General features: G+C 38.8%; 9 protein-coding genes and 1 pseudogene across 27 annotated transcripts; 6 read left to right on the top strand and 4 right to left on the bottom strand.

Annotated features, from left to right (window-relative positions):
- Window positions 1-62164: 62164 nt before the first annotated feature.
- Window positions 62165-111966, top strand: MUC4 (mucin 4, cell surface associated; the record flags this gene model as incomplete). Its single annotated transcript, XM_081301966.1, has 23 exons — window positions 62165-62243; window positions 86815-86948; window positions 88196-88360; window positions 89155-89310; window positions 89946-90076; window positions 91879-91967; window positions 96206-96385; window positions 96556-96681; window positions 97315-97434; window positions 97773-97981; window positions 98498-98588; window positions 99015-99182; window positions 99517-99618; window positions 100095-100325; window positions 101278-101415; window positions 102870-103051; window positions 104642-104801; window positions 105695-105874; window positions 106270-106343; window positions 107645-107709; window positions 107791-108023; window positions 110411-110573; window positions 111771-111966. The coding sequence occupies 23 exons, from the start codon at window positions 62165-62167 to the stop codon at window positions 111964-111966; spliced, it is 3372 nt and encodes a 1123-aa protein (XP_081158092.1).
- Window positions 111967-152046: 40080 nt separating this feature from the next.
- LOC308653377 (uncharacterized protein) lies at window positions 152047-157345 on the bottom strand (the record flags this gene model as incomplete). Its single annotated transcript, XM_081301965.1, has 2 exons — window positions 152047-152231; window positions 157285-157345. 2 exons carry the CDS (start codon window positions 157343-157345, stop codon window positions 152047-152049), a joined length of 246 nt encoding a protein of 81 aa, XP_081158091.1.
- A 29730-nt stretch (window positions 157346-187075) lies between these two features.
- RUBCN (rubicon autophagy regulator) lies at window positions 187076-260377 on the bottom strand. 6 transcript variants are annotated; one of them, XM_081301267.1, is made up of 22 exons: window positions 260106-260377; window positions 232930-233083; window positions 223200-223283; window positions 221117-221276; window positions 220205-220311; window positions 219012-219168; window positions 217622-218155; window positions 216251-216295; window positions 214168-214263; window positions 213332-213447; window positions 211167-211377; window positions 209995-210096; window positions 206592-206666; window positions 198587-198647; window positions 197742-197874; window positions 196057-196202; window positions 194362-194426; window positions 192634-192872; window positions 191935-191996; window positions 191371-191524; window positions 190201-190294; window positions 187076-189967 (listed from the first exon to the last, which is right to left on the bottom strand). In XM_081301267.1, the coding sequence occupies exons 2-22, from the start codon at window positions 232966-232968 to the stop codon at window positions 189789-189791; spliced, it is 2859 nt and encodes a 952-aa protein (XP_081157393.1). In that variant the 5' UTR covers window positions 232969-233083; window positions 260106-260377; the 3' UTR covers window positions 187076-189788. The 6 variants fall into 6 exon arrangements, with proteins under 6 accessions (XP_081157393.1, XP_081157388.1, XP_081157389.1 ...); XM_081301262.1 differs by lacking the exon at window positions 260106-260377 and adding an exon at window positions 242999-243263; XM_081301263.1 differs by lacking the exons at window positions 206592-206666; window positions 260106-260377 and adding an exon at window positions 242999-243263.
- LOC308653251 (ragulator complex protein LAMTOR5-like) lies at window positions 246506-246781 on the bottom strand (the record flags this gene model as incomplete). The annotated part of the gene is made up of 1 exon (XM_081301841.1): window positions 246506-246781. The coding sequence occupies one exon, from the start codon at window positions 246779-246781 to the stop codon at window positions 246506-246508; it is 276 nt and encodes a 91-aa protein (XP_081157967.1).
- FYTTD1 (forty-two-three domain containing 1) lies at window positions 260309-286727 on the top strand. Of its 2 annotated transcripts, none has more exons than XM_081301285.1 (9): window positions 260309-260442; window positions 265497-265625; window positions 273455-273603; window positions 276172-276284; window positions 277726-277822; window positions 278197-278258; window positions 279655-279729; window positions 281135-281261; window positions 284286-286727. In XM_081301285.1, exons 1-9 carry the CDS (start codon window positions 260424-260426, stop codon window positions 284382-284384), a joined length of 870 nt encoding a protein of 289 aa, XP_081157411.1. In that variant the 5' UTR covers window positions 260309-260423; the 3' UTR covers window positions 284385-286727. The 2 variants fall into 2 exon arrangements, with proteins under 2 accessions (XP_081157411.1, XP_081157410.1); XM_081301284.1 differs by lacking the exon at window positions 260309-260442 and adding an exon at window positions 260649-260876.
- Window positions 286728-288237: 1510 nt separating this feature from the next.
- On the top strand, window positions 288238-419344 carry LRCH3 (leucine rich repeats and calponin homology domain containing 3). 11 transcript variants are annotated; one of them, XM_081301274.1, is made up of 21 exons: window positions 288239-290219; window positions 343938-344082; window positions 345749-345875; window positions 349058-349163; window positions 352465-352601; window positions 353881-353990; window positions 365423-365516; window positions 367271-367391; window positions 371123-371271; window positions 374568-374644; window positions 381976-382027; window positions 382474-382623; window positions 387693-387743; window positions 389781-389834; window positions 393798-393869; window positions 397551-397599; window positions 398297-398404; window positions 399693-399796; window positions 400342-400479; window positions 409664-409741; window positions 416570-419344. In XM_081301274.1, exons 1-21 carry the CDS (start codon window positions 289958-289960, stop codon window positions 416693-416695), a joined length of 2310 nt encoding a protein of 769 aa, XP_081157400.1. In that variant the 5' UTR covers window positions 288239-289957; the 3' UTR covers window positions 416696-419344. The 11 variants fall into 11 exon arrangements, with proteins under 11 accessions (XP_081157404.1, XP_081157400.1, XP_081157397.1 ...); XM_081301271.1 differs by lacking the exon at window positions 416570-419344 and adding an exon at window positions 413514-414636; XM_081301268.1 differs by lacking the exon at window positions 416570-419344 and adding an exon at window positions 413481-414636.
- Window positions 419345-419463: 119 nt separating this feature from the next.
- DRC9 (dynein regulatory complex subunit 9) lies at window positions 419464-465102 on the bottom strand. The gene is made up of 11 exons (XM_081302456.1): window positions 465085-465102; window positions 464289-464356; window positions 462871-463141; window positions 458465-458673; window positions 454572-454700; window positions 448093-448174; window positions 434052-434213; window positions 433257-433331; window positions 423834-423965; window positions 422660-422761; window positions 419464-420609 (listed from the first exon to the last, which is right to left on the bottom strand). Exons 2-11 carry the CDS (start codon window positions 464294-464296, stop codon window positions 420454-420456), a joined length of 1326 nt encoding a protein of 441 aa, XP_081158582.1. The 5' UTR covers window positions 464297-464356; window positions 465085-465102; the 3' UTR covers window positions 419464-420453.
- LOC308652724 (transcription initiation factor IIA subunit 2-like) lies at window positions 423989-426496 on the top strand (annotated as a pseudogene). Its single transcript has 2 exons — window positions 423989-424012; window positions 426031-426496. The product of its transcript is annotated as a transcription initiation factor IIA subunit 2-like (transcript).
- A 2639-nt stretch (window positions 465103-467741) lies between the features above and the next one.
- RPL35A (ribosomal protein L35a) lies at window positions 467742-471681 on the top strand. Its single transcript, XM_081302046.1, has 5 exons — window positions 467742-467935; window positions 468453-468496; window positions 468700-468852; window positions 470196-470340; window positions 471625-471681. The coding sequence occupies exons 2-5, from the start codon at window positions 468486-468488 to the stop codon at window positions 471646-471648; spliced, it is 333 nt and encodes a 110-aa protein (XP_081158172.1). The 5' UTR covers window positions 467742-467935; window positions 468453-468485; the 3' UTR covers window positions 471649-471681.
- A 3525-nt stretch (window positions 471682-475206) lies between these two features.
- Window positions 475207-553045, top strand: LMLN (leishmanolysin like peptidase). Of its 2 annotated transcripts, none has more exons than XM_081302658.1 (17): window positions 475207-475466; window positions 486209-486306; window positions 487127-487157; window positions 488534-488616; window positions 489117-489234; window positions 493098-493276; window positions 497630-497735; window positions 500852-500946; window positions 502508-502625; window positions 517690-517797; window positions 520620-520696; window positions 523173-523283; window positions 533251-533320; window positions 534520-534679; window positions 537759-537889; window positions 544959-545169; window positions 549517-553045. In XM_081302658.1, the coding sequence occupies exons 1-17, from the start codon at window positions 475272-475274 to the stop codon at window positions 549615-549617; spliced, it is 1992 nt and encodes a 663-aa protein (XP_081158784.1). In that variant the 5' UTR covers window positions 475207-475271; the 3' UTR covers window positions 549618-553045. The 2 variants fall into 2 exon arrangements, with proteins under 2 accessions (XP_081158784.1, XP_081158783.1); XM_081302657.1 differs by having other exon boundaries at window positions 475249-475466; window positions 533188-533320.
- Window positions 553046-575041: the final 21996 nt, after the last annotated feature.

Here is a 575041-nt window from a genome sequence, read left to right as displayed (position 1 = left end):
CTTTGCAAGACCCTGTCTCAAATTAAAAAACAAACAAACAAAAAACAGTTACCCTTTCAGGGCCTGTAAACTGAGGGAGAGAAATTCCTGCTTCAAAGGATGGTTGTAGGGACTAAAGGAGGTCACAAAGGTAGACTTTTTGCCCAGTGCATGGGCCATAATAATGTGCCCACTAAACTGTAACCATTATAAATTTTATTTCTCATATTCCTTTCTGTTTTTGCCAATTAGCAACTTATTTGTATCATACACCTACCACATGTGTATAGAATTGTGTTCAACTTTTCCCATTTTCCCTTAAAAATTCTTAAATGGTTTATTCTTTTGCTACACAGTTGTCTTAGTTCAGGAACATTGTTAACTCCATTTAAACATCAGTTTTTTTGGTAAATGATGGCAGCCTTTGTACACTGTAAGAGGGTTTAATAATCTGTTAGAGGCTAAGGCAGGAAGACTACAATTTTGAGGCCAGCCTGGCACCTTAGCAAAACTATCTCAAAATAAAGGAGCTGGGGCTGTATCTCAGAGGCAGAGCTCTCGCCTGGCATGTACGAGGTCCTGGGTTTGATCTTAGTACTACAATCAAACAAACAAAAAACATTCAAAAGAGTTTTTTTTTTTTTTTTTTTTTCCCAAGGGATTCCACAGCATCTGGAGGTTTTTCAGGATCAGGAGATTATGTCATACATAGTTTCCTAAACCTTAGGGTTTCCTGCTGGTTGTCTTATAGTCTGCCTGCAGCTCTTGCAAGCATCTCCTGGATAGTGTTACTGAGATCTTAAGGGAGCATGTTGAAAAAGCTGACTCTGCTTTGCCAACATGGGGAATCATCTCAGGATTTACTAGGCACTTTGTGTCGAACCCTGATGATGGGGCACAAGCCACATAGACAGTCTACCCCTGGGGAGGAATTGACAGTCTTTTGGGAACTGTGATATCATTATAGCAAGATGATGAGTGCTGTACAATCACTCTGTTCCTGAGGAGTTACTCCTCAGAAGGTAACCTTGTGCTGACTTGATTGGTAAGATGCTAGGAAGTTGAGGGGGTGACAACATTGCAATAGGCTGCTGTAAAGGTTAGAGCCATGAACTGGCTTGTCCCAGAGCCTACTGTTCTCTTGTTTTGGGGTGGGTTGGAGGCAGCTCTTGAGATCTTGGTGAGTGAGGCAGGCTTGAATCATGAAGATGCTGGTGTGAAATGGCTGAGGTATTTTTTTTTAATTTTTGCATTATGATTATACTTAACAGTGGGAATTTTTGTTACATATCTATACATGCACACAATGTAACAGTATAAGTTGGTCAGTATCATTTCCCAGTACCTCCCCTTTCTCTCCCCTCTTCCTTCCCCAGTCCCTTTCCTCTAATCTACTGTCTTCTATTTTATGAAATCCCTCCTTCCATTTTCCCCCTGATTTTTCTCTATAGCTTCCACATATGAGAGAAAACACATCCCTTGATTTTCTGAGTTTGGCTTTTATTTCACTTAGCATGATGTTTTCTAGTTCCTCCATTTACCAGAAAATGACAAAATTTCATTTTTTTTTTTATGGCTGAATAGAACTCCAAATATTCCACATTTTCTTTATCCATTCATTCATTGATGGACACCTAGGCTGGTTCCATACTTTGCTATTGTGAATTGTGCTGCTGTAAACGTGTGTATACTGACTTCTTTAGGATAAATACCAAGGATTGGTATACCTGGGTCATATGATGATTCCGTGCCTAGTCTTTTCAGGAATTTCCATATTGATTCCGTAGTGGTTGTACTAATTTACATTCTCACCAGTGATACAAAAGTGTTCCTTTTTTTTTCCTGTGTCCAGGATTTATTGTTTTTTTATTAATAGCTGCCATATAATAAGTGAGGTAAAATCTCAGATGTAGAACATTTTTTCATAAGTTGTTGGCCATTTGTATTTTTTCTCTTGAGAAGTGTCTGTTTAGTTCACTTGCCCATTTTTTGACTATTTTATTTGTTTTTTGGAATTAAGTTTTTTGAGTTCTTTATATATTCTAGATATTAATTCTCTGCCAGAAAGCTAGCTAGCAAAGATTTTCCCCCATTCTGTAGATTCTCTCTTTACATTCTAAATTGTTTCCCTTGCTGTGCATCCCACTTTTCTTGATATTTTTTCCTGAGCTTTAGAAGTCCTATTGAGGAAGTCGTTGCCTATAGGTTAGAGTGTTGGTCCTGTTTTCTTCTATCAGTTGCAAAGTTTCTGGTTGTATTTCTGGGTCTTTGATCCATTTTTAGTTGACTTTTGTGCAGGATGAGAGAGAGGGATCTAGTTTCATTCTACATATGGATATCTGGTTTTCCCAAGTGCTGAGTTCTTTTGACTTTTTAGATGAAGGGAGACAGCAGAGGAGAATAAGCAGAGGGAGATGTGATCACATCTGTGTCTTTAAGCAAGATGGATCTACTTATAAGTGGCCCACTGCTCCATCTGCAAGTGGAGGAAATATGTGGCACATGTCTCACAGTACCCCGGGAACAAAAAGGTGTTAGTTTCAAGCAAGTTATTATACAACTATAAACAAGACCTCCAAGTTCTGGAAGCCTTGGTGAGAGCAGCAGTTTCTTAAAGGCCAGTCCAGGGCCACTGATGGTCTAGGGTCAGGTTTTCATTAGTTTGAGGTGAAACATTAAGAGTAAGAGCCCTGCTACTGAGCTTTTCTTTAAACTAAGTGCATTTCATTTTAATGACCATCTTTACTAAGATTTTTTTGCCTTCCTTCATTTTTGGTATTGAAATGGCTATTCTTATGTGGTGATGTAGTAATAATATTGATGGTAACTTTGCCCTCGGTGCTCTTATGCAGTGATGTGGTGTCAGCATTCTCCTCCAGCAGTTAATGTTACTCAAGTGATCCCTGAAATCAATCTTGAGAAGCAGCCTTGGGTAAGAGCACTTTTGTGTCATGCAGTGCCACCTGTTGGTAAAACCTGACATTGCAATTCCCACTCTAAATATCAGAGTGGAAAGAGGGATAAGATTATGCAAAATCATTTCGTAGTAAATCAATTAAGTTCAAGTGCTGCTTGCCCAGGGGCATGGGTACTTAAAGGGATGCAGCCCAGGTGTGGTGGCACATGCCTATAATCCCAGCAACTTGCAATGCTAAGGCTGGAGGATCACATTTGAGGCCAGCCTCAGCAACTTGGTAATCTTTTCTTAAAATAAAGGTTGGGATGTGGCTCAGTGGTAAAAGCACCCCTGGGTTCAATCTCTATTACAAAAAAAAAAAAAAAATTTGGGGTGGATGCAGCCCAAGGAAGCTTGGGGGAGAGGGGCAGGTTTGCCCAACATGGAGCCAAACCATGGAGCAGCTATGATCTAAAACCAGGAAAAGGGACTGGATCGAGATGCTCTGAAAGAGGCCACACTTAAACCTAGGAAAGAAGACAGCGGCCTCAGGGCTACATGATAGGATGCTGAGGGTTAAGGGAGAATATGCAATCACTTTCCAGGGAAGTCCTGGCCTGACACAGCTCCATTTGGGGTACCTTGGCTTCCAACTATATATATTTTTAATGTTTCTACAATTGTTATAATGCTTATTGTCAAATTGAAACATTCAGAAAAACTCAATGAAAAAATTTAAATAACCACAACTACTTGAAATTTCTATGTATTTACTTGCAGGGTTTTTTTTTTCTTGTGTGTGTGTGTGTGTGTGTGTGTATGTACATATATGTTGTGTATATTATGGTTTTATAAAAATAAGGTCCTTTAGCTGATTGCGGTGGCACACACCTGCAATCCTAGCAGTTTGGAACGCTGAGGCAGGAGGATCACAAGTTCCAAGGCCAGCCTCAGCAACTTAGGCCCTAAGCAACTGGAGAAAAATAAAAAAATAAGAAAGGGCTGGGGATGTGGCTAAATGGTTAAGTACCCCTGGGTTCAATTCAAGGTACCAAATTTAAAAATAAAGTCCTCTGTCATGTATTATTTGTAACCTCGTTTTTAAAATTTCATGTTATATTACAAACAGCTCCCAAAGCTTTAAAGTCATATTCTCAAAGGATGTTTAAACACTGTATGGTTTTTATTCTATGGATAAACTCTTGTTTATCCATACACATTATTTTGTTAACATTTTTATTTTGTAACATTATTTTAACAAATATTGCTTAGAAGCTTGTCAAAAAATTTGATTATTTTATTAAAGTAAAACATGTTTATAAAGAGAAGACTTGCATTCTAGAGATATATTTTAATTTGTGTGTGTGTGTGTGTGTGGTGCTGGAGATCGAACCCAGGGCCTTGTGCATGCAAGGCAAACACTCTACCAACTGAACCATATCCCCAGCCTGAGATATATTTTAAAATATTTATGAAGTGACCCATAAAGGGAATAGTCTAGATGGTCAAATAGTGTCTCCATTAGCCACGAGCTGAGAACTATTGAAGCTGGTGGGGCTGTGGGGCTCATACTACTCTGCTCATGTGCTTATACAAACCTTTCCACAACACAAAATTAAAACATGCACTGTCCAGGGACGCATGGCTTCCCCCTTGAAGCCCTTTGTGAGGAGACCTTGTGAGGTAGACTGCACCAAATTCTGAGGGGAATGTGGAAATCCCTCCAGTGCTTCCCTCAACAGCCTTGTCACGAGACCCTGCCCCTTCTGCTTGTTCACACCTTCTCCAAAGGCCTGGCACATAAAGGGCCCAATGGCATCAGCAGCACCTGGGAGTCTAGGAAATGCAGATCTGGGCCCTGGACCTGCTGCTGGACTAGAATCTGCATTCTACTGAGATTTCCAGGGTTCCCAGACACCATGATGTATGAAAAGTATTGAACCCGGGCAGCTCTCACTCTAATCCCAAAGAACTGGCAGGTCTTGGGTGGCCCTGCCTGGCTTCTGGTCCTCTAAAAGGGAGATTTGTGTTCCCTGCCACCCCTTGCAGATGGCTGCGTACCCATTCTACTTACCCCCTTTGAATAAGCACATTTAAAAAAAATTTTTTTTTTAGTTGTGGATGGACACAATACCTTTATTTTATCTATCTATCTATTTATTTATTTTTAATGCGGTGCAGAGAAATTGAACCCAGTGCCTCACACATTAGGCAAGGTCTCCACCACTGAGCCACAACCGCAACCCCTGAATAAGCAATACATTTTTAACAGTTTGTTTTACATTCAGATAAAATATACAACAAAATTTGTCATTCTGACCATTTTTAAGTGTTCGGGTAAGTACTGTTAAGTACATTCACATCATTGTGCAATGATCTTCACCATCCATCTCCAGAATCTCTTCATCTTATAAAACAGAAACTCTGGGTGCTGGGGTTGTGGCTCAGTGGTAGAGTGCTTGCTTTGCATTCATGGGGCACTGGGTTTGATCCTCAGCACCACATAAATAAATAAAATAAAGGTATTGTGTCCATCTACAAAAAAACCCAAAAACTGAAACTCTGTACCCATTAAACAACTCCTCATTCCCCCCAGTCCCTTGTGATCACCGTTTTACTTTGTCCCTATGGTTTGCAACTACCCTAAGTACTTCATGTGGTAGACTGGTACAGTATTTATCCTGTGACTGACTGATGGACTTCACTTAGTTTTTCTTCATGATACATCCAAGTTATAGCAGGTGTCAGAATTTCCCTCCTTGGAAGACTGAATAACCCATTGAATGTTTATCTCATGTATTTATCTGTTTATCTATGGACATTTGGATTGCCTCTACCCTTTGGTTGCTGTGAACATGCATGAAATATCAAGTCACTTCTTTCAGTTCTTCCAGGTTTATACCCAGAAGTGAATTGCTAGATTAGATGATATTTTTAATTTTTGAGAACCTCTGTATTGTTTTCCATAGTAGCTGTAGCTGTTTACATTCCCACCAACTGCAGAAGGCCTCCAATTTCTCTATATCCATGTCAACACTTATTTTCTGATGATGTGGCTTTGATTTACATTTCCTAACAATTACTAACGTTGACCATGTTTTCATGTTCTTGTTGACCATTTGTATATCTTTAGAGAACATCTGCTTAAGTCCTTTTCCCATGTTAACATTTGTCCTAATTGCCCCTTTTCTACATCTACTGAGCTGAAGTCTCATCCTTCACCAGCTGGTTTCTGTTTTAGCATGAGACAGGCTCTCCCTTCACATAAACCAGCACTTTCTGTCCCGGCTTTCCCCCATCTGCAGGCATTCTGAACATGTTCCTGGAGGAGTAGTGTCTTGCAAGTGCTTCTTACCCTCCCCCATTACACCTGACCTCCAGATTGTCTGGAAATGACTTGGAATCCTCCTAATGGCCTCCAACCTTGGGAAATACCACCTTTCCCACAGCCTTTCTAGCTTCTCAGCCCAGGCAGCCTCTTCCACATGCCCAGAGCCAACACACCCTGTGGCTCACGTCACAGTGGTCCTGTCGACTTGTGAGCTGCCCTCTGGAGCACCTACTTGGCTTTTGAAGGCTCATAGCAAGTGGTGGAAAATGTTCACCCACAGAAATGCTTATATTGGACTGAGTCAAGAGCTCTGATTAGGCAGACAGGGACAAGGAGCCCCCTAACAGCATAATCTAAGAAATGAATGGTCCCAGGATGGTATTATGAAGTGCTATGGATCTTTAAAAGGAGGGCTTGAGGGGAAGGTCTTAAATCATTGGGGGCATGATTTTGAAAGGGATTGTGGGAATCCAAGCTCTTCTCTCTCCACCCCCAGACTAGGGATGGAACCCAGGGGCACTTTACTACTGAGCTACATCCCCACCTTTTTTATTTTGTACTGAGTCTTGCTGAATTGCTGAGGCTGGCCTTGAATTTATGATCCCCTTGCTTCAGCCTTCGAAGTTGTTGGGATTACAGGCATGTGCCACTACACCCAGCTGGCTACGTCTTTTTGTGCTTCTTAGCTAATGGGCTTCAGTGGAAGTAGCACAAGGATTCTAGGACCAAAACCACTTGGTTTGGTTTTGGCCTTAGTGTCCCCCATCCTAGTTATCCAAATGGTTTGCTCCTTATGCTCCTCAGTTATGATGTGTCACCCTTGCCAGAGGCCCAAAGCAATTGGGCCACTTGGACTGGAACCACCAAAACGAGCCAACATAAACCTCTTTAATTCATAAGTAGTTTGTGTCAGGTATTTTGTTATAGTAACACAAAGCTGACATACTGTTCTTCCTTGGGCCTGAGTTTCACAGACTACCTCTGAGAGCAATAATACTGTACCCCACAGAGAAGGCTGGTGAGGGAACTGATGTCTCCTTGACTCTCATCTTCCTCAGCTACAGTCAGAAAACCTGGTTTGGTTCCCAGCTCTGCTCCTTGTATGTAACCTTATTGTCTTTTAATCTCCTAGGAACAGTTTCCTCATCTTGAAATGAGGGTGAGAAATTCTGAGGGAATCTATAGGGCAGAGCTACTTACTATATAATTAAGAATACATTACCTGCAAACTTCTGCTCCCTCACAGCCCAAGCTAGAGGTGAATTTTCAGTTTGCCGACCTCCTTTTGTACTCCTTGCTATATGCAGAGCATTATGAAGAGAATAAAGAGAAAACCCACTAGTCCCTGGCACTGGAAGTTTACATCTGGCTGGGGGTGCCCCCTAGTGGAGGTGATGGGGAACTGCATAATGGTGGCTGGAGAACAAGCACGATGTTCTAGTGCAGCTGCCTGAGGCAGGACTGAGTATCTGTGGGCCTCAGTGGAAGTAGCACAAGGATTCTAGGACCAAAACCACTTGGTTTGGTTTTGGTCTTAGTGTCCCCCATCCTAGTTTTCCAAACCTGTGGAGCCTTGGGGACTACCTGGGTCCATTCTGATACTATGCCTATCCAGCAAAATTTTTATTTTGGTTGTTATATTTTTAGCTTTAAAATTTCCATTTGTTTCTTTTGAATATTTCATTTCTTTGCTGAAAATCTTTTTCTATTCACTTCAAGAGTGTTTTTCTTGGAGCATAGTAATCATAGATTTTAGTCTCCCACCAATAACTCCAACATTTGCTCCATCTGGGTTGTATCCTAGACCTTTGATTGTTATGAGACTCTGGGTCTTTGTTGAAAGTCTCTGGAGAGTGTTTTTGTTTGTTGTTTCTGCAGGTAACTGCATTTAGGTTCAGGCCGCAGGTTTCCATCTGCCTTCCACCATGAGCTGTTTCCAATGTCAGTTCATTCTCAAGCCTTTATAGTGCTCTTTGGATCTTTCCCAAGTGTACGCCACCCAGTGGCCACTGTGGGACCTTAGTGGTAGTGACCGCCTAGTTCAGTACACTGTTGAGAGTCTGATCCATGCCTTTGCAGCACAGGGATGACCCCGCAAATTCACATACAACTTTATAGGACCCACCACTTGGATCATCTCCTCCTCTTCACAATCTCTTGGACATTCTGGCTCAGGTTTCCCTACTCTACTACACACTTCCTGGGATTGTGGCTGCCTCTGGGGCCAAGTGAAAGGAAAATAGAAAAAAAGCCAGTGGGGATTTCCCCATAACTTAGGGACCACAGACTCTCTAGTCAGAGAAGGGGGGGTCCAGGTTCCATTCCAGGTATTTCTGTGACTTTACTGTGCCTGGACACCCTCTGACTGATGCCAATGGTCCGATGCATTGTGGGTTACCTAGAAGGCAGGTGAAACCAAAAACTCTCCCAAGACTGAATCCCCTGCCACCTGCAAGAATATAACCTCCATGAGGCTAGGGACCTTTGTTGCATCTTTAAGTGCCTGAAACAGTGCCTGGCACATAGTAGGCACTCAATATTAGTTGAGTTTGGTGAACTACTATCCCTGTTAAGAGAAACCTCCACCATTCTCTGTAGAGACGTCCTAAAGCTCTCAGACCCAATGTTCCCTTTTGATGCCAAATATATGGAAACATCCTTACTGTAATGAGATTTCATAGAACGCATCCATGCACTATTTTGAAAATCAGTACACTGAGCCAGGCATGGTGGTGCAGGTCTGTAATTCCAGGGCTCCCAAGGCTGAGGCAGGAGGATCGCAAATTCAAAGCCAGCCCCAGCAAAGGCAAGACACTAAGCAGCTCAGTGAGACCCTGTCTCCAAATAAAATACAAAATAGGGCTGGGGATGTGTCTCTGTGGTTGAGTAGCCCAGAGTTCAATCCCCAGTACCCCCCAAACACCCCCCAAAAAATCAGCACACTGCCTGTAGTGGATAACAGGTGAGCCATCTGACCCTTCATCGGGGACTGGGATCCTCCTTTCTTCATTGGCAGGAGTGTTTGCTGCTAATGCCAAAGAACCAAGGTGATGACTCCAGGGGAGGGGGTGTCCATATCCATGCGGCTAGTCCATGCCCTGCCCCTCCTCTTTCACTTTGAGACATCTCCAAAGGGCCAATCCAGGGCTGAGCTCCCTGAGTGACCAGCTGAGGCCTCTGCAGTGACTGTCTCGCAGCTCAGCCTCTTCCTCGGCCCTGTCCTGCACCATTTCCGAGAGCACGTCCTGAGGAGCCTCCTGGGAGAGCTCCTCTTAAGTCAGCATCCTATGGTACAAAGAGAAGCAGAAGGAACACTGTTCATCATAAAGCATGCTCTCTCCATGTCTGCCCAGGCCTGTCTACACAAGGTCCTCACAGCATTGTCATCTTCTGGGGGCCTGTGAGAGATGCAGACTCAAGTTCCACCGACACTCATCCCCAGGAGATTTATGAGCATTAAAATTTGAGAAATGCGCCACTAAGGGCCATTACAAGGGTCAGATGCATGCATCTAAGTGACTACTGTTACGAATGTGGGCTGCCATACAGGTGTGACATGGCCACTGCTGTAGGTTGAGCATTTGTCACAAGTGACAATGCTATCAGAGGTGAGATTTTTCCAAATTGGTGAGCGACTGTTGGTGAAGTGCCAAGCAAAACCCATCATGAAACGTTGGGAGTCGCCTGGCTCCAAAGACTAACTTCTGCATCCCCCAAGAAGAGCTGTCCAATGGTGAGCCCTGCTGGCTCACATGATCCTTACCCACCAATCAGACTAGCCCTGCTGGCTCACATGATCCTTACCCACCAATCAGACAGCACCCCATGCCAACTGTCAAACTGTTCAACCATTAAACTGTCATAACTGTCAACCCCCCCCCCCTATAAATATGCAGAGCTGTTCCTCAATAAACGGGCATTTTCTCCCACAGCAGGCCTTGATAGTTCTTTCAAAACTCCCTCAATTGGCACAGTGGTCAGGTTCCTGGGAAATGCAATTTGTCTTAAAATTGTGCAAAACATTACTTTGTCATGTAGGATACACGACATTTTCTCTTTGTGCATTACTGCCCTGTGTGTGCAGGAGGTCCTTGAGCACCCAGCCCTTTACACCAGTAATCTCTGGTGTGGTGCTGAACCAGCCCCCGAGCTTTTCAAACTATCCCCTAGGTGTCACTACTGTCCTCATTTAGGTAGATTGGTCTCCTGGATAAAACCCCAAGCTTAGAACTTCACATCTTATTTATCTAATCTTCTCAACAAGCTTAAGAAGTCAGTGTTATATTATCTTCCTTTAATGAAGAAAAGTGAGTTCTGAGAAGTAAAGCAGTTTTTCCAAGGTCACACAGCTAGTAAGTAGGAAAGCAAGTGGATTTGGACCTATGTTTCCCTCTGTGGGTTGCTTTGCAGGTATTTATAGTTTATCAAGAGTTACATAGTCACTAGGCCGTGACCAGGTTTTTGTTTGTTTGTTTGTTTGGTACTGGGGATTGAATCCAAGAGTACTTCGCCCTCAGGGTATCCACTACTCTTCCCCTGAACATTCATTCCCTATATTTGCAAAGTGTCCTTTAAAACCCTGAATGCAGCCGGGCGTGGTGGCGCACACGTGTAATCCCAGTAAAGGCTGAGGCAGGAGGACCATGAGTTCAAAGCCAGCCTCAGCAATGGCCAGGTGCTAAGCAACTCAGTGAGACCCTGTCTCTAATTAAATACAAAATAGGCCTGGGGATGTGGCTCAGTGGTTGAGTGTCCGTGAGTTCAATCCCCAGTACCCCGCCCCCACCCCCCCAAAAAAAACTGGCTGATGTGTCCTGTTCTCAGCGGGAGTCTATCTCCTCAAGTTCATGAGCTCCCAGAGCAGGGGCAACCGGTCTTGTGCATCCCTCCCACCTGTACTTTTTTAATCACCAACAGTGTCTTATGGTTAGCAAATTGGCTCAATTGAAAGAGGACAGCTCGAGAACTGACCCCTGGCAAGTACCCACTGTATGCGGAGAGCCTCATGTGGCAATTGTTTGCCATTATGCTCCTTAGAACAACCCAGGGAACATTGGCAGCCAGGTCTGTTTATTTTTTAAAAATTATTGTTGTTATTATTTTTGGTGCCAGGAATTGAACCCAGGGGCCCTTAACCACTGAGCCACATCCCCAGCCCTCTTTTTTTTTTTTACCTGTCCGAGATTTTATTAACAGGACCATAGTGGTCAGTCGCAGAAGAGAAGGGAGGAGAGAGGGGGGGGGAGGGGGAGAGGGAGGAGGGAGAGGGAGAGGGAGGGAGAGGGAGAGGGAGGGAGAGAGAGAGAGAGGGAGAGCGAGAGGGAGAGAGAGGAAGAGAGAGGGAGGGAGAGGGAGAGGGAGGGAGAAGGAGAGAGAGGGAGAGGGAGAGAGGGAGAGAGAGGGAGAGGGAGAGGGGGAGAGAGGGAGAGGGGGAGAGGGGGAGAAAGGGAGAGAGGGAGAGGGAGGGAGAGAGGGAGAGGGGGAGAGGGGGAGAGAGGGAGAGAGGGAGAGGGAGGGAGAGAGGGAGGGAGAGAGAGAGGGAGAGAGGGAGAGGGAGAGGGAGAGAGAGAGAGAGAGAGAGAGAGATGGAGAGAGAGATGGAGAGAGAGATGGAGAGAGAGAGAGAGAGAGAGAGAGAGAGAGAGAGAGAGAGAGAGAGAGAGAGAGAGAAAACATGAACAGGGTATTGATTTTTATGGGCTTAACACAGGATGAGGAGGAGCAAGGCGAGGAGGAGCAGGGCTGTTACTTCCTCATTGGCCGAGAGTTCGCACCACTTCAGGGATTGGAGATTCGCCATTCAAAGTTCACGCCATTCACAGGGATTGAAGGTGACGGTTCACACGCCATTCAGTGCATCATGGACCTGAGCTCCCGGAAGAGAAGCAGTCTGGGTGCCATCTTTACCAACATTCCTCCCTTTTTTGTTTTGGTTTGGGGGCGTCGTACTCGATCTGGCTACTTCCTGCTGAGTAGGGGCGTCATTTAGAGGGAGGGAGGGACCTCTTTTTATATTTTATTTAGAGACAGGGTCTCACTGAGTTGCTGAGGTTGGCTTTGAATTTGTGGTCCTCTTGCTTCAGCCTCCTGAGCTGCTGGGATTTCTTTCTTTTGAGATATACATGACAATAGAGTGTATTTTGACATATTATACATATAATACAGGTTTGTTTATGACAGAAAGAATAAATCACAGTTAGGGCCCACCCTTCTGTGTGGACAGGTGCTATCTGGGAAGTCCAGGTGTTGTTTCTGGTTCTCACTGTCCCAGAGGCTACTGGTATAAAGGGCACAGTTTGATAGATGGGGAAACAGGTTGAGAACAATGGTAGTTTCCTACATTACTAGCACAGATGTGACCTTTGCCTATTTGACTTCATATGATTCTGTGGACCTCAGTGGTTCTCAATCCTGGCTGCCCTTTGGATTCAAGTAGGGAGGTATAAGAACACTGGAGCCTGCACCTCACGACCCAGAAACTGATTTAATAGATTAGAGAGGGTTGGACATTTTTAAAATTTTGTATGAGGGATTGAACCCAGGGGTGCTTTACCAATGAGCCATATCCCCCCGCCCTTTTTATTTATTTAATTTAGACATGTTGCTTAGGGTCTCACTAAATTTCTGAAGCTGTCTGAACCTGTGAGCCTCCTGCCTCAGCCTCCTGAATCTGTGGGATTACAGATATGTGCCACTTTGCCTTGCTATAGACTTTTTTTTTCCCTTGTGGTGCTGGGGATTGAACCCAGGGCCTTGTGCGTGCGAGGCAAGCACTCTACCGACCGAGCTATATCCTCAGCCCCGTAGACTTTTTAAAAAGCTGTCAAATGTAGTTCTGGATGAGAAGCCATGATTGAGAATCACTGTTTCATTTTGAATTCACTTGGCCTTAAGTGAGGCTTTGAAAGGCATGTGTAATCGCAAGAATCAAAGACATGGGGGTAGATGCTGAGATGGGATGTTGGGGAGCACAGACTCCCTGAGTGAGGTCCCCTCAGACTGAGCCTTGAGCAGGAGGGCTGCGGAACGCTGTGTGTGCTTCTGCCCCACAGGTTAGTCTTCTGATCCCCTTCTGTGTGTCTGCTGGGTTTGGCTGGGGCTGAGGGCATGTGGAGAAGAAATGCAGCCTCATTGTGTTGCTGGATCCTCCAAGTCACCAAGATGCCAAGATAGGGTTAAAGGCCCACGGATTTCAGTAGGGAAGTAACTGAGGAGGAAACTGAGAAGCTGGGGAGGCATCAGAAGGTCCTGCAAGTCTGAGCCTGAGTGGAGAAGGAGGCAGGGAAGTCTGAGGAGTCTGGGGAAGGCTCAGCCCGGCTCTGTCCCTGCCTGCCAGTCATTTTCTGGGAGCTGCCCCAGGAAGGCACCACCTCACCTCAGCACAAATATGGTGATGGATTTTAAAAGACTGCATGGGGGACTGGTAGTAAGTCCAGATTCATCCTCGTGGCTACCTCACCAGGGCCAAGGCCAGGACCAGAGGGGAAGACCCCCTGCTTCCCAAGTATGATGTGATCAAGTTTCTCAAGCTTCCTGGGCCTCCATTTTTTCGTGTGTGTCCTAGACACAGCCAGAGAATTTGCCCTGAGAACTAAGGTCCTGGTAAGTAAAGTGCTTGGCAGGTGGTGGGGGCTCAGTATCCCAGGGCTGGGCTCTGGCTCGGTGGTAGAGCACGAGACCCTGGTTCCATCCCAAATCCTCAGCTGCTGTTCTCACATGACCTTCAACTGTTCTTCTATAACCTGTCAGTAGGGTGCAAAGACACAGACTCTCCAGAAAGAAACCTTCACTATAAAGCAATTGAGTATTTATGGACACCCCATTAGCTGTCATACAGGACCCTCCCTTGCCCCATGGTAGGGACACTAGGGAGTGTGTCTGCCGCCTGCCTTTCTTCCTTCCTTCCTTCCTCTTTTTATGCAGTTTCTGGAGGTGCTGCAATATCAGGCTGATTTATGGGGTGTATGTAGATTTGTGACCGACTGAAGGGAGGGGAATCTGTGCAGCACTCAATAACCCAAGGCCATCCGTGGACCCTATAGCTATCCCCAGTCCCAGCCTCAACTAGGACACTTGCTGCTCTGTGCTTTCCATTCATCCCAGGCTCACCCTTGATCATGCCCAGAGTGTATTTTATACCCGCTGCCCCTTGCCGTCTGGTCAAGCCATATCTCAAGTGTCATCACACAGAGGCTGCAAGACCTGGACTGGGTCTTTGCTCTGCAGCCCAGACTTCCTTGCTGTCCTCCTGGTGACCCCATCATCTCTGCCACCCCATGCTCCCTGAGCTGGTGACTCATGAACAGAAACCTCCACAGCAAGAGCAGGGACCCAGCCAAACTCTGAAATGGAAACTAAACCCAAGGGGTGTGGTTGATAAATTGGGCAAAAGCTCCCCCATGTTCCTGGGTGTTAAGTGAGAGGTGTGAGGCCTCAGGGAGAGGAAGGAATGGGTAAGAGCAATAAGAGGAGCAGGCAGAGGGAAGGGTGGGGAAAGGTTTCCCTCTAGATTGGAAGCACCTTGAGGGCAGGAACTGGGTGTGTCTCTCATACCTAGGACCTGGCAAGCAACTGGTACCTCATAAGCACTCAGAGAACATTTTCAATTGACTGGGTGATTTTTAAAAAAAAATTTTAATTTTTTTTTTGCATTATAATTTGGGTGATTTTGAACAAACTCACCCAATAGTGGCATAGAGGATGGTGGAAAGGAGATTTGGATGATAGAGGAGCTGGTTTGCTTCCTAGGAGATACAGCCTCTGGATAGAGGCAAAAGAGCTCCCTCCTGCTTCCCCTTCCCCCAATACTGCAGATTGAACTCAGGGGTGCTTTACATCCCCAGCCCTTTTAGTTAATTAATTATTTTTTATTTTGAGGCAGGGTCTTACTAAGTTGCTGAGGCTGGCCTCAAAGTTGTGATTCTCCTGCCTCAAAGTTGTGATTCTCCTGCCTCAACCTCCTAAATCACAGGTATTACCGGCACGTGTCAGCACACCTGGCAACAGAAACTTTTTGTACCCCAGAATGGCAACACTTTGAGAAGTCTCAGTAGGGTCAAGAGAAGAACCCAGGGAATGTATTTCGAGAAAGGGGCTCCATGTGATCCTGTGCCCAGGTTAGTTGCCATTATCACAGAGCCACCCAAGGGGGACAGATGACAGAGCATGCAGAGGCTGCTTCTCTTGAATGTGTCATATGGTCATTTCCTGCTGTGTGCTTGCTCTGTCAAAGTGGCCCACCCACATGGTCCCTTGGCAGCCACCTGTGGCTGGTGACACTTGAGATATGGCTAGATCAGACTGCGAGGTACAGTAAGTATAAAATACACCTGGGTTTCAAAGACATAGTATGAGAAAAATATAAAATATCTCATTCATAATTTTTATATGACTATGTTGAAATGATAATATTTTAAATATATTGGATTAAATATTTTTTAAAATTAGCTTTACCTATTGATTTTTACATTTAACGTGGCATATCATTTAAAATTTTCTGCTGAATAGCATTGTCCTGCACACTAGTCTACATTTGCTTTCTTTTTGTATTTTTAAAAATTTGTTCTAAATAACTAGACATGACAGTAGAATGCATTTTGACACATTATAAATAAATGGAGTATGACTTCTCATTCTTCTGATTGTACATGATGTAGAATCACACTGGTCGTGGAGTTATACATGTGTATAGGGTTATATTGTCTGATTCATTCTATAGTCCTTCCTACCCCCATATCCCCACACTTGCTTTTCTCACACTATATATTATAAAAATTGTTCCAGATCGATACATATGCTGCTGTCTGATTCTTTTCAATGACCATGTGATGCGCAGTTGCATAATTGCTGTAATGAGCTTTCAACATAGTGATTTGACAGTGATTACAGAATCCCCAAGAATTTAGTGCTAGGAGCTAAGTCTTCCACTCAGAATTTAAAGGCACAAAGGGAATTCCAAGTGGGACCAGGTTGATGTCAATGGGGGTGAGGGATGTAGGGTCACAGAGAGTGACTCAGGTACCTCTGGGGGGATGAGTATGTCCTGAAAGAGAGCACCAAGACCCAGATATTCAGAAAAGCCCACAGCTGGGAGGAGAAGGAAGAGGGCCAGGAAGCAGGAAGTTAGTAGACAAAGGACCAGTCAGAGAGTGGCTTAGGAGCCCGGAAGGCTCAGGGCAGCAAAGGCCCAAGGTAAAAAGAATTCCTTAAGGAGGAAGAAGTCAAGCACAGGCATGTGTCCCAGTGACAGGGGCCTCTGACTTCTGTGAAAGGTCCTTGGTTAGATTGATGACTTTTCTAAAAAAGCCTTATGATTTGTAAAAATATAAACTATTTCTGGCTGGGAGGGGACACACACCTGTAATCCCAGCTACTTGGGAAACTGAGGCAGGAGGATCTCAAGTTCAAGATCACCTCAGCGACTTAGCAAAATCCTGTCCCCAAATGAAAAAATAAAAACATCCGGGGAGGAAAGTTTAGTGGTAAAGTGTCCCCGGGTTCAATCTCCAGGACCACACACACGCAGAATTTTACATATGTGTATATATATTACCTTATGTTATATGTTTTATATATAATACTCTTAATATACATAGAAACTTGCCACAGTAACCACAGAGTCATCTAACATACAATTTTCAGCTGAGTCCCTTTTGTGTGCCAAGCCCTGCTCTTGGGTTGGGGCTCAGAGGTAAATAAGATGGTGGATATTCCTGTTCTCAGGAAGTTCATATTTTAATGCCCAGAAATGGATAATAAATAAATAAACAAATTAATACAATTTTAGGTAGTTATAAACATTAAGAATGAAATGTAATACGTAGTGACTGGGGTGGACAGTGGCATGGCATTTTCAAGGACCACCTTTCTTTTCTCTCTCTCTCTCTTTTTAAATATTTTAGTTGGACACAACATTTTTATTTTTTATTGTATGTGGTGCTGAGAATCAAACCCTGCTCCTTGCACGTGCTAGGTGAGCGCTTTACCACTGAGCCACAACCCCAGCCCCCAAGGACCTTATTTCTATGGAGGTAACATTGTGACATTTAAGTGGAGATTTGAAGAAAGTGGAAGGGTCAGTCCTGCAACTCGGGGAGAGGTGGATTTGAGAATGCAGCCAAATGCGGGCTGTAGTCCAGTTTGGAGGGTGGGGAAGAAATCAGGAAGCACTCAAAAAATTTATTTTGAGACGGGGTTGCATTAAGTTTCCAAGGCTGGCTCAAGCTTACAATCCTCCCTCTTCAGCCTCCTGAGTTTCTGGGGTTACCTGTAGGCACCACCACGCCCAGCCTGAGGTGGTTTTTGATTGATGAGTCATATTTGTCAAGGGGCAGAGCTCAGCTGCCCCTGTTTACTGGAGTGTGTGATGCAAGATGAAGCTAAGAGATAAGAAAGCACATGTCCCAGGATGAGAAATGTGGATATTACTGGTATCTTGAAGGCCTTGAGCAGCCATTTACGAGTTTTACGCAGGTTAGAGACACAAGCAATTTTGAAAATAATAAAGAAAACCACTCACACCACTAGAGAGTAGCTAGAGGGGTCAGGGCTAGGGGCAGAGTGACAGTTCAGGGGGTTGGGGTGGTCATCCAGGTAGGAAAGGATGGTGTCTGGAGCTAGGGTAAGATTTATGTCGATGTAGGAGAGAGGAAGGCACAGAGAAGAGAGATTTAGAGGGGAGTCGAATTGATAACACTTCTCTGTCATCTGAGTGGATTTTAAAGGTGATTGAGGTAAAAAAAGATCAAGGAAGAATTCTAATTTTTTGTTTTAAACACTGGATAAAGGGGGTTACTCAGTAGATACAGAAGACAGAAGCAAGCGCAGGTTTGAGAAAAACAAACTGTGCTTAATCCACATAAAGAAATCCTCAGGGGTTGGAGTTGTAGCTCAGTGGTAGAGCACTTGCCTCATACGTGTGAGGTACCGGGTTCGATTCCTAGCACAACTTAAATATAATCAAATCAAATAAAGGTCCATCAACAACTAAAAAATATATTAAAAAAAAAGAAATCCTCAATCATAAAGAGGAATGAAGTACTAGTGATGCTAATGTGTCATGCTTCAACTGGATGAACCTTGAAAATGCGTTCAGTGAAAGAAGTCAGAGACCAATACTGTATGGTTCCACCTATATGAACGGTCCAGAACAGGGACCCCCAGAGAGACAGAACAGGGATTAGTGGTTGCAGGGGATGGGAGAAAGGAATGAGGAGTAATTGCTTATTTGGTCCAGGATTGTCTTAGAGTGATAAAAATGTTCTGGAATGAGTGATGATGGTTGTATAATATTACAATACACTAAAAACCTTTAAAGTGGCTAAAATGATAAATTTTATGTTAGATGAATTTTATCTCAATAAAAAATTAAATCAAAAGAGCAGAATTGGGATACCATGATGAGTTTGCTTTGGGAGATGTGAATTTGAAATGTCTGAGAGACGTCCTGGTGGACTATCCCAGCAGGTAAGTGTCTGTGACCTTTGACACAGGAATGAGGCATCCGATGGAGTTCTTGACACATGGAACCTCAGAGATGCTGCTTCAGCCTCGAGCTGCTCCTCTCCTTCTGGCCCATTCTGTTTTGGGGGCTTCTGCTGGCCCTTTAGGTTTATGCTCGTGGAGACAAAGTTCAAGTTTCCTCTTTGTATTGGTTACTAGACTTCTTTGCAATGCAGGTCTTTGTATTTTTATGTAAGGGTTAAAGGAGATTGAAGGCTTCCTTTATTGGTCTGCTTAGTGAACATACAGTTGTGACCAAGAACAAGATATGTTCTTGTCAGAGGGCATGGCCTTAGGGTGCATTCTATAGGATTCCAGAATCTATTGCCAGCATCAATGTGTGGATGAATTACTTGATGGTTGATTTTTCTGGGGCCAAATTAAACTCAAAGTTCACTTGAAAAATCTTTTAATAGTGTTTTTATTTTGACTCTTTGATTCTTATGATGAGTTTCTCTTCCTTCCTCCCTTCCTCCCTCCCTCCCTCCCTTTCCCTCTCCCTCTCCCTCCCTCTCTCTCTCTCTCTCTCTCTCTCTCTCTCTCTCTCCCCCCTTCCTTCCTTCCTTCCTTCCTTCCTTCCTTCCTTCCTTCCTTCCTTCCTTCCTTCCTTCCTTCCCAGGGATTGAACCCAGAGGCATTCAACCACTGAGCTACATTCCCAGCCCATTTAATTTTAGGGCCTCATTAAGTTGCTGGGGCTGACTTTGAACTCATGATCCTCCTGCTTCAATGTCCCCACTTGCTGGGATCACAGGCATGAAACATTGCACCCTGGGCTGATCTGAGTTTCTTTTCCACTTCTCATTTAGAGTTCTTTTCCTTTGGGTGAGGAGTGTAGCTCAGTAATAGAGCACTTGCCTAGCACATGTGAGACCCTAAGTTCCTTTCCTAGCACCATTAAAAACAAAACAAAACAAAAACAACCAAAAAACAAAAAAATAAGAATTCTCTTTCAAATGGAGCAAAATGTTTACACAATCATTCAGTTAATCACTTACCACATATTTGAAAGCCCAATAAGTACAAATATTTGTTCTTTTCATATGACTCTTTCATCTTTTTCAGTTGAGTAGGTAAAAATCAACCAGTCATTTCCTCTTCTGAGTCTTACATTTTGATCATTTTTTAAAAATGAATCATTTTGTGGTTTCTATTTGTAATTTATTAGGCAGTATATTGATAATTACCCCGGTAGTCTGTGAACTGTTGCTGCTGCTTCTTTTTGTTTTCTTTTTGGTACTGGGAACTAAATCCAAGTGAATTTAACCACTGGCTAAGTCCCTGCCCTTTTTATTTTTTGTTTTGAGACAGGGTCTTGCTAACTAAGCAACTTAGGGCCTTGGTAATTGCTGAGGCTGGCTTTGAACTTGTGATCCTACTGCCTCAGCCTCCTGAGCTGTTGGGATTGCAGGCGTGGCCACCATGTCTGGCATCTGTGAGCTTCTTGAGGACAGTTCCCCTTTGTATCTGTATCGTAGACACCGAGGAGGGGCCTGGCATTAGTAAGGCTTTCTGTCTGGGGTGGAGAATCACCCTGAAACGTGAAGGCCTTTAACACTCATACTCTTATGCATAGTCTTCTTTCTCCTTCTTCCTTCAACTTTCTGAGTCCATGGAAACGCTTTGTTTGCAATCATAATTTGCCAGCTTTTGTTTTCCTCCATAATCTTATCTGATTCCTGAAGCATCTCCTGGTGGCTATGAAGAACCAGACTGAGGGATCCTCTCCTAACGCTTGCACAGGGAAGGAGCAAGACACAACATGAAAACCAGCCCAGGACTGAGAACTGATGATGTGGCTTTCTGTCTCCACTCTTCCCTGTTGAAGCAGAGCATCTTTGGGCATCTTAAATTATCTGTGGTGAAAGTTTGGTGTTTTTTGTTTTTCTAATTTTGAATTTGGCGTAGGTGAATATTTTTATAAAATATACTACCTTCTGCAAAAGGCAAAATTATACTGATGATACAAAAGATCTGTGGTTGGGACGGATGGTAGAAAGGGACAGTCATTATGACCCTGTAAACGTGTATGATTACACTACTGGGTAACTGCAGGATGTTCAGCCAAAGAAATGAGAAGTTGTGCTCCATTTGTGCACAATGTGTCAAAATGCATTCTACTGTAAAATAAATAAATAAATTGATTTTTAAAAAGATCTATGGTTGCTGGTGGGGAGAGAGGAAGAATGAATAGGTGAAGCCCAGGGGATATTTTTAGAGCAACGGAACTATTTTGTATGATCCTGCAAATAGTGAACTCATGAGACTATGCATGGTCAAAACCCAGAGAATTTTATAGCACCGTGCGTAAGACTTAATGCATGCAAACAAAAATCAGCTAGTAGCTCAGAATCGCAAATGGGATGTGACAAAACTAACTATGCTATAGATGCATGAAGCAACCTTACTAAATGGGATGCTGACCCAAGAACTTTGGAGAAAAGTGGAGTTTTTAAGACTACAGGCAAGCTGGGTGCCATGGCACATGCCTATAATCTCAGCAGCTTGGGAGGCTGAGGTAGGAGGATCGCGAGTTCAAAGCCAGCCTCTGCAGAAGCGAGGTGCTAAGCAACTCAGGGAGACCCTGTCTCTAAATAAAATACAAAAATAGGGCTGGGGATGTGGCACAGTGGTCGAGTATCCCTGAGTTCATTCATCTGTGCAAAAAAAAAAAAAAAAAGAAAACTAAAGGCAAAAGAAATTGTACATAAGGCAGTGCTATTGCTAATGAAGTTGTTTTCCACCACAATACAGGCTGATGATCCTGATAGCAGTGTACATGCATACCAGAATTGCAGGATTAAAAAGTGGTGGATAGTGGAACCAGGTCCCTCACTGTTAGATGGGAGGTTATGGCAAGCAAGGGGAGAAGGCTGAAGGGATCCCTGTAGAAACGGAGTGGAGTTGGAGATATTTGTATGATTCATGTTTAACTTAATAAGATGGTTGCTTAGGAAATATATATAGATATAGATACAGATATGTGTGTACATGCAGGTTTGCATATATAGACATGTCCTTGCTCTGTCAGCTGAAAGACACCCCAGGAGCAATGGGCACATCTAGCAGCAAGATCTTGGTTTCTAATACCATTCTCCAATAAAAAGGAGCCAGGAAATTCACAACAGCTAAGCTATAAAACCAACCTAAGAGCCCTTTAACAGATGAATGGGTAAAGAAAATGTGGAATATATATTCAAAGGAATATTACTCAGCCATAAAGGAAAATGAAATTATGGCATTTGCTAGTAAATGGATAGAACTGGAGACTATCAAGCTAGGTGAAATAAGCCAATACCCCCCAAACCAAAGGCCGAATGTTCTCTCTGATATGTGGATGCTAACATATAATAAGTGTATATATATATGTGTGTGTGTGTGTGTGTGTGTGTGTGAGAGAGAGAGAGAGAGAGAGAGAGAGAGAGAGAGAGAGAGAATAGAAGTTCATTAGATTACAAAGGGGAATGAAGGTAAGGGAGTGGGGATGGGAATGGGAAAGACAGTAGAGTGAATAGGACAGAACTTTCCTTTGTTCATTTATGAATACAGGACCAGTGAACTACAAATCATGTACAACCACAAGAATGAGAAGTTATACTCCATGTCTGTATAATATGTCAAAATATACTCTACTGTCATATGTATCTAAAAAGAACAAATAAAAGACTTTTTAAAAAGGAGCCAGGGTCCTTTGGAAAAATGACTAATTCTAGGACTGAGGCAAGAAGTATACAAAATGAGCTGGTTCATTTTTTAGAAGTACAGAAAGTGAGGGAATTTTCAACACACATACACACACACACACACAATGATGAGGTCTGTCAAAGGAGTACAGGCCACCTGGAAGAGTTCTCATGACCAAAGATGGAAACATCTGGGCGACAAATGAATAAAATAGTATTGGCTGTCATCTAAAATACAAAATAAACATCCAGCCAAGCGTGGTGATGCACACCTATAATCCCAGTGGTTTTAGAGGCTGAGGTAGGAGGATCACGAGTTTGAAGCCAGCTTCAACAACTTAATGAGGCCCTAAACAACTCAGAAAGACCCTGTCTCTAAATAAAAAAGTGCTGGGGTTGTGGCTCAGTGGTTAAGCATCTCTGGGTTCAATCTCCAGTACCCAAAAAACAAAAAAATCCAGACTTATAATGTATGTCTCTTCTGATATAATTATTTAATAATTAATATAATTAATTATTAAATAATTAAGTGGGAGAACTCATGGATTCTTGAGCTCTGAAAACAAATCTCTTCTGCACAAGAATTCCAAATTATATGTGGGATCCTCTCCCGTAAGGAGGTGGCGTGTAGTTCCTCATCCCAAAAGAATGGTCTGCACACAAGGCCTGGTCTGTATAGTGAGACCAGGGAGAAAGCGTGACTTTACAGCAGAGACACCTGACAAGCATGTCCTCAGCCAGGCGGTCACAGTCAACATCACATGGTAGGTCACATGGACAGTGTGCACACTTGGGACGATGGGAGGAAAATGGCACTATCGTCTGTGATGTCCCTCTCAAAAAGCCCCAGTCTAATCGTGAGAAAACATCAGGTGTAGCCCAACTGAGGGACCTAATACAGAAGTCCTGGCCAGTATTCCTCAAGACTCTCAAGGTCATCCCAGAAAAATTCTGAGCAACTGTCACAGCTAAGAGGAACCTAAGGAGACACACAATCAAATGCAATGCTTAGAACAGACAGAGGACATTCAGGTAAGGAAGGCTGGATAAATCATAAAATTAATAATGTGCAAACTTTAGTTAACAGTCAGGTATCAATATTGGCTCAGTAATTATGACAGTAAGCCATGCTAATAAGATACTAATCATGGGGGATAGATGTGGAGTATGTGATTACTCTGTACTGCCCTCACAATTTTTCTTGAAATCTATCATTGTTCTAAAAAAAACTATTGAAAATTAATTATTAAAGAAATGAAATTTGTAAAGACCAAAGATATATATCAATCCCAAGAATTTAAATGATAATATGCCTCTTTTGGCAGTGGGGGTGGGGGTGTTGACGGGGGATTGAACTCAGGGTTGCTTAACCAGCCCTTTTTTTATGTTATATTCTGAGACAGGGTTTTGCTAATTCCTTCAGGCCTCAGTAAGTTGCTGAGGCTGGTCTTGAACTTACAACTTCCTGCTGTAGCCTCAGGGATTACAGGCATGAGCCACTATGCTTGGCAAAAATATGCTTTTTAATATTTTATTTATCAAGTTGTAAGGTTCAATTGCAACTATTTTGTGTTTATAAATACACAATGATTACTTAGAGTATTTTTTTCTGATGAAAAAATAATTATGGCATAATTAGGTAACCTTCATCTAACTTTTAAATTATTCTGTTTCAATGATTTAGAGCTGAAGTTATCAAACATTTTCTGTAAAGGGCCATATGGTCTTGTCACAACAATTCAACTGTCATTGTAGCTTGAAGGTAGCAGAGACAGTTTGCAAAACAGTGGGCATGGCTGTGTTCCAATAACACTTTATTTATAAAAGCAGCCAGCAGCCAGGTTTGACCCACTGCCCATAGTTGGCAACCCCTTTATATACAGAACCATTTTAACCAAATATTTGTGGAGTTTATCAATTTCCCCAAGAGCATCTTGGCTTTCAAATCATTATGAAGTGAAGCAACCTAATTTATATCTTTTTCCTTATAAGATCTCTTTTCAATTTTTTTTTTGTTTCTAAGAAATATTTATTGATGAGGCCACAAATATAAAAGTATTTCTAACCACCCTGTGAGAGACATGCTGACCAAACAGAGATTTCATCTCTTGGGGTTCTGTGTATGATTTCACATAGTTCAGAGTTTCACAATTGTCAAAATCCTCATTTAGTATCCATGATTCTTTTCTAAATACTGTTTCCTTTTATTGATCTATTTACTAATTCTTAGGTTAGGAGTATATTTTCAAATGCCATATATATTTATATGTTAGTAATGTCAGCTGTCTTCAATTTACAACACATTTCTGCCACTAAAAACCTGTATTAATCCTTCCCTGGGATTTTGCTGGTCACATCTTAGGCCGTTGAAGGCCACTGCCAAGGACTGGCCAGGCTGACCTAGGTCTTTTTTTTTTTTTTTTTTTTAAGAGAGAGTGAGAGAGGAGAGAGAGAGAGAGATTTTTTAATATTTATTTTTTAGTTTTCGGTGGACACAACATCTTTGTTGGTATGTGGTGCTGAGGATCGAACCCGGGCTGCACGCATGCCAGGCGAGCGCGCTACCGCTTGAGCCACATCCCCAGCCCTGACCTAGGTCTTGAAGAGGTCAACAGAGAGGTTGGCAAATTCCAGAGGACTTACTCCTCAAGAGAGTTCAATCAAGCTGCATCGGTGACGCATGTCTGTAATCCCAGTGGCTTGGGAGGCTGAGGCAGGAGGATTTAGAGTTCAAAGCCAGCCTCAGCAAAAAGCAAGGCGAAGCGCTAAGCAACTCAGTGAGACCCTGTCTCTAAATAAAATAGAAAATAGGGCTGGAGATGTGCCTCAGTGGTCATGTGCCTCTGAGTTCAATCCCAAGTACCAGAAAAAAAAAAAAAAAGAGAGAGAGAGTTTGATCACATCCTTCACTTCTTGAGTGGTGGTTTTTAAAACATGGGCAAAGCTAGAATTTTCCATAACTGAAATGAAGGCAGAATAAATTTTTTTCTTTTCTTTTTTTTATCCCAGTTGCACTTGTCAAAGCAAAACAATAAAAGCATCCTTCATTGCTGGCAGCTCTGCTAATCTGTGTGGCCAGACCTCCTGGGGTGCCCATTCCACACCCAGCCCTGCTTCCTGTACTGGCCAAAATGTCTGTGGAAGGGTTTTCATTCTTTAACTTTTAAAATACACCTTTAGTTTTCCTTGGCAATTGTATACATTTATAGGGTACAGTGTGACATTTCAAAACTTGTGTACAACATGTCATGATCAAATCAGGGTAATCAGCATGCCGGTCACCACAGACACCATGTCTTGTGCTGAGAAAATTCAAAATCCTCTCCACTAGCCCCTTGGAAGTATGTGACTGGTTTTTGTGGGCCTTTTTTTTTTTTTTTTTTTTTTTTTTAGTTGTAGTTGGACACAATACTTTGATTTAATTTATTTATTTCTATGTGGTGCTGAGGATCAAACCCAGGGCCTTGCATGTGCTAGGCAAGCACTCTACCACTGAGCCACAATCCCAGCCAGTGGGTCTTTATTTTTAATTAAACTTCTGTTTCCAAAATAATTTCTGTGGAAAGAACATTTTTACTTTTAAGATTTTTATTTTAAAAAGTTCTTATGGGGGGCTGGGGATGTGGCTCAAGCGGTAGCGCGCTCGCCTGGCATGCGTGCGGCCCGAGTTCGATCCTCAGCACCACATACCAACAAAGATGTTGTGTCCGCCGAGAACTAAAAAAAAAATAAATATTAAAAATTCTCTCTCTCTCTCTCTCTCCTCTCTCACTCTCTCTTAAAAAAAAAAAAGTTCTTATGGGTGCATATAGTTATACATAATAGTGGGATTTGTTGTTACATATTCCTACATGCCCACAATATAGCAATATAATTTGGCCAAGATCACTCCCTATCACTTCCCCCACCTCCTACCCACTGGTCCCTTTCCTCTACTGATCTCCCTTTGATTTTCATGAGAATAAACCAGAATCCTTTTCCCTTTTCCTCTTTATTTTTTGAGAGAAACATGTGATCCTCAACCTTCTGAGTTTGGCTTATTTCACTTAACATAATGTTTTCAAGTTCCACCCATTTTCCTGAAAAGGACAATTTCTTTTTTCTTTATGGCTGAGTAAAACTCCATTGTGTATATATACCACATTTTCTTCATCCATTCATCCACTGATGGATACCTAGGCTGGTTCCATAGTTTGGCTATTGTGAATGGTGCGTCTATAAACGTGGGTATGTATGTATCTGTAAGGATGGCCTAAGGCCTGAGCCTAAGCAACTCCATTTTAAAACTCCAGTTTGAAACCTGCAGTCTTACCAGGCGCACCTACAGAGCTCTCCAGTATGGCCCTCATGCACAAACAAGTCACTTCTCCCCACCCTGACAAACTTGGAGTGAAGCCTCTGGCATGCTGTCCTCGCTCCATAAGGGGGAAAGGTGAAAAGATCAGGGTGGGACTACTAGACCAGAGGTTTGTAACTGAGAGACCCAGTGGCAGCTGATAAGGATTGAAAGGGGGGTCAAAAGCCCCCATATTTGGTATAAATAATGGAGCAAATGAACAGACATTCAGCCAGCTGAAACTGATGCCCTCATGCTGAGAGCCTGACGAGGACCTGGACTGACATCCCAACACTTTCCATCATTTGCCTGATCCTCTGCATTTTCCTCATGCTCTCAAACTCCACTGCCACATCTTGAGTCTGGTGAGCGCTGCAACTTCTCCCTACAACCCTCTCCTCAACTGACCGTCAGCTCCACCCCAAGAGAAGTCTGCCTTGGTTCCTGATCTGATCATCACTGTCTGAGCGGATGTGCATCTGCTGGACTTAGAGCCTAAGGCTTGAGACTTTTAATCGGACACTTGAGCTTAGCATGCAGAGGGAATGTCTGTCATGCGCTGTCATGACTAAGTGTGCTGACAGTGCTTAGAATTAACCTAGAATTGTTTGCTGTGAATTGATTATGTCAATTGCAGTGCCTAACACTAAGGATTGTAATTTTCTTGATTAAGAACCTATAGAGTGAAATTGTATTGAGTGATTTGAGTGAATAAAGCATTCAAAAGGGAAGAAGCGTGTAGACATTCTTTATTTCTCCCCCTCGACTACATAAGTCACACCATTTGCCATCGCAACAGTATCACTGTAGTTTAATGACTTAAATTCTTTAGGATAAATACCAAGGAGTGGTATAGCTGGGTCACAGGTGGACTCATGACTAGTCTTTTGAGGAACCTCCATACTGATTTCCATAGTGGTTGTATTAATTTATGGTCCCATCAACAGTGTAAAAGTGTTTTCTTCACATCCTCTCTAGCATTTATTATTGTTTGTATTCTTTTAAATTTTTTTTAGTTGTTAATAGGCATTTATTTTATTTATTTTTATGGGATGCTAAGGATCAAACTCAGTGCCTCACACATGCTAGGCAAGGGCTCTATCACTGAGCCATAACCCCAGCCCTATTGTTTGTATTCTTGATGCCTGCCATTCTGATTGGTATGAAACAAAATCTTGGTGTAGTTTTGATTTGTATTTCTACAATTGGTAAATGAACATTTTTACTTTGTGTTTGTGTGTGTGTGTGTGTGTGTTTGTCAGGGGGTACCAGGGGTTGAACTTATACTTGGCCACTGAGCTGTTGAACCCATGTTGCAAAGACCACCAACTCCAATTTAAACCAAATGAGAGCAAGCTTATAGTGTGTACCCAAGAGAGCTGACCAGCAACTGCCTCAACCCAAGGCAGAGCAGAGAAGGAAGGTTTTTATAGCACAAAAAGTTACAAAGGGGGGCGTCTTGGGAACTTAGAGCTAACAGGGTTCTGGCAAACATAATACAAGGACAGATAGCAGGTTATGATCTACATGGCTTCACATTTCAAGGAAGGGAGAAAAATTTAGATTCCATCTTCAGAATTTATAAGGGGCCCACTTAGGTTTTAGGGAAGGTTGTTATCTGGTCAAGGAGAGCCAGGCATGAGTGAGTTCCGAGCATGGGCAGGAAATCCAAATAGGTTTAAACATCAAAGAATGGTCAGGCCAAATAGAAATCTTAGTATTTTATAGCAAGACAGAAATGAACTTTTCATGAGTTTGTGACGAGATGGCTCCATCTTAAGATGGAATTAGGCTGGTTCATCAGAGCCACATCCCCAGCCCTATTTTGTGTTTTATTTAGAGACAGGGTCTCACTGAGTTGCTTGATGCATTGCTTTTTGATGAGGCTGGGTTTGAACTCATGCCCGAGCTGCTGGGATTACAGGTGTGCAGGCATGCACCACTATGCTCAGCTCATTTTTACTTTTAATTCATCTTGCCATGGTTCTTTTCCCTGAGAGCTTCTTTCAAAATGTTTTTGCAGTCCTCCCCCAATTTTAACATGTTAAAAGAAAAGGATAAAGCAAAACAACACTTGATGGAAAAAATATTTACAACTAATGTGACAAAGTGCCCTTATATGTATTTAATAAGAATACTCACATAAATTGTTAATAAAATGCTAGAATCCTAATTGGATAAAGGACTTCAACAGACAATTCACTCTGAGAACACACAAATACATAGGCATATACAGAAAAAAAGTAGCTCAAGAGGTAAAAGTGTATAGTTGAGTATGGTGGTGCATGCCTGTAATCCCAGCAACTCAGGAGGCTGAGGCAGGAAGATCTCAAGTTCAAAGTTAGCCTCAGCAACTTAAGGGGGCCCTAAGCAATTTAGCAAGACTCTGTTTTAAAATAATAAATAATAAGGGTTTGGGGTGTGGCTCAGTGGTTAAACACCCCTGGGTTCAATCCCTGGTACAAAAAAAAAAAGTAGAAAGTGGTAAAAATCAAATATATATACAAATGGGCCAAGGACCTAAACAGACAATTCTCAGAAGAGGATATAAACCAATCAACAAATATATGAAAAAAATTTTCATCATCTCTAGAAATTTGAATGCAAATCAAAATGCAAATCAAAATGCAAATCAAAACTACTCCAAGATGTCATCTCACTCCAGTCAGAATGGCAGCTATTATGAAGACAAACAACAATAAATGTTGGTGAGGATGTGGGGAAAAAGGTACACTCATATGTTGTTGGTGGGACTGCAAATTGGTGCAGCCAATATGGAAAGCAGTATGGAGATTCCCTTGGAAAGCTGGGAATGGAACCACCATTTGACCCCGCTATCCCTTTCCTCGGTCTATACCCAAAGGACTTAAAAACAGCATATTACATGGACACAGCCATATAAATGTTTATAGCAGCACAATTCACAATAGCTAAACTGTGGAGACAACCTAGATGCTCTTCAGTGGATGAATGGATAAAAAAAATGTGGCATGTATATACACAATGGAATTTTACTCAGCAATAAAAGAGAATAAAATCATGGCATTTGTAGGTAAATGGATGGCATTGGAGAAGATAATGCTAAGTGAATTTAGCCAATCCCCCAAAAACAAATGACGAATGTTTCTCTGATATAAGGAGGCTGACTCATAGTGGGGTAGGGAGGGGGAACATGGGAGGAATGGATGAATTCTAGATAGGGAAGAGGAGAGGGAGGGAAAGGGAGGGGACAGGGGATTAGCAAGGGCGGTGGAATGTGATGAAGATCATTATCCAAAGTACATGTATGAAGACTCAAATTGGTGTCAACCTACTTTATATACAACCAGAGATATGAAAAATTGTGCTGTATATGTGTAATAAGAATTGTAATGCGTTCCACTATCATTTCTTTTTTTAACCAATTAAAAAATAAAGTAATTGTGTCCAACTACAACTAAAAAATCTAAAAAATCAAATATATGGTATGATTTTTACTTGGGGGGTATAAAAATTTTAATATTTATTTTTGTTGAGCATGGTGGCACATGTCTATAATCTCAGCAACACAAGAAGCTGAGGCAGGAGGATATTAGGTCAACCTCAACCTGGGCAACTTAGTGATACCTCATCTTAAATTAAAAAAATTACAAAGGGCTGGGGATGTATGTAGCTCAGTAGTAAAATGACTCCAGATTCAAGCCCCAGTACTAAAAGAAAGAAAGAAAGAAAAATAATATTTATCTTTAAAATTAACTCATTAAAAATTACATATTTATAGGGTACTATATTGGATGATTTTTTAAATTACTGAGCTATAAAATGACTTGTCAACTACTTTCCATTGCTTATAAAGATTTGGTGAAAGCAGCACCCTTACAGTTCTCTAGGTTAAAAAAAAATGTTTGAAAAGTAACTTGTACTAAGAGCCACAGGGACTTATACACCCCGACTCAGTAGTACCACCTCTGGGAATCAACCCTAAGGAAAACCAGTTGTCCCACCCGCCTGGCACAAGCTTCCTTAAAATGTATATGTAGATGAGAAAAGTGGGAGCAAAAAATATGAAAAGTTATGTATGGATAAGGTGGGTTATATGTGATCTTCCACTCTCTAATGTTAGATTTTATAAAACATCTCTATATTGTATTTATTTTTTAACCGAGAGGAGGAAAGGAAAGAACGAGGAAACAGAGACAGAGCACCCCCCAGAGGCAGGTCTTGGTGGTGACACTGTTGTGCCTCCCCTCTTTGCCCTCCAACCAGCCAACATCCCAGCTCCTCCTAGGAAGGAGGTGAGCAGGAAACAGGAAACTTCTGAAGGGGAAGACAGGTGTTATGGCTTGAATGTGCCTCCCAAGGTTCACGTGTTGAAAACACTCCCAAATTCATGTTTGTGGTATTTGGAGTTTTGGATAGAATTAGGATTAGATAAGGCATGAGAGTAAGATCTCCATTTGTGGTTTAATAAGAAGAGACCTAAGCTAGCATACTTGTTTTTTCTCATTAGGTGATGTCCTCAGCCATGTTATGATACATTAAGAAGGCCTTCACCAGAGGCTGAGCAGATCCCTGGCACTGTGCTCTTGGCCTTACCCTCCAGAACTATGTGCCAAATAAACTTTTATTCTTTATAAATTACACAGTCTCAGGTATTTTGTTATAGCAACAGAAACCAGACTAAGACAAGAGAGAAGAGTCATTGTCCATTCTTTGCCAACTGCCCTTCCGTCTATCACTGTGTTCCTCCTCCACCTATTCCGGTCCTACCATCCTTCAATCCCCTCTCACATCTCAGGATGTGATTGTTTGGTCAGTCTTTCTCTGTCCATCTCCCTCTCCCTGGAGGAAGCCAGCTGCCATGTTGCTGAACAGCTCTTGCACATGTGGCAAGGAATTGAAGTTCTGACCAGGAGCCCCATGAGTAAAACTGGAAGTCATTATCTGATGCAGTCTTCACCACACCTTCACTACAACCTCCTGAGAGACTCTAGGGCAGCCACCTATCTCAGCTCTCTAGATCCCCCACCCTCAGAGGGAAATAATAAACAGTTTTTTGTTTTCATCCCTTTGGTTTTGGAGTAACTTGACAGGCGGCAACAGCTGCTAATATACTTTCTTTCCCCCTTCAGAGACATTTCCTGTCTTTTGCATGTCTCATGCTCATGGTATCAGCTTTTCAGAGGACTGAAATAAGAGACAATAAACAGATGTTTATTATGGAACATCTACCCATGGCAGACACTTCTAATCCCATAACTATTTAGTTAGTCCTCACGATGATCCTATGGGACATGTTTACAGATGGAGAAACTGAGACTCAGGGGTGTAAGCTCTTTTGAATGTGGGGAAAGAATTCGGAATAGCAAAAAGAGCTGTGATCACTGGAATGTTCCGGCTCCTCTGGACCTGTTTCTCCATGTCAATAAGGAGCCACTAAATAATTGGACTCTGAGGTCCCTTTTATGACAGTAAAGGGGGGGGGTAACAATGAGGTTCCACTGAGACTAGTAAAACTAACACAGAATCAATGGGATCACACACAGACCTGAAATGTGAGACACAAATGTCACAAATGTCCTTTCCTTGGGGTTTAGAGATAAGATTGGATGAGGTGCTCCCTCTCCTCCTCCCTCCTTTCACCACCTGCCCCAGGCTCCCCCCCAGCCCCCCACCATAGTCTGCCTCCTGTCCCCACTGCCCCAGTCATAGCCCCCCTCCCTTCCCGTGGCTGCATAGAGTTACCAGATGATATATAGGGCGTTGGATGGGATCTGAATTTCCCATAAACCACAAATAATCTGTAATCTAACTATGTCCCAAAATTTGTTCAGGCCATATACCAAAAAAAAAAAAAAAAAAAAAAAAAGAAGGCATCATTTTCTGTTGATGTGAACTTCAAATTTAACTAGTCATTCTGTTTTTATTTGTTAGATCTGGCTTCTCCCCTGTTTGCAAGGCTTGTCACCCCTCCCTTCCTGATCACCCTGACACTCTGGTCACTGAATGGAGCAATTCTGCTCTTCCCAGTCCTCATCCCAAAACTCAGCCCAGGCCCACAACTGCATATCTAAATCCCTTGAAGACACCTGCTCTCTCATTAGCTCAGGGCATACCCAGTTTATGAAGTTTCTTCAATTTCTTCAATTGTTTCCCCTCTGTTTGCTGGCAGGGAAGTCACCTGAAGCATAGAAAGGATTTCTCCTTCTCCTCCTCCTCCTTCTTTTCTCCTTTGGTACCAGGGATCAAACCCAGAAGTGTTCAACCATTGAGCCACATCCACAGCCCTTTTCATCTTTTATTTTGAAACAGGGTCTTGATAAGTTGTTTAGGGCCTGGCTAAGTTGCAGAGGCTGGCCTTACACTTGAGATCCTCCTGCCTCAGCTTCCGGAGACATTGGACTACAGGCATATGTCACCATGCCTGGCCAGAAAGGCTTGAGCTAACATCAGTGCCTTGACGCTGCCAATAATGTACATAGAAAGAATGTTGGTTTTTTGTTTTTTTTTTTTTTTGGTCAAGAGTGGTGGCATATGTAAAAAACTAAAAAAGGGCTAGAAATATAACTCAGTGGTTAAATGCCTTGGAGTGTGACCCCCAGTACCACAATACATGCATCAGGTGATGTCCTCAGCCATATTATGATACAGTAAGAAAGCCCTCACCAGAGGCTGAAAAAAAAAAAAAAAAGAAAAAGAATTTGCCTTCAGAAGTTGGTCTGCTAAACAGGGATGGGGCCTGAGAGGGTGCACTGGGCAGGCAGGTTGGTGGGAGGGGAAAGGCCTTGGACACAGGGACCCAGCTCTGCTCTCCTCATAGAGAGCTGGGAGACCGTGTCCTGCAAGAGCCCAGCCTTATCTTTTGGATGGTGTTAGGGAGCACAAGGGAAATAAGTTTCGTGGTCAAATAAATTTGAAAAACTTCTTGTAAACCAGTGTTTGCTCCAGAGCCGGGAACAAGCCAAGGCATACTACAGATTTCCAGGGCAGGTAAAGTAGCAGCCTTCTGAGACCTCCGTTAGCCATGGAGATCTTTTCTGGAAAGTAGCTTGTGCAAGGGTGCTCTGCTCTGGGGAATGCAGCCTATACTCTCCTCTCCCTAATTTTGTTTCTGGGCTTTTCAAGCTACCTAGTCGGTCTTCAGATACCCACAAGTTGTGAAGGGGCTGCCCTGTCCTCAGACACAGTGTGTTCATTCTTGCCAAGGCTCAGCCCCTGGTGAAGATTAAAAAATTCACACCAGGGAGAAGAAATCAATAGGCATATGCAGGCATTCAGCCAGTTTGAGAACTCTGTTTTATATTTCAGGTTAATACATTTTCTGGTTTATGTATCAGTTGTGTTCTCATGGGCCTGGTTAGCAGGAAGTGACCCCAGAAGCTGGTTTCATCTCAGACAGTGATAAGACCTCACTCCTGGCGACCTGGAGAGACAGGGTCTGGTCAAAGTTCCCAGTAGGGTCCTTGTCACCTCCCACAGAGCACCTTCCAGCTCTGGGATTATGCAGCATGGAACTTTCAGAGATGCTAAATTTGCTGAGTGCCAAGGGGTCGTCATAGAACAGCCATGGGCAAAAGGCCAGAGGTCCAGGAGGAAGAGAGAAGTGAGGGAGAAGGGAAGTATGACAAAGAAGAGGAGAGATGAGTCATGGGGGTGAGAGCTCAGGTACAGACCCATGGGACAGATGCCCAATAGGAGGGCAGAGAGAGGGGGCTGGGGAGCAGGAAGTGGGTGCCACCTTCAGGGCCGTTTCAGGGAGACCTGGGGGAAACCAGACAGGAAGAGAGGCACATCCTTACCCGTGAGGCTGAGATGCTGTGGCTCTGTCCTTGTGGTGGTCCGCAGGGTTGGTAGGGTGTAGAGGCCATCTTTGAAGGAGGGACTCACTTTGAGCTTCACACCTGGGAGGAGGGGCTGGCTGCTGGTGGGGCCTTGCTGGGGTTCTGGGTGGTGGCAAGAAAACTCTGGAAGTGAGGACTCTGAGCCTTGCGTTTCCACCTTCCCATTTGGACGTCCCTTGCTGGCTGCTGCCTGGTTCTTTGGTCCATCCTGGTTGTGGGAGGCCTGTGGGCCTGTGGAGTCAGTTGAGACCCCTCCCCACCTCTGCCAGGATCCCCAGGCAGCTGATGGCACTTACAGCCGGTGCGCCTCTGGTGCCTGAGCTCCCCTCTCCATAGGCAGGTGCTGGGACAGGCTAGTCATTCATGCCTCCCCTCCCTGAAGGCCATCGGGGTGCGTGCCCCACCCAGTTCTCAGAGTAGCCAGGATTGAGACACCTTCTTACTTCCTTGTTCCTCTTGGCAGCCAAATCACCACTGTCTTGACCCAAATGACCCTTGTGCCAGCACCCTCCGGTCAGAGACCCACCCAGGCAGCCTCAGGGTCTGACCATGTCAGAGCTGGAAGGGACCGGTCAGGTCAACCTCATTTCATAGAAAAGGAAACCTAAACTCGTGGCACGCTGCTTCCCCAGGTCACACAGCATTGAGAGCGTCCAGGTTTGGGGTTCTTCATGTCCTCCTGAACCAAAGCAGCGCACGCACACAGGGCCCTGTGATTCAAGCAGTCTCCAGCCGGTGATGACAGGTGACTGTTTTCCCATAACCTCAGTGGCCTAGGGCCCACCCGGACTCCTGCACTGTGCGTGGACAAGTCCAGCCTGTCCCCTGGGGCCCAGCACTGCCAGTGGTTGTTCTGATTTCCCACAGGCCATCAGGTCAATGGTTTCACCGTGTATGGAATCAGTGTATCCAGCTGGGTAAGGGGTGGCAATCCCTGTAGGCTCTTTTTCCTTCCCGGGGTACTGAGAAGCCAAAATGAGATTTTTTTTTTTTTGTACCAGGAATTAAACCCAAGGGTGCTTAACAACTGAGCCACATCCCCCTTTCTTCCTTTATATTTTATTTAGAGACAGGGTCTCACCAATTAGCTTTAGGACCTTGCTACATTGCTGAGTCTGGCTGTGAATCTGCAATCCTCCTGCCTCAACCTCTCCAGCTGCTGGGATTATAGGCGTGCACAGCTGCACCCAGCCCCCAAATGAGATTCTGATGAAAAGTTCTTAAGGAAGGAGCTGTGAGGCCATGGGGAAAGGAAATCCCGTCACTGAAATTTGGCTTTACCGCGGTCAGCCCACTCTGTCCCCACCCACTTCTGAGCAGCATAGATTCTTGCTTTGCTGATTGCTGTTCCCTGGTCTGGAGGGTCTTTCCTCTATCCCTTGGGGCACCCATCTGACAGGGGGTTTGACAAACCACATGCCACACTCCTTTTAGGAAGACACAAAGACCCTTTGGTTTTGGAGTTAGGGCTGGGTTCAAATCCTGACTCTGCATCAGCCTGCCGCATGGCTTTGGTCTCATTGACTTCCCCTCCTCCTAGGAAAAGTTCAGATCTTTCAGATGGCGCCGAAGACCTGCGCTTGCATTCATTCCTTGACGTGTCCTCCTCTGACCACCTGGCTGCACACCATTTGGAGGCACAAGTCTAGACTCACAGCTGAGGCGAAGTGGGCTCAGTGGTGGGCAGGACTGGCTGCAGAGCCTGCAGTGAAATCGGCTTCCTCAGGAGATACTTAGGCCTGTAGATTTTGACAACGTGAAGGATCTGACTCCTACTCCACCATGTAACTTCATCTGCTTGCCCTTTTCCCTCAGTGCCTCAGGACCTCTTTCATGTCCTTAAATAAGCAGTACTTCTATCTACCTCAGGGCCTTAGCACCTGTTAACATGCTCACAGCAGTCCTGTTCAGCCTCTAACTCGTGCTTCTAACCCAGCTTAGGTGTCTTTCTGCAGATCCCCATAAGTCAATGCCCCTGTTCTATTTTTCCTTCCTAACACATCACAATTTCACTTATTTGCTTGTCTTTCTATCTCTTTTTTGCTTTCAGACCAGACAGATGAGAGCAGAGACTGCCAGTCTTGCTCCCCACAGCCTTCTCTCTGCTTCTAGCCTCTTCCCTGGTACAGATGGGGCTTACTAGCTGTTGTTTAAACAAAAATCTGTTTTATTTTCTCATCTGTAAAGCAGAAAGATAACACCTACTGCAAGATTTCCAGTAATTTGAACGGGGGGTTGTGGCTCAGTGGCAGAGCACTTGCCTCACACGTGTGAGACACTGGGTTCAATTCTCAGCACCACATAAAAATGAATAAACAAAATAAAGACATTAAAAAGAGATTTCCAGTAATTAGTGATCATATGTGTGTGTGTCTATATATACATATGATCAGTGTCATTAAAAAAATTTGTTTTTATAGTATTTGAAATTGAACACAGGGCCTCATACATGCTAGGCAAGTGCTCCACCACTGAGCTAAGGTCTCAGCCCTAAATTTTAATTGACAAATAAAAATTTATATATTTATGGCATTCAGCATATTTTGATACATATGTGTATGTTGTGGAATGGCAAAATCAAGCTAATCAACATATACACATGTCTTGAGCAACTAATAAAAAATAAAAATTAAAAAAATAAATAAAACTAAAAAAAACCCATATACACATTACCCCTTATATGTATGATTTGTGTGTATGTGTGTAGAAAATACTTAAGATCTCTCTTAGCAATTTCCAAGTATACACAATATGCTCTTATTAACTACAGTCATCATCTCTGAAACTTATTTTTCCTATCTAAGAACGAATGTCCTTTGACCAACATCTTAATCCTCCCAACACGCCAGCCTCTAGGGAACCACCATTTTACTGTATATTTCTATTAGTTTGATGTTTTTAAATTCTGCACAGAGTGAGATCATTCAGTATTTGTCTTTAAGTCCTTCAGGTTCATTTATACTGTCACAAATGACAGAAGTTCATTCTTTTCTTAATGACCAAATAGTATCCTGTGTCTGTGTACCACATTTTCTTTATCCAGTCATTGTTAAGGGATATTTGATTTCATATCTTGGCGATTGTGAATGTGCTACAATAGAGATGGGAATGCAGATGTTTCCTTTGGATAAATGCCTAATACTGGGATGGCTGTGTCCCATGGTAGTTCTATTATTTGTTTGTTTGTTTATTTTGGTTACCAGGGATTGAACCTAAGAGTGCTTAACCACTAAGCAACATCCCCAGCCCTTTTAAAATATTTTTTTTTTTTAGAGACCAGGTCTTGCTGAGTTGCTTAGGCTCTCACTAAATTGCTGAGGCTGGCTTTGAACTCACAATTCTCCTGCCTCAGCCTCCCGAGCCTCTGAGATCACAGGTGTGCGCCACCCCACTGGGCTATTTTTGATTTTTTGCGGAACCTCCATATGGTTTTCCACATTCCCACCAAGAGCATCCCAGCGTTCCCTTTCCTCCACATCCTTGCCAGCACTCATCTCTCATCTTTTCAACAGCAGCCATTCTAAGGGGAGTGACATAATCTCCCATTGTGGTTTTAATTTCCATTCTCCTGATGATTAATACTGTGGAGCATTTTTTCAAATCCCTGTTGGCCATCTATATGCCTTCTTTTGAGAAATGTCTATTCAGATATTTGCCCACTTTCAAATCAGGTCATTTGTTTTCTTACTATTCAGTTGTTTGAATGCCTTATACATTTTGCATATGAAGTCCTTATCAGATGTATGGTTTGCAACCATTTTCTCCCATTTCCATAGGTTGACTCTTTACTTGGATTGTTTCCTTTGCTATGCAGAAGCTTTTCACCTAGATGAGATTCCACCTGTTTTGTTCTGCTTTTGTTGCCTGTGCTTTATAGGGTAACATGCAAATAAATCATTACTCAGACCAATACCAAGGAACTTCCCCCCAGTGTTTTCTTCTAGTAGTTTTATAATTTTGGGTCTTTAATCCATTTTGAGCTGATTTTTGCATATAGTGTGAGATGAGAGTCTAATTTCATTCTTCTGCATGGAGATGTGCAGTTTTCCCAGCATATTTATTGAAGAGACTATCTTTCCTACATTGTATATACCCAGTTGACCAGCTGGACACCGTAGTGCACACCTGTAATCCCAGTGGCTTCAGAGGCTGAGGCAGGAGGATTGCAAGTTCAAAGCCAGCCTCAGTAACTGAGTGAGCCCTGTCTCAAAATAAAAAATAAATTAAAGGGGATGTGGCTCAGTGGTGCTTAATCTTAAGCACTCCTGGGTTCAATACCTGGACCAAACAACAAACGAGCAAATAAACAAAAACCCAGTTGACCAAAATGTGAAGATTTATTTCTGGGCTCCTTATTTCATTCTGTTCATTTATATGTCTATTTTTATGCCAGTGCCAAGCTATCTTGATTACTACAGTTTATAGATTTTTATAAAGAGACATAAATACTAAAATGCCAAATGCAATGAATACTTGACAAATATTTGCTTTTATTTAAGAAAAAACAACAAAAAGTCAACATAAATGTGGTGCCCAGCATGAAAGGGCTTGGCATAGAGTTTAACAGGCGGTAGCAAGTCAACTCCTTGGGTGGATGGTTCCATTTTATTCTGCCACCTGTGCATGAGGTGACACGGGTTACTGGCCCTCAGGTGACTTCAGCATCCCAGCCTCCTTGGGGAGACAATAAGGGAGCAGAGGCTTGTGTGGCCTTGCGCTGTCCTCCAAGGAGATACACCTTACCTGGGAGCTGCCCTGAGGGGCTGGTTGGCCAGTGGCAGGCAGTGCCAGGAGGCTTTTCTCTGCTTTGGGGCTCCATGAATGTGAGTCGAACTGGCCCTCAGCCAGCCCTATAGGCAACAGGGCAGATGACCTGGGCCAGCTCTCTTCACTCCACCTGCCAGGGAAGAATCGGGGCTGGGCCTTTCTTTATATTTGGGGTCTCCCATGTATACAGCACAGTGCTGGGCACACAGCAGGTGCCCACTTGATGGTCATGAAATGAATCTGAGGGCTCATTATAATTTAAAATGAGTAAAATGGCCTGGCATAGTGGCCTCAGTCCCAGGGTGGGAGGTCTATTTTAACACACCAGGTGGCCAGAAGGGACAATGTCTTCAGAAGAGGCAGTGGAAAGCAAGAACCTCAAAACCTGGTGGTGATGGTGGTTAAGGAACTAGAGAAGAAGGGGACAGTGCACTTGGAGTGACATGGTGACTTCCTTCAGACATCTGAGGTGCTGCCCCAGGGAGGAGGGATGGGGGCTGGCCAGGCATGAGGGGGAACTGGAGCTTGTTAAATGTAAGCAGAAGGCTGGGGCTGGGGCTCAGAGGTAGAGCACTTGCCTAGCATGTGTGAGGCTCTAGATTCAATCCTCAGCACCACATAAAAATAAATAAAAAGAAGATATTGTGTCCAAATATAATTTAAAAATTTTTAAATATAAGAAAAAACATCTACCACTTTGTACTCAAAAAGCGGTAGTGAGTGCTCTAGTTCTCTGTCCCTAGAAGGGATCCACCAGGGCTGGACAATGCCTGGTGGGCTACCACACAATAGCATCTCACAAACATTTTATTTTAATTCAACCCACATAAAATGACACTTCATATTGCAGCCCTCTACACAGGGAAACAGGTGTATAAAGCAGTGGTGCTGGCATGTGTGGGTACGGGGAGGTATCCTGAGGCTCGGTGCTCAGGGCAGCCTGGGAAGGCTCTGCATAGCTGGCCCAGAGGTCCCTTCAGGCTGGAAGACTCTGGAGGCCACCGCCTCCCTCCCTCCTCCTTGCTCTGTCCCACTTGTCCCTTTGCCAGCTGTGGCTGTCTTCTCAAGGAATTCAAATTCCTGTCAACACTAATCTGAGAAAACCTTGTTTAGGAATATAAATCTTCATTTTAACAACTCGGGAAAACTTTTTTTTTAATCATAAAACAATACTCAGTGTTGAAAAGACCAACGGGTGGGGGGGAAGAAAGATTACCCATGGGGCTGGGGTTGTGGCTTGGCGGTAAAGCACTTGCCTAGCACATGTGAGGTCCTGGGTTCGATCCTTAGCATCACATAAAAATAAATAAATAATATAAAGGTATTGTGTCCTTCTAAAACTAAAAATATTTTTTTGCATTCACTGATGGGTCAAATAATGGTACAGAAGCAATAGTTACACCTGATCAAACTTTTACATTTTTAGTACCCAAACAATCAGCTCAAAAGGTAGAGCTTAATGCAGTATTACAAGCTTTTGTGATGTTTAAAGATTCTGTATTTAATTTATTTTCCGATAGTCAGTATATAGTTAATGCTATAGTATCCCTTGAAGATGCTGGTAGGATTTCCCCTTCCTCTACTGTTTTCTCTTTGCTTTCCACTATACAAAGTCTAATCTGGGACAGAAAAGATCCATTCTTTATAGGACATATCAGGGCACATACAGGATTGCCTGGAGCCCTTAGTTTGGGCAATGATTTAGCAGATAAAACTACACATACATATTTTCTCTACACTAGAAGAAGCTACAAATTTTAATAAAAAGTTCCATGTCAATGCTAATACTTTACAAAAGCGTTTTAAAATAACTAAGGAACAAGCTAGACAAATAATAAAACAATGTCAAAATTGTGTAACCTTTTTACCACAAGTTAATCTTGGAGTCAATCCTAGAGAACTGATACATAACCATATTTGGCAGATGGATGTCACACACTTGCCAGAATTTGGAAAATTAAAATATTTGCATGTTACAGTTGATACTTCTTCCAGATTTTTGATGGGCTCCCTTCATGCCAGAGAAAAAACTAAAGATATTATAGCTCATTGCTTACAAAATTTTGCCACTGTGGGCGTTCCAAAACAGTTAAAAACAAATAATGCCACTGGTTATACTTCTAACTCTTTTAAACAATTTTGCTCATCATTTGTCATTACTCATATAACAGGAATCCCATACAATCCACAGGGACAAGGCATAGTTGAAAGAGCTCATCAAACTATTAAAATGTACTTATTAAAGCAAAAAGAGGGAATTGGGAAGGGGTATATATTCCCCAAAGATAAACTTAAAATAACACTCTTTACTCTAAACTTTTTAAATTTGGATTTATCAGAGCTTGGTGCTGATAATGCCAAGGTCGCGGGTTCGTTCCCCATACGGGCCACCAAATGCCGCAGTCTGGCTGGGCATAATTCAGGAGCCACTTGTCAAAAGAAATGAACTTTATTTTTAGAACACACATGCCAAACCACACAGCTCCTCAGGAAAACCTTCAGAGCCCAACTGCCACCACCAGCTTCCCACAAGCCTCTCAACCTCCTCCTGCTCTTGAGGCGATTTGCTGGGTCGCATGGGCGGAGCCAAAAAAAGTCCCCCAATGAGCAGCTCCATGGTCTGAAAGGGCGGGGAAACAGCCCAATGAGCATCACCGCAGAGGAGCCAATCAGTTGGCAGCTAGAAGTTTGCTGGGGCCGCTGTGAGCCAATCATCAGCTGGCAGCTGGAAGTTTGCTGACAGCTGGAAGTTTGCTGGGGCCCCTTCGGCTGTGGCTCTCAACAATTTTTTACAAAAGATTACCTATTATCTCACCATTTAGAGTATTCACTGTTATTCACATTAGTATATTTCACTCTTTTTTTCATGTAAATAACATGGAAAAAAAGCTTTTTTAAAAAAAAATCAAGATCCTATTATATAAGACATTTTATAAACATGTTACTATAAGATGTTTTTTTAATGTATTCATTTCCCCCTGACTGCTATGTATTCTTCCACATAATTTTTCGTGAGTACAGTATATTTTTACTGCACTGATGTGTCAAAAAGCCCATCAGGTAGTTTCCATGTCTTTATTATGTGACCTGTGATTTCCTTTGCATGACTTCCTAGAAGTGAATTGTGAAGAGAAAAAGGAAAATCTTAAAAATCTTACATATATTGGTACATTTACTTTCCATAAATGTACCAATATATAATCCCAAAAGACCAGGCATGTGGCGCAAGCCTGTGAACCCAGAAACTTGGGTGGCTGAGGTAGGAGGATCAAAAGTTTGAGGTCAGCCTCAAAAAATAAAAAGAACCGGGGATGTAGCTCAGTGGTAGAATTCCCTGGGTTCAACCCCTAGAACCAACCCACACACACACTCACGAGTCCCAAGAGCAATTATGAATTTTCAATCCCTATATGTTCATCAATCCTAGATATGGTCTTTTATTTCAAATATTTATAATTTAATTAAAAATAGTCTGTTTTTAAAATATGTATTTCTTTAAATATAATGAAACTAAAACCTTTTTCTGGTTATTCATTTCGTTTTTCCTTCAAGTTTCATTTTATTTGAAAATGTTGATATTCTTATTTTGGAAGCACTCTGCATATATTAAAGAATATCATATTTTTAAAATGTTGTAAGTACTTTCTTAGCTGTTTGCAATTGCTTCTCAAGTTATGCTATTTTTGCTGGGGCTGTAGCTCAGTGGCAGAGTGCTTGCCTAGCATGTCCAATGTTCTAGGTTCAATCCACAGCACCGGGAGGAAAAAAAACCAACAGATATTGCTACCACACGAGGTGGTGCACACCTATAATCCCAGCTACTCGGGAGGGTGAGTCAGGAAAGCTGCAAGTTCCACACCAGCCAGAACAACTTAGCAAGACCCTGTCTCAAAATAAAAAGACTGGGAAGGTAACTCAGTGGCAGAGCACCCCGGCTTCAATCTCAAGTACCAAGGGGGGAAATGGTATTGCCAAATGCATTCAAAAGCCAAAAACAGTCATTATGGATTTGCAGTTATTTTCCCCTCCTCTTCTCAGCTTCCTCTGACTCCTCCTTCCTCACCATGCACACTCCAGGAGCAGAGAAGTGAGAGTTCTTGTGATGAGTGAGGCTTATTTTATTTTCTAATTTCTCATTTTCTCTGATGATCTCCAGATCGTGGTCAGGATTCTGACCACAAAGTTAAATAGCAGGGTCAAGTGTGGATGGTCTACATTCTGGTTTTCCCATCTGAATAATCTAAAAACGTTAGCAAAGCTAGCGATTCTGCCTTTACCCTCTATCCCTCTTGCACAAAGCCTGGCACCAACCCTGCTCAATGTGGGACAGAGGGGAAATGTTCTCTCTGTCTCTCTGTTGGCTTCCAGACCTCCTGCTGCCTCACCTCCACTCCAGCCATCAGGGGCCTCTCAGGAAGGCTCCAGAGTACAAGAACCCTTTGCGGATCTGCCTCTTGGGTCCCACACAGCCATTCCTTTTCTCCGACTGGTCTTCTCACAAGAAAACCCTGCATCCCCGTGCCTTCCCACCTTGACCTCTCCACCTACACATTTTTTCACTCCACAAGGAAACTCCAGGCTATTTCACCTTGGTGGGAAGTTGAGAAGTAAAAGTAAAGATGCTGTGGAGAAAGACCTGAGCTCTAATTCTGGCCCTGGCCCTTGTTGTCTGAATGATCCTGGATAGCTACTTACCTCTGAGCTACTCAGAGACATTTTGGTAGTTCTCTATATGCAAATTATTTGTCCACATATATGAAGAAGAATATCCATTAGGCTGTTGTCAATAAACAAAAGCAAAAGCAGGATTTTAAAAAAGTGGAGAGAGGGAAAAAAGTTGTCTGTGAAGAGTTTTGTATTTATATTTTTTTCAGCCTATTGGTAGGTGAGTGACTGGGCAAGGGGCCCATAGGGCAGTCTGCCCCTAAGCAGGCTGGTTGGGGCCATTCAAGACAGCAATTTTAGTTCCTAATGGATTCTCTGGGAAGCCTTGAGAATTTAGCCATGCAGAATACAGGACAGTGGGCCCTCTAAGGCCCATTAGGGTCCCTTCACTTATATGGGTCCCCATGTGCTCTTCAGATTGCCTCAAAGTAACTCCCTCATGGGGTTATTTCTGTGACAGCTACAGGTATCAATGTATGCAAACATCAGGCTAATACAGTCAGTTCAGCTGCAACTCCTGTTTCACGAGCTGGAATAGGTTCCAGTGTGATTAATGTATTAGGGTATATGATTATTGTATTTATGAGCAAATTTGAGAAACACTAGGTGAAAGAGTAAAAAATCGGACCCAGCTGAATGAAGCCCTGTAGAAATACAAAAAGCCCACACGTTCACACTCCTCAAACATGCTTCAGCTACCTCAATTCACCGAATAGGCTATGAGCCTCACCATTCCACATCTGATGTCAGGTACCCGCCCCATCCACCCTGCAAAATAACAACAGCCACTACCTTTCCAACACCAGGTCCACCAGCAATACAGGACCTTCTCAAGGAAAATGCTATGTGTGTTGCAATGTTCCTGTATTTCTGAACCATTTAACTGTATAAATGTGCTACCATTTGTAGTAGGTGTATTTTTTATGGATCAGTATGAAGTTTTCAAGTGTTGTGCCCCTAATTCCATTTTCCCCTTAAGTCCTGTGAGTTTTATTCCATGATTTTGCACAGCATTCTAACTTTCAGGAATGCATATGTAGTGTCATAGCCAGCACCACATGCATTATTTGTATGGCTCTGTTAAAAATTAAAAATTTCAAAATGGTAGTGGCACACGCATACCTGTGATCATAGCAACTTGGGAGGCGGAGGTAGAAAGATCACAAGTTCAAAGCCAGACTCCACAAATTAGCAAGACCCTGTCTCAAAATAAAAATAAATTAATTAAAAGGCCCGTGGATGTGGCTCCGTGGTTAAGTGCCCCTAGATTCAATCCCTGGTAATGTAAACAAATAAACAAGTAAACAAGTAAATAAATATTTCAAGATGGTGACAACAGAATATTAAACCAAGCTTAGTAGCCTCCTAAAGCAGGAGGCCCTGGGTACACAGATCACATACTTTTCTTGCTTTTTTTTTTTTTTTTTGGTACCGGGGATTTAACCCAGGGGCACATTACCACAGCCATTTTTATTTATTTATCTATTTTGTTTTAGAGACAGGGTCTCACTAAATTGCTTAGGGTTTTGCTAAGTTGATGAGGCTGATCTTGAACTTGTGATCCTCCTGCCTCAGCCTCCTAAGTCCCTAGGATTACAGGTGTACACCACCATGCCCAACCAGGTCATACACTCTTGACACCACCTCCGGTTACAGCAGAACTGACTAGTTGACACGCCATTTCTATTGGGGTTTCTTTTATGCTTTAGCTATTTTCATACTGTTAAAGCAGAAATTCTATAAAGACCCTGCCTTCATCCATTCACCCATCCATTTGACAAACATTTATTGAAAATATTTCAGGGATTTGGCACTGCACTAGGCATGGAGACCTGGGGGAAGGGAGTATATAACACTTGAATGAGTCACCCAAGGAAACTAGGGTCAGGGGAAAGAGCCACAAACAGGTGCCAGTTTGGCCTGGGTTTTCTCTCTTGGGTGTTGGGAGACAATTCTTCATGGGTCTCTCACATTTCTGAAAGTCTCACGAGCAGAGGCGTTGATAGCTTTTGATCTGGTATCTTTCCCAGAATGTTTGTACAGTGAAAGCCTTGGAAGAAAGGGTTAGTGTCTCCCTCTGGGCCAAAAGATAGATTTGTTTGCTGTCAAATATCATAAAAATTATAGCAACCACTGGGGAAACGATTGGGCAGGTTTGTTTGCAGTCCTTTATAAGGGATTGGTGGGGGGGCTTCTCAGCTGTGATGTATATCCACTGTGTCACATGAGACTTGGACGGCAAGGGAAACCAAAGTGATCGTGAAATTTATGCTCCCTGATGTGCCTTGAGCAATGAAGTCCTTTTTCTGACCCAGGGTCTCATGTCTCCTGTCAGCACCCATGAAACTACGGCAGGCTACTTCGTTGGCTTGCAAGTCAAGTAAAATCCCAGGCCCTTCACAGTCCCTGACATCCACGAGGCTCTCTTCAACCCTGTAAGTGGATTGTGAAGCAGGTCCCGGAGGAGCTGTGAGAGGAAAAGACTGGGCACTGGGCACTGGGCACTGGGCACCTGCAGGTCTGTCTCAGGAAGAACCCTGGGCGGGAGAGCAGTAAGGAAGCTAAGGTCTGCCTGGGGGAAGAAAGAGCTTCAGCAACTCCCACTGAGTGAGCTTCAGTCAAACCCCGGAGGCACTGTGAAGACCAGCCAGGGAGAGTGGGGACTAGAAGAGGCCAGCAAACTTCCTCCTCCCTGAAGGGAGAAGGAAGGCCTGGGAGGAATCCCTGGGGCAACATGGGGGAGGGCCTTCTCTCCAGAAGCAGGTGTAAGCCTCCAGGGGACCTGGCTAGAGCTTCCTGAAGAAGGCTCTGGAACCTCTGGAATCCAGAGGGAAGCTGGAGTCTCTATCATTGCTGCAGACCTCCCCCCACCACACACACACACACACAGGTGACCACTTTCACAGACCACCCACTCTCTCACACCTGTACGTGAGCTCAAAGGCCTCCCCATCCCAGGGAGAAAACAGAGACACCTCCAAACCCAGGCCCTCTCTGCACAAAGCCCTCCCTTGAGCCCCTTCCCAACACGGTACAGTGGGAGACCTTGTTTCCTACAAGTGCTGGATATTCCCAACACCCTTGGGCTCCTCTTCAGTTTTCCTGGTTTCTGAGGCTGCCCTTCAGAACTGGATTCCAGCCAGGTACTCAAAGGATTTCATCCACATTTGAGGGAATTTTGGGCATTCGGCTACCCGTACTCTCATAGTGCCCTGGTTCCATTGCCCCCTTTATTTATTTCTTTTTTCTCTGACAAAGTTGTAATTTACTTACCACTCCCCAAACTTAAGATTTTATTTTTTTAATTTAGGCTAAGTATTGTCATAGTACTAGTACTTAATTAAGAATAATGGCTTCAATTTAGAGGGTTCAATGTATACATTAATAGTATTGAAAATTAGAGATTAAGCTATAACTCATATGGAGAAAATCTTTCCAGTTCTTGAAAGAAGGCCAAAGTGTATTGTTTTATTTACTATAAAATATAATTGATTCAGTGTCTTTTTTTGATAATTATATATGCAATTCACTCTTTATAAGGTTTATAAAGAACCTGTATAATTCTTGTAAGAGGCCTCAATTTTAGTTTAAATGAAATTTTTTTTTCTAAACTAATATAAAGATGTGTATAATATGTTTGCACTATTTAAGGCAGGTGTACATTTTGAAAGGTAATAAACTTAACAACTAGAAAGTTCTCCCAAGGGGAATAGAAGAAAGAAAGAAAAGCTTAGGACAGTTTTTTTAATATACCTGTACTTTATTTATCTTTATATGATGCTGAAGATCAAACCGAGGGCCTCCCACGTGCTAGGCAAGCGCTCTGTCACTGAGCTACAACTCCGGCCCCTTAGGACTGTTTTTAAGACAAATGTTTAAACAGCACTCTTCTTTTAGATTATTTAAAAATACCTCAGTGTGGGTACTGGCTCCTTTGACAGTGGGCTGACTGCTGCATCGTAGTCTGGTGCCCCCATGAACACCTGCGTCACCCCTGCCATGCCCTATTGCCACTGCCTTGGGAACAGCTGCATGATAGGGCTATAGTAGTCAATGAGTAAACAGATTCCTCCGTTCTGTGGTGTTCTTTGATCTCACATTTATGAGGCCAGTGGAGATTATTGCCAGGCACAGCCCAACCCTGACACAAACAAGTGAACTGTAGAAATTCACTCCTACTCCACCAAGAAGCCCCCATAAGAGTGGTCAGCCTGGACACAGAGGAGCTGGGTTGAAAGCACAGAGCATTTTTACAAGGGCTCTCTCAGGGCACATCCTTTCTACTGCCTTAGTATCACTGGACTGAAGATTGGCTGCTTCTTGTGAGCAGGCTGCTTCCGTTTCCCACCACTCCCAACTTCAATCTCCAAACACTGAGAGTGCCAGATGGAGTTGATTGAAGCAGATATCAGTTACTTAGCATCATTTTTGTATTCCATTTTAAACATTCTTTCATAACTCTATTCAGGGTTCTTAATTAAATTAACATGTCTCAAATGAACGACCCTGCTGCGCCTGTGGAAATTATGTATAAGAAGCCCCCATAAGAGTGGGGAGATTTCTTATTACACACAATGCAACCTAAAACATACTCACAGAGGAACTTAAGAAGTGTGGAGTTACTGCAATAATAAGAATATGTGAAGCAACTTATGACCCTACTCTTGTGGAGAAAGAAGCCATCCATGTTTTCATTTGACCTTTTGATGATGGTGTATTGCTGTCCAACCAGTCTTACAAATTTAAGTTTTGTGAAGAACCTGGATGTTGTATGGCTGTCCAATGTGTTGCAGGCCTTGGGAGCACTCCCGTGCTTGTTGCTTTAGCATTAACTGAAGGTGGAATGAAATACCAAGATGCAGTATAATTCTTGAGGCAAAAGCTGTGTGGAGCTTTTAACAGCAAGCAATTTTTGTATTTGGAGGAGTATCATCCTAAAATGTGGCTGCACTTCAAAGACATCAAAAGTCATAAAAACAACTGTTATTGTTGTAGGGACAGACGAGGAAAGGCACCAAAGATAGCAGGAAACAGTTTTATTTGGCTGCAGCCAGGTTCAGAGGGCTCAGCTTTTGCTATAATCAATCAATCCCCTGAACCCCGAGTTTAGGTAGTTTTAGAATTTTATACCCAGCATGTAAGGGGAGGGGTTCAGAAGTTCCCAGTCTGCAGAAGTTCACATAAAAGCAACTTTTTCTTTCACTGTTCTGGGCAAGTTAACCCTTCAAGGACAACACCTGAGAAGGGGAGAGCTTCTTCTCCCCTTTCTTACCTCCCCCTGCCAGCTGTTACCATGGAGCCCAATTGTAACTTATCTTAAAAAGGTAGACATCTCTGTGAAGCCCATTTCTACAAAGTATTATACTGGATATGTTTGTGAAAAACTAGTAAGGGGGTGTTCGGCACCTGGAGTGCTGGTATCTTCCTGGCCAGTGGCCAAGTAAAACAGTGTGACACAAAAATAGGAAGTTTATCTACATTGGACTCTTTTGCAGAGACTCTTTTGCTGACAGTCCTAAAATCAGCCATGGTGAAGAGGGCTTTTCTGTGGAGAAAGGGGGTGCCACTTCATTATATTGAACGAAACTGGGGTGCCTGATACTATTGCCTTGGAAGCAGAATTTAAGACAGGACTTAATTGTTGTACACATTAGTCACATGTTGGTGTGGTGAATAAGTCTGATGCTTCCCCAGGAGCATTGGAAAGCAGTTTTACCAGGTGACAAGCTTGAATTTCAACCTCTATGTTTGGGTTATGATCAACCTATTTGGATACATAGTGAAAGATTCTTGCTGTTCAACCATTAAAATGGTCTTGTCATTTTTACCAATTGACTTTTTTTCTGAAATCATGCAGAATTATGTTTTAAAATCTATTTCCATACCAGAATTTATCCATAAATAAGAAATTTACAAAAATTAGGTACCCAAATACCCAGCACAATAGTTGCATATTTTTAATATCATACAAAACAAAAATTCCAGAAACTAAGAATGCTCTAGACCTTATGTGATCTATTCCTTCAGTCATTTCAAACATTGTAGGGCCTATATGGTCATTTGCTTGCTCACTTTATGTTGGTGTCTCTTATGTTCATACCAATATACATCAGGTTTGCTTAGCCATTGGTCTTTTGATTTTGATTTTGCTTTTTAATTTTTTTGCAGATCTTATGATGACTATTCAACAACTTTATATAAGTCTTATTTTGTATTGTTTTAGAAAAGCTCCATTTTGAAAAATCCAAGTTTTACAGAAGCATATTTCTTTGTTTTTTATTTGTTTATTTTGATACCAGGGATTGAACACAGAGGCACTTAACCACTGGGCCACATCCCCAAAACCCTGTTTTGAGACAGGGTCTTGCTAAGTTGGTTAGGGCCTGGTTAAATTGCTGAGGCTGGCCTTGAACTTGCAATCCTCGTGCCTCAGCCTCCTGAACTGATAGGATTATAGACATGTACCACTATGCCCAGCCAGAAGCATGTGTATTTAAAGTCTCCAGACAAAAAAACAGAACTTGCAGTCAATTTAACATTTGCGCTCTGAGCTACAATTTAATGGGGGAAGGCTTGGAAAAAAATGGGAGGGGGCTATTTAAACATTCTTAGTAAAATATTTCTTTTATCTCATACAGAACATGTAGAATATGTTCTTTAATTTAATAATTTAATAATTATTTAATAACTATTTGATAATTTGATAATTATTAAATAACTTATTAGTTATTTTTTCTTTTGCACTGTGCCATGGCTCACACCTGTAATCCCAGTGGCTCCGGAGGCTGAGGCAGGAGGATAGAGAATTCAAAGCCAGCCTCAGCAAAAGTGAGGTGCTAAGTGAGTATCTGTCTCTAAATAAAATCCAAAATAGGACTGAGGATGTGGCTCAGTGATCAAGTGCCCCTGAGTTTAATCCCCAGTAACATCCCTCCCCCCAAAAAAAGTAGAGATGCTTTTTTAACGTAGCTGAAACAATCCTTAATCATAAAATTTCTGAAATTCTTGGAAGTTGTGCCATACTTATCAGAAGTTATTTACCAATTTGTTTTTTGTTTGAAGTATGATTTCCCCCCTCTTTTCTCAACATCTTACAAAAAGAAAAAAAAAGTGAGTTTCTGCTAATTAAGCAGACATCTAATATTTTATATGCCTTTGAACTGTATAACAATATTTGGATACTTTTTTTTTTTTTGGTACTGGGGATTGAACTCAGGGGCACTTGAACACTGAGCCACATCCCCAGTCCTATTTTGGATTTTATTTAGAGACAAGGTTTCACTGAGTTGCTTAGTGCCTCACTTTTGCTGAGGCTGGCTTTGAACTCATGATCCTCCTGCTTCAACCTCCTGAGCCACTGGTATTATAGTCATGCACCATCGTGCCTGGCTAATATTGGGATACTTGATAATTTGTCTTAATATGTATCTGACAAAATGGTGATACATGTGTGCGTGTGTGTATGTGTGTGCTTGTGATACTGGAGATTGAACCCAGGTGGGCTCTACCATTGAGCCCTTTTTATTTTATTTTGAGACAGGGCCTTGCTAAATTGATAAAGCTGGCCTTGAACTTGTGATCCTCCTGCCTCAGGCTCCAAGTCACTGGGATTACAGGTCTGTGCCACCATGTCTGGTGGTGATGTGTATTAATATTAGTCCAGCCATACATTTATACTGTCTGAGATTGTGTGGTTATAGTTCTGTGAGAGAAATAATTTGTCAGTGTTCACAAACTTACAAAAACAGCTTAAATATCTAAATAAGTAATTCAATGCAAAAAAGAATTTTTTTTGGCAGCTGAACCACCTCTGGTCATAACACATAGTCATTTACAAAGGACAATCAACAGATACAGAATTAATATTCTGTATAAAAATATTTCAACTTTTTTTTTTTTTTACAAATCTCTTGAAGTTTGTACATCATAGAATTTGACAAGAATTTTGTATTTGGTATAAACAGATTTAGAACATAAACTAAGTGATAGATATAATCTCTCTATGCCAAGCAGAAATCAACTTTTTACATATCATCACTCCTGAATAGTTCTAATTAAAATTCAAACTATTCCCATCTTTTCATCATTATTGTTCTTTGGTAAAAGACTAAAAATACCTAAAAATGGAAACAACTGTTTATTCCTGGTTTTCATTTTTTCAAAATAAATGTGATTCATAAGAGCAATCTGGACTGAGTTTGCTTTATATGAAATAATTATAAGTGAGCAAAAATAAGACTTCTTTGGCTAATCCATTATTCCTAAGGCTTTGAGTTGCCGGTCGGTCTCCTCATTGGAGATTGTAGCCTTTGAAATAGAGGCAGATGATAAACTTAGAGCAACCCATGGTATTCCCATCTTTCCAGAAATTTCAATTCTGATTTCCTCAAGAACTTGATTTATAACATCCTGGCTTTCTTCTTCATCACTGGAGCTGTCAAAGATGTCCTCAAGTGGATCAGTAGGTCACCAAGGGTGTTGTAGATCATTTCTTCAGTCATTTGCATTCCCATCTTTTCCTTTGGAAACTCTACATTGTAATGTCTTTTGTGGATCCATCCTCTTGTTAACTAGTTGGGGAAGGACCAGAGAGAAGGGCCAGGACTTTGCAGGGCTCCAGGGGACAGAGTGGATGGGTAGGAGGAGAAGGGCCAGAGGTATGTGGACCAGAGGACCTTCTGGGGGTATGTGTTTGAAAGGCTACCTCAGAGAGTTCCTGGGTGCCAGGTAACAGGGAACTAAGATGCTTTTGGGAGAAGTCACTTCTCCCCACTTGTTCTTACTAATGTGCCTTCCAGCCCCTTGCCTGGGTTGGGTCTGCAGCAGCTGGATTCCTCAGTCAGGACTCTTTCCATGTCTCTCAAACTTGGCCCCTTCTGAGGTTGAGTTCAAGCCCTGAGCCATGTGTCAGAAAGGAACTTATAAACTTGCTCAGCACCGTGCTCCTGACTTTCCGCTTTCTCCTTGCCTTGTGCATCCTCTATATTTATCTAATGAAGGTCAGACTTAAGGTCCTGAAAAAGGTAAGAGAAATCATCATTGTTCTTTAAATGCATTAACCATTATACAGACTCAAATGCATCCGCCGCTGAATCAACCATCAGTGAATTTTAATGTTGCCTCTTGTTTCTATTGAGGCTGGTGTGAAGGAAGGAGAGGTTCTGACCAAAGAACAGGAGGTGAAGAGCAGTCAGTCATCTTTATTCTGATGGCAGAGGGCTGGGTGCAGGCCAGGTCCTTGCAGTCTGAAAGTCAACTTCTGACTTCTCTGGGCAGCTGCCTTCAGGCCCTGTGTGAGTCAAGCAACTGAGGGTGGATGGCCTAAGTGTTTCAGGGTAGTCTTGGGCTTGGGTTTAGCTACCCAGACAGGTTAAAGGGGGATCAGAAATTCAAGGCAATCCAGGCCATAACAGCTCATGAAACCTGTGAAAGCTTTTCTTGAGTCAATTTCACATTTAAATCAAACTAAGATAATAACTGTATTGTATGGTATAGTTATACAGTATACAGAGATACTATTATACAACAGATCATAATATATTGATTATTAGGTTATTATGTATTAGTTATTACAATACAGATATTGGTGCCTAGATTTGAACCCTCACTACATAGTCACAGTTAGGTTGTGTCCAGGGCCTGCAGCTTTAACTGCTCTGAGAGGAGGTCTAGTAGCAACATTTAAAAAAAAAGCTCTCAGAAGTGTCTTTCCAGACACCCTTCATCCTTTGTATATTTTGCTTTTTAGTAGATTGATTCATTTTGATCACTTCTGAATCTCTAACCCCTGTCCCCCAATCTCTCACCCAGAGTCCTCAAAAGAACTTACCAATTTGCATAATCATCATCTCTAGTGAGCTTACTGGAGTTTTAGAGATACTAATTCTTTTGACCCAGCCAGGCTGACCAGACTCCAGGTTTTGAGAACCCTGGAGGGAGCAGCAGCCTCCTGAGCCAGCCCACTCCCCTCCACCAACTCCCCTCCAAAGCTAGACTGTATCAAAAGTCGGGCACTGAAGCCCCCTCATGTCCATGAGCTGGCCCCTCCACCCAGAACAGCCACAGGCTCTCCTTACACAAATTCTTGTCTTGTCTCTTTCCATGCCTTCCTTCCTCGGAGGTGAATGGAGAGGGCCCCCAAATACTTGTAGAAATTCCACTGCATCCTCAGCTCATCATTATCCCTGTGCCCACTGTGCAGATGTGTAGACTAAGGGCCAGTGAGGAAGTGCTTGCCTGCAAGGACTCCAGAGCCTTCGCTCTTTCCCCAGCACCCACTCTGCCTGCAGGACCTCAACAGCAGTCCCTTTCACACCTTCCTTTCCTAGAAGGAAACCAGGCTGTCGGCTCCCCTAGTCCTGGGTTGCTTATTCTGTACCTGGCACCTTCTTGGCTTGGAGCCATCCCTGGACCCTGGTGATCCTTTTGTCCCCTCCAGTTCCAAGCTGTGTGAGTGGGAACCAGGGGTTGGGGAGAGAGAGCATTCCAAGTGCATCTGAGGAAGCAATTTCAAGGAAGTGGGCAATGTGAAGGGGTCACATTTTCCTGCCAAGGGAGAGTGGCATTGTGAAATTAAAGAGAAAACCTCTAGGTCTATTTTCTCCCCATCTGGAGAGCCAACCGGGGTCACTCGGGGCTTTGGGGAATTGACTGACACACCTGGCTGTGGAATGCTTGGGGACAGGGTGTGGTTCATCGATTTTTAAATAAACTGTTTTGTCTTTCTGCCCTTTCTCACCCTACTCTCTTCTCTGGGTCCTGAAGGGAACTAGGAAGTTTGATATGTCACTCAACGGCAGCAAGTCCACCCTTGACAAACCAGGGCTGAAATCACCTCTGGCAGGTGTGGCCAGCACCACCTGAGGCCTGCTTTTCTGCTCCTGCCACTTCTCTTTGGCTCTCCTGGGCACCAGCGGTGCTCTCAGCATGGACTAGATGAGGCTCGGCTGTGTGTGTGGGGTGCTCTGGAATCTGTGGTCCACCCAGTTTCAGGGAAGTTTAACTAGCTGTTTCTCCGAGTTACCCAGCCTGGCTTGTAACTGGTTGGTGACATGGGCAGGTGTTTGGGAGATTTCCAGGACCAGCCCAGGATAAAGTGGCTTACCTGCTGGCCTTCTCTCATGTAGGCTGTCATTCAGCAGGGATCAACTATCGTAAGGATCCATATGCTGACCCTTTCCCAACCTTTCTTCAGAGACATTGTACTGGGTTGAGTAAGCACCCTCCAAAAATCATTTCACCCAGAACCTTGGCATATGAGTTAAGTTGGAAACAGAGTCGTTGCAGATGTTATTAGTTAAGTTAAACTGAGGCTGTACTGGATTAGGTGGCCCTTTTCCAACAACTGGTGTCCTTAGAGGATGGCCATATGACCAGAGGATACAGAGACTGGAATGATAGAGCTGCATGTCCAGGGACACCCAGGACTGCTGGCCACTGCCAGAGCCAGGAGAGAGGCAAGGAAGGAGCCTCCCCTGGAGCCTCTGGTGGGAACGTGGTCCTGCTGACGCCTTGATTTTGGACTTCCAGCTTCCAGAACTGTGAGAGAAGAGATCTCTGTTGTTTGAGATTATCAAGTTTGTTCTGGAAGCCCTGGGAGACTAGGAGAGACCTTGGATTGGCCTCTCTGAGCCTTCTTCATGGCTTAACACCAGCTCAGGGCCACAGACCCAGAGGGCCTCTCATCAATGCCCTTCCTTCCATGAAGATCCCATGAGATGGTGACGCTGTGAGGGCAGGGTCCTCCCCTTACTCATCTCAGCAGCGCCTGGGACAGCAGGTGCCTGGGACCCAGGGACTCCTGAGATGAGCAAACAACACAGCCTCATCCAGTCACTCGGATGCTGGGTTGCCAGAGTGACCCTTCATCTGAGCTCTGCTGCTCCCTCTGGACGGCAGGGAAGCAGGGCTCACTGGGATTCCCTGGCCCCATTCCCCTTTCCTCCCCTTGGCCTTCTCCTCCAGTTTCAGGGAGTTCCTCTCCCCAGGGAGCAGGGGGAGGAGGAGGGAGCCCCACTCCCCAGCTGGGTTTTGCTGCAGGGCCACTTCCATTTCCTTCTGCTTTCACCCTCTGGCTAATTCTCCCTTCCTCCTCTACCCTTTCTTTTTCATATTCCTTCTGGATCACCTTCTGGAGAATATTCTCCTGGGCCAAGAATTAAAGCTCAGGTATTCAAAGGAGGCTTGGCAGTTGATCCTGGATCAAGTGAGCGCTCCTCCAGGAAGGAGTTCTGGTGTCACTCCTAGTCTCCCAAACCACCCGCAGTCCTTGGTCCAGCCATCATGTTCATGTCACCTGAGTAATTACCTCATTCTGTTCTTGGATTTGCCTCTACCATCAGACTGCCAGCATTAAAAGATTTAGTAGATCCCAAGTGTCCAAGAAAATGCTTTATATCCTGGACTGAGCTAATTCATGTCCATTGACTGCCTGTTGCAGAGAAGGAAGCAGCTCAGATCTGTGGAGCAAAACACACTAGACCTGATTCTAGCTTAAGGAAATGAACTGAAAAACAGAAAGAGCTTTGTGTACAGAGATCCTGTTATTTATATTAGAGACAACTGCAAACAACAGAGGTGTCCAACTTGGTTAAGTTATGGTGGCCCTCAATGGAAATGGTGACACTTGAAAGAATATTAGGCTGCCTTTAAAAATACCTAAATGAAATGTTTGCAATAATAAAAGAAATGTCTAGATTTAAAGATAGGTGGTAAAGAAGGAATGCAAATTATATCAATGATATGATATATTAATATCATATATGTCTATGATAAATTAATACTATGAGTGGGGCGTGATGGCGCACACCTGTACTCCTAGCTGCTTGGGAGGCAGGAGGATCACAAGCTCAAAGGTAGTCTGGGTAACATAGTGACACTCCATCTCAACAAACAAATCAACAAACAAACAACAACAGCAACAAAAACTGTGTCTATGAGTTATTCATGGGGAAAAGGCCTGAACTCTATCAAAATATTGAGGTTGTTCTTGGGTGGGAAACATTGATGATGTTTATCTTTTCTGTATTTTCCATATCTCTATAATGAGCATGTATTACTTTTATAATGGGAAAAAAAACTCATTTTGTTTTAAAAGTCAATTTCAGGCCCGGGTAGGGTTTTCTGCCAGAAGCCTGCATAGAGATCTCCTGGGTCCACTGTGAGAGGACAGTCCCTCATCATGTCCCATCCTGGCCACATTTACTGATTGTTCCTGTGACTGGCAGAGGTTTAGACTGAGAAAAGTGGTTGTAACTGGGATACTTGGAGAATGCAAAGACAACTCAATAGGGCTGGGTTTGTGGCTCAGTGGTAGAGTGCTTGCCTACCATGTGTGAGAGGTTTTAATCCTTGGCACACATAAAAATAAAATTAAGCTATTTTTTCCATCATATATATATATATATATATATATATATATATATATATATATATTTGTAAAAAGACAACTCAATAAAAATCTGCGAAGAAGAGTAGGCCAGAGAAGGAGCACAGGAAATCTGGGTTTCAGGCTGGGTGAGCTGGGATACTCCCTTCTTTCTGGGCTCACACCTCCTCCTTGGTAGAATGATTTGGACCTCATGGTTGTCAAGATCTCTTCCAGTTCTAAAATGAAGGTAGGATTCTTCTATTATCTCAGGTTTCAAAAGGGGAAGCCCAGATGTAAATCCAGGGTCTTGAATGCTGGCTTCCTACTTCCCACTGTGGTTAACTTCCTGGCCTTAGTTTTTTTTGTTTTGTTTTTTTCCTTAATGTTGCATGAGTGGAACAAATTAAGATTCCTGGGCTTCAAGCCAACACTAGTCCTCCACGCCCTCCTGTGTACCAGGATGGCCCCTGCTCTGTGGGGATACCAACCCCAGATGACTTGGTTGGGTAGGGATTATGCCCCCTTTGCCTCAGAGGTAAAAGGAGAAGGGAAATGAGCTAATTAGCATGAAAATGCTTGGCACTTTTAGAGAAAGGGGCCATGAAACCCAATCCTGCAAGAATGATGGCGGTCATTCAGTAGCCCAAATACCAGGGTGGGGGTGCCCCTGCCTTCACCACAGTTACGCAGGTTTGGGACTTCCCATTCATTGTCTCCATACTGTCCTAGGTTGACGTCAATCCCTTTGCCTTCATCTTTTATAGCACAAGGGTCTTGTCTTTGCAAGCTGACCCCATCCCTCTCCTGGACAGGGACTATGCATAGCGGGGTGACAGGCCCACCGGTCCACACCCCTCCTTGCTGAACAGATGAGACGGTGTGGAGCAGAAGGAGAGGACAGGCTTTGGGGTGGGGCTGACCTTGGTCTCCATCTGCCCCGTGGAGAGTCAGTTTCTATATATAAAATGATCGTCCCATTTTAAGTTAGGGTCTGTCTCAGACTGTGTCCTGCTGGAAACTGAGGATTAGGATTAGACAGGATTAGGACAAAAAGGTCCACTAGGGTGCAACACCCATGAAAAGAAAAAGAAGAGGCAGGATTTGGCAGGGGGACAAGGCAGAACTAACAAGGTCACAAAGCCCCTGCCCCATGCAGACTGCTCATTTGAGAATCCCTGGGGTGGAAATGATTGCGCTTTCCTTAGTCATTGACAAAGGGTCACCCATTCTTCAAAGGGCATGATCTCACTTTGAGAGCTGAGGGGCAGCCAGAAGGAACTAGCAATTGGAGACTGTCATCTAGCCATTTTCCTTGCAGCTGGACAGCAAGTCCCCTTATAAAGACCCCTCTGTGTCCTCCACTGGGAAGCAAGATAGAGCTAAGCACCCAGCCCAGATTAATTCTCTTCTTTCGCTTTGGGCCTAGGTTAATCTGGGCTGGAATTCCAGCTTTGTGACTTAGCTTGTGACTCAGGACAAATGCCATCAGGGAAGTTAGCTTTCTCCAGTTTCACTTGATCACTCAACCTGCCCATGATGCTGTGATGAGGGGAGTATGTGTTCGATTCCCGTACCTCTGTTTTCTCACACATGAGAGGGGGAAGTGACAGGCACCTCACAGGGTACCGGGTACCGGGGACACATACAGGGCCTGACACTCTAGTGTTCAAGTCCTTTTATCAAGACTTGATAAATCAGATTTAACAAATGTTTGACTTTCTGCCTCATCTCAGTATAGAACCTCATCTGACTTTATGAGGTTCTATAAAGGCATGAACTGTATGGAGGTAAGCAATGTTAGGGGCCCCTAAGAAACTAGGGACTCTGACTTTAGGGGACTTGGAAGAGAAATCTCCATCTAGGCAGACTTTGCTGCCTAGAGCCCATCTGTCTATTCCAGCCAGCTCTGCCTTCCTACCTCAGGAAAAGTTCACAGTATTATCCCTGCTCCAACTCACTTACACCCCAAGTCTAGATTGAGCTCTTTTGACATTCCAGGGAATACCAATTTATTATTATATTATTATTATTATTATTATCATCATCATCATCATCATCATCATCATCTTTTGGTACCAGGGATTGGATTGGATGCAGGGGCACTGACCCCAATGAGAAACATCCCCTGAACTTTTTAATATTTTATTTAGAGACAGGGTCTCGCTAAGTTGCTTTAGAACCTTGCTAAGTTGCTGAGGCTAGCTCTGAATTTGCAATCCTCCTGCCTCAGCCTCCCCAGCTGCCAGCATCCTAGGTGTGTGCTACTACACCCAGCTGGGAATACCAATTTAAACCTGATTTCAGATTCCTGCTCAGGGGTAACCCAGTAGTCTGCAGGCCCTGGGAGGTCTCCACTGTTCAGAGTTCAAAGAATCCACTCATTTCCTCTCCTCTAACTCACCCCATCAGATGCCTTGGGAGGAGAGAAAGACAAGCAGGTGTCCCATGACCCACCCAGATAAAAGAAAAGGCACTTATCACAGGAATCTAGAAACATCCAACTCTGGGCAATGGGCAAGTTGGGAAGGAACTGGGCTCCGAGGAAAAGCAGAAGGGAACTGGGGATGGGCAGAAAGAAGATGAGTAAGAATCACACACACCTCCTTAACCAAGGCTTTTGGTTCCTAGTCCAAATATTTTAAGACCAAAAGGGGGCACAGGAAAGACCTTTGTAGGTAGATAGGACTGGAAGTTAATTTCCAGACTCCTCCTCCTCCCCTGATTCACCTCATTCATATCTACCTTCAGGATGATGTCAGGATGAAACAAAGAGCCACATGCCCTTGACAGGTGACTTAACATTTGCAAAGCACTTTAATACCTATAAGCTCATCTCAACCAGAAAACTTTTTGGATAGGTTTTCTTCTTTTTTGGTGCGGGGATTGGGGTTGGTACGGGGATTGAACTCAGGAGCACTGGACCACTGAGCCACATCCCCAGCCCTATTTTGTATTTTATTTAGGGACAGGATCTCATTGAGTTACTTAGTGCCTAGCTTTTGCTAAGGCTGGCTTTGAATTCTCGATCCTCCTGTCTCAGCCTCCCAAGCCACTAGGATTACATGTGCTATTGTGCCTGGCTGGATAGATGTTCTTATTCCCATTTTACAGATGAGTAAAAAGGGTTCACAGAGACTGGGACTTACTTTGGGTGACAGAGCTGGAATTCAAGCCTAGGTATCCTGATGCCCACTGGAGTCTCGGGTTAGGTCAACAAAATCTCCAACTCTTACTTTAGTATAACCTGGAGGTTTTTTTTTTTTCTTCTCTGTATATGGGAAACTGTAGTCTAGAGAGTGTTACCAAAAAGACTAGATGGCAAGTTAATAGGGAGACCCCATGATCAAGAACTGAACTGACCAGAAAATCATCTAGAAGGCCAAATTGGGCCTTGGTAACTATGCAAATTATCTTCAGTGATATCCTCCATCCAGGTGCTCTGTGCACAAAATCCCTCTCTACCTTTAGGCCTTTCCTGACCTTAGAAAAAGAGTGGGAGCAATTTGTCTACACAGAGAGGTGGAGGGAACACCATGCTACTTATCTCTCTATGGTAAGGTGTAGTATCTTCATGAAAATGGCAAGGCCCAGCCTTTGGACTTGGGTCACAGCTGCATTTTTAGCTTCAGAAGGTGAGTGGTCAATAAAATGGTAGGGCCTCTGTGGTGCTCAGAGATGGCACTAGTGTCAGCCACCTGCTCCTCGTTGGGCAAGGCTGGCTGCGCCTGGGTGTGCAGAAATGACTCCTCCTGTGGGCTCTGTGGTGTCCAAGCCTGAGCTCTGGGGCTAAGGACTCCACAGACGCCACAGTCAGGGAATCATGTCTCAAAGCACCATAAGCAGAGATTCATGCTGTGGAAAAGAGTAGGGGAAATCTCCATTGTTTTCTCACATAGCCACACAAACTGCTCTCCCTCACCTTTAGAACTTCACCCAGCACACCCTGGCTGGGGTCCCTGCTCCTTCACACTTGAGTTTTTGAGTTCCAGGGGGTCAAAATAGGGGGTGTGTGATCTGAGCCCAGGTCTCCAGGAGCATCCCCTACTCTCCCCTATGTCTCTGTCCCACATTCTACCCAGGTTCTACCTCAATCCCACTCCCCACACCAGAGCCCTCAAACTCCTTGTGCTGATTGCCTTGGGCTCTCTGGACCCTCATGCAGGCTCCGTGTCCCAGGAAGGAGAAATCTATCGTGTGGTAAGGGTCTTCCATGTGCTGGCACTGAGAAGATAGTCTAAGCCCACCACCCCTTTCCAAAACATGGCTTATAGGGTATTTCTAACTTCTAATCCTCACCTCAAGTGGTCCCGGCCCGTTCCCCATGCCCATATTTCTTAGGGACTCTACATATCTCGCTCCTTCTGAGCCCCTTTATTCCCCATCCTCCCACCCTTTCTTCTGAAGTGTAGCTGTAGCCATGTGCACCCTGAGAGAAGGAGAAGAGGGCCCAGGACCACAGCAAGAGGGTGCCCAGCTCATTTCCAGTACGTCTAGTTTCTCTTTCCTCACATGTCCCTCCCCCCGCAACCCCCTACCTTGGCTCAGGGTGAGGAGCAGAGCAATGGGTGTATGGGTAATTTTTTCCTGGTGGGGGAAGAAGGTGGAGATTGAGGAAAGAAAAGACCAGGCAAGGGTGATTGGCACTGGGCCCCGCCTTCTTTTGTCCTCTTCCCTGGTACTCACTCTGGCCCCTTCAGGGAAGTACACCTGTTTGAGGCCAGCAGCCAGTGGGGACAGGCTCGGCTCTGCTCCTCGCGCTGCTGCTTCTGTGCTGGGGAGCTTTCTCCAGGGAGGCCTGAGGGACTCTTTCTGGAACCATGAAGGGGGCCCACTGGAGGAGTTTCCCCTGGGTGCTCCTGTGCTCCTGCCTCCTTGGGCCAGCGGACACCAACATAAGTAAGTAATGCACCTGGGGAAGCATGGGGGGTGGGCAGGGGAAGAGGACTTCAAGGTCCCATCAGGGAAGCCGGGACCTGTCAGAAAGAGAGAGAGAGAGGGAGGGAGGGAAAGAGAGAGAGGTGTGTGGATGGGCAGAGGTGGGACAAGATAGGGGAGAACACTAGAAAGACACAGAAAAGACACCAGCAGAGAGAAGCAGAGATGTCTGGGGGTGGGCAGAGGGTGGTCTGATTTGGGGAGCTCACGGAGGGAGCTGGGCTTATTTTGCACAGAGCAATAGGCAGAGCAACAGCCAGGGGTAGAGACAGTGTCGAGGAGAAACTATGATTAAAAATCAGGAAAGCTGGTGACAGAAATGGAAGAAAAGCCCATATAAAGATATCAATTCAGGGGACAAGACGTGAGAAATGTACGAATCAAGGGATGGTCGACTGGTTGACCTGACCTTGGATTGACAAGCCTCCTCTTGGGCTAATGCCCTGGCATTGGCCTTGGCCTCCTGCATATCCCCTTCCCCACCATGAACATAGCAGAGGGTGGGGTAGGCACAAGGCCTGTTGGGGATGTGCCCCTCTGGGTCCCCCAGTTCTCTTCCAGCCACTTTCCAGGCTGCCCCTCTAGCTCCAGGATGAGGTTTTGTTCTGTTTCTGGTCACCTGAGCCTTCTGGGAGGATCTAGAGTCCAGGAGAGTGTGAGGTGTCAGACCCCAAACCAAAGTCCTTTCCCACCTCACAGGCCTGGGGAAGAATCACACACTCTACAGATAGTAAGAGACACTGGGCTGGTAAAGTGGAATTTCTGCCTTCCTTGAAATTTTTAAGGGCTTGGCTAAGAGCAAATAAAACAAACCCCACCTCCACAAACCTCAACCTCCTCATATACAGTGAAGAAATGGAGGCCAGAAGAGCCAGCCATGGCCAGCCACTCAGGGGCTTCTCCTGAGGACAGGGAAGAAGGAGTTGCCATGGAAACTGACTCTCAGGGCCGTGTTGTATGTGTGTGTGTGTGTATGTGTGTGTGGTGGCAGCTTGAATTCAGGAGCCCTGGGTCACGCCTTGGCTTTACTGCTAACTGTCCTGGTCCCTGTGACCAGTTCCTATCCAAGCTCCTGAGGCCTTGCTTCTCCTGTGTTAAAAGCAGTGTGGTGAATGATATGACCCTGGCCCCAAGGTTCCTAAGTTTGTTGGTTGGTTGTGCTAGGAATTGAACCCATGTTAAGCGCACACTCTGCCACTGAGCTACACCTCTAGCCTGGTTCTTAAATTTTGACATTCTGTGATTTAAAGTCAACTCTAAAAGCGTTAGGTACCAACTCTGCATGCAGCCTTGAAGTGCTAGGGTCATCAAACTCAGGAGAAGCCAGGAAGTGGGGTCTGCAGAGAAGATCCCTAGGGGCAAGAAGTAGGGTAGGAATGAGCCGGAAAAACAGAAAGGCAGGACCCAGAGAAGGAGGGAAGGATGATGAGGTGGCAGCACATCCCCATAATGACCTGAAGAGATGTGGCCAGGCCCGGGAGCTCCAAAACCTGTCTACTGCTAAAGGGGACCACAGGGAGCAAGGCCACAAGAGTAGGTGGGAATGATGCTTGAGATGGCGCCTGAGCGCCTTGGTGAGGGAAAGCAGCCTCTAAGACAGGCAGTGAGTCATATAGCTTGGGAAAGCTTCTAGGGGCTCAGGGGCCTGTCAGTTCTGTTCCTTGGGGGTCCCTGGGGGGGGGTCGAGTCCAGGCTCTGCTTTCACACTTGCTGGCAGAACCCTCTCAAGCCTGGGTCACCTCTGAGGCAGTTGTTAGAGCCTCCTCTGGGAGGCTCCTTGGGCCACAGGGAAACCCCGGGTTTCTGTGAAGGAAGTGCCATGTGAAGGGCTTCCTTCAGGGAAAGCCCTGGCTCTCCAGGGTGAAGGTTGGAAAACGGGGTGGACATAGGTGGGCTGGACAAGGAGCAAGCAGAAACACAGTGGCCCCTGGTGGCTGAAGCATAATGACTTAGAGGAAGCCCAGCCGTTCTACTTCTTTGCCTCACAGTTAGGAAGCTGGTCTGGCATAAGCCTCCATCTCCAGGATTATCAGTGGCCCAGTCACTGAGGAGAGGCTGCCACCCTGAGTGGCCACAATCAGGTTAGGGAGTTGTAGCAGGTAGAGGGTGGGGAGGAGACCCACAGCTACAGGGGACCCAGAGGGACAGGGTCCTGAAGGCCTTTTCTCAGAGAACCTCCTTGTCAGTCAGTCTGGGAGAGGCCTCCCAATCTGCCACCCAGGGCCCCCAAACCTGTACTTCTGTCCCCATCCTTGTAGGAAACCCTCTTTGTGTCAGGGACACCCAAAAGGAGAGCATTCCTGGACAAGAGGTCCTGTTAAGAAAAATCACCCAAATACAGGTCCATGGCTCAATGAAGAGCAGGATCTTAAAATCAGAGACTAGCATCAATATTGCCACTTATTGCCACTTTACCAGGGAGACCAGGTAAAGTCCCGTTAGCTCTGAAGTCTCAGGGTCTCAATGGCAAAACAAACCGAATGGGAAAGGGCTGACACAGAGATGTTATGGGGATAAACTATTCCACATCTGGTATAAGGTGGAAAAGCCTTGCAAACTTCATGGAGAGGGGCCACTTCATTTCAGAACAGGGAGGCGTGGGGCAAGGAGGGATCAGGAATGGAGTGGGAACCTCTGTTGTCTCAGGGCACATTCATTTACCCAAGGAGCTTGCACCTCTCCAGAGCCACCCCTTCCTTCCTGTGGCTTGGTTTATTTGGAATGTGGCTTACTGTGAACTGACCCTGAATACCAACCGTAGCCATTGAGCAGAGGCACGCTTGAGCTGACAGCTCTGTTTCCTGGCTCCCTGCCCAGCAATCGCCCGTACACCGTGGTATCTGGGCTCAGCTTGGGGCAGAGATTGGCCTGTTACTGTTATTTGACATATGAATGCTTGTTCCTCCATTGCCAGGACAGGCTGAGAAGCAATTGGCCTTTTATGTGCTCACATAAGTGTTTTTGCCACCGCGTCTGTTCTCTGGTTTCCCGGAGTGTTCAATACTTCCATAGGCTCCTTGTGCAGCCCTTGGATCTGCTTCTCTTTGGGCCAGAACTGAGACCCCATAGGCCAGGTCTCCTCCAATGTTTCAACCTTTTGCCTCAGATATACATCTTTCTTTCTCTTAGGCTAAGTTAACTCCCTGGCACATGCTGAGTTGTAAATCAAAATGAATTGAATTTTTTAGGTCTTTTCCCTGAGACTCTGAAGTGTTCCTCAAGAGGCCTCCACAATGGTAATCGTGTTCTTGGGGGTCATCTGTCTGCATTGTAGGCATCTCTGCTGTACACATTGACTATATAAATACTCCAACTTCCGTTGTGGTTTGGGTTCCCAAAGTCCAGTTGACAATGGATTGGGGGAATTCAGAAGAAGAAAGAGCTCACACTTTTGAGTTATTCATTCACTTGCAGGACTTCTACTTGTGCCAGGGTAAGTCCTGGTCCCTGCCTCCCAAAGCTCTCTAAGTGACCTGTTTAAGATCACATGACCTGGAAGTGGGACTACTGGGACTAGAATCTAGGTCTCTTGAATCCAGGTTTCCACGGCAGTGCATAGCTTTCCACAAACAAACTTCCAGACCAGCCTAGCCCATTCTTGGAGGGAAAAACAGAAACACCCCCTTCTGAGCGAGTCATTCATTCATTCATTTATTAATTCAAAAACATCTACCATGCATCTGACATTGCTCTGTATATACACAGTGAAGAATGAAATAAATATGGCCCAGCCTTCTGGAGCTAAGATCGTGCCATATATTAACAGACATCGATAATTATAGACAAGTTCCCAACTGCAAATGCAGCCAGAGCTGTGTGGAACAAGCACAGGGTGCAATGACAGTAAATGGGGCTATGTTTAGATGGGTGAGTCCGGGAGGGCCTCTCTTCAGGAAGTGCGAACTGAGACTGTGAACTGAGACTGAAGGCTGAGGAGGGAGCTGGGGAGGATGCACCAGGCACAAGCAGGCAGGGGAAAAGCTCATGTAGCAGGTAAAAAGAGGTAGGCAGGTGCTAAAGTGTGCAGGGCCTTGTAAGGGGAGGAATGGATTATGGACTTTAAGTAACTCCCCTGCAGACAGTGAGGGGTTTTAGGTTAAGGAGGGAGGTGTTCAGGTGTCCTAATAATCTTTGAAGTGAACTTTGGAATGATCACTCTGGAAACTGTGAGGAAAATGGATTGGAAGGGGGCAAGGGTGAGATGGGAGACCAGTTAGGAGCCACATGGGCACCCACGCAGAAGATGCTGTGGCATGCATGGCCGGGTGGCAGCTACAGATGTCTGGAAGGTGTAAAACCAACAGCAAGCAGAGGTTCTGCTCTAGTAAGGACACAGCCCCAAGGATTGTTGAGTGCCAGGACCTCAGAACTTTGCAGAGACAAGACAATCATGTAAAGCAGAACGTATTGAACCAAGTCAAGTAACTTACCCAAGTCCTACAGCAATGCTGGTCAGTCTAACTCTAGATCCCATCCTCTTAAGCACTCCATGTCTCCATGTGGTCTTGGAGTACCAGAAATATCAGTGACATCTTCCCAGCTCTCCCAAGCTCCCCTTCTTTTTCCTCAATAGGTAGGATGATCATCAGGTTGACCTGATGATCTTTAAGTTTAGTGGTGCACACCTGTAATCCCAGAAGCTTGGGAGGCTGAAATAGCAGGATTGCAAGTTCAAAGCCAAGCTCAGCAACTTAACGAGGCACTGAGCAACTCAGGGAGACCCTGTCTATAGATAAATCTAAAAAAGGGCTGGGGATGTAGCTCATTGTTTAAGTATCCCTGGGTTCAATCCCTGGTATAAAAAAGAAAAAAGTTTATGTCAATAACATCAGGGAAAATAATTTAAAATTCACCCTTCTAGGCTGACTTTAAGGCAATAACTTCACCTCTTCTTTCCAAATATTCTTGCTAAAGTCATACCCAACAATGCCTGTCAACCAGAGATTCTTCACCTTGGATACTGTCACAGGTCACTGGACTTCATTCTCTCAGCTTGTGGTGTGGCAGCACCTTGGCTACCCTGATGATAGCTCTATAAGTTTCAGGACAAGTCAAGAAACACAAATTCCCAGCTGTAACCACTGCATCCCAACCCAGCCCCCACTTCCTCCTTTCCCTCACACCTCCTTCTCCTTAGGGAAAGTTTGATCTCCAGTCTCCACCATCTTGGTTTTGGAGCTCATCTCTCCTGGCTCCCAATGGGCACACCCTCCTAACCTTGGGTTGCCCTTGGAAGCTTGGTTATTGTCTGCGATGGTGGTAGTCACATCTTTCAGACCATAACTGTCAGATCAGCTCCTGCTGGTCTTGGGACCACCATGGCAGTTACGGGAGAAACAGATGCAACCTCATCCTCCTTCCAATCTCAGGTGAAGGAACCAGAAACCAGGATTTGGAGACATCTGAGTTCATTCACTCAACAGATGTTTACGAGTTTATTCCTCTATGCCAGGCACACTCCAAGGGCTCGACCAGTTAGTGTATTACCTTCTCCTGCATTTTAGGAGCAATAGGGGAAAAATATGTAACAACAGACACAACACTGGTCACAGGTGATTCTGAGGCTGATACAGGAATAGCCCTTGGCTCCTCACCCGGGGCTGCAGGTCCCTCAATCTCTTCACATCAGGATACCTGATGCTCATGTGTGAATATGTTTCCTCCTCAAGTGCTTTTCTTGGGCTCTTCCCTACTTTAGGCAGGGCTGAAAAGAGCCCCACCAATCTAGAAAGAGCAGCAGAGAAGGAGATATGGTTTATGGGTTCCTCACCTCTGATTCCAGGAAAAACTCATGACAAACAGATCAGGCACTAAGAATAAGCTCGGCGCACAGCACACACAGGGTGCAGGCTGGCTGTCTCTTTAGGAGGAAGGAATGTTATCTCTCATCCTCATCATTACCATGGCCACCACTCCTCCTCCTGAATCAACAACACCCCCCTCACCTTCTCACAACTGTGAGTCACCAGAGGGCCCCTTATGGGATGTGGGGAGCAATGCCAACTTTGCCATCCTGAGAGGCACAGTTCAAGGGAGAAAAGTAGCCACCTTGCTGAGGGCTTTCTGACACAAGTGGTGGCAGAGACCAGACGAGGTTTCAGGGACTCAGGTTTGAGGAAGGTCTCTCCCTCCCTCACCATCACAGGTGAGATGATGCTGATGGCATTTCTCAAGAATTTCTGTTTTAGAGTGTATCACACACGTGTCATCCCGTAGGGGGTCTCGTCACCCCAAGGGGTCAACAGCCATCACAATTCACTGCACAACTCACAATTCATCCTCAGAGAAAGTAAATACCAATAAAATAGGCAAGAAATAGCTCAGTGTCATCATTTGCTCCTGAAAATGAGCCAGACTTGTCCTTAGACCTCTCTGCATGTGGCAGGCTAAGAACTTGGGGCAGGTCGGTCACCATTGCTCCATCTTGATTTCAACTCTCCACCTGCTTAGTGCCCGAGGCTGGGCAACAGCTGACCTCCTAGCACCTTGGCTCTTACCCTGGAGTCAGCCCCGCTGCTTGTCAGATATATGATGTTAGGCAAGTTGCTGGGCTTCTCCAAATCTGTTCCCTTACCTGTGAAGTGGGGCCACCATTAGTGAGATCAGCTATAAAGCACTGTACAAATATGAGAGATTAACATTTCTATTATCCACTGGGTCAAAATGTGCCTACGGATGTATGGACTAATTAATCACAAAAGGCGGTCTCCACTCAGGAACTCAGAGTGAAGGCGATGTCTCCCAGGGAAACTGTCTACAGTGTGGATATGTCTTGGTAGTGCTCATTTCTTCTGCAGACAGACCTACTCAGAGGACTCTTAGGCACTCTCTCAGCCACAACCAGAGGAAGGACAGCCATCGAGAGTGGTCTGTCTCTGATGAGAATGGCTCTGGGACTCTGGTTTCTGGCACTGCTATCACAGTCATAAGGGAGTGAGAGGAGCAGTTCTAACACCAGTCTCCATGGCACAGATGAGTCAACCAGACCCATGCCCTCAGGATCTAAGCAGCTGCTTTCCAGGGCAGGTAATTCAGGCCACTTCTAAGGACTCCTTGCTAAGGAGATGATAGAAAAAACTCCCCTCCTTGGTCCCTGTAATCAAGGATCAACCCAGAAGTGGTGTGATAGAAATTTGGAGTGGGGTGTACTAGTAAACTTTGAATTACTATAATGAAATACCCGAGGCAGGCTAACTTTATAAAGAAAAGAGGTTTATTTAGCTTACAGTTTGGGAAGAAAGGTGCATGCTCTGGTGAGGACCTCATGGTGGAAGAGTGGGAGCTTATGGGAATGAGCAATCATATTGCCCAAATTGGAAGCCATAGAGTGACTAGGGTCTCATGGTCCCTTCCAATGGCACATCTCCATTGACCTAAGGACCTCCCATTAGGCCCCACCACTTTGGGGTCCCACCACCACATGAGGGCCAAGCCACCAACAGATGAAGCTCTGGGGGACAAACTCAAACCACATCCAAACAATAAACAGGGGTGAGAGAACCGGAATCAGGAGGCACAATTAAGAGGGTGAGGCTTCAGAGTAACAAGAATGAACAGCAAAGTGATGGGAGAGATAATTTGGCTGAGAAATAGTTGGTGCCAAACTATGATGTTGGGGACAGGGAAGAGGAAGGAATTAAAGATGACTCAGAGGTTTCTGGCCTGGGCATCTGCGGGACAGTTGGTACAATTATAAATACTGTTGAAGGAAGGTGGGAGAAGCAGTCAACCTGGGCATGTTTCACTGGACGAGAGGCAGAAAGTCCCTGGAAGGTGAGTCTGGGTTGTGCGCGAGAAGTCAGGAAGAATCATAGATGTGTAAGGCTTGAAGATAGTTCGATATAGCCGGAAATAGGGGAGCAGGAGAGAGGGCGGAAGATGTCACCCAGAAGCACGGTGGGGGGTGGTAAAGGGAAGAAAAAAGCACACGGAGCAGAAGTGGAAAAGTGGAGCAGAGGCAAGAATCACGAATCATTCTGCTTCCCAGAGGGTGATACCCTGCGATGCCAGGGGACACCAGCCAAGGGGAGAATGTTGAGATGGGTGCTGCAGAAATATTTCTTAAATGAATGAACGGAAGAGTCCAGATGTTACATAGAGAGAGAAGCCTGATTATTCAATTATTCTGGGTGATTAGGAAGGACAGTCACCTGGACATCAGTGATCTAACTGAGGTAGAGGGTGAGTGACAGGAGGGCAGGATGAAGAAGAGGTGGGGGGTGTCAGCAGCTCTTTCAAGATGCTTAAGGGGGAAACCAAAGATAGGAACAAGGAGGGACAAGATGAATGATAGATGTTCATTGACAACTGCAGTTTAGTTATAGTCAATGAAAATCCCTTTCTCCTCACATCAAGCCTATAGATTTAGGGAAGGTGCGCTACTCCCCAGACAATAAAACTGCATCTTCAATGTGCCCTCGTTCCCTTGCCTTCCTATCTGCTGCAGCAGGAGACTCTAATCAATCCATCGTGATTAGAAAGTTCTTCAAATAAACATTTGAAAGAAAGATTGCTAGCTTACCGCCCTGTTTGGCGAGATTTAAAATCAGGACTGCAAAAGTCTCTAAAGAGACCTAACTGTGTGATTGTTGGTGGAAGAGAAGGGGCGACGCAGAGAGATACTGGGACAAGAGAACTGATGGATGAGGCCATCAGGAAGGAGGGAAGGAGAGCAGTCAGGACACTAAGGAGGGGACAGCCTTTGAGTGGAGATGTAACCTCTTTCCTAAAATGAGACAGGGACCTGGAGAACTCAGAAGGGTTTCCTGTTGAGAGGGTTCCAGGACTGGAAGGAGATCAAGGTTCACAGCTTATACGATGTTGTGTCATGGGAAGTGAGAAGAGAGGAGGGGAGAGGATGGGTCTCTTTCTCTCAAATAGCAACTCCTGACAGTCAGCTCTCCTGCTCTCTGCTCTGCATTTGGCCAGAGTGAGATAAACAAGCTGCAGCTGTCTAACCATGGCTGGAACTTGCGAAGCCTGACTTGCACTCTGGGAAAAGACAAGGTCGGTGCGTTCTGGCAATGCTAGAGCAGCGGGCACAAGGCTGAGTGAGCGTATTTTTCAGAACACAACTTGATCAAGACCCTGACTTTCTGTGCCTTTCAACTCCAGTAAGACAGCATTAGTTTACAAACATTTCACTGGTTTTTGGTGGTGGTATCGTTTTGCTTCGTTTGGTTTTGGTGCTGGGGACCAAACTCAGGGCCAGGCACATGCTCAGCACATGCTCTGCCACTGAGCTACATCCCCAGTCCCTAAGAACATTTTAAAAAACAGAGGCTATCAGTTTATTTTAAAGGCAGCATGTGGTCCATAGTAGACCACCTTATCAGAATCACCCTGGGCATCTGTTAAAATACGTATTCCTGGCCTCACCCCATAAGAATGAAATTAGACTCTCAAGGTCAGCCCAAGGATGCATTTTTATAAACTTCCCCAGGGATTCTGATTCATCCTATCTTTTTAGGACTATTCTTACCAAAAAGAACTCTACCTCACCAGTGTTTAATTAGAGCTTTATAGTTTTACATAATCATTGGGTTCATCTCGACAAATTCACACATGTATGGAATTCAATTTTGGTTCATAATCCCCCTTTCCCTCCCGTCCTCCCACCTCACCAGTGTTTCTTAACTAAGAATAATCTATTTAAGATTAGTAGATTGAGTAATCTGCAAACTGTTTTCTTAAACAGCTGAATAATCTGTTGAAGGAGTAGCTCAAGATTTATTGTTCAAACAGTAGTGAAAGAAAAATACAGTAACTGAAGTTTTGTTGTGCTCAATGAAAATCCCTTCCTCCTCACAACAAGCCCCATAGATATACAGAGATGTTGCGCCTACTCCCAAGACAAAACTGTCATTAACATGCACTGGCTTCCTGGCCTTCCTGTCTGCAGGAGCAGGAAACTCTAATCAATCAATCTTGATTAGAAAGTTCTTTAAATAAACATTTGAAAGGAGGACTGCCAGGTCACTGCCTGGTTTGGCAAGATTTAAAATCAGAACTGCAAAGCAAAGAGATTCTCAGAGGGAGGGGAGACTGGGCGACTGGGACGCCTCATACACAGCCAGTGGGACTGGAAATGGGCACAGCCTTTCTGCAAAGAAATTTGTCAGAGGGTATGAATAACACAAAAATTTGTCTAACAGTGTTAGCCTAATTCTACCAACAAAAATTTACATTAAGGAAGTGAGCTGAAATAATGAAAGCCAAACAGAACATTACCCACGAAGACAGTCATCAAAGCTTTATTTATAAATAGCAATATACTGAAAACAGCCTAAATGTCCAGGAATAAGTTAATTATAAGCTTTCCCTATGGTGGAATATTTATTTAACGTTTTTCCCTTCTTCAATGTTAAATTTGTCTACAGGCTCATTTCAGTTCATCTGATCAGCATCATTACAGATATTTAATATTTGAAGGGCTGCATCCAGTGTTCCATAGGGGCATAGATAAACACACACACACACACAGACGCGCGCGTGCGCGCGTGCACTCATGCATATGTGCGTGCACAAGTGCACATACCAGTTCATACTATCATACTAGCTGTTCATACCAGCAACAAATGAAATAAGCATAAAGCAAGGTTTACTGGGGGAAAACTCGCAAGCCAGAAACAGTAGCATGCTCATGATCCTGAGCTCACATTTTTTTCACAGAGAGGTCAGCATGCTATAGGATGTGCTCCTATTTGCAGGGACATGGAAATTTGGCAATGGAAGTTTCCAGATAGGGGAATGGCTTTATTAAGAATGGGGAGGGGATGGGGGGATGCCTTCAGAGCTCAATATAGAGAGTTTTCATCCAACACCAAAGTTCTTGCTTTTGGGTTGAGCTCACCCAGCCCCCTGAGCCGGCTCTTCCAGGCCTCCAAAATGGGGCAGGGAAAAGAACTGTCATCTAAGACATAAAAGATTGGTCTCTACTTGGGCTATGTTCACAAGAATAATAACACAAAAAAATCCTCAGTGATATCAAGTAAAGTTAAAATTGTATATAGTGGGTAAGTTCATATATATATATAATTTTTTATGGTATCAGGGATTGAACCCAGCGGTGCTTAACCATTGACCTACATCCCCAGCCCTTTTGACTTTTGATTTTGAGACAGGGTCTTGCTAAGTTGCTGAGGGTCTCACTGAGGCTGGCTTTGAACTTGCAATCCTCCTGCCTCAGCCACTGGAGCCTCTGGGATTACAGACATGTGCCACTATGCCCAGCAAAACCACGTGTATTTTTAAAGTATAGGGAAAATCTTGGAAGAAAAAAACAATGTTGTTGTCTGGGTAGTGAGATTATGGAATTTTGGTCCTTTAATTATCTATATTTTCTAACATGTATATAATACTTTGTTTAGTGTATTTCAATTGAAGTTACATAACTTTGTCTATAAAGATGAAGCTCATCTTTTATTAGACTTATTCTTAAATTCTTTATATTTTGTCACTATCATAAATATCATAGTTTTCAAAATATTGTTTTCTTTCACTGATGTATAGGAATGCAGCTATTTAAAAAAATCTGATCATTAATATGGAAATTTGATTACAATTAATAAAATTAAGAGGCTTTCTTTGTTTATTGTTTTTTTTTTCTTTTCATGGTGCTGGGTCTTCAACTTAAGTTCTCATGCATGCTAGGCAAGTGCTTTGCCATCTCCCTCTAAGCTACACCCCCAGCTTTAAGAGACTTTCTTATGTAAATTATTATATTATTGGCAAATATTCATATATTTGTTTCTTTCTTTCCATGGGAAAATGAAATTCTCATGTCTTTTGTTTATTATTCCTGTCTTATTGCACTGCCTAGCAGCTCCAACCTAATGTTTGTGCCATATTTTGTTTTGTTTGGTGTTGCTGAGGTTCAAACCTAGGGCTTTGCACTCATTAGGCAAAGCCACACCTCCAGCCAATCAATGTTGATGCCTATGAAACACTGGATGCCTTTAAAATTAAGCAGTGAACACTGATATCTGGGTTTTATTCCAGATTTTAAAGAAAATATTTCCAGTGGTTAAGTATTATGTTTATCATGGGCTTTTGATTGATATTGTTGATGAGGTCAAGGGAGTTAACTTGTATTTTTCACTTGCTAGGACTTGTAATAGGAATGAGTGTTGACTTTTATCAAGTACCTTTCCTGTATCTGCTGGATAATCAGGTTTTCCCTCCATTCTGTTTATTTGGTGACATACATCAACAAGTCTTATATTTATCTTGCATTTCTGGTTTAAACTGAGTTTGATCCAAGTATACCGTTTCAAAATCCAATATTAGATTTGGCTTGCTGATATTTTGTTTACAATGTTTCAATGTATATTATCACTGATAATCAATCCATAGTTTTCCTTTCTTATTCTGTCTTTGTTTGGTTTGTGTACTAACGTTATATTAACATCATAACATTAGACAAGGAGCTAGTGTTTTTCAAAACTCTGGGAGAGTTAGTATAAAATTAAAATTGAATTGCCTATAAAATTATCTTGTTCTATCTATTTTGGGAGGAAGATAGATTCTCTTTTTTATTTCTTTTCTTTCTTTTTCTTTTTTCTTTTCTTTCTTTTTTCTTTTTTTTTTTTTTTTTTGGTGATGATAGAAATTGAATCCAGGACCTCTAGGATGTTCTGTATTACTGACCTTCACCTCCAGACCCCTAGATTCTTTTTTTTTAAAGTGCTGGCAATTTAAAATAGCTTATTTTGGGTGTTTTTTGTTGGTTTTTATTTTTGTTTTGTTCTGGGGTTTGAACCCAGTACTTGGCACATGCTAGGCAAGTGCTCTGTCCCCTGCACTATATTTCCTGCCCCTTATAATAGTTTATATCTGGGTTTTCTGAGTCCAAATTTGATAAATTGTAAATTTAAAAAAATGTTCAATTCGTTCAAGTTTTACATTTTTATAAATTCATCAGAGCATTATCTTTCTTAAACTTTTTTTTATGAAGCTATATCCCCCTTTTAAAATTCCTATTAATTGTCTTTTCTTTTCTTATCCATATTCCTCCTTCCCTATTTCCTCCTTTCCCTTTCATTTCTTTCTCTCTTAACTTTGCCAGGAGGTTGGTTATTTTATCTTAGGAAAAGAGAATCCCAACTTTGGGCTACATTAATTCTATTTTCAATCCATGTCTTTGTTTAGTCCGCTTGGAAGTGTGTCTCTAGGAAATAGTTATTATTAATGAAAGTACACAATCAAGTGAGTCACTTCTTTCTTAATACTCAGAGCTGATTCATAATCACTCCCACTCACTTGAAAGTCTAAATGACTCTCTTAAGAAGAGAAAGTGCTGGAATTACAGTCAACTATAGGAACTGGACTTGAACCTAAATTCTTCCCTGGGAGTTCATCTCCCTGTGAACTTCCTCCTGTGAGCAATGAGGTTAAAAAAAAGCTGGGGGTAGTGGTGTACACCTGTAATTCCAGTGACTTGGAGAGCTGAGGCAGGAGGACTATAAGTTTGAGGCCAGTGTAGGCGACTTGGTGAGACCCTGTCTCAAAATAAAATAAAAAGGGCTCAAGATGCACTGGTAGAACATCCCTAGATTCAATCCTCAGTACAAAAAAAAAGTTTGAGAGGCTTGGAGTTTAGATCAGTGTTTCAGTGGTAGAGCACTTGCCTAGCACGAGTGAGGCCCCTGGTTTGATCCCTAGCACCACAAAAACAAAAAATAAACAAAATGTGACTAGTTAAATTAACATCTGATTTGGATATAGGGCTAGAGTATGTATACCTATTTCTCAACTTTCTGCCAGATTGGCACAAATGTTAAAAATTTTTTAACAAATGTAGGAATTTGTGGCTCAGTGGTAGAGTGCTTGCCTAGCACACATGAGGTGCTGGATTTGATCCTTAGCACCACATTAAAAACTAAACAAACATAATAAAGGTATTGTGTCCATCTATAACTTAAAAAAGGTAGCAATTTAATTTACTCTAAAAATAATGCTGTTCAGAAAATTCCAGATGTGGGGCTGGGGATGTGGCTCAAGCGGTAGCGCGCTCACCTGGCATGCGTGCGGCCCGGGTTCGATCCTCAGCACCACGTACCAACAAAGATGTTGTGTCTGCCGAAAACTAAAAAATAAATATTAAAAAAAGAGAAAATTCCAGATGTGAACAATTCATAAATTTTAAATAAATCTTATCACAATGTATCATTCTATTTCTTATTAGTTATTGTTAATCTTTTTCTGTGCTTAATTTATAATAAAACTTTGTTATAGGGATGTATATATAAGATAGTATATGTAGGGCTCAGTTCTATTAGAGGTCTCAGACATCCACTGGGCTCTTGGAATATGTGCCCAGGGTAGACATGTATTGGTGTGGTTCAGTGTGATATTTCCACACATGCATACAATATGCACTGAGAAAATTCCACCTTCCTTTGTCATCCAACCCCCATCACACACACTTTCCAACTGCTGGAATTCTAAAACGGGCTATTGTCACCTTGGAGAAAGCAACACTGACCAAGGAAAGAGCAGTGCTTCAGCCTCACTGTTCATATTTCTTAAGAGAATGACACCTCTTGTTTTATAGAAAAGGATTTTTAATGAAGAAGCAAATACTGCAAATGTGTTAAAACTATGTTTGCTGTTGTACCACAATAATGATTATTTCTCAGCATCAACCTAAGGGTTGAATCAGAAAGAACTTAGCTCTGTGATTTTTTTTGGTTTGTTTTTGTTTTTGCTTTTTTGTTGTTGATGGAAGTACTGGGGATTGAGCCCAGGGGCTCTTTACCACTGAGCTAAATCCCTTTTTATTTTGAGACAGTCTTGCAAACTTGCTGGGGCTGCCCTTGAACTTGCAATCCTCCTGCCTCAGCTTCTCAGTTGCTGGGATTACAGGTGTGCACCACCACACCCAGTTTAGCTCTGTGACTTTTTTTTTTTAATGGTAGATGGACACAATACCTTTATTTTGTTTATTTCTTTCCATGTGGTGCTAGGATCAAACCCAGTGCCCCACATGTGCAAGGCAAACACTACTGCTGATCCACAACCTCAGTCCAGCTTTGTGATTTTTTTAAACAAACCTTTCACTTTTGGGAAGCTGTTTGTTGTTGTTGTTGAAAAACATCAGTACAAGCTGCTCAAACTAATGGAAAATAAAAAATGAAATTAGATGGTTTTCAAACGACTTCTATGGTCCTTATCTCTTTATCTATTAAGGACTGCATCTCAGACCCTAGGTATTTTGCCTTCCTCGGCACCTTTCTTCTGTTAAAAAAAAAAAACCCCAAACCAACAAACCAAACAAAAAAACACTAATACAATTGAAGCTGGATTCATTGATTTTTTTTTTAGTCTGTGTATCTTATTTTATTTATTTTTATTTATTTTCTTTTTTTATTGGTTGTTCAAAACATTACATAGTTCTTGAATATCATATTTCACACTTTGATTCAAGTGGGTTATGAACTCCCATTTTTACCCCGTATACAGATTGCAGAATCACATCAGTTACACTTCCATTGATTTACATATTGACATACGGATTCATTGATTTTTATGTTGATTTTTTTCCCTTTCTTATTGTAAATGAAAACATTCTGTGGGTCCCTAAAAGTACCTTGGGTCCCCAATTTAGTGGCCTCCAGGCTTCACTTCTCCGCTGCCCTACTGCCCATCACAGAGACATGGGGCCTTGGGAAAACTGCCCATGAAGATTTGTTTTGGGTTCAGCCACATCCTCCTTGTGTGATTTTGAAAATAGAACAGAATTCACTCCTCTTTCCAGTTAAAAAGAAAAAGTGAAGTGGGAAGGGGACGTTCAGATTGAAAGTAGAGGGGACCAACGAATGGCAGAGACACCTGAAGGACAACAAAAGGAAATCAAGACAATTATGTATCTGAAGATAAGGCAGGAGACCCTCCTCACCCCCTGCTCCCTAGGTCCTCACATTGTCCCCAGAAGGAGGGAGTGGCACTTTGGCTTGAGTCCTCCTAAATTCTCCTGTATTACTGTGCACTCTCTCAATCACTTTATACCAAATAAATGAAGCTGTGTAACCAGGTGCCCTAGCAGAGGAGTTTAAGCAGGGGAGGGTGTTCACAGTCATGCATCTCCTCATGGTGAGGACACATTCTGAGAAATGCACTGCTAGGTCATCACATCATTGTGCAAACGCCACAGAGTACTCTCAAACAAAGAGGGCTACAGCATCAGTCACAACCTCATGCCACCACAGTTCGAGGCGGTCCACTGAAGTGTCTTTATATGGCTCATGACTGTGCACATTCACAGCATTTTTTCTGCCTCTTCTTTCTAAAGAAGGTCCTGTTGGGCTGGCAAGCTCCTTGGGCTTTTCAGGTGGGTAATTGAGAAAGAAGAGAGGAAAAGAGGATCATGGAGCTCTTGCTGGGGTGAGAGATTTGAGGGGATGGGTTGTGTTTAACCCCAGGGCTGAAAATACCCCAGTGTACTGTTTATTGATCCCAAAGGAAGAACTTGAACTCCATAGAGAGGTTTTGGACATTGTGTCACTCCCTCACTTCTTGGCAGCAGGAGGGGACACCATGGAGGGCTGTCCATGCCTACAAGCAGGGGAATATTCAGGATGAGGTGCATACCCACTGGGTTTCTTCTGACGTTTTAGGAGTAAATCCCTTTACTTTAGAACCAAGATGGTTCTATTTAGATCCTCTCACAAGGACTGGAAATAAGGAGGGGGGCCATCTCCCCCCTCCATTTCCCTCCTTACCACATTCTTTAGAGACCTTATCTCGCTGCAAGGGTTCCTAGGCACTGGGTAATTTTTATCCCAACAGATTAGAAGATAAGTAGAACAGGAAAACTGATAGGAATCAGTACTAGATTAAGGAGAAGAAGAAGGGGTCATGAAAGAGAAGAAGACTACTACTCATCACCGTGGCAGTGTATAGGACATAGGGAAACTTTAATTTTTTTTAACTGCATGATCTGTGTGTCTATTTTAACTAAAGAATATTTGACTGAAGCACAGGGACCTGAGCTTTAAAACTTCACATGGGGAAGGTAAGAGATGCACTTGATCAATTATGCCTATGGGATAACCATTGCATTAGCATATTTGCCAACTACAAAGGGAAAAGGTGGCTGCACGTCCTTTGTTGTGTTTGCTTTAAAGGTAGAGATGGGCCGCTGTGGTAGAATCCCTAGCACTGGTTAAAGACTAGAGCCTTACGGTAAACATTCCAGAGGGAAATAAAATGGAATGAAAAAATTGGGTCAAGAAATTTGATTTCAGTGAGCTAAACACTCACTCCAGCCTAAAAATGTCCTTGTAACTTATATGACACATCAGTGACTCCCTTCCTTAAACTCTTTCAGCAGTACAATCCGTTTCATGGCATACAGGTAGTAAAACCCCATCCACGACGACAACAGACGAGTCCACCAAGACAGCCTCCACAGCAAAAAGCATAGGGGCAACATCACAGCTTGGAACTACAAGTCTTCCAAAATCCACCTCAGGGGTTTCCAGGACAACAGGACCAGAACCACCAACTGTTCCAACACCCAGCTCCTCCACCCAGGAAACATCTGCGTCTCCTCCTCCCAGCCCCTCCCCAGAGGGGACCACATCAACTCTTTCAACCTCCCTGAGTGGAAACACTCTGCCAGTGACCATTTCAGCAGAGACATCCTCTCCTGGTGAGCCCACCAGCTTGTCCTCTTCCAGTGTCAGCAGCACACCCACAGTGACAACTGAGGTGTCCACCACAACAGACTCCACAGACTCCATTGCAGAAAACACAGGGACCACATCACAGCCTGGAACTGCAAGTCTTCCAACAGCCACCTCAGGGGTTTCCAGAACAACAGGACCAGAAGCATCAACTGTTCCAACACCCAGCTCCTCCACCCAGGAAACATCTGCGTCTCCTCCTCCCAGCCCCTCCCCAGAGGGGACCACATCAACTCTTTCAACCTTCCTGAGTGGAAACACTCTGGCAGTGACCATTTCAGCAGAGACATCCTCTCCTGGTGAGTCCACCAGCTTGTCCTCTTCCAGTGTCAGCAGCACACCCATAGTGACAACAGAGGTGTTCACCACAACAGCATCCACAGACTCCACTGCAGAAAATACAGGGACCGCATCACAGCCTGGAACTGCAAGTCTTCCAACAGCCACCTCAGGGGTTTCCAGGACAACAGGACCAGAACCACAAACTGTTCCAACACCCAGCTCCTCCACCCAGGAAACAACTTCATCTCCTCCACCTAGCCCCTCCCCAGAGAGGACAGCATCAACCCTATCAACCTCCCTGAGTGGAAACACTCTGCCAGTGACCATTTCAGCAGAGACATCCCCTCCTGGTGAGCCCACCAGCTTGTCCTCTTCCAGTGTTAGCAGCACACCCACAGTGACAACAGAGGTGTCCACCACAACAGCATCCACAGACTCCACTGCAGAAAACACAGGGACCACATCACAGCCTGGAACTGCAAGTCTTCCAACAGCCACCTCAGGGGTTTCCAGAACAACAGGACCAGAACCATCAACTGTTCCAACACCCAGCTCCTCCACCCAGGAAACAACTTCATCTCCTCCACCTAGCCCTTTCCCAGAGGGGACCACATCAACCCTATCAACCTCCCTGAATGGAAACACTCTGCCAGTGACCATATCAGCAGATGCATCCTCTCCTGGTGAGTCCACAAGCTTGTCTTCTTCCAGTGTCAGCAACACACCCACAGTGACAACAGATGTGTCCACCACAACAGCCTCCACAGACTCCATTGCAGAAAACACAGGGACCACATCACAGCCAGGAACTGCAAGTCTTCCAACAGCCACCTCAGGGGTTTCCAGGACAACAGGACCAGAACCATCAACTGTTCCAACACCCAGCTCCTCCACCCAGGAAACATCTGCGTCTCCTCCTCCCAGCCCCTCCCCAGAGGGGACCACATCAACTCTTTCAACCTCCCTGAGTGGAAACACTCTGCCAGTGACCATTTCAGCAGAGACATCCCCTCCTGGTGAGTCCACCAGCTTGTCCTCTTCCAGTGTCAGCAACATACCCACAGTGACCACAGAGGTGTTCACCACAACAGCATCCACAGACTCCACTGCAGAAAACACAGGGACCACATCACAGCCTGGATCTGCAAGTCTTCCAACAGCCACCTCAGGGGTTTCCAGGACAACAGGACCAGAACCATCAACTGTTCCAACACCCAGCTCCTCCACCCAGGAAACATCTGCGTCTCCTCCTCCCAGCCCCTCCCCAGAGGGGACCACATCAACTCTTTCAACCTCCCTGAGTGGAAACACTCTGCCAGTGACCATTTCAGCAGAGACATCCTCTCCTGGTGAGTCCACCAGCTTGTCCTCTTCCAGTGTCAGCAACATACCCACAGTGACCACAGAGGTGGTCACCACAACAGCATCCACAGACTCCACTGCAGAAAACACAGGGACCACATCACAGCCTGGATCTGCAAGTCTTCCAACAGCCACCTCAGGGGTTTCCAGGACAACAGGACCAGAACCATCAACTGTTCCAACACCCAGCTCCTCCACCCAGGAAACAACTTCATCTCCTCCACCCAGCCCCTCCCCAGAGGGGACCACATCAACTCTTTCAACCTCCCTGAGTGGAAACACTCTGCCAGTGACCATATCAGCAGATGCATCCTCTCCTGGTGAGCCCACCAGCTTGTCTTCTTCCAGTGTCAGCAACACACCCACAGTGACAATAGAGGTGTCCACCACAACAGTTTCCACAGACTCCACTGCAGAAAATACAGGGACCGCACCACAGCCTGGAACTGCAAGTCTTCCAACAGCCACCTCAGGGGTTTCCGGGACAACAGGACCAGAACCATCAACTGTTCCAACACCCAGCTCCTCCACCCAGGAAACATCTGCGTCTCCTCCTCCCAGCCCCTCCCCAGAGGGGACCACATCAACTCTTTCAACCTCCCTGAGTGGAAACACTCTGCCAGTGACCATTTCAGCAGAGACATCCCCTCCTGGTGAGTCCACCAGCTTGTCCTCTTCCAGTGTCAGCAACATACCCACAGTGACCACAGAGGTGGTCACCACAACAGCATCCACAGACTCCACTGCAGAAAACACAGGGACCACATCACAGCCTGGATCTGCAAGTCTTCCAACAGCCACCTCAGGGGTTTCCAGGACAACAGGACCAGAACCATCAACTGTTCCAACACCCAGCTCCTCCACCCAGGAAACAACTTCATCTCCTCCACCCAGCCCCTCCCCAGAGAGGACAGCATCAACCCTATCAACCTCCCTGAGTGGAAACACTCTGCCAGTGACCATATCAGCAGATGCATCCCCTCCTGGTGAGTCCACCAGCTTGTCTTCTTCCAGTGTCAGCAACACACCCACAGTGACAATAGAGGTGTCCACCACAACAGTTTTCACAGACTCCACTGCAGAAAATACAGGGACCGCACCACAGCCTGGAACTGCAAGTCTTCCAACAGCCACCTCAGGGGTTTCCGGGACAACAGGACCAGAACCATCAACTGCTCCAACACCCAGCTCCTCCACCCAGGAAACATCTGCGTCTCCTCCTCCCAGCCCCTCCCCAGAGGGGACCACATCAACTCTTTCAACCTCTCTGAGTGGAAACACTCTGGCAGTGACCATTTCAGCAGAGACATCCCCTCCTGGTGAGTCCACCAGCTTGTCCTCTTCCAGTGTCAGCAACATACCCACAGTGACCACAGAGGTGTCCACCACAACAGTTTCCACAGACTCCACTGCAGAAAACACAGGGACCACATCACAGCCAGGAACTGCAAGTCTTCCAACAGCCACCTCAGGGGTTTCCAGGACAACAGGACCAGAACCATCAACTGTTCCAACACCCAGCTCCTCCACCCAGGAAACAACTTCATCTCCTCCACCCAGCCCCTCCCCAGAGAGGACAGCATCAACCCTATCAACCTCCCTGAGTGGAAACACTCTGCCAGTGACCATATCAGCAGATGCATCCTCTCCTGGTGAGCCCACCAGCTTGTCTTCTTCCAGTGTCAGCAACACACCCACAGTGACAATAGAGGTGTCCACCACAACAGTTTCCACAGACTCCACTGCAGAAAATACAGGGACCGCATCACAGCCTGGAACTGCAAGTCTTCCAACAGCCACCTCAGGGGTTTCCAGAACAACAGGACCAGAACCATCAACTTTTCCAACACCCAGCTCCTCCACCCAGGAAACATCTGCATCTCCTCCTCCCAGCCCCTCCCCAGAGGGGACCACATCAACTCTTTCAACCTCCCTGAGTGGAAACACTCTGCCAGTGACCATTTCAGCAGAGACATCCTCTCCTGGTGAGTCCACCAGCTTGTCCTCTTCCAGTGTCAGCAACATACCCACAATGACCACAGAGGTGCCCACCACAACAGCCTCCATAGACTCCACTGCAGAAAATACAGGGACCACATCACAATCCGGAACTACAAGTCGTCCAACAGCCACCTCAGGGGTTTCCAGGACAACAGGACCAGAACCACAAACTGTTCCAACACCCAGCTCCTCCACCCAGGAAACAACTTCATCTTCTCCACCTAGCCCCTTCCCAGAGGGGACCACATCAACCCTATCAACCTCCCTGAATGGAAACACTCTGCCAGTGACCATATCAGCAGATGCATCCTCTCCTGGTGAGTCCACCAGCTTGTCCTCTTCCAGTGTCAGCAGCACACCCATAGTGACAACAGAGGTGTCCACCACAACAGCCTCCACAGACTCCATTGCAGAAAACACAGGGACCACATCACAGCCTGGAACTGCAAGTCTTCCAACAGCCACCTCAGGGGTTTCCAGGACAACAGGACCAGAACCATCAACTGTTCCAACACCCAGCTCCTCCACCCAGGAAACAACTTCATCTCCTCCACCTAGCCCCTTCCCAGAGGGGACCACATCAACCCTATCAACCTCCCTGAATGGAAACACTCTGCCAGTGACCATATCAGCAGAGACATCCCCTCCTGGTGAGTCCACCAGCTTGTCTTCTTCCAGTGTCAGCAACACACCCACAGTGATAACAGAGGTGTCCACCACAACAGCCTCCACAGACTCCATTGCAGAAAACACAGGGACCACATCACAGCCAGGAACTGCAAGTCTTCCAACAGCCACCTCAGGGGTTTCCAGAACAACAGGACCAGAACCATCAACTGTTCCAACACCCAGCTCCTCCACCCAGGAAACATCTGCGTCTCCTCCTCCCAGCCCCTCCCCAGAGGGGACCACATCAACTCTTTCAACCTCCCTGAGTGGAAACACTCTGCCAGTGACCATTTCAGCAGAGACATCCCCTCCTGGTGAGTCCACCAGCTTGTCTTCTTCCAGTGTCAGCAACATACCCACAATGACCACAGAGGTGCCCACCACAACAGCCTCCACAGACTCCACTGCAGAAAATAAAAGGACCACATCACAATCCGGAACTACAAGTCGTCCAACAGCCACCTCAGGGGTTTCCAGGACAACAGGACCAGAACCACCAACTGTTCCAACACCCAGCTCCTCCACCCAGGAAACAACTTCATCTCCTCCACCCAGCCCCTCCCCAGAGGGGACCACATCAATCCTATTAACCTCCCTGAGTGGAAACACTCTGCCAGTGACCCTTTCTGCAGAGACATCCCCTCAGGAGGTAGCCACCAGCACAGCAATACCTCCACCTTCTAAAGCCTCTCTGACTCTTACAACCCCTGCTCTCACCACTTCCACAAGTTCCCGCCCAACAACTTCCCCACGCCCTGTCCAGGTGGGGCAAGGTGAGTGATGCTCTGGAGGTGGTAGCTCTCCCCCTGCAACTGAACTAGATGTGAAGGCAGCAGGGTGGTAGCTGGACTGAATTTGCCAATGAAGACCCTGGTGTGTAGTTGAGGGAACCAGTTCTCTGGGTACCTCACTGCCCTATATGAGCCATAGAAATACAGTCTGTCTGCATATTCCCTTAGAGGGATGGTCTAACTCAGTGCTTAGTCTCACCATAGCTTCCTCATTTTCTACTCTCTTGGTCAGAACAATCCTTACAGGAGACATTTAGAAGTAGAATTGGGTTCTACTGGTAGCTTTGTGCATGGCAGTGGGCCAGGTGCTGGAGATAGGGAAATGATCATGTGCCATTCATTAGGGGACAGATCAACTCTCTTACAGATGCCAGCCCAGGAAACTAGGAGCACAAAATGGAAAGCCCCCAAAGGATGTGGGAATGGGTTCAAGGTGGACAAGAGGCTTTCAGGCAAGAGTGAATAGAAGTGCAAGCTGGACATTCCAGGCAGGGAGAAGGATCTGAGCAATAGAACAAATGCATGGAAGTGAAAAAATAAAACATCCCAGTGTCACCTGGAGAGATCTTCAAAGCATTTGGGGTTGCCAGAAGTAAGGTGAAGAATATGTGAAAGCTGGTGCGTGCAAGAATCCCGTAGGTAAGGGAAACCAGGAGGACACAGACTTGCCTTGTATGAATGGCACTGTGGCGGCTGGTGTGGACACACTCGCAGGAGGGGTTAGTGAAGAGGCCAAGGGAGGTGGTCAGGCCCCTGCAGTACCCAAGCTAGATCAAGAGAAGGCGCCAAGGAGTCAGCGGCTCTCAATCTGGAAGCAAGATCCATTTGAAAAACATTTAGGACAAGGTCTCTCAAACTGGAGCCCAGGGATCTTTAGGTCCTAGAACAAATTCTAGGAAATCTTCAAGTTTATTTGGAGAAATACTATCTTAGGAAACAAGTCCCATTCTATGAAAAGTCCTTTCAATTACTAATCTTTACTGCATCAGAGTTTAATATTTTAATTCTTAAAAGCATTAGGACTCCTAAAACAGCTATAGAATGGTTTGTCCGTGTTCTGACAGCAGGACCGGTTTTTCTCCAGACTGGGGGATAAGTGTTTTAGTTAGCTTTTTTGCTGCTGTGACTAAAAAAGATCTGACCAGAGCTATTTTAGGGGAGGAAAAGTTTAGTTGAAAGTTGACAGTTTCAGAGGTCTCAGTCCATAGACAGCTGGCTTTCCTCTGGGTTCAAGATAAGGCTGAACATCATGGAAGAAGAGGGTGCCTCTTCTTGTGTGGCATAGAGAAGCAGCTCACATGATGATCAGAAAGGAGAGTGAGAGAAACTCTAATTGCCAAATACAAATATAGACCCTAAAGACAACCCAATGACCCACGTGCTCCAGCCACACCCTTCCGGCCTTCAGCTACCACTCAGCTAATCCCATCAGGACGTTGATTCACTGACTGGGTTAAGGTCTCACAACCCAATCTTTTCTCCACTAAGCCTTCTTGCATTGTCTCACACATAAGCTTTTGGGGGACCCCTCACATCCAAACCATAACAGTAAGAATAAATGAGGAGATGTGTGAAATACGTGGAGAGAAGAGTCCTTGATGGCTCCCAGTCAGGACCTGCTGGAACACCTTGAGGAACAGAGGACAAGGGTGAGGAACAGCTTGGGGAAAGCTCCCTAGGGATCACTGTGAGCCTGAAAGGAGGTCAAGGTCCACAAGGACTCTTCTCTGTCCTGGCCAGGTGTTCCCCTCTTCCCTTATGGGTTCAGCTCTGGAGACCTGCAGTTGTCTATCAGGACTGTGGACTTCACCTCGCAGCTCTTCAAGCTCCAGATTGGCTTCCCACTTGGCTTCTCTCTGCGGGATTCTCTCTACGTGAGTCTCTGACTACAGCCCTAGTGGTAGGACCTGTGCTTTCTGGGCCCTGCTTCTCTGTTCAGCGTTGGAGATGACCCTGTGACTAAAAGGAAGGGAGGATGGAAGCCATCTTTTCTAGGCCTCATTTTGACATGTACAGCCTTCTTTAATGTCAGAGTTCTAGCTGAGGAAAACAGGAGTGAGGCAAACCTCCCTCCCCTGTAAAGAAGAACAAAAAGAGACAGAAGCAAGCAAGGTGCAGGGGCAAAGTCAAAAGGGCTGCTTATCTGAGATGCCAGCTTTATTTATATCCATAGGTTACATTAGGTCATTGACATCATTAGTACATATTGCTCATTGTATAAAGTTACAGTTTTGTGGGCAGGTTTAGGCCCAGTGACACGTTGGTGTTGTCTAAGAAAGTTCCTTTATTCCCAGAAGCTGAGTGTCTGAGATTAAGGTTGAGGCTGATAAGACTCTAACATAGAGCCTCCTTGTGAAGGACATTACCATAGCAGCTGGGCATTGGGCATGTATCAGTCATCTTACTAGTTCCAAGGAGAAACTGTAGAATATTTTAAGTGTGGATAACCGGGCGCCTGTTACCCTCCAAGAGTTTGCTCACCAGAGGAACGCTGCCTTGTACATTTCCACAGCCAGAATCCTTACACTCCCCATGTGGACCAAATGTCCTTACCCCAGTAAAAAGAGAAGAGGGCCCAGTCAGCTCACCCCTGTTTTCATGGGACTTTTTTTATGAGTAGGAAGCTGTACTTGGCAAACTTGAGCAGTTTACGTGCCACCTCCCTCTTCTATAATTACTTCCTGGTCCTCTCTGGCCCATGTCTCCCAAGGAAGATTTTGTACACAGAATTGGCCCCTGTCGCCGTCAGGGAGGGCCCTTAGGACACAAAATGAGGAGGAAACAAAGGTGAAAGCGAGGGTGTCAATTTCTTTGGCCTCATCTGAGGGTTCACAGGCTTCAGGATGGAGCTGGGCAAAAGCCTGGGGTCTACACCGAGACAGGACACAGCCTATCACCCTCAGATATGAAGACTGTCTTGAGGTTGGCGAGTATTTGTGAGGTTATTATGTAAAGAGCTCTCCCAGAAGACAGAAAGTGGAGAGGTGAGCCTCCAGGGGTGGTTGACATGTCTGATCTGCCCAGAGAGGCCGTTGGGGGCCATGCTTCTGAGGAGCTGGCCCGAAGCTAGGTTGGCTCCTCACTTTCTCCCTGAATGCTAACCAAAAACTCCGGTTCTCAGTTCACAGACAACGGCCAGATCATTTTCCCCAAGTCAGATTACCAGAAGTTCTCCTACCCCAATCCACCGCTAGGAGGCTTCACAGGAAGGGAACCTGTGGCCATGGTGGCTCCATTCTGGGATGATGCTGACTTTTCCGGCCGCAGGGGAACCATATTTTACCAGGTGGGTCTTTCAAAGCCTGGGAATCAGGATCCTGGAAGTGTCACTTCTGTCATTGCCCGGGCTCACGTGGGTAGGGATTGAGACTTAATATGGGATAGGGAGGCTAAGCCAATAAGGAATATTAAACAGACTCAAAAATATCCTAATCTAACCATGTGAAGTCTTGCAGGCAACAGGAATAGGGATTGGCAGGTCAGCAACTGATTTTAAAATAGGGCTGTAGGTGAGCATGTAGCTCAGTGGTAGAGTGCTTTCCTAGTATGTGTGAGGCCCTGGGTTTAATCCCCAGTGCCTCAAAAATCAAACAAACAAAATACAGGGCTGCAGAGAGTCTATTCTAACAAGCCTGAGTCAAACAGGGCCCCTCCTGTGCTCCTAGATTGGGTTAATAATTCCAGACAGTGGGAGCATATGATGAAGGCTACTGCAGCAAATGTGTTTTGTGCCCTTGCCATAATGCACTGCAGAGGTTCCAGTCAGACATGGGGAGGTAAAAATGGGCACACGTGGTCACTCAATCTGAGCTGGTTTGAGGTAAGAGATACATGAGTTCAAGTCCAAAGGACTTAGATTTCTGGGTGGGGACTCCCCCACCCCATTCCATGTACCCCAAGTTTTCCTGCAGTCCAAATTTAAATTTGGACTAAAGAGTAAAAACACAGGCCTAGAACAGGAAAGCAGGGGCAGTGTGGGAGCACTAAAATGAGTATGATTCCTAAGCAGAAAGTTGGGGTCCCTCAGGGGTCTTGAATGGAACCCTCATTTTCTTATTCTTACCTGCCTTCCTTTTCTAGGAATATGAGACACTCTATGATGAATACAACCCGACAGTTCAGCAGGTGGAGACTTGGATTGAAAAGTTCACAAACACCTGGAGCTATAAAGCCAAGTGGACCCTCAAGGTCACATGGGTCGATGCCCCTGCCTATCCTGCCCAGTGGACCTTTGGAGTGAGTGAACCAAAAATGGCTTCCTGTGAGACATGTGGGGGTCAGCCATCCTAGAATCCCAGGGAGGGGCTACTCTTCTAGAACCCTCTCTGACTCAAGGAAAGTAGGAAAGCTTGTTGATTATAGCAATTCCTGCCAGAACTAATTGCTGAGCACACACCGTGTGCCAGGCCTGCCTCAGCCCTTTCTTATACGACTTCACAATAGCCTGGAAACCAGAAACAGGAAATGGCATTTTTTTTTGATCAAATATGTCTGACTATTGGCAATTTCATATGATTTATATATTAGTCAGTTTTGTATTACCGTGATAAAATACCTGAAACAGGATACTTATGAAGAAAAGAGGTTTATTTAACCTGCAGTTCTGGAGGATGAAAGTCCAAACTGCAGTGCAGGTTCATTGAGGGCCCCTATTGGCTGCATCACCTCATGGCAAAGATAGCAATGCAGAAGCACATGTAGGAGCCAGCAAATAATTACATCTCAAACCAGGACTAGAGAACATGTGTGGAGCCAGATTCACTCTTTTTATTACAACCTTCTTGAGATAACTCAAGGGGTCACATGAGAACTACTACTAGACCCAGTGTCTCTCATAGGCATCCTTATTTTTGTCTCCTACCAACCTCCAGACCAACACCTACCAAGCCATCCTCTCCACAGATGGGAGCAGATCCTATGCCCTGTTTCTCTATCAGAGTAATGGGATGCGGTGGGACCTAACCCAGCGCTGGGGCAACGGGGTCCTCATGGGCTTCTCCAGGTAAGACATGGAGGCAAGGCTTCTGTACTGAGCAGCACATTCCACCCCCCCGCACAAGGCATGGCTCCTCCTTACTGATGCGTGTGATTTGCACCCACTTCACTTCCCACAGTGCTTCCTTCATTGCTATTTCTGATGAAAAATGCCCCAATTCGTCCTGCCATCTTTCCTACTCTAGTCCCTGGGCATTGCACTATTTTTTTTTTTTTTTTTACTTTGCATTCCCTAGTTTCCATTGACATGTTGATTTCTCTTCACTCCTCAGATACCATAATAACAGCCATGTTAAAAACTTACTATGTTAAAAACCTCATAGACATTATTTTAGTGATTATCACAACCATCCATGAGGTAGAACTATTTGTTATGCTCATTCTGCAGATAAGGAAACTGAGATGCAAACAGATAAGCAATTATCTCAAAGTCTGATTTGAACCAAAACATCTGAGGCTGGAATCTGCTTTCCTGGCTTCCTGAGAATTATCTACCTACCTAGGGGCACCTAGCAGCTTAGATGGCACTGGATATAGAGGAGGGAAGGGAGGGGTCTGTGGATGGGTGCAATGTGGGTACCTGTGTGTGGACGTGACCCAGCCTCTGACATAATGGATCCCAACCATATGCTAGTGTGTGGCACTCAGTAGTGAAGGTTACATGCCATTTATTACTGGCCATTGCTGCATGTGGTTTTCTCTTACATTATGGTATATTCAGGTTGCCCTATAATTGCATTTATTTCACTTGACTGTTTTTCTTTCTGGTTTTTTTTTTTTTTTTTTTTTTGGTACTGCTGATTGAACCCAGGGGGCAGTTCACCACTGAGACACATCCCCAGCCCTTTCTCTATATTTTATTTAGAGACAGGGTCTTGCTAAATTACTTAGGGCCTCACTAAGTTGCTGAGGCAGGCTTTGAATTCACTATCCTTCTGCCTCAGCCTCCCAGGCCGCTGAGATTACAGGCATGTGCCACAGTGCTCGGCTTCACTTGATTCTTGATGTGCTGTAAAGGAGAAAGGAGTGGAATTACCCACCTGGCAAGGAATCTCACACCACCCTGAAAACATCTAAATGACATGCGTGTGTCATTTGCCTGTGTCACAGAAGAGCAAAGATCAGGAGTCACTGCTCTGTGTCATACGCCCAGAGTGAAGCTACAGGCTATGGGGGTAGTGAGGCTCCTGGTTTTCCTCCAGTCTGGACCTACACTGAGGATGCAATGGCAGTGGTAGAGGTGGTGGTGCCATGATATAGGGTCCTCACTCAGTTCTGAGGCCATGTGCAGATGTTACTGCATTGAATACTCACAATGCTGTGAGGTAGACATTACTGTGATCTCTTTTATCCATGGTCACTAAGCTAGGAAGAGTTGGGATCATCCGTTGACTCCAGGATTGTCTGACTCAGAGTCCAGCTCTGAACCAATGCAATATGTTGGCCCCTGGCGTCTGTCCCTCTCCATCCCTAGTTTAAGGGAAACAAATGATAAGGAAGCCTGAACTCCTGTTATTTTCCCATTTCTACCACATGGCCAAGTGGACTTACTGGTTTCTTGCAGTCAGAAATCAGATGTGGAATAAACAGAATCTTTCTGCCTGTCTTCTCCTCCCTTCTCCTTAGTACTGGAACTCAGGGATTTAAGGCGGTTGCCCAACTGACCAGCTGAATAATAGGCTACCAGCTGCTGACTGCTGACCAGCTGAACTGAGTGCTGGCAGACTGACTAGCTGAATTAGTAACTTTCAAAGAACAGGGAAGAACCTGTGAGTGACAGAGGACTAAGAGTCTTTCTTTTGCCTGCAGTGGAGATGGGTATTTTGAAAACAGCCCACTGATGTCCCGGCCATTGTGGGAGAAGTATCGTCCGGACCGATTCTTGAATTCCAAATTAGGTAAAAAACATCACTTTATCATACTTTAGGTGGACTCAATCTTCCCTTGTCCTTTACTCTGTATGTCATGGCAGTCTTATAAAGTGGGTCCCTAACTTCTCCATCATCCTGAAAGCCTTTCCCTGCATAGTCTGACAGCCTACCCGTACACTCTGGACCTGGGAGAGCCCAAGGAGCAACTAGTGCCTTCCATACCCTTAGATACTGTGCCGTCTATGGAGCTCTGTCTCACATGAGCCAAATCAGATATTCCAAATCCAGGAGGTCTGTCAGTGGGGGCCCAGATCCTAGAAGTAAGGAAAATGGGAGATGGGGATATAAGTGGACAGTTAGAACCATACTCCAAATGTCCTGTCTCAGAGCTGAAATGAAAGCCCAGATAAGATCCCTTAAGAGAATCTACCAAAAGGAGTTCCAGAGATCTGAAGTTCAGTCAACATTTATTTAGCACCTCGGTGTGCTGAATAAAAGTTAAAAGGTCAACTATGTTTGCTATCAAACAGCTTTCACTCTGGTAAAAAAGACTTCAATATCTGGAGGCAAACCATGTTGCTTCCTCCATGACTCAATGCAATGTGCAGAGGCCCCAAAGAGAAAGAAATTATAGTTTCCAGAATGTGATAGAGTAAAGGGTGTTTTAGCATTGAAGGTCAGCCATGTAAGTAGTTATTCAAATGAATAACCTACCAGTTCATCTCAAGGTTTCACAAAACCAAGAGCAAAGCAAACCAAAGATCAGTAGAATGAAAGAAGTCAAGATCAAGGTGAAAATAAATGAAATAGAGACTAAAAGAATAATACAAAGGATCAATGAAACAAGTTGGTTCTTTGAAAAGAAACAAAATTGACGAACATTTAGCTACCATAAGAAAGAGAAAGAAGACACAAATAAATAAAACTAGAGGTGACAAAGGAGACATTACAAGACACCACTGAAATCCAAAGGATCCTTAGAAAATTTTGAAAAAAAACTATATGTGGATAAATTGGAAAATTTAGAAGAAATGGACAAATTTCTAGACACATATGACATACCCAATTGAGCCAAAAGGCATTTAAAAACACCCTAAATATATAAATAACAAGTGAGCAGATTGAAACAGTAAAAAAAGAGAGTCTACTAACAAAGAAAAACCCAGTAGTGGATGGATTCACTACTGAATTTTACCAGACTTTTAAAGAAAAACAATGCTTCTGAAACTATTCTATAAAAGGAAAGGGGAATACACTTTCAAATTCATTCTATGAATCCAGTATTCTCCTACTAACAAAACCTGGTAAGGACACAATAACAAAAAAAGAAAACTATAGGCCAGTATTCACGGTGAACATAGGTGCAAAAGTCATCAATTAAATACTTGCAAATTTAATACAAGGTACATTATAAAGATCATACTCTGTGATCAAGTTGATTTAATTCCAAGGATACAAGGATGGTTCAACATACACAAATCAATAAATGTAATACAAAAGATGTAATACAGCACAAAAACAGAATCAATGACAAAAGTTTTTAAAAAATATTTATTTTTTAAATATTTTTAAACAACTGGAAGTTTACATGCAGAAGACCACCGCTGAGCCACAATCCCAGCCCCAACAAAAGTTTTATGACCATCTCAATAGATACAGAAAAAGATTTTGATAAAATTCAATATCCCTTTATCATAAAAGCCCTGAATAAATTAGGTATAGAAAGATCATACCTCAATATAATAAGGACTATATATGGCAAATACATTGCCAATATCCTATTGAATGGGGAAAAACTGAGAGCATTTCCCCTAAGATCAGGAGTGAGATAGAGATGACCACTCTCATCACTCTTATTTACTACAGTGCTAGAAAGTATAACCAAAGCAATTAGGCAAGATAAAGGAAGGGAGGAAGAGAGGGAGGGAGGGGCATATAAATTGGAAAGGAGAAAGTTAAATTATCAATGTTTGCTGATGATATAATTTTATACATAGAAAATTCCCAAAACTCCACCAAAAGACTTTTAGAACTAAAAAATTCAGTATAGTAACAGGAGGAAAAACCAATACATAAAAACCAGTAGCTTTTCTCTACACCTATAAAATGAATTTGCTGAGAAAGAAATCAGAAAAGTAATCCCACTCACTATAGACACACACACACACACACACACACACACACACACACACATATATGACCCTAATACCCAAAATGCAGATTTAATGCAATCTCCATTAAAATACCAATGACATTCTTCACGGAAATAGAAAAAAAAATTATACGGCAGCACAAGAGACCCAGAATAGCAAAAGCCATCCTAAACAAAAAGCATCATACTGGAGGCACCACAACACCTGATTTTTAAAACATACTACAAAGCCATGGTAATGAATTCAGCATGGTATTGACACAAAAATAGACACTTGCACCAATGGAACAGAAATGAGGGCCCAGAAATCAATTCACACTTCTTCAGTCAACTGATTCCACAAAGGTGCCAAAGACATGCCCTGGAGATATGAGACAGTCCCTTCAACAAAATGCTCCTGGAACAACTGGAGGTTCACGTGCAGAAGACTAAAATTAGATCTCTAACTCAACTTGTACAAAAATCAACTCAAAATGGATCAAAGACCTTAATGTAAGACCTAAAACTTTGAAACTACTATAACAAAACACAGGGGAAACACTTCAAAATAGTGGCACACAGGAAATGATTTTCTGGCTAGGAATCCAATAGGTCTGGTAACAAAAACAAGAATTAACAAATGGGCTTATATCAAATTAAGAAGCTCTGCACAGCATAGGAAACAATCAACAGACTGAAGAATCAGCCTACAGAATGGGAGAAAATCTTTGCCAACTATTTGTCTGACAGAGGATTAATAGCCACAATATATAAAGAAAGCTCAAAAAACCTTAACAACAACAAAGTAATTCAGTCAAAAAAATGGGCAAATGATCTGAATAGATACTTCTCAAAAGAAGAAGTACAAATGGACAATAAGAAATATGGAAAAAAATGCTCAATGTCTTTAGCCATCAGGGAAATGCAAGTCAAAACTTCATTGAAGGCTGGGTTTAGTTTAGTGTTAGAGTATTTGCCCAGCACACACCTGAGTTCTATCCTAGCACCGCAAAACAAACACAACTATTCTGAAATTCTTTTTTCACCCCAGTTAGAATAGCCATTTAGCAAAACAAATAAATGCTGGGAAGATGTTGAGAAAAAGGAACCTTGTACACTATTGATGTGAATGAAGTTGTATAGCCACTATGGAAAATAGTATGGATATTTACTGACAATGGCCATGATGTGGAATTAGCCTAGGCACCTGTCAACAGATAAATAGGTAAAGAAAACATAGTATATACACAGTGGAGCACAGCCATAAAGAAGAATGAAAATGGATGGAACTAGAAAACATCAGGTTAGGGGAATTAGCGAGACACAAAAAGACAAGTATCACATGCTCTACATGTACCTCATTTGTGGAAACTGAAACAAATCAAGAAATATATTTAAAATGACCTGAAGGTAGAAGAGGGACTCTTAGGGACTGGAAAGAGGACCAGGGAGTGTGGGGAAGGTGAAAGAGGCCAGAAGGGAGGGTGAATAATGTACAGAACTGTCCCAGGGAAACCCATTGCTTTGTACAAATTAATATGTGTTAATAAAAAAGAAAAGCAGATGTTCCCTGGATGCAGAGGAAGACTCCTCAGCTGCAGGGTGTTGCAGCAAGTCTCTGCTTCACATGCCAGCTTCTCGGTGGCTCCCAGATGGCCTTTGGGCACCAGCTTCTGTCCTCCTGGCTGCTTTGGCCACTGGAGGGTCTTTGCTGGTGGAGAGCAAGGGTGAGGCATGAAGGACAGCGTCTCCTGGCATGACCGAGTGGAGGGTGGTGTCCCTGACCACAATGCAGTGTGCATGAAGCAGAACTGATCTGGAGGGATTGGAAGGTGTTAGAGCTTAGAGGAAGGGATGGGAGGTGGGTGAGTAAAACCAGGGTTTGGCTCCGAGTTGGATCAAGGCAAGGCCTGCCTGCCCAGCACTTGCACAGTTTTGCCCTGAAAGCCAAAGTTTGAGGGCTTTGGAGCTCATGTTCAAAGGGTTTGAGGGAAGGAATCACTGCCAGTCTGAAAAAGGCCGCATCTCAGGAAGACCTGCACAGAGAGTCAGTGAGAGACATGGGGGTGCTTTGCTGAAACAGAGCTTGTGGCCCCAGGTCCTGGGCTAACTCCCTCTTCTCTTGCTTCTCTAGGCCTCCGGGGGCTGCAGGTCTATAGGCTGCACGGGGAAGAAAGGCCCAACTACCGTCTCAAGTGCCTCTGGTGGTTAAAGAGCCAGCCTCAGTGGCCCAGCTGGAACTGGAACCAGATCTCTTGCCCTTGTTCCTGGCAGCAGGGGCAGTGGGACTTACGGTTCCAGCAGGTCAACATAGGTGACACCTTCTTCCCGATCCCCACAAGCCCACCTACCATCCCCTCTGTTCATACTGTCACTCCCCTTTCTGATACACTCTCAGCTCCTTCCCCAGAAACACCTCCTTATCATCCCTGCCCCACCTCAGGCACTCAAGCCTGGGCCTGAGGACTCCCGGCTTCGTTGCAGGATGGTGGGGTTTCTGCCGCAGACACTTGTGCAGCTTCTCGTCCTGGCGTGGTGGTGTGTGCTGCAGCTATGGGCCCTGGGGAGAGTTTCAAGAAGGCTTTCATGTGCAGAGTCCTTGGGAGATTGGTATGTGCATCCTCGGAGATCTCACTCCCACCCGATCTGGTGCCCACCGCTCTTCCCGACCCTCCATATGAAGCCTCTTGTCTCCATTACTTCCCAGATCTTTTTCCCTTGGCCCTCAATTCTCTGATCTCGTGAAGTTAGGAAGTTTCCACCATCCCTGTCCGTTAGCATTCTAGATATTTATGACTAAGGGCCTCTTGCCCCATTTCCACTTGGCCCCATGGCCCCCTGCCTGGACATATTTCCAGGCAAGGGGAGAATACTTAGCCTGAACCAGTCCCTGAGCCCACATCAGCAGGCCATTTTGGGGAAGACAGAATCTATTCCCTGCAGAGACCCTCCAAGGGAGCTACAAAACATGGAGGTCTAGGGGAGAGGGTGCAGGATGATCTGTGTTCACCCACCCTCCATCTGTACCATCATAGTCTCCATTCTCCCCATGTCCTCCCCACTCTGGCTCTTTGGGAGCCTTGGGACTCCACATCTGCAAGGGAGTCTGATCCATCAACAGCACAGTGGGATGGGAACTGCTCTGTGCCTGATTCCAAAGCCATGCTCTTGCCACTGATGCCATCTTGCAGCTGTTCTCCAAGGCCTCCCCTCTGACCCCCAACACACCCATCTCCTCCACAGACAAGGAACTGGAGACACAGAACTGGTGCTGCCGCTGGAACGACAAGCCCTCCTTCTGCATCCTGTACCAGCAAAGGCGGCCCCGCGTCAGCTGTGCTAGATACATACCCCCGCGGCCCGGTGAGGACTGGGGCGCCTGCAAAGCATCCCCTTGGCCTCTGGGATGTGGAGCCAGGACTGGGAGAGGACCAGATTCCTGGGGCAGACCTGGGGGTCACAAGGGAAGATGGGGACAATTCCTATGTGGGGCTGACAGCAAACAGAGGGGCTTTGGATATAGAGTTAGGGAAGGGATGCAGATGGGGTCGGGGAACACAAGTACAAGAGGCCTTGGGGGCAGGTTCTATATCCCCTGAGCATCTGCCCAGGGTTGAGTCTACTTGGCAGACGCCCAGCCTGGTGGGCAGGAGGAATCTCAGCCCTGGTTTGTTAGTAATGTGTTATTTCCTTGTTTCTAGCCTGGATGTTTGGAGACCCCCACATCACCACCTTGGATGGTGCCAATTATACCTTCAATGGGCTGGGGGACTTCCTGCTGGTTCGAGCCAGGGATGGAAACTCCTCCTTCCTGCTGCAGGGCCGCACTGCCCAGACGGGCTCAGCCAGGGCCACCAACTTCATCGCCTTTGCTGCTCAATATAATTCCAGCGGCCTGGGCCCCATCACAGTGAGTGGAGGACGCCCAGAGGATCCCTGCACCATCCCCCCCCCCCCCCGCCCACGACCAGAGAGCCCCTCAGGGACCTTCAGCTGATACCAAGGCCTAGAAGGAGGAAGAGAACAAAGAATGGGAAGGGGCAGAAAGAGGGGGGGATACATCCTGCCAGTGGAGCCCCCAGAGTAAAACCTTTAAATGGCAGGATTAGGGTCCCGCCTCCACCTCTTACCAGCTGTTTCACTTTGAAGAAACCACTAAGCTTCCTGTGTTGCTTTTTTCTTGTGATAAAGTGTGGGTGTTGTGAAATTTGAATAAGATAATCCAAGAAATGTGCCTAGCACAGGGCCTGGCCCATGCCAACCTTTCTGTACACGTCAGCTGGCAGAACCTCATTGCCACCCTCCTTATTGCCTTCCTCTCCTTCCAGGGACCAGGTCCTAGCCGAGTTGCTCTCTAGAGCCTCCTTTCTGGACCTCGGCTCCACCTGCCCCAATGGAAATGAAGTCTCCTCCAATTACTTTCCAGGTTCAGTGGCTCCTTGAGCAGGAGGACACAATCCATGTTCTGCACAATAACCAGAATGTGACATTTGAGACCAACCGTGAAGACCCAGAAGGTAGGCTAGGGAGGGCTGTCAGTCACCCTTTCCTGAGTCCCTGGGTAGGAAGTCAGCAGGGCGCTTAGCACCCTGGGAGCAGTGTGATGAGGCATAGAGATGGCAGCACTGGGCAGAGCAGAGCGGTCACCACCCCTGTAGTCCCTTTGGCATTACATTTTCTCTCCTTGCTTCCCTCCTTCCTTCCAGTGCTGTGAGTCTGCTCCTTCAGTAGCCCCCATCTCCAGTCTCAAGGAGGAAGGAGGTGCAGTGGGCCTTGAGGGTGGCCTGAGTGCTTGGGTGGGGCCTGTAGATGAGACACTCTCAGAACATCCCAGACCTGCTTTTAGAGTCTCCTCTGGGTCATGAGCCCTCACTGCTGCCAAGTCCTGTGACCTCCAGGGTGCTGGTACTGGCTGTCTCTTCACTTGGCTCCCCATCTTCTAGGCCTAGAGATATTCAACACCACTGGAGTCCTACTGACCCGCAATGGCTCCCAGGTTTCAGCCAGCTTTGATGGGACGGTGGCCATCTCAGTCATCGCTCTCTCCAACATCCTCCATGCCTCCTCTAGCCTCCCAGAGGAGTATCGAAACCACACAGAGGGGCTCCTGGGTAAGAAGCAGGGGCTGAGACCCCAGATGGAGCTTGGTCCTTCTCCTGACGTTCCAGGGAACATGGCCGCCTTACCACCTTCCTGTGTCCCACATCTGTCCTTCCTTTATCTTTGCCTTCCACATTCCCCCCAACCCTGCCACCTGCCTTCCTCCATTTTCTCCATTTCCTTCTCTTCCTTCCCTGAAGAAGATACGAGGGATATAAGGTCATGGTCCTCTCTTTTCCTTCTGGGACCCAAACTGAGATCCATTGCAACTGACCTGTTGAATGCTCCCCAGGGAAGGGGAGAGCCACATTCCCCTGGTGGCCAACCTCCTACTCTGTCCCTCAGGGGTATGGAATGACAGTCCAGAAGACGACTTCATGATGCCCAACGGCTCAACTGTTCCCAGAAACAGCTCTGAGGAGACACTTTTTCACTATGGAATGACCTGTAAGTGTGGGCCTCAGGATCCTCGGGGGAGACGGGGGAGACCAAGATGAAGGGTCTCTGTTTGTTGTCTCCCTTAGGGCTGTGGGGGCCAGACCTCCATCCTTGGTAAGGGTCTGAGGATTCTGCAGACACCCTAGATATGCACCCCTCCCATCCTACCTACATGTCTCCACTGGGAAGAGAGGACAGGGGAAGGGGGTGGCCCTAAGTAATGATAGAAACTTCCAGGCTCAGAAGCTGGATGCCGGTGCTGGGGTGTAGCTCAGTAGCAGAGTGCCTGTCTAGCATGCAGGAAGCCCTAGTTTCCATCCCCAACACCTAAAAAGAGAAGAAAAACAGAGCCAAATCCATGCCTCCTTCCCTGCCCCCTCCCCTGCCTGAACATTATATGGTGAGGATAAGAAGTGGGTGCAGCTGAAATATGGCTGGAGTCCCACCCCTGGTACCACCACTGTCACTCTTCCTGTGTTTCATAGGGAAGATCAACGGATCAGGCCTCCTTGGCAAGAGGATCGACCATCCGCCTTCCGATTTCACCCCTGTCTTTTATGACCAACTCATAAACAAGTCCTTGAATAAACTTTTGATCTTGGAGTGTAATGGAGAGAGGCAATGCATCTACGACTCCCTGGCCACAAACAACACAGACACCGGGCTGCACACCAAGATGCTCTTTAGAAGCTACCAGCAGATGAACACCTCCATCAGTAAGTGGCAGGGGGCCCAGGGAAGGGGCGGGCATGTAAGGAGCCCCCCTCCCACGGCGCTTCCTTCAGTAGGTCATTTTATTGGTGTTACTCCTCTGAAGATGGGGACACTGCCCTCACCGTGGCCTCTGTGGCTCTATTCAGTATGCTCCCATGGCCTCCTCTTTCCAGCACTCCCTGCCTTGCTTTCTCCACTCCTGACCCAGGGGCTCCTTTGGGTTCTTTAAACATATGAGGCTCCCTCTCCACTCAGACCTCCCTGGAAGGCCGGTTTCCCCAGACAGCTACCAGCTGCCCCTCTGCTCCTTCTGCGTCCCTCCCTCAGTGAGCTCTTCTTGGCCACCCTATCTAAAGTTTCACGCTCACCACACTTCCTAGTCACCTGACCTACTTATTTTTCCCCTTTGTATTTATAATTACTTGTATTTTGTGATGTCCATAGGTATCTTTTTTTCACAACTTGCTTCTTGCTATATCCTAGAGTAGCACTATTTACATATCAGGTGTTCAATAAATATTTGTTGACTGACTGAATTAATGAATGAATGAATGAACAATGGAATGAAAATAACAGGTCTCCAAGAAAGAGACCATTGAAAAGGTCCAACTGCCTCTATTTCTAGGCTAATACAGTGTCCAGGTAGACATCAACCTCATGGTTTTCAGGGCTTTCTCAATGACAAAATTGATGATCTGAACAGGAAAGGGCTTGAGATGAGCCCTGTTCAAGGGGAGGTAGAGAAAGAGAGTCTAAAGATTTGGGCAGGTGGACAAGGACATGGCCAACGTGCTCTGCCTAGGTCTGAGGGCAGGGACAAGACTAACTCCCGCCTCCAGAGGTGGGATACTGGCCTGGGTCTGTCTCACACAGGTCAGAGGGGAAAAAGTGGAGAGAAAGCTCCCCCTCTGTCCACCAGATCCTGTCTCACATCCAGTCCCCTCTCTGTTCTAGATGAGTACCCGCCCTTTATAAATGGTTGCCAGGAGATCGAAGCCTACAGGGGGCAGACCAAGAGAATTCAATGTACCAGCAACTCTCAGGATGTCACTTTCACCCTCAGAGACCACAATCCTGATGTGAAGCTCTTTGGTAAGAATCTGGGGGTGGGCATGGTCAGAGGATGAGCTCAAAGTCAAACTGGGTCATTTTACATCTCTTTACCCTGCAACATTTTTTTATTTGACTCTCCAGGACCAGCATTTCTTAGGAAGGACACCTACAATTCAAACAGGCACTTCTCCCCAGCAAATAGCAGTGACAGGCTTATGAAGATTTGACCAGATGGCTAGGCTGACTCTGGGCATAGACAATTGATTCAAAGACCAGTTAATCTTTACCTAATAATATGCAATTCTTTTTTTAATTGTTACTTTTTAGTTTTTCATTTTTATGCAATGATCTTTCATTGTCATTATGCATTCATCAAATTATTAGAATGATCAAGTACAGCAATTAAAACTACAACATTTTTATATCTATTAAAAGAAGGATAGAAGGTGGGACAAGATTTAAAGAAACACAAACACCTCCTCTTGGTACCTTTCTCACTATTTTTGCTTTGGTTAACCACATTTTCCTGGCTCTGTCTCTTCTTGTCTGGTTTTCTGTGCTGGGACCAAGCAGAGCTGGTCCTGCCCTCTGGAAAAAGTGTTAGAGACCCCCAGGCTTGCATCTATGATCTGGGTCAAAGGATCAAAGCACAGGGAAGTAGCTTCCCTTCTGTTGCCTGCAGTCACTGTGCTGGTGACCATTCTTTGCTAAATCAAAGCTTGCAGAGACCTTATTCTGAGCTCTGACTGCCTCTTTCTCTGTGCAAAAGGAGGGAGTGCTTTGTCTGCATCCCTTTTATTCCATGTGGCATCTGCCCTGGTGCAAGACAATGACATCCGAAGATTTTCTTCTCCATTGGGCTCCTGAAGAGTCATGGTTGGGGAGTTTTTCCCATGTATTTCCTACTATTGGTTCCTTTCAACTTGCTGTTTAAAGGAGACTTTTCTTATTTTCTTGAAAAAAAAGAAGAAGAAAGAAAGAAAAGAAAACATAAGACAGGTTTAATCACAGATATCTAGGAGTGTTTTCCCATAGTCTGGTGTCTGAAGGGGTAGCGGGTCAGAGGTCCAGGAAGTTAAAGGGGAGGTGTTGAGAAATCAGGGTGAGGGAAGAGGCTGCTCTGATGTGAAGCCAGGGTGGCCTGCAGTGTAGCCTGGGGAAGTGTTGGGAGGATCCTGGTCTTCATCCTCCATTGCCCAGGACATCCTGGTTCAGGCCCAGGCAGGGTTCTCTTCAGGGGAGAGGGTCTTCCCCTTTGTGGAATTCCACCTACCATCAGTAAGTGGAGTCTGGTGTGTTCTTTTGGAGCATGACCAGATCACCCCCGTTTGCAGCCTTGCTCAAAGGAGATGCTTAATAAGATTTGGGGAGAAGGTCTGAGGTGGATGGGGCGGAGCCTAGAACCAGCAATCAGGGTATTAGTTGGCAGGTCACCTCAGACCACAGAGCACAGGAGTCTCCTAGCCCTTACCCACTTCATCTTCCCCGGACAGAGAATGGTACTCTGCTATGGACACCAAAGGTGCTGGAGCCATTCACTCTGGAGATTCTAGCAAGAAAAGCCAACGTTAACTTGTCATCTGTACTCCAGCCCAAGACTGTGGTCTGCTTTTGCAGTGCAGAGAGCCAGTGTTTATACAATCAGACCAGATGGGTGGGCAATTCCTCCATGGAGGTGAGTGTGGGGAATCGGGAGGAAGAAGGTTTCTGTGTTGAGAGGAAAGAAAGTGGGAATTGAAGCGTGGTGATGATTCAGCCCCTCCTGGGGAAAGTGCTTGTTGGGGATGTGGGAGGAGCCGTGGTGGCTGAGTACAGCAGGTGCCCTCTCAGGCCACACATTCTGGTGAAGAGAGAGAACTTCCTTGCCTGTGGCTCCATTCTTCCAGGCTGGTAGGGATCTTCTGCGTAGGCCTTTCTCCACTGGGCTCCTCTCATTTCCCCAGCATGGGCCGCTGAGGTGTGGGTGGGAAGGTGCTGTTCTCCCTGGGCAGATGCACCCAGGCTCCAGCACAGCTCTGCCAGCCCGCCCTGTGGCCCCAGGACACACGGCACTGCTGCTGTGCTGTGCTCATGCCCAGGAAACCTGCCTGAGATGCTCGCTTATGGGCCTTCTGCCTAGAGCAGCACCCAGATCTTTCTCTCTGGGATCCTATCATCATGGCATTGGAAGAGAAAGCCATTCTGTCTCAAGACCCCCAAGCTCCTTTGTTTTCTTCTTTACTCTCTCCCTCTCCAGTTTAAGGGAGTCTCTGTTTTAGCTCAGAGATACTCTTCTTCATCAATGTTTCCAGCCAAGATACTCACCCATGAGTCTTGTCCAGCTGACATATTTTTTTTCTCCCTCTCCTCCTTCCCTGTTGTACTCCAGTAAGGATTCCAGGGAAGAAGATATGGTGTGAGAAGGCTGAGTCTGAGATCCTGCTCAATGGCCAGGCAGGGGGATTAGGGTAGAGCAGCCCAGGAAGGCTGAGTGGACAGGAGGATCATGTGGTTTTAGGCAGGATTTGCAGGCCCAGCCTGGTCAAGAAGGTGTTTATAACAGCAGAATTTACAATAGCCAAGCTTGGAGTCCACCTAGGTTCCCTTCAACAGGTGAATGGAAAAATAAAATGTGAGATAGATATATATATATAAATATGAATATTACTCAGACATAAAGAAGAATGACTTTATGGGCATTTGCCAGTAAATGGATGGAATTACAGACTATCATGCTAAGTGAAATAAGCCAGTCCCAAAGTCAAAAGTCAAATGTTTTCTCTGATATGCAGAAGCTAACCCAAGATAAGTGGGGGAGATTAAAAGTAAAAGAATAGAAGAAAGATCAGTAGACAAAGAGGAAGGAAGGGAAGGGAGAGAGATGGGATAGGGAAAGACAATGAAATGACTCAGACCAACTGTCCTAGGTACATCTGTGAATATACCACAGTGAATCTCACCATCATGTAATCCACAAGCAAATAGCAGAAAGATCAGGAGAGCAGAGGGAATGGAATGGGGGAGGAAGGAGAGGAGGAGGGGGGGAAGTACTGGGGACTGAAATAGAACGAATTATATGCTATGCATTTATAACTATGTCAAAATGAATCCTATTGTCATGTATAACTAAAAAGAACCAATAATGAAAAAAAAAAACTTTGTTTAGTAGATGCTAAGGACTCGGGTCCGTGGGTTCTCATACTAGAGAGGTCAGTAGTACAGAGACACCCAGAAGCCCTCAGTGGCTCAGCCTTTTGGCCAACCAGTGATTGGTACCCTGTTTCAGGTGGCCAGCTGCAAGTGTGATGGGGAGACCTTCGGCCAGTACTGTGAACGCTCCAGGGATCCGTGTGACGAGCAGTGCTTCCCGGGTGTGCAGTGCCATCCTGGGGTGGGCTGCGGGGCCTGCCCTCCACACATGACTGGGGACGGACATCACTGTGCAGGTGAGCTGGGAACAGGGCCCTGGTGCGAGGAGGTTCTGGGGCCAGGTGACATCTCAAGGACAAGGGCAGCCAAAGGCAAACCATTGGTCTTCCTTTTCTAGTAAGTCTTTAGAGTGCTCACCACGGGAAGCCAGGGTAAGGATGGCTTGGATAGGGGGCAGTGGCTGGCATGGCACTGAGGGAGAAGAGGTTGTCCAAGCAGAGGGGAGAGGCCAGGGCAGAGCAGCTCTGAGACACTGATGGAGATAACCCAGAGCAAAAGACTCAAATGGCCTGAAATCCAAAGAATCAGAGACAAGCTGGGGCCTGAGGACTCCTCGGGGGTCTTCAGAGACTCCAGGCCCCAAGGCTCTACATTTCACAAGTCAGGGCATTTTTCCTTTGAATTCTCTTCCACTCATCTGTTCCTTCACCTGGGGGCCTCTGTAGTCACCATGAAGGAGATCACAAGGAGGTTGCCCCTCAAGCCCCTGAAGGTGACCAAAGAAAGTCAGCAGAACATGGTGTCTTCTGAGCAGAAGCCAGAATGGGCAGAGCCACAGCCTAAGAGGAGGTGAAAGTGCAGGGCGAGGGGCTCTTCTCCCACTAGCCTTTCGGGTTCTTCCCGGATGTAGAGGCTCTGACAAACACACTACTACTTCAGCAGAAGTGAAAGAATACCTACCTGGCAGAGGAAAAGGATCACCTTACAAAAAGGGTCACTTTACAAGAAATGCCTAGGAAAGGGGGGGATAGTTCAAAGTTCAGCGTGGTCCACCAGCAGAGCACAGATTGAAGGGGCAGTGGGGGAAGGAAACTGAGATGTCCCTAAAACAGTTTCCCAAGGCTGTCCCTCCCTCCCCACCCCCAGCTGCCCCAGTGTGGTGTTGCTGACCTTCCTACTCCCTCTGCAGCTGTGGAGGACACTTTTGCCTGTTGGAACCATTCCTGTCCTGTAAATTACTGCTACAACCATGGCCACTGCTACGTCTCCCAGACACTGGGCTGCAAGCCCACTTGCACCTGTCCCCCAGCCTTCACTGACGACCGCTGCTTAGTGGCTGGGAACAATTTCACTCCAACCATCTGTAGAGGTAGGACCAGATGCACCTGCCGGCTCAGCCTCCACACTCTTCTCATCTTTGGGGAAGGTGGGGAAACTAGGGTCCAGGGCTAAGTTCCTCAAACTCACGGAATAGAACTCTGAACTGTTTCCTCACATGGTAAGCTGTAGGCTGTGGGGGTCATGAGGGCAGCTGCCAAAGCCCTAACCATGGGCCTGCTGAGGGGAGGCTGAAGCAGAGGCTTCCCCGCTCAGTGAGGCAGGCTCCGCAGAAGCCTGGCAGCATAGAAGGAGAACTGAGGTGAGAGCAGGAAGTGGCCAGTGACTGTCACTAGGGAATGAAATGGTCCCCGTGGGCTGGCCCAACGGACTTCTCAGACAAATCTGGATAGAGATGGTGATGACCCTGGCTTCTTCCACCTCCAGAGCTTCCCCTCAGAATCATCCGGCTCATTCTCACTGAAGAACAAAACGCCTCCATCGCAGATGTCAATGCCTCGGTCAGTGCTGTGTGCTGGGCTGGGGCTGGGGCTGGGCCATCATTTATGTGCCCTTTCCTAGATCCATTGGCCAGAGGAGGCTGGAGCCTCTTGCCCAGGGGAGGTCCGTGGTTGGGGTAGGGAACCAGGAAGCCTCAGGTTAGAGACCCCAGAAGGGGTGAGACTCACCCATCGCCATGAGCAGAACCTAGGGTGCCAAGTCATCTCAGTCTCTCCCTTCGAGTGTCTCTCAAGTCCTGTACGTCTTGGGTGTTATGTGGAAGAAGCACAAGTGGTCACTTCACTTCTACTCTGACTTCCCAGGGGAACTGGGGGTCCTGCCCCTTGGCCCCATGTCCTTGTCCACACCTCAACTGCAGGCAAAGCAGCCCAGTTGATGAGTGGCTGAAGCTCTGGAATGCCAGACATGGGCTTCAGATCCCTGCCCTACCACTTACTAGAGCAGGTATAATAATTAGACAAGCTTTTTAGTTGCTCATTTGTATAAGTAGGGATAATAATAGTACCTATGTCAATAGGTTGTGTCTAGGTTTAAACGATAATGTACATAAGTCACTTAGCACAGTGCCTGAAACACAACAAATATTCAAAAAATTATTATTACTCCCTGGGGTGGTGATGCATGCCTGTAATCCTAGAAGCTCAGGAGGCTGAGGCAGGAGGACCACAAGTTCAAAGCCAGCCTCAGCAATTTAGTGAGGCCCTAAGCAACTTAGCAAGATCCTTTCTCAAAATAAAAAATCAAAAGAGCTGGGGATGTGGCTCAGTGATTAAGTGCCCCTGGGTTCAGTCTCCAGTACCAAACAAATATGCCATCACTATTACTACCTCTACTATCAGAGCACCCCACCCTGAAATGCCAAAATCCTAGATGCTTATCTACTGCACCTGACTTGGGCTCTTTGAGTACAGTCTCTTCCTAAGTTACCTTGAGATCCCAGCACCTATCCATTCCTCGGTGTGGCTAAGCAACTGATGTTCAGTACACATGAGGGGAAGCTATGGTTTGGTGAGTCAGGGATCAGAGGCAAGCTGGGGTCACTCATTTCAGAGTCCCCTCTTGTAAATGTGAGATGTAGGGGGAAAGAATGGAAAGCCCTTCACTGACCAATAACTCATCTCTGGACTTGGCTGGAGTGTGGGGATGCAGAGATGGGTGGGAAATGATCTGGGGATCCTGGGTTCACTTTCAAAGGTGAAACCAGTCAGGGATGAAGAAATGCATTGCAGTGGGAGGGGTCTCCTCTCTAGTCTGGGCTTCACCACCACCCTGCCCTCCCGTTGCCCATCCTCCATTGCAGGTGGCATACCGACTAGGGACCCTGGACGTGCGGGCCTTTCTCTGGAACAGTCACGTAGAACAAACGTAAGTGAGACTGTCCCTGCTTGGCCCCCACATGTCTCATCTCCCCATCCCTGAAGTCCTCATTGACCCCCTCCCACATAGCTCTCTCCCAGCATCGGCCTCAGGAAAATCCATTCAGCGTTGGGTGGTCGTCTCGGAGTTCCAGTACCGTCCTCGGGGCCCTGTCATACACTTCCTGAATGAGCAGCTGCGGGAGGCCGTGGTGGAGGCCTTCCTCTTCCCAGTAACCTCAGAGAGTTGGAAGAGTCAGGAGCCCCGCATCGATGTTGTCTTCCACCCCATCTCCTGGGAAAATGTGCAGGATGTGATGGCTCGTGAGTCACTCTATCTTGGGAACAATTGGGAGAGGGTGAGGCAGGGAATAGGGGGAACCTGTTTCAGATCTTCAGGCTACACAAACTCATGGTGGTCTCCAGACAAGGAAGAAGCAAGTTAATTGAGTTTTGTTGTTTGTAATGTTTGAGAAAAATTTCTCTCTCCAAAGCTGAGATTCCAAGCAGGGGCACAAAATACTGCTAATGCCCCAACATGGGTAGTTTCACACTGCAGTTTGCCAACCCTGGCCTTCCATATATGCCTTCAGCTGCACTCTGGGCCCAGGGAACAGGGGATTGAACCCAGGGCCTTGGGCATGCTAGGCAAGCACTCTACCACTGAGCTACGTCCCCAGCTGATCCAGGCCTTCCTGACTATTGCTGCTAATGGTTTTATTTTCTTTAGAAAAATTGCTTGTTATTTTCTTAAAATGCCCATTGTGCTTAAATATGCACAAGGGACCAGGCACAGTGACCCACACCTGTGATCCCAGCGACTCGGGAGGCTGAGGCAAGAGGATCACAAGTTCAAAGCCAGCCTCAGCATAGATCTGTCTAAAAGTAAAAAGTAAAAAGGACTGGGGATATAGCTCAGAGGTAGAGCTCCCCTTGGTTCAATTCCAGTACAAAACAAATAAACAAACAAAAAACCCAACAAACATACACAAGAACATTCCCTTCACCTTTGCCCTCTACCTGGAGGATCTTAAGTTGGAACCTGAAGACTGGCCAGGGGCAGAGATACCCCACTACTGAAAGGGTGTGGCCCTGTGTGAGCACCTTCCCCAAGCCAAGCCTTAATACCTCTGTCTGGAAAATGACATGGGATTTCTGAGGCCTTTCTTGGTTCTCCTGGGATGGGAATCAGTGAGAACAAGGAATAACCCATTCTATTTTTTCCGGATGGGGCAGACTACAGGACAATGACCATTCCCAACATAACAGAAACTGCTGTTCTACTTGGGTCTAGAGCCAGGCTAGAGTTCCTTCTAAAACCAGTTCAAGCCCCTTGCTGGGCAACAAGGAGAAATCCCTCAGAGCTATGATATGGTGAGCAATCAGGGTGGCAGGAATGGGTGGCAGGAATGGGTGGAGGAATGGGAGCAATGGCCCTGGCCATGACTGTGATGTCTATAAAGAAAATCCTCAATTTTTATTATACAAGTACAGCATGTTTATTGCTGAAACTTTAGTAAAAACCAAAAACAAAAACCAAAAAACCATCCAAAACACACTCCCCCCCAAAAAAATAAAGAAAGAAAATAACCTGTAATCCCAACCCCCAGAGATGACACATCTTTCTGAACTTTCTTTTATTACTAGGGACCTTCACATATCGATTTTTAAAATAAGGGATCAAGGCCTGGGGTTGTGGCTCAGCGGTAGAGCCTTCGCCTAGCACGTACGAGACCCTGGGTTCGATCCTCAGCACCACATATAAATAAATAAAATAAAGATATCGTGCCCAACTACAACTAAAAAATAAATAAATATTAAATAAAATAAAGGATCAAATTGTACCTAATATTTGATAGCCTCCTCATTAAGTAATGGTGAGTATCTTATCTCATGAATTGTGTACATACTCCCATTTGATATTGTTCAAGCCCAGGGATCAGGTGCATGCCCACCACGCAGGTGGGTTTCCTCAGATGTTTTATGAGAACATTCCTTTACTTTACAACCAGAGTCACTCTCTTCAGATCCTCTCCCAAGGACTGAAGATAAGGAGGGTGGCCAGCTCCCCTCTCCTTTTCCCTCCTTACCACATTCTTTTAGAGACCTTCTTATCTCACTGCAAGCTTTCCTAGGCACTGGGTAGTATTCAACTCAACAGATATATTATTTTATGTTTTATTTAAATGTAGTATCATGATATATTTTAAACAGTATGATAATTGTTGCCTTATTGAGTGCTCACTCAATGTCAAGCACTATACTATGTACTCTGCATATGACATTTCATTTAAATCTCACAGCAAGGTCAATGCTATTATTATAATTTTCTTTTAAAAATAGGAAAACTGAAATTTAAAAAAAAATAAAGAAACTGAGTCTGAGAAAAATTTCCCTATCAGACAACTAGTTAGTAACAGAGTTTGAATTTCAATTCAGCTTCAAAGTTTTGTTCTTTACCGGTGCATTTCCATACCTTAGAAACTGCCATTCCTTTGGTAAGGGTATGCAGTCTTATTTACCAAGACCCCTTCCTTTTAAACTTTGTTGACATTATCAACGGTGCTGATCTGAGTACCCATAGATATGTATTTGTGTACTCTTTTAACTATTTCTTAGGATAAATACTTGAAAATGAAATTCTTGGTTGGAAGGTATGAATTTAGTGTTAATCAGTTACTTTCCATGTGCATCTTTGTCCAACCTGACAGTGAACCTGAGCATGCTGAATAATTACTTCAAATGCAATGGCTACAAGGACTATCACCTTGTCTACAGCCCCCAAAGCGGTGTCACTTGTGTGTCCCCATGCACTTTAGGCTACTGTGAACATGGAGGCCAGTGCCAACACCTGCCTAATGGACCCCGCTGCAGGTTTGTAGATCTCTGGGCAGGAGGTGGAAATAGTGCAGGGGAATCTAATTTGGGCAAGACACTGCAAAGTTTCCTTTGTAATTAGCAAGAATAGGGACCAAAGGAAAAGGGATGGTGGGTGTCCTTCCTGGGCTCAGACCCTGGGAAATAGATTCCAGATCCCAGCAGGTAAAAGAAGGTGTGAGGCACAGTTGGGATGGTAGACATCCTTTATTCAAAGGTGGCAGCAGTCACTGAGCCTTTCCATAGGATTTTTTTTATATGCAGGTCACAGAATGCACAGTGGGAAGTGAGCGTATGCTCACAAGTAGATTTTTATGACCTTGAGTACATATGCTGAACCTTGGCTACCTACTAAAAATGTAGCCTGCTGGAAGTCTTGGCCAGGGAGCCTAACTATAGCCATCTTGGGCCTACCCTACAGTGGGAAATGAGAGTGGTGCATCCTTACTCTGTGGGGAGAGTAAAGATGCTATATTACCTCTGAAACTCAAACCAGCCACAAAGTAGGTATCATAACTATTTTGAAGATGAGAGAATTGCAGGTGAGGGGTGAGAAGAAACAAACCAGTATGCTAAGAAGCATGGTTTCCTGAGTCAAACTCCTTCAAACTGATTGGCTTCTCCAGAATGGATACTCAGGTGGTCCACTTTGCATGAAAAAGGAGTCCTTTTTCTTGTGTCTTGGGCCAACTCTGCCCCTCCATAAGAGCACCCATCCTCAGAAAGCCCCTTAATCTAGAGCCTTATGAATGCTTGGGTTCATTAACACTCTGAGCAGCGGCCTTGAGGACAGCAGTAAGGCTTCAGATCCATCCCAGATTCGGCTTCTGTCACCTTAGGGCCCTGAGTCCACCCTGGCCCACTGCAGTTCCAGATCCCATCAAAGGAGAGGGTGGTTTGAGTTGAGGGAGGAGCCCCGCCCTGTGGGTGGTTGTGGGGAGGGATGCGGTTTGTGACTGTGCCTGCGCACCTGTGGTGAGCCCCGGTCCCTCCTGTCCTGGTGGAGCTGACTCCAGGTAAACTTACACCCATGTTTATAAGGTCCAGGCCTAACTCCTTCACCCAGTGGCCTCTTTTTAGCATGGTCTCAGGGCTGACACAGCCCCTGTCCCCAGTGGGTGGGCCCAGGCTGCCCGTCCTCCCCTGTGGACGGACCTCCCCACCCATGACAGCGCTGTCTTTCTCTGTCCCCAGCTGTGTGCCCTTCTCCATCTACACGCCCTGGGGCGAACATTGTGAACACCTGAGTATGAAACTCGGCGCATTCTTTGGGATCCTCTTTGGGGCCCTGGGAGCACTCCTGCTGCTGGGGATTGTGGCGTTTGTGATCCTGCACTTCTGGCGCAGCTCCAGAACCAGGAGCTCCTACCCACTGGACTCGGAGAGTTGAGAACTCGCCCCGAATGGGCAGCTGTGGCCAAAGATACCTCACGACCCACCCCATCCTCAATACTCACTTCAGGCACCATTACTTCAGGGAGACTGGAAAGGGAAAGGTGAAAGCCGGTGACTGGGGAATGAATAATGGGAATGAAGTCAAGACTGTACCTTATTAGGAGACCCAAGTGCCCAGGCAGGAGCCATAAAGACCAAAGCACGTAACTGGTTGGGTTCTCTCGCACAGACATACATAGGCTTAAGGAGGACACTGGCCCACTGTGAATGTACACACACACACACACACACTCAGTGAGTTGTTAATAGGGTGACTTGCTCTAAGTTAACAAAAGTGCTTTTGCCAAAATTCTCTGGTTTACTTCTGATTAAAGTCTATTTAATAAAATCTCTCTGACTTGTGTCTCCAAACCATGATTCCATTCCTGATTTTCTCCTGGTGATGCAAGAGCTGGACACAGACTTCTCCAGAAGACACATGGCATGGAAGTTAAACATTAGGCAGGTGGCTGGGCCCAGTCCTACCTCAGTTCTCAGTTACTCCATACTGGGAGGACTAGGTTGCCACAATCCTAACTTGGGTCCTCGTTTCCTATCACCTTCTTTCCTTACCCCAACAGACACTGCAATGCTGTAGACGTGGTTCCTCCCGCTCCCCAAAGATGCATGTGCTGGAGGCCTGGTCTTCTGTGGCAATGTTGAGGTGGGAGATCCTTTAAGAGGTAGGGCCTAGTGCAAGATAGTTAGGTCAAGGGGGCACTGCCCTCAGAAGGGACTGACGAACTTTTTGAAGAGCTCTCAGTTTTGAGAGGGGTTTTTGTAAAGTGAGCATACCTCATGCTTTTGGTGCTCTCGCATGCAGCAGGTTACCTTTCTGTTTTTTTCTTGTGTTGTGACCTGGTCAAGGAGACCCTCACCAGAAGTCAAAAGATGAGGCCACCCAATCTTGGGTTTTCAACCTCTGAAATTGTGAACTAAATAACCTTCTTTATTAAGCACCCTGCTTCAGACATTTTGTTATAGCAACAGAAAATATTGGGAGAGGTGGTATTAAAAGTATAGTTGTCAGGAAATAAAAATATGGGATGCCCAGTTAAAATTAAAATTCAGATAAATTACCACCACAAATAAGTTTTTAGTATAAGAATGTCCCCTTGAATATTTTTACAAAGTTATTTATTGTTTACCTAACACCACTGGTAGTCTGTATCTTATCAGGCAACCCTGGTCAAAACAGTTTCAGAAAGGAAAGCAGTGGAGACCATGTGAAGGGTAGTTTGGAGGGCGGGGGGGGGGGGGGAGATGGTTCCATTTAAAGAAAATAAGAGGACAAAATAATATCACATGAACTTCTTTCTTTTCATGTTAATAAACATACATCTCAACATTTCTTCATGGATTCTGTATTATTTTCGGAAGATAAACTAAGAATGAAATTGCTGGTTTAAAGGGATCTACTTTTTTTTTTTTTTCCTATGGTACTGGGAATTCCATCCATGGTCTCATACATGCTAAGCAAATGCTCTATGACTGAGCTATATCTCTAGGCTTGGGTTTTTTAAGATAGGATCTTATTTAGGTGCCCAGGCTGACCTCAAACTTGTCATCCTCCTGCCTCAGCCTCTGGAGTAAGTGGGACTACATGCCTGGCTTGGGATCCACATTTTAAAGCTTTTAGATAAATAGTCAAGAAGATAAATCCAAAAGATTGTACCAATTTCATTCATGCTAGGAGTGTTTAAGAATGCACATCAGTATGGATAATTCCTATAAATCTTTACCTATTTGACACACAGTAAGCAGTATCTCGCAATATTAATTTGCCCCTTTTTAGCTAGTGTAGTCAACTCTTCTTTTTCATGTCAGGGCTTTTATGATCCTTCTTCTGTGAATTGCTTGTCCTCTCCATCTGTTTACTTTTCTTTTTTTATTCTAATTTGTTATACATTATGGCAGAATGCAATTCATATTACACATATAGAGCACAATTTTTCAAGTCACTGATTATATACAAAGTATTTTCACACCATTCGTGTCTTATACATATACTTAGGTTAATGATGTCTAACTCATTCCACCATCATTCCTACCCCCTTGCCCCCTTCCTTCCCCTCCCTCCTCTTTGCTCTATCTAAGGTTCCTCCATTCCTCCCATGCCCCCCGCCCAATTGCCATTATGAGTCAGCATCCTCATATCAAAGAAAACATTCGGCCTTTGGGATTGGCTTGCTTAACTTAGCATTATATTCCCCAACTGTGTCCATTTACCTGCAAATACCATGATTTTATTCTCTTTTAATGCTGAGTAATGTTCCATTGTGTATATATACTACAATTTCCCTATCCATCCATATACTGAAGGACATCTAGGTTGGTTCCATAATTCAGCTAATGTGAATTGTGCTGCTAAAAACATTGATGTGGCTGTGTCCCTGTGGTATACTGTTTTTAAGTCCTTTGGGTATAGACTGAGGAGAGGGATAATGGGGTCAAATGGTGGTTCCATTCCAAGTTTTCCAAGGAATCTCCATACTGCTTTCCAGATTGGCTGCACCAATTTGCAGTCCCTCCAGCAATGTATGAGTGTGCCTTTTTCTCCACATCCTCATCAACAATTATTGTTATTTGTATTCTTGATAGCTGCCATTCTGACTGGAGTAAGATGAGTAGTTTTGATTTGCATTTCTCTAATTGCTAGAGATGTTGAACATTTTTTCATGTTTGTTGATTGGTTGTATATCCTCTTCTGAGAAGTATCTGTTCAGTTACTTAGCCCATTTATTGATTGGGTTATTTATTTTTTTGGTGTTAAGGTTTTTGAGTGCTTCATATATCCTAGAGATTAGTGCTTTATCTGATGTGCTTGTGGTAACCAAGGTAAGAGATGATAGGACCGTGGACCATCCTGGTGATGGCAGTGGAAAAGGTGAAGTAGAGTCAGATTGTGGGCATTGCCTGAGGCAGTACAGCCAACAGAATTTCCTGGTGTGAAATGTAAGAGAAAGAGAAAAATTAAGAATGGTTGTTGGAGGGCTGGGTTTGTGACTCAGAGGTAGAGTGCTTGCCTAGCATACATGAGGCCCTAGGTGCAGGCAGGAGGATCATGAATTCAAAGTGAGCCTCAGCAACTTAGTGAGGCCCTAAGAAACTTAGTGAGACCCTATCTCTACATAAAATATAAAAAAAGAGCTAGGTTCAGTGGTTAAATGCCCCTGGGTTAAATCCCCAGTACCCCCAAAAAATGGTTCTGAGAATTTTGGCTTGACCAATAAAAGGATGTAATTGACATTCGCAGAGATGGGGAGGATGCAGACAGAGCAGGTGAAAGGGAAAAGATTAGAACTTCAGTTTTGGAGATGTTGAAAGTGAGGTATCTCTTTAACAACCACGTGGAGAAGGTGAGTTAGCAATTCAATATATTCATTAATAATAGTAGTATATAAGAGATGGGATTTTTTTCTTTCTCTTCCCCTCCTCTTCCCACTTTTATTTTTGCTACTTCTTTTTTTTGGGGGGGGGGGTGTGGGGTGGGGACTAGAGATTGACCTCAGGTGCACTCAACCACTGAACCACATCCCCAGCCCTAGTTTGTATTTTTATTTAGAGACAGGGGTCTCACTGAGTTGCTTAGCACCTCACCATTGCTGAGGCTGGCTTTGAACTCCAGATCCTCCTGCCTCAGCCTCTTGAGCCGGGGGAGGCGTATGCCACCGTATCTGGCTATTTTTGCTTCTTCTTTTTGAATTTTTCAAAATTTTAAAATCTGAAGTAAGATTTGCCTTTACAACAGGAAAAAACCAGTAATCCGTGTCTAATTTAAAACACAATAATGTGAACTATGAGCTATGGGAGGAATAATTGAATACTGTAGACTTTCCTTTATATCTGCTTGAGTCCAGAACTTAAAATTTAAGTTTATTCAACAAACATTTTATTGACATTCTGTGTGACATACAGGTCAGGTGCTCTGCTAGGTTCAAGGGAATCTGAGAAGAACAAATATTGTCTTGTTATAGTTTGAATGTGTTTCTCAAAGGCCCATGTATTAAAGGCTTGGTACCAGGGGGCTCCATTAGGAGATGGTGGGAACCAATAGGAGATGAGGCCTAGTGGGAGGTCCTTAGATCCCTGGGACCTTGAAGGGGATTGCAGTACCCCAGCCCCTTCTTCATTTCTTTTGTCTCTGACCCAATTATCTCAGATATTTTGTTATATTAATGGAGAACTTAATATTACGAGTTTAAGGTTCAACCAGTTCCAGAGCTGGCTTCAGTAAGGGCAAAATCAAGGTCCAAACCAAGAACTGGGAACACAAAGAATAGAGGGAACAGTAGGGATGTATAAAATCCCTATATAATAAAAATGTCAGCGCATACAGGTCACATAGATAACCTCTGGGACACACTGAGTGTAACTTTAGTACAAGATGGAAGCACAGGGATGGGTGATCAGGTCTCTCTTTACGGAAATACAATACATGGGCCTAGGAAACTAAAGGACCCCTCTGGGAGCAGGCGACACACTCCTTTCCACATACACACAGTAGGGTGTTAAACGAGCCAGGGTCCTTTGGCCACGTCTGGTGTATAGGGCTCGAACCAGCTGGCCTTCATGGGACCCTTCTGGGTAATGTCAGCATAGCAACGTGGCTCCGGTCTATTGGTGAGGGCTCAGACCACGGGAAGCACTGCTTCTTTTTCAGCAGAAGGTATATACCTGGCTTCAGCTGATGTCCGTTAGCCTCTCCGGACGCGAAGTAAGGAGACTTGAACGAGAGGCAGGTGGGTATGCAGTTCACACCGGAGCTGGAGAGCAGGAGGAGACAGAGGGTACACTCAGCACATCCAGCCCAGGAGCTCACCACAGGCCAAGGACAGGCAAGAACAGTGGGAGAGAATACCAACAATGCTTCCTGATCCTCCCACATGATAAACATGAACCAGGTGCTTTGCCTATATTATATCATTGAAAACTCATAGCAATCTTGTAAAGCAGGGATTATTATCCTTGTTTTATAAGGGATAAAGATAATAATGAAAACCTCACCCAAGGTCATACAGTGAGGAACTAGAATTCACACCCAAATCTATCACCCAGAGCTCCAGAGTTCACTGACTGACCCCTGATCCCTAAACCATTGGTCAGTCCCAAGAACAGACACCCAACCCCATGTGGCCTGATTCTTACGTCTCAGCTGCCTGAACTGCTCCTAATCTCCCAGTTTCTTTCTGACCCCTGAAAGAATCCCAGTTTGGAGGCTCAGACACGTCACTCGACTCTGGCTTCCCTCTTTGACTGGGATTCCTTCTCACTTTTTTGATTTTTGTGAGCAGAGGGCATTGCCATCTGTTTGGCCACCCCACATCAAACCTTGAGTAGGGAACTCCTGGCTGGGTGAGTCCTGACGAGCTTGCTGCTACTGAGAGAACTCAAGGACCCAGATACTCCCCCCTCCTCTTTCCCCCTGGCAGTGATCTGTGGACACAAGAACTAAGCTTACACTATTGGATGTTCCCACTCAAGACTTTGACTCTGGAACATGTGACCCAAAGATAAAGAGGCAGTGAGAAGCCGTTTGCAATAGAGCATGCAGGCAGCATGATGTCTGTTGACTGTGACAATATCCAAGAGTGACAGCAATCAGCAAGAATGACAGGGTCCCACCAGGTGTGGTGGTGGACACCTGTAATCCAAGTGGCTTGGGAGGCTGAAGCAGGAGGATCACAAGTTCAAAGCCAGCCTCAGCAACTTAATGAGTCCCTAAGCAGCTCAGCAAGACCCTGTCTCTAAATAAACTGTAAAAAAGGGCTTGGGATATGATTCAGTGGTTAAGCACCTCTGGATTTAATCCCTAGTACAAAAAAAAAAAAAAAAAAAAAAAAAAAAAAGACAGGGTCCTAGCCAGAATGTTCCTCCTGCTCTTCTGGCAATCATTTAATCCTTTGATTCTATGCATCTGGGACTCTGCCAAGAAATCCCCTTTTTGCTTAGGATAGACCGTGGTTTTCTTTTACTTGAAATGGTTGTTTCCTATCTCCACCTGCCAAGTGTAACCACCTCATCTGTCCAGCTTGGATATAGAACTCTACCGGACATAGGACCCCCCGAGTTGGCACCTTTGCCAGGTTTACCCCTGCAGGGGATGACACCAAGCCTGCACTGCTGACAAGCTGTATGATACCTATGGACTGTGACAGGTGCGGGTTTAAAGCTTGAGGCATGGGCAGGGGCACTGCTGAAGGGACAATTCACGTTAGGCTGTGCACTGAACCTGTTTTCACTGATTATACGGGGGACAGAACGTAAACACTTCCTACTACAACACACTCCGTCTCCTACTTGGTGAAATCTACACTCTGCAAGGCCATTGAAACCTACACTAAGCTGACTCAGTCGAACTTCCAGTGATTCACACTGTCCCCCCAAACCCCGATCCCAGAATTTCATCACCAGAAACCCTATCCAACAATCTTGGTTTAAGAGAATTTTCCTAACTTGCTTTACAAATATCTCCCAATCTTGATTCCTTTTTTTTTCCTACCTACTATCCATATTTCATCTGGGGCCTATCCTTCTCAATCTATGTGGTAATGATTGGGCTGTGAGTCATGGGGGCTGTTGCAGGCCAATGAGACCAGCCCTTCTATTGATGATTTTGGGAAAAGTAAGTTCCTTGTGAATCTAGAGCTGTCAGAGTCACCTTCCCATGTGTAGGGAGAAAGACTGAATAATGAAAGAAGCAGAGCTGACAGTAAGAGAGACTTAAAAAAAAATCTCATGATCATATTTGAGCTGCTGGATCCAGCCACAACTGAAGCTAGAGGAGCTATCATAGGTTTCTTGGATTCTTGGACCTTGCCTTGTCTATGTAAACTATATTGACTTGGGTTTCTTCCATAATCCACCAAGTGTCCTGTTTCCCTGCCCATGGGACTTCTCATCAGGGACCAGAAACCCAATATTTCCTAGGACCTGAAGAAATTGGAAATGAGGGGAAGAATTTGTTTACATTGCAGAAAAGATGAATTCAGAGAGGAAAGGCAGAAGCAAAACCAGGCAGAGAGTCTTCAACTCAGCTCCTAACACTCCACAAGACACTAGACCTCCTTCTGGGTAGTAGTTGCTCTTCTGCATCCTGAAGAACCCTGCTGTCCCTGACAACCACTCATTTTACTCCCCTGGCTCTGCAAGCATCCACTCACCTGCTGCATGAGGCTCTCTGCCTGACTGGGCTCAGTGAGGTCTGCTGGGGAGGCCACACTCAGCCGCACTAGGAGGAAGCCTCCATCACCACCTTTGAGTTGAGAAAGAAGATGGAAGTAGTCAGTTTAGGAATAAGGATGTGCCTCCCACTAAACTCTTCTCTGCCCCCTCTGCATATAAGCGTGTGCACTCTTACGCATGAATGTGTCTTATATTTACATGGGATCTTACGTGTGCTGGCTACAAAGAGGAACGACGATTCCTTCTCTAGGATAATTGCAGCCATTCCTGCGTCCTCCCAACAAGAGTGAAAGGCGTGGTGGCTTAAGTCACCTCCCACGCTTGAAGAAGCCAAAGGAAGAGAGAGGAGGAAGAAATGGAAGCTGAATTAGAATGTTCTCAAGTCCAGGAGGTCCTGGGTGGAGTGGAAGGAAGGGCCCCCAAAGGGAGAGAGCTGGAGAGTGGCTGGCTCCCTGGGGAGATGCCTTCTGCCAGTTCTTCCAGCTGTAAATTGGTAGGGGACGGATGGGGTCATCTAGTCCAGCCTTCCTGGTTTAGCAGCTCTGCAAGAAAGTTCTGCCTTTTGTTGAGCCCTAATCATCTTGCCTTATCTGGGAAGTGGGCACACACCTGTAATCCCAGGAACATAGTTGAAGCAAAAGGATTGCAAGCTCTAGGCCAGCCTCAGCAACATAGCAAGACCCTCTCAAAATAAAAAGATATATCTCTGAGACCTGCCAAACCATCACATATTCATTTATTAATATTTCAGGACACTATCTATGGCAGAGAGCCCAGCAAGTAGTACATCCAGCAGGACCCACATTCACAGGGTTCCAGCTACTCAGAGAGCAATAATTGGCTGTGACACCCACAGCCTTCCCCTCTGAGTGGCTAAGGCTGGACCAGAGGCTTTCAAAGGCTGAGGACCACGTCTTTTAAACAAGAGCTGGGACCTTGCCACATGCACCGTAGTTACTCAGCACTCACTTCAGGGAAGGTTGGAGCTAGAAAAGCCCCCAGTGCTCCTCCAGTGCAATCCCTGATTGCTACGGTGGGGAAACTGAGGCTCAGAGAGGGAGAGGGACTGGGCCAGGTTTGCTCAGCTTGTTAGGCAGAGCCAGGACTACTAGGAGACCATGAAGAGGTCACACTGGTGAGAGGTCAGCATAGCCCCCCACCCACCCATCCTTCCTCCCACCTCCTGAAGCATGCAGGCATCCCAGAGACCCCGAGCCCCCAATCCCAAAGATCACATGGGGAAGTCACTTACCTGCAGGGACTTCTGTGGTCTGCCTTGTCTGAGCAGTGGTGGGAGTGGCTGTTGGGGACTCTGGTGGGGCTGTGGCCTTGCTGAAGGTGAAGTGTGTCTCTTGGCTGCTACTGGCTATAGAGGGATGGACAGAAGGCAGAGGGCTCCTGCTGGTGGGGAAGGACCCTGGGGTTGAGCCCTCTGTGGCAAAAGTCTCTGAGGAGGTGGAGACCTGGATGGTGGCTGCCTCTGAGGAGCTGTAGACGGAGGCTCTGGGCCCAGCAGAGGAAGTCACTGTGCCCACCGTTGACCCAGCGTCCGTGGAGTGTGTACCAGGTCCTGAGACCTCCAAGTGGCGTGTTGTCCCAGCAGAGAGGGCTGAGGTTTCCTCCCAGGGGCTGGAGCTACCTGCCACCAAGGTTCCACTGGGGGTGGGGGTGGGGGTCTGGGCTGCTGCTGTTTCTCTCTCTGTGGTGCCACTGGTGGGCAGTGGGGCCTCAGGGGTGGAGTCAGGGGAGGCTGACTCTGAGGCGCTGGGTGTTGACAAGGTCTCAGCAGAGGCTGTGGTCCTGGAGACATGTGACTTGGCCTCGGTGGAGGCGTACAGAGCTGATATCTCAGAGGTGGACACAGCCTGCCCTCCTGTGGGGCTGTAGTTTGAGTCCAAGGTCCCAGGGGTGGTGGCCCACAGAGTGTTAGCTAAATAAATAATGAGAAAGCAAAATGGAGTATTGAGCAGTCATAAAAAAGAACAGCTCACTGGGGGTGGGAAATGGGAGTTGCTATTCAATGGGAAGAAAATTTTAGTTTTGCCAGTTGTAAGTTCTAGAAATCTGCTGCACAGTGTGCCTGCGGGAACAATACCATACTGTGCACTAAAAATCTGCTGAAGGTAGATCTCATGTCAGGTGCTCTTACCACACACACACACACAAAGAAAAACTAAGGGAATAAAATCAAAGAGACAAAATATGAAGTCACGAACCTGAACTTAAAATATGAAATAAATTAAAACATTTTTCTTCCCTTGTCAAACACACACACACACACACACACACACACACACACACACACGCACACACACACGGAAAAAAAAAAAAGAGATTTCTCATAGAAATGTGAGTTTACCATAGGCTCCACTTGGGTAAAAAAGGAGTATATGGATATATATATATACCAAATATATGTATAAGCTGAGCACTAATCAACCTTACTGATACTCTAAACAATAATGTAGCTATGGTACTGATGACCTAATGTAACCTATTGGTATAAATAAACGTGGTCACTTGGACAAGAAGCCATTCTGCCATTTTCCTGCCTTTGTACCTTGACACTGGGTCTCCCCTCTTTATTATTATTTCTTTATAACTAGCATCCAACATTGGGGCAGGAGAAGAGTTCTCTCCCCAAAAGGCCTCCCAGTCCACAGAGAGTTTGGGACAACATAATCACCTTAATAGAGACCCTTCCAGATTGTTGATCCGTAACGGGGGAAGGGAGTTGCTTACTTATGCCTGGAACAGGCTTTTTTTTTTTTATATTCCAAATTTTAATTATTTTATTGTTGGTTGTTCAAAACATTACATAGTTCTTATTATACCATATTTCACAGATTGATTCAAGTGGGTTATGAACTCCCATTTTTACCCCGTATACAGATTGCTGTGTCACATCAGTTACATTTCCATTGATTTACAAATTGCCTTTCTAGTGGCTGATGTATTCTGCTGTCTATCCCATTCTCCACTGTCCCCTCACCCCTCCCCTCCCCTCCGCTCCCCTACTCTCTCTCCATCCCCTCTACTATAAATCGTTTCTTCCACTTATATAATTTTTCTCCTACTCCTCCTTTCCTCTTATATGTAATTGTGCATCGATTTCATTGGCTGGTACTGATCCCTAATCAGTAGGGTAATTCTCTGTCTCTGTATGACGCTCAACAATGTCATCAGGCCGAGCTTTCTCTCCTACTTAGCAAGTCTGGACATACCGTAAATACTGCTAATCTTACTGCCTTGCTGACAGAGATAAGTTCTTGTTGTCCTTTTTATCAAGAAAGTGGGACACTAAATTTGAGAGACTAGGAGAAAATAGGTGAAATGCTTCACAAGAAGCCACAGACTTGTATACCTGTGCTTCAAACTTGGTTTCTTTGTAGAGATGCAATTGATAAAACCTCCATCAATCTGCCTACTCTTCTCCTTCTGTGCCTGGCTATGCGGTCCCTTTAAATCCCCCACCGGTCCCCCCACAGCAGTGGCACAGCCTTGGCAACAACACTCTGCCCTGAGCTGTCCTGGAGCCTCCCACACTTATGACTCCTCTAACTAATTCACTGCCATTGCCTCCTTGGCTGGCTGTGGCAGCCACCCTGCTCCCAGCTAGATCCCAGTTAATTGAGTGCTTGGGACAGCTGTGGAGCAGGGGGAGTCTCCTAACTGACCTGTCTGTAAGATAAATTCTGCTAACCAGCCTAAATATGATCATTTACCTTTTGCTGTATTTAAAGAGTTACAACCTTTAAACAAAAGGAAAAATACAAGGTTTGACTCTACTGTCATTGAAACATGTTTATCAGTTATTTTAAGTAAACTAAATTAATTCTTTGTTTAAATGTACAGTCAATTATAGGGTTATTGAATACAAATACTAATGTCATGGTAATATTTACTTTTATGGTATGGTCTTATGCATGGCCTCAAGAGGCCACCCTGGTCTGGGGCAAAGGAAACAAAAATAAACAAGTGTCCAAAAGCTCCCTGTGGCTAGCTACCATGCTCTATCCTTTCCAATCCGCAACAAATCATTACTGATATTCAACCATATGTGGAAACTATTACAAGATGTATAAGAGTTAAAATTTTAAAAAAGGAAAAAAATAACTCTCCACAAAAAATGCAAACTGCAACATCATGCTTTAAGAAAATTATCTTATAAAAGAAAAAAAATGGTTACAACAGTTTTACTTACCTTTTAACTACTGCTGGATCTCTAACTTTCCTAGCCTTATATTTAAAATGTAAATTATAGGACCTACAAGATTTACGAGGCTTATGAAAAACCAGTTAAGACGAAAGAAAAAAAGTGTCTCTTTTAAATTCAAACTGCTTGACTTATCTGTGTTATCTTGTCTTATCTGTGTTCAGCTGGCTTTCTTGACCAGTTCCTCCCTAATGTTACAACACAGAAAGACAAAAGTAGAAACATTTTAAATGCACAAGCTTTCTTTTTGAACAAAAGCTTTTTCTTAAGAATTTCACAGGCTTCCAACTGGCTCTTATTGAGCTAAAAGTACACTCTGATCTGATGAAAAAGTTAGTATTACGATGATGTAAGTTTTTAAATATTCTATATAAATTGATGTATTTTTCTGATTAGTCTTGTTTTATCTAACTATAAAAGTTTTTACATTCTGGGCTGGGATATGGCTCAAGTGGTAGCGCGCTCGCCTGGCATGTGCAGGCGCTGGGTTCAATCCTCAGCACCACATAAAAATAAAAATAAAGATGTTGTGTCCACCGAAAACTAAAAAATAAATATTAAAAAAATTCTCTCTTTAAAAAAAAAAGTTTTTACATTTTGTCTTTATCCAAATGCCAATTTCTCCAGAGTTAAGTCTCAAATACGTTCAAAAATTTATTTTAATAAATCCTTAGGAGGATATAAAAATGGTTCTGTTGGGAGTGGGCCTGATAAGTATCAAGGACAAAAATGCCAGCTAACCTGAAACTCTTGATTTCAGTGTCCATGATACCTGTTAGAGTTCTATACCTGACATTTCCAATTGTACAGGCCTGTCTTATATCTACATATTATGTACTTGATATCAAAATTGACATTTAAACATAAGTGTAAATTATATCTCCAATATTTACATTTCTTCCTCTAAACAAATGAGCAATCATAAATGAAAATCTAAATAATTAAATAGATCCAAATAATTTAATTCAAGTCATATAATTAAATATATAGATGTCTTTAAGGCTCTGACTTATGAAGTTTTTCTAGGGGACTAAATAATAAAGTCTTAATTTCTAAAAAATATCTAAAATATAATATCCATTACTTCTAAAATTTTTCTCCAAAAAACAGGGATGGTTAATACTACTAATCACGTTTTTCTTATGTTTTTATGTTACAATTAAAATAAGTAAATTAATTTAACATAAATGGGATTAATCTTCTTAGTATAGTTTCTTAAATACATAAATTAAAAATTACAACTGATGTCAAACAGATCTCTCTCATTTTTTCCAGTTGTTAAAAAAACAGCACGCTGCCTCTTTTTTTTTTATTTAACTCCTTCTTTAAAACAGGCTTAACAGAAAATTAAGAAGGATTATCAACAATAATGGTGGATCAACTTTCAATATCAAATGTGCCATTATCATTGATAGCTTTTGTTAAAACACCTTATGATTTTACAACAGTGGTTACTATTATAACCAAAAATTATATGTATATATATATTAAAATAATTATATTGTCCTCATTTTTCAGGCTGTAATATTTTACCTCTTTGCTGTTATGTATGCTCAATTAATTACTGATGGTCATACTAAAATTTTATTCTTAACAGACATGAACATTCATGTTTTAAACTTACTTATAAAAAAACTTTATATCTCCAATATTTACAGTTCTTCCTCTACTATCAAATTGTATTAACAGATATTTTAACACCAATTGATTTTCACATGCCTCATAATGGACAATTCTCATTGTTATATCAGGTTCCTTAGTTATATCCCTCTTTCTTAATTTCTACCATCCCTCTTGTATATGGATTAAAGGTGTATACAGATAAAAGTAAATAAAGAGGAGTAATATCTGTTTTTATTCATGACAAATGGAATAACTATTATACACTGCCTCAACTCTCTCCACAGCAAACTAAATTAGCCACCTTTATCCTAATGCTAAAATTGTTTTCTACTACTTTAAATGTTATTACAAATTCTCAATATATAGCTAAACTAACTCCTCATATTTCTGTAGCTGTGTTTTCTCCTCATTTGGATTCCAATTTACTATATCTTTTTTTAACCCTTGAAACTCTTCTGCAGTGTCATAAATCCCATCTTCCTTGCTCATATACACAGCCACACCAAAATTCCTGACCTTTGACGGAAAGTAATGCTCACACAGGTAAAGCTATAAAATCCCTTTGTCCTTTATTTTCAGATGCTGTAAAATCCCATGGATTTTTTCATCATAAAAATGTTTTCCATCTCTTCTCAGCAGGTTCATGCTATAGTCAACAACTGTTCTCACCTTTCAGGCCCCCATGTGAAAATCTGTAAATCCATGAGGCCTACATTCTAATACACTTTGACAAATGGATGTTACCCATGTCCCTCCTTTTCATCCTAACTCCTTTCTTCATGTTTTTATTCATACTCATTCTGGGCTCATTTGAGCTAGTGCCCAAAGGTCTAATAAGGTATCTACTTACATTTCTCATTTATTACTTTGTTTTGCCACCTGATTCGTTTAAAAATGGATAATGCCCCTACATATGCATCTCATACTTTTACACAATTTTGAAATCAATAAAATATAATTTTAAATCATAAACATCCTCATAATCCTACCAGACAGTCTTTGGTTAAACAACACATCATACTCTTAAAACTTGCCTTTTAAAACAAAACCAAGGGAGAATCTAGCCTCTCTCATATTAATAATGCTTTAAGTATTTCTTTATTTTACAGTTAATGTACTCAACATGCAATACAAAATGAATCTCACAGTTGATCATCTGCTTTGGATAGACATTTTATTCTTAAACGGCCATTACCAAAAATTTATGTAATATCTAAGTTTCCATCAGACCCAGGATGACAAGACCCTACGTCTCTGATCACATGGGGAAAAGGATAGGCTGCTATGCTTACCCCAACAGGTCCAGTTTGGAGTCCAGCTCAGTGTGTGAGAACTATCAATTATGATTGGACATCAAGGACTTCACAACCTGATCCCCAAGTTTCATTTGATCCTTGATGAGGAGAGTCCCACCAAACAAGAGGACAATTATCACTGAAAGAGGATCCCAAGATACTAGACTTCCAGTGACTTGGGGAATATAAAATCATTAACAGCCTCAGCTCAAGAGCAGTTGGCTCAAATTGGGTTAAAATGTACTCCGGAAAACTTAGTTACTACTTTGATTACTATACTCACACAAAACTCTGTAAATGCTTTGGTCTTAACAATAATGTTGTTCTGTTGTTGTGCCACAGCTATGAAAATTCAGTACAGTCAGACTCCTTGACTTTTAAAACCCATTATAATATCTGGGTTCGCTTGGCTGAAATTGTTATATACCTGCAAAATGTCTCATGGTACCCATTGTTGTCTTAGCAGACTAACTGTGTTCTTACCATCTTCCCAGGATTTAATAGGCCACCATCCCGCACAATGCGTCCACACAAGGTCTATTCCCCTTGATAAAAACTGTGAGGATTCAGTGAGCCTTCTCTCTAAGGCAACATTTGACACTTTGACATTTTCCTTAGTGAGTATCCCTGGACTGGCTGTCAAGGCTTACAATACCATTATAAAACTGAACTGTGTATGGTAAAAATATTAATCATACCTCTATGGCAATTAATATGCTTAATGAAGAACAAAAACAACATCAGCAAGCTGTACTTGACAATTGGGCCACAATTAATTATTTGCTATTATCACATCATAAAGGATGTTAGGAGCTTAATAATATATGTTGCTTCAATTTAAATAATAGTAATTCTATCTCAAAGGAATTAGACTACCTTAAAGATATCATCATAAAGGTCCGACAAGATGATGGAGGTTAGGGTTAGGGTTAGGGTTAGGGTTAGGTTATTGGATTGGCTAACTTAGTGATTACCCAACTTTATATGGGTCAAACAATTATTCATAAGTGGATATTTACTAATATTGGGATTATTATGTTGTGCTTGCTGTTGCCAATGTTTACACAATTTTCTACCCCCTCTGACATTTAAGAGAAAACAAATATTATTCATCAAAAAGGCCATAAAAAACAAAAAAGGGGTAGATGTAGGGATTCTGACTGTGGAAATGTACAGGGAAGTGTTCCCCTAGGTAAGAAAACTCTGGGGGATAACAGGCACCATGTTTCTCACCCTTAGAATGCCCTGCAATCTCTCTTAGGATCTAGTAATACAGCTAATATATGTGCAATGTCTAGCTGGTATGGCACTGCCTCTGTGTTAGAGTCTCATCAAGTCTTGACCTTGATTGCAGGCACATAGCTCCTGGAAATAGAAGAACTTGTTTGCTACATAAGTACAATGTTTCACCAAGATCCCGTGCTCCAGGAGCTGCCTGCCTACAGTAATTTCAGACAATGGACATTCTTGGACTTCACTAAGCTCTTAACATTGCATATTGTAACTATGAAATGTAACTGCAGAATAAAGAACCTTACTGATACTCTAAACAATAATGTAGGTATGGTACTAATCACCTAATGTAACCTATAAGTATAAATAAACATGGCAACTAGGACAAGAGTCACTCTGCCAGTTTCCTGACTCTGAGGCACTTATCTCTGTATCTACCGTCTTTATCATTATTCCTTTACAGAGAACCTCTTACTTTATTCTCTGGCCTCCCCTTTGTATCTTAGGACTTGTGTTATGTGAATGTATTATCTAATCAACAAACAATAAGGGAAAATATATTAGTAAATTAAGCTTATAAAACTAGAAGCACAATGGGAAGACCTAAGTTTGGGAGTCACACTGACTCTCATCTGAAGTCCCCTGCCATATTTCTAGGACAATTTAACTATGCCTTAAAACCTGTTTCCTCTCCTGTGAGATGGGTAATGTCGCCCAGCTCCCAACATTGTTTGAGAGGACACATTACAGGCAAATGCAAAGCTTCAAGCACCCCTCCTGACGACAGAGTCCTCTGGTGCCAGTGCCTACTGGGCTGAAATATGTGTAGGTCACCCCTGAGTAGCATACAAAAGGTATTCCTTAAAGTGGTTGTGATCAGAAGCACAGGACAGAGTGCCAGAGAGTGGAGCTGGAGGCTGCAGGCTGACCAGGAACTGGATTCACCCAGCAGCCTCTGAACGTGACTGCTCCCCGAGAATTAGACGGTGTCACAGAGATGTAGCTCTGAGACCTCCCACACCCTCACCCCATTGTCATTTATTAATATTTCAGGACACTCTCTATGGCACAGCGCCCCACAAGTACATCCAGAAGGCCCCACTTTCACAGGGTCGCAGCTGCTCAGAGAGCAATAATTGGCTCTGACCCCCACAACCTCCCCTTTGTGTGGCTAAGGCTGGATCAGAGGCTTTCAGAGGTCGAGGACAGGTCTTTTAAACAAAAGCCGGGAACTTGCCACATGCACCGTAGTTACTCAGCACTCACTTCATGGAAGGCTGGAGCCGGAAAGGCCCCCAGTGCTCCTCCAGTGCAATCCCTGATAGCTATGGTGAGGAAATTGAGGCTCAGAGAGGGAGAGGGACAGGCCAAGTTTGCTCAGCTAGTTAAGGCAGAGTGAGGATCTCAGGCCACATCTCCAGACATGCAGCCCACACGCTTTCCATACACCCTCTAACTCTGCTCAGGGCTGACTTTGGCAAAAGCACTAGAAGACCATGAAGAGGTCACACTGGTGAGAGGTCAGCATAGCCCCCCACCCACCCATCCTTCCTCCCACCTCCTGAAGCATGCAGGCATCCAGAGACCCCAACCCCCAATCCCAAGGATCACACGAGGAAGTCACTTACCTGCAGGGACTTCTGTGGTGTGCCTTGTCTGAGCAGTGGTGGGAGTGGCTGTTGGGGACTCTGGTGGGGCTGTGGCCTTGCTGAAGGTGAAGTGTGTCTCTTGGCTGCTACTGGCTATAGAGGGATGGACAGAAGGCAGAGGGCTCCTGCTGGTGGGGAAGGACCCTGGGGTTGAGCCCTCTGTGGCAAAAGTCTCTGAGGAGGTGGAGACCTGGATGGTGGCTGCCTCTGAGGAGTTGTAGACGGAGGCTCTGGGCCCAGCAGAGGAAGTCACTGTACCCACCGTTGACCCAGCGTCCGTGGAGTGTGTACCAGGTCCCGAGACCTCCAAGTGGCGTGTTGTCCCAGCAGAGAGGGCTGAGGTTTCCTCCCAGGGGCTGGAGCTACCTGCCACCAAGGTTCCACTGGGGGTGGGGGTGGGGGTCTGGGCTGCTGCTGTTTCTCTCTCTGTGGTGCCACTGGTGGGCAGTGGGGCCTCAGGGGTGGAGACAGGGGAGGCTGACTCTGAGGCGCTGGCTGTTGACAAGGTCTCAGCAGAGGCTGTGGTCTTGGGCATGTGTGACTTGGCCTCAGTGGAGGTGGACAGAGCTGATGTCTCAGAGGTGGACACAGCCTGCACTCCTGTGGGGCTGTAATCTGAGTCCAAGGTCCCAGGGGTGGTGGCCCACAGAGTGTTAGCTAAATAAATAATGAGAAAGCAAAATGGAATATTCAGCAGTTATGAAATAGAACAATTTATGGGGGGTGGGGGAAATGGGAATTGCTATTCAATGGGGACAAAATTTTAGTTTTGCCTGTTCAAAGTTCTAGAAATCTGCTGCACAGTGTGCCTGCGTGAACAATACCATACTGTGCACTAAAAATTGCTGAGGGTCCCTCTGCTTCCTGATTGCCTCATCCTGAGCTACTTTCCTCCTTTAAACTCTTCCACCCTGATGTTCTGCCTCTTTTTGGGCCCAGAGCAATGGAGCTGGTCATCAATGGATTGAGACCTCTGAAACCAATAAAATCCTCAGGTCCAAGGCTGAAGAAACATACTGCAATAAGGAGACTTTACAAAAACCAATGGTGACCTTTAATGTATCACAAGCCCCAGGTGCATAGCTTTGGACTTACTTGATTGACCATTTCTTTCTTTACCACAGTGCATGGGAATTTCTATTTCACAATCTTGAAAATTTGTCTAACAATTTCTCAAACACCTCAACATGTGTGGATTGCTTATGTTGTGGTTTGTATAAGTGTCCCCCAGAGGTCTCTGTATTACAGGTTTAGGCCCCAGGCAGTGGAGGCTGTGGGAGAACCTTAGTTCATGGGGGTTGCCCTTGAAGACAGTTGTTGGACTGCAGCCCCTTCCTCTTCCTCTCTTCTGCTCCCTTGTCCTGAGGGATGCGGTCTTTTCCTGTCACACACTGCACATCATAATGTGTTGTCTTACCACAAATCCAAAAGCAATAGGCTTAACTGATCATGGACTGAAACCTCCAAAACTTAGAGCCAAAATCAGCCTTTTCTCCTTATAAGTCTATTATCTCATCAGACTGACTCCTGCCTGAAACACAGAGGAGGTGGAGCTGACTGACTCTGGCCCATGACACAGAAGAGGAGACCCACCCTGCACAAGTGGAGGAGGAGAACACACTGAGACCCCCATCTACCAACACATGGCTGTCCCAGCCACCTCTGTGTAGAGACAACAACCAGGACTGGGAAGACCATCACCAAGGCCCCTGCAGGCCTGGGTACACCAAAGGCGAGATACTGGTAACCTGCAGAGACACCACAAATTATAGCATAGAAATTGTAATATCTCAGATCTGCACTGCTAGAAAGGAAGACACATGAACAACGTGAAAAAGCAAGGGAAGAAAATGCTCCAAACAAACCAAGATGCTCCAATAACAGAATCCATTGACAGCACAGTAGATGAAATGTCAGAGAAGGAGTTCAGAATGTACATAATTAAAGTGATCTTCGAAGCATAGACTGATATAAGAAAGCAAATACAGGCAATGATTGATCACTCCAACAAAGAGATAAGAAAGCAAATACAGGTAGCAAGGATTACTTCAAGACAGAGATACAGACTCTGAAAAAAAAAACACACAAATACTTGAAATGAAGGAAACAATAAACCAAATAAAATAATTTAATAGAAAGCAACACCAACAGACTAGATCACATGGAAGACAGAACCTCAGGCAATGAAGACAAAATTTATAATCTGGAAAATAAAGTAGACCACACAATGAAGATGATAAGAAACCATGAACAGAATGTTCAAGAATTATGGAATAAAATGAAAAGACCAAATCTAAGAATTATCTAGATAGAGGAATGCAAAGAGATACAAACCAAAGGAATGCACAATCTCAGAAATAATAATATCAATAATATCAGAATATTTCCCAAACATGAAGAATGGATTGGAAAATCAAATGCAAGAAGCTTACAGGCCACCAAATGTACAAAACTACAACAGGTTCACACCAAGACACATTATAATAAAAATGCTTTGCATACAGAATAAGGATAGAATTTTAAAATCACAAGAGAAAAGTTTCAGATTACATACAGGGGGATTCCAATTCAGATCTCAGCAGATTTCTCAACCCAGACCCTCAAACCTAGGAGATCCTTGAACAACATATACCAAGCTCTGAAAGAAAATGGACGCTAACAAAGAATCTTATATTCAGAAAAATTAAGCTTCATATTTGATGACAAAATAAAAACCTTCCATGACAAACAAAAGTTAAAGGAATTTACAAGAAAGCCTGTACTACAGAACATTCTCAGCAAAATATTCCATGGCGAGGAAATGAAAAACAACAATGAAAATCAGCAAAGGGAGGAACTATGCTAAAGGAAAGCCAATCAAAGGAGAAACCAAGTCAAGTTAAAAACCAAAAATAAACCAAAATGGCCAGAAATACAAACCACATTTCAATGATAACCCTGAAAGTTAATTGCCTAAACTCATCAATTAAAAGACATAGACTGGCAGATTGGATTAAAAAAATAAATAAAAGCCCCAACAATAGGCTGACTTCAAGAGACTCATCTCATAGGAAAAGACATCCACAGACTGAAGGTGAAAGGTTGGGAAAAACATACCGCTCACATGGACTGCATAAACAAGCAGGGATTTCCACCCTCATATCAAATAAACTAGACGTCAAACCAAAGATAGTTAGAAGGGATAAAGATGGTCATTTCTTACTGCTTAAGGGAATCATACATCAATGAGACATAACAATCATAAATATCTATGCCCCAAACAATGGGGCATCCGTGTACATCAAACAAACCCTTCTCAATTTCAAGAATCAAATAGACCACAACACAATAATACTGAGTGACTTTAACTCACCTCTCTCACCACTAGGAGAGAGAGGTGAGTTAATATAGGTAGCAAGGATTACTTCAAGTCAGAGATGACACTAGAACAGAAACCCTGTGCCTAATAGAAGAAAAAGTAGGCCCAAATCTTAATCATGTCAGCTTAGAACCTGACTTCCTGAACAAGACTCCTAAAGCACAAGAAGTAAAATCAAGAATCAATAAATGGGATGGATTCAAACTAAAAAGCTTCTTTTCAGAAAAGGAAACAATCAATAATGTGATGAGAGAACCTACACAATGGGAAAAAAATCTTTACCACACACACCTCAGACAGAGCACTAATCTCCAGGACATATAAAGAACTGAAAAAAATTAACACCAAATAAAAACCCCCAAATAACCCAATCAATAAATGGCCTAAGGAACTGAAGAGACACTTTACAGAAGAAGAAATACAATCAATCAACAAACATGAAAAGATGTTCAAATCATCTCTAGTAATTAGAGAAATGCAAATCAAAACTACTCTAAGATTTCATCTCACTCCAGTCAAAATGGCAATTATCAAGAATACAAGCAATACTAAGTGTTGGCAAGGAGGTGGGGGAAAAGGTACACTCATACATTGTTTGTGGGACTGCAAATTGGTGCAACCACTATGGAAAGCAGTATGAAGATACCTCAGAAAACTTTGAATGGAACGATCATTTGACCCAGCTATCTCACTCCTTGGATTATGCCCAAAGGACTTAAAATCAGCATACTACAGTGATGAAGCCACATCAATGTTTATAGAGCTCAATTCACAATAGCTAAACTATGGAACCAACCTAGATGCCCTTCAACAGAGGAATGGATAAAGAAAATGTGCTACATATGCACAATGGAATATTATTCAGTATTAAAGAAGAATGAAATTATGGCATTTGCAGGTAAATGGATGGAATTAGAAACTATCATGCTAAGTGAAATAAGCCAATCCCAAAAAAAGCAAAAGCTGAATGTTTTCTCTAATAAGCAGATGCTGATCCATAGTGGGGCAGGGGCATAGTGAAGAATGAAGGAACTTTGGTTTGTGGAAAGGGGAGTCAGGAGAGGGATTGTGGAGATGGGAAGGACAGTAGAAAGAGACAGACATTATTACCCTGTATACATGTATGATTACACTAGTGGTGTGACTCTGAACCATTTACAGCCAGAGGAATGAGAAGTTGTGCTCCATTTGTGTACTATATGTCAAAATGCATTCCACTGGAAAATTAATTAATTAATTTAAAAATTAGTTGATTGTCTCAAGTATAGTGATGGAAAGCTGAGTAACACAGCATCTTAGTATTTTTTAAATCCTTTGTTGTCTAACTTGGTAATGCATTTTCCACATATTGAATGATTATCTATATTGACTTTAAAAAAAATATTTTCAGGGCTAGGATTGTAGTTCAGTGGCGAAGTGCTTGCCTTACACATATAAGGTACTGGGTTCAATCCTCAGTACCACATAAAAATAAATAAATAAAATAAAGGTATTGTGTATTGTGTCCATCTACAACTAAAATTTGTAGATTTTAATCTACAGTGCCTCACATGTGCAAGGAGAGTGCTCTACCACTGAGCTACAACTCCAGCCCTATATTGACTTTTTATTTAAAATTTTTTTAAATTAGTGTCTATTGTCATGCATAAATATGAGTTCATTTTGACTTAATCATACAGTCATGGAATATAATTCAGTCTACAGTACTTTCCCTTCCTCTCCCTCCCCTGTTCCCTGTCCTCTACTGATCTTTCTTATGTGTATTTAGAGTTTTTAAAAATAAACATCACATTGGATTTCAACTTTAAGTATATTGATCTTTAAAGTCATTAATGTGTTCCGTTTTTTATTTCCTTTTAATCTTTATGATGTCTCTAGCTATATGTTACCTTTGATATATAGAAATTTGACTTTATTGCCAGACATGGTGGGGCACACCTATCATCCCAGCAACTTGGGAGGCGGAGGCAGGAGGATTGCAAGCTACAGACCAGCCTCAGCTACTTAGTGAGACCCTTAGCACCTTAGCTGTCTCAAAAATAAAAATAAAATATATATTAAGAAAAGGGGCCTGGGAGGCTGGGGATAAGCTCAGTTGATAGAGTGCTTGCCTCACATGCACAAGGCCCTGGGTTCAATCCCAAGCACGTGCGCGCGCGCACACACACACACACACACACACACACACAATAAATAAATAAATAAAAATAGAAAAGGGAGCTGGGGATGTACCTCAGTGGTAAAGCACCTTTGGGTTCAATCCCTAATACCAAAATAAGGAAAGAAAAATATCAAAAAAGAAATTAGATTTATTTACATTTATTTAGGATTATGTATCTCCTTTCATCAAAATCGTTTAGAGATCTAATTTTAAAAGGGAAAAAAAACCCACGAGAAGAGTACTTTCTTCAATTTCTGCTTAATGATAAGAATGCGCAATGATACTGGTTAATCAATCCAGGATGTAAGTAGAACCATTCTCCCTTAAAAAATAAACAACAACAAAATCTGTTGAGGGTCAATCTCATGTTAAATGTTCCTACCACAATAAAAACAAAATAAGAGATTAAAATCACAGAGACACAGTATGAAATCACAAATATGAATAAAACATTTTTCTTCCCTTGAGGGATGAAAAAAAGCATAGCTTTATCACAGAGAGACTTCCACATAGGCTCTGGTTGCCAAAAAGAGGAGCTGTATTTGCTGAGAGTCTCTCATTTTACCCCCTGGCCTAGAGGTCTTTGGTACTTTGAGGATTTTAAATAATGTGAATGTATTATCTAATCAACAAAAATAAAGAAAAGTATTATAAATAAAAATATATTAAGGCCAGCTTATAAAATAGAAGTACAGCATAAAGGCTAAAAGCTTTGGAATGAAATAAACACTCATTTGAATCCCATTGCCATATTTCTAGGACAATTTAGTTACTGTCTTTAAATTGTCACTGTCAGATGGGGCAACAATTCCCAGCTCTGGATGTTGTTTGGGAGGACACATTAGAGGCAATGGCAAATGCAAAGCTTCGAGCACTCCTCCTGACAGCAGAGAGGTCACTCTGGTGCCAGTGCCTACAGGTGTGAAATATGTGTAAGTCACCCCTGAGTAGCATACAAAAGGTATTCCTTAAAGTGGTTGTGATTAATATGTCTTGTCACCTGCCCAGAAAGTTAGGGCAAGCTAAGAATACTCAGAGTTGAAACACAAGGACAGAATGACAGAGAGCAGAGCTGGAGGCTGCAGGCTGACCAGGATCTGGGTCAACCAAGCAGCCTCTGAACGTGACTGCTCCCCAAGAATTAGACGTTGTCACAGACATGTACCCTGAGACCTCCCACACTCTCACCCCACTGTCATTTATCAATATTTCATTACTCTCTATGGGACAGAGCCCAGCAAGTACATCCAGCAGGCCCCAGTTCACAGGGTCACAGCTGCTCAGAGAGCAATATTGGCTGTGACCCCCACAGCCTTCCCTCTGTGTGGCTATGGCTGGACCAGAGGCTTTCAAAGGCTGAGGACCAGGTCTTTTAAACAAGAGCTGGGACCTTGCCACATGCACCGTAGTTACTCAGCACTCACTTCAGGGAAGGTTGGAGCTAGAAAAGCCCCCAGTGCTCCTCCAGTGCAATCCCTGATTGCTACGGTGGGGAAACTGAGGCTCAGAGAGGGAGAGGGACTGGGCCAGGTTTGCTCAGCTTGTTAGGCAGAGCCAGGACTACTAGGAGACCAGGAAGAGGCCACACTGGTGAGAGGTCAGCATAGCCCCCCACCCACCCATCCTTCCTCCCACCTCCTGAAGCATGCAGGCATCCCAGAGACCCCAACCCCCAATCCCAAGGATCACACGAGGAAGTCACTTACCTGCAGGGACTTCTGTGGTCTGCCTTGTCTGAGCAGTGGTGGGAGTGGCTGTTGGGGACTCTGGTGGGGCTATGGCCTTGTTGAAGGTGAAGTATTTCTCTTGGCTGCTACTGGCTATAGAGGGATGGACAGAAGGCAGAGGGCTCCTGCTGGTGGGGAAGGACCCTGGGGTTGAGCCCTCTGTGGCAAAAGTCTCTGAGGAGGTGGAGACCTGGATGGTGGCTGCCTCTGAGGAGCTGTAGACGGAGGCTCTGGGCCCAGCAGAGGAAGTCACTGTACCCACCGTTGACCCAGCGTCCGTGGAGTGTGTACCAGGTCCCGAGACCTCCAAGTGGCGTGTTGTCCCAGCAGAGAGGGCTGAGGTTTCCTCCCAGGGGCTGGTGCCACCTGCCACCAAGGTTCCACTGGGGGTGGGGGTGGGGGTCTGGGCTGCTGCTGTTTCTCTCTCTGTGGTGCCACTGGTGGGCAGTGGGGCCTCAGGGGTGGAGACAGGGGAGGCTGACTCTGAGGCACTGGGTGTTGACAAGGTCTCAGCAGAGGCTGTGGTCTTGGGCATGTGTGACTTGGCCTCAGTGGAGGTGGACAGAGCTGATGTCTCAGAGGTGGACACGGCCTGCACTCCTGTGGGGCTATATTCTATCTCTGAGGTCCCAGAGATGGTGGCAACTGTTTCTATCTTCATGACGCTGCCCCTGGTGAACTCAATGTGAGTTATGCTGTATGCCACTAAGGCCTTGGGCCTAGTTGCAGCGTCAGGTGACAGGATGTGTGAGGTGGTATTGACGGAGACTGAGCTGTCTGCAGATGAACTGCTCTCAGAGGACAAGCTCTCAGCTTCTGGGGAGATTTGGGTCAATGTCCAGCTTCCAGTCACCATCCTCTTTGTCTCTTCTGAGCTGTCATCTGTACAAAGGGTATCAAAGATGGCTTCTGTGGGACCACTGCCTGCACTTCTCTCAGCTGTGGTGGTTCCAGTTCCTGTGGGGCTGCTGCTCATGACAGAAGTCTCCACAGGGGAGGTGACCACAGCCCTGAAATTGGGGGCTCTTACTTTTGTGAGGGTGTTGGTTTCCATTGCAGGGGACATGGTCTGGGCCTCCCCGGTTTCTACCTTTGAAGTGGTGCCAACTGGGATTAAGTTCTTGGAAAGTGTCTTGGTGCTCAGGGTTTGAGTTTTCAAAGAAACATGGCTTTGTGTTGAAGTCTCAGTGAGGTCCATGGTCTGGAAGCCTTCCTCTGAGCTTGTCCTGACACCCTGAGTCATAGTAGGCACTACTCTGTTGTTTGATGTCACCAAAGGGACTGTTCTACTGGTGCTGGGGCCTGTGTTGAGGAAGACCAACCTTGTGAACCTTGAGCCTCAACAGACCGGCTTCAGACAAGCTCTTATGTGTATGCCCTGGACACTGCCAGGAGAGGTGGGGTAATTGTTACCTCATTTTCCATCTATATAATGAGGAAGAAGGAGGCAGTACTGGGGAACCCAGTCCCATGAGGGAATCATGGAGCTGGGGTTACCCTGACCAGTGGCTTCTGAAGCCCTGATGACACACCTGAGGCCAGCAAGCCCTAGTATCTGAGCTGATTATTGATCTTTGGCCATCAGAGGCATGGTGTGTGGCCAGGATCTACCTTCAAGGATGGACAAAGTAGGCAGAAATCTACAGGAGCCAACAACTGCAGAGCAGGGAACAGGACTCTCAGAAATTTCTGAAAGAATCCTAGTCATTTTCCCATGGATATTTTCTCATGAAAAGTGTTTCCCCATGGAAGTATTTTCTTTTTCTTTTTTTCTTTTTTGAATGGGTATTGAACTCAGGAATGCTTTGCCATGGAGCTATACATCCAGCTCTGGGATTATTGGCGTGTGCCACCATGCCCATCTCTTTTTATTTTTTGAGACAGAGTCTCACTAAGTTGCTTAGGGCCTTGCTAAATTGCTGAGGCTGGCCTCAAACATGAGATCCTCCACCTCAGCAAATTGCTTGGATCACAGGTATGTGCTACCACATCCAGCTGGAAGTATTTTCTTAAAATACAAGAAAGACTTGTGGTTTCTGTCTGTAAAGGTAGCTGGGAGGATTGGGGAAGAAGAAGCTCCTGTGTGAATGCAGGGCATGTTGTTTCAAAAGCAAGGACAGCAGCAGAGTCCCTGGGTCTGCAGCAAGGGAGGAGAGTACCTCCCATCCCTGCCCAAGGCTCTTCCCAAGGTGGACCTGAGAGCTGCAGGGTTGGAACCCCAGAACTACAGAAGCAATGGGCCAACGGGCCAAGCATCTTCCACATGTCACAGGGAGTCCAGTGAGGCAAAGCTTAATGTTTTAGAGAGAAGCTGCTAGAACTTCCCTGTAGAACAGCAGGCCTATTCACGGGCCCTCTGAGGTCATGGCAGTGGAGATCTGGCCAGTATCAGTATCTTTTATGGCCTGAGAAAGGTGCCTCTCCTGCCTACTCAAGGGGAGGGCTCTCTCTGTGAGTGGGCCAGGCAACCCGTTGCTCTTGGGTAGCTCTTCCAGATTTGGCAAGTAAAAATATAAGATATACAGTTAAATTTGAATTTGTATTTCAGATGAACAATGAGTAACTTTTTTAACTATATGAGAGAGTGAATAATTTTTTAGTATAAGTATTTTTCATGAAATATTTTAAACATACTTATACTTTAAAAATTTCATCACCTGAAATTCAAATTTAACCAACTATCTTGTGGTTCATCTGGCAATCCTACTCTTGGAAGGAAAAGGATCTAAACAGAAACAACCCTTTTTGGCATTTTGATGTTTTAAGATGTCTTTACTGAGATCCACTAGCCCAAACATAGTCCAAGGAGAGGCCCAGACTCTCCATGTGGTGGGTGAAGCAGGGTATCAGTTCCTTGGCTCATCCTCCCTTGGACCTCCTTGAGTGACAGAGCAGGAGTCAAGAGACTGTGTTGCAGCCCCAAGACTGCTACTTATTTGCTCAGATGATCTACGGATTGAAATCCCAGCTGCCTCCTAGTAGCTAGCCTGTCCTCCAGATGGATTTCTCCCAGGCTTCATATCTTCACCTGGGGGAAGGATGGTCATAACACCCAACGTGCCACAGCAACCAAGACCAAGAAAGGAGGTGAATGGGAGAGCTCTGATATTCCGAAGCCTGCAAGAGGTGTGGAACATCTCCATTGTGTCCCCTCAAGGAGTGACCTGAAAGCACACAGCCTGACTTAATACTGGGGATTTCAGATTGTGTCCCACGTGCACTTTGGATGGACCATGGGGACACGCACTCATTATCTATTCCACTCAGCCCAGCTGCTCACAGAAATGATGCTTACACAGGAACTGCCATTCTGATGTCTTAAGTTCTTCTTCTTCCAATTTAAAGCCTGAGCTATTTCCCTAAGCCTCCTGGCTGGTCCCCATGAAAAGGAGGCGGAGCCTTGCTGCCCAATCCACACAGCCAGATGCCCATTCAGTGGCGGTGACTGTCTTGCAGTCTGACCCCCAACCTCCACTGGCACATTGTCCACTGTTTCCAGGAAGCTTGGTTGTCATGTCTGCTATGAAACCTCCCCATCCCCCTCAAACCCAAGGCCTCTTTATCTCCAGAGCTGGGGAGGCCCCATCCTGAGCCTCTTTCCTGCCATTGTTTTCCGGAACAGAGCAAAACCTACTCATCTCTCCAGGGCTCTAGAATGTTGCAACTCTCCCACTCTGTTCAACCAGGCACATGGGGAGGAAAGGGTAGACTTTGGAACCTGATCTGAGTCCTCTTTCTTCTGCTTGCTCTGCTGCATGATCCTGGCCACATCTCCCAGCTCCAAGCCTGCATTTTCTCATTCATAAAATGAGACTCGGAGCACATACTTCACAGGGTTCATGTAAGGATTAAATGAAGTGAAGTGGAATATGTAGCACAAACCTGGTGGTCTGAGAGCATGTGGGAGTCAGTGTGGTCCAGTGGTTAGGCACATGTGACATTACTTCCTGGCTCTGTGAATAAATTACTTAATCCCCATAAGCCTCAGTCTCCTTGCTTTTAAAGGGGTGAGGGTGAGCCTGATATGGGGGTACAACCTGTAATTCCAGCTACTTAGGAGGCTGAGGCAGGACAATCCTAAGTTTGAGTTCAGTCTCAGCAACTTAGTGAGTCCTTGTCTCAAAAAAAAAATATTAAAGGACTAGGCATGTAGCTTAGTGGTAGCATGCCCCTGGGTTCAAGCCCCAAAACCAGAATAATTAATTAATTAATAATAAAATAAAGGGTGACAGTGGAAATAAGGCTAGTACCTATCTTATAGGGTTATTCTGAGGACTAAGAAAAAAAATGTACGATGATTACATGTCAATGTGGGCGTGGGATGTGGATAATGGGGAGTTTGTATATGATAGGCACAGGGGTATATGGGAAATGTTTGCTGTGTTCAATTTGGCTATGAACTTAAAATTGTTTTTTAAGAAGTCTATTTTTAAATGTATCTAGTGAGCTTGGCACAGTGCCTGTCAGTGACAGATTAGTGTTAGCTCTCTTCTACCATAAAAGCCCAGCCTCTTCTGTCCAAGAATTTTGTGACAGTCAGGCTTTTCACACAAAAGCCACATTTTGAAGGAAATCTATGCTAAGTAACAAAAGTGTCTGACTCTTAAGTCACATTCTTCAACTTTAGACAGAATTATCATCAGCTGACACCTTCTGTCCCCGCCCACCACCATCCCATGTATACTGCCACATTCATAAAGACAAATTTACAAAGACCCTTACAGTGATGGCTGACACACACTGCCATTTGTATATTCATTATCAACAATAATCACACTTCCCATATAGCCTCTGGTTAATTATAACTCATGAAAGAGACTACCCTCACCCACTCCCACTGCTTCTACTGAAATTCACTCCCAGAACACTGCAGGGGAAGAAGCCCATAAGGCCCCTCTCCCCTCCTTACCTGCAGAACTTCCCAAGACTCCATTCTCCCAGCAAAAGAAAAGAAGGGGCAGAACCAGGCCCCTCACAGAGCTCATCCTAGCTGGGGCGCTGATCACCACTGCCTAGCAGACCTGCCCGCTGCCTCTCACCACCACCTTTTCCTGCTTCCTCAACCCAGGGAGGAGGGGCAGGCCACCTGCCTAGGTGTGACTGGATAGTTTCCAGGATGCAGCCAGGTGCAGGCTGAGAGCTGGCAGGTCAGGGGTATCAGCAACCTAATCTTCCTGCACTTCTTGCCCAATGATCTTGCCTCTCTAAAGTCTGATTCATGTCATCATTTCCATGGTGATATTCACCCCCACAGTCTTGCAGCTGGGGAGGCCAAGGGAGATGGTGTTTCACCTCCTTTCTGCCATACCTGGGGTTTGGGCTCCATGCACAGACTTGGGTTTCATTCCTGATCCTTATCAGCTCTAGGATCTAGGATAAATAAGAGAAAATTCCTGAGCCACAGCTTCCTGATCTATAAAATAGATATAGTATCTACCTCATTCTTTTAAGGAACATGTGAGACAGTAAAGCTTTTATGCAATACTGGCTACATAATTAGTGCTCATCAAGAATATATACATCTTAGGTGCTCAGTGAATAAGCAGAAGTCCTGATAGCCACTGTGGTCCTCAAGTAATAAAAAGAAAGGACAGCCCCCCGTGAGGTTTTAAGGAGACTGCTCCCCAATGTGGGCCAGGGCTTTAATCTCTATCATCCTTCCATCTTCAACATTCTGTGATTCCTCATCCAAGCCAAAGCTAGGACCATGTCCCCAAGCAAGGAAGGTAAGCAGGCTCATCTGTGTGTCACGGCTTAGGAGGGTAAGTGTGAGGGTCATGATTTAGGGACCCATAGGAGATTAGTCCTGATTTTCTAGAGAAGAATCTTATCCTTCCAGAGCCAAGGACATGAGCTGGATAACCAGTGGCCAGAAAAGGTACTTTGGGAATTTTAAGTAAGATCTTTTTGATGAGAGTAGCCCTAGAATAGAGGAAACATGTTTGATGGGTATCATGGAATCAAAATCTCTGGGCCAGATGTGGTGATGCACACCTATAATCCCAGCAACTCAGGAAGCTGAGGCAGGAGTATCACAAGTTCGAGGCCAGCCTCAGCAACTTAGTGAGACCCTGTCTCAAAAAGGGTCGAGGAGGAGCTGCTGGAGAAGCGGCGGGCGGGCTGCTGGTCCAGGCAGAGACCCGGCACAGGACTGGCGTCTGGCCACCTAGGGCCAGCTCCAGGACATGCTCGCCCGAAGCCTGGGAGGCATGCTGAAGCGAGGAGGCCCACCGGATGAGTGTGCAAGAGGAGAGCAGCTCCGGCTGCCAGGAGCAGGCAGCCTACCACCTGCACATCTACCCACGCTGTCCATCACCGAGGGCCAAGCCTCCTGTTACATGACCACCATCAAGGACAACATCACGTCTGACCATATCACGTCATCAAGGATACCACCGCCAACCTGCGGATGATGGGCACCCAGTGCTAAGTGCTGGTGGAGGTCAAGGAGGAGGAGTGGGTGCTGGGCGCCAACGACTCACCGCTGCACCGCATGCTGCTGTGGCCCCGGCAGGCTCAGGAGGACACCTACTACCCTCAGGAGGACACCTACTACTTCCCACTGCAAGAGCGCAATGCAGACGGGACCATCAAGTACATGCACATGCAGCTCGTGGCCCAGGCAGGCCACGGCCGCCTGGCGCCTGGTGGAGCACGGCCTCTTGTCGCAACAGCAAGGGGACTTTGACAATCTGTGCAACCTTCCCCAAGGACAACTTCTTGAAGAACCTCGTGCACCGCTTCCTGCAGCAGAAGATCTACATGTACACGAGGAGCGTCCTGGTGGCCATCAACTCCTTCAAGTTCCTCCCGATCTACAACCCCCAAGTACGTAAAGATGTAGGAAAACCAGCAGCTGGGCAAGCTGGAGCGGTGCGTCTTTGCGCTGACCGCCATGGCCTTCTACACCATGCTGAGGAAGTGTGTAAACCAGTGCATAGTGATCTCAGGTGAGAGCGCCCCCGCAAGACCCAGAGCACCAACTTCCAGCCGCGTGGAGAGGACCATCCTGGGGGCCGCCTGGTGCTGGAGTATCTGCAGGTTCCACATCTATGGCTTCAACCAACTATGAATCAGAACTGTTTGGAGGAAAGAACTGATCTGTACTGAGCATGGAATGACCTGTTTTCTTATCATGATTCCCTGAACAATATAGCATGACACTATGTGCATATTATTTTAGGTGTCCTAAGTCACCTAAAGAGGATTTAAGGTGTGCGGGAGGTTGTTATCAGTTTTGTGCAAATAGAATGCCATTTTATAGAAGGGACTCTAGTGCCTGTGGATTTAGTGTCCTTGAGGGAGTCCTGGGCCAGCCCCGTGGATAGCAAGGGACAACTGCACACGGATGTGTCACTGTTTCTTCATAGAACCTAGAAACATCTTTCTCAATGGAGGAAGGGGAGGCAGTCCTATTCTCCCTGGAGCACTGATCTCTGGCCTCTTACCCATCACCCAAGCCATATCTAGCCTGCACCTGCAAGAAGACATCTCAGTCCCTCTTCCTCCCTAAAACCATAGTATAGAATTAATTAGGGTCATACGACTTAGCTCCCTGCCAAGACTTGTAGCCTGTTTCTGTTTTCGCCTGTGCCAGTAATCTGAAGATTCAGGGTCGTGTTCTACATGAACATCTTAAAAGCTACTAAGCCCTTTGCCGGTACCTCGTGCTGTTTCCTTGTTGATGCAATGCGCCTTGAACCTGAACCTACCGTCCACCCATCCAGACCATCTACTCCCTCCTCAGGTACAGTGATCCCTTATCTGAGATTTCTGACGTCCCAGTTACCAGTAATCAACCGTGACCTGGAGATCTTAAAAAAAAAAAAAAAAGAAGTAAACAAGTTGCATGTTTTAAATTGTATTTGGCTCCCTCCAAGCATAGGAGTTTTTTTGTCCAGTGTGTCCACACTGTGTGCTCCCCATTGGTCATCTAGTAGGCATCTTGGTCATCAGACTGTTGCCATATTACAGTGCTTGGCCCTCGTTTTACTTTTCTTTCTTTCTTTTCTTCTTTTTTTTTAGTAGTAAATGGACACAATAACTTTATTTTGTTTATTTATTTTTATGCGGTGCTGAGGATCGAACCCACTGCCTCATAGGTTCCAGGCAAGTGCTGTACCACTGAGCCACAACCTCAGCCCCTTATTTTACTTAATAATGACTCCAAAACATAGAGCAGCCCTGCTGGCAGCTCAGACCTGCCAGAGAACTGTGAGGTGCTTGCTTTAGTGCAAATGTGAATGTACTGTAAGGTATCTTGAGAGAGAACACATTCACATGATTTTTATGGTGTATTTTTGCAATTGTTCTGTTTTATTGATAATTTCTGACTGTGCCTCATTCATAAATTAAACTTAACCATAGTTATGTATGTACAAGGAAGAAAAAAAGGGGACTGGGGATGTAGCTCAGTGGTTAAGTACCCCTGGGTTCAACTCCTAGTATTTAAAAAAAAAAAAAAAACATAAAAAAAAAAAAACCTCAGGTTGAAAGAAATTTGAAATTGCATCAAAATGTGGTCCAAGTCTGTTTCCAGCTCTGTCCTTAGTGGCAATATAGAAGTTATTTGCCTTCTTTGGGCCTCAGTCAACAAGAGCTCTGGGGTATCCTTGGCCCTGTGGGGTGACATTATCTTCTAGAACTTTATCCCATTTGGGGATGAAAGGCTGTGCTGCCTAGAAAGAAGAAGTGTCCCAGGGAAGGGGAAGGGGACTCTCCCAGAAGAGGCTGCAGGGGTCCATGTGGGACATGATTTGGTGCTTGGAGTGGGTATCTTGGACCCCTGTTTCAGGAATGCTATTGATCTATATACCAAGCCCATTCCACCCCACTCAACTTTAGTTCCTTGCTTTATAAAATAGAAGAATGGATTTTTCCCTAAGAGATTTTTGGATGAGAAAGGACAGGCTTGAGACACCACAGTGATGTGAATTCTGTGAGACCCTGTCTGGCAGCTGTGATCCACTGAGAAGCTCACCCCAAGAGAAGATGGAGAAGAAGCCCAGCAAGAACACAGCTCCTCTTGGTCATCTTCCTCCCCTCTCCCAGCCCCACCCCAGTGGAGCAAAGGGCTTCCTCATTCCAGGTGCAGGTGGGTCCCTAAACCAAAGCCTAATGTACTGACAGTTGCCTTTTTCACCTTAATAGGGGACTTCCCAAACCATTTCCTTTTTCTTTTTAACATTCGAAATACCAACAGCCCTGCCCCCTCAGGTCCTAATCCCAACACCTGCTGCTTGTAGATGAGGATCTTGATAGAAACCTTGAGAAGGAAATTTGGCTGAATGTTTTCTTGGGTTTGCTGAATTTTGTCTGGGCTGGTTTCTTTTGTATCTGGGGGGAAATTCTAAGCCTGGGCAGGTAGCTATTGGCCCTGGGAATCATAACAAACTTATCCAGAAAGTTCCTGGGCTATGTCTTCAGGCAAACTCAGCTCTCACTCTGAGGGAGCTCAGGAAGCTAGTTTCACTCATTTAACCAGTATATATGGAACATCAATGAAGGGCCAGTCACTATCCTTGGGCCCTTGAACTAACTCACTAAATAAAAGATCTTCGTGGATCTAACTTCCTAGTGAAGGGAGATGCAAACAGTAAACATAATAAACAAGTGAAGATACAATGGTGAATACTTCAGGAGATAGGGAAGAGGAATCATGAGCATGCAGGGTGGTGAAGATTGCAGGATTGAGTGGCGTGGTGAGAGGGTGGTGGCAAGTGGATACTGGGGGAAGAACATGCCAGGTAGCAGGAACTGCTGGAGAAGGGCCTAGAGGCCAAAGGCTCCTAGGAGCCTTTGTTCAAGAACACCACAGAACCACGGAGGCTGGAACCATGGAGGGTAAGAGTTGAGAGTAGGGGAGAAGAGCTGAGCTACACCTTCAAGTTTATCCTAATTGGTTTTATTTGTTTCTAGAACCCAGTAAACACTTGTTGCATAAAACAGAATAAATCTTCCAATGAACTGAGGAGGTTGATTTTATAGACAGAAAAATAGACAGAAAGCAAAAGCATAACAAAGAGCAAGGACTGGGGTGTAGCTCAGTGGTGGAGCACCTGCCCGCCATGGGTGAGGCCCTACACTCCATCCCCAGCCCCACCACCACCAAAAAAAAAAAAAAAAAAAGTGAATTGGCAACTTCTGCTTCAAAGTTACTTTCTTTGTAAGGCAGGAACAGGGAAACGGAACAATAAAAAATAAAAATATTACTGGTTAATATCAAGTTACTTTTTCTTTAATCCAATGGCCTCCAGTAATTTTCATCTAAACTATGAAGTGGGATCTGCTCCTGTGGAGTTTTGAGAAGCATGATGGGACCTAACAGGTTTTAGAAGGATCCCCTCATTTACTGTGTTGAGAATAGGGTAGGTAAATAGAGGGAGTTAGGAGACTTTTGCCCTAATCCTGGAGAGAGATGGGGGTGGCTCTGGCCCCCATCAGATGGGATAGCTGAGAAAGTGAAGGGAAATGGTCTAATTCCCAGTATATTTAGAAAGTTGAGCTGGCGTGATTTCCTTCCAGACTGATGTGAGATGCCAAAATAAGAGAGGAGGGCTGGGGTTGTGGCCCAGAGGTAGAGCGCTCACCTGGCATGCATGAGGCACTGGGTTCGATCCTCAGCACCACATAAAAAATAAAATAAAGATATTGTGTCCACCTATAACTAAAAAATAAATTTAAAAAAAAAAAGAGAGAGAGAAGTGGTTGGGAATGTGGTTCAATGATAGAACCACATTCCTTGCCTCACATGCATGAAGCCCTAGGTTTGATCCCCAGCAACACACAGATGCATATGCGCACACACACACAGAGGAGTTGAGAATAACTAAAAACTTTTCCTCCTGAGAACCTAGAAGAATGGAGCCACCCATTCCATTTAAGTCTGGCCCTCCCCTCAGGGTTTTTAGAACTGCCTTACCCCATAAAACCAGAGAATATTGTAGTGATGAGTATGGCCTGCTGAGTGTCTAATAGAAGAGTTAACTTGATCAAATGCTCTTGAAATACAAGGTCATAGATCCAGATCTGGAAGGCAGCTATGAGCATAACTATACTACAATACCTCCCCAAGTTCACAGATATGCTAGACCACCAAGCTGGACTCTAGCTTTACAGGCCACATTGTAGCTTTTTCTGGGTTTGCTGGGACCCAGGAGTCTACAAATTAACTGAAAAAAAAAAAAAAAGACTGTTTATTTACAAGTGCCCCTGGGAGTTACTCAGTACTGAGTAATTAAATTATCAGAGATAAATGTTATATATCAAACTTAATAAAAGGAGAGGGGCTTAGGGTTTTGTTGAGAAAGTATGGAAGGTTCTATTGGGCTTTCTGATGTTAATGGAATGGGTAGTCTGTCTCCAGAGCAGCTCAATTGGCAGGAAACTGTTTCAGCCCCTGTATTTGGGGCAGCTCAGATTCAGTTACATAATGGAAAGTGGGATAGGACTTCTTCCTGCATCTCAGATGTTTTCACTTTAAAATAATCTTTGTACCTGAAAGGAAAGTGAGAAGTGAGAGACGGCTGGGCGAGAAATGAAGGGTGGAGACCAGGCAGAGATCCATAAGAAAGTTTATTTGACAAAACTGACAAATAAAGGCCATCCCTCTAGAGAATGTGGTGAGAGGCCCCAAGATGTCCCAGTGCTGAGCTTTTTGTGGGGTAGGGGTTTGGAGTTGTAACTATGATGCTATGAGATAGGCTTGGGGGCGCTTGCGTCAGAGCTAGGCTGGTGGGAATAGCATGGGATTGGTTTAGGTCCGTGGCACCATGGGGCTTTCCAGAGTCAAGGGGTTGTCACTAATGACCCATGGAGTAGGTCACTAATGGGGGTGAGGGGAGTTCAGATAAAAGGAAGTACAGGGAAGTGAAACTTATCACATAAGATGGCCATTAACATTTAAGATGGCTGCTCAGATGTTAAATCAAGACCCTGTTATACCAACTTTTGGCATCTGGGTGGGTCCCCATGGGCTCCAAGTGTTGAGCAGGCACACATCCTGTAGATGAGACTCTGCCAGGCTCAAGGGTTCCTGCAGGGAGGTGGTAGGAATCCTCTCACTTGAGAACAGCTCTTTCCCATACCCGCCCTTATTCCTTGGGTTATAGAATAGAAAACACCAAGGAGGCCACTATTCGTTTGTTCATTCCCCTCCTTTATTATGGAATAACTTACTACATTAAATTGGTTAATCTCAAGTAGTATGCAGCTTGATGAATCCACCCTCAGCTCAAGATACATTTTCAGCACATTTTCCCTAACTCCTGCTCTTAGAGATTATGTTCCTAAATAAATTAGTCAGAGAAACTCAGCCTAGATAAACCCATTAGCAAGAACTGGGCTTTGTGCCAACAAGACTCCTAAGCTATAATCATTTACCCAACAGGCTCCCTTGTGTCCTTTCCAATCAATAGCCTCCCTCCAAATGTAACCATCATCCTTATGTCTATTGCCATAGATGAGTTCTGACTATTTCTGGACTTCTTATAAATGACATCATGCATACATACTTTTTGCATCAGGCCTCTTTCTCTTAATATTATGTCTGTGAGACTCACCCATGTTGTGTTTAACAGAAATTCATCTTTTTTTGATGGGTAGTTTTCTATTGATAAGTATACTCCAATTTATTTGCTCATTTTCCTATTGATGGACATTTGGATTGTTTTTGTCTTTTCACTCTTCTAAATAAAGCTGCTATGAACATTCTTGGATATGTCTTGGAGATATATATATATCTCCATCCTATTGGGGTAACCTGTAACCCATGGAGAATAGAAGCTGGCAGACAGATTTATCCCTGGACTGATGACTCCCAGACATTTCCAAAGGCTTCTTAGAAGATCCCGCAGAATCAAGCAACCAGTCAGCCAGGGCAGGGGCCAACTGGGTGACACATCTTTGAGCTGGCTCTCTCTGTGTCCTTACTTTACTTCCCCTTTCCCTAACTCCTGCTCTTTGAGATTATGTTCCTAAATAAATTAGAGAAACTCAGCCTAGATAAACCCATTAGCAAGAGCTGGGCTTTGTGCCAACAAGACTCCTAAGCTATAATCATTTACCCAGAAACCAATGTTCAGATTAGCAAAGGCCAAGAGCATAGCTTGGACAGGGATAATGGGTCAGTCATTTCATTTGGCTGCAACACAGGAGTGGGCGAAAAGGATTATCGGAAGATAAGGCCAGAAATGTGCACTGGAGGGCTGTTGTAGAGGATTTGCATGCCATGCATGCCTAGGATTTTAGCCTTTGTTTTGTAGATGAAAGAAAGCCAACACTGGCTTTTAAGCAGGGAATTGGCAACACCAGAGCTCTGCTTTGGGCAGTACAATCGGGGTGAGGACCAGTCAGGGAAGAGTACAGGGCAAGAAGACCATAACGGAGATGGTTGTAACAATATTGTGAACTTGAGCTAAAAAGACTTGGCAAGTTGGAGAAGGAGGTCAGGAGCAGAGAGAAGAAGCAAAAGACGACCTTGAGGTTTGGAGGTCAGAGACTGAGGCTAGAAAACCATTTATGAAAACAAGAGGAGGAGCTAGTCTAGAAGGGGAAACGGTGGGCTTGTCAAACCCCACAGATCCTGGCTTTACCCTCCCTCCCCACACACACACTTAGAGTTTTGCAATAATGCACACAAGGAGATGCTTTGGAGGTCATCCCTGCAGAGGAAGATCTGCTGTCTCACCTTCCACCCCTAGGAAGAGAAAGAAATAGGGCAGGAGGCCTGGGCCACAGGGTTCAGAGAGGACATTTCCAGATTTGTAGGCAGTAATGTACTACCCAGGACAAAATACTGAAGAAAAAGAACAAATTACTAAGCTAAAGGAGAAGTAGGCTCTTATTTTCTACTTTCAAGAAATGTTTGTTATATTGTCTGAAACCACGTCAACCCAATGAATAATACCATGAGCCAAATGTATGTTTCAGAATTTGTATGGCTGATTCTATGCACATTTAAATGTGTTTACAACAGTGGCAGATTTCCATTTTCCTCTGGTTAAACCAAGGAAGCACACAGTAGGCCTAGCATTACTGGCCCAGAGAAGCCAAAGTGGAGACAGATGACCTCTGCTGGCCCAGGTCCTGCTGGCATGATGGAGGAGGAACCTCAGGGAGGAGTCAGGCCTTCTTTTGAATTCCCTTCACAGCTATGGAGAATGGCCTTCCCGGGAGGCAGGTTTGGAGAAGCTGATGAACCTAAATGAACAGCAAGAAAAGGCCTGTTTCCTCTCCTACTGATGCAAGTGTTCCCAAGTAATAGACGTCACTTGTATGTCCCCCAAGCCACACTCTTCCATAACTTGATCTCAATTAGTTCTCTCCACAGTTTTATTGGACAACTCTAGGATTAAACTCTACAGATTAAGAAACAGGTTCTGAAAGGCTAAAGGAATGCTTGCAGTCCCCCAGGTAATAGTAAGTGAGGAGCCAGGACTTGAAGTCATATTTTCCTGATCCACAAGCCCCTGCTCTTCCCACTGCACTGTGCTGGTTTTCTTTCTGACCCCAACTATAATACACCAGCATGAAGACCAAGGCCTGTGCTCCAGTGCTGGGCTGAGAGCTCTGGACAGGTCAGAGCTGGAGCCAGGACACAGAGGAAAGACGAGAAAGGAGGAGGATTTAGGGTAGAATTTGGCAAATACAGCCCAGTAGTAAAATTTGGCCCACTGCCTGTTTTTGTCCAGTCATCAAGCTACGAATGTTTTCTGCATTTTTAAATGATGGGGAGGATCAAAAAGAATATATCATGAAAAATGAATGAAATTTATCAGTTTCTGTGCATGGGCAGAAATCCTGGTTTCTACCCTAAAGCCATCATTACAAAGGCGCTCTGATCTAGCACAGGGGGTCCCTTCTCTCCCTTTGGTAATTCTCCCTGGTAATTTTAGGACTGGAGGCTAGGGATGCAGGAGTGGCTGCCACCCAGCCCTTCAAGGGAACTTCTCCCAGTGCACTCACCATGCTCTGCACCCAATCTAGATTGCTTCTGGCAGGGCTGGGTGGACTGTCCATCCTCAGCACCATCTGCAGCACCATTTTGGTAGTCTGAGAAGCTGAGAGAAACACACGGTGAAAGTCCTTGATCTTCTGCTATCCAACATCCCAAGCACCTCTCTGAAGACTCCTTTCTGCCCTCAAAAGTCTACATGGGAGGTTGGGGCTATGGCTCAGTGGTAGAGCACTTGCCTAGCATGTGTGAAGCACAGGGTTCAATTCTCAGCACCACATATAAATAAATTAATAAATTAAAGGTCCATTGACAACTAAAAAAATATTGGGGGAAAAAGTCTACATGGGAGAGGCTGAGAGGCATGCAAGAGAAGGTGAGGAAGTTAAAAACCCAACTACCTCACTCCCCACCCTGATCCCCACCACCAGCAGCTTAACCTCTCCATGTACAACTTGGAAAAGAGGCTCAGAGGGGAGCAGCTGGTGATAAGGAACATTGGGAAGACAAAGTTGGGAGTAACATGTAGGCATCCTTGGCATGAAATGGATAGACTGCAAGAATCTTAAGATTGTCGAGGTCCAGTTCACAACCTGGCCATGCCTAAAGATACAGACTAGGGACTTGCCTCATCAATCACACATCTAGCTCTGCCATGGGGGGAAATGAACCTGCATGAGAGTAACCTGGTTTGCAGAGGGCACTGTGATCTGGGCAGCAGTCTGGTACCATGTGGCAGAATTCATCACAGTAGCAGCTTCCCCTCTTGCAGTCGTTATCTGTCCCAAGGCAGCAGAGAGGCTGGGGCTGGGAACAACTGCCTGGAGAAAAAGGGAAGTTAAAAACAGGTTTCTAGCTGAAGGCCGAGGCAGGAGGCTTACAAGCTTAAGACTAACCTGGGCAATTTAGTGAGATACTGTCTCAAAAATTTTAGAAAGAGGCCAGGCACAGTGGCACATGCCTGTAATCCCCACGGCTCAGGAGGCTGAGACAGGAGGATGGCGAATTCAGAGCCAGCCTCAGCAACAGCAAAGTGCTAAGTAACACAGTGAGACCCTGTCTCTAAATAAAACTCAAAATAGGACTGGGGGTGTGGCTCAGTGGCCGAGTGCCCCTGAGTTCAATCCCTGGTACCCCCCAAAAAAATTTTTTAGAAAGGATTAGTGATATAACTCTAAAGTATACTACTCCTGGGATAGATCCTCATTACCACAAAAGAAAAAGACAGAAAAACAGGTTTAACAAATGGTTATGGGACAACTGGATATGTGCACACAAAAGAATAACTTTGGACCCCTACCTTGCACCATATATCAAAATTAACTCAAAATGGATCATGGACCTGACTGTACATCCTACTAATTAAAAACAAACCTATAAGAAAATAGTAGAAAGATCAAAAGAGGAAAGGGAACATGAAGAAGGAGGAGTGGAAAGAAAGGGGAAGTACTGGGTACTGAATTAGAACAGATTATATTCCAAGCTTTCATAATTATGTGAAAATGAATCCTATTATTATAGATGACTAAAAAAGAACCAGTAAAAAATTAAAAGAAGATCTTTATGATTCCTACTCACAAAAATTTTGCCAAATCCATCCCTCCAACAATTTACCCAAGTTGCTCAACTCAACGATTGTCTGGTCATTACCCATCCACTACAAAATGAGAGGATGCATCTTCTTTGAGACATGGAATGCAAGGCATTAGCAGGTAGGGACCATGGACCAATTAGGTGGTGAATCTTTGACTTGGGTGGGAACCGCCTTGAGTGTTCTCACCCCTAGGACTTTCAATGCTATCCTCTCTCTACTTCTGTCATGACCTTTCCAATCACCTCCAGTTAGGTTAGCACCTGCCTAGAGCTTTGTTTAAGGATAAACTTGAGGACTTTTCAAAGTTGACCGAATAAATAAGAAGCAGGTTTCTGGGTGTGACTGACTCAGTCTGTTGTGGAAACAGGGACCAGCAGGCATCTGGTGAAAGGGCAGCAGTGGCCCAGGACCTCTCAAGGTGAGTGTGGGCTGGGCTGGAGTGGTGGCTTCTGGGTTTGGCTTAGCTTCTACTTTTATGTTCAGCTCAGAAACTTCCACAAATGATCTCTTCCCCTTTCTTATGACTTCCCTATTCCTCAGTGCCTGGTCTAGCACCAGGTTGTCACCAAGACACAAGGATCAGTAGAGACAGCAAGTCCCAAACTAGGGTTGTTGCCCATTTGTAAATCAAAGAGAAATTCAGTGGTCACAGCCAACATTCATTTTAACAGGAAGAGAGGGGATGGGATGGGATGGAATGGAATGGAATGGAATCAAATAGAACAGATCCACATACATTTTTATATAACAAGAGGAAGTTCTTTAGAGTTCTCTTTGAAATTTTTGTTTGCTTTATCTACATGTACTTATGTACTGCGTCACAGCATAAAATGTGTTTATCGATGGATTTGGACCAGAAAAGTTTGAAAGCCATGGACCTACAAACGTTCGCTCATTTTATAGACGAAAGAAGAGTCATGCTCAAGGTCATGCTTGAGGTGGTAACAGATCTGGGAGATTATGCTCCCCCAATCCTGACTTCTTTTCTTTGCGTAGGAGTTTTATTCAAAAGGCCCCTTATTGCACATACCACTCATCTCTACTATTGTCTGAACACCCTGCATGCTCCTGCTTCTGGGCCTTTGGCTTACGCTATTTCCTTTGATTGGAAGTCTCTTCCTTCCCAAAACCAATAAATAAAACATTCTTATACTTCAAGGTCAAATTAAAGCCAGCCTCCCCTGGGCTACTAAGGAACATTTGCTTTCTTTCCTGATTTCCATATCCTAAGTAGCTTTCCTTCACCTTGTTGTTCTGTCTCACCTGGGGCTCAGAACTATGGAGCCAAAGTAAACATTTCCTCCCCTTTAAAAAGAAGAAAAGAAAATCAAACATTTATCCAGTTTTTCTATACAAAACAAATAGTTGACAGGAGCAAGTTCCCCTCAATAGAAAAATTCCAGCTAATAAATGCAGAAAGAATGATAGAATTTTAGAAAACCATCACTTGGCCACCCTCAATAGAAAAAAAAATGGTCCTAAGTAATAATCATCAATGGAACCTAAATATATTAGGAAAAAAGCTAATTAGGAACTTTGATAATGTACTTCCTCTCCAGATGATCAAATTTAACACCAGTAAAAATGGAACAACTAGACATTGTGTGTCTCCTTCAAGATGTAATAGGAGTTGGGTACAGTGGCACACATCTGTAATTCCAGAGATCCTGGAGGCTGAGGCAGGAAGATTGCAAGTTCAAGATCAGACTCAGCAATTAACGAGACCCTGTCTCAAAATAAAAAATAAAAAATGTTTAATAAGAAATTCACAGACCCATCTGAGGAGAATTTGTTCTAAAAGAAGTGATCTGCCATTTGATTCAAATGTATGAAATGTTAAGATCATTGTACTGTCATGTATAACTAATAAAAAAATAAATAAATAATAAAATAAAAATAAAAAAAAGAAGTGATCTGATTCTGATCTGACCCCAACTTCCAGAAATATAGGAAATTAGGAAATATAAGGGCATTCATAAAAAATTCAATCAGCCAAATGCAGAATGTAGGATATGCTACAGGACAAATCACCTCCTTTCAACAAATATATGGCCTAAAAAGAATTAGACTGATATATATATATATATTTTTTTAATGATATTTAAATATATATATATATATTTAAATATCATTAAAAATATGCCAGTTAAAAGTGTGGGTATACTTCTTGTATAGATCCAGATTCAAAATAAAACAACTGTAAAAAAGCTTTTTTTTTAGGAAGTGGGTACTGGGAATTGAACCCAAGGATACTTTATCAGTGAGATCCATCCTCAGCCCTTTTTATGTTTTATTTTGAGACAGGGTCTCACTAAGTTGCCGAGGGCCTCAACTAAATTGCTCAGGCTGGCTTCAAACTTGTGATTCTCCTACCTTAGCTTCCTGAGTCCCTGGAATTACAGATATATATCATCATACCTGACAAAAAGGCATTTTGATTAAGTGGGAAAACATTAACACTGATAGGTATTGAATTAATTATAGTAGGCATTTTAATCGTTTTACCTCTTATTAAGTTTTTAAATATTGTTAAAGCTTGAGTAAAATGTTGATATTTTGAAGCTGGCTAACAGGTACATTGGGCTCATGATACTGTTCTCTCTACTTTTGTGTATGCTTGAAATTTTCCATGATAAGGCAGGCACAGTGGAGCATACCTATGATCCCAGCTACTCAGGAGGCTGAGGCAGGAAGATTGCAAATTTGAGGCCAGACTGGTCAATAGCAAGACCTCATCTAAAAATGAAAACATTTTAAAAGTGGCTAGGGACATAGCTCAGTGGTAAAGTGCTTGCTTAGCATGTGAAAAACCTTAAGTTCAATCCCCAGTACTCCCACCAAAATTTCCCATTGTTAAGTAGCCTTAAAAAAAAAAATAACTCCCACCACCCAAACAAACATCATTCATGTTGGTGTAGTGAGGAGAACATCATCATTGCAGATGGTGCTGTGTGAAGGGAAGAGAGAGCACCAGAGTTTTCATGAAGGGGCAGTGAGGCCACCAGAAACAACTTCCTGGTGAGGCAATATCTCAAGTGGCCCCTTAAGACAGCTGCGGCCATAACAGAATACTGCAGACTGGGTAAACTACAAATGATAAAAGCATATTTGGCTCACTGTTATGGGAATAACCAAGATTGAGGGGGGTGCAGCTGGTGAAGGCCTATGATGCACCATGACTGCATCATAATACGGCAGAAGGGACATCACTGGGTGAGAAGGGACATACATGATAGAGGAAGCAAACAAGAAGGGGCCAAATTCCTTTTTATAACAAGCCCACTCCCTCAATAAGTAACCCACTTTGATGATGATAACATTCGTCCGTTCATGAGCAGAGCCCTTGTGTCCCAGTCAGCCTCTCAAGAATCCAACCTCCCAATAATGTTGCACTGGAGTGGAGTTTCTAACACCTGAACTTTGGGGGGACACTTTGAAGCCACAATAGTGACCGAACACTGACTTCAGAAATAGAGGGTAATAGAAGGGGGGTTAGGAACAGGCCCCACAAGAAGAACCCAAGGCGCCCCTAATAGTTTGGCTTCCCTCCAGAGCAATACTCTTTACATATGTTTGACAATGTTCTAGAGAAGGGCAAGGAAGGGCACCCGGCAGCTCTTCCCATCCTCCTTGGTCCCTGCTATCCTGCTTCAGCCTCAAGCTTGCAAACCCCACTCAGCAAAACTGAAACCCTTCCCTTCCTCAGCAGATTTTTCTTTTGTTGTTGTTACTTCCTCTTGAATACCCACTTCCACAGGAAGTATTCCTACCAATGACTGAGTTTTCTCCCCCGAAAAGTTCTGGTAAATATAACCTTATTGAATTTTCCATTGAATTTCCAGGGACAATTTAGCAAACCTAGCAGTTACCCAGCGAGTCTGCTATTAACCTGGATCTGGGCTTATCCACTCACCTTCCCTGCTGTCCCTGCAACCCTCAGGCAGTGTGTATTCTAGAGCTCCATGCTGCCTGCCCACACCAGAATATTCTCTGGACCCAACATATCTTCCCAACCAGTCTCTCTCAAGCCAATTACCCAAAGATATCTTGTGGACATGAAGGAAACACAGAGAAGCCACATCAAACACACCATAAGTACTTAGTAACTGTCTGAATAAATGAATTATTCAATTAATTAATTAATTAATGCTAGCCCTCCAGATGTGGTGGATCATGCTAGAAAAAAGATTAGTTGATTGAATGAATGAATGAAAGAAAGAAAGAGATCAGAGGCCAGGGTCCCTTTAGTCTCCAGCACAGGTGCCAGCCTGGCTTCTCACCTGTCTTCTGGTTTGGGGCCACAGGGCTCTGCCACAGCAAGAGGAGAAGGACCCACCACATGGCTGCAGGCTCGAGCAGAGACAAAAGTGTTTCAGGGATCAAGACCCAGGCTTTTAATAACCACCTCAATAAGCTCACCTGGCTTCTGCGTTCCAAGGGAGGAGCCAACTGACACCTGGATGAGGTGAGCATGTGGCACTAAAGCATAGTAGCACAGGTGTCCCAGCTGCTTGGGTTAGCTTACCCAAAAAGAGGTCATTTTCATATCTCCTGAGGACTCCAAGCTCTGGGGAAGAATCAGAGAAACCAGGGTAGCAGTGCTGCCAGGGACCTTGGAGGTTATCTCCTCTGACCGCCTATTTTATAGATAAGGACTCTGAGGGAAGACAAGGGACAGCCTGGGTGCACACAGCCTGGGTGCACACAGCTTGGATGTGGTAGAGCTGAATCTGAACCCTGATCTCCGGGCTCCCACTGCACTGTTCTTTCCACCAACATGTGGGTGGATATTAAGAGAGATCCCCCAAGAAGTCTCATCAACCAACAAAATGAGTGTGGCATCTCTGTTCCCTCTCAGAGTTGGCAAAAGTCAGGTACAGTACAGGCTGTAGGAGCGCTGACCGAATAGGACAGAGTTGAGGGTAGAGTTTTGGTGGTTTTTTTTTCCCCCTATCTCCTATGTGAAGATGTGAAAAGTCAACTCCATTGGACAAATGGAAAATGCCTAACTGCAATCTGGGACTGGTTACACCCTTGGCCCTCACCAAGTTCCTGATTCACCTTTGCAATGTGGCACAGAATCTGCTTTAAAAGAGACAGTGAGTGCAGATTCAATAGCCATCCCTAATCACTCCCTGTCCCCTTCCACTACAGAGACTAGAAAAATTAAATCTTGCTTTCCCAGTCTCTCTTGACCTAGTAAACAGTAATATAGTTCTGAACAGTTAAATATACTATAAAGAAATATAGAAATATGCTGAAGAACTATTAAATATGCTGAAGGACTATAGAAATATTCTGAAATTTTGCTTTCTTATAAAAGTAAAGGGGAAGGCTGGGGCTGTAGCTCAGTGGCAGAGTGCTTGCCTAGCATATGTGAGGCACTGGGTTCGATCCTCAGCACCACATAAAAATAAATAAATAAAATAAAGGTACTCTGTCCATTTACAACTAAAAGAAAAAAAACAGTTAAAATAAAAGAAAAGGGTATAGCTGGGCATTGTAGTACATACCTATAATCCCAGTAGCTTGGGAGGTTAAGGCAGGAGGACCTCAAGTTCAAAGCCAGCCTTAGCAGCTGAGGCCCTAAGCAACTTAGTGAGACCCTGTCTCAAAAAAAATTTTTTTTAATTAATTGATTAAAAATTAAAAAGAAATTTTTAAAAATTTTAAAAAGTGGAGGCTAAGGGTATGACTCAGTGATAAAGCACCCCTGGGTTAAATTCCCAGTACTGGGGGGAAAAACATCAAGGGGACAGGCAGAAAAGGAGAGCTTGTTTATTCTCCTCTTTCCCCTGTCAAAGACAGGAAGTGACATTTAGGGTTTCGGCAACCATTGTATAACCATGAGGCATTATGCATAGGAATGAAACAAAACTGAGCCTGGCGACAATCGTGTAATCCAGGTGGCTAGGGAGGCTGAGATAGGAGGATCACAAGTTCAAAGCCAGTGTCAGCAACTTAGTGAAGCCCTAAGCAATTTGGCAAGATCAGTCTCAAAATAAAACTATTAAAAGGGCTGGGGAAACTGTTTAAGTGCCTCTGGATTCAATCCCTGGTACCAAGTGGGGAAGGAAAAAAAAAAAGAATGAAACAAATGGCAGAATGTTTAGACTTGCAGAACAGAAAGATGAACTTGGGTCTTAAAGGCATCATGGAGCAACTGAACTAGAGTTGACTGAATCGACAATGAATCACATTGAATTGCCTACTTGGGGCTCTTGATTTACCAAAGAAATAACCTCCATTTGTTTGCTTCTCTTAGTTGGGGCTCCTGTAACATGCAACTGAATGCATAACCATAAAGTGATAATCTTTGCAAGTGCTCAGGCCAGGATGGAAAAACAGCTCTGGGGAGGCTGTGGTGGAGACAGCGCTTGGTGAGAGGTTTTAAGTATGACTGAGGTTCTTCCAGCTCAGAGATTCTGAGATGCTATGACATGGGAATAATCTTTCCCTTTCAAATGGCCTCTGAATAGTTGCTGTAAGAGACATAGAAAGATGGGGTTGGGGTTAGGTGGAGAGGAGAGTGTCTCCGGATTATAAATGTTTTCCATTATTTTGTTACGTCCCTAAAATTTGTCAGTTGATTTAACAATGCTATTTAAATATCTATGCTAATCCAACTCTGAAGATTCAACAATGAACAAGACAGACACAGTTCAGCCTTTAAGGAACTTCCATCTAAGGGTAAAAGAGATATATATTGGTAATTGCAATTCAATGTGATAATTGTTAGGAAGAACTTGACACTGGCAGCACCATTTTGAAACATATCCCTCATGAACAAGAGTCACCTCATGGTCACTCTGACTCTGCCTGACCTAAACCCTGGACAATATTTCATCATCATGCAAAGAAAGGAAATGGTTATCTGGGACTGAAGTTCTTAAAAATACCCAATTTGGGCTGGGGATGTGGTTCAAGTGTAGCGCGCTCACCTGGCATGCGTGCAGCCCGGGTTCGATCCTCAGCACCACATACCAACAAAGATGTTGTGTCCACCGAAAACTAAAAAAATAAATATTAAAAAATTCTCTCTCTCTTAAAAAAAAAAAAAAAACCCGGTTTGACATATGTAGGCGACACCACCAGGATCCCCTTCCCTGACAACCCCCTAGCAACCACCTAATTGCAAAAATTCCCCTTTCCCTTACTCCTGGTAACTTCCCTAGGCTGTAAGCGGAAGATGGGTCACAGTCTCCACGGGGCCCTCCTCTGCAGATTTGTCTCCAATAAATCTGCTACTGTTGAGCTGCCTCCCCTTTCTTTATTTTCTTCATTCAGTTCTTTCCTTGTAATCATGACTACAAAAGAGAGAGACAGGACACATAGGTGGGAACACAAGCGGGTGGACAGGAAAGACTTTCTAGAAGCATTTTGCCTTACACATACTGGCCCCTTTAACTGCTGAAAGGAAGGATATGTGTGGGTGTAGGTACAGTCTGCGTGCTTAGTGGCAAAATGTGGAAGGAGTTCCCATCTGATGGTTTCCATTTTCTCTGAGAAATAGGGGAAGCACTATATATTGGTTGTGATGGTGGGGCCGGGGCAGGACAAAAGGACAGTCAGTATAAGTAATGAATAATGGGGTCAGATTGGGGAGATGGGGGCTGGTTCAAAAGGAAAGGAAATAAAAATGCTAATATTTCCTAAGCCCTTCCCCCTCCTCTCCCAACCTGTTGCCAAGGTTACCTGCTTCCAGGGAGTTGTTTCTCCCTGAGCAGAGTTGTAGGAACTGTTAATGAATGCTCCCTCGGTGGCTCCCTTTCTGCCTGTATCCCTGGGCGGTTTCGTTCTGCCCTTGGATCACTCCACATTGTGGCCTACTTTTTGGTCACTAGTCATGTAGGCAGTATGGGAGTGGTCAAGAGAAGAAAGAAAACCTAAAATCTATCAAAGGGATAGGACACGCACATTTCTTTGGACACCCTGCTGGGGCCCCTTCTCTTCGGAGAAGTCTATCTCTGTTTTATCCTTTAAATAAAACTTGCTTACTACACTTGCCTTGGCTGTACAATTTCACATGGGGGAAATGGGACTCAGCCCTGATTCTCATCGCTGGTCTCATATTTGGAGGTCCCACCAAGATTATCATTGATGTAAGCTCCTTTGCATGCACCCCACACTTTCTGAGGTATGTCTTCCTGTCTCTTTCTTTCTGGAGAACAATAACGGGCATCCATTGGCTAATTAAATGCAGTTAGTGCAAGCCACCATTCTATAAGACTTGGGTGACAGGATTCAAGGTCTAGGCAGTTCTGATTCATCTGTCCTGCAGGATAGGCATGTTGGGTTCTGCCAAAGCTGTTTTCCACTATCCTATCCAGGCTCAGAACATGTCTGGTGTGAGTACACAGTGTTTTTAATCCTGGTCTGCCTTTGGATGTATGGAGATAGACAAAGGGTTGGAATGACTGCAAAGTTCTGGCCGGGGCCACAACCTAATGAACCTCTGTAGGAAAATCAAAAGAAGATAGAAGCAAGGTGCAGATGCAAAGTGGCAGAATATCAGAATGGCAGAAAGGCAGAAAACCCTTGTCCAAGCTGCCAGCCTTATTTATATCATCAATAGGTTACATTAGGTCACTGGCATCAGTAGTACATTATTGTTCAAGTGTCATTAGGCAGGATACAGAGTTAGCAACATCATGCAGCTTATTCCTCAGCTACATACTATAGTTGCAATGTGAAATATTAGGAGCTTTGTGTAGCTCTCAAGAAAGTCCATTGTTTAAAGTTACTGTTATGTGGACAGGTTCAGGAATAGCAGAGCTTGATGAAACATTGTGGTTGTCTAACAAGAGAGTTCCTTTATTCCCAGGAGCTGAGTGCTTGAGATCAAAGTCGCCTCCTCATGCAGGTCATTGCCAGAGCAGCTAGGCATTGCACATGTATCTGTTATGTTACTAGTTCCTGGGGGAAACTGCAGAATATTCCAAGTGTGGAAAACAGGGTTCCTGCTATTCCCCAGGAGTTTGCTCACCAGAGGAATGCTGTCCTGAACATTTCCACAGCCAGAATCCTTACAAACTCCAAGGTTTCTTCCCTGAATCCCCTCCGGACTGCCCTTATGGGGTAACCTGTGGTGATTGGTCAACTAAGCAGCACTGACAAAAGCCCCAATGATATATGCCTCCAGATGAGCCACATTGCACTTTCCCATGCTGGGTCCTCCTGAACACCCCTCCCCTCGAGGATCAGATACTAGCCATTGAGAGAGGGACATTTTGCATGGAGTGATTTGTAAGGAAATGCCTAGGTTCCCTTTGTTCGCATAGTAAGCCTTTATGAGCCCATAGGTATTCTCCCCATTGTTTCTGTGCTCTGGTGTGCTCCCTAAGCTTCTTTGGGGGTAAAAGAGGCACTTTCAATACACCCCTTCAGTATATTCCTCCAGGAAAACGTTGTTAAGCATCTAGCAACCACTAGATGTCATTCTTACCCTCTGGAGATTCCTTTAGCCTACAGAGCAGAGAAATGTGCACTATCATAGGTTATTTTCTTGGGTCATCACATTTGGAAGTTTACAGTGGCAGGAGAAGGTTAGTCATGCTACTAAGTCTGAATTCTCCCATGTCCTTGGCATGGGGTGAACAAGAACTCTATCATTCTGCCAATGATGTCAGAAATAGAGTTAGCAGAACTGTGGTGAGAGAAGGATTTTCTGGACCATCAGAAGTCTCTGGAGAAATGGACAGTTTTCTCTGGTGCAGATACCTGAGTTCTGTTTTCTCATGTTCAGAGGAGAGCTTTGTTCTCAACAGTTATGCCAGGTTCACTGCTCCCCTGCATACTGGGATAAGTTTGACCAACACATGAATTTTCTGCATCTAACCTGGTCTGGTTACCAACTGGGGAATAAAACTGGTCTCCAGAGGAAACATAAATTATAGGACCACATCTATTACAATTTACATTTGAAATGTAAATTTCAGAGGCCTCCAGGTCTTGCAAGCCTTGCAAAGAACTGATTTGAGATAAAAGGAAAAAGAAGTCACTTTTCAATCCAAGCTTTTGTGGGACATAAATAGCTAGCTATCTTATCTCTCTCTTGCAATCTACCATGCTGCTTTCCTAACAAGTTCCTCCCTAAAGATTACAGCACAGGGAGGGAAAATGAAATGAGCAAGACTTCTTTACCTTGAGAATTATTACCCAAGGATTTCAGAACTCTCATTCTTTCAAAGTCTGAACTGACTCTAATTTGAGGCCAAAGTGCACTCTGATCTGATAAAGATCCTCTGTATGCTCCTTGATTGGAGTAATTATGGCTCCTGTTTTTTAAAATTCTATATTTTTTAGCTCATGTTTTTGTGCTGAATTCACATCTGATCCTGCACACCTAAATGAATATATTTTTCTAATCAGTCTTTTTTTTTTAATTTAACTATAGAGGTTTATACATTGTTTTTGTTCAGTTCTACCTAACATTCTTGCTTTTTTCTTTTATTTTATAAGAAATGGGTGCTGGAAAAAGAAGTGGTGATGTCTCTTATATGGCTTCTCACTGAGATGGGGCACAGTTGAGGACTCCTGTAGGTGTTGGTATTGAGCAGTTCTGGAACTCAGCAGGAAAATGTTCTGGACCTTCTGATCAGTAGTGGTTCTCTGTAACAAAGGAGGTGAATAGCTAAACAGGGAGGGCCCAATGGCAAGGCCAATAATTATACAGAGAATTGGGAAGAAATAAGGGGTCAGACAAGTTTCTGTCCAGGTAGAGGGTAAATAGATGTATTATTTCCACATAGGAAGATTCTCTGATTATAGTCAAGGCAGCCAGAGAAGTGATAGGAGAAAACTGGCGTTAGTTGAAGGCAGGGTCTCTTTGGAAATTTTAACACAAGTGTGATAGGTGGCCACTGTGGCCATGGAGGTATCCCACACTGTGGTTGTCACCTCACGGAGAAGATCTGACAAGAATGTTAGAGGGGAAAGAAAAGCTCCTGATTGGCACAAGAAGATAAAGGAGACAAGAGAAATGCAGGGACCTATGGTTGGAATTAAAATGAAGGCATCAAATTTGGTTAGGATGTTCCTGCCAAGGAAAGGAGTTGGACATTCAATTGTGACTGGGGCATTATTGTCAGGCAGCCAAAAATAAATGAGAATGCTTTGGCCTAGGGTTTTCATCTGGGGTGGTGGGATTCCATCAAGGATTCCATTTCTATCTGCCTAAGGTAATCTATTTCCTGCCTCAATACCACCTCTGAAGAGCTCCTTGACTGCTGTCAGGAAAACGGGGTGATGACTACTCTTTCTTCTTAAAGATGATGATGGGCATTGGCTGTAACAGTCAGTGAATCCTTTCAGAGAGTCTATCTAGAGGATCTTGATAGAAGCTGGGAGGCAGTTCCATGGAGTCATATTCCATGAACATCTAAAGCGTAATGGACTTTGGGCATCTTATACATCAGGACAGTCTAGAAGTCCATGATGGCAATTGGTAGGTGACTGGACATGTGTGCATTAGGGAAGGATGATGCTAGGACAACAATAAACAAAGCAAATAATTATTCAAACAATTCACATAAAAGTCATCAGTGTTATCAGTGATTTTCTTTTTTTTAATATTAGTTAATATTTATTAAGCACCAATGTATGCACTATTTTAAGTGTTATACATATATGAAAATAAACTCATTTAATTTTCATTAAGAGAGTAGTAAAAAAGTAATACTATTTTACAGATTAACTGATTGAATCCTTATAATAAGCTTATTAATTAGGCCTTAGTATTATTTCTTTTTTACAAACTAGAGATGATAGAAAAATGGGTATATAAACAGCCAAGTTCATACATCTTGTAAGTGATGGAGCCAAGAACTGTACAACATAGTTCATCGCCACAGTCTGCATCTTAATCGCTCTTAAATCTACTTTATCTATGATAAAATTTCATTATACATACTTTTAGAATATATGAATTCAATTGTATGCACTGAGAGATGGGGAGAAGAGTCTAAATTGATAGGGCATTTCTCTTTTCATTCCAACTCAGTGAGCACTTGCCTTGGAGGGAGGGTGCTATAGGAAATGAGGAAACTATCCTGCTTAGTTCCTGGGACTCCCTAAATACGGATGTTTTGTCAAGCTGGGGGTGATTTCAGCTTTAAAGATTTTGTGGTTAATGTAATAGGGTCCCCCCCATGCAGGCCAAATCTTATCCAACTTTTAACAGTGATGCCTTTCCATGCCGGAGGAGAGTGTGGATGACCCAGGAGGGCAATAAGTTGCTCTCTAAATTAATACCTCCTTAAGATATTTCCAGCAATTGTTTTGACTGTAACTTTTTTTTTTTTTTTGTCTTGCTGGCTGACTTTGAAGCCTAACCCCTGTGTAATCAGTAAGGCTGCTGTGCGAGATAATTATAAACTAAGGCAAAAATAAAGTGTCGGGCAATGTAAAAACCAAAAGCTGTGGTGAGTCAAAGGAAGGTAAAAATCACACCTAGGTTGGGGGCTGGGAGTGTGCTGGGAAATCAGAAAAGAAGCTTCATGGTGGAGATGATATTTCAGATGGGCCCTGAAAGATAGGCAGCTGACAGACAAAGCAAGGGAGGGATTTGAGTAGGAGCAGAGGCACACAGGTAGGGAAGTACAGGGTGGGATCTGAGTAGCCTTGTAGCTGGTATCAGCGAGTTTCTGAAGATGATGAAGATAGTAATTTATTAGAGCTTAAAGTGTGGACTGATGTGTCATTATTTGTGGGTGGAGGCCATTCAAGGCTTTAGAAACTTTAGTAGAGTTGCTAGAAACACATTTAATTTTCATAATGGCAAAGTTGTCCCTGTGAGCTGGGGAATGCCATCTGATTTCTGTAAAGTAGCCTTTTATTGGCATTACCTCTGTGTTAGCTGAAGAATCCATTTAGCTGTGTCATTTAAGACTCTCTTGGTAAAGTCAGTCAGGGATTTTTTGTGCCACATTACACCTTTTAGTCCTATCTGGGGGATAAATATTAGAACTAGACAATCATACCAGTGAAAAACAGATTGAGTTTGCCTATATAGGAGGTTAGGAAATTTTGGAGAAGTTAAATTGACTTAGAACAAACTTTTGATTCAGTCAGTGTTTTTTGTAACCCTTTCTTTTTAACCTCCCAGTTTTATTCACTGTGCAATGACTGACACAAGTGTAAATTTCAAGTTACATTAAAAGAGTAGCTGTGAGGTGGATTCAAGATAGTCGACTAGAGGGAGGCTGCATTCCTTGTCACTCCTTGACTTGGGATTCAATCTGTGGAAATACTGTTTCTCTGTGAGGCTACCACCATCCACTGCCTACCACCCATCTGGGGCCTGGAATTCCAGTGTCAGGGTTCCTGCAGGTTTGGTTACATGCAGCTGCCTCCATCTTGGGACATGGGCCAGGGGTTGGGGGTATATTACAGTTTTGTTTTGTATTCTTAAATTTTTTCTTTTCTTCCTTCTTTTGCTTTTTAATTATTTTTTTTAAAAAAATTTTTTTGCTTTGCATATATTTTTCCTCTCACTTATGTTTCCCCTGGATTCTCTTTCTATCTTCTCTCACACTAACACACAACTTCTATTAATTCCTCCTTCACTTTTATTATAAATTTTCACTTATATCTTCTCTTCTACTCCCTCATAAACATTGCATCCTACACCACTTCTGTTTTCACTTTGTCCATCATTTGACATTGTAAACCCTTTCAGCAAACTTACTGTATATATTATAGACAATAATCAAGCACATCATTTCTGTTTATTGTGACAAAATTGTAGATGCCTTAATAGGAGATATTCAGTTTAAGATTGTATATTGTTTACATTGAGTGTTGTTAATATTGGCCTACCCCTCAAAGGCAAGTTACTGGAAACCTTCAGGGGCAGTATAAGACTACAGGGTAGAATCTGTACTGCCTCAGATCCATAATGATAAATGGGAAGACACAGAAACAACATGGAAAAACAAGGAAACAAAAAACCCCAAACAAACCATGATGCTCCAATAATAGAATCCATTGATAACATCATAGCAGAAATATCAGAGAAAGAGTTTAGAATGTACACAGTTAAACTGCAACATAAAGGATGATGTAAGGTGTGAAAAGACCAACTTCAGGAGGTGAAAGATCACTTCAATAAAGAGGTAGAGATTCTAAAAAGAAATCAAGCAGAAATTATCAAACTGCAGGAATCAACAAACCAAATTAAAAATTCAATGAAAAATATCACCAAAAGACTATACCACTTGGAAGTCAGAACTGTAGGCAATGAAGACAAAATATATAATCTTGAAAATAAAGTTGACCATACAAAGAAGATGGTACAAAATCATGAACAGAACTTCCAACAATTGTGGGATAAAATTAAAAGACAAAACTTAAGATTTATCAGGATAAAAGAAGACACAGAGATATAAACCAAAGGAATACACATTCTTCTCAATGACCATAATATCAGAAGATTTCCCAAGCCTTAATAATGAAATGGAAAATTAATTACAAGAGGCTTACAGGACCCCAAATTTACAAAATTAAATCTGATACATACCAAGGCACATTATAATGAGAACAACTAACATACAGAATAAGGACAGAATTTTAAAGACTGCAAGAGAAAAATATCAAATTACATATAGGGGAAAACCAATTCAGATTTCAGCTGATTTCTCAACCCAGACCCTCAAAGTTAGGAGGTCCTTGAATAATATATGTCAAGTTCTGAAGGAAAATGGATGCCAACCAAGAATTTTATATCCATCAAAACTAAGCTTCAAATTTGAAGATGAAAAACCTTCTATGATAAACAAAAGTTAAAAAAATTCATAACTAGAAAGCCTGCACTACTGAACATTCTCAAGAAAATATTCGATGAGGATGAAATGAAAAAAAAAGTGAAAACCAGCAAAAGGAGAGACTACACTAAAGGAATAGTTAATCAAAGGAGAAATTAAGTCAAATTAAAAACTGGAAATATGGGCTGGGGATGTGGCTCAAACAGTAGCGCGCTCGCCTGGTGTGCGTGCGGCCCGGGTTCGATCCTCAGCACCACATACAAAGATGTTGTATCCGCCAATAACTAAAAAATAAATATTAAAAAAAAAACTGGAAATAAACCAGAATGACCAGGAATACAAATCACATTTCAATAATAATCTTGAATGTTAATGACCTAAACTCATCAATCAAAAGACATAGACTGGAAAATTAGATTAAAATGCAAGACCCAATAATATGCTGTCTCCAAAAGACTCATCTCATAGGCAAAGACATCCACAGACTTGCTAGGAGCCACAAGCAAATAATATGATGCATGGCACTTTCGGTTGTAAGGTGACGACGCCAGCTAGCCACTGAGATGATATGATTATGTTAAGATTTACATTCACATGGAAATTGGACTCCTGCTGTTCACCTTGGCCTGCTACGGGACTCATGTTACAGGACTCCTGGAGAGTTCCCATTGGTTGGGGAAGGATAGTAGGAGGGAATTCCGGGGGAGGTCGGGGCCCCCCCCCGGTTCCGGTAGGCGCGTGGGTGGACCGGTTTTTGGCTTGCCGGCGCGTACGGAGGATTGGCGGCTTTTTCAAAAATAAAGTTTTGTTCCTGCTTGAGTGGCTCGTGATTCTGTGCCCAGCCAAGACATTGGCAATTGGTGGCCCGGACGGGGAATGCCTGAAACTTAGAGGTGAGTAAAATTGCTCGCCCCTGAGGAAAGGCGACAGAATGGGTGACCATTTCAAAAAACAATGTGTTCTTGTTTTGATTTATTTTGCTTTTGTTTCAAGCTCCCTAGCCCTAGAATTTTCTCAGGCGAACTGGGAAAAATGGTTGGCTCAAGGTTTGAAGTTATTCGGCCCTGAGAAAGAGAAAATCGATACAACCATTCTCTGCTCCGTTTTTGTTTCATTCTGCTTCGGCTTTGTTTTATCCTATCTTATTGGGTTACGTTACCTTTATAGTAGATTAGAATCTAGTAAAAAACAAACCGAAAAACTGTTAAGTAAATTGTTAGAGGTCCAAACTATGGTAGAAAAAACGCTAGGTCAAACAAAAGAGAAGGTCTCTTAGGCTAGTCAGACAGAGGAAAATTTAAAGAAAGAAAGCTTAGAGGAAAAACAGCCATCAGGTGGAGAATTACAACAGGAGGCTGCTACTAACTCCGTTCTATCACCAGAGGGTGTAATTCAACCAACAACTCCATCTACAGCTGAGCGGCCCTCAACTCCCGTAGTTGATGGACGGAATTCTGAGGCAGGACCCCAAAGATTAGCATGCCCTGTACTTGAGCAGGCAGGAGGGCAACAAATTCACCGTGCTTTAGATTTCAAAACAGTAAAGCAATTAAAGGAGGCTGTAACAACCTATGGGCCGCAAGCTCCCTTCACGGTAAGCATGGTCGAATCTGTTACCAACTTGGACATGACACCAGCAGATTGGGCTAACATGTGTCGATCTGTGCTAAATGGAGGACAATATTTGTTATGGAAGGTTGCCAATGAGGAATTTTGCATGGAGACAGCTAGGCAAAATGCAGAAGCCGGTTATCCTCAAAGAAATATAGATATGTTATTAGGAAAGGGACCTTATGAGGGTCAAAGACAGCAAATTGAATATGACCCTGGCGTATACGCACAAATTGCTGTAGATGCAGTTAGGGCATGGAAAACTTTACAGGGGCATGGAGATTTACAAGATCAATTATCTAAGGTAATACAAGGAAATAATGAACCTTACGCTGAATTTGTAGATAGGCTTATTCAGACAGCCTCTAGAATATTTGGAAATACAGAACAGGCAATGCCATTTATAAAACAACTGGCTTATGACCAAGCAAATCGTTGCTGCAGAGAGGTCATTAGACCATGGAGACATGAAGATTTAAACACATATATTAAATTATGTAGAGACATTAATGAACAAGGGCAAGTCTTAGCAGCAGTACAACAGGCTTTAGATGCCAGGCCAAAAACATGCTATAATTGTAATCAAACAGGACATTTTAAAAGGAGTTGCCCCATAAGAGGAGGGTTTAACAAAACTAGGTATCAGAGGAATCGAATACCGGGTATTTGCCCACAATGCCATAGAGGGAAACATTGGGCTAATGAATGCCATTCTCAAACCACCATAGAGGGTATTCCGTTATCTAAAAACGGACAAGGACCAAGTGTTTACCCACGATATCGTGGAGAAAGGTATCAGGCTCCAAGGTATCAGGACTAGAGGGCCCAATGCCCCAGGGCCCCAAACCACAAATATACGGGGCAATGGAGGAACCCAGCAGCACCATCAAGGTAGTGCCCAGGATGCATTATCCATTAAATCCCTCATCAGACAAACTAGAGGGAGCGCAGGGTTGGACATCTGCGCCTCTGCCAGAGCAGTACTAACTCCAGAGATGGGAGTTCAAATCATTCTCACAGGAGTAAAAGGACCTCTTCCCCAGGGAACAGTAGGCTTATTATTGGGACGCAGTTCTTCTACACTAAAAGGACTTATGATAAGTCCTGGGGTAATTGATCCCAATTATGAGGGTGAAATAAAAATTATAGCTAGTTCTCCAAGAGGTATATCAGTAATTTCACCAGGAGATAGAATAGCACAGTTATTAATAATACCCAGCCTGCATGATAAATTTTCCAGTTGTAATGTAGAAAGAGGTTCCAAGGGATTAGGCTCCACAGGTGTAGATTGGGCTATGCTGTCTTTAAATTTAGATTCTCGCCCAATGCTAAAATTAAATATTCAAGGACATGACTTTAATGGGCTGCTGGACACAGGTGCTGACCTCAGCATCATATCTCATCAAGAATGGCCAAAACATTGGCCATTACAACAAGCCACTCAAACGCTTTGAGGCCTAGGAGTGGCAACAAATCCCCATAGAAGTGCTATGGTATTAGATTGGAGGGATCCTGAAGGATGTGAAGGAACTATACAGCCCTATGTATTGGATCATCTTCCCGTAAATTTATGGGGACGAGATGTCCTAGATCAATTAGGATTGACATTAACAAATAACATCAATCCTAATGCGCCCACTTCTAGGGCTAAACAAGGCTTTAAGAAAGAAAAAAGATTAAGAGAACAAGAACAAGGTATGACAGCACCTATTCAAATAGATCAAGAAATAAATAGACATGGATTGGGTTTTCAGAAAGGGCCACTGAGACAATCAAAATTACTTGGAAATCAGAAAGAACAGTGTGGGTTCCTCAGTGGCCCCTGACTAAAGAAAAGATACAAGTAGCCCATGACTTGGTCAGACAACAATTAGCGGAAGGACATATACAACCTTCCGTATCCCCCCATAATACTCCCATTTTTGTAATTAAAAAGAAATCTGGTAAATGGAGATTATTACAAGATTTAAGAGCCATTAATAATGAGATGGTTATTATGGGACCTGCTCAATCAGGGATTCCCCAATTGTCTGCTTTACCAAAAACCTGGCATGTTTTAGCTATAGATATTAAAGATTGTTTCTTTTCAATTCCAATTCATCCTGAGGATAGTCCACATTTTGCATTTACTATCCCTGCACTGAATCATGAAGGTCCTGATCAGAGATATGAATGGAAAGTACTCCCTCAAGGGATGGCTAACAGCCCAACTATGTGTCAAATTTATGTTAATAAAGCAATCCAGCCACTTAGAAATCAAAATCCTGAACTACAAATATTTCACTATATGGATGATGTGTTATTGGCACATAAAGATAAAAACACATTGCTAGAATGTTATGCCACACTTACAAACTTATTGAAAAATTATAATCTAGAGATAGCAATAGATAAAGTACAATTAAATCTTCTAATTAATTATTTAGGAGTTCTATTATCCTCAACCATGGTCCGTCCACCAAAAATTCAAATACGAGTAGATCAACTCAAATCACTTAATGACTTTCAAAAGTTATTGGGAGACATAAATTGGATAAGGCCTTATCTAGGCATACCAACAGGAGAGTTGGGACCTTTATTTGATTTTCTAAAAGGTCCATCAGATCCAAATTCACCCCGAATGTTAACGCCTGAAGCAAGAAAAGCATTAAAAATCATAGAAACATATATGGAAAATATGCATTTGGATAGAATTGATATAAGTTTGCCTTTATTATTTATTGTACTACCAACAAAAAATATTCCTACAGGAGTATTTTGGCAAGAAGGTCCATTATTGTGGATACATTTATCTTATTCTCCTAACACTATTCTTACTAGATATCCTGAGGCTGTAGGACAATTAATACTCAAAGGAATAAAAGCAGCAAAGGGAGTGTTTGGGATTTCTCCCAATAAAATTATTACTCCATATACTATGGATCAAATTGATGAGTTAGCTAATGACTTAAATACTTGGGCAATAATCATGTGTAAAACTAGTGTTTCATTTGATAATCACTTACCATCTAATCCTTTGTTGTCTTTTTGGTCTAAGCATCCTGTAGTTTTTCCAAAAATGACAAGAAAAACCCCTATCATAAATGCTCCAAATATATTCACTGATGGATCAAACAATGGTACAGCAGCAGTAGTTACTCCTGATCAAACTTTTACATTTTTAGTACCCAAACAATCAGCTCAAAAGGTAGAGCTTAATGCAGTATTACAAGCTTTTATGATGTTTAAAGATTCTGTATTTAATTTATTTTCTGATAGTCAGTATGTAGTTAATGCTATAGTATCCCTTGAAGATGCTGGTAGGATTTCACCTTCTTCTACTGTTTTCTCTTTGTTTTCCCCTATACAAAGTCTAATCTGGGACAGAAAAGATCCATTCTTTATAGGACATATCAGGGCACATACAGGATTGCCTGGAGCCCTTAGTATGGGCAATGAACTAGCAGATAAATCTACACATGACATACATATTTTCTCCACAATAGAAGAAGCTATAAATTTTCATAAAAGGTTCCATGTCAATGCTAATACTTTACAAAAGCGTTTTAAAATAACTAAAGAACAAGCCAGACATATAATAAAACAATGTCAAAATTGTGTGACATTTTTACCACAAGTTAATCTTGGAGTCAATCCTAGAGGACTGATACCTAACCATATTTGGCAGATGGACGTCACACACTTGCCAGAATTTGGAAAATTAAAATATTTACATGTTACAGTTGATACTTCTTCCGGATTTTTGATGGGCTCCCTTCATGCCGGAGAAAAAACTAAAGATGTTATAGCTCATTGCTTACAAAATTTTGCCACTGTGGGCGTTCCTAAACAGTTAAAAACGGACAATGGTCCTGGTTATACTTCCACCTCTTTTAAACAATTTTGCTCATCATTTGGCATTACTCACATAACAGGAATTCCATACAATCCACAAGGACAAGGCATAGTTGAAAGAGCTCATCAAACTATTAAAATGTACTTATTAAAACAAAAGGAGGGAATTGGAAAGGGGTATATATCCCCCAAAGATAAACTTAAAATAACCCTTTTTACTCTAAACTTTTTAAATTTGGATTCATCGGGACTTAGTGCTGCGGAAAGACATTTGTATCCAAAAAATGTACATAAGCCTAAGGTACTTTGGAAAGATATTCTAACAGGACAATGGAAAGGTCCGGATCCAGTGATAGTCTGGAGTCGGGGCTCTGTCTGTGTTTTTCCACAGGAGGAACAGCAGCTGATTTGGATTCCAGAGAGATTAACCAAAATAATTTCTACAGAAAAAGAAGATGATTTGACTCAAATCCATAACAGCTGATATCCAGAACTCCAGCTTGGCTATTCTTACATCTGCGACAGTGATTAACCAAGGTTTTTTTTTTTTCAATATCTATTTTATTATTGCATTTTTCCCACATCATAAAGTTCTATTTTATTTTTGAGCTCATACAAACCTAGGTTAATGTTTTTCTGATCAGTTTTATTTTTTGACTGTGGAGTTTTTAAACATTGCAATGGAGATTTCACCTAGGTATAGCTACAAGGCCTTTATTTACTATTGTCTTATGTGTTGTATGTTGTGTGCACACTTCTGTTTTGTGTTGTATGTCTGTATGTGTGTATGTCCGTATTTCTTATATGAGGAGCGCTCATGAAAAAATGGATCCGAATTTTTTTTTATTCACGTGATTTATATGGTTTAATTTATTTTATTTTTTTTTATTGATTATCGCATTACATAGTTCATGAAATATCATCTTTCATACATTAGACTCAAATTGTGCTTTGAACTCCCATTTTCACCCCAAATACAGATTGCAGAATCACATCTGTTACATATTCGCATTTTTACATAATGCCATATTAGTGACTGTTGTATTCTGCTACCTTTCCTATCCCCTACTATCCCCCCTCCCCTCCCCTCCCCTCCCATCTTCCCTCTCTACCTCCCCTGCTGTTGTTCAATTCTCTCCCCTTTTTTTTTTTTCCCTCCCCCTTGCCCCTCATAACCTCTTATAATTTTATGTATCCTTGAAGGTCTCCTACCATTTCCATATGCTTTCCCTTCTCTCTCCGTTTCTCTCCCCCGATTCGTCTTTGTTTACTGTAGTCTTTTCCTCATGCTCTTTCTTCATGTTCTGTTCTTAGTTTTTCTCTTTATATCAAAGCAGACATTTGGCATTTGTTTTTTAGGGCTTGGCTAGCTTCGCTTAGCATAATCTGCTCTAATGCCATCCATTTCCCTGCAAATTCTATGATTTTGTCATTTCTTAGTGCTGCATAATACTCCATTGTGTATAGATGCCACATTTTTTTTATCCATTCATCCATTGAAGGGCATCTAGGTTGGTTCCACAGTCTAGCTATTGTGAATTGTGCCGCTATAATCATTGATGTGGCCGTATCCCTATAGTGCGCTCTTTTAAGGTCCTCAGGGAATAGTCCGAGAAGTGCGATAGCTGGGTCAAATGGTGGTTCCATTCCCAGCTTTCCCAGGAATCTCCATACTGCTTTCCAAATTGGCCTCACCATTTTGCAGTCCCACCAGCAGTGTACAAGTGTACCCTTTTCCCCACATCCCCGCCAACACTTGTTGTTGTTTGACTTCATAGTGGCTGCCAATCTTACTGGAGTGAGATGGTATCTTAGGGTGGTTTTGATTTGCATTTCTCTGATTGCTAGAGATGGTGAGCATTTTTTCATGTACTTGTTGATTGATTGTATGTCCTCCTCTGAGAAGTGTCTGTTGAGGTCCTTGGCCCATTTGTTAATTGGGTTATTTGTTATCTTATTGTTTAATTTTTTGAGTTCTTTGTACATTCTGGATATTAGGGCTCTATCGGAGGTGTGGGGGGTAAAGATTTGTTCCCAGGATGTAGGCTCTCTATTTACCTCTTTTATTGTTTCTCTTGCTGAGAAAAAACTTTTTAGTTTAATTAAGTCCCATTTGTTTATTCTTGTTGTTAACTCTTGGGCTATGGGTGTCCTATTGAGGAATTTGGAGCCTGACCCCACAATTTGTAGATCGTAGCCAACTTTTTCTTCTATCAGACGCAGTGTCTCTGATTTGATACCTAGCTCCCTGATCCATTTTGAGTTAATTTTTGTGGATGGCGAGAGAAAGGGATTCAATTTCATTTTGTTGCATATGGATTTCCAATTTTCCCAGCACCATTTGTTGAAAATGCTATCCTTCCTCCATTGCATGCTTTTAGCCCCTTTATCAAATATAAGATAGTTGTAACTTTGTGGATTAGTCTCTGTGTCTTCTATTCTGTACCATTGGTCTACCCACCTGTTTTGGTACCAGTACCATGCTGTTTTTGTTACTATTGCTTTGTAGTACAGTTTGACCTCTGGTATCGCTATGCCTCCAGATTCACACTTCCTGCTTAGAATTGCTTTTGCTATTCTGGTTCTTTTGTTTTTCCATATGAATTTCATGATTGCTTTGTCTATTTCTACAAGAAATGCCATTGGGATTTTGATTGGCATCGCATTAAACCTGTAGAGAAGTTTGGGTAATATCGCCATTTTGACGATGTTAGTTCTGCCTATCCATGAACAGGGTACATTTTTCCATCTTCTGAGATCTTCTTCTATCTCTCTCTTTATGGTTCTGTAGTTTTCATTGTATAAATCTTTCACCTCTTTTGTTAGGTTGATTCCCAAGTATCTTATTTTCTTTGAGGATATTGTGAATGGAGTGGTTTTCCTTATTTCCATTTCCGAGGTTTGTAATTAATTTAAATTTAATTAATTAATTTAAATTAAATTAATTTAAATTAAATTAATTAAATTAAATTAAATTAAATTAAATTAAATTAATTAATTTAAATTAAATTAAATTAAATTAAATTAATTTAAATTAAATTAAATTAGTAATTAATTTAAATTAGGTGAACAGCTGTTAATGATTGTTTTTAAAGGTGGTTAACAGATCTGTTTGTTTACTAATTTAAATTAGGTAAACAGCTGTTAAGGATTGTTTTTAAAGGAGTTTAACAGATCTGTTTGTTTACTTTCACCTTTCCTTTTCATTATATTTAATAATTCTGTTCAGGATAATGTCTCTTTAGCATCATTGCCAAAATTTCCATCTCCATCCCAGTTCCAGTTAAGACTGAGATAAAACCAAACTACAGCTTCTATGATAGCTATCACAGTAAACTGTATAAACTGATACATCAATGAATATAACTCAACAAGTAATGCTCAATCAAGAACTTGATTTACTTTGGGAGGAAATGGACATATTGATAGACTCCTCCGATTTGAACTGCCTGCAGAACTTGCCTGGACTATATATCAGTTACATGCATTGTGAAATATCGTCTGGTGCAGCGAATTGTGGTACTGCTGGCATATCTTTGCTGATGGTGTCACCAGTGATGCAATTTCCTTGCCAGCTCACCCCATGTTAATTGTGGTAATGCTGGCATATCTTTGCTGATGGTGTCACCAGTGACGCAATTTTTCCAAAGGAGCCATCAATTGGCTTGGTGTCGTGGCATTTCTGTATCCTCCTCCTTTCTACTAGTGATGGTCTAAAATTTGGGGGCCAACAGAGGTGAGGCAAAGAACCTCACCCCCCCACTGGCACCAAGGCTAAATTTGGGGGCCAACAGAGGTGAGGCAAGAACCTCACCCCCCCCCACTGGTGCATAGGCCTATCCACAAGCATGGCTGAATGCTGGACCGGTAGTCAGTGACGGGTTGATCTGATTGCAGTGGATTCAACCTAAGACAGGAAGCTGACGCCTAAAGGTCAGTTTTCCCATGACGGGTAAGAACCATATGTTGAATTGGACAACCTACCAGGCACGGTCCCTAGCCACATTGCCTGTTGCTTAATTAAACAGAAGGGGGCAGATGCTAGGAGCCACAAGCAAATAATATGATGCATGGCACTTTCGGTTGTAAGGTGACGACCGGCTAGCCACTGAGATGATATGATTATGTTAAGATTTACATTCATATGGAAATTGGACTCCTGCTGTTCACCTTGGCCTGCTATGGGACTCATGTTACGGGACTCCTGGAGAGTTCCCATTGGTTGGGGAAGGATAGTAGGAGGGAATTCCGGGGGAGGTCGCCCCCCCCCCCCGTTCCGGTAGGCACGTGGGTGGACTGGTTTTTGGCTTGCCGGCGGATTGGCGGCTTTTTCAAAAATAAAGTTTTGTTCCTGCTTGAGTGGCTCGTGATTCTGTGCCCAGCCAAGACATTGGCACAGACTGAAAGTGAAAGGATGGGAAAAATCATATCATTCATATGGATCATGTTTCCATTCTCATATCAGATAAAGCAGACTTTAAACCAAAATCAATCAGAAGGGACAAAGAAGGACATTTTATTCTGCTGAAGGGAATTACACATCAGCAAGACATGACAATCATAAATACTGAATGGAAAGTTAATAGCAGAAGAAATCAGAGATGAAATAAAGAAATACTTAGAGGTAAATGAGAACACTGATACAACATATTAAAATCTCTGGGACACTATGAAGGCAGTACTAAGAGGAAAGTTTATTGCATTGAGTTCATTGATTTCTAAGGAATCTCAGTAGACCCTAAGAGTAGATAGGAAAAAGGTCAATTTAAGTTGGTCTTAAATACCTTGCAGGAGAACAGAATAGGAAACAGGTAGTCAGTCACAAGATGAACACTGGCACAAGGCTCTGCTTTCTAGGGACGCTGCTGGTTAGAAATCAACAGCCTGTGTCTGTTGAGCAGACACAGAACGAACAGGGCTTCACATGTGGTCAGCGCATCCAAAATCAACTTGGAAAAAAAAAAAAGAAATCAACTTGGGAACTTGTGAGAAGCCTAGCCTTCCCCAATCATTCTAGCCACATTGACCTTTCCATTCTCTGACCTTTCAGAACTCTGTCTTTTCATGCATTTTGGCATAACACAGTGGTTCAGAGTGGGGTTTGGAGCCATGCCTGTATTTTAATCCAGGCTCTGCTGCTACTACCTGTATTACTTTGGAAAACTTGTTTAAACTCTCTGTGCCTTCGTTACTTATACTATACAATGGAAATGATAATGGTATCTACTTCATAGAGTAGTTGGCAGGATTAAATGAGTCAAACATACAGAGAATTTAGAGTAGTAGTGTCTGGTACATTATAAACACATGAACTCCATGTTCATTTATGTACTCCTATCATATAAATAAGTGGTAGATTCCTAAAGGGCAGGAACTGTAACCAAATACTTAGTTATACACATGGTAGCTAAAAAGAATCACACAATCGTGGATTAGATCAATTTAAGTCAGACAAGTAAAGTAAATATTTGATTATATAATTTGTGGTCTATTTCAGTGACTACCTTTTCGTTTGCCCTTTCACTGCATGTACCAGGGTTGTTTGCCATCAACAGAAAACAACTCTAGCTAATTTAATCAGAAAAAAAAGTTTTTAAAGATTTGAAGGGAAGAACTAGGTGCAGAACAGCAAAGGAAAATAACAGCCCCAGAGTCCACGAGGAAGGAATGAGGGATCATTGCCTGCTCAAATTTCAAAGTCCAGGGAAGCAATGCAGGAACTCCAGTTTGATCTATGCACCCACCCCTGAAGAGAGTTATTGAAAAAAAAGTAAACCTGTTTCCAGTAAAGTTTTTGTGGATAATGTTGTTACTAAAGAGTAAAGAGAAGTTTCACTTTGTCTTTTCTCTAGGACATGAGTTGCCTGGGCACCTTGTGAAAGGTGAGTTTTTCTGTTTGGCTCATTCAGTCTTTACCTTTAGTTGTAAGACTTGGGTCTGAAAAGAGTATGATAAATACCAGTGAATATTCACAGGTATTATTGGGTATCATGTGCCCAATGATATGATGTGATAACGTGGGACATCAGCTCTGCGGTGTTCATTCATTACTATAGTACATTTTTCAAGACCAAGGAATTAAAAATGATATTTGTAAATTCTCCCTCCTCCTGGAAATGGAACTTAATCTTTTTTTCCCATTGAGGGTAGACTGGAATTAATAATTCACAGAGAGAGAGGGAGAGAGAGAGAGAGGGGGGGGGAGAGAGAGAGACACCACAGTAAGATAAGGTGTTACGATTAGGGAAAACTGAAATTGGGTAAAGACTACATAAGAACTCAGACTATCTTTGTAAGCTTACTGCAGATCTAAAGTTATTCCAAAATAAGAAGTTTACATACTAAAAAGTATATCTATGGGCTGGGGTTGTGGCTCAAGTGGTAGTGCGCTTGCCTGGCATGTGTGCGGCCCTGGTTCGATCCTTAGCACCACATACAAACAAAGATGTTGTGTCTGCTGAGAACTAAAAAATAAATATTAAAATTCTCTCTCTCTCTTAAAAAAAGTATATCTATGCCATAATTAAAACATGTAAAAATATGACTGGAAAAATATATAAAAGAAGGAAAGAAAATACATAGAAATAATTGTGGTTCTGAAATGATAGAATTATGGAGTGATTTTGTTTTTCCTTCTTAACTGCTTACTGAAATATTAGAAAACCAGTCAATTACTTAAAGAGTTAATTTTGGAGGCTTGTTTTATTTTTAAAAAGAAAGTCTTCCCTTGAAATACAGAGGGAATATGGAAAAGCATATTTGACTCTGGCACGGGGCTTTTCTCATGTGGTCTTATTTGCTATGTTCCCTGCAAGAATGGAATAAATGAATGAATTGTCAGATGGCTGTTTGAATGTCAGGGATTGCCTGTTCCAGTTGGAGGTAGGTAGAGAGATGAAATAACCATTATTTTAAACTAAGCTCTGAAATTTATTCAGATTTTACCAATTTTCCCACTAATGTCCTTTTCCTGTTTCCAGTGTCCCATCATCCTAGTCTCTTCCGGTCTGTGAGAATTTCTCAGTCTTTCCTTGTTTCTCATGACCTTGACAGTTTATTAGTGTAGTATTTTGTAGAAAGATCCTCAGGTTGGGTTTGTCTTATGCCTTTCTCATGTTTAGACTGGGGGAAGGGGGCGGGTAATGGGTTTCCTAGAGGCTAGGTGAAATTTTTCCTTGAGAAATAATATATTTCCTATTTATTTATTTATTTATATCAGTATTTGACATATACTTTTCCTGCATTTTTTTTTCATTTAACATTGTGTTACAAGATTTCCCCCATGATCTTTATAACCATCTTTCCCTCCCTTAGCGTTCCATTTTTATTGTTTTGCAGCAGAATGCCCAACATAAAACTAATTGCAAATATAAAGAAGAACAAGTGCTTAAGTACAAATGAAAACATGATTCTTTTCTTTTAAACAAATAGTTAAACAGAACTAGGAGTTCAATAAATTCTGGATTCTAGCCCTGAGTGGAGGTGCCTCACCCACACTAATGTCATGATTCTCACTCCCACCCTCAGTAATCAATACATGGAGTCAGGGTGCCAATAACCAAACATGATCACAATGAGCTCCTTTTCAAAAGCCTTCTCCAGCCCTCTACAGATAAGATTTGGCCAGGACAAAATTAACCAGAATTTCTTGAATGTCAATAGTTCATAATAGTTAAGTATTCTACATAATTCTTTTGGCTCTCTGATAACCCTCATTTTCACGGTTGCATATACTTTCAATTTTTAATTTTTTATTCTTATAATGATGCAGTAAACATTTCTTGAAACAATGTTCTATATATAATATAATATAATATAATATAATATAATATTATATTATATTATATTATATTATATTATATTATATTATATTATGTTCACAGCAATGGCATAGTGTCCAGCACACAGAAATATCAACAGATGTTTATGTGGGATGGGGTGGGTAGATAGATGGGTGAATGAATGAATGGGTAGATGCTGGGCTGAAACTGTAGCCCAATGGTATTTTTTCTTTTTGAACAGAATTTTCATTCTTGGCCTATGAAGATATAAAATCTGAGTTAAATGTAGGGAACAGAAGCTTGAGAATTTTCTGGAAATCAAGCATTGGCTTCCCATGAACCACATCTGTTAAACAATAAACAAAGTAAAAATTTTATACTGTGGGCTACTTTCCTATCTGGTTGGGAAACACTTGAACATTTATTTGATCAGCTTGAACAGTCTCTCACAGGACTTTATCATTCTCCTCTCAGCTTAAATTGTAGACATGAAGTTTTTAAGTCCCTAGAGTGCTCTAGGGTATATATGTGTCATCATATCTCCTGGTTTAGTGCCTGGCAAGGAAAAAAAATGGAAGATTAATAATAAAGGAAGTAAAGGATGAAGAATGCATGTTCCCTGATAAAGACTGTTAGAACTGCTGCAGAAACTGCTACAGATGAAGTAGCTGAGGAAGGAGGAGATGGGAAAGGAAAACACATTCATCAAAATAGGAGGAAGTAACTCGGGAGGTTGAGGCAGGAGGATCACAAGTTCAAAGCCAGCATCAGCAACTTAGCAAAGGCCTGTCTAAAAATAAAATATAAATTAAAGGGCTGGGAATATGGCTCAGTGGTTGAGTGCCCCTGGGTTCAATTCCTGATACCAAGAAAGATAGATAGATAGATAGATAGATAGATAGATAGATAGATGATAGATAGATAGATAGATAGATTTGGGAAAGGAACTATTGCAGTGACAAAAAGAAAAGAAAAAGAAATAAAAGAGCTAAGATCCCAGCAGCGTGGGAGGCTGAGGCAGGAGGATCACAAGTTCAAAGCCAGCCTCAGAAATTTAGTGAAGTTATAAGCAACCTAGTGAGACACTGTCTCTAAATAAAATACAAAAAGAGGGATAGGGATGCAACTCAGTAGTTAAGTGCTCCTGAGTTTAATCCCTGTACAAGAAAAAAAAAAAAAAAAAAAGATCTGAGAGCAGAGGAACTTAAAAGGAAAGCCAAGCCAAGAACAATCCTGCTGTCCTTCTCTCACAATGTGTTTCAAATCATTCTTGTTTCCATTGCAAGGAAGGGAGGGAAATACATTATAAGAACAGAATGTTTCTAAGTGTTTCTCTCCTTCTTCTCCAGGAATAGTCAAGCCTATCCCTAGAGAAACATGATCACCAGGTGAGCCTACATGGATCTGAGTGGAGGCACCCACTGACTTTGTCTACTATAGTCTCCCATGGATCCCTGATTTTGGGGAAAACAGCTGGGACGCATTGAAGGACAGATAATGCAATCAGAGGAAAGATTCCAAGGTCAGTCTACATCATATTTATCTCAAAATGTGGGTGAATGTTCTTCTCTTCTTTTGTGGGAAGAAGGCAGATGAGCTAATAGTAACACAGTAAATGAAAATTATTACATACATCCCTATGTCTAAGAGGAAAATTAAGAAAATCATTTGACTCTAAGACTTCAGTGACTACACAGGAAAGGAAGGCAGCAGGGAGAGCAAGCTGTGCCTGTTGGGACCTTCATTCTGCCTAAGATGTCAATATGGGTTCTTCTGGCTGAATTGGAAAGGGCTTGTGCTGGGTCTTTGGAAGACTCCCTGAGTTTTTGCAGAAGAAAGTCTGCTGAGGACAGTTGCTTGACAGTGGTTAGTCAGGGTTATTGCTGCAGGTTTATTTCTTGGTAGGAAGGGCACTTGCATGGCCACTTCATCTCATTTCTTCACTTGTTTCCAGCTGAAACAGAGAGTTTCTTATTCATTTGTTTGTTCCATTTATTTGCTTGTTTGTTGTTTTACTAGGGAAGATAATGAATACCGAGGTCACATGCAAAGTGCTCTAACAGGAAGTTTGAACAGAGTGTCCAGGGCATTGAAGCTGTGCAGAATAGCATGCGGTCATGGAAAGGTGACATACAGTTAAGTCTTTTTATTTATTTATTTTTTAATTTTGATACTGGGGGCTGAACCCAAGGGTGCTTTACCACTGAGCTACATCCCCACCCCTTTCTAATTTTTTTTTATTTTGAGATGGGGTCTCACTAAGTTGCTGAGGGCCTTGCTAAGTTGCTAAGGCTGCCTTCAAATTTGCAATCCTCCTGCTTTGACCTCCCAAGTTGCTGGTATCAAAGGTCTGCGCCACTGTGCTCAGCTCTGAGTTAATGCTTAAATGAGGAAAAATCAAAGTGTACTTGGAAAAATGTCAAAAGTTTGGGAAATAACAGATGAGGTGAGGCAGTTAGAGTGTGACCATATATTGAAGGTTGATTGGTGAGTTTTAGGTGGGTGAACATGACCCCTACAGTGACACTTGCTTTCCTCATCACTGTTCCAATCTCCTTATTCCACTATGGAGGGCAATTTGGTGATGTCAGAACTACAAATGCACATACTTTTTACGCTAACTTTTCTACTTTGGAGAATTTATCCTACAAAAAATATTTGCAGCTGAGTGAAATAACTTATAAAGTTTTCCATTGCAACATTGTTTGTATCAGTAAAAGACTGGAAACATTTGCAGTGTTTCTGGTCAAATTCCTAGGTCTTTGATCTACTTTGAGTTGATTTTTGTGCAGGGTGAGAGATAAGAGTCTAGTCTCTTTTACTATGGCTATTTAGTTTTCCCCAACACAATTTTTTTGTTTGTTTTGGGACCAGAGATTGAACCCAGAGACTCTTTATTGCTGAGCCACATCTCTAGCCCTTTTTATTTTTTGAGACAGTTGCTGAGGCTGGTCTTGAACTTGTGATCCTCTCCCTCAGCACCCTGAGTCTGGGATTATAGGTGTGTACCACCACTGGCCAGCACCATTTCTTATGGTATATGTTTTTGGCACCTTTGTCAGGATCAGATGATTACATCTATGTGCATTTGTCTCTGTGTCTTCTATTACATTGGTCTTCATGTCTACTTTGATGCCTATACCATGCTGTTTTTGTTTCTATAGCTCTGTAGTATATTTTGAGATCCAGTTTTGTGATACCTCTGGCATCAGTATTTCTTTGGCCATTCTAGATCTTCTACTCTTCCACACGAATTTTGGGACTGGTTTTTTTTTCCTATTTCTGTAAAGAATGTCTTTTGTATTTCAACTATAATTCACTTTTGGTGATATGGCCATTTTGACAATATTAATCTGCCTATCAGAGACCATGGGAGGTCTTTCCATCTTGTGATGTCTTCTTCAATTTCTTTCTTTTCAGTTTTCATTGGATGGAATTGTTTCAAGGAAGACCAGTAAAGTAGAGGAAGGGAAGGCAGAGAAGGAAAAAGATAGTTCTGGGAATTGAAATTTGTTTATATACATTTATAAATATGTCAAAAGGCACCCCACTATTATGTATAACTATAATGCACTAAAAAAATAGGCTGCAAAGGAATGTTCATCTATGGGCTCCTGTTAAACAAATTAAGGTGCATTCATACAATGGAAAAAATGCAACTATAAAAAATGAATAAGGAAACTTCATGTAGATTTGGAAGGCTCTCTTAGATACATGGTTAAAAGAAAAATAGCAAGGTACAAAAATGTATAGTTTTCCAATTTTTAAAGAAAGATGACAAATAAGAAGTGTGTGTGTGTGTGTGTGTGTGTGTGTGTGTGTGCGTGCGCGCGCGCGCGCGCGCACATGCAAGGAAACTCTGGAAGAGTTAAAAAAAAATGTAGTAATGGGCTGGGATTGTGGCTCAGAGGTAGAGAGCTTGCCCACCATGTGTGAGGCACTGGGTTCAATCCTCAGCCCAACATAAAATAAAAAATAAAGATATTTTTGTCTACCTATAACTAAAATATAGGTTTTTTTTAAAATATATAGTAAAAGTGGCTATGAAAAGGGGGGGAGGCAAAAACTGCATACAGGGGCTACAGAAATGGGAGGGAGACTTTCACTGTATACCTTTTTGTGGGTATTTAAGCACACAGATGTATTAACAAATTAAAATATTGAATGAGAGAAAGTCTCTTTCATTCCTTTTTTCCTCTGCAGATCTCATTTCTGCTTATCACTTCATCAGAATGTTCTTTAAGAAGAGATATGTGGTTGCAGGGCTTCTGGTTGTTAAGGGAGAAACACACAAGTCTTCCTTATGCCTATTTGTAAAGAGATTCATTATTGGCATCTAGTTTGAATTTTTTTTTTTTTTTTTTTTTTTTACCAGTGTGGTGTTTTGATGTACATGTATACTTGTGAAATGTTTAAAGTATGCTAGTTGATGTATTCATTACTAGTTTGAATTTCTTTTTTATTTGTTCTAGATAGTAGAATGTATTTTGACATATTATACATACATGGAATATAACTTCTCATTCTTCTGGTTGTACATGATGTAGAATTATATTTGTCATGTAACCATATATGCACATAGGATAGTAATGTCTGATTCATTCTACTATCGTTTCTATTCCCATTTTCCCTCCCTTCCCTTCATTCCCCTTTTTCTAATCCAAAGTACTTCTTTTCTTCCCTAACCAGCCCTCGCCCTACCCCCCATCCCACCTCCCCCCCCATTTGCTTTTACTCTTTACTCTGCAAAGAAGATGCTGACATTTTAATTATATCAATCACTCCTCTGAACAAACTCTTCAGTGGCTTTCCAATTATTTTAGCTTGAGGTGCTGCAACAAAATACCATTAGCTGGGTGGATTAAACAACAAACATCTGTTTCTCACATTTCTGAAGGTTGGGAGTTAGAGATAAGAGTGCCAGCAGAATTAAGTTCTTGGTGAGGACTCCCTCTTTCTACAGAAATCTGTCTTCTTGCTGTGTCCTCACATGATAGAGAGGGAGCTATCTACCTGTCTGGACTCTATAGGGGAACTAATTCCATCTTGAGGGCTCTACCCCCTTAAACTAATTGCTTCTCAAAGGCTCCACCTCCAGATACCATCACATCAGGATAAGGGTTTCAACACAAATTTGGGGGCACACAAACATTCAGCCCACTGTACCAATGTTCTCAAAATAAAATCCAAAATTGTTAATATGTCCCTCTTGCCCAGATTCCTCTTATATTAGGACAAGCACATGTGCTAATCCCTGTCTAAAGCCCTTTCTCTCTACTCCTAAACCTCACTGGGATTTGGGTGAAGTATCACTTTCTTAGGGGCTTTGCCTATCTCAAGTCTGAATTAGGTTCCCTTGTCATTATTTTTTAAAAACAGAATCTTTAGCCAGCCATGGTGGTACATACCTATAATCCCAGTGCCTCAGGAGGCTAAGGCAGGAGGATCTTGAGTTCAAAGCCAACCTTAGCAACTTGGCAAGGTCCTAAGCAACTGAGCAAGAACCTGTCTCTAAATAAAATATGAAAAAGGGCTGTATTTAAAAATAAAATGTGGGAAAGGGACTGTAGCTCCGTGGAAAAGTGCCACAGGTTCAATCCCTGGTACCAAAAAACAAAAACAAAAACAAGAATCTTCTCTCTTCCTTTGTAGTTCTTAGTAGAGCTTATATTGTTGTCCCTTCAGTATCTGTGGGGAATTGGTTCTAGGGTCCCCTCCCCAACCAGGGATATCCAAATCCATAGATACTCAAATAACCTTATATAAAATGGAACAGAATTTGGTATGGTACACACATTCTTCTGAGTATTTTAAATTCTCTCTAAATCATTTAAAATACCCACCACAATGTAAATGCTGTGTAAATAAAGAGTGTTTTAAATTTTCTATTTTTTATTATAATTTCTTCCCAAGTATTTTTGATCCACAGTTGTTTGAATCTCTGGACACACAGAGGACCAATGATACATATAAGACTTTCAAGTTTCTTATGAGTGGGGACTATCTCCATTTAAATACCTGTGATGGCTCCAGAGATTAGCACAGAGACTGGCATGTAGGAGGTACCCCAATGTATGATGAATGTATGGCTAGGAAGAAATTGGCATGATCTGAGATAACTGAGATTTGAGAAGAGAATCTGAATTTGTGTGGTTGTGGTGGAAAAGGAGCAAGACAGATGTAGTATGGGTGGAAAAAACGCAAGACACTCAATACCTTTTCCTAATAGTCAAGACAGGCAAACGAAAGGAAGAATTTTATTTCCTTAGTTTATTAAAGATGACAATGAACTGTTAGGCTGTGTGACAACTATAGCAAGTAGATATCAATCCAGTTCAAAACATGAGTTGTACCCTCACAGAACATCTCTATTTAGATTTTTGCTCCTTTTAATTCAACAAAAGCTCTAAAACTTTGGCAAAGAAAGTTAGTAATAGCCTCATTTAAGTGACAAATGTTTGCCTTCCACTCATCTGCACTTTCTTGAATCTTGTCCCCACCGTGTAAGTAAACGTTTTCCTCCCCACTTTATGTACAGAAAAGAATACTTTTCCCCCTCCTGCTTTATTTAGAAGGAGATCTCTTAAGTGCATTCAGAAGATTCTCCCCACATCAGCAGGAGCTTCTCAGATACTGTTAAGTTGCAAAGTGCTTTCAAAACATCCTATCCTCTGCCCTCTCTCAAATAAATAAATGAGTATTTGGACAGTTATGACAACATAGTGTCCAAGCCACCAAAACACACAATGTAAAGGGATGGGGCCAGGGAGGTAGAGAAAAACAGTGAAAACTCAGGAGCATGTCAGATTGTTGGATTCAGCTTTGATCCTATGTTGATATGAAAAAAGCAGGACAGACAATAAGAGAGTCTCTCTCTCCTCCAGTGTAGTGACTTGGAGCAAGGAGCTGGATTTGAAACTTAAACCAAAACTGGAAGTAGAGCTCATCATACTTAACAAATCTCTCAGCCTAAATCTGGGGCCTAATCCTTAGTGAGACTTCAATTATGTGGGGTCATTCCCAAAGTTCCTGGAAGTTCTAGTCAGTCCTTCAAAGCTTGGCTTTAAGAGCTTCACCATGCACTCAAAGAACAGCATCAGGGTCTCTAGCCTGACGTAGCCCTCTGAGCCCAAGTTTGAGGAAGAGGAATCAACACTGTGGGCTAATTCCCACATGTTCCCTCTTGTTCTGGTAGAGCCTCAGCTTTGGCTATTACCTTAACACCCCTTTCTCTTCTTTGTGAGACTCCTTGGTACATTCAGCTCAGGCACTTATTGGCTTCCACCAACCATATGTAACTTGCTGTTTGGTTTCCTGGGGAAGTACCCAAGCCACTTGTTTTCCACTAGCAACCAACCATGGGAAGACAGGTATACAGGAAGAAGTCGGTCCCAGAACAAAAATGTTGTGGGCTTTAGTTCACAGAGCTGCCAGCCCTCAGAAAAGCAACCCTGACCAGTGTTTTACATTGAGGTTAGGAACTATAGCAACTTATAGTTCAAACCTATACCCTGTCCCATCCAAGACCTTTTCCTGTCAAAATACACATTAAAGTGGGGAGTGGGAGTATGTTAAAATTATAATATGAAAAGGATGACTGAACTAATGAAAATCATCAGGCTAGATAGAGTTAAGTGCATAATTGGCAGAAAGGTTCTTGTTATTCCAAGAACACAGGAACATTCACATTCACATCCACAAATTGTCAAGTTCTCTAATACTACCAATGGGGGAATGTTTAACCCCAACTCTGAGAAAAGAAAATAAGGCAAGAGATCAGTTACCACAGAGGGTCCCAGCCCTGTTGCAGGAAGGGGACAGAGAATAAAGTTGGGCTTTATTCAGAACTACAATGACCACTAAACAGGACAGAGCAGCAAGGAACCCACTAGTAATGTGGTGGGTGGGGTTTCTGTCCTCACTTAGGATGGCATCAGGGACTTGCCTGAGCTTGAAATATTATACCTAGACTCAAAAGAGTTAGGTTAATTAAGGAGACCTGACTACTTAAGAGGAGGCCAACAGCTCCTCTAAATAAACACATGCTCCTTCTGTAACAGAGCCTCATTTATGCTTGTGGTGTAGGCTACAAATTAGATTGGCCTAAGCCTCAGTTCTGTTCTTTGCTTTAGCCCAGCAGAGTAGATAAAAAAAATTAGCTTGTGACATCATCTAAGCTCAGAATATTTCAAACAGGAAAATGATGGCTGCTTCCTTGAGGTCTCTGAGGATTCTGGGAAGATAATGATCTATTCTTTGGCTCCCAGAATACCCAATCAAACTGGAGAGAATGTCCATTCTCTGCTGCTTCTCTAGGACACAGTCTGATCCTATTGCAGGACTGGGAGAGAGAAAACTTATCCCCTTGTTTCAGCAGCAAAGGAGAAGAGTTGGTTGAGAAAGGCCTGGTTCAGAAGCTCCAGTACAAAAACAAAGTAAAAGTGGAAATCAGATGCATCTACAACCAATCCCATCCTAGTGAAGAAGGCCATGGATGTCAGAAGAATTGGTTTTCACTGTCCATTCCCCTGACAAGAGGCACTAGAAGCTCTAAAGACCCCGCAAGTCAGTTCTGATGGAAATACCTGGTCAAATTATCTGTCACAAGAGACTGGACCCATCAACCTAACAAAGGTTGATGACACATGGACGTCAGACAAGTTATTAAAATTAAAAAAAAAACAATGATAATGAATTTTTTAAAAAGCCCCAACTGGGGAAAGTCCTCATAACAGTGGCTCGGTTCTGCATTATATGTGATCCCAGGCCCTAGGCAGAGGGCTTAAAGTGCTTTCTTCATGTGGTCTCCAGAACAGTGGCTTCTAGAGCCAAGGCTTCAGTGGGTTCCTCTTCATAGTCTGACATGTAGGACTCCAGGCTCTGCTTGGCCAGCAACTCCCGCCGTGCCTGTAGCCGCTCACACCGGGGACAGTTTCCAGACTTGAAACAAGCTTTATGATAACATGCTTTACACTCTGTTCAAGTTGAAAAGGTGAGAGAGAGGAAAAAATAAATTTCTATTATTTTACTTGCTTCAGGCTGGAAGCAAGTCATTGCTGTAGCCCCTTCCCACTACCAGGGCTAAGAGTTCTGGTGGTGAAATACAGGAGTTGCTGAATCAAACCACACTCTTGCTAATGGAGATGGCTCAAAGGAAAGAAATTAACTTTGTGTTCTTTCTTGCCCCACTCCTAGCACCAGCCCTTACCTTCACAGGTCCGGCATTTATGGAGCTCAAAAGGAAAGATGATATCCTCCTCATTCTGACAGAACTCACAGATAAAGCCCTTGGCTTGGCAGAGCTGAGGAAGAAAGAGATAGATAGCAGAATGAGGGAATGGCACAGGGGAATTCTAAGGAGAGGACAGGCAAAGCATAAACAAAACTGAGTGGCGTAAGGGATTCTACTTCCTATAGAGGAGAGATTGGGGCTGGATTTAGCATGAGAGCCAAACTTGAGCCAGCGCTAGACTGTAACAGACAAAACTTTAAGGTGGAGACAAGAGAGGCACAGACTTGAGACACTCCTACCACTAGAGTGTCTCTCAATGGAGAGAGAAAGAGGAGGAAGGAATGGTGCCATCATGAACTTCCTAAAATCAGTATTACAGTCTGGCTAATGATTTTATTTTGAAATAGGAATACTGCCAATTAAGATAAAATGTGAAGACATGGATGTTTCCCCAAAATAATACCCAGTCTCAGGTCAATTTAGAGTGAAGTAAGTCCAAAACCCCCAGACACACAGGAGTCTCTAAATACATCCCATTTTGAGCTCTCATTCTGGGACTGCCACAGGAACATAAAGTGGGGAGAGTCCAAGATGAGAAGATCTAAAAATGGAATTTCTGAATTTCTGGCATGTTGAATATAGGATGAACAATAAAAACTCATACTTGTAGAATACTTAAAATTTACAAAATGGTGTCATATAAATCATTTCATCAATCTTCAAAAATACTAAGAGGAAAAGATAATACATATAATTCACTGCAGAGATTAAAAAAATGAGGCTTACCTCAAAGAGAGCAAAATAATTTCTTTTGGTTTCAGTATTGAAAATAAAAAAGCCAAGACTCAGAATTCTTCTCCAGATTCTAATCCAGAGTTTTTTTTTCCCCACTTATAACAATTCTTTAGTGAGGGCTGCTCTTAGGTACCCAGGAGCTGCCAGAACCAATTTCTCTTCTAATCTAGGTTCTACACAGTTGGATGACTGCAGTTTACTAATCTAAAGAACAGCAATCCTTTTCAGTTTCTCTCAGAGTGTCCTTAGCCATCCCAACTTTCTGAAGCCAATCAGGAAAAACCTGGGCCCACCTGCTCCTTGTGTCCTAAAGCAAGGTCTCAGCTGCATGCCAGAGTAAGACTTTCTCACCATGCATCGCTCTACATGGGCAGTCCCTGCCCTGATGAGCTCGGCAAGCCGGGGCCCCAGCTCCCCTTTCCTGGTTGTGGTCAGGTCACTCAGGGAATACAGGTGGAGATCCTCTGTCAGGTGGCCTGGGACTGTGTCAAAGGAATCCAGAAGCCTACAGGGAAAGTTGGGGGGGGGTAGCGAATGAACATTTTATATGTCACATTATACAGAAAAATCCCTATTCAAAGGGGAGAAAGAAAAGCTAATGAAAGTGGGCAACATACTTCCAGTGTTCCAGGCCACCTAGCCTTCCCACACCAACAGGTATCTGGATGACAGAAGTGACTTATTTATAACCTCCTGCAGAATAGTCCATACCAATTTGCAAAGAGTGGTGGCCACATATTCCCCACTCCAGAGAAATTATAGATACAGCTACTGCTGTGGCTTCTTGTATATCATTTCTGGACATGTCTGCAAAATTCCCCTATTTTTCTTCTTCACATAAGAATCAACTACTAGGACACATCTATGTCAGAGAAATTAACTCATTGGGAGGATTGGCCTCCACACAAGACTTACTCTTTGGCCAGTCGGCATGTCTTAAACATGTTCTTCATGTGATACAGCTGGACCCGCAGCAGCTGGAAAGAAAGACGTTTTGGTGGGGAAGTGTGGAGAAGGAGAGAATCGGCTGTTAGAAAGAGCAGTATCTTTAAACCCTGGGGTTCTGGAAGCTTTAGATGTAGCAGCCAGAGTCAGACTGTATTCTCTTAACAACTTGTTTAAAGTGATCTCTAGTCAGAGAAGGCCTCTCTGCCAGGTCAATCTGCCCAATCACAAACACTGCTGGCAGCAACTGAGAACTCTGGAATTCATATTTCCCCAGCCTATTTTCTATTCAGTAGTATTTTCAGTGGAGAGAGAAATTCTGCTTTTGCCATCCAGCATTATCTATAGCTTCAGAGCTGCCCTCCCAGAGTTAAGGCTTTGACGAGACATGGAGCTGGGAAATAGGAAGAGATTAAGAAAGTACCAGAGGGCTGGGGAATATAGCTCAGTGGTAGAGCCCTTGCCTGGCAAGTATAAGGCCCTGGGTTTGATCCCCAGCACCGACTCCCCTACCCCAAAAAAAGTACACAGAGCATGAATGATAAAATGGCTACAGCTCTGACATTATGAAAAGGAGTATGGTGATCCTGGGAAACCCTACATGAAGAGAAAAAGGGGACGTAGGGAGAAAGGTAAGAATCTACGATGTGATCTTTTCAAGAGTCTTACTCGGACTTGATTGAGCAGCTTGACCTTCCTATAGAGAGTGCTGTTAATGTCCTGCACATTGAAGAGAGGATCGTTCCATATCTTAATGAGCAGGTCCTTGGAGAAATTGCTGATGTAGTACTTGCTGAAGTCCCACTTGCGCAGAATCCGGCTAGGGATAACCATCTGAGCATTCTCATGACAGCACTGACAGAAGTACTTTCCCAAGTACTCACAGTACCGCAGCCGTTTGATATAATCTGCAAAATTCAGAAAGTCAAAGAGCCAGATGTGTCTACAAGCTGATAAGGCAGCTCTGCTGATCCTTCAAAGGGCAGAAATAGATGAGCAGTTGCCTCTAGCCATCTCTGTAAAAACTCCCCAAAGCTGTGAGAAACCCACAAGTGAGGCCTGTGGTCCCTACATCCTATCCTAGAAGTCACTGAGAAAACAGTCTGCCAGAACTGATAAGACCCAACCTCTAAGAATCTAGTTGAACTAAAATTTTCTCCAGTATACAGCCTAGTAATGTACTCTCAGAGATAATTGTTTTTCTTTTTTTTTTTTTATTGGTGCATTGTAGCTGTACATGGTGGTGGAATTTGTTGTTACATATTTGTACATGCACAAAATATAACAATATAATTTGGCCAATATCACTCCCCAGTACTTCCCCACTTCCTCCTTTTCTCCCATTCCCTGGTCCCTTTACTATAGTCTACTGATCTTCTTTTAATTTTCATGAGATCCACCCACTCCTCACTTTTCCTTTTTCATCTTTAGCATTCACATGTGAGAGAAAACATACGACCCTTGACCTTCTGAATTTGACTTATTTCACTTAACATAATATTTTCAAGTTCATCCATTTTCCTGAAAATGACATATCATTTATCTTTATGGCTGAATAAAACTCCATTGTGTATATCTACCACATTTTCTTTATCCATTCATCTGTTGATGGTCATTTAGGCTGGTACCATAGTTTGGCTATTGTGAATTGTGCTGCCATAAACATGGGTATACTTGTATCACTATAGTATGATGATTTTAATTCTTTAGGATAAATACTGAGGAATGGTATAGCTGGGTCATATGGTGGTTTCATTTCCTTTTGAGGAGCCTCCATACTGATTTCATAAGGAGTGAACTAATTTATGGTCTCACCAATAGTGAAAAAGTGTTCATTTTTCTCCACATTCTCTCCAGCATATATTATTGTTTGTATTCTTGCTGACTACCATTCTGATTGGTATGAGCTGATATCTCAGTGTACAGTTTTGATTTGCCTTTCCCTAATTGCTAATGATGTTGAAAATTTTTTATTTATTTGTTGACCATTTGTGTTTCTTTAGAAAATTATTTCTTTAATTCATTTGACAATTATTCATTGAGGTTTTTTTTGTGTGAAGTTTTTTGATTTCTCTATATATTCTAGATATTAATCCTCTGTCAGAAGAGTAGTTAACAAAGATTTTCTCCCATTCTGTAGGTTCTCTCTTCACATTCTTAATTGCTTCCTTTGCTACGCAGAAGCTTTTTAATTTGCTGCCATCCCATTTATTAACTTCCAGAGATGATTTCCCTCTGATTGCAGTATTCTTTCCTATTTCCCCCCACTTTAGGCCCTTTTTTCTCTCCCCCCAATTTTCCCATTACCACCTCTTACTACCTGTGACTGGCTCCCTCTCTCCTAGATGTGAGAGAAGGTGAAGCCTCTGGAGGCAGTATGCACTAGAAGAAACTCACCAGGGTCAGTCCGGATGCCACATCCGGCACAGCGGTAATTCTGCTTGGCCACAGCAATCTTCCTCCTAAGGAAAGGCAAAGGAGATTGGCAGATAGCTGCTGCACAATGACAGAGGTCTTGTTAAGTATAGGAAGAGAGAAGAATTCATCTGTTTTTTTAAAAGCTGGATAAAATGAACCTATTGGGAAAAACTAATTCAAACTGAGGCTAGTAGTTTAGGTCTCAATGACTCTTCCCAATAATGAACTACACTGTCTATACAAATATAAGGGTAAGAAATAGTAAAGGGGAAAAGAACAGTAAGAGAGAGGCATCTGAGCTTCTTAAAAAGAGAAGAAAAAACAGCTCACAATACTCTTGGGAGGATGGCAACAGGTTGGGAATTCCAAAGAATAAAGGCCTCATTTCCAGTTAGATCTGGAAGACGGTAGCTACTTGAGGATTCTGAAGAATCCTCAGAATTACTCTTGTTTGAGCCCAGGGACACTTAACCATTGAGCTACATCCATCACTTTTTATTTTTTTGAGATAGGAGTCTCACCAAGTTGCTCAGAGCCTTGCTAAATTGCTGAGCTGGCTTTGAACTTTGCAACCCTCCTGCCTCAGCCTCCTGAGCCACTGGGATTACAGGCATGCACCACACACCCAGCTGGATAACTTTTTTTTTTTTTTGGTACCAGGATTGAACCCCGGGTGCTTAACCACTAAGCAACATTCCCAGCCCTTTATTTGTACTTTATTTCGAGACAGAGTCTTGATAAGTTGCTTAGGGCCTCACTAAGTTGCTGAGGCTGGCTTTTAACTTGTGATCCTCCTGCCTCAGCTTCCCCATGTATTACTTTCAATTATTTTTAAAAAATATTTTTAGTTATAGATAGACACAATACTTTTATTTTTTAATGTGGTGCTGAGAATCGAACCCAGTGCCTTACACGTGCTATCACACGTACTCTACCATTGAGCTACAATCCCAGCCCTACTATTAATTCTTAAAAGTAAGGATTTAAGGACAAAAATGGATAATACACTTCCTTTGTTTTTTATTTTTTTCCTCCTCCTCCTTTTTTATTTTTTTAAGGCAGAAGTCTCACTATGTTGCCCAGGCCATACATATATATATACATATATATACACACACACTTTTATTATTTTTATGTGGTGCTGAGGATTGAACCCAGGCCTCACATGTGCTAGGCAAGTGCTCTACCACTGAGCCACAATGCCAGCCCCCCAGGCTAGTTTTGAACTCCTGGACTCAAGCCATCCTCCTACCTCAGCTTTCAAGTAACCAGGACTAAAAGCATGTGCCATGGTGCCTGGCTCTTCCCTTGCTTTTAAATGAACAGAACTGTGTGGAAAGTATAACCAGAGGCAGAGATAAGAAGATAGAAAGACAGTTCTGGGGGCTGGAGTTGTAGCTCAGTGGTAGAGTGCTTGCCTAGCATGTGTAAGGCCTTGGGTTCAATCCCCAGCACCACATAAAACTAAATAAACAAAATAAAGTTATATATATATCCCTTTATAAAGGGGTGTGTGTGTGTGTGTGTGTGTGTGTATGTATATATGTATGTGTGTGTGTATGTGTGTGTATATATATATATATATATATATATATATATATATATATGAATGACAGTCTGACAATTCAAAGAGAATATATCTTTTCCCAAAGTGCACAGTCACTGACTACTCACGTTGGTGCTGGATGAACATTAAAGATTATCTGAGGCCGGGGTGGGGCCCACTCCAGGTTGCCACGAACGCGGATACGCAGTTTATAAATGTCTGCATGCTGCCCATCATCTGGTGAGATGGGTAGTGAGTCAGGGATGGGCAGGAGCTACAGGAGAAAAGCACAGGTGAGCTAACAATGACCGTCTGAGGGAACACATATCTTGATCCTTCTGGACATGACAGAAACATAGTTAAAAGACAGCAGGGTATGAGAAGCAAGGGCCTTGTGGTTCCAAGAAGCAAATACAGACACAGCATTCCGGGGTGGTGTTACCCTTTGCTGATGTATGCCAGGATGCTTCATGACTTAAAGATTCAATTTTAGGGCAAAGAAGAGTCCAAACAATTCACTTTTTTTTTTTACTATAATTATTATTTTTATTTGTTCTACTTAGTTGTACATGACAACAGAATGCATTTCAATTCATCATACACAAATGGAGCACAACATTTCAATTCTCTGGTTGCACACGGTATAGACACACCATTTGTGCAATCATACATGTACCTACGGTAATGATGTCCATCTCATTCCACCATCTTTCCTATCCTCATAACCTCTCCCGGCAGAGGACTGGAATAGCTGGTTCAAATGGTGGTTCCATTCCAAGTTTTCTAGGGAATCTCCACACCGCTTTCCAAAGTGGTTGCACCAATTTGCAGACCCACCAACAATGTATGAGTGTACCTTTTCCCCACATCCTCGCCAACACTTATTATTGTTTGTGTTTTTGAAAATTGCTCTAAGATGAAATCTTAGAGTAGTTTTCATTTGCATTTGAGAGGGGCTCTTTGGGAGTAGTAGGATCATGAGGGGCCCTCATCACCCATGGATAAATCCCTTGATGAGTTCATAGTTTCAGTGGGCTACTACAAGGTGATGAAAACTTAGAAGGTGGGGTCTAATTGGAGGAAGTAGGTCACTGGGGGTGTTCCCTGGGATATATCTTGTCCCCAGTCCCTTCTCACTTTTTGTTCTTCTCTCTCTCTCTCTCTCTCTCTCTCTCTCTCTCTCTCTCTCTCTCTCCTTCCTGTCCACCATGAATTTGGAAACTGTTCTACTGTACACTGCTGCCAAGATGCTCTGCCTCACCACAGGCCTAGAGGCAATAGAGCCAAGTGAACCTGGACTGAAACTTCTGAAGCTGTGAACAGAATAAACCTTTCCTTCTTGAAGTTGATCTGTCTCATGTATTTTGTCATAGTGACAAACTAACATAAGTCCCCAAGATCCACATTGTAGCAGACATCACGCCTGGGCTCTCAGAACCTGTCCTCCTGGCCTGTAGTCCCAGGTGATAGGCTCCACCTCACCTCCTTCTGTCCACACGTTCTCTTCAATTCACTTTTTCTAAGTGTTTTGAAGGTGGTCACAAAACAAGAGTTCTAACTCTGGAATTAGTGAACAGTTATGTGGAATAACAGTGAAAGAGCCATTATATTGATATTTTTGACAATTTAGGGAAAACCTAGGCAAGATACCATTCATTTACTCATTCATTCATTCAATACATTTATAACAGATGGCTTCTATGAGCAAGGAAGGAAATACAGGTTCATCCCACACTGGGAACAAGTGAGAAAGGAGAGCAAGATAAGAAAGGCTCAGAGCCTCCTGGACAGGGAAAGATGCTGAGGAGCCTACCTTCTGAGGGGCATCATGTTCCGGGACTAGCCACTCTAACTCTGAGGCAGCTGGAAGCTGCATCCCCTCAAACTGCTTCAGGAGCCCCATAGCCACTGCCTCAGCAGAAGTGGAATGCAGGAAGCAATGGGAACTGAAAAGGAGAAAATAAAGAAAACTGAGTGTAGGCAAAAGAAAGGGAGCCTTCCCTTTAGGATCTGAGATCAAATGCAGTAACTTATCAGCTGAGGAAATGCCCATAGCACCCCAAGTCTGCTCAGCTTCTTCACTTATAATCTTCAGACACAGTGAAAAAATACTGATCTTATTATAGTCCTAAGACTCAGGTTCAAATCCCACTTACTAGCATTATATGGCACTACTAATTAAGGGCTCTGTATTGCCTTTCCCTAAACTTTAGTTTCTTAACTACAAAATGGACACTACAATGTCCATTTGCAAAATAAAGTGAGTAAATCTGCTTTGTAGACTGTAAAGACTACTGTTCATCCCAAATGAACTAATATTTACCATAGCTGGGTCTATAGTATGGAACTTTTTCAACTTGATTTCATGATCAAAAGTCACAATCAATCTCTCTCTTGAGACCTAAGTGTTTAGGATAGAAGTCAGCAGAGAAAGAACAATTCACACTGCAAGCTTTGCCTTCCAAAAGCCCACCCCATTTAGATAAAAAATCTTTACTCTCTTTCTTCCTGTAGGTTCATCACCATCGAGCCAGATCATTACTTGAACCTTGCCTCCTCCTGAATTGGAATGACTTTACATACCCATCTATTGGGTTTATTTCTCCCTACACCCACACCCCAAGGTTATTAAAAGTAAAAAAGAAAGAAAGTACTTACAAGGACTGGGAAGAAATGAAGGGTTTGTTGTTTGAGGCTGTGCGCCTTCTGATGTCAGCATCTAAACAGAGATAAGGAGAATAGGATATGGAATAGAAAGAGGTAAAGAATATGGAAACCTTGACAAAGTATTGCCAGCTAAGCACTCAAGATAGCATCTAGGTGCTATATTCTATGCAAGAGAAGGAGCAGGTGAAGCTCTAAACACAATTTATAATTTGGCTCTATTCAAGTCACAGTCAGGCTGAATTAGTGACATTATGCATAGCACTGAGAAGGTCAAAGTAGTTACAAATCCAGGTGGAAACACAAACTCAGATTTGGTGTAAAACAGTGAATGAGAAAAGAAGGCATCCTAAGGCATACAGGGACACAACCCCTACCAAGCAGAAACACAAAATAATGACTCAAATATCTCTCTCTCTCTCTCTAAATATCAAGCATTCTTAACTGGTAAGCTCCCAGAAGCAAGAACTCTGCCTGAATTTATTTATTTATTTTCAATGTAAGAATTAGCACCTAACACAGAACTTGGATCATAAAAATGATCTGTGCAACTAAAAGTTTGCTTCTAACATCTCACAATTCTTGCCCTTACTCCTGAATGAAGAATGAAGTTTTCTAAATTCTTTAAAAGTTTTGTGGAACCCAGTATGGTGGCACATTCCTGTGATGCCAGTGGCTGGAAGCCTGAGGCAGGAGGACTGCAAGTTCAAAGCCAGCCTTAACAAATCAGTGAGGCCCTAAGCAACTTAGGGAGATCCTGTATCAAAAACAAAATGTGGCTCAGTGGGCTCAATTTCTGGTACCAAAGAAAAAGAAAAAAGTTTTGTGGAAGGATTTCATTCCTGAAGGATAGCATAGGAAGGCAAAGAACTTCTCTGGAAATGCCTGATAACCAACAACTTTTCAGGGATTGTCAACACGATCTTTACTACAGAAATCTCACACACAACTGTAAGAAACCACGACAGACTTTCCAAAGCATATTTCTGATACAGGACTTTGAAAAGACTATTACTATACTATTAGCATATAATCTAATAATGAATGCCTAAATTTCCAGAGACCTCATTTGCTCAAATACTTTTGATGTGGGGGAATGTAAAAAACAGAAGTTATGTTCGAGAAAGGCAGATAGACCTTATCCAAGTCATGAAAGGCTGTTTTGATAAATCCTGTCTCACTTCCTTTGATGCCCAGTGAAAAGATCTTTTTTCCCTAATGAAGCTTACACAATAATCAATCTAATAATAATCAATAATAATCTAATAATAATAAATCAGTCTAAATTCCTCAATAGAATTTCTAAGCTTATGTCACTCTGCACTTGGCTCAATCGTTCCTTACATGTTCTACCATATATAGATTTTTTATGTACAACTAGATTATAAAGTCTCCTTGTGAGGAAATGAGATTGTGTCTAATTCTTCTTTTGGATCTAAAATACTTAACACACAGTTGTGTATACAAACATACTTAAATAATATTGTTGACGAGCTGGTTAACAGAATTAAATTTTTTTAAAAAAATATTTTTTAGTTGTAGATGGACACAATACTTTTATTTTATTTATTTTATTTTTTATGTAGTGCTGAGGATTGAACTCAGTGCCTCATAAGTACAAGGCAAGTGCTCTATTACTGAGCTACAACCCAAACCCCAGAATTAAATTTTTTTGTGGGGGGTTGGTACTAGGGATTGAATTCAAGGGTACTTGATCACTGAGCCACATCCCTATCCCTTTTTTGTATTTTATTTAGAGACAGGGTCTCACTGAGTTGCTTAGTTCCTTGCTTTTGCTGAGGCTGGCTTTGAACTCGCGATCCTCCTGCCTCAGCCTCCGGAGCCACTGGAATTACAGGCATGTGCCACTGTGCCCAGTCAGAATTAAAATTTGTTGACTAGTTTTCATATGTTCTCAAAGTAAAGATAAATAAGACATCAACCAAGTTTTTGCTGCTAACTAACAAAGTCTATTTTATTTAACAACAAAGACCTTCATTTATATCATATATTTTCTGTCTGAACTTGGGCCACTAAAATTCACATCCCAATGCACTGTTATTTGTCTAGTTTCACTATAATTAGTGATAGTAGAAAAAAGGAAAAAAAAAGGATAGACAACAGTAGAACAGACAGATTTTCACACATCATTTGCTTTACATTTATATGGGTAACACTTATACTGCCTGGAATTGAACACAAGTCTTGCCTTGTCTTAGTAACGCTCACAGTGCTTTGTACATAATAGGTTTTCAGAAAATATTTCCTAAAAGAATATTAATTGGCTAAAAGCAATTAACAGATTTTGAATATTTCATTTTGTTTGGGAGTAACAGAGAAGGAAAAAAGAAAATCTTTGACAGATATCCTTTGCCGCAGTCTGGCTGGGCACAAAATCACGAGTCACTCAAGCAGGAACAAACTTTATTTTTGAAAATGCCGCCAATACCCCGAACACGTCCGGGAAGAAGCCGGTCCACACACGCAGTGGTTTTTCTCCCGGAACCGGGAACAAGTTCCTCCCCCGGAATTCCCTCCTACTGTACTTCCCCAACCAATGGGAACTCTCCAGGAGTCCCCTAGCAGGCCGAGGTGAACAGCAGGAGTCCAATATCCATATGAATGCAAATCTTAACATAATCATATCATCTCAATGGCTAGCTGGCGTCACCTTACAACCAAAAGTGCCATGCATCATATTACTTGGCTGTGGCTCTTAGCATCTGCCCCCTTCTGTTTAATTAAGCAACAGGCAATGTGGCTAGGGACCGTGCCTGTTAGGTTTGTCCAATTCAACATATGGTTCTTACCCGTCATGGGAAAACTGACCTCTAGGCATCAGCCTCCTGTCTTAGGTTGATACCACTGCAATTGACCCATCACTGACTACCGGTCCAGTATATAGCCATACCTGTGGATAGGCCTATGCACCAGTGGGGGGGGGGGGTGAGGTTCTTTGCCTCACCTCTGTTGGCCCCCAAATTTGGCCTTGGTGCCAGTGTGGGGGGGTGAGGTTCTTTGCCTCACCTCAATCCTTGAATAAGAAGCTGACAAATTTTGTTACTTTAGGACCAGCCTATTAAAGAAAATAACACACACTAGAGAGAAGTGGTTGAGAATTCATAGTTGCTAAGGAAACCACTGTCTCCATAAAAACTATAATCATGTGCACAAAATGAAGTTAATGTCAATGACAAGCCACATATATGACAGTGGTCCCATAAAATTACATTGTTTAGTGATATAGTAGCTATCTTAGTTGGTACAAGTATACTCCATGATGTTTGCCTAATGACAAGTTTCTTAGAATATATCTCTATTTATGCGAAGCATGACTGTATTTAGCGGTTTTTCATTGTTCTTTCTTTTTCTTTGAGGAAAAAAAATCATTATTTTCTCTTCATAGCATATAATCAGTCAAGTGCAATGGAGTACAACTATAATCCCAGCCACTTGGGAGGCTAAGGCAGAAGGATCACAAGTTCAAAGCCACCCTCAGCAACTTAATGAGACCCTGTCTCAAAATTAAAAAAGTGAAAAGGGCTGGGGATATGACTCAGTGGTTAAGTGCCCATGGGTCCAATCCCTGGTGGGGGAGGTTGGGCGGAAAGAACATAATCAAGTCATACTTTATTGTGTTTCTTTTTCTTTTTTTTTTTAATTACAAGGTCCAAAGAGGTCAGAGGTATGTGGCATAGAATTCCTGGCTAATCAGGAACATTTCCAAGAGTGTGGAAGACCACAGTGCTTTAGAGGTAAGGATCTTTTACCCCAGGGTGGAGGAAGATAGGCAGCACCTAATATCAAAGGGGACATGACACCTGCTCTGGTCAAGAACCATGCTTGTGTGGCATCCTGCCGACTCTCTGGTCAGGTCAAACAGATGACTAATTTAATGTGGACAGAAAACTAGTGGAAGATGAGGACAGAAGTAGACCAGGGTCAGGACTGAGGATGTAGTTCAGTGTTAGAGTGCTTGCCTAACATGTATGAAATCCTAGGTTCAATCCTCAGCACTACATAAAAAAGAAGTAGACCACGGTCTCAGAAAACTAAAGAGTAAAGAGAAAGAAAACCATTCAACTAGATGGATTAAATGTACCCCAAATGAGAGCACTTGAGAAAGAAGTCTGAGAAAACTCATCTTCCAAGTGAATTGAACATAATTATGAAACGTTTTATTGATCTTGCGTACAAAAACAAATATATTTTTTTTTCCAAGGGAACCAATTTCAAGTGCTTTTGATGCTTTAGAGAGAATAAGTTATTACTATGGACTGAAAAACAATTAGAATATTAAAAACAAACAACACTATGTGTTATAAATAGAAGAATATGCTGTGTGTCCAGACAACTAGTATTGGTACAATCCAGGAAGAACTAGTTAAAACCTTGGTACCTTAATAAAATCTGCAAACTTTTAAATGAAATAAGTAAGGCTAGTGAAGAATCAGTTTCATAATTTACTGGCCAGTTTGATGTTGGTCTCCATTCTGATTTCCTTACAGTAGATGATACTCAACATATCTGAAAATCCAACATCAGTAAGTTTTTGGTAACTGCTAAGTCAAAAAAGAAATGATTTTTTAAAAATAGAGAACCATTGGGGCTGGGGATGTGGCTCAAGTGGTAGTGTGTTCGCCTAGCATGCGTGAGGCACTGGATTTGATTCTCAGCACCACATAAAAATAAAAAAATAAAGATATTAAAAAATATAAAAATAAATAAAATAGAGAACCACTATTTTTTAAAAAAAGTATTTGTTTTTTAGTTGTTGATGGACCTTTATTTAATTAATTTATTTATATGTGGTTCTGAGAATTGAACCCAGTGCCTCACACATACTAGGCAAGCGCTCTACCACTGAATTACAATCACAGCCCAGGAACCACTATTATTGTCTTAAAAAGAAACATATTATTAAAAAGGGTATGAGGAGAAGCAACTGATTACCTTGAATTGGGTATAATTTTAAAACTTGTCAGAAAATACAGTTCTGAGTATTCATCTTTATATATGATGCCAGCTACCAATTTACTGATTTTTTAGCCACAAATCTGTCTTTTTGCTCACAATGCATTAGAACTGGATCCATAACCATTTCTCCTCTTTCAGCTGGTACAGTGTTCTTTTCAGTGGAAGGCACTAAGGGACGCTAAGAAGTATGCCTTGTGCACCTTTGCAGCAGAGTGCCACTATGTGGTACCACTCATAAGCAATTTCTCTCAACAACTCCTGGGAGAACTTAACTAAAAGTGAGTGCCAGATGCTTAGTACCTTCCCATGAACTGCTTTCCCAGTATTATTTGAGTTCAAAGATAAGGCACTTTCCTCTACCCATCAGTACACACTCCAGAAAATTGTTTCCCAGAGAAGGATTGTAGCATGGCCTCTTAGTACACAGTGTTACTTGGTACTATATCAAAGCAGCTCTTCAGCTTCTCTACCGTTCAGTAAGCCAGAAGGTCAGGATCTCAGGCCTGGGGATGTGGCCCTCTTTCACATTTGTTCCTTCCCTAGGTGCTCTACCCCAGCCTTAGAAAAAGTGATCGCCAACTACATTTGTCCTTTCTGTCATCTCTGGAATTCTCTTTACTCCTTATGAATCAATCTCAGTCCATGGACAACCGGCTCCATTCCTTAGGGCTTGAGGAACTTTATGGCAGAAGAGTGTAGCAGAGAGAAATGGCTCACATGATAATCAGAAAGTGGTGGGGCAGGCAGAGATAGTGACTCTATTCTCAGATACAAAATACATACCTCAAAGGCGACACCTGCAATTACCCATCTCCTCCAGCCACACCCTACCTACCTCAATTACCACTCAGTTAATTCCATCAGGGAATTAATTCACTGATTGGGTAAAGGTTCTCATAACCCAATCATTTCTCCTCTAAGCCTCCTTACATTGTCTCTCACAAGAGCTTTGGGGGATACTTCACATCCAAACCATAACAATGGGACAATAAAAATGTTATAAAACTAGGTGATGGTAATGGTTGCAAACCTCGGTAAATTTACTAAAAAATCAATGAGCTGTACACTTGAAGTAGGTGAGTTTTGATATGTAAATTATACCTAAATAGTTTTTAAAAAGATATAGATGATGATGAATACTAAGCTTTTTATGAATAAACTGTGATCTCAAAGTCTATCTCCAACTTCATTGTTAGAAATAAGGAACTTTCAAATTTATTTACTTTAAACATTTTTGTCCCACACGGTCTATTTAATGTATCACAATCTAAGAAAAGTATTTAGACTTGGTAGATTATTACAATATTTAGAGGATTTATCATAGGTGATATTCATAAAATGATGCTTAAGTACTTTAAACTTTTTTTCAAGAGTGTTATGGATCCTGATGACCTTCCTAATGATGGTATCCCAAGAGACTCTTCCACAGTATAAATTATTATTAAGCTGATCATATGGAAATGTGTCTGTAAACCTCTGGACATGATTAGAAAGACTGTTAATAAGAAGTAGAAGTAAAATACTTTTTAGGAAGAGTCTTAAACCAATAACAAACCTGATAAAAGACCAGAAACACATGATAAAGAACAGAAAGCAATAAAGAAAAGAGAAAAATGAATAGTAAATTATACTTATATAATTGGGAAACTATGTACAGAAAGAACATGTAACTTAAGTCATAAACTTGACTTATCAAACCCAGCACCTCACACAAGCTCTCTTCGACTACATCCCTAGTCCTTTAGTTGTCATTTTTAAGAGTGACTTCTGACTTTCCTTTCATTCCCCTTCCATAATGTGTCTGAGGCAAGGTACCTCACCCCATACTCCCTGTCCCTCAGACTCCAAGAATGGGGATCACAAGAAAAAGTAGATTTTTAGTTGAAAATTTTTTCTTATTCTTGGTGTAAAACTTGTCATATATATAAAATTTTGAAAGCTCCCAAAATTGGGAAGGGAAGGATATTAGGAAGACCAAATAAAGGAATGCCTTATGATTAAAGCAGATTGAATATGCTCTGATGAAATAGTCAACAGTCAATAAATGCATCAGCAAAAGATTGTGGTTGTAAACACATCAGAAACCAGTTAAAAAGTGACAGGATAATCTCAAGCAATGGAAGACTAATGTTAAAATACATTACAACAATGCAGGATTAGAGAAAAATGAACCTAATTAGTTTTATTTCTTTAAATCTTGATCTAATCTTATATAATAATTAATCATATAAATTAATCTTATATAATTATTCAAATTCTAGTGGATGACAATATGAACAGTCATAAACATTATATTAACATTATTAAAAGGTATATGTCTGGTCCTGGGGATTGAACGCAGGGCCTTGCTAGGCCATGCTCTACCACTGAGCTACATCCTACTTCTCTTAGTGTTTTAGTTATTGTCATTTGTGTTTTAAAACCATTTTAAGTAGAATACTGTTACTTTCTTTCAATTAACTACACCTATAGAAAACCTACATATTTGAATCACAAAGCAATTACTAAAGATGGCTATTTACAGCAGCTATTCCTAATTATATATGAAGTACCCAGAAGAGGTAGCTTTCTGAAAGTTGGCTCTCCAAATCTCAAACTCTAAGTGGACTAAGTTTCATGGCATTCTGTCCTACTTTTGCTGTCTAAATGTGTGGCAGTAGCTTACCTATATATTTGAACAAAAATTCTTTAACCATTTCTTTCTAAGCTATCCATTACCTCCATAGTCCATGACTATTTAATCTAAAATGATCACTGCAGGGAAGAATCAACAAGGACAAATTCATGGAAGACTTTGAGTTTGAGTTTGTTTATAGAGTCATATGAGGAAAAATATCTGAATATCTGAATTGTTCCTGCCTTCTTATTATCACTTAAGTCCAGTTTTTTCTAATAAGATCTTCAGATCATGTAGTCCTCATTACTTTTAACAGGTTTCACATGGCCAAGTATGTACAAAAGCTGGCGCAAACACTTACACACATGCATGTATAAGCACATCCACATTTCCAACACAGGCTACCTGAGAACATGGAGGCCATTGACACTGAGAGTCCGTTCTTTGACATGTGATTCAGGTTAGATCCTTTGCTATCATCTGTGTAATAATGATTATAAAAGGGGCCCTTTAGTTTTCTGACAGGAAGTAACCTGATGAGATTGACAATTCTATACCACATGTTCCAGGGATCAAAAGATGAAACAGCTTTTAGGAACTTACATCAAATAGGCAGATGCTCATTATAGCTTGGATAGTTACTGCTACTTCCCAAACTCATCTAGCCTCAAGGACCTTATAAGACAATGTTTTTGTTTTTTAATTTTTTTGTTGTAGATGAACACAATACTTTTATTTTATTCATTTATTTTTATGAGATGTTGAGGATCTAACGCAGTGCCTCACGTGTGCTAGGCAAGTGCTCTACCACTGAGCCAGAACCCCAACTTGACAATGTTCTTAATCAGGGGTGATGTTGGCAATATCTGGAGACATTTCTGACTCTCAAGTGGGAAGAGGAGTACTACTGGCATCTGGTGGGCAGAGGCCAGAAATGATACTAAATATTTTACTATATAAGACAGTTCCTCACAACAAAGAATTGCACTGCATAGAAGATGAGAAACCCTGTCTTAAGGTCTTTTCCTTTAGGATTTTTATTCTGAACTAACTAGGGAATAAGTTGATTAAACATCTCCTGGGAGCCCACAACTGCAGCAATAGTTTTCCAACAGTAATGTACTGTATGTCTTCCCTAGGCAACTTCCTTGTCGACTCAATTAGCTTCCCCATCCTCCTGCTTTGCTTCAGGAAACATATTTAGCCTCCAACTGGACTATTCCACATCTGATAAAGCAGCAAACTCAGAATTTGCCTTAATATTACCCTCATGAAATTCTGCTGCTGCTCTTGAAAGGGTGGAATCCTCTCACTTTCTTTTTTTTTTTTTTTTTCTCTCTCACTTTCTTTTAATTTTGGAGATCAAGTCAATCACAACATTATGGCACAACAAAAAAATAAATATATGGCAGGTGTGGTGGTACAAGCCTATATTCCCAGTCACTTGGGAGGTTGAAGAAAGAGGACTGCAAGTTCAAGGTCAGCCTGGGCAACTTAGTGAGACCCTGTTTATCCCTAGTTCCTAGTATAGAGGTCCTCAAACCCTTGGATTTTTCTAAGTCACAGAAATGTCTTTTATCATTAATAAAGAATCCCTTTCAGTCATACCCGAGTGTGTATTAATAAACTGACTCTTAGTAGGCACCCAGATAGTTTCAGGATGGGGCTGGCCACCAGAAGAACCAACTATATGATTAGTGAGTTGGAACTTTGACTTCCCCTTTACCTCCATGGAGGACAGAGGGGCAGAAGATTAAGTTCAATTACCAATGGCCAATGACTTAATTAATCTTTTCCATATAATGAAACTTGGAACAACAAGGTTTGGGGAAGGTGCCTGGTAGGTAAACATATCCATGTGCTAGGAGGGTCGTGTACTCTGACTCCATAGAGACGGAGGTTCCTACACTAGGGACTCTTCAGGATCTTGCTTTATGACTTCTTCATGGGGCTATTTATTTGTATTCTTTATAATAAACTGAAATCATAGACATAATGGGTTTTTTTTTTTTTTTGGTACTAGGGATTAAAACCAGGGCCACTTGACCACTGAACTACATTCACAGCCCTTTTTTTATTTTGAAACAAGGTCTCACTAAGTTTCTAATAGCCTTGCTAGATTGCTGAGGTTGACCTTGAACTTGCAATCCTCCTCCCTCAGCCTCCCTATTTGCTGAGATTACAGGTGTGTGCCACCACATCTGGCAATATAGTGCTTTCCTAAGTTCTGTGAGTCATTCTGGTGACTGTCCTGGAGAGGGGACATAGGAACCCCTGAATTCATAGTCAGCAGGGAAGAATGTGGGTGACCTCACTTGCATCTGGTATCTTAAGTGGGAGCAATCTTGTGAAATTGAGCCCTTAACTCATGGATCTGTGTTAACTCTAGGTAGTCAATGTCAGAACTAAACTGGAGGAAAACCAGTTGGTGCCACATGCAGAAACATTGCTGGAAAACCACAAACAAAAAATGGAGTTTTAAATGACTACCTATTAGAAATACCTGTAGAAATCAACTACATCAAGAAAAACACAGAAGGCTAGAGACCTGAAAAATGTGTGTTAAGTCTGATTTTCTGAGTAGAAAAAAAAAACCTGACTACTTCATCTGGAGGTCTGTACAGATGAATGGGTTCTCTAACATTTACCCCATGTTACAATGTCATAATGGAGTATTATAGACACAATTCAGCTCTACCTGGAACTTACTCTTGGTTTCACCCATGGGGAAGAACTTATGTACTGGAACTATTTTTGTTTGTCTCACTGATGAGAACTTGAAGAAACCTATGATATGAAGGAATGGAACATTAATATGATTTAATACAACTGACCTCCTGGTTGGGAGCCCCTCTCCTTCTATATGCTGATACTTCTAATAAGAATCTATGATTCTGTTATAACAAGTTAGCACTTAGGAGGTCAGAAATTAAAGCTCCACTTTGTGAACTTGATTTATTTTCCTTTTTGCTTCCTCCTCAATGATTCTTCTTGTCCTTTTGAGACAAGAAGAATAATAATAAAGCTTCTTTTGAATAATTCAAAACAATTTTAGTTGTGTTATGGGGCATAAGAGGATAGGATTCTAATTTCATGAGGTACATGAACTAGAAGGAAGAATCACAATGCAAAAAAAAAAGCGTCAGGGTGACTTCAACTGTCAGCCCACTCCAACTGGAACACTTCTTTTCATGGTTCTTTTCTTTTCTGCTTAAGGGTATTTAAAGGGTATTTCCAGGGCTGGGGATGTGGCTCAAGTGGTAGCGCGCTCGCCTGGCATGTGTGCGGCCCAGGTTCGATCCTCAGCACCACATACAAACAAAGATGTAGTGCCCGCAAAAAACTAAAAAATAAATAAATAAATAAATAAATAATAAAGGGTATTTCCAGGTACATTGGCACATGCTGTAATCCCAGTGACTTGTGAGGCTGAGGCAGAAGATCCCAGATTCCAGGCCAGCCTCAGCAACTTAGCAAGTCCCTAAGCAACTTCATGAGACTCTTTCTCAAAATAAAAAATAAAAAGGGCTGGGGATATAGTTCAATATCAAGCACCCTTGGGTTCAATCTCCAGTATACCCCCCAATTTTTTTCTAAAAATAGGTTTGGTTTGTTTTGGTGGAGTGAACCCATAAAGGGGTTTTGTTTCTAACATAAGAAGTTGTTCCTTTCAGTATCCCTAATGGGTTACAACATTCCCTAATGGACCATAATGAAGAACTTCTACTTAGGGAGTTTCACAGCATATGATTCCAAATTGAAAGAAACAAATAACAAAAGCTCCCAGTAACAAAGTATCACTTCTTACCTTGGACTTCAAATTCATCAACTTCATCACCAGAACCAGAATCAGAGAACTGTGCTGAATCACGGGAACTAAATTGGGAACTACTGGAGGTGACCCGAAAGCCTATCAAAAAAAAATAATAATAATAATAAAAACAATAACAATAAATAGAACAGAAATAGATCTCCTACTCCTCCAATGTCACAGTAAAAGGTAACTGGTAGGACTTAAATGTATATCAAACCTTTGTTGGAAGTGAAGCTGTTGAAATGGAAACTAGCTCTTGTTGATTTATAACCTTAGAAGATTTCATGTAAATAGGAGGCATTAGTATTTGGGAAGTCAATCTGGAATCAGTGGTCTTAGTTTTCCTTACATCAGAAATCTATTTTGGAAGGAAGCCATTTCTGATGTAGGAAATGGATGAATTCTGGAATAAGTATTCTTGGTCTGGTAACAAAAATAGAACAAAGGGGATGTGAGGGCAATCTGGCTTCGACATCTATCACCCTCATTGATCACCAGGGTTGATTCAGATGATCTGGCTGGCTAAGAAAGTGTCCCTTTCCTCACTGCTCCATGTGTGTCCCTCCCAAAGCTTCTTGCTCAAAGAGAACAATCGTCCCTGATAGAGGAGGAGCATCTTTGGTCAAGGGCATACAAGTAGCTGAGCTCCCCTGCTAGAACCTCCAAACAAGCTCTCAAAAACAGAACAAAGTCTGGGGTATAGCTCAGCAGCAGAGAGCTTGCCTAGCATGCATGAGGTGGCATTGTTTCCGATCATCGGCACCACATAAAAATAAATAAAATAAAGGCATTCTGTCCATCTACAACTACAAAATTTTTTAAAAAATATAACAAGGGGCTGGGGATGTGGCTCAGGCGGTAGCGCGCTCGTCTGGCATGCGTGCGGCCCGGGTTCGATCCTCAGCACCACATACCAACAAAGATGTTGTGTCTGCCGAGAACTAAGAAATAAATATTAAAAAATTCTCTCTCTCTCTCTCTCTCTCTCTCTCACTCTCTCTTTAAAAAAAAAAAAATAACAAAGTAATATATTTCTGACAGTGACAAAACCTTGGTTTGGATGTAATTCCCAAAGGAAGACCAGAAACGAAAGCCCTCAAGGCACTGAACTTGTCTTGAAGCCATGAAGAAGCAGGAACAAAAATGTGTTTACAGGCCTCACTCACTTCCTTGCTCAGTCTCCTGGTATATAGGGAGCAGATTCTTGGTGCGGATCTGCTGGCGCCGAAGGCGGATCTTCTGTTTCAGTTCCTGGATTTCTTTATCACTGTCTTCTTCTTCTACTTCCTCTTCTTCTAGGCATTGGCTCATCATGTTGCACTTCATTAGCTCGATGGCAGCAATCAAGGACTCTGAAATGCTGAAGTGTGCATTCTCCTATGGGAAGGCAAGCACCAAAGAAGTTGTATGTTAAGGAACTAAAAGTAAGCTGGGCACATGGCACACACCTGTAATCCCAGTGGCTTGGGAGGCTGAGGCAGGAGGATCTAAGTTCAAAGCCAGCTTCAGCAACTTAGAGAGGTTCTAAGCAACTTGGCGAGATCCTGTCTCTAAATAAAAATATAAAAAGGGCTCGGGATGTGGCTTAGTGGTTAAGTGCCCCTGGGTTCTATCCTTGGTACCAAAAAATAAACTAAAAGTATTCAATGCCTCACTTATTATAATGTTGGAAAGCAGACCTTCCAAGGCATGCACTCCTCTTATCAAAAACACCCAGGGGAAATGCATACTTCTACTATAAGGAAAGTAGATGACAAGAAAATCTGCTCTAAATTCTCTTTGCTATCTTGACCATGCATGCCTGTTCCATTTTATATATAAAAATGAAAAGAAAATATCAGCTGGTCAGTCCAAGACCCCATGCAGCATTAAGTACCCCATGCGGTCCCATTTCAATTTCAACAAGAAACTATCATGAACCAGGAAAAATTCAGCAAAATTTAGACACAAGAATGTATTGGCGGGAAAGAACTGCTCAGAGAGAAGAAGGTGGTTCACAGAACCACTACAGTAGATAATAAAACACAAAACACTTTAATTTTCCTTAAAGAACATAGGGCTAAACAATATCTCTGATACTGAAGGGGTGAATGTATTTATAAATCAAGGAACAGTTATCCACCTTGACAAACCTTCAGTGCAAGCATCTCTGGTAACAAACATTTTCACCATTATAGGTCATGGTAAGACAAAGCAGCTGACAGAAATATTATATGTTAAACCAGCACAGTACAGACAGTCTGACTAGTTTAAGGAAACTGGCTGAAGCTCTGCCCAGCTGTGGATGGAAAAGCACTTGCCAAGGGAGAAGATGGTGATGGTGATAAAGTTCCAGATCATTGGAGAATTTTGATGAGGCTTTTAAGAATGAGGCAAGTTGAATTGAGTCAACTTCTGAAGAAGAAAAAACTTGAAGATGTTACAGGAAGTTGCTATTTATCTTATGCTTTTTAAAATTGTTTTGTTTATGGACTTGATAAAATCTAGCACTCTACTATTTTTTTTTCTTTTTCTTTTCTTTAGGTACCAGGGATTGAAGCCAGAGGTGCTTAACCACTGAGCCACATCCCCAGCCCTTTTCATTTTTTATTCTGAGACAGGATCTCACTAAGTTGCTTAGGGCCTTGCTGAGCTGCTGAGTCTGGCTTTGAACTTGTGATCTTCCTGCCTCAGTCTCCCAAGCTTCTGGGATTATAGGCATGCACCACCACACCCAGCTTCTCTAATATTTTTAAGCCCAACCTGCTAGGACACTGCAGTTCTTTTTAGTTTTTGCTTATATGTAATTCATTTTTTTTGCAGTTAATAAGCTGAAGAAGCCTAGGAATAAAGTGTGAAAAGTTCTTTGCCTAGCGAAGGAAAAAAGAGAAGATGCCCAGAAATTTCAATCAGGCTCTTTTCCAAGTTCATGTACTCACACATGAAGTATTAAGGTCAATGTTTTCAAGATATGAGTGTTTTGTTGTCTAAAAAATGCTGCATAGTTGTTATTTATTATGTATCTGAGCCTAAGCATGAAATACAGAAGTCCTGGAAATAGAATTTATCTAAGGTTCCAGGATAGAGGAAACAATAATCATGTGCCTAAAATTGAATGTTTCTCTGCCCAGCATAGCTTCTAGAATAAAACTGCTAATATTTTGGACTCGATGAGAAACACATTTCCTGAGGAGTTCCTCAGAAACAGAAATTGCTGGACTTTATATTTACTGCAGGCTATACTCATGACACTGCTATAAACCTAAAATCTCTTTCAAACAAATGGCATCACAGATCCTCAGGCCAGATCTTCCAACGAATGAGTTCTTCATCAGACCCTTTGATTCCTCACCTTTTCAAGGTCTGCACAGCTACCAAAGTCTTGCTCAGAGAGATAGCTGATGAGGGACTGTCCTTCTGATGGTCTTCGGAACATGCCCTCTCCTGAGCACAGGTACTGACCACCCTCTGTGGGAAAATGGAATGTAGATATAAAAAGTTCTATCTCAAAAAGCAAATTTGTAACAGCTAAATTTAGACTTCTTCAAGAAGTCTAAAGATTTTTACCACTAAAGATACTCTCATGTCTTCCCAAATAATGAGGAATTAGAGGTAAGATATCTATCTTCTAATAGAATTACTCAGATTCTTAAGAGTCCCAGAGCACTACTAAGCCTCTTAGTTAGAGAATGGTAAACTACATGGAGAGAGTCCAGAGACAATACTTACACTATCTAAATTTATAGACGACATACTCTCCCTCCTACTCCACACACACAAAAATCTAAAAACCCATGCTGAGAGTCAGAAAAGGACACAAGTAACTTCCTTCTGTACATGACTTCCATGTGAAACTTGTCTTCTGGTAACTAAACCCAGATACTCAAAGGCCTCTTTTCAACATCCCTCTCATCCTCTCAGACAGCCATTCCATCTGGATCAACAGAGACGTGCCGTGATAATACCTACAACATAAGAGACAGTGGGACCCCAGAGTCAGAGGGGTCCAAGAGAAATGGCAGGTGACTATGATTTCTAGCACAGGGGTTGAAGAAGGGGTGGTCAGACTGCACAGTGTGTACCCTCCACAGAGTTGAGATGAGCACAAAAGCTGAGGCTTTATCAGGCAGGAGGAGAAAGCAAAGAAAAGACACCATTTCATCCCTAGCCTTCCTAGCACTCACTTACCATACTCCAGGTACAGAGAGCTGGGTGTGCTGACTTCACTGCTCTGAACAGAGTAAGGAAAGGGGCCTCTTAACTTCGACTTATCATTGCAGGATTCTAGTGTCAGTCACCACACCAGGAAGTAAAAACACACACAGAAGTAAGCAACAGATACATTCCCAATCTGGAGTTTCAACATTTAACTGCTACCATTCCCAAAGCCCACCTAAGAAGGAAAAGGGTAGCATATTAATAGTTAACAGCCCAAGAAAACAGAACACGTAGAGGAAAGGAATGGGAAATCAGTTGGAAGAGAGAAAACATGATCTAGAATGGGACAACACAAAGGTGAAAAGTATCAAATCAAAATGAATCAATTTAGTTATTTGCCATCCAACCAAATGTTACAGGAATATCAGCCAGTTTCTAACCACTTGACAAACTAATTGAGCAAATAGTCTATAGGTTGTTAGGGTTGTAGCTCAGTGGTAGAGTATTTTCTTGGCATGCATAAGTGAGGCCCTGGGTTTTGATTTTGTTTTATCCCCAGCACCAAAAAAACAAGAGAGAGAGAGAGAGAGAGAGAGAGAGAGAGAGAGAGAGAGAGAGAGAGAGAGAGAGAGCGCTGAAGAAGCTAAAGACAATGGCCTTGAAATCAAAGGGCTCAGTGACTGGAAAAGGAAGACAGAGGTTTCATGATAAGGTTGGCAAAGCAGGAGGTGCCTTGGAATAAGACTAGTAAGAGCTGGAAATGGAAAAACAGCAGCAGGCAGGGATTACAGGAAATGGGAAATTGATATTCTCCAAAAAGAAACACAAAATTTCTAGTGCCAGAGGGAAAAGCAGGTAGAAGAGCAGGTGGATGCCTAAGACATGAGCAGGGTGCTCTGGGAAGATGAATGATTGAAACACATCTAACCTATTTCCATGGAAAATGGTACCAACTTGTCTGCTGCTCCTATTGCAAAAAAAAAAAAAAAAAAAAATGCTACTACATGGTAAGAGAAATCAGCTTTCTCCTTGGGCCTCAGACACTTCTGGTAGCCCTAGTAGTGGGCTCTGCTCCTCACCACCAACTGAGGACAACCTAGCAGTCACCATGAAACCTTGGTAAGAAACCATGTCTTGGAAGGAAATTTTTAGATTCCAAACACAACAGAAACCTTACTTCTTTACAAGATATGGCTATTCAGCCTTTGCACATTGAGTACACTACCTCCTAATGCTGCCCACCCAACTAATTCTTAGCATTTCCTTACACTCACTCAAAATCTGTCTTCTTATAATTTCTCATCCTCTTAAGAACAAATATGCTCTTCTAAATGATGATTCTGCACACTTTATTTCCTCTTAAACTTTCTCTTTTCAGAGTACCTAGATACCTAGCAGCTTCACTCATTACCAGGAGGCCATGGTTTTCAGTCCTTTCTCACCACTGTCTTGTAGACACATTCCTACAGCATTAATATTTTCATGAATCACAGTACCCAGAATGCAACACAAATGTTTGAGTTTTACATGCTCAAAGGCCAATGATCTGGAATACAGGAGACACCACCATGAAAACCAAAGAAACAGATTCAAGTCACTAGAAAAATGTGCAATGGTTGGAATGGGGTATGGGGACTCACAGGGTTATGAAAACATATGTAAGAAAAAGGAAATGGGACTCTTGACAGGCAGAAAACATGCAAGTATATCCAAAACCACAGAAAGGGGATAAAACACATTCTGGTGTTAAGTCAAGGAAAATAAAATAAGCCACAGTAAGTATTCAGTGAAAAGAAACATTCTGTCACTGATTCATCAAGAGGCCTTAGATAAATAGTAGGTCTTTGTTTTACCTTTGGGCAAAAATTAATCACTAAGTCTTGATTCTGCCTCCCAGAAGCTGATGGGAAACTGAAGGAGGCATATGGAAGTTGTGAGAAGAACATATATCACATTAAGTATCACTGTCATTTTACAGACAGGTCCTAACATCATAACAGGACCAGACTAGCCAGACTTGATTTGACACCAGACTGTAAAAAGACGTTTTCAACTAAGCAAGGTGGTCACAAAGGAGCAGAAAGGAGAGAAGGTAGAGGACTGGCTCCCAAACCTGCAATGGGATCTTCAACTATAATGGTGATATTCCTGGGGCCTCCTGTAGGTAAACAGACAAGTATAGAGAAGAGTCCAGACAGAGCAAACAAGATTAGAGAGAGAGAGGAAAAAAAACAAAAACAAACAAACAAAAAAACTATGTCTTTTACCTGGCAGAGGTGGGGACATAACTCCAAAAGGGAACCCCAGTGCTAAAGGAAGGATGACTTGTACAAGAAGCTACACATGACCCATACTCCCTCAGACCCTTCTGCATAGGTTTTCACAGGCTCCCTTTTCCCATGCAGGTTACCATGGTTTCTGGAATCCATGTGGATTCAAGAATGGGGGCAGGGAAGTTTTACATGCTCAAAGGCCAATGACCTGGAATACAGTAGACACCAGGCCTAAAGTATAAGATGTGACATGAGGATCTAACCCAAGCGCACTCTTCACATCTAAGAAAGCTCATGGGAAGACAGGCTTTGATTTGGAGATTTTTTTCTTTAAAAGTTCCAATAAGTCAAATTCTTGAGGAAAAACAGATAAAATTTGCCATTTGGAAAGTTTTAGATGAGGCCCTTAGGTTCTTTTCTTTCTAAAAATTACAGAGAAGCAATGGCAGCTCCAGTTGCTAAGGGAATCCTTTTTATCCTTAATTTTTAAAAATTTTTTATATTTTATTTCTGGAGTTTTCTGACCCGGAATGGTCTTGCTGTTATGGAGATTCTGCTATAAGTGAAATCCAAACAAAGTCTGCCAGATACCAACAACCCAGGAAGGATGATGGCAGGGAGATGGCAAAAGCAATGAAACCCACCTTCCCCAGGTCCAGCCTGCTCTCTGCTCACCTAGTGTTAAGGGGATAGCATTCCCAGGGGCCAGGATCTCTTTACCTGTCCCTCAGCCCCACCAGCTTGGTTACCAGGTCCTATACTTATATTCCTAGTTTTAATTAGGAAACCCTAATATCACTGCTTCTCTCATACTGGTATTATATCCTGACCAAAGTTCCAAGGAATCACAGGAAGGGGAGGAATTTAATGGGATTATTTTTAAAGCTCTTTAATATATTCCCTTAGTACAAGAGATCATTTAAAACTTGAAATGTGATGAGTCACACTATCCTCTGATGCCAAGGAACTAATATATCCAGGAAAGTATTTAGTATTTAGCAATATATAAAGGAATAAACAAATATATTCAAGACATTTCTTGATTATCAGTATTACATTCCAAAGTTCTCTCTTTCACTATAAAGCAGAATCTCATGTCATCAGAAACATAACCTCTTTCTGGTGCTTGGAAAGCCATAAGAACAAATGTTCCCTTCCACCCTAAAGTCAAGGGGTCATCTTGCTAACTAGTGGTTGGTGCGCACCATTACCTGGGGCTCCTCTGGAGGCAATGTTGGTATCTGAATGGGAACGAATGTGGCTCTTCTTTGTCCCACTGGATACAGTGACAGTCTGCCCCTCTGAGAAGCTAGATCTTCGAAGGACACTGGACAGCTGACTCTGCCCCCCACCCTCTTGGTCCCCTAAAGAAGAAGAAGCAGAATCTGGCTTCTGGGAGCTACCAGAGGAGAACAAATTGGAACTGCTACTCTCAGCATTGCTGCTGTGACTCTGACAGCTGGCAGTCCGGCCATGGGGGTCCAGGTTGCCAATGGCCAGGTACTCAGGTCCCTCACTGGCATCACTTGGCGAATCATTCTGGCTGCTAACCCAGGATGCCTCTATAGGGCTGGTCAGAGTGCTGGAGCTCATCTCATTTGGGGTCAACGCAGAATCCCTGGCTAGTGCAGAGTCTGAAAGCTCGGGAGCTTGGATGGTTTGATCCTCTGCTAGTGAGAGGTGTCCTCTGCTTTCTTGAGGTTTCTGGGGAACACTGGAGAGGGAAAAGGAAGTAGATCTTCTTTCTAAAATATAAAAAATAAAGAATAAGGGAAAGGAAGGTAAGCTAACAATAAAAATTAAAATTAAAAAGAATATCTATTACCTATAAGCCATAACACATAACACATTAAATTTTCTACTAAATCTAAAAAAGAAAAAAATAAATATTAAAAAAAAAGAGTAATCTAGAGGTCTACAGTATGCATGAAAGGCTTCTCCACAACTTAAGACCAATTCTCTATCATTACTGGGTGCTGAGGACAGATGTTACATCAGAAAAGGTAAGTCAATTAAAGTGAAAAATTATTTAGAAGCAGCTAGGTCAAGATCTTGGGCTCTTGAGATAGAGGCTTTATGTCCTGTGGTTATGTACTCCTCATCTGCAAAATGAGCAATAATAATAACATCACCTCCCTCACAGGACTGTTTTAAGAATCAAATGAGATACTACATATAAACAGATTATAATAGAGACCAGCATGTTGTAGGCACTCAAAAAATGTTAGCAATTATTAAATGCCTTCTTTCACTGTAGATTAGAAACTCAAAATAATCCAAAAACACTATAATACACCCATAAAAATGTGAGGGAAAAAAGAATCTAAAAATATCTCTTTATTACTTTTTTTTTTTTTGTGGTGCTGAGGATTGAACCCACAGCCTTGTGCATGCTAGGCAAGCACTCTACCAACTGAGCTATATCCCCAGCCCCCCTCTATTACTTTAATTATGTTATATTTATATAACTTTTTAAATATATATGAAGTTTGACAACCTATACCAACTCAAGTCTCAATTCCCAGTCTGTGAGCACTTACAAAGTCCTCTACTTTCCAGGCCTGGAGATGCATGGAACCACCACCCTTCCTGCATCCATACCTGAACTGTGGTTGGGCACAGATTGGTGGAGACCAGAGGAGGACCCAAAGTAGGAATGCTGAGCATAGCTGGTTGGAGGGGTACATGTGGAACCAGGCAGAGCTGTCAGGCTCTGGCTCTTTGTCACCAGCAGTGGGCTCTCGTGCTTTCTGGCAAACTAAAACAAAACAAAACATTTGTCAGAGTCAAGGATAGAGGCCCTCACAGGAGAGGCAGTCAATACTTCAGAAATGCTGATAAAAGCTGGCCTTTGGCAGCAAGCCTGGACTAGAGCCAGATCCTATAAATATAGCACAGCTACCTTCTAATACAGCATAAACTGAAACTGTGAAGTCCTGCTGTACACCACAGCTTCTGCACTGGAATCCTTCTAGGTGGTCTAAGTAGATGGGGTAAGCTTATTATAGGTAATAAAATTTTCTTTATACCCAAGGAAAAAAATAGTCCCATGTACCATTAACCCATACCAGGTATGACACTTTAAACCAACTCCGAATTCAGAACTAACCTTCTTCTCCCCAGCTCTTCATCAAACCTGCATTAAGGAGGTATTTACTCAGACCAAGGGCCATAGGCCTTAAAAAACACCTACACCTCCCTACCCCACTCCTACTTCCACGACAGCAAATAAGACCTAAGCTTAGATTTTTCACTTCAATAAGTTTTTCATTTGTTTGTTTTTGGTATAGGGTACTTAACTACTACTGAGACATATCCTCGGCCCTTTTTATTTTTTGTTTTAAGACAGGGTCTTGCTAAGTTACTGAGGCTGGCCTCAAACTTGGGATCCTCTTTTCTCAGCCTCTCATGTTTCTGGCTTCAATAAGTATTTAATGGCGGCTTCAATAAGTATCTAATTCAGTGGTAGAACCCTTGCCTACCATGTAAGGCCCTAGGTTTGATCCCTAGCACAATGTAAACAAAGAAACTTAATGGTACCTCTTTGTTTTTTAAATATTTTTAGAAATGGAAGTCTTAGGAACTAAGAGGTAAAGCTTAGTGGTAAAGCACTTGCTTAGCATGTAAGAGGTCCTGGGTTTGATCCCCGGCATCACACACAAAAAAATAAAAATAAAAATAAAAGTCTTTCCATTCACAACTGCCTCTGTGAAAAAGTCATTTGCTACTGTGAATTAAATCATGATGAGGTCTGGGGCCCAGCACAGACATGGATAATTCCTTGTCCTCTTTACCATAGATGCATCAATCTGAGCCAGGAGGCGGGGGTTGTTCTGTTCCACAGCTTCCAGGCATTGAAGCATGGCTGTGACGTGGGCATCACTTAGGAGGAAAGCAGTATCTGGGAAGAGAAAAGTTATCACAGAGATGAAATCCAGCAGGGAGAGCTTTGGCCTCCTTGAATGGCCCTGGGAGAGAGAAGCTCAGGGAAAGAAAGAGAAAGAAAGTAAAAAGAATTGAGGAGGGGCTGGAGATGTGGCTCAAGTGGTAGCGCGCTCGCCTGGCATGCGTGCGGCCCGGGTACGATCCTCAGCACCACATACAAACAAAGATGTTGTGTCTGCCGAGAACTAAAAAATAAATAAATAAATATCTAAAAAAAAAAAAAAAAAAAAAAAAAAGAATTGAGGAGAAACATTCCACTGAAGGGAGAAAGGGAATTAGGGACAAGTAAAGTATAGGAGAAGCTAAGCCATGTCCAGTAAGCAAAGAGCTCAAGATAAGAGGTTTCAAAAAAAAAGACAGACTAAATTCTGGCTCTGGGTGACTTTGGCCAAATCACCTAACCTCCTTGAACTCTGTTTCTCTGATGGGAAAATAGGAGTACTAATGCCTGACTCTTAGGGATTATTGTGATGAGGACAGTATCACAGTGCCTGGCCCAACAGAAACTCTCAATAAATGGTTGTTACGTACATTTTGGTTACACCATTACTGATTTATGTGTATGGGTATAGTGGAATACTTAGCATAAGGTTTTATTGTTTTTCAAGGGAGGTGAAAGGGAAGACAGGATATGTTTCTAAGTAAGAATCTCTTGGCAACAAGTGAAAAATATGAGGCTCTGGAATTAGAGAGACCTTATAGAGGAATAGAAGAAGAGAATAAGGAAGTATATACAGCAACCCTAAGTGATCTCTACCCACCTGTGTAGAATTTTCTGATATACTGTCTATCCCCAAGCAGAGGTCGGAGCTGGGCTGAGAGGCAGTGGCACTGTAAGCTGTGCTGTAGCCACAACTCTGCAACAGCATGCTCACTCACACCATCGGCATTATTCTGGCCATTCTCATGTAAGTTGATGAACTGTGAAACAAAGAGGCAAGAGTCAAAGTATACATCCTGTTAGATACAGCAGGATTAAGGCCTACTGACCCAAGAACTCACTGAGATAGGTAAAGGGAGGCAATCAGAAGTATTTTTCTCTAGCTAGCATCTAGAGGATACTAGAGTTAGAGAAAGATGTAAGGGATTAATAGTTTCCTTGATGAATTGTATCACTAGTGAGGAACTAAGCAGTTAAGACCTGATATGCAATTCTAGGAGAGGCAACTCCAGGAGAGACAAAGCTGCTACATTGGCTCTTTTTTTCCTAAAGTACTGGGAATTGAGCACAGGGCCTTGCTAGGCAAGCACTCTTCCTCTGAGCTGCACCCACTCCCACCTCCAAGCCTTTTAAAAAATTTTATCTGGAGATAGGGTCTCAATAAGTTGCCCAGGTTGGCTACCAACTTACGATCCTCATACCTTAGCCTCCACCTTCTGACTAATTGGGACTATAAGTGTCCACCACTATGCCAATCTATATCTGGCTCTGTTCTGGGATACTCAGAGGAAGGAAAAACTTGACCTCTTGGCTTTTCTCAGAGTCCTCTATTTTAGATGGCCTTCAAAAAATAATGTGACAAAAATCTTGCGGGGTGGGAGGCATCTTGGAAAAATGCCACTGAAGAGAAGCCATCTGAGCACTTCTTTTTGTCTTTAGATGCAAAGTTCTGTTTGGAACCTTGATCTTGAATGTTTTTAAGAATAAAATCTTGTAGCCCAGGATTAGTCTGACAAAATATATGAATGGCAATTTCAGGCATCTTTTAAGAGAAAATAACAATAGCAATATAATTTAGAAAAGAAGTTAGAGGAAGGCCTAGTGGGAAAAATAGAAGTGACGAGAACAAAGGAAATAACAGGCTTTTCTATAGAATTGAGGCACTGTGATTTGGTTTCCTGATTATCTAGAAAGAAGCTACTTTTCCTAACATTATCTTAGCAATGAATCTAGCATTGGGGGTATGCACAGAACAAGATTGGCAGTATATTGACAAATGCTGAAGTGGGGTGATGGATAGTTTGGAGTTTGTTTTGTTTTTCCAATTTTATATATATTTGAAATTTTCCATAATTTAGAGTGAAATGAATATATACATAAACTTGGCAGTGATTGTTTTGGAACCAGGTGTGTAACTTCAGCCACATCACCTAACTTTTGAGTTCAGTTTCCCTGATTAGAAATCAGGGGTACCATATTAAGCTGAGAACAGGAGAGAGAAGTACTATAACAGTAGCCAAAGCTGTTAGGGACATCATACTTGGTTCCATTTGATATTGGTCTACAGAAATCTCACATTCCTTTCTAACTGGTACTTTTTCTTCTTAAATAATTAGCATAAAAGTCCCACTTCCCCTGTTACTTTAGAAAAACTCTTGCCATTTTCCCTAGATTTTGAAGAGCTTATTTATGGTCCCACATTCACAGATCTTTACACCTTCCCCCGAGGAGAGAAAGTGACCTGGATCAATAGGTCTGTAAGGTTTATTTTTTAATTTTTGGTACTGGGGTTTGAACCCAAGAGCACTTAACTGTTGAGCCACACCCGTAACCCTTTTTATTTTGAGACAGGGTCTCACTAAATTGTTAGGGCCTTCCTAAATTGCTGAGGATGGCCTCAAACTTGCAATCCTCCTGCTTCAACATCCCAAGTTGCTGGGATTACAGGTATATGCCACCATGCCCTGCAGGTTTGTTTGTTTGTTTGTTTATTTATTTATTTATTTATTTTTAAAGTTAATGATACTTCCCTCCATGCCAGTTCTACAAGAATAACTTCCTTTCCTCAGTTATCAGGAAACTGGATACACTCCATTCTAGGCGAGAATTCACTTCCAACTGAACATCAAACAGTGAAGACTTGCAGCTGCACCTTAGAACACCAGTTCTTCTTTCACTCTTACCTTCTCTACATGAAGGGCTGAGTGGGGACTAAGCCACCGGATGTCTTTCACAAATTGCCAGTAATCAGTTTGGCGGCAACAAACCTGATAAAGGAACACACAAAGTGAGCAAATCACTACCATTCTGGACCATATCTAGTTTACTACTGACTTTCAAAAACAGAAAAAAGAGCATAATCTTCCCTTTCCTCAACAAAAGTTCTCAGCAGCAATCAAGGGATATATACACATCTTCACCCTTTTAAAGATTGTTTAAAACTTCTTTAATCATTCTTCTGAACAGGTGTACATGCATATGATATACACAGCATACAGTGGAAGTAATATCTTTTCTACTTCTTTCTACCATTCAGTTTCCTAAATAGTAATTCTTAAAGCTGGTGAAGAACTATTAAAAGCCAGAGATAAACACCTTCAGTACTTACTACAAACAAAGTCAACTAAGGAAACACTTGCTTTTCTCATGCTACCCAGTTCAGGAAATGGCTGTATTTAGAGTGAAAGAAATGCTCAGTCCTACATAAAATGGTCTTAGACAGGAAAAGGCCCAAACACGATAACAAAATGCTTACATCATGAAAACCTAATTGATTTTTGAGAATCCTTCACCAGACTATCCAGCAGAAGTTAAAATTGAAATTTAAATAATTTTGAAAATAAAGAACTAGCACAAGTATCAAGAGACAAACCAGTTAATGGAACAGAATAAACAGCCTAGAAAGAGACCTTAAAATATATTAGAACCTAATATATAATCCAAAAAGCATCTCAAAAGTTGATAGTAAGAACCATTATGAATTATTATATACTACCAAATTAGAAAACCTAGAACACATAAATTTCTGGACACATAAAACCTAACCAATGAACTATGAAGATGCAAAACCTAAACAGAGGGCTGGGGTTATGGCTCAGTGGTAGAGTGCTTGCCTCACACATGTGAGACACTGGGTTTGATACTCAGCATCACATAAAAATAAATAAACAAAATAAAGATATTATGTCCATATATAACTGAAAATATTTTTTAAAAAACCTAAACAGACTAATAACAAGTAATGATGTTAAGTCAGTAATAAAAAGTGCACCAAAAAGAAAAGCCCAGGACCAAATGGCTTCACTGACGAATTTTATCAAAATTTTAAAAAACTAATATTACCAGGTGTGGTGGTGCACAGCTATAATCCCAATGACATGGAAGGCAGGAGAATTGCAATATCAAGGGAAATATGGACATAGTAAGATCCTTTCTCAAAATAAAAAAAAAAAAATTTTAAAGGGCTAGGGATATAGCTCAGTGGTTAGCCCTGGTACTGCCAAAAACAAACAAACATAAATAAATAATAAAATAAACTGAATACCAATTCTTCTCAAACTATTTGTTTATTCGTTTATTAGTTTCCTTCCAGAGAATTTGAAGGGAGGGAACTCTTTCAGTCTCATTCTATGAGGTCAGCATTACCCTAATATCAAAACCTGACAAGGATATAACAGTAAAAAGAAAAAAAACATACTAATTAGTATCCCCAATGGATGTAAATATAAAAATTCTCAACAAAATACTAACAAATCAATTCCAACAGCATATCAAAAAGACTGTATTTCATTATCACTGACTGAGTGGTGCACACCTGTAATCCCAGCAACTGGGAAAGCTGAAGCAGGAGGATTGCAAGTTTGAGGTCAGTCTCAGCAACTTAGCAAGACCCTGTCTCAAAATAAAAAATATAAAGGGCAGGAGATATGGCGCAGTAGAATGCCCCTAGGTCCAATCTCTAGTACTGCCAAAAGAGAGAGAGAGAGAGAGAGAGAGAGAGAGAGAGAGAGAGAGAAGATTATATACCATAATCAAGTTGGATTTATCCTGGGAAATGTAAGGATGGTTCAACATATACAAATTAATAAAAATAAATCACATCAGAATGAAGGACAAAAATGATATTATCAACCAATAGGAACAGATAGTATTACAGATTTTAAATTTCTTTACAGGGCTAGGGATGTAGTTAAGTGGTAGAATACTTGCTTAATATACTGAAAATTCTGGGTTTGATCATCAGCACTCCAAAACAAAAACAAACAAAAAAACCAACCCTCAAAAAATTTTCTCTTTATAAAATAAAAAACAGTATGAATGTTCATTTTATAAAAGATAAAAATACATAAACAGCTTGAACATTTGTCTAAAGAGTACTGATTACATAAATTAGGTTATACACATATGTGTAATATTATATATACATTAAAGACAAAGCTGTATATTTGATGAAAAAGTGATGGCTTCCCAATTCTTCTTATTCTGGGAAAGAAGCATTTTCTCCAGTTAGGTATAGATGATTCCCTAGAATAACCATGCACTTTTATTACAACGAATAAAGGTGCAGCTTACCAAGAATGTTATTTTATGTTCCCAAATCTATTTTTGTCAATTGTACTTGTTATAATTTCACATTTAAAATTATGATTATGCACATTGAGAAAATAAATGGTATAACCAGATGTGCTGGTGTACGCCTGTAATCCCAGTAGCTAGTAAGGCTGAGACAGGAGAATTGCAAGTTCGTGGCCAGCTTCAGCAATTTAGTGAGACACTAAGCAACTCATGAGACTCTATGTCAAAATAAAAACTAAAAAGTGCTAGGTATGTAGCTCAGTGGTAAACTTGAGCCTGGATTAAATCCCTAGTATAAACAAAACAAAAACAAAAACAAAAAAATCCTGATATATTTATGAATACTAGGTAGTATGCTCTGAAAAGCCTTTTCAATAAAGGTAAGTCATAAAGACTTGAAGTCAAATTAAGTAGAGGCAAGACAATTTTTAGAAGTTAAAAAAACATAAATATATAGATTTTTATATTCATATTATAGGATCTTTAAGTTACTGATACAGTACAAAGAAATTGAAACTGGAAATTCTGTATGATGTATTATAGGTGTGGTTTATATAAGAAAGATGATGTAGAAATTCTCTGGAAAGAAACTAGTAAATAATAGTTAACTATGGGATCAGAAAGGAACAAGATTCTTCACTATATTTTTTATACTTTCTAATGTTTTTAACCACATAAAGTAATGGTATATTCAAAAAAATTGAAGATATGAACATAAGTTATAGAGTGATAAACAGTGATACTACCATTTTTAGAAAGCATATAAATACATGGGAAAAAGTTCAAGACAATCTAACAAAATATTAAAGTTGTTATTACTTGGTGTTAAGATTATGGGTGACATTTACTCTTCTTTCTGGTATTTGCCAAATGTTCAACAAAAAAGAATTTATATAATTTACATACTCAGAAAAAAACACAGTTCTTTTCCATTATTTTTGTTATTTTTAAAATTGGGCTAATTTGCTATGAACAGTTTCTTCTTGGTGATGGAAAAGCAGGGAATTCTTTGACTTCTCCTAATTCAGCTATCTCAGGGTCTGAGTGTCTCTACATTTCCAGTAGTAGAATAGAGATTATAAAATATGCCTTGCTTCATGGAAGGACTAAAAGGTAGTCCAGATACAGGCTGTCAAGGAAAATAATAATAATCAAATAATTCTTGATTAAGAATACCATCATGGGCTGGGGTTGTGGCTCAGTGGTAGAGTGCTTTCTTTGCACGTGTGAGGTACTAGGTTCATTACTCAGCACCACATAAAAACAAATAAAAATAAAGATATTGTGTCCATCTACAACTTAAAAAAATACCATCATGATGCTATAGCTTTTCAAATGCCCTAAGTGATTAAAAAACAATAATTCATATTCCATTACACATCCTTACGAAAGCACAGGAGACATGACCAACATGAAGCATTGTATCCCTTCCCCCCCTCTAAGGATATAACACCCAGAATAGCTTGATGACACAGCAGCCTGAAACCCTTTGAAAGCCTTAATCTTTTGGGGAGGAAGTGAAAAAGGAAAAATAAGTCCTTGACACAGTCTTTATTTCTTAGATCTTTTAAGGCAGAACAAAGCAGTAATGAAATTGGCATGAATCTATTGTTTTTTATTTTTCCCCATTAGAGCTTCTACTTGAGAAGTGTGTGTGTGTGTGTGTGTGTGTGTGTGTGTGTGTGAGAGAGAGAGAGAGAGAGAGAGAGAGAGAGAGAGAGAGAGAAACGTATGACAGATTTGCCTGGTTTGCTCTGCTTTTATTTATTAATACTACTGCTGTTTGGCAAGTGATCACATACTCTGATGCTTTTTATTCTGATGACCAGGTGCTTTCACAGATATTATACTTTCAATAACTGGAACAAAATATGCTTCTAATATTGTGCATTACAAAGCATCTTTCTCTTAAGAATCTCATTGACTTTACTATTTCATCATGACACATTTTCTTTTTCTGGTACAGGTGATAAACTATCTAATTATATGGTTAAGTGACTACTCTAGATGAAAATGTAAAATTAGTAATAGGGCCAAGAAAAGAAACTATTGGTTATTGAGACATAAGTACTTTAACCACTAAAGGCAGCACCTCTGACTTGGTATCTATTTTGGTCATTAGACCAGGAAATTTGCAGTTTTTGTAAAACATGTTGCTATGATTCTTGGGTACTGGCTCAGCACACTTAGTAAGTCAATGTTACAAATTAGTATAAAGAATATCATGAGGAAGGATAATCTCATGAGAAAAAGTAAGTTTAGTATTGATTGTGCTTAGCCTGTAGGATGGACAGCCATATGGCAAGATATAGGAAATTGCTAGTCTTATGGACCTAGAATTCATCAGAGAAGTCTGAGCTGGGCATCATCAATACACGAGTAATAGTTACAACAATGAAAATAGATAAGATTGTATCAGGAAAATGTACAGAGTAAGAAGAGACAAGGACATACAGGAGAACACCACAAAAAAAAATCATAAAGGAAGAAATTTGCCGGGCTCAGTGGCATACACCTGTAATCCCAGTGGCTCAGGAGGTTAAGTCAGGAAGATTACGAGTTCAATTTGAGCTTCAAGCAAAAGCAAGGTACTAAGCAACTCAGTGAAACCTTGTCTCTAAATAAAATATAAAATAGGGCTGGTGCTGAGGGCCATTACCAAGTAGGAATGACGCATCGATTTCCTTGCTAGCGTACCCCATGTTAAATTTGCTGTGACCTTGCATGTGTGTTTGAGAAAGATGACCCTACTCAAGGACGAGGGTGGATCCAGGATTAGGGTGTATCCTGCAGTTTGAGGAAGTATAGTATCCCGGTCCTTGGGTTTAGGGCGTTCCCAGTTTAAGACCTTGGGTTTTTGGGAAGTTCGATGTTGAGGATTATTGCTGCTGGAAATAGGGCGTTCCTGCTACCTGAGCTCCCATTGAGCTCTCCTGAGATTGAGAGAGCATTTTGGGAAAAAAGCCTCGTGGAGTAGGTGAATTGGATGGCAGCAGAACTGGGATTGCCCCAGAACGTGTGTGGAGGCCGGTGTGAGTTCGGGAATAAAGAATTGCTGTTTGAATCTACAAAGCTGTGTGGTGGCTCGTGATTCTGTGCCCAGCCAAGACTGCGGCAGGCTGGGGATGTGGCTCAGTGGTTGAGTGCCCCTAAGTTCAATCCCCATAACCGCCACCCGCCCCAAAAAAGGAAGAAATTTTAGGGAAAGAAACTGAAGAGTGGTACAAATGAAGAACAATAATCCTATGACATAAGATATTGTCATATAAATCAGGATTTCATGATGGTCAACAATACTACACATAAAATAGTATTCAAAGGAGAAATGCTCATAAGATTAGGTAACATAGATGTCATTTTTCTTAAACTGCACTGTTAAGATCTCCAGCAGTGAGGGCAGACAACAGAGTTCAGTGAGTGAATGTAATTGTTTTGAAAATTTCAATATTCTTGGGGCTGGGATTGTGGCTCAGCAGTAAAGTGCTCATCCAGCACATTCGAGGCCCTGGGTTCAGTCCTCAGCACCACATAAAAATAAATAAAATAAAATAAAAGTATTGTGTCCAACTACTTCTAAAAAAAAAGTTTAAAAAATTTCAATGTTCTTGATCACACAGAATTACAAGTAATTGGAAACTAAAATGATGAAGGAATAATTACTTCTTATATGCCACAAACTACTAGACAGATTTTTCTTCATTTAATTTTCTTCACTTAATTTTTTCCATCAAGATTTATTTTATAAAATAAATATCATTATCCTCATCTGAATAGACAAAAAGGGCCAAGGCTCAAAAAAGTTAAGTAATATCACCTAATAGTGAAGATTGGCTGACAACTATATTTTCTAATGTTTTTCATGTATTACCTAAATCTCACAGCAACCCTTGGAGGTGGGCACCAGTGAACATAACTTACCCATTACTATATAATTTATGGTGACACTGAGATTAAACTATGAGAAGTGTGGTCAGGTGTAATTCCAGCACCTCAGGAGGCTGAGACATGAGGATTAGAAGTTCAAAGCCAGCCTCAGCAATTCATCAAGACCCTAAGCAACTAAGTGAGGCCCTGTCCCAAAATAAAAAAATAAAAAGGGTTTAACAACAACAACAACAACAACAAAAAAGCAGTGCAACTTTAAAGTCCATAATTATTGTCATTTTATTTATTATTATGTCATTTTATTTCCCAAGAACTTGGGCATTGAGTCTATATTTTGATCTACATACTATTTGATTCCAAAGACTTTTGTCAGTCCATTATACAATGTTGCCTTCATATTCCTAAAATGGTGTTTTATATTTTATTTTGGTAGAAGGAATTAAACTCAGAGGTGCTTTACCACCAAGCCACATCCCTAGCCCTTTTTATTTTTAGACAGGGACTCAATAAATTGCTGGGGTCCCACTAAATTGTCCTTGGATTTTTGATCCTCCTGCTTGATTCCTGCCCAAGTCACTGGGATTACAGACATGTGCGACTGCACCTAGCTCCCTCCTTCCCTCCCTTCCTTCCTCCCTCCCTCCCTTCCTTCCCTCCCTCCCTTCTTTCCTTCCCTCTCTCCCTTCCTTCGTTCCCTCCCTCCTTCCTTCCTTCCTTCCTTGTACCAGGGATTGAACTGAGGGTCATTTAACAACTAAGTCACATCCCCAGCCCTTCTTGTATGTTTTGAGACAAGGTCTCACTAAGTCCTGAAGACCTTGCTAAATTGCTGAGGTTGGTCTCAAACTCAGCCTCCTGAGGCACTGGGATTACAAGCATAGTCATGCAGTCATCTGGAAAGATGTTTTTAAAATGATGATCATTAGAATTCAGCTCTTTAAATGCTCATGTTTTTTCTATCTTCCAAGTCCTTTAAGATACAGGAACTCACCTTCAGAACTTACTCTGAATAGAAAAATTCTAATCTAAGCTAACTTTCCCATTGAATTATAAAAATACCCAACAGGAACACTGGTTTAAAGATATTTTTCAGAAGCAATATACATATTTTTCTAGAAGGGAAGGTAACATTATATTCTATCAAGTATGAACACTTTCACTACAGCCTATTAGATCTTTTGCAATGTGACTACCAACTGAAAACAAATTCTGATAAAAAAGAAAATGAGCTTGGGCAGGGGAAAGGATTTCCAGGAAACAATACTCCTCCCTGACATGGGAGGATATGAATGTTTATAAGTACATAATTGTGCTTATATTTGTGAAGTTTGATGTTTTAAAAGACTGTACTAAACCCCAATGACTCACTAGAAAATTTTACCCATAACAAAACATTATTTGAAACACTGCCAATGGAGTAATTGCCAAAGATAAAGCAAAAACCGTTAAGTATTATAGGATTCCATTTATTTTTGAAACTCAACATTATTAGAATTGAGGATATAAAGAAAAAGAAACTCAACATCAAATAAAGTTTATAACAAAAACACAAATTAAAATCAAAACTACCACTCAGAAACATCAACCAGTTGTCTACAAAGTAATGTTCAAAGGATATTCAAAAAAACGATAATATAATTATTTCTCAAATGTGTTCTGGGATGCTCCTAAGAGAAAAATCCCAATGTCTCAATCACTATTAACTACTCAGGCTAATCTTCACTTCTCTTCACCTTGTTTTCACTCGTCATTTCTAAAACTGCTGGAGTTTTCATGTGAATTTTGAGGATGAATTCTCAATTCTTTCATCCTATTACTAATTTAAAGCAAAGATAGTAATAAAAAATTCTGAATTTAGGAAACAATGAAAAATCCAATTCAAAGAGAATCGGGAGGGGGGTGTGGGGATGTGAACCATGGTTTTAAAACAAACCTAAGATTCAGGGGGGGAAAAAAGCCTATTGACTTTGGTTGACTATCAATGGTCCTATAAGTGGGGTATGCCTGTAATTCCAGCAGCTCAGGAGGCTGAAATAGGAGGATCATGAGTTCAAAGCCAGCCTCAAAGCAAAGCAACTCAGTGAGACCCTGTCTCTGAGTAAAATCAAAATAGGGCTGGGGATGTGGCTCAGTAGTCGAGTGCCCCCAAGTTCAATCCCCAGTACCCAAAAAGAAAAAAAAATGGTACTCCAAGACATCCACATCCCAATTCCTAGAACCTGTGAATGTTACCCTTTTGGCAAAAGGGACTTGGCAGTTGTGATTAAATTAAGGATCTTTTGGCTGATACAGTACTGCACACCTATAATCCCAGGCACTCAAGAGGCTGAGGCAAATTCAAATTCAAAGTCAGTCTGTACAATTTGTCTCAAAATAAAAAATTACAAGGCCAGGAATGTAGGTCAGTGGTACAGTACCCCTGGATTCAATCCCCAGTACTGCCAAAAGAGTAGGAGGGAGGAGGAGGAAGAGGAGGGGAAGAAAGAGAAGAAGAAAAAGAAGAGGAAGAGGAGGAGGAGGAAGAAGAAAAAGGAGGAGGAGGAGAAAAAATTAAGGAACTTGAGATGGTGAGATTATCCAGGTGGGCCCTATGTAATTACAGGTGTTCTTCTAAGAGGTATTGAGGATAGAGGAAGGGGCTAGGAGCCAAAGAATTCAAGGAATGCAACTCTAGAAGCCAAAAAGGCAAAGAAATGGGAGAATCCCCTAGAGCCTCCAGAAGCACAGTCCTGCAGACACCAAGCTTTTAGCCTAGTGAAACTTAAGTCAGAAATGTGACCTCAAATAATAAATTATAATAATAGTAATATTATTATTATTATTAAAATATATAACATTATATACTCATATATAATAATATATACTACTATGTTCTATAACATATTGTATATATAATTATATATTATTACATATTATATAATTTATTATACACAATAATATATTATTAAAATAATATTAGTGTTTTAATAATAAAATAATAACTTAAAATAATAAGCCATTAAGTTCATAGTCATTTGTTAAAGCAACAACAGTTAACATAAACTGATCATTGATAATATGCTGCCACACTCAGCAATTTATTCATTCCACTGACGTCTATGGTACATCAGGCACTAAGTAAAATGTTTTGGATCCAAAAAAAAATAATGTATTAAATCTCAATCCTACCGTCAAGAGCTCACAGACAGACTGAGGTTGTGGTTCAGTGGTATAGTACTTGCCTGGAATGTGTAAGGCACTAGGTTCAATCCTTGGCATCACATATAAATTCTACTGATTTATATAGAATTTATGTATTGTTTCTGTCTACAACTAAAAAAAAAAAAAAAAAAAAAGCTCACAGACTAGTGCCCTTCATCTTCTCTCTGCCAAACACCTTAATGCAACTATTAACTATTTGTTTCCAACAAGTAATACAGAATTAGAAAAAAATAAAAGAATATTTCTACATACCTGGTCATGTATGAGCCCATGATAGAGAATGCTCTGCATGTCCCTACAAAGCCGCTCCAGGCCACCATACTTGGACCAAACATTGGGGCTATTGGCTGACACCAAACCTTCAACAGTAGTCTTCAAATTGCCCAGCAACTGCCAGTGCTCCCTCCTGCAATTATATCAATGTTTAGTTAAATTTGTTATACCTGATTTCTGATCATACCAAACAAAGTCTAAGCCAAGGATCCTTCTGCCCACATTCTAACGTTCTCTCGTCCGTTCATTTTACACTTGAGAATAGACTCAACTCTTACAGGATAAAACTATAAAGAACACTAAAATTAAAAAGAAGAAACAAACTATCAAAACACCCTTATTTTACATGACACATTATACTTTGTGAATGATTTTCATCTACTGTCTAATTCAATCCTCACATAAGTAGTCTACAACTCTGTGTATTTAGGAGTATGACATATTAAGATCCATTTCTGAACAGTGACAGTACAAGGGCAAAAAGATGAGTGCATTTACTTAGAACCAGAAATCTTTTACCAAATAAGCAAACAAAAAGCCAAAACACTACTTTGAATTCAATATTACTTCTAAGCACTAAGTACAACATAGTAAAGGGCAGAAAGTGTTCATGTACATACTCACATAAATATGGATAAGAACACAAGTGTCCTCCATGATTTTTAAGTTAAAATTCAGACAAAAATGTTTTAAAGTTTGCACTGAGTCACTTCAGGAAATGTTCCCAAACCAGTCCATTATCAGCTCATTCTCCTAGATGACTTGATGTACTTTGGTGGAAAAGTTTGAAATTGCTGTCCTAGAAGATCTCAACTTTTCTCTTAAATCTCCATTTTCTCAATATAGTTTCCAACACAATAAAAACTCAAAACCAAATGTAAGTGAATGAAAGAGCTGGATATATGCTCAATCAAACTCGGCAAGGAAAACATGAGAAGTGTCAAACTCTGCCTCTTGGGCCCCCATTTGTTATGTTGCACTTTATCTTCCTCTTATTTCTTTTTAGAATATAATTCCTTCTTCAGGGCAATGATTTCTTCAGGGAACTTTCACCATAACTGTTTTATATCATATAAATATCTATGGGGGGGTCCTGAATTAAAATCCTTTCTATCAATACTCCAAACTAATCTCTTTTGTTAATTTTTGGAGATATTTTAGGAAAGTAGATGAGGAAAGTAAAATTCATAAATAAAATCAATGATAGATAGGGTATAAGAGTGTTATCTCAAAAGACAGGTCCAGATGGATCTCACTCATGTCGTCTGCTCTGAAGGTCTTGTGAACAAGAATTTATTTAAATTGGAGACAACCAGTTTCCTTAACTTTATCTCATTAAACATGGATCACCAGACTTGTTCTATGTCTGTATCAGAGGGACTAACGTGATCACTAAAATGCCAACTGACTGCCAACTTTTTGCTCCAACTATGCTTTATCAGAGCTAACCTCAGGTCTTCTGACACAGTTTTCACATTCCAACAGGCTACAGTCAAGTCTTATAGGCCTGAAAACCAGTCTGGCTTAACAGGTGACTCTGCATATCTGTGTTCTGATTCATTCTGCATTAGCTGTCAAAGAATAGCAAGATAAATTCCACAAGCAAACATCAAATACCCTATCAACTAGGGCTTTGCTTCCAAAGTTATACAAAGAGCAATGAAATCCTCAAAACTATGAACATTCAGATCTACTAATAGCTTCATTTGGATGATGCTAAAGAACTTTTCTTTCTCCACAGTAACATTCCCTTGAATTGTCAAAGCTACAAAAGAATGTGACTTTTATTCTATAATATACTCAATAATCTATATTTTGGGTGTGTGTACACACACACACACACACACACACACACACACACATACACATACATATATGCTCACCTAGAAGTAAACCAAACTTTTTTAAAAAATTGATTTAAATGATTAGTCTGTGTCTTCACCTTGTTAGTGTCCTCTACCCTAATGATACAATTATCATTTTCAGAGTGTTGAAATACTAAATTCAATTGATGCCCATACATAGCAGTTGGATTAATCCATTAGATGCAAGCAAACAAATCACCATGGAGAAATCAAATATCCTTTCCCTATTCTTTAACCACATTTTCAGCTGGTAAGGCCAGTTTTTCCTAGCTTAAACCTGTTTGGTAATAATTATTTGTATGGTAACACCTTTTATTCACAAGTAGTCTTTACCTGGACACAGTATATTAGATTGAGAAGTGTATTAGGTTGAGAGTAGTCCTTGGAAGAACAGCTTTCACAAGTACACAAAATGTTTCTTCCTTATTCACCCTAAAATAAAAGCATGTATTTCTAAGTCTCTCACTCTCTGCCAAAGAGGAACTAGGCCTGAGTGCAAGGGAAAGCATAACTCACCTCCACCTAAATCATTTTCATCAACTCACAGTAAAACCAATTTCAGAATAAAGTCCCACCTAATTTTAAAAATATTTTTTTAGTTCTATATGGACACAATATCTTTATTTTTATTTTTATGTGGTGCTGAGGATAGAATCCAGTGCCTCATACATGTGAGGCAAGTGCTCTACCACTGAGCTACAGCCCCAGCCCCTACCTAATTTCTTTTGAGAGGATTTTGACTACATTCCTCCTTTAAAGAGGAATAGAAATTGCTTAAGTGACTCAAGGACATCTAGAGGAAAAATAATTTTCCTAAATGCCAACTCAGTCTTAAGTTTGCCAAATTATGGGCTGGGGATGTGGCTCAAGCGGTAGCGCGCTTGCCTGGCATGCGTGCGGCCTGGGTTCGATCCTTAGCACCACATACCAACAAAGATGTCGTGTCCGCCGAGAACTGAAAAATAAATATTAAAAATTCTCTCTCTCTCTCTCTCTCCCCTCTCTCACTCTCTCTTTAAAAAAAAAGTTTGCCAAATTATAATAAGGAGCACCAAGATTAAAACAAAAAAAGTTACAAACAAATCTTATTTTTAAGAAACTTGTATTATCATATATACGTAACTAAAATATAACTAATAACTAAAAATAAGTGATATATAATAAATAAGGGAAAGTACTTTGCAAATATAAAGGGAGATTCAATGGAATAAATATATACAGACACATCATCAATCTCCAAGTAACTCTTATTAGTGGTAAAGAGAAACAACTTCAGCTCATCAGTACATGCCTTCCATCCAGTGACTTTTATCTAGATTGGGTCATGGTATCATTACCTGATACTTCACCACAGTTGAAACTCAGTCTGTACCAAGTAAGGAGAGAGAAGTATGATATTCATATAATGAAATACCATGAAAGAATTGAAATTCTTGATCAAAAAGTTTCCAAAGCTAATGATAGTATATTAAACTATAAAAAGGCAAAATGTAATGTTACATTTATGCCACAACATAAAGACACTAAAAAAAAAATGTTTACAGCGGTAAATTTTGGTGATATTAAGGGAACACAGAGAAGATGGGAAAAGTTTAGGTGTTCTTTGAAACCAGTAATTAATAATGGATTGATGATCTGAACAAAGTTAGCAAACAAGAAACTGGAAAGCACCATAAAGGATTTTTTTTAATACCCAAGTATCAGGGGCTTCCTAGGCTGAAAGACTGTGGTCAGGTAAGCCCCTGGGAATTTTAATTCTAGAAAACACTTCCTGGAAAGAAGTAATGGGTTCCTCCTCAAGGGAGAGGAAAAAAAAATTAAGAGAGATAATTATTGGTAACACTGAGGTAGCAAGAGACTCCCACACTTAATTTGTGTTTAGTACATTTTTCTATCTGGCTACATATTTTCTGTTTTTAACTATACAGTATTAACTTGTAGACTATAGAGTTAAGTATTTATGCTGCTTTTAATATAAATAATATAGAAAAAACAATACTTGACTCTATTATAAATAGTCTCTCGGCTCTAGGGTACTTAGGAGAACCTAATTATTGGCCAGTTCCATCCCTTTAATGGCCAAATCTTAATATCTGGGAGGAAATAGGCAGTATCTATAGCATACTTGGCGACTTCATACCTATTAAACCGATGTCTCAGCAACCATACTAAATTTAAATGATATTGAACTTAGTGAATTTCAATAATGAGTTAGATTTAACCAAAGGCAGGAGAATCCCTTATGTCAGAAAACTAACCATGGATGATGTACAGACTTCCTGGTATGAAGTTCAAAGATTTTAAATCACTGGGCCCCAATCTTAACACCAATTTTCCTGCTCGGTATTCTTTAATTTGAATACAATATAGACTACCTATTATAAACATGACAATCTCACTTCTATTTCTGTGACTTCATACAGATCTTTTCATTTTGGAATGCTTCTTGTCACCCCATTCAGGGATTAAGGTTCACCTCTAGCTCAATCTCTTTTCCAGAGGTTCTAAATTATCTGGTCCACTATAATTCCTTTATTAGCGCACCCATAGTACACGTCATTGATATACCATTCCTCCTACTAATACTTAAAAACTATTATTTAAATTGTCACATGTGATTAGTGGCAATCATGTTGGACAAAGTAGGTCTATAATCACCCAGACAATATGATGAAACTTGTGGAGTAAAAGATCAAAAAAGAACAGGAGGAGGAGGGGGGAGAGGGATAAAGAGGAAAGAAAAAAGAAAAAATCCACCTAACAGAAGTGATAAAGCTATAAAGAAGCAGAAACAGCAGGGTGTGGTGGGGCATGCCTGTAATCCCAACAATTTGGGAGGCTGAGGCAGAAGGATTGCAAGTTCAAGACCAGCCTCATCAATTTAGCAAGGTCCTTAGCAACTTAGTGAGACCCTGTCTCAAAATTTTAAAAAAGAGTGGGTCTGGGGACGTGGTTCAATGGTTAAGCACCCCTGGCTTCAATGGTTCAATCCTTGGTACAAAAAAAAAAACAAAACAAACAAAAAAAAAAAACAGAAACAGCTGTGAGGAGAAAGAATATTGAGAAAATCTTCAGGCTTAGGGTTGCTGTAGTCAGATTTGACTCCCCCTCTTGGGTTCTGACAATAGCAGTTTTCCTAAAAGTTACAAGGGTACATTTCTATGGTGTGTATGTTTCATATTGTTTTGAGTACTACTAATTGAATTAGCAGGGTGAACTGCTAAAAAATCATATGATTAACCTGCTTTGCTATTAGTTCTATATGAATTGTCAACCCTTAGCATGATCAAAGGGAAAAGGGAAAAATATGAAGTAAAAATAAATGTGAAAAAAATGAAAATGAATAGGGAGGAGAAATAAAAGGTCCTTTCAATAGCAAGAGTACCAACTTCAATAGCAAGAGCACTGCCCAACTGTAAAAGCCATGTTCAAATTGTTAATCTTTCCATTTCCTGAACAAATATTCACTGAGCATCAAATATATGTCAAGAACTGTGTTAGTAAGCTAGATTATTTGAGCAGGAGGGTCCCCATCTCTCAGGGAACTCAAAAAGTAATGGGGGAAACAGGCACTTAACTATGCTATGAAGGCCCTATGCTGTGAAGTGAGAATGGAAAATAACAGGTTAGGGTTACCTTCTAAAGAAGTTGTTAAAGGATGACTAAGCTTTCCTGGCAAAGATGGAGGTATTGCAGGGAGTGTGGAGAAGCAAGAAAAAGAAGAGCAAGAGAGATGAGAAAATGGCCAAATGTCTGGGGCTGAGGTTGTGGCTCAGTGGTAGAGCGCTCACCTAGCATGTGTGAGGCCCTGGGTTTGATCCTCAGCACCACATAATGAAAATAAAGGTATTGTGTCCATCTACAATTAAAAAAGAAAAGGGCCAAATGTCATGGTTCTGTAACTAGGAGATTCATAAGGGATAACAAACAGATTGAATACTGGAATTCTGAGTAAAATACTATAGTAACTTTGTTTCTCAAAAATTAAATTAGTAGCAGTGTGAAGAGGCTATTTGGAATTGTTAAACTAAATTCAGACAGGAAGATTGGTTAGTATACAAAAATAATCCCAATGAGAGATAACACTATTCTGCATGGTTGCATCTGCCCAGAATTCATGACATTTTATTTTGGTGACAGAACTCTCGATTTTCCACAGGGGAACCATACCTCTACCATACCTCTGTTAAAAATTAGGCAGCATGGGGCTGGGGATGTGGCTCAAGCGGTAGCGCGCTCGCCTGGCATGCGTGCGGCCCAGGTTTGATCCTCAGCACCACATACAAACAAAGATGTTGTGTCCGCCGAGAACTAAAAAATAAATATTAAAAAATTCTCTCTCTCTCTCTCTCTCTCTCTCTCTCTCTCTCTCTCCTCTCCCACTCTCTCTTTAAAAAAAAAAATTAGGCAGCCACGCATATTGGCACACACACATACCTCTACCAATTAACTTTGATTCATGAGGTTCCAAGAAGGTCTCACTTGACCCTAGGATCCAGCATTGGGTATATAATTTAGGTCCAACTGAGTAGCATATTCCATACCTTGATCACAAGAACAGGAACTCAAATCAGAACAAAAAGAGTCAGTCCCAGGATTTTTGTTTTTGCAGAAGCTATTGGGACTACGTACTTTTTGTCTTATTGGGATTGCCAAACTTGGAGTTGCTAAGAGTTATCCTGTAAAAGTTTGCCTGATAATGAAACCAACACATCAGGAAGCAGAGCTCACAGACCGGGACAAATGCTTGACTTTCAGAACCTAGACTGACCATGCCTAAAGCAAGACTATACCCTGATTTTTTTTAAATTTTTTTTTCCTTTACTTTGAAGGAAAATCAGGAACAGAATTCATAGAATCTAGTGACTGGATATAGGAAATGGAGAAGAGGGAAACATCAAATTTCATTTTGAGGCTCTGGCCTCTAATTGATTGGAAAATGCTATTAAGACAGAGAACAGGAAGAGAAGTTTTTGGTCAGCTGAATGAATATAGTTTAGAGACACTAAAAAGTTTCTTACCACTTAAATTCTGATTCTATCTGGATCACTGTACCAGGTATACTGAGGAGTGTATGTAGCTGAATTCCAAGCTTAGAAGTAGACTTTATAGCCTAAGGCAGTCTAGGGTGACAGAACGAAGCTAGAAGGCCCATTCCTTTAACTGTTCAGTAGTTTCAGCAGACAACCTCTATACAACTGGCATTTAAGAAACCCTAGGGAAAGTTAACAAAATGCATCATGGCACTTTGCTAGTGGATAGCTAGCTGGCTGGAAAACAATAGGGGAACCTATGTCATAACTACACTCCCAGGTTGAAGTTAAAAATTAGGCAGCCACACATATTGGCACACACTTGTAAATCCTGCTATTCAGGAGGCTGAGGTAAGAAGATTGCAAGTTTGAGGCCAGCCTGGGCATTTGAGACCCTGTCTCAAAATAAAAAATAAAGGGCTGGGGTTGTAGCTAAACCAGTGACAGAGCATCCATGGTTCAATCCCCAGTAATGCTAGAAAAGAAAAAAAAAAAGCCCAAAACCTCAGTCTCCAATGTTTTCAACTCAGATACAGGAGCTATGAAAGGAGGAAGAACATCTCTACTCTTGCAAATAGTAACCCGTGGAGCACAAACCCACCATGTCTCAAGAAACCTGGAGATTGGATGGAAGCAGAAAATTATTTGCACTTAGTACATACCAGACACTCTGAAGAGCTTTGTGCGCATTATGTAGAATTATCATAATCTCTCTAGCTAGAAAGTATTATTCTTCTCACTGATTCGGGATAAGTAACTTGACCAAGCAGAGGAGCTAGGATTCAAATATAGGTCTGTCTGGCTTTAAAGTTTATGTCCATTTCACTATATCAACTGCTTTCAGAAAATGTACTGAAGTTCTATCCTTTATGTTTAAAAATGATTCCAACTCATCAGGAAGACTGTTTATGAATTGGGTACAGTAGTGGCCATAGAAAAGTTATGTTCCCAGTGCAATATTCCAATTTTCAGGCATAAGGCATATATTTACCAATTATCTACTGGATCTAAGGAGAACATAAGTACCAGGAAGCCTCATGAAACACATTATGAGTTCACCGCCTACTAACAGAGAGAAAGCAAGTCTATAACAACAATATCAATGACTGTTGGGAAAAACCCATTGATTAAATTGTTTTGACAAAAGTTAGCTGGTTAAAAGATAAACATACAAAAATAGACAAGAGCTGGGGCTGTAGCTCAGTGGTAAAGTGCTTGCCTTGCACGGGTGAGGCACTGGTTTGATCCTCAGCACACATAAACATAAATAAAGATACTGTGTTCATCTACAACAAAATAAATATTTTTAAAAAATAAACAAGCAAAGATATCTGAAAAGGAGATGTGGTGTTGGCCTGAAGGACAGGAACAGAAAGGTACCTATCTATATATTTCATTGTCACTATTAGCATACTGATAGGCAGCATAGTAAAGATATTAAAAATGCAAATTCTGGAGCCAGACTACCTGGGTTTAAACCCCAGGCCCAAGAGAGATTCACTGTATGACTACTTATCCTGTCCATGTCTCAGCTTCCTCATCTGTGAATTGATAGTAACTAAAGTACCTACCTCATACAGTTGTTAAGAGGATAAAAAAATTAATATATGTAAAGCTTTTAAAACAGTGCCTAGCATATAGTAAATAATTATTTGATAAATAAACAACTAATGCACCTCCAGCTAAAAGGGGAAGGAAACTGAATTTAAATTTTGACTCAGACTGCCCCACATGAACTAGTAAAGGAAAATCAAAATAACTCTAAAACTTGTTTAGTTTCACAGACATCTGGAGGAAGAATAAATAGCCAACATAAATAAGTAGAAACTGAAAAATAGAAAAGGGAAGTAAAGTGTTCAGTTTTACTTAGTGCACATCATTCATAGATCTCCGGCAAAACCCCCAAAGTTCTGTCAGTCCAGACTTTGTTCAGCTAACCACAGGTTACCTGTGCACAAAAAGTGGAGTCACCCTTAACACAGCAAAATCTTCACTCAGGCACATTTCAGTTCTCCCCTGAGGATATTTTCTCAGAGGTAAATCTGCTTCTAAACTTTGGACTTCAGCTACTCCTAGACCATTACTTGTCTGAAATTGCTTCTAAATGTCAAGAAAGACTCCCTTAAGCCACATTCCTGCTGTAGTCTTGTCACCATTCCAGCCTCTTTAAGAGGTTAAGACCAGTTTTGTTGTTGTTATTGTTACTGCAGTGATGGTGATGGAACCTTGGACTTTCCTCATACTAGGTAAGTACCCCTGTGAACTACACCCCACCATAAGTAAGACCAGTTATAATGAAGCAAACCCAAATAGGAGAAACACCTCTACAGAGTCCAGTTGATCATTTGGGCAAAGTAGTTTTTAAAATATTAAATCCCAGGACTTGCGGTGTAGTTTAGTGGTAGCATGTATGAGATCCTGGCTTCAACTCCCAGCACCTCAGGAAAAACCCAAAATACTGAAATTCCCTAATTTCCAGAAGACAGGGACTCTCTGACAATAAATAGTTCCATATAAATGTGCACTTGCTTAGTTTGCATCGTGCGGAAGAAGTGAAAGGTTTGAAGACGAATAGGAAATGACAGAAAGGCCCTTTCGCTCTGACAAGTGATCCAGCACTGACAAAGGGCATACACACAATTTCTAGTCTCATCAGCGAGTCACTATATCCCCACACCACTGCCATTACACACACTCACTTTTCATCCACGGGCCTTCCTCGCCTTCTTCCCCAAACTCATCTTACCTCACCCTCTTATATTGGTCCAGCCTGCTGTCACCGCAAGTTTCAGCCCAGGTACCAGTCTGGTCTCCTGCTCCTATCTATAGACTCGGGCCTATAAAATTTCACTACAGCACCTCAGACCTTATCTCCCAGACTCTCAATACCCACCTCCTCTCTAACAGTCTTGAATCTGGGGGTCAACCTTTTCTGCTCCCCAGCCCTCAACGAATCTGACCCACCTTCCCCGTCCTCTCCACGCCCTTCCACTCCCTCCACTCAGAAATTCTTCCCCGACGTGTACCCCGGGGCAGGCACCCGCAGGTTTGTGCGCCTGACATCTCTCACAGTGCTGTCGAGACCTCCCAAACCTCCCGGTGCTCAAACCCACCTACAGTCCCCGACTCCCCAGCTCCCTCCTAGCCCACCTGCTCTCCTCGGGCAGGAGCTTCTCACAGCCGCCAAGATCCATTCCCGTGCCCTACGGCCGCATCCGGGGCTGCGGAGCCGCCACCTAGCTGAGGAGAGGCGGCCCGGCCGCTTTGCTCGACAGGGCGCCCGGAGCCCCGAAAGGGCAGAGGAGACACCCAAGACTGGTGGGCTGAGAGTGATGCACAACCCTGAGGCGGCGGCAGCGTCAGTGACTGCTGTCTCAGCTGCGGTTTATATCCTTGCCACCCCCACTTCCGGCTCCAAGAACTACAACTCCCAATAAGCCCTTCGACGATCCAGTCGCTTCCAGCATGCACCACTCTACCCAATCCGAGGCTGGGCTGGCGACGAACTGCAGACCTCAGTACCGGGTGTGCGGTGTTTGCGATCTGGTAAGAACTGGGACCTAGATCCCCGATAGACGCCTGGTTTCAGGAAGTCGGTAAGATGCGGACGCTAACGCATTTATGTCCTCTTACAGTGGGAACTGGACTCAGAGGTGAAAACTAGGAAATAACGCCGGTCTAATCCAAGTTCGATTAACTCTACTTCAGCCCCCCCTCTCCCCGTTTAACACCTGTAGTGTTGGCTGACCTTAAGCATTTAAATAAAGGGTTCACATACTCTGAAGGACATAAGTCGCTTTGGGATCACAAAATTAAAGAAGAGGGAAAGGTTTTGGGGAATGGTTCCCTGGAAGACTATTGTCAGCGCAGTTTTTGAGGATGAGCAGGAGTGAGCCAGGAGAAAAGGGAAAGCGAAGATGGAGAGGACAGAACTGGCAGACAAAAGGAAATATGCTGGTTTGGGAACTGCTGGTTCTGAGTAGTAATCAAAGTTGGGAAAGGGTGGGAAACAATGATGTGGCATTCGGGAGCAGGTAGCCCAGATCATGAAAAGCCATTTTAAGGAACTTGTATTTTAATACTGAAATAATTAGTATATCAAGGATATACAAATCACGTGATTTGATCAAATCTTAGAAAACTAACTTTAAAAATGTGGAGACAGGACGGGGTATGTACTACGTAAGAGATAAGAGTAGAAGACAAGACAGCGAAGACTTGGAATCCTTACAAGAACCAAGCAGGTAATGCCAAAGAGTAAAGTGAACCAGTTCCAAGAAACAACAGGATATGGCGGGAATTCTGAACTGGAAAGCTCAGACCTCAAGGAGAAGGGAAGTCTCACCTTTGCTGTAATTGAATATTGTCAAATTGGCATATGAGCCTAGGGTTGCGGCATATTCTTATTTGTCAAAAGAAGTTGGAACCTAAGCTGCGGTGTAGCTCAGTGACAGTGTGCTTACATAGCATGTATAAGGCTCTGCAAAAATACAAAAAAAGCAACTGAAATTTTAGGTACAATATCCAAATCTTTAAATGTTGTCAATAATTTTTTTGGGGGGAGCAAAATTTTTTTTTTAAATTTCGACATTACACAGATCATACAAAATTTGTCTGTAGGGCCAGGGATGTGGCTTAGTGGTAGAGCACCTGCTTAGCACATGTGAAGCACCACATAAAAATAAATAAAGGTATTGTGTCCATCTACAACTAAAAAAAAAACATGAAAAAATTTTCTGGGGCTGGGATTGTGGCTGAGTAGTAGACTGCTTGCCTGACTGTGTGAGGCGCTGGGTTCAATTCTCAGCACCACATATAAATAAATGAATAAAATAAAGGTTTGTCAACAACTAAAAAAAATATTAAAAAAAAATTGTCTGTAGGCTGCAGGTGGCCCTCAGCCCTTGGATTGTTAGTTTGTAAACCCAGGCCTAAAGCAGTGGCTGTGAAAACAAGGAGATGCAGATTACAGTAATAGGATGATATAATCAGTGTTGATCTATGAGCACTGGATATGACAAGGGAAGGATAGGAAGGGATCAAGGATAATTTCATGAAAAACTAATGACTACTAACATGACTTTTAGAAATTTTCAGACTTGGGAAAATTGTGTGTGTGTGTGTATTAAAAGTGAAATGAGAGAAGCTTTTAATGATAATTACGATTTCATTTATATAAAAATTCTCTTTGTTCAAACTTTTGTCATATTTTCCTACTAAAGAATTTATGCTTTTTAAGAAAGAAACAACATTAGTCACTGGGATTTTACTACTTTCTGTTTCTACAAATGTATGAAATTCACTTTTTGACATATAGTATAATCCCAAAATAATGCAATGTGATCTCAACACATGCTTACAATCAACTCTAACAGGAAATCCTAAAACTGCAGTTATAGTACAAGTTCCAAAAAACAGGATTTTCTTTTTATATCCAAGTCTGGGTTTACATGTATTTTCTTTAAAGCAGTTAGTAAACACCACAAGAATCTACACTAGCTGTGTATTCATACCCTGTACTTCTCCTTCATCCATCATCATAATCCTAAATCCTTTGTGTGTTATTCCATTGCTTCCCTTATTATCTAGTCTCTTTGCATCTATCTATATTCCTAAAGAGTGTTATTTAGATTTTTTTATGTTGCAACATTATAAAAAGGATTGAGAAATATTCTATGGGGGTCTCACTTTTTTTTTACTTAATACTGATAAAATTCATTCATGTTGTTATGTGTCACTACAGTTCATTGATTTTGACTAATGCATATTAGTCCATTATATGAACAGTTAGTTCATACATTAGTCCATTTTATCACAGTTTATTCATTCTCTCTCCCATTGATAGACATTTGAATTTTTAGAGTTTTGCTCTTGTAAACTCCTTCAATGAACAGTCATATAGGTCTTCCCTTGTATATAAGGAAGAGTTTCTCTTAAGTGTATATGAAGAGTGGAATTGTTGTTCTAGTTCTTGTTTGAATCATGGGTTCGTAGGTGCATAGTTTTTAAAATAACTAGTTATTAAATTATGACTAATTATAGTCAGTATTTAAAATAACTAATTAATTAACTAAATGAAAATACCATGCTTGGAAGCAGATGAGTATATCATGAACCAAGGATTATGATTAACCCAATTTTGTGCATCTGAGATGCAAATACAAAAAAAATTGCCAAATATACAAAAATATCTAGCATCATGGTTCAATAGTGTCACACAAAGGCAGTGGCCTTACTTAGCAATTACTTAATGATTTTTAAGCTTTACTCCAAGCAGATTTATTTAACCTAACGAAATTTTATATACAAAGGGATCTGGACATGCTGCTTCAAAACATGATCCTTATTAATATCCTGATACTTTGGTTAAAAAGCAACTCACTCTAAAATAAACAGAAAAGTATTCAATGCATATTCAATGAATGGCTTAATCACTGCAACTTATTTAAAAAAGAGAGAGAAGAGAGAGAGAAATTTTTTTAATATTTATTTTTTAGTTTTTGGTGGACACAACATCTTTATTTTATTTTTATGTGGTGCTGAGGTGAGCACATTACCGCTCGAGCCACATCCCCAGCCCAAACTTAACTAGTTTTGTAAGATAACATAGTAGGATTGAGTCCCAATGACAGGCTGCTGGAGAACTGATGAGAGAGATCAAGAGGCCGTTTTGTGTACTGCCACGGTGATGCTATCATGTTTTTGGATCATAATGTTCCCATCATCTGATTCTAGGCACACCACAGGAATATCAGTGGGGTCAGAGGTTAGCTTAGCTGTTTGTTGGGCTAGAACAGATATAACCCCAGCATGTTCATCTGACAGGGTCCCACGACAGCCCAGATTAAGTCCTTGTGAATCTGTGTACAGGACTCCAACAATGGACAGATTCTTCATTGTATCCTCCAAGTGCTGCTTCAAAGTCGCCTGCATCCCACTCAAAGGCCACCTCGGGGCAGGACGCTGCAGTGCAGCCAGTCCTCAGCTACTTAATGATTTTTAATTAAAATTTTTTTATTTTCTTGCAGGACTAGAGATAGAGCATAGATCCTCTCACATGCTAAGCAAACACTCTACTATTGAACTATACCTCCATCCCTGAATTTGTATTTTTAAAAGTCACAAAACTTGAAGAAGTTTATCTGATCCTGATCAATCTATTTGTTTCCAAGTTTATCAGAATGCTATTTTTATACAAACAGTAGGTCTTACAGAACCACTGGCAGAAGGCCAATTTCAGCTGGGCCCGGTGGCACATATCTATAATCCCAGCAGCTGGGGAGGCTGAGACAGGAGGATTGCAAGTTCAAAGCCAGCTTCAGCAATGGCAAGGCACTAAGCAACTTAGTGAGACCCTGTCTCTAAATAAAATACAAAATAGGGCTGGAAATGTGGGTCAGTGGTTGAGTGCCCCTGAGTTCAATCCCTGGTTCCCCACTCCCCACAAAAAAAGAAAGCCAATTTCACTCAAGGATTGGTTAATCAAATAATGGATTTTTATTTATTTATTTATTTTTTTTAAATTGGTTGTTCACAACATTACAAAGCTCTTGACATAACCCACTTCATACATTGGACTGAAGTGGGTTATGAACCCCCAATTTTACCCCAAATGCAGCATGCAGAGTCACATCGGTTACACTTCCACATTTTTACATAATGCCCTATTAGTAACTGTTGTATTCTGCTACCTTTCCTATCCCCTACTATCCCCCCTCCCCTCCCCTCCCAACTTCTCTCTCTACCCCATCTACTGTAATTCATTTCTCTCCTTGTTTATTTTCCCATTCCCTCACAACCTCTTGTATGTAATTTTGTATAGCAATGAGGGTCTCCCTTCATTTCCATGCAATTTCCCTTTTCTCACCCTTTCCCTCCCATCTCATGTCTCTGTTTAATGTTAATCTTTTCTTCCTACTCTTCCTCCCTGCTCTGTTCATAGTTGCTCTCATTATATCAAAGACGACATTTGGTATTTGTTTTTTAGGGATTGGCTAGCTTCACTAAGCATAATCTGCTCTAGTGCCATCCATTTCCCTGCAAATTCTATGATTTTGTCATTTTTTATTGCTGCATAGTACTCCATTGTGTATAGATGCCACATTTTTTTTATCCATTCATCTACTGAGGGGCATCTGGGTTGGTTCCACAGTCTAGCAATTGTGAATTGTGCTGCTATGAACATCGATGTGGCAGTATCCCTGTAGCATGCTCTTTTAAGGTCTTCAGGGAATAGTCCAAGAAGGGCAATAGCAGGGTCAAATGGTGGTTCCATTCCCATCTTTCCCAGGAATCTCCAAACTGCTTTCCAAATTGGCCGCACCAATTTGCAGTCCCACCAGCAATGTACAAGTGTACCCTTTTCTCCACAACCTCTCCAGCACTTATTGTTGTTTGACTTCATAGTGGCTGCCAATCTTACTGGAGTGAAATGGTATCTTAGGGTGGTTTTGATTTGCATTTCTCTGACTGCTAGAGATAGTGAGCATTTTTTCATGTACTTATTGATTGATTGTATATCCTCCTCTGAGAAGTGTCTGTTCAGGTCCTTGGCCCATTTGTTGATTGGGTTATTTGTTGTCTTATTGTCTAATTTTTTGAGTTCTTTGTATACTCTGGATATTAGGGCTCTATCTGAAGTGTGAGGAGTAAAGATTTGTTCCCAGGATGTAGGCTCCCTGTTTACCTCTCTTATTGTTTCTCTTGCTGAGAAAAAACTTTTAAGTTTAATTAAGTCCCATTTGTTGATTCTTGTTGTTAACTCTTGTGCTATGGGTGTCCTATTAAGGAATTTGGAGCCCGACCCCACAATTTGTAGATCGGATCCAACTTTGTCTTCTATCAGATGCATAGTCTCTGGTTTGATATCAAGTTCCTTGATCCATTTTGAGTTAACTTTTGTGCATGGCGAGAGAAAGGGGTTCAGTTTCATTTTGTTGCATATGGATTTCCAGTTTTCCCAACACCATTTGTTGAAGATGCTATCCTTCCTCCATTGCATGCTTTTAGCCCCTAAATAATGGATTTTTAAATTGTTGGGGTTTTTTTTGTTGTTGTTGTCAATGGTCCTTTATTTTACTTATTTATATGTAGTGCTGAGAATCAAATCGAGGGCCTCATACATCCTAAGCAAGCCCTTTACCACTGATCCACAACCCTCACCCAAATAATAGATTTTTACCTATTTGCCAAAATTTGTTCTTAAGGATTAGTGTTCTTGAATATATAAACAATATATGAAACAACTAGCAATATAGTCATGAGAATGTTCTCTTTTAATATATTCACTAAAATTATTTTAGCAACATTTTTTGTAGTAATCAAATTTTAAATCAATGTCTTCCACTTGCCAAGTCAAAAAAAACCTTGAGAATCAAATACACACACACGTATATAAAAATAGGAAGTAAGAAGGGGGTGAGGGAAACCTTCACAATAGAATGTCAACTAACAAATATAAAGGAATTGATAGAAAAATCACTATTTTGCAACCATCATAGTTATAATTATTATGATTCAATCAAGAGTCAACTATCATGGGATATATCTCAGTAGAAAAGTGCTTTTGTAGCACACATAAGGCCCTGGATTTAATCTCCAGTAAAACACACATACACACACACACACAAATTTGTTCTGAACAGTATATTTACATAATCTCAAAATATCTCCCCACAGATGACTTCATTACAAATGGGGGGAAATACCTTTACAACAGAGAAACCTACCAGGCATCATCTTAACCAAACGATCTAAATTAAGATCACCAATAAGACCAAATGACATCATGTGTGTTCTTATGTTAGACACTGAAAAGTGCATGTGACTTGCATAGTATTCCTGATAAAAATGAATAACCTCAAAGTAATAAGAAGACAAATTCAAATGGAGTGATAATCCATGCAACATGTGGTGCTTGATAACTCAAGCCTCAAAAATGTAAATATTGGGGCTGAGGTTGTGGCTCGATGGTAGAGTGCTCGCCTAGCACGTGCAAGGCCCTGGGTTCAATCCTCAGCACCACATAAAAATAAATAAATTAAATAAATAATTGAAAGGAAAGCAAGGAACCAGGAGACAGGTGAGAGAGAAATGGAAGATGGAGACCAGGCAGAGAGTTTATTTGTCAGAGATGACAAATAAAGGCATATCTCTCCATAGACAAGAGAAGTAAAACAGGCTTAGGGTTTGGGACTTTCATGGGGCAGGCTCAGGGATTAAAGCTGAGCAGGTCCTAAAGCAGGTTACAGGTTGGGTTGATATGAGGGAGTGGTGAGCCTTTCTCAGAAACACAGTAGGGCGGGAAAGCAAAATTTTTCTTAAAATGGTGGCTGTCACTTAAGATGGCTGTGCAGATGCTAAGCAAGGACCTTACAGTGTCCACTACAACTAAAAACTAAATATTTAAAAAAATGTGGGGGGGCCAGGGTTGTAGCTCAGTGGTAGAGCGCTTGCCTAGCATGCCTGAGGCACTAGGTTTGTTCCCTGGCACCACATAAAAATAAAAACAGGGCTGGGGATGTGGCTCAAGCGATAGCGTGCTCGCCTGGCATGCGTGCGGCCCGGGTTCGATCCTCAGCACCACATACCAACAAAGATGTTGTGTCCGCCGAGAACTAAAAATAAATAAATAAATGTTAAAAAATTCTCTCTCTTCTCTCACTCTCTCTTTAAAAAAAATAAAATAAAATAAATGTATATACACACACACATACACACACACACACATATAGGGCTGGGGTTGTGGCTCAGAGGTAGTGTGCTCGCCTAATACATGCAAGACCCTGGGTTTGATCCTCAGTACCACATAAAAATAAATAAAACAAAGGTATTGTGTCCAACTACAACTAAATAAATAAATAAATATTTTAAGGGGCTGGGGATGTGGCTCAAGCGGTAGCGCGCTCGCCTGGCATGCGTGCGGCCCGGGTTCGATCCTCAGCACCACATACCAACAAAGATGTTGTGTCCGCCGAGAACTAAAAAATAAATATTAAAAAATTCTCTCTCTCTCTCCCCCCTCTCTCACTCTCTCAAAAAAAATAAATAAATATTAAAAAATAAATAAATATTTTAAAACATTTTTTTAATGTAAATATCAGCTGGGTGGAATGATGCAGGCCTATAATCCCAGCTACTCTAGAGGCTGAGGCAGGAGGATGGTAAGTCCCAGGCCAGCCTAGGACTCTTAGGAAGACGCTGTCTCAAAATAATTTTTGTTTTAAAAGAGGACTGGAGATATAGTTCAGTGGTAGAGCACTTGCTTGTCATGGGTAAGGCCCTGTTCAATCCCTGGCATGGTTAAAATAAATATCAAAAAGGACTAATAAAAGATGTTAAAACTTTTTCAGATTAAAGGAGAGGCAGGTCAAAGAAATGTACCATGTGAACCTGGATTAAATTCTAGACTGGAATAAAAATTGTATAATGCCGCAGTCTGGCTGGGCACAAAATAACTGAGCCGCCAACGGGCACTTGTAGGTTCAAACAGGAACTACTTTATTGCCCAAACTCCACCGGCACTCCACTCGCACTCCCCGGGAACTCTCCCAGCCCTCAACGGGGTTCCAGAGAACTCAACGGGGAACTCCGCCCCGGAGGCAGCAGGAGCCTCCCTATTGCTGGACAGCAGGGATCTATATACAACTGAATACACAGCCTGTTTCAGTCCAGCATCATCCAGTCACAGCAATTATACACAGCTTAACTTAATTATCATCATCTTAATGGCTCACTGGCTTCACCTCTCAACCACTCCTTCTGGCAAAATGCCAGGCGCCATCCCAACTCGGCTGTGGCTCTCAACAGTATAAAGGCTTTTTCAGTACTGGCAAAACTTGGTTATGGACTGACTATATACTGTATAATAGTATTACATTAATGTTAAGTTTCCTGAACTTGATAATTTGAGTATGTTTATATTAAAGAACATCCTTAGAGATATATTTTAAAGAATTATGATTTCTGTAACCTCCTCCCCAGTAAACTGTAACAATAATCATGTCTATCTACCTACCTATATGTAGACAAAGCAAACATGGCAAAGCTTTCATAATTTGTAAATCTAAGTGAAGAGTAAATGAGTATTCATTGTATTATTTTTGCAACTTTTCTGTAGATTCAAATGTTTAAAAAATAAGAAACTTAGTATGGTTTTAATTTTTTAAAATTTTTTAGTTGTAGTTGGATACAATACCTTTATTTATTTATTTTTATTTGGTGCTGAGGATTGAACTCAGGGCCTCGAATGTGCTAGGCAAGTGCTCTACCATTAAGCCACAACCCCAGCCCCTGGTTTTATTTTCTTATGATTATATCCTGATCATTATAATCAAAATGTTAGTGTTTCACATGGAAATTTCTTAGCTTATGGTGATTAAAGTTTGAAAATATTTTAAAATTAATTTGTTTTCCCTGTAGTTTGTAATTTTTATTAGTCTTCTTAGCTAATTTTGCCAAAAACCAATTCACTTAATTTACCAAATGTACTGATTTACCAAAAATTCTTTTTCTTTTAGTCATATACACTGTATGATATCAATAACTTTTGAGAGCTGAGGATGTAACTCAGTGGTAGAGCAACTGCCTAGTCTGAGCAAGGCCTTGGGTTTCATCTTCAGTGCTGCAAAGAATAATAAAATAAAATGAAAGAGAAAAAAGAATTTTGCCAAATTTTAGTTACCTGGTTTTTATTTTGTCTTTACATAAAATTTACACCCCATCTAAGCATTTAGTATTGATTTGTTTATGCACTTATACAGAAAAGTTTATTGCCAGCCTTGGACAATGCATACAAATTTGGAATTTTTAATTTTAAAATGAAAATGAATAAAAACTTATTATGTACTGAGCAAAACCTTAACAGCTGAGGAATGTTCAATCTGTTCTTGTTCCAACTTCTTACAGCTTTAGCTAGATTGTGGACCCAGAGGAGAGATCCTCTAGGAAAGAGAACAGAGTCAGTTCAGAGACCAGATTGAGCAGGGAACCTGAGGAGCAAAGAGAAGAAGCATAAGGAAAAACAGGAATGCCTAAAGGCTCCATGACCCTAGAATTTTGGTTCCACTGAGCCTTCCTAGACTACTAATCAATCCAGTATGAATTGAGGATATCTTGTGTGTGTGTGTGTGTTGCTGAGGTCTGAAGCTGGGGCCTTGTGCATGTGATGCAAGCACTCTATCCACTGAGCTATATTCCCAGCCCCAAGGATACCTTTTAAACAAATACATTTTATCGAAATAGGGGGAAACTGTGTGATTTATGAACATTTGTTTAGTTTTTTTTTTCAGCGGGTGTGGGGAGTGGGGGGGTGGGTACAGGGATTGAATTCAGGGGCACTTGACCACTGAGCCACATCCCTAGCCCTATTTTGTATTTTATTACAGACAGGGTCTCACCGAATTGCTTAGCCTCATTAAATTGCTGAGACTGGCTTTGAACTTGTGATTCTCCTGCCGAAAACTTGCTTAGTTTTAGAAAATTCTACAGTTGGCCATTTAGTGAATGGACCTAGAACCCCTGATGGTCAAGACCCCATCCTGTCCAGAGAAGGCAAGACCTAATAGGACAGAGCTTCCTATCCTCTCAGTCCAGGAAGAATTCCCCTTCAAGTTCTACCCAAAGCAGCTTCCCAAAGTTACAGAAAAACTGATAGTCAGGGATGTGGGGATCAGTACTAGTGATACCGCTGTTGACCGGTGACGAGTCCTTGCTTCCCCGATGTTGAAGAATAACACCAAAGAAGCACGCCGAGGCAAGGTCAGAGGAGAAATTAGAAGTTTATTAAAGGACAGCAGAAAAGACTTCTCCCGGAGGAAGAAGGGGACCCAAGAGGTGGAATCCGTGGAAGTGTGGTTGTTTCCCCTTTTTGTAGTTTTGGGGATGGAATGTAGGTGGGAAGGGTTAGGACACAGGTGGGCCAAACGGGCAGGAAGGATTTTTGGGATGGGCTTATCACTTCTCTGGGATGGGCTATCTCCAAATCTGTTGGGGGCTGTTTCTTTGAGGTGGACTTTGGCCTAGGGCCTTTTTGGGACTTCATTAACATTCCATGAGTTGTCCTGTGTTTTCCCTGAGTCATTCTCAGCATGGCCTCCATTTTAGATTTCACTTGATATTAGACCCGATTTACCTAACTACACTGACTACCTAACTTTAAATCTGGCTTCACTAGTCCTGGAGTGGGCAGGCTCCTCAATAACTCCTGAGATTTTTTAAAGGCAGCAGCTTTGCCTGAAACCCTGGCTGTCATGGTTAACTGTATTCCCAGCATTTAGCACTATCTTGCACATAGTAGGAACTCAAACTGTTTGCTGAATGAATGAATAAACAAATGAGATTAAAAAGCAAAAGCCTAGAACAGCAAAAAGTTAGAACAAAAGAAATAAGCAAAACAGGAGAGGAACAAAAAGCTATATATAACAAGGTAGAAAAACAAAACAATCAAAAAACCTATCATAGCAGAAAGCACTGACAAAGGCAAGAGAATGGGAAGAATTGAGCATATAAGAAAAACTGTATTTATATATAAGTAGCTTACTGGTTAGTATACTAACTAATGTTTTGTTATTTCACATATAAAATACAAATTTTACCATTCCCTTATACCAGTATAATACACATTACATTAACAAATGAATTCTAGAAAATCCTCTTATAAAAAGCAAAAGAATTAATTCCTGTGTGTGGTGCTGAGGTTTGAACCTGGGGCCTTGTGCATGTGAGGCAAGCACTGAAGCCAGATTTAAAGTTAGGTAGTCAGTGTAGTTAGGTAAATCGGGTCTAATACCGAGTGAAATCTAAAATGGAGGTCATGCTGAGAATGACTCAAGGAAAATACAGGACAATGGAATGTTAATGAAGTCCCGGAAAGGCCCTAGGCCAAAGTCCACCCTATAACAGCCCCCAACAGATTTGGAGATAGCCCATCCCAAAGAAATGATAATGAAGTCCTTCCTGCCCAGATTACTTGTTTGGCCCACCTGTGTCCCAACCCTTCCCCCTTCATCACCAAAACTATAAAAAGGGGAGACAACAGCCCTTCCTCGGATTCCACCTCTTGGGTCCCCTTCTTCCTCCGGGAGAAGTCTTTTCTGCTGTCCTTTAATAAACTTCTACTTTCTACTCTGACCTTGCCTCGGCGTGCTTCTTGGGTGTTATTCTTCAACATCGGGGAAGCAAGAACTCGTCACCGGTCAACAGCGGTATCAGCACTCTATGGACTGAGCTAGAAATTATAAGAAAGACATTACAAGAAAAAGAAGTTACATACTGAAAAGACAAAACTCCTGGACAAAACACTAACAAATTAAATGTAACAATATATAAAAATGATAATACACCATGACCAAGAAGATTTATCTCAGAAATGTAACATTTGAAAATCGATGTAATTCACTATATTAGTAAATTTAAAAAGAAAAACCATTTCATTTTTGTAATAGGTTCAAGTATTAAATTCAATATTCATTTATGAAAACTCTCAGCAAACCAGCAACACAAGGGAATTTTTTTTAGGGGGGGTACTGGAGATAAAACTCGGGGGCACTTGAACCCTGAGCTATATCCCCAGCCCTATTTTATATTTTATTTACAAACAGGGGTACACTGAGTTTAGCACCTCACTTTTGCTGAGGCTGGCTTTGAACTCTCAATCCTCCTGCCTCAGCCTCCTGAGCTGCTGGGATAAGAGATATGGGCCACTATGCCCAGCTAGAAGGGAACTTCTTTAACCTAACAAAAGATATCTTAAAAAAAAATTTGATCATATTTAAGGGTGAATGAATGCTTTCCCTCTGAGGTTGGAAACCAGGCAAAAACATTAATTTTAACTTAACCATGATTAAACATGGTTAATATCAGGTCTCTAGTTAGTGCAATAAGGTGCTGAGAGCCATTGCCAAGTAGGAATGACGCATCGAAATTTCCTTGCCAGCGTACCCCATGTTGCTTAGAGGAAGGACTCGTGGAAATGGACTTGCCTTGGACATTCGCTGTGACATTGCATGTATGCTTTAGAAAGGTGACCTTGCTCAAGGACCAGGGCGGATCCGGGTTTAGAGCTGATCAGGTTTTAGGGAGTATCCCGTCCTTGGGTTTAGGGCAGTTCCAGGTTTAAGGTGTACTCTGCTGGGGGAATAGGGCGTATCCTGCTGCCTCAGGCACCCCCGATCCTTGAGTTCCCGTTGAGTTCTCATGGGATTCAGAAAGTATTTGGGATTCAAAGCCTGGTGGAGTATGTCAATTTGGCGGCAGAACGTGGATTTCCGGAGAACGTGTTTGTGAGGGCCAGTGTGAGTTCGGGAATAAAGAATTGCTGTTTGAATCTACAAAGCTGTGAGTGGCTCATGATTCTGTGCCCAGCCAGACTGCGGCAATAAGGTAAGAAAAAGAAATTTTAAAACATACAAATTAGAAACAATTATGCTAGGTGAAATAATCCAGTTTTTAGAAAGTACATTCTATATGATTCCATTCTTCTAAAATTCTAAAAAGTGCAAATTAACCTATAGTGACAGAAAAGAGAACGGTGGTGGCCCAGGCAGTAGATAAGGAGAAGGATTACAAAGTAACACAAGTAAAGTTTTGGGAATGATGGATATATTTATTATTCTGATTATCATGGTATTTTCTTTTTTTTTTTTTTTAAGAGAGAGTGAGAGAGAGACAGAGAGGGAGAGAGAGAGAATTTTAATATTTATTTATTTTTTTTAGTTCTCGGCGGACACAACATCTTTGTATGTGGTGCTGAGGATCGAACCCGGGCCGCAAGCATGCCAGGAGAGCGCGCTACCGCTTGAGCCACATCCCCAGCCCTTATCATGGTATTTTCATAGGTATATGCACTGCATACTATATATATTGAAAACTTAGGTATGTCTTTTTTTTGTCTATCAACATCTGAATAAAACTGATAAAAAGAAAATTTAAAAGGCATATCAAACTAGCTTTAAAAGGTTAAGGGGCTGAAAATGAAGCTCAGTGGTAGAGTACTTGCCTAGCAAAGTAAAAAGAAATCTAAGGGAGGAAAAAGAAAAAGAAATCTAAGGGAGGAAGTATATAAGTTGTGCTTATAAAAAGAGAGTCAGAAAATGATAATAGGAAAGTATGGTATTGTAAGGGTCCGGCGAAGCGTCGGAGAAGGAGAGACCACACGAGACTAGCTCCATGCAATGGCAAGGGGGATTTTTATTAGGGGGATCCGTTCCAGCGCGCTGGGACTCTGTGCTCACTCAAGAAGGGAGAGCAGCCCAGAGCCCAGAGCAGAGGTCAAGCAGAGCTTAAGTACACTTTTTGGAGAGGGCGGTGGGCTTTGCATACATCAGGACAAATCATCATGAGGCGCGGGGAAATTGAACAACAACTCTGATACATGATTAGTCCATTCATTGGAGGGAACAGTTTGGGCAGGGGTGATTGGTCACTTCCAAGTGGGGCACACATTCAAACTGATTGGTCCTGGGGCCTATATGCGTACGTGCCATGTTACCTGGAGCCCGTAGCTATTAAACAACCAGGGAATCAATGGAGATATTTACTGAGCAGCTCTCGCATTGTCCTAACAACTTACAGGTTCCGGGGATAGCAGAGGAATTGTAACAATAGGCTTTTACCTTTTAGCCCAGGCCTTGTAATCTAGAAGCTTTACAATGCCCTAGTCTTTTACACTTTAACTCAGACTTTTCCAGCTTAGAATCAGCTTAGAAATTTTACCCTTACAGTATGTTGTTAAGGTTGCCAGATATAGCAAATAAAAATGACTCATAGTTAAACTTGAATCTCAGATAAATGAATAATTATTTAGTATAAATATATCCTAAATATTCATAAAACAGTCTAGTGAAAAAAATGTGGTTTATCTAAAACCTGGGACATACACTAACCGGTTGTTCATTGTTTATGTCTGAAATCCAGACTTAATGGGTCCTGTATTTTTCCCTGCTATCCTAGATGTTGTCTTATCTATACTATGAAATCAAGCCTCTAAAAAGGGTGACTGCTGGAATTGTTTGTTTTGATTTAGCTAAAGTTATTGAACAGCTATATGCTTGTGTCCAGCATAGTGCTTTATTCATAGTAGGTGCTCAGAAAATACTTTTTGCTCTGCAAACTGTGAGAAGATAGGAAGTACATCCATCTTGCATCCATTCTATTCTTGGGGCGTATTACAATACCTGTTGCTCAATAAGTATATGATTAAATGAATAGCTGACTCTCATGCCTCAGAAAATTGCAGGGTTGACCCTTTAACCTCAGCCCTTCTAGCTGGCTGATAGACTTCTTGTACAAGGCCCAGTTCTGATTTCTTGGCTTGTCTCCTTCTTCATTTTGCTGTGTTGTTTTAGAGGTTGCTATTTTGTTTTGTTTTGTGTGTAACCAGACCTACTATTATATACAATGCATCACTCTTGTTCTCTTGCTTTTCCCTTTGGAATCTGGGAGGTTTCCCTGAGACTCTGAGACCCTCAGCCCCAGGGGAAACTTGAAAGTCCAAAATGCAACAGCCAAGAATTGCTTATTGAAAATATTGAGGCATGTCTTTTTTTGAGTTAAGATTTGGGTTAGGGCTCAAGTTTTGAACAGAAGACTAAAATAAAAGGAAATCTATATTATATTAGTGGTAGGGAGGATTTTATGTATTTGGGGTTTCTTTATCTGTCCTATAAATACTTAAATACAAAATGCTTCCAAATGCTAAGTACATAATTTTCTTAGATAAAATTAGGAATTTAACCTTAGGTAGTTTACTCCTACAAATGAACAGAGCTTGTAGAAGTTATTTATATTGAGAGAGGGATAATGTGGTAAAACATGTCTTGTGAGAAGGGGATTTTAGAACTGTAAGAAATCCTAGAAATAACTTAGTATAACTTATATAATTAGTACTACTACTTTCTTGTTTTGAAGATGAGTATAAGGTCCAGAAATGCTCCCAAGATCACATGATTAATGACTGAAATGAGTGGAAAAGTTATCACTCAAAAAAACCTAGGTGTTCCACTGACTTTTACTTCTACAAACCACTTTCCCTAATTATTAGCAGGGAAAGGTGGAGGTTATAAGACAGAGTAGTAAATCAAGACCCTTAAGCAAAAAACAAACAAAAAACCTTGTGCCAAGAGAATCCATGCTATTTTCCTTGAAAAGCTGAATTTTATTATTATTTATTATTACTATTATTATCTTATTTTATTTTATTGCAGAACTAGGTTTCTAACCTGGGGGCCTCACATGTTAAGCAGGTGCTCTACCACTGAGATACATCTACATCCTTTCTTGGGTCTTTCTTAGTTAAAACCTTCCTTCACCATTAAAATTTCTTGTACTCCTCCACAGGTGTATCCTAGGCTGATTCACTCTTCCTGTATAGTTATATTTTGGGCAGGGGTAAGAAAGCCAACTTGACCTGTGAGAATAAAGAGTTACTTATAAATTTCCAAAAGCTTAATAAAAACCATACATTTCTTCAAGACTATCCAGGCTTTTACACACACACACACACACACACACATCATGTTTCTTTGCTTACAGTTAAGATATGTACCTTCCTGGAATGGCTCTTGGTTTTTTTCATGCTACAGTTACAAAGAACATTCACATGTAGTTTTATGATTAAGGTAACCCTAATTATCAAAAAACTTATCACCTGCAACCTTCCGCTTTGAATTCAGACATGTACAGGGAAGATAGGACACAGATATTTTGTTGTTGTTAATAAACATTGGGAAATAAGTTATTAACAAAAACAATGTGCAAAATAAGAAATATTTAAAGACATGGAATCCCCAAGCAAAAAATAGCCAATTGTGTCATTGCTATTGAAGTTGAAAACCACATGACATTATGACATTACTAAATTAAGCATAGGCTACTATGGTTTTGAGATACTTTAGGTCATCACAAAGTTCTGCCTTGTTCTACGCTAACGAAATTTTAGGAATTGGAAAGATTACCGAGATTTCTTGGTGGACAGAATAGCTGCCTTTTTTTTCCCCTTAGATGCAAATTATAAGGACAAAATACCCAAATGCTTCCTTCCATATGAGCACTTTGAGGGAGAAGAAGAAATGAGGTAGGAAGAAAGAGGGATAACACATTTTGTAAACAGGGGGAAAGTTATTAAGTAGGAATTCATCAAAGGTTAATAAGTTTTCCTATAGGAATAATTAGAAAAAAAAACACAAAAAACAAACCCGAATCCTACCAATTCCCAGCGCAAATGAGAGAAAAACGCAGTTAAATAAGCAGAGATACTTACCCTCCCAAGGGAAGAAGAGGTGTTATTAAGGTAATACCGTGCCAAATACTTTGAGAGTGCTGACTGAGAGGTGGTGGAGATAAGGTAACTTTAGCATTCACTTTTATTGTTAAGGTGACGCAAGAAGAGTCACTGCAGTTTTTGTGTTCAGACGTGGCAACTCCGCAAGCTGCAAGTGAAGTAGCGTGCCAGGGCGAGGAAAACTGGGACGCAGTACTGCAATCTACGCTGGCAGGGGTCTGTCTGTTCCGCCTCTCCAGGCTGCAATCAAGGTTCGCGGGTACCGAAGCACAGGGGGTCTTTCCGCAGGAGGTACCGATGGACACGGAGTATCATGGTATCATTTAAAACGTGATTTTGAGGTGCTCAGGGTCTAGCATCCCCCTACTGTAAAAGCCCTGGTCTGGCCAGCGCACAAGGTAGAAGCTCCTGTGCTTCGCCCTGACCGGCAAGGGCCGCTAGGAGCTAGCGCTGGCGTGAGCCGCTCTTGCCAACAGCTAGTCTCGATAGCCCCTTCCCCCGCCCGCTGCCGCGGGTAGGAGGGCGAGGACGCCGCCAGCGCGCGTGCGCGCTCCCTCGGTGCAGCTAGACTGCGTGCGTGAGTGGGAGGTGGCAGGCCTCTGACTCTGGCCTTCCCGGCTGACTGTTCCAGCGCGACGTCTCCAGCCATGAACCGGTTTGGTACCCGGTTGGTGGGAGCCACCGCGACCCCGTCGCCGCCGCCGAAAGCCCGCAGCAATGAAAACCTCGACAAAATCGATATGTCTTTGGGTGAGGGGCCGAGTTGGACCGAGTAGGAGAGGGGGGGAGGTGTGGGTGGAACCAAGTGGCGCGGTCTGTGGGGGAAGGGGCCGTTGGCCGCGTTTGCCGATCGAGTTTTCTTGCGGGTGGGTGGAACCGAGCTGGGGGTCCAGAGGGGCACCCGGAGCTAGACGCCGGGTGCCCGAGTCCAGCCTTAGGGATTCCGGCGTCCCCTCAGTGGAGGCTCTCTCTGACGAGGGGCCGTGGGGACGGGGACGCTGCGGGCCGGAGATTTGGAGGGTCCTGGGGTGCGTGTACCCTCGTGTCCCCCAGAGGGGCGCCACCACTGGCCCGTTACCCTGCTCTTTGTCAGGGAAACTCCGCGGGTTTCCCTTGAGCGTCTTCGCCGGGGGCGTTATCGGAGTGGGAACTGGGGGAGCTGTGGTTTCCTAAGATCAGCTGGGTCTGTGATGGGTTTAGAAGAGTGATTCCCGGCCAGGGCTTGTTGGGCATAGCCGCTCAGGCCTACTGGCTGCTGACGGGCGCCCCCGGGCCCTGGAGCTCTGGCAGAATAATCATTAGGCAAGGAGCGCATCAGACGTGTGTTATTAGGTGTGTCTAGAAAAGCACATTCTCCCTATCCTGGCCCCAAAGTTATTAGCTAATTAGAAAAAGGAAGTAATAAAAACCGAGGGATTTACGTGGATCGCTAAAAGCCAGGTAGAGCACGGGATGGGGGAAAGGGGCGGAGGGTCCCGCACATATAAGAAGGGTGGCCTGGTTTGGTGCTATTACATAAAAAGCAAGGTTGGTGATTCCGTTAAAAATTTACATCTAACACTACCGAGGCACCAACTTAGATGGTCCAAAAATAATTACATTTTTGTCGGGATTCAGGTTATGGTATTAGATGTAATCAGATCTGCCTGCTCTCTTTCCTGCAGTAAAAAGTAAATGCCTGACTAGTGGATTTAGAGGTGTAAGCTTTCTAAGGACGGTTTTTAGGATAGTGTTCGGCCTAAAAATATTCTTTTAGTTGCCAATTCTTTCCATTTGTTTGTTTCTTTTTTGTTTTGGTTTATCTGGAAAGTTCTTGGTCAGAAGTCAAGAACTCTTGTTTTCTAGGATTGCCACAGGTCAGAACCCAGTGTGGGAATTAACTAAGTTTTGTCTTACTGTTTTGTCAGTAGAAAGCTCAAAAGAAATGAAGAATCTTTTGACCTAAAGCTAAGAAAGTGTATAACAATATTTATTAAGTGTTTAATATCTGCTAGGCACTGGACTAGGCATTTTATATGTTGCCTTGGTTTATCTACATAATAATTCCATGAGGATTATACTTCTAGTGATAAACAGCATGGAATCTAGAGACACACTGTCTCAGGTGGGGATCCTGCTTTTTCTGCCACTTACCAGCCATGCGAATATAGGCAAATAACTTGTCAGTGTCTCTTCAGTTAAAAGGTGATAGTAACAGTTTATCTACCTTATAGGTTTGTTGTAAGTATTAAATGAGTCAATATGCATGTACAAACTGCTTAGAACAGTTCTTGGTACATAATAAGCACTGTATTTTATTTTTACACTACATATAAGCCATTGTTGTTATTCACATTTTACATAAATCTGAGGCATGGAGAAATTAAGTAACTTGCTCAAAGTTATATAGTCAAGCCCATAAGTGGTAGAACCAGGATTTCAGTTTTCTTCTAGACCTTCAAGCTCCAGAGTGTAGGGAAACGTTAAATATGTATTCTCATAACTAACATTTCTTAAGCTTGCAATTTTTGTTTTTTTGTATGTATTTTGTTTGGTGATTATGATATTCAAGTGAATGGAGGAATAATTATCTTCACTGTGGAGAGTTAAAATAGAGCTCAGTCTCTTTTTTGTTTTTTTGTTTTTTTTTTTTTTGAGACCGGGTCTTGCTGTGTTGCCCAAACTTGCCTTGAACTTGCAATACTCCTGCCTCAGTCCCCCCAGTTGCTGGGATACCAGGTGTACACCATGGTGCCTAGCCAAATTCGTATTTTGAATATATTCTCAAGGCTCTGACCTTTTTATAGACTTCTGGTCAAGAATAAGTAGCAACTTGTTAATGGAAAGTAGTGTTTCAAAAGTAGTGTCTTCTAAGTATTTTCTTTCTGCTTCTTGAGAATTTAACATGTTCATATATTTGATATGAAACCTTATCTTGTTTAAAAAAATGGATTTTAGTATCTTTTTTTTTCCTCCTCTTTTACTTGCTGGAGATCGAACCCAGGGCCTCAGGAATGACAGACACTTTTCTGCTGAGCCACAACCCCAAACTTATTGTCTTTAACTTTTAACTTTTTTTTTTTTTTTTTTTTTTTGGTGGTGCTGGGGAGCAAACCTGGGCCCTCGCAGCCTTTCACATGCTGAGCCTGTGCACCCTTGAACAACACACTCAGCCCTGGTGTCTTTAACTTTGACAAATCTTCCATCCTTCCTTCCTTCCTTCCTTCCAGGGATTGGGCCCAGGGGAATTTAACCACTGAGCCACATTCCCAGCTCTTTTGTTGTATTATATTTAGAGACAAGATCTCGCTTAGTTACTTAAGGCCTTGATGAGTTGCTAAGGCTGGCTCTGAACTTTCAATTCTCCTGCCTCAGCCTCCTGAGCTCTTAGGACTACAGGCAGGCACCACCACACCTGGCTGACTTTTTTTTTTTTTTTTTCAGTTGTAGATGAACACAATACCTTTATTTTATTTATTTATTTTTATGTGGTGCTGAGGATGGAACCCAGTGCCGCCTCATACATTCTAGGCAAGCGCTTTACCACTGAGCTACAGCCCCAGCCCCTCACAAATGCCTTTGTACTTCTCGATTGATCTCAAGAAGACAACAACATACTTTGGGGGAGATTTGAAGTATTTAATATGAATAGTATTTGTGAGTAGGAGTCTTATAGATTACAGGTGGATAAAGTAGAGCCATTAGCATTGATCCTTAAAATCTATAATATTTCCTTTTGACTTAGAAAACACGGATTCTAGTCACATAGATTATTTGTACTTTATTTATTTATTTATTTATTTAGGTTTTAAACAGTTGCCTCTTTTTTTTTTATTGGTTGTTCACAACATTACAAAGCTCTTGACATATCATATTTCATACATTAGATTGAAGTGGGTTATGAACCCCCAATTTTACCCCAAGTGCAGATTGCAGAATCACGTCGGTTACACATCCACAATTTTACATAATGCCCTATTAGTAATTGTTGTATTCTGCTACCTTTCCTATCCCCTACTATCCCCCCTCCCCTCTCCGATTATTTGTACTTTAAACAATTTGCAAAAGAGAATTGAAGTTAATCATTGTTAAGTTTTATTTTGAAGTTGTTGATTATGTACAACATAATCTTTGGTTTATTTGCTTTATCAATCATTAAAATTAATATTGGCGTTAGGACTGTAGAGAAAGTGTTTAGATATTTCTTAAATAAGGATTGTTGACTTTTAGTAATCTTTAACAGATATAAATAGGAATCTGGAGTACATTTAGTGTTCCAATCTTCATATTGTTCTCTTGTGGTGTTAGTAAAATGTGACGTTTATGAATTATCCTGGAGTTGTTTGAAAGTGTTTTTTGTAAATAATAAGGCTTGCAGAAATTACAGAAGTCAATATAGAAAAATAAATAAAAGTAACCCTAAATGACTTTGCTAGAGGATGTAACCATTAGCAATTTTTAAAATATTACACCTTTATCATGGCACTTGCGTTCAATTTTGTATTTGTTATTTGAACATCTGATTCATCAATTAAAGATACGTGAGAACAGGGACTGCGTTATACTTTTGTTGCTTCTATTACAGCACAGCCTTACGTATACAGTCATTGTGCAAAGTACATACTCAATAAATATTTGTTGAGATGAATTTAGAAATTTTGGTCGGCAATTTACTTATTTTTTGACTACTTATGGTTTTCTTTAAATTTTTTTTTTGTAGTTGTCGATAGACAGCATGCCTTTATTTTATTTGTTTATTTTTATGTGGTACTGAGGATCGAACACAGTGCCTTGCATATGCAGGGCAAGCGCTCTGCCACTGAACTACAGCCCCAGCCCTCACCTGTGGTTTTAATAAAAGGTGGTCATCTTTTTAAAATGGAAAGTTCTGTGATTATGGAAAGTAAGCACAATATGAATAATTTTTGTAAATGACTTTTTACTTATTTATATTCATTAGGGAAAGAAGTGCTATGGACAGTAGAACTCTTCATTTGTTAGTAGATCTGTTTGGGCTATTTATTTGAACTTTCCCTACAAAAACTTCCTGCAGAACAACAAGCAAAATGCTGATTTGGGCTTTATCTTATTATTAGTAATGTCTTTTTTTTTTTTTTTTTTTGGTAGATAGACACAATACCTTTATTTATTTATTTAAAAATTTGAATACTTTTATTTTTATTTATTTTTATGCTGAAGATTGACAGTGCCTCACACATGCTAGGCAAGCACTCTACCACTGAGCCACAACCCCAGCCCATTATTAACCTCTTAATGGCAATGCTTTCAAAGTAGAAGTTAGGGACATAGGAAATCTATTAACTAAATAGATTTAGAGTAATTAGTCAGTAAATTAAAATGAAAATAATTTTGGCATTTCCTCTGTTGTAGATGATATTATCAAGTTGAATCGAAAGGAAGGAAAGAACCAGAATTTTCCAAGACTGAATAGACGACTCCAGCAAACTAGTACTCGGCAATTCAAGATGAGAATACGGTGGGGGATCCAGCAAAACTCTGGTAAGTTTTGAAAGTAAGTTTTAATGAAATGCTGTTATTTGTGGATTCTTACTATACTATCTTTATTTTTTTAATTAGAATATTATAATTATACATGGTAGTTAGGTTCATTTTGACAAAGTCATACATATAGGATTTGAATTATCCCATTGCGGTTCCAGTTCCCCTCCCACTCCTTTCCCCCATTCTCTTTTCTCTACTGATCTTACTTTTGCTCATTCATTCATTTATTTTTGTAAGAAACGTTTTGTTTTAGTTGTAGTTGGACACAATACCATTATTTTTTTATTTTTATGTGGTGCTGAGGATTGAACCCAGTGCTCTTCCCATGATAGGCAAGTTCTCTACTGCTGAGCCACAACCCCAGCCCCATCATTCATTTATTTTGATTGGTGCTTTGTATATATACATAAAGGTAGAATTTCTTGTGATATATTTATACATGCTGATAGTATGATTTTGGTAAATTCATTCTGTATTTCCTCTCCTTTTCTGTTCCACTGACTTGCCCTATAGCATATTGTCTTTAGAAAATACATAAAACCTGGTTTTCTTTTTGGTACCAGGATTGAACCCAGGGGTGTTTAACCACTGAGTCACACCTCCAGCTGATTTTTATTTTTATTTAGAAACAGTGTCTCACTAGCTAAATTGCTGAGGCTGGCTTTAAACTTGGAATCCTCTTGCCTTAGCCTCCCAGATCACTTGCATTATAGGCGTGTGTCATCATGCCTGGTTAAAACCTGTTTTTTAAAAAATTTAAGTTTCCTTAAATAGGTGATGATACTATTTTATTATAAGAGCTGGAGTTGTGGCTTAGGGATAGAGCATTTGCCTAACAAGTGTGAGGCACTGGGTTCAATCCTAGCACCACATGAAAACAAATAAGGGCATTCAGTCCATATGCAACTAAAAAAAAAAAAAAAATTAAAAAAAAAGAAGCCTCAAAATAGAAATAGTCAAAGTTATACCTAGGGTTTAGAATTAGGAAAGATTTTATGTATCATGAGATCCTAGCTTCTTCCCAGTGACATGTTCAAATAGAATAACTAACTCCAGTTTAAATGTTTATTGAAAGTGTACCACTTCACAAGACCTATTTTTGGAGATGATTCTACTTACTAGAAAGTTCTCTTAATTTGAATTAAAACATGCTTATCTATTACTTCTACAGTATTATAGGAAGCAAACACCCTTTTCTAAATGAGAATCCTTTTAGTATATGGAGTCAGCTATATATTCTGCATAGAAAATTACATCCAAACTTTTTTCCCCCCTTTTGCAGTGCTGGGGACTGAACCTAGGGTTTTATGCCTGCTAGGCAGATGCTCTACCATTAAGCTACACCCCCAGTCCCTACCTCCAGATTCTTTTTCTTATCATCTAAAACCTTTAGGATTTGCTAACTTCTCCAGAGGTAACACTCCAAATCAAATGCTTTAGATGTAATCTGAACTCTACATATATAGTTACTTTTAGCAGTCTGGAAGCTTATTATTTTGTTCTAAAATGAATTTAAGGCAGAAACTGAACACATATATATTTGAGATATATATATATACACACACATATATATGATTCGTTACTTAGCAGTAATATCAGCATTTTAGAATAAACTTTTATTCAAAAAAAAGTAAATTTTTTTCATATATAAAAATATTTTTGGGCTGGGGTTGTGGCTCAGTGGTAGAGCACTTGTTTCACATGTGTGAGGCACTGGGTTTGATTCTCAACACCACATACAAATAAATGAATTTATAAAAAGATTATATCAACAATTTTTAAAAAATTAAAAAAAAAATCTTTGAGAAACTAAGTTTTCAATTGACTTTCTTTCTATATGTTGAAAAACAAAATGTAATCCCCAGTTGGTTGCATGTAATTTGTTCTATGTTTAACAGCTAATATGTCAGCATGTCCTTAAAATATATCTAATGGAGATTTGATCCTACCAAAAAAAGATTACTCTCAATTTTATTAGATAGCTGATCTAAGTTAGTAAATTTTATGATAGGATATTTAGTTGTAGAAAATAAATATGTAATTTCATTGATTTATATTTAAAGATTTTTTATAAATGTTGTTCAGTATACCATTTTATATGTGATATTATATGCATACTGTGTATTTTAAAGTAACTATTTAGAGTTCATTGAAACCATGTAAAGTTGTGGTCTTTTGCTTTAAGGAATTTCTAGTAGCAGAAGTAAGATAGAAAAGATAAGAGTGTGAGAAATATCATAAGAGAATTTTGGTTAGTTTTATTGGACTTCAAGTAGGGATTTTGTGCCGTGAAGATCAGGGGTGACTTAACAGATAAGGTGAAATATGCTCTAGTCCATGAAGGATCAGACAAACTTTCTTTTATGGGACTTATGATCTGAGCCTCAAGATAAGTGATATCTAGCAACAGCTTAGATATCACAAAATTGAGCTTGTACTTGGTTTCGTTTTCTGCTTACATGTGACAGGTTAAAATAGAACAGCTGCCACTGTTAAGTATACCATGAATGTGCAGAGAGACATGGGAATGTCTTAAATTCTTATTGGCTGGGAGCAGTTTATTTCCATATTGTAACGTCAGTGAGGATATTAGTTTGAGGTAAGAGAGCAGAGAAGAGTTGGCAGATACTCATTGTGATTTTTTGATTGTTGTAAGTAAGTAAATGAAATCTTTCTAACTCCATGATTGAGATATGATTTAGGTACTTCATAAATACTTAAAACAACCTAATTGTCCTTCAGTGGTAGAATACTATACAACAGTGGTTCTCAAAATGTTGTCTGGGCACCTCAAGGGAATCCCCAAAACTCAAGGGCCCACAAGGTCAAAAGACTATTGTTCTACCAGGACCTTAATTGTGTTTTTATTCTCATGAACTTACAGTAGATTTTTCCTGAATATATATATGTGACATGATAATTAAAATAGATTGGAGCAGAAGCAGTGACTTAGTTCAGGCTGCTAAAACTAGGTGGCTTATAACTTCAGAAGTTTTATTTCTCAGTTTTATAGATTGGACCCAAATTAGGATGCCAGCAATATTGGGTTTTGGTGAGGGCCTTCTTTGGGGTTGCAGATTATGGATATCTTGTGATAGCCTCACATGGCAGAAAGGGATAGAGAACTCTCTGAGTCCCTTCTATAAGGCTACTGATCCCATTCATTATAGCTCCACCCTTGTGGCTTTAATTACCTTCCAAAGGCTTCTGAAACTATTGAGGCAAATGATATATGTGTGAAAGAAATTCATAAAAGGGATTAGTCTAGGGATTTAAAAGAGGAAATTTTCTCTCTCTAGTTTTAGTGGTTTTCAAGGAGAAACAGAAGACAGTGAAAAAGGATGATACATATGGGAGCGATGTACTATAAACAAGTAGAAATAGAATGTACCAAGCGATAATATTCTACCACTTACTTTTATTGTTTTAATCAGTTTTATTCCTGTTAATGAGACTTTCTCATTAGTCTCATCCAATCTTGAAACTGCACAACATTAATGGATTCCTTCTCCCTTTAATTTTTCTCTTTGCCCTACTAATTCATTCATTTTGAATATTTTCAAATTTCTCGTTCCTTTCACAATTTTTTATTATGTCATGTTTGAGGGGCACAGTAGTATCTGAAATGGTCCTACCACCTTCTGTTTCCTTCTTTCAATCATTCCAAAGTACTCCTTGTAGGTTATTATAGTTTGAGTGTGAATATAGTGACCCCCTCATTCTTTGTTGCAGTAGTCTTTATCCCTCTTCAAAGCCCTGTATGATTTGAACTCAACATATCCATTCACTTTTTATCCTTTTACCTAGACTGTCTCTTAATATGCTGTGGTTGCCCATATCTTTGTACTTCAACACACTGACCTGAAATCTTCATATCATTTTGTAGTAACTAATCTAGAGACTACTTTTTCTGTGATAGTTGTTTTTTCACCTTGGAAGTGTATTATTGATTATATTCTGCCTTTTATTTTCCTTTAATTTTTATAGCCCAGTTTGGACATACATTCAGTTTTTGGAGCCATACCCACCTGCACTTAGATCATGGCTCTCTTCTTTTCCTAACTTGACTTCTCAGTAATCATTGTTCTTTGCCTCACTTTGCTCAGCTGCAAAATTAAGATGTTAGTATCAACCTCAAGTTCTTAAGCAATATAAAGCCTTTTTTTAGCATACTGCCTCGCTAGTTGTTTCATTGTTTAAAACAAATAAAAATAGCAAGTTATAGATTTGAGTTCATGTACAGGTTCCTCAACATGGTTTAATCATATACAAAACAGCAGTTATTTAAGATTTTTAAAGAATTTGTCTTTATTGCTTTTTTTGATTATAAAATTAATAACAGTATCATTAGGACTAAGGCTGAACCACCTGAAAAAGGAATAAATCTTCATGTATATATATTATATATATACACACACACATATATATACACACACACACACACATATATATATTCTATATATATATATATATATATATATATATATATATTTTTTTTTTTTTTAGTTGTTGATTGACCTTTATTTTATTTATTTGTATGCAGTGCTGGGAACCAAACCTAGTGCCTCACACATGCTAGGCAAGTGCTCTACCACTGAGCTACTACCCCAGCCCCTGGGAAAGGAATAAATCTTGAAGACTCCCACTTTCTCCTCCTGAGTTCCTGACCTTGTTGGAGAGGGTGAGGCCATGGTCCTCTGGATAGAAAGAAGTTCATTGAGTTTCTATGTTATGGAAGGCTGCCTGTGGAAATGGCCATCTTAAATTTACTAGAGGAATAGGCAGGGCCAAGAGCGAGGCAGATGCCTAAGGCACAAAATTTAGGACATCACTCAAATTTTGTCTTTCTGGCCTCACCATAGTATTAGCCTAATGCATTCTGGCAAGGTTGGTATCACTTGGTGTCCTGTGCCATAGGAATACACCTTGAGAAGCACACTGAAAGAAGAAAAGTCCCTTTATCCTCAGATCTTTTCAGCGCACTCTACTTACAAAGCTTAACATTATGCTAGGTGATAAGAAAATTTTCCATTATCAGAGGCAGGCCAGTAATGGGTGAATTGAAAGCTAAAAGGCAATATATTGGTAAGTGGTTCATTCATCTTAACATAGGCTTTTATAACTAACTGTCTTTTGAACTCTGGTCTCAAAATTACTAATAGGGACATTACAGAAAGTTTCAAGAGTTACATATGCAATCATCCCCCTCTTAGAGAATCCTAGCACACATTAATCTTGAGAACTCCTACAGTAGAGAAAATATTTTAACTTTATTTTTAGCTGTAAAACTTTCTTGTTGCAAGACCTATTAGGATGTTACAAATTTGAATATCAGATAACATTCAAAAGGTATTCTCCCAAAAATAAGATGAGAGTGCCCTCTATCACAGTTTTTACTTTGCATGATCCTCTGAAATTTCTGGATGTTGCAGTAAGAAATTTAAAAAAAAACTGAGGTCTTGAAAGAGGGAAGATCATATCATTGTAGGTGACATAATTATCACCCCCAAATCCCAAGAAAATTAAAGGAAAAAAGAAATTTCAGGTTGGAGGGTGTAGTTCAGTGGTATAGTATTTGTTTAGTATTTGTGAAGTTCTGGGTTCAATCCCCAGCACCAATGGGAGTGAGGAACAGGGCGAAGAAATCTCAAGAAAATAATTTGAAAAGGACTATAAAAATTAATAATTGATTTCAGTGGAACAGCTAATTACAAAATAGTGATTAAACCTAGGGACACTTAACCACTAATCCATCTCAATGGGGGAGGGGAGGCTGGGGTCATGGCTCAGCGATAGAGTGCTCGCCTCGCACGTGCAAGTCCCTGGGTTCAATCCTCAGCACCACATAAAAATAAATAAATAAATAAAATGAAGTTAATTGAGTAAAATTACAAAAAAAAAATTAAAAAAACCTCAGTAGCTTTCTATAGTGCCGTGAATGATAATATGAAAATTATTATTAGAAAAGAATCTTTTTTGTAACTGACAACAAGATGTATAAAATAGGAACAAGTTTAACATGCAAGATTTATGGGAAAAAATGGAGCTATGCTGAACCAATTAGTGACAAAATAAAGACTTCTATAGATTGGAGGATATACCATGTTCCTGAATGAAACAGTTCTGTAAAGATGTCAATTATTGAAAAATTAATATAATTTCCTTGTCAAAACATTGAAAGAAATTAGAACTTACCCACAGAAAACTGACTCATGAACATGACAGTTCATGAATGGAAGAATACAGATGGCCATAAAAACGTCTGGAAAAATGTTTATTCTCACTAGTAATCAAACTACCAAAAAAGGCACATTTTTCCCAGAGACTAAGTGATAAAGATTAAGAATGATAATGTTTATACTTTCTATCAGCAATAGAAAAAATGTAGCACCCTTCTTTAAGTTCTTCAGAATATAAATGAATGCACTCATTCTGGAAAAGATGTTTGCAACTTAAGTAAAAATCTTTAAGAGTTTGCTTTTACTCTTTTCACCTGGTATTTCACCTTCTTGAAATTTGTGTCTTAAGGAAATAGTCATGGATGAGTGTAAAAATGTTTTGGATCCAATGTATCTTAAAAAGTAGTGCAATAAAACAATATAAAAACATGAAATAATGTTCATAGCATAGTATTAGTGTTAGGGCTATAAGATAGTACTTAGAATATAAAGTTATAGTTGCTACATGATTGATTTGGTTCACCTTTTAGGTATTTACTATTAGAAAATGGTAGTAGCACGTAGTGCAGTAGTAATGGTAGTATTGGCCATGCATAGTCAATTTTGAGTTGCTTAAATATAGTTGCAAATTAATGTTATATATTTGTAGAATTTCTACAGTGAGCATGTGTCTTTAGTAATTAGGAAAAAAGTGTTTAAATCAGTAAGGTTCATGTTGGAAAAGCACAGTAATGTTACCTGCCACAGAAATGAAAATAATGTCCATTGGCGCTCATTGGAGACTTGATAAAAAGCAATTTGAATAGAATAGGGCTGAAGGTAAAGAAGTCAGATTGCAATTCAGTAATAAATGGGAGATGAGAGAATGATTCTATTTTAAATGAGCACTACCAGAAACAAATGTGAATCACGTAATAATAGATATCATTTAGCTCATTATATTCAAAGTATTATCATTTAAATATATAATTAATACAAAATCATTAGTGAAATCTTTTACATTATATGTACCATCTCAATTCAGTCTAATAGTAATTCAGGCATTCAGTATACACATATAGGGCTGCAGAGTTGGCTTACTGATAACAGCACTTGCATAAAATGCACCAGGTCCTGGGTCAGATCACCAGCACGCCTGCCACAAACACACAGAGCTTAGTGGTTTTGTGTTTAGTGTCTACCAGAATGCACAGATACAGTCTAGATTGTCCTGTTAAGAAAGTAGTGACAGAAGAGAAGGCTAAAGGGAACGTGTGAGAATCATCTATTCCTTTGTAGTTCAATACAACCACAGAACCCTTCCCAATGGACTTTTATTCCCTGTTTAAAAATGAAATATTTTGTGTAATTCAAAAGAATATGGAAATAATAAGTAATAAAATACTCATATATCTACTCTTTCGAGCAGTTGAGTATCCTTTGACTCTCACAGTTGCATTCCTAAATTGACATTGTTTCTTCTCCTTTGGAGATTGAATCCAGGGGCATTCTCCACTGAGCTACAACCCCATCCCTTTTTATTTTTTTATTTTGAGACAGGGTTTCACTAAATTGCCCAGGCTGGCCGCGAACTTGTGATCCTTCTGCCTTAACCTCCCAAGTAGCTTCCACCACATCTAGCAATGTGTCTTTTTTTTCCTTTTATAGGTTTTGGTAAAGCTAGTTTGAGCCGTAGAGGAAGAATAACACCTGGAAAGAGACGTCCTTATGGAGTTATCACCGGTCTTGCGGCTAGGAAAGCAACTGGAATTCGAAAAGGGATTAGTCCTATGAATCGTCCACCTCTAAGTGACAAGGTAGAATGATGACTTCATCCTGAGTTAAAAACCCTTTTCCTTTATTTGTACTTATATTTTTATGAATAAGCTTAAGAAAACTTTATTGGTACCTGGAATTGAACCCAGGGGCACTTAACCACTAATCCACAGCTTCTTTTAAAAAAAATTTTTTTTTAAGTATAATTTAGATGTTGATGTATGTTTATTTTTTATTTATTTATATGTGGTTCTGAGGATCGAACTTACTGCCTCACACATGCCAGGCAAGTGCTCTGCCACTGAGCCATAGCCACAGCCCCTATTTTTTAAATTTTGAGACAGGGTCTCACTAAATTGCTTAGGGCTTTGCTGAATTTTTGAGGGTGGCCTTGAAACTGCAGTCCTCCTGCCTCAGCCTTCCAAATTGCTGGGATTATAATCATGCACCACCATGCTCAGCTGATTTTTATTTTTTATGCAGTTTTTTAGGGATTATATAAAAATCTTGATAACCAAATAAAAATAATTTCTAGTCATGAGGAACACTTAAATTATGAGGAACACTTAAATTTCCTCATTCTCAAATAGTCATCTCTCCAGACCTATGGAGAATTGATTCTAGGACACTCCTCAAATACCAAAATCTGTAGATGCCTAAGTCTCTTATTTCAAATGGTGTACTGCTTGTATGTAACTTATGTACATCCTCCTATATAATTTAAATAATCTCTAAATTGCTTGCAATACCTAATACAATATGAACATTATGTAAATAGTTGTTTTAGTGTATCATTTAGGAAAACGGGACAAGAAAAATAAGTCTATTTATATTTAGTGAACTCAAGATATAAAGTTATCACAGTTTTGTGATTATAATGTACCAGATACTTTGAAGGAAAATTACATGCAACAATAGCATCATGAAGGATGGTCCTTGGTGGTGGTGGTGGTATTATTATTATTATTATTATTGCTTCTGGGGATTGAATTCAGGAGCACTCAACCACTGAGTAACATCCCTAGCCCTAGTTTGTATTTTATTGGCAGATAGGGTCTCACTAAGTTGCTTAGCACCTTGCTGTTGCTGAGGCTGGCTTTGAATTTGCAGTCCTCCTGCCTCAGCCTCCCAAGCAGCTGGGATTACAGGTGTGTTACACTGCACCCAGCCCTTGGTATTATTATTATTTTTCTTATTCTTTTAATATTCATTTTTTAGTTGTAGTTGGACGCAATACCTTTATTTTATTTATTTTTATGTGGTGTTGAGGATCAAACCCAGCACCTTGCATGTGCTGGGCAAGTGCTCGCTCTACTGCTGAGCCACAACACCAGCACCCTAGTTGTTATTATTAAAAACAAAATACAAAGCTTGGAGTATGCATCAGTCTGATCTGTGGTTTTTCTCCTGTGTTCTTGATAGTCTTTATCCTTGATTTTACATTTACTTCTTTTAAATGTTTATGAAAATTAATACTTTGTTGTTTACCTTGTGTAGTCAGTGGATTTTTTTTTTTTTAAAGAGAGAGAGAGAGAGGGGAGAGAGAGAGAGAGAGAATTTTTAATATTTATTTTTTAGTTCTCGGCGGACACAACATCTTTGTTGGTATGTGGTGCTGAGGATCGAACCCGGGTCGCACGCATGCGAGGCGAGTGCGCTACCGCTTGAGCCACATCCCCAGCCCGTCAGTGGATGTTTATGAAGCATTTCTCATATGCTTAAAATAACAGGGGAATCCAGTAAAGTGTAAAATATGGTCCACAAGGTCAAGAACTTTAGTCTTTCATGCAAGATATGGAAACCTAAATTAAGCTTTAATGGTGGATTTAGTTTAATATGCGATGGAAAGAAAAGTGGACATTTCATCCTTTTTTTTATGATATTGAATTTTCCTCTTTTCCTCTCTAACCATTTTGACTCCAACTTCTTTGCTATTATACCCTCTGTTCTTTCTTTTTCACATATTTATTTTGGAACTTGGTCCTCTGATCCCTTGCTTTAGTGTGTTAATAGAATATCTTGAGATAATTAACTTATAAATAAAGAAGGTATATTTTGACTTATACTTTGAAGGTTACAGTCCAAGACTAGGAGGGGCAGGACTCATAGCTTTAGGCCTTTGGCAGGTGCATGTAGCAGAGCAAATTGCCTTCCTCATGACCAAAAAGGCAAAGAGGAAGGGGCGGAAATCCCATAGTCTGCCTCCAATGATCAAAGGACTTCTCTATAAGCCCTATCTTTTGAAACTTCCATAGCCTCTCAGTAGCAATACCCTGGGGACACCTATAACACATGGACCTTGGGACTTATCTAAACCATAGCTTAAGAATCAGAATCATGCTTATATAAAATATTCCATAGTTTTCATCTCTGTTTTTGATTCTTTTTTTTGAGTTCCAGAATCACATTTCCCCATCACCTACATATCCCCAGAGAACCACAAGAAATTAAGTGTAATGTGGCTGTTGTCGTTTTAGTTTCTCCATCACCCTTATTCACAGATCCAAGCAGTTGTCAGTCTCTGTCCATTCTGCATCAGAAATGTTTACTGTAGTAGGGTTTATTAACAAAAAGCAATCCAATTAATACAGTTTCTTGCCTTCTGAAAGAATATAGAACGATATTTTCCAGTGTTAAAAAGGAAGGCAAATCTTCTGAGACAAAATGAAGTACAAAGGAAACCCGTTGCAGTTCTCAAGAGACCTAACCAGTTAAACAGAAAGTAAGTACTCAGGAATAAGTAAATAATGCACTGTACTGCATTAATAAATACTTCTTTTAGTACGTGTTCAGAAGAATACATTTATAGTGATTCTTGTTATTTTCAAGACAGATATTTGAGATATCTGATCTGAAATCGTACATGGAAGTATTTAGTAATAGTTTCCTTATTTCTTGGACACTGTATTTGGATGACTTGAACTAATATAAATTTATTTAAAAGCATCACTCTTCTTTACCTCCCTTGACAAATAGAATAAAATCATAAAACCGATCATTTTGGTAAAAATTCTATCACCTCAATTAGAATTATTTAAAACTGGAAATTCTGGAAGTTGAATTGATTATTCAGTCTTATGTCTCTTACTACAACACTGAATCATAATGTAGATTATTTGTGGAAAAAGCAAACTAGAAAGAAAAAAATTCTGTATGAATGTTTCTTCGGCTGAAATTACTTTCATAATAAAAGGAATAATACTAACCTAAAAGTTATACCTGTGGTGGCATTCTGTTCTATGTAAGGATAAAGTAGGCAGAAAGGAAGCTGACAAGCCGTGAAATTATCTTATTTCAGTGTCCACTACCATTTATTTATCTCATTGAAGATAATTCATATCATATATAGAATGAAGTCTTTGTATAAATGGAATGGCTAGAATTGCAGTTGCTCTTTTCATTTTTGAGAATCATTTGGTAGTACCTTTTGTGAAAGAGGTCCTTCTCAAATAAGAACCTGTTGTTTATATGAGACTTACATGTTAATTAGGCTAACTAGAGGAATTTTTCATTTTAACCTCTGTACTGCTGGAAATAGGATTAGGTAGCCTGTTAAGCACCTGTTTATGTAATAGATAAATAAGAATTTTTTCTCATTTCACCAACTTTCTATTGAAAATAGAAGGGAATTGGTAAAAGTCAAATAAAATGTAATTTATGAAACAATAGGAAAGTGAAAGAGTGTCTCTGTGGGTCATACTAATATATAAAGGTTTCTGGGTTAGTAGGAAGAGAAAGCTGAAGGAGGAAAGGTTATTTTCAAGTCTTATGTTTGGTTTTCAGTTTGACATGAATGTGCCTAGGTGTGATTGTTTTTTACTAATCTTAAAGCAAATCTGTAAATTTACATTTTCACCAAATTTATATTACAGGAATTAGCATTAAAATGTAACCTTGTAAATTTCTTCAGACGACAGGTGGAATATTAGAGAATTGAATATTTGGAAAATCAGTTCAAAATTAGCCAGTTTGTTTATGATATGCTGCAGAAGGAGATATTTATAAATCAAATTCAATAGATTCATTAAAATAAGTGAACAGTTTGAAGTCTTTGTTACATTCAAGTTTTCAGCCTATGAATGTAACTATTTTGGTTATTTTTACTCAAATATTTGAAAGCAAGGTATCTGAGATAACACATGACATATTTGTTTTTGTTGCAGAAATAACATCCCAGCTAATTTTACCAGGAGTGGAAATAAATTAAGCCATCAGAAAGACACTCGTCAGGCAACTTTTCTTTTTAGAAGAGGCCTAAAGGTATTAAGAAGCCTTAATGGTGTTTTCTTTTTACCCAAAGAGAATCCTTTACTCTTAATCATAGTCATAGCTCTTGGTTGAGGCAGGGATTACATTTGGAATGTGGGAAACAACTTTAGGTTAGTTCTTTGTTACATTTCATTTTTTGCTCACAGTAGCAGCAACTTACAAGAATTTAATTTATTATTTAATAATAAATTTGTATTTTTCACTTGTTCTAATACAATAACCCCAACAGAGATTTTGCCAGAATTGCACAGACCCCTCTCCTGTACTCTTACACACGCCACACTGAGTTATAAAGTGTTTCAATGCATGATAGATGCTTGAATTCAAATTCTTTGGGATCCACTGCTTTCTCTTTATCCCTCTAGGTTCAGGCCCAGTTGAACACAGAACAACTGCTAGACGATGTAGTAGCAAAGAGAACTCGTCAGTAAGTTTCAATTTGTGTTTTCAAGATGTCCTTTTAAAATTCACAGAACATTAGCTACTCCATTTACCGTGTGCCCCAGTCTGAAAGAAATTAAGTGAGACCCAAAATGAAATTAAGCCCCAAGTAAATCCTATTTTATTTTTACTCTTTTCCCTCAAACACTTTTGGGTTTGCACATGTCATTATTGTTGTAATAGTTTGAGAACCAGGTAAATTAGCATATTTATTTTTCATTGCCTATTATTTTATTTTAACGAAACAGCTTTTTGCCTGTCCCCCCACCGTAACTGCTTTTATGTGAATAGAAAATCTAGTAGAACTTTTATAAAATTTGTAAAACTTTGAAAATAATAGAACATTTTTCCTTCACCATAATCTTTTTTCTCTATATCCAAAAAATGTGTTTCTGTTACAGTTACACTCCCCAATTGTGAGTTGTAACACTCTAATAATCAAGTTTTGAGATTAAACTGCTAAATATTATGGCCACTTTTTGGAAATTAAAACATAAAATGTGGTCATGGTTGAAATATGACACTAAGTTTAGTAGGGCATGATTTTGAGCAATCAGAATATAAGAAAAAATGCTATTCGAGCCTAATGCTGGAAGCATTCTTTAGTAGAGAAGGTATGACACTGGAAACCATAAGAAAAGAATTAATAGTCTTCTGTTGCTACTGCAGTGAATCATATCTACATAATAATGACATAGTTCTATTTGTTTTGACCTTTGAGATTCAATTTGTAGACAAAGCATGGAATGGTTAATTTGAAAATAGAATATAATGTAGATGTCACATTTTCACAAATGTTAATATAAAAGAGCTGATAAATAGTGGGAGATAAGGTGGAAAGAAAGATTACAGAGAGTATTATCCTCCCATACAGTAGAGGGGTTTTTAAAAGACACTACTATAAGAAATAGAGATTTAAAATAACGTAGCCTACTGGTAGGAAACTACATGAACACTTCTTTTAGTGAATTGGAAATTACCAGTAAGCAGTAAAAATAGGAAAGATTAGACATGCTGCTTCTGGTGAGTGGGAATGGGGAGGAAGCTACTGGGTTGAGAGGCTGGTGGGTTTCATTAGAGGCCCTTCTGTTTTTATTTTTTAAATATATTTATTACACTGATACTTAGCTAAATATTCAAGTGTCCAGTTCCTACAGCCAAAGTGCTGATTTGTTATATATAAGCGTCTGTATTTCTTAAACCTAAAGAAAATAAATAAGGGGCTGGGTTATAGCTTAGTGGTATAATGCTTACTTAGCATGTATGAGGCCTTGGGTTTATTCCCCAGCATCAAAATAAGTAGGTAATTTATTTTTATGTGGAAAATAATATAGGATTTATAAACTTCCATTTTAATGAAATTTTTATTTTTTTGAAACTAGATGGCGTACTTCCACTACAAATGGAGGAATTTTAACTGTATCCATTGACAATCCTGGAGCAGTGCAATGCCCAGTGTAAGCCTTTTCTTTCTTTTTACAAGAGTTGTAGCACTCTTAGCATATGAAATAATAGAAACGTATTGAACTTGTACTCAGAGTACGATGCCCAGTTTGGGATAAGGTGAAATGTAATGATAAGATAATACTCATGGGCTGGGGATACAACTCAGTTGATAAAGTGCTAGCCTCATATGTATAAGGCCCTTAGTTCAATCCCCAGCACCACAAAAAAAAAAAAAAAAAGTAATACTTATGACACAAATTGGAAATAGTATAGTCTAAAGTTTAAAGTTAAAAAAAACCTCTTGGTTCTGTAGCCTCAAATAACTCCTTGTTAACAGTTTCTATTATTATTATCAGAATTATATATTATTATTATTATTATTATTATTATTATTATTATTATTATTATTTTACTGTACTGAGAATTGAAAACAGAGGACCTCTACTACTGAGCTACACCTCTAACCCTTTTTAGTTTTTGAGACAGAGTCTCAATGAGTGCCAAGACTGGCTTCAAATTTGCTATATTCCCACCTCAGCATCCCAAGTAGCTGAGATTATATATATAGGTGTGTGCAGCTACCCTCAGTTTCTTTTATATTTTTATTTTAAAAAATTCTATGCAGGGCTGAGGTTGTGGCTCAGTGGTAGAGCACTGGCTTAGCATGTGTGAGGCACTGGGTTCGATTCTCAGCACCACATATAAATTAATAAATAAAGGTCCATCAACAACTAAGAAATATATATAAAAAAAATTCTAGGCATATAAAGTAAATGTATATTTTTAATGTATACATGATAATAAATGAGATGATACTACACATACTACTCTCTTCTTCCTCTATTTTGGATGTCTACTTTTCAGACCACATGGACCTACCTTTACTCTTTAAAGCCTTAGTGGCACATTCTCTTATCTAGATGAACTTAATTTATTGTACTGTAAACTTTATATTTATGGAGTTTCTGATCTTTTGCCATCTTGATGATTAAAATCAAAAGAATGTTGGATGGTTCTCTAAAAGAGCTTACAGGTTATTTTAGTAGAAGACCAAAACTTGGATATCACCATTCATTTGAAATTGTTAAAAGCCTTCTCATTCTACCTAAAAGGATATTCTATGAAAAATAATAAATTTTAATCTCTATAGTTATGAACCAGATACTTTTTTTAAAGATTTTTTTTTTTTTTTTTTTTTTTTTTAGTTTTAGGTGGATACAATAGCTTTATTATATTTTTATGTGGTGCTAGGCGAGCGCTCTACCACTTGAGCCACAACCACAGCCCCCAAATACTTTGTTTTGACAATACAGTAAGATAACTTTAATACATTTGAACATATTCACAAATCAAGATATTTTAAGTACCAAATGATTTATCTGCTTTTAATTGTTAATTTAAATTTTTTTCTAATAGAACTCAGAAACCACGATTAACTCGGACTGCTGTACCTTCTTTCTTAACAAAACGGGAGCAATCTGATGTTAAGAAAGTTCCTAAAGGTGTCCCTCTACAATTTGACATAAATAGTGTTGGAAAACAGGTAAAAAGGTTTTCTGTATTTCTTCAGACGTTTCATTAACAGTATCTTAATAACAAAAATGTAGAATAGCAAATTAAAAAGGATGTTTTAACTCCTCCACCCCAACCCTAGGAAACCACTAATCTGCTTTCTGTCTCTGTAGATTGCCCGTTTTGTCATTTCATGAATTAAATTATACAATATCTATTATAATTCCATTCATTTTTGTGACTGGCACTTTCATTTACATTACTGCTTTTAAGGTTCATCCGTTTTAGTATTTCATTTCTTTTTTATTGTTTGAAATTCATCATCTTTGGGGCTGGGGATGTGGCTCAAGCGGTAGCGCGCTCGCCTGGCATGCGTGCGGCCTGGGTTCGATCCTCAGCACCACATACAAACAAAGATGTTGTGTCTGCCGAAAACTAAAAAAAAAAAAAAAAATATTAAAAAATAAAAGAAATTCATCATATTTATATACCACATCTTATTTATTCATTCATTAGTTGTTTCTGTTCTTTGACTATTTTGAATAATGATTCTTTGAACATTTGTGTAAAAGTTTTTATGTGAACATGTGTTCATTTGTCCTTGATAAATGTGGTAGATTGTGTGGTAACTCCATATTTAGCCTTTTGAAGAACTGCTTTTTCCAAAGATGTAGCTTTGCTGTTTTGCATTTCCACTAGCATATATGAGGTTTCTAAATTTCTCTACATCCTTGACATATTATCTTTTGATTATAGCCATTCTAATGAGTGTGAATTTATATCTAGCTGTTTTGACAGTTTTTGTATTAAACTTGCATCTTGTGATCTTACTTTTCTAATGAATCTGTAGATTCCCTAGGATTTTCCACAAAAACAGTCTGTCAGTTTCCAAATTCTTTTCTAATCTTGAAACCATTTATTTTCTTGCTTTATTATAATGGCTAGGACCTCCAGTATAGTGTTGATGTAGTAGGACATTTTGTGTTTGCCTGGTTCAGAGCCTGAGGAGAGAATATTAAATGTTTCACCATTGTACTCACTGGTATGTTTCACCATTGAGTATGATGTTGTCAAATTTTTCAAAGATTCCCTTTATCAGATTGAGGGAATTTCTATCTGTTCCTAATTTCTTGAGAACTATTATCATGAATGAATGTTGGAGTTCATATGTTATTTTGATATCCATTAAAAATAAGAATCTGGGCTGGGCATGGTGGTTCATACCTGGAATTCCAGCAACTTGAAAGGCTGAGGAGGGAGGACTGAGAATTCAAAGCCAGCTTCTGCAATTTAGTAATAATTTGTCTCAAAAGAAAAAAATTGGGCTGGGAATATAGCTCAGTTCGTAGAGTGCTTGCCTTGCACGCACAAGACCCTGGGTTCAATCCTCAGCACCACCAAAAAAAGAAAAGAAAAAGATAAAAATTATTTAAAAGGGGTTGGGGATATTGCTCAGTGGTTAAGCGCTGCTGGGTTTAATTTCTGGTACCAAGAAAAGAAAAAGATCTGAAACCAAAGATGAGTATAAAGAAAAATTTGATCTGGGGGTGTAGTTCAGTGATGGATTGCATACTTTGCATGTGCAAAGCCTTGGGTATAAACCCCAATACAAAAAATAAAACTGGGTCAGACTTACTTTATTTTTATTTTATTCTGTTACTTTGGGAACATTTTGTGAATCGTTAAACAGAAACCAGATTTTTATTTGAATTTCTATTGTGAACTTAGAAATTCAAGATAATTTGTTTTTAAATATTTACAAGTTGAAAAACTTTTTTTTTTTTTTTAACTTTTTAAAATACATGTATTTTGGTCTGGGGTTGTGGTTCAGAGGTAGAGTGCTCGCACTGGGTTCGATCCTCAGCATATAAAAATAAAAGATATTGTGTCCACCTATAACTAAAAAATAAATAATAAAAATGAAAACATAGATGCCCTTCAATAGATGAATGGATAAAAAAATGTGGCATTTATACACAATGGAGTATTACGCAGCACTAAAAAATGACAAAATCATGGAATTTTCAGGGAAATGGATGGCATTAGAGCAGATTATGCTAAATGAAGCTAGCCAATCCTTAAAAAATAAATGCCAAATGTCGTCTTTGATTTAAGGAGAGCAACTAAGAACTGAGCAGGGAGGAAGAGCATGAGGAAAAGATTAACATAAAACAGAGTCACGTGGTGGGAGGGAAAGGGAGAGAGAAGGGAAATTGCATGGAAACGGAAGGAAACCCTCAACGTTATATGAAATCACATATAAGAGGTTATGAGGGGAAGGGGGGAAAAACAAGGGAGAGAACTGAACAACAACAGATTAGGTAGAGAGGGAAGATGGGAGGGGAGGGGAGGGGGGATAGTAGGGGATAGGAAAGGCAGCAGAATACAACAGTCACTAATATGGCATTATGTAAAAATGTGAATGTGTAACTGATGTGATTCTGCAATTTGTAATTGGGGTAAAAATGGGAGTTCATAACTCACTTGAATCAAATGTATGAAAGATGATATGTCATGAGCTTTGTAATGTTTTGAACAACCAATAAAAAAATAAAATAAAAACAATACATTTATTTATTTGTGCAGTGCTGATAGAACTTGGGGCCTTGAGCACGCTAGGCAATCACTCTTGTCACTGGGCCACATAACTCTTACTTTTATCAGAGACATCACTAAAATTGGTGGCAGTGTTTCCAGAGCCTAAAAATAATTCAGATAGAAGTATCCTAAGTATACGACTCATAGGCTTTATAATATACATATATGTGTGGTTTATGTAGTGTGTAATGTGGACATTTTGATTGTTTGGAGATAGGGGATCTGAGTCAGATTGCCAGTTTAAACTCTGAAGCTGTTAGTAGACAGTTTAACTACCTTCCTAACTAACCCTCCTTACTTTCACCTATTTTATGTTGTTAGGTTCAAATGAGATCATATATATAAACATTCAGAATGTTAACTATTATTAATATTACTGTTAGTCATAAGGTCACATTATTATTCTAAAGAAAATATAGCTTTCCGTCAAGTAATTTTCTTTTTTTCTTTTCTATAGACAGGGATGACTTTGAATGAACGGTTTGGAATCCTAAAGGAACAAAGAGCCACTTTGACATTCAACAAAGGAGGAAGCCGCTTTGTAACTGTAGGATAGATCACATGTCAAAGGAACTTTTGAGTGATGACTCTGGTTGAAAAGTTGGATTGCTTGAAGAGTTCATCACAGAAATTCAAGAAACTTTACTTCAAAATATTCACAAGGCTAAATAACTCTTTATTTTTGAAGTTTTTTTTAAACATGTATAAAATAATGCCCTGAAAAAATAACAGGGAATATACCTATCTCTTCTTAAAGATTTCATGGTTGGCCCATATGGAACAGTTCTGTTTACTTCTTTGGTTCCTCATGCAGCAGAAGGAGGACAGAAAGATAGAAATTGATTATTTTTATGATAGTGGTATTTAGGATCTCATCACCTTTGCTCATTTTTTTAGACTTCACCGTGGTGAATCTTGGTCTTCAGAAATCTGAGTAGGTCCCTTTGTTACTGTCACTTATCCTTTAATAGTGTGGATGTAATAAGTGCAGTTGCCTTTTCTCCAATAGATATATTTTTAAAAAATCTTATGAGAATTTCAGTTTTGGCTTTTAAGATGTATGGAAATATTTAGAACTTGGTTCATTTTTCAGGTAGTGTTAGATTAAACCCCCAGAGTTGTAAATCTTTAGTGGTGAACTTTTAACAAGAAATGTGGCTCTTGGCATTATTCTTAGTTTAAAATATTGGCGTTTCAAGGCTGTAAATGCATATTTACAAAGTTATCTGATAGGGCATTGGAGAAGATCTGATGTAAAAATCGGACAGTTTTCTGTTTTATTAAATGAAGAAAGCATTTAATGAAAGGAAGTAGTAAGTTGAAGGACCAGAAACTTAAGTGAAAAACTTCAAAATCCAGGTTATAGGTATACTTTTTGGATTTAGTGAAGTCTTTCTAATGTCCACAAATTCTTGACAGGTAATACTATAAAAGCCTTATAATTTTAAAAATGAATTGAGTCCCTTAGATATTTTGATAGTAAAATTAATAGCCATAAAGTACTACAATTCTTATTCAAAAGTTAAAATTTATAAATTTTAAAGCTTGCTAAATTAAACAGTTTATAGCTCCCGAAACAAAAATATACTGTAAATGTAACAAAGAAAAAAATGCAGAATTGCAATAGAATTACATTATAACCTTGTATACTTTTCACTCTGATTTCCAGTAAGATAAAAGTTCAAATATATGAGGAAATTTTTTTCCCTACTTTGGAGGGGTGGAGGGAGTTATTCTATGGTGCCAAGATAGTGCGATGAGTCCTCAGCTAGTTGTATACTATAAATTATAGTAAAATGCCAAAATCCAGCAAAATGCTCCAGCTACAAGTTTAGAAGTTTGGTCGTTTTGAAACTTGACCTTTTGGTTTCCTTTGATGTTCAAACCTCTAAGGAAGTATTAAGTTTCTCTGACATATATTATTAGTGTTGACTTTTCCTATAAAACAAAAGATTTAGGTTATCACTTTTGCCTACCTTGCATTGTATACTATACATCATTGTCTCATGCTCCTTGGTTTACTTACTGGTTTATGCTAGTCATGGAAAGCTATCAGTAAAAGTTTCATGCTTATACCAAAGAATTATATCTGATCCTTACTATCTGGTATTCTGCCAGTACTTCTACTTGATAAGGGATTATTGGAAACCGGTCACAGAATTTGAAAATAAACATAATTCTCCTTAGCTATTCGGTACTTTTCATAGAGGCCAAGGACTCATTGCAAAACATTTTTCAAGTTTAAATACTTACATTGGACCCAAGAACAATACATTTTAGACAAGTTTAGAATTGCTGGTATCTTATTTTAAAGCAAAGGAAAAATAACTGGGCGTGAGTTTTCTGTTTTTAGAACAGTTTGTGGAAAAACAGTATGAAAGTATTCTCATTTTTCTGTTATTTTAAATATTATTATATAGAGGTATTATTAATGCTATTTTTTTGAAAACCTGAAGAATTGCCCCAAATTTTGAAAGTAAGTGCATCAAATAACAAAGTGTCTTTGGTATATTAAACTTGTTCTTCATGCATCTGTAATTTAATTTTCTTTCAAAGTTTTCCTAAATTAAAACTCTTTGAGTGCTAACATGTTGGATATAAACAAAAACATGCAATGTTGAAAGAAAATATCCTTCCTTGGAATGTCATTGTAGTCATCTTTGTTCAGTTCTTAAAGTTTGTTTTTGTTTTTGTTTTTGTTTTAACAGGATGCAATTTAAAATTTCCTTTGCATCAAGGTGTATGCAAAACATTGATGCAGTGCATCACAAAACAAAGTTTGTATTTAATGAGGAGGTGCTTTACACTGTACTTTTTGGTGTTTTTTGGAAAAGTTACATTTAGATCTATTCTGAAGCTGTTCATTTTTAACAAATAAAATGTAACAGGTTTCACATGATTTATTCTTAGCTATGAAGATTGAGGTGTGGTTTTTAGATTGTGTTATATTACAAACAACTTTGTAGTAATTATTTACATATATAGTTTTTAGGATTTGAAGTGTTAACTACCAGCTCAATTGTGAAGAACTTTTATTTACATTTATAACTTTTAGGAACTGAAAAGTTACCTACCAGCTAAATTGGCAAATTAGTCTAGTCTCCTCTATTGGCTTCCTTTTAACTCCTTTTGACCATTTCATTCATAGCCTCCTATAGGAGGTATCCAGGAGTAATTCAAAGAAGGAAATCAGATTACTTACAATGAACCTTTATCGATCATCCAGTTTTAATTCTTCTTTTTACATCTTAATAAAGTGAGACCCAATATATTCCATTGAATGCAGCAATTGTGTTGAGCCTCAGATCTTATAATTCTCAGTTTATAATAAACTGCTTCTGTGAATTGAATAGCCACCGAAAGTAGAGTGTTATAAGGCTTGTCAGATATCTAAGAATTGGTTATAGCCACATTTTAGCATTTGTAACATGGTAAGTAAACCTCCTATACCAGTATTGACCAGTACTTCATTACTTTGGTGTTTGAGTTAGGGAGACTTATTAGAAAAGGTCAGTGTTCTTTCTAATCAGACATTATGTATTTTTTTAAACATGCATAAACTTCACCACAATTTTAATTGGAAGCAAATCATAGAACACTTCTATGTTTTTGTTAGATAAGCTTAATGTAAGTTGCAGACAATAGCTTTGTAATTCACTTAGTATATGCAATTTCAGGCTAATTTTTGCTGCTGCTTCTTTTTTTTTTTTTTTTTTTTTTTTACAAAGTGGTATAAGGAAACTAGCTCACTTGGCACTGTAGAGAATGAATTCCATACATTCCAAATGCAGGCAACGATATCTTCTTTCCTGATCAAAACTTTTAACTTTTACCAGAATTCTGACTTTTTTTTTTTTTTTTGGTCACTATTAAAAAAAAAAAAAACAACCAAGCATATGATTTAAACTTACCTTTAAAGAGTTCTTTTGGACATAGGAGTTAGTCTTTGTCCTTATTTTTTTTTGGGCGGGCAGGGGAGGGGTTGACAGGTACTAGGGATTGAACCTAGGAGTGCTTTACCACTGAGTTATATCCCCACCTCTTTTAAAATTTTATTTTGAGACAGAATCTTCCTAAGTTGCTGAGGGACTGATTAAATTGCTGAGGCTGGCCTCAAACTTGCCATGCTCCTGCCTCACCCTCCCAAGTGATGGGTATTAAAGTGGTGCACCACTATGCCCCGTTAATCTTTTTGCAAATGACACCTCAATATGAACTCCAAGCATTTGACAAGAATTTTACTATTGTAAACCATTTGTGGGGATTTAAAGATTATTTGCTTGGAAATTATATATTTCAAGCCTCAGTATCAAGAAAAAGATAAAAAGTTTTTCTCCCCTCCCAAACTTTTCTCCTGTGTGAGTACATAACCTATCTTCTGTGTCTGCTGTTTTCACTCAATCTATAAATTTGGTCAGTTAAGGATTAGCATAGTATTTTGCAAATATAAAGGGATATGTGTGTATGAGGCCATATTAGTAAGAACTTGTCAGAATGTGTAAATGTGGAAGGTAATGATGGTACATTTTGGAAAGAAACGTTTGGCAACTGATCTATAACATTGTAGCATTAATATGGAATCTATGAGTAAACAGTCATTATGGTTGAAGTCTCAATTATAAAATGAAGTTCTGCTCTAAAAATAACAATTTTAGGAAAACTAGTATAATGGAAACCAAAACATTCATTAATTTTACATATTAAGTATTGCCATTGAAGTGACCCACATCATACCAGACATCAGTAATTTATTAAATTTGCTGAAGACACTAGAATGTAGTATTAAGAGTTCATAGAAAAATTCTTTGAGCAAAGTTGTTACTAATCAACTTTGGCACTGAGTTGCCAAAATTCCTAAATGCAAATGGGAATTTAGGAATTCAGGGAAGTATTAATCAAGGTTTTTTTTTGTTTGTTTGGTTTTTTTTGAAGAGTTGGGCCTTGAATAATGAGTGAGATCTCTCCAACCTTGTTTTCTTTTGCTCTCTGACATGAACTTTCCCATCTGTGACCTCAGTGTTCTCTATATATACAGCACAAATCATAGCCAGATGTGTTTATGCTGATCTTTCAATATGGAATATTGCTCTCAGCTTCTAGCTTATTCTACTTAATTCTACAGGATTGATGGAAAATTTTATTCATAATGCGGATTCCTTTTCTCTGAACTCGATAGATGATCCCTTCCCACCCCACCTCATCCTCCCTCCTTTTTATTGTTCTTCTGCACTAGTAGACTTATATGTCTGGATTTCACAATAAAATTAGATTATAATCACTCAGGAAAGTGACTGAATCTGACAGGCTCTTGTATTTTCAGTGAAAACACTGAAAAACATGCTAGATCCTGATTGCAATATTAGCGAGGTCTAATTGGTCTCAAACGAAGAGATATGTTCCACTTTTACATTATTTGAATGGTTTCAAATTTTGAGCGTTTGCTTCTACCTTTAATTCCCACGTTTAGATTATAGTCAGAGCATTTCTCAGTTATGGTTCCAAACAGACATACATTTTAGACCTTAGTATTATTCATCTTGCTCTTACAACCATAAAATCTTGTCTAAAGGACAATTACGATTGTGTGTCCTCATAAAAGAGTTCTTTTATAAAAGGGAGGATATTTATATAACCCTTGTGATGGAATTTAGAGCCAAATTAGCACATAATTTTTTCCCTCAATCACTAATAGTAAATCCGCAAATCTCTAATGGATCATCTGGTAGTACAATGACAAGTTGAGAAACGTTTTAGATTATATCCAGAGTTCACTCACACTCCCCAAGTTTCTGGCAGCAACAGTGCTAAGAAAGAATCTTTAATCCTAATCCTCTACTCCTGAGGGAGGCAGGCAAGGAAGTTTTGGTGAGGAGCGTTAAAGATATTTTTGTAGAGATGTATTAGATATGCTACTGTGAGCCTTGTAGGAGGCTACTGAAGGTTTGCGGGTTCCGTTTTGATTTCCCTTGAAAAACCTCCATATAGGCGGGGGCAGGAGCCCGGCCCAGCGAAGGGACATCAAAGCTCTGCCTATCATTGTCCCGGGTCTGGGAGCCCCTGTCCCCGCCCACCCATCAGTTCTGTTCGCGCTTGCGCAGAGGCGGCGGCCGGAGAGTAGTCGGCTGGGAAATGGCGGCCGCGGGCTTGGTCGCTGTTGCAGCGGCTGCTGAGTACTCTGGCCCAGTGGCATCGGGTGGTAACCTTTCCGGTGTTAACTGCGGCCCGAGCCTCGGGGCGGGCTCCGGTCCTGGCCCAGGCTCGTGGAGCCGCTCCCTCGATCGAGCCCTGGAGGAAGCGGCAGTAACCGGGGTCCTGAGCCTGAGCGGCCGGAAACTGAGGGAGTTTCCCCGGGGAGCGGCCAACCACGACCTGACGGACACCACCCGGGCGGGTGAGCGGGGCTGCGGCATCTCTGACTACTTGAGACCCGGGCGCCGGGGGACCCCTCCCACTCAGGCGGGGTTCGGGGTAGTTAAAGCTGGTCCCACAGGCTTGCGGTAGGGACCCAGGTAACGGGGGAAAGACGTCTGCCCCAGTCCACCCAGCCCTCCGGGCCTGCGGGCCAGACGCCTCGGCGCGAGGCGGCGCGCGGCAGCATCTCTCAGGGAAGGGGACCAGAGTATTGATGGATGACTTTTTAGTCTCTCCTAGAAAATAAACCAGCTGCCACTGCTGAGGTAGAACTTTGCCCGCCTGTTTCTGCAGGCCCTTTCGGATTTGGGGTGCCAAATTGACTTCGCTGAGACTTGGGAGTGCAGCACCCTCTTAGATTAGTAGCAGGAGTGTCGTCTCTGGTCGCTGTATTGTCAGCTAAGGAACGATCTCTGCCCTGGCATTTTTTGAAAGTGTTGTTTGGGGTGGGTGTTTGTGCGCGTGTTCAATGTGAACTCAAAAGCCGCAATTTCTTTCTCCGCCTCGGTCTGGTTGACTCGCCAAAATTACTTGTAAAAATAACTAGAGCCCACCCTTCAGATTCCTATTACTTTCCAACCCCACTCTTCATGTCTTCCAGAAAAAAAGGGGGAAAAATGAAGGGAAGAAAATTACTTAGAAAAGATAGATTGCCTATATTTGTTATTACCTTTTACTTTGAAGTATTACTTTGCTTTCTACATATTTTTGAACACAGAAAAGAAAATAGGAAATTAGGTCTTTTTGGTTTTCTTAGTGGTAGGAAACAATGTCTGGTGACTGAAGTACTCAACATACTGTAATATGTTTCTCTTGTGTTTAAAATATAGTTTCCTCAAGGAGTAGATTAAAAGTTGAGTCTATTCATGCTTTACACAAAGGAAAACAATCGCTTACACATGATGTAGTAAAATATCTTATTTTTATGTAGTGCTTTTGCAGTGAGAGAATGTGCAGTATTTTGTCTCTTATTCATTCCGTTTTATTTATTTTGTAATCTTGCAGTTAACACCTTTCCTATGTTTGTGCACTCATTAAAGACTGTTAAATGTTACATGTGATTCACTCATGTTGGAAAAACAAACAGAACTGTTAAACTACTTCAAGAAATTAATTCTTCCAAAGAAACTTTTCCCGTAGTGTAAAGTGGAAGAAATTAAATGCCTGCTTATTTACTCTCTTTTTGGAACAGTTGTACTGAATTTGTATTTTTTAAGTGAATGATATTAAAATTAAACTTTCTTGCTAAGGTAAATGTGAGCGGTCACTTGTCTTTTGTATGTGTTCTGCCAGACAGAATCTGAATTGTCATTCAGACCACAAATTTTTTGGTTCTGTTGAGGACCTGACTATGTGACACAGTGATTTCATGTTGTTGTGAGTCATTTTAGTATTACATTAAACCTGAATCTAAAGAACAAGTTGTTATAGGAGTATATCTAGATCATTATCTTACCTACTTTTAAATTGTTTTAGGAGCAATATGTTGAGCTTTTAAGAAATATTTTATTAACAAAAGACTGAAGGGTGTTTGTGAAGATTAATATGTAATCCCAAGGAAGTTTTATGTTACTATGGTATGATTTTTTTTTTTTAAGTGTTCTGGGCATTGAACCCAGGGCCTTACACATGCTAGGCAAGCACTCTACCACTACATATTCCCAACCCTTTTTAGTTTATTTTGAGACAGAGTCTTGCTCGTCTGAAAGTTGTCAATCCTGTATTAGTCTCCTATGGAGCTGGGATTACAGGCATGTGCTATAATTGCTGCATTGTGCTCTGAATTTTTATACATGTTATTATCTACATTTTTATACCATAGTTCTATATAAACCAGTATTTTTGGTTGATACTTTATCTGGTCAAAAGTGTTGAAAAGAAGATTACAAAGTATATTATAGACTTGGTAATTTGAACAAAAAGCTTCTAATAGATAATTTTAAGCTGATAACATCATTTTTTGGTTGTTCACTATTTACCCTTCACTGTTAGGTATTTTAGAGCACACTGCTTTCAACAGCCCATGAATTAAGTATTATTATTCCTACTTTACATGTGAGAAATTAACTCAAAGTCATATAGCTAGTATTAATGGTAGAATTTCAACCCAGGAACATCTATTTTCTCTATTATGTGAAGCAGCCTTTCCATTTGCAAATAGGTATACTTTTCCTGTTTTTACAGGAAAAAAGTTTAGAAATGTTAAATAATTTGCTTAAAGACCTGTAGCTAAAGGGTAGCAGGGGAGAGAATATTAGTCAGGATTGGAGCCTTATTTGAGGTAACTCCAAAATCCAGTCTTGCTTTTTTGCATGTACTTGATGAATTCAGATTTATACTAGCTAAAATATTTTGCTTAGACACTGCAGGAAATTTAAAGCTAAGTAAAATTACATCAAAATTGCTTCATGGACTGTTCTTTCGTAGTGTATGGAGTATTCATGGTAGAGCTACTGTCTTTCAAGAGTTCGTATCCTAGGAAACAGAACATATTACTTAGAGTCTGTTTGTAATTGGACCTGAATATAACTTATTAGGAACATTTTCTTAAAGTTTCTCCTTCTGTTTGTTTTTTTAAAAAATAGATCTTTAGGAAAAGAGAAATGTGTATGGGAATAGGTGGCTACATCCAGTGAACAAGGATCAAGGATCAATCTTAGAGGAAATTGCGTAAAACTTCTTGGAGCAGAAAAGATATAACTTGGGTTTGGGTCGGTTGAAATGAGAAGGAAAGCCATTCCAGATCCAGTGGACAGCATGCAAAAAGTTTTAGGGTATAGGAGTCATCAGTTAGTTTTGCCAATCCACTATTCATTCCCCTTTCATCTGATAGCAATAACTCAGTTTTCCTAGGGAACCACCCCTCTCAGTTACATGAATCTCATCCTGGCACAGGATATTCACATGACTCAGTCCTAACTGTTGGCCAATCAGTATAGTCCATTGCTCTAGCTACAGTGATTGTTCAGAGATGAGCACATTTTTCTATCAGTACACATGAATGTTAATTCTGATTTTTTTTTCTGAACTATTGAGAAAGAGGCATGCTTTGAATTAACTACTAGCAAAACTTCTATGTATTAGGTATTGTGCTAAGTAACTGCGGGGGGACAAAAATAAGAAGAGGCCTCATGGGTATTTAACAATCTAGTAAGTTGGTTGGCTCCAGAAATAATTGAAATCTACAAGGGAATGAAAATAGTTCACTATGGACAATGAAAATGTACAAATGCTGATTGAGTTTACTTAAAAAATATCTGAACCATTAAATCTGGTAATGCTGTTGCTAATTGAAGCTAACACTGAGCTTTGTGTTGGTCAGCTTTCTTGTTCTGTGACAAAATATTTGAGATAATATTCTTAAAAGATAAAAAGGTTGGGCTGGGCATGTAGCTCAGTCATAGAGTATTTGCCTAGCATGTATGGGGCTCTGGGTTCAATCCCTAGCATCACACATAAACAAACAAGCAAACAAATAAAAATAAATAAATAAAGAGGAAAGGTTTAATTTGGCTCTGAATTTCAGAGGTTTTTGACTATGGTCCCTTATCTGTTGCTTTGGGTCTATGGTGGCATAATGCATCCTGACAGGAGCATGTGGCAGAGGAGTTTATCCCATGGTTTATCACAAATGTTTATCACATGGTGGCCAGAAAGCAGAGAAACAAGAAGGGGCTGAAGTACCAATTTCTCTTTAAGGGCACCTTCAATAACTTAACTTTCTTCTACCAATTCCCACCTCCTAAAGGTTCCACCATGTCTTGGTAACACCCGGAGTGGGGACCAATCCTTCCATGCAGGAGACATTTCAAATCCAAACTATAACAAGCTCTTAATATATTTCAGATATTGTGTTAAGATGTAAGTATTTCTCATGAAGTTATAGCAACCATGTGAGTTGTAAGTACTGTTTTTCATCCCTAAAAAAGTTGAGACTCAGGAGATTAAGTAATTTAATCAAGATCTCATAGCTAATAAGTGATAGAATGAGGATTCTAATACAGATACTTGTAGTTTTGAACACAAGTCACACTGTCAAAGAAGTTTGAATCATAGAATTTCTTTGATTTGTGTGATATCTTTAAAGGGTTGATAACACCTCTATTAATCATGTGCAGCAAATAGAAATGTAAATCTGAAGTTTTTGAATACCGTAGGGCTACATCAATAAATTCAAGAATCACAGAATTTTTAAGATTCTTGAAGGAAAAGTGGAAAGAATAGAAAAGCCAATTGCCAGCATTTATAAGGCTAATTTTTTAACCTGATGAAAAAAGCAGAAATGAGATTCCATAACCAGACTTGTTCTAGACTTATAGAATCATAAAGCCTAAAAACCATCTAAGTTATTTTATGTAAAAGAAGCATTCTCAAATGATGTGCTTAGGTTTTGTAGTGAGGTGGTATACTGTTTCACAGAAGGCAAGCAGGAGTCATAATTGAAGCTGTAAGAAATCTCTTTTGAGTGGAAGATAGAAAACAAGAAACCAAGCACTCAGCATTGGGAGAAAGTATATGGTTGAGCATAGGATGGGTTTGGGGAGAGAGACCTAAGTAAGATTACACACTAAAGAAAACAAATTAAGATGTAGGGGGTATGTGGAAGTAATGCAGTATTATTAAAAGTCATAAGGATTGAGACTTTATGAAATAAATACTTGTTTCTTAGGTAAGAGGATGATGATATTAAAATACCATTTAATTTTTCAAGGATGCAGTCTGTAACTCGCAAAATTATGGTTTTGTAATACCTGGAAATATGCACTGGAGTGCCAGGTCTCAAGTGGAAATATGGGTTCTTCTTGGATCCTCATTGTTGTCTACTTTGTATCAGTCACGATACATATACTATAAATTATTCTAGGACTGTGTTTTCCAGTGTGATATTCACTAGCTATATGTGCTATTAATAAAAATTTTTGGCTTCAGGTGCAGTGGCATACATTTGTTGTCCTAGCTATTTGGAGGACTGAGTCAGGAGGATGACCACCTGAGCCCAGGAGTTTGAAGCCATTATGAGCAATATAGTGGAATCATTTCTAAAAAAAATTTATTTAAAATTAAAAAGTTGGGGACTGAGTGTGTAGTAGCAGATATTGAGTCATAATGTCTTGAATAGAAATGAAATTTGCTTCTGTATTATTTATTTTATAAATCATACTTCTTTGGGCATTTAGGCTATTTCTTATTTTGCATTTTTATAAAATAACACTTTGAGTATCCTTTTATATAACTCTTTTCTTATATTTCTTATTATTGCCAATGAGTAAATTCCCTGAATTGGAATTGTTTGAACAAATAATAGGCAATTTTAAAAACTTATGCAAACTTAACTTACAAGCAGAGGTCAAAAGCATTTCCTCATCGAAAGTGTTACATATTAAAGCCTGGCTATGTTTACAGGCTACCCACAAACACTTGTTTTTGAACATGATAGTCAGCCTAACTCCTATTTCATACCTCTTTATATTTGACAGCCATGATCTCCTGCATGTCTCTTTATAAAGAGAGAGGAGCTGGGCTTTGTGGCGGACATCTGTAATACCAGCAGCTCTGGAGGCTGAGGCAGGAGGATCGTGAGTTCAAAGCCAGCCTTAGTAATGGCTTGGCACTAAGCAACTCAGTGAAACCCTGTCACTAAACAAAATATAAAATAAGGCTTGGGGCTGTATGTAGAGTGCTTGCCTTGCACATGTGAGGCACTGGGTTTGATCCTCAGCACCATCTACAACTAAAAAAATATTTAAAAAAAATAGGGCTGGGGATGTGGCCTAGTGGTTGAGTGCACCCGAGTTCAATCTCTGGTAACCATTCCCCCACAAATTAAAGAAAGAGGGAGTGTGGTGGAGAGGGGAGAAAATGATTAAAAACTTTATTGAAGTACCCCTGCCATAGAGATCTGGGCTACAGTGATTGAAGTTGCTGTGTAAGAAACTTGCAATTTAGAGGCTTGGGTTTTGTTTTGTTTTAGGAACTTCATTCCAAATTTTTATGCTTGTTTTAATATAAATCTATGGTTTTAAACTAACCATTAGGAATGACCAAAAGAAGTAATTTGCTATAGTGATTATTCTTTTTGTTTTTCCATAATCTACTTCCCATTGCATACCTCAGTTTCAGAAGTACTGTTCTAACCAAGCCTTTATGGAAATGTGCATTCAGAAGCCAAATATGGGATACTAAGAATACATTTTAGAAAGTGTAACATTTATAATTTTTATGACTCATTTTACAACTGTGCTATCATTTACATTTAAAATGAAGGATCTATATCTCTCTCTATATGTATCTATATTCTCATCCCCATGCTTTCTTTCTCTTCTGCCTCAGAAACAAGTACAAGTCTGGTATTGAAACAATGGGAAAGAGACTTAAGAGGTAAAAGACTTGTGTTACTTAAGTTTCATGCACACACATATGTGTGCTTTATAAAAAAAAGACAAGGTCACAGGGAGGGCAGGGAGATCATGGCTATTGAGTATAAAACTGAAATAAGATTGAAATTTAAATTTTGGGGAAATCCAGACTTAGTTGTACTTTAATTATTTTTTAAATAGGAAGTATAAATAGTAGGATGGATGCCTTTAGGAAAGGTGAGAAAGATGAGTTATAGGGACCACAGAATCCATGTTGAGACTAAGAAGAATGGCAATAGCATCGGAGCCAAGAATTTCTTAAGTTCTAATACTTTTTACAGTGCCTGTCTTAGGGAGCTGATGGTTAATGCTATCTCATAACATCAAATACTTTAAAGTAGTACAGTAGCATATAAATTTATTATTTTCAGTTCACTTATGAGTTATTCCAGTCATACTTGGAAAAAAATGTTTGGTAAATGTAGTCATTCGCACAAAGGAATATTATTTTGAAATCCTGATGAAGCCAGGGGTATCAAATATAATGCTGCTAATTTTAGAATCATAAACTAGTCCTAAAAATTTAAGGTATTTCCTTACTCATTTTTTAACATTCTTCTTTGCTATTCTAAATTTCCAGATTTTTGTTTTCTGAAGAGTCTTAAACCAAGGATTTAAATTGATTTATTTAAACTTTTTTTCTTACAAAAACTTGATTATAGGTTTTTCCATTAAAAACAAGTGTTTTTGTTGGTGGTGGTGGTGGTGGTGGTTTTTCTTCCCCTGGATACTAGGGATCGAACCCACAGGCACTTTACCACAGAGCAGCATTCTCAGGCCTTTTTATTTTTTGTTTTGAAACAGAGTCTCACTACATTGCACAGGCTGGCCTCAATCGTGTGGTCCTTCTGTCTCAGATTCTCAAATCCCTGAGATTATGGTGTACACCACGATGCCAGGCCAAAAGAGGTTTTAGAAAATGATTTGTACATCATAGACAGTGAAAATAAGTTACAATGTAAGAGAGGACTTATTTCCAATAAATACAGAAAATAAATATGCAGAGCATATGTAGAATTTATTCAGACAAGAAAAAGATTACCAAATAGAAAATTGAGGAAACACTTGAAATGGTAGAACTAAAGAGAATTCCAAAGTGCTCAATCACTAGTAATTAAAGGAATGGAAAATAAATCCACACTGAGGTGCTATTTTAAAAGCTGATAATACAAGTACTAGAAAGAATGTAAAACAGTGGGGACACCTATACAATGCTGATCGGAGTATGAACTGGTAAATTGATTTTGAAAATAATTAGGCACTATTTAGAACAGTTTTTAAAAAGCATATATTCTATGGCCCAGAAATTCTACTCTGACATATATACCCCAAAGAAATTTGCACATATATATATATATATATATATATATATATATATATATATGCCAGAATATGTTTATAAGAACATTTAGAGCATTTATTATATTTGACAAAATAAAAACAATTCAGGTGATTCATCAAAAAAGTGGATAAATTAATTGTGGTATACCTATTTATATGATTTCACAGCAGTGAAAATGAGTGAGTTACAACTGCATACAATTACATGGATGAATCATAGAAACAATGTTGAGCAAATAAAGTATAACACAATATATGTTTTCATATATATGAATACAAATATATTCAAATGAAATTCAAAAACAGGAAAAAACACAAATTCTAAAATAAAGAAAAGCAATGAGTGATTACCTTAAAAATAAGTGGTTACTTCATGGGAGAAGGGGAAAGTTATAATTAGGAAAGAGTTCTGTCGATTAGGGGTCAGGATATATTTCTGAATCACTAGAAGTGTTTTATGCCTTAAGCAATGTGGTGATTACATGGTTGTTCATCTTATATTTTTTGTAAAATTGAATTGTGCATTTATGATTTACTCAGTTTTCTTCATTTATGTTCTGCTTGTTTAGGCTAACTTCTACTTTTCTTTTTCTTTCTTTTCTTTTTTTTTTTTTTTTTTTTTTTTTTTTTGGTACTGGGTATTGAATCTAGGGGCACTTAACCACTGAGCCACATCCGAAGCCCTTTTTATATTTTATTTAGAGATGGGATCTCACTGAGTTGCTTAGAGCCTTGCTAAGTTTCTGAGGCTGGCTTTGAATTCACGATCCTCCTGCCTCAGCCTTCCAAGCTGCTGGGGTTACAGGCATGTGCCACTGAGCCCAGCTAACTTCTACATTCTTAACTTAATATTTCTCATAGCAACTCTTCTTTTTGACTTTTTCCTTCTCCCTCATCTTGCTACCATCCATTCTTCCTCAATTAGGCACTTCTTTTCTTGCTTCATTAATTCCCTGTGCTTACTTCTCTATTGTCATGAACAATATTGTCTTTTGTGGTATTTCCTTGTAGGAAATATATTAGCCTTCTATTGATGTATTTTAAAAAATTACCAAAAATTTAGCAGGTGTGGTGGCACACATCTGTAATCTCAAGAAGGTTGAGGCAGGAGGCTTGAAGTTTTGAGGCCAGTCTGGGCAACTAAATATTTTTAAAAGAGGCAAAAGATTGGTAGCGCACTTATCTGGTATGCCCAAGGCCCTCAGTTCAATCCTAAATACTAAAAAAAAGTTACTGAAAATTTAGCAGCTTAAGACAACACCCACTTTACAGTTGTATAGGTTAGAAGTCTAGACTCCGCTAAATTAATCAGTCTCACAAGGCCAAAATCAATGTTGGCAGATTGGGCTTTTATTTATGGAGGTTTGAAGTAAGAGTTTGCTTTCAAGCTCATTCAAGTTTTGGCATAATTCACATCCTTGTGGTTATGACTGAGGTTCCAATTTCCTTGCTAATTGTAGCTTCATGCCACTTTAAGGTTCTGGAGGACATTTGCATTCCATACTACAATGACCCTCTCTTATATTCAAGTTAGCCGTGATATGTCAATTCCTTCTCATGCTTTCAGTATCTTTGACTTCCTCTGCTGCTACTGTCCAGGGGTTTGTGATGAATTTGGTGTTATCCATATTCATTCTCTCATTCTCTCTCATTCTCTCTCTCTCTCTTTCTATCTTTCGGTAATGAAGATTGAGCCCAGGGCCTCATATATGCTAGGCAAGCACTCTACCTCTAAGTTATATCCCCATCCCAGAGTATCTCTCTTTTGGTTAAATCCAAGGTCAGCTGATTAATAAACTTAATTTCAATTGCAAAATACGCAAAAATACCTTCCCACAAAGAAGATAATTGGAGAATGATATGCCATATTTAAATTCACAGATCAGGTGTTAGGATGGTGTCTTACTCCATTTCATACTGCTATAACAGAATACCACAATCTGGGTTAATTATAATTGACAGAAATTGACTCATGGTTCAGGAAGACAGCGACTAAGAGGGTTGCTTCTGACAAGATTCTTCTTCCTACATCATAGCATGCACCTCTTAAAGGTCTCATCTCATAATGCTGTTACAGTGATACCTAAATTTCAACATGAGTTTGGACGGAGACAAACATTCAAACCATAGCAGATGAGAAATTTACAGAGGGATGGAATTTTAGGATTCCACCTAACAGGTTCTGCCTTATCTCTTTATTGTACAGTACCTACTGCCTTTTGGTGTTTGTTTTAATTGAGAGATAAAAACTACGTGTGTGTGTGTGTGTGTGTGTATTTGTGTTGTACAAAATTATGTCTTTATATGTATACATTGTGGAGTGGCTAAATCAAGTTAGTTATATGGCACTTAACATAATGTCCTCCAAGTTCATCCATGTTGTAAATACAGGATTTCTTTCTTTCTTTCTTTCTTTCTTTCTTTCTTTCTTTCTTTCTTTCTTTCTTTCTTTCTTTCTTTCTCTTTTTCTTTTTTTTAAGGCTAAAGAGAAAGAGCAGGCTGGGGCTGTAGCTTAGTGGCAGAGCGCTTGCCTAGCATGTGTGAGGCACTGGGTTTTATTAGCACCACATAAATTTAAAAAAAAAGAGAAAGAGTTTGCGTGTATGTATGTCTGAATGAATATATCACATTTTCTTTATCCGTTCATTATTGAGGGATGCTTAGGTTGATTCCATATCTTGGCTATTGTGAATATTGCAGTGAACATGGAAATGCTGGTATCTCTTCCATTTTTTCTGTCTTTGGGGTATATACCCAATAGTGGAATTGTTGGATGATATGGGTAATTCTGTTTTTTAAATAATGAGGAACCTCTATATTGTTTCCATAATGGCTATATTAATTTATATTCCCACCAATAGTGTACAAGGGTTACATCTTCTCCACATCTTACCAACATATGTTAGCATTTGTCTTTTTGATAATAACCATTTTAACAGTTGTATGGTTTGTAAATATTCTCTCCCATTCTCTAGGTCATTGATTGTTTTCTTTGCTATGTAGAAGCTTTTTAGTTTGGTATAATCATTTTAATTGCCTTTGTTTTGGGGGTCTTACACAAAAAATCATTCCCAGACCAATGTTTCCCCTGTTTCCGTTTAGTAGTTTTACAGTTTCAGGTCTTACATTTACGTTTTTAAGCCATTTTGAGTTGGTTTTTGTATATGGTTTAAGATAAGGATCCAATTTCATTGTTCTGCATACAATTTTCTTAAGACCATTTGTTAAAGATAGTGTCTTTCCTCCAGTACATTCTGGGAAGCTTTCTCAAAAATCCATTGACCAAAAAATATGTGGATTTATGAGCTTTTTATTCTGTTCTTTTGATCTATGTGTCTGTTTTTATGCTACTGCCATAATGTTTTGATTTATTATAGCTTCATAGTATATGATGTTTTTCTCTACATTCGTTCTTTTTGTTCAAGGTTGCTTTGGCTATTTAGGGTCTTTTGTGATAATATAAACTTTTTAGGACTACTTTTTCTGTTTCTGTAAAAAATCTCATTGGAATTTTGACAGAGGTTGCATTGAATCTAAAGATTGCTTTGGATGATATGGACATTTTGACTATTATTCCAAACCATAAGCAAGGAATATCTTCATTTTTTTGTCCTCTTCAATTTCTTTCAACAGCATTTTATAGTTTTCAGTGTACAAATACTTCTTGGGCTAAGCCATTCTTGCATCACAAGTGTAAATCCCACTTGATGAGTGAATTTTTCATTTTAATATGCTGTTGAATTCATTTTGCTAGTATTTTGTTGAGGATTTTTGCAACTATATTCATCAGAGATTTTAGTGTATAATTTTTTTTTCTTGTGCCCTTTTCTGGATTGATAGGGTCATGTTGACCTTCCAAAATGAGTTTGGAAGTTTCGCTTCTCTTCAAAATTTTTTAAAAGAGTTTAAGAAGATAGTTTTTAAATGCTTCTTAGAATTCAGAAGTGAAACTATCAGGTCCTAGACTTTTCTTCGATGGGAGAGTTTTTGTTACTGATTTAGTCTCCTTACTCTTTATCAATCTGTTCAAAATTTCTGTTTGTTTATGATTCAGTCTTGGTAGGTTGTATGTTCTTAAAAATTTATCCCTCTTCCAATATACTGAGCATACAATCCTTGAGTGTTATTGAATGAATGAATGGATGGATGGATGAATAAGAAAGGAAAAAAGGAAATGATTAAGAGGCTGTTCAGAGGCTCTCTGAATTTTGGAATTGATAATAGCTGATTTCTGTGTAATTAAGTTTAATGGGGGATCCCTGGGACTTTAATGATAGCGTGGAATTCATTCAGGACATTCTTAAAGATAATACTAGTGACTATGCTCTTTTTGCTTTTCTTAGGTATTCCAGCCTTCTTTAATTGGTGTTATAGAAAATCAAAATCAGTTCCCTAAAATATAACCAGTGGCAATATGATAGTTTCTAGGTCTTTGCAAAATTTTAAACCTTTTTTTAATGAAGTAGGCTTTGTATGTTTGTTCAATGTTTACAACTTTAATAATTATGTAACCCTCAGTTGTTTAAGAGAATCCTGATAACAAGGTGTTTTTTTGTTTATTTGTTTTGTTTTTGTGTTTTTTAGCCTAGTAAATTTGGTGTTTCTGACAGTCTTTTTGGGTACTGGGATTAAACCCAGGGGTGTTTTGCCTATGCGCTACAATAGGGTGTCATTAAGTTACTTAGAGCCTTGCTAAATGGCTAGACTGGCCTCGAACTTGAGATCCTCCTGCCATAGCCTCCCAGGTTGCTGGGATTACAGGTGTGTACTACTATACCCAGCTCTGACAATCTTTTTTTTTTTTTTTTTTTTTTAGTTGTAGTTGGACACAATACCTTTATTTTATTTATTTATGTTTATGTGGAGCTGAGGATCGAACCCAGGGCCACACATGTCACTGAACCACAACCCCAGGACCCCCGCCCCCCGCGCCCAGCTCTGACAATCTTATCATCAAGTGACAAACTGTAGCCTCAAACTTTAGTAAGCATAAAATCACCTGTGGCACTTTAAAAAATTGTGCAGTCTTAGATCTGACCCTTGGAGAGTCTAAATCAGAAGATCTGATGTTGGGTCCCTTAAACTACATTTTTAACAAGCTGCCTGATGGTTCTAGGTATAGGTGGTCAAGAACCACCACTTGAGAAATAATTCCTTAGACTTTATTACTTTTCATTAAAATTTATTTAGGAAGATACTAATTATTTTATATTAGGTTCTGTGGCACGCTACATAGGAATTCACAGAATCATAAGAAATGCAAAATTTGAGACACTATCCCAGAATTAGAATCTGCATTTGCATTATAGCTTGAGAAACACTGCTATAAAGTTAATCAGGAATTGAAGTTTCTTTTTTTTCCACAGAGTCTCTGAATTAGGTAAACAGTTCACTCCATTAATCTAACTCAATACAACATAAGGTGACCATTTTGAATATATGACTTTTATTGTGTTGAGAAACAACTCTTGTCTATTTAAACAAATGTGCAATCCTGATTCTGACTCCTGGAGAGTCTGAATCAGAAGATCTAATATTGAGTTCATTAAACTATATTTTTAGCAAGCAGCCCGATAGTTCTGGGTACAAGTGGTCAAGAACCACCACTTCATTATCAAGGCTTTAAAGTTATGCAAAAACCTAGAAATTGTTCTATTGCCAATGGTCATATTTTAAGGGACTGACTTTTATATTATGACACCAATTAAAAATGATCTGAATACGAGTTTTTGACACCAAAAGAAAGCATATTCACTAGTATTATCTTTGAGAATGTTCTGATTGAATTCCATTATATTATTCACAGGTGGGGCTGGGATAGTGGCTCAGTGGTAGAGCTTTTGCCTAGCGTGTGTGAGGTACTGGGTTTGATTCTCAGCACCTCATATAAATAAACAAAGTTCCATTGACAACTAAAAAATATTAAGAAAAATATTACTCACAGGTAATTAAACTTGATCCCCCCCCCCAGATAATCTTGGAGTTAAGTATATAGTTGACCCCAGTTAATCTGACCCAGTACAACATGGGGTGACCAAATTGAGTATATGACTTTTATTGTGCTAAGAAATAACACCCCTCTATTTAAAAAACAAAAGGACCCACTTTGGGGATGCTGAAGGCAAAAAAAAAAAAAAGTTATGACACCAGATACCTTGCTCCTAGAATATGATGTGCTGAGTACATCATGGATGTGTATATAGCTAGAGTTAAATGTGATGTTAACAAGTCCTTTTGGACTGTGCCTTGGCTCAGCTGGACCCTTGCCTAAGTTGTGCAGAAAAAGGAGCTATAGTGCAGAAATCCCAACTTGAATCCAGAACTCAGTCGTTTTTGAATTATCTTGTCCCCACTTCTATCTTGGTAATTGTGCTCTCTACCAAAATTATTATATCAGAAGCAAGGTTCTGCTTCTCATATAGTGTCTTTGTTTCTAACATCACTTTTAGAAGACTATTACTTGCTCGGTTGCTCATCTTGCTTATGAAAACATTGTTTAGTAAAACCAGTAAACTAAACATCCTTCTGGTCAAATCAGTACCCATCACAAGTTTTGTTAATTTTACAATTTATAGTTCTTGCAGTTTGTAAACACGTCCTTTTTTTTTTTTTTTTTTTTTTGAGAGAGAGAGAGAGAGAATTTTTTAGTATTTACTTTTTAGTTTTCCGCGGACACAACATCTTTGTTTGTATGTGGTACTGAGGATCAAACCCGGGCCACATGGATGCCAAGCGAGCATGCTACTGCTTGAGCCACATCCCCAGCCCCCATTTCCTTATTTTCTAACATAAGATAATGAACAACAGAACTTAAAGACATTTTCTGCGGAATCTACATTTTGATTATCCTTTTTTTTTCTCCACAGAAGAGAAGTTTTTCATAATAGGTATTAATTTTTCACCCTTTATGTTCTCTTCCCTTTACAGGATCCTTAAGAGTCTTAGAGAGTCAAGATGTTTACAAGTGACTATACCTGTTGTGTCCCATGCTCATGTGTCACTGACTAAACCATATTTGGCAGGCCTCTTTCCCCATTACAAAATTGCTACTAAAAATATGAAAATTGCATTCCTAGAGTAAAACGATTTTCTTTTATATAATTTCATATGACAACTGATGCTAGAGAATAATATCAGGAACAGCATTGATCATTTCATATCAAAGAGCAGGAGCCTTTAAAAGTCATTAAAATGTGGTCAGTTTTTAACCCTCATTTGACCAAATTCTTTTTTTTTAATATTCATTTATGTCTTGTTCTCCAGCTTTTTCATATCCAATATAGTTATGTTTTATATGATATGTTAACCAAAGTATATTTTAAAGTGCTACCAAAAAATTTTACAAATACCAACAGTTCAATGCCAACTTTTGATTACTCATTTTCAGTAAATCTCAAATTTGTGAACCCATATTTTAAAAGGCTCTTGAATTTAACTTTACTAGTTTACCTAGAATAGTTAGTCTGATTTTCTTTGTGTATCCAGCAGATTAATTGAAGCCAATTTCACCCAAGATTTATTTTTATTCTTTAAACAAAAGAATATTTATGTTACATATGCATGACTTTCTAGTATAATCTTTAGGATTTGTCATAGTGATGAAAGCTAACATAACTCATAACTTTTCATTTTCCTTAACTTGTTGCATTATCATCATTCAAGTGCATATCAAAGGTATAACATATTTATATATGTTTTCTGGAATAAGGAATGTTATTGTACCATACAGCTATAGTACAGTTGCAGTTTCATAGTTATACTGTGTTAAAAAACTTCTTAGTACAGTTTCTAAGTGGGAGCAAACACAGAAACTCACAGAGGTAATAACAGAAACCAATTATTTAGTTTATCAGGACGGAAAAAAGAAAAGTAAAGCTGTTGTTCTTAGTTGCCAACATTCGAATCATTGTCTTAAGACTAGACATCCTAAGCTTGTTCTACCAATATACAATTCTTTTGGGCATATCAGATTACTGCAGAACACTGTTCTCAAAAGGTGGTTGCTAGATCAATAACAACAACATCACTTGGGAAATCGTTGGAAGTATATGTTATTTGGTCTCGCCCCAGATCTGTGATTATCAGAAATTCCAGGGTCAGGACCCTAGCAATCTGGGGTTTTTGTTTGTTTTCTTTCTTTGTTTTTTGAGACAGGGTCTCACTATGCTATCCAGGCTGGCCTGGAACTCCTTAGTTGGGACTACAGTCCTCATACCTGACTGCAGCCTGTGTTTTGTTTTTAATATTTTTTTAGTTATCAATGGACCTTTATTTTATTTATTTCTATATGGTGCTGAGAATTGAACACCAGTCCCTCACACATACTAGGCAAGCACTTCACCACTGAGCCACAACCCCAGCCTAGCCTGTGTTTTAATAAGCCCTTCAAGTCAAGGGTTAAATGCTAAAGTTTGATGACTGCCTTAAAATACAGAAAATGTTATGATAGTTATATATCAATAAAATGCATATACACATATGTCAAGAAAATTTATTTATGTGTCAGTACAATTTCTATAACAGGTTCAAGACATTAATTAATTTTGACAGTTTACAAAGTAAAGAATTTATCTAAATTTTAAAGTTCTAGTTTTGGAGAACCAGTATCTTAAAATCTTCTTAGTTACCACTTTCCATTGGAAGTCTTATTGGTTTGCTTGTGGATGTATAGAAAAAATAATACTTGGTATAACATTTCTTCCCCCTTAAAAACGTTTTTAACTGAAAAATTTTATATTACTTTTTAGGAATTATTTGGGGTGGGTGGGAGGTAAAATGATGATCGTAATATGAAAACATTTTATTAAGCTTTTACTAAACAGTTTTTTAAATTACAGTGAATTTCCCCCAAGACAATAAAGGAATAAAAATTTCAGGAAATAGCAAAAGGTAGGTCAGGGAGCATGAGAAAGACAGAAAAATAGTCCTCACCTCTTCCCATTATTAATTAATTAATTAATGTATTTGTTTTTGTGATATAGGGGGTTGAACTCAGGGCCTTGTTCATGCTCAGCAAATATGCTACCACTGAGCTACATTCCAATTCCACCCTCCTCCCCTTTTTAAAAAAATTTTGAAACGGTCTCACCAAATGGCCCTGGCTGGACTTGAACTTGTGATCCTCCTGCCTTAGTCTTCCAAGTTGCTGGACCTACAAGCATGTGCTATCAATATGCCCTGCTAATTTTTTGACCTTCTTGTCTTAGACCATTTTCCATTGCTACAATAAAATATCAGAGGTTGAACAGTGTATTATGAAAAAAGATTTATTTATTTCACAGTTTTGGAGGTCCAGGAACTTCCAGAGAACTGATCTAAGAACTGACCAGAGCCAGCTTCTGCTTAGCTCTGGCAAGGGCCTCATGGTGGATAGCGTCATAGTGTCAGAAGAGATCACATGGTAAAAGAAAAGGACAGAGGGGTCAGTCTTGCTCTTGCTCTCAGAATGAACTAACCAGCCTTGGTCCCAGGAGAACTCTGGTCTCTTTCAGATGTGCCTCTGATGATCTAATTACCTTGCTGTAAGACCCACCTTTAAAAGGTTCCACTGTGTCTCAACATTGCTATACCAGGGACCAAGCTTCCAACTTGGGTTCACACTTAAAGCATATCTAAACCATAGCATTGTCTTGAGATCTGAAGGAAAATCCAGTCCAATGACATTGTAGGATATATAGTCAGTTTACAAGCCTACACATCTTAAAGCTAAGTATGTCAGAAGTAATAATTTAATGATAATATCTATTAGGATTCTCTAGAGAAACAAAATCAATAGAATGTATATATAATTATAAGAGGGGATTTATTAGATTTTGGTTTACATGATTACACTCTGGATAATTCCACAATGGCTGTCTACAAGCTGAAAAGCTGGGGAAACCAATAGCTCAGTCCAAGAAACTGGACACCTCAGAATAAGAGGGGCCAATCTTAGAGCCCCAGTCTGAGACTGAGGCATGGAAGTTCCCTCGAGAGTTGATGGTGTGAGTTTCACATTCAGAAGCTAAAGAACCTGGAGTTTTATGTTCCCAGATGATGGCAGCAGCAAAAAAATGTACCCAACCAAGAAGAATTGAGCATATGGACAGACAAGGTTTCCCTTTTTGTTTTTTGTTTCACTCAGTCCCTAGCCTATTAGATTGGTGCAACCCACATTCAAAGGGAGGTCTTTCCCTCTTGGTTTGCTGACCCACATGCCAGTCGTCCATCCCTGGAAACACCCTCACAGACATACCCAGAAATGTGCTTTACCAATTTTCTGGGCATTTCACAATCCAGTCAAGTTCACAACCGTAATTAACCATCATATTATCTAATGTTCATATTAAGTAGCATCCCTTAAAGGATCCCTGATTTTTATTAGGATAACGGAGCTGCCTATGAATCACGTAACTTGTTTTTCTGCATTTTAAAATAATTTATAGTATAATTGTTCTAAAAAAGCTAGTCTACTTTTGCATTGATTTTTGAATTCAGAGAAATACAAGGTTTGAATTTAAGTTCAATAATTTATTTCATATGACCCATAGGCAGGTTTCCTGACCTTCCTAAATAGTAGTTTATTCATCTGTAAGCTCTACCTCATAAGGACGTTTTTTGTGGATTAAATGAAATTATAACCATGTCGTGCAATTAATAAAAGTTTCAGTCTTCATCTGTGTTTAAAAACTATTAGCTGTCTTTATATTTTCTTTCCTTTTGCTTTCCCTGCTTACTTTAGTAATACATTTTTTAATTTAGTAAAATAAATAAATTTAATTGAGTAAAAAAATGTATTCTGAGCCCATTTCTGATTCTGTTCTAGGGGTGGATGCAGCTTTGATGTACATGCTTTTTGAATCTAAAATAAAACAATTCTAGTTAATTTGTTAGTCTTGTTTTACATTTCATTTATATTATAGTATGTATATATATATACACATATACATATATATCAGTATTAAATTATAGTATCATTGTTCTAAATTTACATTTTCCTCCTAATATAGACAGTAAAGATGGTTACTGATAATTGCTCTTGTGCTTTCCCAGAGATTTTTGTTGAAGTCATTTATTGTACTGAATTGTGCTTTAAGAGTTCTGTTTTATTTTTAATTTTTTGATTGTCATTAAGAATTTTAAAACTTCCAGAGAAATTATTTTAGTTATCTTTAGATTTTTCTATTATTTGAAGTAAGAATTTATCAAATAGTAATTTCATTTTGATAGCAAAATTTCCATGGTTATAATAATGCCTTTTGTTTATAAAATACCTTTTTCCAAACACCAGAATTATCATCTGTTTTCATTACATGGTTTTTATATTTCACAACTAAGAGACTTTTACATTGTCCCAGTCTTCTATGTCACCGACAAAGCAAGACCCAGATTTTCAGACTGCAGAATAGATCTCTTAGCTAAATCCAGTTGGAGCTCTGAGTTTGATTTAATTTTTCACTTTGGTAGTTAAATTTCCTTTTAATTTTTTTTTCACAGGCTAGCTTTGGAAATATGCACCAGAATTTTATCAGCCTACAGACATATTTCAGCATCCTACTCTCTATGTGAAAAATATAACTGTGGGGGGAAAAAGCTGTTTTTCTAAATCATTCGCTATTCACGAAAAGCAATTTTTCTGAGCAAATGTATTCAAACTGATAAAAAAAATGATGTTTGAAAACAATGATATGTGAGCTGGGCTCACAGTGATAAATCCCTGTAGTCCCAGTTACTGGGGAGGCTAAGGCAGGGGGATTTCTTGAGTTCTGCCTGGACATGGTGAGACCCCATTAAGAAAAAAAGAGAGAAAAAGAAAAGAAAATGTCATCCCATCCCTAAGAACTTTTCTAATAAGACATTGTTTAAAGATCTTACAGCTATTATACTTTTAAAAGAGAAGAACATATAGTCAAAAAAACAGGGAATTATTTTCTAAAGGTCTGAGACTATAACTGGGTGTGTATTTGAGTATAGGTATAGTTAAAGATGGGAGTAAATCTCCCAAGTTGAAAGCGTAGTGACAGTTGATGTAGAGAATGGTAAGATCTCAGACTGGGGATATAGTTCAGAGGTTAGAATGCTTGTCTAGCATGTACTAGTTCTGGGTTTGACCCCTAGTACCACAAAAAAAAAAAAAAAAAAAAAAGGAAGGAAGGAAAACAGAATGGTAAGATCACTTAAGGCTTCTTTTCCAGTTGGCTTATATACATTGCTGAAGACTGGATTTTTTTTTCTCTTTGGGAATCTCTGGGAAAGCCTAAGAGAACAGACTTGTGGAATAGTGGTATTTATAAATGCCAAGTGAATACAGGCCTATATTATACCCTACAAAGGAAGTCTGTATCAATAAGACTTAGTATATGTGTGTGTGTGTGTGTGTGTGTGTGTGTGTATACATATACATACACATAAACAAATACATACACATACATACAGAGCTTCCAAACCAAATTTTAGTATTATGTTTTTAAATATGAAATGAAAACTAAGTAACACTAGATATTTGAAGAATATCTCTGACATCAAAGTAATTTAGAACAAAAGGGACCCAGAAAAGCACCGTGCAGACAACAAGAAAAGAGAGGGGGGGAACCTTTTAAAGTCCAAAATTGATATTCTGAATGGAAATAAAGAAGATATTGCAGGGATGAAATATAATAGGAGGCCTACTAAAAAGGAACACAGGAACATTCATAGAATAAAAAAGGGCTCTGGGAAATTGGAAGTATTATATCTCTCAGAATAAAGTTGAGACATTCCAACAAAGTAGGGAAAAAGAAACAGAAAAAAATATATAATGTAAGAGGTTTAACTTCCATTAGGGCTGTAGAAAGAACAAAAAAAGGAACACAAAAGAGGAGAAAGAAATAGTTCGTTTCAATTTTACAAAACCAAGGACACAAGTATCTAGATTGAAAGAGCCCACCAAATGTTCTGCATAATGAAAGAAAGAAAAAAGATCTACATCAGAGCACCTTGTGGTATTTCAGAATACTGATATCATAGACAGTGCATTGACAAATTTGCTGTAGGGTTGTGGTGCATGAAATAGATCATGAAACTATATGATTGGTACAGCAAGAATTCTCCAATGAAGTGGTAACCAAACTTTTGAATGGTGACATGACTCTCCCCCAGTCCAGTGACATATAAAAGACATCAGTCCAGGCTGATTTTTTATTCTATATTAGGTATGTAAGCCACTAAATTTTGGGTGGGCCTCTGTAACAGGTATGGGAGGCACCTAGAAAGTAACTTGTATTTTTAAATTGTATATCCTTTGCATTATCTATTTGCTGCTTAGGTACCGAAGTGAAAGCAATATTTAGTTTATATGGCTTTTTTCTTGTTAATCCAGACTTCGTGATCTGCCCTACGTCAAACAAGAAAATCCCAACAGTGTGCAGAAAGGGAAGGAAAGAAAGACCTCAAATGTATCAGATTTTTCTACAGCAGTACTGGTAGTTTGAAGACTATGGAGAAAACCTTGAAAACTCTTAGGGAAAAAGTTTCTATCAAAAATTTTATGCTGGGACTGGGGATGTAGCTCAGTGGTAGAGTACTTGCCTAGCATGTATGAGGCCCTGGATTCAATCCCCAGTACTGGGGGAAAAAGTTATGCTGAATGAAACTATCAGCCAAATGTTAGGCTAGAGTTCACTTTCAGACATGTAAGACCTATATCCTTTTTTAGGAAGCAACTCAAGCAAAGATATATCTAGATCTAGGTAAATATGGATCTAAGTAGGAAAATCAAACATAGAAGAATAGCAAAAGGAATTCTCTTACGATGATGAAGAAAAATGTCAAGAACGGTGACTGCAACAGACCTAGAGAACAAGTGGACTGGGTTGCAGCAGACAGACAGGGGATACCATTAAGCATTTTTTTATTGGTACATTATAATTATACATAATAGTAGGATTCATTGTTATATTCATACTTGCACACAATAGAAGAGTATAATTTTGTCAGTTTTGTTCCGCACTAACCAATAAGCATTTTTTAAAGAAAATTTGGGGGATAAGGGCTCATGTGTTACAGGCTTGTTTCCTAGGCTAGCACCGTTGGGAGGTGGTAGAGCCTTTAGGAGATAGGGCCCAGTTGGAGGTCTTTATATTATTCAGTATGTGCCCTAGAACCAGAGGATATGGGTACCCTGCCCCTTTCTTTCTTTTGCTTCACAGCCATGAGGCTTTGCCTGGATATTTGCTCCTGTCATGATGTGCCACCATAGGCCCAAAGCAATAAGGCTAACCAGTCATGGATTTAGACCCTTACAGCTGTGAGACAAAATAAATCTTCTGTTTAAATGTTATCTCAGATATTTTTTGTAGTAATCAAGAGCTGACCAGTATAGAGTGTCTGGTTTGTTTCAAACAAGAGGAGATTTTCAGTTGTTAGAATTTGGGGTTAATTCATAGGTACATAGAAAACTGGGAAAATTCAGGGGAAATAAAAAATTATTTAAGTAGTACATTACCTATTTATGTGTATTTATACGGTCCTCAAAATGTAAACATTATTTAATTTATTTCCTCAGAGAAGATGATATAGGTATATAGGGAGGGTGTTGGAGGAAAATTTATACAGTGGGATTGTGAGGGATATAAAAAATTAAAATAGGCATTGTCCATGGTAGGAATGTTAAAATTCTGAAATTCTAGAAACAGCAGTATGAATATGTATAAACATAGCAGAAAACACCAGAATCATTGCTAAGAGTAGACAGTGATTACCTCTGGGAAACAAGTATTGGGAGTTAGGAGAAATCAGACATCCACATTTTTGAGTGCTAATTGATATTTTACTTTCAACCTGCTTGCTTGTATCTTTATACTTGAGGTTCTTGTGATCGGTTTCTTGTGAACTATAGTTACTGTGGAGGGGTGTGTGTGTGTATGTGTGTGTGTATTTTGGTTGTAGATGGACACAATACCTTCATTTTATTTATTTATTTTTATATGGTGCTGAGGATTGAACCCAGTACCTTATATGTACCAGGCAAGCGCTCTACCACTGAGTCACAATCCAAGCCCCTGATGTGGATATTTTTGTATTCATTTTGCTAATCTCGTCTTTGGATAGATTTAGATCATGTTTATTTAATATAATTGTTGATATGTTAGGGCTTAAGTCTTCCATTTTATTTTTTTGTCATTGTTGTTCCCTCTTATTTTTCTTTCTGTATTCTTTTTCCTGCCTTCCTTTGGACTTCCTGAACATCTTTAAAATTTCATTTTTATCTCTAGTGTTTTTGAGTGTATCTTATTGTGTAGCTCTTTTAGTTGTTGCCTTAGGTGTTCCATTATATATTCCGAACTTTTCAGTTGGTAGGTGTCATGTACCTTTTGAGAGAATAAAAACCTGGTGCCCTTATCTTCCATTATGTAGTTGTATTTAAGTATTTTTCTCTGTATACACATCACATATCACATCAAATAATGTTAAATTTTGCTTCAACCATCAAATATAATTTAGAAAACTCAAGTAAAAAACTCTTACCTTAACTCATTTTTACTTATTGTGCATTATGGACTAAATTGTGGCCCCTTCTCTATTATTGGTATGTTGAAGTCCAGTCCCTAGTACCTCAGAATGTGACTGTGTTTGGAATAAGAACTTTAAAGAGGTTATTAAGTGGAATAATTTGGGTAGGCCCTAATGCAGTATTACTGATGACCTTTTAAAAAGAGATTAGGACAAAGACACCTTAGAAGGAAAGATCCTATGAAGACACAGAGAGAAGACAACTGTCTGTTATTCCATGAGATAGGCTTCAGAATAAACTAATCTTGCCAACATCTTGATGTCAGATTTCTAGCCTCCAGAACCATGAAAAAATAAATTTCTGTTGCATAAGCCACCCCATGTATGGTTATTTAATTATGAGAGCCCTAGCAACTAACACACTCTATTTTTTCTTCCTGTTGTAAGGGTCTTTTATTATTTTTTTGTTTAGAGAACTTCTTGAAACATTCTTTTAGTTGGATCTTCTGGCAACAAATTCTGTTTTTTTATCTGAAAATATCTTGATTTCTCCTTCATTTCTGAAGGATATACAGTTCTGGGTGAACAATTCTTTGAGCATTTGAAAGATGTGCTACCTCGTTCTGGTCTCTGTAGTTTCCAATATGAAATCCACTGACATTTCTATTGTTTCTTTCTCACTGCTTTCAAGATTTTTTTTTCTTTATCTTCAGCTTTCAAAAGCTTAGCTATAATATGTCTTAGTGTAGATTTTTTGGGGGGCTATCATGTTTGGGTTTGCTCAGCTTGAGCCCATAGATTTATGATTTGCCAAATTTAGGAAACTTTTAGTCACTTTTCTTCAACTTCTTTTTCAGGCTGTCCATTCACCCACCCCCACCCCCTCGAGAATGCTGGTATGTTAGGTTGTTACAGCCCCACAGGTCTGTGATGCTCTGTTCACTTGATTTTTTTTTCAGTGTACTTTTTCTCTGTTGTTAACATTAGATAATCTCTGTTGTTCTTTTCTAGTTTACTTCTTTTCTCCATGCCCTCCATTCTTCTGTTGATCCTGCTCTTTGAGTTTTTTTCAGTTGTTGTATTTTTCAGTTCTAAATTTTCCGTTTGATTCTTTCTGTTTCTTTGGTGAGGATTTCTGTTTTTCATTTGTTCACAGAGAGTTTATAATTACTCATTGAAGTGGTTTTAAAATGGCTTACATTCTCTGCCACCTTAATGTTGGCATCTATTGATTGTTTTTCATTCAATTTGAGATTTACTTGGTTCTTGGCATTACAAATATTTCCCTTTGAAACCTGCACTTTTTGGATCTTATTTAAAAACCTTTTGTTTTAGTTGGTGTTGTCTGGCACCACTCTTCCTGGGAGAAGGTGGCTGCCTCATTACTGCCAGGTGGAGGTAGAGATCCATATTTCCCACTTGGCCTTCATTGACAGGTGCATGTATGATTTCACTAATGGTGTGACTCTTATTTCATGTACAACCAGAGAGTGTTCAGGAGGACCTTTGTTTCTATTGGGCTGATTTGGCATTACCAACTCCCAAATGGGCCTCATGGATTACCCTTCTGGCTGAAAGGGGTATAAGCAAATTTACTGCTTCCCACTAACAACACCACAGGGACAGAGGCTGCTACTATTGGGTGGTGGAGAAACTCTTTATCTCTTCTAACACTATACCATGAGGGAGGTAGAAGATGCCTCACCACTGCTGGGTAGAGATGGAAACAGGGTCCTGACAGGATCTCTACAGACTTCTGGTACAGACCTTTACCATTTTCCACATGGTAAAGAAGGGAGCCTCTGGCTGGGGTTGTGGCTCAGTGACTGAGTGTTTGCCTCGTACATGTGAGGCACTGTGTTTACTGGGTTCGGTCCTCAGCATCACATAAAAATAAATAAACAAAATAAAGATATTGTGTCCATTTATAACTTTAAAAAAAGAGTCTCATTACCGTCTGTCTCCAGCTCCCTAAATAGTCTTTTCTGATACTACCTTACCCTGGTAAGGAAAGGGAATAGACTACTAAAGAATATTAGGCTCCCCAATCAGTTTTTGTTGGCATGAATGGGGGTGAAGCCACAGTGTTTCTGAGGTGTTTGATTAGAGAAGAGCAGTTATTGTTTCAAAGTTTTCTGTTTTACCAAATAAGCTAATCCCAGAAAACCAGAGCCAATGTTTTCTCTGATAAGTGAATGCTAATCCATAATGGGGGTGGGGCAGAGGATGAATGAAGGAACTTTGGATGGGGCAAAGAGGAGGGGGAGGGAGGGGACAAGGGGATAGGAGAGATGGTGGAATGAGACAGACATTATTACCGCAGGTGCATGTATGATTTCACTAATGGTGTAACTCTTATTTCATGTACAACCAGAGAAGTGAAAAATTCTGCTCTATTTGTATACAGTGAATTGAAGAGCTTTCTGCTATCATGTGTAACTGATTAGAACTAATAAAATATAAAGTTTTCTGTTTTGCTTGGAAATATATATGTAAAAAACATAAAATTAGACCTGTCTCACCCTGTACAAAATTCAACTCAAAGTGGTTCAAGATATAGGCACTAGACCAGAGACCCTGTGCCTACCAGAAGAAAAAGTAGGCACAGATTTCCACCATGTCAGCTTAGGAACCAAATTCCTCAACAACACTCCTAAAGCTCAAGAAGTAAAATGAAAAATCAATAAATGGGATTATATCAAACTACAAAGCTTCTTCACAGCCAAGGAAACAATTAAGAATAAGAAGAGAGAGCCTACAGAATGGGAGAAAATCTTTGCCACCTGCACCTCAGATAGAGCACTAATATCCAGGATATATAGAGAACTAAAAAAACTTAATACCAAAAAGCAAATAACCCAATCCATAAATGGGCAACCAATCCATAAACAGACACTTCACAGAAGAAGAAATATGAATGGTCAACAAATATCTGAAGAAATGTTCAGCATCACTAACAATTAGAGAAATGGAAATTAAAACTGCACTGAGATTTTATCACACTCCAGTTAGAATGGCAACTATCAAGAATACAAGCAACACCCACTTCAATCTAATGTATGAAATATGATATGTCAAGAGCTTTGTAATATTGTGAACAACCAATAAAAATAAAAATAAAAAAAAGCAAAAAAAAGAATACAAGCAACAGTAAATGTTGGTGAGAATGTGGGGGAGAAGGTACATTCATTCATTGCTGGTGAGACTGCAAATTGGTGTAACCACTGTGGAAAGCAGTATGAAGATTCCTCAGAAAATTTGGAATGGAACCATATTTTGACTCAGTTATCCCACTCCTCAGCATATACCTAAAGGATTTAAAATCAGCATACTATAGTGATGTATCCACATCAGTGTTCATAGCAGCTCAATTCACAATAGCCAAACTATGGAACCAACCTAGGTGCCCTTCAGTAGATGAATGGATAAAAAATGTGGTACATACACACAATGGAATATTACTCAGTCATAAAGAAGAATGAAATTATGGGATTTGCCAGTAAATGGATAGAACTGGAGGCTATCATGCTAAGTGAAATAAGCCAATCTCCCCAAAGAAGTCCTAACTCTCTGAGAATCAGATGCTGACTCGTCACTGGATTGGACAGGCAGAATGGGAGAAGGGAGTGGGGATGGCAATGGGAAAGAGTAGAATGAATTGGACATAACTTTCCTATGTTCATATATGAATACAAAACCAGTGTAACTCCACATCATGTACAGCCACAATGGGAAATTGTACTCCATGTATGTTTGATATGTCAAAAAAACATTCTACTGTCATGTATAACTAAAAAGAACAAATAAAAAAATTTTTAAAGGAGGACCGGAAGATTGCGGCAATGGGAGAGCAGCATCCCAGTGCGCCGCATCACTGTGCGGGAGAAAGACGAGGTAAAACGGCTGAAGCCTACCTTGGTGGGAATTTCCAGTGAAATTGAGGTTCTCCAGAATCTAGAGGACAGATTTCCAGCGCGCGGGATTCGGCTGCAGGGTCTTGGTCGCAGGCGATTTCTCCGCACGGAAGGTAGCAGTACCTGGTCGGCGGACCGCCCCGCGGATGGAGTCTGGGGCGCTCGCTAGTTAGTTAGCAGCGAGGTCCCAGAGCGGGATTACAGCGAAGCGGATTCTGGAGGCTCCTGCCAGGGGCGCACTGGCCACGCTGAGTGCTGAGGTCCGGCCTTGAGACAGAGGAGAGAACCGGTCCAGTTCGATTCCCGACACCGGTCGGAACACGGAGGAGGACAGCAGCCGCCATCTTGGAGAGCTGATGCAATCATCCCTGTTTTCTACTGATCTCAGCTCATTCAACTACCGAACAGGTGATTCCAGGCTGGTATTTGCCTGCGTCTCACGCAGACAGATCGCTCAGGCTCGGGACTGGAGATCCTGAGGAGAATACTCTTCAGGGCTCACCCCTGGCAAGGCGGGCGCCGGACTTTGAGCGGCCAGATTCTAGCTCCCCGGGTTGCTTTGGCCCAGGGCGGGGGATCCTTCGGGGACTCCGGGCTGAGGCCAGTTACAAGTGGATTGTGCGCTGAGGGGTGGCGTGGATCGGACTCCCGGAACAGTTTTGGCCCGGGGCTAGGGAGCCCGCGGGGACTGCGTCTTTGACCCTGCCCCTGGCGGAGCGTACACTGAGCTGGGAGAGGTTGGAGCGGCCAGGCTCGGGCTCCCGGGGCTGCTGGGGCCTGAGGCTGGGGTACCTCTGTGGAGCCTGCTCCTAGCAGAGTGTGGCAGGGATCGGAGAGGCTGGGTTCTGGCTCCCGTAGCTGCTTGAGCCCAGGGCCGGGGAACCTGCGGGGACCGCGAGCTGAGGCCAGGTACAAGTGAAACTTGCGACGAAGGGCGGCGGGACTCTGACTCCCGGAACAGTTTTGGCCCGGGGCTGGGGAGCCCGCGGGAACTGCGTCTTTGACTCTGCTCCCAGCTGCACCGAGCAGGGAGAGTCTGGTGCGGCCAGGCTTGGGTACCGAGCAGGGAGAGTCTGGTGCGGCCAGGCTTGGGCTCCCGGGGCTGCTTTGGCCTGGGGTTGGAGAACCCACGGCGGTTGCTCTGTGGAGCCTGCTCCTAGCGGAACGTGGCAGGGACCGGAGAGGCCGGCTCCTGACTCCCGAAGCTGCTCTGGCTCAGGGTTGGGGATGCTACAGGGACTGCTTCTTGGTCCGGGTCCTGCTGGGTGCTGCGGGGGCCTGGGGGGCAGAGTGGAGCTGCCGCCTGCGTCCAGAGCAGGCTAAGGGACCCGCCGGTGTGGTTTCATGACACCCCAACTGCAGCTGGGGCCGAGGAGAGTAGCCGCCCACGCCTGGAACAGGACCAGCGACCCGACGGCAGGGTAGCCAAGTCACCCCACTTGGAGTGGAGGCCGTGAAGAGCCGCCGTCTGATCCTGCAGGGTAGGCAGACCTGCGTCCCACTGGCAGGACAGGCTCGGCAGCCTGCCATTGTGGTGGACAAGTAGCATCGAGGCAGTCACGTTACACTGGTTGGAGTGGGGGTTGAACAGAGCCCCCGCCAGTGTCCGGAAAAGGCCCAGCGACCCGTTGGAGGGGCAGTTAGGTACCCCCACTGGGAGTGGGGGCTGAGCAGAACTGCCGCCCAAGCCCGCAAGGTAGGCAGATCTGAGACCCACCGGCAGAACAGGCTAGAGGCCGACCAGCGTGGTGGACACGTCACACCAATTGGAGTGGGGGTGGAGCAGAGCTGCCGCCCACATCCGGATCGGGACCAATGATCCGAGGACGTGGTAGGAACGTCACCACAATTGGAGTGGGGGCAGAGTAGAGCGGCCGCCCGTGCCCGCAGGGTGGGCAGACCTGCGACCAACCAGCGTGGTAGATAGATCACTCTAATTGGAGGAGGAGCACAGCTACTACCCGCCCTACAAGAGAGATATCCCAACTATACAAGAGCAATATAAATAAATAGGGGGAAAATTTCAAAAACACAACAGTTTCACCAAGCAGAAAAAAACACAAGCAATATGAAAAGACAAGGAAAGAAAGGTCCACAAGCAATGCAGGTCAACTCAACTCTAGAAGAGGTGATAGCTGCAACAGATGGAATGTCAGATAAAGAGTTCAGGATATACATGCTTCAGATGATCTGGAGTCTCAAAGAAGACATGAGACAGCAAAATCAGACAATGAAAGATCACATTGACAAGGAACTACAGAAACAAATCCAGGAAGTAAAAGATCAATTTCACAGGGAGTTAGAAGTAATAAAAAACAAACAAATAGAAATCCTAGAAATGCAGGAAGCAATAAACCAACTTAAAACCTCAATTGACAATACTACCAGCAGAATAGATCACTTAGAAGATAGAACATCAGACAATGAAGACAAAGTGTTTCAACTTGAGAAGAACATAGACAGCTCAGCAAGACTGCTAAGAAACCATGAACAGAACATTCAAGAATTATGGGATAACATTAAAAGACCAAACTTAAGAGTCATTGGGATACAGGAGGGCACAGAGCTCCAGACCAAAGGAATGAACAATCTATTCAATGAAATAATGCGAGAAAACTTCCCAGACTTGAAGGATAAAACAGAATCCCATATCCTAGAAGCCTACAGGACGCCAAAAGTGCAAAATCATAAGAGATCCACACCTAGGCACATTATAATGAAGATGCCCAACATACAGAATAAGGAGAGAATTTTAAAAGCTACAAGAGAAAGAAAGCAGATTACATTTAGGGGCAAACCAATCAGGATAACAGCTGATCTCTCAACACAGACTCTGAAAGCTAGAAGATCCTGGAATAACATTTTTCAAACACTGAAAGAAAATGGGCTCCAACCAAGAATCGTGTATCCGGCGAAATTAAGCTTCAGGATGGAAGATGAAATTAAAACCTTTCACGATAAACAAAAGTTAAAAGAATTCGCAGCTAGAAAACCATCTCTTCAAAAAATCCATGGCAAAACATTACAGGAAGAGAAAACTGAAAATAACATTGAAAACCATCAGTGGGAGGTAGGACAGTAAAGGGGGGAAAGTAATCAAAGAGGAAAACTAATCAGGTTTAGTAACATAAATAAACAAATATGACTGGAGGAACAAACCAAATCTCAATAATAACCCTAAATGTTAATGGCTTAAACTCACCAATTAAGAGACACAGGCTAGTCGAATGGATCACAAAACAATGTCCAACAATATGTTGCCTACAGGAGACGCATTTGATAGGAAAAGATATACATAGACTGAAGGTGAAAGGCTGGGAAAAATCATTCCACTCATATGGACTGCGGAAACAAGCAGGAGTGTCCATACTCATATCAAACAAAATAGATTTCAAGCCAAAGTTAATCAAAAAGGATAAAGAGGGACACTGCATACTGCTCAAGGGAACCATACACCAACAAGACATAACAATCATAAATATATATGCCCCAAACAATGGTGCAGCTACGTTCATCAAGCAAACTCTTCTCAAGTACAAGAGTCTAATAGACCACCATACAATAATCATGGGAGACTTCAACACACCTCTCTCACCACTAGACAGATCTTCCAAACAAAAGTTAAATAAGGAAACTATAGAACTCCACAACACAATTAACAACCTAGACTTAATCGACATATATAGAATATATCACCCAACATCAAGCAGTTACACTTTTTTCTCAGCAGCACATGGATCCTTCACAAAAAATAGATCATATATTATGTCACAGGGCAACTCTTAGACAATATAAAGGAGTAGAAATAATACCATGCATCTTATCTGATCATAATGGAATGAAACTGAAAATCAACGATAAAAGAAGGAAGGAAAAATCATGCATCACTTGGAGAATGAATAATAGGTTACTGAATGATCAATGGGTTATAGAAGACATTAAGGAGGAAATTAAAAACTTCTTAGAGTTAAATGAAATCACAGACACAACATATCGGAATCTATGGGACACATTGAAAGCAGTTTTAAGAGGAAAATTCATTGCTTGGAGCGCATTCCTTAAAAAAAGAAAAAACCAACAAATAAACGATCTCATATATCATCTCAAAATCCTAGAAAAAGAAGAGCAAAATAACAGCAAAAGAAGTAGAAGGCAAGAAATAATTAAAATCAGAGCTGAAATTAATGAAATCGAAACAAAAGAAACAATTGAAAAAATTGACAAAACCAAAAGTTGGTTCTTTGAAAAAATAAATAAAATCAACAGACCCTTAGCCATGCTAACGAAGAGAAGAAGAGAGAGAACCCAAATTACTAGCATACGGGATGAAAAAGGCAATATCACAACAGACACTTCAGAAATACAGAAGATAATCAGAAATTACTTTGAATCCTTATACTCCAATAAAATAGAAGATAGTGAAGGCATCGATAAATTTCTTAAGTCATATGATCTGCCCAGATTGAGTCAGGAAGATATAGACAGCCTAAACAGACCAATAACAATAGAGGAAATAGAAGAAACCATCAAAAGACTACCAACTAAGAAAAGCCCAGGAGCGGACGGGTATACAGCAGAGTTTTACAAAACCTTTAAAGAGGAACTAACACCAATACTTTTCAAGCTATTTCAGGAAATAGAAAAAGAGGGAGAACTTCCAAAGACATTCTACGAGGCCAACATCACCCTGATACCTAAACCAGACAGAGACACTTCAAAGAAAGAAAACTACAGACCAATATCTCTAATGAACCTAGATGCAAAAATCCTCAATAAAATCCTGGCGAATCGGATTCAAAATCGTATCAAAAAAATTATACACCATGATCAAGTAGGATTCATCCCTGGGATGCAAGCCTGGTTCAATATACGGAAATCAATAAATGTTATTCACCACATCAATAGACTTAAAAATAAGAACCATATGATCATCTCGATAGATGCAGAAAAAGCATTTGACAAAGTACAGCATCCCTTTATGTTCAAAACTCTAGAAAAATTAGGGATAACAGGATCATACCTCAACATTGTAAAAGCAGTCTATGATAAGCCACAGGCCAGCATCATTCTGAATGGAGAAAAATTGAAGGCATTCCCTCTAAGATCTGGTACAAGACAGGGATGCCCTCTCTCACCACTTCTGTTCAACATAGTCCTCGAAACACTGGCCAGAGCAATTAGACAGACAAAAGAAATTAAAGGCATAAAAATAGGAAAAGAAGAACTTAAATTATCACTATTTGCAGACGATATGATTCTATACCTAACAGACCCAAAAGGGTCTACAAAGAAACTATTAGAGTTAATAAATGAATTCAGCAAAGTGGCAGGATATAAAATCAACACGCATAAATCAAATGCATTCCTGTATATCAGCGAGAAATCCTCGGAAACGGAAATGAGGACAACTACTCCATTCACAATATCCCCCCAAAAAATAAAATACTTGGGAATCAACCTAACAAAAGAGGTGAAAGACCTATAGAATGAAAACTACAGAACCCTAAAGAGAGATATAGAAGAAGACCTCAGAAGATGGAAAAATATACCCTGTTCATGGATAGGCAGAACTAACATCATCAAAATGGCGATATTACCAAAAGTTCTCTATAAGTTCAATGCTATCCCAATCAAAATCCCAACAGCATTTCTTGTAGAAATAGATAAAACAATCAGGAAATTCATATGGAATAATAAAAGACCCAGAATAGCAAAAACAATGCTAAGCAGGAAGTGTGAATCAGGCGGTATAGCGATACCAGACTTCAAACTATACTACAGAGCAATAGTAACAAAAACAGCATGGTACTGGTACCAAAACAGGCGAGTGGACCAATGGTACAGAATAGAAGACACAGTAACCAATCCACAAAACTACAACTATCTTATATTTGATAAAGGGGCTAAAAGCATGCAATGGAGGAAGGATAGCATCTTCAACAAATGGTGCTGGGAAAACTGGAAATCCATTTGCATCAAAATGAAACTGAATCCCTTTCTCTCGCCATGCACACAAGTTAACTCAAAATGGATCAAGGAGCTCGATATTAAATCAGAGACACGGCGTCTGATAGAAGAAAAAGTCGGCTATGATCTACATACTGTGGGGTCGGGCTCCAAATTCCTCAATAGGACACCCATAGCGCAAGGGTTAACAACTAGAATCAACAAATGGGACTTACTCAAACTAAAGAATTTTCTCTCAACAAAAGAAATAATAAGAGAGATAAACAGGGAGCCTACATCCTGGGAACAAATCTTTACTCCACACACTTCAGATAGAGCCCTAATATCCAGAGTATACAAAGAACTCAAAAACTTAGATAATAAGATAACAAATAACCCAATCAACAAATGGGCCAAGGACCTGAACAGACACTTCTCAGAGGAGGACATACAATCAATTAACAAGTACATGAAAAAATGCTCAATATCGCTAGCAGTCAGAGAAATGCAAATCAAAACCACCCTAAGATACCATCTCACTCCAGTAAGATTGGCAGCCATTAAGAAGTCCAACGACAATAAGTGCTGGCGAGGATGCGGGGAAATGGGTACACTTGTTCATTGTTGGTGGGACTGCAAAATGGTGCAGCCAATTTGGAAAGCAGTATGGAGATTTCTTGGAAAGCTGGGAATGGAACCACCATTTGACCCAGCTATTCCCCTTCTCGGTCTATTCCCTAAAGACCTAACAAGAGCATGCTACAGGGACACTGCTATATCGATGTTCATAGCAGCACAATTCACGATAGCAAGATTGTGGAACCAACCTAGAAGCCCTTCAATAGATGAATGGATTAAAAATGTGGCATTTATACACAATGGAGTATTACTCTGCAATAAGAAATGACAAAATCATAGAATTTGGAGGGAAATGGATGGCATTAGAGCAGATTATGCTAAGCAAAGCTAGCCAATCCTTAAAAAACAAATGCCAAATGTCTTCTTTGATATAAGGGGAGTAACCAAGGACAGGGTAGAGAAGAAGAGCTTGAGAAGAAGATTAACATTAAACAGGGATGAGAGGCGGGAGGGAAAGGGAGAGAGAAGGGAAACTGCATGGAATTGGAAGGTGAGCCTCAGGGTTATACACAATTACATATAAGAGGAAAGGAGGGGTAGGAGAAAAATTATATAAGTGGAAGAAACGATTTATAGTAGAGGGGGTGGAGAGAGAGAAGGGGAGGGGAGGGGAGGGGGGATAGTGGAGAATGGGATAGACAGCAGAATACATCAGTCACTAGAAAGGCAATTTGTAAATCAATGGAAATGTAACTGATGTGACACAGCAATCTGTATATGGGGTAAAAATGGGAGTTCATAGCCCACTTGAATCAATCTGTGAAATGTGGTATATTAAGAACTATGTAATGTTTTGAACAACCAACAATAAAATAAAAAAAATTTAAAAATGAACAAAAAAAAAACATGACTTCATTTAAAATATCATCACTGAGTCATTAAATACCCTTGGCTTCAAAACAAAAAAAAGAAGATTTTCTGTTTTGCTAACTGCTCCTTTTCTGGTCTTTTGGCTAAGGAAAGCAGGGTTTTGTTGGGGACTTTGTTTTTGTTTTCTTTGTCTTGTTGGTGTTTTGGGGTTGGCAACTTGGAGATGTCAGCTCCAAGTCTGGGATATGTGAGACAAAAGAAACAAATACAAACCAGTGAACTCAACACTGTTGTTCCTTGCATCCTAAAGTCACTAGCCATCTTTCTTCAAGCTTTTAGAGTCATCTTATGTCTATTTTATAATGGACATATATATAATATCCAGAGTTTTTAGTTGTACTTAGCAGAAGCAATATGGAAAAATACATCTATCCTTCTTCCTGGAAGCAGAAATCACCAGTTGGCATTTCTTTATAATTAAATAAATTTACTTCTTTAATTAAAATTAACAATTTTTAAAAGATAAACTGTAAGTCATATAAAAATAACATGACTTCAAAAGGAAAAGCATTAGAAAACATTTTCTTTCTGACCTTCCTGGGTTACATAATAATGGCTAAAATGAAATGATTTTTATTGCATTTTATATTAACAAAATTTTTATAAACATAGTTTTTGAAAACAAAAAGAAAATACCTAAGTACAGAGTGTTTTTATAATGTGGTAGATTTGAAAGGAAAGTTTCAAAAGTATAGAAACTATCAACAGTCATCAAAATACCTTTATTTGACAGGCAATTATATGTTCTTTCTGACTGATATTCTTTAGCTTATGGGAAGCACCATGAATAATATCATTGTAGTTTGTTAGATAGTTATAGATTAATATTTTAAATAATTAGTGTTAAATAATACTCTAAGGATTTGACCTTAAGAATTTTACTTTTTATCATATTTCATATTGAATGTATTTTAGAAGTTTTTTATACTTTGCATTTACCATTTTATTATGTATTAAAGGATATTATTCCTAGAATATTCTTTTAAATTTTATATTGCTCAGTGTTTAAAAAAATCTTTTACAGATTATTTTTCATAATATCTGATACTTTTTACATTCATAGCAATGACTGTTCTCATACAAAGTGATGGTACTGTATGTGGATATTGCATGAAGGGCTTTATTTGATAAGGATGATGTCATTGTGCGGGATGGCCTGAAGGAGTTATTAGAAGAACTTAAGACTTTTGAGTGCTGGCATTTCTTAATAAATACCATACTGTTCAAACCATTAAACTATATTTGGACTGGAAGGAACCTAAGTTTTCCTGGCTTAGTTATTGAGGTTTAAAGAAATAAATCTTACTGTCAGAATTACATGACTGAATAGAAGAAAATATTAAAACATTTTTTCCCCTACAAAGAAAGATGGAGTTAGGAAGGAAAGAATTGAATAAACAACTTCCAGTCTCTCTTATACAATTGTAGTATTAATTTTTGAGATTTGAAATTCAGGAATACTTTGGATTTTTGGTGCTGTGATTTGTGTAATGTTCAGTTTATTGATGAAGCATATTTATTAGAAAAGTCTATGATTTTAGAGATTTGTAACAGACATCACTAAAAAAAGATGGATTACATTTCTTCTCTATTTTCATTACAACATATTTGATGAAAATATACATAAATTTATCATTTTAACTATTTTAAGTGTATAGTTTACTGGTATTAAGTACAGTCACATGGTCGTATAATCATCATGACTCTGTCTATAAAACGTTTTCATCATTTTAAACTCTATATCAATTAAACAACTACTCCTCATTCCTTCCTCCCACCCCAGCTCCTGGTAACCATCCTACTTTATGTATTCATGACTTTGAATATTTTAGGCACCTCATGTAAATGGAATCAGACATATTTATCCTTTGAGATGTGGCCTATTTCACTTACTATGTTTTCAAGGTTCATCCATGTTGAAACATGTATCAGAACTATGTTCCTTTTTTAAGGCTGAATAATGTTATATTGTATGCATATGCCAAATTTTGTTTTTTCTTTCATTTACTGATGGACATTTGGGTTATTTATATCTTTTGGCTTTTGTGAATAATATTGCTGTGAATATTGACATACAAATAATGTTCAAGTTTTTGACTTCAGATATTTTTGATGTATATACATAAGTAGAATTGCTGGATCTATGTATCATAAACACATTTCTGTACTTAATTTTTTGAGGAAATTTTATATTCTTTTCTACAGTGGCTCCACCATTTTACTCCCCACCATCACTATGCAAGTGTTTCAGTGTCTCCGTCTCCTTCCCGTCACTTATTATTTTCTAATTTTTTTTTTCCTGTAGCCATTCTGATGGGGTGAGAAGTGGTATCTCATTATGGCTTTGATTAGTATTTCCCTAATAATTGGTAATACTGAGAAACTTTTTCTTACATTTATTGATCATTTGTATATCTTATTTGGAAAAATGTTCAAATCCTTTGCCCATTTTTAAATGTCTTTTAAATATTATTATTATGAGTTTTAGGGGGTACTTTTTATATTCTGGATTTTAATTCTTTATCAGATTACCCACCTTATTTATAATTCCTATTGCAGAGCATTGGGTGACAGCATAAATGTGATCTGACAGGATGTGTAGATGTGTTTCCACAACATTTTCTGTTTAACAGTATCCTTTATCCTTTCTGGTGCCTCCGTTCATGGAGCCCCCATTTTCAAAATTAATTGTTTAGTTCATGCCAAATGAACTGTTTATTCAGAAATACTTTATCTAATTTTAAGAAAAGATATAAAATAGCAACTTAGAGATTTGATTAACATGAAATATCCAGTGTTAGCACACTAAGTTAACTTAATTCCAGAAAATAAATTTGATCTTTTAATAAACCTGAGATTGGAAGGCTGAGGCAGGCAGATTGCAAGTATAAGGCTGACCCAGAGGAGACTGTGTCTCAAAAAAATACAAATAAACGGGGCTGGGATGTACCTCAGTGGTAAAGAGCTCTCCTAGAATGGGTGAGTCTTTGGGTTCTGTCCCCAGAATCTCCTTGAAAAGCCTGAGAATAATGTGTTTTGTTAGTTGCAAACGCCACAAAACGTCTTGGTCTCAAGAAATTTTTAACTTAATGAGGAACACCATGTGATAACGATTGTGGTGGAGTAATGGAATACAACATAAGAACCTGAGTGCAAATCAGGGGAAGTATAAAGAGATGGTTCTTTGAAGGAGGGGCAGGAATTTACCAAATTATCATGACTTGGGGAGCTCAAAGTTCACTATTACTTTGAGAGGATCCCAAGGTTAAAAATGGCTGGCACATATGACTGAAAATCTGAGAGGGAGGAATGGTCAGCACCTCTGAATGAGAGAGAATGAAATTGAGAACATTGTGAACTGAGCATACTTAAAAGTGTCTGACTACAGACATTTATGATAACACACAGTACACAATGACCCAGAATCTATTTTTTTAAACAAGAGGTTTGGGAAGTATGTTCTTTGGTTCCTTTTCCTTGTGTACTTTATATTACTTGCTTATACAGAACAGCTGGCAAAACTGAACTCCATGTAGAACTGAATGATTTCAACATTATCTGTTGTGGGTATATAGAATAATAAGTTATTTAAATTGAAAATATTTGTATTGATTAGTTCAACTGAATTTACTTTGGTTGTGATCCAGATAAGTGGTTCCTTTTAACAGATATGTCACCATATCAATTTTTCTGAGAGCTCATGAATGAAAGTAAGAAGAATAGGAGTGAAAAAGAGTATAACTGGATAGAGTGGGTCAGTTGTGATCTTAGGCTCCTGTGGAATAAAAGTCACTTGTCTGTGAAAAAAAGAAAGTTACTTCAGGCAATTTAGGAAGAATCAAGAGTGATGATTGCAATACTACAATCTGAAATACTACATCTGAAAAATGTGTCTATATCTGAAAGAAAAGTTGAAATTGTGCCAGCTTCTAAGGAGAAATGAAGTTTTTATTGAGTTAAACATTGAAATATTGCTTAAATATTTGTAATTATTTTAAAAATTTTTGCTATTAACAAGCCATTGTAATATAAGGAATCTGGCATTTTTAAAGATTTCTTTTTCTCTTTTTCTTGCCACTTATGAGACGTATACAGTATCATATCAGTAAAGTAATTATGTTGCCTTTCTTTTCCTTGTGATCTTCATAGCCTCCAACAGAAGTAGACAGGAAACTAGCTAGAGAGAAAATGCCTTGGCAGTTAATAAGTGTTTCCCAGTAGTTTTTCCCAGGATTAAGAATGCACATTTAGGGCTGGGGTGTAGCTCATTGATAGCACTTGCCTGGCATGTGTGAGGCCCCAGGTTCTATCCCCAGCACCATTCAAACAAACAAACAAAAACCAGAATATACATTTCTGTTATGTCTTTGGGTTGCATGTTGTTTCCAGAAAGTAGCTTCTAATTAATAAAATTATAAAACTATCGAACTGTTAGTAAAAGAGATAATTTAGAATAGAGTACCTCTTAGCATGTGTCACCTACCAAAAAAAGGTAAGATACGTTAAAGCATGGCAGTGAACTTGCTAGGGAGGGAGATTCTGTAGTGTTCTAGAGATTAAGGTGGCAATAAATTGTAGAGCCAGGAGTACAACCTCAATTCATCTCAATTAAATATTTTTCTTTAATTGTTTCAGGGTATGGTTTTGAAAACCTTTTTAGCACATGCCTGTAATTACACCTACTTGGAAGGTTGAGGCAAGAGGCTAACATAGGAAGATTGGAAGTTCAAGGCCAGCATGGGCAACTTTGCAATTCTCTTTCTGAAAATTTTAAAAAATTGTAAAAGGCCTGAGCATGTAGCTCAGTGGTAGAGCACCTACTTGGCGTGTATAAAGTCCTGATTGGAATCTCCAGTGCCAAATCAGAAAGAAAGAAAGGGAAAAAAGAAAGAAGAGGGGCCTAGCATATGTGAGGTTCTGGGCTCAATCCTTAGCATCACATAAAAAATAAACAAAGTATAGATATGCTGTCCATACACAACTACTAAAAAAAATTTAAAAAAATTAAAAAAACATTTTGGCAGATTATGTGATCAGCAATCTTGAAAGTTGAAAAATTTAAGACTTTTTTTTTTTTTGGTGGGGGGGGGTACCAGGGATTGAACTCAGGGGCACTCAACCACTGAACCATATTCCCAGCCCTATTTTGTGTTTTTATTTAGAGACAGAGTCTCACTGAGTTGCTTAGCGCCTCACTTTTGCTGTGACTTTGAACTTGAGATCCTACTGCCTCAGCCTCCGGAGCCACTGGGATAACCGGCATGCACTACTATGCATGGCAATTTAAGACATTTTAAAGGAGGAAAAACTATTGTAGAAGTTTGTAGACTCTAAAATTGAGTCCATTGTTTGTTTTTCAATCTGTTTTTTTCTTTTCTTTTCCTGGTACTGGGGATTAACCACTGAGCCACATCCTCAGCCCACTTTTTATTTTTTGAGACAGGGGTTCTCACTAAATTGCTTAGGACCTCACTAGTTGCTGAAGCTGAGTTTGAATTTGGGAACCTCCTGCCGTAGCCTCCAAGTTTGCCCTTTCTTGTTTCCGTTGCATTATATGAAAAGGAAAAATATATAATGTATTTGAATAATACCTAAAAATAAATGAGGGGAGAAAAATTAGGCAGAAAATTACTGGACTATATATGTATATATCTAAATATGTGCATATCTTTTCTTATTATTAAGATAGAGGGCTTGGGGTGAAACTCAATAACACATGTTTAGCATGCCCAGTGCCCTGGCTTCAATCCCCAGCACTATCCCCAAGAATTTAAGATTAACATTTAGTGATTTTTGTTGTCATATATTTCCTAACTTCAAAAAACAGAAGTCTCCCAAAGCCACATGTACTTATAGGTATTTTAAAACCATTAAGTACCTTTTATATCACTTTACTATTCATTATAGTTTGTTTCTCTAATTGTTCTGCTAGAGCAGGACTAGAGTCCTCTTCTGTGGTCTTCAGTAGCAATATTTTTGTTGTTGTTGTTGTTATTTTTACTATCTTCCAGCGACCACTTATCCTGTGAGGCCCCTAAGATTCTAAAGCCAGTGCCAGATGTTTTAGGGTTTTGTTAGGGTAGTACTCCACTTTAGGTACCAATTTCTGGTTTGCTTTTCTGTTGATGCTTAATGAGCCACTCAAAAACCCTCCAAAATTTAGTAGTTTAAAACAGTAGCATTCATTTAATTCTGCATTTACCTTCAGAATTGCTGGTTTATCTCCTCCTCTCCCCCCACACTCAATTCTACTTGCCACAAAAGTTTCTGTTACACAAAGGTAAGGAATAGCTGATTTCAAAACTAGGGCAAAGAAGTTACAATATAAGCCTGAAACATCTTGTACCAGAATAAAAGGAATTTCTGTTTGTTTGTTTTGTTTTCTTTAATGGTGACATATCAAAAAGATACAGCAGCTAGTCTGAAGCAGAATTCCCATAAGCATAAGTCTGGGACAATATGAGCACTAAAATAGATAAGGACTTTACTGGATTATATAAACCACTGAGTAAAATGAAAATCTGTAAATCCATGCAGATAAGAGATAAATAAATAAATAAATTTGCATGTATATTTTTAAATAGAAAGGAATATCATGAATTAAACATTTTTGTACATCAGGATAGATAAAAAGTCTAAGGCCTTTATATTGTAAATATTCCTGAAGCACTATGTTTTTACAGTTGTAATTCATCTCAGATTTTATGTATTTATTTACATCTTTTGTTTTCATTTGTGTATCTATTTAGTCAGTTATTTATTTTAATTTTTCTTTAAATTTATTTAACTAATACATATGATAGTGTACATATTTATGGAATATAAGGTGATATTAACATATTATACATTGTATAATGTTTAAATTAGGTTAAACATATTTATCTCTGTAAACTTTTATTTCTTGTGGTAAAAACATTCAAACTCCTGTCTTCTGTCTTTGAGATATGTCGTCCCCCTGTCCTCCTGTGCAGGAGCTTACCAGAACCTCTTTCTCCTATTTAACCATAACTTAGTATCTCTCCCCTTCCCTCCCACCCTCCTACACTCCCAGCCTCTGGTAACAACTGTTGTACTCTCATCTTCTATGAGACCAACCATTATTTATATTCCACGTGAAATTGTGCAGTACTTGTCTTTCTGTGCCTATTTTACTTTATAAAATCATCTTCAATTTCACCATATTGTCACAGATGGCAAAATTTCATTTCTTTTTTATGGCTGAATAATACTCCATCCCATATATGTACCATATTTTCATTATCCTTTCATCAGTTGATAGACACTTGTTTCCATTTATTGGCTATTGTGAATAGTGTTACAGTAAAAATGGAAGAAATATGTCTCTGAAGCTGTTTTTTAATCATAAAATATGTATCTATAGGTAAACATTTTGTTCTACTTAATAGTTAGATTTGTTTTATTTTACCACAATACTTACTTATTTGGAAATAAATTGTCTTTTCTTCTTCCTCTTTCTCTATTACCCCCCATTCCCAAGATAGGGACTTAGAATATTGCCCAAGCTGGCCTTGAACATTTGGGCTCAAGCAATTTGCCTGCCTCAATCTCCTTAGAAAATAAATTATTTTCAATCCAGGTTATAAAGTACTTTTTTTTTTTTTCAGTACTGGAGATAGAACTCAGGGCACTTAGCACTGAGCTACAGCCCAAGTCCTTTTTATTATGCTTTATTTTGATACAGGGTCTTGCTAGCTAAATTGCTGAGGCTAACCTCAAACTTGCAATCCTCCTGCCTCAGCAGGAGGATTGTGATCCCAAATCCTCCTGAGTTGTTAGGATCACAGGTGTATACCACCATGCCCAGAAGCTTATATAGTATTTCTTCAAACCAAAAAACCATAAAAGTAAAATTGTATCTTAATCATTCCACATTGTATACATAAAATATCACAGTATAACCTGTAAATGTATACAATTATGATTTGTCTATCAGGAATAATAATAAAATTTGCTGTGTGAGCATAAAGTGATCAAACTTAGGCTTCTTCTCCCATTTATATTAAAGATTTTTTTAGTTTTTTATTGTAGTTTAGATTCCTCCCTCCGCCCCTGCCCCACCCCTAACTCTCACTCTTGAGTCTTGCCCAGGCTGATCTTGCACTCAAAAGCCTCCTGTTCAGCCTCCAAAGTAACTGGGGTTATAGGTGTGCAGCTAAATTTTTAGGCTTTTTTTTTTTTTTTTTTTTTTGCTTAGCATATTATTTAAAAACCTAAATATCTTTAGAATAAGTTTAATTTTGAGGGTAAGCTTTTTGTAAATCAAGAAAATAATAAGGAGTTTGCAAAAGAGATAAACTTTTTTCGTTGTAATATTTATTTTAATCAATTGAAACATCTGTGATATTTCCTTGTACCCAAAAATGTCTCATATTTATAAATGTATCAGACCAAAACAGGCTTTTTGTGCTTTGGTTAACTGAATTATACTTTCAAGGGCAATACCAAAGATTGATAAGAGTTGTTGGCTTGTGTCACTCACATTAGAAGAAAAGAGAATGGCTTTTGAAAGACCAAGGCCACATTCAGAATATGATACATAGAAGTAACTTAATAGCTTAATTGAAAAACTTTTTATGATCCAGTTTGTGGCTTTTTATAGTACTTGGCAAATCTCAGTTGAGCTTGCAGTCTAGAAAACAACCTAAGATTGATTACACTGACAGAGATGGAAACTTACGAGGCTTGTGTAACAATACTGGTATTATCTGTATGTGTGAAGTCAAAGGGGCTAACTCTAGAGACACAAACATACAGTAACCTCTCCAGGATAAGGAAGGAAAGGAAACTTTTAAATATTTTAATACAAATCTTAAATATATATGTAATTATATAATATATTTTTCTGCCTTTTAAAAGTAGAGCATAATTGGAAGGAGTTGTTATTTGTTCTTATGTTTTTCTCTCTCTATTTTTGGTACCAAGTATGGAACCCAGGAGCACTTAACCACTGAGCCACATCCTCCGCCCTTTTTTGCATTTTATTTAGAGACAGGGTCTCACTGAGTTGCTTAGAGCCTCACTAAGTTGCTGAAGCTGGCTTTGAACCTGCAATCCTCCTGTCTCAGCCTCCCAAGCTGCTGGAATTACAGGTGTGCATCACCCAGCCTGGCTGTTCATTTTTGATCTGTTGCTGTCACCTTTAGGAATCTGGTGTATGCTGATGTTTTTGCATTTTACTCTATATAAATTTTCTAAGTGTTATTTGATTTGATTCATTAGAATAATCTTAAGAGGCAATGATAGAGGAGAATAAGAGAAATGCATGGATTATTATAATGTCTTGGGCCAAGACACTAACTTTTTTTATTGATAAGATTAGATTGGGGAAAAGAGAAAGCTGTTGGAATTACTCCAAAATGCTGATTTAAGGAACTGTGTGGACAAAAGCATCATGTACTAAGATAGGAAAAAAATGGAAAAGAAGCATATTTTCAAATATATAAAATTTTCAATGACATTATCGTAAATTTAGTCCCCAAAGCTAAGAAATCTTTTTCCCTTTTTGGTAAAACAAGAGGTAACTTTCAAACATTCAATTTACATATAAAATCAAATTCTCACTGTCTATAAGTGAGAATTTTCTGTATCAAGGTTAGGTACCAAGTCAAAATTCATAAAAATTATGTCTTTATTTCCTTAGTTTTGACTTTAATGATTAATAAAATGGGACTGTTTTGGTTTAGTTTGCACTTTACATTTTTTAAATTTTAATTTGTTGTATAAGATAGCAGAATGCATTACAATTCATATTACACATATAGAGCACAATTTTTCCACACTTGACACTTTTCAACACAATTGAGATTCTCATAGTAAAAAAGAAGAGAGCACAGATATTCAAAGATCAGTGAACTGTATCTGTCACAAATAACACAGCCCTTTTAAAAATCCAAACATAAGGGATAATTATGTTAAATATAAATTATTTTTTGTTTTTGTTTTGTCAACTTTATCATTGTTTCAACTTCTGAAATTTAACATTTTCCCTCATTACAAAAGTAGGCAACAAACCACATTAACCACTAATAAGGCAATCATTTGGATAATGAACCATACTACCAAAAAGGTCCATGGCACACAAAAAGTTACAGACTATTGGTAGAAGAAAAAGTTTCTTTCGAAAGCACTGGGGGAATAAAGTATAAAGATAAACCAGAAGTGTGGTGAGACAGCAGACCATGTTTATGAAAATCTTTAGACAAAATTTTGTGCTGCTGGAGACAGAAGTTTTCAAAATAAATCTTTTTTAAAATTATTTATTCTAATTTGTTATACACAATGGCAGAATGCAATTTATTTCATATAACACATATACAGCACAATTTTTCAAGTCACTGATTGTACACAAAGTATTTTCACACCATTCGTGTCTTCATACAATTACTTTGGATAATGATGTCTAACTCATTCCACCATGATTCCTACCCCGTTAAAATAAATCTTTAAATGAGAGATTTAATCATAGAGAGCAAGGCAATGATATAAATCTGGAGCAACCACCTAAGTTGCATATATATTAAGGATATTTATGGTTTGGGTACCTTAAGTTCAGCATTATTCTCTGCATATGCAGCAAAAATTCAGCACTCTTTTTGGGCCACTGTCCCTATGTCCAGCCCCACTATTTGGCTAGGGCACACCTCCCAACTCCACCATTGTAACGCCAATATAGCACACATTGCTTCTTTAAAGTGCCATTTCAGGGCTGGGGATGTGGCTCAAGTGGTAGCGCGCTCACCTGGCATGCGTGCGGCCTGGTGTGTCCGCCGAAAACTAAAAAAATAAATAAATAAATATTTAAAAAATTAAAAAAAATTGATTAAAAAAAAGCAATAGTTAATATTAAAAAAAATAAAATAAAGTGCCATTTCAGGTACTTGATGGCTTTTCAGATATCCAGTTTCATAGGTGTTGTTAAAGTAAACATGAAGATTTGAACCTCTTGAGTTGTATGATTTTGTGGGGTTTTCTGGGTCTGATCATTTTCACAGATCACCTCAGGCCGCTTATAGGAAGAGCTATTTATGTACTATTTATAAGAAACACATTCAAACATAAGGATCCTGAAAGGTTGAAATTGAAGAATAGAAAAAAGTATTCTGTGGAAATATTTACTGTATAAATTTTCTATACCCTATAACGAATTACCACAAATTTAGCAGCTTAAAAGATGTCCCAGTTCCTTTGAATTAGAATTCCAGGCTGGCCTTTGGATCTGCTACAAGATCACAATCAATTTGTTGACCAGGGCTGAGTTCTCATAGGGAGCTTTAACTGGGGAGAGAATCTCCCTCAGGTTGTTGACAGAGTTTATTTACTTGCAGCTGTGGGACTGAAGCAATTCTGCTAGCAAGATGGAATCTTATATAATGTAACATACCACCAAGGAGACATCATATCACTTTTGTCATATTGGTTAGAAGCAGGTAACAAGTTCCACCCACCCTTAAACAGAGGAGAAGCATTGTACAAGGTATAAACAAGGATAATGGAAGTCACATTAAAGTGTGCCTACCACAACAAAAGAAAAGATTTCAAAGCAAATAGTATTAATAGGAATAACAGAGGTAACTTTAAGAATTACAAAAAACTGAATTCCACAAGGAAGACATAATTTTAAAAATTTAGGTAGCAAATAACAGAACACTAAATTATTTCTATATATGAGTAATAAATGGTTAGAAAATAAAACTTCAAACATGTCTTCCATAAAATTATGAGAACTTGGGAATATACCAAAATATTTTTTTGAAAGACCTCTTAGAGGAAAATTAAAAAACTTCACTGAGAAGCATTAAAGAAGCTTTTTAATAATGGAAAACTAAACTATGTTCATAGATTGAAAGATTCAATATTGCAAAGATGTTGTTTCTTCTCAAGTTGGTTGAATCAGTGTTATGCCAATAAAAATTTCAAAAGGTTTTTATTATGATAATAGGTCCATTTAAAATTTTCTAGGGAAGTATAAAGGACCTAGAAAGCCAAGACACAGTTTAAGAACTATAAAGGAGCCAGTTCAGTGGCTGTACTTCCATCTGCTTAAAAACACTGAGGCATGAGGATCACTTGAGTCCAGGAGTTTGAAGCCAGCCTGGGGCAACACATGGAGACTCTATCTGGGGAAAAAACAGACAGAACTACAAAGAGGAAGTAATGCTCCACTACTATTGTGGGGAGCCACTTCAAATGCACGCACCTTAAAGTCCTGATGCACCACTGGGATCTGAAAGATCACTGTAGTCTGGCATGGTAGGGCCATGACTTGGGCGAATTTTCCCTTGCTCAGGTAACAAGGCGTGGCCCTAGGAGTAGGCAATACCCAGAGGAATTGAGCTACACTCACCTGTTCCTTTGTAATCCTACCCCTTTGCCCTTTTGTGAGATTGAGTGTTCCATTGAACCTCCCCTTGTGTGTTCCCTATGTAAGAATAAAGAATTCCGGTGGCTCTCTGTCTTTCCAAGGACACTTAAGGTCGAAGAGCTGTCTCTGGAATCTTTTTTTTTTTTTTTTTTTTTTTTTATTGGTTGTTCACAACATTACAAAGCTCTTGACATATCATATTTCATACATTAGAATCAAGTGGGTTATGAACCCCCAATTTTACCCCAAATGCAGATTGCAGAATCACGTTGGTTACACATCCACAATTTTACATAATGCCCTATTAGTAATTGTTGTATTCTGCTACCTTTCCTATCCCCTACTATCCCCCCTCCCCTCCCCTCCCATCTTCTCTCTCTACCCCATCTACTGTAATTCATTTCTCTCCTTGTTTATTTTCCCATTCCCCTCACAACCTCTTATATGTAATTTTGTATAGCAATGAGGGTCTCCCTTCATTTCCATGCAATTTCCCTTTTCTCTCCCTTTCCCTCCCATCTCATGTCTCTGTTTAATGTTACTCTTTTATTCCTACTCTTCCTCCCTGCTCTGTTCATAGTTGCTCTCATTATATCAAAGAAGACATTTGGTATTTGTTTTTTAGGGATTGGCTAGCTTCACTAAGCATAATCTGCTCTAGTGCCATCCATTTCCCTTGTCTCTGGAATCTTGAAAAAAGTATTTCTGGTTGTGTGCTTTCTTTGTCATTTTCTCGAGTTATTGGAATAGTCAGATTTTGTGAACCCAGCATTAGGTTGCCAGCTAGGATAGATGGTGACATACTATTACTAGATATCAAGAATTATCACTAGGGCTGGGGATGTGGCTCAAGCGGTAGCGCGCTCGCCTAGCATGTGTGCGGCCCGGGTTCGATCCTCAGCACCACATACAAACAAAGGTGTTGTGTCTGCCGAAAACTAAAAAAATAAATAAATAAAATAAATATTTTTAAAAATTAAAAAAAAAAGAATTATCACTAAACTATAGTAATTAAGATTGTATAGTACTGGGCTAGGAATACAGATCTATGGTAGAACACTTGCCCAGGTTCAGTACTCAGCAACACACACACACAAAGTTTGTGTAGTACTGATATAAAGATAGACAGAGCAATGGAACCAATTAGAGAGCCCCCCACAAGCCCACACAAATATAGAGACCTGATGATTGACAAAGGCATTATAGAGAAATAGTGGAGCAGAAAATGGTCTTTTCAGTAACTGTCACTGGAACAATTGGATATTCCCATGGGAAAAAAATGAAGTTGCCTTCCTCCCTCAAATTGTAGTAGGAGATTAATTCCTAATAAATTAAATGAGATGAACAACGGTAAAACTTATAGAAGGGAATATCTTTATGACCTTGGGATAAGGAAAGATTTCTTTTAAAACTGAAAAAAAACCCATAAAGGAAAATATTAATTTAAAAAATTTTATTAAAAGCAAAGGCTTTCATCATATGATACCAGAAGGAGAGTGAAATTTTAAACCACAAATTGGAAGAAGATATTTATAACACATATAATTGACCAAGGACTCAGAAATTTATAAGATCTCTTACATACCAAAAGGCTTAACCTGGGAGAGTAGTTCAGTGGTAGAGCTCTTGTCTGACATGCACAAAGCTCAGGACTCAATCTCCAGCAATGCAAAACAAAACAAACAAAAAAAAAAAAAACACTCAAAATAGTCACCTTATGCGAAGGGAATTCTAGAGGGCCAATAAACATTTGAAAAACTGTTCTATATAATTAATAATCAGAAATGAAAATTAAAATCACAATGAGATGCTGCTGTACAAAAAATAAAATATACTAACAAGCATGGGCAAGAATGTGCAGCCACAAGAACTCTTTGTACACTGCTGATGGATTTTAAATTGATATAACCACTTTGGAAAACAGGCATTCTCTTGTGATGTTTAAAAAAAAAAAATATATATATATATATATATATATACACACACACACATATATATATTCATATATAATTTTTGGAGGAGTACTGGGGAGTTCCTCTGACTACACTCCAGCCCTTTAAAAAAAATCTTTTATTTTTAAATTTTGAAACAGGGTCTTGCTAAGTTCCCCAGGCAAGCCTCAAACTTGAGATCCTCCTGCCTCCGCCTGTGTATCTTATTACACAGTATTTTCACTTCTATGTATATTTCTACATCAATGTATTATAATCAAAGTGCTCATCATTGGTAGAATACTTAAGTAAATTGTGGCAGATTCATACAATAGAATACTATGAAGACAATATAAATGAAGGAACTACTGCAATATACAACTGCATGAATGGGTCTAAATGTTGAGTAAAGCCACAAAAGAATACACATGTTGTATTCTTTTGCTTTTAGAAAGTTAAGAGGTATGAAGGGCAGAATTGTGCCATCCAGAATTTTGTAGATGTCTACTCCCAATACCTGTAACCTGTGAATATATCAGATTACATGGCAAGGGAATTAAGGTTGCTAATCAGCTGACCTTAAAATAAGAATATCCTTACCATTGGAGCAAGGAGCACATGTGGGAGGCAGAGAAGGAATAGCCAAGAGATAACTGCATGGGAAGGATTTGGCTTAACAGTACTACCATAAAGATGGAGGGATGGGGCTGTGAGCCTAGCAATGTGGGCAGTTTCTAAGCTGGAAAGGGAAGGAAATGGATTCTGCCCTAGAGGCCCCAGAAAGAAACTCAACACTACTGACACCTTGATTTTCACCTAAGGAGCCCATTTCTAACGTCTGATGTTTAGAATTGTGAAGTAAGAAGTTTGTAGGTTTTTTTAAAAAAATTTTATTAGTTTTTAAATTAAAAAAAAAATTTGTAGTTGTAGATGGACAGAATGCCTTTGTTTTCTTTTTTATGTGGTGCTAAGGATTGAACCCAGTGTCTCACACATGCTAGATGAGCGCTCTGCCACTGAGCTACAGCACCAGCCAAGTTTGTGGTAGTTTGTCACATCAGTGATAGGAAACTAATATAGAAGACCAACCTACAGATTATAAAGTGTTAAAACTAAAACTATCAAGAAAACAATTATCACTGGGGCTGGGATTGTGGCTCAGCGGTAGAACGCTCGCCTAGCACTTGTGAGGCCCTGGGTTCAAACCTCAGCACCACATAAAAATAAAATAAAGATATTATGTCCATCTACAACTAAAAAACAATAAGTATTTTTTTTAAAAAAAGAAAACAATTATCACAAAAATTAGTAAATTGGTTACATGTTTGAGAGAGGGGAAGGGGTCATCTGCAACAGCTACACTGGGGCTTCTAGGTATTGAATAGAATATTTTTCACTTCTTTGAATGCATATATGTTTCAATGCAGTCTTTTATATTTATGAAGTTAAAATGCATTGCTTTTATAACTGGAAAAGTTTTTTTAAATTGGTATAATTTTACATATTTATGAGGTATAGTATGATAATTTAATACATGATACAAAGTGGGAAAAGAGATTTAGGAATAAAACATTCAATTTTTTTTTTTTTTTTAGCTGAAAAGGATGAAATTTGTTTTTCCTCTTTAATCACATTTCTTTGGCTATAAAATTATTCCCTCTGAGAGACTATGATAATACATATCCTTTACAGACTATTATTTTGTGGTATTTTCCATAAGATGATCCATCTACCCAAGTTATTAATTCTGTCTGTTCATTTATGATTTTATAGCATATTAAAAGATAACTCATTTAAGGGGTTGGGGTTGTGGCTCAGTGGTAAAGTGCTTGCCTAGTATGTATGAGGCACTGGATTTGATCCTTAGCACCACATAAAAATAAATGAATAAAATAAAAAAATTGTGTCAATCTACAATTTAATTTTTTTAAAAAAAAGATTACTCATTTAAAACAAGAAACTACTTGCCAAAAACATGAGAACCTTTAAAAATTATGATTTTAAAAGTAGACCAATTAGCCAGGCACAATGGCATACTGTGATCCCAGCTAACAGTTGGGTGGCTGGCAAGTTCAAGACCATCCTGAGCAATTTAGTGAGTCCCTATCTCAGAATAAGAAGGACTTAGGATATAGCTCAATGGTAGAACTCTTGCCTAGTATCCATGAGGTCTTAAGTTCCATTGCTAATACCACAGGCACAAAAAAAGTAGACATATTATGTTTTAAATTCTCTAATCAGTAACTATTCCTTATTTTTTTTAAAAAATAAGGAATAGTTGTTTATTGACATGCATTTAAACTTAGTATATGTCTAGCTATTTTTTCCCCCTCATTAGTTTGGAGACAAAACTGGACTTTTAAATAATTTAGGTTTATAATACAAATATTAAGCTTTCTCTGCTTAGCTAAGGTAACCTCTGCTTAATTTTAATTTGTTGCCTGAAATTATCTTTACTGGATTCAGCTTAAATATTTAAGGAGCAGTTTGTGATTGACATTAATAATTTCTTTCTTCAACTTTTAAAAGTATACTAATATAATTTAAATAGGAATTGATAAAAATTGTACTTCATATTAAAGAAGTTATTCATGGTGATTTTTGGGGAAATTTTTAGTCTGAAGTACTCAAAGGTTACTATTACCTGGGCTTTAATTTTGTCCAAGTGAATATAGCATGATGAGGCATTTTAGCAAAATAATGATCTCTTTACCAACTTCTGTTACTATCATAAGGCAGGCAGGCATAGTCCTTAGGGAATGTGTGCGTCTTGGGACATGTTGGTCTCAGAAAACAAGGCAAAAAAAGCCTATAGACAGGGCTGGGGCTGTAGCTCAATGGTAGAGCATTTGCTTAGCATATGCAAGGCACTGGGCTCAATCCTTAGCACCACATAAAAATAAATAAAATAAAGGCATTCTGTCCATCTACAACTACAAACAAACAAAAAGACAGTTATCTTAAACTTGTGAGTTCACAGAATTAGCTCTGTCCCAGATGGAAAGCTTGATTTCAATTCTTTTAGAAGTTGTTTCTATTAGTTTGGTGTTAACTGCCATTCATTGTACCCTTGCAGCTTGACCTGAGAGCCATGAATTATCAAAGAACATAATCCTCATAAAAGTACTTGAATAGCCAAGGAAAGGGTGAACAAGGAAAACATCCAGAATGAGTTAACTTCAGTGAAGTAGAACTCCTGGAAGAGATTTGTGACAAGTTTAAGAAGCAAAACAAAACTATCTTGAGATTCTCCTGAGAAACAAAGTGGCATGCTTCTAATTATACCATAAAAGAACTGAAACAAGAAGGGATGAGGGAAAACTTTTCTATAATTTGTGGAGAGAATGATTTTTGTTAAATTCAAATTCATAATCTAGAAGAGTAATTAGAAGTGTATATATCAAAATAGAAAGAAGTAGAAAGAACCATTGTAGGAGATGCATCCACTAAAGATAAAATAGACAAATCTGGTTTGGAAAGAAGGATTAAATGAGTTCACTGCATTTCAGACTAAGTGTTGAAGGTGGTATGCAGGCATAACAAGATGCTTACAAAAGAAAGGTAATAAGATATGCACTGAACTTTTTTATAGGACATTAGAAACTAGAAAGTAGTTAAATAGCATCTACAGATTACTAAGAAAAGAACTGTGTCATTATCTAGCCAAAATATCATTTATTTGTTATGGTTAAAACAAGGTATTTGTATATGTGCAGGTATTCAGAGAATATATTAGCCAAGTCTTCCATCTAGAGAATGTTCTCATTTAAGGATCTTCCCAAATGATTCCCAACAGAGACTTAAGATTTCCTCTTGGCTGGGCTCAGTGGTAGATTGCTTGCCTAGCTATGTTCAGGGGCCTGAGTTCTATCCCCAGCACCACAAAAAAAAAAAAAAAAAAAAAAGGCAATGGAGGGGGCAGGGAGAAAACTATTTTTCTGATTTCCTACAGAAAGAAAAAAACAGTAGTAAGCAAATGAATCTCACAGTATACTGAATTAAATCTGAGTGGATAATGACTATAGCAACATAGTCCTTTATTCTTTGCATTTCCTATTAAGTTTGCCACTGATCCAGAAGCTTGACTAGACACAGGTTCTGTCCCTTGGGAAAACCTTGGATACTTCTCTTCATCCATTTGGCTCACTGATAAAGTCATGTAGGGAATGCAGGATAAATGTTTGGTTTTTCTCCTTATTTTATCAGTGTACAGGATAATGGATTGCTGTTCTGTCATCTTTTTTGAGGTGTGTTGTTATAAACTCGTGTAGTTTGATATTTGTGATGGATTTCAATCCATTGCAATTATTTTTATTAAAGTTCAAATTGTCTCACCTTTGGGCAGTGGGAGCCGTAAATTACTGAGTCCTTTTGACAAACCCTGATAATTTGGGGTAAAGAAAAGGGTAGTATTTTTGTTTTGTTTTGTTTTGCCGTTCTAAAAACCTGGCTGTGGGAAGGTGAATTTTAGAGATCCAATTGTTTCTTAGGCTCTTAGGAATTTAGTGATATAATCTTTAATATATAGGAGATGCCTTAGTATTTGCTTTATTTGCAATGAATAGTGGTTTTATTTTTTAGTGTATATGGAAACTCAAAAAGAAATCAACATTTCCCAGCAATAGATTCAAAGGTGTGTATTTAAACGGTTTACTGAGTCAGTTGATGTTTTAACTTTATGTCGAACCAGTCTTCACAATAGGAACACTGGAGAATTCAAATAATTACAAAGCCTGCATATTAGTTTAACATTTCAGTAAAAATTTATTGAAAAAATAACTTTTCTTTCAGACCTGTCACGAAACCGCCTCTCAGAAATTCCTATAGAAGCATGTCACTTTGTTTCTCTTGAAAATCTCAACTTATATCAAAATTGTATTCGGTATATCCCAGAGGCGATTCTAAACCTGCAGGCCCTAACATTCTTAAATATTAGGTAAGCATATTTTTTTCTTTTTTTGTTTGTTTGTTTAACTTGGTTTTATAAGGTCTTTCTAATTTTCTCATCTCTTTCACTAAACTGTTTACAGACATTTACAGTATCTGTTTGTATTGGCAGTTTCTGTACATGTTCTTAGGATAAATCAACAGTATATCCTGTGTTCTTCTAGTGTCTCTGCTTATCTTTGGCTTTACAATCATTAACACACCCTACTAGCCATTAGTCTAACAGGCTTGTAGCAGTGGTTCTCCAATTACATTTTTAAAGTAGTTTCCTCAAACAAAAATAGTAGATCTGAAATTCCTTCACTTGGTTCTTGTGACCATGAATTTTTGTGTATTAACTTTTGAATGTGTAAATGCATTTATTCAACTCATCTCTTATTTCTTCACATCTTACAATGACTTTTTTAAAAAAAATTCAATATAAAACAACTGAAAATATATAAATGTAAGGAAGCACAAAGGAAATTCAACAAAATATTGTATCTTAAGTTATATAATTATAATTGATCTTCGCTTTCTGTTTTTCCAGGATTTAGTCAATTTTTAAAATGTGTTTTCTTTCCTCTTATCATAAAATACCCTTTAAAAATATTTTTATAGATAATCATTTTGTTGCATAGTTTATCTGCTTTTAAAAGTCCATTTTCCTCCCAGATATTTAGTTTCTCCCAGTTTTTTACCACAATAAAAGTAACACTACTAGAGAAGTTTGTATGTAAATTTTATTTTTCTCTTTCCTTAAGATAAGTGTCTAAGAGTGGAATTATTATTGGATTAAAAAGTTTTAGTGCTGGGCATGGTGGTGCATGCCTGTAATCCCAACAGTTCAGGAGCCTGAAGCAGAAGAATCATGAGTTTAAAGCCAGCCTCAGCAACTTAATGAGGCTCTAACCAACTCAGCGAGACCCTGTCTCTAAATAAAATACAAAAAAGGGCTGAGGATGTGGCCCATGGTTAAGCACCCCTGGGTCCAATCCCCAGTTTAAAAAAAAAAAAAAACATTTTCAAGCCTCATGGCCTCATGATCTACATTAGTTACATCTTGAAAATGGAGAGGGAATTGATATTAAGGATTAAGAAGTTAAATCTACATATGTGTTTTGTTATTTTACTTTAAGATACAATTTTTCTGATTTTGTATAAATAAAGATTCCTTTCCTATAATTTATTTGGTATATCATATGAAATCACAGTCTATCACTTGTTTTCCATAGAGCAATATTTGAATCATTTTTGTACATTTGGTTATAATATTGTAATGATGAGTGAAGTAGAATACAAATAATTTTGTTTCTGTATCTTCGGGAGGAAAAAGAAAGGATGATCTTATGTAAATATTACTTTAATAAAATTATAATGTCATGGTCATATAGCATTCATTCTTTATAAAAGAGTTTTATTGTGTAAGAGCCCTGTAAGATAGTTAGGAAAATATTAAATCTTTAATTATCCATGAGGACTCATAAGATACAGTTATAAGTTCAGTGCTGTGCCTAAAATTACAAAGATGATACCTGGCAAAATGAAAGCTAGAACTGAAATCTAATATCCTGTTTGTTCCCTGTAAGACTTATATTTGAGTCTAGAATAAGAAAGATGGAATTTTTTTCCTCAGTGGTAGGCTCTGACTCCTCTTTTTCTACTTACCCATTTAGTCGGAACCAACTGTCAACATTGCCAGTACACTTGTGTAATTTACCATTGAAAGTTTTAATTGCTAGTAATAACAAATTGGTATCACTTCCAGAAGAAATTGGACATCTCAGACATTTGACAGAACTTGTAAGTTAATATTTCATTTTTTGCTCATCCGGTGTGTCTTTGTAGTCATATTATACTCTTATACGTGGTAAAGATCTACTATTAATATGTATTTTCAGCTATTTTCCACTTTGGTATTGAAGCTTGGCTGAATGAGTAGTAACTCAACTTCTTGAAGCTGAATTAAAAAAGAACTGAAAATATAAGTCAAATAGGCCCACACAAAATGGGAAAATGTCTTTAGAATTATGTTCTAACCAGTGTTAAATGATTTGTTATTAAATTTTTGAAATATAAGATAATAATGTAGTTGGTTTTTCAAATTAAATTTTATTAATACAATCAATATTCTAATTTTCTGTTAGCCCCTTTATGGGAGTGGGCACTTCAAAAGTCAGCCCCCCCACACACATACACACATACTATCTCAAACTCTACAGTACATTTTACTGCCCTATATTTTTCCATATTTTTTATGGATGCATTATTTTTTTTTAAAGAGAGAGTGAGAGAGGAGAGAGAGAGAGAGAGAGAATTTTTAATATTTTTTTTTTAGTTCTCGGCGGACACAACATCTTTGTTGGTATGTGGTGCTGAGGATCGAACCCGGGCCGCACGCATGCGAGGCGAGCGCGCTACCGCTTGAGCCACATCCCCAGCCCCTGGATGCATTATATTTATACATAATGTTGGGCTTTGTTGTTGCCTCATATTTTCTAAGACTTTTACTTGAACTTTACCTACCCTCCTTGTAAATTATAAGAAAGCATCTCTTGTGTATTTATGTTCAAATACAAGAATGAGACTTTTCTTGGGCTGGAGTTGTGGCTCAGTGGTAGAATGCTCGCCTAGCATGCATGACACACTGAATTCCATCCTCAGCATCACATAAAGTAAAATAAAGACATTGTGTCTACCTATAACTAAAAATAAATAAATAAATAAAAAGAATAAGACTTTTCTCATTTTGGAGTAATTATACCACAATAATACTATAAGCTGGTACTAAAATTTTCTTCATTTTATAGCTGAGGAAACTAGCACTCAGGTTAGTAACTTGTTCAAGGTTACATAACAAAAGTAGAATTTGAAACCATTCCTAACTTAACACTAAAGCCCATGTTTAATATTTCTGAAATGGTTCAATACAAACATGTTCACTGGGATTTAGGTGTATTGTTCCATGCTGGTTTATTAACAAAGAGAGTTATTGTAAACAAAAAAAATACACGCAACATAAATCTAATTAGACAGATTAGATCACTCTTTTTCAAGTGGATTTGTCAGTCCTAAATACTCCAAAGATAGATAGGTTTCAGAAGCTGCTTTTAGTTTTCTACAAAAAAGGTTATTTGATACTTTGAGTCCTAAGAATTAGTAACCCTAAAGCCCCTGACTCCCAATGGATGTTCTTTTTGCAACATCCATGTTGCCTCTTTTTTCCCCTTCATTTAAAAATGGAACTAAACTTCTGTCTTTTGGAATATATATATTCTACATATACACATATATATTCATATTCCCTCCTTAGGGATATATTATGTATTGCTATAAACTTTTGGCTGAGGCCCAGTTTTCTTGACACTTGTTGCCTATAGCATTAGATTTAAAAGTCTAGCTTCGGATTCTACTTTAGTCATTAATTCATAGGAAAAGTGAAAATTGCATTGTTTTCTCTAAGAGTATTTTGGGGACATTAACAAATAATGTTTGAGCTTAATGAAGTTTTGGGTAAATCTGATTTTATTTCTTTCTTTTTTTCTTTCCTTTCTTCCTCCCTTCCCTTCCTTTCCTTCCTTCCTGTCCTTCCCATCTTTCCCTTCCTTTCTCTTTCTCTTTTTTGAACCAGGGATTGAATCCAGAGGTGCTTTACCTCTGAGCTGTTTCCCAGCCCTTTTTATTTTGAGACAGGGTCTTGCTTAGGACCTTGCTATAAGTTTCTGAGGCTGGTCTCAAACTTGTGATCCTCTTGTCTCAGCCTCTGAGTTGCTGGGATTACAATAGTGAGCTACCAAGCCCGGCAGTAGTCTGATTCTCTAAACAGTAAATGTATTATTTTCTTTTCCTTATATATTGGAAGAATTTTAAGTGATAATGTGCAGCTTGGAGCTTTTTATCAACCTAGATAGTTTCTTGCTATAATACATGATTATGGGTTAACGAATTATTCTGGCTGATCTCAGAATTATGAAATTCTGAATTTATTAATCTTAGAACCTATGGGTAGCCTCTTTTCAGAACCATTGTAATAAAACTGTTACCAAAATACCAGAATGCCTGTAATCCCACTACTCAGGAGGGAAGGACTGTAATTTTGAGGCCAGTCTTGGCAATTTAATGAGATTAGACCCTGATGTATCAAAACAAATATATATATATATATATATATATATATATATATATATATATATATATATATATAAAAGACTTGGTGGCTGGGATTGTAGCCCAGTGATAGAGCTCTCGCCTAGCACGTGTGAGGCCCTGAGTTCAATCCTCAGTACCATATAAAAATAAATAAACAAAATAAAGATATTGTGTCCAACTACAACTAAAAAATAATTTTTTTTAAAAAAAAGGACTTGGGATGTAAGTTAGTGGTAAAGTATCCCTGAATTCAATCCTTATTATCACAAAAAAATAAAAAGAGGCCTACCTAACATATATTGGAATTGGATTGATCGTATGCTAATAAAACAGCTTGTTTTTCCATAACCTTTGAGTTATGTGTATTTCATTTTTTATCCACATCCAATTTGATAATTTGAAATCTTCTGTGTATTTTTACATTTTCAAAGAGTTGAAACTGATGTTTTGAAAATGGAGTTTTTTCTTTCAAATAATTTTATCATTTAATTTTTTATTTTAATTTATTAGAATAATATATAATAAAATAGTTATTTTTATACTTTTTTTATATTTACCTTTTTATCAGTGTTTTCATTTGATCTGATATCCTAGCCCTTCTAGTCATATTTTAAGTCATCTAATTAACTATATTCTTGAGAAATATTTATGGCTCATAAGTTTTTAAAATTAAATGTGAGCACAAATTATGGAATTATTCTTTAACAGAGAATCATAATTTTTTTATAACTGAGAAGAACCCTAGGTATTATTTTATCTAATCTCATTGTAGAGATAGTTTAAAACAGGTAAGTTTACTATTAGAACAATGATTACTTTGTTCCCTTTTGAAATAGGATGTGAGCTGCAATGAAATTCAAACTATACCTTCCCAGATTGGTAATCTGGAGGCCTTGAGAGACCTTAATGTGAGAAGAAATCACTTAGTACGTTTGCCTGAAGGTAAGAATCTGTGAAACAATTGTTTTATTATTATTCATCTTTTTATTTTTAAGATCTTGATGGGCTGGAGATATAGCTCAGTTGGTGGAGAGCTTGCCTCACATGCACAAGGCCCTGGGTTCAGTCCCCAGGAAAACACACACACACATACACACACACACGCGCACGATCTCTGAATGATGGGCACAAGACAACTAAAAGATGTCCTTCAGCAAAACAGAGTAAACTAAGAAAAGGAAGATCTGAAATCCAAAGAGTATTCAACCCAGAAGAAAATAGGCAGGGGTAGCACCACTTAGAGAACCACCAGCTCAGATAAGAAGAGAGAAAAAGGTCTTAGTGGGGAAGATATACAGGAAAACAAAGTGATAGAAAAATCTGATGCATTTGACAAAGAAGGCTGCTGGATAAAAAGGGTGGAATTAGCCATGGATACATTTTAAAAAATTAAACAAATTTTTTTTAAAATAATCATTTTTATTAACCCTAGAAAACAAGAACAAAATATACAAGAAAGAAAATGAAGGCTGGGGACATAGCTCAGTTGGTAGAGTGCTTGTCTCAGATGCACAAGGCCCTGGGTTAAATCCCTTGCACCACCAAAAGAAAGAAAGAAAGAAAGAAAGAAGGAAGGAAGGAAGGAAGGAAGGAAGGAAGGAAGGAAGGAAGGAAGGAAGGAAGGAAGGAAGGAAGGAAGGAAGGAAGGAAGGAAGGAAGGAAGGAAGGAAGGAAGGAAGGAAGGAAGGAAGGAAGGAAGGAAGGAAGGAAGGAAATGAAATCAGAGCGTATCACTTAAACTGGAAGGAATAATATTTATATATTATAGTAATATAAATCCGAATAAACATTTTTTTAAATTTTTATTTTTTAGTTTTAGGTGGAAACAATATCTTTGTTTTTCATTTATGTAGTCCTGAGGATCGAACCCACTGCCTCATGCATGCTAGGTGAGCACTCTACCACTGAACCATAACCCCAGCCCCTGAATAAACACTTTTAATCAAAAGTGGTAACAAGATGATACTGGAAAGACAGAAGGAGGAAAATAAAGGTTATGATATGGTGATACTATAAGAAAATAAAAACCTGATTTATCATAACAGAAGTTGACATAGTTGTTAAAGTTGACAAACCAGCATTAGCTTAAAGTGTACTATTTAGAATATGTCCGCAAGTCAGGTGCAATGGTTCAACCTGTAATCCCAGCAGCTTGGGAGGCTGAGGCAGGAGAATCTCAAGTTCAAAGTCAGCCTCAGCAAAATAGCAAGGCCCTAAGCAACTCAGCAAGACCCTTGTTTCTAAATAAAATGTTAAAAAAGCGGGGGCTAGGGATGTGGCTTAGTGGTTAAGTACCCCTGATTCAATCCCTGATCCACCCCCCCCCAAAAAAAAAGTGAGCAAACAACAGTGGAAAAAGTCAAATAGGTTTAATGAAGGTAGATGCTCTGGCCATGGAAACTAGAGTGTGGGGAGTTTTAAGGAATGCCACTAAGTTTTTAAATATTTTTTGAATGATGTAATAGTTTATTTAGTAAAAATTAAAATTAATTTTAAATCAAAACATCATCCCTACTCCCCTTGATTGATAATTTATTAGATTATAGATTCTAGGCTGTTTGCTCTTAGGACTTTTAAGCCTTTTTTTTTTTTTTTTTTTAGCCTCCAGTGTTAAAAATTGATTTTTGAAAATACTTCTAATTCTAATTCCAATCCTTTGTGACCAAATATTTCTCTCTGAAAGATTTTAAGATCTTTCCTTTTTTTTTCCCCCCTGCTGCTCTGAACTTTTTGATGATGTGCCATAGTATGAGTTGTTTTCACTCACCATGCTAGATACTTGAGGTACTCTAGGCCTTATTTTGAAAAATTTGCTTCTTTCTCTTTTTGGTAATTTTCTCTCTTTTGGTGTCTGTTCATTTTTTTGGAATTGAATGTTAGACCTCTTTGATTGAGCCTTTGATTTTTCTTGTCTTTTTCATTGTTCCCTTTTTTGTCCTTTTGTGTTACCCTGTAAAATAGTTCCAACCATTCCTAGATTTGGGGGATGTTGGGGGCAGGGGACACAGGGATTGAACACAATGGTGCTCTATTCACTGTGCTACATCCGGAGCCCTTTTTTAATTTTTTTATTTTGAGGCAGGGTCTTGCTAAGTTGCCCAGATTAGCCTCAAACTTGATCCTCTTGCCTTAGCCTCCTGAGTAGTTTAGATTATAGGTGTGTGCCACTGTACCTGGCCTATTCTTGGATATTTGCTTTCAGAAATTTATTCTGAATTTTTAATTTCTGACATATTTTTCATTTCTAACAAGTCTTGTTATTGTGATTTTTCTCCCCGCCAAAAAATCTCTTTTGTGTTTTAGTGGTTCAGTATTCTCACTCTCTGAAATTAAGGATATTAATTCTAAATTTTCAAAATTTTCTTCTGCTTCCTCTAAAATTACTTGTTTCTTTGAAGTTCCTTTTTTTTTTTTTTTTTTTTTTTTTTGGTGGGTTAGTTGGTTTTGATTTCTTTCTTACGTGTCATTGGCTTCTCTAAATGTCTGTGGATCATATGTTGTCTATGTACAGCCAACTAAAAGTGCTGATTCTATGAGGTGTAAACTGCAGAAGGGTAATTAAGCAGCAAGCTGGGTGTTTTTATTAGGGGAAATGCCTTGACAGTGTCTAAAGGCCTTTTATAAGGCATTGTATAGCTTCTTTAGGAAAGATGTTCTATTTCTTGTATATTAGTGTATGTATTTCTATCTACTGGCCTACAAGAGTTGGGGATAGAGTGGGGTGGGGTGGAATGTGCTATGGAATTGCCATTGATTGTATAGTCTTTCACTCCTCCATTTTCAATTGGCATCTCATCTGATTTCCCATTGTACCTGAGGTCCCTGAGTTCAGAGCTTTGATTCAATTTCACTAGAGAATTAACTGGCTGACTTCTGTAGGATTGGAAAAGAGTAGTGCTCCAACTGTGTGAGGTGGAACTGGGGACCTAGGCATCTAATTACATTTTTATATAGACTTGTCATCTACTCCTTTTGTTTTTCTCAACTTTTTTTTGTATCAGGGCCTCCAGTTTCTGGGAATTTCTGTAATTCTGTATCAGGTCAAACTGCTTGATTTTTATTAGTATTCCTACCTATAGATAACTAGATTTTATTTTACATCACTTTGCTTTATCAGTTAGTCACCAAGAATGGAGGTAAATACCTATGTTAAATCCATTGTTATTTAATTAAAAGTGCTTGTAAAAAAATTATGTAGACTTAAAATATCATTAATTGTTCATTTCCATTTTATCTTTTGCAGAGCTGGCAGAGTTACCTTTGATACGGTTAGACTTCTCATGCAATAAAATTATAGCAATCCCTGTTTGTTATCGGAATCTTAGGCACCTACAAGTGATCACCCTAGATAACAATCCACTGCAGTCACCTCCTGCACAGGTAAACCTTAGTTAAAATATGTTATATACATGTTTTGACAAAAGAATTAAATTTATATGCATTTATCTTTCTGTTATTTTCTTAAAATAAATGCATATACATATATATTCTTTAGAAACCTTGAATAAGTGGGATGGAAGATAGGTGATGTTTTCACAAATGGTTTTTCTTTCCCCAGTTTGGCATTTTTTAAGTTGAGGAATTCTTCTAAAATTATATGCATTTATATTTATGTATATTTTAGTTGTTGATGGACACAATACCTTTATTTTATTATTTATTTTTTAACTTGGTGCTGAGGATCGAACCCAGTGCTTCATATGTTCTAGGCAGTGTTCTGCCACTGAGCCACAACCCCAGCCCCCTAAAATTCTTTTTCTAATAAAATATGAAATTTCTCTGTTTTCTCCTAGCAAAACTTGGATATAGAGAACATAAATATTAGACACAAAAAAAGCTTTCCAAATTAAAGATGTATCAATGTGTTCTTTTGACCATTGTTTTTGTTTCATCTTCCTATTTTCCAAACTCTTAAGTTCCCCATCTAACTAGTTTGTTCATTTCTTTCTCAGGGACTTAAATGAAACTATTTAGTTATAAAGTAGCTTTTCACATAGATCGTAGTTATCCTACAATCTATAAAAATGTTGGCCAACCCCTAGTTTTCACAGTATTTTTTTTTTTAACTCTGGAATTTATTGATGATTTTACACAAGCTTAAAGTACTCTTTATGGCATCTGTAAAAACGTAGTATAAAAACCTTATAAGTATAGAAGAGTTTCATCAGCTTAAACAAGTTGTTTTGAATTCTGGGACAGGTCACAAAAAATATATATATAACTTTACTATTTTGTCATTTTAGTCTTATAGAAAGTAGGATCAAAACCACAATTGTACATAATTTTTGGATTCCTAAAATCAAAAGTTGTCAATATAATTTATTGGAGAGAAGTCTTAAAATTCCTGACTATATGTAACTTAGTGTGATAAATTTACTTGGTGTTTTAACAATGCTTATAATCATAAGTTATTTCTGCGTAACTGAAAGTTACTGGTAACCAAAAGACAAAAGCCTATATTTACTAGTAAAATACCTAAAATAACAAATAATGAACCAAATAGTATAATTAGTTCTTTAATATTGTGCTACAAACTTTGTAGAAATGCCTTCTAATCCCAATTTACATTACATAAAAATCCGGTTATGATTATAAAAAGAACATATATAATAATGTGTTCAATAATAATTTTGTCACACTTATATTTTATTTTATTTAGATATGTATAAAAGGCAAAATCCACATATTTAAATTCCTGAACATACAAGCTGGTAAGCTTGCTCCAGATCTGCCAGATTATGATAGGAGACCCTTGGGTTTTGGCTCCTGGTAAGTATGTTCTCTTCTTTTATCATATTCCATTATACAGGGAATAAATTAAACTAGATCCTTAAATTTGCCTGAATATTTGCCTAAGAAATAACCTGCTTTAACACTTCTATTCTCAGAATGTTGTATTATAAATAAAATTGACTATTTAGATCTGACAAAGTGTAGTTCTAAAGCATTATTGACATTTTAGATCAGATAATTATTTGTTATTCTACATTATAAGACATTTAGCAGCATTCTTGGCCTCTGCCAAGTAGGTGCCAATGGCACCCTCCTAGTGTGTCTTCAGACATTACCAGTATTCTCAGGGGAGGAATACTGAATATTCTCAGACCCTGACTGGTCTGAATGACTTCTAACTAACCTTAGCTCTGCTGATAACAAGCTGGGGTTGTGGCTCAGCGGTAGAGCACTCACCTAGCACATGTGAGGCCCTGGGTTTGATCCTCAGCAACCCATAAAAATAAATAAAATAAAGCTATTGTGTCCAACTACAACAAAAAAATAAATATTAAAAAAAAGAACGCAGCCCTAATGATCTTACACAGTATCCTAATCTAAAACAGATTAACAAATTTCCATTTGGTTTCTAAAACAAGATTAATTAACAAGCACAAAAATTAAGAAGAAAACAATTTTTAAAAGTAGACACATTAAAAAAAAACACAGTACTGTTGATATTGGGAACTGTTAACATTGTCTTTCTCCACAAAAGAGGGATTTTGGAGCTATACAAGAACAATATAAATATATAAGGGGAAAACCATTAACACAACAGTTTCACAAAGCTAGAAAGAAACATGAGCAGTATGAAAAGACAAGGAAAGAAAGGAACACAAACAATGCAGGTCAATTCAACATTAGAAGAGGTAATATCTGATGAAATGTCAGATAAAGAGTTCAGGATATACATGCTTCAGATGATCTGGAGTCTCGAGGAAGACATTAGACAGCAAAATCAGACAATGAAAGATCACTTTGACAATGAATTACATAAACAAATCCAAGAAGCAAAAGATCAACTCTACAGGGAGATAGAGGATATTAAAAAAACAAAAAAAACAAAAAAACAGAAATCCTAGAAATGCAAGAAACAATAAACCAAATTAAAAACTCAAATGAGAGTATTACCAGCAGAGTAGAACACTTAGAAGATAGAACATCAGACAACGAAGACAAAGTTTTTCAACTTGAAAAGAACATAGACAGCTCAGCGAGAATGTTAAGAAATCATGAGCAGAACATCCAAGAAATATGGGATAACATAAAGAGACCAAACTTAAGAGTTATTGGGATACAAGAGGGTATAGAGGTCCAAACCAAAGGAATGAGCAATCTGTTCAATGAAATAATACTAGAAAACTTCCCAGACTTAAAGAATGAACAAAAATCCAAATACTAGAAGCCTACAGAACGCTGAATGTACAAAATCATAAGAGATCCACACCAAGACACATAATAATGAAGATGCCCAATATACAGAATAAGGAGAGAATCTTAAAAGCCACAAGAGAGAGGAAGCAGATTACATTTAGGGGTAAACCAATCAGGATAATGGCTGATCTTTCAACACAGACTCTGAAAGCTAGAAGATCCTGGAACAACATATTTCAAACACTGAAAGAAAATGGGTTCCAACCAAGAATCGTGTATCCAGCGAAATTAAGCTTCATGATTGAAAATGAAATAAAAATCTTCCACAATAAACAAAACTTAAAAGAATTTGCAGCTAGAAAACCAGCTCTTCAAAACATCCTTGGCAAAACATTACAAGAAGAGGAAATAAAAATAACAATGAAAACCAATAGCGGGAGGTAGTATAGTAAAGGAAAAACTAATCAAAGAGGAAAAACAAATCATGTTAAGTAACATAAATAACCTAATATGGCTGGAAGTACAAACCATATCTCAATAGTAATCCTAAATGTTAATGGCTTAAATGCACCAATCAAAAAGCGTAGACTAGTAGACTGGATTAAAAAAAGATCCCACAATATGCTGCCTACAGGAGACTCATCTGATAGGAAAAGATATACACAGACTGAAGGTGAAAGGTTGGGAAAAATCATACCACTCATATGGACCTCGGAAGCAAGCAGGGGTGTCATACTTGTATCAAATAAAATAGACTTCAAACCAAAGTTAATCAAAATGGATAAACAAGGACACTACATACTGCTCAAGGGAACCATACACCAACAAGACTTAACGAAACTTTCTTCTCAGCAGCAGATGGATCCTTCTCAAAAATAGACCATATATTATGTCACAGGGCAAATCTTAGCAAATACAAACGAGTAGAGATACTACCATGCATTTTATCTGATCATAATGGAATGAAATTGGAAATCGATAATAAAATAAGAAAGAAAAAAATCCTACATCACATGGAGAATAAACAATATGCTACTGAATGAACAAAGGGTTACACAAGACATCAGAGAGGAAATTAAAAAATTCTTAGAGGTGAATGAAAACTCAGACACAACATATCAAAATCTCTGGGACACTATGAAAGCAGTACTAAGAGGAAAATTCATTTCATGGAGCTCATTCCTTAAAAGAAGAAAAAGCCAATAAATAAATGACCTCACACTACACCTCAAAGCCTTAGAAAAAGAAGAACAAATCGGCAGCAAATACAGTAGAAGGCAAGAAATAATTAAAATCAGAGCTGAAATCAATGAAATCAAAACAAAAGAAACAATCGAAAAAATTGACAAAACTAAAAGTTGGTTCTTTGAAAAAATAAATAAGATTGATAGACCACTAGCCACGCTAACAAAGAGAAGAAGAGAGAGAACCCAAATTACTAGCTTACGGGATGAAAAAGGCAACATCACAACAGACACTTCAGAAATACAGAAGATAATTAGAAATTATTTTGAAACCCTATACTCTAATAAAATAGAGGATAGTGAAGGCATGGATAAATTCCTTAAGGCATATGAGCTACCCAGATTGACCTCATATGTTCATATGAGCTAAACAGACCAATATCAAGTGAGGAAATAGAAGAAGCCATCAAAAGACTACCAAACAAGAAAAGGAACGGATGGATATACAGCAGAGTTTTACAAGAACTTTAAAGAAGAACTAATATCAATACTCGTCAATCTATTTCAGGAGATAGAAAAAGAGGGAGTACATCCAAATTCATTCTATGAGGCCAACATCACCCTGATTCCAAAACCAGATAAAGACACTTCAAAGAAAGAAAACTTCAGACCAATATCCCTAATGAATATAGATGCAAAAATCCTCAATAAAATTCTGGCAAATCGGATACAAAAACATATCAAAAAGATTGTGCACCATGACCAAGTGGGATTCATCCCTGGGATGCAAGGCTGGTTCAGTATACGGAAATCAATAAATGTAATTCACCACATCAATAGACTTAAAGGTAAGAACCATATGATCATCTCCATAGATGCTGAAAAAGCCTTCAACAAAATACAGCATCCCTTTATGTTCAAAACTCTAGAAAAATTAGGGATAACAGGAAATTACCTAAACATGGTAAAAGCTATATACACTAAGCCTCAGGCCAGCATCATTCTAAATGGAGAAAAATTGAAGGCATTCCCTTTAAAATCTGGAACAAGACAGGGATGCCCTCTCTCACCACTTCTATTCAACATAGTTCTTGAAACACTAGCCAGAGCAATTAGACAGATGAAAGAAAGTAAAGGCAAAATATAGGAAAAGAAGAACTTAAATTAGCACTATTTGCTGATGACATTATCCTATACCTAGCAGACCCAAAAAGTTCAACCAAGAAACTTCTAGAACTAGTAAATGAATTCAGCAAAGTGGCAGGATATAAAATCAATACCAGTAAATCAAAGGCATTCCTGTATATCAGTGACTAATTCTCTGAAATGGAAATGAGGACAACTACTCCATTCATAATATCCTCAAGAAAAAAAAAATACCTAGGAATCAACCTAACAAAAGAGGTGAAAGATGTATACAATGAAAACTACAGAACCCTGAAGAAAGAAATAGAAGAAGACCTTAGAAGATGGAAGGATTTACTTTGCTCATGGATTGGTAGAATTAATATTATTAAGATGGCCATATTATCAAAAGTACAGATTCAGTGCAATTCCTATCAAAATCCCAATGATATTCCTTGCAGAAATAGAAAAAAGCAATCATGAAATTCATCTGGAAAAATAAAAGACCCAGAATAGCTAAAGTAATTCTAAGCAGGAAGAGTGAAATTGGTGATATTACGATTCCAGATTTTAAACTATACTATAGAGCAATAGTAACAAAAACAGCATGGTCCTGGCACCAAAACAGGCTGATAGACCAGTGGTACAGAATAGAGGACACAGAGACAAATCCACAAAATTACAACTACCTTATATTAGACAAAGGTGCTAAAAACATGCAATGGAGAAAGGATAGCATCTTCAACAAATGGTGCTGGGAGAACTGGAAATCCATATGCAACAAAATGAAATTGAATCCCTTTCTCTCACCATACACAAAAGTCAACTCAAAATGGGTCAAGGAGCTAGGAATCAGACCAAAGACTCTGTGTCTAATAGAAGATAAAGTTGGCCCTAATCTTCATCACGTGGGGGCAGGCCCCAAATTTCTTAATAAGACACCTATAGCACAAGAGTTAAAACCAAGAATCAACAAATAGGACAAATTCAAACTAAAAAGTTTTTTCTCAGCAAGAGAAATAATATGTGAGGTGAATAGGGAGCCTACATCCTGGGAACAAATTTTTACCCCTCTAACATCAGATAGAGCTCTAATCTCTAGAGTATACAAAGAACTCAAAAAGTTAAACAACAAAAAAGCAAATAACCCAATCAACAAATGGGCGAAGGACTTGAACAGAAACTTCTCAGAAGACGATATACAATCAATCAACAAATACATGAAAAAAATGCTCACCATCTCTAGCAATCAGAGAAATGCAAATTAAAACTACTCTAAGATACCATCTCACTCCGATAAGAATGGCAGCCATTGTGAAGTCAAACAACAATAAGTGCTGGCGAGGATGTGGCGGGGGCGGGGGGGGGGAAGGTACACTCATACATTGCTGGTAGGACTGCAAATTGGTGCAGCCAATTTGGAAAGCAGTATGGAGATTCCTTGGAAAGCTGGGAATAAAACCACCATTTGACCCAGGTATTCCCCTTCTCGGACTATACCCAAAAGACCTAAAAAGAGCATACTACAGGGACACAGCCACATCAATGTTTATAGCAGCACAATTCACAATAGCTAGAATGTGGAACCAACCTAGGTGCCCTTCAGTAGATGAATGGATTTTAAAAATGTGGCATTTATACACAATGGAATATTACTCAGCACTAAAAAATAACAAGATCATGGCATTTACAGGCAAATGGATGGCATTAGAGCAGATTATGCTAAGTGAAGTTGGCCAATCCCTAAAAAACAAATGCCGAATGTCTTCTCTGATATAAGGGGGGGGGGGTGACTCAAAATGGGATAGGGAGGAAGAGCATGAGAAGAAGACTACACTAAATAGGGAAGAGAGGTGGGAGGGAAAAAGAGGGAGAAGGGGAGTTGCTCGGTGGAAGGAGATGGAAGGGGAACCTCATTGTTATACAGAATACATATATGATATTGTGATGAGAAAAAGAAAAAAAAGTATGTCACATTAGATTGGATAGAGAGAAAGGATGGGAGAGCAGGGGAGGAGTAGGGGGGATAGGAAGGGCAGCAGAATAGAATAGACATTATGATTGATGTATATACATTCCATGTATGTATTATATGTCAAAATACATTCTGCTATCACGTATGACTAAAAAATAATAAATCGTATGGTTAAAAAAAAACACAGTAGATGTTAAACTCTGAGAGAAAGGAGGAAAGATTTGTTGTGTAGGGGCATAAGGGGGGTTCAGAGATATTAATAATGTCCCATCATTTTTTAAAAATATTTCTTTTTTAGTTGTAGTTGGACACAATAACTTTTATTTACTTTTTATGTGGTGCTGAGGATTGAACTCAGAGCCTAGCTCACATGTGCTAGACAAGCACTCTACCACTGAGCTACAGCCCCAGCCCATAATGTCCCATCATTATTAAAAGTCCTGTATGTTACAGATATCCTTTAATGTCTAAGTGCCATATTTCATAATTCTAATATAGTATTTAGAATCAGTAAAGCTCTAAAAGCATAGCAATCTGGCTCCACTAGGCCTATGTGCCAAGAATCCTCTATTTCAGTAATATTTTCAGTGATTACCATATTATAGAAAAGTATAAAAATTGAAGTTCATTGAGAAAATGCTAAGGCATGCTAAATATAATTTTCAGAAAAGGGAACTGTGCATTATAGATTCATAGTATAGTTTAAATTTTTATTGGAAATGATGCAAATATATTTAACATATTAATCTCAAAAAGGGGGTAATCTTGAGCTATTTGGAAATTTCTATATTTCTAGAGCTATGAGTTGTTTCACAATGTCCTAGAAATTATGATTTGTTGCATATATTTATATATAGTCAGGCTTCCATGTCCATGAATTCAACCAAGTATATATTGAAAATATTAGGGGAAAAATATACCTGTAATGCATATTTACAGATTTTTTTTCTATCATTATTCCCTAAACAATACAGTCTAATAACTATTTACATGCCGTTTACATTATATTAGGTATTTTAAGTAATCCAGAGATGATTTAAAGTATATTATGGAGGATCACCAGGCATGGGGACAGTGCCTTTAGTACCAGCTACTCGGGTGGCTGAGGCAGGAGGATCATTTGAGCCCAAGAATTTGGAGTTAACCTATACAACATAGCCCAGACCCTGACTCCAAGATAGATAGATAGATAGATAGATAGATAGATAGATAGATAGATGATATGAAAACTCTCTACTCTATTTTAAATAAGGAATTTTTGAATTTGAACATCCCGGATTTTGGTATCCATCGGGAGTATTGGAACCAATGCCCCCTGGGTAACAAGGTATAACCATGTGTGTGATACTTCATTCAACACCTCAAGCATTAGTGAATGAGATACTATGCCTTCATGTGTTCCTTATTAGAGATACAGATTAATAGACTCATATTGTGGTTAGCAATTTGCTATTGAAAGGGTTGACATGCAGTCAGAGGGTTTTGCTTCTGGATCCCTGTACTATTAGGGAGTTCACTTAACCTCTCTGAAGTTCCATTTCTTCAGCATGATCTTTACACTGTTTATACTTTTAATGACATGTGTCTGAAAGTGCATTTATAATGCCCTTTTTCAATATTAGGCATAATAATTAAACTGGAACTAATTTAGATAGTCCAGTCTTGCTAAAGAGAATCTTTATTAATTCTGTAGCTCTTTGGGTGCTCAATACAAATTAGATATTTTAGTTCTTTCAATCTTTAGATGTAACTTTCTTATTTTTGTGTAATATTTTAAAAATACATTTGTGTTTTATTTTGATTTTTTTGAAGTGCTGGGGATCAAACACAGGGCCTTGTGCATACTAAAATAAGCACTCTACCACTGAGCTATATCCCCAGCCCACAAACGTTATTTTATAAAAACTATACATTTTTTTACTCATTTTCAGATGTAAATGTTTCCAAGTCCTTTAGTAAATTGCATTATTGTGATAACCTTTGTTTTACACATTGGTACCATATTTTTTTGTTTTTGAGCTACAGGGACGTGTGCTTTTTACTGATGTAATTGTAAGCAACTTTATGTCACAAACTAAATATATTTATGATGGTGTGGCATTAAATCAAAACTAAGGAAAGAATAAACTGCTGGTAAGAAAAGTTCTGCCTCTGTAATCCCACTAAAGCGATTAATTCTATATTGTGCTAGATGGTTTGTTAAAGAGACTGAACTTTCTGACAAGGTAAGCTGGAGCCTAGCAGAATTCTACCTGGCCTCCTATGTATGTATAGGATGACCATCTTGAAAAAAACAATACATGATAGTTAAAAATATTGTTCTGCAAATCTTGAAATATACATATTTGTTTTGGAAGCTGCAAAAAGGAATCTTTAAAGTTTGTTCTGCATATTTGATTAGAAAGCTCTTAAAATTAGACATATTGGTTGGCTTTGCTGTAATAAAACACACATAGTACCTGTCCTTAAGGTCTAGGCTCTGAAACAAGCATTAAAGCAGACAGATCATGGACATGCTCTTCATAAAACATTTTACTTAACTACCAACAATTGGGGAAATCAAGTTGAAAATTGGTATTCGTTGTACTCTTTTCCAGCTTTTGTGTAGAGGTGAATTTTTTTTTTTTTCAAAATATAGGGTTGGGGAAAATTAAAAGCTTTTTTTTTTTTTTTTTTTAGTAGAAATTTGTTTTATTTGCTTTTTAGCTCTCTGACCTTTATGGGGGCAGGTAGAAAAATGAGAAAGATAACCAGAAGTTCCCTGTGGTTTTGAATCTTATTTTGTAATTAGTACTTACTTATCACATTGGACAAGTAGGTCTGTAGTTAAATAATTAAAGTAATATCTTTATCAATAAATGGCAAGTTATAAAAACTGTGTTACATTCACATAGAGGTTTGTTTTGTTTTTAGTTTACATAAAGCTTTTTTATGTGAAAGGCAAGTAAGTAAAAATGGTTTATCCTTATTTTACAAAAATTAAGTGACTTATTTTAGCTAATAGTTGGTAAGTAGTACCAAAGTATTATTTTACGGGTCTGTAAATTGCAAGTACATCACTTATGAAATATATACAAATATAAAGAATTGAGCTAGGTTTGTGGCTCAGTGGTAGAGTGCTTGCCTAGCATGTGTGAGGCACTGGGTTCGATTCTTAGCACTGCATATGAATAAATAAAATAAAGGTCCACTAAAAAAATTACAAAAAAAAAAAAGAGAATATAAGGAATATAAAATTTAGTACTAGAAGAACACTATTTTAAAATTGTACTATTGAAAGTTGCTTTTCAACTTAGGCAGACTAATTAGATAAAAATACTTTTAAAAATACAATTTATCATATTTTAGATTTCTAATTAAGCTAAATTTTAAAAAGCATTTAAGAAGAAGCAAAAACTAAAACTAAAAGTTTCTAAAAGATATGAAAGAATATCTTTATGACTTGTAGACAATAATTTCTTTAGGCACAGAAAACAATAATCATAAAAGGAAGAAATGATGTTAGATTTCATCAATTAAAAGCATCTACTTGTGAAAAGAAAACATTCAAAAAGTGAATAGGCACATCATAGACTAAGACAAAATATTTATAAAACAGATATGTGATAACCAACCTGCGTCCAAATATATAAAGGGTACCCACAACTTAATGATAAAGAGACAATTCGGTTAAAAATTAGACAAGATTTGAGGAGACATTTCACAAAGAGAGATATATAAATGACCAGTAAGTACAGCACACACATTGTTAGTCATCATAAAAATGCAAAGTAAGTTGATAGATATTAGGACACCAGAATGGCCAAAATTTAACAAGAAAAAATACTGACAATACCAAATGATGATTAGGATGTGAAGCAACCAGTGTTCTCATACATTGCTTACAGACATGCAAAGATGGTGCATATACTTTGGCAAAATAGGTTAGCAGTTTTGTGGGTTTATTTATAACAGCTCTTTTGAGGCATAAAATTTACTGGTTTTAAGTTTGCAGTTCAGTGAGTTTTGGTAAACGTGTACAGTTATGAAAACAGTAGAACAACCAAAATATATAACATTTCCATTACCTTCATGTCCTGTTACACATGCTCCAGGTAACTGTGCGTCTGTTTTCAGACAATATAGTTTTACCTTTTCTAGAATATCGTAGAAATGCAGTCATTTCAGTTAAAAATTAGACATTTAAGTATGTAACATTTTGTGTCTGGCTTTTTTTTTCTTCCTCACCAGAATACTTTTGGGATTCATTAACGTTGCATTTTAAAAATTGGCAAAAGATTTGAACAGACATTTAACAAAAGAATATAAATAAATGATCAGTAAACATACCATATTAACATACTCAGTATCACTAGTCATCAGACAAATAAAAATTAAAATCTTGATAATACACGTATTAGCAATTGGAACACAAATGCATTGCTGGTGGGAGTTCAAAATGGTACAGCTACATTCAAAAACAGGCAACTTTTTTTAAAAAAATTAATGCTATAATTCCCATATAAAACATTTATTTTACTTCAGTGTAATTTATCCAATATAATGATGAAGTAATTGTTCACTAAAGTTCATGGTACCTTTTGAAATTTTTTTTCCCAAGCATTGGGGATTGAACCCATTGCCCTGCACTTGCTAGCTTCATCACCAGCCTCCACCCACATCTGCTTGTCTCTCTCTCTCTCTCTCTCTTTCTTTCTTTCTTTCTTTCTTTTCAGATAAGTTTCTCAGTCTGGCCTCAAATATAAAATCCTCCTGCCTCAGCCTCTCAAGTAGCTGGCATTACAGGTGTGCGCCACTGTTTGTAGCATTGTTCATAGCTTATTCGTAGCACTTTTTCTTACAGCAGCCAAAAACTAGGAAATAACTAAAATGTCTACCAATAGGAAATAGATTTTTCTAAGTTCTAGAATAAGTAAGACTAATTATATTGCTTTTCTATTGCCACTATAACAAATTACCATAAACGTAGGGGTGTAAACAGCACATACTTTTTATCTTACGTTTTTATAGGTCAGAAGACTAACACAGTCTCCTCAGACTAAATCAGGATGCTGATAGAGCTGTCATTTTTGCTGTGGGCTCTGGGTAGGATCCTTTTTCTTGCTTTTTCTAACTTCTAGAGGCTCTACTCCTTGATTCGTGGTCCTCTTACTCTGTCTTCAAGCCAACATTGCATCACACTGACCTCTTCTGCCTCCTTCCTCTTTTAAGGACCCTTGTGATTACATTGGGTTCATACTAGTAAACCAGAATAATCTCCCCATTTTAAAGTCAGCTGATTAGCTGTTTATTTCTGTCTATAGCCTTAATTCCTTTTGTCACATAGGTAACATACAGTTTCCAGGGATTAAATCATGAACATCTTTAGGGACCATTATTTCACCCTTCCATACTTCTAATCTTTTTTAAGATTTAAAAAAGAGTGGTTATTGTCCCTGAAGAGTACCGAGTAGAAAGTAAGGGGAATTAATTGGGCAGTGATGTGTGGAATTTGGTGGCAAAATAGAAGTGTCTTCTGTTATGCTAGAGGGAATATACAAGGTTGTAATCATTTGTCAAATTCACACAGCTAAGATTTATATATTTCAATGTATGTAAATTTAATTTTATAAAAAGTACTATTAAAAGTAAAAACAATGAGGGGACATGGGGAATGGGAGGAGGCATAGAGGAAACATGGGATTACAGGCATGCACCACAATACCTGGCATCACAAGTTAATATTTAAAGTATCGGACTTTGCAGTAATAACTGAAGTTTCTTTTTGGTAGCCATGAAGAACTATATTCAGGTCGCCCTTATGGAGCCCTTGATTCAGGTTTCAATAGTGTGGACAGTGGTGATAAGAGATGGTCAGGGAATGAGGTAAGTGTTTCTTTATTCTGAATGTCATAACTCCTGATTAAGAGAAAATAAAATAATGAAAAGGAAATATCTAAACTGGATCCAGTTTTCTTATTACATAACAGATAAGCCAAGGCAAATATCTCACATAGCTCTACCATTCAAAAATAGTATTCTGTTTCTTTACCATCTTTTTATCATGTGTATTCTCACATGCTTGTTCCTCATTGTATCAATAGTTTCTTTTTCTGGAAAGCTGAATAGCAGTTAAGTCAGTAAAACTGAAACCTAAAATCTGAGGGTCTGGGGTAAATCTGGAGCAGAGATGGTAGAAGAAGTGCTAGAAGGTAGGAAAATAAATAGTAGTAAGGAGATGGAATCTTACTGAAGAATACCACATGCTCAGAATTACATTTTTTTTCCTGTTTTGGTCAATTACCAGTGATAATGTTTCCTGCTTTTTTAAAATTATTAAGGTGTAATATTTTAGCTATACATTTATTAAATGAACAAATGAGCTTTTGTTACCCGGACCCGTAACATAGTTTATAACATGTTTCACTGAATGCAAAGAAAATCTAATTTTGGACTAGGGTTGTGACTCAGTGGCAGAGCGCTTACCTCGAACCTCTGAGGCACTGGGTTTGATCCTCAGCACCACATAAAAATAAATAAACAAAATAAAAATATTGTGTCCCTGTATAACTAAGAAAATTTTAAAAAAAATAAATTTTGACCTCAGCTAATTTATAACTTTTTTTTTTTTGTACCAGGGATTGAACTTGGGGCATTAAACCATTGAGTTATATCTCCAGCCCTTTTATTTATTTGTTTGTTTGTTTATTTGTTTATTTATTTTTATTGGGGGGGGGAGGTTACCAGGGATTGAACTCAGAGACACTCGACCACTGAGCTGTATCCCTAGCCCTATATTTTATTTTATTTAGCGACACTAAATAGGGTCTCACTGAGTTGCTTAGCGCCTAACTATTGCTGAGACTGGTTTTAGAACTTGTGATTTTCCTGTCTCAGCCTCCCAAGCCACTGGGATTATAGGTGTGTGCCACCTCCTGGTCTTTATTTTTTATTTTTGACACAGGGGCTCACTAAGTTTCTTAGGGTCTCACTGAGTTGCTGAGGTTCATGGAACCTCCTGCCTCAGCCTCCTAAGTCCCTGGCCATAGCCACCACACCTGGCTACTTTTATTTATAACTTAGGATTGCTTGTGTATGTATATCTGGGTAGCTGTGTACATAAATGTCGCTTTATCCATAGAGAGATATATGTAGATAAAGTTATATACTCATAAATACCTTTATTTCTTCTTTTTGGTAATTATAGTAAAATATATGTAACATAAAGTTTTAACCATTGGGGTGGGGGATACTGGGATTGAACTCAGGGGCACTCAACTATTGAGCCACATCTCCAGCCCTTTTTTGTATTGTATTTAGAGATAGGGTCTCACTGAGTTGCTTAGCACCTTGCTATTACTGAGGCTGGCTTTGAACCCACAATCCTCTGCCTCAGCTCCTGAGTTGCTGGGATTACAGGCGTGCACCACTGTGCCCAGCTAAGTTTTAACCATTTTAAAGTGTACATTTCTTTTGCATTCAGTACATTCACATTGTCCTACAATAATCTTCATTGTTTTATTTCCAAAACTTTTTCACTATTTTTTCTTAAATGTAATTTTAATTAGTTTATATTGTGCTCATATAAATATGCATCCAAATTTGAAAAATTTTTTTAATGTTTCTACTACTTTTTTAAGCCTACAGATGAATTTTCAGATTTGCCTCTCCGAGTAGCAGAGATTACTAAAGAACAAAGACTACGACGAGAAAGCCAATACCAAGAGAATCGCAACAGTTTAGTAGTAACAAATGGTGGAGGTAAACATAATCTCAATGACATCTGAAATCTTTATAGTCACCTTAACTTTTTTTAAAATATGTACTATAAATAAAAAATATTCATCAGTTGTTGATGGACCTTTATTTTACTTACTTATTTATATGAAGTGCTGAGATTCAAACCCAGTGCCTCACACATGCAAGACAAGCACTCTACCGCTGAGCTACAACACTAGCCCCTGGTCATGTTAACTTTTTAAAGTGGTCTCTTTCACATCTATTCCTGTGGTTCATGTATCTGTAACTTCTTCACTTTTGGAGGGGTGTGGGGAGAGGGAGTACTATCAGTTTAACCCAGGGTTGTTTAACCACTGAGCTACGTCTCCAGCCTTTTTTATTTTTTTATTTTTAGATAGATTCTCAGTAAGTTGCTTAGGGCCTCACTAAATTGCTGAGGCTGACTGAATTTGCCATCCTCTGCCTCAGCCTGCAGAGCCACTGGGATTACAGGCATGTACCACCATGCCTGGCCACATCTTCTTTTAAAGTACCATTCTCCCTTAGTAAGATTTTCCTTTTTGAGCTGGGGATGTAGCTTAGTAGTGCAAGGCCCTGGGTTTAATCCCCAATACCAAAAAAAAAAAAAATCAAAACAACTCCTTTTTTAAGGCATTATTTGATCTCTGTAAGAATTCAGCACTTTTCTTTTTCTGTATGTTTGCCTTTTCTTTCATCTAGAATAATGATTTTCAAGGACTTATGAATCCATTTTCCTTATTCTGGCATTTAAAACATTGTAGTTTTCATAGAGTGAGCAGGTTTTTTTCTGCTTTCTTGTACTTCTGAAGCAGACTTGAAATATTGTAATCATTTTATATTGCTTTAGTTTGAGTAACCACATACTGATGTTTAAATTTTGTGAATCGCATATAAAGGAAGAAATGGCTTTGATTTTCCATTATGTTGTAACAGAAGAGCTTTCATCTGTGAATGATTATTTCAATTAAGAGGTTTGCTGTTTTTCTTTTCCTCACCACTTTGATATTCTTTATTCTGGTCATTTAATATTGCATTCACATTTCAAATAGTTTCAATTTTCTTTTAAATTTTTTTCTTATATATGTTCCCTTCAGTTCATTTGATATATAAAATAATTTAAAATAATTTTTAGTTTTTCTAATTTCTAATTAGAAAATTTCTAATTTCTAATTTTCTAAATTTTCTAATTTTCTAATTTCCATTTTGAAATGTACTATAAATACTGAATAGAGATGTACTATAAATAAAAAATATTCATCAGATTTTGAAGACTTTCTGTGAGAAAAAAATATAAAATAATAGTATCTTATGTCAGCTATTTAAAATAACATTTAGATATACCAGACAAAAGTAAAGTATTTAAATTAATGTCCCTTTTTTTTATTTGTTCTAATTAGTTAACCATGATAGTAGAATGCATTTTTACACACTGTACATAAATGGAGTATAACTTCTCTTTCTTCTGGTTGTACATGATGTAGAATCATACCAAGTGTGTAATCATATACATACATAGGGTACTAATGTCTGATTCATTGAACTATCCTTACTATCCCCATACCTCCTCCCCTTTCTTCACTCCCTTTTGCCTAATCCAAAGTACCTCTATTTTTCCCTAGCCACTCCCCCTGCCTTATTATGAATTAGCTTCCACATATCAGAGAAAACGTTTGGTCTTTGCTTTTGGGGGATTGGCTTATTTCACTTAGCATGATATTTTCTAGCTCCATCCATTTACCTACAAATGCCATAATTTCATTCTTCTTTAAGGTTGAGTAATATTCCATTGTATGTATATACCACAGTTTCTCTATCCATTCATCTATTGAAAAGCATCTAGCTTGTGAATTGAGCTGCTATAAACATTGATGTGGCCGTGTCACTTAGTATGCTGATTTTAAGTCCTTTTAATATAAACTGAGGAGTCTGATAGCTGAGTCAAATGGTGGTTTCATTTCAAGTTTTCTGAGCAATCTCCATACTACTTTCCAGAGTTGTTGCACCAATTTGCAGTCCCACCAGCAATGTATGAGTATGCCTTTTTCCCCATATCTTTGCCAACATGTATTATTACTTGTATTCTTAATAATTGCCATTCTGACTGAAGTGGGATGAAATCTAAGTAGTTTTGATTTGCATTTCTCTAATTGCTAGAGATGTGAACAGTCTTTCATATATGTATTAACCAATTGTATTTCTTCTTGAAGTCTCTGTTCAGTTCCTTAGCTGAAGGGTTGTTTTTTTTTTTGTTTTGTTTTGTTTTGTTTTTGTTTTTGTTTTTTTTTTTGGTTTTGAGTTCTTTATATATCCTGGAGATTGATACATCACCTTCCCACCCCCCTTTTTTTAACATGGCTACTAGAAAATTTTAAATTACCTATATGGTTTACTTTCAGGGCTTCCATTCTTTTTCTCTTAGACCATGCTGGTCTAGCTAGTATGAAGAAGTGATGTTGCTTTCTTGGGAAATGGTCATAATATAAACTATTTAATCAGACAGATTGTGTACATTGAAAGAAATGGATTTCTGTACCTGGTTTCTAATTTTTTATCTTTTTAGTTATTAACAAATTTTAAGGTGCTGGGTTTGTGGCTCAGCAATAGAGCTCTCACCTTGCACATGCGAGGCACTGGGTTCGATCCTCAGCACCACATAAAAATAAATAAATAAAATAAAGGTACTGTGTCCAGTTATAACTAAGAAAAAAAACTTTAACAACTTAAAAACTTATTTTAATACTAACTGCAGTTACAGAATTATTTAGAAATAATTGACTCAGAAAAAAACTAAATTAAAAAATAGTCTTCTCCAAATTATCTATTCCCAGAAACTACAACTTTTAGGTAGTCTATGGGTCATCATAAAATAATGGTTGGTTGAGGTTTAATGTATTTCTGGAGAAACCATCTTAACAGCAAGGATTTTTCTTAGTGTACCCTTTTAACTAGTTGTTAAAAGTTTTCAGTTTTAAACTTAAAAATAATAGGACATTCCAAAACTTACCAGATGAAACAATTAGGTGGCTATATCTTATTTATATTCCTTTCTTTTCCCTAAAGCATCTTGAGAAAAAAATTCCTTAAGTGATTCCTTTCATTCACAAATTGCTGCAAACAAAATATCTTCAACATTGACCTCTAGTGAATAATTTTCTAAATAGAAAAATCTTTGTTCTGATCTTTTTTTTTTTTTTTTTTTTTTTTTAAGTCTGACAACAGTTTCAAGAAGGGAAACAGCCAGTAACTCTCTTTCTTGCCAAGTCCGGTTTCTTCCTACCCTTTCTCTTTTTTATAGCCTTTCACATTTTTTTGAGTTGATTATGTTAGGTTTTCTGCCTTACAGTTCCCCAAGAGATATTAAGCCCCAAACTAAAGCATTAAAAGAAGGTGCACTTTTCCATCTTTAAAAATTAATCTGTTGTATTTATTCCACAAACTCAAACAGTCTTATTTTAAAAAAAGAAGGAAAGAAATATTGAAGGTCTGCATTTCAATAGTTACTATCAGTTATTGCATTTTTTGAGTGAATTAGGACTAAGATTTTCAGAAGACTGTTTTTGTGAGTAGCCGAGGACTAAATAATTAAGGTTTATGTAAATTACCCTTATCATTCCTTCTACTTTCAGAATAGAAAATGTTGGGGAGAAAGAAAATATAATTTAAGTAAATGTCTTTTATTGGCTGTCTTACTTGGAATATTTTTTTCTGGTGTGTGTGTGTGGTATATACAGTGGAACATGATCTGGATCAAATTGACTACATTGACAGCTGTACTGCAGAGGAAGAAGAGGACGAGGTGAAACGGTCCAAGGGACTGGACTCAGAGAGCCTCAGTTCACAGTTTATGGCATATATTGAACAACGGCGAGTCTCTCATGAGGTAGTATTGCTCTCCCCTAGTAAGAACAATTAAGGTAGTATAATTTTCTATCATATCAGTGATTTGTTTGTTTAGCCCTAATTATTGTATAATGTTCACTTCTGATTTTAGTCCTAAATTTTTCAGATTTATTCAGAAAATCAGACAATATTCTTAAGTAGGATTTAGGTTTGTTTTTCAAATAAGGAGACAGATTTTGTAATTTTGAAGAAGGACTAAAAGGGTTCCTAAGAGTAGCCTAAGGCCTTTGAAGAAAACACAAAGGAATGTGATGCTTTTCAATGTTTTTAGGATTTCTAGTGAGTCTTTGTTTTTTGCTTTTTTTATTGATATTAACTGAAAAATCATAATTTGATTGATCACTAATTAAGAATTATACCACAAATTTAACTTCTGAGGCAATATACAACTTGCCCATAGAATTTTTATTATAAACTTAAAATTATTGAAGCTTTTAAATTAAGTTAACAGAATATAAATTGTTTGCTATTAAAATTCTTGGGTGTCTCTTATAGTGGAGTGTTGAATTGCCTTAGAAAACAAATGAGCATTCAGCCCACTGCAGAATCTTTGCCAGTTCCCCAAGGGTCTCAAGTAGAATAGCATTCTTCAGTATATCTAGTCAGTGTAGTAAAATGGCTCTATTTGGGTGGATGTGATGTCGATGTCTGGAGTTCATCGCAGGCTCTGAGCAGGGGTTATTTGGGAAACAGTTGGGGCCTTTTTGGAGAATGATGTATTTAATCACTTTTAAGTGGGGCTTGTTGTAGAGTGATATTATCATCTTTAGAAAGAATCCTTTGGTTTTCCTATTTGAAAGCTTTTGAACACAATATTTTTTGTTCAGAGGATACTCTTGCACTTAAAGTTGAATAAAGTTATATAAGTCAAATCTTATAGCCCAGAGATAGCACTAGACCAGGTGATTAATGAAGTGTGTGTGATTTAGGCTATTAACATCTCTGCTGAAATAAAAACTACTTTACAATAAAAGTAAAATTAATAATTTCACATTATACTCTTTAAAGAAAACCTTTTTCTTTTCTTGTGATCCTCTTTGATCACTGTATGGTTAATTAGGCTACAAAAGTATCTCCACTAAAACTGAAAACACTATTACACTACTCTGAAAAAATAAGCTACCATTTCTTTAATCCATTTTATTGGTTCTTTGTAATTGGTTTTAAATTCCACCTACTTACTATATATGGTAGTTTTCAATGATTGTGTATCATAAGGTTCTTTATGACTTGTTTCATAAATCTTTCTAAAATTTGATGATCTGTAAAATTATGATGAAGCAGTATTATTTTAGATGGCTTAACAACCAGTGAAGATATGTCTTTTTGTATTCCTGTATACTATATTTTTAAAAGATTGCTTAAAAAATTTAAGTTTAAGAAACAAGCTATTTGAGATGTTAAAACATTTTGCTGTTATCTAATTTTATTAAAATTCCTCTCACATATATAGATCAACCCTGCCTGAACAGCGTATGACATATACTTACTTTTTAAACTAGATTAATGTCACATTCATTCTGTTATGGAAATTCAATGAACCTCTCACAGTAATCTTAAATAATTGCAATATCATAAAACCAGGGTGGTAAGTCACCGATATAGCATCTTTGGAGAGATGTTTATTTCTTAAAAAATGACATAGTCATCCAGGCTCAATGGTGCCTGCCTATATAGTCCCAGTGACTCAGGAGGCTGAGATGAGAGGATCACAAGTTCAGTCCTAGCTTTGGGAACTTAGTAAGGCCCTCAGCAATTTAGCAAGACTCTGTCTGATAATAAAAAATAAAAAAGATTAGGGATGTAGCTCAGTGGTAAAGCATCCCTGGTTAATTCCCCCCAAAAGTGACAGTCATAAAATCAGAGTAATTATTTTCTTATCAGGGTTTCAGAATTGTAATTCATTCTATATGCCCTAACATTAAAGCAGTCACCTTTTAACCCTTTGGAGTAAATTAGCAAAGAGGATTTTCTAGTTACGTGTAGATATATCACACGTAATTTCATGGAGGTAGAATATACTATATTGTGTTAAACTATACTGAAGTAGTTTGACATTTGATTTTTAGTTATCTTTTTTGGAGAAGTTGTTTTCTTAGTTTTCCCTTGAAGACTACCCCTTTTGATGATTTTTGGTGTTGACACAAGATTGTATTGCTTCTGTAAATTCTCATTCAACATATACTGTGATAATCTTTAAACTTCTTGCCTTTGGCTTATAATTTTATTTTTCAGTGTGTGATCCAGCTTAATTTTCCTTAGTAATACTTTTTGAAAATGACCTTTACCTTTTAGTTTATAGATAAGTTCAGTTGCCACTATTTCTCTTTTAATTAATATTGTATTTTACCTTAAAGAGAATTTACTTTTTGTTTTATTTATTTATTTATTTACTTACTTACTTATTTATTTTAGTATCGGGGATTGAACTATTCGGGGACACTCAGCCACTGAGCCACATTTCCAGCCATATTTTGTATTTTATTTAAAGACAGGGTTTCATAAGTTGTTTAGCACCTCACTTTTGCTAAGGCTGTCTTTGAACCTGAGATCCTCTTGCCTCAGCCTCCCAAGCCACTGGGATTACAGGCATGCACCACCACGCCTGGCAGTATTTTATCTTGATATACATCAGCATCCCCAGAACTATTTGTAAAACTAAGATAAGAGACAGTTATGGTAGTGAGCAAGTAAAGAGACAGTCTACCCAGTGAATTCCCTATTACTACAAATGTTCAATAGAAACTTGGTTAATGTTGGGGTGGGATAGATAGAAATTTCTGTCCTGGCTGGGCACAGCTGAGGCAGGAGGATCATGAGTTCAAAGCCAGCCTCAGCAGCACTTAGCAATTCAGTGAGACCTTGTTTTTAAAAAGGACAGGGGTTGTGGTTCAGTGGTTAAGCACCCCTGGGTTCAATCCCATTTTTTTACCAAAAAAAGAAAAGAAAAAGATAATTTGTGTCCTGGGTAGAGGCTTGTATTATATGACCTCTAAGATTCTTTCTTATCATTCAGTAAATATTAGTGGTTTTGGTCACTATAATTTATATAATATAGCAAGTAGGAAATCTTTTTTAGATATAATGTATATTGTGAATATTTTATCAAAAATATGCAAGTACTCTATAGCACTTTCAGAAAGTTTACATTTTAAGATTCTGTTGAAATTATTTTTACTGTAATGCACAAATCCCTAAAAAGTTGAATGTGAATGGTGTAATCACTGTATTTTGGATACACGTTAAATTGATTTATTTATCCTATTTTTGATTTAGTGTTCACCAGTAAAGACAAGTGCCATTAGGGAGTTTCAAAAAACAGAAGACATGAGAAGATATTTACATCAAAACAGGTTTGAAAAAGCAATTCTATTTACTTCTTTCTGTCTTAAAACTCAGTGATAAGAGTGAAGTAATTTTGGTTTTCCCCTAGATGCATGTATAATGAAGACGTTTAGGTATTGTGTGTTTTAGAGACCATGTATTTAAAATGATGACAGTGTTCTTTTGTGCTCCTGCTATAAAAAAAGGTAAAATTGATTTATTAATTCTGAAATCAGGTCACCTGAACTATAGCAGTACAAGTAATTAATTTGAAGATACTTAAGAGCTTTAAGATGGTTGTGTTGATAATGTATGGATTCATGTATAAATAGGGCTTAAAGATTTTTTTAACTTAAATTTTGACTAGATAACAGGGACAGATATAATGATATGTATTCTTATTCCTATCTTGGTCAGTATGATCTTTCCTCTACACTTAGTACCTATTTCTAAAATGAGCTTGACTGTTTAGAATGCTGCTTCTCATCCTTGAATTCCAAAAGCTTTTTTCTCATAAACTATATGACAGTAGCTGAAATTTTTCCAACAGTTGGTTCTTTCCCTCTTCTGTTTTTATGAAGTCTTTTCTTTTCCCTACTTTTTTTTTATTGGTGCATTATAATTTACATACTGATGGGATTTGTTGTTACATATTTGTACATGCACACAGTACACAATATAACAATAAGATTTGGCCAGTGTCATGATGAAGTCTTAAAGCAGCATCCCCAACCTTTTTTTTATTTTTTGAAACAGGATCTCACTAAGCTGCCTTATGAGATCAGGGTCTCGAATTTAGCAGTCCATCTGCCTCACTGAGTTACTGAGGCTGGTCTTTAGCAGTCCTCCTGCCTTAGCCTCCTGAGTTGCTGGGACTATAGGCTTGTGCCACCACACCTGGCTGATATGCCTATTTTTAAATGACTGTAAATTTACTACGTAGAAACTGTTGTACATAGTTCTTTATGCTTGAGTGGTTATTAATGTTATCTCAGGGACTGTGATATATATGAATTAAAGAAAATGTAGAAAGAACAATGAAAGAAAAAAATCTCATAACTTGGCTTAGTTAAATTTTATATGCTTTGACATTTATCTGAGAATAGCTTTTTAGTTACTATATGTTCTTATACCAAGGGTATGGTCTTTGAGAATCCGGTTTCATGCACAGGTTTCCTATTAACATTTACTCACCCTGGGCAGACCTAAGTTTTATCACCCATCCCTCTCACCTTCTATGTCCATCATAGGTGAGGCTAAAGATCTCCAGGATTTAGTAGAGACCCTCAAGGTAAAAGTCAGCTGTTTTACTCAGTTACTTTATGTATTAGTTTTGTCTTGTATCTATTAAGTTTAGCAGCTTAAAACACCCATTTATTTTATCACAGTTCTATAGGATAGAATTCTAGGCTAGCTTGCATAACTTTTCTGCTTAGAATCTTTAAAGACCAAAGTCAAGGTGTTGACTGGCCTAAGCCCTTTATTACTATATGGCTTACATTTAAATTTTTTGAACTGCATATGAAATCCAAGTACCGTATTATTTAGTCATTTATTAAATTTCAAAGCCAACTCACTAAAGACAAAGGCTCAAAATTGCCTTTCATCATTTACTAATAAAGTACCATGTCTAGGGTCAATGGCCTTCATCAGTAGTCACCTTCCTTTGGTGAGGGGATTTTATCCTGTGTGGAGAGGATGAAGTATCTTCTTCAGTTTCAGACCCCAAAAGTTTATGATCTCCTTCCTGGGATCCTGTGTCTCTACCAGTTCCCAGAGAAAATTATTCCATATTATACCGTACTAAATACCAGTTACATACCACTAGCAGCAGGACAATCAGCAACATGGCCACAAACACCAGCAGGGTCAGCCTGTGGTGCCACATCTTGGGTGGAGGGTGGTCCCCTTAAGTTTGTGGGTGCAGGTTGCAGTGAACGGGTACATGCCCTAAATTTGTATCTGGAGACTCTGGAGAAGAATCCACTTACAAGCTTGTACATGTTGTTGACAGAATGCAATTCATGTAGTTATAGACTAAGGACCTTGTTACCTTGCTGCTATCTGTCAGGAATTGTTCTAACTATAAAGTCCACCCACATTTCTTGGTTTGTGGCCCCCTCCATGTTCAAGAAGCAATGGTGGGCTAAATCTTCTGACATTTTAAGTCTTTCTGACTTTCCTTTCTGCCCATCTCATAAACTTTTGGCTTCTTTTGCTTTAAGGACTCATGATTACATTAGGTCCACCCAGATAATCTCCCAATTTTAAGGTCAACTGATTAGTAACCTCAGTTTCTTCTGTAAAGACCCCTCTTCTGCCGCAGTCTGGCTGGGCACAAAATCATGAGCCACTCACACCTTGTAGATTCAAACAGCAACTCTTTATTCTCGAACTGTCACCGGCACTCTACACACAGGTTCTGGGCAAAATTCATGTACTCCACCAGGCTCTGAATCCCAAATACTTTCTGAATCCCGCAAGAACTCAACGGGAACTCAAGGAGCAGGTGGGTGCTTGAGGCAGCAGGATACACCCTATTCCCAGCAGGGTACACCTTAAACCTGGAACCGCCCTAAACCCAAGGAGCGGGATACTCCCTATTCCCAGCAGGATCCACCCTGGTCCTTGAGCAGGGTCACCTTTCTCATGCAATGTCACTGCAAATGACCTGGGTCCAATATGGAGAGTCCTTCCTCTAAGCAACATTGGGTAGGCTGACAAAGAAATTGCAATGTGTCATTCCTACTTGGCAATGGCTCTCAGCACTCTTCCATATAATTTAGCATGCTCATTGGAATAAGACATGGGGGCTGAGTCTACCTAATACTATTTAATCCAAAGTTTCTATTTTAATTCTCTTTTAGAATCTAGTATTCTTTTTTTCATGGTACCTTAGCAATGTATTTAGCAATATATTTTAAATATTACTTTCAGCATTGTAGTTTTTTCCATTGGAAGAGTCATTCAAGGTATTTAGTCAGACCCAATGCTAGAAATGAAATCCATAATAACTTCTTAATTGGATATTTCAAATCACTAAAGTCTAATGTAGTCCTTGAGTAAGAATTTCATACTTTAACTCCAGTTACCAGTTAAATTCTAAGATCAATATATACTTCATTTGTTTATATAGCAGATGTTTGTTAAATATCTACTATGTGCCAGGTACTTTTCTGGGTGTGGGGATTTATTTATGAACATCAGTCACAATTCCCTCCATGAGCTTACATTCAGTTGGAATAATGAATAAGAATCCAGAAATACACAATCGCCTCAAAATGCCTGACAACTCTCTCAGGCTCACAAGACTTGTATGTTACTTGGATAATATGTTAACAAAAAATCTGTCTCAGCAGTCTGACAGCTTCAAAGACGCAAAGGAATTCAGTCAGTTAACAAATTGCTACTTGCCCACTCTCATCCTGGCTCTCTGCTAGTGAACTGACAAAGAAAGTTGCTTACTTGGTTTTGTCTCTCAATTCCCTTCCTTTCCCCTCATCCACCAAGCTCTTCTCCTCTTTATATACCCCCAGCCTACCTCCTGAGGTTAGGAAAGTTTAAATAGAAAGTTTAGAAAATTGGTGAGTGTTTTATAGTTATTTGCCAAGATAGATTATGTAACTTTGAATTTGAAGCTAGTAAAATTATCATTTTTTAATTATCAAAATATCATTTTTTAAAAAAAGACTGCTTATAATTTGAATAGCATTTTAATGTAGGAGAGATGCCAATAATGGGCTGGGTCCTTTAAAGTTTATTAATTTTTGTAAGAAGCGATATGAAAGTAAAGAATATTTGGGTTAAGCCTGGAAGTTTTTTGTCTCGAGTATATTAAAGGTTAAAAAAAAACTACTCACATTAAGTGATTTTACAAAGAGAACAATTCAAAATCTGCCTTATAAAGTTTGGATTTACTCAGCTCAAGTTACAAGATTTAAAGGATGAATGTTTTACCTGCATTTTTGTTTCTTATGTGCCAATATTCCATTCTTTTGGGAGACAATGCCAGTGCCATTCATTCAAATAGTATTTCTTGAGCACTACAATGATTCTGGCTCTGTTCTAGGTCCCTGATATTTTGGAGTTTTCCTTTTAGTAGATGTAGACAAATGTATGTTACAAATATGTGTCTGGCCTTGCTAAGTGCTATAAAGAAAAATAAAACGGACTGAAAGAGATAATAGTGTCAAGGTGAGAGGAAAGTGAAAGTAATGTATTATTAGGTGATGCTATTTCAGTAGAAATCTGACAGTGTCATGCAGCAAGCACCACGGCTATCAAGGGTAGAAACTTCTAGGCAAGACCCTGAGGCAAGCACATACTTGGTATATTTAAGAAACACCAAGGAGTCTGAACAAGGCAGGACAGGTTTGGGGTAGATGATGATGTTTAAAGAAGTGGAGAGAATTAGGGCTTGAACAACTAGCAAAAGAAACTGAGGAGTGGTCATAAGGATAGAAGAGAGGGTTGTCTCAGAGGCTAAATGAAGAGAGTGATTTAAGTAGAAAAAAAAAAAAGACATAAACTACTGATAGGTTCAGTAAGGTAAAGACTAGGACATAAATATTAGATTTGGGAATGTTTATCATTGGCAAATTTGGGACCTAAAAGAGCAGGTCAGTGAAGTTAAAAACAGGATTCATTTTGGAGTGGGAACAAAATAAATTGATGAGATAAAATGAAGACATGGATTTTTAAAGAATTTTGGACCAGGCACAGTGGCACACACCTGTAATCCCAGCGACCCGGGAGACTGAGGCAGGAGGATCTGGAGTTCAAAACCAGTCTCAGCAAAAGCGAGGCACTAAGCAACTCAGTGAGACTCTGTCTCTAAATAAAATACAAAATAGGGCTGGGGATGTGGCTCAGTGGTCAAGTGCCCCTGAGTTCAATCCCTGATACACACATGCACACACAGGCACACACACTCTCACACACACACACAAAAAAAAAAATTGTATAACATAGTGCTAAATTTATGGTACATAAACATTCCTAGAATGGGTTTATTTGGCTCTTTCTGTGTTTTGGTCCAGTTCATCTACACATGGTCAATAAAAGCCACAGGAAACTTTAGCAGTGAAATTAGTAATCTAAAGACAAAGGTAGCTAATTCCTGTTTTTATAAATATATAGTCATTAGAATATACTTTTATGAGTTGTGTATACATGCAGTATCTTACTTAATTTTCATAGCATCTTACTGAGGATACATAATTATCCCCATTTTTTATAAACGAGAAAGTTGAGACTTAAGGAAGTTTAATAACTTTAAACTAATAACTAATTCATTGAATTAGGCCAAACCTTGGAGATTTGTGTAGGTTTGTGTGGATGGTAGATTATTCCCATTGCTTCTGTTATTTTATCAGAGAGTCAGCGTCTCAGGCACAAGTCTAGGCAGCTAGGCAAAGTAAGATGTCCACCTGTCCAATGAGCAGGAAATTATGAGCTTATAGTCATTTATATCACCAGCTCCAGCTCCATCAGTGCTTAAGAACAGCTTCTACTGCAGTATGCTACAATACTTCTGCCACTCAACAAGTTTCATTTAAAAAAAAAAAGTGTATGGGGGGGAATGTTGTAAATACCTCAAAGTTTAAGAACCAGTATTTTTTTAAAAGTGAGAAAAGAACAATAATAATGTAGCTTAAGTTTTAGTTCATATATATATGTGTCTATCTATTTATATATGTATGTATGTTATGATACACACACACATATATATTTTTTGATACTGTGGATTGAACTCAGGGGCACTCAACTGCTGAGCCACATCCCCAGCCCTATTTTGTATTTTATTTAGAGACAGGGTCTCCCTGAGTTGCTTAGCACCTCATTGCTGAGGCTGGCTTTGAACTCCAGATCCTCCTGCCTCAGCCTCCCAAGCCACTGGGATTACAGGTGTGTGCCACCATGCCTGGCAGTTCACTTATATATTTTTAAAATTCAGAAAACTATAAGATAGACCAGTGTTTCTCAACAAAGTATACAGCACCACTCCCAAGAGGATACTTGGAAATGTGTTTATGTATTGTGGGAATTGGTTGCCAAAATGAGCTGCAGGTGATACTGGCAGGCTTTGAGGCTAAACTACCTATAATGTGCAGGGCAATATTTTACCAAAAAAAAAAAAAAAAAAGATCCTATTTGAAAAGTAGGAGATGCTTATATTGGAGAACGTGTTCATAGATTTAAAAAAAAAAAGAAGTCATGCAACATGAAGATCATGGCAACACTGAGGAATAACAAAGCTGTAATGGCCCAACATTACCACCTGGTGATTGGTATGGAAGAACTGGGTCATTCTCAGATTCAGATGTCTTCTTTACTACCATTTGCATATGCCAGGCTTCCCTGTTCTCTCTATCTTTAACTTTCACAGCCATCACAGGAGTAATGAGAACTATTAGTGCTTTGAAGATTTGTTTTTATTTCTCTGATTGCATACTTATTTCAGTGCATTTAAATCACCCTGACAGGCTAATAATTATTTCAGATTTCAGGTACTAAATGTCGGAAAGTCATTACTCCAACATTTTTAGTTTCAGGCACAAAAATGAGTTACAGAGACTTAAGACACGAAATCTGGTTCAGAAAAAGGGTAAATATCAGAGTATAATAATTAGCATTAATAACACTTAGAGGCAGATAGTACCTGTTATTTTATATGTATATCTTTTAGTTGTAGATGGACATAGTACCTTTATTTTATTTTATTTTTTTTATTTTATGTGGTGCTGGGGATCGAACCCAGTGCTTCACGCGTGCTAGGCAAGCGCTCTACCACTGAGCTGCAACCCCAGCCCCAGTACTTGTTGTTTTTAAGTATCAAATAGAGCTTCATCTTTTTCTTAAGAATAAAAGTCAACAGAATCTTTATTTTTGTTATTAAAATTTTTTTGTCAGTTGAAAATAAGTATAGAAGTGCTTTACAAGTACAGTTCCCAGGTTTTGTAGTATTCCAGATTTCTGTTGATAAAATGGCTTTGTATATAAAAGGATCTCAATTTACATGTATCTTGTTCTGATCATAGGAGGAAAGAAATGATACCATTTGAAAAGTGATCCCAACTAGCTGTTTGTCAGTATCGTCTGACACTGACAGTTGTTAACTAGCTGTAGAATAATCAGTGATACCATCACATGAAATATGAGTTGGAGACATTAGTTATTTCTGTGGTTAAATTTAATGACTTAGTCTTAAGTTTATAAAATGCAGTTACTCTTTCAGTGCTACCAAAACATCTTACTGATATAACAGAAAGATACAGTAATGATAAACATTTCGCTTGTCCCTTATGTGTCTGTATCAAAGAATTTTTCCTTTTCTTTCTTTTTTTTTTTTTTGGATCAGGGTTCCAGTTGAGCCATCTTCTCACTTACAACTATCACCAAGTCACAATCAGGTAAATATTAGCAGATTTATTTATTTTTATGTTTCAACTTTGATTTTTAAAAACTAAAATGGAGTACTTAAATTGCCATTAGAGTAACTAACTGTGGCAAAATGGATAGCACATTGGACTTCTAGCCAAACCTGCAGTGGCCATTAAATTGCCATTAAATTGTGCACTCTTGTACGCTGTCTTCTTGGTCAGATAATACAACATGCACATGGTATTTGCTGTTTTTCAGGCACCAGACAGAAAATGAAACTTTATCTACAGTAATAGCTTTATAGTAGGTGTAAGAAAGTGCAAAGATGGAAAAGATTAGGAATAAACACATTGAAAAAAATGCTAGGTGACTACAAAGTTACTTAAATTAACATTATTTGCCTGTATTAATAGGGAATCTTGATAAGTTGATTCTCATCCCCACTTGCATGTACAAAATGATACCTTTGTTGCAGTTGTCATATACAGACTTGGAACTTCATCGGAGAAAAGAACAATTAGTAGAGCGCACTAGGAGAGAAGCACAGCTTGCTGCCCTGCAATATGAGGAGGAGAAAATAAGGACTAAGCAGATTCAGAGAGATGCTGTCCTGGATTTTGTCAAGGTGAGTCATTGGAATTCTTTGACTGATACTCTTAAAGTTTCTTAGAAGTGCTTATTTGTTCTGTGGAGACTGTCAGTTCTTTTTTTTTTTTTTAAGTATGTATTTATTTTTGGAGTTGTAGATGGACAGAATGCCTTTATTTTATCTATCTATTTTTATGTGGTGCTAAAGATCCAACCCAGTGCCTCACAAGTGCTAGGCAAGCTCTCTGAGCTATAGCCCCAGCCCTGTCAGTTTTTATTGTCTTAATTAAAACATCAATTTTTTTTTTCTCTTATTGTAAGGAATCTTGAGTAAATAGAGTGACTGAGTCTCCCCTAGTAGTGAGTAATTATAAGATAATAGAAATGATGATCTTCCTTTTTAACAATAATCTTCCTCTTAATTAGCACACTGCTATTGGACATATCACTTTACTATCCAGCTTTCTTTGATCTCTAGAGTCATAGTAAAGATCAGTAAGATCATAAAACTGAAAGTGCTGGGTAAACTGTAAAAGTGCCATGCAAGCATAAAATCTCATTGTCCAGACCTCTCCTACTTCTTCACTCTAGTAAATATACCAAAAATTAGCTAAACTCACAGGCTTCATTTTTTATAATCATCTTTTTAAAATTTAATTTTTAAGAATCAAACCCAGTGCCTCACATGCTAAGCAAGCACTCTACCACTAACCTACAGTCCACCAAGCCCTTTATAATCATCTGTGATTCTTTCCCTTTCTTCCCCACATCCACTCAGTAACCCCAGTTAATGTTTCTTAACATTTTGTAGCCTCTGTTGTAGCATATGAATTTTGATCATCTTATTTTATTTGTGTGATTTATCTTTTCATTCTGAAATTGCTTTGTAATTTTCTTCATAATTAATTGTTTGTAATTTTGTAAGCTTAATATATTTCTCTCTCATGTTCCTGCAAACTACAAAAGATAAGAACCATGTCTTTTTTACTTAGTTGCTATATCCCTAAAACTTAGCAGTTCTGAACCCACAGAAAAGTTCAATAGATATTTGTTAAATGAATGAATCATTCTTATCTTCTAAAAAGCTTTCTTTCCTTTGTTTGATAAGTTTAACCAAAGACCACCTTTTAAAGTACTATACTCATCTATTTTACTGTTTAACCTGACATTTTTGCTTCCCCCCCCCCAAATATAACAAGCCCATAATGATGATCTTTAGCTCTTTTCTCACCTGATTCTTTTTTATCTGAAAAGTTCCAGTGCCTAATATTTGCTGTCAAAATTAAGTCAGATAGTTGGGTACTGAGGCACATGCCTGTAATGCCAGCAGCTAGGGAGACTAAGGCAGGAGGATCACGAGTTCAAAGCCAGCCTCAGCAACTTAGCAAGGCCCTAAGCAACTCAGAGAGACGCTGTCTCCAAATAAAATATAAAAAGGACTGGGGATGTGGCTTAGTGGTTGAGAGCTCCTAGATTCAATCCCCAGTACCAAATAATAATAATAAGAAGTCATATTGTTTGACCAATGGCAAAAAAAAATAAAATTAATATTCTTCCAAATAGAACTTTATAGAGCTCTGAAAAGTTATCCCAACTAACTATATCATCTCTCAGTCCTTCTTTCCCTTCTATCTATCCTGAGATGTCTCTTCTTTTTAGTCCTTTTAAAACTAATCAAAATTCTTTATCGGTTTATTTATTTATTTATTTTTATGTGGTGCTGAGCATTGAACCCAGTGCCTCACACGTGCCAGGCAAGCACTCTACCACCAAGCCACAACTGCAACCCTGGTTTATTTAATTTTTGTAATGGAGAAGATGAGAGTATTCATCATGTTTCACAGACAAGGAATCTGCAGGTCTAGGGAAATTAAGCTATGTAATTATATACAATTAATTCATTTTCATAGTCAGAAGGCTTTAGTCTAAAGCCTAACTTGTTCATTTATTCATTCACTGACTTGATGATAGATCCTTATAGAATGCTATTATGTACCTGTATAAGCAATAAAAAAATGCTTAATATACAAGTTATGCCCACCAGTCACAGCTTAGATCTTACTAGGGGAAAACAAATATATACATAAAACAGAAAGTAAGATAGCTTATAATAAAAAGTACTAGTTTTTAGAGCAGATTATGCTTAGTGAAGCTAGCCAATCCCTAAAAAAAAAATACCAAATGTCTTCTTTGATATAATGAGAGCAACTAAGAACAGAAAAGGGAGGAAGAGCAGGAAGAAAAGATTAACATTAAACTGAGACATGAGGTGGGAGGGAAAGGGAGAAAAAAAGGGAAATTGCATGGAAATGGAGGGAGACCCTCATTGTTATACAAAATTACATATAAGAGGTTATGAGGGGAATGGGATAACAAACATGGAGGGAAATGAATTACAGTAGATGGGGTAGAGAGAGAAGATGGGAGGGGAGGGGAGGGGGGATAGTAGAGGATAGGAAAGGTAGCAGAATACAACAGTCACTAATATGGCAGTATGTAAAAATGTGATGTGTAACCGATGTGATTCTGCAATCTATATTTGGGGTAAAAATGGGAGTTCATAACCCACTTGATTCTAATGTATGAAATATGATATGTCAAGAGCTTTGTAATGTTGTGAACAACCAATAAAATAAAAGAAAAAAAAGTACTAGTTTTGTATCAAAGACAAAGGAGAAATTTGAAAACAAGTATCAGAATTGACCTCAGAAGGAGGTGACAAGGGACTTAGAAGAACGAATGGGTAGCCAGGAAGAAAAGAATGGATGATGGTCTAAAGATGAGTTTATTCTGTGTTGCAAGAATTTATGAATAGGTCATGAGCTAGGAACGAGCTTTATTAAGTTATACATTTAAAATAATGGCACTTGCCAGGCGTGGTGGCACATATCTGTAATAACCCCAGCTACTTGGGAGGCTGAGAGGCTGAAACAAGAGGATTGCAAATTTAAGGCCAGCCTGGGCAACTTAGTGAGACCCTGTCTCAAAATAAAAAGGGTGGGGATGTAGATCAGTTGTAAAGTGCCCCTGAGTTCAATCTCTAGTACCAAAACAACAAGAGTAATAATGGCACTTAAGCAGAGTACCAGCTTGGTTCGAGTTCTTATTGAAGACCAATAGAAAAAATGAATTGGTGAGATGGTAAAGATGATGCTGATGATACTTCCTAAATTTACTGAATGATCACTATTTACCCTACATACTGTTTCAAGCACTTATATTAACTCCTTTGGTCCTCCCAGTAGTCTAATAAGATAAGTACTAGGATATTCTCTTTTTATGCTCAGGGAGGATAACAATTTGCCTAAGATTAAGGTCAAATACTCTGCTAGTAAGCCACAGAGCAAGAATGCTAGTAAGCAGACTGGCTCCAGACCCTACTCTGACCATAATGCTATACTGCCCCTCAGTAATTGATCATTGCTACACTCTACCCTAGGTGCTATTCTATGCATTTTTCATAAATTTACTCAATTTTAGCTTTGCTTGTTGTAGAAGTTACATAGCTAGTAAGAGATAAATAATTACACTACAGATGGTCATGATTAAATGTCAAATTAAATCACAATCTAATTTAGGCAGAAGAGAACAATTTTAAGTTCTTAAGTAGGAGAAAAGCAAAAAAAATATAAATACTTCTGAAAAAACTAGTCTACTCATGTTAGAACAGGTTAGGAAGAAAGAGCTAGAAGGAAGAAATAAAATGGTAATTGCATTAATTAAGAAAATGGTGCAAAGTGAGGACATAAAACTAGAAGATTTCTAAGGTGACAGAGGGTTGACAGAGTTACATAGTGACATGAGTTTAGAATCAGAAATATCTGAATTTGAGTCCAACTTTGTCCTTTGTATGTGCTTGACTTTTGGAAAGTTATTGAACTATTCTGTACCTTTTGTTTCTTATAATATTTAATTATAAAGTGTTAACTTTCAGAATTATGATAGATATACCTAATATTTAATACTCTACTACGGTGGATTTTGTCCAGTAAGGGGTGTTGAACCCAGGAACACTCTACCACTGAGCTACATTCCCATTTTTTATTTTGAGACAGGGTCTTGCTAAATTGCCCAGGCTGGCCTTGAACTTACCATTCTCCTGCCTCAGCCTCACAAGTAGCTGGGATTACAGGTGTGCACCACCACACAGAGCACTACAGTGGATTTTTTTTTTTTTTCATGGTTCTGGGGATTGAACTCAGGCCTTGTGCATGTGAGGCAAGCACTCTACCAACCGAGCTATATCCCAGCCCTACAGTGAATTTTATCAAGAGGCATTTCAAAAGAAGCATTTTTATACTTTGCACAATAGATATGTAGTGACAAATGATGAATAAATCATGAAGATGAATGAAGAAAAGAAGGTTCCAAAGCAAAGTTTTGAGACTAAATGAAAGGTTTTAGTGGGAATCTAGCATGTGGGGAGTATGTAGGATTTGAGGTCAGAAGAAAGGTGTAAATTTGTACTTGCCCCATAAGCTCTTTGCTCAGTTTCCTCATCTCTGAATTATGGTTTTTGTTTATTTCACAGAATAAGAAAAGTCACTTGAGAAAACTGTGTGTAAGAACACATTGTAAAACACTGAATACACTGATATTGTTATTATTTGTGATAATAACAGAAATGAACAAATTGGGGGGAAATAGATATGCTAAATAGTGAATTTGTTTTTGTATATGTTGATAATGCAATGACATTGAGTTTCCAAGTAGAGTTTGAATAAGCAATTGAAAATGTCTGAGACTTAGCTAATAGAAAATTCAAGTTGTCAGTATTAGCATGATATTTAAAGCCATTAGAGAAGAAGGATTGAGTTCATATTGAGAGAATATTGAAAGAATATAATGGCACAATGTGTATGTAGGTATACATAAAGTTTTAAAATTTTTTTTCTTTTTTAAATACTGATAGAAATATGATAGTATAGTTTGTTGTTTTTCTTCATTTAAATTGTAAAATATTTAAGGTAGGGTGTAACATAAAGCGTTATATGTAAAAAATAAGGAAATTACTATAATTGTTTTAGTAAATACAGTTTACCATTTCAAATATGTGTTCCAGATTCTGACCAACTTTCTTTTTTTGTGGGGGTTTGGGGCATGTAGCAAAAAGCACCACAAAGTCCACAAAAGCAACAACTCCCCACAGATGGTGAGGTAAGTCTATATAATTACTTTGGGGGAGGGATTTATTATTTTTATAGTGGGAATGAAATGTTTTGAAGTGATTATCATTCTTTCAGTGATCGAAATATTGCCTTTTTTCTTTTTTTCCATCACAAAATTGTACTTAAGAAGATACAGGCTAGGGAGTTTATCAAAATTTCTAGGTCAGGATTTTATATGTATTCATCTACATGTATATCACTCTAGAGATTTCTTACCCTCCTCATCTCTGCTAGGGACATCATCCCCTTCTTATCCATTTCAAAATGTTCTCTATAATGCAAGATAGTCCTAGAAGCTCTAAGATTATTATTTGTGATAATAATAGAAATGAACAAATTGGAGGAAAATAGGTATGGGAAATAGTGAATTTGAGGTACTAGGATCAGTCCCCAATACCTCATAGATAGATAGATAGATAGATAGATAGATAGATAGATAGATAGATAGATAGACAACCCAAGTTTTTTAGTATGAGAAAATATATTTAGAATGTTTATTTTTTTTATTTTTTTAAGTACCATACGATTTATTTTTTTTAGTCATACATGACAGCAGAATGTATTTTGACATATAATACATACATGGAATGTACATATATCAATCATAATATCTATTCTATTCTGCTGCCCTTTCTATCCCCCCTACTCCTCCCCTCCTCTCATCCTTTCTCTCTATCCAATCTAAAGTGACACTTTTTTTTTTCTTTTTCTCATCACAACATCATAAATGTATTCTGTATAACAATGAGGTTCTCCTTCCATCTTCTGTGCAACTCCCCTTCTCCCTCTTTTTCCCCTCCCACCTCTCTTCCCTATTTAGTGGTAGTCTTCTTCTCATGCTCTTCCTCCCTATCCCATTTTGAGTCACCCCTCCTTATATCAGAGAAGACATTCGGCATTTGTTTTTTAGGGATTGGCTAACTTTCACTTATCATAATCTGCTCTAAAAAATGTCCATTAGAAAAGTGTTTTAAAATCTTGTTGAACTATAATAACTAATTCTATTTATATGAGAACTTTATATATTTGTATAATACCTGAAAAAGTCATTGAGACATTTTTAGTTGTTTTCACCTAATAATAATTCTGTACAAGCCTTTGACAATCAGAGTGTGATATGCTTAATAGTACATTTTCCATTTTTTACCCCAACATTTCCTTTTTGATGATTTTCTTGAGTAATTCATTCTCTGAAAACTAAAGCTTCACTAAAAAAATGTATAGGTTTAAATTGTTTAATTGTACCTTATTTACAGAGAAAGGTAATGAAGAGATGTAATTTGGCTCATGAGTCACCTGTATGTTAAATGAAGCCCCTTACTCTGTGATACTAATTATACAACTTTATGTTTGGTATCCTATTTATTATGTATTGTAAGCTACTAAAAATTCCAAACTTAGATTTTAAATATCTGCATCTCAAGATTATCCCTCCATGACTATTCTTTAAACTCAGAAAAACATTAACTGTATTGCTATCTGCAGATTAGCCTTGCAAGAGAATTCTAACCATTTATACACCAGAAATCATGTCTCTAGGATTTATTTTTAAATTTACCACTGGTTCACTAGATGACTGCAAATTCTTTATATTATGTCAGGTATCAGCTTTCTCTTCTGTGAACAGAAAATAACCCCAGATCCCTCCTTAGAGGGTTTTTTAGTCAGTAAGGTCATATTTGAAGGGCTGGGGTTGTAGCTCAGTGGCAGAGTGCTTACCTAGCATGTGTGAGGCACTGGGTTCAAGTCTCAGCACCAATAAAAATAAATAAATAAAGGTATTGTGTTCATCTACAAATTAAAAAAAGTTAAAAAAAGATCATATTTGAAGTTGTTTAAACTCTTTGGAAGAACATCAGTGTTTATTGGCTATTGTATATGAATTCCAAGTGATTGTGAACATAATCCTATGTGTCAGCTCTTCAAATGTGACTTATGTCTCTTTCCTTGTGTGCGTATTTTTTAAATGCATCGCTTGTGTGCCTGGTTTGTTTTTGACTTGACTCATTTTTTTCCACATCTCCAGTGTCCCTTCCCATCCAGAAGGTCTCAACACACTGATGATAGTGCCTTGTTAGTGGTAAGAGTTTATGCAAAATGGAGTTTTATGCTGCTATTTCTAGATATTGAAGAATAGTTATTGTGCTTTCACTCAGAAATTATCTAATTATGGTAAAATACCATAAAACATGATGAGCATCATTACTAAATGCTTTATAAACAACTAGAACTATTTCACTGCTTTATCATTTGTGATTTACCAAGTGTTACAGAGTTCTGCAGCTATGATTCACATGTTAATGCTTCCTAAGATGAAACATTTACATTGAGAACCACATTGACTTTATGTTAGAGTTTTTAAAATGTCTTTTCAAATTCCAGGTGGTACTTTATTAATCATAATTTGACTCATGAGTCATCTGTATGTTAAATGAAACCCCTTACTCTGTGATACTAATTATACAATTATATATTTGGTATCCTATTTATTATGTATTATAAGCTACTAAAAATCCCAGACTTAGGTTTTAAATATTTGCATCTCAAGATTATCCCTCCATGACCATTCTTTAAACTCAAAAAAACATTAACTGGAATGCTATCTGCTGATTATCCTTGCAAGAGAATTCTAACCATTTATAGAATTGCTTTTCCCATCATGTTTTATGTTATTATTCTATAATAGTATTGAAAACTAGCAGTTCAAAAGGCTAATGTCTATAACAAATTCTTTCCTATGTGCTGGGAACTGTTGCCATTGTGCATACTATATAAATTGCATGCTTTCATGTGAGACTCCTACTACAGAAACTTCCATTGTTTGTTAATTTTTCTATGTATTCTCCAATCTTCATTTCCTTTGAGATAGATAAAGCACATTTTAACTGGCAGTTTTACAAATGAATCACCAGTCTCTGGAGTTTTAGTGGAATTGGCATGAGAAATAAAATTAGTTTAAATTAATATGAAAAGATAGAACTGCTGATGATCCGCACACAAAATTATCTCATTCAATTTTCATAGCAAGAGTTAAGGTTAAATTTAGCACCATTTTATAAGTAATTACTGAGGCACAGAATATCTTGTCCAAAATGTGGCCTTTCCAAGGTCACTTAGCTGGTAAGTGTAAGGCGAGGTTTGAGTCTAGGTCTGTCTGTCTCAAGGACCTGCAATAAATACCCTGCTATATTTGCTATATTGCCTCCTACATTGTAACTGAAAACAGTTCAGGCACTGAAGATGAGATTTAATAACACATATTGTAAGTGATATAAGTCTGAGTGCCCAGTAGTTTTTTTCAAGGAAAAAGCAGAAATTGAAAAAAAAAATTTCCTTAGCATGAAATTTGAAACATCCTTTAACCATTTGTCAAAACATATATACTTGTATGTATTATCAGTATGCATGTTGGAAAGGTAGAACATGTACACCAAGAACCATATTGACTTTGCTTAGGTAGCCTTTAAAAACAAATCTCACATTTTTTTGTATGCCAAATAATATCCAGCTAACCCTGTACAAAAGAGTCCTATTTTAAATCATATTTCCTAAGTCATATTTTAAATCATATAGCTTTGATATTCTCAAAATTATTCTTCGAAGACATTAAATTGCTCTTGAAGTCTAGACCTCTTAACCTGGCCTCAAAGCTTTTGTGCTCTGGCTACTGCCTGCCTCTCCAGGCTCATATCTGGGCTCACTCTAGGATTTTTCCCAGCTCTACAGATATGGTAAGCCCTTTCCCACCTTTGCAAAGGGCTGTTCTCTCCTTACACCAGAATGCCTCTCCCTCCCTGCATATACCTTTTGATTGATTGCTCCTCATTAATCAGGTGTCTGTTTAACAATGTCTCATCTTCAAAATAGTTTTCGATGGCTTCCTTTCCTCAAATCAAATTGTCTTCATTGTTATTTTTTTCTTTATAGTACTTTCATTTACATTTTTTAAAAATATATTTCCCCTATTGGACTACCAGACTGTAAGCTTCAGGGGCACAAGGATATTCTCTGTCATATTTACCCTTTCATACCCTGGCCCCACCATAGTTCCTGGGAATATATTAGGTGCTCAGTAAATATTTATTGAATGAACACATAAATGTTATATATCTAATAATTGCTCATTTAATTGTTTTGTCATGAACATGTCTGATGTTACAAGAATGAAAAGGTTGAATTTGATTTAAAGACCTTGTAATTTAGGATTTGAAATACATATTAGTAACATTTAATGCCAGTTACACTAATATTCTTTTGGGGCCGCATCTCAAGTGCCTGTTGCTTTTAACCTTTTATGTCTCCCTGTACTGCCACTGAGCTGCATTCCTTAACCTTTTGTATTTTTATTTTGATACAGGACCTCACTGAATTGCAAAATGAGGCTAGCCCCAAACTTGCAATCCTCCTGCCCCAGCCTTTTGATTAGCTAGGCTTACAGGTGTGCACCACGGCACCCAGTGGCTTCTAGACTTTTTATATTTGAGATTGACTGCAGTTCCAAAACATTTAATTAAAAGGAAGTCTAGGAAATCTGAACAGATGAAGCATACACGTGTCTTACCATTGTCATGGTCTTATTCTTTGGCACAATATTTGTTTCTGTGTTAAAATAGATTTTGTCACAGAAATACATTATTGGTTACATGCTTTTTTGTCAAAATAAAAAATATATATACTGTTTTCTACTAATTCTCATTAAAAATATAGTTGTAATCAGGCATGGTGTTGCATGCCTATAATCCCAGTTACTTGGGTGGCTGAGGCAGCAGATCACGAGTCCACAAAGTTTAAGACCAGCCTGGGCATCAGAGAAAGACCCTATCTAGGGGGAAAAAAAAGGTGTATTTATCCTATTGAATACACATAGACCCTTTTATAAATGCCCACCTATGCTGGGCATTGTCGGGAGCAGCTCAGGAGGCTGAGGCAGGAGGATCGTGAATTCAAAGCCAGTCTCAGCAACTTAGCGAGTCCTAAGCAACTCTGTCTCTAAATAAAATACAAAAATGGGCTGGGGATGTGTCTCAGTGGTTAAGCACCCCTGAGTTCAATCCCCGATACCAAAATAAATAAATAAATAAATGCTCACCTATGTTTTTGTTCATTTATCCCATGATGTATCCCTAGTTTAAATTTTTTATTATTTAATTTATAAAGACCTTAATAGCTTTAAGCTTTTGCCATTTTATTGTCATAGTAGGTAAATCTTATTCAGTTCCTTTCTGAAAAAAATCTTCTCTGATTTTTATTTCCCTTGTGGCAAAAGAAAAAGTTTTATGTCTTGACCATCTTAGCTATAATCAAAAATCTATATAATGGCTTCTTTTTTATTTTAATTTCAAATGTTGAGTAATAATCATACATAGACATTAGTTTCTAACAGTATTTCTTATAATATCTGTAATATACCTAACTAGTTGTATGTTGGCTGGTGAAAGATAAAGGATTAAAAACGGGGTAGGGGGATTCTTCCCTACCCTCTTATAGGTCATTTGGAATTTCACAGAGGCAGAAATGAAATGCTGGTTTATCCTTAAGGTGTGATGCAGAATTGTTATGTCCTGTGTTCTCACATCGGAGCCTTAAATTGGATTATAATAAATTAATTTGGATTAATATTTAAAAATATTGTTCTGAAGCCAGTTCTGCCTAGTTAAAATTGACTGGTTCATTTTCCCTGCTATAGGAACAGCAAAGGACTCAATAGTTTGAAAACTATTTTGCTAAAAATATTGATGTTCTTAGTTTTATTTCTGTGTAAAATAATTTTTATTAACTCATGCCTCTTGGTTCTTCATTAATATGGTATGAGATATTACAAATATCCTGAATTATTCAGGTAGAGATCCTGTGTTGTATAAATGATGGGGATTTTCCCCAAAAATATTCTCCTTCAAACTTATTAATAACCTTGGTAAAACATTTTGAAAAGTTTGTCAATGACTTTTCCTTCTCTAATTTCACTGATCAGATCTGCCTGCCTGGCATTTTGCTAACATAAATGCTGCCTTCTGTTTCTTCTCTTCCTCTTTTTGAAATTTAGTCCCTGTCAGGGTTGAATCAAGTGGGCTGTGCTGTTACCCTGCTTCATTCTTCTGCCTTCACGCCTCTTAAGGTATCTTTTGTTACATTATTTCACCAGGAAATTTGGGGAGGGTGTGCACAAAGTAGGTCTTAAATTTTCCAATAGATTGGTGATAGCAACAATCTGAATCTAGGATTGTATGAAATATGCCTAAGTTTATGGAACTATTTGAGTTTAACACGGTTTCACTTGAAATTTTTTGAAAGTTTTACATTGCCAGATAATCATAGAGTCTACATTAATTCTTTATATTCAGATTCTATTTGAAATTTCATTCTGCTTTTTTATCAAAGGTTATATTTTATCATGAATTATTTTATGTGGTAAATAGAAAATATAAAATAACTGTTGTTTAATATGCATGTAAAATAAGTCCCAGTCTGTAAAATTATCACTGCCCAAACTTGCTGGAAAAGTCAATAAAGTTTTATTGTTACCAGGTGTGGTGGTACATGCCTGTAATCCCAGCAACTCAGAAGGCTGAGGCAGGAGAACAATGAGTTCAAAGCCAGCCTCAGCAACTTAGTGAAGTAAGCAACTTAATGGGATCCTGTCTCAAAATAAAATATAAAAAGCCCTTGAGATGTGGTTCAGTAGTTAAGTGCCCCCAGGATAATCCCTGGTACCAAAACAACAACAACAACAACAAAAAACTTTTATTGGTACACAGCCTATCCCTTTTGTTTATGTATTTATTGTCTGTGTCTGCTTTTGCAATAAACAGCAGAGTTGGAATAGTTGTGACAGAGATTATAACAATCTGCAAGCCTAAATGTTTGTTTGGCCTTTTAAGAAAAAAAATTGCCACCCTTTGCTTTATGTCAACAGTAATATTAGATGATAAATTCCACCTTTTAGAAAAAATTAGTCTAAATTCTAAAAATTTAGAGCCTGTAGTATTTTATTTTTTAAGGCCTCTGGGAATGATAATTGCATCTTTATTTTAGTATACATAAGAAATTATTAAAACTTCTCACTGTCAAGATCCTCTCTTTGACTAACGTATCTGTTCTGCTGTGGCGTGTACTGATTTCTTTTTTCCATTACTTAACAATCTTTATGTAAGATTCTTTATATTTGAAAGCTATTATTTACCACTATGTACTTCTCTGCTTGACCCTGAGAAAACTACCTACATTATTTTCCATGTTAACATTTTTTTCCAATTATTCTCAGTTGAGTTCCTTATTTGTACAACAGAAAGTTATTTTGGTTACTTTTTTTTTTTCACAATTCTCTCAAGGAAGGTAAACCATTTTACAATGTGTGAGAGAGAAGTTAATTCATTATACTCAAGGAATATCTCATGGCATTGGCACTTTTAATCTGAGTCATAGCTAATAAAGGCCATATACAAATGTGCCAAAAGTTGCATGATCCAGACCAAATTTTCTCTATAAAAGTGGCTATGACTTTGTTTCTACCAGCCTGCTAGACTATCAAATGAGTAGATTTTTTAAAATATTTTATTAGTTGTTGATGGACTTTTTTTATTTATTTATATGTGGTGCTGAGAATCAAACCCAGTGCCTCACACATGCTAGGCAAGCACTCTACCACTGAGCTACAACTCCAACCCCTCAAATTACTAGTTTTAAAAGATTTATTCTTTATTTTTATCTTTACAGCAGTTATGTACTGGATTTAGGCATAATTTCTTATTGTTGTTTCTTAGCCAGGCTTAGAATTTGAGTTCATGTCAACTTCTGAGATTATTTTATAATCTTTTTGTTTTCTGTCTGGTTCTCCAAGAATTCCCAAATATAATTAATGATCCCAATGTGATTTCAACTAATTATTTTATAGTGTCCTAAAATGCAAGTCATGTAGATTTCTAGTTTCAATAAAAGTACATTAAAAGTCATCCTATTAACAGTTTCCTTCCTTCTAGCTTTAGTTTCTTTCACACCCAGGTGAGTTGCATGGTATCAGTTGTTGTTTCTGGAGGTAGAGAACATTTGCTGACCTTCAGCATCATTTGTTTTGGCTCTTCCTTCTTATCTAATAAAGCTAGCTGCCTATTAACTTTCTTTTATTCTTTAAAATGTTAAATTTCTAGTCTGTATCCTATGAATAATTCTTTTAAATTTTTAAAAATATTTTTTCTTTATCTAGAATAATTTTTGCCTTTAAATGTTTTTTCTACTTATACCATTGGTATTTCAGCGAGTCTTCATTTAGCTAACTTTCTCCTTCCTAGCTCATATCTTTGAAAATAACAGTAGTCTTTTTGTTTCCATCTAAAGTATCCAGCTTTTGCCTCATTTGCCTGTTGATTCCTTTTTATTAATTCCTATTACTCTTGTTTTAAATTTATTAAAAGTTTCCATTTTTTTCAACACCTAAAATATAGATTATATACATCTACAATCTTTATGAACATGTTGTTTCTGCCTCAGTCAAGAGCAAAGCTTCTTGTTGGCTTTTTTTTTTTTGGGGGGGGGGGTGCCTGGGATTGAACCCAGAGGCGCTTAACAACTGAGCCACATCCCCAGCCTCCCTGCATCCCCACACACACCTTTTTTGGAGGGGTGACAGAGTCTCACTAAATTTCTGAGGCTGGCCTTGACCTTGCAATCTTCCTGCCTCAGCCTCCCGAGTCACTGGGATTACAGGTATGCCACCATGCCTTGCAAGCCCAGCTTGCTTTTTAAATCTTAACATTTAAATCTTGACTCTCAGCCTATAAATATCAAACTAAGGAATCATTACCAGAAAATTATCTCTAAATCTGTCCAAGAATATTCTCAACTGCATGGCTCTTTCCTTGTCGTTGTTTGCAATTAAAATTCTGTCATCATTTATTTTATCTGACCCAAATTCAACTAGAGATATGAGATTTTTGAAACTATTGAGCCCTGGGTAGGGTGGGAGGGAGCAGATATGTGTGTATGTGTTAGTTTTAAAGTCATCTTGGTTTAGAAATGCCTAATATACTATAAAGTTATGTTTAAATTTAATTAGATGTCAAGACTTCTTGATTCTGCTCTCCTGCCAAACCTTCAACGTCTTTAACCCAGCCATTGAATATGTTTTTTATCTTAAGTTCCCCTTTTTTACGTAAACTTTATACCGTTTTAGCTAGTTCCTCCTCCTTTTTACAGTACTGTTCTTCAATGAATTGAAATCAAATACTATTCTAGAAAAGACATCATCTTGTGAACACATTTGTTTCTAATTGAATGAAGAAACCTATTTTCTGTTTTCCAAAAGATTAAATATTATTCTCCAGAGGAAAAAGTATTTTAGAAATTATTCCAGAGAATTGCTATTAGAAAATAAAATTGTATTCTTTCCCATATATTTTATACCTTATAGTGATGATTTCTCAGTCTTTGGAAAGGCCTATTATTTTTAGATAATACTTTACATAAACACAAAAAGTTTGACTGGGGTTGTATGTAGCTCAGTGGTAGAGTGCTTGCCTAGCATGTGAGCAAGACTAGGTTCGATCCTCAGCACCACATAAAAAATAAATAAATAAGTAAAATAAAGGTATTGTGTCTGTCTACAACTAAAAAAATATATATTTTTTAAAAATAATGTACGAGATTAATTCTTTTCACTTAATTTTCATTCCAAGACTTAAATTTGAAGGAGAGTTGCATGGGTTTTGGGTTTGGGGTTTTTTTAAATATAGTCCCAAAGTTAACATAAATGTGGAAAGTTTGTCTTCTTGAATAATAATTATTGCTGTGTTTTTCTCCACAGAGTGATGACAGATCTACTGCCATTTCAAGTTCACCTACAACAGAAACAGGTAATAGACACAAAAGTACAGTTAACCATATCAAGATTCTAATTCTTTACCAGAATTTTCTTGAACAAGTTGATTAGTTAGAGAACTGACTTCTTTTTCTGAGATAGAATCAGACACAAATTGAAAACTTTCTAAACATTTCCCACTTTTTAATTCAACTGGTTGTTCAACTACTTAACCATTTGATGAGAACAAATGAGCTTGAGCCAGCAGGGCTATAGATTTGCAAGAGGGTATGTTCAGTATATTAGCATTTTTCTGTATTTATTGATATACCAAAAATAACATGCGAATTAAAAACCCTTCTCTAAGGATTACTTTTCTATGCCAGATTTTTCGTTAGTAAACAGAATTCTTAACAAGCATGGTGGCACACACCTGAAATGCCAGCAACTCAGAAGGCTGAGGCAGGAGGATCACAAGTACCAGGCCAGCCTCAGCAACTTATTGAGAACCCGTCTTAAAATAAAAAAATAAATAAAAAGGGCTCGGGATGTAGCTTAGTGATAGAGCACTCTTTGGTTCAATCCTAAGTACAAAAAAAAAAAAAGTATCATTTTATATCATATTGCCACGTTTGATTTTTTCTGTATGTACTACTTACTGAACTTTTGTGACTGTGACATGTACATCTACATTATATTTAATTTGCTTTCCATCTCCTTTCATTTCATTTTGCTTTTCCATACTGATTTAGTTCATCATTCCCCTGCATATTCTTTTCCTGCTACTATCCAGAGAAATCAACCCCTGCGCCCTGAAAGTTTCCTTTTCCGAGCAGCTGTCAGGGCAGAAACAAATAAAGGTAGGTGATAGTGATTTTTAAAATGGGGCAGGATAGGGTTGGGGCTGGAAAGGTGCTTTATACAAGACATAAACTGTAACATCTTTTAAACTTATATACCAAAAGCTTTAAACTCTGCAGATACCTGTGATTAAATTTGTTTTGATTAAAAAGTTGCTTAGAATCACCTAAAAGCAAGCATTTTTATGTTTTTTGGTTTAGGGGGGTTGGGGTACTAAGATGGCCTGGAACTTGAAATCCTCCTATCTTAGCCTCCTGAGTAGCTGGGATTACAGGTATGCACCCAGCTAAATAAGTTTTGAATATTTGAACAAATAAAATCCTCTTCAGTTAGAGGATATAGCTTCTTCTCCCCGACCCCTTTGATACTGGGGATGGAGCCCAGGGACACTTTCCCACTATATTCCCAGCTCTTTTGATTTTTTATTTTGAGACAGGGTCTCACTACATTCCTGGGGCTGGACTTTAAACTTGCAAGACTCCTGCCTCAGCCTCCTGAGTCACTAGGATTAGAGGGATGTGCCACCGTACCCAGCTGCAATGCACTTTTTCAGATTTTTCTGTATTGATAAACTGTCAAACATTTGTATACTCCATGATCATAAACCAACAATTTTGAGAAATATGCACACAGGTATACCGAAAATATGTCCAAAAATATTCACAGCAGTATTATTCAAAATAGCCCCAAATACAATGTCCATCAATAGAATGGATAATAAATTGTGGTATAGCTAAACATTGGCATATACCGTAAAGGTCATGAAAATGAACAAATAACTCTGAACATCAACATGGATAAATCTCATCACGTTAATCAAAAGAAGCCAGACCACAAAAGCATACAATATGATTTAATTTATAGAAAGTTCAAAAATGAGAAAACTAATCTATGGCTTCTGAAGTCAGCATACTGGTAACCTTTAGGTACTAATAGGCAGAGCATGCAAGAGGGCTTTTGGGCATAAGTAATGTTTCATTTACTAATTAATTAATATCTCTAAGGATATTAATTGTTTCACTTTCTGAGGAAAATTATTAATCTCTGCTATTTATATAATTTTCTGTATATGTATTTTTTTTCAATTATAACATTTTTGGGCTCAAATAAAGTAGTTAAGCCAAATGGGTAATCATTATCGTGTATGTTTGAAATTTTCCATAATAAAAACATTTTTAAAAATTCAATCCAGAAAGCAGAAAATGATGTCCTTGCAAGGACACTGTCATCAGACAGATGTATTTTCTTAGCATTGGTTTTCTATCTAACATGTTAGTATTTTTCTAGGCCATGCTTCTCCTCTCCCATCTTCTGCACCTACCACTGATTCTACAGATCCCATATCAAGGCAGAGAGAAGAAGAGCTGAAATTAATAGAACAACTACGAAAAGTGTGTATATTATCTTTGAATTGCACTCTTTCCGTGATATTACTATAGTCTATAATCCTATAATTACTTGTTCATAGAATTAGTAGATATCTATTGTGGCTGTGTTTTGTGATAAATGTAAAAGAAATTATGCTACTGAAGAAATTCTTTTCAACTTTTTACTGAAAAAATTGAGATGGGTTATTCTTAGCCCTATGCATTTGAAATTATTTTCATTTCCTTTCTGCTTCATATTATAACAAAATCTTATAATAATAATTTATATGAACATACACATATACATATACACTTATGTGATAAGAGGTTAGCTATTTTATTTTGAAATCAAAAGAGAATCCAGTCTTTGTTTTCTTTTTAATCAGAAAATGGTATATGAATTTCTGTTGTATTTGGCACTGTGGCCTAGCTGTCGTATGTATGTACATGTATGATCTCCTTATTTCCTTTTTATCTTGATTTCCAACTAAGTGTATTCCATTGTAACTCCATTATGTCTTATGTGTTAATCTTCAATTACTATATTACATGTTTTCCTATTCTGTCAGCATATAGAGTACCGACTAAAAGTATCTCTGCCTTGTGATCTTGGAGCAGCTCTAACTGATGGTGTTGTTCTTTGCCATTTGGCCAATCATGTGCGTCCTCGATCTGTCCCAAGCATTCATGTTCCCTCACCAGCTGTGGTAAGTATATAATGCTAAAAAGCTGTGGCTATTTATCAGACATTCATTAAGCATAGTGGCAGTCATTTTGCTGAAGTTAGGGACGCAAAGGGTCCAGTCCCTGCCTTCTTGATTTCACTTCTAAAGAAAAATAGACATGTTAACAATAATTTTTAGTAATCTAATAAATGTAAGATGTATACTATGATGATACAAAAAAGAACCAGTTAACTGCCTAGCGAGTTCAGGGAAGCCTTCCTAGAGGAGGTGAAATTTGAACTAATTTCTTGAAGTATGAGTAGGAATTTGCAAGCAATACAGAGAAAGAGAAGGCATTCTGGGCACAGTATTCCTAGATTCAAAAGCTAAAGAAGCGGGCTAAAAATGTAGCTCTGTGGAAAAGCACTTGCCTAGCACGCTCAAGGGAATCTCTAGCATTAGGGGAGCTGGGGGTAGGAGAGCTAAGGAAGGTCATGATGTATTCAAGGAATTGTTAAATTGTTCAGAATAAATCATACACTGAGTATGGCAGGAGTTGAAGAAGAGAGCTGAGCCCTTATGAAACATGTGAAGGAATTAGAAGTTTATCTTAGGGGAGATATTGGGGAAACACTGAAAGAATTTTTTCCATATTTTACATATTTACACATATGTAACAAAATTTATAATAATTTTCCATATTTTACATATTTATACACCCTGATTATACATAATGGTGGTATTTATTGTTATATATTTTTCCATGTATATAATATAGCAATATAATTTTGCTACTTTCATTCCCCAGTATTTCTCCTTTCCTTCCCCTTCTCCTTCCCCCTGGTTCCTTTTGTCTACTCTTATTGATCTCCCTTCTATTTTCATAAGCTCCACCCACCACTTTCTTTTCCATTTTTCTCTCTAGTTTCCACATATGAGAGAAAACATGTGACCCTTAACTTCTTGAGTTTGGTTTATTTCACTTAACATAATGTTCTCAAGTTCCCTCCATTTTCCTGCCAAAGACATAATTTCACACTTTTCTTTATGGCAGAATAAAACTCCATTATGTATATATACCACATTTTCGTTATTCATTCATTAATGAATACCTAAACTGGTTCCACAGTTTGGCTATTGTGAATTCTTCTATTATAAACATGGATATGCATGTAACTATAATATTCTGACTTTAATTTTTTAGGATAAATACTGAGGAGAGTGGTATAGCTAGGTTATATGATGGTTCCATTCCTAGTCTTTTGATGAACTTCCAATTGATTTCCATAGTGGTTGTACTAATTTACAATCCTACCAACAGAGCAAATATGTTCCTTTTTCTCCACATTCTCTCCAGCATTTGTTATTGTTTGTATTCTTGATAGCTGCCATTCTAACTGGAGTAATAGGAAATCTAAGTGTAGTTTTCATTTGCATTTCCTTAATTGCTAAAGATGTTTTCATATATTTAGTGACCATTTGTATTTCTTCTTTTGAGAAGTTTTTTGTTTTTTTGTTAGGGGTTTTTTGTTTTTGTTTTTGTTTTTTATTTATATATGACAGCAGAATGCATTACAATTCTTATTACATATATAGAGCAAAATTTTTCATATCTCTGGTTGTATAAAAAGTATATTCACACCAATTCATGTCTTTATACATGTACTTTGGATAATAATGTCCATCACATTCCACTATCATTTCTAACCCCTCCCTTTCCCTCCCACCCCTCTGTCCTGTCTAGAGTTCGCTATTCCTCCCATGCTCCCTCTCCCTACCCCACTATGAATCAGTCTCCTTATATCAGAGAAAATATTCGGCATTTGGTTTTTTGGGATTGGATAACTTCACTTAGCATTATCTTCTCTATTTCCATCCATTTACCTGCAAAAGCCATGATTTCATTCTCTTTTATTGCTGAGTAATATTCTTGTGTATATATGCCACATTTTTAATCCATTCATCTATTGAAGGGCATCTAGGTTGTTCCACAGTTTAGCTGTTGTGAATTGTGCTGCTATAAACATTGATATGGCTATGTCCCTGTAGTATGCTGTTTTTAAGTCCTTTGGGTATAGACCAAGGAGAGGGATAGCTGGGTCAAATGGTTTTGTTTTTGTTGTTGTTCTATTTTGGATTTGGTTTTGAGTGGGTTGTTTGGTTTGGGTTTTCATATTTTTTATTTTATTTTTTTAAATTTTAGTGTAAAGTTATTTTGGATAGTAATCCTCTATCAGAAGAATAACTAGCAAAGATTTTCTTCCATCTAGTAGGTTCTTTCTTCACATTGTTTCCTTTGGCTATGAAGGAGCTTTTTTAATTTAATGTCATCCTATTTTTATTTATTCTCGACATTATTTCTTGGGCTTTGGAAGTCCTACTGAGAAAGTCATTGCCTGGTCAGGTGCAATGGTGCATGCCTGTAATCCTAGCAGCTCAAGAAGCTGAGGCAAGAAGATTGTGAGTTCAAAACCAGCTTCAGCAACTTAGCAAGGTCCTAATATCTCAGTAAGACCCTGTCTCTAAATAAAATACGAGAAAGGGCTGGGGATGTGGCACAATGGTTAAGAGCCCCTGGGTTAAATCTGGGTACCAAAGAAAGAAAGAAAGTCAATGCCTGCACTTATGTGTTGGAGTGTAGACCTTATATTTTCTTCTAGGAGAACTAAGACCAGTGTCTGGTCTTGTTCCTAGGTCTTTGATCCTTTTTGAGTTGGCATTTGTATACCATGAGATAGGGATCTAGACTCATTCTTCTATATATGGAAAACCACTTTCACCATTTGTTTGAAAAGGCTGTCTTTTTTTTAGTATATATTTTTTCTTAAGTTGTCGACTGACCTTTATTTTATTTATTTATATTCAGTGCTGAGAATTGAACCCAGTGCCTCACACATGCCACACAAGTGTGCTACCCCTGAGCCTCAGCCTTAGCCCCTCCAATGTATGTTTTGATACCTTTGTCAGATGACTGAAACTCTATAGGTTTGTCTCTGTGTCTTCTGTTTCATTGGTCTATGTGTCTATTTTCATGCCAGTATCATTCAGTTTTTGTTACTATAACCATAGTATAATTTGAAGTCATTGCTTTTTTTTCATTTATATATGGACACAATATCTTTATTTTTATGTGGTGGTGAGGATCAAATCCAGGGCCTCATACCTGTGAAGCAGGCACTCTATCACTGAGCTATAGCTCCAGCCCTGAAGTCATTGCTTTTTTGGCTTAGAATTGCTTTGGCTATTCTGAATCTTTTGCCTTCCATGAGTTTTAATGCTTTATTTTCTAGTTCCATAAAGAAAGTCATTGATATTTTGGTAGGGATTGCATTGAATCTGATATTGCTTTGGTAATATGGCAATTTTAACAATATTAATTCTGCCTATCCATGAACATTGGTGGTCTTCCATCTTGTGCCTTCTTCAGTGTTCTATACTTTTCATTGTAGAGTCTTTCACCTCCTTGGTTAGATTTATTCCTAGGTATTTTATTTTTTTCAATGCCATTGTGAATGGAGATGTTTTCCTGAATTCATTTTATTTGTTTGTTTGTTTGTTTGTTTGTTTGTTTATAGCTGTAGATGGACACAATATCTTTATTTACTTATTTATTTTTATGTTGTGCTGAGGATTAAACCCAGTACCTCATGCATGCTAGGCAAGCACTCTACTACTTAGCTACAACTTCAGCCCCTGAATTCATTCTTAACAGATTCCTTATTGGTATATAGGAAAGTCACTGATTTTTGTAACCTCCTACTTGGCTAAATTGGTTTATTAGTTCCAGCAATCTTCTGGTGGAGTATTTTGGATATCTAAGTATAGGATCATATCCTCTGCAAACAATGATAATTTGACTTCTTTTTTTAATCACTTTTATTTCCTTTTCTTGCCTAATTTCTCTGGCAAGAATTCCTAGCACCATATTAAATAGGAGTGGTGAGAGTGGATATTTGTGTCTTGTTCCGGATTTTAAAGGAAGTGCTTTCAGTTTTTTCCCATGTATTATGAGGTTGGCTTTGGGTTTTTCATATATAGTCTTTATGATGTTGACGGACATTCCTTCTATCCCTGTTTTTTTTCAGTGTTTTTAGCATGAATTAGGGCTGATGTGAAGGATTTTTGTGCATCTATTGATATGACTGTGATTTTTGTCCTTAATTCTATTTTTGTTTTCTTTGGATGCTTATCAGCTCTGGATATTAGTGTCAAAATGACAACCAACAAAAGAAACAGCAGGCTTTGGGTTGATATACCCCTCCTTTTTTTCCTTCAACTTTTTATTACAAAATTTAAGCCCAGAAGTTCTGCTGTCCTGTTTCAACAGTAGGATAACTGTTCAATCCTCAGCACCACATAAAAATATATGAATAAAATAAAGGTATTGTGTCTCAACTACAACTTAAAAGTAAATGTTTAAAAAAAATGTTTAAACCTTCAGAAAAGTTGAAAGTATAATATAGTGAACACTTAAAATCCTCATGTAGATCTGACATTTATTCAGTTTTGCCATATTTGCTTTATCTGTGTGTGTCTTTAAACTGCACCAATTAAGAGACGCAGGTCTCATAACTTTTTACCTTTCAAATATTCCAGAGAATGGTCCTGGTCCACCTTTCCTTTTCCCATAGCTGATAGCCAATGACTGACATAGGACTGAGTCCTCCTATTTCAAGATGAGAGAACAATTCACTTCTGAGCTTCCCATGGGATCATGTTGAAGCTGAGAAGGAGGTAGCTATGAGCAATTAGCAGCCAGCAAGATGGGAAAGGTTGGGGGTAAGGATGGATGTACAGACTAGTAGGGGAATACCAGGTGTCAGCATCCACCATAGGTAAATTGAAATTTCTACATTTGCTCTAAGGATATCTTTCATAGCTGCTACTTCATTCCCCCCCTCCAGTAAAGCAAGACACACACACACACACACACACACACACACAGGATATAATCAAGGTTCACATTGCATTTATTTGATTGTATTTTCACCCTATTTTGATGACTTTTAATGAATATACCTACATTTTTAGTAGCTTAGCAGTGTTTACCTTTTCAAAGGTTTGCCCTCTTGTCATTTTCTAGTTGGTTGGTTTGTTATTTAGCAGGCAGTTCCTTGTAAATTCTTTGTTCAGATTGCAGTTGTATCAGAACTATAGATTTCTACATCTAGACTTTCATTTTACTACTTTTCCAGATGCAAATCCTTAATCCTTCTCTAGGACTTTGTATTCTTTTAATTACAAAAAAAAATTTTAAGTTATAAATAGACATAATACCTTTATTTTTATTTATTTATTTTTATGTGGTACTGAGGATCAAACCCAGTGCCTCACACATGCTAGGCAAGTGCTCTGCCACTTAGCTACAGACCCAGTTCCTAAAACTTACTTAACAAAGTCCCAGGTCTGATATGGCCCTTTTTTGTCCAGCACATCCAAAAATAGAGTTATACATTTCTTCTAAGGAAAATAGGTAGCTTTTTTTTGTTTAATGACTCTGAGAGCAGGTGTTCAGTTCTCTATAGATAAAGCAAAGTATTACTACCAAACTAAACTATACTCCCAATGAATTAAAAACCTCCCCATTGGTCCTATAGGTAATGACTAAGAAAACAATGGCAATGCCAGTAAGGGAAGAAGTGTTTGTTCATACTTTCTGTTCTTCCCAATTTCTGTCAACTGCATTAAGAAAAAAAAATTATTCTTTAATTAAAAATAAAAAGGACAAAACTTTCCTTCTTCATTTTCAGGGGAAATACTATCAAGGAGTTAATGTAGTAAGTGGAATTTGAAAGAGTGACTGAGCCTCTTTACTTTGACTGCCAGAACACAGTGTTTTCAAGAATGTTATATATATATATATATATATATATATATATAAAATGAGAAAATAAAAGTTTTTTATAAATATTTAACTTCTCCAAGAAATAAAATACATGGACCTTCTCCTTAGATAAAGAAATAAGGGTCTAAGATGAGATGAGAACACTTAGAAATGGCCAGTGGAATCAACAACAAAACGTACTCATTTATTGAGAGCATGTCAGAGCCAGGCATCCTGCCAGGTACAAAAGATACAGACACAGTTATAAGTGGTTCATTCTCTCAAGGACATTAATTTCTCTTTTTTAAGATTAAAAAAAAGGGGGTCTTTTATCAAATAGCTTTTTTTGACAAGTAAATTGTTTAATGGGAATTTTTACTTATTTATTTTTGAGGCAGGATGGTTTTTTGCCAGGCTGGCCTTGAACTCCTGAGCTCAAGGGTTCCTCCTGACTCAGCTTCCCAAGTAGCTGGGGCTGCAGGTGCCTACAACTATGCTCAGCTAGTAGGGAATCTTTCTAGATAATAAAGGATATATATAGTTAAGAAGACACATAAAATTTCCCAAATGAAAAATCTGGGGGTGAAGGAATGGAGTTGGATTTAGCCAGATAATTGTCCACTATTTTAATTAAAAACAAAAACAAGCAAACAACCCTCTTTCAAACTGTGATAACTGTGATCATGATTACTAAGAATAAATCAATATTGCTTTCATGAAATTCCAATTATAGAACCAGTTTTCAGCATAAATATTTACACTTATTTTTCCTTCATATACATTTTCCTTCCTCATAGTAGACAGCTTCTTCCTTTATTTTGTTCTTAAAACCAGCAGCAAGATTTGTAGTATACTTTCTTAGAATAATTTTTGTGATGAGAATATAAAATTAAAAACCAAATACGAATTAAAACTGTAGCAGTTTTTTTATGGCTACATTCATGCATGTTAATTTCTTATAATTCTTTGAGAGCTAGCTAATTTCAGTGTATGTACAACTTGAAAAAGAGTTTCTTGATATAGTACACAAATCAGTTTCTTTCCCCAAATTCAAAAAATGAATTTCTCATTATAAAGGGAGGTTTTATATCAAGCATTGTAAAAGAATTCAGATAGATGGTGAACTTATTTATGGGCAGACAAAGATTGTGTGCTGTCATGTTCTGATTTGGAGAGAGGAAAATAAATCAGAAAGTCATGTGTCTGTAACTTTTAAGTGTTTGCAACCATTTAAGTTCTAATTCATCTTTCTTGTTATCTTGGGAAGATCAAGATGTTTGATAAAATGCTGTTTAGTTGTTTGGTAGGTGTAGGTGTTAAGGAGTACGATTCACATTCTTAGAGGTATGCTGTTGAACCATATCAAAAACCATTACAGCTGGGCCTGGGCACACGCTTGTAATCCTAGCAGCTCAAGAGGCAGTAGGATCGAAAGTTCAAAGCCAACCTCAGCAAAAGTGAGGCGCTAAGCAACTTATCAAGACCCTGTCTCTAAATAAAATAACAAAATAGGGCTGAGAATGTGGCTTAGTGGTCAGGTGCCCCTGAGTTCAATCTCCAGTACCAACAACAACAAAAAATAATGACAAATACGGTGCTGGAAGAGCTCACTGAATGAACCATAAAATAGGAAGACAACCTGAGAAAAAAATCTGAATCAGCCAGGGATGATGGCTCACACCTATAATCCCAGCAGCTCAAGAAGCTGAGGCACGAGGATTACAGGTTTAAAGCCAGCCTCACCAATTTAGTGAGGCCCTAAACAATAAAATATAAAAAGAGCTGGGGATGTGGCATTCTTTGAAGAAAACCCAGATATTTACAGATGAAACCTTTTTTCCCCCTAAAGATGATATAGACTTCCATCTGTTAACTGTAGTAATAAAAACCCAAAGGTATGATTCCATGCAAACGTTTGGCTTCCCTGACTGATGCTTGAACATACTGTAAACCAACCAATGAATTTGTACAATTGAATATGTTAATCATTTTGAAAAATGGTATTCATATTTGTTTTCTAATATTATCTTTCATGATAACCCACAGGTGAAAAGCTTGATTGAAACTTTAAATCACTTAATATAACTCTTTATTTCTAGCCATAAGAGATCTTTATAGAAAAACAAGCTTACTAGTTGTAACTGGGGAAATTTCCTATAGGAACCTTTCACACTTTGGAAAATGGGTTCCGAATTGACCCAGTCTTCTTGTTGTTGTTGTTGTTTGTACCAGGGTTTGAGCCCAGGAGCTCTCAACCACTAAGCCACATCTCCAGTCCTTTTTTATATTTTATTTAGAGACAGGGTCTTGCTGATTTGCCTAGGGCCTTGCTAAGTTGCTGAAGCTGGCTTTGAACTCCCAGTCCTCCTGCCTCAACCTCCCAAGCCCGCTAGGATTACAAATGTGTGCCACTGTGTCTGCTGACCTATCCTTTTAAAATCAAAATTTTTTATAGTTGTAGATGTTCAGCATGCTTTTTTTTTTTTAATGCAGTGCTAAGGATCAACCCCAGTGCCTCACATGTTAGACAAGCACTCTGCCACTGATCTACAGCCCTAACCTCTAAAATTAAAATGTTTTTTAAAATTCAGATGTTGTCAGTGAGTGAGAACATGATGCATCTATAGTATATTTATAAGCTCTGAGGGTTTTTTCTTTTTTGTTATATTTAATATATACTAAAAGAAAAATGAACCAGTTGTTAATTGTGGATATATTTGAGTGATGAGCAATGGGTAATTAATTTTGCCGTTCTTTTAAATTTATTTAGTGTACATTGTCTGAAAATAGAATAAAATTTAAAACTATCCATCTAAAAATTTTTCTGTTTAGTACTTACCTTTCAAAACTAAAGCAAAACGTTTATTTTAAAAAGTGGCAAACAGCCGGGCTTGGTGGCACATGCCTGTAATCCCAGCAGCTCAGGAGGCTGAGACAGGAGGATCATGGGTTCAAAGCCAGCGAGGCGCTAACCAACTCAGCAAGACCCTGTCTCTAAATAAAATACAAAGTAAGGCTGGGGATGCAGCTCAATAGTAAAATGACCCTGAGTTCAGTCTCTGATATACACCCCCTCCCCCAAAAAAAGTGGCAAACAGCTACCCACAGGACAGCACCTATTTCTATAAACAAAGTTTTATTGGAACACAGCCACAATTACTTGTTTACATGTTGCCTGTGGTTATTTTCAAGCCTGTAGCAGAATTGATTATTTGTAACAGTTCTTATGATTCTCAAGACTAATATTTATGATCTGATCCTCTTTTAAAGAAAATGTTTACTGACCCCCTCAGTCTATAGTGTTGTGAATATATGAATCAATTGGCAAGAGTATTTTTAAAGTTGGTAAATTTTTAGACCTTTCCTGATAACATTATAATTTTCCTCCTTTTATTTTTATAGCCTAAATTAACAATGGCAAAATGCAGGCGAAATGTGGAGAATTTCCTAGAAGCTTGCAGAAAAATTGGTGTACCTCAGGTAATAAATTATCTTTTTTGTATGTGTTGCCTTTTTAAAAGAGTTAGGCATTATAGTCCTAAAATCTTATCAGAAATGCACTAGACTTATAGGACACTGAACTAAGTTGGTGATTACTAACATGATATTGTGTTATAAGAGTCAATTGATATTCTTTTGATCAATATTTTTATTGTTTTCCTTATTTCCCAGGACCTCACAAAGAAATCATAAATATATAAATTTAAATAATTATATTATAATAAGTAATTAATGAAACATAACTTTCTGTTTTCCTAAACATCCCAACTAGCTGTTTGGCTTGTATAAAACTATACAAACAACAGAATTTGTCTTTCAAAATCTCAGAGTGAGAATGCTTCAGTTGGCTTCGGTTTTTAACACCTTCTTTAATACTAAAAATTTTTAATTTAGAAGTAATTTTAGACTTGCAGAAATGTTAGAAAAATAGGACAGAGAGTGTCTATGTATACTTCACCAATATTAACATCTAACATAGGTATGGTACAGTTGTCCAAACTAAGTAACATTGGAACAGTAATACTGTTAACTAAATTACAGACTTCATTCAGATTTTACAAGTTTTTCTACTAAGCTCTAATATCTTAGAGTTTAACTTGCCATTTCCAAGCATCTGTTCTGCTACTAGGATTTATTGCCTCCAAGTTCCTCAGTTATATTAATATTCTTACCCTTCAGTAGTTCAAATAATTAAACTTAATTTATGGATGTAATTAAGGAAAACACCTGGATACACTGTTTATTCAGTTATCTTTTTAAAAAGTAACTAAGGATGATATTCTTAAGGAATATTATATTTAATAATGTGATATGTAGACATATAAAGGAATAAACAACTTGGTGCCATTTGATCCATTGGGGATTGAACCTAGGGCTGCATTTATGCTAAACACATACACTACCACTGAGTCATACTCTCGGCCCCTACAATTGTTATATATTGTCCAACTGCCTCTTTTCAATCACCTTCTTTGATTAGCTGTCAGAAACTGGGCTCATCAAGAATGCCATGATCGCTCTCAGAGTCAAGCTCTGTTCTAGTAGTTTTCACAGTGACTTTCTTCACCCAGTTTACCATACGTCTTTCTAACCAGGAACTGAGAAGGCCACAGCATCACTTTTCCAGTGAACAACCTTCTCTTTCAGCTCTTTCTTGTGTTACAAAGTAGAAAAGAGTCCAGCTCCCTAGTACATCTATATTAGCCACCATGAATTCACATGATTATTTTCTTTTATTGAATAGATGGTTGTTCTACTCTTTATTTTGCACTTATTTCTTTTGCTGGCTTTTTTTTTCCCCTCCTTCTTTTTAACTTGAGGTAGAACTGAAGCTTCCATAATAATAAATTTAATCAAAATTTCTATTTTAATATTATTGTTTTATAAATGCTTATCAAGCCATTTTTAAATATGTTAAAAGAGCATTCATACGGTATCTAAAAAAATGGCATGTTTTTTCTCCATATTAAGAGTTTCTGATATTCATACGTGCATGTTAACATTCAATTCTTCCTTTCTTTGTACCAAAGATATTCCTACTGATACAAACATGCCTACTACCTACTCTAGTTCCATTCCACAGTGTCTTTGAATAAGAGATTCAAAGAACTTGTATTTGAGGCCAGGATCGTATATCTAATAGTTATTATATGTTATGTGTTAATAAATATTTTTCTTTTTATCAAGTCCATTAATGTTTTTATTTATTTAATAATCTCTGAAAAGGCAGGTTTGGATGATCTCCAAGGCACCATGCAGCTCTGTATTCATTTTGTACATTAGTGAATTAGACTTGGACTTGACTGATATAGGTTGGTATAGAGAATGGTAGCCACCGAAAAAAAAATAAGGCATGCTGACTTAGCTTATATTAAAAGTACTGTTCACCAACTTTTATAAATGTTATACCTTCCCAGTGGGCTTTATAGACCCATCTTCTCTCTCACATTTAAAATCCCTAACCTGGAATTCTTTCAGAATATTCCATCATGCAACAAAGTATAAAAACAGTGTACCTCAAATCATGCATTTAAGCCAGGCATGGGAGCACCCACTAATGTAATCCGAGTGACTTGGGAGGCTGAGGCAAGAGGATCACAAGTTTGAAGCCAGCCTCAGCAATTTAGCAAGATCATAAACAACTTAGCAAAACCCTGTCTTGAAATAAAAAATAAAAAGGACTTGGAATGTAGCTCAGTGGTAAACACCCCTGGATTCAATCCCCAGTACTCAACAAACAAATAAATATGCATTTTAGTCAGCATTTTCCAAGCATTGGTTAATAGTATTTATTATGAGCTGGCAACCTCTGTTTGTACCAGAGCTATGCCATTTCAACCAGGTACAGATAGAAAAAATATAATTTTAAAAGACTGGATTTTTTCCAAAGTGGTCAGACTGGAGTTCTTAACACATCCTTCCTCCCCTACCAGAAAGAGGAAATGGGCATTCCACATAGACCACCACTTCCTTCTCCCCTTTTGCCTTCCACCCAAGTCCCTGTCACCACTACCACCACCACCACCAATTTTAGATGCTTCCTGCTACACTGCAACTTTTGCTAAAAAATTAGTCATTTGTCTAGACAAACTAAGGGAAAATGAATAAATACACAAACTGGTTTAAATACCAATGGGCATTCTCAGATCCCTCTGCCACCCTCTATCTCCTCTTCTTCCTTTGTCCTACTATATTTCTAGGCATTCTGGCCTTCACTTATGCATCCTCACTTGCTCTGTTGGACTTGAAAAGAAAATTGTGTATTTAATCATGATGATTGCTTTTGAAAATTTTAAATAGAAAACTTAATATTATTAACATCTGACAGATTCTATGCCCAGGTAATATGTATAGAGAAAAACAGTTTTTCTTAAAGCATTATACAAGTTAAATTATGAATGAACTATGAAAGAATAGGTGACTTTAAATCCTCTGATGAGGTTGAGTATATGGTTATTCACTTTATTACTATGTTTTTATTAAATGTTATTCAGAAAAACTTTAGTTGATGATAAGAACTTATATTTGAGTCCAGTATAGTATATCCAAGAGTTATTGTATGTGTTAATAGTTTCCTTTTTGTCAAGTCCATTAACGTTTTTATTTATTTAATAATCTCTGAAATGGCAGAGATCTCCAAGGCCCCATGCTGCTCTGTAGTCATTTTGTACATTAGTGAATTAGGCTTGGACTTGACTGATATTTAGAAAAACTTCAAGTCATTCATCACACTTGGCTGCTAGGTGGTAAATGTCCCCTAATTATTAGCTCTCCTCATTCTTTGAACCCTCTTGATTTACCTGACTTCCCATGAAAAGTTCCTCCTGCTCAGCCCACCCCAATTTTTGTCTGTGCTTTTTGCCATTTCCTTCTTCACTAGTGGGGAGGGAAGAACAATTACGAAGGCCCTCCCACTCTCAGGCTTCACAGGACTCTAAGCCAGCATCCAGTTCCGTTCAGTGTATCCTCAATGTTCATACTAGTCACCAATAAGCAGATAAGCACATTTTATTATACTATCTAGTAGTAAATCAATCTCTATACAAAGAAGATTGTAGTTTTGCTTTTTAGCATTTTATTCATCATAAATAAAAACATTACAGGATGTGTACCTTTGAATGTGATTGAGATGATCATACTGAATTCTATACTCAAATCTGCATTTCTGATCCACTGACTTTGTTTTTCTGTTTTCCTTTCCTGCTCACAATTTGGACAGGACATTCTTTGTTCCCCTTCCGACATCCTTCAGCTAAATCTCAGCGTTAAAAGAACTGTTGAAACACTACTTTCTCTTGGGGCACATTCAGAAGAATCCAGTTTTGTCTGTCTGTCTATCCAACTTCTGGGCTTTGTGGCATTTTATTGTACTTTAATGTTAACTCTCTGTATGCTTTATTACTGGGTCCTCCCCCTGTAGCTGAAAGATTGTGTTCCAGTGATTCTCCACTTCATTCCTGTACTTGGCAAAGGAGGTTTGTTGCTCACGAAGACCCATTATTTACATATTTCTCCCTGCCCTGGCCTTCAGAGAGCTAACCTTAGTAGATAAGTCCTTCCAGGTCCAGGTGAGCAGCCTGTCACCTTAGTAAGCATTAATGATGGCTAACAGTGAATAAAGGACTAGCATTTTCTTTCCTGGTCATTTATCCATTCTCCTGCCCTGTGGCCTTGTTTCTCTTATAAATGCCAGTGCATTTGTACTAATTCAATCCTGAATCTGTTAGAAATGTGAGACACAGAACTTTATCTCCAAATGACAAAATGCCCATCTGGCCATTTTTCCATACTTAACACTACTTGAGTATTAAAACTGTGAGTTACTGAGCATGAGGAAAACAGTGGCACCCTTCTGGATTGGGGGCACCTTATCACTTATATTACAACCCCGAAATCCTGATTTGCCCTTAAAGATCTTTCTATGGCTATAATTTCTGGACATTGGAAGGTGCTAGCCACGTAATGTTAATAATTTTAATTTGGTCATAATGTTCAGTTTAAAGATCATATAGGTCCCTAAAGTGCTGTTCTGAGCCAAATATGTATATATGCAGTACACATCAAGCAGGAGTAGATACTTGTCCACAGTAACTTTGCTTGTTAAATGTAACCGAAGTTCACTTCTAGAACGCTATTTGGGATTTATGTAAATTCTAATATATTTGAACCATCCTTATAGGTGAATTTGTATATAGGCTGTTGGGGAGATTAAATTGAAGCATTTGGCAGGTAAAGTATTCAGCTGCAGTCTTTGTTCTGTGCCCCCATCAATAAATATTGTCTCTCTTTCAGAATACTTAGTATATGAGCTAATAGACCTTATTCAGATTCTAATTCTCATAATGGTGTTTCTGAACCTTCAGAAATCTTCTGAACTCTGTTAACAAAAGTATGAAGGGAGATTTCAAGGAATGTAACATGCTGCTGAAGAATTCAGCCTGCGGGTCTGTTTGCTTGGTTTTTTTTCCACATTAAATAGGGCAGTTATTTTAACACTTTTAAAGACTGTGTAATGTTAATACCGAAATATTGAACACTGTGATAACCTCAGTTTTCTACAGTAGTGCCTTCCAGAGTTGGGGGGTTAGTTTGGGCTTGTTTTATATTTAAGATGTCTTAGTCAATGATTATTCTCAGAGTTTTGTCCTTTTAAAAAAATCACCTGTTAAAAAAACACACATGCTCATGTGTGGTTTATCATGTGTGGTTTAGGAAAGTAGTTGTGTATTGTCTTGAGAACACACACCATTCCCTCTAACCAGCTGGAAGTTAGTTGTGTGTCTAGAAAGCATGAGCCACTAAAAGTGTGAACCATGGGGCCGTACACGTTACATACAGAGTGCTGCTGACAAGAGAGCCCCTAAACAGTCCTGAAGGAAATGCTTTTCCAGAAGATAAAACACCATGCAAGTTCATTTTTAAACGCAGCTAATCCATACTTGCAGTCCTTTTCAAAGTATTTCTACAAAGTTGCTAAGTTCTATTCAGTCAAAAGATTACAATTACCTTGTTTTTATTAAAATATTTTAAAAAGAAAGTAATTAAGGAGCACAAGTACCTATAACTGCCTCAAAAATAAATACTTACTATATATTTTATTACCACTGGTTTTTTAAAATATTCTAGTAATATAGTGAGTGCCAATGGAAAGCAGAGAAAAATCCTGTTATTTTCTTTAATAAATCCTATAACTTCTCTTTTAATGGAACCAGAATTCTTTTTTGGAGAGCAATTTCTTTTTTCTTTTTTCTTTTTTTTTTTTTTCGGGTTTTTTTTTTCCTGAATATTTAGCCTAAAGAGAAATACCAATGAAACTTTTTTTAAAATTGTAGATGGACACAATACCTTTATTTTGCTTATTTATTTTTATGAGGTGCTGAGGATCAAACCCAGTGCCTCACACAGCTGAGCCATAACCCCAGCCCTCCCAGTGATAATTTTTATGGTTAAGAATTGCCTTTTTCTGTTCTCTATTTACAAGAAAGAATTAACCAAACAAGTTAATGAGTCAAAAACAATTAGCAAACTTGTAAACACTTTTCACATATTGGTCATTATTAGTGACTAAGCTCTCATAATACCAGTGTAGTTAACTCATTAAATTCCAGGCTATGATACATTACCTTTTTAAATACAACTCCTTTTTAATTTTGTAATTCAGATTTCTAATTCAGACTGGGCCTTCTATGACCTATCCAAAATTAGGGGAGAGTTTCTCAAATACATCTAAATCTCAAAAGAGTTTAGATACACTTAATTCTTCCATTTATCCCTGCCTGACCTGAGAACCCAGAATCAGAATTATAATGTAGCTAGTGGGCTTCCCCTTTTCATGCAGTCTAAGTTACATCATGAGCCATTTTGTATTCCCATGACATGTAATCCCGAAAGTGCTTTCTCCTAAAATGTTGTATCTTTTTAGGCTTGAGCCATCTCATAACTTGGAATTTGTTTTATTATTTTTCACCTGCCTATTGGGCTTTTGCTTATCAGCAATAGAGGATATTGCTTTCACTCCATAGCATACTATTCTTCCTCTGTTGTATGTATAAATGTATGCTGCTTCTCAATTTTCCAGTTTTGAAAATGTTCTGTATGTACTTTTAGTTGTGTTAATAAAGTGACAGTGTCAGGCACCGTCTCTATCTAACTCATATTAACAGAGGTCAGTTTCTCAAGTACAGACTTTTCATATCTCACTTGATTATTATGAGGTAGAGAACTACTTATTTTTTACTTTTAGTTCTAGAAGTGATGTTCATCCTTTTTCTCTTTTGTTTTGTTTTATGTTACGTTGTCCCATTTCAGGAGCAATTATGTTTGCCTCTCCACATTTTAGAAGAGAAAGGTTTGAGCCAGGTGGCAGTGACCGTCCAGGCTCTCCTGGAACTTGCACCACCCAAGCAGCAGCAGCACCAACTATCTGCTGTTTAAGGACTCCCAGGACCTTGGCATTGGCCTGACGCAAACAAGGAGCAGGACAACAAGATTGCTGCTGTCAGCCGTCTGATATCAAACAAAGCTCTTAACGTGTTCTTAGAAGGAACTGTTTCCATGATTCCTACCAGGAATGTTTTACTTCATTTCTCCATTTTAGGGGAGGTTATGTCCATTTCCACTGATTTTTTTTTTTTTTTTTTTTTTTTTTTTTGGTTAAGACCCAGTTGGTTTTCTCACATGAAACTTCTCATTATTGAGAACCCAACACTGAAGTCTAAACTGGCTATGCTTTCCTAGAGGCTTATTTCAAACACCACAGCAAATACCTTCTAAGATATTTGGCTCTCTTGAAGGCACAGACATGCTATTATCTTTACCAGTTCCCAAGACATCTAGGGTTCACTGAATTCTAAACAGCTATGCATTTAGAATTTCCTGGAGCATTTGTTAAAATACAGATTCACATTCACTAGGTCAGGGGTGAGGCCTGGAAATCTGTATTTTCAACACATTCCCATTTTTAATTAGTGGAGACTTCTGCTCCAAGCCAGATAGTTGTGTGGTTCCATGGGGGTACTGCCTGCCCCCTGCATTTTTCAGCCACATTTAAAAATCAAAAGCTGTATTATGATGACATAAACTATTCTGTTAAAGGCAAAATTCAAATAATATAGAAGGCCTAGATTTTAAATACCTAAACAGAGAAACGATACTGTTGTATTTGAAGCCAGTGTACTAAGCCTCCCTCCAACTCCAGCCCATTACCATATCAACTTCTTCCTGAGGATGGTTCTACGTATCATCCTGCTATTATCTAAACAAATAAGCACTCTATCCTGGGATTCCAAGTCCTTAAGCTGGTAACATGTACCACTCTGAATCATTTGCATGAACTTCAATGAGCCACCCTTAGCCCCAAGCTGCTCCCAGGACACCTGGACCTGCAGACACATTCCAGTCACAGCAGAGTAACACATCCAGCTCCCCATCTAATGGAAGATTATGAAAAAGCAAATGAAAAGGAAGAAAAAAGCCACATTCTTTATATTCTTACAGGTTAACTGCCAGTTTCCATGACTAAAAGAAAGCACTTAGGGCATCTTAAAAACTGCTTCCTGTCTTTGTCTTACCCTCACTGCCACCATTAGTGCCTTATATACCCAATTGTGGGTGGAGGGAAAGGGCCACTGGCTCACACAACACAAAACCAGGAGCCTTTAATTCAAGTTTAAACCACATAAGTATGTATACATTCATACATATACATATATACACACAAGTGTATATACATATATATTTTGGCACTTGGATATATATGGATATGTTACATATATACATAAAACACCTAAACTCCAAAGCCCAATCCTTCGAGGTCCTCACAGAACAAAAGTAAAAATGTCTTATAAGTGCTTAAGCCAGACCCCATTAGAGTTACAATTCCAAATAGACTCACCAACCATATAACTTGTTTAGCTGTATTTTTTAACTACAGATATTTTTCCTTCTAGTCAACGTTGAACCATTAAACCTCAGTACAATCTCCAAATTGTAGACTTTAACATATTATATGGTGCATAAGTATAGAAGACATTACATAATGTAGCACTTGCAATATCTGCAACTAATTTTTCTATAGGAATAAGTGGAGCTAGATTTCAACTTATTTCAGATTTTGCACATAATATGAAACCTTGGTGTATTTTTATCAAACTAATTCAAATTTGTATTTGAATTATTAGAAAAAATGATGTACAGTTTTGACTGAGAATGAAGAAAAATATCAAGTATTGAATTTTTTCTGTGTTAGCATGCAAAAATCATGGCATTTTTGTTGGAGAATTTTTGTATGATGTTTCATTTGTACCTTTTGATTTTAAACTGGAAAGAACAATTCAGTTTTAACATTCAGCCTTGCTAGACTCCAATATAAGATGAAAGTAGCCTTGTCACACTCCTTCCCAACCTGAAGCAGTGACCTTCCCACTACTGGAAGTGTGAACAGACCAAGTCCTACCTGGTGCAGCCCTTGCCACCTACAGAGATTTTATGTCAGCAGTTTCCAGGGTTCGAAATTCATCTCTGCTTAAACACTCCAAACCAATATTCTCTTGTAATAACTAGGTCTGGAAACATCTCATGGGAGGAGGGGATTTTATCTGGCTAGAATACAGAGTAGGAAAAGGCTTAGTAGTAGGTCACTTTCTTTAACAGCTTTCTAAAATACAGCCTTACACCTAATCAAGGAGTCTATAATTTCTCTTCCTTCCTCCAGTCAGCAGTGACTAATGATGTGTGATGATACTGATGAGTCTGATGAATTTTTTTTAAACTAAGTTCTTAAGTGGTTATAGAAATGAAGGAAAACATGGATATTTAGAAGCCTTTTTTATATACACATTGCAGTGAGATGGTTTACAGCAGATTTCATTTTATTTCTGAAAATGTTACAAACATGTAATTAGTAAAAGATTTTGTAAAACATTGTCCTATATTTGTATGTAAATATATTGCATGAGTTCTAAGTATAAATATGTCGATATCATGTATGTTATTTTAAATTGCCTGTATGTCACCTTACACATTGACATTAAAATAAAAACCAACACTTTAGTAACTTGTAATAAACATTTGAAAGTGTGCCTATCTAAAGTAGCTTGGTTTCTTTGGCAAAGAATAATCAAGGAAAGGGTGTCTCTAAATTCCCTGAAGGAACACGAATGAACATAATTTTATTAAAATAGGCCTTTGAAATTAAAATTTACTTTCCTAAGGAAGTGGAGATATCAAGACTTCCCTATAATTAGAGCTGGACAGAAGGATTAATTCATGAAATATGTGACACATTAGGACAACTTTCCTCTCAGAAATGATCAGCTGCACTGTACCCAATATTTTAATTAATCAAGGCAAGAATGACCTCATAGTCTCATTGTTTGTTTGTTTTGTGGTGCTGGAGATTGAACCCAGGGCCTTGTTCATGCAAGGCAAGCACCCTACCAACTGAGCTATGTCCCCAGCCCTGTCTTATTATTTTTTAAGAGGGAGAATGACAGCTTTACTATGTGTCAGACATAGGCTGGGTTTTTACATACTGCAAATTAGTCTTCCAGAAAACCTATGCCTCATCTTTATCATTTGTGGGCCATGTATTCTAACATTCCACTTCAATCTTGTATTTATAACTTATATCCCTACTTATTCCCAGAAAAGCTGTGGGAACAGTTTATGATAAGGTGTATATTCCATGCCACCACCAGCCATGAAAACACTAAAGTGATAATAAAAAATCTAAAGAGAGGAATCAACACTCATTATATTTTACCATGTGTATGTTATGCTACATAACTTTATAAAACATCACCTTGTAATTTCTGCAAATACTTCACTTTTGCTCATATGAGTTTTTTTCACTTTAGACAAATTAGAAAAAAATCAGAATCTGAGACATTACAGGAATTACTGAAGTTTTAATGCATCACTGTAACCAAGCCCAAGAACTCTTTTCTGGTGAGAAGACCAAGATCTTTACAAGTCTACTCAAAACTGTTCTTCACATCAAAATCAAAATATGAAGAAACACAAATTCAATAGCTAATTCACAGATTGAAAACTAATACAAAGTGAAATCATCTGGCGATCTGCATAAACTGTTGTTTATGTCTGCATAAACAACCTGAAGTGAAGTATTTATGATGGCCAAGTCTTCCTTCTCATCTCCAGAACATCACAGGAAAGGATAAAAGGTGGCTTATTCACTTCTTGCCTCTTCGTTTGTCTTTGTCTTTACCTTTACCTTTACCTTTACCTTTACCTTTACCTTTTGCATCCTTGCTATCATCTTTGTCTTTAGGCATTTTGAAACTTCCAATTTCCCTCCTTACCACAGTGCCTCGCCACCATGCCTGGAGCTAGAAGAGAAATGGGAAGAAGTACAACTCAGTATGCCTGACTCTCCGAAGGGGATTGTTCAACACAGTAACCTATATCAGAGTGGTTTCCATCTGAGACATGGAAGTTCCAGGCACACTATCACTACTAATGCTCCCATACTGTGCAGGACTCAGAGCTTCAGCCATGGCCTCAAAAGCGAAGTTCTTCTGGAGTAAAATTAAATCAGATTAGGCCAGTTGTTCCTTCATATCAGAAACATGACTCCCTGGTACTGCTTCCCTTATGAAGGTCCAAGCTTCCCATACCTAACAATGACTTGATCCAAAAGGGATGTTAGACTCTGTCAAAAATGTATGAATAAGTCTAGACAACTTTAATAGACTTCCTGGTATTTTGTCTTTTGGGGGGGTTTCTTGTTTTCTTTCTTTGGAGTGTTGAATGGGAATTGAACTCAGGGCCTTGCACATACTGGGTAAGTGCTGTACCACTGAGCTACATCTTCAACCCTTTGTTATTTTGAAAGTCTTGTTAAATTGCTGAGACTGGCCTCAAACTTGTGATCCTCCTGCCTCAGCCTCCTAAGGAGCTGGGATTACCGGCATGCACCACTACATCCATTCTTTTTTTTTTTTTTTAAAGATACAGTGAGAGAGAGAGAGAGAATTTTAATATTTATTTTTTAGTTTTTGGCGGACACAACATCTTTGTTGGTATGTGGTGCTGAGGATCGAACCCGGGCCACATGCATGCCAGGCGAGCGTGCTACCGCTTGAGCCACATCCCCAGCCCTCCATTCTTATCTTTAGGAATTCACTAAAGGGTCAATCCTCTTGTTTTCAAAAAGAATTTAAAGGCAGGTGTGGTGACATAAACCTATAATCCCAGTGACTCGGGAGGCTGAGGCAAGATTATTACATGTTCAAAGCCAGTCTCAGCAACTTAGTGAAGGCCTAAGCAACTTAGGGATTCAATTCCTAGGACCAAAAATAAAGTCTGCACTACTTTATTTTTTGGAGGGTGCCAGGGATTGAAATCAGGGGCACTCAACCACTGAGCCACATCCCCAACCCTATTTTGTATTTTATTTAGAGACAGGGTCTCCTTGAGTTGCTTAGCACCTCACTGTTGCTGAGGCTGGCTTTGCACTTAGGATCCTCCTGCCTTAGCTTCCTGAGCCACTAGGATTACAGGTGTGTACCACCACGCCTGGCTTAAGCTACTTTAAAATCAGACTAAGCCCTAAGAACTAGGAGCAAATCTACTAATTAAAACAAAAGTAGTCTCCAGCTAGTTCTTAACATTTATACTCTAAAAGAATTTTGACAAATTGGAAAACCCCATAGAAGCTTGATAAATACTTGCTAATTATACATCTTGGGTTTGGATATCTGAATGTCCTTTACAGCTTCCTTTTTTAGTGCATCCTCTAATATATAAGCCAAACTATAGTTTGCCCCCTAGGCTCTTGGCAGATGCTCCTCTTTCAGAGAGATGGATGATTCTCCAGACAGCAGTTTCAGTCCAGCTGATCATATTTTTATATTACAGTTTTCTTGAAAATATTTCCTAGAATCTGTGACCTTCTAATTTTGTCATTACTAACATACACACAAGTTCATATATAACTAAAATATCTCTTCTTTAACCTGCTTATCTCTTTTTTTGAAAGCAGCTTATATCAGAACATAGCAAATAGTCTCTGCTTATTTAAAAACATCTTTTGAGAAACAATAGGCGATTCAAAAGAATCACTGTGTCAAGAACTGGTTTTGGTTAGAAGTAGTATTCCCAAATTTGCCCTGTGGATCTAGGTTTTGCTCCCACTGCCAACCACCTATCTCTTTTGCCCTAGAATAAGAGCTGTGGTGTATCCTTTTCTAAGTCACCTGTCTCCCTGTTCTGCTCTATGGACTGTTGACAAATTCTAATAAGAACAAAAAGCCTTGTTTCTCTTCAGATCTGTTCCATAGAAAGGTGCTGTGTATTTGATAATGGATGAGAATGCTTTCATTCCTACACCAGCTGTGGCACTGACATGACCCCAAAATGCTAACTACAGTTTTCTACCTTTATGGCACTCCTCAATTCCAATTCATCCTGTTCGATCTTCTTCCTGGTCTTCTCCTTTTCTATACGATCTTCAATGATGACCTGTTCATATTCCCTTATCTACAAAAGCAGACATTAATCATATGTTACAGTATGGTCTTGACTAAGCTATTGGCCCAGTCAACTCTACTTTTAATAGATCTAAATATAAACCAAAGGAAAAAAACTTCCTAGATTCTTAGGATATTTACATTAAATTTTTTTCAGTTTGATATTTTAAATTTAAAAATCTTTCAGAAAAGTGAAATAATAATTAACTCAAATGTGTAAATAGTGACCTCAAAATAATTAGTTTTTTTTTTTAAAATGGTATAATATGCATATTTAAATGGCTCTTTTAAAAGAAAAGTTTAGGAACCTCTACACTCATTCATTAATAAAAACATAAGAAAGCTTTTTAGAAATCAGAGAAATTCAAAATGGGGAAGAGAGGAAGAGCATGAGAAGATTACCTCTACATAGGGAAGAGGGGTGGGAGGGAAAGGGAGGGAAAAAAGGAACTGCATGGATGGTGGAAGGAGACCCTCATTGTTATAAAAAATACATGTATGAAGATGTGAGGGGAAAAAAAGAATAGCGTTACCCTAGATTAGGGAGAGAGAAGTGGTGGGAGGGGAGGGGAAGGATTTTGGAGATAGGAAGGATAGTAGAATGAAACAGACACTATTATTACTGTGTGTATATATGTGAATGCATGACCAATGTGATTTCTGTATACTCAGAAAAATGAGATACTGTATCCCATGTGATTCAAATGTATGATATGTCAAGGTCATTGTACTGTCATGTGTAACCAATTAAGACAAAAAAATTTTAAAAAAAGAAATCAGTTATAAATTGTCTTCAGAGACCATAAAGTAGAAGTAATAGTACAATATCTATTTATTTTGCAGGGTTGTGGGGTTTAAGCAAGTTGTACTTAAGACAGCCACACAGTCAGTGCCTGAAACGGAGTAAGCACTATACAAATACTAGCTGTTATTACTGTCCATCATCACCATCATCATCTAAGGACAGTCCTACCAAGTTTACATGCACAACTCTACCTGACAAAAAAAAAAAAAAAAGCATCCCCAACTACTGTAGCTTAGCTACCACCACTTCTCGGACCACCTGTCCACTTCTTCCTTACCATCTTTGCTAGGTCTTGAAGGTGTGTTAAGTCACTGGCCTTTGCAGCCTTGAGAGCATTTAATTCATTCTGTTTCATTTCTGTGTCTTTATCAAATTTTTCCATCCAGAATTCCAGTTTCTCCTCAAGTTTCTATTTGGAAAGAACATTAAAACATGGTTTCTACCAGATACAAAACAGTATATACTTTATGATGTCATTTATATAAGATTCAAGAAAAAATAACTTTTCTATAGTGACAGAAAATAGAACAATGGTTACTTATCTGGGGATGGATGCTTTATTGTTTGGAAATTCGGCATAAGGGAGACCTCTGGGATGCTGTTTCTCTGAATTTAGCTGGTGGTTACATGGGTGAATATATGTAAATGTAAAATTATACTCTCAATATTTGTGCACTTTACTGTATATTATTCGATTAAAAATAGAAAGAGGACGTTCCTGATATCTGGGAAAGGGAAGTTGCAGTGAAAAAAAAAAGAAAAAAGTAAGTAGCAAATTCTCTAGGATAAAGAATGACATCAGATGTCTCTTTGACTGACAGCCACTAAATACTAGTCAAGAAGACTGCAATGTCTTCAAAATTCTAAAAGAAATGAACATGAGTCTAAGAAAATATACCTAGAACCTAGCATTGAAATGTGATGGAAAGATGATACCTCATTTCTGAAAGGTATTCAAAGATGCACTGTTGCAAAAGAAAATGAAAGAGATAAGTATAAGAAACAGAAAATGTATATTTAAGCTATTTGCCACCAGTTAGATACTAAGAGTGGACATCCTTGTCTTTCCCCAGATTTTAAAGGAAATGCTTTCAGTTTTCCCCCATTTACTATGAAGTTGGCTTTGAGTTTTTCATTATACCCTTTATGATGTTGAGATAGGTTTCTTCTATTCCTAGTTTCTTCAGTGTTTTTATCATGAATAGGTGTTGAATTTTTGTCAAACACTTTCTCTGTATCTCTTTAGAGATTAGGTGATTTTGTCCTAACTTGTATTTAAGTGATGAATTACACTTATTGATCTACATATGTTAAACCATCCTTGCATCTCTGAGATAAAACCAACTTTGTCCACTCTCACTACTCCTATTTAATATAGTGGTAGAAATTCTAGCCAGAGCAATTAGGCAAGGAAATAAAAAGTGCATCCTTGTTTCGGCTGGCTGAATCCCTGTGTATTTGCTCTATGATGTACACTAAATTTGGGGGCTTTTGACCCCCCCCCTTTCAATCCTTATCAGCTACCACCAGATTTTTCAGTGACATCATTTACCACCAACTGGTCTGGTGGTCTCCACCCTGACCTTCTCACCTTTTTCTCTTATCAGGCGAGGACAGCCTGCCAGGGGCTTCACTCTGTTATCAGAGTGAGGGGAAGTAACTTGCCTGAGGGCATACTGGAGGGCTCTGTGAGTGTGCCTGCAGGTCTTTTAAAATTAAGTTTTTAAAATGGAGTTGCTTAGGCTCAGGCCTAAGGCCATCCTAACAGGACTGCACATTAGTAAAATCACTATGGAAATCAGTATGGAGGTTTCTCAAAAGACTAGGCGTGGAACCACCACATGACCCAGCTATACCACTCCTTAGTATTTATCCTAAAGAATTAAAATCATCATATTAAAATGATACATGCATGTCTATGTTTATAGAAGCACAATTCACAATAACCAAACTATGGAATCAGCCTCGGTGTCTGTCAATGGATGAATGAACAAAGAAAATGTGGTAGATATTTACAATGGAGTTTTATTCAGCCATAAATAAAAATGGAACTATGTAATTTGCAGGACAATGGATAGAACTAGGGACAGTTATGTTAAGGTCAAAAATCATGTTTGAGGGCTGGAGTTGAGGCTCAGTAGTAGAGCATTTGCCTCACGCATGTGAGGCACTGGGTTTGATTCTCAGCACCACATATAAATAAATGAATAAAGGTCCATCAACAATTTATATATATATATATATAATATATGTATATAATATATTATTGAACTTGTGATCTCTCTGTCTTTTAGCCTCCTAAATAGTTGGGATAATAGGCATGCACCACCATATCCAATTTATAATATCTTCTTGTTTTTTTATTATACATTATAAATAAAATCATGTTTGAGGCAGGCTCCTGGCGGTGCCACTTCTGACATCAATGCAAACCTGAAGAAAAAGTTTCTTCCTCAGAAGCCATGGTATATTAGTTATACAGAAATACCACTTTGGGGAACAGTCTTCAGGAGAGCCTAGATGAGCTCATATAGTCTCAACAGATCATCCCCCCAACTTGCCCTTCAAGTTCTGCTTCAGTTTGATAAGGCTATAAATTATCATTGGCTCAGAGGGTCAGGAACAGAGTCAATTTCAGAGGTTCTGTAAATACATACAGATTCTGCGATAATGTGTAGACTTGTATTGCATGATGTTGAATTCAGAGAGGTGACAGAACTTATTAAAATGGATAAAGTGAAAATTGTAGCCTGTGATGGAAAAATACTGGCTCCAATACTACAGAATAAATAGAAAAAAATGGACTTTTTCAGGCCATCTTCTGTTATTATTCATCACTTTTTGAAGAGAAGCAAAGAAGAGACTTTTTAAAAATTTATTCTAGCATTGCATAAATGATTACACTGTACTGTACTATGAGAGAATTCCAGCAAAAAGAAGCTTGTAACTATATTCTCTTACATTACATTGTTATATAGCATAAAGAAACATAATTTTTTTAATGACAAAAGTTGTTGCCTTCTTAACATTCTTTAATAAACTCATTATTTAAAAAAGAATCAAAGGCTGGGGTTGTGGCTCAGTTGTAGAGTGCTCGCCTAGCTTGCACGAGGCACTGGGTTCAATCCTCAGCACCACATAAAAATAAAATAAAGATATTGTGTCCACCTACAACTAAAAAATAAATATTAAAAACTTATTTAAAAAGAATCATATGTTTTCTTTCATGTGGAAGCTAGGGAAGGAAAAGGGAAAGGATTGGGGGGGGGGGGGATTCCCCATGAAAAGGGAAGATTAGAACAGAGCAAAGGGATAATGGAGGAGGAAGAGGGGAGTTGGGGGAAGTGCTGGGGAGTGACACTGGCCTAATTATATATATTGTGTGTATGTACGAATTTGTACAAAAAAATTCCCACCATTATGTACAATGTACAACTATAATGCACCAACAAAAATGTATAATAAAAAACAAGAAGATATTATAAATTGGATATGGTGGTGCATGCCTGTAATCCCAACTATTTAGGAGGCTAAAAGACAGGGAGATCACAAGTTCAAGGCTGGTTTTGGCAATTTAGCAAGACCCTGTCTCAAAATAAAATAAAAAGGGCTGGGTGTTTGGCTCAGTGTTAGATGACCTCTGGGTTCAATCCCCAGTATCACCAAAAAATTTTTTTTAATTTAAAAATATTATAGTTATGAGTGTTCATATTCTAATAATATTTTGGAATATTTTTTTAAAGAGAGAGTGAGAGAGGAGAGAGAGAGAGAGAGAGAGAGAATTTTTTTTAATATTTATTTTTTAGTTCTCGGCAGACACAACATCTTAGTTTGTATGTGGTGCTGAGGATCGAACCCGGGCCGCACGCATGCTAGGCGAGCGCGCTACCGCTTGAGCCACCTCCCCAGCCCAATATTTTGGAATATTAGAAAGTGAAAATGATCCAACACATGGAAAAACTGATAGATCCACAATTATCTTAGGAAGCTATTTTTCTGAAATCAATAGCTCAAGTAGACCAAAATAAGTAATATGAAGCATTTGACAGCTAGACTAAAAGAAATTTAGAACCTAACAGAGAATATACATTCTTTTCAAGTACCCATAGAATAGTCACATAAGCATGTACTAAGCCCAAATGAAAGGTCAATAAATTCCAAGAAGCAAATTTACACTTTACATTAGGAGACACAATCCAAGACATCAACTGGGTGTGGTGAGATTCACAGCACAAACATCTAAGGTTTTTGTGAGTAACAGAAAATCTGCACTCCTCCCTTGCCAACTCCATCTACTTGGACATTTAAGAAACATCCCTTTAGGGGCTGGGGATGTGGCTCAAGCGGTAGAGCGCCAGTGTGCGGCCCAGGTTCCAGCCTCAGCACCCCAAAGATAGCACCACATACACTGCTAAACTAAAAAATAAATATTAAAAAAAAATTCAAAAAAAGAGAGAAACATCTCTTTAAATAATAACTTATGCTAAAGACAACTAGAAAATTGTGAACTACAAATCATTTGTAAAGGAATGATAATGTAAAGATTATTTCAAAACCCATCAACTACAGTCAAACAGTACTCAGAAAATATATTGTTTTATTAAAAATATATTGCTTTACATTCATTTACTAGAAAATAATAAAATTTGAAAACAAATTAAGTGTTTAGGAAACAACAAAGATTAGCAACATAAGCTCAAAGAAGGTATAAGAAATTTACTCAAAATTAAAGCCAAAACCAATGTAACAAGGAAAAAAAAATCTGCTCAATAAAAGAAAAAGCCAGTCTTTTGCTAAGACCAATAAAATGGCAAACCTGTTGTAAGTTTCAGTAAGACAAAGAGAGAAAAGAAACAAAATTTTTAAAGATGGAAAACATAACTACAGAAATAGAGGAAATTTAAAACTTGCAAGAGACTGTAGAGCACAGCTTGAAAACACTTAAAATCAAGTGTTTTTGGAAGACAAGTTACAAAAAATTACTCAAAGCCAGACATGGTGGCACACAACTCCAATCACAGCAACTCAGGAAGCTAAGGCAAAAGAGTCAAAAGTGTGAGGTCATCCTCAGGAACTTAGTGAAACACTGTCTCAAAACAAAAAAAATAAAATGGACTGGGAATGTAGCTGAGTGGTTAAACACCCTGGGTTCAATACCCCGTATCAAAACAAAAACAAAAAACCTGGAGATGCAGCTCAGTTTTTTTGTAGAATGCTTCCCTTGCATGCACAAGGCCCTGAGTTTGATCCCCAGCACCAAAATAAAAACAAGATATTCGGTGGGCTGAGGTTGTGGCTCAGTGGTAGAGCCCTTGCTGCACATGGCTGAAGCACTGGGTTTGATTCTCAGCACCACATGTGAATAAATGAATAAAATAAAGTCCATTGGCAAATAAAAAATAAAAACTTTTTAAATAAATAAAGATACCAGTCATTGGTGACATATCTTTAAAAGAGAGAGAGAAGAGAGAAAGAGATTTGGTAAGTGGAGAGATGAATAATATTTTTAAAAAAAAGCTGAAAAGGCAGACAAATACCTCCCCCCTTAAAAAAAAGATATCAAGAAAAGATAGAAAGAGAGAGATCCTTAAAAAATTGTTTGAATTTTACCAAGCTTTAAGGACTGTATAATCTGTTTTGTTCCATTTATATTTTAAATTTCAGAGCATAAAAAGGTAGAAAACTTCCACCTTGCACTGCCAAGCTAATATAACTCTAATAGCAAAAAAGAAATCTATAGTCTATAAATCAATTCTAGAGGTCTATTATTAAATGTATTAATTTATTATATATTAATATATTAACTATATTAAATTATTACCAGGTAAGGTTTATCCAAAAAAATTAAACATGAGTCATCATCAGTAAATATATTAATGTGTTTTTACTTTATTAACCTGTTAAAGGGAAAATAAATTATCTCAATAAATGAAAAAAGTCATCTCATAAAATTGACTATTCAGTGATTTTAAAAAATAAAAAATGTTAGCAAGAAACTTCCTTAATAAAACTTATATACCAGGAACCTACAGAGTAAACCTCATCCTTAATGATAAAAGGAAAACATTCCCCATTTGTGCTGTTATCAGTGTGTTGCCTCTCAGTTCCAAATTCATCCTCCACTGCCTTGCCCTGTGAAACTGGATGATCCTAAACATTTTTCGGCCATCTAGCAAAATGTTTAACTTTGTCAGCAGAGGGTGCTAGAGGACCCGACGGGAAGTCTAGTTTCTCCATGGCTTTGGAATGCTTTTCTGGGTACCTAAGGCACACTGCTCATCCTATATGGTTGAACACACAATGATACCCGTTCACCAACATGTTTTACTGATACCACCAGTAGCATTACTTCATGTCAGATACACTATGGCCAGCTATGGCTGATCTCAAGAGTTTAAAGATAATGCAACCTCAGGGGCTGGGGTTGTGGCTCAGTGGTAGAGCTCTTGCCTGGCACATGTAAGGCCCTGGGTTTGATCCTCAGCACCACATAAAAATAAATAAAAATGAAACAAAGCCGGCAAGGTGGCACACATCTATAATCCCAGCGACTCGGGAGGCTGAGACAGGAGGATGACAAGTTCCAGATAACAGCCTCAGCAACGGCGAGGTGCTAAGCAACTCAGTGAGACCCTGTCTCTAAATAAAAATACAAAATAGGGCTGGGGATGTGTCTCAGTGATCTAGTGCCCCTAAGTTCAATCCCCAGTACCATAAAATAAAATAAAACAAAGGTATTATATACATCTGTAACTTAAAAAAACAATTTAAATACATGACTCAACTTCAGCAAATATATGAAAAAAAACATCATTACGATGGATGAGAAAGAAAAAACCATCTCATAATTGAGTATTCATCTGATTCTTTAAAAAAAATAAATTTTAGCATGGTGCTGGGGCTGTGGCTCGGTGGTAGAGCACTTGCCTAGCATGTGTGAGGTACTAGGTTCGATTCTTAGCACCACATATAAAGAAATAAAATAAAGGTCCATTGGCAACTAAAAAATATTTTTTAAAAAAAGAACTTTTAGCAAAGTCCATAGTTGCCTGCTCACTAGGTTTATTCTGCAAATGTGGCTGGCTCAGACTAGAGCAACCCAACAAACTTCTCTGCTATCCAGGGGGTCACAGCCACACTCTCCCCAATAAGGTCTGAATCATAACATTGGGAAGGATCCTCCTCTCCCCACCCTCACAAGTTTATTCCTTCCTTGGATACTGTCCATCAGTCATAGGGTGGTTTATTTTTTGTCTATTTATTTATGATGGGCTTTCACTATGTTGCCCAGGCTACCTTCAAACTTGTGATCCTCCCATATAGTGTAGCTAGAATTACAGGTATTAGGCCACCCATACCCAGCTCATAGGGCGTTCTTTAGAGTTTTTTAATCCCTTCCTAGTAGCCAGTCCTTATTAATAGCTCACAACTCTTTTGTTAAACTTTCTTTGTTCAAATTATTGGTATGGTTTCTGTCATCTGAATGGATCATTAATGATGCAGAATTGGTACCAGAAATGGAGTTTATCTCCCACCTTCTAGTTCATGTCTTACTAAAAGTCATCTAAACTCTTGCTACTCCTTGTTCATCAGATACAATCAGCATAATGTCATTAATGCAGTGGGCTACTGCCATGTTTTGTGGAAAGTCAAAGTAAACAATATCTATGTAGGCCATTACAGAAGAGAACAGAATAATTGACATAATCCTGAAGACAGACTATAAAGGTGTACCATTAGCCCTGCCAAGTGAAAGCAAACTGCTCCTGGTGGTGTCTTTGTTGTTGTTGTTGTTGTTGTTGCTATTTGTATGTGTGTGCATTTTGTTGTTATGGTTGATTTCAAACTGGTTTGGAGACAGGGGCCTTAATCAGGTTAATAACTTTCATACCAAGTACCAGGAGCCATTGAAGATTTGTCCCAGTAAAGATACTACGTGTGAATAGTAGTTACAAGCAACATCACTACTTGATTACTTGTCATTTTCCAAGATCCATTCAACATCTACCCAAGCCAAACAGATGAGTCAAATGGGGGTGTGTTAAGCATCATCACTCCTGCTTCTTTCAAGTTTTTTGTATTTTTTTTCCTTGTAGCAGGGATTGAACTCAGGGACACTTGACATTGAGCCACATCCCCAGCCCTATTTGGTATTTTATTTAGAGACAGGGTCTCACTGAGTTGCTTAGCGCCTTGCTTTTGCTGAGGCTGGGTTTGAACTTGCAATCCTCCTGTCTCAGCCTCCCAAGCCACTGGGATTGTAGGCATGCAACACCACGCCCAGCTTCAAGTTCTTGATGTTATCACTAATCTACGGTTCCATCAGGGTTGCAGCAATGCCTTTAATATACTGGTAAGAAAAGGAAGTCCCAGGACTCCCACTTTGCCCTTACTATCATAATGGCCTGAAAGTACGTTTACTCCAATTATACATCTATAAAACAATTATATACAATTATAAAGTTATACAATTATATATACAATTATAAAACTAGGAATGGAACCCCCATTTGACCCAACTATCCCACTCCTTGATTTATACCCAAATGACTTAAAATCAGCATACTATAGTGATGCAGCCACATCAGTGTTTTTAGCAGCTCAATTTGAAATAGCTAAGCCACGAAACCAACCTGCTCTTCAACAGATGAATGGATAAAGAAAATGTGGTACATATACACAATGGAATATTACTCAGCCTTAAAGAAGAATGAGATTATGGCATTTACAGATATATGGATGGAGCTGGAGAATATCATGCTAAACGTAATAAACCAATACCAAAAAAAACAAAGGCCTAATGTTTTCTCAGATAAGCAGATACTGATCCATAATGGGGGTGGGGGGAGAATGAAAGAACTTTGGATTGTGCAGAAGGGAGTGAGATGAGGGCAGAGGGAATGGGGATGGGAAGGACAGTGGAATGAGACAGACATTATCATCCTGTGTATACATACATGTATGATTACAACACTGGTGTGACTCTACAACATGTGCAGCCAGAGGAAGGAGAAGTTGTGCTCCATTTGTGTACAATGTGTCAAAATGCATTCTTCTGTTATATATAACTAATTAGAACAAATTTTAAAAATTTAAAAAAGAGAGACTGTAATAACATAAACAAAATGAATGAAAAAACAATTGGTAACTTAAAAAAAGAAAACTTCCCTCAATTGAGAATGTTGTTTTTATAATTTAAAAAATTAAAAAACATTATTTTAAAATTATGGCTACAAAGCATTATAGAAACAAGAAACAGAGTTTCTTATATAAGTTAAATTATAAAGGCAAGAGACAAAATTTTACCTGTCCTCAAATTAGAGGTATATAAAATAACTATTCAACAGTGGAATGAATCTGAGATAATTTTTTCATATACATATATGAAAACCATAGAGTGAAGCCCACATCGTGTACATCCACAAGAATGCGACCCAAATTAGAATATTCTATGCTTGTATAATTATTATCAAAAAGGATTCTACTGTCATGAATAACTAAAAAAGAACCAATAAATTTTAAAAAAGAAGAACAAAAAATGACTATTCTGGTGGGTAACTCTGTAAGGATATATAAGCTATAGTTCATTCATTAGACTGCTAAGATTATGGTTAATTTTTCTTCCCTTACTACAAGTTTTTTGCTCTTTTAAAGTGAAAAAAATTTTTAATCAGGGGATAAAAACATTTTGGTGACTTACCTGTTGCTCTTTTCTAAGGAACATTTCAATCTCCATATGAATTCGGTTCTCTTCTTCAGTTTTCATTCTTAATTTCTAGAAAAACAAGAATCATATATCAGGAATTCTGTCTGGCAAGGTTGGAAATCAGAAGTTTTCAGGTGACTGTGGCTCCAGAGTAGCAGTTCAGGATTCTTTTTCCAGCAGGGATCCCAGAAATGCTAATGCATTGCTCCAGAGCTGCAATTTGGTTCCACTCAACTCCATTCGAGTTCACAAACAACGCAGAGCCATGTCCTAGCATTGTGCCAGGTACATACAAGGGCCCCAGAATAAAATGGAAAAGAGATGTCAATTTAAAGAACAATGCTTCAAGGACACAAGTTTCTTAGGCCCAGAAAAGTGTGTTGACAGGGTTGGAAACACCACATGGGAAGGACCTCTCCCCATTAGTAGAGGTCTCAGAAAAAGGAATCCTTGTACCTGCTAGTAATGGCTATTCCTCCTTCTGGCCTGCTGGCTATTCCTTTAACTACCCAGCCTTTCCTCTCAAATAAAGGTCTACCCATCAGAATCTCTGCTTGCAAATATTCAAAACCTTGTTTAGTCTTTAATTTCAACCCTAAGGGTTGAGGAGATGGAAGAAAATTACCTCTGCCCCTTCCTTTCTTGGGTGAGACTATACCAGGAATGACAATTCAAATGGTTGTCTATGAGTAGGGGATTGAACCCAGGTCCTGGTGCATGCCAGGCAAGTGCTCTACCATTTTGCTACAACCCCAACCAATCTGTTTTTCCTAATGTAGCAGTAATTACCTCAATCTCTTCCAACAAGAGTTCCTCTGTTTTGTTACATTTTTTCTGGGTCTGGGAAATCTGAAGCTCAGTGTTTTTTTTCATGTAGAGATTCTCCAAGTTGGTTTTTGCCTTCATCTCTTGCAGTTGGTCTTTGAGGTGAGCAATATATTCATTTCGTCTCTTAAGAGAAAAGACCAGGTTTCTAAATTAAAAATCTATACTATCAAAAGTGTTATACAGATTTAATGCAATTCCTATTAAAATCCAAATGTCATTCTTCATAGAACTAGAAAAAGCAATCATGAAATTCATTTGGAAAAATAAGAGACCCAGAATAGCTAAAGCAATCCTTGGCAAGAAGAGTGAAGCAGCAGGGCTGGGGTTGTGGCTTAGTGGTAGAGTGCTGGACTGGCACACGTGAGGCACTGGGTTCATCCACATAAAAATAGATAAAGTAAATGTACTGTGTCCATTAACAACTAAAATATATATATATATATATATATATATATATATATATATATATATATATTTTTTTTTTTTTTTAAGTCAAGCAGCAGGCAACACAATACCAGAAATTAAATTATATTACAGGACTATAGTAACAAAAATGGCATGGTATTGGCACCAAAATACACACGTAGACCTGTTGTACAGAACAGAAGGCACAGAGACAAACCCACATAAATGCAGTCATCTCATTTTAGACAAAGCTGCCAAAAACATACATTTGAGAAAAGATAGCCTGTTCAACAAATGGTGCTGGGAAAACTGGAAATTCATGTGTAGCAAATGAAATTAAACCCCTCTCACCATGTACGAAACTCAACTCAAAGTGGATAAAAGACTTAGACACTAGAACAGAGGCCCTGTACCTAATAGAAGAAAAAGTAGGCCCAAATATTCATCATGTTGGCTTAGGACTTGACTTCATTAACAAGACTCCAAAAGCATAAGAAGTAAAATCAAGAATCAATAAATGGGATGAATTCAAACTAAAAAGTTTCTTCTCAGCAGTGAAGTGAAGAGAGAACCACATTTTGGGAGCAAATTTTTGCCACACGCACGTCAGATAGGGCAATAATCTCCAGGATATATAAAGAACTCAAAAAACTTAACACCAAAAAAAAAAAAACAATCAATAAATGGGCGAAGGAACTGAACAGACACTTCTCAGAAGAAGATATACAATCAATCAACAAATATATGAAAAAAATGTTCAACATCTCTAGTAATTAGAGAAATGCAAATCAATAAGATTTCATCTCATCCCATGTCAGAATGGCAGTTATCAAGAAGACAAACAACAATAAGTGTTGGTGTGGATGTGGAAAAACAGGCACATTCATACATTGCTAGTGGAACTGCAAATTGGTGCAACCACTCTGGAAAGCAGTATGGAGATCTCTCAGAAAACTTTGAATGGAACCAACATATGATCCAGCTATCGCACTTCTCGGTTTATACCCAAAGGACTTAAAATCAGCATACTACAGTGACGCAGTCACATCAATGTTTATAAAAGCTCAATTCACAAGAGCTTACCTAGGTACCCTTCAACAGATAAATGGATTAAAAAAATGTGATACACACACACACACAATAGAATATTATTCAACCTTAAAGAATGAAATTATAGCATTCACAGGTAGATGGACAGAACTGGAGAATATTATGCTAAGCAAAATAAGCCAATCCCAAAGAAACAAAAAACCAAATGTTTTCTCAGATAAGCAGATGTTGATCCATAATGGGAGGAAGGTAGGGAAGAATGGATGAACTTTAGATTGGGCCAAGGGGAATGAGGGGAAAGGGGAAAGGGTTAGGAAGGATAGAGAAATGAGACAGACATTATTACCCTATATACATGTATGATTACACCACCAGTGTGACTATGCACCATGTACAGCCAGAGGAATGAGAGGTTGTGCTCCATTTGTGTACAATGTGTCAAAATGCATCCTACTGTCATGTATAACTAATTAAAACAATTTTTTTAAAAATTATATATATTCTGTCTCCAGTTTGGTCAGTGGTTTAAGGTTATTTTAAATTTTATAAATCACCATTTTTTTCTGACATCACATGAAGGTAAAATAAGTCAATAATTGTTGAGAGCCACAGCCGAAGGGGCCCCAGCAAACTTCCAGCTGCCAGCAAACTTCCAGCTGCCAGCTGATGATTGGCTCATAGCAGCCCCAGCAACTTCTAGCTGCCAACTGATTGGCTTCTCTGCAGTGATGCTCATTGGGCTGTTTCCCTGCCCTTTCAGACCACGGAGCTGCTCATTGAGGGACTTTTTTGGCTCCACCCACACGACCCAGCCAATTGGCCTCAAGAGCAGGAGGATTGTGGGAGGTGGAGAGGCTTGTGGGAAGCTGGTGGTGGCAGTTGGGCTCTGAAGGTTTTTCCTGAGGAGCTGTTTTGTTTGGCATGTGTGGTTCTAAAAATAAAGTTCGTTTCTTTTGACAAGTGGCTCCTGAATTGTGCCCAGCCAGACTGCGACAAATAATTGTGAATGTTATACCATCCACATGAAAATGAAAGATAACAAAGTAGTTCTACATGTCAAGACAATGAGATTATTTCATAGGTATGCAATCTGGGTACTCTCTTTTTCCCACACAGATTTCCCATTATAATTTCATTTTGGTAGAAACAGCAATGATCAAAATGATCAAAAGTGCTGACTTCTCACCCAAGCCCCATCACTTGTGTGACCTTAGCCAAGACAGTTAAACTCTCTAGGTTTTACCTTCTGTAAAACAGAAACATTAATATTTATGTTGCCTGAAACATCTCAGAGAATAAATCCAGTCAAGCCTCAGTATGCACTGGGGATTGTTGCCAGGACATCTCATGGATAATAAAATCTCCAGATGGTCAAGTCCTTTTTACAGTATGTGTACAGTACATATGCAATTATTTTTCAAATATTTTTTATACATGATTGGTTGAGTCCATGGATACAGAACCTGCAGACATAATGGGATGACTATATAAGGAGTCATTGAGCATATGTGTGAAAACTGCAGGTTATGAAATACTTAGTAATTTTAAGGTCTCAGTATTCATAAAGGGAAATATTTATTCAGAGTCAGGCCCTAGGCTAGGAGACAAACAGTAGACATCTAAATATAGCCATATCCCCTGCCCTCCTAGAGCTTAAGAGTTTTTTTTTTTGTTGTTGTTGTTGTTGCTGTTGTTTTTCCTGAGGATTTAACCCAGGGGTGATTTAGCACTGAGCCACAAACTCGGCCCTTTTTATTTTTTATTTGAGACAGGGTCTCACTAAGTTGCTTAGGGCCTCAATAAATTGCTGTGGCTGACCTTGATCTTCAGGCTTCCTAAATAATTGGGATTACAAGTATGTGCCACCATGCTCAGCTATGAAGTTTAGAGTCTAATAGAGAATATACGGTTAAAAGGAAATAAAATGTGTAAACTTATTTAAATGAGTGCAAAGTAGTATGAAAAAAGGGGCAAAGGCTATGGGAGAAAAATAATAGATATCTATGTTAGACTAGGTAGCTTGAGAAGGATCTTTGAGAAGCAATATTTGTTCTAATATTTGAAGGATAAATAAGTTCATCACATGAAAAATGTTGCCAAGAGGAATTACAAAAACAAAGAAAAGTATATTCCAAAGTCCTGAGGCAGCCAAGACCTGGACACATTCAAAACCCTTCAGTAAGGATTTAGAGTGGGACAAGATGAAATTGGAGAAGTAGGCAAGACTAAACCAAGCAGGCTTTTATTAAGAAATTTTGGTTTTATTCCAAGTGCATGGGAATCCTTGGAAAAGTTCTAGTCAGAGATGTAACATCTGTTTGAAAAGAAAGTGTGAGTTAATTTCACAGAGAGGTAATCAGATTTAGCTGATAGCACAAGCAAATATACAACTAATTACAAAAACACATGACTAAGCCAGGCTTGTTGGTGCACACCTGTATCCCAGTTTTTCAGAAGGCTGAGGCAGGAAAAATCGCTTGAGATTAGGAGTTTGAGGCCAGCCTGAGCAACATAGCAAGACCCTGTCTTTGGATGTGGGTTATGGATCCATGAATTCATCAAAGATCTGTTTCTCTAGACAGCGACCACCTTACCATGCAAGCTGGATAGAATTAGTTGTAAGTAACTACTTGAAAAAGAAACAAAACAAAAATTGATCAAAATCATCCATAATGAAAAGCAAACAGCTAAAAGGATCATAGGTCCCTAGGATTAATCAGAAAGCAATCTTTCACATTATTTTGTCTGGCTTCTTGATGTTACTGTATAGAATCGTTCAACTATAACAAGAACCATCCCCAGGACACAAGTGTCTATGGCAGAGAAGCCCAGTGGATAATATGTCTCAGTATTTTATATTGTTTTATAAAGTGTAGGATTATAATAAATTATTTGACCTCTCTAAGCCTATTTTCTCATCTTTAAAATCCTGCTTAGGGCCTGGCATAATTTAGATGTTCTGTAAATGTATATTAAATGAATTTTAAGAGCTCTCCCTTCAGGCTCTTATTCTTCTCTTTTCTCCCTTTCCCTCCCTTCTATTTCCAAATTGTATGGCAGTCAATAATGAGGTTTGAATCTCTAGGAAGATTCATGTTAAAGTGAAAATAAGGTGATTTCATTTCTTCATCAACAGGAGTCTTTTTACCTATTTAATCCCTTGGCTTTTTTCCAGGTCTAGCTTACACATCACTTAAAGACATAAATCCTCTTCCAGAAAAGCTAAGCCCACATAACTAACTATAGTTTTGTTTTTCACAGAACCTAATAATGTTGGACAGTTAGGTGTTCATTAAATAATGTCCCTATAAAAACTATACTTTCAAAACTCAAAAGCAGGGCTGGGGATGTGGCTCAAGCGGTAGCGCGCTCGCCTGGCATGCGTGCGGCCCGGGTTCGATCCTCAGCACCACATACCAACAAAGATGTTGTGTCCGCCGAGAACTAAAAAATAAATATTAAAAACTCTCTCTCTCTCTCTCTCTCTCTCTCCTCTCTCACTCTCTCTAAAAAAATAAAAAACTCAAAAGCATGTTTGGATCAGTTTTGTTTTGTTGTTGTTGTCTTTTTTTTTTTTTTTTTTTGGTGCTGGGGATCGAACCCAGGGCCTTGTGCGTGCAAGGCAAGCACTGTACCAACTGAGCTATATCCCCAGCCCCTGGTCAGTTTTTTAATCAAATTAAATATTAATCTTTCAAAGTAACAATAGGAAAATTAGAAAAGCAGAGTTAAAACTCTAGGAGCTTCTGCCTATGACAAACAGAAGATATTACATTATGTAACTTTTAAGTTCATACAACATTGGCTATGCCAAACCAAAGGCATCTGGTTTTAATGCTGTTGCCTTGGACCTCTGTTTACTGATTTCCTTTCTATATTGCTGGTTTGCACAAATATTTTTATGGCCCTCCATGGTGATAATGTGGAAACACCCAGTAAGATATAAAATACTACCCAGCTAGTGAGTATGACTTGATCATGATTTTATACTAATGGCACTTAAGTGCCATTCCATTTCTCATTTTTCCCACTATGCAAGAAGAGCCAGCCAAGAAGCAATGGGTTACAGCTGAGTTTTGAGTTGTATAAATTCTTTTAAGGGCTAGGGACGTAGTTTAGTGGTAGAGTGCTTGTCTAGCATGCAGGAGGCCCTGGGTTTGATCCTTAGTACCACCTAAATAAATAAATTCCTTTTAAGATTTTCACTAAGAAAAGATTTGCCTTCATTACAACTTGTAGCTCTGACTGTCCATGGAGTCTGGAGCTTTCCCCATGATCAAGGTCCATGGACTGATGCAGCATATTTGCGGGTTTTCATGGCAGACCAAACTTTAATTACAAATCCAAATTCCAAATTCCAAAATTCCTTCAGACCTGGTCTTCTGGACTTGTTATTTGAATTCAGAGAAACATGACTTAGTAATGGAAAGAAGTAGTCAACCAATTAGAGTTCATAAGGCTCTGATGGTTGCCATAATAATGTGAGCCAAAGGCTTTTAATAGTCTGTTTTCATAATTGAACATAAAGTAGAAAAGAGAGCACTGATTCCTGGAATTTGGGACTCTATTATCTGAAGAAGTTGGAATCCGATTTTCTCTTGTGTTGGATAGCAAAAGGGAAATGGGGAAAAGGCCTATTAAAGTGATAAAAGCTATACAAAAATACAATTCTATATTAAAATCTATTAACTGAGCTAAAATAGTCTCTCATTCTGAGATGCGAAGGAAACAATCAAATCCAAGCTTCTAAAGTTTCAGGCTCCAGTTCTACCGACTATTTTCATTTCCATTTCATCTAGTCCCTTTCCCAAGGGAATACCAATACCAATGTCCTTTTACCTTGCTATTATGGTTTGGATGTGAGGTGTCCCCCAAAAGCTCCATGTGTGAGACAATGCAAAAAGGTTCAGAGGAGAAATGGTTGGGTTATGAGAGCCTCAACCCAATCAGTGAATTAATCCTTGATAGGGATTAACTGTTTAGTAACTGAAGGTAGTAGAGTGTGGCTGGAAGAGGTGGGAATTGGGGTGTGGCATTGAGGTATATATTTGTATCTGATGAGTGTCTCTCTCTCAATCTCTCTCTCTCTCTCTCTCTCTCTCTCTTTCTCTCTCCTTTCTGATCATCATGTGAGCTGCTTCCCTCTGCCACACTCTTCTGCCATGATGTTCAGCCTCACCTTGAGCCCCAAGGAATGGAGCCTGCTGTCTGTGGATTGAGACCTCTGAAACTATGAGCCCCCAAATAAACTGTTCCTCCTCTTCAATTGTTCTGGTTGGGTCTTATAGTTACTGCAGTGAAACAGCTGACTAAAACACTTGCTTTCTGTAATAAAACCTCTATACACCTTATTGCCTTGACTAATCTCCTCTGAGTAAACTCCTTAAATGGGATGCCTAAAACTGTGCACAATGTTGTAGATGTCTAATCACAACAGAGGGTAAGGGAACATTCAGTGCCACTAACTGCAGTAATTAAAAAGAGAAAGCATTCCAAGTACTTTTCACAATATTTGTGGTAATATACTGTCATATTTGTTAAGACTGATGACAAGCCATTAAAAGCACCACTGTGAAAGAAGACTCTAAAACGTCTAGAAAAAACAGAGGAAGCATGCACTTTTTAAAATTGCTGTTACCATAACAGTAGGTAGTGGGTCCTAACCTCAAGTCACTGTTTTGTTTTGGGTTTTTTTTTTGTTTGTTTGTTTTTGTACCAGAGACTGAATCCAGGGCTGTTTAACCACTGAGCCACATTCCCTGCTCTTTTTATTTAGAGACAAGGTCTCACGAAGTTTTTAGGAGCTCACTAAGTTACTGAGGCTGGCTTTGAACTTGTGAACCTCCTGCCTCAGCCTCCGGAGCCACGGGGATTATAGGAAGGCACCACCACCCTTGGCTAATTCAGTGCTCTAATAATCAACAGGGTTTTGAATTCTGATGTCCATTGCTTATCATTTTTCAGTTTGAAGCTACAAATTTAGTTATATGTTTCTTTAATTTCTTTAATCCATTTTAAAGCCTAGAGATCATCACAATTATCTCAATCTACTCTCTCTGGTATTCATTCTATATCTGGCCAAAAGAAAAGAGGAAAAGGAGGTAAGTCAACAAAGAGTAAGTATTTGCAATGTATAGTAAATTAAAATATATATATATATATATATATATATATATATATATATATGTATGTATATAACATTCATAGATTAAGGGAGTGTGGTAAAGGGAGAGTAAGAAATGAAACTATATGGGTAAAAGTTTTTATACTTTATGTGAAGGGATACTAATAATAATAATAATACAAAATGTATAGGTAAAAATCCAATAAATAAATTAAAATAGAGCTGAGTGTGGTGATGCACACCTATAACCACAGAAGGCTGAGGCAGGAGACTCACAAGTTCTAGGACAGCATAGACAACATAGTGAGACCCCATTGCAAAATAAAATTTCAAAAAGGGCTAAAGCTGTAGCTCACTGGTTGAATGCTTGCCTAGCAGGCCTAAGCCCCTGAGTTCAACATCTGGGACTACAAAAAATAATAACTAAAATAAATATCTAAAAAAATCCAATAAACCAAAATAAGTCAGGAAAAGAAGAACAGCAGAGGGGACAACAGATAAAAGACATATATCTGGGCTGAGGGTGTAGCTGAGTGGTAGTGTACTTGCTTAGCATGCAAGAGACCCTAGGATCAGGTCCCCAGCATCACACACACACACACACACACACACACACACACACACACACACCATATATCCAACAACTATATCAATAATTCCACTAATGGACCAAAACACTTGACAGGCAGAAGTTGTTAGAATAAAAGCAAGATCCAGTGTGGAGAGCAGCGATCTAAATCATGGCCTATGTGACTCTTGTGGCTATGTTTGTGCTGGGAGCTGCCTGTGTGAAGGTACAGGTCAAGATGCCCCAGTTGCTATGGTAACACCAGCAACGGGTAGCTACATGCAAGGCCAGGCCTTAAATTCAGCACCTTCTCCCATGGATAGAGGATGCTGAGTAAAACAAGATGACCCTAATGTCTTGCCAGTCCTGTGTCCTTCAGACTGCTTGCTTTGCTGAAACTTTCCCACAAATAACCTTTTAATAATGAAACATATAAAACAAACTTGCTGAGCTAGCTCTGGAGTCAGTCAAGCCTCACCAGGACTTGGCTACCTACCTGGCCCCAGCTTTTTCTTCCTATGTGTGTCTGTCTATCTTTTTTTTTCATCCCTTCATCACCCCTCTGGTTACTGAATGAACCACCTAGGCATAAGGCCTCAGCAACCAGTTATATGCTCTCTATAAAAGATGTACTTTGAATATAAAGACAGTTTAAAAGTTAATGAATGAGAGCCAAGTGGTGGCTGTAATCCCAGCTACTCACAAGGATGAGACAGTTCTAGACCAAAAAGACAAAGTTCTAGGCCAGCCAGAACAAATTAGGGTGACCCTGTCTCAAAATAAAGAAAGGTGATAGCATGCTTGCCTAGCATGCACAAGGCTCTAGGTTCAATCCCTTGTACTGTAAACAACAACAACAAAAAGTTAATGAGTTGAAAAAAATATACTATAAAAACAGTAAGAGCCGAATGCAGTGGCATATGCCTATAATCCCAGCAACTCAAGAGGCTGAAGCAGGAGGATCACAAGTTCAAAGCAGCCTCAGCAACTTAGCAAGGACCTAAACAACTTAGTAAGATGTGGGAAGCCATTCTAACACGTGATTGGGTGACTCCCGTTAAGGGCCTGAGGCGCTTTGGCTCTGTCAAGCTTTCCCGACCCTTTCCTGATGAGAGAGCCCATCTGTGTGGGGGTGTGCCTGACCACTGACCCCGGGGACCCAATCACTGACCCTGACCTTGGAGTGCAGCCCCCCCTCAACCTTCATTGGATGGAATTCTCCCCTGAATCTCTTGTTCCCCAATAAAGGGCTACTCCCAGGCGTGTTCGCTCTCTCTCTCTCCTGCTAGCCCTGAGTAATCCTCGCTGCCCTGCTGGGCAACTAGAGGTGGGAACCAGAGAGGTGAGCCGTCTCAGACCTAGCAATAGAAATGAGGTAACTGAGTCTGTGTGTTTATTTCGATCTCTTCTAACTAACTTTATGCCTAGAACCTCATTAATGAAACCACTGCGCAGGCCGCGTGGTAGAGTAAGACCCTGTTTCAAAATAAAAAATAAAAAGGGTTAAGGATGTAGTCCATTGGTTAAGCACCCTGGGCTCAATCCCTGGTATCAAAAAAACAAAACAAAAAAAAGAAAAAGAAAAACTAGTAAGTTTAGAAGAAAAGAGTGTCATATTTGATTATAAAATAGACTTTAAGACAAAAAGTATTACCATACATAAAGAGGAATGTTTTATTATGAGAGCCAATTCACCAAGAAGACACAACAATAAATCCTTCAAACATGTCTTTCTGTTCCTTCAGTCCTAAAACATTCTTCTTCTCTTCACCTGTATAACTTATTAATAATTTAATAATTTATAATTTCTATAGTGTGACCTTCCCCTGCTTACTGTCCTTAGTTAAAGCTCCTTCCTCTATGCATCCATAATATTTTGTACTTGATTCTAACACAGTGTACATGTAATTACTTTTTTCTAAGTCACTTTATGAATACAGAATATATGTTTAAAAAGTGTACAAAATAAGTGTACATCTCAATTATCATAAGGTTAAACTCCACAAAACAACTTCCCAGAATAAGAAACAGGATTGACATGAGCCCTCACCCCTGCCCTTTCTCAATCACTACCTTCTCCTTCTTCCCCCAAAGTACCAAATATCTTTAATTTTATGATTTTTTTAATAATTTAAAATCTAACCATTTACCCCTAAAAGTTTTTTTTCGCACTTTTTAAAAATGAAATAGACTATATGTCTTTTTCAGACCTGGACTAATTTGTTTCATATAAGGTTTATAATGTGGTAACTATAGATCACTTATTTTAACTTAAGTCTCGTATTCCATTGTATGAATATGCCATAATGTACAATAACCATTTGGTTGTTTCCATTTGTAACTACCACAAAAAATTCTGTATTGATTGTTTCTGCACATGATTTTTCACATATATACATTCTATTGAGTGAACTGATGGGTCATAAGATATGCCTATCTTTTAACTTTAATAATAGGAAACTTTTCCAGCATAATAGTATCAACATAAATGCTCAGTTTTAGAATATTAGAATGCCCATCATTCTACATAGCCAGCATTTGGGATTATAAATTATTTGTCCTAATGAAAATATAACTGTGTCCTCTTGTGGTTTCAATTTGCATTTCCCTAATGACAACTGAGGTTGAACACACTTTTATATGTTTATTAGACCCTTGGACATCCTCTTTTTGGAGTGCCCATTCACTCTCTGGCTTGTTTTTCCATTAGGTATCTATCCCATTCTAATTAATTTGTAGGAGTTTTCCATATATTTTAGATTTAAGCACTTTTCTGATAATGTTTGATTATATAAATATTAAGTAAATGATTATATACATACTTTATACCACATTGGAGCTTCCTCTCTCTCTCTCTCTCTCTCTCTCTCTCTCTCTCTCTCTCTCCCCTCTCTCTCTCTCCACCCCTCTTACCTCATCTTCCCTTCTCTGTGTGGTGCTGGGGATCAAACCTAGGGTTCTACACATGCTAGGCAAGTGCTCTATCACTGAACCACATACCCCAAAACATTCTTTCCCTCTCTTTTGATGAACAGAAATTTTTAATTTTTTTTAGTTGTAATTGGACACAATACCTTTATTTTATTTATTTATTTTTATGTGGTGCTGAAGATCGAACCCAGGCCCTCGCACATCGAGGCGAGCGCTCTGCTGCTGAGCCACAACCCTAGTCCAGAAGTTTTTAATTTTTAATGTAGCCAAATTTACCAACCTTTTTCCTTTACAATATGTACCACTGGTGGCCTGTTTAAGAAATCTTTCCCTATCCAAAGTCAAGATGGTAGTCTTCTATAATATCTAGAAATTTTATGCTTTAGCCTCTCACATTTAGATTTATACTGTAATGGTTAATTTGAATTGTCAATTTGGTTGGATTAAGAGATGGTGAAGATAGGCTTCTGGATGTGTCAGTGAGGGTGTGTCTAGGAATGACTGCCATGTGGGATAGTGAACTGAAGTAGAGACCTAAGAGTAGACAGCACCATCCAATAGGATGGTGGTTCAAATAGAACAAAAGTTGGAAGAACAAGGAAGCAGCAGTAGATGCAAGTTCAATTCTTCTTGAATGGGTTTTCCTGATTGTGGCTGTTATTGCCTGAGGATATCAGACTCTAACTCCTTCACTCTTCTAAAGCGGACTCTGCCAGTGATTCTCCAGGGAGTTTCCAGAAGCCTTCAATATAGGGCTAGGGTAGCATGGTTGATCCCTCTTGTTTTGAGGCTTCAGCCTCTTGGACTGCGCAGCTACTAGTTCTTCCAGCTCTCCAGCCTACAGATGGCCATTGTGGACTATCCAGCTTCTGGTTGTAAGCCAATCTAATAAGTCCCCTTTTTTTTGGTAATCATACTTCCTGTTGATTCTGTTCCTCTAGAGAACCCTGACTAATACATATACTGATATGGAATTGATTTTTGTGTATGGTATCAGGTCAGAGGAAAGTCTAATTTATTCCCAGGTATGCAATTTCTTCAGCATTATTTATTAAAAATACTGTTTGTCACTGTACTGTTATACCCTCCTGTCACAAATCTGTCATGGTTTTCTTTATATTTTGTTCCATTGCTCTATTTGTAAATTATTGCACTGATATATGCTAGGGTTTTTTTGTTGTTGTTGTTGTTGTTGTTGTTCTTTTCAGTATATGTGCTGTTTTAATTAGTGCAGCTGGGGGCTGGGGATGTGGCTCAAGCGGTAGCGCGCTCGCCTGGCATGCGTGCGGCCCGGGTTCGATCCTCAGCACCACATACCAACAAAGATGTTGTGTTCGCCGAGAACTAAAAAATATTTAAAAAAAAAATTCTCTCTCTCTGTCCTCTCTCACTCTCTCATTAAAAAAAATATTAGTGCGGCTGTACAATAATTCTAAAAATTAAAAAAAAGTCCTTCTGCTTGTTCTTCTTCAATACTGTTGACTATTTTTACTCCTTAGCATTACTTTTTTCTTTCTTTCTTTCTTTTTTCACCCCCCTTGATACTGAGGATTGAACCCAGAGGTGCTTTGCCACTGAGATACATCACCAGCCCTTTTTATTTATTTATTTATTTATTTATTTATTTATTTATTTATTTATTTATTTAAAGAGAGAGTGAGAGACAGAGAGAGAGAGAGAGAGAGAGAATTTTTTTTTAAATCTTTATTTTTTTTTAGTTTTTGGCGGGCACAACATCTTTGTTTGTATGTGGTGCTGAGGATCGAACCCGGGCCGCACGCATGCCAGGCGAGCGCGCTACCACTTGAGCCACATCCCCAGCCCCTATTTATTTATTTTTTGAGACAGGTTCTCACTAAGTATTTAGATCCCCACTACCTTGCTGAGGCTGGTCTTGAACTTGTGACCCTCTTGCTTTAGCCTCCTGAGTTGCTGGGATTATAGGCATGTGTCAACATGCCCAACTCTGGCCTTAGCATATCTATATAAATTTTAGGATCACTTTATCAAGTTTCTAAAAAATAAGATGAAATAATATAAAACCCAATCAGGATTATAATTGAGATTGAAAGAAAGATTATATATAGATTGATTTGGGAAGAATTGATATCTTTTTAATGTTGAGTCTTCCAACCTATAAACATAAAGATTTTTGTTTCAATTAACAAGGGCACTGTGCCACTGAGATACATAGCCAGCCCTTTTTAATTTTTATTTTGAGAAAAGGTCTTGCTTAGTTGCTGAGACTGACCTTGAACTTGCGATCCTCCTGCCTTAACCTCCCAAATTGCTGGGATTACAGATGTGTGCCACTACACCCAACTCCCAATGAAGCCAGATTTAAAGTTAGGTAGTCAGTGTAGTTAGGTAAATCGGGTCTAATACCGAGTGAAATCTAAAATGGAGGCCATACTGAGAATGACTCAGGGAAAACAGGACAACTCATGGAATGTTTATGAAGTCCTGAAAAGGCCCTAGGCCAAAGTCCACCTCAAAGATGTGTTAATCAACAGCCCCAACAGATTTGGAAATAGCCCATCCCAGAGAAGTGATAATCCCATCCCAAAAGGTGATAATTAGGCCCACCTGTGTCCCACCTCTAGGGCCTTCCAACCTACATTCCATCACCAAAACTATAAAAAGGGGAAACAACCGCACTTCCACGGATTCCACCTCTTGGGTCCCCTTCTTCCTCCGGGAGAAGTCTTTTCTGCTGTCCTTTAATAAACTTCTAATTTCTACTCTGACCTGGCCTCGGCGTGCTTCTTTGGTGTTATTCTTCAACCTCGGGGAAGCAAGGACTCGTCACCAGTCAACAGCGGTAACACCAAGATATAATCTTTAAATTCCCTGAAAATTGCTTGACACCCTCTCAGATTTTGTATTTGCCAGGTAATTTTTGTATTTGTCCAGGTAATCCTTACCTGTACTTCAGCTTGCCGTTCTTTTTTGACATTAATCAGCTGTTTTTGAAGGGATTTTATCTTTTTTCTTCCTTTTTCCTCCCTAGAAGAAATAAGAACATTTTGGGTTTAGGGCAGGGCTTCTCAAACTGTAGTATGTACAAGGATCAATAGGACATTAAAAGCAGAATCTATAAGTTCCTCCAGAGAGTCTTACTCAGTAGTCCTGAGATGAGGCCTTGGAATTTGCATCCCTAAGGAGTCCAGGCAATGCTACTGGTGCTAGTCCATGGAGCACACTTCTTTTTTAAAAAAATATTTTTTTAGTTGTCAATAGACTTTTTTAAAAAAATTTATATATGGTGTTGAGAGTCAAACCCAGTGCCTCACACATGCTAGACAAGCGCTCTCCACTGAGCTACAACCCTAGCCATGGAGCACACTTTTGTAACATTTTTTAAAAAGACTATTTTTTTTCATAAATTTGTAGATTTTCTGGCTTATCAGTGCTGTATTTAAAATAGTTTCTGCTGAAAAAAATTAAAAAGAGGAGGAAAACGAAGAGACAATAGAGGATCTCTTCTATTCTGAATACTTTAATTATATATTCTTATCTCAAAATAACCTTAGGAGATAGTCTAACATTATTCCTATCTTTCCTGTGGTAGACACAAAAATGTACCTTGTAGACTTCCAACTATAGGGAGTTTGTGTGATCAGGTCCCAGCTTTTTTTGGTTCCTAGGGTTGAACCCAGGGGTATTTAACCACTGAGCTCTGAAATTCTTCACTGTCTATATTCTAGAGTCACTTCCCATAGAAAGGTGCTAAACCAATTACTGAGTGTGGCAGGGATACCAGGGCAGGCCCTTTCCAGAGAGCCAGGACTTCTCTAATGGTTGACTTTGCTCAAATACTCCTTGATGACCTTGCCAAACCACCTTTTGACAGCCCAGGGATCTTTCCCATGCAAATTTTCCTCTCCTTCTCTTGGGGTCAGTCTTGCATTGGATCTGAAGGTTCCCCAACCACCATTTCTCTCACACAGGTGTTTCCCCTGATAATATCTTTGCTTGGATAATCTCATCTTGACCTCTATTTCTCAGGTCACCTGAACTAACACACTTTCCATGGTCACAAAAACAGTAATTAGCAGACATGGTTTAAACTCAGTCCTGTTAAACACCAAACCTGAGAATGTAACTACTTTGTGTGACTGATTCTCAGGTTGTCCTGAGAAACAGAATTCTGCTTCTTTCTAGAAATTCCAGTATTTAGGTTTCAAACAAACAAAATAACAAAACAATATAAAAATAAGAAATCAGGCACAGTGCTGCATACCTGTAATCCCAGTGACTCAGGAGGATGAGACAGGAGGATTGCAAATTCAAGGTCAGCCTGAGAAATTTAGTGAGGCCCTAGTAACTTAGTGAGCTCAAAATTAAAAATAAAAGTTCTGGGGATGTAGCTCAAAGTAAAGTATCCCTGGATTCAATCCTCAGTATAAACAAATAAATAAATAAACAAAAGAATAAAAAAATTTATCACTAAACTGCATCTAGGTAAATATTTTTATTCAAGATTTTTTTTGGGGGGATGGGTACTGGGAGAAAACCCAGGAGTGCTCTTCCATTGCGCTATATCTCTATGCCTTTTTTTTTTTTTTTTGGTTCCTGGGGTTGAACCCAGGGGTGTTTAACCACTGAGCCAGCTCTTTTTTAATATGTTATTTAGAGACAGGGTCTTGCTGAGTTGCTTGGGGCCTTACTAAATTGCTGCTTTGAACTCTGATCCTCCTGGCTCAGCCTCCTGAGCCATTGGGATTACAGGCATGTGCCACCACACCCGGCTCCCCAGCCCCCCCTTTTTTTTTTTTGTAATTTTTTTTTTTAGTTGAACACAGACAAAATTCCTTTGTTTTACTTATTATTTTATGTGGTATTGAGGATCAAACCCAGTGCCTCACTTTGAAAGGCAAACACTCTACCACTGAGCCACAACCCCAGCCCCTCCCGAGCCCTTTTTAGTAAAATTATTATATTTTATTTTGTGACAGTGTTTTGCTTAAATGCCCAGGCCAGCCTTGACTTTACCATCTTCCTGCCTCAGACTCCTGGGTCACTGGGATTACAGGTATGCACCATGCACACAACTTTTATTCAAGAAATTTTAGAAAGCATATACTTAACTAGAGTGTTGAGATTGTCATTGTCAAAACAAACTGTATATTAGGTATTTCCCACTTACAGATCAGAAGAAACACATATGAGATATGCATAATACGTTATCTCTACTATTAAATCAACCTCCCAAGGTCAGATTCCTTCATACATACAAATAAATGTCATTTATAGGAGGCTATAAAAGTAATATATGACCATTTTAGAAAACCTAGAAAATGAAAAAAGAAAAGAAAAATTATCCCTAACCCCATTAACTAGAGTAAACTCTGGTTAAAATTTTATGACATTCCTTGCAGTCAAGGTACACTATAAGTTTCGTCTTCCAGAACTGAGGCTATATTATTTATCCTATTTTTTCGCTTAGAGTAATTATGTGCACTTTCTCTTTTCAATTAATTGAACATATGTATTTATTTCTGTTCCCCCTTGAAATAATACTGAAATAATAAGAAAGGAATAATAAATGATATAAACATACAAAGAGATCGTAAGAGAAAACAATGCAGATAAAAGAAAATTAACAAGATTATGGAAGATATAAAGCAAAAAAGAAAATAATGAAATATAAATGTGTACAGAATGAGAAATCAAGAAGAAAACTGAATTAAGCTGCAGACCTCAGGAAAGCTCAGCACATAGAGGCACCAGGCATCTTTGAAGGCAGGTAGAGCTTGAGTTCCTTCCCAAGTCCTTGTGGTCATAACTGCCTTTCTTCATCTTGAACATGATGTTAGTTTTTTGTTTGTTTGTTTTTTGCTAGTTTTTGCTTTGTCTCTTGCAAAGGTTGAGCCAGAAATTTGGGCAGTGGATGCAGTAGGAGGTGGAGAAGAAGGTCATGCTCAAAAGAGGGAAACAGCCAAGCATGGTGGCATGCTGGTGGATTCCAGCAGCTTTGAAGGCTGAGGCAGGAAGATTGAAAGCAACTAGAGATATGAAAAATTGTGCTCTATATGTGTAATATGAATTGTAATACATTCCACTGTCATATATAAATTTTAAAAATTAATAAAAAAAGAAGAAGAAATAAATAAGGGCTGGCGATATGGTTCAGTGGTTAGGCATCCCTAGGTTCAATCCCCAGTACTCAAAAGAAAAATAAATTAAAAATAAATAAAATTAGGGAAACAATAAAATTCTACTTATTGTATAGTGAGTTTCCCCAATCTCCTTCCCTGGCCAGCTCCCAAACACATGGTAGTCAGAGATCAAATACAGTGAATAACCATTACTTTTTCACTGCTTCTTGACCCACCAGGGGAAAAGATCTATAGATTCACCCAGCCCATTATATAAGGAATTACTATTTACATGTATAGAACATCCAATCAGCTTCTCAGTGCTTCACTCTTAAATACAAAGGGACCAAGTATTTAAAAAATTACTCTAACATTAAAGACAGAGTCTAAAACAAACTTGAGGAGAAAAGCAATTTAGAGAAAAGACAGACAATACAAGGAAGATAAACCTTAAAAAAAAAATAATAAGACAAGGAGCTGGGGGTTCGGTGGTAGGATGTTTGTCTTAGCATGCATGAGGCCCTGGGTTAATCCCCAGCAACAAAGGATGCTATGAAAAAAAATGAAAGACTTAAAGAGAATAAGAAAGAGTTCTTGAATTACACATGTTAGCATGAAATCTTTAAAAATTAAATAAAAGGATAAGAAAAATCAAGTTAAGGAAATCTGAGATTAAAACAAAACCCATACTGATGGTCAATGAACAAACAGGATAAACTTATTTTACTTGTTTATTACCCAATCTGATATACTGTTATAGCAAAATGGACTCAGATAGGGTCATAGGGCAACTCTCTGCTCAACTTTTCTGTAAATCTAAATTTGCTCTAACAATAAAGTCTAATAACTTAAAAGAAGCATTTCCTAAATACAACTTACTTAGTACTATCAAAGAACAAAATTTCAACAAATTTAGTTTAAAGATCTAATTAGTTTTCATTAGCAATTCATGAATTGGGCAGCATCCCATCTATGAAACAGAAAGGCATTCCAATGAGCTGAGCAGAGGAGGTAGGTTTTATTTATTCACTTAGCATTTGTTAGCATTTAATGAATCTCCAGAGCTCTGTGTGGCTTCAAGCCACCAGGACACAGGTACCCCCAACACCCTTAATCATCTCCTCAGTTCTTCTGTTGATAAATTTGGCCTTCACCATGTCAGGCTGCTTTGGGAATTTTCCCTTCCCCCAAAATGAGGTAGGTTTTAGGCAGAAAAGTACTGAAGAAGCAGAAACTGGGGGCGGGGGGGGGGGGGGAAGCAGATTATCATTTAAAGTTACTTTTCTTACAGGGTTAAAGCAGAGGAAACTTTTTTTTTATCATGCCAGCACCTGTTCTTAAAACATAAAAATCCCCTCTAATTGGTTGCTGTGAATTTGCTAGTTTTTAGAAAATTGGACTGTTTTGAAATACAGTTTAATCATGTGGCATCTAGTGAAAGCACTCCATTCTGGTTTGGTATGATCTGTTGGGAGTAGGACAGGAACTCAGTCCTAATCATCGACCTCCCATAAATTTTATTGGACTTAACAGTACCTACTTTATGCTCAGCTTCCTGACACAAGATAGGAACAGTCCTTGTGTGGATTGCCAGTAATAAATGTTAAGTCTATAATAGCAGTTATTATTGTTATTAGGCAACTACTATGTGCTAGCAACTATCTTTTACATGTATTAATTAGTCTAGTGTTCATAATAACTCCAATATAGCTGGGGATATAGATTGCTTACCATGTGTGAGGCCTTGGGTTCAATCTCTAGTACCACAAAACAAAACCAAAATAAAATGTAATAATTCTAGTGCAGAGTTTATTAGCAATATTAAGGAAAGAAAGAAAATGGAAAACAATTCCACCTATCCAGACAAGATAACCACTTTTTTAATTCTAAATACAGTCACCCCTTCATATCTGTGAGTTCCACATCCATGGATTCAACCAACCATGGACCAAACATATTTGAGGCCAGGTATGGTAGTATAGATCTATAATCCTAATAACTTGGGAGGCTGGGGCAGAAGGACCACAAGTTCAAGGCCAGCCTCAGCAATTTATTGAGACCTTGTGTCAAAATAAAAAATAAAAAGGTCTGGGGATATAACTCAGTGGTAAAATGCCCCTGGGTTCAATTCTCAGTACCAAATGGGGGGTGCAATATTGAGTATGTACAAACTTTTTTTGTCTTTATTCCCTAAATAATATAATAACTAGGTATATAACATTTATTTTATATTAGTTCTAATAAGTAATTTAGAGATGATCAAAATACATGAGAGAATGTGCATTGGACAGTTTTGGTATGCACTTGGAGTCCTGGAAGCGAGCCCTTGTAGATACTGAGGTATATGGACTCAGAGAATTTTATTATTCTCCCAAAGAACTTAAATGTGTTGATTTTCTTTTTCTTTTTTTTTTTGGAGACGGATGCTAGGAATTGAGCCAAAGGCATCAACACATGCTAAATATGTGCTCTACATATTACACCCCAGCCTTGTGTAGAATATTCTTAAAACATAAAAATCTTTGGTACAAGTTGAAAGTTTCTTTAAAAGAAAACTTCTCTTGGTATGCAATTTTTTGTTTGTTTTCTGGTGCTTGGGATAAAACCCACGGCTGTGCACATGTTAGTCAACTGCTCTACCATGGAGCTATACCATAGCCCCAGCATGAACTTGTTATTAATCAAAGATTTTTCACTGAACTCAGTCTCAGGCACAGTGCACACTCAGGTACAGTGACACATATTTGTGATTTCAGTGGATCAGGAGGCTGAAACAAGAGAATTTCAAGTTTGAAGCCAGCCTGGGCAATTTAATAAGACCCTGTCTGAAAATAAAAAGTAAGGGGCTGAAGATGTAGCTCAGTTGTAGAAACCCCTGGATTTAATAACAATAAAGGGTTGAGAATGTAGTTCGGTGGTGGAGCACTCCCAGTTTCCATCACAAAAGAGAGAGAGAGAGAGAGACATATTACTATAGAAGGAAGAACAACCTTGATTTATCATAGATTCAGATAACTAACGCCCTCAAGAAATCTGAGGTATTGACTCAGATTAGCTAGGAATAGAACCCAAATTTCTCACTTTCAGTTACTCAGTTATATCTTCCCTGGAAAGGAAATACTTGTTTTGTTTTAAAGTGGGGCTTGGTGGACACATCTGCAGTCCCAGCTATTCAGGAGGATGAGGCAGGACTACTACTTGAACCCAGGCATTTGAGACCAGGCAATCTGCACAACATAGCAAAAGCCCATATAAAAAATTTAAAAATAAAATCAAAGCAAAGAAACATAACATTACTTTACCTGGCAATGATATCATAGAAATGCATTTTTTTTTCCCTTTCTTTGTTCAAGGTTTGCAGGAGAGTTGTGAAAGTGCCTGAATCTTGTAACTCCCGCATGGTATTTTCAATCGCATCACTGAAAAACATCCTGTAAAGAGAAACAGAAAAAAAGTTAATCAGATATATTTCCTTACCTTCACAAAGGGCTGTAGAAATCAAGTTTAAAGCTAGAAAAAACATCCTAAATTGGGATTATCCCAGGAATGTGATAATAGTTTAGCACTAGAGAGTTTATTAATAGAATACACCAGATTACTAAAGACTAAAGGAGAAAAATCATAAAATCATCTCAATAGTTGTAGAAAAGGCATCTAGCAAAATTCAATACCCACTCATGATTTTAAAAGAAACACAAAAACAATAAACTCAGGAGGGTACAGTGGTGAATGCCTGTAATTCCAGTTACTCAGTAGGCTTCGACAGGAGGATTCCAAGTTTAAAGTCAGCCTGTGCAATGTAGCAAGACCCTATCTCAAAATAAATAAAAAGAGGGGCTGGGGTTATGGGTCAGTGGTAGAGTGTTCGCCTACCACATGCGAGGCCCTGGGTTCAATCCTCAGCATCATAAATAAATAAATAAATAAATAAATAAATAAATAAATGTATTGTGTCCAACTACAACTAAAAAATAAATATTTTTAAAATAAATAAATAAATAAAAAGTCTGGGTATGTAGCTAAGAGACTGAACTCTTGGGTTCAGTCACTAGTATAGCAAATAAAACAAAAACAAGAAACTCCACAAATTGTAAACAAATGATAACTTCCTTAACTTGAAAATCTTTACATACCAAGCACCAACAACAAATGTTGAATCAACTGTATGATACCATATGCATAACATTTTAAACATGTGAAACTACTTGTATTGTTTAAAGAAAACACATGCATGAATACTAAAACTGTCATAACATGCTAGAAAATAATAAACGTGAAAAAGTAGGAGGACTGAGATTGGAAGTTTTTATTGCACCTAAAATATGTTTCTTAAAAAAACCAAAGCAAGGACTGGGATTGTTGCTCAGTGCAACTTGCCTAACATGTGTGAGGCCCTGGGTTGAATCCCCAGCACCACATAAAACTAAATAAACAAAATAAAGGCATTGTGTCCATCTACAACTAAAAATATTTTTTAAAAAATACCAAAGCAAACATGCTAAAATGTTAACATTTAGTGATTCCATACATAAGACTTATTATTTCATACTTTACACTTTTCTGTATGCTTAAAATATTTCAAAATTTTGAAAAAGTTAATTTAATTTTTTTAAAGAGCTAATTAAACCCTCACATTTTAGAGATGAGTAAATCTAGGTTCAGGAAGCTTAGGTGACTTGTCCAAGGTCACATAACTAGCTTGAAAAAGATACAGCACCATATAACTTAAGTTTCTAGTCTCCTAGTTCCCTCCTGTTTATAATATTCTTCTAAGTGGGAATTTTTTTTTCTTTTTTTTAAATTATTAGTTGTTCAAAACATTACAAAGCTCTTGACATATATTTCATACATTTGATTCAAGTGGGTTATGAACTCCCACTTTTACCCCGTATACAGATTGCAGAATCACATCGTTTACACATCCACATTTTTATATACTGTCATACTAGTGTCTGTTGTATTCTGCTTCCCTTCCTATCCTCTACTATACCCCCTCCCCTCCCCTCCCTTCCCATCTTCTCTCTCTACCCCATCTACTGTAATTCATTTCTCTCTCTTGTTTTTTTTTCCATTTCCCCTCACTTCCTTTTATATGTAATTTTGTATAACAATGAGGGTCTGCTTCCATTTCCATGCAATTTCCCTTCTCTCTCCCTTTCCCTCCCAAAATGGGAATTTTTAAAACTGCTATCAGGGCTGCTGTAGCTCAGTTACAGAGCACTTGCCTAGCAAATGGGCACTGGGTTCAATTCCCAGAACTTTAAAAAGAGAAAGAGAGAAATAAAAACTCCTATTTATTGTTTTCATACTGAGTTGGCTGGAACTATACTCACTACTTTATTAATAAAAGTTCACACAAAAAAATTCAATTGCTACATTAATAAAAAATTATTCCCAGTACTACACGCCCCCAAAAAGAAAAGAACTATACAGAAGAAACTAAAACATAAGAATCTGAGCAATAAGAACTTATCTCTTATGTAATAGGTTAAGATAAAACAATTAAAAATTCTTAATTTGATATGATAAAATTATAAGGCATGAAAACACTAGAACAAGGAAAGTATATAGAAACTTGCTACAAATTCCCATTTGAAATTCATAAACTACTGTAGTTTTCATGCCATTAATATTTGATTTTCACTTTGATTCTAGATAACAGGTAGAGATGTACATTTCATGATTACATATCACTCTAGGTTTCATAATTGAAATTCTTAAGGAATATATATCTAAGACAAATCCCCTAAAAATAATCTGAGACTGGTATTTTTCATCTCTCAGGAAAATATATGAACCATCACAGTAAGAATGAAAAGAACATTAACCAGATTGGGTAGTTCATAAGCAGAATACCTTTCTGTCATATGTGCAAATCTGGGCCAGACTGATTTTTAGCAAGAATCCTTACCTTATTTAGATCTAATATAGAAGTTGGAAAAATTTTTCTGTAACAGGAAAAAGAATAAATATTTTTGGCTTTGTTGGCCATAGATCTCTTTTACAACTAGTCAACTTGTGGATTATAGCATGAAAGCAGCCCTTAACACTGCAAACAAATAGGAAATGTTGTATCCCAATAAAACTTCTTAAAAACATACTTCCAACCTGAATTTAGCTAGTGACTTTGGGTAAATTCAATAAGCTTTCATTTACCAATAGTCTTTTACCATACAACAACAACAACAACAATAACAACAAAAACTGATTAATAATAGAAATTGAGACTACTTTAAGAAATCCTCGCTATTCCTGAGGATTTCTTAAAAGTAGTCTCAATTTGTGGTAGTCTCAATTTGTGGTGCATACAGTATCACACACCTGTAATCCCAGAGGTCTGGGAGACTAAGGCAGGAGGATCAAGAGTTCAAAGTCAACCATAGGCTCTAAGCAAAGATCTAAGCAATTTAGAAGGGCTGGGGATGTGACCCAGTGGTTGAACGCCCCTGGGTTCAATCCCTGGTGCCAAAAAAAAAAAAAAAGAAAGAAAGAAATCCTCAGGATTAAAACATGATTTTTAGGATTTGCCTACTTTGATAATGGCTATTTCTTATTAATAGATAAAGCATCACAGTAGCTACCAATCTGTACTAGACACTAGGCTAACACCTTTTTTTTTGGTGGGGGGCTAGAGGGGATTGAATCCAGGTGTCCTTAACCACTAAGCCACATCCTCGGCCATTTTTGTACTTTATTTTGAGGCAGAATCTCGCTAAGTTGCTTAGTGCCTCACTAAATTGCTGAAACTGGCTTTGAATTCACGACCCTCCTACCTCAGCCTCCTGAGTCACTGAGATTACAGGCAAGCACAACCAAATTTAGCCAAAGGCTTTATTTTTAATCCTTACATTAATGTTGTAAGGTTGCTACCATTATCCTTTTGGGGGGTTCTGGGCATGGACCCCAGGGCCTTGCATATGCTAAGAATGTGCTCTATCACTGAGCAATACCCCCAGCCCTACTGTCATTTTTAAAAATTGGATACAAAGGCTCAATAATTTGCCCAAGATAATACAATCACATGCTTTCAACTGTACTACACTGTTTCCAGGCAGTCTTCAGACAATCCTATTATCAGCAATCACTTCAAATATAATGACAAATTCTAATGCAACATAGCAGTCAACCAGCCTTGTATCCATTCTCTCATCTATGTATAAATGCATCATTACATTTCCAAATATGTTCTCCTTACCTATCAATCTGAATTTTCTTCATTATCTCTGTAGACATTATGGACTGCATTGTAGGTTGTTTAAAGACAAGATCCTGCATTCTGTTAAACTCCATGGAAAATTGACCTCCTTGCGGCATTTCTGGCAACGTGGGTTTTTCTTTAGTTGAGACTGGAGTAGATATTTTGTTTGTAGAGACCAGCAGAGATTTTTCTAGGCTACTGATATTCTAACAAAATATGAGGTTAAGAAAGATTTTTTTTAATGAAGAGATAATGCTCTAAGACGACCTGCCTCTGTCTATAAATATTTTTTTAACCTCATTTTAACCCACTTGTATGCTATCCTCCAAAAAAATGTTCCCTCTTCTTTAGTCACATCAAGTCCACATATCCTGCTGTTTTGTGTCTTCCTGCTTTCACACAGTATTTTCTGTCATTCCCCACTTACCACCTGGTAAACCACAAGACTCTAATAAAGGTTAAGTTTGGGCCTGGCATGGTGGCGCATACCTGTAATCCCAGTGGCTCCAGAGGCTGAGGCAGGAGGATCTCAAGTTCAATGCCAGCCTCAGCAAAAGCAAGGTACTAAGCAACTCAGTGAGACCTTGTCTTTAAAAAAAATACAAAACAGGGCTAGGGATGTGGCTCAGTGGCCGAATGCCTGCTGAATTTAATCCCTGGTATCCAAAAAAACGGTAAAGTTTGGGGCTGAAGGTGTAGCTCAGTGGATGAACATTCCCTTACTATGTGCAAGGCCCTGAATTCAATCTCCCGTATAGACACACACAAAGTTCTTTGTGAAATATGGACTCAGTGAAATGCAGTTGGTCAAGCAGGGATTGAAACTCTGAAACTGTGATCCAAAAATACACTTCCTCCTATAAGTTGTTCTTGTCAGATATTTTGGTCATAGAGACGAAAAGCTGACTAACAGTCATGTACAAAAAAGCCAAACTAATTTATTTTTCAAACCCAAAATCAAATACTAAGGGGCTATAGGAACAGCATGTATTCTTTTAATTAATGATTTTTACTTAATCTGTGGCTAAAAGCTTGAGCTATTGAGAGTGACCACAAATTTAAACTTTAAACCCGACTTTTCTTTTCTGGCTATATCCCTTACTAAACCATGTTGACCTAATTAAATAGGTAACTATTTCACATCTCTGTGCCTTCATTTCCCATTGGTAAATCGATGATTAATATTTTATATTTTGCCTTATGAGGAAAAGATAAAATGTAATGCTCAGGAGGATTCATTTTTCTGATTTCCCCAACCATTATTTCTCTATTTTTATGCTTGAGCATCTGGAAAAGGACGCAAATATGTCACATGGCCCAATTTACTGATGACTTTTTAGAAGGAGAATTTAAACTAGCTAAATATTCTAGTCCATTCACTATATACATTCATATATTTATTTATATTTACATATTTACATATTTTTTGGTACTGGGAATTGAACCCAGGAACGCTTAAGCACTAAGCCACACCTTCAACCCTTTTTTAAATATTTAATTTTGAGACAGAGTCTCGCTGATTGCCTAGGGCCTTACTCAGTTGCTGAGGCTGGCTTTGAACTTGGAATCCTCCTGCCTCAACCTTTCCTCAGCTGCTGGGATTATAAGTGTGTGCCACCCCGCCTGGCACTAAAAAGTATTTTATGTAGTACACACTATGTACAAGGTGGGGATATTAGAACTTGGTTTTGCCTGGCTTAGGACTACCTGGTGAACTGCCATAGATGAAAGTGAGGTAGACTGTGAATTTATTGTTATTCAACAAATTCTGACATTGAGAAAAGACACTAACATGTTTAGTCTATGTTGGTGACATAGCTCACTTATGACAATAGTATAAGCTATATTTATACTACTATAAAATCACAAGGAGGGTTTTTGTTAAGTCAGAAAATTTTGGAGGTGAAAGATCACTATCATAAAACAGAACAAAAGTTTCATTCTTTTTTTTATACCTTTATTTTATGTATTTATTCTTATGTGGTGCTGAGGATAGAACCCAGGGCCTTGCACATGCTAAGTGAGGACACTATCACTGAGCCACAACCCCAGCCCCCAAAAGTTTCACTCTTACATTTACTGGAGTGGTGATCTCTGCTGAACACTATCAATTTAAGTTTTTCATACTCTCTTGAGTTTCTATGACAGCAAATTACTCTTTTTAAAGACTGAGAGTAAGTGCAATTAATAAGACCTCATTTATTAACTGAATATTTTCCCATTATACTTTTAATTTTTACTGAAAAAGACAATATAAATAGGAAAAAAATTAGCCTTTTCTGGATTCTTTGTTAACTACATTAAGGACTACATTCTTGTTTTATAGGCATTAAAAGATTTAGTTCTTGGCCTCTGATTTATTTGCTCCTTATAAGTTGATAAAAAATTAATTTATATTATGAAATTCCTGTAATACTGATGTTTGCTTATTTGTTTATTTATTTATTTACTTGCTTGCTTACTTACGGTAGTGCTGGGGATCAAACTCAAGGCCTTACTCATGATAGGTAAGCACTCTACTACTGAGTTAAGTCCCTAGCCCATTAACGTTATTTTAAAACTATCTCAAACCAGGCATGGTGGTACACACCTCTAATCCCAGTTATTGGGGAGGCTAGGCAGGAGGATCTGCAAGTTTGAGGCCAGCCTGGGCAATTCAGTGAAACCCTGTTTCAAAAAAAAACCACCAAAAAAACCCAAAAACATAACAAAGGGCTAGGAGTATAGCTCAATGGTAGAGTGTTCACTTAGCATGTACAAAACCTTGTGTTCAACTCCCAGTAGTACCAAAAATACAACAAAGTAACAACAACAAAACCACCTTCAAATTCATAGAATTTTAGAATTGGAAGGGATATATGGATCATTTAATATAAAACTCCATTATAATTTGCAAATTAGAAAACTAAGACCAAGAAAGTGAAATTGATTGCTTATTGTTTACAACTAAACCCAAAGGTTTCCTGACACAAAATCTGGTGTCCTATTAAAATCTTAAATAAAGTTTTAAATGTTAATCAAGTTTTAAGATCCCAGACTATACTACTACTACTACTAATAATAATAATAAAAAAGAAATTTAAAAAATATTATGGGCAATTAAAGGGAAATTTAATTTTCTTTTATTAATATGGACTTCTTTCTTTTAGACCTGGAAAGCACTTTACCCTCTAACCTATGTAGCAATTTCATTTGTCATAAGATCAGAAGAATATATTTTGTGCAAATCATATGTCTAAAGAAGAAACCTATGTAACTGAGGTTTACAAGAGTTTAAAAATTTGTAAAGACTTTTCTCACTACCAAGTTAAGCTTTTTGATACCTCAGTGGTCCTTAGGAGTCCAAAAAGTCATTGGAAATATAATGACTGAAACATGGCCAGATACACACAAAAGCAGGATACAAGATAGCCAGCAATTACAACAAGGTCATTTTTTTTTTTTTATATTGAGGATTGAACCCAGGGGTACTTTATGACTGAGTCACACCCCCAGCCCTTTTTATTTATTTATTTTTGAGACAGATTCTCACTTAAGGCCTCATTAAGTTGCTAAGCCTGGCTTTGAACTTGTGATCCTCCTGCCTCAACCTTCCAAATCACTGGGATACAGACACATGCCATCACACCTAGCCTAAAGATGTTTGTCTGCTGGTTGCTTCGGCCTCTTGAATAGCTGGGATTAAGGCATGTGCCACCATGCAGCCTACAAAATCATTTAGATTAAAACAATATTGAGAGTCCAGTTGAATTTCCTCCCTCTGTTAGCTTTTAGCCACTGAGAAATACAAGATAGGTAGGAGAACTTAGTAATTTAATCTCCTCAGTATACATACAGTTGTTTGATCTCCTCAATATATATAAAGCTATCCCTCAGCACCTACAGTGAATTGATTTCAGGACTCCTGTGGCTGCTCAAGGCCTTGTATAAAATGGCACAGAATTTGCATATAACATATCTATATCCTCTCATACCTTTTTTCATCTCTAGATTACTTAAAATAACTAACACAATGTAAAATAATTGTTACACTGTATTGTTAGGGAACAATCACAAGGAAAAAAAATCTGAACTTATTTACTACAGACACAATGTTTTTCTGAATATTTTTGCTCAGAGGTTGAATCCATGGGTGCAGAACCTGCATATATGGAAGGCTGACTGTTCTATATTTACAGTGACTTAACCATACACCTTTTGAAATAATACCAATATCTTGGAAAGAGATATTCTGCCTCATCATGTACCTTGAGCTATGACAATTTTATTCCATCAATTGAGAATACATGTCTCAGATAATTATGATAGCCCTTTATCTGAGATAAAGATATTCCCCAAGTTAAATTTACTATAAATGATAAAAAGGAAAGAAAGCAAAATTAAATAATGGAGAGTTTAATTACCATGCTAGAGCTTTGTTTTCTTTCATAGTGAACTGGCATAATATAGTTTAGAATAGAAAGTTGGTCAAGGGTATCCTCCAGAACTGCAGAGAGTCTCAGCACCTCTAGAAGGGAAAGTGGCTCTCTGATTTCTGGGATGACTTCTATATCTACTACATTAGTTGATTCTTCCTCTTCTTCTTCTACGGCACTAGGTGGTTGGCCTGTCACCAACACGGTTACCTCAGGATTCCAAACTTTTGGAGAAAGGGGTAAGTCTTCAGGACTATCTCTTAAAAAAGAATAAAGAAAAAAGAAGTTAATGACCAATATCTAAATATTATTTAGATTCAAAAGCATAGGCAGCATGTAGATCTGCTCCTGTGAAGTTTTTATTGTCATATAACTTAGATTTTTTTTTTAAAGTAGGCATTTACTTGGGATTTTGCTAAATACCTTCCACTTTGATGAAACAAGGACAAAAAATATTGTTTAATAAAGACATATAGCCCATGCTGTTTGGCTATGCTTAACCAATTTAAATTTGAGACAAAATCAGCTTTATTTTCAAACATCATCTTCAAATGCTAACCAAAATTTTCCCATGATTAGAGAAAAACAGAATGTGGTAAACAGCCTCCAAAGTGGCCCAAACAGTTCTCACTTTCTGGCATTTATAGCCTTGCATAGTTTCCCTGACAGTGAGTAGAACTAACCTATGTGGCAAAAAGGATATTGTGAAAATGACAAGAGTGTGACTTCCAAAGTTAGGTGATAGAAGACATTACAGTTTCTACCTTACTCTCTCATATCTCTTCTCTGAGGGAAGTGAGTTGCTGTGTCATGAGGACACTTGATCAGCCTTGTGCAGACATGCATGAGAGTGAGAACTAAAGGCCTCTTGCCATCAGAAGCATCACTTGACAGCCAAGGCACCATCTTGGAAGTGGATCCTCTAGCCCACACCACTAAGTTTTTAAGTAACTACAGGCCCTAGTGCACTTCAACTTTATGAGAGACCCAAAACAGGACCATCCCTCCAAGCTGTTACCAAACTCTTGACCCACAGATACTATGTAAAATAATAAATGTTTACATTTTTATTTTTTATTTTTTGAGAGAGAGAGAGAGAGAGAGAGAGAGAGAGAGAGAGAGAGAGAGGGAGGGAGAGAGAGAGAATTTCAATATTTATTTTTCAGTTTTCGGCGGACACAACATCTTTGTTTGTATGTGGTGCTGGGGATCGAACCCAGGACCCACGCATGCCAGGCGAGCGTGCTACCGCTTGAGCCACATCCCCAGCCCATGTTTACATTTTTAAATCACTAAGTTTTAGGGCAATTTGTTAAACAGCAATAGATAAAGAGTACATAAAAATTACCATAAAGCATAACTAAAAACATACACACATATACAATGAATTAGAATTTTGAACATACTCTTCCATTCTTCTTTAGTTTTGTTATCCTCCACAATGTATTTAATAATCTCACAAAAAGGCAGTCAACTAGAATGAGAAGGAAACATTGAGATTAGTTTAAGGGAGTGCTGAATGATGTTTCAGTTATTTATATTCCCTTTAAAAGAAAATTTAAAAATTATAAGAGCTGTGGTTTATCCTCTCACTTTGCTTAGTAGAGCAGTCCCTGGTATAAAAGAAATACTGATATTATGGGATACAGGTCTAACAAGTAGTCAGCTTAATTATAATTCTACAAAACCTGAAGATATATGCACTCCTTTTCTTCTCCTCTTCCTGTTCTTCTCCTTTTTGCAGTACTTAGTACTACCACTAAGCTACATCCCAGACCTTTTTATTTTTTGAGATAGCATCTTGCTAAGTTGCAGAGGCTAGCCCCAGATTTGTGATCTTCCTGCCTCAACCTCCCAAGTAGCTGAGATTACAGGTGTTCACAGACAGGCCTAGTAAAAGAATATTTTAAAAATTTAAAACACAAACATATCTCTCCTTGGATTTCTTCCATGTTTTCCCATTATCTTAGAACAAGGACCAAAATTCTTGGTCCACAAGTCTGCATGATCCAGACCCATCTGGCAATGCTGTTTTCTTGCTCTTGTCTTTAGCCTGAAGGGTTTCTTTCAATTCTATGGAATCTTGCTCTCTTCCACATGCTATTCCTTCATTCTTTTCATCTTTTCACCTAGTAAAATCCTACTGGACCCATTAGATACCAACTTAAAACAGTAGCATTTTTTGAGACACCTACTATTTACCTCTATAAATTCAATCTCCATCAATTTCTGTGCTCTTAAGACTGATTCATATGGAATCCATCAATGAGAGAGTCCAGAAAGAGATCCAGGTGCAGGAGAGTCATGTCAAGTTATTTTTCTTCCCAGCTCCCTCCCTGACATATTATCTTTGGTTGGCTGTTTCTCTATTGAAGGTCATGGCTCCTGCAGGCAATCCTCTTCAAACCCTCACCCCACTCCTGGCTTAGGTAACAACTTCTTTCCCTGTGCCTAGAGACTGCATTATCTTTTTAAATTTTATTCTTGCCTTTATGTTTGTAAGGTACTTCACTAAACTCTTACCATGCCAGATACACACACACACACATACACACACACACAGTGTTGTATTTAACACACTGAAAGAAGTTTCATAAAACAACTTAACATGTGATACTTTGTTTTATTGTTTTACATTTTATTTTAAAAAGTATGATCATGATCTACTAATGCATCATCACCTGCAGTTTGAAAAATGCCTTAGATGTCACTTCTCTAGGTGTTTCTTTCCCTGACCCAAAAAGATGGATCATGCTTCCTCTATTCAAGTAATCATAGAACTCTGCAAAGCTCTCCTTACAATTTGTAATGTTTATGTCAATTTTACCCAATAGTCTGTTAGGTTTCATGAGAGCAGGAACCATAACAATAAATCTCACTATTGTATTGTAAGCACAGGCTCCGTGCACAATAAGTACTTAATACCTTCAGGAATGAATCTTTCTTTTCTAAGTTAAATAAAGAGGAGAATCATGCTGGCATGTTCTCAAATCTGAGGTACACACTAATGACATATTTGCACACAGCATTTCACGTGTAACTACACTCAGTTCTCATTTCATAGATTACACAAATATTTTTGCATAAAAGTCACAATTTTAATATTGGGTGCTATCCATTGTACCTTGAAGTCTATTTTCTCAAAAGGAATATGCTATTGTCAAATAAACTTCTACGTACTTTACAAGTGTGGAATGCCTCACAAAAATTTGTGTGTCATCCTTGTGCAGGGGCCATGCTAAATCTTCTCTGCACCATTCTAATTTTAGAATATGTGCTGCTGAAGAATGAATCTCTTAAGTAGCAGAATTTCTAGTATATTTCTGGGACAGAGAAAACTGGATGGGATAGTGGGTTACAAGGAACATAACCCTATCCTGTTGTATTTAATAGAGTACCTGATTTTAAATGTGACATACATTTATTTCATAAAATGTTGGAGTTGTCCTTTACTCCTCTCTCTCATTAATTATGTATCAGCAATACATTTAAAATATTCAGAATTTCAGGACTAATCACCTGTAACTGAATGTCCATCATCTCTCAACAGGACCATAAGAGTAGCCTCCTAACAGGTCTTCCTGCTGCTTCCCCTGCTTCTCTTCAGTCTCAACACAGTGAACCCATCAGACCTAGTCACTCTTTAGTTCAGAACCTTCAAATGGCTTCCAATGCCAGAGAAGGAAAAAAAAAGAAGAAGAAGAAGCCTCTTAATTTTTCTCCACAAAAGTTATCACTTTCTAATGTACCATATATTTTACTTGCTCGTTTTCTTGCTCCCCACAGTATGATGTAAGCTCCATGAGAACAGATTTTTGTTTATTGCAGCGAGCGTCCTACAATTCTCGATCCTTGGTAGCCATTCAACAAACTAGTTGTTGAATAAATTAATCTATAGGGCTACCCAAGTAAATGCGCAATAATCAGGAAATGTAAACCTCTGATTCCTCCAATCCATCTCATTCTAATCTTACAAGTATTTATGAGACCTATTAAGCATGGCAGGACGCGGGCGCCCCGAGTTTGTCAGCTCAAAGAATTCTCCTAAAGAGGCGGTAAGGCCTTCGCTGGACGTACATGCTCTCCCTCCGAATAAAAGCAAAGGAGGGAGATAACTTTTAAAGGCATTTCACTCGTTATTTGGGATGGGCGGGCGGCGGATGTCTCACGATGTGGCCCAGGCTGGTCTCGAACTCGCGGGCTCAAGCGGTTTTCCCGCCTCAGCATTCCGGGTAGCTGGAACCACAGGACTGGGCCACTACGCCCAGCTTTTAAGTCGTTTCATTTAAAAGTGAAGGGAGTAGAGGGAAAGGAAGGTAAAGTGCGGGGAAGTAGGAAAGGAATTGCTCATCCTGCCTTCGGGCTCCCAGCCTTTCTTTTCAAGTCTAGGGTAGGATCCGTAGGTCTCCCTTCGTCCTACTTCTCTGAGGAAGGAGGGAAAGACATTCCTTATGTTTGAGAATTAAAAGTGTGATATCTAAGCGGGGACGAGCGTTCCCCGGTCCAGCTTTACCTGCAGCACCTCTCGCCTTCGGAAACAAGCTAAGCTGTTGCTATGGCAACATAGAGGGGAGGAGACCGTTTTCGCTCCTCCTTTAGCTGGCTAACAACTTTGCCTCTCTCTGTTCTCAAACACTACAGGTTGAAGCTTGCAAAGATGAAAAGACTTAGGGAAAATTTATATGAGTGCTCCTGAAAGTGACTTTTTCAGTCCGAAGACGATTTCTAGGACTAGTTTTTCTGGCAGCCGCGGAGGATGCCTAAATTAGGGGCGGGGCTGAGAAATGTTTATCCCACAAGGCCATGCGGCGGGGCCTCGCCTTCCTTTTTCCGCCATCTTGGAGCCTGTGGAGGTGAGTAAACCCCTCGCTGGTGAGCTTTGGAGGCAAATAACTGGGTTGGGTTTACCCATATACCGTGGCGAGGTACCGATTCGGTTCGGAGACTCTGCTTGCCAGTGATTTCTGTGGGTTCCGGGAAGAAGGAGGACAGGATGGCGGAGATGAGAGACTGATTGTGCTAGGCTCCTAACACCTGGTGAATGAGCGCTGCGGTAATTATAGGGGATTTGGGGGCCCAAGCGGGGTAAAATTGTCACTCTTTATGCAGTTGCTTGTGGAGCAGTGGTTCCTTTAAGCTGCCTTTTTTTTTTTTCATTTGCTCCCATTCCATACTTTTGCATGTTTACAACCTCAACTTTTCTCTAAGCTAGAGCAAATGTCTTCTGTGTGTTTTACCGCCAGCTTCGTACGTAAATCTTCATTTTTCAGTGAATTTTGTCTGTTACTGATAGCGGCATGAGTTTGCTCAGGGCTTCCGATTGCGGCTTTTAGGCGTTCTTCAATGTGTGGTTTTGCTTCTTAGTTACTGTCTTCATTTTGGAGTTTGCTTAGGTATCATTCTCTGAGGTTTGAATGTTTCGCCAAGCTCTGTGCTTCATGTAGGTGCATTACGCTTCCCCATATTCCCATGAAACGGGTCAAAAAGGAATATGCCTGAGAGGCTTAAGAAAAATGACAGGTGAGAAACTTGTGTTGCATGGTTTTAAACTTAGTTTTGTTTGTTTTAAGGCCTGCTGGGAACAGGACTTCTAAAAGACAGATATGTCTGGAAGGTATGCTTCTTAAATATATATTTTTTTTCTCTCCCCACGCCACTTTTAGAGGTAAACCTATATGCTGGTTAAAAATTTGGTGTTTGCTATGAGTAACTTTCAGATGGGGGCCCTCACAAGTCAAATCATCTTGATGGTTTAGGAAGACAACCGAGATATTTTAACAGTTACATTTAACATAACATGTATCCTGTGTTTCTTAGGTTGTGGTGCAAAGCCATTTTTGCTGGCTATAAGCGGGGTCTCCGGAACCAAAGGGAGCACACAGCTCTTCTAAAAATTGAAGGTGTTTATGCCAGAGATGAAACCGAGTTCTATTTGGGCAAAAGATGTGCTTATGTGTACAAAGCAAAAAAGTAAGTTTATACTACTGTGTGCCTTGGAATTTTTACTTTTTACTCTGCCTTATTTTTCTATTGAAAGGATAAATAATGTTGGTAAAGTAATTGGTACTTCTGTGGCTTCTGCTTTGATCCTTTTAAGGAACTTCATGGGAAGTTACAGGAGGTGTGTTTTTTTTTTTTTTTTTTTAAACTATTGTGGGTAGTGTTGCACTGGGAAAAATCACAGCTGTCACTCAAGAAGTTTCAAGAAGCAGCTATTTACTCTTAATGGTTTATGTAATGCTTTTTTAACGTACCTTAGTTAATTTTGTTCTTTAAGACATTTTTCATGTATGCTTTTAGATGTTATATTGTTTTGTGTATGTGTGTGTGGGGATTGAACCCAGGGTTTTTCACAAGCCCCTAGCTGTACCCCCAGCCCAAACGTGATTTTAATACTGGGCTTGTGGGGGTGGTGGTGTACTGGGGATTGAACTCAGGGGCACTCTACTACTGAGACATACCCTTCCCCTTTTTTGAGATTTTTAAATTAACACATGTAGTTGGTTTCATCCTGGCAGATTCATGCGTTGGTTCATGGAATTCCGATTTCAGTTCATGATCCCCAGCCCTTTCATTTTATTTGGAGATAGGGTCTTCCTGAGTTGCTTGAGCTGGTTTTGAATTTGCTGTTCTCTTGCCTCAGCCTTCCCAATCACTGGGATTACAGGAGTGTGCCACCAGGCCCAACTTAATCCTGGGGTTTTTAGCTCACTCCAGACCAGTTAAAATCTCTGGCCTCCTTTTCCTGTTTAGTCAGAGTATTCCTTTAAAATTTCTAGTTCCATCACATGTAGGTTGTAAACCCCAGTGGGTCATCTCATTCAGTAAAAAAAAAAAAAAAAAGCTAAAGTCTCAATGAGGAGCCTCTTAAGAACATGTGCATTGAGGACTCCACATTTTTGCTCTTATCCCAGCTAGGGCTCACCACTTTGTACCTACTGTCTCCCTAACTTGGGGTTATTATTTAAGGTTTTTGGTGTAGGGGTTGTGTGTGTGCCCCTGCGATGAGTAGGGGTGCTGGGGATTGAAATCAGGACCTTGTGAATGCAAACTAAGCACTCTTCTACTGAACTATCTCTCCAGCCCCCCTTCAACTCTTTAGCATATGCTGTTCCTTCTCTCTGCCATGGTCATCCCCTGATAAAGGTGCCTGGTATACAATAGTTATTTTATCTGTGGAATTAAAAGTGTTCCAGACATACTCAGTGGGTAACCAAGTTTGAGAGGTACTAGAGGTTAGTAACCATGAACTTGTATGAGACTATATTGTTTATGTGAGTTTTCCTTCCTTTTTTATTCCCTTTTAAAATCAGCAACACAGTGACTCCTGGTGGCAAACCAAACAAAACCAGAGTAATCTGGGGAAAGGTAACTCGTGCCCATGGAAATAGCGGCATGGTTCGGGCCAAATTCCGAAGCAACCTTCCTGCTAAGGCCATTGGACACAGAATCCGTGTGGTAAGTAGAAATTTTTAGCAAAACAGCCCTCTTCTGAGACAAACTAAGCTCAAGAGGTTGAGCTGTAACTTCTAAGGATTTTTTTGAGTGTAAAATGAAGCTAGTAAATTGTGCCCAAATCAGTGACTGTAGTGTAGATAATGAGTATTACATAACATCTGATTTGGCATCTTATAGGAAGGTGATGACAAAGTGTTCAAACAAATTGTGCCTATCTGCATGGCGGCACATGTCTGTAATCCCAGTGACTCCAGGGGCAGGAGGATCAAAAGTTCAAGATTGTCCTCAGCAATGTAGTGAGACCTTGTCTCAAAATAAAAAAATAAAGGGCTGGGGATAGAGCTCAGCCATAAAGCACCCCTGGGTTAATAATAATCCTCAGTACAAAAACAGAAAATTTGTGCCTAAATTTGAGTTTTGCCAAAGCTACTTGAGGGAAAATAATTTCTTTCTTTCTTTCTTTCTTTTTTTTTTTTTTTTTTTTTTTTTTAGTACTGGAGATTGAACCCAGGGGCACTCAAAACACTGAGCTATATCCCTACACTTTCTATTTTTATCTTAAGGCAGGGTCTTGTCAAATTGCCTGGGCAACAAACTTGTGAGCTTCAGCCTCTGGGATTATAAGCATCTTTGTTCAGCCTTTAGATGTTATCAACTTTGTTTTGTACATGAAGAAAACATTCTGAGGTTTAGTCTTAGACTCCAAATCCTGATACTGTTTTTCCTCAAATAACTCCTGCTTTTTCTTTATTAGGATCCATTTTTAGTTGACCATAATCTTGGGGTCATAGGGATACTGTAGAACCTTGCTGAGCATTTGAGCTTTCTCATCAGAGGATTCTTACTCTAAGAAGCAAAATTAAATATTCTCCCAATACTTTTTAAATTATTTTAATTTTCGGTATTGAGGATAGAACCAAGGGCCTTGTGAATGCTAGGCAAGCCTTCAATTATAGAGCTATACCCCAAGCCCCAGTACTTCTTTTTTTAAGAGTAGGTTCTTAAGCATATTCTCTTATAAACTGAATGCTACACAATTTGGTTCTCAGGAACCGCCAGAATATGTCATTGGATACCTTTCAGAGATGACTAAGGAGGCTAGGGATGTAGCCCAGTAGTTGAGTGCTTATTTAGCATACGTGAGGCCCTAGGTTCAATCTATAGTATAGGGAAAGAATTTCAGATAAAAGTGGGATCATAAGAGATTAATTCATGTTATGGCAATCAGTAACATTTTAAATTTGTATATAACATTGACCTAATAATGTTCTTTTTTTCCCCTAGATGCTGTACCCCTCAAGGATTTAAAATGGAAAATAAAGATGGATTTGTGTTCTTGTATTTTTTTGTTCAGTGGCTCAAAAAAACTTAATTGTCTTCAATTGATTTCGCTATATGCTTAAAATGATGGAGGTTTTTCAGCATCTTCAAAGTACAAGGAAATCAGGGATGGACAGTATGAGGCAGTTACAGGGATTTAGAAAGTAACAGGTTAACATGAATACCTTAATGGGCATTTTTGGAGGAAATAAATATGCTTTGGGGAAAGTGGGAAGTGAAAGAAGCATAAAATTATCTCTTAAAAGGTCTGGGGATGTAGCTCAGTGGTAGAGTGCATCAGACTGTTTCATCCCTAGTATTACCTACCCCACCCCAAAAATGTTTTTTAATAGTATATACAGTATAGATTGGTTGGGAAGCTTATGAGTGAAAATGGAATTGGGGATAATTTCAGTAGAAATTACATTGATATTTAAATTTTAGGGGCTGGGGTTTTTGATCCAGTGGTAGGAGTGCTTGCCTAGTATGTGTGAGGTACTGGGTTTGATCCAACCAAAATTTTTTTAAAATATTTTTTTTGTTGTCAGTGGACTTTTAATTTATTTAATGATTTATGTATTTATTTGTGCTGCTGACGATTGGACCCAGGGCTTCATGCATGCCAGGCAAGTGCTATACTAGTGAGCCACAACCCCAGCCAGCCCTACAACTAAAAATTTTTAAAGAATATTTTAGATTTCAAAGATGTGCTTAAAATTATGCAATAAATCATTTTGCAGTATGGTTGTAGAATTCTGATTGATGTAGTATTCAGTAGTTGTACTAAAGCTCAAGTGGCCATCAAAGGAGCCCAATTTCTTTAATGATTGGGATTTACACTCTTGTCAGTTTCATTCATTGGGAGTGTGGCCTCAAGCAAAAGCAATGCATTGGAGTAGCAACCTTCGGCCATTGGTCAGCTTTTTGCCAGAGCTGTGCATTTAATGGACAACTAGAATTTGATTACTAGAACTCTGAGGAAATTGAACTTAGAAAGTATGGGTTCAAGAGCAAGAAAGGTATCTTGTGAACCAACTCCCAATTGTTTTCCAAAAAGCCAGGTAGATATGATCGGTATTTCAGTACTCAGGGATAGAGGCATATAAATAAAATGGCTTATATAAAATGAAGGAAACAAGGTGGTGGTGATGACACAAAGATCTTGAGGCATTTGAGCCATTCAAACTGGGTCATTTAGTGTGGCTAATAAACCTGTTGGGGCAGTCATTGGGAGTCTTTAAAGCTAGAAGCTGCCATGTTACAAAAGATCTTGTGTCCTAGAAAAGGGATAACTGAAAGGGGGAAAAAATCAGGCTTTGCAGTCTTAACTGGTTTTTGATAACCAGAATAGAGCAGATCCCCTAAATACTAGGAATGGAGGCTTAAAAGATAACAGGTTTTGGCTTTGGTGGCTGAATGGATAATGACATGTTTACAGAGCCAGGAGAGCAGAAGGTGGTTTTGTGGTGGTAGCAAAAGTTTGACAAAGTGGGCTGGGAGGTATGTGGCTCCATGCTAGTGTAAGCCCCTGGATTCAATCCCCAGGACCACCAAAAAAAGAATTTGAGGGGTTGGAGTTGTTGTCACTCAGGGATAGTGAACTTGCCTGGCATCTGTGCGGCACTGGGTTTGATTCTCAGCATCTCATAAATAAAGATCTGTCAACAATTAAAAGTATTTAAAAAAATTTTTTTTTAGAACCATGTAGGACACTAACTTGTGGCATCCAGGAAGGCAAATGGAGGTTTCCGGTCTGGTTAGGCACAGGGGAAAAGGAGCAGAGGTCTCCATAACTGTCTGGGAGCTGAAGACTGGTCTGAACAATACTAGGAGAGGGTTGAAGGTGGATAAATGGGCTTTTGAGAAATCCAGGAAAAGAACTGACAGCATCCTTAGGTAACCTGAGTATGCAGTGGCAAATGAGCTGCATGTGCAAATGTGTGTGTGTGTTTTTTAATATTTTTTACTTTTTAGTTGTACACAATGCCTTTATTTATATGTGGTGCTGGTAGAGCAAATACGTGTTCTTTATGAACACAATGCAACGATTGTGAAAGTGTATTGTCTTCCTGTACCCCTACTCAAGTTAAAAGGTACTTTGGCCAAATCTGCCACTGGAGGGATTGCATAGTTCACAAAAATGGGCTTTCATATGCAATCAAAAGCCTTTTATCCATCATGGTACAGGAAGCCTTAATATATTGTTTGTGCTTTTTTTTTGTTTGCTGCTGAGGATTGAACCCATGGCCTTGTGCATGTGAAGCAAGCACTCTGCCAACTGAATTGTTGTTTGTGCTTTCAGCAGTGGAAAAATCATGTTTTGAAAAATTTTGATTTAGTATACCAGTAAATAATGACAACCTGTAAAATGAGTCATTACCTGTAAAATGGTAATACAGCACGATCACACCCTTCTTTTGAGTACACCATCTCAACTAGCATTGTAAATTGAAGGTTTTATTTCTGACGACATTTCCTAGCAATTTACAATATTCAGTTTCTGTGGAGTAATATTTAAGCTGTTTTCAGTTCCTGATGTTTTGCTGGGGATTATTGGATTTAGCTTCACACATTCTACTGAAGTGCTTTACAACTGAGCTACAGCTCCACCCTTTCCAGTTTCTGCTTTTAGTTCTTTGCTTTCATGGACCACAGGAAGAGTTGTAACATTTTTCAGTTTTTTTTTAATCCATTTTTTTTAAAGAGAGAGTGGGGGGGGGGAGAATTTTTTTAGTTTTTCGCGGACACAACATCTTTGTTTGTATGTGGTGCTGAGGATCGAACCTGGGCCGCAAGCATGCCAGGCGAGCGCGCTACCGCTTGAGCCACATCCCCAGCCCCACATTTTTCAGTTTTTAAGGTAGTTTCCACAAATGGCCAGTATCCACCAATATCTTAATTCTTGGTTAGCCGGGTGCGGTGGCGCACACCTGTTATCCCAGCAGCTCGGGAGGCTGAGGCAAGAGGATCACCAGTTGAAAAGCAGCCTTAGCAATTTGGAGAAGCCCTGGGCAACGCAGGGAGACCCTGTCTCTAAATAAAATACAAAAAGCGCGGGAGGTGTGGCTCAGTGGTTAAGCGCCCCTGGGTTCAAACCCTGGTATTAAAAAAAGGTTTGGGGTTCAGTAAAACAGTAAAGAACATAACTGATTTTGTAGGAAATGACGTTACTTGATAAATGGGACTAAAATTCGTGACAAAAGTGTTCTTCACACACTTTTCACACAGGACTACATTATAAAATATTTTGCAGCTGTACGTATGTCCATTTGAGAACTGGCATCTAGTTACGGGCAAATCTTGTGAATTAAAAAGGAGCGAAAAACCTCCTTGGTAAGGACTCCTACGTACTACACCACCCGCCCACCACCGCTAGTCTTTCCGGTTTCCACGGCGCAGCCCACGTGAGCCGTTAAATACCATTTACTGGCTGGCTCTGCGCAATGAGACGCTATGGACACGACCTGCTATCGTCTTGTAGATGACACTAGCCAATCGAAAAACTGCTTTTCTTTCCTTTTCTCGGGCTGGTCCCTGGAGCGGCGAGGGGCGGGGGCTGGTCCCGGGCACCGAGGCGTCACGCACTCCATGGTAACGACGCTCTGCCGAAGATGGCGGCCGAGTGGGGTGGAGGAGTGTGTTACTCCGGGTCGGGCCCGGCTCCTAGTCGGTGGCGCTGGAGTGCTTCTTTGTGCGTCAGAGGAGTTTTACTACTGTTAGGCGGCCTGCCGGCAAGCACCACGTCTATTCCCATCTCCGTGGGCACCTCGCCGCCCTGCCGGCACCACGTCCCCTCTGACACGGAGGTAGGGCGAAGGAAGGACGGGAGCTGGCCGGGTGATAGTAAAGTGATGAGGGAGAGTCACAGTAGAGGGTAATGATTCCGAGGGGGTGTTTTGGAAGAGAAGGCGAAATTGGGACCGAGACTGAGCGCTTACAGGGCTGGGACTGTTATTAGCTTCCGACACCCTGCAAAGTGGCCGAGTTAGGCACTTAGCAGCATCACATTTTCGTGCTTAGGTGGTAATACCATAGCAGTGGTTTTCACACTGAGTGTGTATCTGAAGCACTTGTTAAAAAACGAAGATTGCTGCCCCGTCTCCCTTTCTGACTCAGTAGGTCTGACATGAGTTCTCAGAATGGCAATTTAGTTTCCAAATGGATGATACTGCTTGTCCAAGGTCCACACTTTGGGAACCAGTATCTAAAGATTTGGGGAGAAATTGGTAGGAGAGCCAGACAAAGGCATTGGAGAGATGTTAAGGGTTTTCTGAAAACAAAAATGAAGGTTTATTTTCAAGTTATTTCATTACTTTGCTTGCTTTAATCCTGTTCTCCCATCCTGCAAGTACCTGCCTGCCTTCTTCCCACCCAGTCGTGTTTTTTTTTTTTGTTGTTGTTGTTGTTTTGTTTTGATTTGGTTTGTTTTTTTTTTTTTTTTTTTTTTTTTTTTTTTTTTGCTTGTTTAAATCCTTTCAGCTTCAGTTCAAGTCTCCCTTCAGGCATTAAACCAAGTACTGTTCTGTGGTAATAGCTTATGTTTTCAGGCATGTCATGTTTTGTAGTTAAATTGTAACATTCCTTGAATAAGGTTTGTATGATATACTTGATTCCTTCACAGTACTTAGCTCAGACAGAGGTGGACCACAATCATCCCCCTCCCCCTCCCCTGCAGTACTGGGAATTTAATCCAAAAACACTCTACCACTGAGCTACATCCTTAGCCCTTTTTATTTTGAGGCAGGGTCTTGCTGAATTGCCTAGGCATTTCTCGAATTTGCCATCCTTCTGCTTCAGCCTCCAGAGTCACTGGGATTACAGGCATGCCCTACTTCTTTCAACTATTAGTAATCAGAATTGAGAAAAGGAGGAACAGTACTTAAGGCAGGGCTGCATGTTGTGATTGGCTTAGATTCACCTAGAATTTTTTTTCATCTTAACCCAGATAGCTAAGCTCACTCATTTTGGTGGCAGTTTCCAAAAATGTTAGGCCTACTGATTGTAACTGAGTTGAAGTTTTGCAGCTCTACTACATATTATAACTTTTATCATGACACTGCATTTTGGCTGAATTCATTTCTTTAAAAAATTCCACAGAGCCCTGCACTTACTCTTTGAATCTGGGTTAAAATGAGAGAAAGTAGTTCAAACAACCACAAAACCTTTTAGGTAGAAAGAACCTTGGTAGCTGTTTTCTTTTTCTGACCATTGGGAGTGTACAGATCTCCAACCTGGTTTTCATTTGTTTGTTTGTTTTTTGGGAGGAGGGAGGTTGTTTATTGGTGATGGTGGTGCTTGTTTGTGTCTGTGTGTGATGCATGATACTGGGGATCAAGCTCAGGGCCTCACTCATGCTAGACTGACATTCTACTACTGAGCCATAATCCCACACCCTCCAATTTGTATTTAAACATTTCCATCAATAGAGTAATTTTTTATTTCTAGAGGTAGCCCCTTTGTTTTTTGAGATGATCATTGTTAAAGTCCTTTTTATAGAGCTGAAAACTTCTTGATACTTCCCAATATTTCTATTCCTGCCTCTTGACTGAACAAGGTTAATAGTGATAGTGCTTCATATATTAAAAGCAGTCTATTAAGTTCTCAAGTGTCCTCATTTCTAATTAGTTTCCCTAGTTTTTCATAGAATATATAATAGCATGTTGTCCTCATCATTCTCCTTGCTTTAACCTGGACAAAAAGTTAAGGTGAGAACTATTCATCATAACTCATTGTATTCATGCTAGTGACTACACTTCTGTTACATCCTACAGGCATTCACTTACAACCTGTGTGTGTGTGTGTGTGTGTGTGTGTGTGTGTGTGTGTGTATCTGTGATGGTGGTGATAAAATACAGAACACTTTGACTTATTTAACCTGCTGTCAACCAAAACGTACACATTTTTACTTTTTATTATATATATTAAAACCAGAATAATATGGTAAACCGTGGGTCTAGTCACTACTTATCAACATTCTGCCATTCTTGCTTCATATACTTCCAGTTATTCCCAATCACCCCATTTGACTTAATGTTATTAAAAAAGGTTTTCTTTTCTTTTTTTTTCTTTTTGGTAAAATTTACATGTATTGCAGTGCCACATGCATTCATGTAAAATCCATAACCTATCACAATATAGAACTTTTCCGTCACTCCATAAAGTTCCCACCTGTCCTGTGCCAGTTATGTCTTTCCCACCACCATAGGCAACTACTGTTCTAATTTTTTTTTTTTTAAACAGCAGGTTTGTTTTTCCAGTTCTAGAACTTTGTTTATAAGGGTAGAATTTTATGATCTCTGTGTCTGGCTCCTGCTCACAACTATTTCTATGAGATTCATGTTTTTCTATGTGATAGTAATTGCATCCTTTTTATTGTTAAGTATTCCCCTGAATGCCCAATTCATAATCTGTTTTTGCTTGATCTTAATTATTTTCAGTTTTGGGGTATTGTAGAAAAAATACATCATTGTATAAGGGTTTTATTAGATATGTTTTTATTTCATTTTGTAAATACTTAGGAGTATATTTGCTAGGTCAGAAGGTAGGTGAATATTTAATCTTATAGAAAATTACCAAATCTGGGGCTGGGGTTGTGGCTCAGTGGTAGCATGATTGCCTAGCACGTATGAGGCACTGTGTTGCATCCTCAGCACCACATAAAAAAATAAATAAGTAAACAAATAAAAGGTATTGTGTCCATTAAAAAAATGTTAAAAAAAAAAAGAAAACTATCAAATCTTTCTCCAAGTTCTGTACCATTTTACATTTCCACCAGCAGTTTATTAAACGTTATGATTGCTGCATATCCTTACCAACAGAGGTTTCTTCCGAGAAGTTTTTGCTTACCCACCAGCTCATAAAGACATTCTCCTATTTTGTAGAAACTTTTGGGGCTATGATTCATTCTCAAATTGATTTTTATTTTTATTTTCTGTGGTACTAGGGATTGAACCCAGGGAGGGCCTAGTATATGCTAAGCAGGCATTCTACCACTGAGCTACATCTCTAGTCCTTTTTTATTTTTTTGGTACCGGGAATTGAACTCAGGGGTACTTGACCACTGAGCCATATCTCCAGCCCTATTTTGTATTTTTATTTATTTAGAGACAGGGTCTCACTAAAGTTGCTTAGCACCTCACCCTTGCTGAGACTGACTTTGAACTCATGATCCTCCTGCCTCAGCCTCCCCAGCTGCTGGGGTTATAGGCTGCACCACCATGCCTGGCTTCCAGTCCTTATTTATTTTGAGAGAGTGTCTGATTAAATTACTGAGGCTGGAAAATTTGCAGTCCTCCTGCCTCGAAGTCCCTGGAATTGCAGGCATGTGCCACTGTGCCCAACTGGGGTTTACTTTGTACAGTTTTTGTTATTTATTTGGTTTTTTTGTCTGTTTGTTTTTGGTAGCACTGACAGTTGATTCCAGGACCTTCTGCATGTTAAGGAAGCTCTCTCTCACTGAACTATACCCCCAGTCTTATTTATTCTTGCAAATAGCCCACGCTGGCCTTAAAATTGTGATCCTCCTGCCTCAGTCTTCCAAATAGCAGGGATTACAGTTGTACATACTGTGCCTGACTTATTATTTCCTCTTTGTACTTATTGTGTATTTACTTTGCTCACATTGCAAGGGGGAAATTTTAGGTCATTTTTTTTTTAGGTTCTTTTTTTAAAATTTTTTTAGTTGTAAATGGACACAATATCTACCTACCTACCTACCTTTCTTTCTTCCTTCCTCCCTCCCTCCCTCCCTCCCTCCCTCCCTCCCTCCCTTCCTTCCTCCCTCCCTTCCTTCCTTCCTTCCTTCCTTCCTTCCTTCCTTCCTTCCTGTGCTAAGGATCAAACCCAGTGCCTGTAAATGCAAGGCAAGTGCTCAATCACTGAGCTTCAACCCCAGCCCCGTTTTTTAGGTTCTTCAGGTCAATGTAAACATTCAAAGATAGAAATGCTGGGAGTGATAGATTGCTTACCTAGTGTGCACCAGGCCCTGGGTTCACACACAGACACACACATACCAAATAAAGAAATTTCTATGTACATCTTTAATTCCTTCCCACAGATTTTGACACTTTGTATTTTAATTATCATTTATTTAAATGTTTATTTCCTTTGGCAATTTCTTTTTTGATCATGAATTATTATAATTGTTTAAAATGTATAATTTATAAATATTCAGTTTTTATTGTTAATGGTTTCTAATTTAAGTGTATAATAGCCTCTGTAAGATATCGGTTATGAAATATGAGATTATTTTAGTCATAGCTTAAACTATGTTGTAGCCTTTTTTTTTTTTCCATGTATAAAGAATATATGTTGTGCTGGACATGGTGGCCCATGCCTGTAATCCTACCAATTCGGGAAGCTGATTTAAGAGGATCGAAAGTTCAAAGCCAGCCTCAGCAAGAGAGAGGCACTAAGCATCTCAGTGAGACCCTATCTCTAAATAAAATATAAAATAGGGCTGGAAATGTGGCTCAGTGGTAGAGTACCCCTGAGCTCAATCCTCAGTACCCATCCCCCAATTTTTTTTTAAAGGGTTGGAGCTGTGGCTCAGTGGTTGAATGCCCTTTAGCTAAATCCCTGGTACCAAAAAAAAGAATATATGTTGTATGGTTATTGAGTGGATTTCTATACATGTCAATAAGGTAAGGCAATAGTATACTTCATATTTCCTATATTCTTAAAATTTTAGTCTAATTGTTAAGATTTTAATCTTTAAGATTATAGATTTGTTTCTTTCTTTAGTTCTGTCAGTTTTGCTTCATAATTTTTGAATCTCCTTTAATTACTTGCATTCACATTTATAATTTTTTATGTCTTTTGATGTGGCCCTTTATCATTTTATCTGATATTAACTATACCCATTGCAGCTTGTTTATGATTAAAGTTGACTGATATATCTTTCCATCCTTTTGCATTTATTTTTGCATTTATTTGTGTATGTGTGTGCTTATGCATTTTAAGTAATATTTTTGTCTTTTTTTTTGTGTGTATGATACTAGGGATTAAACCCAGGGCATTCTATCCCTGAGTACTTCCCTAGTCCTTTTTCATTTTTTATTTTGACATAGTGTCTCGCTGAGTTTCCAAGGCTGGCCTCAAACTTGACATATTCTTGTCTCTTCTTCTTTTTCTTCTTCTTCTTCCTCTTCCTCTTCAGTACCAGCAATTGAACCTTGTGGCATTTAACTACTAAGCACATCCCCAGTCCTTTTAAATTTTTGTTTTGAGATAGGGTTTCATTAAGTTGCTTAGAGCCTCACTACTGGCTTTGAATTTGTGATTCTTCTACCTCAGTCTCCTGAGTCTCTTGGATTACAGGCCTGTGCCACCATGCCTAGCTTAATCCCTAATCTTTCTGATATTATTGTAACTATATATATATTATAAACATCATTTAAAAAAATTTTTAATATTCATTTTTTAGTTGTAACTGGACACAATTTATTTTATTTATTTATTTTTATGTTATTACAGATTTTTTATGTTGTTGTAACTACATGTAAGCCTCATGATTACAACTTTATATTTTTTCCTTTAAATATTTTTATACCTGTAAAGAATTGAAAATATAAGAAATATGTGTATAATTGCATTGAGGTTCCTAAGACCACTGCAGATTTGGTGATGTGCTCACTGGACTCAGCATAAAATCATGTTCACATTTAAGATTTATTTCAGTGAAAGAACGTAAAGCAAAATCAGCCAAGCATAAAGGATTATGATTCAAAGACTGGAGTAAACCAGCAAAGAGTTTTAAAGTCCTCTCCAAGTAGGTTCACATAGGCTATGCTTAATTCTTTCAGCAGTGAATTCTATCATTATGCACAAAGTGCTCACTACCAGTAAAGCTCATCTGAGCCTTGGGGTCCAGGGATTTTATTGGAGGTTGGTTATGTAGGGATGATTATGTAGAGATTATTATGTAGAGATTATTTTAGCCACCGAAATTTCAGACTCCTGGAAATGAGGAATTGTTCACCACTTTTGTGTACAAGCACTTTAATTAGAGAAAACCACCCTTATCATTTAAGGAAGTTTTAGATCAGCATAGAGAACTGCTTGCCATTCAAGTTCCGAGATGCTAGTGGAAGGTCAATTTTGCAAGCAGGCCTTTATAAAGAACAGTCTCATTTCTGCTATTAACTCTTCTGCTTAGTAGTCTTTTATGTCTCTTGTATATTTACCATTTCCAGTGGTCTTATTCCTTCCTCCAGAACCATGTTAACATCTACTATCATTTCCATTAACAAATACTGTGAAGAACTTCCTTTAATGTTTTCTGTAGTATATGTCTGCTGGTGATGAATTTTCTATTTGCATTTTTCTGAATTGTCTGAATTCCCCTTCACTTTTTTTTTTTTTTTTTTTTTTTTTAAATTTGGGGTCTTGCTATGTTGTGATGGTAGGCCTCAAATTTGCATTCCTTTTCCCTTTAATCTCCTGAGTAGCTAGGATTATAGGTATATCCCGAAATGACTAGCTTTCTTTTCGTTTTTGCTGTTTCATTGGCTATAGATTTATATGTTCAATCTGTCCTTTAGCCCTTTAACAATTGTTTCATTGTCTTCTCGTCTCCATTGTTCTTGACAATAAGTCAATACCATTTGTATTTCTCTTCCCCTCCTGTATAGAATGTGTTGTTTTTCTCTCATTGCTTTCAAAACTTTTTCTAACTTTCCAGTGCTGTAGTCTCTGAACACTTTGCTCTAAGTCTAACACAAGCCAGTAAAGCTCTGCCTTTTTTTGCCACTCCAAGAGACACAGAATGTGAAGTGCTTTCCGGCAAATCTCAGAGATATTATTTCTGTATTCCAGGGGTGGATTCTTCTAAGTTATGTTTGGTTTTTAGTTGTTTGTTTGGGTTTTGGTTATTTTTGTTTGTTTCAGTACTTTCAAATAGTATTTTTTAAAAATATTTTGTCCCTATTTTATAATGTGTTCTCTGCAGGGAGATGATGTTAAGCTACCATTCCATTTCTGGAAGCCAGAGGTTCTTAATGTCTACTTCTACAGATTACTGCAGTGCTTCATATCTCTGATTTTGTACTTTTCATGTTGTCTATTGCATTTAAATTTAGAGATATTAATTCCTGTTTTGTTCTTTCAAATCTTTTCTCAAATATCACCTCCCTGGAGCATCTCCTTATTATGTTTCTTTAACTTAAGTACCCTCCTTCTGTGATCTTTATTTATTTTATTATAATAATTATTGGATTTATTTGCCCTTCATTTCCTTTAGGTCAAGGATTGTACAGTTTATATTTGAATCCAAGTGCCTATAACAATGCTTTGCATATGAAAGCATTTAATATGTTTAAAAAATATTTTTAGTTGTAGATGGACCTAATACCTTTATTTTGCTTATTTTTATGTGATGCCAAGGATCAAACCCAGTGCCTCACATGTGCTAGGCAAGCACTCTAACACCGAACTACAGCTGCAGCTCATAAATATATGTTTCAATTAATTAATGTAGGCTGTAGCTGTAGCCCAGTAGTAGAGGACCTTTCTAGCATGCATAAAACCCTGGGTTCCATTCACAGCACCCAAAAATAAATAAATAAATTTGTTAGTTTTGGCTCTTTGTTTAATTTTTTGAGTCTTAAGTCATCTTTCATTTTTAATATATTATGGATGCAAAAGAATTTTTTTATTGTTGTTTGTGTTGTGGTACTAGGAATGGAAGCTATGGCCTCACACATGCTAGGAGTACTGTACTCCTGAGCTGTTGAGAGCCACAGCCGAAGGGGCCCCAGCAAACTTCCAGCTGCCAGCTGATTGGCTCTTCTGCCGTGATGCTCATTGGGCTGTTTCCCTGCCCTTTCAGACCAGGGAGCTGCTCATGGGGGGACTTTTTTTGGCTCCACCCAGGCGACCCAGCCAATGGGCCTCAAGAGCAGGAGGAGTGGAGTGGGGGTTGAGAGGCTTGTGGGAAGCCGGTGGTGGCAGTTGGGCTCTGAGGGAATTCCTCAAGAGCTGGTGTGGTGCGGCTGGCCGTGTGTGTGTGTGTGTGTGTGTGTGTGTGTATGTGTGTTCTAAAAATAAAGTTCGTTTCTGCTTGATAAGTGGCTCCTGAATTGTGCCCAGCCAGACTGTGGCACTGAGCTACATACCTAGCCCTTTTTAAAGAATTTTATTTCAAGATAGGTCTTGCCAAGTTGCCCAGGCTGGCTTGGAACTTGCAATCCTCCTACCTTAGCCTCTTTAGTAGCTGGGATTATAGGCATGCACCACCACATTCAGCTAAAAGAAATATTTTAATGATTTTATACTACTTTATCAATTTTTCACATTAATTTCATTAGTTTTATTGGTTTATAGTTTAACTCATTCTGAAGAAAGAATATTATGTTCCATTTTCTTTGTGTTTTTAGTTTTTGAAGGTTGACTGAATATGTTTGTGTTTTGGGCACTATGGATTGATTGTACAGTAGTTTAGAAAAGTATACAGTTAATTATAAAATCTAATGATGTTCTATGAAAGTGATACTGTTGAAGTTAAAGAAAGGTGAGATCATTTCTTTTTTTTAAATTTATTTTTTAGTTGTAGTTGGACACAATACCTTTATTGTACTTACTTATTTTTATGTGGTGCTGAGGATCGAACCCAGGGCCTTGATCATTCTAGGTTGAGCTCTACCACTTAGCCACAACCCCAGCCTGAAGGTGAGATCATTACTATCAGAGAGGATTTGAGGAATGTTTCAGGGATTTCATGCTACAATCTTCTTGCTGGAGGAGGAGGAAAGACCATTCCAAGGAGGGAAAAGCATAAGCAAGCATGAGAAACAGCAGTGCAAATGAGGAGGCAAGGAATCACAATTTGTGTTCAGAAACCAATTAGTTTAGTTTCTCCAGACATAAGTAGTGAAGAGAAAGGTGGAAGAAATAGTCTTAATGAAAATATAATAGTGAACATTTTTTGAGCATTTATTTTATGTCAGTCACATTTATGTGTATTATCTTATACTATTTACACACAAGAAATTTGATCACAGAAAAGTTGGGTAATTTGCCTAAGATCACAGAGTTAGTACATAGTGGAGCCAAGAATGAAGCCCCAGAAATTTAATTCTAGACTCTGGATCTTTAACCACTGGCTTCTAGAGAGCTTTGATATATCAATATAAGGATTTTAGCCTGTAGGTTTCTTAAAATCCAGTTGGAAATACCATATTCCTTTGCTGTGCTTAGACATTTCTGATGGCTTTTTACTAGCTATAAAACAGTCTGGGGCTGGGGCCATCCCTCAGTGCTGCACCACTTGCCTAGCATATGCAAGCCCCTGGGATCATCCCTAGCACTTAAGGAAAAAACAGTCTGTTATCTGGAGATGTTGGTTGGAATGGAATGAAAGGGAGAAGAGCCTGGAGGCAAGGTATCAGGCCAGTAGTGCAGGCAATAGGGATACCTATGAGTTTTTATATATTATTGGATCAAAGGTGTATAGTAGGGCTGTTTCCTATGAAACATAAAATTCCATTGTCTTTTGTATAAACCTTCATAAACAATATGTGATTGTTCATCCTTAGAGTTAAAAGAATGGAGTAGCATACAGCTTACTTTTAGTTTAACTAACACATTTTTTCCTATATTTTAAAAATTTCATTAAGTTTTTATTTATTTATTTATTCTTTGGTGCCAGGGATTGTACCCAGGGTTGCTTAACCACTGAACCACATCCCAAGCCCTTTTTTAAAAATTTCTGATTTTTTTTATTTTATGAGACAGGGTTTTGCTAATTTGCTTTATGTTTCACTACGTTTCTGAGGCTGGCCTTGAATTTGCAATCCTCCTGCCTCAGCCTCCTGAGTCACTGGGATCACAGGCATTTACCACTATGTCTGGCTAAGAGTTGCATCAAGTTTTGATACTGCTGAGACCTTTCTTCTCTTTTATTCCTCCCTTTAAGAAATTATGAAATGAGAAAAAATTCCAAGTGAAACACTTGGAAGTTTTTATCCTCTTTTTAGAGTAATTTAAGATACTTTTAGTGTCTTCCTATCATTTTCTGAACACACAAAATTCCAGTAAGAAATATAGTAGGAAACTAGATAAGCAGCAGAGAAACCCAGACCTTTTTGGCAGCTGGCATTACCATAACAATTTATTCATGTGATGCAAGTTCATAGTATTCTTCCAGATGATAGAAGTTGCTTGGGAGATATTTGAGGTTATGAATGCCGAAATCATGGAGTATGAGCTAAGGGACTTTTTTACTAAGTACAAATTTGAAGTTTGGTTATTGATTTTTAAGTTTGGATCTCAGCTAATAAAATGGGTATATTTTATTATATATAAATTCTACCTCAATAAAGAAAAATATGTGGGGCTGGGGATGTGGCTCAAGCGGTAGCGCACTCGACTGGCATGCGTGCGGCCCGGGTTCGATCCTCAGCACCACATACAAACAATGATGTTGTGTCCACCGAAAACTAAAAAATAAATATTAAAATTCTCTCTCTCTCTCTCTCTAAAAAAGAAAAAAGAAAAAGAAAAATATGTACATCTTCTAAAAATTGTTTTTCAAAACTATTTCTTTTTCTAGGTCATAAATAAGGTTCATCTTAAGACAAATCATGTTGTAAAGAGAGATGTTGATGAACACTTAAGAATTAAGACCATCTATGATAAAAGTATTGAAGAGTAAGTACACTAGCATTTTGTCATCTTTTTATTGTTAATCTAAACATTAAAGATATTTTCTTCTGTTGCCTGAAGTAATAAAGTCCATAGCTCAAACTTTAAAAAACACTAGTGTAGTTTTAAGATGGAATTAAGCAGGGGCTGGGGTTGTGGTTCAGTAGTAGAGCATTTGCCTAGGATGTGTGAAGCACTGGGTTCAGCACCACATAAAAATAAATAAATAAAATAAAGGTGTTTAATCCATCTACAACTATATATATATATATATATATATATATATATATATATATGTGTGTATTTATAAAAGATGGAATTAAGCAGAAGATGTTTTTAGCTGAAAAGCCAAAGACCATAGGAAATGATTAAATACCTTAATCAGAACAAATATGAATCATCCTGGATGTTATCAATAATAGATCTGGAAGGCTTTTGCCAATAAGTAATTGGAGAAAATACTAACATAAACTATAATAAGAAAGTTTGCCAAATTATTAAACAAACAGATTTTATGTAGTCTAAGAGGTATCAGAAAACAGATGAATTATGAGTCTATAGTAGTTTATGAAGAACTATTAGAAGTAGTTTGTCTTTCCCTATCCTTAACATTCTCAGATGAATGAGATAATATGTGATCATACTTAGCCCTGTGGTTTGGCACAGAATGATCCTCAAATACTCACTGTGGTAAATGGGAGATTTTTGGAGACAGATACTGTTTCCACACAGCATTCCTTGGGGCTCTTGACAGATGGAATCTGAACAAATGAGAGTGCTTTGCCTCAAGAGTGGGAGTTCTTATGTTTTATGTCATTATTTTCAGGTTGCTCCCTGAGAAAAGATACCTTGTAAAGGTATGTAATAAATACTTATGAATTAGGACATTTAAAATTATGTGTGTGTGTGTGTGTGTGTGTGTGTGTGTGTGTGTGTGTATATTTTTTTTATTGATTGTTCAAAATATATATATATATATTTTCCCCCCCAGTCCTGGGAATTGAACTAAGGGGCAAGCTACAACTGAACTATACCCTACCCCTTTTTATTTATTTTTTCGAGACAAGGTACTACCAAATTGCTGCTGACTTCCAATTTGCAGTCCTCCTGCCCCACTCTCCCATAAAATATATAAATTCTACTTTAATCAAGAAAAATAAAGGTCTGGGGTTGTGGCTCAGGTAGAGCGCTTGCCTAGCATGCGTAAGGAACTGGTTTCAATCCTCAGTACCACATAAAAATTAAAATAAAGATATGTGTCCACCTAAAACTAAAAAATAAATATTTTTTAAAAACCCAGGACTTTTAAGAATGATTAAATAAAAGATGTTGGTAGTGAATATATTTATCATTTTACCAAGTAGTTTTTGTTACACCCTCAATGAGATTTTGTCAGTATTTGGCATGAAATTAGTTGCCTTATTTTATAATTGATATTAAATCAGTCTTCTCTTTTTGTACTTCTTGCTCAAGTTTTTGGGAACGAGGCATGCTGGGGTAGGGTGATAAACAACAACTTTTCAAAAACGTTGAATACACCTTTCTCTTTGTGGGAATGTTCATTCTTTTTTTTTTTATATTTAGTTTTTGGTGGACACAACATCTTTATTTTATTTTTATGTGGTGCTGAGGATCGAACCCAGCGCCCTGCACATGCCAGGCAAGCGTGCTACTGTTTGAGCCACATTCTCAGCCCCTGGGAATGTTCATTCTTCTGAAGATTAATTGACCTAATAGTGTGATATGCCAAAGTTGTTTATAAAGATGCAGACTTCATCAGATTTTTAACTGATGTGAAAGTCACACACACATACACACATTAAACCAATTCACTATAGGATAGAGAAATTGGTGACTTTAAACTGAAGATTTTTTTTTTAACATAATCTGCCCCTGAGAGAGTCTAAATCAGTCTTAAACTTGAAGTTATCTGGATTAATAATTAAGATTTATATTTTCTAATTTTTTATTTAAATGGAAGTAGGGAAAGAAGTTTCTGCCTATTTCTCTTTTCCCAAATTCAACTAGAGAACAAGGAAATTTCTTTCCAACTAGGTTCACTCTTTGCTTACGCACTGCCACACAACCTTGGACTAGTATCTGTATTCCAGAATTGTAAGGTTTTTCTTTCTTGTCCTTTCAGTCATTAATATACTGTGCTTACTTATTTAACTATAATTTATCCCTTGACTATAATTCTGATTGTTTTTTTTTCCTTCTACCTATTTTTTAGAACAAACTTTTCCCGCAAGCTATTTCTTATTTAGAGAAGACTTTTCAGGTTCGTAGACCTGCTGGCACTATCTTACTTAGCAGGTAGGTAACATTAAACACTGGTTGTTTTCTTCATTCATTTAGTACTCTGCACTCCTCATTCTACCAGCATGGCAATGTATAAGATTTATACTAGAATATTTTATTATATTGTTCTTATAGACCAAACTGCAACATATATAAAAAGAATGAAAAAGCACCTGCTGGATAATTATTCTTTCCCTAATTTTCCATAATGAGGTAGTCTACAGAATCTTCTCTGTTCCACAAACCCCCTTCATCTCTCCTTCACATGGCCACAGTATTGACTTCATAAAAGTATTTAGGTACTTGAAAACCCAGATCAGGGGGATTCCCCACAGAACTAGAATTCCTTCTTAGCCTATTTTTGTAACTTAAACAGTAACCTAATAAGGTTCCTAGTGAAGTAACATAGCACTTACTAGTTTATTGCATTGTTTTTAACTGTTGTGAACTATTCTTTCTTACTTTTATTTTTTATTTTTTTTGTATTTAAACTTTCATATACAAATGTACCAAAGACAATGTGCAACAAACCAATACCTGCGGAAAGAAAATGATCCTCATAGATACTGTACTGGTGAATGTGCACCACATACAAAGTGTGGACCAGTTATTGTGCCTGAGGAACATCTCCAGGTAATTCACCCTGCTTTTAGCAATGTTTTTTACTCTGTAGTCTAACCATGGGAGCACATTTGAATCTTTTCAGTGGGAAATTTTTATAGATTCAAATATAGAGCTTTAGTAAGTTTATTTTTCTACCAAAAGTATAATAGTTAGATATGCTGATTCTGTTTTTCCATTGCTTTTCAAGTGCATTTAATGACATTTACTTTCATTTGTTTTCTTCCCCATTTGTCTCTGAAGTGCTGAATTAGTTTAGCTTAGAACTTTATCCTTATTTTCCAGAACACCTTTGAGCACTTATATACTTACCTCAGGTTTTTTTTTTTTTTTTTTTTTTTTATTGAACATTGAACCCAAGGGTGCTCAACCACTAGCCAGTTGCTTATTGCCTTGCTAAGTTGCTGAGGCTGGCTTTGAATTCACAATCCTCCTGCCTCGGCCTCGTGAGCCACTGGGATTACACGTGTGCGCCACCGTGTCTGGCTTATCTCAGTTTTTTTAAAAGGGCAATTTGATATCCCTTAAGATATGCTTCAACCCAACTTACACATTTATTCCAAAAGTACTAATAACTATGTGGGCACAATGGCACATACCTGTAGTCCCAGCTGAGGCAGGAGGATTGCTTGAGATTATGAATTTGAGACCAGCTGGAGCAACACAGTGAGACACTGTCTCAGGAAAAAAAAAAAAAAAAGTATTAACTATCTTCTGTGTGTTCAAGGGTGTTCTTTGTAAAACTATAAGTATACATATGTAAGTTATTAAATTATGTTATAACCATATAATGGAATACTATGCAGTTGTTTTAGAACAAAGTAGATCTCTATGTACTAACTTGAAAAGATATTTAAGCTCTTAAATGAAAAAAAATTTATCAATGTGTTTTATTGAAAAGTACAGATATACATAAGTTAAAAATTAGGAAATAGTCTAGAGGAATGTGTATGTTAAAAAATCTGTACAAAAATCAAAATGTTAGTGGTTTCCTTTAAGAACTAATGGTAACTACTCAGCTTTAGTAACAAAAACTACATGGTACAGCATAAAAACAGACATGAAGACCAGTAGAAGAGAACAGAAGACACACAGACAACCCTCATAGAAGCAGCCACAGTCATCTCATCTTTGACAAAGATGCCAAAAATATAAGGTAGAGAAAAGATAGCCTTTTTAAACAAATTGTGCCAGGAGAACTGAGTAGCCATTTATAGAATGAAATTAGACCCCTATCTCTTACCCTGCTCAAAATGGATGAAAGACCTAGGAATTAGACCAGATAACTTAGAAAAACAGGGTCAACACTCTATCAAATAGGCACAAGCACTGATTTTCTTAATAAGATTTCTGAAGCACAAGAATTAAAACAAAAAGGCCGGGTGCAGAGGCACATGCCTGTGTAGTCCCAGCGGCTTGGTTGGCTGAGACAGGAGAATTGCAAGTTCAAAGGCAGCCTCAGCAACAGGCAAGGCACTAAGCAACTCAGTGAGACCCTGTCTCTAAATAAAAAAATACAAAATAGACCTGGACATGTGGCTCAGTAGTCAAATGCCCCTGAGTTCAATCCCTGGTATAAAAAAATACCAAAAGAATTAAAACAAAGAATAAGTGGAATGGAATCAAATTTAAAAGTTTCTGCACATCAAAGGAAACAATTAAGAGCCTACAGAATGGGAGTTTGCTAGTTACTCTCTGAACAGAGGATATCCCAGAGTATATGAAGAATTCAAAAAACTTAAAATACCAAGAGCACAAATAACTTAGTCAATAAGTGGGCAAAAGAACAAAACAGACATTCTCAAAAGAAGTAAGCCAGGGACTGGGGTTGTGGCTCAGTGGTAGAGCGCTTGCCTGGCATGTGTGAGGCCCTGGGTTCGATCCTTAGCACCACATATAAATAAAGAAATAAAGTAAAAAATCCACTGGCAACTAAAAGAATATATATTAAAAAAAAAGAAGTAAACCAAATGGCCAAAATATATGAAAAATGTTCGACATTTTTAGCATTCAGGGAAATAAAAATCAAAACTACACTGAAATTTCATCCCATCCCAATTAGAATGGCAACCCTCAAGAATGTAAATAACAAAAAACACTGGAGAGGATGTGGGGAGAAAGGAACACATAAATTGTTGGTGAGACCGTAAATTAATATGACCATTGTGGAAATCAGTAGAGCAATTCCTCAGGAGACTAGGTAAGGAACCAATATATGACCCAGCTATTCCATTCCTCAAGACTTATCCAAAAGAACTGGAATCAGCATACCATAACAATACATAATGTGTATAGCAGTGCAATTCACAAGAGCCTAGTTAGGGAACTAGCATAGATGTCATCAACAGATGAACAGTTAAAGAAAATGTATCTATTCACAATGGAGTTCTATTCAGCCATAAAAAAGAATAAAATTGTGTCGTTTGGTGATAAATCAATAGATCTGGAGAATATCACACTAAATAAATTTGTATAAGCCAGACTCAGAAAGCCAAGAGTCACATGTTTTATAAGCTGAAGCTACAGAGAAATAAAGGGAATCTCGTGAAAATAGAAGGGATATCAGTAGTGTAGAGATAGGGGATCTGAGAGGAGGGGAAAAGAGGAAGAACTGGTGAATAAAATTGATCAAATTAGGCTATATGCATGTATGAATATGTCACAGTAAATCCCATTTTATGTATAATTGTAATACACCAATGAAAAAAGTATGTGTATGTATTTATATTGTAAATAAATAGAAGGAAGACCATATATTTAAGATTAGATTCCTTTGGAATTTTTTCTTAAGGTATTTGAAGCTAAGTAAAGGCACCTGTACAATTGTACAGGTTGGCACCTACAATTTGCTTACTCAGTTTTACTTAACTGTTTCAAATTTCTTGAGTGCACAAGGAGCTTTAGGAACATGTTTAAAATTTTAAACAGATTGTTGATTGTATCCCTATCTCTTTTGCCAAGGCACTTCCTAGATATTTTAAGACTAATTTCATTATTTTTTTTTTCTAAGAGTTTGTTCATTGCTTTTAATTTTCTTGGTTCTTCCAAGTTCTATTTCCTACTTCTTGAAAGTTCTGATTTTTTAAAATTAAGTAGATAATCATGAGAAAGAAGCTTAAAATTGTAAACTTTTTGAACTACCAGCTACTAATAGGTTAAAATAATTGAATTTTAAAATTATAAAGATATGTTATAGAAGCAAGAGTAAATAACATATACTTTCTATTAAGTGAAATGGGAGTGTCTGGGTCTTTTGTTTTTGTTTTTTCTTTTTTCTGCAAGCATAGCTTAACCTAAAAAAATTACTGATTTCTTTCTAATTGTAATTTGAAGAGTCAAAGTAAGATTTGCCTAGAAAATACTAGAAACAAGTCTCTTACTACTGAGAGAGGTGAAAAAAGAAAACTAGAAACAAGGGTAATAATCATGGATGACTTTAATTTTTTCTTTTTATGGTTTTATATTATCAAATTTTTTAAATAAGATACATGGATTTCTTTATAATAGGAAATATATTTCCATTAACTAAAAAGTTTTTTATTAATTAATTTTGAAATAACTATAGCCGCGAAGAAAGTTGTAAAAATTATGTATAGGACATTGTTCAGTGGTAGAGCATTTAGCATGTTGAGACTCTTAAGTTCAATTCCAATCACCCCCTCCCCCCCCCAAAAAAAAAAGTATATGGAAGTTTCATCACTAAGTTTTAGGGTTTTGAAACCTTTTTAATTTCTATCTTTTCTGCATACTAGTTTTTTGGCCTTTATAAAATAAATCATACCATATTTAGATATATACTGGATTCACTCTTAAGTTTGTCTCTTTAGCTAACCACGTCTCTGGTCTGATTTTTCTGTTCATCCCTACTGGTGCAGCAATGTAGGGTTTGCCGAGGGGGTAAGTGGCCCTGTGGAGCAGTGGGTATGCTGGATCAAGAGGGTGTCCGAGATGCAGACTTTGTCCTTTATGTTGGTGCTCTGGCCACTGAGAGATGCCGCCATGAAAACATCATCTCTTATGCAGCCTATTGTCAGCAGGAAGCAAAAATGGACAGGTAAAGGTTTCTTTGAGATTTATTTTATAAGATCTAATCAGGGAACTCTTAAACCATATTTTTATTGTTACCATTACAGGAATTTTACATTTGACAATTGCCTCTAGTAGTAAGAAATAACATGCTGCCTGGGTTTAAAGGGTACCCCCTCTTCCTCTGTGGTAGGACTGTTATTCATATTGGTAATAGAAGTTTTCTGGTCAGAATGAAGAAGAGTGAAAAACTCATTTGACTTTTTCTTCTCCACTCCTCTTTCATTCTGATCCTATCTTTTTTACCCATAAACTCCAAAGAAAAAGTGTACTTACTGTCAGGAGAATTTTCTTTCCAGGTGAATACTTCTGTGAAGAAAAAATTCAGATGTTAATTGAGAATAATTTAATTGTTGTATCATTTGTTACATATGCTGCACTTAGCTAAATATTCACTTAACAATTCAGAAACTTCTTTGTTTTTCACAAATGATTTAAAAAAAATTTTCATGGTGAAGCAGCCTAGCCTTGAAATGAAAAGTTAGTATATATACAGAAGATTGCCTGTCATACACCAAGCAAATCAGTTAAAAAAAAAAAAAAGCAGTAGAAACTGGACTGGAGTTGTGGCTCAGTGGTAGAGCTTTTGCCTAGCATGCATGAGCCACTGGGTTTGATCCTTAGCACCACATTTAAAAAAAAAAAAAAAAAAACTAGATAAACAAAATAAAGGTATTGTGTCCATCTACAACTAAAAACATCAAAAAAAAAAAACAGTAGAAACTGATGCATGTCTCAGAATTGACTATATAGACATTCTCAAATTTAAGAGAGGGTAATGTGTCTAATTCATGTGTATGTAAGGACCATTGCTGCGGTGCAAAACATCCATTTATTGACTCCAACATAAAGAACCATTTTTTTTCTATTGGTGTAATTTACTTGAAGAAAAATTTAAAAACTTAGTTGAATCATGTAGACAATACAAAGAAAATGCTGGTATATGCTTCAGAATTGTAGTGTCAATCTTTTTGATTTTTTTTTTTTTGGTACTGGGGATTAAACCCAGAGGCATTTTACCACTTATCCCCTGTTAATTTTCTATTTTGAGACAGGGTCTTGCTAAATTGCTTAGGGCCTTGCTAAATTGCCCAGTCTGGTTTTGAACTTGCCATCCTCTTGTCTCAGTCTCCAAAGTTATTGAGATTATACATGTGTGCCACTGTGCCCAGTTTGTATTGTCAATCTTAAAGGTACTTAAGGAAGTAAAAGTAAATGCATTATGAAAAGCAGTCTCTTAGTGTGATAAGATGTAATTGTTGACTGGTGAAATCAACTCAAGTCTTTAGACTGAATGTTGAGAAAGCTAAGTATCAACTATTGAGTATGTTGCTGTAGAAGAAAGTACTGTTTTTGCAGATTATGTATATGCTAGTATTCTTTTTTCCTTGAGGAGATGCCTTTAAATTTATAACTTATAACTATGAATGATGTCTTAATAGCAATGAAATTTGCTAGTTAAAGTATTAAATGAATAAGTTACTTGATAAAATGAGATATTTAAGAAAAGTGGATATCTTTGAGAAGTATACTTTCCCAAAAGGAGTGCTGCAAAATCATATTTTTATTTTAACTTTAACTAAGCTATACATATCAAATGCACACAAAAATCTTATTTTGAACTTATTAGAAAGGGTTAAAATAAGATTGCAAAGGAGAGTACCTAATACGAGTCCATATTTGTTTAATAAAAATCTACGCATGTATTTGAATGTGCTAAGGAAAAAGTCAGAAATAGGATTACTAGTCATCCCAGTTTGTCTAGGACTGCCCTGGTAGTATCATTTGTTAACACTGAAAGTCTCACATTCCAGGAACCCCTCAGTCCTGGGCAAACCAGGATGACTAGTTACGATAAAATGGATGCACATAATATTGTTGATGGAATTTAGTAAGTGTAGGGTATAAAACAGGTAATATTCACTTTTTTCTTTGTACATTCCAATATTATTTTGCATTATAATGTATACCTTTTGACAATGAGTTTTTATTTCTTTTCTAAAAGACCCATTAAAATGAACCTTATGTATTAGAATAAGAAAGACATCCCTGGAGAAGTGAGAAGAAAGATGAAATCCTGGATTGAGTCTAAATTAGTTAATCTCAGTTCAGCATCTCATAATGTGGAAAGTACCAAAAGTGTCTAGTTGTCTTCTGGTGAGAGAACCCAGCATAGGAATCACACAAAGGAGAATCCCCTTAAGTGAGAGGTGTGTTTCATTGTCATTGTTATGTTTATTTATAGCTATATTTATTTACAGCACCTTAATGTTTGGTTTGTTTGGTATGAATGAGTAGCTAAAAGAATAAATGTTCTTTGTACCATGACTATGAAACTACTCACATCTAGGGAAAGATTTTGTTTTTTTTCTGAGAATAGTATTGATGTTTATAGAATGAGCAGTACAGTGTCTCCAGTATTTCTTTTTTGAATCTTTTTGAAGGAATCTTCCTTCAAAACTGGTGTATTTCATGAATTCATTCCATTATTATTTGAATGTCTAATATATTGCCAGCAGATGAGGTGAACAAAATACACATGTGCACCCACCTCATGGAATTTACAGATTTCAGAAGAAGACAGGTATTGGTTTAAATTTTAATTGTAGATATGTGATTTAAAGTATTATACTTCATAGAAAAATACTTTGTACAGGATGTTGTAAAAGGGAGTAAAAGGAGAAGATACATTTCATTCAGTTGAGCAAGGAAAGCCTCTTTGAATAAGTGAAATTTTAGCTTTGACCTGAACATTGAAAGGCTTTATCCAAGTAAAGAGGTTGGAGAAAAAAACTTATGTTAGGAAAAAGCATGTATACATTTTGCTGTCAGAGGTCACTTCAGTGGACACTGTGTTAGAAGAGGCAGACAGAACTATTATTTATTTTAAGTGCTGTGAGAGGTCCGTGAAGTAGCCACATGTGATGACTCATGCCTGTAATCCCAGTGACTTGGGAGGCTGAGGCAGGAGAATTGCAAGCTTGAGGCCAGTCTCAGCAACTTAGTGAGACCCTGTCTTAAAAAAATAAACAGGGCTGAGGATGTGGCTCAGTGGTAGAGCATCCCTAGGTGCAATCCTAGAGTGCAAAAAGAAAAAAAAAAAAAAAAAAAAAAAAAAAGGAAGTCCCTGAAGGCTTTTAAGCCTATCAATGACATATTTTATATTTTAGAAGTCACCGTGCAATGTTTTGGTAAGTAATTTATCTTCATACTTTTTCTAAGTCTGTTGCTATCAAGTATAAAGAAATGTACTGCATTTTTATTTAAATAAAGTGTATCTTCTTTATAAATAAGGAAATATAATTGGTGAGGTTTGTAGTTTTTCTGTGGTAAATGTTAAGAAAAAAAATGTAGAAGAATCTTCATGTTCTTTAGCATTGTCTGTTTACCACAGCTTTTGAAAGACAAGTAGGTACATGGTAGAAGTGATTTAATCACCCTGGGTCCTAGTGTGGTCCTGAATTCTCCAGTTCTAGGCACACAGAGAGATGTAGAATTCTGTAGATTCTACAGTGTGTACAACTTGAAAGAAGATGATGGGAAGGTAAAAGTATGTATGTAATGTAGGCATTTTGGCAGCAGAAGAAAAGGAAAGATGGAAATTAAGAAAGGTTGAGCAATTTTCAGCAACCTGAATGGTTTATTGCCCCATTATATATCTGTTTTCCCTGTCTACTTAGTTGTTTCTATGCCTGAAAATACAGGGAAATGCTAAAAATCAAATACAGGTTTTACAATAAAATAGTACTAGAATGTACATTTTTTAGTTTATTCCTTTTTTGGTATTACATATTTTAATTTACACTGATATATAATTAATTGGCCATATATCCTTTTATGGAAATAGATTTTCCTTTGTCATGCCATAGGAAAGCAAAGGGTACATGTCTTGAGAGTAAAAGATAGTGAAAGTTAGCCACAAAATTACATTGAAGGGCTGGGGTTGTAGCTCAGTGTCAGAGCACTTACTTATACATGTGAGGCACTGGGTTTGATCCACAACACCATAAAAAATAAATAAATAAAATAAATATATTGTGTCCATCTAGGGGCTGGGGATATAGCTCAGTTGGTAGAGTACTTGTATCGCTTGCACAAGGCCCTAGGTTCAATCCCCAGCATCAAAAAAAAAAAAAAAAAAAAAAAGATATTGTATCTATCTATAACTAAATTTTTTTTAAAGATTTCAAAAAATTACATTGAATATTAAATAAAGGTTTTTCTGTTCTTGAGCAGTTTTTCATAGAGAATCATAGATGAGTAAATATAGTAATAAATATTGTTCTGGAATATAATAAAAATTCGATGTCTATTTTAACAGGCCAATAGCAGGATATGCTAACCTGTGTCCAAATATGATCTCTACCCAGCCTCAGGAGTTTATTGGGATGCTGTCCACAGTGAAACATGAGATTATTCATGCCCTGGTAAAGCTGTTACCTACTCTTCTTTCCTTCATGCTTTAATTTTATGTTTATTGTGTTCTTATTTTGTTGCATATTTTAAAATTTAAGATTATGTGAATTCTTACATTTTTGTTCAGTAAAACCTGATTAATTAGTTCTCTGCTAATAAAGTATTTTTAATGATAGGATAATGAGTAGGTTGAATTTTTCTATCTAATGTAATTAGATATTTGATCTATTCAGTAAATAGGACTTGGGGAGAATGATTAAGCTTCTTCTGAAAAGAATTTAGTAACTTAGAAAAATTACTTTCCTCTAGAATATTTGATATGCTGATACAGCTCTTAGGAAAGCTAATTTGTAAAAGCCCTCTTGGTCTAACATGGGTTTTTTTTCCTCTTTTTTATTTTGTGTATGTATGCATGTGTCTGATACTAAGAATTGAACCCAGGGGTGCTCTATCAATGAGCTATATCCCCAGCCCTTTCTGTTTTTTTGTTTTGAGACAGGTTATTATTACCGTGTTGCTGAGGCTGACCTCAAACTTGTGATCTTCTTTTCTCAGCCTCCTGAGTTGCTGGGATTACAGGTGTATGCCATCACTCTGGGCCATTTGGGCTTTCTAAATATATATGTACTAACTGATTCAGAATTTCTGTATTCCTTTTCCCCAATTTGTCCAAAATATTAAATTTTACCATATGCCTATGGGATTTAAAGAAATTGCCTAAAACCCTAGGAAAAGTTCTCTGATACTATTTAAATATGTTTAGGAAATGGAGGGGAACAAAATACACTTGTTAAGAGAGAAAGGGTCACACAGACATACGTATGAATTTTCTTAGCTGTATGATTAAAAATTTGGGGGGTTTGGTGCAAATTGGTTAGCCTTTGGTAGCCTCAGTTTCATTTATAAAATGAGGAAAATAATAGTACATACTACAATGAATTTTATTTCTTGAAGGTTAAACAAGACAGTACGTATAACTGGTGTAGCACCATGCTATATGTAGTAAGCTATAATAAAATTAGTGACTATTATTTTTCTTATTTAGTGAGCTATCATGTATGACCTTGAAATATAAGTTTGTCTTTCAATTATCAAACATACTGATTGACAAAGTGAAACTCTAATGTAACTAGATAATAGTCATGTTCTTCACATAAGGAGATACTAAAATGAAATGTTTGTTTGGGCATGGTGGCACATACCTGTAATCTCAACTACTTGGGAAGCTGAGGCAGGGAGATCACAAGTTCAAGGCCAGCCTGGGCTACTTAGTGAGACCCTGTCACAAAAAAAAAAAAAGTCTGGGTATGTAGCTCAGTGGAAAAGCACGGCTAGTTTCAGTCCCCAGTACCAAAAAGAAAAAAATAAAAAAGGGCTGAAGTGTAGTTCAAAAAGGTATATCCTTTGTCTATCATATGCGAGGCCCTAGGTTTGATCCTTAGACCAAAAAAAAAAAAAAAAAAAAAAGAATGGAGCAAGAGGGGGAAGAGGAGGAAGAAGAAACATGTAGAGATAAAAGAATAACCTGGACTCCATTACTCATTCTGGCAAACTTTGAATGACACAGAATCCACAATTATATCAGCAAAGAAGGTTGCCAAAGAAGTTAAGTAGGTGATCACTTACAATTGATAGCTACTAGGTTATGAACTAGATTATATTTTCTATTTATAAAACATGAAAGTAGTTTTGTTTTAGTTATTAGATCAGGAAAGAAAGCAAGAAAAAGAATCTCACTAATGAAATAGAAGATACCAAATGGCATTAATTTTTCCCCTTTTCTCACCTTATTGTTGGAAGAGGGGATGGGAATTTGAATATTTTATATTAGGTATTGATTATCTCATTAAGATTGAAGACTTTTTGTTGTTGGATATTGCTTGTGATATTGGGGAATTGAACCTAGGGGTGCTCTATCTCAGCATTCTGCCCAGGCTTTTTTGTGTGTGTGTGGTGCTGGAAATTGAACCTAGGGCCTTGTGCATATGAGGCAGGCAATCTACCAACAGAACTATATCCCCAGCCCCACCCCACCCCCTTTTTTTTTTTTGAGTCAGGGTCTGGCTAGGTTGCCCAGGCTGGCCTTAGCCTTCTAAGACCCTGGGATTAGAGGCATGTGCCATGACTCCTGGCTAGTTTAAGACTCTTTTTTCCCCCCTTTTGGTACCAGGGATTGAACCCAGGACGCTTAATCCCTGAGCCACATCCTCAGCCATTTTTATGTTTTATTTTGAGACAGGGTCTCACTAGGTGCTTAGCTTCTCATTAAATTGCAGAAGCTAGATTTGAATTTGCCTTCTTTCTGCCTCAGCCTCCTGAGCTGCAGGGATTATAGGCATGCAACATCACACCTGGCAGAATGACTTTTTCATAGAAGGTTTTCCTCTTAAAATCCTGAAATTTATAGGTCTAATACCCAGTATCACAAAAATCCTGAGATTTATGAATAAAGGATACTAAAAAGTCCATGAGAGCATATAGCTGTGACAGAGCCTTAGGCTGCTGGTACTTCTGATAGCCATGAAAATCCTTTAGTCTAGGTGCGGTGGTACATGCCTATAATCCCAGCAGTTTAGGAGACTGAGGCAGGAGGATTCTGAGTTTAAAACTAATCTTAGCAACTTAGCGAGGTTCTAAGCAACTCAGTGAGACCCTGTCTCTAAATAAAATACAGAAATGGACTTGGAATGTGACTCAGTGGTTAAGTGCCCCTGAGTTCAATCCCCGGTCCCGGTACCAAAACACATACACACACACACACACACACACACACAAACAGAGGAATTAAAGAACATAGATGGTTTATGATTTAAAAGTGCTAATAGTGCCTAGACAAATTATAGCAAGTAATTGCTATTCATTGTATTTATACTGAAAGTAATTTTAAAATATATAACACATTTTGGAAAAACTTTGATTAAATATTTACCTTAAATAGTTAGAATTTAGAATTCATAAACATGACCCACTTAATCATAGTTTAGTTGCAGCCTATGAGAAGTTCCTGCGTTGGCCTGATGCTGTTATGTATTTATATCAGTGCTTTCTTTTGATAGCAGACATGTTATGATATCTGTAATCAGACTTGATATTTTCAGGGTAAGACATTTCAAACTTTTTCTTATAGGGTTTCTCTGCTGGGCTTTTTGCATTCTACCATGATAAAGATGGAAACCCTCTAACTTCAAGGTTTGCAGATGGTCTCCCTCCTTTTAATTACAGGTATTTACTATTTTTATTTTCTTCTTTTAGAGAATGCTAAGACAAAAATCAGAATCATGGTATGTTGTTAGGTGTTAAATAACAGTGTCTTTATGGATAATCTAAGGAAACTAACTGTACATAGTAAAACAAGATAGATCATTTAGCCTCATGACCTATTCAAAGAGCCAGGACTCTTTTATCAGGCTAGGCTCTTTTCACCATATTGTGCCTTATAGTACAGTCAGGCTTTGGTAAAATGTGGGTTGATTATATTTTGCCTTTTTAACAATTATTGCCTGTGCATGGCAATATTTACATGTTAATTGATATTTTGTTTAGTTTAGCAGATTAGCGATGATCCAGAAGTTCAGGGCCTAAAATATGCTGTAGTAAGAAAACTGAAAAGGTTTATCAAGGACTTATAGTGGGATTGGAGGTTTAGATCAGGGATATAACATTTGCCTAATATGTTCAAGGCTTTGGGTTTGATATTAGCACTGGGGAAAAAAAAAAAGAATTTTATAGATAATATCAGTTTTAGAACTATAACTGTTTGCATGCATTTATATAAAAAATAAGTCTCTAAATTAAAAGCACATATCTATAAAAACACTTGTACAAAATATTCATCATGATTTTGTTATTAATAGTCAAACCATATAAATCACCGAAAATGTAAAAGCTGCATCAGTAATAGAATAGGTAAATAAATTGTGATATATTCATATAACTAAAAACTACATAGCACTAAGAAAGAAAGCACAATTGGCTGGGATTAGCTCAAAGGTAAAGTGGGTACATGTGGGGCTCTGGGGTCAATCCCCAGCACCAGAAAAAAAAAGATATACTAATGCTATATGCAGTAATGTGGAGGAATGTCGCGTTCCTTGCAACTAAAACACTCAGGGTCACTCCAGGTAAACTGGGCTGCATGAAATAACCACCCAGAGACAGACAAATACCTTTTTCTTTGGGGTCCTGAATTGCTCCTCTGACCTTAAGGGCTCGAAAAAAGACATACGAGCAAACACTCTACAACTGAGCTACTTGCCAGCCCCATATTAGATTTTTGAAGATGTGGCCAAGTTCATGATGGATGATAGCATGAATGCTTGCTACCATCATTACCAGTATTGAATATTATAGGTCATATTTTAGGTTTATCTGTTGAATAAAGATGTTATGTCATTATTATACTCAGGACTACTAGTTTTATTTTCTTTGTCCAATCTTTTGGGTTAGTTTTCTTTTTCTAATTACTTTGTATTAATATCTAGAGATATTAATCCTTTTTCATGTATGTTGCAAATATTTCTTCTAACTACTTTTGTGTCTTTTTACTTCATTTGTCATGCATGCATACATACATGCAAGTGAGTAACATCTACAGACAACTACAAAATAGTGCTTACAAGCTCATAGGGTTGTTCAAAAGATTAAATTTGAAAATTCCTTTCATGGATATGGGATAGTGTAAGTTCTCAAATATTTTAATTTTATATTGATACTCATGAATACTTTTATTTTTAAAGTAGTAGTATGTTTGCAGAATGACTGTCTTTCTATTCTGTAATTACAGTCTTGGATTATATCAGTGGAGTGATAAAGTAGTTCGAAAAGTGGAAAGATCATGGAACATTCGAGATAATAAGATAGTTCGTCACACTGTGTATCTGCTAGTAACACCTCGTGTTGTTGTGAGTATTATTGAACTTCTTTATGTCTCATGAACCATCTTCCTTCATTATAATACTTGTTTTATTAATCACTATTTTTTAAGAACTTATAATTAAATTTCAGAGCCTAAAGTAGAATCAGTAGTATAAAGGCAGTGCAATAAAGTTATAAGCCAGGAGAAAGATGAGGAAGTAGAAATTTGACATTGACATTCATGATTCCTATCATATACACTGCTTTAAGGAAGTGCTGCCTCTGTTATGATACCTTTTAGGATCATTGTACTATTTCTGTAATTGTTTATCATTTCATTTGAGGGTTTGTATTAGTCAAGGGTCTGCAGAGAAAGAGAGACAAACAGGGTGTGAGGGGTAGAAGTGGGGGAAAGAGAGATTCTTTTAAGGAATTGTCTCACACAACTGCAGAAGTTTGGTAGATCCGAATCTGATGAGGTAGGCAAGCAGACTGGAGACTTGGGGAAGAGTTACAGTTTGACTCTAAAGACAGAATTATTTCTTGCTTGCAGGTCAGTCTTTGTTCTGTTTAAGCTTTCAATGGGTGCTTGAGCCCACCCATATTTTATGGAGGACAGTCTGCTTTTAGCTTAGGGTCCACTGATGTAAATATTAATCTTGGGCTGCGGTTATGGGTCAGTAGTAGAGCATTTGCCTCACACATAGTGAGGTACTGGGTTTGATCCTTAGCACTACATAAAAATAAATAAATAAAGATATTGTGTCCATCTATAACTAAAAAAAAAAATAGGAATATTAATCTCATCCAATAAAACACCTTACAGTAGTATCTAGAATAGTGTTTGACTAAATATCTGGGCACTGTGGCCCAACCAAGTCGACAAATTAAATTAACCATCACAGGATTCCTCATTTTTTTGATGACAGAAAGCTATTCTGCTTTCACCTTTCTTTTACTACTCACATCTCCCTGCCTTCTAAACTCTTTCAGTGTTCTTGGGCTATTTTCCATCCCTAGAAATCTCTAACTCAAAAACAGACAAAATCCAATAAGTAAATTTGTTTTCTACTCAATAACATTTTTTTTTGCTGAGTGTGACACATACCTGCAATCCCAGTGATTATGAAGAATCATAAGTTCAAGTCCAGCTTGGGCAACTTAGCAAGATGCTGTCTCAAAATAAAAAATAAAAAGTGCTGTGAATGATGATGATGATAATAAAAGCCTGAATAGCTTTTTTTCCCCTACAGAATATACTTCCATAACAATTTACACCAGTATTAAAATTATTCTTGAGAGAGCAAGGGTAGCTATACTTAAACCAAATAGACTTTAAGTAAAAAAAAGGTATAGGAAGACAAATAGGTATATTATATAATGACAAAGGGGTTACTTCATCAAGAGGATATGACAGTTTTAAATCTAAGTACCTAACTTCAAAGCACCTGATAATGTAAAACAAATATTACTCTTTCTGAATGGAGAGATAAATTGTAATACAATAATAATACGGAGCTTTAATATTCCACTTTGAACAATGGACTAATCACCCAGACAGAAAATTAATAAGGAAACATTGGACTTGAACAGCACATTAGGCCAAATGGTACTAAGAGATATACAGAACATTCCATTCAACAGCAATAGAATATACATTCCTCTCAAGGGTATTCTCCAGAATAGATCACACGTTAGGACACAGAAAAAGCCTTAGAAAGTTTAAGAAAAGTCAGTCATATCAAGTACCTTTCTAACCACAAAGATGTGAAATAGAAATTAATAATAGCAGGAATTTTGGAAATTTAAAAATACTTGGAACAATACATTCCTGAACTACCAACATGCGTTGATAAGGAAATAAAGGGGAAATTAAAAAAATCTCAAGAGTACCTGGTCGGCGGACCGCCCCGTGGATGGAGTCTGGGACGCGCCCGAGTTAATTAGCCGCGAGGTACCAGAGCGGGATTACAGCGAAGCGGATTCTGCAGGCTCCTGCCAGTGGCACACTGGCCGCGCTGAGTGCTGAGTTCCAGCTTTGAAATAGAGGAGAGAATCGGTCCAGTTCGATTCCCGACACCGGTCGGAACACGGAGGAGGACAGCAGCCGCCATCATGGAGAGCTGATGCAATCATCCCTGTTTTCTACTGATCTCAGCCCATTCAACTACAGAACAGGTGATTCCAGGCTGGTATTTGCCTGCATCGCGCAGACAGATCGCTCAGGTTTGGAACTAGAAACTCTGAGGAGAATACTCTTCAGGCCTCACCCCTGGCAAGGCGGGTGCCGGGCTTTGAGCGGCCAGATTCTAGTTCCCCGGGTTGCTTTGGCCCAGGGCGGGAGATCCTTCGGGGACTCCGGGCGGAGGCCAGGTACAAGTGGATTGTGCGCTGAGGGGCAGCGTGGCTTTAACTCCCGGAACAGTTTTGGCCCGGGGCTAGGGAACCCGCGGCGACTGCGTCTTTGACCCTGCCGCTGTCTGAGCGTACACTGAGCTGGGAGAGGTTGGAGCTGCCAGGCTCGGGCGCCCGGGGCTGCCTGGGCCTGAGGCTGGGGTACCTCTGTGGAGCCTGCTCCTAGCAGAGTGTGGCAGGGATCGGAGAGGCTGGGTTCTGGCTCTCGTGGCTGCTTGAGCCCAGGGCCGCGGAGCCTGCGGGGACCGCGAGCTGAGGCCAGCCACAAGTGAAACTTGCGACGAGGGGCAGCGGGACTCTGTCTCCTGGAACAGTTTTGGCCCGGAGCTGGGGAGCCCGCGGGAAGTGCGTCTTAGACTCTGCTCCCAGCGGAGCGTGCACCGAGCAGGGAGAGTCTGGTGCGGCCAGGCTTGGGCACCGAGCACGGAGAGTCTGGTGCGGCCAGGCTTGGGCTCCCGGGGCGGCTTTGGCCTGGGATTGGGGAACCCGCGGTGGTTGCCCTGAGGAGCTTGCTCCTAGCAGAACGTCGCGGGGATCGGAGAGGCCGGCTCCTGGCTCCCGAAGCAGCTCTGGCTCAGGGTTGGGGATCCTACAGGGACTGCTTCTTGGTCTGGGTCCTGCTGGGTGCTGCGGGGGCCTGGGGGGCAGAGTGGAGCTGCCTCCTGTGCCCAGAGCAGGCTAAGGGTCCCGCCGGTGTGGTATCGCGACACCCCAACTGCAGCTGGGGCCGACGAGAGTAGCCGCCCACGCCTGGAACAGGACCAGCGACCCGACGGCAGGGTAGCCAAGTCAACCCACTTGGAGTGGAGGCCGTGAAGAGCTGCCGTCTGACCCTGCAAGGTAGGCAGTCCTGCGTCCCACTGGCAGGACAGGCTCGGCAGCCTGCCAGTGTGGTGGACGAGTAGCATTGAGGCAGTCACGTCACACTGGTTGGAGTGGGGGTTGAACAGAGCCGCCGCCAGCGTCCGGAAGGAGCCCAGAGACCCGTTGGAGAGGCAGTTAGGTACCCCCACTGGGAGTGGGGGTTGAGCAGAACTGCCGCCCAGGCCCGCAGGGTGGGCAGATCTGAGACCCACCGGCGGAACAGGCTTGGAGGCCGACCAGCGTGGTAGACACGTCACATCAATTGGAGTAGGGGTGGAGAAGAGCTGCTGCCCACATCCGGATCAGGACCAACGATCCGAGGACGTGGTAGGAACGTCACCGAAATTGGAGTGGGGGCAGAGTAGAGCAGCCACCCGTGCCCGCAGGGCGGGCAGACCTACGACCAACCAGCGTAGTGGATAGATCACCCTGATTAGAGGAGGATCACAGCCACTACCCGCCCTACAAGAGAGATATCCCAAATATACAAGAGCAACATAAATAAACAGGGGGAAAAATTTCAAAAACACAACAGTTTCACGAAGCAGAAAGAAACGCAAGCAACATGAAAAGACAAGGAAAGAAAGGACCACAAGCAATGCAGGTCAACTCAACTCTAGAAGAGGTAATAGCTGCAACAGATGGAATGTCACATAAAGAGTTCAGGATATACATGCTTCAGATGATCTGGACTCTCAAGGAAGACATGAGACAGCAAAATCAGACAATGAAAGATCACATTGACAAGGAACTACAGAAACAAATCCAGGAAGTAAAAGATAAATTTCACAGGGAGTTAGAAGTAATAAAAAACAAACAAATAGAAATCCTAGAAATGCAGGAAGCAATAAACCAACTTAAAACCTCAATTGACAATACTACCAGCAGAATAGATCACTTAGAAGATAGAACATCAGACAATGAAGACAAAGTATTTCAACTTGAGAAGAACATAGACAGTTCAGCAAGACTGCTAAGAAACCATGAGCAGAACATTCAAGAAATATGGGATAACATTAAAAGACCAAACTTAAGAGTCATTGGGATACAGGAGGGCACAGAGCTCCAAACCAGAGGAATGAACAATCTATTCAATGAAATAATACGAGAAAACTTCCCAGACTTGAAGAATGAAACAGAATCCCATATCCTAGAAGCCTACAGGACGCCAAAAGTGCAAAATCATAAGAGATCCACACCTAGACACATTATAATGAAGATGCCCAACATACAGAATAAGGAGAGAATTTTAAAAGCTACAAGAGAAAGATAGCAGATTACATTTAGGGGCAAACCAATCAGGATAACAGCTGATCTCTCAACACAGACTCTGAAAGCTAGAAGATCCTGGAATAACATTTTTCAAACACTGAAAGAAAATGGGCTCCAACCAAGAATCGTGTATCCGGCGAAATTAAGCTTCAGGATGGAAGATGAAATTAAAACCTTTCACGATAAACAAAAGTTAAAAGAATTCGCAGCTAGAAAACCATCTCTTCAAAAAATCCTTGGCAAAACATTACAGGAAGAGGAAACTGAAAATAACATTGAAAACCATCAGTGGGAGTAGGACAGTAAAGGGGGGAAAGTAATCAAAGAGGAAAACTAATCAGGTTTAGTAACATAAATAAACAAATATGACTGGAGGAACAAACCAAATCTCAATAATAACCCTAAATGTTAATGGCTTAAACTCACCAATTAAGAGACACAGGCTAGTCGAATGGATCACAAAACAAGATCCAACAATATGTTGCCTACAGGAGACGCATTTGATAGGAAAAGATATACATAGACTGAAGGTGAAAGGCTGGGAAAAATCATTCCACTCATATGGACTGCGGAAACAAGCAGGAGTGTCCATACTCATATCAAACAAAATAGATTTCAAGCCAAAGTTAATCAAAAAGGATAAAGAGGGACACTGCATACTGCTCAAGGGAACCATACACCAACAAGACATAACAGTCATAAATATATATGCCCCAAACAATGGTGCAGCTACGTTCATCAAGCAAACTCTTCTCAAGTACAAGAGTCTAATAGACCACCATACAATAATCATGGGAGACTTCAACACACCTCTCTCACCACTGGACAGATCTTCCAAACAAAAGTTAAATAAGGAAACTATAGAACTCAGCAACACAATTAACAACCTAGACTTAATTGACATATATAGAATATACCACCCAACATCAAGCAGTTACACTTTTTTCTCAGCAGCACATGGATCCTTCACAAAAATAGATCATATATTATGTCACAGGGCAACTCTTAGACAATATAAAGGAGTAGAAATAATACCATGCATCTTATCTGATCATAATGGAATGAAACTGAAAATCAACGATCAAAGAAGGAAGGAAAAATCATGCATCACGTGGAGAATGAACAATAGGTTACTGAATGATCAATGGGTCATAGAAGACATCAAGGAGGAAATTAAAAAATTCTTAGAGATAAATGAAAACACTGACACAACATATCGGAATCTATGGGACACATTGAAAGCAGTTTTAAGAGGAAAATTCATTGCTTGGAGCGCATTCCTTAAAAAAAGAAAAAATCAACAAATAAACGATCTCATATATCATCTCAAAATCCTAGAAAAAGAAGAGCAAAATAACAGCAAAAGAAGTAGAAGGCAAGAAATAATTAAAATCAGAGCTGAAATTAATGAAATCGAAACAAAAGAAACAATTGAAAAAATTGACAAAACCAAAAGTTGGTTCTTTGAAAAAATAAATAAAATTGACAGACCCTTAGCCATGCTAACGAAGAGAAGAAGAGAGAGAACCCAAATTACTAGCATACGGGATGAAAAAGGCAATATCACAACAGACACTTCAGAAATACAGAAGATAATCAGAAATTACTTTGAATCCTTATACTCCAATAAAATAGAAGATAGTGAAGGCATCGATAAATTTCTTAAGTCATATGATCTGCCCAGATTGAGTCAGGAAGATATAGACAGCCTAAACAGACCAATAACAATAGAGGAAATAGAAGAAACCATCAAAAGACTACCAACTAAGAAAAGCCCAGGACCGGACGGGTATACAGCAGAGTTTTACAAAACCTTTAAAGAGGAACTAACACCAATACTTTTCAAGCTATTTCAGGAAATAGAAAAAGAGGGAGAACTTCCAAAGATATTCTACGAGGCCAACATCACCCTGATACCTAAACCAGACAGAGACACTTCAAAGAAAGAAAACTACAGACCAATATCTCTAATGAACCTAGATGCAAAAATCCTCAATAAAATCCTGGCGAATCGGATTCAAAATCGTATCAAAAAAATTATACACCATGATCAAGTAGGATTCATCCCTGGGATGCAAGGCTGGTTCAATATACGGAAATCAATAAATGTTATTCACCACATCAATAGACTTAAAAATAAGAACCATATGATCATCTCGATAGATGCAGAAAAGGCATTCGACAAAGTATAGCATCCCTTTATGTTCAAAACTCTAGAAAAATTAGGGATAACAGGATCATACCTCAACATTGTTAAAGCAATCTATGATAAGCCACAGGCCAGCATCATTCTGAATGGAGAAAAATTGAAGGCATTCCCTCTAAGATCTGGTACAAGACAGGGATGCCCTCTCTCACCACTTCTGTTCAACATAGTCCTCGAAACACTGGCCAGAGCAATTAGACAGACGAAAGAAATTAAAGGCATAAAAATAGGAAAAGAAGAACTTAAATTATCACTATTTGCAGACGATATGATTCTATACCTAACAGACCCAAAAGGGTCTACAAAGAAACTATTAGAGTTAATAAATGAATTCAGCAAAGTGGCAGGATATAAAATCAACACACATAAATCAAATGCATTCCTGTATATCAGCGACAAATCCTCTGAAACGGAAATGAGGACAACTACTCCATTCACAATATCCCCCCAAAAAATAAAATACCTGGGAATCAACCTAACAAAAGAGGTGAAAGACCTATACAATGAAAACTACAGAACCCTAAAAAGAGACATAGAAGAAGACCTCAGAAGATGGAAAAATATACCCTGTTCATGGATATGCAGAACTAACATCATCAAAATGGCGATATTACCAAAAGTTCTCTGTAAGTTCAATGCTATCCCAATCAAAATCCCAACAGCATTTCTTGTAGAAATAGATAAAACAATCAGGAAATTCATATGGAATAATAAAAGACCCAGAATAGCAAAAACAATGCTAAGCAGGAAGTGTGAATCAGGCGGTATAGCGATACCAGACTTCAAACTATACTACAGAGCAATAGTAACAAAAACAGCATGCTACTGGTACCAAAACAGGCGAGTGGACCAATGGTACAGAATAGAAGACACAGTAACCAATCCGCAAAACTACAGCTATCTTATATTTGATAAAGGGGCTAAAAGCATGCAATGGAGGAAGGATAGCATCTTCAACAAATGGTGCTGGGAAAACTGGAAATCCATTTGTATCAAAATGAAACTGAATCCCTTTCTCTCGCCATGCACAAAAGTTAACTCAAAATGGATCAAGGAGCTCGATATTAAATCAGAGACACGGCGTCTGATAGAAGAAAAAGTTGGCTATGATCTACATACTGTGGGGTCAGGCTCCAAATTCCTCAATAGGACACCCTTAGCGCAAGAGTTAACAACCAGAATCAACAAATGGGACTTACTCAAACTAAAAAGTTTTCTCTCAACAAAAGAAACAATAAGAGAGATAAACAGGGAGCCTACATCCTGGGAACAAATCTTTACCCCACACACTTCAGATAGAGCCCTAATATCCAGAGTATACAAAGAACTGAAAAAATTAGATAATAAGATAACAAATAACCCAATCAACAAATGGGCCAAGGACCTGAACAGACACTTCTCAGAGGAGGACATACAATCAATCAACAAGTACATGAAAAAATGCTCAACATTGCTAGCAGTCAGAGAAATGCAAATCAAAACCACCCTAAGATACCATCTCACTCCAGTAAGATTGGCAGCCATTAAGAAGTCCAACAACAACAAGTGCTGGCGAGGATGCGGGGAAATGGGTACACTTGTTCATTGTTGGTGGGACTGCAAAATGGTGCAGCCAATTTGGAAAGCAGTATGGAGATTTCTTGGAAAGCTGGGAATGGAACCACCATTTGACCCAGCTATTCCCCTTCTCGGTCTATTCCCTAAAGACCTAACAAGAGCATGCTACAGGGACACTACTATATCGATGTTCATAGCAGCACAATTCACGATAGCAAGATTGTGGAACCAACCTAGAAGCCCTTCAATAGATGAATGGATTAAAAAATGTGGCATTTATACACAATGGAGTATTACTCTGCAATAAGAAATGACAAAATCATAGAATTTGGAGGGAAATGGATGGCATTAGAGCAGATTATGCTAAGTGAAGCTAGCCAATCCTTAAAAAACAAATGTCAAATGTCTTCTTTGATATAAGGGGAGTAACCAAGGACAGGGTAGAGACGAAGAGCTGGAGAAGAAGATTAACATTAAACAGGGATGATAGGCGGGAGGGAAAGTGAGAGGTAAGGGAAATTGCATGGAATTGGAAGGTGAGCCTCAGGGTTATACACAACTACATATAAGAGGAAAGGAGGAGTAGGAGAAAAATTATATAAGTGGAAGAAACGATTTATAGTAGAGGGGATGGAGAGAGAGAAGGGGAGGGGAGGGGAGGGGAGGGGAGGGGAGGAGAGGGGGGACAGTGGAGAATGGGATAGACAGCAGAATACATCAGTCACCAGAAAGGCAATTTGTAAATCAATGGAAATGTAACTGATGTGACACAGCAATCTGTATATGGGGTAAAAATGGGAGTTCATAACCCACTTGAATCAATCTGTGAAATGTGGTATATTAAGAACTATGTAATGTTTTGAACAACCAACAATAAAATAATTAAAAAAAAACTCAAGATATTGAAATATCTTTAAATAAATGAAAATGAACATAGAAAATACTAAAACTTACAGGATATAACAAAAGTGGTTCTAAGAGGAAAGTTTACAGCAAAAAAACAAGTACATCTAAAAAGAAGAAAGAAGCTGAGCATGGTGGCACTCACCTGTAATCCCAGTGGCTCAGGATACTGAAGCAGAAGGATCAAGAGTTCATAGCCAGCCAGCCTTAGCAACTTAGTGAAGCTCTAATTAACTCAGTGAGACCATTTGTCTAAATAAAATATATATATTTTTTTCCCAATGCTTTATTTTTTTTTTATTTTTTTTTTATTGGATGTTCACAACATTACAAAACTCATGACAAATCATATTTCATAGATTAGAATCAATTGGGTTATGAACTCCCATTTTTACCCCAAATACAGATTGCAGAATCACATCGGCTACACATCACATTTTTACATACTGCCATATTAGTGACTGTTGTATTCTGCTACCTTTACTATCCTCTAATATCCCCCCTCCCCTTCCCTCCCATCTTCTCTCTCTACCCCATCTATTGAAATTCATTTCCCTCCATGTTTGTTATCCCATTCCCCTCGTAAACTCTTATATATAATTTTGTATAACAATGAGGGTCTCCCTCCATTTCCATGTGCTTTCCCTTTTTTTTTTTTCTCCCTTTCCCTCCCGCCTCATGTCTCTGTTTAATGCTAGTCTTTTCTTCCTGCTCAGCCTCACTGTTCTGCTCTTAGTTGCTCTCATTATATCAAAGAAGACATTTGGTATTTGTTTTTTAGGGATTGGCTAGCTTCACTAAGCATAATCTGCTCTAGTGCCATCCATTTCCCTGCAAATTCCGTGATTTTGTCATTTTTTAGTGCTGCGTAATATTCCATGGTATATAAATGCCACATTTTTTTTATCCATTCATCTATTGAAGGGCATCTGGGTTGATTCCACAGTCTAGCAATTGTGAATTGTGCTGCTATGAACATCGATGTGGCAGTATCCCTGTAATGTGCTCTTTTAAGGTCTTCAGGAAATAGTCCGAGTAGGGCAATAGCTGGGTCAAATGGTGGTTCCATTCCCAGCTTTCCCAGGAATCTCCATACTGCTTTCCAAATTGGCCGCACCCGTTTGCAGTCCCACCAGCAGTGTACAAGAGTACCCTTTTCCCCACATTCTCGCCAGCACTTGTTGTTGTTTGACTTCATCATGGCTGCCAATCTTACTGGGGTGAGGTGGTATCTTAGGGTGGTTTTGATTTGCATTTCCTTGACTGCTAGAGATATTTTTTAAAAGGGCTAGGGATGTGGCTTAGTGGTTAAGCACCCCTGTTACAAAAAAAAAAAAAAAAAAGAAGAAGCAGCAGCACTAAAATAAACAACTTTGCATTATTCCTCTAAGAACTAAAAAAAGATGAACAAATTAAGACCAAAGTGAGCAGAAGGAAGGAAACAATAAAGAAGAGAGTAAAAATATGTGAAGTAGACACTAGTAGACACAAAAGATCAATGAAGGGACTGGGGTTGTGGCTCAGTGGTAGAGTGCTCGCCTAGCATGTGTGAGGCCCTGGGTTCGATCCTCAGCACCACATAAAAGTACATTAATAAAAAATCGGTGTTGTGTCGAACTACACTAAAAAATAAATTTTTTTAAATCAATGAAACTTAAAATTATTTTTTTTGAAAAGATAAAATTGACAAAACATTAGCTAGACAAAGGAAAGAAAGGAAGAAAACTGAAATAAAGTAAAAATGAAAGAGGAGACATTACATCTCATATCACAGAAATACAAAGGATCATAAGAGACTACTGTGAACAGGTATATGCCAATAAATTTTTTTGGGGGGAGTACCAGGGGATTGAACCCAGGGGGGCTTAACTGCTGAGCTACATCCCCAGTTCTTGTTATTTTTTCTTTTGAGATGGTCTAAGTTGCTTAAGGCCTTGCTAAGTTGCTGAGGCTGACCGTACTTGCCTTCCTCTTGCCTCAGCCTCCTAAGTTGCTGAGATTACAGGTGTTGTCACTGCACTCAGTTGTGCCAACAAATTTGATAACCTAAAAGAAATAGATAAATTCCTATAGTTAATATTGCTAAAATATCCATGCTACCCCAAACAGTTGCAGATTCAGTGCAACCCTGAACAATATTCCAATGTCTTTTTTCACAGAAATAGAAAAAAAAATCCTAAAATTCATATGGAACCACAAAAAACTCCTAATTGCCAAGGCAATCATTTGTAAAAAGAACAAAGCTGGTGGCATCACACTACCTGATTTCATAGTACAGGAGTCCCCACTTTGACTGAGGTTTTGCTTTTTATCCCCAGTCTTAAGTCCAAATATATTAAATGGAAAATTCCAGAAGTAAATAATTTATAAGTTCTAATTTGTAATATAGTATATTGTTATAATTGTTCTATTTTATTATTAGTTATTATTAATCTTTTCCTATTCCTAATTTATAAATTAAACTGTATCACAGTTTAATATGTATATATAGGAAAAAACATAGTATAGGTCCAGTACTATCTGGATTTCAGGCATCTACTAGGGGTTTTGGAATGTATCCCTTACAGATAAGGGAGAACTACTGTAGTAATTCAAACAACCTGGTACTGGAATAAAAATAGAAACACTAGGCAGTGGAGCGGAATAGAGAGCCGAGAAATGAACCCAGGCATATATGGTCAGTTGATATTTTACAGAAGTGCCAAGAATGCCCAATGGGAAAAAGATAGTCTCTTCAATAAATGGGGAAACTAGATATCCATACATGGAAGAATAGATTTGGACCTTTATCTGATACTTTATGCAAAAACAACTCAAAATATATTAAACTCCTAGAATAAAACAGTGGGAAAATTACACAACATTGGTTTTGGAAATAATTTTTTGTTTTTACTAACCTCAGAAGCAAAGACAACAACAACAAAAAATAGACAAATGGAATTATATCAAACTAAAAAGCTTCTGGCTTTCCCCTTTTGGACTGCACAGAATAAGCTCCTGGGTCTCTGAGATCCAAAAATTGAGAGTTTTTTGCACCCAGGAGGCTGTGGCCTTTGACTCTATAAAATGAATATATTAAATTACAATGTAAATGCCACAGATATTGCTTGTATTACCATGAGAAAAATAGAAAGAAGGAAACTCTAGAGTCTCATGAATGTTCGAGAGTGGGGTGGGGGTGTTGAGGGTGGGGGATTGGCCTGAAGACTAAGGTCTACCATAAATAGCACTATGCTAAGAAAATACAAATGAAAACAACTATCAAGATGCATGAAAAGAGAAACGCCAAACAAAAGAATGATGACAAGACTTCACAGGGAGCAGTACCTTCTTATCTACTGGACAGAGAAGCACAGTCCCAAGCAAAAGTACTTTCCAGCATGGTTTTGCAAAACAGAAAAGAGACATCGGGAAACTAGTAAGTCCCTCTGCCCAAAGTTCATGCCCAGGGAGAAACAGAAGTATTAAAAGTTGTTTAAATAGTAAAGAGAAAAAAGAAGGTATAGAGGAGGATGGCTGCTAGAGTCTGCTTTGTTGGATATGACTTTATATGAGAAAATCACCTAAATTTAAAAGATTCATTAGAACAAGGGGCTTACATTTCAAGAAGACCCATGAAATACATCCTGAATAGAAAGCCATCTATTGCCTATCAGTACTTGATGTGAAAAAGTATCCTTCATAGCCACTATGTTCAACTTCAAATGTTATTACCAAAGATACTGCCATTGAGATAAACATGAGTCAGTTGGGCCTTGTGACACAAAGAAGCAAGGTTATTTGGTGGAAATTATGCCCAAGTTATCAACAATCCTTGAAAGTGATGGACTTAAATGTAGACTCACTGGTTTGACAGCAGTTTTATACACATAACTCCTTGTTTTAATTATTGAAGACTATGATCAGGGAAACCACCATTACTGTGATGTTTCTGAATGCTACCAAGTAGTCTTATATCTCTGTAATCAAGAGAACTATTTGTTAAATTGTAGAAAACATTAAAATGTTGAAAAAACATCTGTATACCAAAGGAAACAGTCAACAGTGGATTGGCAGGGAAAAAAATGTAGGATCAACACTTCAGCTTTTAGGCATAGGCAATGACTTTCTCAATGAGACTCCTAAAGCTCAGGAAGTAATGCCAAGAGTTAATAAATAGGATGGCATAAAATTAAAAAGCTTTGCCCAGCAATGTGAAAAGAGAACGTACAGAATGGTATAAAATCTTTGTTAGCTACTCTTCTGATAGAGGATTAATATGTAAAATATATAAAGAACTCAAAAACTTTATACCAGGGGCTGGAGTTGTGGCTCAGTGGTAGAGCACTCGCCTAGCAGTGTGAGGCCCTGGGTTCGACCCTCATCACCACATATAAATAAAGATATTAAAAAAAAAAAAACAACTTTACACCAAAAAACCCCAAATAGTTAATAAATGGGCAAATGAATTAAACACACACTTCTCAAAAGAAGAAATGCAAATGGCTAACAAATACATGAAAAAATGTTCAACATCATTAGCAGTTAGGGAAATGCAAATCAAAACTACACTGAGATTTCATCTGACATCAATCAGAATGGCAGCCATCAAGAATACAAGTATACTAATAAATTTTGGGGAGGGTTTGGAGGAAAAGAAACCCTTAGACTACAGTGATACATGCATATCCATGTTTACGGCAGCACAATTCACAATAGCCAAACTATGGAACCAGCCTAGGAGTCCATCAGTAGATGAATGAATAAAGAAAATGTAGTAGATATACACAATGGAGTTTTATTCAGCCATAAAGAAAAATGAAATTAAGTCATTATGTTAAGTGAAATAACCAAACTCAGAAGGCCAAGGGTCATATATTTTCTCTCATGTGGAAGCTAGAGAGGAAAAAGGGAAAGAAAGGTGGGGGCTAGGGATCTCATGAAAATCAAAAGATGATCTTTAAAGGAAAGGGACCAGAGAGTGGGAGGCAAGGAGGGTGTGGGGAAGTGCTGGGGAATGATACTGGCCATATTACATTGTTATATAATGTAACATGTACAACTATGTAACAACAAATTCCATCATTATATACCACTGTAATGCACCAATAAAAAGGCAGAAAAACGGTATTGTAATAGAATACTCCTAATATAAAAAAATTTTAAAGAATAAAAGTCATCATAGTATAGTGATACATGCATACCTATGTTTTAGCAGCACAATTCACAATAGCCAGGCTATAAACCAGTTTAGGTGTCCATCAGCAGGTGAATAATGGATAAAAAAAATAATGTAATATATATACACAACTGAGTTTATTCAATCATAAAAGAAGTAAAATTATGTCATTTTCAGGAAACTGGATAGAACTAGAGACCATTAAACAAAATAAGTCAAACTCAGAAGTTTAAATGTTATATGATTTCTTTTCCACGTGGAAGCTGGAGCGGAAAAGGGAAAAGAAAGCAGGGGTGGGGACATCTCATGAAAATCAAAAAGAGATCAGTAGAACAGAGAAAAGGGATCAGGGAATGGGAGAAGGGGAGGAAGGGAGGATGTGCTGAAGAGCAATATTGGCCAAATTATATTGTTATATTGTATATTGTGTTCATGTATGAATATGTAACAGCAAATCCCATCATAGGTACAACTATAACACAGCCATACAAAAATGTAAAAAGAAATATATATATAGTAATTTCCTAGCAAAGAAGAATGTAGCACCATCAAAATTTAATTATATTAAAAACTTTTTTAAAATTTTAAAAAACTAATTAAAAAAATTTTTAAAAATTTTTTAAAAATTCTCTCTTCTTAACAAAGTAATTTTTAAATATCTGTTGTATTCATGGAATAAAGAGTTTGACATTATCTAACAGTACTTTTGTGGGGTTTTTATTTTTCTGATTCTTAGGATGAAGCACGAAAACATTTTAATTGTCCAAATCTAGAAGGAATGGAACTTGAAAATCAAGGTGGTATGGGCACTGAACTCAACCATTGGGAAAAACGGTTATTAGAGGTCAGTTTATTTTTAAGTTTTACTAGACTTTTTTTTTTTTTAAGTAATTCATACTCATGGAAAAAGATATTTAAACAGGTTCCTCTTTAGCTCTTAAAATCCAAATTAATTTAAATCTTAAATTCCAAATGTAATTGCTAAGATTATCTTATATCCTTCCTTAAATATTGTCTAAGTTTATGTATATACACATACACACAGAAGTTTTTCTTTTTTTTTCCAATTATCTCTGTTTATTTATTTATTTTTGCAGTATGATTCTTAATACAGCTTTATACCACAATTTATCATATCTCTAATTGTATATAAGGTATGTTGACACCAAATTCACATCTTCATACATGTATTTTGTGTAATGAAGAAGTTTTTCTTTATGAACTCATACAACTTTTTTAACTTAATGATATTCTTACCAAGGCAATACAAATGCTTCTGCTATAATGCAATATATACTTTCACCTTTTTATACTGGGCTCAGTGGCACATGCCAGTAATGCCAGTGACTTGGGAGGCAGAGGCAAGAAGGTCACAAGTTCAAGGCCAGCCTCAGCAATTTAGCAAGACCCCATCTCAAAATAAAAAAGGACTGGGAATGTAGTTTAGTGGTAAAGTGTCCCTAGGTTCAATCCCCAGTACTAAAAAATAAAAAGATTTTATTCTTCAATATGATACCCTAAAAATAACTAAACTTGTGGGAAAAACAAGTATCTAGAGCACTAACGAAAACATAAAACATAATTACTAGCTCAATTTTAAAAGACATTAAATTTCCAATAAATACAGTCCTTTGTCTACTCTAGTATTTCTTTACTTTGAACAACAACAGACCTATAATCACAGCTACTCGGATTTCAGAGGAGGATTTGCAAGTTCCAGACCAGCATGGGCAACTTGGAGACTCTATCTCAAAAATTTAAAGTAAATAAACAAAAGGGCTAGAATGTAGCTCAGTGATAGAGTACCCCTGGGTTCAATTTCCAGTACTGCAAAACAAAAACAAAAATATCCACAACAACTACAAAAAAACAACAACAACATTAAAAAACTAGCAATGAGTAGCTGGGTGGGGGATTGTAAATCTTGAGTAAGAGGGACAAGAGTAAAATGTACCAAAATTAGAATGTGCAATAAACACTTGTAGCCTACTGAGCCAAGGGGAAAAAGATAAATTCAACAGAATACTCAGTATAGCATTCCTCTATTCTTTTATTTTTTTTCTTAGTGTATTTTTTATTTAGCTGCTATTGCTTCATCGTACATTAGCATCCAGGGGAAAGTCACAATGAATTAGCAGGATTATATTGATGTCACTCCCTTATTTTCCATCTCACATGAGTTCATTCATAGTGCTGAAATACATGCATTAGCAAAATAGACTGTGTGCTTTGATTTCCTCAGTTTTGTCATTGTTGTTGTTTTTTTATGGTATTGAATCCAGAGGCTTCAATAAAGATGCTTCAAAAATGAGGCTGAAACTCCTCATTTTTTAAGAGCTGCATAGTATTATATTATACAAATATAACCTAACAGTCATGTGTTAATGAACAATTATGTTTCAAATTTTTAATTTAAAAAATTATAATGAGCCATTTATTTATTTATTGCTCATTTACTGCTGTGCTTTCCAGGATTGGTGTTTCAGTGGATATTCTTTGGTTCAGCTAAACAATCAAACTCACAAGACTCTAACAGGCCACACTAAAGAAAGATTTCCTTAGAAAGGGTATCACAAAGCACACACAACACACAGTGTTGGGCACATTCCTTGTGCTGAAACAGCAATCTAGGGGCTGTCATTGATGCCTCTCTTCCTCCCTCTCCAACTCAAGGACAGCAGTACAAGGCCAAAGAAGATGGATGCAAGAACCAGCCTGGCTTTTAAAGTACCATGTCCCAAATAGGACATGATCTTTTTAACAGTTCCATAGACATAATTTTCAGATCCCTATAAAACATTTTCAAGACAGAGAAGTCCCAGAACTGTGGCTTACCAACAGGTATTTATGTTCATTTATGGTAATCCAAGCCCAGAAGTATTTCAGGAGGTTTTATTCCCTTAAGTACTAATGCCTGATAACACAGTTGACATTCCATCTTTATTAGGTTTCCAGGGGAACAGAACTAGAAAGTTAACCCAAGGTCACATTTGTTTATAGAGTAAGAAAGAATAAATTCCTATAAGTGGAATTTCTGGGCTAGAAGATATTAAAGAGTTGAAGAAAAATTAGAGCTATCCAAAGAAGAAATATGCTCTCTTAAGAGGCAGTAGAGTCCTTATTGTAGAGGACCTCCTGAAAGGAATTTTATCATATAAATTAAAATTGGGTAGATAGTATACCTTGAGAATATTTTAGGTCCCTCATATAGATTATTTGATCTCATGATTCTATCATATGTGTTTTGCATGTTAGTGTATCTGTGATCACAAAGGATTAGGAAACTATTTTCTATGTAATTCAGGTGGTTATTTCCCTAATTCTAAATTACCTGGGCATTGTCTCCCTTTACTTTGCCTGGAGATTCTTTACAGTAGTATTTCTGATTCCACATATATATATCTTCATTTTCATCATAATATCTTAAATGTTAGTTCCTGCCATTCCAGGGAAATTATAAACATGGAAACATTTGAAGCAAAAAATAGATTTGACTTTAAATTTCAGTCTAGTCATTTTAAAGATGGCTTTTGTATTTCACTACTTTTAAGTGAATATTTTATCAGTCCCTCACTGGAAACATTTTAAATATATATCAGAGAAATCACAGAAATTGTTAAGAATTGTAGAGTCATTTTCTAACTAAAATTTGTTGGTGATTTTCAGAATGAAGCAATGACTGGTTCTCATACCCAGAACCGAGTCCTCTCTCGAATCACTCTGGCATTAATGGAGGACACTGGGTAAGACAGCTGTGAGAATACATGATTTATGTATTAAAATTAAATGAATATTAAGATTAGCTTTAGAAAATGCTGACATTTTACATCAAAGCAAAACTACTTACTGCATTATTGGATTTTGTTCAGTTAGCTGTCCATTATCACCAAATCTGTTTATTCATTCAATAATTGTTTAAGGCCCCAAGATATAGTTATAACAGAGCAAAACCATGATGTTAATGAGATTTATTTTCTTGTAAGGAAAAGCTTCTAATATGAAGGAAAAACTAAATAATTTTTTAAATTGTGAATAAGATTGATGTATAGTTTCCTGGTTTTTAAAGTAGTGGAACTTTCTGGTAAAGCAGTAAACTGTTATTAAATGAAATCTTTTACAGAATCTTTATGTATCAAATAAAATCAGAAATGCTTAGGTGGAAACAGTGCTTCTTTCTCTAAGATACCTGAGGGAACATTTGAAAATGAAATCAAATTTAAAATCAATAGTATAGGTATTATTAAAACCATGAAAATAGTTGATTTAACTTAACTTTGGGGGGGTGATCAAAGAGAAATAAGGATTTTAAAATATAGAGCTCATTGTTGACCCTGAGAATAGTTTCAATAAAAATGGAAGAGACTGAGAAGTTCTTAGGCTGATCTGCTTACGTGAGAGGAATACATAGGTAAGAAAGGATTTTATTAACACATCTTTTCCCCTGAGAATGCAAGATGGATAGGATCCAGAAAAACAAGAGAGAATTAAGTTAAATGAGAATTAGCTTCCTGTCTATTAATTCAGGAAAAAGGAATGGGTATAAGAATGCAGCAAGTCATGGAACTGGGGATATAGCTCAGGGGTAGAACACTTGTCTAGTATGTGTTATCTACTTTCTTAATTCTCCGTTAGCCCATTTGAAGAACAATAAGGAAAAAAAATATAGCATTCTTGTGCCTAACAGAAATATCAAGATATTGTTATATCTTTAGAAGGTAGCAGATAGTACCCTGAAAAGTCATTAGCATGCAATTCTTTAAGGTTAAAGATTATTTTCTATGAAGTGATAACAAATTTTTGATGTCTATATATATAGACTTCATCTCAGGGATATTATTCTTTTAAATATTTTATTATGAAATTTATCAACACATAAAAAAATGCATGTATTAAACAGTCTATATAATACAATGAATACTGTAGGCCTATGAACTGGATTCAACAGTGAATAAGATGTCATACTTGGCAATAGTCTTTACCTTGCAAGTCACAGACATCACATCATTTTACTCCTAAATACTGCACTGTGAGTCCCTAAAATATTTGGATGTTTTTTAATGTAACCACACTTAGCAGTAACAAAATTAATAATTTCCTAATATCCTCTAATACCCAGTTCATAAGCACATAAATCTTTTATCTCTCTTTTTAAATCGGGATGCAAATAAAATATCTCTTAAGCCTTTTAACGTACAGCAGTCCTGTACACCTCTGCCACCTCCCCCAGCCCCCATGACAGTTAATTTATTGTGGACCCAGAATTCTGGATTCGCTTGTGTATTTCTTTGTTCTACAATACCCTGTATGTCTTGTAAATAGAAGTTATCTCTGTTATGGGTTAAATGTGAGGTGTTCCCCAAAAGTTTATGTGTGAGACAATGCATGAAGGTTTAGAGGTGAAATGACTGGGTTATAAAGGCCTTAAACAGGTCAGTGAATTCATCCCAGGACAGGGATTAACTGGGTAGTAACTGTAGGCAGATAGGGTGTGGCTGGTGGAGGTGGGTCCACAGGGCATGCCTTTGGGGTTTGTCCTTGTTGAGCAGAGCTCTCTCTCTGCTTCTTGGTAGCCATGTCCTGACTTTTCCTCTGCCACACACTTCCACCATAATGTCTTGCTTCACCTTGAACCCCAAGGAATGTCACAGATTCAAGGCCAGAACATCAAGAAACTACAGCCAACTGAATTAGATTAGGTAAAAGTTAGCCAAGTAGTAATTCCACTATTTCTTTCTTCTCAGCTTCTCTTTTTCACTCATTCTATTTCCTTGCCCTTATTTTCCTTGTCTCACAATATAACCACTTTGTGTTACTCTGTGACTTCCATCATTTTTGAAAATTACAATGGAAATATATTTTGTTTTGTTTTCCAAATATGAAAGTAGTTTGACACAGAACTGATTACCCAACTCCTGCCCCAGCGATCCTGTACAACAGACCTTTGGCAGCAAGCACTTTGTAAATGTTCATTTGTGGTGATGGCCTCCCAAGTACTTTTTAAGGTCCTAATTTGCTCATTATTGAGATTTGTAATTGGTATGCTAGAGTTGTTTTTTAAGTGAAGGTAATCAATAATCATTATTGGGGATAGCAGGTATAGATTGGTGATAGAGCAGTTGTTTGGCCCTGAGTTTGATTTTCAGAGCACTGCAAAGGAGAAAAAAGTGAATTTAAATAATGGTAATACTAAAAGGTGCTTTGTTTGGATTATTCCCACAGTTGGTATAAAGCAAATTACAGCATGGCTGAGAAGTTAGACTGGGGCCGAGGAATGGGCTGTGACTTTGTCAGGAAGAGCTGTAAATTCTGGATTGATCAGCAGAGACAAAAGTAAGAATGTGTTTCTTTGTGTATCTTTGATTATACAATTAATTTCTGATTTTATTCTTTATCCTGAGCATAAAATGTCAACTATTTTCAAAAGTGGTCTGAGCAGTTCAGTTTCAAATCCTTCTACAGGTACTTCGCAATAATATCCTAATAAGTAAGTGGAGAATGAAAGGAAAGTGACCACAACACTCGAGTGACCAAAAGATCTTTATTGCAGCAGTGTAACAAAGAGAAAAGAAGGAAGGAAAGAGAGAGAGAGAGAGAGAGAGAGAGAGAGAGAGAGAGAGAAAGAAAGAAGAGAAGAGATGAACAGGGAGAGAGCAAGAGCAAGAGAGAGAGAGAGCGCGCGCAAGAAAGATAAAGAGAGCGAGAGAGAGCGAGAGAGAGAGCGAGAGAGAGAGCGAGAGAGAGCGAGAGAGAGCGAGAGAGAGAGAGAGAGAGAGAGAGAGAGAGAGCGAGCAAGAGAGAAAGAGCAAGAGAGAGGGGGGCCTGGCAGGAGGGAGTTTTTATAGCCCAAATCTAATGGGGCCTCTGGGTCTGCAAGCTGCCTTGTTGGCCCAAGGGGGGTTGAGTGCTCAGCCTTGAGCAGGGTTGAATGTTCAGACTTGACACAAACAGGTGATAAAGGACCAGATAGAGGGGGGTTTGAGTGTGTGGGCTTTCAGCCAACATCTGTTCAGCCTGTCCTGCAGACAACACAGTTCAGCCTGCTCTGCACCCAACAGAGAATAATTTTTTTTTTTTTTTTTTTTTTTTGTGGTGCTGGGGATGGAACCCAGGGCCTTGTGCATACAAGGCAGGTACTCTGTGAACTAAGCTATATCCTAAAATCATTATTTTTAATCATATATTAAAATAATCTGGGGCTGCAGTTGTTGCTCAGTGGTAGAGTGCTTGCCTAGCATGTATAAGGCACTGGGTTCAATCCTTGGCACCACATAAAAATAAATAAATATGAAAAAAATTGTGTCCATCTACAACCAAATAATAGTAATAATAATAATCCATAGCATCAGGGCTGGGGTTTGTGGCTCAGTGGTAGAGTGCTCGCCTAGCACACATGAGGCACTGAATTCGATCCTCAGCACCACATAAAAATGAAATAAAGATATTGTGTCCACTTACAACTAGAAAATAAATATTAAACTAAAATAATAATCCATAGCAAGGTGGTCAGAGCTATGAATATTTCTGTTTGGCTTATAATTCATAATTTTTGCATATTGTCATTTTTTATTGTTTTCCTCAGTTTGCATACGTAAACATAGATGCAAATATCCATTCAGTATTAAAAAACCAGGCTGGGCATAAAGAAGAATGAAATTATGGCATTTGCCAGTAAATGGATGGAACTGGAGACTGACAAGCTAAGTGAAACAAGCCAATCCTCAAAAACCAAAGACCAAAGGATCTCTCATTAATATGCAGATCCTGACTTACAATAGGCAGGGGAGAGGGAGGAGTAGAGATTCACCAGATTGGACACAGGGGAATGGGGAGAAGTGTGGGGGATGGGAATGGGAAAGACAGTAAATGAATTGGACATAACTTTCTTGTGTTCAAATATGATTACATGACCAGTGTAACTCCACATCATGTACAACCACAACAATGGGAAGTTATATTTCATGTATGCATGATATGTCAAAATACATTCTACTGTTATGTATAACTAAAAAGAACAAATTAAAAAAAAACGAACAGGGGCTGAGGATGTGGCTCAAGTGGTAGCAAGCTCACCTAGCATGCGTGAGGCACTGGGTTCGATTCTCAGCACCATATAAAAATAAAATAAAGATATTGTGTTTACCTAAAACTAAAAAATAAATATTAAAAAAAAAATCAGGCTGGGGCGATAGCTCAGTCATTGGTAGAGCACTTGCCTAGCATATACAAGACTCTAGATTCCATTCCCATCATTGCAGAAAAGAAAAAAATACTTTGGAAAGAGGGTTTTTCATCTGGATACATATCATAATCACATCAAGATTTTTAAAGTTACAAAGTATCCAAGTTTGGGATAGATATACACAACACACACAGACACACATACTTAAAGAGTACATAGGATCTCTATGTTTTTTACAACAATGATCTCAAAATTAAAAATTAAATATATATAAATTTAAGCAAATATAAAAATTACATGTATTCTTCATCCATTTTTTCTAATCTTGCAAAATCATTGTAAAATATCACAACTAGGATATTGACATTGGTATAGATTCAGAATATTTCTGTAATAAGGACGCCTCATGTTGCCATTTCCCTCCTAACTTCATAACTCCTAGAAACCACTACCTATTCTTCATTTCTATAATTTTGTCATTTCAAAATGTTATATTAGAATGTTATATTAGAATGTTGTATAAATTTTTAAATGTGATAAGTACTATGTGCAAACTTTTGGCATTTTCTAGAGATTGATCCAGGTTCTTTTGTATATGTCAATAGTTTGATATTTTTATTGCTGAGTGATATTCCACATTATGGCTCTTCTACAATTTGTTTAAACACTCACATTTTGAAGAACATCTGGGTTGTTTCCAGTTTGGGGCTATTATGAATAAAGTCACATTTGTATACAGGTTTTCTTATGAACACAAATCTTCATTTCTTCAAAGTAAATGCCTAGGGGGTGGGGATATAGCTCAGTGGTAAAGCACTTGCCTAGCATGCATAAGGCCCTGAGTTCAATCCCCAGCACTGAAAAAAAAAAAAAAAAAAAAAAAAAAAAAAATTAAATTAATAAAAATAAATGCCTAGGATTACAATTGCTGGTCCATATGGTGGTTGCAGGTTTACTTTTTCCAAGAAACTATCAAACTCTTTTCCAAAATTGCTATATCATTTTACATTTCTGCCAGCAAAATATAAGATATAGTTTTTCTACATCTTTGTCAGCATTTGGTGTTGTCACTGTTTTTTTATTTTAGTTATTCTCATAGGAACATAATGATATTTTACAGTGATTTTAATTTGTATTTTTCTAATGGCTAATGATGTTGAACATCTTTTCATGTGCTTATTTTCTCTCTGTATATCTTCTTTAGTGAATTGTCTTTTCATTCTTAAGCCAGTTCTCCAATTGGATTTTTTTTTTTTTACTGTTAAGTTTTGAGAATTCTTTGTATAATCTAGATGCTAGTGTTTGTCATATATGTGGTTTGCAAATATTTTTTTTTATTTTTTTAATAGTTGTAGATAGACACAATACCTTTTATTTTATTTATTTATCTTTTTATGTGGTGCTGAGGATCAAACCCAGAGCTTCACATGTGCTAGGCAAGCACTCTACCAGTGAACCATAACCTAAGCCCTCTTTCTCCTAGTCTGTAGCTTGCCTTTTTATTCTCTTGTCAGGGAATTTTTTAAACATTTGTTTATTAGTTCAAATCAGTTATATGTGGCAGTAGAAAACTCTTCGATTCATTGTACACAAATGGAGCAGAATTTTTCACTTCTCTGGTTGTTCATGAAGTAGGGTCACACCGTTCATGCAATTATACATGTACCTAGGGTAATGATGTCCATCCTATCATTTCTGAGAGTTTTTAATCATGAATGGGTGATGACTTTTGTCATAGTGCTTTTCCTGCATTAGTTGATATAATTGTGCTTTTGTTGATTGTTTTTAGCCTATTAATATGGTGTGGATTACATTGATTTTTTTAATATTAAACTTATATCCCTATAATAAACCCATTTTGATCATAGTATATAATGATTTCTATATCATTTAATTCTATGTGCCAGTTTTTTGTTATGGATTTTTATGTCTGTCTTCATAAAGAATGTTGACTCAAAGTTTTCTCAGGTTTTTACCAGTTATTTCTTTTTCAACTAATATATATGGCCCTCAGAACAATTGTAATATGTCAGTTAAGTTTTATATTATTCAAAGATGATGTGTTATCATTAAATAAGCGATAATGGATTATTTTTTTGTCACACTTAAATATTGGCTTGATTTTAAAGTATAATTTACATAATACTATGCAGAAATAAATCCTACTATAGAACGAGGTATTTATTTATCCCATTCTTTATTTTCATTTTGTTGAAAGTGTTTTTCTCTTGAGATTTCTTCTTTAACCTACTTGTTATTTAGAAGTCATTTGTCTATAATCTCCAAGAACTAGGGGATTTTCAAGCTATCTTTATCTAGTTTCCAGTTCAATTCCATTATCCTCTGAAAAGAAAAGACATTGTATAATTTCTTTTAAATTTTGTTGATTTATATTTTGTTGTCCAGAATATGCTCTAGTTGTGGCTAATGTTCTGTGTAATCTTGTTAAGAATATGTAATCTGCTGTTGTTGGATGAAATAGTATGTATATTTCAGTTATATCCAGTTAATCAGTGGTGCTATTAAGGTCAACTGCATCCTGATTTTCTGTTCTCTGAATCTATTTCTGATACAAAGGTATTGAAGTCTCCAGCTATAATAGTGGGTTCATCTGTATCATCTTGCATGTCTTTCAGGTTTTGCCTCACATATTTTGACACTGTTTTGTTAGGCACATACACATTTGTGATTTTTATGTTTTCTTGGAGTAGTGACCCTTTTATCATCTTGTAATGCCTTTCTTAATCCTTGATAATTTCCCTTACTCTGAAGAGTAATTTTTTTTTTTTTTTTTTTTTGTACAGTCTTTGCCTCATTTTTGTTTCAGGGTAATACTAGTTTCATAAAATGTAGTGTTCCCTTTTCTTCTATTTTCTGAAAGAGATTATTTAAAATTAGTGTTAATTCTTCTTTAAATGCTTGGTAAACTTCTCCAGTGAAACTATCTGAACCTGGGGATTTCTCTTTGGGGAGTTTTAAAATTGTGAATTAGTATAAATTAAACTTTTTCACAACTGTTTCACATTGAATGAACTATAGCAATTTGTGTTTTTTGAGTTAATCCGTTTTTGTCTAAGTCATCAAATATATGTGTGTAGAGTTGTTTGTAATATTCTACTATTTGTCTATAAGGGCTGTGGTGATATACTATTTCAAACCTAATATTGGTAATTTTCTTCTCTCTGTTTCTTTGTAGAGATTTCTCAATTTTATTGATCTTTAGAAACCAGCCTTTTGTTTCATTGATATCTTCTATTCTTCTGTTTTCATATTTGTGGATTTCTATTGTTTGTTATATATTTCCTTCTGCTTGTTTTTTATTTTTGTTTGGTAGTGCTGGGGGTTGAACTCAGGGCCTTGGTCATGCTGGGCAAGTGCTCTACACTGAGCTGCATTGGTTTTTCTTTAGACTCTTGAGATTTGATTATTAATTAGAGACATTTATTTCCCTCCCAGCAATTCTTTAGCTTTGTGCCAGGAAATTTCAGTATGTTTTACTTTTATTTTCATTCAGATCAGTGTATTTTTAAAAAAATTCCTTTGAAATGTCCTCATTGACCCATGTTGTTTAGATTTTAAGTGTTTGAAAATTTTCTTGTTATTCTTTTGTTGTTGAATTCCAGTTTGATCCCATTATAGTTAAAGGATATACTCCATATGATTTAAGTTCTTTTATATTTGTTGAGATTTGTTTTATAGCCCAAGATAAGGTTTCTGTTGGTATATGTTCCGTGAACACTTGGAAAAAGAAATGTATATTCTGCTGTTGTGGGTATTGTATAAATGTTGTATATCTTGTCCTGTTAGTTAATACCATTTTGTTTTTTGGTACCAGGGATTGAACCTAGGGGTACTTAACCACTGAGCCACATTCCCATCCCTTTTTATTTTTTTTTGAGACAGGGTCTCACTTAGGTGCTGAGAGCCTCACTAAATTACTGAAGCTGGCTTTGAACTTGCAATCCTCCTGCCTCAGCGTCCCAAGCTGCTGGGATTACAAGCGTGTGCCACCACACCAATAGTTGATGGTGTTATTAAGTCCTATGCCCTTACTGATTTTCTGCTACTTATTCTAGCAATCATTGAAAGACCTCAGCACTGTTTCAGTCTTTAAATCTGAAAAGATATTGTGCCTTCTCTCTACCTTTCAGAGTCTTCTTGCATCTGTTTTCTAATATCCAGGATTTTTAGTTGTACTTGGAAGAAGGGAAAACATATTTATTCCATTTTCCAGGAAGTAGAAATGGGACTCAACATTTTATATTTATATTTTTAAAAAATTCCCCTAGTGACTGTGGACTTGCATTTAGGCACCATTACTTTAAAACTATAACAATGATTATGACTTATTTGATTTATTTGGCATTTTATGATCTATAGAACTTTCAAATAGAATACAATCTCATCATTTCTGAAAGAAACACTACAAAATAAGAACAATTGTCTGCATTTTACTGCTAAAATAAAAAGGTCAAGACAAGTGGCTTGTCCATAATCATATATCAGATAAGACACAGAGCTGGGACTTATAACTTTTCACTTCAAGACCTTGGCCTTGCCCATTAAGTCTCAAGTACTTTTTGTGTCATAAGGTATCATTGTCATATTTTCTTACCTGGGTTCAGTCACAGAGCAATTTTATTCAGTGGTCTAATGTCTGAATTATAACACTAATGTGAAAAGAGCTGCTAATAATCACTAGCAGGAATCACCTGCCAACCACTTTGGGGCCAGCTAGTTAACTCCAGCACGACAATTTGATCTGCCAATATAGTGATTCCCAGATTTCAATGAACATTAAAATAATCATCTAGAGAGCTTTAAGAAAATCTCAATACCCACCCCCCAAAAAAGAAAAGAAAAGAAATGGTTGGAAACATTAAATCTGTCTGAACAAAGATTAAAAAACAAAAAAATCTCAATATCCCAGTTGCATTCCACAGTAATTAAATCAGAATGTGGTGATAACCAGGCATTGGTGTTTTTTGTTTTGTATTTTGTTTTAAGAGAACCTCAGATGATTTCGGTATGCATCAAAAATTGGAAACCAGTTTATGGTGTATTAAAGGAAGTATGTAGCCGGTGGCACACACCTATAATCCCAGCTATTTGGGAGGCTGAGGCAGGAGGAATGCAAATTCGAGACTAGCCTGTGCAACTTAGTGAGACCCTGTCTCAAAATAATTTTTTTTTTTTTTAAAGGAGGTATGTGGCTAACACTGCAGCTGCAAGAGTTTAGAGAGACTTTTTCCTTCCTGTTAACAACTACAACTCTTTTTAAAATTTTTTTTTTTTTATTTTTAGGTGCATACATCTTTATCTTATTTTTATGTGGTGCTGAGGATCGAATCCAGTGCCTCACACATGCCAGGCGAGCGCGCCACCACTTGAGCCACATCCCAAGCCCCAACAACTACAACTCTTAATTGTTCCCCTTTGAGTCTCAATTATAGGATCACCTAAGACCAAAAATAGAATAGTTCCTCTTCCCCTTTCTTAAAAACGGTTGCTTTCACAGTTTTTGTGAGTTCACTGCATTCTCTCCTATTCTATGAATCATAAGTGATTAGCAGTTTTCTTGGTAAAAGACTAGATAGTAAATATTTTAGGCATTGATCATTATTAGAGTCTTTTCTTTCTTTTTTGGAGGGGGGGGCATAGTAGACATTGAACTAAGAGGCATTCGACCACTAAGACACATCCCCAGCCCTATTTTATATTTTATTTAGAGACAGGGTCTCACTGAGTTGCTTAGCGCCTCGCTGTTGCTGAGGCTGGCTTTGAACTCACAATCCTTCTGTCTCAGCCTCCCTAGCTGCTGGGATTACAGGCGTGCACTACCACACCTGGTTTGTTGGAGTCTTTATACAACTATTCAACTTTACTTTTGTACACCAAAAGACAAAATAAATGTGTATGGTCATGTTCTAATAACACCTTATCTTACAAAAAGAGGTTGTGTGCAAGAAGTATAACTCAGAGTAGAGCTCTTGCCTAGTATGCATAAAACCCTGGTTTGATCCCCAGCACCACACACACAAAAATAGCAGGTTGTGGGTATGATCCAAGAGTTGAGTTTATGGACCCTGCCATAAGCATTTCAGATATTTCACTTGTGGATAATTGAAATCTAGAATTATTTGCCATCTTCTGGCACCACAGGCCCAGTCTCACTATGTCCCTGAGTTACCTTAGAGGTTCTAGAGTGACCCTTCTTGGAGCACAGGGTCTGGTGCATAACTTCTGGGCTTCATTATCTGTGACTCTTCTCCTACATTGTTGGGAAACCAGTGTTAGAAGAGATCCACTGAGGATGGGCAAAACCACATTCATCTGAATCCCTGAATCTGTGCACACTCAAAATTCTTCCTTTTTATTTTTTGGTGCTAGAGATGAAACCGAGGGCCTTACCCATGCTGGGCAAGTACCCTCCCAGTAAGCTACATCTCAGCCCTATTCTATTCTGAAGCAACTGGTCTGATAAATACCCAACTCCTGTGTCCAGCTTATTTGCTATTAGTAATGACTATAAAGCTATACTCTCCAGTATGGTACCATTTAGCCATGTATGGCTACTGAAATTTATATTTAAATTATTATAGTTAAATAAAATCTAAAATTGAATTATTCAGTTGACTAATCACATTGTAAATAGTTGATAGCCATATGTGGTTGGTGGCTCCTGTATTAGGCAGTGCAAATGTACAGCATTTCCACATTTGCAGGCACTTCTACCAGACACTGTTGCTCTGCATTTTATTAAGTCATAAGTCTTGAAGAGCTCTAACTTTGAAACTTAAAATTACTAATTTTTAACCTCTTTATTCCTCTTTATTCCTTTAACCAAGACTGATATTTCTATTAAAGTAAAAAGGTAATATTTTGTTTTAAAGGAAGTGAGATTCATGGTATCAAGAAAGTGACTAAGAACTACTGGTCATATACATTGGAAACTTTATTGTGGGATGTTATAAAATTGCTTCATAAAATGGTGGGGACAGTGGAAATTCCATTTATTGAGTAACTTGTATGTGTTAGGCACTAAGTGCTTTGTAGTTGAAGCTCAGAAAAGTTAAATACTAAGTAAGTGGCTGGCCCTGGTATTTGAATCCAAACCTTTGTGATGACTTAAGACCTTTGCTTTCGTAGTATACTGTGCTGCTTCAAGTTTACCAAAGACTATGGTAGGTATTTTACCTATTTTAATCTCAGGAAGCTATAATTCCCTAAAGATGTTATGTTAATGTTTGTTTGCTTGTTTGTTTTGCAATGCTGGGTATAGAACTCAGAGGTTATGCTGACTTAAATGAGAAAAGTACCAATCTTCCTTCAAATAAGAAATCTGGCTTAGCTTTTTTTTTTCCCTTAGGAGACATGGGGGAGAATAAAAATACCAGAATAAAAATTTAAAAATCCTAGTATAATTCTGTGGATACATCTTACCAGAATTTCTATGGAATACTGAGTTCTCATTTATATAATTTTGTATTATAAATTGCCAATTTGATGACTGATCAGATTACAGGTTTGTTTGAAGGTTAGTTTTACAAGACAATGCTACAGATTCTGATATCATTTGAAAATTTATAAGACTACTTTTATCAAATTGTCCTTCCAGGAATCAGTTTAACAGGGATTAGGACAAATTAGTAAAATTTAGGAATATTCTCACAATCTTCATTTTGCACAAGAATATAAAATTGTCTTTTGAGTATTTTCAGTTTAACAATTTGTCAAAATTCTTTAAACTAGATTTTGACATAGGAAAAGATTGCACTCTTTGTAGCTGCAGAGCAGAGGGGATATGACTACCATTTTTTTCTGAGACTCCATTTGTTAATTATGATGATTTGATTTTTAGACCAGCATCTAGAATTTCATGTATTGGCATTAAAAACACAAAGCTGATATGCAGAAAACAGGAAAAAAAATAAATAGGATTTCATTTAGTAACAGTACAACAATGTTAGAATTTATCTAGCATGGACAAGCTCTATAATAGACTTCTAATTATTTTTTTTTATTTGATGATATGGTGCTTATTTTTGTGTACAGAAGACAGGTGCTGAGCCCGTACTGTGACACGCTCAGAAGTAATCCATTGCAATTAACTTGCAGACAAGACCAGAGAGCAGTTGCAGTGTGTAATTTGCAGAAGTTTCCTAAACCTTTGCCACCAGAATATCAGGTAACACATGTTTTCGGCACAATTTTAGGAATCATATTTTTAAGAAGTCATCTCCATTTTGACTTCAGAGAGTAAATTCCCCAAAGCCAAGTGCTATGGCACATGCCTATAATCCCAGGGACTCTGGAGGTAGCTTCAGTAATTTTGCTCTACCTGCCATTTTCAGAGTAATCTTAAGTCAGAAATGATGTCTCAGAAGCTAATTTTAAATGATAGCTGCTAATTTTGAGCTTCCTACATATATTTATGACCACACTGAGTGCTTCAGACACCATAAGATGGCAACTGTATTTTTTTTTTTTTTTTGGTACCAGGATGTGAACTCAGGGACACTCAATCACTCACTGAGTGCCACCCCCACATCCACATCCCCAGCCCTATTTGTATTTTATGTAGAGACAGGGTCTCACTGAGTTTTTTAGCACCTCGCCTTTGCTGAGGCTGGCTTTGCACTTGGGATCCTTCTGCCTCAGCCTCCCAAGCCACTGGGATTACAGGTGTGTGCTACTGCACCTGACATGGTAACTGTATTCCTAAGCATACCTTTATAACTCATAAGTTGTTGTAAAATGTAAAATGTGAAATAGTTAGGCTTTTCTGATACCTTGTTCTTTGGTATTCAGAGTTTTTTTTTATATATTTAATTTATTTTCTCAATTTTTATTTTTTCAAAACAGCACATCAATTAAGCCTCCTAAAAACACCTGTATATTTTATTTGTTTGTCTTTGCAACAGGGTCACACTATGTTGCCCAGGTTAGTCTTGAACTCTTGGGCTCAAGCAATCCTCCTGTCTCAGCCTCCCCAACAGATAGGACTATAGGTGTGTACATCACCTGACACTTTATATTTAAAGTGTCTTAATTCTATGCATTTGTTTTATGTTTTGTCGATTATTAAAGCTCTTCCTTTTGCTGTCAAATTCTCTTTTTTAAAACATTGATCAAGTTTGTCCTCCTAAGAGATGTTGAATTAATTTATTTATCTTGCTTATTTTTAAACAATAGCAACTTCAAAATACCCTTCCTATGGCATATTATATCTTCTTTGTGTTATGCAGTTTATGAAGAAAACTACACTAATATCTTGTGTTATACAGCATTAGAGAGTTGTTATAAGTAACCTATGGACTTTATTTTGATTATGCAGAATGACTCTTAATCTCTTGTCTTTCTGATAATATTTTTTAATTTTTGCAGTACTTTGATGAACTCAGTGGAATACCTACAGAAGATTTGCCTTATTATGGTGGGTCAGTAGAAATTGCTGACTATTGCCCTTTCAGTCAGGAATTCAGTTGGCATTTAAGTGGTGAATATCAACGCAGCTCAGATTGTAGGATATTAGAAAATCAACCAGGTTAGTAGTCTAGTTAAATCAAGTATTAAATACACAATAATATCATGTATCAGCAATATAAAATAGTGGTGAAGGGCACAGTCCTGGAACCAGCCTGAGTTTGTGTTTTAGTTTCACTGCTATTCATCAGTGAGAAGTCATTTAACTTTCCTGTGCCTGTTTCTTCATCTGTATAATGGGAATAATAATACCTGACTCATAGAATTGTTTTGAAAATTATATAAATAAAATAATAATTGCACAGAACTATGCTGGCTCATAAAGAGGATTGTTATCTGTTAGATACATGAATTCATGTGCACACACTGCATTTTAGCAATACCTTACATCTGCGTGGCAATTTTCACTTGTAAAGCACTTTTCATTATGTATCATTTCCTTTTATTTTTCTAAAAACCTAATGAGAGACATAAGAGAGATATTATTGTCATTGGTGAATGAACAGACATCAAGTAATATAGTTAATTGATATCAGTGTAAGACCCTCTGGTATTGGGTTGGTTTCCCCTCCTACCATTTTGTTTTTGTATCAGGTTGTTTTTATTAAAATGCCTTAGGTAACCTATTTTTTTTCTTTCATAGGAAGTGTGCATTTTATGTAGTTTAGAAGTAACACGACATGTCATTCTGTAGATCTCAAAATAATACTGTTGCCCCATGGCCTGTAAGATATATTACTAAAGTCATGCCGGTAATCCCAATAACTTGGGAGGCTGAAAAGACATCAAAGGAATAAACTATATGGTGATTTAGTATTTTTTAATACCTTTATTTTATTTATTTTAATATAGTGCTGAGGATTGAACCCGGGCCTCGCATGTGCTAGGCGAGCACTCTACTGCTGATCCACAAGCCCAGCTCCTAGTATTTTGAAATAATAGTTATAGCTCATACAATATTCTCACATCTGATATGTTAATAAAAAGCAATAGTTTTTCTCTCTGTTTTTAAAGTTTTTAACATTGTCTTCCCCCACTCCCAACACTATTCACTCCTTTATTATAGATTTGGTCATTTAAACTTCAAATTTCTACAATGTTTTTACAAATTATTCTGAAACCTGACAGGTTAACTATATTTCTACAGTCTTGTTTTCCCATCACTCATCTATTTAATTCATGTCCTGAAGACTTAATATAACTACTCAGAAGTCCCATGTTAAAGCAAAAGAAATACACAGATATGTCAATTGTGGGTTTTCCAGAGATAACCATTTTAGAGCTGGAGTTGGCAAACGTTTCTTTGTGAAGGGCAAAATATAAATATTTCAGGCTTTGCCATTCATCTGGTCTCTGTAGCAGGTGCTGTGCTTCTACAGTGTAAAATTAATATGTAAACAACATTATATGTAAACAACATTATATATAAGCAATATTATACATAATATAAACATATTTTATAAACAATATTAAGTGTGTGAGGGTTTCAGGATTTGGGCTGAGGATTATGGTTTGCTTAACCCTATTTTGCTTACTGATCACAAGCTTTTTTGTTTGTTTTTTTCAATGGTACTGGTAATTCCAGGGGTGTTCTACTACTAAGCTACAACACCAACCCTTTTGATTTATTTATATATTTTAGCGTTATTTTTGGTTTTTATAAAAGGTCTCTCCAGGGGCCAGTTTGTGGCCCAGTGGTAGAGTGCTTACCTAGCATGTGTGAGACACTGGGTTCTAGCCTCAGCACCACATAAAAATTAATAAATAAAATAAAGATATTGTGTTCACCTATAACTAAAAAGATTTTTTTTAAAAAAAGGTCTCTCCAAGTTGCCAAGTCTGGCCTCAAACTTACAATCCTCCTACCTCAGTCTCCTGAGTATCTGGGATTAGAGACATGGAACACCACTATGCTTTTTGAAGACTTTGAAACTCATAAATAAAAGAAATATAGAGTTCTGTTTTGTATTTTATTTCTTAGCTCATATAATTAATATTTTTAAAAAACTGACATAAAAAATTTATTTCAAAATGGACTAGTTGAACTCTCTACTTTAAAAAAATGAAGCTTGTATAAAGAGAGTACACTATTACTAGGGTTTGCCCATTAGGTTCATTTGGTACTGTACCTCTGCAGGTGTATGTTTAGAATGAGACTAGATAGATCAGCATGTTATTTATGACTTTACAGAGGTGGCACAAATTGAAGTTTTTTTTTAAAAAAGCTGCAAAACCCAAAAAACCCTTCATTATATAAATCATTTGGCCTCATCCTGTCATGAGTCACTTGGATATAACTCCTTACTTAGGCCAGTGATTCTTATTTTTTTTTGTTTTGTTTTATTGGCACACATTAATTATACAGAATGATGGGTTTTGTTTGTGGCATATTTGTACATGCATATAATATACTTTGATAATTTTCAATCCCCCATTATACCCTTTGCCTGTCTCCTTCTTTTTATATGTATGTATATATATTTTTATACACACACACACGTATGTATGTATATATTTAGTTGTAGATGGACACGATGCCTTTATTTCATTTATTTATTTTTATGTGGTAACCCAGTGCCTCACACATGATAGGCAAGTGCTCTACCACTCAGCCACAACCCCTTTCCACTTATTTTTCTCTAATAGTCTCCCATTTACATTCTGTAGTTCTTATTTTGGTATCTAATCATTAAATGATTCTTAGTGTCAAGTCCTTAGTATATTTAACCTAGATACTTTCAGCCTACTTTTATTCTCTTATTTCTGATATATATTAATTCTACCATGCTAGTTCCTTTATGACAATTCATTTTGAATTTAAAATCCTGTTTATTTTAAATTTTTATTTAAAATGTCCATTTAAAAAGTTTGATTTGGGGCTGGGGTTGTGGCAGCGGTAGAGTGCTCGCCTCGCACGTGCGAGACCCTGGGTTCGATCCTTAGCACCCCATAAAAAATAAATAAATAAGTGAAATAAAGGTGTTGTGTCCAACTACAACTAAAAAATATCTAAAAAAATAAAATAAAATAAATAAAAAGTTTGATTTTCTTAAAGCAGCTTTTAATTATAAAATAGAATGCTTCAATTTCTTATTCTTTGTATTAAAAAAATCTAATTTGAGACTCCTGGTTTGCTTCAGAAATTTTTAAAAACTATGGTGCCGAAAAGTATGGACCCCATTCAGTTTGTCTAATCCAGAAGTCGGCATTTGTCATGGAAAAGTGTGAGAGGAAGCTGAGTTACCCAGACTGGGGAAGTGGATGTTATCAGGTAAAGTACATGCTTTTAATAATTATGCTAAATATTATATAATTTTTATCTTGCAGTCTTTTATATTTGAAATTATATTTTATGCATTTTTAGATACATAATTTACTGATGGATAATTTAGCTTATTTTGATTATTTATGTAATTATTAGTTTGATGCTTGTGTTTTGTGAAAATATTTTTATTTCTTTGAGGAAAAATTTGCCTTTCTACATTTGTTTAACAGTAGATATAATTGCAGCCACGTGCAATGGTTCATGCCTGTAATCCCAAAGATTGAGGAGGCTGAGGCAGGAGGATCACAAGTTCAAGGCCAGCCTTGACAACTTAGCAAGACCCTGTCTCAAAATAAAAAATTGAAAGGGGATGTGGCTTAGTGCAGAGTGCCCCCTGGGTTCAATCCCTACTACAACCCCCTATCAAAAAAAATACATATGTATATGTAAAATATCTATATATTAATAAGTTTCATAATATTTTTGCTTCTGAGCATGATGAGGAAGTAATGATAAAGATTAAGTTTTGTTCTTGAACAAATGTTTTATATTGGAAGAAATGTAAAATTTTATTTCAAGAGGTCTGAGGAAAGCATGAGTTATAAGAATTAAAAAACTAATTGTTGATTAATAATAGTTTTTTATATAGTTCATGCTTTTTATATAGCTCACTGGTGGAGCACTTACCTAATATGAGATAGGCTTTGAGTTTAATCCTCAGCCTTCCAAAGAAAACAAAAAACTGAGATTAGAAAGCCAAATGGCAGTGCATTCTACTGTCATGTATAACTAATTAGTAAAAAAAATAAATAAAAATTTAAAAAAAGAAAAAAAAATTTAAAGTAATCTAAATGGCCAAACTACTACTTTCCCAATTATTTATATATCTGATATTGATTGACTGTCACCTTTTTAAGAACTGATCAAGATACAGGAATTCTGTAACTTAGGGGTATCCAACTTAATTTTCCATATCAGGAAGGATAATGTGATCCTGAGAACTGAAGAATAAGCATTGTGCCATTTCCACTACAAGAGTTAGATGGTCCTTTGTAACTAGGAATTTTGCAATTATTTTTAAAGTTGACTATGAAATTTAATTTTTTTGGTAGCAGCTTTAGTAATATATATTTTATTTAATTTCATTTAATTCATATAGCATTAAAGTCTTACAAAGAAAATTAGAAATAAATATTTTCTAGCTGTAATGTGACAACTGGAATCCAGGAATCACGTTCTAATAAATCCCATTAAAGATGTATGCAGGGCTGGGGATGTGGCTCAAGCTGTAGCGTGCTTGCCTCGCATGCGTGCGGCCCGGGTTCGATCCTCAGCACCACATACCAACAAAGATGTTGTGTCCGCCAAGAACTAAAAAAAAAAATTAATATTAAAAATTCTCTCTCTCTCTCTCTCTCCCCTCTCTCACTCTCTCTTAAAAAAAAAAAAAAAAGATGTATGCATTGAGGGCTGGGGCTGGGGCTCAGCGGTAGAGCACTTGCCTGGCATGTGTGAGGCACTGGGTTTGGTTCTCAGCACAGCATGTGGATAAATTAAATAAATAAATAAAGGTCTATCAACAACTTAAAAACCATTTTAAAAAGATGTTTGATGTAAACTTTGTTGAACATATTGTTGGTGGGACTGCAGACTAGTAAACCACTTTGGAAAACAGTTTGGAGGGTCCTCAAAGAAAAAAACAAAAAAAAACATGGATGGAATCACCATGTGACTCAGCTATCCCATTCCTGGGTATTTTCCCGAAAGATCTAAAGTTGGCATAATACAACAACAAAGCCACATCAATGTTTACAGCAGCACAATTCAAAATAGCTAAATTGTGGAATCAACCCAATCAATAGATGAGTGGATTAAGACAATGTGGTACATATATAAATATAATGGAGTTCTTCTCAGTCATTTAAAAGAATGAAATTATGGCATTTACAAGTATATGGATGGATATGGAGAATATCATGTGAAATTAGTCAAACTCAGAAACTCCAAGGTTGGATGTTTACTCTCATATGCAGAAGCTAGAGTGAAATGAAAGAAAGGGGGAGGGAAGGATAAGATTATGTAAAGAACCAATCAAATACAATTTAATAGAGAGCTAAATAAAGTCTATTAGAATAGAAGGATAAGTGGGGGAAGATGGGAGGGAAAAGAGGGAACCATGAACTGAAGTAGATTTTCATGCATGTATGAGTTTATTGGGAATGAACCCAACAACTGTGTATAACTATAAAGCTCTAATTAAAAAAAAATAGTATGTAGTTCTGACCTAGTTAAAATCATGGTATGTAATTTTGTCTTACTGGCTTCACTTAATACTGTGGGGGCCCAGTGAATACTAGGATTGAACCCAGGGCCTCATGTGTGCTAAACAAGTGCTTTAGTACTTTTAATAGGGGATACCTCTTCCTTTCCATTAATAATGTTTATTGTTGTTTATGGCTATAGAACATGGCATCATTTTAAAGTATTATAATTAGGAAAGTTACTCTCTTACATATTGAATTTATTTCCATTTTCACCATATAAAAATGCTTTTATAAATATATTTACATTTTTAAAATAAATTCCCATAAGTGAGAATATTGAAGGAGACAAAGCAAGAACAGTGACAAGTATAATAGGAAGGTGACCTTTTTAAGCTCTTTTAATGTTTTATAAATCTCAACCATTATGAAGGGATTATATAGACTTACCATGCCATCTGCAAAGATTGGCTTTACTTTCACTGTACCAAAATATTATCAGTTATTTTTTCTAATTTAATACTAGCACTATTTATGTGGAAAATGTGTTTGATTTCTTAATGATTAACAGTTTGATTAGCTCTTTTGTGTTGGGGGGCTTTGGGGCATTTTTTGTTTATTGGTTTCATGATTGTTGTTTTTATTTATTTTGATTGAAAAACTCTCAGAATGGCTCAAAAAAATTTTCTGAGTCATTTCATGCAAATTGCAGGCATGCTACCTGCTAAATACTTTCACTCCTAAATACTTTAATTCATATTTCTTATAAACAACGACCGCCTTCTACATAACAATAATACAGTGTATTTCTTTGGTAGTATTTAGCTCTTTCACCTTTTTTCATATTACATTCGCTTCCTAGTTCTCCGTCTTCTCTGTAGTAATTTTGGATAGGTATATTTTCATTATATTTACCTTAAGATGACTATGTAAATGTGAAGCCATGTGTTTTACAATGATTACTTCTCTTATTCTCCCCCCAAAACTTTCCCTCTGGATTTAATAACTAATATCTTGTTTTCTCATTCAGTTTTTCTTTATTTAACACTAATTTAATTCCAAACTTTTTTCCTTGGACTCATCTAGTTTCATATAATCAGATGCTTTAGGTATTCTATCAGTTTAATCTTAAGAAAATCACCTCTGGAAGTTTCTAATCTATACTAATCTGGATAAAGATAACCTTTAAATTTATAACATAACTGTCCCTTTCCTTCTCCAGTCATGATCATCCTGGGGGTGCCTCTGTCCCTTTCTATATTGGTTCCTTTACTTCTAGGGTTTTTTTTTCCCCCTTCATTTTAATGGATCATATCCCCTGGTGGATTTTTGAGGAGTATCTGGGAGAGGAGAATTTTGAGACCTCTAGCGTATGAAAGTATCACTATCCTGCCCTTATACCTGATGATAGTGTAGGGTAGGCAAGACTCAAGCTGGGCCTGAAGATTAAGTTGGCAAAAGGTACATTTCCAGGAGTTAAGCATATGTGTTTATTTAATAAAAGTTTTACATGAAAGAAGTGGTAAAATCTAGATGCTTTTTTACTAGGTTAAACAAAGGGAAGCAATTATGGGAAAAAAAAGTAAAAGATATGGGGAGGCTAAAGAAGATGAGAATTATTTTAACAGCATTTTTTTGTACTAAAATTTGCTCAACTTTGACTCCCTGTCTCCAGTGATGTTTCTTTTTTCCTGGAATAAGGAAGACATCTTTTTTTTAAAAAAATATTTTTTTGCTGTTGATGGATCTTTATTTGAACCCAGTGCCTCACGCATGCTAGGCAGGAACGCTACGCCTGAGCCATAACCCCAGCCCCAGGGAGGACATCTTTGATGTGGGATTTTTATCTCCTACTTTCAAGAAGAGAGGGAGAGTCAGAATACTTTCCTTGTTCTGCTGTTTTTCAAGTGCCTTTAGGTCTAAATAATTGTTATGCCAAAATGGCATATTTGGGGGTGGCATATTCTACTATTCTTCAGTAGTTTGGGTATAGTTTTCTTTTTGAAAATCATTGTCCATCATAATTCTGAAGGAATTTTTCCTTGGCATTTTGGCTCTCAATATCACTGTGATTTTTTTTTAATGTATATAATCTTTTTTTCTTTCCCCTCTGGAAGCTGGTAAATTCTTTTTTTAACTCTTTACTTTTTTAAAGAGTTAAAATTGTAGTGAAGGTAGTGGTCAAAGGCCTTATGTACATACTCAGAGTTTCCAAATTGCTTTTCAGTTGTTCTTCAATATATACAGTCTGTTTAAGAACACCATAAATAGACCTAACTCTTAATAAAATAAACTTTAATCTCTCTAACTGTAGCCTATACTTCTTGATTTCTGGTGCCAGCAATTCCAGGCCTTCCTGTATTCTTCGAATTCCATCATGTTGCTTCTTGGGTTTCCTTGCTGCTGGATTTTGATTCAGCTTGCTTGAGTCTATTAAGTCTTCTACTTCTTGTACATCTACTTTGTCTGCCAACACTTAATTCCCAGAATTAGCTTCATCAAGGGAGTTTTCCCATCAACACTCATCTAATTCTCATCTTCTTCCCAAACTGTAACATCGATATGTACCTTACTCTGCTCCAAATCCTTGCTGGGTGTAGTGATACACACTTGTGATCCCAGTGACTATGGAAGCTGAGACAGGAGTACCTCAAGTTCAAGGCCAGCCTCCGCAACTTAGCAAGACCCTTTCTCAAAAATTTTAAATAAATAAATAAAAAGGACTGGGGATGTAGCTCAGTGGTAAAGCACCCCGGGTTCAATTCCCAGTACCAAAACAAACAAATGAATGAATCCCATGTCCATCTTAGGGTATAAATGCTTTTTTAACATGAAAATTTCTAATATTTGTTGCTATTGTTTTTACCATTTTCAATTCTTAATCATAGTCTTTTTTAAAAAATATATTTATTTTATGTACTTATTTTTTTTTAATGTGGTGCTGAGGATCGAACCCAGCACCTTGCACGTGCCAGGCGAGCACTCTACAGCTGAGCCACAACCCCAGCCCCTCATAGTCTTTTTTTAAGGAAAAAGTTATATGTTATGTCTTTTATCTCAGTTAAAGGTTCAAGAAGGCTGACACTGTATCATGGACTTCTTTGGTATTCTTTTCAGCACCAAGCATAATGCTCAATCAATTCTTGCTTAAAATAATGATTACTTTGCACTATTGAGTGACAGGACTTAGGGAAAAGGTCACTTTGTAGTTTGTTTTTTGTACTTATTGTAACAAATTTCCAAATTAGTCTTATATTTCAACTTCACTAATGATAGAGTTATTTTTTAAATGACTCATTGTTCAAATGTACTTTTGTAATTCTTCTTTTGAAATTGCCATTTGAAGTAGTTTAATAACTAAGAAAATAAACTTTAATGTTTTCTATTACCCCTATGTTAAATCTTATGTTAACTAGTTTAGACAGCTACATTTATCAGATTTGGTTCTGGGCAGCTTTGGGCTATTTCCATAAATTGCATCTACTTTGGCAAGTAAAAATTTGTTGCCCTCCGACACATTCAGAATCATTCACTGATATTGAAGGTAGTTCCAAGAAAGAAGTTCCAGAAATATTCAGTGTGAAGTAGCATATTTGAAATTAACATGAATCTTTGTAGGAAACGACTTTGTAGAGGACACAGTGATTTTTAAATATTTTGAAAGTTGTCTTTAATGTGTCTGTTTTTTAACATTAGTTACCCCTGCAGTTGAGATTTGAATCTTGCCTTTCAAGATGTTACTAGTCTAACTAGATACAGTGGCACATATCTGTAATCCCAGCTACTCATGAGGCTGAGGCAGGAGGGTCCCAAATTCAAAGCCAACATCAGCAACTCAGCAAGACCCTGTCTCAAAATAAAAACTTAAAAAGGGCTGGGGAGTAGCTCAGTGGTAAAGCTCCCTGGGAATCAATCCCTAGTAGCTTTAAAAAAAAAAAAAAAAAGATGTTACCAATTTGGATAAAATCACCATGACTTTGTATCTCTGAGCAGAAGATCTGGGGTAGGAAGAAAGAATGAAGAACTTTCTCTATGTACATTTCTATATCGTATGCTTTTTTTTCTTTACAGTGAATATATATTATTTTAATGATTTAGATAACTAATAAAATTTGACTTACAAAATCTCCTCACTTGTGGAGAGAGGTGAAATGGTTGATGGCTATTTCACAGAGATTTAGGCTGAAGGATGCTGAAAAATATAGAAATATTATTCTTTATAAGTTGGCTTCAGGGTCTGTGAATTCCAGTTGCTGAACTGAGAGTTTAAGAAATACTACCACAGGGGCTGGGGTTGTGGCTCAGGGGTAGAGCATTTGCCTTGTGCTTGTGAGGCATTGGGTTCAATTCCCAGCACCACAAATAAATAAGCAAATAAAATAAAGATCCATCAACAACTATATATATATATAATATATATATATATATATTATATATATATATATTATATATATATATTTTTTTTACATACATACACACAATCACACACACACACTACTATAGTGAAAATCTTTTAGAAACTATGAGTTAAAAGTATGCTGGGGGGGGGCTGGGGTTGTGGCTCAGCGGTAGAGCGCTCCTCTAGCATGGGCGAGGCCCTGGGTTCAATCCTCAGCACCACATAAAAATAAATAAATAAAGGTATTGTGTTCAACTACAGTTAAAAAAAAATAAAATAAAAATATGCTCAATGCCAAATTGTGCTTTATAGCCAATATTTCTAGTGAATTTTAGTATATTTTCTGCAATTGAAGGAGAAATCTCATATCCTAGAATCGTACTGATCTGATTTTTTTTTTCCTCCCTATTGGAAGATTTCTTGTTCTCTTCAAGGTCTAACGGTTTGGGTCCAAGATACTTCATATTTATGCAGCCGGGCTGGACAGGTCCTCCCTGTCAGTATTCAGATGAATGGTTGGATTCATGAGGGAAACCTGCTCTGTCCATCATGCTGGGATTTCTGTGAGCAGTGTCCTCCAGAGACAGATCCCCCAGTGGCTAACCTGACTCGAGCGCTTCCACTGGGTGAGTACTCTTTGTGGTTGGAACTAAGAGGGAAAGTAATGAGTAACACAGTGTTGAAATTACCTTTATAAGAGCCTGGAGCAAGTTGAGTTGCTTCTCTCCTGGTTGCAGCTTGTAGCGAAATCCTTCTTCCTGCCATTATAGAACTCTAAAGTAGTAAGGAGACAGTTCTTTAGAGTTAGAAGGAGGATGGAAAAATCTGACTTGAGAAGAATGCCTTCCTCATTATCAATTGTTCATACTGAGGCTCACAACCCATCACTAAGATTGTAAGAACAGAATTCATGAATTCTCAATTAAAATTGTGGCTTAAATGAACTATGAGTAAATCTATGGCAGCACAGCATTTTAGAATATGAACAACAAAAATCTCATGCAGTGTTTTATTTTTTAACTACAGTTATTTTTAAAAATGAAACTGCACTCACAACCCTTTGTCTCTTCTGTGCTCTGGTTGAAAATACAGGGCTACATTCAGTTTACACGTGAAAGTTTTTCCACCTCTAGGATTAACTTCCTTTCTTTTCCAAGTCCTAGGGGCTGTAGCAGAGGGTGAGTTTGGGGAGATTAGTACTTACGTTGAGGGTCTTCAAGACCACCTCTAGTTCTGTTGGCTCAATAGAAGGACTCACAGGACTTGTCATACTTAAGGCTTAGCCTTGTTCAAGCAAAAGGATGTAAAACAAAATTAGCAAAGGGAAAATGTGCATAGGATGAAGTCCAGAAGACAGCAGTTCCAAGACAGTAGCTAAGGACTGTCTTTGCAGACAGAATTACTAAGCCTGCCAGGTTCAAATTCTTTTTTTTCCACAGTATTTTAGTTAGCTGAATTTTCTGCAGTTCTAATAGTAATCACACAATTAATTATTTGAAATTCTATAAAGCCTTACACCTTTTGATGTAATATACAGTAAATAGTGATAAATCTGCTCAATTAACTTTTGATGTGGAGATGATTGGAAGACTTAGTTTTCTTACAGTTGTTATTAAATTACGTTGGCTAAAATCCATAAATAGATAGTTCTGATGAGTTCTCGTTCTCAGACCTAATCCCAGATTTAATTGTAAGAAACTATTACCATCTCATTATCAAAGAGACAAGCAGGGATTCAGACCACTAGCCTTTGAGTTGAAATAAAGGGAGCATTAACTCCAGCTGGCAAAAATTCTTTGGAATCCAGGAGAAGAATGTGTAGGAATGAGGAGAAAGCCAGACCCAGTTAAGGGCCTTTGAAAAGTTCCCACCTAGGAGCATGACAAAGACTAGGGAGTCTGTTGAAAAGAGGTGGGCAGCACTTGATCATGGCACTTTACACTCTACTCCAACCAGCTGGCACTTTACACTCTACTTTTTATCCTGCTTCCCTCTTTATCAGTCCTTTTTCTGAAGCCTTTGTGTTGTGGTCTTATTTCTTTTCATGTTAACTTGCCAGTTCAATAGGAGGCAGGCTCAAAAACATTGTAAACTTCAAATTACTAACACTGATATTGAAAAATGTGCAAAAATATTATAAGAATGGATAATTTCAAGCATTACTTTTATAGTTTGTAAGCATCACTGTTGAAATTCTAGAATAACACATCCTCCCATATTTGCTAATATGTGTGAATAGAGCACACACAGAGCTTTAACTGAACATGTTAAACTATGAACTAAGGACCTGAACAGACTTTACATATGCTATTTCTTTTAGGTAGATTGTTTCTCTTTAATACAGTTTTTGTTGACCAACAAATTGTAAAAATGTTGACACTTGAAATGTACTTGTATGAATAATATTAATAATTATTAAACAATCATCCCTAATCTGTCTTCTGAATTAAAGTATTTTTAAGTGTGACTTTAAAACATTAAAACTGCTGATATTCTGGAGGAAGTGTAATGATATTTCTCTCCCCAAATTCTTCTGATTTTTGTCATTGTTGTTGGTTTTCTCAATGATTTGTTCATATAGCTTCCTTACAGTTGCAGTGTCTTTTAAGAATGTTAAACTTGGGGTTGTGGCTCAGTGGTAGAGCACTTGCCTAGCATGTGTAAGGCACTGGGTTCAATTCTTAGCACCACATATAAGTAAATAAATGAAATAAAGGTCCATCAACAACTAAAAAAAAGAATGTTAAACTTATCTTCTTTTCTCCTTCCTTTTCCATACTCATTACTTCTAAATGCTTGAAGCAATTAAATAATTGTTCTGTATTGCTCAAGACAGTTTCCATTATTGATTACGAAATCAGGAGATAAAGACCTGTGTTATAAGTAACTCCAGCCAACTCCACACTACCTGATGCAGTAGGCCAGAAATTTTTCTAACAGAACATTTGTGTTAACGGAAATATTCTGTAATTCACATTGTCCAATTCAACAATATAATAGTCATTGGCCACAAGTGACTATTAAACATGTGCAATGTGGATACTATGACCAGAACTAAATATTTATTTATTTGTTTGTTTGTTTATTGTTCCGTGCTGGGGACTGAACCCAAAGCCTCATGCATGCCGGGCAAGTCCTCTACCATTGAACTGTACAACCAAGCTCTAAGATTTTAATTTAACTTTAATAGCACATATAAGTACTGGCTGCTACTATAGTGGACATTTACAGCTCTAGGTCAGAGGTTCTCAAACTTTAGCATGCATCAGAACCATGTTAAAACACGAAGAATTTGCATTTTTAATAAGGTCCTAGGTGATGCTGATATTGGTCTAGGGACCATACTTTGAGAAGCACTATTTTCTATTAAGTGGACTTCTCATAGGATTTGTATACAATTACATTTGTAACAATTACATGGTGATTCCATTGGGAAAGAATGGAAATTTCCCATAGGTTGCCTACGTAACATGCCATGAGACAATTTTTTAAATGATACTCAACACTAAAATAGATGCTCAAAGAGTGGTCTCATGCCTTGATAATTATCATTCTGTTCATCTGTAACTGAAGATCAATTCTATTTTTGTTACCTTTTAAGCAATTTAGACTTGAACTTAGTGGTTCTTTGAAGACCCATCTGTAATTTTTTCCACTGCCCATCTCTTGACTTGAGTCAAGATTTACCTACAAGAGAACTTTTTTAAAAAACTGATGCTTGACTCACAGTTATCCTATCAGCCCACAATTCTTCAAGTTCTGTAATTCACACTTCTTTTATCTCTACTTGAATTGTGGACATTCTGATGACAACTTCAAAATTCCCATATAAGATCTTTATTGTTCAAAATATAAAAATAAAAACTCATCATAAATTAAGCTTAGGTTGGCCTTGTCTCAACTGCAATAAAAATATTTTCATTATGAGAATTATTCAGGGAAGCATTTTAGCCTTGAGAACAGCTCATAAATAATTTAAAATATATTCCTAGTGCCCAAAGCCCATCATCTGCTTTTTCCAAATCAAACCTTGCATGATATGGATGAATGGGTAGATTTCTAGAAATTGGGGACCATCTGTCTTAGTTTGACTGGGTAGGCCTCATGTCTCCCCTCCTGGTGTAATTATTAACAGTGCTGTCTTCTATTCTTGAACTGTACTGGTTTGGAATAATAAATTATATGGTCACCCTACTTATAAGGGACAAGTAAGGATAAAAGAAAAGAGTTCTTTCTCAGCACAGCGACATATCTCTGTAATCCCAACAACTCAGAAGGCTAAGGCAAGAGGATTGCAAGTTCAAGGTCAGCCTTGGCAACTTGAGAACTGTCTTAAAAATAAAAAGGGTTGAGGAGGTAGCTCAGTGATAGAGCACTCCTGGATTCAATCCCCAGTACTAAAAAAAAAAAAAAAGGAGAGAAAGTTCTTCATCCATCACAGAATAACCAAGTTCACGTACCATCTTTACCTTTGCTGGTTACCACCCTAAGACACTTCTTTCTTTTCATGGGTGCCATTTTATTATTACCTTGACTTGGTAGTTATCTTTTCTTCCTTTGTGTGTATATTCTATTTTTTATAATATTAAAAAACAATAACTGTGTGTTGGGGTTTCAGGAAGTCACTCTTTTTAAAAATTTTTGTTTATTTTATTAGTACTAGGAATTGAACCCAGGAGCATTTAACCACTGAACCACATTCCCAGCACTTTTTATTTTTTATTTTGAGACAGGGTAATGCTAAGTTGCTCAGGGACTCACTAAGTTCTGAAGCTAACTTTGAACTTGCAGTCCTCCTGCCTCAGCCTCCTGAACTGCTGGAATTTCAGGTGTGCACCACCATTCCTGGCCAGGAAGTCACTCTATTCTGCTAAGATGATTCTTATTCACCTCTATGCATCTGTCAATATTTAATTGGTATGATTTAATCACAAAATGGTTATGGAAAGTCAACTTCTTGTTTTCAACTCTAGATCTCTGTTCCTGCTCCTCCAGCCTGGTGGTCACCCTCTGGCTTCTGCTAGGCAATCTGTTTCCTCTGCTGGCTGGATTTCTTCTCTGTGTATGGCACTAGGAATGGAAAAGTGAAATTTAAAGAAAAGTGAATTCTCAACTCCTTTATCTCATATTCCTGTGAACAAAGCACAAAATCTGGGCAAGTGTGAACCTGTGCAATGGTAGAAGTGGCATTCCTGACTTTGGCTTGGGCCTGTTCACTACAATGGACCTTGAAGCAAAACTTCACAGCAGTCGCTCCTCATCAACTACCCAGCCACCTCAAAGATTGGAGAAGGAGAAGGAATTACAAGTCACCACATCTTGTACTTCAAGATATATAATCTCCCTGAAGTTTTCTTTTGAAAACAGGATAATTGGTGAAATTCCCAGAGTGATTACATACCTCAGCATTTTCATTAACCTAAAATGATAAGCAAGTTCATCCTGGACACCACAGTAACAAATAATAGCCAATTATTACAAAATTGTAAGTTGTGGATCTTGCCCTCAGAAGTATCAGTTGCCCTTTAATTTACAGAAAATAATGAATTAAAATTTCTATATCACTATTACACTTATTTTAAATTTGATGGCTGTATGTATAGTATACTTTTATTTGGGCTTAGTTTAGTTTGATTTGATTTTGGTTTCAAGACAGGGTCTCAGTATATTGCCCAGGCTGGCTTTTAGCTGGCAATCTTCCTGCCTCAACTTCCCAAGTAGCTGGGATAGAGACTTGTGCCATCATGCCCCACTTGTCCATAGTACATTTGTATCATTGTTCTCATTGTTTGTCCTGAAGAGTTTTAAACTGTTTTACTAAGTCTTGTGAATTCATTCCGCTTGCCTTTTTTGCCAGCTGTGTAGCAGTCTACTACTGAACTGTTATCAGTGTATCGTTAACCCTGTCTACTCACCGATCTTCAGTGCTCAGCTTCCATTTCATTGTCCATTAACTTAATAATGACTCCAAAAAATGTGGAAGCAGAGAGAATAAAACACACTGCCCGGCAAAAACGTTGAAGATGTGCAACCAGAAGAAAAAATTGTTGTACATTTTTCAGGTATTAGTTATGACAACTGTAATCCAATGAAGCAAAACCATTTATTTTATCCCTTTTGAACAATGTAGATGAAAGGAAATTGTGTTATAAACATGTATGTGGTTATTTTCAGTGGACTAAAATTGTTCGGGAAGAATTTAGAATACCTGAAAAATTTTTTATGAATAAGATGAAAACTGTATCTTTTACCTCCTGCTTTTGATAACTCTCTTACCATATAGATTTTGTGAAATAATTCTGTGGTACCAGAGCACCAACCCCATTTATCGATTCCTCTTTGAAATTTCTTTAATGAGAGGTGATGCCCAGTTTTTCTCTCTAAAGCTAATAAGTTCTGCAGCATTAAAAATTCAACCCTTGAAGGAAGCTTGTTTAGAAATTGTGCTAAATGAGCAAAGCAGCATAACTACTGTTTTGGCAGTCCCACATAAAGGAAAGTTACTTTTTAAAATACATAAATCTAAAGTATATGTTTGCATGAGATATAAATTGGAGGTATTTGTGGTATTTGTCATTGTGAAAGCTGGGGCCCCAAACATAGTTAATTTCAGTTTAAGAGAAAGAGTGGTCTGCTGGACAACACTCAGTATTATACATCCATTAAATTATGCAAGGTGAGAGAAAAGTAGAGTATATTTTTAAATAAATGTATAATTATCTAAACTTACATACCTATTATGATTATGTATCACCCCACAAAGTTGTATAAAGAACTTCACCAAAAAATCAAATGGATTAATAATATATTTGAGATTCACAGTGCTAGGTTTGACTATATTTTGACTGTTGTGCAGTAATGCCATTAGGTAGTATTGTTTCCAAGCATGGTGCTTTTTATACTTGAAATATATCTTTGCTTTATTTTTTGATATAATTATATTTGCACTGATGACTTTATGAAGAAAATATTATGGATGACACTTTTTGTATATATATTTATTAAGCTTGGAATCTGGTGGCCCAGTGTTTTATCTGCACAAACATGAAATGTGATGGAGTATGAGATTAAGAAATTGTGAGTTCCTGAAGGTAACTAACTTCATTGATGTCTCCCTTTCTCTTCAGTAAAGCTTAATCAAGGTTGTTTATAACTGATTCTGCATAGTGTACTTAGCAAGACTTAGAAGGACACTGAACCTGTAAGAAATTTTAAGAGAGACATTTTAGTCTCTTAGAATATGACAGTTTTGAAGCAAAAACTTTTAAAATCTGAGACAATGCAGAAATATTAGTCTAAAATTCAGCTGTGAACTGAAGAATTTGAAATTGCATACATGCTGGTATTCTGTGGTGGTTAGGCCCTTCATGTTAGGAAAAACAAAACCAGTTTCCTCTGTCAGAGAGATGGAGTGGGCTGCAGCTGGGGTAAAGTTAAGTGGAGCAGGGAAGAAGAATGCAGAGCTGCTAATTTGGGGACAATGAACTAGAGTCCCCTCCCAATTCAAAAAAGGTCAAGTGCTTATAAAAATTGACTACCTCGGTTTTCAGTTCAAACTTAGATTCATTTTGATTGTTTTAAGGTCCCAGTTATCAAAAATATCATAAAAATTTGTCTCAGGTTTTGAAGACCAGAATTTACAGGAAGGAAATAAAAGCCATGTCAGTAGCCTTGAGCTGACAGCTTTAAAGAAACTGGCAAGCAGTTAGGTAGTCATAATGTAGTTCTCTCTGGTATTTTCTCAGAAAACATTCTTTTTCCTTGCTTTTTTCTTAAAATCGGCAAACCTTACCTTTTTCCTATAAGATATTTATTTTTGTTAAGACCAAATGGATATTCTAAAAATGTTAAAATATGGTTAACATAAGTTTTCGATGTTTAAATAGTTTTAGGAAGATACATAAATAGATATTATCAGAGTATTCCATAAAATTTTATTGATATGCTTTTCAGTGAGAAGACTTACTGTTTGAGGCCATTTAAAAAACAACTAGATGATTTCTCAGAATCCTTCCAGCTGTAATATTCTATAACTAATTCTCAGCCACATTGCTTGTCACCACTGGCTCTGATCCACCTCCTGGAGTGTGCAGCCTTCATGTTGTGCTCATCACAGAGTCTTTGCTCAATGCCTTACTGCTGTCCATGTCTTTGGACACCTGTTGGACAGAGAAGAATCTGTCTCTGAGGGCAGTTGAGTGACAATCCCCAAAGAAGGAGACGGACTTAAGTCACAGCCCTACAGCTCTATTTCATAATGGACACTGGTCATTCCCGCCATGACCTTGCAGTCCAGGAAGATGAACATATTTTGATAGTCTATAGTTTTCATTCTGAAGAGAGAACTTTCCTGAAAAGAAGAATTTTTTTTTAAATGTATATTGGGTCGGGGGGAGGGGAGGTAGTGTTGAATTATTTTCTTTTATGTTTACACTTTTAATAAGTAAAATAGAAGATTTGAAAATTATTCTTTATTTATAGTAATGAACCTTAAGTGTAATATATTCCTTAGAAAAAAAACAATTTTAATAAAAAATGGAAACTAATTTGTATCTTGTCTTTACTTATTACCATCAATTTTTTAAAACCTGAATGAGGAATAAAAACATAGTTATGCTCCTTTATTTGAAGAAGAGTTATTATGAAATAAAGTTCAGTTTTTACCTTAATTTGAGTAATATTGTCCTTACAGAAAGGGGACAGGTCTTATGCAAAGCTATAGGGACTAGCCCTCAAATAGTTAAGCAGGAGAGAGCAGACCAAACCAATGCACAGAACAGTTTGTTCCATGCTGCAGGCCAGGAGTTTCATTGCGGGACCACCTGGAGCACTAAAGTACCACGTTTACATGGTGGCATCAGATAGACTGTGACTATGGTCATGGAGTTAGTTCTTCCTCATAACCTGAATGTAGTGAGAGAGAAAGTCCCCCAGGCGTGCCTTTCCAATGTACACACAGAACTATTCTGCCTGCGACACAGACTCAAGTATTTTGTGGAATTGATAGCTGTGTGACCTAATTGTTGAACCTAGATCTTTATGGGAATTTCATAACCTATAGATTTTAGGAGTTTTAAATATTCCATATAAATAGCTAAAACTATATACAATTAACTATTTAATGCAGCTGAATAAATCCAGTGTTATTTGTTCAGCATATGGAAGATAAAGCTGTATACATGTGTTACCTTGTTTACTTTAAGTTTTGTTGTAGACATAGAATATAGCTTCTTTAGATTGGTCTTTTGTTCACAATTACATATAGGTTGGTTTTTGTTCACAATCTCTCCACTAGATTTTTTTGAAATGGGAGTTTATTTAAATCAAATCCCTCCCCTGCTCCCCGACCCCGCTAGGAATTAAATCCAGGGAGTAGCTACCACTGAGTTACACCCCAGACCTTTTTATTTTGTTTTGAGACAGGTTATCACAAAAGTTGATAAGCCTGGCCTTAAACTTGTGGATCCTTCTGTCTCAACCTAAGTTGCTGGAATTACAGGTGTGTGCCACCACACCTAGCTCAGAAGTTAATTTTTTAAAGTTAAAAATAAATTGAACAGGCTGAGCATGTTGACACATGCTTATAATCTCAGTGACCCAGAAAGCTGAGACAGAAGATTCACCAGATTGGACAGGGGAAAACGGGGAAGGGAGGAAGGGTTGGGATGAGAAAGACAGTGGAATGAATAGGACATAGCTTTCCTATGTTCATATGTAAATAATGACTACAGCATGTACAACCACAAGAATGGGAAGTTATACTCCATGTATGTATGATGTCAAAAATACATTCTACATCATATATAACTAAAAAGAGCAAATAATTAAAAAAAAAAAAACTGACGGGGTCACCGGATACTAAAAAAAAAAAAAAAGGTAGGGAGTTCTGGGGATGTCGCTCAATGGTTCAATCCCCGGTTTAAAAAAAAAATCTTTTATTTCAAATAGTTTTTTTTTTTAAATTTTATCTGTTTGTTTTCAGTTATCCTCTTTAGGAATTCCAGTTATGTATAATCTTTAGTTCCTGATTTTTATCTCATTGATATATATATATATATATATATATATACAACTAAATATATATATATATATATTTAGTTGTAGATAGACACAATACCTTTATTGTATTTTTACGTGGTGCTGAGGATCATACCCAGTGCCTCACGCGGGCCAGGTGAGCATTCTATCACTAAGCCACAGTCCCAGCCCCTATTTCATTGTCTTTTTCTCTTCTCTGTCTACTCTGTTCTATACTCTGTTTTCAACAGTGTATTCTCCCTTATGCTTCTTTTGTTTTTGCTCTATTTTCTGCAGTTGTGCTCTCTGTATGGCATGTTTTTCCTGAGCCTACAACAACTGTCAACATCTTCAAGGCTGATGATTGGACACTGGAACTCTGGGTATCAGTGCAGCTGTCTCTAAGCATGTCAGTCTTCATAATTTTGTTTGCTAATAGCAACAGCAGCTAAAAGATGAGCCCTGTTTCAAATCTGCCTTCTAAATATTGACAGAACCTAATTACATTCCGAATCCTAACTTCAGGGGAGTCTCAGAAACACATACCCTCTACACACAGCAGGAAGGAGGAATGGATGTTGACTGCACTGACCCACAACATCTATCACAGTGTTCTGTGTTGTCAATTCTTTTTACAATCTTGTCACTTGTGAGCAGAAGTTTAAAATGATTCCTTGTATGATTTTTTGCCTTTGGTGTTATACTCAGAAGTCTTCCTTACCCCATTATAATTTTTATTTACTTTTAAAAGTTTAGCCTTTTTCTTTAGAAAATATTGAGCAGAAATAATAAAATAATAGTTTTACCACTCTTAAAAATATTATATATAGTGATAAAACTACTATTACTTCCTCTGTCTCCTCCACTTCCATCCCTCCAGAAGTAATCTGGAGGGATTGAGTTGGTATATACCTTTCAGACTTTTTTTACCATTATATATACACATATAAATATAGAACAGACATTCATATTAAAAATAAAAGTAGAACTACCCTATACATACTATATATAGACATAGCTTGAAATTCCTACAAAGATGCTTAAGGTTCAATACATCTTTCCAGATCAGTAAACTTATAGTTTATATGATTTCATGATACTCAGAAGATATAGCATTCCTTATTTAACTACCCCCTCACTAATGGGCATCAATGTTATTTCCAGTACAATTATGTCCTATATTTTATTGTGATTTCTTTAATTTTCACATTATTCTTTAATATAGCAGGAATTCATTTTGTTGTTTAGCCTGAGGAAGGATTCCAACTATATTTTTTCCAAGTAGTCATTCTAGTATTGTTTATTAAACCAATAGGAAAAGACTTTCCAAGGGCCAGGTAAGATATTCCCTGGAAGGAAAACAAAATGGCTTAGTGCCAAAAGAATTCAAACACAAAAATCCAAAACTCATCCATCCCAGAAACTTCTCTATCCCTTTCTAGTATTTCCTTCAAATTAAAGGGGGGGAGAAGCATATATTTCTTAGGTTAGACAAAGGTATTCATCCATTTTCAAGAAAACTGTTACATTCTCTCTTTAGAGACAGGATTTTTTTCCCATTGTAGGCAGATTTTATTGTGAAATGAGATATGATATTCCTGGTTTTTACTCTACCCAACATAGGGAAGTTTATGTTCCTTTCTTCCTTTCTTTCTTTTGTTTTTGTTTTTGTGGCACTGAGGATTAAACCCAGAGGCTGTCTATTATTCAGCCACATCCCCAGCCACTTGCCATCTTCCACACCTTTTTTTTTGAGACAGTCTCCCTATGTTGCCTAGGCTGACCTGAACTTGTGATCCTTCTGTCTCAGCCTCTAGTCACTGGAATTATAGGTGAGCACTACCACCTCCTGCAGGGAAAAAAGTATTCTAAATTTATTAAAGACAGTAGAATTTACAATCATGAAAAAATATCATAATTCACTTAAACATATACAGCATTAGGTGGGGAGTACAGAGGTGTTTTTAGTCAATATGATATGGTTCCTAATCATGTTCCATCAGAAATAGATGTATTATTTCTGATTGTAATTCAGAAGACAGAGGTAAGACATTCTACCTGGGATCATAAAATACATTTGGAAATTTCACTCATCTACACCAAAGGGACAATATTTCTCAGTCAAGTTAAGCAAGACATTGTCTCAATTGAATATGTATTTATTTTTCTCTAGAAATTAAATAAAACAAGTGTTTCTCTCATATTTGGAAGCTAGAAAGGAAAAAGGAAAAGAAAGATTGGGGATCTCATGAAAATCAAAGGGAGATCAGTAGCTTCAAGGAAAGGGATCAGGGGGAGAAAGAAGGAAGGGGAAAGGGGAATGATATTGGCCAAGTTATATTGTGTACATGGATGAATATGTAACAACAAATCCCACCAATATATATAAATATAATGTACCAAAAACTGGAAAATGAAAAAACTAAACTATTATGTAAGAGGGTCATGATATCCTACTATAACCCCAGTGACAGGAAGAGGCTGAGGCAAAGAGATCAAGAAGGTCAAAATTCTAGGACACCCTGGGCAACTTGGTGAGATCTTGTCTCAAAATATAAAGGGCTGGGGGTATAGCTAAATGGTAAAGCACCCCAGGGTTCAGTCCTCAGCACTGAAAGAAAAAGACTAACATGACAAATGTTATGTATATTTCACCATAATAAAAATGTAAAAATAAACAGTCTTCAGTGGAGCATTTTCCTCATATAATCATTAATGCTAGATACTATTAATTTCTAAATATTTTTATCAACTAATAGGTGACTGTATTTGCAGTTTTGATTACTTGTAAGATTGAACATTTTTCTTACTTACTAGTGACCTGTACTTTTTTCTATTGATATTTGCATCTTCAACTCCTTTGACCGTTTTGTCATTAGGTGAATTTGTCTTTTTCTTAATGATGAGCACGTGCTCTTCACGTGTCTTAGAAATAGGAAACCTTTGCTCAACCTGGATACATGCCTTTCAGGTTCCCTCTCCTTTTCCTGGAGCATCTCAGGTCTAACCCAATCCAACCACATCCTCCCTCTTACCTTCAGTGCCTCAAGGGGGTGACTGTTTCACAACCTTTTACCTCAGTGATTTCAAAGGCAAGTTAGAAGTTTTCCTTAAATATCTTCCCTTGTTCCTTGTTTTTGCACCTTGAAGAAGAAAGAAGAAATCAAGGTAAATTTGAGATGAGATTAATCCTCTCCACTTCCTCATCTCCTCTCCTCCCCTTTCCTGGCCTCCCCAGACACTCTTCCCTTGTGCTTCCAGGTGAGAGGCCCCTTCCTGATTTTAGGCATGCAGCCTCACAAGGAGCTGATGCAGAGTGCAGGCCTGAACTGCTGGTGTTGAAGGCAGGGGAGTTTCTCACCCCATTACTGGCACACCCTCATCTGAATGAAGGAGCAGATATAATCAGGAATTATCTCACAGGAATGTTGAAAGGATTTCTTGTGGTAATACTTGTAAAACATCTATCACACTGGCAAAAATAACCAAAACAGCTTCAGCACCATAGTGAAAGCATATATAACCCGGACGGGAGCAGACCTCACAAATTCAGCCAAACTTTTATTTAGCAGCAGGGTCAGGAGTCAGATGGCTCACTTCCTGAGTGAAAGATAGCCCTGATTACAGGGATTATAGGGGATGTACGGGGTTTATATAGGTTGCATTGGGGGGTGTCTTGGTCCTTGAAAACTTTAACAAGATGTGGGCAAAAGGCTGAAAATATCCGAAACTTGTTTTTACTGGGCACAATTTTTACTGAATATATCAATTTTTAGACAGTTTTTTTTACAGGACAGAGATGAAGAGTTCACGGTTCAAAGCCCAGGACTCATCTCATCCCCTGGGGTCATTGAATTTACACGGGGACAGGACTGATGTGTAGTTTCACTGTCACTGGGAGTGAATTTATTGGGGAAAGGATCCTTCCTCCCAGCTATCTTGGATTGATAGTTATCTGCCTTCCAGGGCTTATTCTGTCACGGGGAGTTAACTGATTAGAAGGATCAGAGTTTTGGCTTATCTCTCCCTCTCTCCTCCCAGGACACACACTGTCTTGGGGAGTTTATTAATTCCATATGGCCGTGATCATAGTGACAAGAATGCAGAAACAAAATAGTATCGCAGGTATAAAGTATACAATAAAAAAATGGCACACTTACTCACATATACCCCGAATTTGGGGAGGCTTATGTTCCCTATAATGCACTATTCACTAGGATGAGGAGTACCTGGCATTATCAAACACCACCAGAGCACACAATTTAGATGACAAGATTCCTATTCACCTTTTCCCTGGCTCCTGATGCTTCATGGTTCTTCCTCTTCACTCAGGGCCTCTGGGATGACCCTCTGTGGCAGTCAACATTATTATATTTGTACTTCTGACCCCTGAGCAGTTTTCTTTGTTTAGGTTTTGCTTCTCTCTTTATGAGTTGTTACTTTGTGTGTGTGCATCTGCAACCTGTTTGGGAGCTGTTTGAAAACAGGCTTGTCGGCACCAGCTGTGTGAAAACCGGAAGGCTCCAATGGCACATAGGAGTTTGCAACATTCCTCTGAGCCAGCCAGAGACCTGAACAAATAACACTGCCTTAAATAATAAATGGTGGACTTCTTTGATGTTAATGGTACTTATCTTAGCTCCTGCTGCCATAGCAAATTCCTATAGCTTGGGTGGCTTAAATAACACACATTTATTTCTCAGAATTCTAAAAGCTAGTAGTCCAAGATCAAGGTGCCGGCCAATTTGGTTCTTGGTGAGGGCTCTCTTCCTGGCTTTGCCCTCACATGACAGAGAGCAAACAGCAAGAGTGAGAGAGCAGGCTGGTATCTTTCTTCTAAGGACACTAATCCTTTTGTGAGGACTTCATGTTCATGACCTGGGCTAACCTCCCGCTCCAAAGCCCCTGTACAAATACTGTCTCATTGGGGGTCAGAGCTTTGTAAGAATTCCTGGGGCATGGGGACAAATACATTCAGTCCATAGCAATGGTTATTTTTCCCTCTAGCCAAAGTAATGTTAGTAAGAGTTTTGTTTTGGGCTGGGGATGTGGCTCAAGCGGTATCGCGCTCGCCTGGCATGCGTGCAGCCCGGGTTCGATCCTCAGCACCACATACAAAGAAAGATGTTGTGTCCGCCGAAAACTAAAAGAATAAATAAATATTTAAAAAAAAGAGTTTTGTTTTTTAGTTTTGTTGTTTTCATACTGAAGGTTGAACCCAGGGGTGCTTACCACCCCCAGCCCTATTTATTTATTTGTTTGTTTATTTTTGAGACAGTTTCTAAGTTGCTTAGGGCCTCACTAAGTTTCTGAGGCTGGCCTTGAACATGGAATCTTTCTGTATCTGTCTCCCAAGTCACTGGGATTATAGGTATGTTTTTTAAATTGCCCTTCTGTTCTTAAGATTGTGAGAACCAGGGAAAAGGAACACAGCAGACTCAGACACAAAGTGCAGACGGATGCCACCCTTCACCTCAGGTTCAATCTTACAAGTAATCAAAACTGCAAATACAGTCACCTATTAGTTGATAAAAATATTTAGAAATTAATAGTATCTAGCATTAATGATTATGTGAGGAAAATGCTCCACTGAAGACTGTTTATTTTTACATTTTTATTTTTTATTATGGTGAAATATACATAACATTTGTCATGTTAGTCTTTTTCTTTCAGTGCTGAGGACTGAACCCTGGGGTGCTTTACCATTTAGCTATACCCCCAGCCCTTTATATTTTGAGACAAGATCTCACCAAGTTGCCCAGGGTGTCCTAGAATTTTGACCTTCTTGACCTCTGTCCTTCTCTTTACACACTACCCTGTCTTCACAAAGCTTTCCCCATTTTGTATAATTCTGTCCTTCAAAGTTATAGTCATAGATCCAATCTAAATAACTTATGCCTTCCTTTTCCAAATTTATTATTGTTTTTTAGTTGTAGATGGACACAATATCTTTATTTATTTATTTTTATGTTGTGCGGAGGATCAAACCCAGTGCCTCACATGTGCTAGGCAAGTGCTCTACCACTGAGCTACAACCCCAGCCCCCAAATTTTTGTTATAAAGAAATGTTCTTAGTTCTAGATCAGGCAGAGATGTTTCCAACTGCCACCAAGCCCTACTGCGAGAAATTGTAAGAACTTATCTCAGAACCTGGTCCTTTCCTGGCTAGCATCTGTAATGGCTCACTAAACTCTTGTTTCAGAGATCCCTCAGTCTCAAGAATTTTGGATTAATGGTACTTCAGGCTCACCTTTGGCTTTGCCATTCTTAGTAGCAAATGTGAAACATGTCACAAACACAGAGCTTGTTATAGTCAACTTTATATTTAGTGTAACCTATGAATTAAAAGTCAAAGTGGTGGCTGGGGGTGTAGCTCAGTGGTAGAGTCCATGCTTAGCTTATGTGAGGCCCTGGGTGCCCTCCCCAGCACAGAGAAAAAATTCAAAGTGGCATGCATGCTACAACACTGATGACCCTTGAAGATGTTATGTTAACTAAAACAAGCCAGACACAAAGGACAAATATTCTGATTCCATGTATATGATGTACCCAAAATTATCCAGTCCCTAGAGACAGAGATAGAATAGCAGTCACTAGGAGGTTGGAGGGGGAGAGTGGAGATCAGTATGGACTGATAAAAACGTTCTGGAGATAGACTGTGGTGATGGTTGCACCACAGTATGAATCAGCAAATGTCACTGAACTTAAAAATAATAAATTTAAGCTTGACACATACCTATAATCCCACCAGCTTGGGAGGCTGAGGCAGGAGGATCTCAAGGTCAAAGCCAGCCTCAGCAATTTAGCAAGGCCCTAAGCAACTCAGTGAGACCCTGTCTCTAAATAAAATTCAAAAAAGGGCTGGGGATATGGCTCAGTGGTTGAGTGCCTCTGGGTTCATTCCCTAGTACCCCCCCCCAAAAAAAAGTGAATTTGTGTTATAAACACATTTTTTAAAAAATAATGCATTGGGCTGGGTTTGTAACTCAGTGGTAGAGTGCTTTCTTAGCATTTTGAGGCACTGGGTTTGATTCTCAGCACCATGTAAAAATAAGTAAAATAAAGGTATTGTGCCCATCTACAACTAAAAATATATTTTTTAGATTTTTCAGAAAACATAAACAGGTAAAAAGAAGAAAAGTAAAGTATACTTAAAAAGTTATTTCTACTTAATATATCATAAACTCCTTTCCAAGTCATTGGTTCCTAATACCTTGCTAAAAAAGTTCTTTGAAGATTGAATGATATTCATTTTATTTTAAAACTATTCTATAATTTATATAATTAAGATCGCATTAGTGAATAGTTTTTATTTTCCTTTTTCTTCCTTTCTTTTTATTTTTAGTGCTGATGATTGAACCAGGGTTCAATTACATTCATGTTAAGCATGCCTCTACTTCTGAGCTATATCCCCAGCCATTTTTTTTTAAATTATTAGAAATATTACTGTAAGGGGCTGAGGATGTGGCTCAAGCGGTAGCATGCTCGCCTGGCATGCGTGCGGCCCGGGTTCGATCCTCAGCACCACATACCAACAAAGATGTTGTGTCCGCCGAGAACTAAAAAATAAATATTAAAAAAAAAGAAATATTACTGTAAGAAAATTCTTTTTTTTTCTTATCTTTTTTTTTTTTTTTGTACTAGGGAATAAACCCAGGGTAGTTTTATCACATCACTAGCCCTATTTTATTTTTTATTTTGAGACAGAGACTAAGTTGCTTAAGGCCTTGCTAAATTGCTGAGGCTGCTTTAAACTTTCGACCCTTCTGCCTCAGCCTCCCAAGCTGCTGGGATTACAGGTGGGCACCACCACACCCAGCTAAGAAACATTCTTATAGCTAAATATTTATGACCTCAGGAGGTAGGTATTTTTACAAAAGGATAAAATGACTCTGACCGAAGTGGCTCATGTCTGTAATCTCAAGAGGCTGAATCAGGAGGATAAAAAGTTCAAGGTAAGCCTGGGCAATTTAGTGAGATCCTGTTTCACGAAGGAATGTGGCTCAGAGGTAGAGAGCCCCTGGGTTCAATCTCCAATACAGAAAAAAAAAAAATGGCAAAATGGCATATACTTACAGATGCTTATTCAGTATCTTGACTGTGATGGAGATACACAAACCTACATATGTGATAAAATTATATAGAACTAGACACACATCAGCACACAAACACACACAAATGAGATTGAGTAAAATGGGAATTCTGAGTAAAATTGGGAGAGGCTGCTTGTGACTGTGGCTTTTTTAATAAGATGCTGCCATTGAGGGGAACTTTCTGAACACTCAGAAATATATTAACAAAAGTGAAGCCCCTGATAGATCTAGTCCACATGGGTTCTTGAACTAGACAAAGATAAAATGGCTCCCTTGGTTTATTTAAGGGGTTACATCAAAGGCAGGGGTAAGGTTTCAAGGGCAGAGTCTTACTTCATGATGTCTTGCAATCAACAGGTTGATTGACATCTTGGCAGGTCACACCCATCTCAGGTGCTGTGTGGGATCTTAGGCAGAGTTTGAGAGGGGAAGTTCACCTGCATCAGGAGGTCAATCTCTGTGGGGGGAGACCCAGGGAGTTCCCAGTGCCAGACTTATCCCCTCCAGAGGCTACTATGTGCAACATAGTCCACACACAGCCCACAGACAGCTCCTGACAGGGAACTAGGTAAAGGACTCATGAACGCTCTCTGGAGTATGCCTTACAACTGCATGTAAATCTACAGCTATCCAAAATAAAAGGCTTTGTGGGAGGCCATCCTCGCACGTGATTTGAGTTACCTCCCTGGCTGGGTGAGAGGCGCTTAGACACAGCTGTGTCAGAGCTTTCCCCACCCTTCTCCAGGTCCGAGGGCTTGTCCATGCAGAGGCGTGAATGGCCACTGCCCCGAAGACCCAATCATCGCCCCTGACCTTGGGATGCTGCCCCCCTTAACCTTTATTGGGTGGGATTTTCCCTGGAATTTTTTTGTTCCCCAATAAAAGCCCACTCCCTGGCTGTTCTCCCACACCTCTCCCTCCCTCCCTCTCTCTCTCTCTCCTCTCTCCTCCCTCCCTCCCTCCCTCCCTCCCTCTCTCTCTCTCTCTCTCTCTCTCTCTCTCTCTCGTCTCTTCTAGAAACCTCGCTACCGCATTAGGTGGCTGGAGCTGGAGCTAGAAGGAGCCGACCTGATGCTGGTTTAAAGGTAATTAGAGTCTTGTTTCTTTAATTCAAAACTCCCTAGCAGCTTCTCACGACTGGAACCTTTTTTCATGAAGCCGGAGCGGGTCGCGGGCTAAAAGGTTTAATTTTTCTAAATGTAAAAAAAAATTATATGCACATCAACATAAAGAAATTGCTGGGTTAAAATCATTGTTTTAAAAGTTTCAGTATATGTTACACACCAGAAAAAGACACACACACACACACACACACACACTGATATACAATATATAATATTTCATATAATATGATATAATATTTTATATAATATATGATACATAATATATAATATTATAATACCATATAAATAGCATACAAATAGCATATTAATAACAAATAACAAACACACATATAACACACATATAACACACACATAACATATAACACATATATCACGCATCACATATTTCACATATATATCACACACATATCACATATATATCACACATATATGTCACACACATATATCACACACCACACACAGTGTACACACAATGCATACATACAACACACATATAACACACATATATAATACACATAACATATAACAAATATATAGCACACATATGTAACATATAATGTAACATATAACACACATATAACATATAACATATATGACACACATATATGATAGCTGTGCATGTAACACATTTGCATATAGTGCATGTGCATATAACACATGTATATAACACATGTGAATAACACATACATATAAAACGTGTATGTGTGTGTGTGTGTGTATATATATATATATAATATACATACATACATATATATATACACACACATATATATACATACATACATACACTCTTGCCAAAGTGTAAGAACTCTACTGCACAACACTGAGTATTTTAGAAATAACTTCTTAAATTATTTCTCATGACTATTGAATCCTCCCAAGTCTTTATGTTTGTTTGTTTTGTGGTACTAGGGACCAAACCAGGGTCTGAGATACATCCCCTTTTTAAAACTTTTTTATTTTTTGAGACATGATCTCATTAAGTTGCCCAGGCTGGCCTAGAACTTATGACCTTCCTGCCTCAGTCTCCCAAGTAACTGAATTCCCTCAAGGTTTTTTAAACTAGGGGCACAGAGTCATTTCTCCTCTTTCCCCCTTACTTCCATGTGGTGCTGGGGATCAAACACACCAGGGCCTTGTGCATGCTAAGCAAACACTGCACTACACGCCCAGTCTCATTTCTCCAATTTTAAGTAAAAGTTTTTTCACTTCTATTCCTTTTCACTTCTATTCTGATAAACTTTCCTTAAGGGGAGACCAAAAGATCTTTCTTTCTGTGCTTTAACAGCGCTTCTCATAAGAATCACCTGTCCTAAGAACCACACTTGGAAAAGCAAGCAGTTTTTCATCTTAGAAGTCTAAGTCACTGTGACCTTGGAGCACTATGATTTAAGTGAACTATACTTTGAGTAGCATCATCTGAGAGTTTGTTAGAGCTGCAAATTGCTCTGGCCCCACCCTAAATTTTTTGAATCTGTTTCTGGGCTTGGAGCCCAGCAATCTGTTTTAATATGCTCTCCAAGCATTTAGAATTGGAAAACTATTATTTGTAAAAGATATTGATGAATATCATTATATTTTCTCCACTTCCTTGCCCTGGATACCATATCAGTTCTATGAGACAGACCCTTTATCCCTTTATGCTCACTCTTAAATCCCTCACAACTAGAACGTGTTTGGCACAGAGGGGTACTTCTAATTGTTTAAGGGAGAATTTAGAAATGAACCAAACTCTGTGTCTTTGCTTCCCAGCTGATGGGCCAGAATCCCACACCTAGCTCTGGCAGTGTTTTACATTATAAGGAGAGGACTGGTGGGGGTTGAAAGGAAGACCCTGTCCAGAGCTAATTTTTTTGGTACAGTTTCACACGTGTAGGGGATCAGAGGCTTGGGAGTGTTTGTTGGCCAATAGGTGTAAAAGGATGGCTATTATATGCCTTAAACCGTAAGCACATCAGTCAAGAGTCTGTCTTTGAGACTGCTATTCAAACAGGCAAGCAGCAAGTGGAAGAAAAAGAAGTGATGTGGAAGCTTATAGATGATCTCAAATGTGCAGTAGCCCTTCTCCATCATGTGACTTCTTCCAAGGGGCCTCAAAATAAGTGTATAATGAGTTTCATCTCCTTGTTTTTCCCCAGGCTTCCTCTGGAGGAGAGGACAAGAGCAGGACAGGCAGAAACAAGGAATTTTGAAATTTTTCATGGGTCTCATTAATCTCTGCTAGAACAGTTTAGTTCACTGATGTTTTCCAGAATGGAGAACATTCCCTGACACCTACTGAGTAGGTGCTCAGTAAATACTTCTTGAATGAAAAATGAGCAAGAGGCCCTTGTCTTATGACACTTGTTCCAAAAGGCCAAAACCTTCTAGAATTGATCTGCCTCCTAGTCTAGTCTTTTGGGGCATTGTGAGCCTAGAAAAGACTCTACAAGCCCAGGATCCTATTTGTAACCACAGCAAGCATGGAACCAAGTGCCCAAGGCAGCCAAGGACGATGGTGAGGCCTGCAGCAGTAGCTCTGGATTTGACAAACCAGCTAGGCATAGGCACAGGAATGTCAGTGTTTGAACAGGAAAAGAGTCACTACAGCTGATTCCAAGAATGCTTTCGCTTCCCTGAGAGTCTTCACGCTTATTGCTAACTGGATTCAACTCGATTCCACAGAGAAGCTCAAAAGACACACATATAAGAGCTCACATGGGGATTTACTTAGCAGTCTTTGGAGGAAGTCAGTGTTGACTCAGGATTGACAAAGCAGCACTCTCTCCAAAGTCCCCAAAGAACACCTAATTGAACAGGGAGCAATTGCAGTTATCCCCACAGCAAAGCAAAGCAGATCAACTGTACTTGGGTGAAGAACATGTTAAAAATCTCTAGGTTTCACTTGAACCACCCTCTCCATACATATAGTCCAGATGTAATTCAGAAGAATGACAAACTCAGGGACATCTCCATTGGCTGTGCCCTTGAAGGCATATGGACCTGCTTCCTGGAACCAGAAAAAGCAGCTTTTACTTGTATTCTCTGCCAAATCACCCTTCCCACCTCTACACACAAGGTAGCCTGGCTGGCAGTGTTTCCTTGGGACCATGGAGCTGATTTGGGAGTAAAACTGTATCTCTCAACATGCTGAAATCACTGGTACACAGGGCTCAGTTGACTTAGCCTCTGCATCAGTTTCTCTAAATGAGTGCCCTTAACCAACAAACTCATGCAAAACTCATCCCTCCAGCATCTCCTGACAACTTGCTACTTAATAACCCAAGAGTAGCATTTGGACACACCATTACTGGGAAGCTCCAGGCCAATTTTTATTTTATTACGAAAGACATTGTATATAGCATACAAGCTTATGAAATCATTTTACTATTTATATTTCTCTTTCCCCCATAACAACAACAACAAAAAGTTTCTCCTGGAAATGCTAAATGTTGTGCTTTCCACATTTCCTTAGTAAGCAGTGATTTTAAATCCAGCTCAGCGTTTCAGATTGTGTGTGTGTGTGTGTGTATGTGTGTGTGTGTATGTGTGCGTGCATTCTGTGGTTCTGTGGTATGTCTTATCACCACAGATACACTCTGTTCTCGCTTGTCTTGAATCCTGGGTAGGTGGAAGACATAACATCTTCCCAGGTTCGTCCTTCCTGTTTTGTTTCATTATACCCTAAAACCAGTGGATTGTGAAACAATCTCCTGTGTGTCGGGCCCAGGTCTGCCCCCAAGGCTGATAAGATTCAATGGAACTATTCAGCTGCTTCCCATGCTGCACTACAAGGCTTCAGAGTATTTGCCTCCACCAAGACCTTATGATGAAGCACTTTCTCTTTTATAAATCTTGGGATTAGCAGGGCCCGTGCTTTTCACCCTGTTGCAATGTAGATTCACTGAAAGCTCTTCTTTCCTTGAAAATGTTTAATGGTTTATTGATTTATTTTTTTTACCATTTAAAAATTTGTTGTAAAATACCTATAACACTGCTGTTTCAGCCATTTCTAAGTGTACAGTTCAGTGGTTTTATTACATTCCTCATGTTGTACAACCGTCCCACTGTCTAAACTAATTCATCACCCCAAATAGAAACTCTGAACCCTTGAGTAATAATTTCCCATTTTCTCTACCCTCCCTGCATGCCCTGTAATCTATAATCTACTTTCTGTCTCTATGAATTTGCCTCTTCTAAATATTTCATATAAGTGAAATAGAACATCTGCTGTTGTATGCCTGACTTCTTTCACTTAACATAAGGTCTCAAGGTTCATCTCATGTAGCATGTGTCAGAACTTCATTCCTCTTTATTATGAATAATAGTCCATCCATATGGTGTTGGACACATGCTTTGGTTGTTGTGGATACTACTACTCTGAATGTTGGTGCACAGATGCCTTTTTGAGTCTGATTTCAATTCTTTTACATACTGTATGTATTAGGAATGGGGTTGTGAGGTCATAAGGTAACTCCAAGTCTAACTTTATTATTTAGTCAGTTTGTTATGGAGGGAGAAATAAGTACCATGTAGAAATTTGTGGTATTGTGAGGACACAGACAAACGACTCAGCACATGTTGCATAGCCTCTCTCCGTGATGACAGCAGTCTCTGAGAAGTTTAATGAGGTGGGGCTAGGACAATGCTGGGGTGGGACATTGGAGGGAGCCATTTATGTGAACTCACGATATTGCTTAAGGCCTTGGTAGGGTTCATTTGCTGTCCAGCAGTTTGTGGTTTCATTTTGTTTTCATGAGAGAAGGACCTATACAGTGGCTTGTCTTTATTGAAAAGAAGAAACACCTTTTGAGTAAGTTAGTTCAGGCTCACGGTGGGTCAACTAGTGAGGCACCAGCTTGTAAAGGGTTCCACAGTTTGAGCATTGTTGGGTCTCTCCTTTGTGCAGCCAGAACCAGGTGACAGCACTGTTGTCCTCACAGATGCCACTCAATATTCACTTACTGTTGATGAATGGGACCAAGTCAGGGCCTTCTGTAGTACTGGAAACTGGGGGTCATATACTCTATGGGCCCAGGCTCTTCCTTGCAGCCATCATGACCTCCCATAACCTCCAGTTACCTGGTCATCTTCAGTAGGAACACCACCACCCAAAGCCATGGAGCACAGGGCAGCCACCCCTTTGGAATCTTGGGACCTGTGCTGGCAGCATTCTAGCTCCACTCTGTTTATTTTGGTATTGAGGATTGAACTTGAGCTATTTACCACTGAGATACATCCTCAGCCCTTTTTATTTTTTTTATTTTGAAACAGGATTTTTCTAAGTTGCTTAGGGCCTAAGTTGCTGAAGTTGCTAAGTGGTTGAACTTACGATCCTCCTGTCTCAGCCTCCTGAGTTGCTGGGGTTACAGGTCTGTGCCACCCTATCCAGCAGAGTGGTTTTATTATTTTTTTCTTTTTTAAAATTTAAATCAGTTTTTATTTAAGAATTTCTAACATTGACAACTCTTATAAAAAGCATCCAAGCACAGGACACGGAATTGCAGCAAACAGCATTCTTCTGGGTTAGGGTTAGGGTTAGGGTTGTTTTCCATGGGAGACCCAACACTATTAAATCACATGTCTTCTGGACTGCTCTTTATTTTCACTACCGATGAAGCATCTGTCTCATTCTTTTTCCTTTTGTTATCTTTGGGATAGTTCACATCGCATACCCAGCATCAGGGGCATGCAGAATTCCTTCTACTAGACGAACACCTCTCATACACTGAGTCACTGGATTTCTGTAACACAGCCCACATGCCCCTGCATCCAAGAGCAGCCCAGCTACCTCTGTGTTCCCACAAAATGGCCTATTAAAAAAAACTATTTATTTTTTAGTTGTAGATGGTCACAATACCTTTATTTTATTTATTTATTTTTATGTGGTCCTAAGGATGGAACCCAGCGTCTCACATGTGCTAGGGGTGCGCTCTACCTCTGAGCCCCAGCCCCAGCCCAAGTGTGGTTATTTTTCAAAAAGTTTTAAAGGCCTCACCACTGAGGGTTTCGGGCAGTTGAAGCAGAATAGAAGACATATGGGTAGGTAGGAAGGTGACATAAGACAAAACAAGAATGACCAAAAGTGACTCTCCAGATTTTAAATTCCACTTACACATTCTTTTGTCTCACACACACCGCTATTAAATTGATTATCAAACTTATCTACAGGTCCATAAATAACTTCCCTCCTGACTGGACCTTAAGAAAAACAAATCTGAGAATGCTTTTCCTCCACAAATATATTTTTTATGATTTATAGTTTTAGGATCTGATTATTTCATCCATATATCATACTATCAATAAAATCTTCAATGTGAGGTGGGGTGGTGGCTCAGTGGTAAAACACTTGCCTCACATGTATGAGGCACTGGGTTTGATCCTCAGCACCACATAAAAATAAATAAATAAAGGTACTGAGTCCATCTACAGCTAAAAATATTTAACAAAAAAATTTCTTCAATGTTACACAAATGTAGGACTGTTTAAATTCCCAAAGCAGAATGATGAAATCCCCAGGGAGGGAGATATAGAAGGGCTTAGGCCATCAGAGCAAGATGGTCGGTGAGGAGGTCGGGGACAGGGCCAGAACAAAGGAGCATGGAGAGGGGTCTTCTGATGAGGTCATCACTTGACAAACGTGCTCATGGACATAAGCAGGGGACCCAAGCAGACAGACGCTCCATGCTTGTGCTCTTAAGTGGGAGATCCAATAGAAAAACAAAAACAGATGCGTGGACAGAGGAGGCACCAATCAATAATTGTGAGGAGCGTGTGGACAGAGGAGGAGGTAAGGGAAGGAGGAAAGCCAGAGATCATGAAAAGAACAGGCCAACACTCCCCACTGGATTCCTAGGCCTAGGGCCCCTTCAGAGAAGTCTAGCTCTGTGTCTCTATCTCTTTTCAATAAACCTACTTCTTGCTTGCTATATTTGTGTCCTGTTCTTCAATTCTTTGCTGGACGGAGTCAATGAACCCAGGACCCCTCGTCCAAAAGGCTTTCAACTCAACAGGACTTTCCCACCTCAAGACAACAAAGAAAGTTGGGGACAACTGAAGGTACATTTCTTTAAATAACCCAATAGGAGACAGTGCAGTCAGTCCCAACCAAGGAGCCCTGGCTAAGTGTCCCTTTCCTCAGTGGCTGTTTACGCCAAAGATTGTGTGGTCAGTTTGGACCAGTGGACAGTGGCCAAGCACACATGAGTCAGGGATGAAAGCTGAGCAGACTGCCTGCTGGGCGCATCTCCTTTCAATTTTGATTGCTGTGCACCCTTCTGCACATAGAAGTAGAGTTCTTACCTTGCCAACAGAGCTAATCAGTCTTCAAGTGTTTACTTTGGCTCCTGGGAAGCCCAGGACCCCCATATTTCCAACACCATTATAGTATGTACATACACGAGAATGTGCTTGCACATGCACACATGCACAGAAACTTGGTGTGTTTTGTTATTTTGATTTCCCTGAATCTAGAACAGTGCCTGGCACAGAATATGAACTTAGTAAACATTTGTTCAGTTCGAGAATGAATGAATATGCCAGCACACAAACCACGCTCTAGCAATAGGCATTTAGATTGATTCATCTTTTTTACTGCCATAATACTGTAATAAAGATTCTTATAAATTTATTTTTTCCTGTATCTACAATTATTTCCTTAGAATAAAATCCTAGTGATTGGATTTTGGAATTATTAATTTATTCAAGACATCTTATGTGAATAAACACAAATGGCCAACAAATATATGAAAAAATAATCAACATCTCTAGCAATCAGGGAAATGCAAATCAAACCTACACTAAGATTTCATCTGACTCCAGTCAGAATGGAAATGATCAAGAATATAAACAATGATAAATGCTGGCAACTTGTGGGTGGGATTGGAGACTGGTAAAACCACTCTGGAAAACAGTATGGAGATTCCTCAAAAAACTGGGAATAGGACCACGACATGACCCAGCTATCCTATTCCTTGATATTTTCCCAAAGGATCTAAAATTGACATAACTACAGTGATGCAGTCACATCATTGTTCATAGCAGAACAATTCACAATAGCTAAGTTATTGAATCAACCCAGATGCATGAATGAATTAAGAAATTGTGATATAGATATAGATATAGATATATAGATATATATAATTTTTTTGTTTTTTGTCAGTTGCCTGTTTATTTGTGTGTGTGTGTGTGTGTGTGTGTGTGTGTGTGTGTGTAGTACTACTGAACCATAAAAAAAGAATGAAATTATGGCATTTGCAGGTAAATGGATGGAAATGGAGAATATCATGCTAAGTGAAATTAGCCAAAGTCAGAAACTCAAAAGATCAAATGTTTTCTTTAATATGTAGAAGCTAGAGAAAAATAAATGAAAAAGGGAGAGAAGAATATGATTACATAAAGAACCACTCAAATATAAATTAATAGACAAACAAAAGAAAATGTAGTAGAGGAAGGAGAACAGGAAAGGGAGGGAGGACGGGAGGGTAAAGTAGGAGGAGGATGAACTGAAATCAATTTCCAAGCAATGTGAGTTTGTCAGGATGAACCCGACTACTATAAAGCCCTGATGAAAATAAAATAAAATAAAGCACCATTTGCATAATTTGCAACATGCTTTCTAGAAAGCTTGTACAAGTTTTTGCCCCTGTTATGAGAATACTTATAATACTAATACTGCAATTGAATATCAGTGCAAAATATTTTTTCCAATTTTACAGATGACAAAAGGTAGCTTGATCTTTTGATTTAATTTGCTATGACTTATGAAATTTACTATTTTCTATATCTATAAGTCACTTTTTTGTTGTTGTTTTTTTTTTTTGTGAGTTACCTGTTTATATTTTTTGCCTGCTCACATTTCAGCATGGATGTGCTGGGGTTTTCTTATGATGGTAAATGTACCTAACATAGAATTTACCACTTTAACCATTTATAAATGTCTGGTTCTGCAGCATAAAGTACCTTCCCCTTGTTAGGTAACCATCACCACCATCCACCTCCAGAACATTTTCATCACCCCACAGAGAAATTCTGTGCCTGTTCATCACTTCCTCCTTCCTTCTACCCCCACCGCTCTACTTCCTGTCTCTGTAAGTGTGACTATTCTAGGGATCTCAGATAAATGGATAGATCATACAAGCTATCCTTTGGGGTCTAGTTTATTTCACTTATCATAATAATATTTTCAAGGTTTATCCATATTGATGCATATGTTAGAATTCATTTCTTTTTAAGACTGAATAATAGTCCATTCTATATAGATGTTTTTTGTCAGTTGCCTGTTCATATAGATGAATGGAATGAAGAATATTCCATTCTGTGGCACATTTTGTTATCCATTCATCTGCCAATGAACATTTCAGTTACTTCTACCTTTTGGCTACTATAAATAATGCTGCTGTGAATGTTGATGTGCTTTTAATGCCTTTAGATCTATCTGCAGGAGTGGAATTGCTGGATCATATGTTAATTACCCACTTAATTCTTTGAGGAATTGCTATAGTGTTTCCCTCAGTAGCTGTACCATTTTAAATTCCCATCAACTAGGCATTAGGGATCCAATTTCTCCATATACTCAATAACACTTTTGTTTCCTGGTGTTTATTTGTTTGATAATAGCCATCCTAATGGGTGTGAAGTGGTAGCTCAATGTGTCCTTGACCTAAGTGCTAGGTTTCTCTTTTTTATTTGCAGGATCACTTTTTTAAAAAGAATGAGATGATAGCATTTGCTGGTTAATGGATGGTAATGGAGAATATCATGCTAAGTAAAAAAATCCAAACTCAGAAACTTAAAGGTCAAATGTTTTGTCTCAAATGCAGAAGGAAAGGATAGGATAACAAAGAACCAATCAAGTATAAATTAACAGACATTAATGTTTTCACGTGTTTATTGCAAACATGTTCTCAATTTTGTTGTCTGCCTTATAAATTTTATGTAATCAAATCTAGTAAGCATTTTATTGGCATCATCTAAGTTTACTTGCGTTTCCCTCTCCTTCAAGCTGGTAAGTATTAGGTATATTTTTTCTTTTTTTGTTCAATTCTTTGATCTATCTGAAATTAATATTGGGTAAGATGAGATAACAGTCTAATCCATGTGTGTTCCCCATGGTTATAATCAATGGTTCCAGCATCGCTTATCAAGTAAGATTTCATTTCCCTGATTCATGACCAACACTTACAATGGACACCAAGTTCTTTATATACTCCAAGATCTGTGAGGTGCCTCCCAGATTTCTCTCTGGGAATGAAGAACTTACCTGCCCAGCTGCTGAAGCGTGAGTGGGAGATAGCCCTACTCATTGTCCCTCCTTCAAGGGACAGATTGCATCCAATGAGTGGTCACTACAGGCATACAAGCCCAGCCAGTGTATCCCAAAGAAAGACAATTTTGAAAGACTATATGTCCTTTGGGTTTACTGAGCTTTTGTTGGGCCCCTACCTCAGGCGACTCCTCTCTGCTCTTCCCCTCCCCTTTCCTTCCTGTCTAGGACATTTATCCCCAAATCATTCCCTGTAAACATCCTGTGTGTTGATCTCTAGGGTCTCTGTGTGGATGTTTTGTTTCATTAATCTATTGATTTTGGTACCACGTATTTTGATTTTTTTGTAGTTTTCAAATACAAGGAGCTTTTTGCATTCTTAGTTATCATCTGAATCCATAGATTTATGATGTCATTTAGTAAACAAAACACCATACAAGGACTTCAGTGGTAAACTGCTTTCCTAAAACATGTGAGGCAAGGTCCTCACATGTAAACACACACACACACACACACACACATCATAACACAAAAATATTTAGTTCATAAGTGAACTCAAACATTATCTTTCATTTAAAACTGGCATCTTGAACCAGGCATGGTGGGCCTATAATTGCAGCTACTCAGTAGCTAAGGCAAGAAGATGCAAGTTCAAGGCCAGCCTGGACAACACAGTGAAACTCCATCTCAAAAAAAAAAAAAAAAAAAAAAAAAAGAGGCTGGAGTTGTAGCTCAGAAATAGAGCACTTGCCTGGCGCATGTGAGGCACTGGACTTGATCCTCAGCACCACATAAAATAAATAAATAAAAATAAAGGTATGGTGTCCATATACTACTAAAAAAATATTTAAAAATTTAAAAAACGCAAAAGTGAAATAAGCCAATCCCATAAAACCAAAGGCCAAATGTTCTCTCTGATATGTGGATGCTAAGACTCAATAAGAGGGGTGAGAAGGGAAGAGTAGAAGTTCTTTGGATTAGACAAAGGGGAATGAAGGGAAGGTATGGGGGATGGGATTAA

Source organism: Spermophilus citellus, assembly GCF_964194105.1.
Source record: "Spermophilus citellus genome assembly, chromosome: 7".
Lineage (NCBI taxonomy): Eukaryota > Metazoa > Chordata > Mammalia > Rodentia > Sciuridae > Spermophilus > Spermophilus citellus.
This window is presented reverse-complemented; position numbering and strand designations above follow the sequence as displayed.

Coding starts and splice junctions, on each gene's coding strand:
- LMLN (XM_081302657.1), top strand. CDS start 475,272: ATGGCGGCCGAGTGGGGTGGAGGAGTGTGTTACTCCGGGTCGGGCCCG. Junction 497,736..500,851: donor ATGAGATTATTCATGCCCTG/GTAAAGCTGTTA, acceptor TTTTTCTTATAG/GGTTTCTCTGCTGGGCTTTT. Junction 517,798..520,619: donor GGGAAAAACGGTTATTAGAG/GTCAGTTTATTT, acceptor GGTGATTTTCAG/AATGAAGCAATGACTGGTTC.
- DRC9 (XM_081302456.1), bottom strand. Junction 448,175..454,571: donor TTCTATGATATCATTGCCAG/GTAAAGTAATGT, acceptor TATTTCTTCTAG/GGAGGAAAAAGGAAGAAAAA. Junction 434,214..448,092: donor AACGGCAAGCTGAAGTACAG/GTAAGGATTACC, acceptor TTTTCTCTTAAG/AGACGAAATGAATATATTGC.
- FYTTD1 (XM_081301284.1), top strand. CDS start 260,774: ATGAACCGGTTTGGTACCCGGTTGGTGGGAGCCACCGCGACCCCGTCG. Junction 265,626..273,454: donor GGGGATCCAGCAAAACTCTG/GTAAGTTTTGAA, acceptor TTCCTTTTATAG/GTTTTGGTAAAGCTAGTTTG. Junction 276,285..277,725: donor CCTAACCAGTTAAACAGAAA/GTAAGTACTCAG, acceptor TTTTTGTTGCAG/AAATAACATCCCAGCTAATT.
- RUBCN (XM_081301262.1), bottom strand. CDS start 243,042: ATGGATCTTGGCGGCTGTGAGAAGCTCCTGCCCGAGGAGAGCAG. Junction 221,277..223,199: donor CAGCCCTTCATGTAGAGAAG/GTAAGAGTGAAA, acceptor TTTGTTTCACAG/TTCATCAACTTACATGAGAA. Junction 218,156..219,011: donor TGTGCCCAACCACAGTTCAG/GTATGGATGCAG, acceptor TTTATATTTTAG/AAAGAAGATCTACTTCCTTT.
- LRCH3 (XM_081301268.1), top strand. CDS start 289,958: ATGGCGGCCGCGGGCTTGGTCGCTGTTGCAGCGGCTGCTGAGTACTCT. Junction 344,083..345,748: donor CTAACATTCTTAAATATTAG/GTAAGCATATTT, acceptor TTACCCATTTAG/TCGGAACCAACTGTCAACAT. Junction 371,272..374,567: donor AACGGCGAGTCTCTCATGAG/GTAGTATTGCTC, acceptor TTTTTGATTTAG/TGTTCACCAGTAAAGACAAG.
- RPL35A (XM_081302046.1), top strand. Junction 468,853..470,195: donor TATGTGTACAAAGCAAAAAA/GTAAGTTTATAC, acceptor TTTTAAAATCAG/CAACACAGTGACTCCTGGTG. Junction 470,341..471,624: donor TTGGACACAGAATCCGTGTG/GTAAGTAGAAAT, acceptor TTTTTCCCCTAG/ATGCTGTACCCCTCAAGGAT.